Below are 569,246 nucleotides of genomic sequence, written 5' to 3'. Positions count from 1 at the left end.
TTGAAATAAGGAAACATGCGTATACATATTTATGAGAGATTATCCTCTCTATTAGGTGTTAGCTATGCCAATGTTCGCTATGAGTTGTACGCCTTCCTTCCTTCACAACGCGTCTTGTACTAAGAGCAACACTCGTTGGAGGTCCTTATAAGTAACTCGAGCTCGGCCCCGTTTCTCAAAAGCTTGTAACTTGTAATACAAGTTGAAGTCCCTTTCTAACAAAAGCTGTCAAAAAGTGACATCCGCTTGTGTTACAAGTTACAAGCTTTTGTGAAACTAGCCCCTCGTCTCCAAAAAGACGCTCCCATACCAGCCAGCACGTTCCTATTATGGCTCCTCTACACGATGGGCCAACGCCGGCCACTCCAAGGGACGCAGCCATGCGGCAGAATGAGATAGCAATATCACTTGCTCCCTCTAACGCATAAATGCGTCCCTTGGAGTGGCCGGCGTTGGCCCATCGTGTAGAGGAGCCATTAGGTATAATTTTACCCCTAAATTCGTCGCAACTATACGTAATTGGAGATCTTAAATATACTAGTCAATATACCGTATCCATAGACAAATTAAACTTTCTTTGTTACACAGTACTTTCCAGTTTGATACCTTATTATGATATAAAGTATTTTTACAAGCATTGTATTTTTAGGCAGCTTTTGAAATTTAGACTTTATTTTGATGGCGTTAAAGTTAGAGTGATTTAGTAGCATCCAACTTATAATTTGACGACCGGTCTGGCCTAGTGTGTAGTGACCCTGTCTATGAGGCCGATGGTCCCGGGTTAGAATCCTGGTAAGGGCATTTATTTGTATGATGATACAGATATTTGTTCCTGTCATGGTTGTTTTCTATGTATTTAAGTATTTATATATTACATAGATCGTTGTCTGACTACTCAGAACACAAGCCTTCTTGAGTTTACCGTGGAGCTTAGTCAATTTGTGTAAAAAAATGTCCTATAATATTTATATTTATAATAACATTTTTCAAAAGGAAAAACGGGGATACGTATTGTTCGCAGACGTAAGTAAGTAAGTAAATATTCTTTATTGCACCAATAATTATACATCTTACATACATGTAAAATTACAAAGAAATTTAACCTACCTATTTACGACGTACCTATTTACTTGATAAAAATTTGTTTAATTTTTTTTTATTGATATACTTCTTCCTAGTTTTCCATAGATTATTTTATATTCATGTTGTCTTCCATTCTTTTACGTGGAATTGTTTTGTATTATTCAAAATACGGTCCTTGAATATTTAGAATTTATTTTGAAATTAAAATTCAGTAAATAAAGAAAAGAGAGAACAGTTGCGTTTCGTTCCGGAGCGTAAACGATTGGCACGTTGGCTAGGCACCCTGATCGTCGTTCTTGCTGACACTCTAACATACTGATGTGGTGATGTTCAAGTTGCGGAAATTACCAAAAAGTTTACGAAAATTTCAGCAAACCCAGAAAGCAAATGAAACCTTCATTTTGGAAATGGAAACTTTCGATTCCCATACAAAAATATGAGAAGTACTTAGGTATACTTTCGAAATTTTACCATGTGGGAAGTTGGCAAGGCAAATTTCCGTCGGCACATCGGTGCAGAGACTAATAATCCCCTTTAATATTCATAAACGTTTACTAAAGTTGACAAGCCGATAATAATCGTTTGTTCCTTTCCATCATACCCAATACGTCGGAAAGGGACAAACGATTATTATCGGCTTGTCAATTTTAGTAAACGTTTATGAATAAGCCCCCTTATATTAATAAATCAGCAGCAGGCGAGGCGTATGACTTGTAGTATTATCACCGTCAAGCATAGACTAGGAATCCTCTAGACCGAGTTTAGAGCAATTATTTCATGCAACCGATGATGCCAAAAATGCGGGGGTGCGCGGGACGAGGTGAGCGAAGTCCCGTGCCGTGATTGGTCCGTTCAAAGACACGGACGTCACACAAAGACACTTTCGACTCGAACATGGAGTAAAATTACCGTATGCGCGACGCGCGACTATGCTCAGTCTGGAGGATGTTTTGTCTGTGACGGCACATTAGGCCAAATAACTATAAGCGATTGAATCGTTTGTATATTTTGTTAAATATTGTTAAACATGTACTATTGTTGTAGTATTCGTAGTAATCTCTGAATCTCGAGACCAATCCCTTTTTATAGATGTATTGGGGTTTTTTAGAAGCGTTTATACACCTTATACCTACGATCCAGTTTTTCAGTCTTTTTATACCTCATTATGGATCCCCTAGGTCCCTTATACATGTGTAGGGTAGGTCTAGCTCGATGTCTGTGTAAATGTGTATGTATCAAATATGTACCTAATCTTAAGGAGTTCAAATGTTATGTTGTTTTATTTATTTTATTGCTTGTATTTTTAAGGATTGCTCAATATTTTAAATGATTATGAGGTGTTTATAGTTTCCAAATGTCTTAACGTTTAAATATAACGACTTGCCTATAGTTTAAAAACTAGGGAGTGTTCGGATATTAGTTGTAATTTTGTTGGGTTGGTCTTCGCGCGACATGGCATCCTACATTTGCCACTTTGGGGTACCTTATAAACCTAAAATCAATCCAAACAAGCATGGAAATTTACATAGATCCGTTTTCATACGGTTTTTGAGTGTATTTGTAATCTGAACGCTTCCTGGGCTGCTACAATCTGGAAAACCGCGAGTCTGTTAGTTGGTGTTGTATTGAATAGTCTTTAACTCTTTACCAAGCTGACATTTCAATAATGACAATCGAATGTCAGTTTTACTCATCTAACATAGAACACATGTTTGAAGTGCCGTATGTGGGAAATATATATCCCTTACTTAGCCTGGTAAAGGGTTAACGTAGATATTCCAAAATGTATTGTGTCATTTATTCCTAGCTACGGAAACTTTGTAATTGTTATAATTGGTGAAAATGTACTGAAAAAAAAAACGATAGATTAGAAAAACCTTTTTTAATCATGAAGTTATTTTCTGCTATTCACAATAGCCGTATGTTACAAAGAGTGTATGTAATGTGGCTAATTCCGTCATAGGGTATATTCCGTCCACGAGCATATATTTGTTTGATGTTCAATCGTAGGAAAAAAAACCATTTGTTTTTGATTCTGAAACTAAAAGCATTCGCTGCTTCGTCGATGAAATTATCAATTTTGTTCGTTGTTCGAGAAAAAACTCTAATGGACGGAATAGTCCCTATGACGGAATTAGCCACATTGATCTTATGTTGATTAACATAAGTATGCTGTCTAAAACAATGGGCTTCTCTACTGAGACAAGTGGACATATGTTTCTTCCAAACAATGGGTAATATTTAACCTTTGACCTGGCTTGTCCATTGATGTTATGGAATAGAAACGAGCGTACGTAACTCACAAGTCAGATGTAGAAAAACTTGCTGATAAAGACTTTACGTAATAGATATTATGCAACTTGCGTTTGTACCCCATAAAGTACCTAACTATATTAGTTATAACCTCTAGCCGCCCAGAGACATATGAAAAGGTCTCCTTTTCCATTCTAATTTGAACTTTGTGTTGACAAAATAAAATTTCATTTTGCTTGGCAAGGTTTGATGTATGGGCGGCTAGAGGATAAAATAGTTTAATTGCGCAGCATACTGCCAAGTAAGGGGAAAATGTTTCCGTTTGATTATTTTACTATTTTGCTACAATTAACGACAGTCACGCGTTTTCCTGTGCAAGATTTAGTTCAGTTTGATTTAGTTACGCCGTAAATGATGCAATTAACAAACAATCCGTTACTAACATACAATTAAATAGAGCGATCTCATATTAACATGTGTTACCTTAACCTTTTTCCAGGCATAGTACGATTTATCGACCACATACGCGCCATTAGAATTTCGACTTTAGCATTCCGATTTGATTCAAATTAGATTGCACTTTCGGGAAATTTGACTTGTCTTCAAATGAATATGAATATGTTTGGATTTTTCGGGAAAACCTTGTAAATTGGTGCGGCCTGGAAAAGGGTTAACAACCCTTTAACACTCTATTACAGTGATGTTCCCTCAATTAAATGGAAACATGGGATACCTACGATAGAAACATGACAATTTATACCTATTTCAATAGGTAGGTACCTTATATGTTTTGATTTTATTTACTTGAGTGACGGTTGTTACTTGCTTGCTGATAATAAATTAAAAACGCGGCAAAAATGAATTTCTATCGATTTGATAGCGGCAATTCATTTCACGGTTTGAGTTTGCGTACTGTGGTGCGTCACTTTCGTTTGCCATAGCCCATAATATTAAGGAAAGATACCGCTACCTGCAAACTTGCCATTGTGGAGAGATGTAAAACAAAAAATCTGGTAAAGGGTTAACGTAAATATGTGGAGAGATGTAAAACAAAAAATCTGGTAAAGGGTTAACGTAAATATGTGGAGAGATGTAAAACAAAAAATCTGGTAAAGGGTTAACGTAAATATGTGGAGAGATGTAAAACAAAAAATCTGGTTATATATCACAGAAGAGCCCTTATGCTTCGTGTGCAATAAGGACCTTTTTATATGAAATTCGAACAAAAATTCTGATAGAATGGTCCTTATTGCAGATGAAGCATAAGGACTCTGATGGAAAGCCACGAATGTCTGGGCAAATCTCGATAACAAAGCAAGTGGATGACCATGGCAGAATATGGTTTTATTTGGTTGAGTGTACATCAAGATATAATGTCAACAGTAATATCTAGTCATATTATTTGCTGCAATAAATCGCAAATTGATTTAAACTGTGATTTACTTTAATGGAATTTATTTTGTAATACAGGCATATTTCTATTTTATTTTCATGTTACTTTACGTTAGAGTAATTGGCGAATGTAATGAATGAAAATAGCAATTTTGATAAATCCGGCAGAGTAATTTATATCTAAAGTTAAATTATAAGTTTAGTGCGATCAGCATTAGAAATATTTACTCGAACGTCTACAAAAGTGCGACAGAGAATGTATATAATAAATAATAATATAATCATATTGATTGCAATTTACCTACGTACGCTATTGTTTATTTTGGGCGAAATATCCCAGAATTTTGTATAACCTACTACTGTAACGTATCTATGCATGGTGTTCCGGACATTTTAGAGTCCTTTTCGATAGTTTAATGAAATGTAAGGGGGATACTGTCCTTGTCCGTGTCATGGGATGCACACAGGGGCACAACAGGATGTTAATACTATTGATAGTTAATTTATTTATTTCTGCCAATACCTACAAAAAATGTAAGTAATTAAGGTCGTTGGAATTCGAAATTGTTATGGACGGTTGTGTTCACACCCTGACTGAATGCAATGTTCTGCACATGTCGACATTTTAGTTCATCAAAATTCTTACCGTTCGAAAATGAACTTTATTAAAAATTATAACAGATACCATGTACGTTTTTTTTATCGGGCAATGTCGTGTGAATATCGGGATCTCATCAAATTTACAAACAATCCCACGGAAAACTAGTTATATTAAACTTTATTCTTTATAAAACATGGTTTCTTTTATAATGATTTAGATAAATGAATGTAAGTAATCTTAATAAACAGTCGACATGTCGCATAGGTACTAATTGGAATGTTAATGCTATTTATATTTTATATAAGTTTGCTAAATTTAAAAATATATATTGCCGGTTATTCAAGGTTGTAACAGGGTAATTTGGTATTATAATACGAATTACTATTAGAAGCACAAAATTGTATTAAAAAAAGTTGATTATAAGTACCTACCACATATTGGTATCGGTTTTACGGATTCAATGTCCTAAATTTAGTCGTGAATTTAATTATTAAGTAGCAATTTTTCATTATATTTCAAGTTCTTCGTAATTCTGTAGTGGTAGTGGGTAAAATAATATGAATGCCCTAGTTACATCGTGATTAGAACAGAACATATGTTTCCAACTGCGCTACAAACGAATTTAAGTCGTATGCCATACGTATAAGGTTGTTATTCCTCCATTGCAGCTGAAAACTGTTCTTAGATCACTAGTTATCTAAACAGAGTGCAAACTATTGTTTAAGAATGTTGGTTTAATATTCTTCCGTTGTAAATAGGGGGCTAATTTAAACTTTATATGAATATTAGTTGACCTTAGGGTCTGTTTTCATAGAACAGAACAGGTTTATTATTTATTAAGGTATTGTAACAATCATGATAATATGTATCATAATTCATAATAGTGGGGTGTAGATCATGTATATTCTTCATAATTATCTATGAAATAGTAAATATTTTAGTTAATTCATATTGCACTGGGAAAACTGACCTTAACACTTAAAAAATAAAATGTTGTGGATAGTTATACAGAATAGGTACATTAGATTTAAACAATTGATTAAATTATTATTGATATATATATGACAATAGATTAAATAATTACAATTGATTAGTCTTTAGTGCCATTTGCAATATTTTTTCTTATTAGACTTATATGATCCCTTCAAGTTCGTAGAGTTTTAAAAAATTCACAAGTACCTAGTAGGTTTTTACACTTTGTTGTGAAGAAAAAATGTTGTTAAGTCTTCCCAACTATATATATGTATGCAATGGGATTTTTACCTATGACAATTTAACGAGAATTTGTTTTATCCTATAGGTTACTCTACTCCTAGCCAGTTTGAAGTCTATTATTTATAATTTTATCATATTTAACATTTGTATGTATTTAGACCGGCTCCTATTTCATAAACGACAGCAGCTAGCTACCTAGTTATTGTCCCTATCACCACAGTGAGTATGCTATGTATACAACACATTTTGTGATTACTGTCGCATGTGAAATAGGGACTGAACAAGCCCCATATCTTGCATTCCTTAGCCCCTTCGGGAGAGATACTCTCAGAAAAAAACAATCTTGTAAATGTGTTTTTAGATTCAACTGTCTAATTATTTTCCAGTAATATAGTTTTTACAAATATAGCCATTTTTATGTGTTAGAAGAAATAGTCTCCTAAATGTGAAGTGTTTGATGTATGGTATCTAATTGTTATAGTGTAAGATTGGTGCATGTTCCATAGTACATTGAATATTTCAATATTAGAAATCTCTCCCAGTGATTCTGTATAATTTTCTAACTTAGGTGTAGCAAGTTATTCCATGAATGTTACCTTTGATAAGACCCAGGTATAGTTTTGTAGAGGTTTTTGGGAACTCAATAAAAGTTTACAATGGTTTCAGTGTTTTATTTTTACTTAAAATGCATTGTAAAAATGGTACATAAATATGTAATGAAAATATTGTGATACACCTAAAATTACTGAAAGTTCACTCAATAAATACCTATTTTTAAGAGCAACTAGGCTTCTTACATTTTAGATACTGTTCTGATACCTAAGAGACTCAAGCACTTTTCCATAATTCTGGCAGTGACTTCGCAAAGCATTAGTCTTTCATATATTATCTTAACAATCTTTCCATCTTTGTCTTTCTCCACACAATAACATTTATCATAGAATTCGGTGAATGCAGATGAGATCTCATACAGGTACTCACAAAGAGTATGTAAAAACAAGTCATTGGATACTTTGAGGATTACTTCTGGGAATCTAAGAAGCACTTTACCAAGTTTTAGCTCAGCCTCATGAGATAATTTTAAGCCAGACTTTTCCACTTGAGCCAACAGATCCTCAGTTGAGACCTGGGCTGTGCGGGCTATGGATCTAATGCGGGTGAGAGCATACAATAGATAGACTGCAGTATTACCTTTGTCATCCAACATTTTGTCAAATGAAAATATGTAGTCATTGATCCTATTATGAGAGAGGTCAGCATACTTGATGCAGCCATATGCCACTGCCTCCTGTGCCTGTTTCAATTCCTCAGGCGTCAGTACTTTATCCCGTCCTTTCTCAATGAGCTTATCCAGAGCCCTTTTCAAACCCTCATCTAGGAGTTCAATAAGTTTGATGGTGTCACCAGACCTGGTTTTGAATTTCTTTTTATCCTCCCCCAGTACAACACCAAAACCTACATGTTCCACTTTTTGATCTTCATTTAAAATTCCGGCACGGCGAGCACAATTCTCTATGAGCGCAAAATGACCATACTGGCCCATATCAGTGACATAAATAAACCTATCTCCTTTTTCCTCTTCTACCCTCTGTTTTATAGTAGCCATGTCCGATGTATCATAAGTGAAACCACCATCAGATTTAACAATTGTTAAAGGTATGCCCTCATGGTTTTCACTACCCCACATGATTAACCTTCCCTCATCTTCTTCTAAAAGATTTTTCTGCTTTAACTCATCTATTACAACATGCATCCTAGACTGGTAGAATGATTCTCCGCGGTCAATAATTGTAACATCAAGGCGATCATAGATTTTCTGGAACTCACGCCGAGATACTTCACAGATCAGCTTCCAGGCAGCAATGTATTCTGGATGGCCAGACTGCAGGTGAACGACACAAGTGTAAGCCCGTTTTTTAAAAACCTCATCTTCATCAAACCGCTTCTTAGATTCTTTGTAGAATGCTTGCAAATCAGAAATGGGTGGAGATTCATTTTTAAAATTAGGGAATTTGTCTTGTAGATGAGCAATCAACATACCAAACTGTGTGCCCCAATCTCCGAGGTGGTTAATGCGGAGGACATCATGGTTCAAGAACTCAAGTACCCTGGCAATACTATCTCCAATAATAGTAGACCTCAAATGGCCCACATGCATCTCCTTAGCTATATTTGGTGACGAGAAATCAATAATGATCTTCTGCCTCTTCAAGGGTGGCGGCCTTACTCCATCTCGAAGAATACAAGTCAAAACATGCTCCGCAACCTTCTTATTCAAGTAAATGTTAAGGAAACCAGCTCCGGCTACTTCAATGCGTTCTATAATTGGTGATGTTGGAGTTTTATTTAATATATTGTTAGCTACTTCCCTTGGGTTACTTTTTATATTCTTAGCCTTTAGCAGCTGGGATATTGGCATGGCCGAATTACATTGGTAGTCTCCAAACTTCGGATTATTACCGGACAGGGTGATTACAACTGGCGCGTCTTCCAAATCAGGGTAAGCGGACGTTATAGCTATTTCAAAAACGTTTTTCAGCTCATCTAGTATGCAGATGGTGCCTTCTATAGAGTCGATATCATTGATTAGAGTGGGCCGCTTCCTAGGCTCTTTTTTTGTCGACTTACCGGCCCCAGAGCTTTCGGCTTTCACAGCGTTCTCCAGAATAGCAAGACGATGCTTGAGCTTCTCATTTTCAGACAGAAGTTTGTCAAGCCCGGGATCTCCTATGTAACTGAGATCGCCTTTGATGAGTTTTTCTATTTCATCCTCTATTTCTTTTGTCTCCTTTTCAGCTTTACGAGTTCGCTCTTCAAGCTGTTTTACGGTTTGGTCTGCCGTGGACATTTTAAATGCACTTTGAATATAATATCCAGGATTTTAAATTAAAATTATAAGCATCAATATTCGCTAACTTCGCTACGCTATTTATAGTTTTATAGGTTTTAGGTTATTAGCCGCACGACCGCACGTTGACGTTGACATGACAGCTAACTTTGCTTTCTCTTCTTGTTTTGCAAAGGGATTCAATCATCAGATAGAAAGGGAAAGGAATACATTATGTCATAATTGACCACGCAAATGAACGTGTAGCGGACAGCTGACAGAAGTGACTCGTTTAGAAATTGATAAAAAAATGTATGGCCCCAATAAGGTTGTTCTTAAAGGTGAGTTAGGTCTCGTTTTTAAACGGCTTATAAGTTTGCTCATAAGCGATTATTACAGACTTTCACTTAATAATTTGAAGAAACCTTGTTTTTGTTAATAATATGCAAACATTGGAGAAAAACGTACCTCATTGGCAGAAATATTACACATTTTCAAAGTCCAGCTTAATTCATCTCTTTTAAAAAATATAGTAACTATAGCAACCAAGGTCAAACAAACAGCGGCAAAATATGTTTCAAAAGTGGCAAGTGTGAATAATGAAATGATAATAAATTATTAAACAGGCATAAAACCCTTACAACAATTTTACTTATGTAACAAAATTTATTTGGTTAACTTTATCGTTGCGTTGTTTAAAACGTAAAGTTTAGAGTATAAGTACCTAGTAATGCGTTTACTGCGTCTTCGTTAAGTACTTGAATACGGAGAGCTATATTTTTTCTTTTTTCTGATGGCTGAAGAATGGCTCAGGAGCACAAAGGGATGGAAGCGCTTGGATATACAGACAAGGACGGGGAAGTACCATTCTGGTTGGAAGACATTACCAAGTAAGTGTGGTTTTTAAAAATATATTGTGCAGACATGATTAATGACCCCGTGTTTGTATTGGTTTTGCGTTCAATAAAGTCATTTTAGTACAATGGTCCACTTCCGCGTTTCAAGGTGAGGTTGGGGCTAAAAGGCTAGTGTACACAGTTTTCTAATAACATATTTAACAGTTTGCAGCCTTTGCCTTAAAGAACGCTTGGTATTAATAGTAGGTTTAAAAAATATAGAAAGTCGTTTTTAGAACTTCTATATTTACCATGCATTCAGATTGGGAGCTTTTATTAGGTAATTTATTCATGACAGGTAATTTCCTATCTAATCTTATCAATAAGTTCAATAGCATATACATCCAGGGTCGAACTGATTAGTTTAATATTGTGATAGTGACCATTATTACTTAGACTTTTGGTTATCATTTTAGCTGTGATTTATTTAATCCTAAATTAAATTATTAGGCACCTAAATAATCATGAAAACTAGCGACTCTGTGAGCTGGAGACCTCACGAACCAAAATGGCTACTACAATTTTTGAAAAGTTTTCTACAAGGTAAAGCGAAAAATTTTCAGACAAACGAAATTCTGTTGAAAAATGTGATCCTGTAGGTGAAAACAGATGGACAGCCGATTTCGCCTTCGGTTTCACTCGTTCATTCACACGTAAGCATAGTCTGCGGCCTGAGACACTTATAATAAGCCTTTTTATTCTGATTTTCTCTATTTTGTATGAGTACTAGACATGTTCTTGTTTATTATAAATGTCTCGAAGCTCAGTTTGCCTCTTGGCATAGGCCTCCTCTAACATTTTCCATCGGCCTAAAACACTTGAGTACTATTGAAATTTTGCGTGTGGTGTAGAATCACCCCAATAGCCTTGCCGTGTTCGCAGGCGTAGGTAAATTTTCCCCAACATTAACGATTTCACATATTACAGGGAGATGAAAGAGACACATATAAGAAACAGCAACGAATCGCCTCCCACCCTCGACAAGTCCAAGCTTAGTTACGGCAAGCCTCAGACTCACAGGTATGGAAGAAAAATTTTATAATAATAATAGGCCTTTTCATCTGTGTAAGATGTTTTAAGCAACATCCCGGCAACGACACTTAGGAGAAAATTATGCGTGCACATAATCACTCCGATAGTACGAGTAGATATTAATGTTTGCAATGCATGGAGTTCCGTACAAACTGACCCGTTTACATTGCTCTCGAGTGTAGAATAATATACATAGGCACATTAACGGTACCTACGGTTTAACATCTATAGGTACTTATTACTTTTACCACACCCTAATTCCAACTAGGCCTAAAAGATAACATTTCGTAAACAAGAGAAAACTTCAAAGGATCTCATCTCGATGACAGGTTAACAAGAAGGACGTCTTTGGACACCACAATGGATTTGCTAACCAAATCTCAAATGCAGCCGCTTGCCCATTCAGCGGGCACCGTTCGGTACAGTAAAGGTAGGCCTAGACTAATTTCCGCTACATATTTTAAGAACAACACCTCTTGTCGTGCGATCTCAACAACTCTTAGTTTCCCCGGTTGAAAGGTCAGATGGCAGTTGCTTATATTTTCCATAGCCCCTTTATCGATATAACCACCAAAATTCTACAGACAAATCCATTCTATTTATTCAGGCTACTCCCAGAACGGGCGACGAAAGTATCGCAATAGTCTTCTAGACTGGGACGACACCAACGGTTCAAGCAACGACTTCCTATCCGATCTGCTCCCGCACTACGTGACGCCCCGCCATCGCAGGGAAGACCACGACTTTAAGGATGTCATACTGGGGACGAGTGAGTACAACCCTCCTTATTCCTTAATCTACTGGACCGGAATGATGGAATGGATCCGTTCCTCTCCTTTCACTAGGTGACACCCCGCCATTGCCGCGAGAATCACGGCTTCAACGACATCATGATACTTGGGATGAGATACAAACAGTCCGTAATAATCTACTGGCAAATGTATTGGAGACGTAACAAAGACAGCGGCTTTGTACTGTCTTTTGGTCTTCTAACCTGTTGAGATTGAGCATGATTTGTGCAACTCTACTTAGGTCAGTAGCCGTCGGACACAGCCTCGCACCCAAGGGGGGCCTCGCGCGACAGTGAAAGAGATAATTAAGGGCCTCGGAGATGTGAATTCGCCCACGGCTAGATGAAAGTCAAAGTCAAGTCAAAAATACTTTATTCATGTAGGCCTAGTAACAAGCACTTATGAACGTTTTACATAATAATATATTATCTTAAGCTAATTATCAGAGCAATTTATTGAAGTTTAGATTATTCCATAGTAATATTGGATTATTATACAGATCAAATTTAATACTAAGAATTTCACAAAAAGATCGTCCGACATAAAAAAAAAATTGTATAAAAAATACTAGTCTAGAATGTTTCTAGAATAAAATCTAAATGTCAATAACAAATGTCAATAAAACTTAACAAAGAAGTACATACATTGAATTATCTATTTCGAGTCACCATTAATCCCACGTTGTTTTATCACTCATGTAGTCTTGTGTGGTATAATAAGCTTTAGAAATAAGTTTACGCTTTACATAATCTTTAAATTTATTAATTGATAATTCAGTAATATGGTTTGGAAGTTTATTATAAAATCTTACACAATTACCCATGAATGATTTTTTAATTTTATGGAGCCGTGTGAAGGGCACTGCGAGCTTATGTTTATTTCTAGTATTAATATTATGAATGTCACAATTTTTCCTAAAATTAACAATATTTTTATGTACATACAGAATATTCTCATAAATATATTGACAGTGCACTGTCATTATGTCAATTTCCTTGAATTTATCTCTAAGTGAGTCTCTATGGTTCAATTTATATATTGCTCGAATAGCCCGCTTCTGCAGAACAAAAATGGTATTTATCTCTGAAGCACCGCCCCACAGTAAAATACCATATGCCATAATGCTACGGAAGTAACTAAAATATACTAATCGAGCTGTTTTCACATCAGTTAACTGACGGATTTTGCTCACTGCAAAAGCTGCAGAACTCAGTCTACTCGAAAGAGTAGCAATATGGGGACCCCACTGAAGTTTAGAATCTAAAGTTATACCAAGAAAAACTGTACTATCAACTAATTCCAATTCCTCATCCTTCACAATGACACTTGTTTGCACATGCCTTACGTTACTACTAGTGACAAACTGAATACATTTAGTCTTTTTCTCATTTAACAATAAATTATTAACATTGAACCAATTTACTACCTTTGAAATAGCATCGTTTACATCATTGTACGCTTGTTGCTGTCGTTTGACTTTGAAAATAAGTGAGGTGTCGTCTGCAAACAATACTATGTCATGGTGGGTCTTTACAAGGAATGGCAAGTCATTTATGTAGATGAGGAACAGGAAAGGCCCCAATATTGACCCCTGTGGTACACCCATAGAGACCAATGACCCCGGTGATCGCTGTCCACTCACATCGACCCTTTGTATTCTACCATTTAAGTAGGACTTAAGTAAATTCAGTGCCGATCCTCTAATTCCATAATAGTGTAGTTTCCTGATCAATGTTTCATGACAAACGCAGTCGAACGCCTTAGACAAATCACAGAAGACACCTAAAGCTCCGTGACTCCTCCCAGGCATCGAAAATATGCTTCATTAGCTCAACACCAGCATCGGTTGTTGAGCGACCCCGTGTGAAACCAAACTGCTTATTATGCATTAAATTATTGCCGTTAAAATGTCGTACTAATTGAGAAAGAACTAATTTTTCAAAAATCTTGCTGAATGTTGGTAGCACAGATATCGGTCTAAAGTTAGTGGGGTCAGAGCTGCTACCAGATTTAAACAAAGGAGTTATTTTACTATGTTTCATTAAATCAGGAAACTCGCCGCAATCGACACTGTTGTTAAATATAACTACCAAGTCAGGCGCTACGATTTCTACTAAGGATTTGACAGCATGGACAGAGACTCCCCAGAGGTCATTCGTTTTTTTGACATTAATTGATTTAAACGCCTTTATTACATCTGAGGTACAAACATGTTCAAAATGAAGGTCTCTACAACACTCTGGAACGTTATCTTTTAATAATGTAACAGCAGATGAGGGTGATGAATTTAAATCCTTAGTTGTAGATACTGGTACCTCGTTGAAAAATTTTTCAAATTCAGTAGCTACTTCTAAATTGGAATCTATAATTTTGTTATCAATATTTAGTTTCAGTTCTTTCATTGTGTGTTTCGAGCGACCAGTCTCCACATTAATAACTTTCCAAGTTGCTAATAATGTCCGGAATATTTTTAATTTTCTGACTAAGATATTAATTTCGCTTAGCTATATGACAATCTATTTTAAACTTCTTCGAATATTCCTTGACATGTTCTTTAAATTCATCACTCGTATTAAACCGCCGTTCCTCATACAAAGCATACAGTTCACGTCTCCGTTGATGTAAGTCCGCAGTAGCCCACTCACTAAAAACAGATGCACCACTAACTACGACCGATTTTGAAGTAAATATCGCGTTATAATGTTCCATAAAAGTGTGAAAGAATGAATTATACATACTATTAGGACTCATATCGGAAGACAAAAAGGGTAGCGCCTGAACTAGACTTTGCTTCATTCTTTCCACGCGGTCCGAGGTTACTGGTACAAAAGTAATTTGTTTTCTCAATGTATTTTTCCTTAAGGCCTCAAATACCATTAATTGGCCTAAGATGAGTTCACGCTACGCAACTGCTTAAGGTCTATGTGTACTTAAACGATGCCACTACAAGTTACGAAAAATGAATCCAGCAGTATTAACCTTTATTTCTTAACTTGGTTAACTTCACAGGACAGCAAGACATTAGAATAGGCCGAACAAAATCTAACGATTCGTCATCAAGCATTCAGACTGGCTCATTAAAAAAATACGCGAGTTACACCACCAATCCACCAAAGAAACCCGCATCACTGAGTTCTATGTCATCTTCAAGAAACACCGAAACAAAAAGTACAAAAGAGTGGTTAAAAAGCGAGTTTGTGATACCCGAATTGCCTGAAGGGAGGTTGCTGGAACTGAAGATATACTCCAACTGGGGGGACAAGTACTTGGTCGGATTGAACGGCATAGAGCTGTTTAATTCGGACGGACAACTAGTGCCAATTGAAAAGGTAAGTTTCTGTTTGGTGACTAACATGTTTCTAGTGCAAGACTGAAGGATATTCTTGATAAGCAGACAATATTGAAAATTACAGTTAATGCTTAAAATTTCCATGTATCCAGCAGTAAGTAATTTAGAGATTTTTTTTTACGACTCTGTTGTACTGTACTTCGTAAACTTGGTGATTGAGTGAGTGTTCAAGGATCGCGAAAAACATAAAGCCCTCTCTCCCTTCAGAAAATCCTTCCCTACACAAAAAAACTTCTGCAGTCTTCTTCAGCTAGACTTAGACCCACATCTCCGTCTGAGATCCACTGAGTCAAGTTCTTCATGAGAATTACCACACTCGTTTCATCAGTGGCGTAGCTAGGCGTGGGCGAAATGGGTTGTCGCCCACGGCCTCGTGCCCCAAGGGGGGCCTCGGGCGAGGCCCCTTCGGGCACAGTGAAAAAAAAGAGCCTTGTAGGTGCAACTTCGTCCACGGCTAGAGTAGTTCACGCTACGCCCCCGCGTTTCGTCATCGTCGTTATTGTTGTTGTACTAGTGCTAAGATATTCCATCTTACTGTCTATAGGTATGGACGGATTCAGAAGCCGGCGATACGAAGCACGGTCGCCCCGATGCAATCGTGGATGGGGTGGTACGAACAAGAGACGACCGACATTGCTGGACTACTCCAATACCAAGGAGTACACCCGTAGTGCTTAGTTTACTCTTGGCCAACTGCGCGACTATTGCTTTACTGAGAATTTGGGTACGTAGCAATTTAGAAATACTTAGTTTAACATTTCTTCATTTAGAAATAGGCGTTCACTCTTACTCTTAGGTGTACTTGACACGAATTGAGTACATAATTATTTTCAGTTTCTCCATCTAGGTATTCTAGGTCTAGTTTTAGAACTATTTGACGACGATTTTCTTCATATGAGGGTATTTTTCAGAACTATAACAAGTCCCGCATATACTCTTCACGTGGGATCCGCTTGGTGCAGATCAAGTTGGATGACCGCGTCATATTCCACGGTGAAGTTGCTCGCGCGAGCGGCGAACTCAAGGGCCTCCTTCCTACGTTCGGTGACGTAAGTATGAAGGGTATTCTGTGGGTAGACCATCGCCTGAGCCATCAATATCGACAATATATGGCGAGGAAATCAGAATCAGAATTCGTAACGTTTCAGACAGAATATTCTTCTTACAGACGATCCTCTTCACAAAAGACCCATCCATCCTCGAAGCCATAATGGTAAACGACAGGAACTTCCAAGCGCTCATGCGAGACAACGAGCCCAGCGACATCCCAGCCGACATGAGGCCTCCTACAGCCGACGGGAGGGACGGACTCAGTCCGATACTGAATGAATCCTGGGAAGAGCAGAAGGAGACCAAATACGTGGCCAAGAAGATTAAGATAACGCTCATGTCGACGTGGGGACAGAGGAATCTGATAGGGCTCACAGGTATGCTGTTCGTTATGGTGGCACGACTCTTCGAAAAAGCGTAGGCATTTATACGTGGAAAGCTAATGCGTTGCGTTTTCTTATATCCAGCACCTGGTCAACGTAGGCCAAACGTAGGTCTCATGTATGCGGGGGACAAAACGAAATTGTTGTCGTTCCACTAGAGTTAGCTAGAACTGCTAAAACCCCACCGCCCGCACATTTCATAATACCCGTCCCCGCTGTCTTTCGTTCCCCGTTGCCCGTGGACCATGGGAATTTCACGTACGAATTTAATTTAAATCAAGCTATAGTTTCCATTGTCTGTGTAGTGTGTACCCATTTCCTGATAAACTTGACGATCTGAACCAATTTTTTTTTTATGGTTCTGATATTACTTACTTACCTTTCTATCCGGTAAAACTAGGGTCACACTGCTGGTTAGCTAATAAATATATTAAGATACCTTTTCCATCCCCAGGAATCGAGATCCTCTGCAACAGCTCCGCCATCCGCGTGCACCGCGCCTACGCCTACACTTCCCACATCTCCGAAGACCGCCTTGACCCGTCCAAGATTCTTGACTGCAAGAGCTTGTTCAACGGACGCAACATTTCCACGGACTTTGAGGATATGTGGTGCACTAACTTTGTGTCGGGGAGCATGTTTTGTCATATTGTCATGGAATTACCGGAGACTAGTGAAATCACATGTAAGTTTATTGCTTAAAGTTATTAGGACGCATGGTATTTTTTTGGTATTTTTCACGCGAGCTTTTTAAGGCCCTTTGCACCTCTGGGGGCCATAGGACAACAACAGCAACAACATGGTATTTTCCGTATAGAAGAATATTTCTGAGGACCATCTGGACCCATTAAAGTTGCTGGACTGCAAGAGCCTGATCAATGGAAGCATCATTTCCACGGACTTTTAAGATATGTGGTGGTTGGATGGAGTGGTGGAGAGTGGCAGAGTAATAGGTAAGTCACATCACACTTCTATAGGTTGTACCCATCAAAACACAAAGAATTTGAACGCCAAAAATCTAATTGAAATTAGTAATCGTGTTAGAGGATGACTTTGGGCCCATGTATCTTCAAGCTCAAAGCCAAGAAATTGTATAGATATGCCTATGTATGAAACGCAAATACTTATGGTCTGTTCCAGGTATTCGCATCTGGAATTACAACGCCAACGTGGACCTGTCGTACATCGGCGCCAAGCACTGCCGCATCACCCTAGACGGCAACCCTCTTCAGAGCCGCCCGATATTACTCCGGCGGGCCCCTGGAGACACCTGCTACGATTATGTACAGCAGTTGGACTTGCAGGCTGAGGATCGGTAAGGATCTTACCTATGTTTAGATTTATAAATCATTTCAGGGCACGGATGGAAAGAATTTTCTTTACGCTCATGCGTTCGGTCAGCGACTGACACAGCGTAACTGTTAGTTTAATGAGCTTATTTACAGATCTAGACACGCGGCAGCGTGTCAAGCCAAGTTCAAGCAAAGGAACTGGCTAGCCAGCGCCAAGTGTAATATTACACGAACCACTTGGTGCCACTTTTGACCCTTCTATAACTCAAAACATCTTTAACGTAAACATAAAAAACTACGTGTGTTTAATTATATCCATAAGGACATCTAGAAGCCCAAATTTCATGAAGCAAGCTCAAACGATTATAAAGATATGAAGGTCAAAAAGTCGTAAATTTTAAGACTGACTGACAGACTTATAGTACCTAAACCTAACCTACTTCCAGATGACCTAGAAGGATGAAATTTAGAATCCAGCTCAGTTATTGTATGAAAGCGTAGGAAAAAATCTAAAAATAAAAAAAAGTTATAAAATAGGGGGGGTCCCCATACAAAAAAACCATTTTTTATTGTGACTGACATATAAGTACCTAAACCTAACCTACTTCCAGATGACCTAGAAGGATGAAATTTGGAATCCAGCTCGGTTATTGTGTGTAAGCGTAGGAAAAAATCTAAAAACAAAAAAAAGTTAATAAATAGGAGGGGTCCCCATACAAATTTCTTTTTTATTGTGACTGACATATAATACCTAAACCTAACCTACTTCCAGATGACCTAGAAGGACGAAATTTGGAATCCAGCTCGGTAATTGTGTGCAAGCGTAGGAAAAAATCTAAAAATAAAAAAAGTTAAAAAATAGGGGGGGTCCCCATACAAAAAACCTGTAATACGCGCTAAACAACCGGCAACGGTGTGTCGTTGGCGGCGCGCGGCACCACATAATTAATACAAAGAATAGAAGTACAAAACATGCAGCGGAAACACAAGAAAAAACATTAAATCTCAATACCTGCCTAGTTTTCTTTACAAAAAGTATTGATATCCCATCAAAAACATAAATGTAAAAAAGGAGAGCCAAGTTCAATACAAAAATTATGCTTGGCTGTGGGGTTCGCCGCAAAAAGAATGGAGATCTAAATGAGTGCCAAGTTCTATGCAAAATCCAAATATGTATTTATAGGAACAAAATAACATTATAAACAAGTATTAAACTCTATTTCTTTGCTTTACTGGATACCTATAACAATTGCTATTATTTAAAAAAATGTGAGATCTTAAAGTAGGTTAGATTTGGCTTGGCCAATTTTTATCAGAATTACAAAATATATATGTTGAATAACTTTATAAAATGACTGATGTAATGAAAACTGGCCAAGTCAAATCTAACCTACTTTAAGATCTCACATTTTTTTTAAATAATAGCAATTGTTATAGGTATCCCGTAAAGCAAAGAAATAGAGTTTAATACTTGTTTATAATGTTATTTTGTTCCTATAAATACATATTTGGATTTTGCATAGAACTTGGCACTCATTTAGATCTCCATTCTTTTTGCGGCGAACCCCACAGCCAAGCATAATTTTTGTATTGAACTTGGCTCTCCTTTTTTACATTTATGTTTTTGATGGGATTATAGATTCTTAAATAGTCATACCTACTCATAGATCGCCGATTCACATTCTGATGATGGCATATGAAAAGTTAAGGAGGCGGCCATCCAGAGCCGAGAGTGCCGAGAGGGACCTCTATAGCTCACGTCTCGTGTTGTAATGTAGGTAACAATGCTGCAGCCATGAGTTCTCATGCCGTTTCTAAATTACAGTACAGTGCTGGATTAAAGAGCAAAACAAAAAAGGCGTTCAATTATAGGGTTACGAAATGAGGCAAAACACTATATTCAGCGCCATTTTGAAAGAAATGACTTTTCCATCTTAAAGTTATCTGAATATTCTTCCCACATCAGGTTAGAAAACCCAAAGGAAGACTACCCAAAGCTGTCCTACAACGGCGGGGCAGAGCCGAGCGCGCCCACCGGCTTCGTTCTGCAGATCAGCATATTCTCCACCTGGGGCGACGCGTACTACGTGGGGCTCACGGCAGTGGAACTGTACGATCCTATGGGGAACCTCATACCTGTTACTGAGACCAGTGAGTAGACATACTGTGTCGTTCACGAGTGAGTGATTTAAATGAACTGTATCATTTGACTGAACTCACTTACTCTTCAACTCAGTGCAGATACAACTCGCTCATTTCGCTCAGTAACTCCTCTGTCTCAGTGTTCCTTGCTCGCTCTTTCCCACTCATGATCCGAATGAGCCTGCCGAGCGTGACGACCGAGTGAGACGATGCGAATAGGTTTTGGAGCGGTTCGGAAGAATTCGGACGGTGTCGAGAAAACATGGCGGGATCGTATCGCGTGATTCGCCATCTTGGTCGCACTTATGTCATCTGATTGATTGACATATATATCTCTTGCGAATACTCACTCCAGATCCACTGAGCGAAATGAGTGATACATATCACCGCCAGCGAAAGATATGAATCAATCTTTTCAACTCAGTGAAGCGTTTTGCGTATCTGAGTATCTCTACCAGTGATTGACCTAATATTTTTATTCAAACTTTAACTACCCACTTAGACTAGACATTCAAATAATTTGGCCTTACAACAACGTCGCCCCGCTGTAAAGGCCCCTGTACACAATGGGCCAGCGCCGGCCAGTCCAAGGGACGCAGCCATGCGATAGAATGAGATAGAAGTTTGACTTGCTCCCTCTAACGTATAATTGCGTCCCCCAGACTGGCCCACGCTGGCCCATTGTGCACAGGGGCCTTAACGGTTGATATGTATTTGTCAGATGTGTGCGCGCACCCGGCGAGCGTGAACGTGTTGGACTCGCGCGCTCTGGACGTGCGGACACCCGACAAGCTTGTGGACGGTGTCGTCTCGTGCGACGCGGCGCACTCTTGGCTCGCGCCCATCTTGCCACACACACTCAACAGGTAATAAGTGTATTTACTTTGTAAAACTACAGTATTTACATAATAGTACTACTATATACTTATCGTCAGGTGAGAAGCAAAAGTCACTAATTACCACCACAAGTTCATAGCCATAGTGAACCATCCCAACTAGCAAAAAAGTCTCAGATTGCGCACTTTATAAGAGTAGTGAGCTTATAGCGCTCTTATTTTTGTTTTGAACTTGTCATCGCTCTTATATTAGTCTTAGACAAGCTAATACGCACTTTAGTAAGTTTAGTCTTATTACCTAGTCTTATATATGTATATTAGAGCATTTTATAATACCATTATAAGCCTCTCGCTCTTACAATAACATTTACTAAGTCTCATTGAACTTGAGAGTACCTGGTCTTATATCCACATTCTCTAAGTTCATTTGATCTTATAATAGACTTTCTAAATGCTATTATAAGAATGTAAGACTAATATCAACATGGCATAATACTATTATGAGCCTCTCGCTCTTACAATAACATTTACTAAGTCTCATTGAACTTGAGAGTACTTGGTCTTATATCCACATTCTCTAAGTTCATTTGATCTTATATTAGACTTTCTAAATGCTATTATAAGAATGTAAGGCTAATATCAACATAGCATAATACTATTATAAGCCTCTTGCTCTTACAACAACATTTACGAAGTCTCATTGAACTTGAGAGTACGTGGTCTTATATCCACATTCTCTAAGTTCATTTGAACTTATATTAGACTTTATAAATGCTATTATAAGAATGTAAGACTAATATCAACATAGCATAATACTATTATAAGCCTCTTGCTCTTACAACAACATTTACGAAGTCTCATTGAACTTGAGAGTACGTGGTCTTATATCCACATTCTCTAAGTTCATTTGAACTTATATTAGACTTTATAAATGCTATTATAAGAATGTAAGACTAATATCAACATAGCATAATACTATTATAAGCCTCTTGCTCTTACAACAACATTTACGAAGTCTCATTGAACTTGAGAGTACCTGGTCTTATATCCACATTCTCTTAGTTCATTTGATCTTATATTAGACTTTCTAAATGCTATTATAAGAATGTAAGACTAATATCAACATAGCATAATACTATTATAAGCCTCTTGCTCTTACAACAACATTTACGAAGTCTCATTGAACTTGAGAGTACCTGGTCTTATATCCTCATTCTCTTAGTTCATTTGATTTTATATTAGATTTCTAAATGCTATTGTAAGAATGTAAGACTAATATTAACATAGCATAAGAACACTGTAAGTACGTACTTTCCTGATCTTACTAAAGCTATAATAAGATCAACAGCAGCACTTTAGTAAGATATTAGAGTGATATAAGATCAAGACACTTATATCACAATAGAGAAGATCAATATCAGATGGTTTGATCTTAAATCGTTTTTGGGAACACTATTGTTAGTATAAGTAATTCAACATGGCCACATCATTTGTATTCAGAATGCTTAAAATACTCTAATAGTGCGCTTGAAAAATGCACCTACATCAATGGCTGACTATCAATACAAAATAAAGAAATAAAATAATTATAAAAATATTCAAATACCATATTTGAGTAGGCGCATAAAGTTTGAAGTGTAAAACAGGGTCTACTTTACAATAAATAATATTTTCCCATGTGAATACTTACCCTGAAACATAAACAGACGATGATAAACAGCACGTTATTATATTTAAACATAATTCATAAAAAGTATGATAAACACTTACACTAATATGTTTTTGTCACGTTGCAGTTAATTTCACCCGTAATATTTATACTTCACAAATAGAATGTTTCAAACCAAAATAAGCTTATTTAGGCTTACAAGATTCTAACGTTCGACCAATATAAGCCTATGTAGGCTTACAAGATACTTACGTTCGACCAATATAAGCCTATGTAGTATGTAGGCTTACAAGATACTTACGTTCGACCAATATAAGCCTATGTAGTATGTAGGCTTACAAGATACTTACGTTCGACCAATATAAGCCTATGTAGGCTTACAAGATACTTACGTAAAAGCGATATTAGCCTAAAGCAGCTTAATATAGTTTTGAAAAAGATTACTGTGAATGCAAACAACATTCAATTAGACTGATATTAGAACGATATTAAAATAAATACGCTTATGCTTTGTGCCCAAACCCGGGCTTATACGATGATATAAAATCAATATAAGAGCGACAAAATTGTAGTCTAGAGACTGTTGTTAGCGTGATTTTGCTAGTTGGGATATTAGTACTGAAAGAAGGTCGATTTTTGTTTATTTTTTTTTTTGTAATTAGAGACTTTGGCTTGTCACCTGACGAAATGGTCTTAACCCATGAACTGTTGCAGGGTATTTTTCGTGTTCGATGCACCAGTATCAATTTATGGGATGAAAATATGGAACTACGGCAAAACTCCCTCCAGAGGCGTCAAGGAATTTGGAGTAAGAATATTTTTATTATTACCTATGGTGGAGCGCAATTACGTTTACCAATATATTGGAATCCAGTTTTTACTCTGCAGTTAATGCGAACACACTTTTGCGCCTCGTCATTCGTCTCGCCGCTCGCGCTCGCAAGTTTTGCGATTTGACACTGGGTTAACGGTTTAACCGCTTAACCTCGGTTTAGTGGGCCAGGGTGTTTAGCACATAAAGGTTTGAATAATGCTGCAGGTGTTGATCGACGATTTGCTTCTGTTCAACGGCACGCTGGACTGCGCCAAGCCCGGCGATACAATCACACCGCAGTGGATCTGCCTGCAGAACAACGATGACGACTCCACGCCAAGGTACCGTCCACTGGGGTGAACAGGGATGGCTGGGGTGAATAGGGCTAAACTTAAAATGTGATTTACCTGACGATTTCTTAAAAAATATCCACATAAATTGCATAATCGATTGAAAATAATAGTAGATTTTGTATGATACATTTTGTGTGGGTATTTTTAAGAAATTGTCAATTAAGTATTTTAAGTTTTGTCCCTATTCACCCCAGCCATCCCTATTCACCTACGTTGGCTATTCCTTAATGTCTCAGACGTTTATTACATCTTAGCGTCTGCTAATTGGTGATGGTCTGAGACCAAAATTAACATGAATGATTATTATTGCAGCCCCCCTCCACGAAGCACCACTTCGGGCTCGCGCACGGCCGTGGACCCCGCGGCGCGGCCCTATACCGGCGTCAGCCACAGACACTGACACCACCACTAACATTCTTATCAAATAAGTCCAAAGATATGCACCTTCCTCAAGGACGAAGCTGGTCGTATGATGGCCTCATATGGCGATGCCTTCTTGGGGGCTTTTTTTGTGCGTCCGCTTCGCTGTCGCCACTCAAGAGACAGACTGCGACCATAGTTTAAGGCCCCTGGACACAATGGGCCAGAGCCGGCCAGTCCGAAGGACGCAGCCATAGACCTAGTATTACATAGATGAGCTATACGCGTGCCTCCGTGAGGGACAAAACATACGCAAAGCGACAATATTAAAAACACGTTTTAAGATTCCTGACAACATACCAAAAACAATCTACGTAATTCGGTCGGGTTATTTGTTGCCCACCATAAACCATACTAAATTTTTGATGGGGAAGAAACAAAAAGTGAGACTGTGACAAGGACAAGCAATAATACCGCTTTATCTGCTATTCCTACTGAAATTTCCATAAGTGCATCTCGTTCGGTCGTTTGGCCCCTCCCCCGTGTCATCTCTATATTATTGTACCTCTATGGGCGCAGCCATGCGGTAGAATGAGATAGCAATATCACTTGCTCCCTCCAACGCATAAATGCGTCCCCCAGACTGGCCCACGCTGGCCCATTGTGTACAGGGGCCTTTATATGTGCAATGTGCTGTAGGTACGCAGAGATACGTCAACGATCTTGTTTTTCATACCTTGTGGATCTCCTCATTAATACAATCACATACTCGCTGCAAGGACAATCCGTTTTAAAAATAAAGTTAAAAACCTACCTACCAGAAACAAACTTGTCGTTAGGGTTGCCAGATGGTCAGGATTTGGCGGGAATCTTCCGATTTTTAGCATGTGTTCCCGATTCCCGACACAGTATAAACTGTTCCGAAAAACAGCTTCACGTTATAAAACAATAATTTCAAGTTCCGAACTGTCGTCTAGCGAGCGAGCTGACGTAGTGCCAATAATGTAAAATATCGTTGTTTTTAATACAATTACAAAACTTATACAAACTATTATTAAAATTAAGTATAGACTAAATAAATTAAAACTAAAACTAATAAAATAAATAAATAAATAAAACTTACCCACCTACCTTAGATCCCCCAGATCTGTCCCCTGCGGAAGTGTGCCCATAAGGCTGGCTACATTCCCACGCTGAATAGCTATGCCTATTCTTTGGCCTAGGAATGAGTCGTTTCCAACAGTCTTTTACTTTAATTGGAATTTTTTTTTTGCCGACTTGAGTCCCAAAATCCCGAAAAAATTATATTGTTTCCCGATAATAGCGCCTTTCGATCTGGCAACCCTACTTGTCGTTGTAATAAGGGTAAAGAAAAGGTTTATTTTATTAATGTGTATTGTAGGCGCACTTATTGTCTCATGATAGCCGTTGCCCCATTACATAGCCCGTTATGTTCGTTTCTATAAAAATATTTGATTTACAAATAACTATCACTCCAATTGTAGTAGATAAGTTTTGGTTTAATGTATACCGACGAATAGATTAGTCATTATTGTAATGCATGTTTAAATTTAAATAAAAAATGTGAATTGAGTGGAGTTCTCTGTAAAGCATAAGGTAGCGCAGATATATATTTAAATAGTAACACCTAATTTACTACCGTTGTTAATCAAAACTTAAATTAGTAATTATAAATCAACATAGTTCAAATTTAAATAAGTAGACTGCACCAGCCAAATATTAGTTGTTTCTTTATATACACAACAAACTAGTGTAGACTTAGGTTAAGCAGGAAATACAAGTTAATATAATCTTTTTAATAAAGTGAATTCAAAAGTATTTATGTTCAATGTTTAGTCAAATAGTAAGTGTACAGTATCGTAGATAAATTCGTTGTAACGTGCGTCCCTGTCTAGATTTTTTGTACCAATAATAAATCAACGATTTTTAAACCATTGTGTTCATTTAGTACCTTTTCATTTTTCTTATCAAATATGTATTACACAAAACAAATCTTATAAAATATTAAACTCGTGTAATACACACACCTCTGGACCCGGGCATGTCCTTAAACTACGTCCAAGGCCACCGGTGGACGGGCAGCAGCGTCCCTCAAACTCAGTGTACTCGACTGCGATCGCCAACCCGCCTGCCAAGCGTGGCGATTATGGAATTCACCCCCCATCATGCAGAGCACAATAAAACCACGGCCCCGAGGTTCCGGCGACCCCCGGTGCTCTGGCTATGCGCTATTATCGGTAGTTTCCCTCCAGGGCCCGACTTATCGTTCCACACTGTATATGTATATTATATCTATCTAATACCTCTAAACGAGCAATTCTTGTATATTTATTTATATATATATTTCGGGGATCTCGAAAACGGGTCTAACGATTTCGATGAAGTTTTCGGGGGCAATAAATCGATCTAGCTAGGTCTTATCTTTAGGAAAACGCGCATTTTTGAGTTTGTATATGTTTTCCGAGCAAAGCTCGGTCTCCCTATAGGTATAATATACGCAGTGAAGCTAAATAAAAGTGTGTAAAAATATAATAAAACAACAAAATATCATTATTCAACTTAATTTATTGTTAGACATCTAACAAATCACAGACTGTTTTGTTGCATTGCACTACTGAAAAATGGTTGCGAGTCAGAACATAAGATACAATAACATAATAATCATAATTCATAATATCAAAATGTAATACTGCTGTAGTTATCAGATGTTGTTGACCCCCAGTTGAATGAGTGTTGTGAATTTAACCGACCCAAAGCACATGCTAGGCACGTCACTGACAAAAAAAAAGACAAATGGTGAACGAAACATATATTGGGAGCCTAAGTTTTCTTACATTACAATACATTTCGTGCCTTTCTCAAGAATTTCAAAAACAAAATGTACCAGCGAGTAACCCCAAATTTTCCTTTAGTAAGTTAAGTACTAAGTCCGGTCTTGCCGGTCTTGCGCCACCCGCATCCAGCGGACTCCCGCGACCTTTACCAGGTCATCAGTCCCCCTTGTGGGGGGTCTACCGACGCTGCGCCTTCCGGTACCTTCCTTGTGGCACTCTTTGGGGGAGGCCTATGTCAAGCAGTGGACATCCTCTGGCTGATATCATGATGAAGTACTAAGTTATTTGATACTTGCAAACGTGTAGTATGTTGTAAAAGGTTCAACGGTGCTTTGGGGGTTTCCGTCAACAACGATAGCTGATAGCTATTTTAATTTAGTTAAACTAAACAAATGTTTGCACTCGCTAACCAGGCTACGACTATTATTTTGGTTTCGTGTAGGACTTTCTAGATATGGCATATAAACATATGTGACGTTCCACGGGAAAAGGTACCTTATGAGGGTTTCTAGTTTCGGAGATATGAAATGTTTTGTAAAGAGGTGAAAAAATGCTCAATTTTTTTTTATTGTGTGATCTGAAACCTTAATGCGTAACGTTTGTTTACCTGTTTTTATTTTTGTTATAAGTTAGTTATAAGCCTAGTAATGTCGTCTCAGAGTTTAGTCGAAAAGGTACCTTATGGAAAAAAGATTGAAAATTCCCAAAAAAACTACTCAATACGGGAAAAGAAGTTTGGTAGAGAACTGTATTAGCATTCTGCAAAACTAATTTGATAATTTCAGTTCTGGTTGGGGCGCCTAGCAAATATTCTAACCGTACATCGACCGACATTACAAATCCAAGTAGCCTGCTATTATACCAAAGTTACTCTCGTCAAGTCTTTCTTAACTAGTATAATCTTCATTTGGTTTGGTCGCATGCAATAAATCAGCCATTGGTTTGCTGAAAAATGCCAATACCCGACGCATTACCTTATGGAATATCTGAGGTCATTGAACCTCAATGCCGCTTGTCTTCAATGGCAACCAAAATATATTATTGATAAGAAATAGACTATTTATACCATCTTTACCCCAAATATTATTAGTTTATCCTAACTGTTCCATCATCATCATGCCTCATCATGTAACTTAACCACAAGGTACCTTTTCATTACATACAAATTATTGGTCTTTTTTAAGATTATTATGACGAAGAACTAATTAAATTTGTGGCAGTTTAATGTAAATTAATATTTTCTATTCATAAAAGATAAACTTCAATGTGATTGATGTTTTGTAGTGATGTATTATTAGATTTATTTCCATAAGGTACCTTTTCGTAAATGTATGGAGTAAATACTGTAATTGTTATGTAAGTTTAAAGTGGCATAAGGGGTTAAATATAGTATTTAGTTGGGGTTTTAGGATTTATTTCATTTGAATGACAGAATTTCTTTCATATGTGCTTAAAAGTAAAAATATTCAATTTTCTGATTTTATATGAAAAAGTCAGAAAATACATTTTCACCTCTAAATCGGTATTGCTTTTTGCTTAAACTGTCTCTCAGTGTCGTTTCCTAATAGATACAATTTAAATCTTGAGAGCTCATTGCAATCAATCGTGAAAATGAAATAAAACTTTATTTTCTAGAGATTGGTTAGTATACACATAAATCAGTCGATATCAAAGGTTTCTATTTGCATTACAGAACAAGTCGCAACATTTTTTTAATCTCAGATATATAAGGTATTATTATTTGTAGTCAACTATGTAACTTACTTCAGGAACATAGTTTTTTAGGCGGCTAAACTTAAAACTTCTCTATTGTAAAGTTGCTCATTTCACAACATTATTTTCAAAAAATCATATCTCTGTAACTACGCAACTTAGAAGGTTGATCTTTTGTGTTATCGATAGCTTATTTATTGTAGATTACTGGGGTATGCATAACTCCATACCCGCCATAAGGTACCTTTGCCCGTGGGACGTCACATATAAACGCAATTTAGTTACTAACCAACCCTAAATAGTTGTAAAACTTACACTTGCGGAGAAAAGTGGCGCATATTTATTTAATCTGTACCAAACACAAATGTGAAAGCAGATATGAGTGTGAACGGGCTCACACGAGACGACGGCCAGGATCACGCAAAGAGGAGGAAAGCGGACCCTGGCAAAGGCCGAGATAACGCTAGGTAGAACAATACCTACACAAATAATTCAATTTTACGCATTTGTGTTTTCTGATATTTGCTTCACTTAAAGATTTTTCCTTTTCGGGGTTCCGCAGCTAAAACGGAAACAGTCTTTTAAAAGAAACAAACTGCTTAAAGATTAGAAATACTCCTTCCCTTAAATATTGACGTAAGTACAGTAAGGGTTATGCGGTTTTAATGTAATATTTTTGAATTAATTGCAACGCAATGAATTGAAAATCAGGTAACGACCTGATATTCCCAGTTGCACCATCTTTCTCCACAAATGAATTAGACTTCAGGAACAATTATATTACAAATACGTGACTAAACCATTTGTACTCTACGAGAGTCAACTACTTTATAATTAGAGCGAAGGCATTATGGAAGTTATATTTCATTGTTGAAATATAGTAACATTAACATTGAAAATTACAAAAAGTCAATACGCTAACTATCAACCGTTAACATTATCTCATATCAGTCTATCAATCCCAATTGTGTGTCTATCAAAAGTACAAAGTTGCGGTAAAATTCATAATATTAATTCATAGTTGAAGACAACATATTCTTGCATGTTGTTTTTACTAAATCATTACATAGGAAAGGGACAGCATCCAAGAGACGTCAGTCAATGCTGGTGGTTCCTCTTGCGTCTCCATTGCAATTAAAAATGATCGCTCGATTCCAAGATGACACTTTAAACCATTTTCGCGTATCGCGTTTCTATTCAAGACACACAATTGCCATACATCTATACCGACTCCGACCAAAAGAGAGTCTACAGTACCAGTCATAAAGTCCACATTCGATCGACTAGCTGAAGAAGTAGACGGAATCGAGTACACTGTCTAGTTTGAAGTCGCCCTTGTTGGGGACTTTCTTCAGTAAACTGTTGACGCGTTTCTTGTTCGGCGCTCCCAGCGTGCCTTCAAGCTCGCTGGAACAATAAATAAAAGTAAGTGCAGTGAAACAACCATCTTGTCAATAGAAAAAGGCGCGAATTTTTTTTATGGGAGCGTAACTCTTCGCGCCTAAATTTTTTAATTTTGCCGCCTTTTTCTACTGACAAAGTCGCCGTGCCAGAGTATAATGTTTATATAGTCTGACAAACATTTTTTTCAGTAACAGTAGAATAAAAAAAACTAGTCATCCTTTTTTTCGGTTATGATACCGGCATAAGAAAAAAGACAGTATAATTCTCTCTGCCAATGCTCCACTGACTAGTGACTCTTGCCAATCTATGTCTATGTATACAATGTTTATAAAACAAAATCATAATTAAGTTATTAAAACTGTACAAAGTGGTATAATGGCGCACTGAGCTCAATTCAGAGGTATTGAGTTTAATATTCATACTGTTCCGCTTCTTAAACGCGATTGAAGTTTTTCTATGTTTTGATCTTTCTCTTCAAATGCAAACAAAAATAACACTAATTGCCTCTAAATACAGTATAAAATAGCATGTACCTTTCATCGTAGCTGTATCGCTTGACCATGAAGTCCGATAAATCTTCAAGGATCGGCTGCGAATGCAGAGCTACGAACTGTTCTCTGCAAATCTGTGGACAACAAAAAAATACATGAGCGATTGAGCCATATTGCTAAGTCGAGCCGACTGAGCCGTAGGCAAGTTTTCTCAAACCAAAAAATCCTTTAATCAAAAGACTTTAGTTGCCTAGAAAATACGGATTGGAACTGGACATTTATGTAAATGACGACGTTCATACGTTGTGGTTCCGAGCATGCTGCCTTGCGGTACGCCAAAGCAAAAAAACGCAACCTACAGCTTTTAAACTGCCCGATTTTCACCACTTTCTAATGATAGATTAAGATGTATAGAAAACCAAATAGATGTCGCCTCTCGCCTCTCAAACTCCCAGATTTTTATCCGTATATGTGCTAATCGAATGTGTCAAAGGCTTTACCCAATTCTAACGCCTATAACGAAACGTGTGTGTAATTGTTACCTTATTCATGAGCGGGACCGCTCCGGGGTGCGTCCAGTAGCAGTCGTGGACGGACACGAAGGTGACGGCGGCGGCTTGGCAGTGTAGTGAGGTTAGCATCATGTGCGACGAGTCCAGAGAGTGTATGTGTGTGTAGAACATGTATTACCTTGTTCATGAGCGGGACGGCTCCGGGGTGCGTCCTGTAGCAGTCGTGGACGGACACGAAGGTGACGGCGGCGGCTTGGCAGTGTAGTGAGGTCAGCATCATGTGCGACGAGTCCAGAGAGTGTATGTGTGTGTAGAACATGTATTACCTTGTTCATGAGCGGGACGGCTCCGGGGTGCGTCCAGTAGCAGCCGTGGACGGACACGAAGGTGACGGCGGCGGCTTGGCAGTGTAGTGAGGTCAGCATCATGTGCGACGAGTCCAGAGAGTGTATGTGTGTGTAGAACATGTATTACCTTGTTCATGAGCGGGACGGCTCCGGGGTGCGTCCAGTAGCAGTCGTGGACGGACACGAAGGTGAAGGCGGCGGCTTGGCAGTGTAGTGAGGTCAGCATCATGTGCGACGAGTCCAGAGAGTGTATGTGTGTGTAGAACATGTATTACCTTGTTCATGAGCGGGACGGCTCCGGGGTGCGTCCAGAAGTAGTCGTGGACGGACACGAAGGTGACGGCGGCGGCTTGGCAGTGTAGTGAGGTCAGCATCATGTGCGACGAGTCCAGAGAGTGTATGTGTGTGTAGAATATGTATTACCTTGTTCATGAGCGGGACGGCTCCGGGGTGCGTCCAGTAGCAGTCGTGGACGGACACGAAGGTGACGGCGGCGGCTTGGCAGTGTAGTGAGGTCAGCATCATGTGCGACGAGTCCAGAGAGTGTATGTGTGTGTAGAATATGTATTACCTTGTTCATGAGCGGGACGGCTCCGGGGTGCGTCCAGTAGCAGTCGTGGACGGACACGAAGGTGACGGCGGCGGCTTGGCAGTGTAGTGAGGTCAGCATCATGTGCGACGAGTCCAGAGAGTGGATGAAGTTGGGCGGGAATGCGTTGCGCTGTTTCATGGTGCATGGACGTCTGAAATAAAAATTGAAAATGACCCAATATTCGTTTACAACAATCAGTAAAAATTCAGTTATCAGTTGAATCAGACAAGAAAATGGTACATGTCATTGAATCACAGAAGGATATAGTACATGTCGTGAATGTCGTGCACACGTTTCCAGGCTCAGGGGGCCTATTCATTGGGAGCGTACGTACAGTAGAAAGTAGCAGTATTAACATTAAGTAAAGTATCACAATGTCAAATTGGAGCTACAATTTAGCGGACCCACGATTACTATAGAAATAATAAACTTACTGTTGGTGGTCAAGCGGCGTCCGGCTGTTGGCCGCGGTGGTGCCGCGGCGGTAGTAGGGCTGCACCACTGGCAGTCCTAGCGGCGTCACCCACTCTACGCTCTCTCCACATATGCCTGAGATCAGCCTGCGAATATAAACGACAACCCTAATTTAAAAGTTATAAAACACTTCTTTTTCTACTGTAGTTTTAACCACTTTCCATGGAAATAAATGTTTATAAATCATTTAAATGTATAGTGTAACTAAGGTGAAGTGTAATGTTGCAAGCGTTTACGTATACAAGATTTTATCTTTCATCTTTCATTACTTTCAAAAAAGATTGGACGAAAGCGAAAAGAGTTAGACCAAGAATAATCTGTAGCGATTTACATACTCGTAGCCCACGCAGTGCAAGTGTTATTTTAAACGTCAAACTTCTATCGAATTATGACGTGTAAATAACACTTGCACTGCGTGGGCTATCAAAATCGCTGCAGACTTTTCTTGGTCTAAATCTAGTGAGCTGCGCTTCCAGGCACATATCACACATATGTTACGAAATTCCCACACAAACAAAATTGGCTGCTTACTGATATTTTTAACCAACATCAAAATTTAGAAGATCCTTTATTTTTTATTAGGCCAAGAAATAAGAAGTTATAGAGGGAAATGCTAGGAACACAATTTTTGACTCCGTAACTTTGTTTGGACTAGTTAGGAGATGAACATATCAAAAGTCCCCGGCCGTAGCCCCGGTGCTGGGGGGGAGAGGGGGAAAGAAGGTCTCATTTCTCGGTTTTTCACTAATATCTTGGAAACTATGCGTCTTAGCGACATGACTACTGAGACAAACCAAAAGCTGATAAAAATTGTTACAAGTTTTATTCAGTCAAGTTTTTCGATATCTTGAATAGTTTTTGAGATATCCGCTCTTGAAAGTTTATTTAGGGCTTTAAATTTTATCTTGATATCTACATTAGTGAAGCTGCTAGGCCGTGTTTGGTATCATTTTCGTATAAATCGGGGATGCTGAATTCATTTTTGGTATCACATTGACACCATTCCTAATAAAAAACATAAACTTTAAATAAATAACTTTTTTTTTTAATTCCTCTTCACGCTTAAACCGCTCAACCGATTTAATTGTAATTTGGTATACAGATATTTCGAGTCCCAAGACAGGACATAAGATACTTTTTATCTCAATAATCATCCTTTAAAGTTGTGAAATGGAGTATGGGGGGAATTCAACTTCATCGACGAAACTGAATTCCTGAGGTTCATACTGCTTAAGGTAAGGTTTGAAGTCATGTTAGGTATCATTTTCATCTAAATCACAGATGTATACCATCCTGAATTTCACCTAAACCGGTTCAGCGGTTACTGACTCCCCATACAAACTTCCACCCCACTTTTCACATCCTCAAAAGATGCTTTTGGTTATAAAAACTATCCTATGTCCTGTGTCGAGACTAAAACTATTTCTGTACCAAATTTCAACGAAATTGGTTCAGCGGTTTAAGCGTGAAGAGGGATTTAAAAAAATATATATATTTTTAATTTTGTTTTTACTTCGGAATAGTGTCAATGTGATACCATAAATGAATTCAGCACCCCCGATTTATACGAAAATGATGCCAAACATGGCCTAACAGCATCACTGATGTAGATATCAAGATAACATTAAATTCCCTAAATAAACTTTCAAGAGCGTCTATCTCAAAAACTATTCAAGATATCGAAAAACTTGACTGGATAAAACTTGTAACTAATTTTATGAGCTTTCGGTTTATCTTAGTAGTCATGTCGCTAAGATGCAAAGTTTCCAAGATATCAATGAAAAACCGAAAATTTCGACCTTCTTACCCCCCTCTACCCCGCAGCACCGGGGCTACAGCCGGGGACTTTTGATATGTTCACCTCCTAACTAGTCTAAACAAAGTTACGGAGTCAAAAATTGTGTTCCTAGCATTTCCCTCTACAACGTTTTTTGAGCATTCATTTCCTGACCTATATGTATGTACCCCAATTCCCCGAAAACAGAGGACCGATTTAGAATCACGAAGTCAGGATTTGATTCAGGAGCAAATTGCGCTTACTTGGCGCAGTCAGTAAACCAGTCTTGGATGAGTTTGGTGGAGGTGAACATCTCGCGCAGGCTGTCGAAGGTCTTGGTGGTCAGGTACTGGCTGCACGACCACACGTGCTCCTTGGGAAACTCGTCGATATCTGGTGAGAGAGATTTACGATCAGAAACTCGTTTTATTAAACGTTTCGCTCGTATTATTTAATCTATGAGTTATCATTTGCGGGAGAGTTGTTAAGTAAGTTTGTTAGTGACTGTGAACGCGGTCGGGCAAGTCCAATTTTACATACACAAAGCCAGGCGTGGCTCACTCCGCGATTTCGTCGCTTTGCTACAAGTAGCTAAAAATGCCATAAGCCGCGCGTGGCGCTGTCGCCACCTAGCGGCCATATCTGTGCTGATCGTAACAGACGCGTTTTGTTAGAGAGTGAGTCTTTTGTACCTAGTACTATTATTTATTCTGTGACAAAGCGTGAAAAGCATATTTACCTTTGAGCTGTTTAGCGATCTGCAGCCTCGCCCCGAACCTCGTGACTCCATACACGGTGGTCATGACGGTCTGCTTGATCACTTTTCTTCGCACGAAATTCTCCAAGATGATGGCCGCCGGCACGCCCGCCGCCGCGTCGCGCGCCCGCATCTCCTCCACCTGGGGAATGTGGACTTTAGTACATGGGGTTTAGGTTCAAATTTGGACTTTAGTACATGGGGTTTAGGTTCAAATTTGGACATTAGTACATGGGAGTTAGGTTCAAATTTGAACTTTAGTACATGGGATTTAGGTCCAAATTAGGAAGGAAACATGTGGACAGAGACGCTTTACTGGCTTTAATTTTAGTGATTGAGTATGCTCAAATTATAAACTCGATACTTTTGAGTTGAGTTTACGTTGAAATTAAAAATGTAGTATAAAGTAGGTAGTAATATACTTACTTACCCTCTTATTCATAAAACTTTATGGGCCTGATTTAGTTAAATTATCTTTTATCCCTTTCTTACAAATACATAAGTCAAAATTACAGATAAAGCCAAACGATTATTAGCTAATTGAGGCTTGTAGCGCGTTTATAAATAAGGGGGTTAGCCTGCAGTAGAACTACATAGGGTCGGTTGCACTTAACCGTCGGCCACCGTTAAAGTGTTCGCTAAATTTTATTGTATGGGCATTTTCATAGTACTCTGTTGAGTGATGTTGATCAGTATGTTAAGTGTGGTTGGTGCAACTGGCCCACAGTGTTGCAGTTCGTAGTGATGTACTCACCAGTGCGCAGACTGAAGCATACACGTCCTGCGGCCGGTGTCTCGGCGCCAGGTTGACGGCGGCGGCGCCGGCCGCGTCGCCGCCGAGCGCCGCGTAGTGCTGCAGCCCGTTGCACGACCCGTCCTGGTGCACCGGGAACCCGCACAGGTGCTCTGTATAGTGATGTACTCACCAGCGCACACACCGAGGCGTACACGTCCTGCGGCCGGTGTCTCGGCGCCAGGTTGACGGCGGCGGCGCCGGCCGCGTCGCCGCCGAGCGCCGCGTAGTGCTGCAGCCCGTTGCACGACCCGTCCTGGTGCACCGGGAACCCGCACGGGTACTCTGTATAGTGATGTACTCACCAGCGCACACACCGAGGCGTACACGTCCTGCGGCCGGTGTCTCGGCGCCAGGTTGACGGCGGCGGCGCCGGCCGCGTCGCCGCCGAGCGCCGCGTAGTGCTGCAGCCCGTTGCACGACCCGTCCTGGTGCACCGGGAACCCGCACGGGTACTCTGTACAAAACAACAAAAATTTAATTGCAGCCATAGTCTAATAAAACATGGTCTTCTCTTCCCAGAGTGACACAAGCCTACGTCACAATAACATGGCCGCTATATATAGCGCTATCGCATATTATCATATAGCGCTGTCGCATGATGACGTAGACTTGTGTCAGTCAGGTGACCTAGAAAAGACGGGAAGAGAGTACCAGGCGGAGTATATTATTATACCATGATTGTAGCTTTCGAGTTTCGAGTTAGGACGTCAATTTGAGCCATTGTCATTGTCATAATTTCACGAGTTTTAGTTTCATTATATAGCGGGTTTTGATCGGTCGGTTGAATTGAATTGAACGTAACCAACAGTTCGCCATGTAACTAAAATCGCATGCGAGTTCGCGCGCCGTCTTTAGGCTGTAGCTTTCTCCGCCCTTAGGCTGTAGGTTACTCCCGTAAGGTCAAATGGGGGAGCATTCGTAAAAACTAACGCCTACGCCAATTTTTAGAACTAGATGCCAAGCCGAACTAGGCTCACATATGTAAATCGTGGCAAAAAGCCGGGACAGTGCTACAAAAATGATAATGTAAATAAAAGCAAGCACAATGTCACACAAAATAAACATTAGCACATGGACTAACCTTCAGGGTTTGGAGATCGGATGGCATTGGCGATCTCCATACAACAAGCTAGGGTCTGCCAGGGTTCCTCGGAGGCCTGCCACCAGCCCTCGCCGTCAAGAGGACGATCGGCCGAGTCCAGGATCTTGTCTAAGATGCTTTCCGCGTATTCCAGCCTGATGGAAGCAGAAAAAAACAGTATTATAAAAATTACTCGCTAGTAAGTTCACAGGATATGAATTAGTTGTATACGTACTAGTATGTGTGCCGCGTCGTACATTTATCGCCGTGCACACTAACACAAACGCACAAACTAACCACTCATCCACAGTGATTTTCTTCATAGACCCTGTCAGATTGACGGCATGCACTTTAAGGTACCTCGGCACATGGAGCCCCAGCGGCTCTCTTGACAACTTCAGCAACGCTCGATATCGGCAAGACTAAAGTTTTATTCAAACAAACCTCTCACCCACAGTGCTCTTTTTCATCGTCCCGATCAGGTTAACAGCATGTAGTTTAAGCCATCTTAATCCGTCTGATCCCTGCAGCTCTTATCAAGCGAACCTCAGTAGAGCGCGGTACGTGTCGGCTCCAAGTATACTTCTTTTTTTTAGCATTAGAAATAAGGTAAACAATCTTGATATGTCTTTTTATTGAAAAACACGTTTAAAAAATAAGTCGCGGCAAATATGTAACAATTATGAATCTAATACGATCATTTATATTCTTCTGCTTTTATAAGTAATAGTCACTGATTTTAAAAAGCGTTTTTCAATTAAAAGACGTGCCAATATCGCTTACCTTCTTGCAAGTTCTTTCTAATGCTAAAAAAAACGAACTTTAGTTACACTGCTAAATACTAATTCAAACAAACCTCTCATCCACAGTGCTTTTTAACAGCATGTAGTTTAAGCCATCTTAATCCGTCGGGTCCCAGCGGCTCTTTTCGAGCAAACTTCAGCAGAGCTCATTATGCGTCGGCTCCAAGTAGTTACACTGCTAAATACTAATTCAAACAAACCTCTCATCACAGTGCTTTTTAACAGCATGTAGTTTAAGCCATCTTAGTCCGTCGGGTCCCAGCGGCTCTTTTCGAGCGAACTTCAGCAGAGCTCGGTATGCGTCGGCTCCAAGTAGTTACATTGCTAAAGACTAATTCAAACAGACCTCCCATCCACAGCACTTTTCTTCTTCGTCCCGGTCAGGTTAACAGCATGTAGCTTAAGCCACATTAATCCGTCTAGTCCCAGTGGGTCTTTTCGAGCGAACTTCAGCAGAACTCGGTATGCGTCTGCTCCAAGTAGTTACATTGCTAAAGATAAATTCAAGCAAACCTCTCATCCACAGTGCTTTTCTTCATAGTGCCCGTCAGGGTAACAGCATGTAGTTTAAGCCATCTTAACCTGTCGGGTCCCAGCGGCTCTTTTCGTGCGATCTTCAGCAGAGCTCGTTATGCGTTGGCTCCAAGTAGTTACATTGCTAAAGATAAATTCAAACAAACCTCTCATCCACGGTGCTTTTCTTCATCGTCCCTGTCAGGTTAATAGCATGTAGTTTAAGCCATCTTAACCCGTCGGGTCCCAGCGGTTCTTTTCTAGCGAACTTCAGCAGAGCTCGGTACGCGTCGGCCCCGAGCTGGGACAAGTGCGGCGGGCAGGCGTACACGCGGCCGCGGAAATCCATGTTGTGGGGCAGCCAGAATATGTCGTCCCTGAGGAAATGAGTATGTTAGAATTGTACAAACGTTTTTAACATACTAGTTAGCCGTACTAGTTCTCTGGAGAATAGATATAAACGTCGCCGTGAGCAGGCGTGGCTCACTCCGCGATTTTGTCGCTTTGCTACATGTAGCTAAAACTACATCCGTTCCACCCCAATTTTGGGGAAAGACATATCAGTTGCAATGCGCGGCCGGAAGCGGTCGTGCCGTAGTGCACTGCACGAATTTTAAAATTCGCGAACCGCGCGGCAATAGCCGCTGCCTGCTTACTCGCTATGACTTCACCACAAGTCGTAGTCAACGAGTTGTTGGCATTTATTCAAAATGCCACCGTGACTTTGGATGAGACCAGCATCGTGCAGATCTGCAAGTCCAGCTTCCAGGAGGAGGACATATGTAGTGGCAAGGCGCTGCTCTACCAGACGCTCGGCAAAGCCGACGAAATGCCATCACGACGAAGAGATGGAGGCGTGAAGAGTCTACGGGACATCATCTCGGTGTTCAAGGGGACCGATTCATCAAACATGCCCTCTTTCGTGGCGAAGGACCTACATCGGCTACCTGTCGTCTCGTTGGACCATGTTGACGTTTCCAGGCTGCTAAAGGATATAATTTTCCTGAAGGACAGTCTGGCTGAAATGCAGGCTAAGTTGGAGGTATCGAACAATACCATCAGTGAATTACGTTCTGAATTAGCGTTAATACGTAGTGCTAGTTCGGAATGTAGGTCAGATAACTCTAGCATAGCCGTGTGTCACGTTGCGCGGAATGCGTCCATCGGCGGTTTCGAGTCCGCAAATTTGGATGCGTCGGCGATTGCTGAGCAGGCGACTGCTGACCCGCGCCCCGCCGCCCGCCCGTCTACGTCACCGGAGACGCGCACGTCACGCGAGAGTACGTTGACCCCAAAACGTTCCTACGCTGCCACTGCCGCTAAGCCGCCTGCTGTGTCCAAGTCTAAGCAGCGGCCGAGGAAAGGGGTGCAGAGCCTTCGTGAACCTGTTCACAAGGATCGGTCACAGCTGACTCTAAAAGAGTCCGGATGCGACAGAGATGGCTTCAAGAAGGTGGAGAGGAGAAAGAAGTCAGCTCGTCCGAATCAGTGCGGTACCGCACCGACTGGACCTAACCATTTGCTTCGTCCTGCAACACCGACGACGCTGCTGTATGTGTCCCGATTACACTACCTTACGAAGGTCGAGGAGATCGTGAAGTATGTACGAGCCAAGTCCGGATTCATCCTGAGGGTCGTGAAGTTGGAATCTCGACACAATGTGAATTTTAATTCTTTTGTGCTGAGCGTTCCGACTGAACAACTAGCGACCTTCACCAAGGAGGAGTTTTGGCCGAAGGGTGTCAAGTTCCGGCGGTTCCGCGGCCGGCTCCCTGACACTGCGGGGTTGCGAACTGCATCGCAGCCATAATTTTGTTTTTAGTTTTAAGATATATTTTGTATTAATATGTATGCTAGTTTTAAGGTATTTATCTATGGGCCAATAGTTGCCTGAAAATAAATGTTTTCATTCATTCATTCATTCATAAGCCGCGCGTGGCGCTGTCGCCACCTAGCGGCCATATCTGTGCTGATCGTAACAGACGCGTCTTTTTAGAGAGTGAGTCTTCTGTACCTAGTACTATTATTTATTCTGTGCCGTGAGTAACATCGCCTATACTCTCTTGCATTGCTTTGCTGCGGGGTTATACTAAGGCATTTAAAATGTAACCTGGATATGTTAGTAGTTTTTATCTGACTATTGGTAGGGTTCAGAGTCTGATTTTAGCAGTTTAGTCGTATGCATGTTTGTATTTTTTGTTACACTGTAGAATTGAAACAACCTAGACGTATTCGATAAATAAGGTGTCACCTGTCAATCCATTTTCGTGGCTCGAGCTACATATTAACGGACTTCCAAAAATAGGTTTTATTCGAAAAAGCCCTAGGTTTAATTTATTACCTGTAATGATTAGCTAGTGCAAGCTTGTACAGCGCATCGCACCACAGCGAGTGCATCTCGGCGCGCGCGCGGCTGAGCGCCACGCGGCGCTTGAAGGCGCCCGCCGCGTCCTTGGCTTCCGCGAAGTCCTTGGGATCCAGCGCCGAGGCGGGGGGAGGGATGTCTAGCTTCTTGTTGCCGCCAGACCTACAAATATGAACATAATTTACACACGATGATCTGAATATAGATTGCTAAACCATGATTGTACATTTATAACAAGTATTTAAGTGACTATTGAAGCGTATTATGATTGTTTTAATTTTTGTATATTTTTTAATTAAATAAGTTTTATGGTATCTTTATCTTAGGTAGGCTGATGCTGCTTTTCTTTAAGTAATATGCTACTTTGCTTTACTTTTACTAACATTAAGTACTGCGCCATGCTCGGTATTAAGCTTCAAGATCGAGTAAGGAATGTCGAGATCCGTCGCCGCCCCAAAGTGCATGAGGTGGGTTTCGTCATTACCAAAGTAAAATGGAATTGGGCAGGACATGTTGCTAGGCAGAGTGATGGCAGGTGGACTAAAATGTTAACAGAATGGTGGCCGCTTTCAGATGAAAGAAGCGCCTGGCATCCGTTGGCTCGTTGGGTGGACGACATCCGGAAAATTGTGGGTCACTTCTGGATGAGACTAGCTCAGGACCGGAACATGTGGCCTACTATAAGAGAGGCCTATGCTCAGCAGTGGGCGATAAAGGGCTGATATAATGAGCATTTAGTATACGACTGGCGACTGGCGAGATTACAAAATCTTCTTTGCTCATGTGCACGAAATTTATGAACTATCTTACCTGAATATTTGAAGTTGTAAGTCCAGCACGGGTTTGTTGACGACCCACGGCACTTCTCCGAGCTGATTGAGGCTGTCCAAAGCTGGGTACAGCGCGGACGGAGGCGCCTCCTCAAGCCGCTTCCACTGGTTCATGATGTAGAAAGGCATTCTGGAACAAAAATGTATTTATTTAGCTTTCTATCATCATCAGCCTTAGAACATTTAATAACCGGAGTCGCCTTTAAGAGCTTACCCCTCTGCCGATAACCTTGTACAATTCTGCAACCTTTTGTATGGGCTGACGTTTATCTGACATGGCTGTTTGTACGTTATGTACATTTGACGTGCCCCTCCCCCGCAAAAATTGGCAGACTGTTTTGTACAAAAAATGACAGCCAAGGCGTCTCCAGTTACTATACGCTCTAAGTAATCAGCCTAAATACGTTGGGGACATCCGACACACCTTAGAATGAGGTTTAGGTGGCGACGATGGTGATACTACAAGTAGATCGGCTCGCATGCGTAGCTCGGTTCGTGCGGCGCTCATTCAGAAGCGAGCGAGCGAGCGAGAAATAGAGAAAGGGAGAGAGAAGTAGAGCTTAAATACCTTATAAGTGGTGTTTTAGTCAGTAGATACGCCCCAGAATGTAGATGCGGCCAGGGTTTGGGCGGCGACGCTGGCGGCACTAGGTCGGCGCGCATGCGCAGCTCGGCGCGCGCGGCGCCCAGCCAGAGGCGCGCCAGCGCCGGGTGCGGCTTCAGCTCCAGGCGGACGAGGCGGCCCCAGGGACGGTGCACTTTGTAAACGGCCGGGAGTTTTTTCCTGAGAAAATAAGCAGAATTTTGAGATATATAGGAGCCGGGAACACTGGGATAACTAATAAAAAGGCAAATGCACGTCCTTTCGTATTAGAAGATATGTTTCGAGAGACAAGTTAAAACTACCACCAATTATGACATTAAATTATTTATAAAAATCTTAACCTACCCGCGAGTTCACTGACCGAGCGTTCAGCTGTGATACATGTCTATGTATATACCTGTACCTTTGTTGCTATACATGTACATATATCACAGATTTAACCTCTCGTGTCCCGTGATTATTTTGTTCTAATATTTTCCTCATACGCGGATCCGACCTCCGGCATACGACGGCAATGACAGTCTGAACACTACGCAAGTACGTACGTACGTTCAGCGTGACTTATAACTTTGGTCGCCCGCGAATTACCGACGCAACTTTTAGTAAATACTGCGAGTGACTCGATAATGACATGAAGAAATCGTCATGTTGGCGGACGGGTGGAACAAACAAAAACATAACAATTTTGTGGGTCGATTAGCATCATTACCTTAAGTACCGTATATACATGGAAACGTTTAATTTGAATAATTAAAAATCCGGAATGCAGTTAAAGCATAACTACAACAAAACTCTTCAAAATCTCACAACTGAGACAAATCTAATGACAAGTCATACACTGTAATTTTTCAAACAATATAGGCTGTAGGCCACGCCAAAGAATATCTACGACCCTATAGATAAATACGCTCATACAATAAATATGATTTACCAGTTGCTTTTCGGTGAAGGAAAACATCGTGAAGAAACCGGACTAATCCCAATAAGGCCTAGTTTCCCCTCTGGGTTGAAAGGTCAGATGGCAGTCGCTTTCGTAAAACTAGTGCCTACGTCAAATCATGGGATTAGTTGTCAAGCGGACCCCAGGCTTCCATGAGCCATGGCAAAATGCCGGGATAACGCGAGGAAGAAGAAGACGCTCGTACAAAAATATCACTGGAAATCTGAGGTTATCTTTAAGTAACTTACTGTTTGGCTTTAGGCTTGAACATGTTGACGTCGATCTTGACATCGTTGATGATGATGTTGTAGAGGAACTTGCCGATGTTCTGCCGCATCTCCATCGGCCACGGCGTCTCCTCCATGTCCTGTACCAAACACCAACTACATTTGAAAGTGCACCTTCTTGCTTGCGCTATAGGGTTGACAATCGTTTACAAAATAACTCGTGGTAACGTGAGATAATTATAGGAAAATGCACCTTGAGCCAACTACAGAATGTCGATAATCGTTTACAACTGACCAGAATGTAATGGACACTACATGAAACTAACCAATTTTAAGCTTTCCAGGGTGTCGACACTGTCGACTGAGCATGACGCGACTAAGGGTGGTATTCCACCTGTCATTGCGTCTCACTCTCTTATTAAGCAAAATGTGAGACGCAATACACATTGGACAAAGAAATTGGACAGGTGGAATAGCCCCCTAAGTCATTATATACGCAATTTCTGTAGTAATTATAGGTCGTTCAATGAAATTTTAGCCACGCCTGCCGACTATTGAGCGGTATATCAACTCTTAACACGGTTGGGTCCTTGTAAGTACGTAAAAGTTATCGTAAATTGAACCGTATGCCTTGCAGATAGAAATCGTAACTCACCAAACTAGCGCCCTCTCCGTTTGTATGCACCAACATTTGCCACGCCTGTTTACTATTGAGTGGTACATCAGTACCTTATGCGCTGCGGTCCATGTAGGCCAGTTATCGTAAATTACACCTTACGTCCTGCAGATAGAGATCATAACTCACCAAACTGGCTCCTTCTCTGTTCCTGTGCACCAGCATTTGCCACGCCTGTTTACTATTGAGTGGTACATCAGTACCTTATGCGCTGCGGTCTATCTAGGCCAGTTATCGTAAATTACACCTTACGTCCTGCAGATAGAGATCAAAACTCACCAAACTGGCTCCTTCTCTGTTCCTGTGTACCAGCATTTGCCACGCCTGTTTACTATTGAGTGGTACATCAGTACCTTATGCGCTGCGGTCTATCTAGGCCAGTTATCGTAAATTACACCTTACGTCCTGCAGATAGAGATCAAAACTCACCAAACTGGCTCCTTCTCTGTTCCTGTGCACCAGCATTTGCCACGCCTGTTTACTATTGAGTGGTACATCAGTACCTTATGCGCTGCGGTCTATCTAGGCCAGTTATCGTAAATTACACCTTACGTCCTGCAGATAGAGATCAAAACTCACCAAACTGGCTCCTTCTCTGTTCCTGTGCACCAGCATTTGCCACGCCTGTTTACTATTGAGTGGTACATCAGTACCTTATGCGCTGCGGTCTATCTAGGCCAGTTATCGTAAATTACACCTTACGTCCTGCAGATAGAGATCAAAACTCACCAAACTGGCTCCTTCTCTGTTCCTGTGCACCAGCATTTGCCACGCCTGTTTACTATTGAGTGGTACATCAGTACCTTATGCGCTGCGGTCTATGTAGGCAAGTTATTGTAAATTACACTTTACGACCTGCAGATAGAGTTCATAACTCACCAAACTGGCTCCTTCTCTGTTCCTATGTACCAGCATTTGCCAAGCCTGCCGACTGTTGAGCGGTACGTCTGTGCCTAGAGCGCTGCGGTCCATGTACCATTCGCAGTATTGCTCGTAAATTTTGTAGATTTTCGACAAGACACCGTTCTTGCGGTACTGTTCTACTTGGTACCTGTGAAAGAATTTCATTCATTATGCAACGTGAAGCGGTTATGGGCTAGTGCAAGGATTCTTTTATGGACCGTTTTGTATGGAAGTTGGTACCTATTGCGAGCCGATTGAGAAGCTCGTGGGCCGTAGTTTGTAGACACTAGCCTAGTGGGGCTCGAAAAAGATTTAGTAGTTTTTAATTCACCAAACAAAAAATAACTAAATTGCATTTTAAACGAAAAACAGTTATCATAAAGTTTAAATCGATGTTCATAATTCTAATCCACCAACGTAGCGATAGCTGACGTTCACAAAGCTTCATGATACATCTGTTTTAACCAGGTTACGAATTATCGTTCGGGAAGAAACGATTAACGGATTTTTGGCAAGTCCGGGGTCTTAAAATGAGTGTCCAATTTTGGATAGGAGTTAAACTGCGTCTTACGTACGCGAACAACTCGCGAACGCGACGCGGCGGCCCGGCGCGGCGGGCCCAAGGCGGTCGCGTTCGCAACGAGATCGCCCACGTAGGACACTTCTATAGGTATCAAACACACAATGTACAACACACAACAATTTCTTTCCTAGACAATGATTACTCGCCTCCGCGGGAAGATTACCTTAGATACCCCGCACGTACCCCTGGGTGGTGCAAAACAGTAATCAACTTTGGCTGCTGCACTGCACTATTCTATACGAGAGCCTCGCAGCAAGTAAAAAAGAAGCGAATTGCCATACGATTAAATAAATAAATAGGTATCAAAGGATTGATTCACTCCGCGCCGCATCCGTTCGCGTTCGCGTGTTGTTCGCCTACGTGGTACGCTGCGTTAAACTTACTTGTGGTAGACCTGCGTGCCCAGGTCCCGCTGCAGCAGTTTCAGCGTGGGGCTGTACGTCTCGCTGCCGTCGACCAGCTTGTTGATCTCACCCATTATGGATTAGAGTTAAACTTACTTGTGGTAGACCTGCGTGCCCAGGTCCCGCTGCAGCAGTTTCAGCGTGGGGCTGTACGTCTCGCTGCCGTCGACCAGCTTGTTGATCTCACCCATTATGGATTAGAGTTAAACTTACTTGTGGTAGACCTGCGTGCCCAGGTCCCGCTGCAGCAGTTTCAGCGTGGGGCTGTACGTCTCGCTGCCGTCAACCAGCTTGTTGATCTCACCCATTATGGATTAGAGTTAAACTTACTTGTGGTAGACCTGCGTGCCCAGGTCCCGCTGCAGCAGCTTCAGCGTGGGGCTGTACGTCTCGCTGCCGTCAACCAGCTTGTTGATCTCACCCATTATGAGCTCCACGAATTGCTCCGTCTGTTGAAATAACATTTTCTTAGTGCGTCATAAATAATTTAATAAAATCAGCTTTTTACATGATGTTTAATCCATTCGGGACAGAGAGGGAAAAGCCAAAACTATAAAAGATAAATACAGATGTAGTGCATAATTATTTTCCATCGTTGTTTCACGGAAACGTACGAACGTGTCGTGCTAGTTCAGACAGTCTCGCTACAAAAAGTACTGAGGTTGACTAACGTAGCATAACAAATACGAACGTTTACGAGAATGCTAAGGCATTAAGTCCGCCATTTGTACTTATATTTTATTATTTTATTATGAGCCTGTTGTGTCCCACTGCTGGGCAATGGCCTCCCCCCTCTTCTTCCACTCGTCCCGGTTTTGAGCTATATCTGGCCAGTGTTTTAGAAAGGAGTCCAAGTTATCCCGCCATCGCCGACGAGGTCTGCCGGATCCCCGGTTTGACTCGTGACTTATATTTTATTGTGCAATAAAGTTTAAATAAATAAAACAATTACGCACTACATCTGTACAGTTATTCCACAAGACAAAACCTATTTTGCACCCTACAGTTCAGTGCGTTAAATGCGCACGATTTAACGCTTGAGCGTTGGACTTACGACAAGCTTGTATTAGTTTGGAAACGGAGATTTTGTGCTGACCCCATAAAGTGTACAATATACAGAGTGCCTCATTTGGTTTATAGTATGGACGTACCTCTAGAACCCTCAGGTAAGGGTAGAGCGCGATGGCGGAGTGCGAGGCGAGGCTCTGCGAGCGCAGCGTGCCGAGGTTGCGCTCGAACGACTCGCGCACCACCGATCTCCATTCCGCTTCGGTTGCTTGGAGTTTCTCTCGCTAAAGGCATAAAAAACACTGCTATAATTACCACAATTTGTTTATTGTGGTTTCCGCTTCGGTTGCTTGGAGTTTCTCTCGCTAAAGGCGTAAAAAACACTGCTATAATTACCACAATAAAAAAAAATCACGAAAGATTAAAGACCGTTTCTAAAACTCAATTAATTTTCATTCTAAAACTGGAAGATAATTAAAAGCTTGATATCAATTTTTTCCAAGGGTTGGTTGCACCAAACCGTCTGTCACCCTTTTAGCATTCGTTTAATTTTATTGTATGGAAAGTTTCATATAGTTGAGTTTGCTCTGAGCAAAAAAAGGTCAACCACGGCGTTGCATGAACAAGAGATTTCTTCTCGAAAATCTCGGTGGCTCCACTTCTTGAATCCATCCCTGGGTCCTAAGGACCAATCCTGCCAAAGGAAATCTCTTGTTCATGCAACCAGGGCCGGATTAACCCTAAGTCAAAGTAGGCAACTGCCTAGGGGCCCCGCCTCGGCTAGGGGGCCCCGCGCCTCGGCTAGGGGGCCCCGGCGGCTCAGCGCACACCAAATAAAATTTTGTTCCATAGGGTCAAAATTCATGAGTAAATTTTTTATTCTTATAATAATGAGTATGCTTTATTATTGCTTTTGTACGATCCATTCTTTAAATAAATGAAATACTGCAATAAAAATGAAGCAGTAGGTTCGTTACAGTTTACGGGGCGTATTCTGCGTACCTATTGTAAAGTTGTAATAATAGGGGTTTAGGGGTTTTCAGGAAAAATGGTCCATTTTTTTCGAACAACGAACATCTTTTGGTTATTTCGACACAGAATCTCGAGAACTATTGATTAAAACAAAGAAGACGAACGTGTCCCCAGTTTTTCATAGAAATGCTCGACCTTCAGCCTCACTTTTTACCTCAATTTAGCATTGGTTTGTGTTCCACATCTCCCCTACTTCAGCTTAGCCTTTGGCCTCGCTGTGCCTGCGGTCTCGCTTTTTAATACAATGGATATTGGTTCGTCTCTGTGCTCAACTATTTATCCCGAAGCCTGATGAAGCACGGCTTTAACTTCGCATGAAAGCTCGCCTCGCTTCGCACTTTGGACTTTCAGGCCCAGGGGGCCGATTTTTGAATTTCGACCGCTCGATTTCGTGTATTTCGTTCAATAATAACTCCAATACTAAGCATTTAAATTCTACCAATAGAATTAAAAACGAGTGGTCAATGCCACTAGATTCCGAATTTCTATCGCTCGTATTTCAAAAATTAGCATTTCGCCGTTTTCGAACGATTTTCCAGTGACGAAATCGAGCGATCCAAATTCAAAAATCGGCCCCCAGGTAAAGATCGGTACCCAGCCTTTTACAATGCTTTTACAATTTGCGATATTGTTAACAAAAAATTTCGCGCTCGCTGCGCTCGCGTTTATTTTTGGTTCTTTATTATTACGTTGATTTTAACTTGGTTGATTTAGTCTTATAGTCGAACAATAGCTGTTCAGCCTCGCAAAATATTAATTTTTGAGAAAATTTACTTTGCGGCTCTAGTTGAGCTTAGCCTTTAGCCTCGTTTAAAATTTGCCATTAGAGGTAGATAGGAAAGTGACGCTGAAGCTCACATCTTTGGTATTCCACTGGGAATTGGTCTTAAGCCTAAAGGGTTCTCCCCACACTTGACGCGACGCGGAATCGGCAAAAACCGATAGAATAAAGCTTTATGTCCACGCAATAAATAAGAGTGAAAAAACATCGTTAGATTTCTATCGGCTCGGCCGACGCCTGAAGATTGAAATTAAAAACGCTCACTTATTTCACTGTACTGAATATGCTGTGTGCAGAATTGACTGTAGGGGGCCCCGAGCCTCGCACTGCCTAGGGGCCCCGACATGCTTAATCCGGCCCTGCATGCAACGCCGTATATTAGCTCCAGCACCATCCGCTAATAGTTCTCTGCTGATTGACGTTCATCAGTCTGTTAATTGTGGTTGGTGCAACTGGCCCTAAATCGAATTCGCATACAATATGTGTGATATTAACGAAATTTCAAACATAATTTAGAACTTAATACTTACATATAACTTAACAGTCGGCGACGCGTCATCCTTAACGTCAATATTCTGCACCTCTATATCCCCCTTTATCTCAATCTCTAATTGCCGTCTCCCTCTCTCCTTCACCTCCTCCAAGGTCATCAACCCCTCAGCGGGCGAGGTCAACAACCCCTGTCTATTGTGTATCTCATTTAACTTGAGTTTGTCCGTGAGGGGGCAGTCGTAGTCGAGGACCGGGGGGGTGTAGTGCGGGGTGAAGGAGGGGTGGAGGCGGCGGACGGCGCGGAACACCAGCTCGCGCTGGTCGTGGACGAATTGGGTTTTGTCTAGCAAGTCGTTTAGGGTTATGCCCTGAAAGAAAAAGTCCGTGTATTTATTTATGGCACTTCATTATTTACAGAAATAAATAATTAAATTGGTTTTTTTTTTATGAAAAGTATACCTATGTGACATATTTCATTTACATGACCTTTGGCAAAAAAAATTGTAAAAATTGTAGGTACAGTCGCCATCAGATATATCGGAGCGGTCAAGGTGTTCACAATATCTGAACACGCACTCTAGAGCCTTGACAATAGAGGCGTGTTCCGATATTTGTGAGCGCCTTGGCCGCTCCGATATATCTGATGGCGACTGTACAGTAATTTACGCATCATTTTAAATTTTATATCAGTTATCAAATTATAACTGAAAAATAATTTATTTTGTTCTAATATTTCTAATAAGTACAGTCAACTGTAAAAATATGGGTGTATAAATCATCTCAAAAATATGTCCCATAGCTCTTATGTCAATGAATTATAGTTCGTTTTTTTAGCATTAGAAAGAACTTGCAAGAAGGTAAGCGATCTTGACATATAATATTTTAAACTTTCGCGTTTTGAATACATATTAACTCACATTATAGACGGGTCTAACGCGAATTATATTCAATTACCTTTATTTACCGACGTTTCGACACAGGTTTCACTGGTCGTGGTCGCGGCTGACTGATTGTCCCAGCAAAATGTCAAAACAGAGATTTGTGCATCTACCCGACGAAAAGTGTATGGAAAAGTTTGGGGTAGACATCACATTTTCAAACCACCCACCACACATAATGTTAATTATTGTCAATAGTCCGACACGCAACACTCACAATATCCACGCACTCGTCCGAAGATAGATCCTTTGGCTTTAGCTTCTGTATCACTGGTTCCCAAGTTGGCGATAAGTTGAAACCATCCTCCCTATTAAAATTCCTGGGGTGTTTCTTGATTTCAATTGCTTCTCGCACAACTCGAGGATAATAATGGCGTTCAGTGGAGACGACTTTTGGTCTATGCAACTCAATCCAGTGATTTGTGCCAGATGTAAGAAGATGTTCGGCGATTGCGGATTTGTGTAATTGGCGATTTTTAACTGCCGCTATGTGCTCTTTCACCCTCTCTTGCACGCTCCGTTTAGTTTGTCCAATGTACACACTTCCGCAGCTACAGTCTATTTTGTATACGCCCGGATTTTGGTACGGAATGACATCTTTTGGACTGCGCAACAGATCTGCTACTTTGAATAACGGCTTGTATACAGTCTTGATGGAGAATTTCTTAAGTACTGCTCCAATTTTGTCCGTTATTCCTTTCACATATGGTAGAAACGCTGGTTGTCTGTTGACCTCTGGATGTCTCTCCGTTCTCTTCGGCTTGCGTTTCATCCTCCCACGGTATCCATTCCTCTCCAGTACAGCTTGGACATGGGCCAGTTCACCGTCCAGGTGCTCAGGGTCACATAAGTCAGTCAGTCAGTCAGCCGCGACCACGACCAGTGAAACCTGTGTCGAAACGTCGGTAAATAAAGGTAATTGAATATAATTCGCGTTAGACCCGTCTATAATGTGAGTTAATACGATCTTGACATGTTTTTTAATTGAAAAACGCTCTTTAAAAACCAAAAATTACTTATGAAAGCAGAAGAATATAAATGATCGTATTAGATTCATAATTGTTACATATTTCCCGTAACTTATTTTTAAAATGTGTTTTTTAATTAAAAGACACATCAACATTGTTTACGTTTTTTCTAATGCTAAAAAATACGAGGTATAAGAACTATGGGACATATTTTTGAGTAAGTTGTCTACACCCATATTTTTACAGTTGACTGTACATTTAAGTTTACCTACCTTTTCCTGCATTTGCTCATAGTAGTGTTGCAACATGGCCTCCTTATCTTTGACGTTGCTTCTCTCGACGCATTCAAAGGTGGCGGCGTAAGTCTGTGCGTTCGGCGCTATCCCATCTGTCGCCATTGATGTTAATAAATCCTTCGTTTGGTCCAGGAGGCCCTAAAATATATATATCAGAATATTATTTAATGTTTATTTATTTATAAATAAATCATTATTTTAACTAGACTTATATTGACCGGGAAATGAACCGTAAGAACAATACAACAACAAAACAAAACAACAACAAACAAAACAAAATAACAATACAAAAGGTAATCACGGTTCATATCCCGGTCAATATAAGTCTAGTGAAACTAACCGCGAAGCATTCAAAACTGTCATTATTTTAAATCTGTGTTTCTATTTAATATTCGTACTTTGTCACATAACATGACAAACATTTTTTTTAATAAAGATTAGTTGATTGGATTGCTTATCTAATACCTTTAAACGAGCAATTTCGGGGATCTCGGAAATGGCTCTAACGATTTCTATGAAATTTGTTATAACGATAAACGCGCATATTTGAGTTTTTATATGTTTTCCGAGCAATACTCGGTCTCCCAGATATTAATTCTTATATAAAATTGAATTTCATTTCGTAATGTATCTGTCGCCGGCCGATCGTAAGATTAGGCATATCGTGAAATTCCTAGGCACATCGTGAAACGTGAAAATCTTTGATTCGTTCCCTGAGTTGACGGAGCCCCGGGGCTCCTATTTCTGGGCAGTTTGCCCTTCGGGCATCTGAAGCAACCTAACGAACCTATCCTGCCTATCTATTGGTTTAATGTGACTATCGTCAAAACATTATACAGGAACATTACGATCTGCCTGATCTTACGATCGGCCGCCGACATATCAATACCTGTATCAATGTCATAACAAAATTACCATGAACGCGTATCCGTGTAGAAGCGTGTTGTAAACTTTGATGTCGGTGATTTTCGGATGGTCGGGCGCCTTGGCTCCCCGCTGCCGATAATACTGTAGGACTTTGCGGGCCTGGGGCATAAATGTGTTTAACATAAAATACCTAAGCTAAAAACGATTAAAGAAATTGCTTGATACCCCGTTTTTTTGCATTGGAAAAAAACTACACGATCTTAATGTATTTTATTATTGAAAATCACTTTAAGAAATAGCAACTGGGTCGATCAACTATTTCTTGTTGTTATTCTGTCCCATCAGCCAGGAGACAATAGTAGCATAGTTTGTTAGAAGAACTGCTGTACCATGTTCAACAAACGTGCTTAGTAGGTGTCCCATAATGGAAAGGCCTTATAACTACCAACAAATTCAAGTTTGGTTCATTTAAATACGAAAAAACTAGTACCACTACTAGGACCCAGGAGACCGTAACCATGGCAACTAGTGACAAGAAAAAGTTGATTCACCCAACTACTCGTATTACTTATGAAACCAAAATAATGTAAATAAACATACCTATATGCTATATCATTGTTATCTACATATTCACTGTGATTTATTTTACGTGATTTATAAAGTGTTTTTCAATAAAGAGAAGACACGTGCAGACACGTCTTTATCTAAAGCTAAAAAGAAACGAAGTATAATAAGAGCTGATTTAGGGTTTTGATCGGCCGGTTTAACCATTTATAAGGCATAAGTGTGTCAGGAATTATGCAAAAATGAACTCTATCACTTTGAAATAAAGTTCAAAATCAGGTGGGAAATATATTCCCTCTGCCTAATAAAGGCTTAATGGGATAACCAACAGTCCGCAATGTAACTAAAATCGCATGCGAGTTCGCGCGCCGTCTAAACCAGCCTTTACACAAATATGTATACCCTTTGTCACTTTTAGTATATAAAATAATAATAATTCAGCCTATACACGTCCCACTGCTGGGCACAGGCCTCCTCTCATGCGCGAGAGGGCTTGGGCTATAGTCCCCACGCTAGCCCACTGCGGATTGGGGACTTCACATACACCTTTGAATTTCTTCGCAGATGTATGCAGGTTTCCTCACGATGTTTTCCTTCACCGAAAAGCTAGTGGTAAATATCAAATTATATTTCGTACATAAGTTCCGAAAAACTTAAGTATATAATAAGTCAAAATCTGTTAAGACGTTTGAGCATCAGTAACTAGCTTGTGTTTATTTAGTGAACAAACATACAAACATTAACCTTTTTTCTTCGTAAATGGGGTAAAAACGTAAAATCCCGAAATCTGTTTTGCTACGCTGTCTATCTTATCTCTAATACTTTGGCGCTAACAGATTGTTGTGCTAAATAAAAGTAGATCAGACACCTTATCTCGTAGCTCAGATTTAATAATAACAAAGTTTTTTGGTAGTACGAGGTACGAGTACTACTTGATCTAAACTAAACACTAAAGGTTAACGAACTTTTATCTTGTGGTTAATTATGTCACAGAACATCATACAATGTCTAGCGAATTCCACTGCTATCCAAAAACTCAAAATCTACTTTTGACTATTATAATTACAATTAGATACAAATAAGACTGTTGTTTTTTCAAAGTGTATTCTTCAATGCAACACCTGGAGGCCGTTTAATTTATTAATGTTTCCCTATACATATTTATTTTGAGTATAACAGAAAATGTCGATGTATTCCCGACTCCTTCCGAATTCTTCCGAACCGCTCCAAAACCTATTCGCATCGTCACACTCGCTCCGCGCTCATCACGCTCGGCCGGCTCATTCGGATCATGAGTGGGAATGAGCGCGCGAGGAACACTGAGTTAGATGAGCGACTGAGTGAGTTAAATCACGAGTGCAGCGAGTTCAATTAAAAGATATAGTTCATTTAAATCACTCACTCGTAAATAACACAAGTCTAGTAAATGTTTTTATAGTGTGTACTTTTCAAATAGAGCTCGACAGCTAATCCTATTGTCTATTGTTAAGTAAAACCGCTCGTGCCACGTGCCACAAGCACCTGTATAAAAAATACGTACTTCGTTTACTGAGTGCCGGCGAGTCGAACGCTACAGAACCAGTCTAAAATATGTCATCGAGATGCATAACAAAGGCGCGTTATCGGAGAGCGCACCTACACTGGTTTTTTGAGCGTCGGACTAGCCCGCGCTCAGGTGCCAATTAGAATAATGAAGACCCTTTTTTGCAGGTAAGTAGCACGTGCGGTTTTACTTAATATACAATAGGATTAGCCGTCTAGCTCTATTTGAAAGCTACACACTGTACCTCCTGCACCATGTTGAGCGAGCACAGCAGCTGTAAATGAGCAGCGAGCAAACGCTCGAGAGCCTCCTGCTTGCCTTGCAGTTCCAGCTGTTTCATGTCGGTCTTCATGTTGATCTCTTTCTTGGCTCTGCGCTTCTCTAACTTGGCCTTTTTCTTTTGTTTTATTGCTTGTTTGCTGTAACAATATTACAAGTGTTATTAAACTATTACTATTTTCCTATATAATATTAGGTACCTATGATTATTTTCATTTAACATTTGGTTTAAAAAAATGGGTGTTTGTTTCTTGCTCTTGACAGGAACATTTCAATCAATATTTTAAAATTTCGCGTTTTGAACACATGAAACATGTGTCAAAACGTCGGAAAATAAATTCGCGATAGACCCGTCTATAAATCTGTCGCCCTAGTGAAAAAGGATACAAGTCTCGCGTAGCTTAGGTCTAAAAGGACATAAGTGTTACGCGGACCTCACACCCTTTTATACCTGCGCTGCCCGAGACTTGTACCCTTTTTCACTAGAGCCACAGAAATGTGAGTTAATTATAGGAACATTACACACTCCCACACTCTTAAATGCTATTTAAAATCAAGTCAATGTCAGTAATAATAACTTTTCTAGACTTTCACCAGATAACTGCAATGATTATGTTCACACGAATAGCTATTAATATAAACATAAATGGTAATTGAGGCTAATTAACTAACCAATTAATATCATTAACATGCTTTAAATCTTCAATTAATTTCCATTATAAATAATTTACATTATTTTTCTTTTGCAACTTATCTTATCAATACAGACATAAATTATTGTATAGTATTTTGGTAAAAGTCATAGGGGTTTCCATTACTTTCCATCAAACTCACAAAACTCTAATAAAACTAAATAGGTATATTATATTAAACATTTGAGGCCAAGTCTCTTAGCTAAGGCATGATAATGGTAAAGCAAACTCAACTTACGCCTTTTTGACATTAAGCCTCTTGACCTCGAGGGCCGCCTCTCTCTGTCCGAACTCGAGGTCGCGCGGATCGTGGATCTCGTTGTGCAATGCTGGGTCGTCGTAAATGTCTTCTATGGCGGGGTGGGCTAAGCCTTGGCTTCTATGAATTAAAAACTAAGTGTTAAGGTGGTTCGCCTAGGTTACTCAAAACTTAACTCTCGCTAGATGGCACCACTTTTGCAAAATTTCAGATTTTATTTTTTTGTGAAATGGTCTTGGTATTTGTATACTTAAAAGTATGTTTCGCGCACTCTTTAAGTAAATATTGAACTATTAAAATAAACATTGAATACTTCATTGTGCAAAAACCACCTTTTTAATTTGACGGAGTATTGCTGTCACGCTTTTTCCTACTATTACTCACACATGCAAACAGTGTTTCCGTGATCTTTGTAGTAGACAATTTCACACAACGTAAGTATGTTGCAATAGCGTAACGGTATGTTCGTGGAAATACGTGCAAGAGGATTGGGGTTCAAGACTGGTGCGAGTAGGTAATTTCTTTTTGTTTCTCCTTTGTGTTATCTTACCTTTAAACGAGCAATTATTAGATATATAATTATTTATTTATATATTTGGATGGTATCAAAAACGGCTCTAACGATTTCGATGAAATTTGCTATAAGGGGTTTGATCTCTTAGGTAGGTCTATGAGAAAACGCGCATTTTTGAGTTTTTATGATTTGTAAGCTTTGGTCGGTCTCCCAGATATTCAATCTCCGCTTGGCAACTAATCCCAGAATTGGCATGCGCACTAGTTTTTACGAAAGCGACTGCCCTGACCTTCCAACCCAGAGAGTAAACTTATTTGGATTAGTCCGGTTTCCTCACATTGTTTTCTTTCACCGAAAAATAGGTATCGGTGTATAAATAGGTAGGTATCAAATGCTATTTCGTACAAAAGTTCGAAAAATCATTGGTACGAGCCGGGGTTAGAACCCGCGACCTCCGAATTGCTTTCCGCTAGGCCAGCAGCGCTTCCCCCACATACCTACTCAGTGTTATCAGGTTTTTTAAAAATCAAAAACCGGGCATGTGCGAGTCGGACTCGCGCACGAAGGGTTCCGTACCATAATGCAAAAAAAAAAAAGCAAAAAGAAAACGGTCACCCGTCCAAGTACTGACCCCTCCCGACGTTGCTTAACTTTGGTCAAAAATCACGTTTGTCGTATGGGAGCCCCATTTAAATCTTTATTTTATTCTGTTTTTAGTATTTGTTGTTATAGCGGCAACAGAAATACATCATCTGTGAAAATTTCAACTGTCTAGCTATCACGGTTCGTGAGATACAGCCTGGTGACAGACGGACGGACGGACGGACGGACGGACGGACGGAGGGACGGACAGCGAAGTCTTAGTAATAGGGTCCCGTTTTACCCTTTGGGTACGGAACCCTAAAAACGATTACTTATGAAAGCAGAAGAATATAAATGATCGTATTAGATTTATAATTGTTACATATTTGCCGTAACTTATTTTTAAAATGTGTTTTTCAATTAAAAGACACGTCAAGATTGTTTACCTTATTTCTAATGCTAAAAAAAAACAAACTACCTATAGTAATAATTGTGTTTTTCATTCATAGACTAAATCCATTATTTTTAACCACAGGAAATTTTATACACTTCTTTTTAGGGTTCCGTACCCAAAGGGTAAAACGGGACCCTATTACTAAGACTTCGCTGTCCGTCCGTCCGTCCGTCTGTCACCAGGCTGTATCTCACGAACCGTAATAGCTAGACAGTTGAAATTTTCACAGATGATGTATTTCTGTTGCCGCTATAACAACAAATACTAAACAGAATAAAATAAAACGTGATTTTTGACCAAAGTTAAGCAACGTCGGGAGTGGTCAGTACTTGGATGGGTGACCGTTTTTTTTTGCTTTTTTTTGTTTTTTTTTTGCATTATGGCACGGAACCTTTCGTGCGTGAGTCCGACTCGCACTTGCCCGGTTTTTATTGCAGTGAGGATGTCCTGATTGTAAAAATCAGAGAGATTAGGAAGAGTATAATTTCTAATTATCTTTGTAAAAATAAAAGAATAAGTGTAGCCCATACTTAATAATCGATTTATGATAATAAGAAAAATTAAAAAAAACAATACGAAATTTAGGTGTAACAAAAATACAAAAAGTTATGTTCCAGCATACAATGACTGGGGATCGAACCGGGAATCTTCCGTTTGCAAGCAAAAAAGCGACTGTTTGCATAACACGCCATGATAGTTCTTAGCTAAGCTGACGAATTTCTCGCTTAGGTCAATTAACTACCTGTCAAATATCAGTGTCAACAAAATTGCACTAAACATGACGGCACTCCAAATTCGAGCCGTGGTCAGCCCGGCAACGTCGGAAATGGTATGGCAACGTCGCAAATGTATCTGTACACGACATTTGTGACACACACATACGTAAAATTGATGAAAAGTTAACTATGATTTTTGCATGATTTCTGTATGAAACATTGTTTTCCTGTTAATTTCGCGCAAACGAATATTCGAAAGAAGATAAATGCGGAAATATTTGTGTACTAATAGTGTGTAGTTACTTAATGAGCTTTGATTGAATTTTGTATGAAAAGCGAACCACCTTAATATTAATTAAGTGTTAGTGTTGATATTAGTTCTGGCATAAAAATCATGATTCGGCCGAAGGTACGGTTTCCGCAAAAAAATCCGGTTTCGGTCGGACACCAATGTACATAACTTGTATAACACTTGGATCTGTTTCTTTTAGGATCAATATTACTGTTCCTACATTATTTGGACACATTTTTGATGAAGTGCCCTTGAATTTTAATGATTCAGTAGAGGCTTGCTAATCCAGATGTGAGAAATAAGTTTTATTAAACTTGTCATGATCAAAACTAAAATACCTTACACGCCACGAACGCACCAAACATCCTCGCCGGGAAAGATGTGGTGACGGCCACGAAAACCATCATAAGTGTCAGTATAACTGGACATAATTTCATGAAAATGGGATTTTTCGGTCATAGTAAGCAATTTGTTACTATAAGCGAAGTCATCTTATTCGAATTTGTCACTAAGAATTTTATATGAAAACCAGTAAGTCATAATAAACGGATTCTACTGTAATTGTGACATTCCAGAGGGATGTACCTAAAGCTTTTTGAATATGATTTGCCAGAACGCCAAGTGGTAATCCACCAGGGGCAAACAGCAACAAAATAAAAGTACTTAGTCAATAATGCATTTAAAAAAAAATTGCCGTTTTTGGGATTGAACATACTGAAAAATACATTAACCTCTAGCCGCCCATACGTCAAACCTTGCCAAGCAAAATGAAATTTTATTTGATCAAAACAAAGTTCAAATTAGAATGGAACAGGAGACCTTTTTATAGGTCTCTGGGCGGCTAGAGGTTAAGTAAGAAAATTCACTTACTGTAAACTGGAAAAGGAATTGAGCAGCTCCTGGTCATAGGAATCCATCTGATTTTCAATAAACAGTTCCCTGAACACAGAATGTGGGCTCTTTGGCAGGGGCTGGAGGGGCGTCTCCTCCAGCTTGGAGTCTGGGGTGATCATGTCAAACTCCTGCGTGAGACCTTCAGTAATGGCATACCTGAATAAAAGTATCACAAATTATAGGCCAATCTAGATATTGAATAAAAGTTTCTACACCTGCATCCTTTTAACCTTGTGCCGCCCAATGTACATTAGGATATACACTTAGTTTCAATGGAATGTCAACCTTAATTAAAAACGAAGTAGGTAGCATTTCATTTCTCTCAACAATTTTTCATACAAATGAAATTCGACCTAATTGAAAATAAAATAAGATTCTAACTTCCTTGGCTATAATTTTGTATGGTGGGCGGCATGAAGTTAAATATAGTAAAGCTCCAGTAGGAAAGCAGATTTTGTAATTCATTTAAGGTGGTGAAATGGGTTTAATTTCTTTTTAGGAGTCTACTTATGTTGTATAAAATTCTTAATTAAACTTCATGGAAGGCACATTTTAGGCAACAAAAATTAATTTTGATTAAAATCAAACCTGGTAAAAATTAATAATGAAAATACAGTAACAAATAAGAAATAAGAGATTATATTTACCTCAAATCCTGCAACCTCTGGTCATAAATAGTAGCCTTCCTAAAGTTATAATAACTCTCTTTCACAGAGTCTATGTACTGTTTAGTTTTTAATCTGTCCTCCAAACTAGAAATTTTGTGATGAGTGTAAACTAGGGCACATTGGTCATCCTCCAGACTTATCTCCTTTGGACCTGAACATATGTTTATCTGTGCTGATATTGGTGCAGATTTTTTTAATATTTTTTCTTTTACACTCTGAAGCAGCTCAGGGTCTACTTCGGCGATGGCGGGCTTCTTGGATGGTTTTGTGGTTAGCTGGTGCAGCTGGCCCAGTGATACCGGGCTGTCAGCCAGTTTGGAGAGATGGACGGCACGCAATTTACTTATAGATACTTTGGTTTCAGTCATTGCTTGATTGCCAACTAAAAAAAATAACATACAATAAATACATGGTATTCCAATTGGTCATATAAACAATTCTGAATTATAATGTCTGTAACGAAAAATGTCTGTTCACGTTTGTAAAATTAAATATAATTGAGTAATTTGTTTGTTTACATCAAGCCACATGTAAACAATCAGTAGGTTCATACCCTCCAATAGTTCTCCATATTTCTTGTAAATTTTATGTTTCCCTTTCTTCTTGACCGCTTTCAAGGCATTAGCGATTCTCGTGGACTGGTGCCTGGCAACGAGTAAGTTTTCTGGAAACAAGCCGAAAGTTACGCAATATCGATACTTAGGTTAAGTTGCCCATTTACAAGGCATGTGACTTTAGTTCTAAATATAAAACCAATCTCTAGGCGTCCTAATTCGCCAAGGAATCCTACAAACTTACCTATATTGTGTTGACCTAGAAGAATTTTCCGACAAAAGGCACATTTTATATCAGGACTTCTATTGAGAGCTGTATTTGAAGGTAAGGAAATATTATGAAGGCTTGTTTGGTACAAGTTCCTGGCTGATATCAGTCGATGCATGGTGTTTTCATTTAATTAGTATCAAAAGTAAATTATATAAAACATGCCGAAACCAAGAAAACCACGTGAAATCAACGAGATATTACGCACTATTGACAGATTTAATTGACACTGACATTTTATGGGTTACAAGTGATAATAATTCTGTTCAAATGGGCAACACTGACAGACTCGCTATAAGGTTCAAGCCACAGTTAATACTGCTAAATCGTATGAAAATTCACAATGATTATCTAGAGAATCTTGTGATATGACAAATTATTCGCGTTTACATACTTGCAGTTTTTTTGCTGTGCTGAAATTAATATTAAGATCAAAATTTGACTGCGTATACTGTACTTTTCAGCAATAAGTTAAACACATCTCATAGGCGCTTTTAAAATAATGTCAAATAGTTCAGAAACTTTTTTTGTTTAGTTGTCAGTAATGTCAAAATTGTCAATGATCTTGGATAGGTCTGATTGCCTTAAATTGCTTTTTTTGCTAAATATGAATTAAAACATTATTTTATCAACTTATCATGTCAGCGTAATTCATTTAAGTTGCTTGTGCGTGCAGTTGTAAATGTGGCAGCAGTAATTGATATAAACCATCATGGAGGAAAAAGCTTTTTTATGTACGTAGCAAACACAGTGTCGTGTTATGGTAATTGTATATTTTCACGTATTTATTGTTATTTACCTTACAGGGACGACTGAACTTACCAAAAAAATGCTGGAACTTCGGTTTCAGAATGACTGGTTATTTAAAAAGAAGAAACAGCCGTGGGCGTAAGTATTTAAAAGTTTTATGATTGAGGGCATAATGGAAACAAATTTACTTTAAAAACTTGTTACTCATTAATGTAACAATTCGGGTCTACTGATTATGAAAATTTTAATGTAAAGATGTGACTATGAGGAAATACTATGACTGAAAAACGAATAGAAAACCATTCAATATGATTATAATTTGCAGGGAGTTTCGCACAATCTTATTGGAAAATGGATACCCAGAAACTATGACACTAAATCATGTGCGGAAGAAGTGGTCTTACACTTATGATGTAAGTAGTTCTTACATTTAAATGACACATTCACATTTCAAGAAAGTCCCTAGAAACAGAGAACCCACCTATTGGGTCACTGGCAGTGAATGTTAATATTAAAGTTTCTATGAAGTCTAATAACTGAATACAATTTGACTATAGGGTAGCCTACCCTATAGTAAAATTTTATGGGTAGGGTAATTGTGTTAGTTTACCGTCCGGTGTCAGTTTCCATCCACTATGGATTAGTAAATACTACATTTAATTTATAATTTGCTACTTGCAAAATATAATTTTCATGTAGATAGATAAATTGTTTAGAATAGAATAGAATAGAATGTTTTTATTCGTGACAAAAATGATAGATAAAACAACAGGTAACACTACCATGGTCACGAAATGGTCCCGACTCAGCAGGTGCTAGCCTAAAGGCTAGCGCTGATCTTCCGTCGGGGCCATGGACTATTACAACTAAATTATAAGAGAACACATTATGACTACAATAGTATGTAATAAGACTAAAATTACAGTTAATATGACAGTTAAAATGAGTGGCGGTTGTAGAGTGGCGGTTGTTTAGATTTTAAAGATGCAATAAGTCCAAATTTGTGCAGCAAAGAAGGTTTCTATTCAAATTTCGCCAAGTGGATGGAAACTGACACCGGACGAAAACTAGTACAATGACCCTATGTAAATAAAGGGTTGTTATTTATTACAGTGCTACAAACTTGCAAATAAAACAAAAAATAAGAGTTGGAAGTACTATAAAATGTTTGAGAAACATTATGGAAAAACCATTTTGGATAAATATGAGTCATGTAAGTATTCCAATATCATTCATACAGCATACACGTAAAATTAGTACTCAGACACTGTAAAGCCTGTGAAAGTAGTATAAGGTTTTTTCGTCAATTCTAGAATAGATTGTCTATTCTTAATTTTGAGTCTAGACTCAAACATGATGTGAGAAAATTTAAAAAACCGGGCAAGTGCGAGTCGGACTCGCGCACGAAGGGTTCCGCACCATAATGCAAAAAAAACACAAAAAAAAGCAAAAAAAAAAACGGTCACCCATCCAAGTACTGACCACTCCCGACGTTGCTTAACTTTGGTCAAAAATCACGTTTGTTGTATGGGAGCCCCATTTAAATCTTTTATTCTGTTTTTAGTATTTGTTATTATAGCGGCAACAGAAATACATCATCTGTGAAAATTTCAACTGTCTAGCTATCACGGTTCGTGAGATACAGCCTGGTGACAGACGGACGGACGGACGGACGGACAGCGAAGTCTTAGTGATAGGGTCCCGTTTTACCCTTTGGGTACGGAACCCTAAAAAGATATGTTGTTTTGACGAAAAAACCTTATACTACTTTCACAGGCTTTACAGTGTCTGTTACTACTCAGACACCGTAAAGCCTGTGAAACTAGTATAAGGTTTTTTCGTCACATACATTCTTCTGACTGTCTGTTAATAGACAATCTATTCTAGAATAGATTATCTATTCTTCGTCTATTTGTGTGAGAGTCTAGATTCGAACCTGGAACCTCCTGCTTCGTAGGCGGGGTCACTGCCGACTACGCTAGGAGGCCGTTTAAATAGGTATCATTGTTCGATTTTAAACTGTTGTGAGACATACTATCAACCAATAAATATTTACCCCCCCCCCTAATTCATAAACGCGCTACAAAGTTCAATTAGCTAATAATCGTTTGTCGTTATCTGTCATTTTGACTCATGTTTTTGTAAGAAAGGGATAAAACATAATTTAACTAAATCAGGCCAGTAAAGTTTTATGAATAAGGGGGCTAATGTATAATTATTATTTACAAATTAGCTATTTTGATTAAAGTGACTTTTTTCTAGGGGATGATGAGTGGCGATTAAAGCTAGTAATATGTATATCAGAGGCAAAGGAGATGAAAGTGGATTACCAGCACTTTTGGAGGTATCAAATATTTTATTTTCAAATTAAGTCATTGTTAATTATGGGCCTTGTAACAAATTACCAAAATGTAAGCTTTATCCCAAAAGAAATTAAGTTTGTGCACAAGCCCTTACTGTTGCTACAATACAAGGTGTATTGTATTGGTGTAACTTGGAAAGTGGGGTAATTTGGAAAATTGCTAATATCTACTAGACTAGAAGCACTTTCTACTTTCCAAGTTACACCAATACAATATTGTATTGTATTGGTGTAACTTGGAAAGTGGGGTAATTTGGAAAATTGCTAATATCTACTAGACTAGAAGCACTTTCTACTTTCCAAGTTACACCAATACAATATTGTATTGTATTGGTGTAACTTGGAAAGTGGGGTAATTTGGAAAATTGCTAATATCTACTAGACTAGAAGCACTTTCTACTTTCCAAGTTACACCAATACAATATTGTATTGTATTGGTGTAACTTGGAAAGTGGGGTAATTTGGAAAATTGCTAATATCTACTAGACTAGAAGCACTTTCTACTTTCCAAGTTACACCAATACAATATTGTATTGTATTGGTGTAACTTGGAAAGTGGGGTAATTTGGAAAATTGCTAATATCTACTAGACTAGAAGCACTTTCTACTTTCCAAGTTACACCAATACAATATTGTATTGTATTGGTGTAACTTGGAAAGTGGGGTAATTTGGAAAATTGCTAATATCTACTAGACTAGAAGCACTTTCTACTTTCCAAGTTACACCAATACAATATTGTATTGTATTGGTGTAACTTGGAAAGTGGGGTAATTTGGAAAATTGCTAATATCTACTAGACTAGAAGCACTTTCTACTTTCCAAGTTACACCAATACAATATTGTATTGTATTGGTGTAACTTGGAAAGTGGGGTAATTTGGAAAATTGCTAATATCTACTAGACTAGAAGCACTTTCTACTGTAGCAACAGTAAGGGCTTGTGCACAAATCACGCGAGGTTCGATATGTTGGGGAAAAAATCACGACAGACAACGTTGGGAGAAGAGGGAGATAAGGAGACCTCACGTGTATTTCTCTACAAGTCCACAGTGAACGAAACTAAGAAAAACAACCTACTACATGAGTAGATACTTTTTCTCGGTTTCGTTAAACATAAATCTTCACTCCGCACTCCAAAATAGCGAGTCTTAAATATTGGGGCGCGTGGCCTTGACCGGTCGGATGAAAAAGATTGAAGAAAGAAAAAAAAAACGTGAGGTTATGTTATGTTAAGTAGTAAGTATATTTTACAACTCAATATTTTTTTTATATTCTTATAATTGTTACCAGGACTGTGGAGACGGCAATGAGAAGCCAGGATCTACCTAACGACTGCTGCGTCCAAGACATGAAGGGACTTTGGCAGCACATCATCACCACATTCAATGTATGTTATAATAGAAGCATGTGTGCACAGATATTAGAATAGAATAGAAATATTATTATTCGTGAGCATAAACACAAAAAAAAAACATTATACAAGCAGTGAAACATAAATAAAAAGCGGCCAAGTGCGAGTCGGACTCGCCCATGAAGGGTTCCGTAGCAGCAAGTAACATAATAAAATTGCGGTTTACGATTTATGACGTAAGGTGTATTCGGGTAATACCGAATGTCGGATGATTCCGAAATTCAGATGAAAATCACCCTTAATTCCATCATAATAAAAGTCTCATTTCGGAATTAGCCTACAGTTTTCGACATTCGGAATTACCCGAGTAAACCTTATTAAAAAAAAACTACTTACTAGATCTCGTTCAAACCAATTTTCGGTGGAAGTTTGCATGGTAATGTACATCATATATTTTTTTTAGTTTTATCATTCTCTTATTTTAGAAGTTACACGGGGGGGGGGGGGGGACATTTTACGTGTCTCTCGTGCAAACTATTCATTATAGAAAAAAATTATCTTAGAAACCTCAATATCATTTTTGAAGACCTATCCATAGATACCCCATCCATACGTATGGGTTTGATGAAAAAAAATTTTTTTTGTGTTTCAGTTCTAAGTATGGGGAACCCGCAAAAATTATTGTTTTTTTTCTATTTTTGTGTGAAAATCTTAATGCGGTTCACAGAATACATCTACTTACCAAGTTTCAACAGTATAGTTATTATAGATTCGGAAAAAAGTGGCTGTGACATACACAGACAGACAGACATGACGAATCCATAAGGGTTCCGTTTTTTGCCATTTGGCTACGGAACCCTAAAGAGGAGAAAGTGCCACGAAATTAGTTCCGGTTTTGATGTCGGTCGAACACTAGCAAATTTATTGCCTTTATGCTTAGGGGTCATTAATTAATTACGTCACACGAATTTCTAGGTTTTTTGACCCGTCCCCCCCTCATTGTCACATTTGGTCATATTTGGCCTAAATAAATAAATATTATTAATTTTCTAATTCATAACTGATTAGGAAAGAAAATTAAACGAATAAAAATGATTATCGATCCAAAACCTTGTTATTAAACTGTACAGCGAATCAAATTATTTAAATAAGTTATATTAATAATTTAGTAAGTTATATTAATAATTTAGTTAGTTATATTAATAATTTAGTAAGTTATATTAATAATTTAGTTAGTTATATTAATAATTTAGTAAGTTAAATTAATAATTTAGTGAGTCGTTCATAGGACACGGAAAACATTGAAACATTTTACGGTTTAGACTCACTTGTTTTTAGTCACTCGCGCGACATGTTTCGGAGAGACTAAACCGTAAAATTATTCAATGTTAGTATGTCTCACAACAGTTTAAATTCGGCACGGAAAACATTACCCATGGTGCATTTTTTATTTCTAGAGAAAATACCGCCAAAAACTGAAAAAAGACGTAGACGTCGGCTGGCCGCTATACGAGGCCATGTTGAGCTACTACCAGCGCTGCGACCCGGACTACCTGGTGCGTTTGGAGACCGAGACGCCATTGGAGTTCTTCAGTCGGTGCCGCAAGTCCAGCAACAAATATGTGAAGAACAAGGTTCAGGAGAATGAGACTGATGAGTTTCAGTGTGAGTAATTGGCTCTATGGGGGCAACAGTAAATATGGTTTTCATCCAGTGTGGAGAGCACCTTAACCCTTTAACCATTTGACATTTCCTTCTAGTCATTCGATTTCGAACCGTAATTCTTATATTAGAGATGCGTTTTTGTTTTAAGTATGATGGCAAATATGTTGCCGCTACGAACTAAAGGGATAAAAAATAAGCTTTAGAGCCGTTACGCACTGTCGACTAATCGCCGACGACTTGGTCTCTCGGCGACCATAAACATAGGCAACTAGTCAGGAGACCAAGCCGAGCGCTAGCATCATTAAAACATGTTGTGTTCTTCATAACTATGTTCGAGAGAGAGATGGATACAAATTTGTCGTCTCGACAGTTGTCCGCTCCGCAGTGTGAACGCTTCCAATGAACCTATGTTCTTAGTGGTCACCGGCAACCAGCAGTCGCATGTGCGGCGCCACTACGCATCAGCGAGTCTCCGAGTCGGCCGGGCGACCGGCGACTATAAGTGCGTAAACGCCTATATAAACTAGAGAAAGTCACAGTCGCCGTCGCGTCGCCGGCGACTCAGTCGACAGTGCGTAACGGCTCTTGTTTTGCTATAAAATTGAGTTAAATATTTAATAAAATTACAGGGTCCAAAGACATTACTGAGACGTTCATTCAAATACGATTACAAAACGACTGGCTGTTCAGAGAAAGGAAATGGGCTTGGAAGTGAGTCACATCATTCTTGCTTAAAGTCTATTTAATATGCAATATTGAACTTAATGATTAGTGTATAGTGTGTAGCTTTCAAATAGAGCTCGACGGCTAATCCTATTGTCTATTGTTAAGTAAAAGTCCGCACGTGCTACTTACCTGCAAAAAAGGGTCTTCATTATTCTATTTGGCACCTGAGCGCGGGCTAGTCCAACGCTCAAAAAAACAGTGTAGGTGCGCTCTCCGATAACGCGCCTTTGTTACGCATCTCGATGACACATTTTAGACTGGTTCTGTAGCGTTCGACTCGCCGGCACTCAGTAACCGAAGTACGTATTTTTTATGCAGGTGGATGTGGCACGTGGGACGATAGGTTTTACTTAACAATAGACAATAGGATTAGCCGTCGAGCTCTATTTGAAAGCTACACACTATAACAAGATTTGATTTGCGTTAAATTTACCTTTTTTTTTTGTATTGGCGCAGTGATCTTCTTAACATAATGAAGCAAGAATATGGCTTTCCTGACACTCTGAACGGTAGAGAGATATGTCGAAAATGGGCGGCGACATTTGGGGTAAGCATTATCTTATATAGATTCAATCTTTTGGTTGTTTTCGTTACTTTATTTGTCAAGTCAGAAACCTCTGATTCACACGCCATTTTATAAAAGTTTAAAAGTACCCTATACAGCGTGGAAGGATAAGTCGGGCCCTGGAGGGAAACTACCTTAAATCCTTAAGCTGGCTCATTTCACTTAAAGGAGACATTCCTTTATTTTTAAAAAGAAACAAAAAAAATATTTTATTTTTTTATTTTAAATATTCGATTTTATGGATATTTTGTACGACAGACGAGCGTAAGACCTAATGTTTCTTGGGGAAATGTTATCATTAACATTAACTGTATCGACTATTAGAATAAAATTGCAAGTGTTTATTTTTTGGAATTTTTAGTTGGTTCGAGTCCTGGGCGAGGCAAGCGAGTTTTAGAAAATCTTTGAATGCAGTTGTGTTCCTTTTTAAAAATAAAGTAATGTCTCCTTTAAGTAAAATGAGCCAGCTTAAGGATTTAAGGTAGTTTCCCTCCAGGGCCCGACTTATCTTTCCACACTGTATACGGATTTGGCTGAACTGATTATAGTATATTTTATCTCAATGTTCAGGAATACCAGAAGGCAAAGGCCACTAACAACAAAAGTTGGATCTACTACACATTATTCGAGTTGTATTTGGGTGAGGAGCGACTGAGCCTTAACCCCCTGGTGGGATGTAAGTATTTCCCCTTTTATGTTGTTGTTTGTTGTTGTCCTATGGCACCCCAGAGGTGCAAAGGGCATTCACAAGCTCGCGCCACGCCTTCCTATCTTCAGCGACCGCTCTGGCCTCGCTCCAGCCACTGAATAAATAATAGTACTAGGTACAGAAGACTCACTCTCTAACAAAACGCGTCTGTCACGATCAGCACAGATATGGCCGCTAGGTGGCGACAGCGCCACGCGCGGCTTATGGCAAACCCCAAAATTGGGGTCGACCAGATGGACTTTTAGCTACCTGTAGCAAATCGACGAAATCGTGGAGTGAGCCACGCCTGCTCCAGCTCAACCCGACCGCTCGTAGTTCATTTGTGACGGACCGCTGCCAAGGTGTACAGGGCGCCCGAGGCCACGGCTTCCGTCCGGTGGTTTCCAACCGAAAGCGATGGTTGCGTTATTCCCCTTTTTTCCCCTTTTTTAGGCGTGCCAAATATACAAGCACATACTTACTTGAACCATCTATTTATGCTTCCGTGATTTAGGTAACTATTTTTTTTATCAGGGCAAGAAGAATGGGTCTTGAACCTCATAAGCGCAAGAACAGAATTGGATTATTTATTTAGGTATACCAAATACCGGGACCAAAGTGCTGGATGGAGGTATCAACTATTGTAATATCATTAAAATTATAACTAGGTAATTTTTTAATCAAAATTAACATGAATTTTATTTTTAGGGAAGTGGAGAAAAAACTACGTAGTATGGGTGTCCCTGTAGACCACAGTTTATTGGATCTGGCAGAGATGTGGACGCATCTTTTAAAAACATTTAAGGTAGCTAATATCTACTTTGTTATATTAAATTTAATTCATATTTCGATTCATATTGTAATGTAATGTATTCAGTATGGATTAGCAAATCTCCAAACATTCATTTTGGGTAAAGATATGGTCGCGGTTTCAAGATCATCAGTTGTCATAAATAAATCACAATCCACATATTTCTGGGACAGGATTTAATTATAAAACAAGTTATATTTGAAATTCATTTTAATATCGTATCTGTAACCACGTTGTTAAGGTTGAATGTAAATATATAAATATTTGGGGACAATCTTACACAGATCGACCTAGCCCCAAACTAAACAAAGCTTGTACCTACTATGGGTACCAGGCGACGAATCCCACTAAACATGAATAATTTGGTCTAAGAAATGACTTTGCAGATAAAAGAAATTGGTCCGCATTTTAAAGTTAAGAATGCCGGTTTTTAACAGTCCGCGATCAATGATCACACGCATGCATCTCTTTTATTCACACGGGAATCACGGGATCTACATTTATACCAGGGATATTGCGAATATTCGCATCCGCGGAACATCCGCATTATTTTCAACATCCGCATCCGCATAAAATCGATGCGGAGCATCCGTATGATGCGGATGTCGACCAATTCGGTAACAGAAACGTATTAGCGGCAGCGCCGGCGGCGTAAGTGCTAGGTAATTTCGTCATTACCTATAACGAAATCGTCTAGATCCCGAAAAGTCGGCCAAGTTACTGTTTATTAAATAAAACGCACCTATATTCTTGCTTAGTTACTAAACGTTTCGTTTTTTTTCAATAAAAAATGCTAAAAATGTAATATTTGACGTTTTTTAAGTACCAAATCCTGACATCCACATCCGCGGATGTGAAGCTTTAAATATCCGCATCCGCATCCGCGGATGGCAGAAAATCTGCATCCGCAACATCCTTGATTTACACGTACGTTTCTTGTGCAAGAGAATAGTCGATCGCTACACACTTTTTCGTCGCAGTAAAATATCTAAACTCACACTTCATCGCCAGTGGAAACGCAAGTTCGCCAACAAGGGTATCCTCAACGAGCAATGGGCATACTTTGACGCAATGTCTCAGTACGAATTGCTGAAGACCAAGCCCAAGATCAAACAGCAGACAGAAGACGACAACTATGACCATGAGGACCATGTGGATCATGAGGACCATGAGGACCATGTCGACCATGTAGACCATGTGGACCATGTAGACCATGATGATGATTTCGAGGACGATATCAAGCTGTTGGATTTGAAACAAAGGTCTGTGATACTATTTTGTACATCACTTTATACGCATTTTAATCTTTAACAAGTATTCATTTATTTTTCGTTTACTTTTTTATATTTATATGTTACTAATCTTTATATGTTACTCGTTTTTGCCTTGCCTCGTTTTGATTTGCCTCGTTTGCGAATGACAATAATTATGCTAAAACAGGCACCGCCCTTTCCCTACTGCACACATTGCTGGACCCATGTGTGTAATTTTCTGTTTTTAATGTGTACATAATTTTATCTTTTGTTTTTTTGTTTTGTTGTTCTTATCATTTCACATTGCTGGACCCATGTGTGTAATTTTCTGTTTTTAATGTGTACATAATTTTATCTTTTGTTTTTTTGTTTTGTTGTTCTTATCATTTTCTCTTTATCTTATTTCTTTCATCTTGTTTTGTGTATGGGTGCTTTATGGAATAAGTTTCTTTTCTTCTTCTTTTTCTATTATTCTTTTGGTTCCTGGTGGAACTTCCAACACTCGCTAAGGATTATTCTATTAAATGATTACTATCGGGTATTACTTTTGGATAAATCAATTATACAGAAGTATGTATATGCAGCTTCACTGCGATTAGCCTTTGACATAATAAAAAGTATGACCATCAACTTCTTCATCAACTTATTGTACAGTCAGCAGCAATAGTTGCTAAGCGGGCGAGGTGTTCAAAATGATCTTGGCGCGACTTTATTGTTAAGAAAATAAGAGCGCGTCAAGGTAATTTTGAACACATCGCCCGCTTAGCAACTTCTGCTGCTGACTGTAGTACAACAACAATTGCTATGTTTTGCAGGTTGAATCCAAAGATAGAATTGACGGAGAAGCAATGCCGCTCTTGTTTCGGATCGGGTGCGTGCGTAGACCTTCACAGGACGGACGAGGAGGGCGTAGACCTGGCCTCCAAGCTGCAGGTCATCGGAGGCATCGAGGTACCTCATATCGAATACCTTGGCCGGTCGAAGTATTTAGCAGATGGCGCCAGCATAGCTTGCCCTGACAATGCCTAGAATTGTGTCATATTATTGTTTTTTAATATAATTTTATGACCTGGATGCCAACCCTTTATGCCAAATGTCATAGAACTCAACTTGAGATGCGGGCAAGCTATGATGGCGCCATCTATAGTTCGTTTTTTTAGCAATAGAAATAAGGTAAACAATCTTGATGTGTCTTTTAATTGAAAAACACATTTTAAAAATAAGTTAGGGCAAATATGTAACAATTATGAATCTAATACGATCAAATATATTATTCTGCTTTCATAAGTAATAGTTACTGATTTTTAAAAAGCGTTTTTCAATTAAAAGACATATCAAGATCGCTTACCTTCTTTCAGGTTCTTTCTTATTAATTACATTGGCATTAGATAATGACATATTCGTTTACAGATGGACAAATCCGATAAACTGCCATGGCAAATATGTCTCCACTGTCTCAACGACTTGGAGCACGCATACAAATTCCGACGGAAATGCCAAGACGTCGATAAACACTTCCGCGCCACCAAGTCTATCAAAATCGAAGTAGCCATAGATGACCACGATAACAATGCATTAGACAAACAAGACCATGTCACGGGAGACATAGATTCGCATTTCGATGATTTCCATGACACGGATATGAAACAGGAAAAGAAACTGCCTAAATCGCAGTCGAAGAAGATAATAGTTAGGAAGAAAAAGAAGATGCGCAAAATGAGGTACGTAAGTTAGTTGATAATGATTTTGACTTTGTTAGTAGTTTCTTCAATAACAAACTTTCACGTTTGTAAATCGTCGGGTGACAAGCAAAAGTCACTAACTATATAACACATGTAATTGCAATAACACTGAAATTATTGGACAATAAACCGTGTTACAAGTGTAATAAAGTGCATTGTTACTTTAAGTTTTTGATAGTACTTAGTGACTTTTGCTTGTAACCCGACGAAATACAAACGCGAGGGAAAAAGTACATCCTTTATGCTGATGGGTTATTATTTTTGAGCCGTAATACTTTGAATATTGTATCTTTGTGACGACCGGTCTGGCCTAGTGGGTCTCGTCTCGGGTTCGAATCCGGGCATTCTGAGTCATGGTTGTTTTCTATGTATTTAAGTATGTATATATTATATATACATACAGGATGGCTAAAAATTAAGTCCCATAGTAAAAGTTGCTCAGTATAATCCCAAAACCTCCCTGGCAAAGGGAATGCTAACTGCATTCCCGTTTTTTAGCCACCCTGTATACGGTTTAATGCAACCGAACAGACTAAAATATCATGATTTAATTTATTTATTTAAACTTTATTGCACATAAGTACAAATGGCGGACTTATTATTTCTTACTTATTGAAGGTACGACTATTGGAAAGTGTGTGAAATCTGCGGGAAACACACAAGGAACCTCCGCAGCCATCTCGACATGCACTCCACCGGTAAATTCTACTCCTGCGACGTCTGCGACAAGAAGTTCAAGTTCAAAAGCGGACTCGTCATACACAAGGCCGTCCACAACCCCACGCCGAAGAAAACTTGCGAAGTCTGCGGGAAAACCTTCCATATCCTCGCTCAGTATAGAAGACACTTCGTACATCACGCGAATCAAAGGAACCACGAATGTGACACTTGCGGCAAAAGATTCAATACTTCAGAGATTTTAACGGTGCATAAAAGGACCCATACTGATGAAAGACCCTTTACTTGTAATGAATGTTGGAAGACTTTCAGGACGGCCGGGTGCGTGAGTCGACACAAGCGTATTGTACATAGAAAAGCAGTAAAGAATCAATAGCATAGCTTTGTTTTTGTCCTCTCTTTGATCGCTCGTGACCCCCAATTTTACCTTTATTGACATGTCAACATATTTATTCCGCGAATGCGTGTTAAGTGTTCCTATATTGATAGTAGAGATGTTTTTGTCTTTCAGAAGCGTGTTGTTTACAAGTACATAACAGAATCATGAGTTATGATGTGAAAAAGTCGAACGAAAAGAAGGAAGTTGAATGAAATTTAGTTTAAACATAGAAGGGAAGAAATATGAAATACAGTGTAAGTACCTGCCTATTAATGATTACTTAAAGTAGTTAACTCACGTACACACACATGTGATCTGGTACTTATTTTATTTAATTAGTTTTAGGTACGGTTGGTAAATCTAATCCTTTGTCTTTGTCATAGCTAGTCAATTTCTACTTCATAATACTCGACACCTAATAATGTAAAAATATGTATGTCATAGTCGTTGTGAAAATGTACATGCTCTTGATTGTGTAGTAAAAACGGCATCATTTAGCTAATCACAAGTGTACCTTATGTACATGTAATAAGGTTGAAGAATTGTCAGTAAAAAGCATGGACATTTCCAGTATGTGTAGGTCAGCGAAATGATATACATGGAAGTATTCTGTCCGCTCAATTATGACCCAACGCAAACTACCCCGCGATAGGCGGTACTTACAAACTGCTCGATTGGCAATCTCAGTACGCGACCGAGATGACAGTCAGTGACAAATGGCTAAATTGATTTATAAAAACAACGTTTTTGTAATAAAAATATATTCATGTGTCGTGAAGTGGTGCAGAAGTTATTTTAGTTCATACCAAGGACAATGGAATCACTTTTCACTTGTAGTAAACAGATAACTCCAGTAAAATTTGGAAAAAACATGACGATTTGTTTTCAATACTACCGTGCTAAGCTAAAACGTAACAACTGCATACGACTTTCATAACAATATACGACTTTTTAAATTGCGAGGATAATAGGGATGGTGTTATGCCAAATGAAGTAGACTATTTTATTAACTTGTGTTTGGTTTAGGTATTTTCTATATAATTATAAATAAATTCCTTCTTACAGATTTGTATTTTCCTTTTTTATTTCATGAGATGGAGCTATAAAAAAACTACCTAGTTATTTCAAATTAATAATCAAATTTGGTATTGCCATTTTACATTACTTTCCATTCAGATTCCCACAAGATGCTATTCGGAGAGAACTATGGAAAAAAGCGTCCAATTAGAGAGACATGAAATTGAGTGGATGCCTGGCAAGATATCTAGAATGGTGTACTTTCGTTTGGGCCAAATACATTTCGCCAAATTTCACTTCCCAACAAACTTATCGCAATAGTTTCATTTCCCAAAGACACCTTTAGCAAAGTTACACTTCGCATATAATTTATTTGGTCAAATTATCATTTGGCATGATTTTACTTTGTCAAATGTTATTAGGACAAAAACTTATTTAGCAAACGTTTTTTATTGTCTAATATTATATTCCAAAAAGACATGCTGCGCCAACCCCAAGTGAATGGAACAAGGGCAAGAGAATGATGATTATATTACAATGAAGTATTTGAACAAATTAAATTATAATTATAATTATTTATTATTTTTCAGTTGATGATTATATTCCAAAAAGATGTTTGGTCAAAATTGTCACTTCGCAAATTTGACAAATAAGCAAGTATTTAAAGTAATTTTTGTTATGTTAATATAGGTACGTTAAATTCTACGTAATTTGGGTGGGTACTGGACGCGATTGAACGCGTAAGGGATTTTGCCGAGGAGGAGGTGTCTCAGGGTGGGGTTGTGATGTCCGTGTCACTGGACATCTCAAACGCGTTCAACACCTTACCCTGGGAGACAATTAAAGCGGCACTCAAATATCACAACGTGCCCAACTATCTACAAAAAACAGTGGCGGATTATTTTGCCGGGCGCGTTGTGGTATTCCCAACTAAGAACGGCATGGGGAGACGGGAGATGGCGTGCGGTGTTCCACAGGGCTCGGTGCTGGGCCCACTCCTGTGGAACATTGGATACGACTGGGTCCTACGCGGGGCCTCTTTGCGGGGAGTCAGCATTACCTGCTACGCTGATGACACCCTCGTATCGGCCCGTGGCAGGACCTACAGGGAGGCCGCCTATGTAGCTACAGCAGGGGTTGCATACGTGGTGCACAGGATTCGGGCGCTAGGTCTGGAAGTCGCACTGCACAAATCTGAGGTTCTGGTCTTCCACGGGCCTCGGAACAAACCACCGGAGGGAGCCCAAATTACCGTGGGAGGAACTTCCATCGCCGTCGGGTCGACGATGAAGTACTTAGGACTCGTTCTCGATGGTAAGTGGAAGTTCGAGGAACACTTCAGGCGCTTGGCTCCGAAATTGCTGGCTGCAGCCGGAGCCCTTGGGCGGATTCTCCCAAATCTAGGCGGTCCAGGAGGAGCCTGCAGGCGGCTTTATATAAGTGTGGTGCGCTCAATGGCGCTTTACGGGGCGCCAATATGGGCGGGCACCCTGAGAACTCGAAGTGCGGCGCTATTGCGTCGGCCGCAGAGGGCCATAGCTCTCAGGGTGGCTAGAGCGTATCGCGATAACTCGCACGCAGCAGCCGGCCTGCTAGCCGGGAGCCCGCCTTGGGACCTTGAAGCCAAGGTTCAGTCTGCGGTCTATTGGCGGGTGCTAGCAGCAAGGAGGGAGGAAAACTGGCCCGCCCCTCAAGAAGTTCGCAAGTGGCGGGAAGAAGCACGAGAGGTGCTCTATGAAAAGTGGTCGGAGCGTCTGGAGATCCCGGGAGCTAGCCGGGACCTGGTGGCCGCTGTTCGGCCTGTTCTGAAAGAATGGGTCGAATGCAAACACGGTGTACCATCCTTCCACCTCACACAGCTCCTGACGGGGCACGGCTGCTTCGGCTGGTACCTGTGTGAGAGGGTGGGAAGAGAGCCGACGACAGTGTGCCACCATTGTGATGGAAGAGCCGTGGACACGGCCCAACACACGCGCGAGATATGCCCTGCGTGGGCGGAGCCTCGCGCTGCTCTGGCCGCGGCTGTGGGAGGAGACCTCTCACTGCCGGCGCTAATACGCCGTATGATCAGCAGTGAGGAGGCATGGGCGGCAGTGGCTTCCTTTAGCGTCACCGTTCTGACGCAAAAGGAAGCCGCAGAACGATTGCGCGAGGACGACGCGAACTCGCTTCCTCAGCGCCGAAGGAGGCCAGGTAGGCGGAGAAGAGCCTTCGCAGCTAGGATAATGCCGCCTTAACGGGAACCTGCGGGTGATGGGTCGGGAGTTCCATCACTCGCCTGAAGAGGTTTCGAGCTGGAAGGCCCTCAAGTGTTCCGAGGTGCCTTCAGCGGAGAACGCTGCTAGAGCAGCCCCAAATGATGGGCTCGCAAGAGCAACGCCGATGGGGTATCGGAGGTCTACAATCGAGTTCCCGAAACCCCGTCAACAAAGCGCGCGGCGGAACACCCCAGGGGGTTTAGTCCGTGGAAGTCGGACATACCCACTGAGCTTCTCCCGGGCCAGTGGGATCCATAAGGATTCCCCCTGGGTCATCAAAAAAAAAAAAAAGTTTGAACTGCGATCCTCACAAAACGGAACCACTATCAGAAAAGTGGGTTAGGTTAGGTTAGAACTGTGACCCTCACAGAATCGAAATGCTATTAGAAAAGTGTTTTAGGTTAGAACTGCCGTCCATACAGAAACGAAATACTGTGTACTAGAAAAAGGTCATCGAAGTGGATTAATTAATTTAATAGAATAACGAGATGTAAAAAAAATTGCATGTCATTTTAGACTAAAATGTGGTTTAAAAATTGGTAGTTATTTACAATTTTTGGGTTACAATTATTACTTTGGTGTTATTTGCTTTAATAGAATAGCAAGATGTAACAAATTTGGTTATCATTTTATATTAAAATGGAGTTTTAATTTTAGTGATCATTTACTACATATTTTTGAGGAATGTTTTTGGGAAACATAGTTTGGGATGTGATACTTTGGGAAACGTTTTTGGGCCATTCGTTAGTAAACCATCTAGAATATGTTCTATTCATGAGATATAACCCGTGAGATAATCATACCCGGTCTCCTATATGTAGATACATTTTTCCTATCATGCTTTCACTGAATTAATTTAACAAATGCACACAGAAAAGAGCGGCAAATTTAGAAAATGTAAGCGCGCGAACGGCTGTGGTCCCATACAAAATTTTCATTTTGCACCTTTTTCTACTGACAAACTTGCTTGACCGGCTATATACATATAAAATATTCTGAACTGAAAGTGGGGATTTATTGTGACTCCGCCTGTTCAAATATTTTTGACCCGATTCTTGTACCCATGTAAATTTTGCAGACTGTATAGCCAGTCCGATTTCTAAGATCAAGTTCGCCATACATTTACTGTGGCGTACTTGATCTTAGAAAAACGGACAGACTATACCTGAACGTGACTTCGCACTGCCATACAGATAGATAATAAAATATACAAAATACTTATTATAGCGGAATACATTTATACAACAATGATATATATTTACTTATGTTGAGTTAGTCTGTCATGTCATAACAACATTTTAACTAGTTATCTTTTAATCTGCATTAAATTATTATACGTGAATTATTTGACTGGTTCTTCACTGTATGGCATAAACCTATCCCTGTCCAAGTCATATTCTAATCAAATATGAACCGCGAACTCTAAGCGGCCAGTACGTACAGCAAGAAGGTTATTAGCGGATTAATGTCGCTGATTGGTAGTTATTGACATTATATGCATTTCATCTACACTTAGCTATGTACCATTAGAGTAATAAAGATGACTCTTATTTTGTTTACCAGCTTTGATTACAGGCTCTGTAAACGCGTCGTCCTATTTGAATGTAGGCGTAATTGTGTGTGTGTGCTAATTTGGCCCGAGAATTTGAACGGTAATGTTCCTAAAGGCGGTTTCCATACTAAATATATGCGTTCACTGGTGTAGGTATTCGAGAAAAGTGGAATTAAAGTGTTGCTGACAAAACTATAAATAAAAACTAGAGATGCAACGGATAGTTGTTTGGCCGGATACCGGATATCCGGCCTGGACACTGGCCGAATATCCGGTATCCGGCCGCCGGATATTCGGCCGGCGGAACTATACCTACATTTCGGTTTTTCAGGTGCGCATTCTGCAAGTTTAACCTGTTTCCTAGTGAACGTTCACGCGGACTCATTTGTAGGTTCGAAATGAGTGCGCGTGTAAGTCAGTGGAATTATTAAATTGTTTTAAAATAATAAACAAGTACGATTATGACCGTGTCTGTTTCTTAAATACAATTTGTTTACTCCGAAATCAAGCAATGTTACTATCCGGTATCCGGCCGGATAGCAGGTCACTATCCAGTATCCGGCCGGATAGTAAAATAATGGCCGGATAGGCCGGATACCGGATAGTAACCGGATATCCGGTGCATCTCTAATAAAAACCAGCTTCGTAAGCTCGACCTCTCCACTTCATTCCCTCGCACATAGTTGTAAACTTGTACCTATAACTCCTACAAGTTGATATGTTGACACATTGAATAACCAAAAGGGAAGTACAGTCCTACAGATAACGGAAAGCTGTAATCTCCTTGTTGGTTTAACAAAGCAACGTCTTTTATCAGATCTCTAGGTAAACAGTTAATCGGATCTCTTGTCCGCTTGGCCGATAGTGTCCGAAAATACCTGTCCTAATGGAATGCTGATCGGATATGTCGAGTGGTGATATTCCAGTTGCTTAGGTACTAGTGGGAGAGTCAATCGACCCATCAGGGAGTAGCCATTGAATTCGAAGGTAGATTTTTTTCATCTCTAACGTTCTTTCTTTAATCGAGTAGTAGAGACGCAGATAAAGGATCTTCGAATTTGGATGTTTATGTTCTTTCTCAGAGCAAGGTTGTACCTACAGACAACATATCTACCGATGCTGAAATATAAAGACAGGATCCTTTTTGTGAAATGTGAGAAAAGATACTCCGATTAATTAACAAGCACTTTATTATTTAATTTAGTTTAAACATCCAGTCGGCCATTAATTTCTATGTTTTCACGAACGAAAAGCGAGACAACGCGGTGCGATAGAGACCGCATATTAGGTTGCGTTCACTATGGATGCGTTCTCACACTTTTATCCTTAGACCCTACCCCTAAGGAGATGATATGCAATGGGAAAACTACTGCCAAAAGAGCGAAAACTCATCCGAGCGTGTTCCTCCACGCATATCAGCCATAGGAAAAGCAGTTGGAATTAATTAAACAATGGAATAGATAGGTACGTTTTTCCTTTACTGTTACGGCTCTTTCTCGTTGTCGATCTTATGACATTGGTATTCTTTATACGCCCGACTCTCCTCCCAACAGGAATAAGTCAAGGTATAATAAAGTAAAGAGCATGAGTGCAGCGGCGCCGGCGCTCCTAAAGTTCATCGTTCACGAGTATCTCTACGTCGCGCTCAGTTCGCGACCGGCCGCGCGCGCACGCACACAACTCTCGCACTTTCAATTTCAAATTTAGAACCGGCGTTCGTTACAATACGTTCCGATTTCAAATTCGACAAACGGATAATGATTTTAACTATGGTAAGTAACATTTATTACTTCTATTGTTTAGTAGTTAAGTTAGAAATATTAAATGGTTGTCTAGTTATGTGATATCTTACTAATAAGTTTTATTCATGAGCATGTCTCGTGATAAAGGGTTCAGTGTCAAAGAAAAGTAATCTGTAAGATAATTATTAATTAGTTATTCAAAAGCTGCTTACATTACTGTTAAACCATTTGAGGTATATTACTTTACTGAGGTTTGTCAATTATTCTTATTATAATTAGGTATTGTGTTAAAGCTTACGACTGTACTTTCGGGCATAGGACAGCTAGATATAAATTATAATATACATAGATACAGAAAACAAGTTATTCCTTTGAATCGGTAGGTACCTACCTATTGCAAAAATAATTATTTTGTCAAGGAAGAATGACCTTAGCTAGTCCATGTTGTGTTCTTGGTCCACGAAATATTGTTATCTATACGAGTAGAACCGTGCCTATAGAATTGTGCGCTACCCACCCGGTAGGTAGGTACCATCAAATGTTATACCCATATCTTAAGGTGATTTAGGTATTTAAATGCTGCAAAGATTAGAAGCAATGTTAACATTAAGAAATCGGAGCCAGTCAAACCATCAAGACCGATGCAGGAACACCCCATTAAACAACTGTACCGATATTCGGAACCTAAGAATAATATTGAGAGAACGGACCGACAGCAGTGTTGCCAAGCACTGTTGTCGGTCCAACAACCCACCGTTTTTCCGCGCATCGAGTAAGACCAGGCATCAGCCGCGGATTTGCAGTCTTGGCCGCCCCAGGCCCTGTAATAAACACTAGCCGCCCTTTTTCTCAGCACCCACCATACAGATTGCCGCCCCTAATTTCTGGCCGCCCTAGGCCCGGCCTACTGTGCCTTAGGGCAAATCCGCCACTGCCAGCCTGTCTTTCAGTGCATGGTCGGAGATGTAAGTACCTGCTTACATAATCCTCGTGCATTTTAGAGATTGTATGGATAGTTTTACCTACCTGTCACCATGTGTGACATGTTCCGGAGAGCTAGCTAAGCTCTCCGGTACATGTCACACAGTGACAGATGGCTAGGTCACCACCGGTCTAGGTTAGAGCGCCACCCATCGCGGACACCGCGGTGCGCTGAAAAACGTAAGTAAGTACCTAAAACCGTAATATTGTATGAATTACTAATATGTCTCGGAAAGTATTAATAAGAAGTTTAGGGATATCTCATTACTTTATTATTTTTGTTAATCAAAAAGTTTAGATTATTAAGGTATCTCACAAAGAATAAGAAGGCCTCCTAAGGCCTCATAGACAACGATTAGTAGAGTGACAAGGATTTTAGGATAAAATAGATCCCAAAATTAAAATTATGATAAAAAAAACTAGTTTCTTTCCACGTAATTACGACTTCAACGTTATCTACATCAATTACCGAGTTAGAAAAAAATGTTCCTGACCACCGATTAAATTCATCGTGTATAAGCAATTCAGTTTAGGTCCTAAACAGAATCGCAATAAGGACATCATGGTAAAGGGCTATTCATAAATGACGTCATTTCAAATTTGAGGGAGGGGGGGGGGTCTGGACATCGGATGATGGTAGCATGACGTAGGAGAAAACGGGGTCATTCGAAGCATGATTTAGGAAACGGGGCATTCGAAGCATGATTTTGGATGATTTTAGAGGGAGGGGAGGGGTCCAAAAACCGTCAAAAATAGATGACGTAATTTATGGACAGCCCCTAAGGCCCCAGGACTCAACTACCAGGAGGAGGTTCTGAACTGAGTGTACAATACAAATAGGAAAGTTGATTGCCCCACGGGTGCAGTTAACGCAGTTAGCGAATGCTCTTCGCACATCGTAAAGTTGGCTCAATAAACAGTTGGCTGCTGCACGCAAATTGAGGTAACTAACTAACGTTATTGCTGCTTGTAATGGCCTAATGGCTGGTTAAAAAGTGAGAGTGGGCTTGTTCACTAATTCACAAGTCTTTATTTTATTAATTCATTTAGTTAGCCTGTTAGCTTATACAGTTAGAAGTGTTAGAGCCAGTCTTTATTTTATTTATTCATTTAGGTAGCCAGTTAGAAGTGTTAGAACCCTAATAACAGTAATAACCATGTCAGGATATTTTTGAAAGTGGCGAAAACGACGTTACTAATTGTAGGTAATTTAGAAATGAACTAAAACGTATTAGTTATTAGGTAGGCATACGTATTATTATTGATGTTCAACCACCACCAAGATCATCAGGGATAATAGGTAGTACAGAAGAAAGGAAGATGCGAGCAACTTGCACTTTTTTCTCAGTCTACCTACCTATACCTAAGTAGATGAAGGTAGAAAATATCTAAGACACCCTCCCTTGTTATTGTTATGTAAATTTTCAATAAGTCTATGTCTAAATCTGACTTTAAACATAGTCATACCTACCAACCTCATGCCGATCACTTCAATTGCCATCTTGTACGTAAATACGAGTAATGTACCTACACCTGTCTTGTTGAAACGACCAGCAAGTTCAAATTTTTATCCGGTAGAGAACTACACTCGTTTAAAAACTGCCCTGCCGTTCCGGTTTCCTAAGAACCTCAACCTAATCGCTAGTTTACATGAATCTTATGTGAGTCGGCCGACCCACGCGGCTTGTAAGCTCCCATGAATTTGGATTCAAATACTCCGCCAGATAAGGATTGAACACAACTTTAATCATAAGCCTCTTAAGTATATTAATATTGGGATGCACTCGTTCGATGCAAAGTTGGGTTTTGTAAGTCATTATCCTGCTCAAGTTAATTTTCGATAGAAATCGAAATCAGGTGCAATATCATCTGGCACTTCAATTGGATTCATTAATCATATGAAAGATAACATTATAGTATGAGTGGAACCGGAATCCCGTACGACGTAAAGGCGGGTCCACATGTAGGTATACCTAACTAATATAGTAAGTATGTATGTATGTATGTACATACATAGGTAGGTAGATACACATCTGTTACGTATAACATCAAGTTAAAATTGCAGATCGTACGATTTCTTGTATGCTTTAGAGCCCTCATTAATTTTTAACTTAGACAATATTTAAGATTTACTACAGATGCGTCAATAGAATAACAGACTGAAAATATTTGTTAAATATAGGCCTTTGATTGATGCCATTGATAGACAGACAGCTAGATAGCGGCCGCGAATGCATGAGGTTCCTTTCTGTCACCGCTCTTGGAACTCTTGCAAGTGTGGTCTACGATAGGTAAAGGTAGATTTATGCGAATCCAGCTAGCGAGATTTGTGCTGAACTGTCGAAATTTACATATAAAGCCTGTGCCACCTTTCTTGAATCGACCTAGGTATACTAGGTACGTAGAATACAGTGAGCATAACGAGGCTATGAGGTGTAGAGCCAGCTTTATCTTATTTAGTAGGTAACAACAATGCCACAGACGCACGAGCGGTGAACACCTACAGTAAAGTTTTTGCTCGAGGCTATGTCTCGTAATCGAAGGGCCGATAACTTGCTTAGGCAAGCTTTTGTGACTGACACACATTTAGAACGCATAGATAAATAAATAAATAAGTAAATAAATAAACTAAGACCAAATAAAGACACGCATAGGTGCTTCCATGCTTTATGCATGAATTCAGGTGGTTCAGTCTGCGCATAAAGGTTTTTTTTTAAATCTTAGTCTTAAACTATAATAATTTTGCTTTAGCATTAGAGCCCACAATAAACATAACAGCCGCCGGGTAGGGGCGCACTGCTGCGCCGAGGGTTTCGTAGGGGCAGAATAGGTACTATATAGTTACGTCCAATACGATAAAATATTATATGGTTATAATATGTTTGACAAAAAAAAAACTGGCAACTGCCAAATGCCGTGAAGTGGCGCAGAATAGGGCAGAATGGCGCTCTCTTGTGTCAGAGGCCAAGATCCTCTTTGGGTCACTGAGCCAGTGATGTGTGTGTGTGTGTGTGTGTATATGTTTGACAACATACTGCATCTATGTATGTTATTGTATTAATGCACTAATGAATATCTATTAGCGGCCCAAGCACTCGATCTTATGGAATTCATTATTAAAATATCTAGGAACGTTAAATGTTTAAATGTGTCTAATGTTTTAGCAATTAAGGTCCATATTTCCAATCTCAATAAGCTTGTCTGGATCTTGGCCAAGGACTTATTTTGTCCTAGTCCTTTCGCTTTGTTCAGGCGATGCCGTCATGGCGGTTAAGTTTAAAATTAGACTAAATACAGTCATCCTTTATAGGTACCTACCTACATTCTAACTACTTTACTCACAAGACTTGGTGAAACGAATTATCATCATCCTCCTTCCTCTTATGGAATAAGCTCCTTAAATTAAGCTTCGACGGAAGAACATTAAGGCTTGTGGTGAGCTCTTACATCAGCATCTATACTTATACCTTATTATACTGCCTAACTTTGTCAGAAAAATCAGTAATATGACAAAAAAGCGGACGGATATCATATTTTCAAATAATAATTAAACAATAGTACCTAACTTTAGATTTTCTAAGCCCTAGGTAAAATAATAAACAGTGTTATAATATATAACAAACAGTAAACAGTTAAAAGCTATCATTGTCATAAGTATATCACAAATCGTGTACCGAAAATCGCTATTAAATCGGTTGATTCTTCCGAAAGCTACATCTTTTCTTCTTTTTTGCATCGGGGGTTAAAACGGAAAAGTAGGTATTACAATGGCCCTCTCAGGTTCAACCCTAAGCTCTATTAGAGGCTCTACATTCAGTTTCATCATTATCATCTCAGCCATAAGACGTCCACTGCTGAACATAGGCCTCCCCCTTGGATCTCCATACGTGCCGGTTTTTACATTCAGTTTACAGATATGTAATACATATAAGACAAATATAAAATAACATAGTTACACTAATTGAACAGTTTCTCTGACCCACAAAATAGGGCTTAAATCAAATTTGGTTATGACAACGCCAATTGAGAACACTCAAACGAAGTTACATCACCTAACGATTATCAATGAAGAGGTACTTAATGCATGTTTATTTTATTAGTCTTCCACGCAATTGCATTACTAAGAAAGAGTATTTATAGCCAGCGTAAGAAGAGCTCTATAAAGGGATAAATAAGTTAGGTTCTTGAGTCTTAGTTGGTGGTCAAGGCTTTAAAGAGATTAGTTGTTTACGATGCGGCCCGCATGGTCTCGTCTTTTATATTAAATACAGTTATTAAGTTATGAACTCAACATAAAGGTCGCCGGGTCATTGTCGGGTTTGAGATGATAATTAATTAGTTGATAACGTTTAGTTAATGGTCATAGAGTCGGCATCAATCAAGCGGATGAAAACAATAATTTCTCGACTAGTAATGCCATCGTACAACGACTAGTCGTCTTTGACCAACTTTAAGGGCGAGCACTACTAAAGGTTGCACTTATTATACGAATCCCTTATTTATGGAATTACGATATAGCGAAAGAAATGGTGGTGCATTTTTATGGTCTTGGTAACATACCTACCTACTTCTTAGACTACAATTTAACGGACTTTGATTTGAAAAAAATCTACAGGTACCTACGTTAGGTATACGAAATTCGAAATAGCGTTGTAAGTAGTATTTTGAACTTTTTACTCGTTATAATCAACTAATCGTCCTTATAACAAAGCAAACCTAACTAATAACTCCGAAGATATTGAGCACGAAATCTAAACAGCAGATAAATGGTGTGTAAATACGAAATAGCGTCTCGCCGAGTGTGGACGGCTAGATAAGAAGAGGGGTCACATTATCGCGACCCCACGCTCAATTCAATATTCCATTAAATTGATACTTTTAACCTTGCTCTTTAAGGGCGCATTTAGTCAATACTTTAGAGATACAATAACTGTTTCATCAAGTTTAAACACTTCTATAGAACTATGTATGACAGACGTCCCGGTTCGAGCATAATAAGTACCTACATTAATTAGAGTATTTTAAAAACGCTTAGACTTTCGCCTTATCTAATATTGTATCTTTTTACGAAGTTTCAAGTCTTACTCAAATCGTTTCCTTTACAAACTTTTAATCGTCTTAGGGTATAAACTTCCAAGAGGCTATTTAATATCACTTTTCTGGTTCTATTATGATATAATATTGTGTTTACTAGGTACGAAGTTTCTAGCCCATATAATTATATTGTCACTCAAGAAAGTCAAGAATAATTTCGTGTCCAATTACATACTTTCAACTCTTTTTTCACCACTTTAGTTTAGGGGCGGATGAAGTTTCAATAAGTTTATGACAAAAAATGTTGGCAAAAATTGAATTTTTGATCCAAGCTTTTATCGCTGACTGTACTTTTTTTACGACAGACAGCTAAAATACTCATCGAGACAATTATAAAAACCCCTAACACAATTAGGTGGCGTTGTTTCATCACAGAGTTCCTAATGGCCACCTCCTGTCTCCATCATCAGATCAGCTCGATGGTACCATAATATTGCATTGTCATCCGTTTTAAACATGCATGCAAAATTTCAGCTCAATCGGAAACCGGGAAGTGGATCAAATTTAACTTGCAAGATTTGATTATATACAGACTGACAACGAGACAGGTGAAAGTAAATAAAAGCTTGTAAAAACGCTGAAATTACTTTTACAGTACATATGGTCCTATTTTCCCGCACTATTGCGTAAAATAGCACTTTTCGTGCGATGTCAAAAGTTTAAAGGGCCATATGTACTGTAAAACGTTGTACGATACACGTGCGAATAGGTAATTCGCAACTCGTGTCGATTTAAAACACTCCCTTCGGTCGTGTTTTAATTTATCGCCACTCGTTTCGAATTTTCTCTTTTACGCACTTGTATCGTAAATAACTATTACAGTAGGTACATAGGTGCTTCTTTACCGTCCTAGGGCGCGGGCGGGGTTAAGGACAATACGTGCCGCCTATACCAAAAATTTAAAGGGTCATATGTACTGTAAAATGTTGTACAATACACATGCGAAAAGGTAATTTCCTACTTTTCGCACTGGTATCGTAATGTACTAATTCTTACTTTCTTACGTCGCTTCGCTTTTAGTCTTACTATCACTTAGATCCGCTATGCGATTTACTCATAGCATCATAGCCAATAATGTTAAGGGGTCATCCATTAATTACGTCACACCAATTTCTAGGTTTTTTGACCCCTCCCCCCCCTTGTCACACTTGGTCACATTTGGCAAACCCCTCCCCCCCTAGTGTGACGTCACATTTTTTCTACGAAATCGCCAAATCGAATTAAGTAAGTACCTAAGTATTATTAATATTTTATCAAAATATTTTTGACGATATAAATATTAGTCTTTTATAACCCAAAACTGCTTAGGAAAGAAAATTAAACGATTAAAAACTATTTTCGTTTTAAAAACTTGTTATTTAAATGCACAGCGAACTAAATAATTCAAATAAATTTTCGGTTACTGATGAAGTTAAAGTGACGTCACAAAGTTTGTGTCTCCCCCCTCCCCCATGTCACAATATGTCACATTTTCTTGACCCCTCCCTCCCCCTAAACGTGTGACGTAATTAATGGATGACCCCTAATTACGGTTAAATTAAGCTTCAATTGTTTACACCGCACGCTTTATCTAAGGCCAGTTCTTTGTGCCCGATTGATAAATATGGTAGGTAAGTACTTAGCTTAAGGAATGGTCAGTACATAACTTGTGTCAATTTGTAAATGTATTAGCGATTGTGAACAGGAATTGCTAAATATTTGAATTGCAATTATACGTTAATAGAGCTTGAAGTTGTTTATATTATATTAAGGGGCTACCCGAGGTTTTCATCGATTTTTGACAAGTTTTAAATCGTATCTTCTTTTTTTGCACTACAGATAGAATTATAAGACAAACGGTTATCGGTTCTTCAATCTTTTATCTCCGGTTTTGTCCACCGGATTTTGGAAAAAATTAATACTTATTTTTTTATGAATTTTTTAAACATTGTCTAAAAAAACACTTTTTCGTATCTAGTTTGCAGTGAAGGATCTTAAATGTATGAAATCTACATATTTGGGTTCGTCTTTGAAGTCTCGAAAATCGTGTCCAAGGTTTTAATTTTAAACTAATTAACACAAAAGTTATGGCCAGAAAAGCAGTTTTTTAGCCTAAAATTGTTCAACTTTGATGCCAAATATCTCGAAGACAATTAACTTTAAAGTAAATATGGGATACTATATTGCTTAAAGCCGTTGCTGTTAATATGATAAGCTACAAAAAACATTAGAAAACTAAGGGATTCAGATCGAAGGTCATTGGCGTGGGGGAGCCCCTTAAGATAAAGTAGCTAATACGATATTACATTGCAAATTTATATATGCAGGTATGTAATTAATGTTTTTAGATATGTCGGCGGCCGATCGTAAGATCAGGCAGATCGTAATGTTTTGACGATAGTCATATTAAACCAATATATAGGTAGGATAGGTTCATCGTCAGGTTGCTTCAGATGCCCGAAGAGCAAACTGCCCAGAAATAGGAGTAGCGGGGCTCCGTCGATTCAGGGAACGAGTCAAAGATTTTCACGTTTCACGATATGTCTAGGAATTTCACGATATGCCTGATTTAACGATCGGCCCCTGACAGATATATATTGTCCTCACATCACATCAGATTTAAATGTAATTTAATTACGAAATACCTGAACGTCATGAATGATCAAGCTTATGTACGGCCTATATGAGGACTGTATTATGAATTATGATCCAATCTTTGTGATCTCTGTTTATAAATAAATCAGCCTACTATTGAGACTATTGTAGACCTTTAGTGTTGCTACAGTATAGTCAGGTCAACTCAATAATATCAACAAGCTGTGCAAAAATATGTGACACGCTCAATATACGCCCATACTTACCTACTTATGGCTCTACATAAATGATACAAGCTCTACATAACAAAAAAGATGCAGGATAAATCCGGGAAAAAACGATAAGTTCATGTTTTCCACGTTTGTTTATATGGTCATACTTTTACTCGTAGTTCTCGTAAATTAATAGCTATTTTGAAAATAGGTTAGGTTACCTTTTCAATGAAATCATCTATTATACGATTGCGTATTTAATTATTTTAGGTAAATGTCATAAATTTCATATTAAAGGAAAAAATGGAAAAAGTTACGCTTCCGGCAGGACTTGAACCCGCAACCTCCTCAATCCGTGGGTTGCTCTTAACCAATTGAGCTACGGAATTAAGCCTACCCCTCGTAAGTCTTTTTTTCTTTCCTTTTTCTTTGCGGGTTCAAGTCCTGCCTGAAGCGTAACTTTTTCATGGTTTCGTACCACATTTTTATGGTTTCGTACCTCAAAAGGAAAAAACGGAACCCTTATAGTATCACTCGTGCGTCTGTGTCTGTCTGTCCGTCTGTCACAGCCGATTTTCTCGGAAACTACTGGACCAATTAAGTTGAAAGGTACAGATATGTAAATAGTGACCCAACAATGGACATGTTTTTTTTTATAATTTTAAAATACATAGGTTTGAAGTTATTTAAGAAAATAGCCAAATAATTACCATTCCCCCCCCTTTATCCCCGAAACTACTGGGTCTAAAATTTTGAAAAAAATACGCAAAATAGTTATTTACCTATAGATGACAGGAAAACCTATTAGAAATGTGCAGTCAAGCGTGAGTCGGACTTGGACTTGAACCCACCTTGAACCCTAGAAACGCGAGTCCGACTCGCACTTGGCCGGTTTTTTTCCTTTAATATAAATTTGGAATATCATCATCAGACTACTTATGCGTTCGACTATACCGTGCCTAATACGCACTATTCTGTATGCAAGATGCTAATGCAGATTCTGTCCCCAGAGGCTGTTGTGGGTGGCGGCCGCCCTGTTGCTGTGGACTCCGCACGCGCAAGCCAGGAATGTCACGTAAGTTAAGACTTAAGGCGTGTCCAGACGGGGACAATTTTTCGCCAATCAGATTAAATTGACCGATCAAATCGGTCCGCGCGAACGCAAACGCCAATTTGGTTCGCCGAATTCAACCGCCGATTATGACCGATATTACCGATAAAATGGGGTGTGGACGCAAGTATACCATTCTTAAAATTTCGAGCGCTCAAATAACATAAATTTAAAATTGGTGAAAGTGGCCAACCAAATTGACCTTTGCGTCCGCACCACCTGATTTGATTGGACAATTTAATCCGAACGCGATTAACGTAAAATTGTTCCCGTCTGGAAAGGCCTTTATAGTGAATTAATGTAATGTACGTACCTATAGTTCGTTTTTTTAGCATAAAGCCTCCTCCACACTCGTGCGCGAATCGCGGCTTCGCCCGCGATTCACGCGCATAGTCTGGAGGGGGCTTTAGAAAAAGACTACGCGATCTTGACGTGTCTTTTAATTGAAAAACGCTCTTTAAGAATGTTTAACCCATTTTGTATTGTATGTGCTGACATTTTCATCATGTCAATTTTCGTAGCGACACCTGCTGCCAGCTATACATACAGTTACATTATTTTTGTTTTTGTCGTTATCCCTCGTTGAACAATTAAGGGAGCATGGAGCATCGCAATTGCGTTTTGTTTCCCCTGATGGAATTTAGCCAAAGGTCAAACGTAAAGGTCGACGCACCGCCGGCGGTAGCCTTGGGCCTTGGAAAGCATTTCATTCACAACTACGGGGTACTGTAGTAGATATATTTTTATAGGGATAAGTTAGCCTTTGTACATCTATGGGTGCAATCAAACTAATTAATTGCTTTAAAATTGTATCTTTATCCTGTACATTGTGTACTGTATAAAATAATAGTTACCTATTTGTTTTGCATCGCATTTTACTTTAAACTATTTACTTACCTACGCCTACGACCAGCTTTAAAACTGTACACTTTATCAACTTCAACAATGTGGGTAGGAACAGCAATTTCTAAGACACACTATACACAACACAATAGAGGGCCAATCCGGCTCGAAGGTCCTCGTACGAGTATCAGGGACAACCCGCGGCTCAAAGGATCGGAGGCGTACTAAATTTATTAAAATTTCATAATGTAAAAGCCGCTTAATTGGATTACCATCAAATTGAAATGGTTGTAGGTGATTGAGTAATTAATTCAATCAGACCTGATTTGATTATTGTAATAAACATTTAGGCCTGACTCGTAGTTACCATAATATTATTTCTGTTAAAATAGTATGGGACTCCACATTCATACCATACCACATTCCACTCTACACCTTGGGTTGAAGCAAAAAAAACATTCTATATCTGTAAGAAAAGTGCCTAAAATGTTTTAGTACCTAGTTTACCACTTTATCGGCATGCTTAATAGTGTAGTCATGCCATGCCAAATGGAGCTTTTTTTGTAGTCACGACAAATAAAAAAAATAAAAAAATAAAGACAATATAGTTGGTCAAGCAGATCTTGTCGGTAGAAAAAGGCGGCAAATTTGAAAAATGTAGGCGCGAAGGGATATCGTCCCATAGAAAATTTGAATTTAGCGCCTTTTTTTACTGACAAGATCTGCTTGACCAGCTATAGATAGGCTTATAAAATAAATAAGATAAAAAAAAAAAGACAATAGATAGTATAAAGGGCTATTGCTATTGAGTTCATAATATTATTGCACCCGCGTGACCCGCATGCCTTTTTGGTCTATAAACTAAAACCGCACAGTGTGATCTGGAGTTTATGGACTCTGTTTTATGTTCTTTATTTTATAAGCCGTTAATCTGATTAACGACCGATACAAGATTAAGCTTAGCTGGCGGAAAGCTTGTACGTATGTGATGGTTGCACTTTTGTCCTTTAATTTAACTTTAACTTTCACACTTGCATACTATGTTAGTTAGAACGAGGGCCACGATAAAGCGCGACCATCTTAGGCCTACTTTCCTATAGTTCGTTTTTTTAGCATTAAAAAAAAGGTAAACAATCTTGACATGTCTTTTTAGTGAAAAACACTTTTGAAAAATAATCACGGCAAATATATAACAATTATGAATCATATACGATTATTTATACATATATGGTCATTGTTTATAGTCATGTCATCGTCAAGCTCTATCACCCTTAGGTATAAGTGTTTATTAATGATCCCATGGCCGGACGTTAACTCTTCATACACATAAATCTAGAAATAGCATTTTTATCTCCAAGGGCTGATGTCTGGAGATATTAAACCTCGTAAATCTCTGGTACAGTATTGGTGGATCATAAGACCATAACATCGAACCGTTTAAGTGCTGATTTATACTACAAATAGAACAAGAGTGCTTTAATATGGGTATTCAACTATTCAGTCTTTATTTCATTCGAGAGCTTTCATAAGAATATTATACTAAATGCTATGTGCTACTAAGCAAAAGTTATTAGGTAGGTAATACCTACTACTTTACCTCTCATGAAAAATATTTAGTTTTTAATTTATCATAACAATCGGCATTTACCTAGATAGATTAAAAAAGCTGTCAGTGGAAAAAATAAGAGTAGGGAAATATAACTTATGTTCTATATAAAGCTTTTAATTCTCATACAAATCCAATAAGCCGGCAGTTTTCCAACAATCCTGCATAGGAGTGCCGAATTACCGAGCGGCCTACTGTAATTTAAAATTCGTAATAAATTGTTTCATATACAAACTAATGAAAAACTGATGAAAAAAAACATTGTTAGTAAATCAGTGTTATTAGGTTTTTACGACGTAGGTACTTTAGGTGCCATTAGATCCTAACTTTGGAAATGATGTAGTTAGGTACCGTAAAAATGGGGTGAGTTGGGTGAAATTTGACTTTCAAACCTCGATAAGATTTTATTTTTACGTGTGACAACTGAATGGTGTACATAATAAGTGATTCGGACGTTTGTATTTTAGTTTGTATTTTATTTTGGGTAGTTCCATTTCATAACTTTGACGATAAAGAGGAAAACCCACCTCACCCCGTAGTGCCTCGTATTTGGGGTGAGAGGGTTTTTCATACAAAGGTGATTTTGGAAGATTGTTGGATCGATTTTTTTTATTATGCGTATTACTATAGCCCCATTTTAAATTGGAATACATTATTTTTGTAGCAGTAGCCTTAAAATCCCTTCTCACCCCCTCTCAAACCTTCTCTCCCCATTCATAACCCAACTCTCCCCGCGAAATCTACTCACCCCGTTTTACGGTATAAAATATCCTAAAGTTTACGACTAAAGCGACACGACTATAGTCTTGTAAGAAACGTTTGTCGCCAACAAGCGCCCGTAACTATTTCAGTAGCTGACCCATTTGCCGCTTATTTCAGCTAATTCGCGAGTAATAAAACTACCCGCACCAGTAGCTGGAACTCTAATAATACGATAATGCTCGTTACACGGTTTCAGCAGTTTGCTTTGGCTGGCTGAGGAACATCCGGTTATTGTGGTTTATATTATACAAACAATTTTAGGGTGGTGCAACAAAATGGCGAAATAAAGTTTCCGTAGTCCGCACTGTAGTCTCCATTAGGTTTGCCATGTTCTTCTGACCGTCCGTTCGTTTGTTGGTTTGTTACCAATAAGTACCTACCTATATACCTATTACCTAGAGCTAGAACTTTTAGCTTTTAATTTTTCTGTGCTTTCACTCTTGCAAATCGCTTAATACATTTTTTTTATTTGTCGTGACTACAAAAAAAGCTCCATTTAGCATAACATGTCTACAATAACTATTAAGCATGCCGATAAAGTGGTAAACCACTAAAACATTTTAGGCACTTTCCTTACAAATATAGATTGTTTTTAGGGTTCCGTACCCAAAGGGTAAAACGGGACCCTATTACTAAGACTTCGCTGTCCGTCCGTCCGTCCGTCCGTCCGTCCGTCCGTCCGTCCGTCCGTCCGTCTGTCACCAGGCTGTATCTCACGAACCGTGATAGCTAGACAGTTGAAATTTTCACAGATTATGTATTTCTGTTGCCGCTATAACAACAAATACTAAAAACAGAATAAAATAAAGATTTAAATGGGGCTCCCATACAACAAACGTGATTTTTGACCAAAGTTATTTTTTTTTAAATTAAAGTTACAAGACTATATGGTTGGATTTGGGGTTGAACAAAAGATATTAAAATTTTACAGAAACGGTTTTTTTTTCATCTCTCTAGCTCTAAAAATAAAGATTTTAGACCCGGTATTAGTATTTTTCATTTTTTGATTTTTTTTTTGTCCAAATCGGTCCCAAAAAAGGTCTATGTATACGGAAATGCATTAATCGTTTAGTACTTTGTACTAACGACAGCTCAAAACTGAAGTCCATTTTGCTTTATCTCTTACCGTTTTCGAGATATATCGTTCTGAAGGTACGAATTTACGAAAAAACTTTGCTATTAACTCCATCAGGCGCTGATGACTTTTTGTATGGATATATTGAAATCCGACTCGCACTTGACCGTTTTACATAGATTATTTTTTTTTTTGTAATTTCGGGTTAGTAAGTTCGGGTCATGATTTATATGGTAATCATCATCATCATCATCATCATCATCATCATCATCATCATCATCATCATCATCATCATTTTCGCTTTCAGTCGCCCACTGCTGAGTATAGGCCTCTCTTCGTGTACGCCACTTATATACATGCATTTATGTGTATGGTAATATTTAGTAAGTGACATGGCATAATGTATATTGACATAATCTGTCAAACTGTCAAATTTGTTTTTTTTTGTCAAATTTAGTGTAAAGTATTATATTTTGTCATAGTTTAGTACTAAATGTCAATGTTGGGTAATTTTTTGTAGACTGCATTTCTCATCTTAAGGGCCGGCAACGCACTTGCAGCCCCAGTGATCGCTGTGCTTATGTATTTTTGGGCGAGTTTTTGGGTTTCGTATGGGAATATTTGGTACAAAGGGACATGTTACAGTGTCCCAGTGTATATTGACATGATCTGTCAAACTGTCAAATTTGACAGTTTTTGTCAAATTTAGTGTAAGATCATATTTTGTCATGGTTAAGTACAAAATAAAATTACTTAAATATTATTATTGAATAGAATAGAATAGAATAGGTAATTATATATTATGAAGCGCTGGTGGCCTAGCGGTAAGAGCGTGCGACTTGCAATCCGGAGGTCGCGGGTTCAAACCCCGGCTCGTACCAATGAGTTTTTCGGAACTTATGTACGAAATATCATTTGATATTTACTAGTCGCTTTTCGGTGAAGGAAAACATCGTGAGGAAACCTGCATACATCTGCGAAGAAATTCATAGGTGTATGTGAAGTCCCCAATCCGCATTGGGCTAGCGTGGGGACTATAGCCCAAGCCCTCTCGCGCACGAGAGGAGGCCTGTGCTCAGCAGTGGGACGTATATAGGCTGAAATGATGATGATGATGAGGTAATTATATGGTTATCATCATCATCATCATTTTCGCTTTCAGTCGCCCACTGCTGACCTATAGGCCTCTCTTCGTGTACGCCACTTATATACATGCATTTATGTGTATGGTAATATTTAGTACAAAGTGACATGGCATAATGTATATTGACATAATCTGTCAAACTGTCAAATTTGTTTTTTTTTGTAGTAGTGTATTTGTAGTGTAGAGTATTATATTTTGTCATAGTTTAGTACTAAATGTCAATGTTGGGTAATTTTTTGTAGACTGCATTTCTCATCTTAAGGGCCGGCAACGCACTTGCAGCCCCAGTGATCGCTGTGCGTATGTATTTTTGGGCGAGTTTTTGGGTTTCGTATGGGAATATTTGGTACAAACGGACATGTTACAGTGTCCCAGTGTATATTGACATGATCTGTCAAACTGTCAAATTTGACAGTTTTTGTCAAATTTAGTGTAAGATCATATTTTGTCATGGTTAAGTACAAAATAAAATTAATTATAGTTCGTTTTTTTTAGCATTAGAAAGAACTCCACAGAAGCAAGCGTGCAGTTTTTATCAGGCTCTTTAATTGTTAATAATTATTGAATTATCTAATGTAGCATGGTCAATACATATAATTTACTTCAAATTATTACCGCTAAAAGTGCCGGATTTGGAACCACAAGCTTACTTCTGCGAAGTTCTTTCTAATGCTAAAAAAAACGGACTATAAATATTATTATTGAATAGAATAGAATAGAATAGGTAATTATATGGTAATCATCATCATCATCATTTTCGCTTTCAGTCGCCCACTGCTGACCTATAGGCCTCTCTTCGTGTACGCTACTTATATACATGCATTTATGTGTATGGTAATATTTAGTACAAAGTGACATGGCATAATGTATATTGACATAATCTGTCAAACTGTCAAATTTGTTAGTTTTTGTCAAATTTAGTGTAAAGTATTATATTTTGTCATAGTTTAGTACTAAATGTCAATGTTGGGTAATTTTTTGTAGACTGCATTTCTCATCTTAAGGGCCGGCAACGCACTTGCAGCCCCAGTGATCGCTGTGCTTATATATTTTTGGGCGACTTTTTGGATTTCGTATGGGAATATTTGGTACAAAGTGACATGTTATAGTGTCCCAGTGTATATGTATATTGACATGATCTGTCAAACTGTCAAATTTGACAGTTTTTTTGTCAAATTTAGTGTAAGATCATATTTTGTCATGGTTAAGTACAAAATAAAATTACTTAAGTATTATTGTTGGCAGATACTGTCAAATGGGATGTTGTTTGACAGAATCTGTAAGAATCTTGAAAGTTGAAAGTTTTTTAATAAATATGGATCTTGCTTACGCAGCGTCTTATGTAGGCGAACATCGCGCGATCCCGAAGCGAAACGGCGGGACGCGGCGCGAGGCGGCTCAATCAATCCTTTGATGCCCATAGAAGTGTCCTATGTAAGCGATCTCGTTGTGACCGCGGTGCGGCGCGATTTGATGAATGCTGATGGTCCTCGTTATTATGCTCAAGGCATTAGTCTTAAATAGTAGGTACTTAAGATAAGGTGTTGTATAGTAATCAAAGTGAATGAGGTTCAGTCGGCACGCGTTGATGTCTTTTTAAATTTTGTTTGTTTCATAGGAGTTTCTTTAGGAAATTTTGTTTTTAGGGTTCCGTACCCAAAGGGTAAAACGGGATCCTATTACTAAGACTCCGCTGTCCGTCCGTCCGTCCGTCCGTCCGTCACCAGGCTGTATCTCACGAACCGTGATAGCTAGACAGCTGATATTTTCACAGTTGACGTATTTCTGTTGCCGCTATAACAACAAATACTAAAAACATAATAAAATAAAGATTTAAGTGGGGCTCCCATACAACAAACGTCATTTTTGACCGAAGTTAAGCAACGTCGGGTGGGGTCAGTACTTGGATGGGTGACCGTTTTTTTAGATAATGGTACGGAACCCTTCGTGTGCGAGTCCGACTCGCACTTGGCCGGTTTTTTTTTGCTTCAACCCAACGTGTAGAGTGGAATGTGGTATGAATGTGGAGTCCCATACTATTTTAACAGAAATAAGAAACGCGTATCTACAAAGTATTAATGCATATTAATGTAAACATAACACGAGTAACATGCGTTGCGGACTTGCATATAATTTAGCAATCATCAGACTAATACCTAAACGGAAGCACATGTAAACATTTCTGGGAAAACTTAAGAGCTACCTGGAGACCGTAAGGCTAGCATGTTATTCTCATCGTGTCATTGTCATGAGTCATGGACCATCATAAAAATTAAAAATGCGTCGAATACCCGGTTGAGGTCGCGGTCGCGGCAGGATTGGCTTCATTTCCCCTCGCGAAAGAGGGGCGAAACGAGACTGTTGACCTGGCGGTGTCGGCCTAATCTAAATATTATGCTAGTGATAAAGCAATAAATATGTAAACGAGAAAATAACAATGGGTTTAAAATGTAGGACATGTTATCGTAGGCTTTGTTTCGTGCGTGTCAAGACTTTGTAGGTGATCTTAATATTTTCAAATAAATATATGGAATTTATGATTTAAAATTTAAGTACCTACCTACTTTATTGATAGATATTTTTAAAAAACGGGAGCAACGAAGAATCTTTTCACGTACCTAACTTTATTAAACATTATAATTGCCATAAATACAGCGTGTAGATAAGTTTGATACGACCGCATAATAGTAGGATAAATAGTTTAGGCCCTAGTACTTAAACATATTTTTTTGGGTTTTGTAAAAATGTACGACTTTTATTTTGAATAAGTAAGTTCTATGTACCCTCTATCCTCAACAGACACGAAGACATCCGCGACGCCATGCTGTCGCTAGTCCACATGTTCCGCACGTCAGAAGACAAGCTGGAGAGACACGAGTACCGCGAGAAAGCGCTGGGAGAACAGCTCAAGAAGATGCTAGGGGTGCTGGATAAGAAGCACCGCGCCTTGGAGCCGCTTAAAGGAATGATATCGCGGTTGGATGAGAGACTGTCCAATGTGGAAACGATACTGTTGCAGGTTGGTTTATTTAACAATTTTAACATCTTCTAGGCGAGACTCTCCTGCCATGTTGGTTCACCCTGTTGGAGATCGACTCCGCTGCGTCGAAAAGATTTCAAATCATATCTTGATCTGTAACTCGTATCACAGATCATACTTCATCATCATCATCATCTCAGCATAGGCTGATACAGATACATATATATACAGGGTGATCAATCTAAATGGGTCAGTATGGAGAAGTCAGAAACTATAAGAGATAGCGAAATCTGTTCTTAGGAACCATGGCTCCGATTTTAGATTTAATAATAATGGCATTCAATTTTTTTTTAAATCTATCATACATAACCGGGATTTGAACATGGACAATATTCTTGTTGTTTATTTGTATGCAAACTTTTAAACGATGCGTGATAGGTGGGGGTGCTCGACCAAATATCATAGAGGGCCCCGAGACAAAACAAAGTACATTAAAAAAAATCAAAATTGCCGACTTTTTTTTAATTTTTTCAAGTTGGTCCGAGCGCGCTGAGAATTGGCATGCGGTGAGCCTGAAGGCCCAAGATTACAATGTCAAAAAAATATTTTTCGAAAAATCCAAAATGGCGGCGGACACGGGCAAAGACAAATTTCCAAGTAGGTTAAGCGAGCCCGAAGGGCGAGCTTCAGGCCGGGAGGCCGAAGGCCGACCCCGGTGGAGGGCCGAAGGGCGTCGGGGTGGAGCCGACGCCCAAAAATTGACTCCCAATAGGAAAAGTGTTGGGTCGTGTTTAAGCTCCAACTTCCCCCTCTCGTGTGGCGCTTCGGGCCTTCGGCCCTACGCAGAGCTCGGCCTTCGGCCTTTGCAAGCCTCGACGCTTCGCCGTGGGGCATTCGGCCCGCCGGCTTCGGTCATCAAGACAGTTGACTTGGTAGAACGCTTGGAAGCACCGAATTCACGCAGTTCGGCCTTCGGCCTCGCGTTTTGGGAGTCGGGGTGGAGGCTCAGGGCATTCGGCCTTCCACCGGGGTCGGCCTTCGGCCTCCCGGCATGAAGCTCGCCCTTCGGGCTCGCTTAACCTACTTGAAAATTTTACTTTGCCCGTGTCCGCCGCCATTTTGAATTTTTCCAAAAATATTTTTTTGATATTGTAATCTTGGGCCCCCAGGTTCGCCGCATGCCTAATCTCAGCGCGCTCGGACCAACTAGAAAAAATTAAAAAAAAAGTTGGCCATTTTGATTTTTTTTAATGTACTTTGTTTTGTCTTGCGGCCCTCTATGATATTTGGTCGAGCACCCCCCACCTATCACGCATCGTTTAAAAGTTGCCATACAAACAAACAACAAGAATATTGACCATGTTCGAATCCCGGTTATGTATGATAGATTAAAAAAAAAAATTGAATGCCATTATTATTAAATCTAAAATCGAAGCCATGGTTCCTAAGAACAGATTTTGCTATCTCTCATAGTTTCTGACTTCTCCATATTGACCCATTTGGATTGATCACCCTGTATATAGATACGTCCCACTGCTGGGCACAGGCCTCCTCTCATGTGCGAGAGGGTTTGGGCTATAGTCCCCACGCTAGCCCAATGCCAATCATACTTAATCATCAAAAAATGTTTAGTGACTCAAATAATGATGATAGGGTTATTGTTTAACACATAAGCCACTTAGCGCCACTTGCACCATCCCACTAACCCGGAGCTAACCGGTTAAATCTGGTGTTACCATGGTTACCAGTAGCTAATAGTAGCGGATATTCGGTTACTATCCGGCATCCGGCCATGATTTTAATATCCGGCCGGATACCGGATAAACTAATTGGATTTAAGAAACAGCCTTGATCATATTCGTACTTGTTTATTATTTTAAAACAATTTAAACATTCCACTGACTTGCACGCGCACTCATTTCGAACCTAGAAATGTGTCCGCGCGCACGTTCAAGTTAGGAAACAGGGTCAAATCTGCAGAATACGCACCTGAAAAACTAAATTGTAGGTAGGTATAGTTCCGCTGGCCGAATAGGTATTCGGCGGCCGGCGGATGGATATTCGGCCGATGGTCAGGCCGAATATCCGGTATCCGACCAAACAACTATCCGTTGCATCTCTAGTTACCAGTACAATTTGACACTGGATTAGCGTTTTAACGGATTAACTCCGGGTTAGTGGGATCGTGCAAGTGGCCCTTAGACAGTCAAATTTAGCTTACTATGAATTCGTCAGAAAAATTAACTAAACTTACGTGTAAAACACTTCAAAGTCATGCTATTCTGATAAACATGCTCCAAATTACTTGTATTAAGTATAGCTACATTTTGTCTAAAGCGACCTTTAGCTAAAAATAACAGTCTTTTCAGAAAGAGCAACGCGAAAAAACAACACAGAAGGCGACCGAGGAAGCACTAGATGGCATCCAGAAGAGTCTGCAGTCTCTAACCGCGAGCGTGGGGAAGAAACCAGCGGAGTTGGACAATAATCTGACCACTGATGAGGACCCGGTCGGGCGCCGCCTCGATGCCACGGACCTGAAGTTAGATGCTGTTAAGAAGGAGATTGAGAATTTGAAAAATGCTCTCAGTAAGGTAAGTAAATATGATTCACATATCATCTACGATTCTAGTAAAGTTTATAGGGGCAAGCTATTTCATTAACCTTTCGAGGTATCGACTCTAGGCAAACTTCTTAACTCTTGTTTAGACACCTAACGTTAGGAAAAGATCAGCCTATAGGTAATATCATGTCTTATTGTGCGCGATAATACACCTGCTAAAGTTTGACAGATAGCCAAAGTAATTTCATCAAGCTAATTTCATTGAAGTCCTATTAAGGTCTATCTAACACTCGTTCAAATTGTTAACTCACAATTCGGAGATCTTATTACAAAGATCTAGGTACCGATGGTCAGTTGAGAGTGCTTTTAGTTTATCCTTAAAAGTATAATTAGTTACGGGACCATATTTAATTTTTCTACTAATAATAAATACAATCTTATATTTTAAATGACATTTATCATTATCCAACCTTCCCTAATCCGCAGGACAACCTCCGCTCCATGTGCCTTGACGCAGCACTCGACGGCGGCCACCCGTTCAACAAGCACATGTCGGACGCCGAGAAACTCCTCAACAAGTACGAGTTGAAGCTGAGCGAGTACAACGGGACCCGCGTGCAAACTGACTTCGTGCCCCTCAGTGAGGTCTCGCTAGCCGACGAGGCTTGGCACAGCAAGATGACCGAAGGTACAACATCACTCTTAACTCTTTTGTTAAGATTTAGGAATGGTTAACCCACTCATTCAACAAGCACATAATGTCGGATGCCGAGAAACTCCTCAACAAGTACGAGTTGAAGCTAAACGAGTATAACGGGACCCGCGTGCAAACTGACTTCGTGCCCCTCAGCGAGATCTCGCTAGCCGACGAGGCTTGGCACAGCAAGATGACCGAAGGTACAGCATCACACTTCACTCTGTTGTTAAGGTTTAGGAATGGTTATTAACTCACTCATTCAACAAGAACATGTCGGACGCCGAGAAACTCCTCAACAAATACGAGTTGAAGCTAAGCGAGTACAACGGGACCCGCGTGCAGACTGACTTCGTGCCCCTCAGCGAGATCTCGCTAGCCGACGAGGCTTGGCACAGCAAGATGACCGAAGGTACAGCCTCACACTTCACTCTGTTGTTAAGGTTTAGGAATGGTTATTAACTCACTCATTCAACAAGAACATGTCGGACGCCGAGAAACTCCTCAACAAATACGAGTATAACGGGACCCGCGTGCAAACTGACTTCGTGCACCTCAGCGAGATCTCGCTAGCCGACGAGGCTTGGCACAGCAAGATGACCGAAGGTACAGCATCACACTTCACTCTGCTGTTAAGGTTTAGGAATGGTTATTAACTCACTCATTCAACAAGAACATGTCGGACGCCGAGAAACTCCTCAACAAATACGAGTTGAAGCTAAGCGAGTACAACGGGACCCGCGTGCAGACTGACTTCGTGCCCCTCAGCGAGATCTCGCTAGCCGACGAGGCTTGGCACAGCAAGATGACCGAAGGTACAACATCACTCTTAACTCTTTTGTTAAGATTTAGGAATGGTTAACCCACTCATTCAACAAGCACATAATGTCGGATGCCGAGAAACTCCTCAACAAGTACGAGTTGAAGCTAAACGAGTATAACGGGACCCGCGTGCAAACTGACTTCGTGCCCCTCAGCGAGATCTCGCTAGCCGACGAGGCTTGGCACAGCAAGATGACCGAAGGTACAGCATCACACTTCACTCTGTTGTTAAGGTTTAGGAATGGTTATTAACTCACTCATTCAACAAGAACATGTCGGACGCCGAGAAACTCCTCAACAAATACGAGTTGAAGCTAAGCGAGTACAACGGGACCCGCGTGCAGACTGACTTCGTGCCCCTCAGCGAGATCTCGCTAGCCGACGAGGCTTGGCACAGCAAGATGACCGAAGGTACAGCCTCACACTTCACTCTGTTGTTAAGGTTTAGGAATGGTTATTAACTCACTCATTCAACAAGAACATGTCGGACGCCGAGAAACTCCTCAACAAATACGAGTATAACGGGACCCGCGTGCAAACTGACTTCGTGCACCTCAGCGAGATCTCGCTAGCCGACGAGGCTTGGCACAGCAAGATGACCGAAGGTACAGCATCACACTTCACTCTGCTGTTAAGGTTTAGGAATGGTTATTAACTCACTCATTCAACAAGAACATGTCGGACGCCGAGAAACTCCTCAACAAATACGAGTTGAAGCTAAACGAGTACAACGGGACCCGCGTGCAGACTGACTTCGTGCCCCTCAGCGAGATCTCGCTAGCCGACGAGGCTTGGCACAGCAAGATGACCGAAGGTACAGCCTCACACTTCACTCTGTTGTTAAGGTTTAGGAATGGTTATTAACTCACTCATTCAACAAGAACATGTCGGACGCCGAGAAACTCCTCAACAAATACGAGTTGAAGCTAAACGAGTATAACGGGACCCGCGTGCAAACTGACTTCGTGCACCTCAGCGAGATCTCGCTAGCCGACGAGGCTTGGCACAGCAAGATGACCGAAGGTACAGCATCACACTTCACTCTGCTGTTAAGGTTTAGGAATGGTTATTAACTCACTCATTCAACAAGAACATGTCGGACGCCGAGAAACTCCTCAACAAATACGAGTTGAAGCTAAACGAGTATAACGGGACCCGCGTGCAAACTGACTTCGTGTCCCTCAGCGAGGTCTCGCTAGCCGACGAGGCTTGGCACAGCAAGATGACCGAAGGTACAATATCACACTTAACTCTGTTGTAATAAGGTTTAGGAATGGTTAACTCACTTATTCAACAAGCACATGTCGGACGGCGAAAAACTCCTCAACAAGTACGAGTTGAAGCTAAGCGAGTACAACGGGACCCGCCTGCAGACTGACTTCGTGCCCCTCAGCGAGATCTCGCTAGCCGACGAGGCTTGGCACAGCAAGATGACCGAAGGTACAGCATCACACTTCACTCTGTTGTTAAGGTTTAGGAATGGTTATTAACTCACTCATTCAACAAGAACATGTCGGACGCCGAGAAACTCCTCAACAAATACGAGTTGAAGCTAAGCGAGTACAACGGGACCCGCGTGCAGACTGACTTCGTGCCCCTCAGCGAGATCTCGCTAGCCGACGAGGCTTGGCACAGCAAGATGACCGAAGGTACCTACTAACCGCTGACTTTGTTCTTGTACTTACCTAATAAAAAAACTATTATGACGCTGTACGAGGTCGACACGGAATAAGAAAAGTCGGCGATTGCTCCCGCGTTTCCATCGTATTTTCTTTGGAACGTTCGTATATGCCACTTATTCAATCAAAATCAGAGTAAGTACCTACCTACTTTTTGTACCGAGACTGACTGAAATAGATGAAAGACACGTTCGTACGTTTCCGTAAAAATACGAATTAATTATGCACAACAAGTAATCCCATAAATCCCCAACGATGTCATTTGGTGTGACTTTATGAGGTGTAAAGAACAAATGTAGCTTTGTCGTAAACATCCCGAAATAAGATATAGCAATGTTTTTGTACCTAATGAGCCCTCATGTCCTCGACTCTGCTGTCCCAAATTATCCCCAGCAGCAATAAATAACTATACTCTCTAGTTGCACAAATATATCTATTTCACGGGTATTCGGAAGTGTTATATGTCAGTAAAATACATATTTCTATTAACAGTCATGGAACGCCAAGAGAAGGAAGTGAAGAAGATTCAACAACTCCTCGGCGACGCTGAAAGCATGTGGAAGGACCTGCCTCGGCTGGCTGACCTGCGGTGGTCGACCAACCTGACGCTGGACGCCGTCGCTGCTGCCAGAGCTGGTCTCACGGAGAACAACGAGCAGGGTGAGTATCCACCGTCCAACTCCTCTTGGAAGGACCTGCCTCGGCTAGCTGACCTGCGGTGGTCGACCAACCTGACGCTGGACGCTGTCGCTGCTGCCAGAGCTGGTCTCACGGAGAATAACGAGCAGGGTGAGTATCCACCGTCCAACTCCTCTTGGAAGGACCTGCCTCGGCTAGCTGACCTGCGGTGGTCGACCAACCTGACGCTGGACGCTGTCGCTGCTGCCAGAGCTGGTCTCACGGAGAATAACGAGCAGGGTGAGTATCCACCGTCCAACTCTTCTTGGAAGGACCTGCCTCGGCTAGCTGACCTGCGGTGGTCGACCAACCTGACGCTGGACGCTGTCGCTGCTGCCAGAGCTGGTCTCACGGAGAATAACGAGCAGGGTGAGTATCCACCGTCCAACTCCTCTTGGAAGGACCTGCCTCGGCTAGCTGACCTGCGGTGGTCGACCAACCTGACGCTGGACGCCGTCGCTGCTGCCAGAGCTAGTCTCACGGAGAATAACGAGCAGGGTGAGTAGATTAGTTACTCACAGATGGGGTGCTAATCGAGCTCGGTGCCGTCGATTGGACAGAAACGGCGCTAGACAGAGAAGCATGGCGTGTCAGAGGCCTTAGTGTCAGAGGCCAAGATCCACTTCGGGTCGCTGCGCCACGGCAGTATATAGTAGATGGGGTGCATAGGTTTACCTGCAACTCAAGTAGAAACTGTGATACTGTTTCAATGTATTTCTGCGCACGTTGTAGCTGAAAAGCAAAAAGTATTACGGGTATACGGGTCTGCGGTGTATCCATATTAGACAACGGGTACCTATAATTTGCTAAATGTTAGTGTGAAATACCTAAGTTGATCCTTCGAACCGGATTAAACAAGTTTCAAAAGTCCCAATCGCAAATTAACAATGATAACTTTCCACAGGCATATCTAAAGTCGTAACCAAGCTCCGGGAGTTGAGCGACCGCCTCACGAGGACCAACGAGGACATCCAGCAGAGCTTGACGCAAGGGAACACGCTGAGCGAGCGAGCGCTTACGGATATTTCTAGGAACTACATCGCTCTTCATGCTGAGGTAGAGTGAAAAGTAGGGATGTACCAACTATAGTTCATTTTTTTTTAGCATTAGAAAGAACTTGCAAGAAGGTAAGCGATCTTGACATGTCTTTTTATTGAAAAACGCTTTTAAAAAATCAAAAACTATTACTTATGAAAGCAGAAGAATATAAATGATCGTATTAGATTCATAATTGTTACATATTTGCCGTAACTTATTTTTAAAATGTGTTTTTCAATTAAAAGACACATCAAGATTGTTTACCTAATTTCTAATGCTAAAAAAAACGAAGTATAGTTGCCGACTAGTCGGCATTTTATATAAAGTGACAGAAAAACAGAATAGAAAATATTTAACTAAATAAACAGCAAATATTTACTATAAGCTTTTCAACTATTTTACTTTTCAACTGACTTTAGTAAGGTAATAATGGTACAACCTCAAAGCATAAAGAACATTCATATATCTGTGGGTACAATACAACCTTTGCAGGTGTAATGGTAAATACTTACCTACCTTGTTATTTTGCTTTTCCCTTGAAAACTGCGATTTCTTCCAGGCTTAAAATGGTTTTAAGTATATGGATTTTTACTTTACTTACCTACAAAATACGTTTTTTGTTTAGGTTCAAGCATTGGCAAAGGACGAGCACGTGATGCAATCGACGGCAGACAACGTACTGGCAACGAAGAAGCGCATCGAGTACGGCGTCCACCAGATCCTGGTTGAAGTGGGAGAGCTGGTCCGCGCGCAGGGCTCACGGCTGAACAAATCTGTTAGCGACAGGTAGAAACGTCTTATCCCTCTTTCATCTTATGATGCATCCAAAGGGCCTACCGCGAAATTTCGTTGTCTGCCCTGAGGCAAACAAACGTACGAACACGAACGTAACGAAGTGGTTCGCGGTAGGCCTTCAGAAAGTTAAGTATAAGAGACTGTTTGTTTCTAAATAAATAAAAATAAATAATAGGCGAATGCGCCGCTAGCACGCCATTCGCGAATCGCTTGCGCACTGCACTCGCGCTACGATTTGTATTATGGAATGCATAATGCTAAAAATATTATGGAATGGAGAGAATGCACATATTCGTGGTGCGTTCACCAGATCTAGGCGGACCTTTGTTATTAACTACCACTTTTCAACATTTTCTTCGTGAAAGTACACAATTATCTTATTTTGTACTCGACTCGGAGTTTATCTCTTTGTTACCTTTGCCCTTTCTCTGTTAAAATTCTAACAGTCAGAAGATGATGTTTAATCGATGCTTGCTCAAATCAAATGAGCAAAGATAGGCAGGTAGGTAGGTAGGTGAGAGAGTCAAATATAGGTACCTACCAATCCTACAATCCCTTACCTTTCGAGTGCGTAGAACTCTAATAAATTAAACATATGACGGTGTCGATCAATATTAATCCTTTATTAAACTTACAGATTTGACAGCATAGAGCTGAAGATGATCGAGAACCATGCAGCAGCCCTGAGTAACACCAGCGCCAAGATAGAATCGGAAATGTCGCAAGTGTGGCGGCAGATCGGCGTCATGTACCAGCAGATGACCGCCAACCAGCGGTCGTTGGATAAACTCACTGTAAGTGTGTGTCCCCTTCCCTACCCTACCCTACCCTTCGGTTAGGTACCTACCCATCGTTAGAACATCTTCAAAAGTGGGAAAAGTTAAGTAAGGCGTGTAAGTAAAATAAATAGTAACATTGAAAAACTATAGCCAAGTGCGAGTCGGAGTCGCGCACGAAGGGTTCCGTACCATTACGCAAAAAACTATAAATAAAATCACGTTTGTTGTATGGGAGCCCCACTTAAATATTTATTTTAAACAACAGAAATACATCATTGAAAATTTCAAATGTCGATCACGGTTCATGAGTTACAGTCTGGTGACAGACAGACGGACGGACAGCGGAGTCTTGGAAATAGAGTCCCGTTTGTACCCTTTTGGTACGGAACCCTAAAAATTTAAGCCGAGCCGGCAGCCGAGTTTAGCTAGGTCGTCTAAGGTGTATGTAAATAACCCTTTCAGCTCACACAAACCTTAGTCATTTACATCCGTCGACAAAAAACGTTATCACCTAAGAACGCGGCTAACATGTTTTACATGTTACAAGAACCCTAACGTTGCGTTTATTTACTACCATCAAACCTAAAGTCCATAATGCGTTGTTAACAATATAAGTAACGTAGTAACTAACACTCGTCATTACGCGCAGAACAAACAGTTGCCGCATATTTTATTCATGGGGCTTTAGCAATGGAAAAACACTTTATGAGGCGTAAACCCGCTAATTTAGGGTTCTTGCACACTTATCAATCTTCTGTCTGGCGTGTTCACCCGCCGTCTTGGCGTCGGCGACGTGTCGCGACGTCGTGCTTGCGATCAAGCAACAGTTATTTCATTAGCGCGACCAACCTGCAATATGTTCTGTTTGCGACATAGCTGCAACTGCAACGATAGTCTGAACGTCAAATCTGTAAAAGCCCTGCCTGTAAAAGCCGCATTTAAGACTCTTAGGGCTGATTTAGACGGCGCGTTAACTCGCATGCGATTTTAGTTACATTGCGGACTGTTGGTTACGTCCAATTCAACCGACCGATCAAAACCCGCAATGTAATGAAACTCGCATGAGAGTTCGCGCATCGTCTAAATGAGCCCTCATGGTGTTATGATGCTGATGGAGGTGGAGGAGCAATAAAAATGATTTTTGAAATAAACATACCTTTGAAGTTAACCTTTGAGAGTAGGTGTACGCGCATTGTAGACGACATCTGTGCGTTAACCTTTAATTCTATTATAAATCCTTATTCCCACAGGAGCAGACCGACCAGTATGTAAATACTACCGCCACGACATTGGACGGCATGAAAGGAAAGGTAATCAATTATAGACTTTATAGCTTTAGAAATAACGACCATTAAAACGTCCATTAATCTAATTGTTTTCTATAAAACACACATTCATAACAGCTCAATATGGACAGGCGACAACGATTGCGAGTTGGCCATGGAAGCGAGATTCTAAATGGGTCATCCTATACAGTAGTATACAGGATGGTACAAAAATACGTTTACAAAATTTTTTGCTGCGGCATATTGTTGATAGTTTTAACAAACGTTTGCGTTTGTTAGCGGAAGCAGTTATAAAGTTGACCCAAAATTTTTTTATTAAGCTATGAGCTTCATCACATATGTTCCTTGAGTAATTCTAAGCATTTCAAGCCTGGGAGCCAATAAGAAATGTGTGTCTACTCGGATTTGTAATGGATTCAAACTTTCAACCCCTTTTTAACCCTGTTAGGGGATGAATTTTACAAAACGCTGAAATTACTTTTCCTGTCTTTTAATAATATCCCCAAATACAAAGATTCAAGTCCCGCGTTCGAAAATTTTTTTGATATCCATACAAACTTTCAACTCCTTTTTCACCACCTTAGGGGATGAATTTTCAAAAACGCTGAAATTAGTTTTCTTGTATTTTAATAATATATCGTTTTACGAAGTTTCAAATTCCTAGCTTAAAATAAAACTTGAACCCCATACAAACTTTGATCCCCTTTTTAACCCCCTTAGGGGTTGAATTTCTCAAAATCGCTTCTTATCTCTTGTACACTTTATAAATGTAATCTAGTGTGCAAATTTCAACTTTCTATCTTTTGTAGTTTCGGCTCCGCGTAGCAAAAATCTCCAACCAAATTTTTCACCTTTTTACGTTTTTCTTGTAAAATTACTATGAAATTGAAAAAACAAATATCAGCAATGAATTCTACGTCTTTGGTTTATACGAAAATGATACCAAACTTGCCCTAGTACCCACCAGGATCAGAGTAGATTTTTTTTAAAGATGACGGATGGCGGCCGTCTTTGTACCCCACCCTCCCCCCCACTTCACGCTAGAAATGCTTAGAATTACTCAAATATCAGATGTGATGAAGCTCATAGCTTAATAAAATTTTTTTGGGTCATGTATGGCAGCGTTACATAACTGACTCCAGTATGTGTATCAAAAGCTAATTCTCCATTAGCTTTTGATACAGGGTTATTTTAAAGATAAATTTTTGTTTATGTTAAATGATTGTAGTTATAATTTTTTTGACATTTCGTAAATGATGTGATGCGTAAGGGTGGTATTCCATCTGTCCAATATCTTTGTTTTCGTAATTTTGGGCCAGCCTGTAAGTTTTAAGAATTTTCACAGATCTTTCTATGGCGGAAACTGTGTAACTCATCTTTCTGTCGATGTCGATGTCGATTTTGACAACCAGCCGGCCTAGCCAAGGGTACAATCGCTATCGCTTCGACAACGAAAAGTATTATGTCTCTCTATCACTCTTCCGTATTAGCGCGACAGTGACAGTTGCGTTTCGATCGCTACGAAGCGTAAGCGATTGGCATCTTGGCTACGCGGCCAGTCTGGCCGAGTGGGTAGTGACCCTGCCTGTGAAGCCGATGGTCCTGGGTTCGAATCCCAGTAAGGGCATTTATTTGTGTGATGACACAGATATTTGTTCCTGAGTCATGGTTGTTTTCTATGTATTTATATATTATATATATCGTTGTCTGAGTACCCACAACACAAGCCTTCTTGAGCTTACTGTGGGACTTAGTCAATCTGTGTAAGAATGTAATATTTATTTATTATATCAGTAATATGTACCGATTTTACGCATGATATCTTGATTATTTTGACTTTTGACTCAGGTGAGCACAATCACGACGCGGATGACAGAAGTGAACGATAACCTGAATTACCTGCTGGGGAGGTTATCCCTGGTCACCCAGGAGTTCGGGCAGATCAAGACGGGGCTCGGAGACGCGCTCGACAAGCTCAAGGACAGTATGGACACGGTGCAGACTAAAGTTAAGCTTGAAGGTATGTATGACTCTTGCTAATTTTGCGTAGGTGACGGGCGTGACGGCATAGGTGGAGCTGGGGGCCGATCTTTGAATTTCGAGCGTTCGATTTCGTCACTCGAAAATCGGTGGAAAACAGCGAACAATTTTTTTAAATACGAGCGATAGAAATTGTGATTAGATTGGTATTGACCACTCGTTTTCAATTCTATTAGTAGAATTTAAATGCCGGGTACTGGAGATATTATTGAACGAAATACACGAAATCGAGTGGTCGTAATTGAAAAATCGGCCCCCAGGCACTTTCCCCAAAATTGGGGCGGAACTGATGTACTTTTAGCTACCTGTAGCAAAGCGACGAAATCTCGGAGTGAGCCACGCCTGACCCAGGGCCTTAGAATTTGACCATGCGACAAAAAAAAAACTAGAATTTAACCATAACCCATGACTATAAATTAAGCTGGATCGTCTGAACTGCCTGCTACTGGGTAAATTTATATATCCATAAGTGTCAAAGTTTCTGCACTATAATTTGACGAGCTGAGAAAAACTATCCTTCCGTAATTGCACGCGGTGTTTTACGTACTATTTGTAGGGACTTTCCTCACAATAGAGTGTTGTTCGCTCCGCGGATTTTCAATATAGATGATGGTAGAAATTCCTTATAAAGGATCATAGACCATTACAATCCTATAATAAGTATTGCGTGATCTGGTTAAGTACTAACCTTTATTTCTACTTTAAACTTGTATATATATATATATATATATATATATATATATATATATTGTATTGTATTGTATGTATGCTAGTATGTATTTTATGTATTTTATTCGATAATATTATTTATGTATTTTATGAGTTGACAATACGTTAGTTTACTTTTTCTAAATATTACTGTACATCCCGTAAGTTTGTCTATCTGACCTGACTGGAGTTTTCCTCTCATCTAATCGAAGGTTAGCTGGAAGAGATCCCTTATAGGGATAAGTTCGCCTTTGTACTTCCATTACTGTAATTTATTTTTGTAAACCTGTGTTGTGTACAATAAAGTGATTACTACTACTACTACTACTATTACATTTCAATATCTATGACAGGGCTGATTTAGACGGCGCGCGAACTCGCATGCGATTTTAGTTAATACATTGCGGACTGTTGGTTACGTTCAATTCAACCGACCAATCAAAACCCGCAATGTAATAAAACTCGCATCGTCTAAATGAGCCCTTACGCTAATAAATATTGCATCATCCACAGACGCCGGCCCCGGACCCCACAACATCACCAGCGCGGAGATGGCGCCGTGAGCACCGAAGATGCCAAATATATAGTGTAGTGTAGCCTTAACAACAACTAACCCAATGTAAAGGTGCTCTTATACCTGCCAGAACCCAGTTTTAAAAGCTACAAGTTTACGGGCGTTTGACACACGTATGATGAGCGGCATTTTGGTCAGTTTTGCCATTTTACACCTGTAAAATTGTAACTTGTAGGTTTATAAAATGCGCCCCAGGAATAGTAATATAACCTGTAATACAAGCGGAAGTCTCTTTCTAACAAATAGAGATGAAAAGAAACTTCGCTGTGTATGTGATGTTGTGAAGCATTTATAAAACTGTAAAGCACCTTGGAGATGTTTACATTAGGCTGACAGTAGGCAAGCAGCCGGCTGTTAGTGATTACGCAGCGTACTACGTAGGCGAACAAAACGCGAACGCGAAGCCAAGCGATGCGGCGCGGGGTGAATCAATCCTTTGATACCTATAGAAGGTTCTACGTGGGCGATCTCGTTGCGAACGCGAACGCCTTGGGCCCGCCGCGTCTCGTCGCGTTCGCGAGTTGTTCGCTTACATAAGACGCAGCGTTAGATACTGTTGGGACATGTGGCCTAATGTAAACATGCCGCAATACGACTGAATTTAACTTAGCAATAAATAAAACTCATGTTTTAACTTTTGCAAATATTTAATCTCTTTCATAATTGTGGATCTATATATTTATATTGTACAAGTAATATGATACAATTACATTTGATTGCGACAGAATTCTGACGTCACTGAGTGAGCACGATACCAGCAAGTAGTGACCGATCGCTGTACAATCATACAATATTGATATAATAATTGATCTTAAATAATATACACACAAATTATTTGTCTCCCTTCTTGGTTATTTTATTAATCATGATTACAACCTCGTTTCCTATGTGCAATAAATATATTAATTATCAAATTAATGATACTGATTAAATAATTAGATAAAATTCGTGCCCTTATAGTGAATTTGTTACGCTTTATAATATATTTGAAATTGTGAAACACTCATTGCATCATACACAGGAGGACAAATAAATGGCATTTATGAAAGGGACTGCACAATTGCACACGGTTGCAAAACATTAGGTCCTCAAAAGGAACACAATGGAATCTAAATTTTGCGACCACTTAAAAGGTAACACTAGCACATTCGTTGTCACTGAACAGCCTAAACTGGGACAATCTATAAGCTATATAATGAACAACAAAAACAACGGTGTCCCGAGGAGAAACACTTAACGATAAAACAAACGAGAGTTACAACTACGCGAGCCAGTCGCTATTCTTCATTGGAAAACTTCTACTTAGGATATTTATTATCTTTACTATTTTTGATACTATAACAAAGCTGAAACTAAACGTTAATAGTTTCGTGACAAAAATAAATCGAGTATATTACAAGAGGCAAATCTTCAATGGCAGTGGCTTATCTAACACTCATACACGAATAGCACTTGAAACGTTTTTACACGTGAACAGTATGTACACTGATTAATGCTCATTGTACATTATATTAATGCAAAAAATATTTACATCCCTTACTTAATTATGTATTAAAAAGCACTTAACCTTCCCTTAGCCCACTCCCCGAATCTATCAAAAGAGAAAAACTTAGGTATTACAAAGAATACGAATCATGAAAAACCGTAGAATATGCGAAAATATGAAATCGTCAAACAGCACAAGTGAAGTATATAAAGATACCCTTTACAACTAATAACACAAGCTCAAAGCTTTGTTTATAACGATTAAAAAAAACTACTTTAATAAGATAAACAAGTTTAAAAATAACCGGTTTAGTCGATAATATAATGGTGAGTCTAAAAGGCCGAGTATGAACGTACAAGCTGCCTAAGTGAGGTAAGTCTAAGGTCCGTGAGACCGGTCATGTCCGAGACATCTAACTTTGTACACGCGGTATCAAAACGTCTAAGCGGCGCCGCTCAGTGCCTTACACCGTAACCTACTATTTATAATTTATTAACTCCTAACTAAGTCTCATGTGTAAAATTGTGCCACACAAGCGCCGTTGGGACATGTAAAGCGGAATGCGAAACGGAATGTACAGAACTGAGATCGTTCCCGGAACGTTTTCGAAAGCAATCGATCCTCACTACACTATCTAGTCTTACGACCGCTTTGCTCTAAATAGCGCAGGAGTTCCCAACAGTAGGGGCGTATCGCGATTAGAGCATGCAATGTCAGTCTCGGGAAAGGTTTCAAATTTCCCGGGATTGGGTCAGGACCAGTTCCGAGAATTCCCGGGAATGCGGGAAATTTCGGGAAAATTAATAAAGTTAACATTTTGATTGAAATTATTATAACCAAATGATTAGTTAATATTTCTATTAGTTTTTAAACTAAATCATACTTAACGGTTGATATTTCGACTAAAATATACCTATCTATAATGTCAATATTCAAATTCAGACGTTTTTTAAGAATCAACTAACTAAGTAACTAATACGGCTCAACAACCCAAAGAGGGTCTTGGCCTCCGAAACGAAAGCACGCCACTTTTCCCGATCCTGCACCGTTTCCTGCCAATTATCGGCTTAAAGCTGACGCAGATCTGCTTCCACACTGTCTCCCCAGTGGTACTTGGGCCGACCTACCGGGCGGCCACCAGTCGGTCTTCCCAGGTATGCCCTCTTGGTAGCCCGATCCTCTCCTATTCTTAATAGGTGACCGAACCAGCGAAGTCTGTGGGATTTCGTTTCGCCGATAATATTGGGTCCAGCCACCAACTCCTCGATTTCGGGGTTCTCCCGTATCCTCCACGTGCCGTTGTCTCTTTTGATAGGTCCCAGGATCTTGCGAAAGATCTTTTTTTCCGCTACGAGGAGCTGACTTTCCTCTTTTTGTGTTAGTGTTCAGGCCTCGCACCCATACATAAGGATTGGTCGGATAGCGGTCTTATATATCCTTAACTTAGTATTTCTGCTGAGAAGCCTGGACATCAACACTTTATGGAGGGCTGCGCTGCATCGCATGGCGTTTTAGATGCGAATATTGATCTCCTCCTATTCCCAACATGGAGACTTCCGCGCTGAACTCGTGTATTTTTGTAGCGCTTCATGTATTCAGTTTTTGACTGGTTAATCCTGTGACCTATCCTAGGGGCCTCTCGCTCCAAGACACTGGCTGCCTGTACTACTTCATCGCGGCTTTCCCCTAATAAAGCCAGGTCGTCCGCGTACCCTATCACTTTGTGCTTGCCGCTCAATTCCAGCCTTATGTCCAACGTTAACACTTTTCGGATAACATGTTCAAGGGCTAAGTTGAAGAGCATGGGTGATAAGGCATCTCCCTGCTTTAGACCGGTCATCACCTTGAATTCCTCGGTGAGCTCACCGCCTACCCTGACACGCATCCTACACTCTTTTGTTGCTGTACTACTAGTTTTCTAGGGATATTAAAATTTACAAGAATGGCATACGGAGCGTCCCTATCTATGCTGTCATAGGCCTTAGTGAAGTCCAAAAACAAAAAGTGAACGCTTTGGGCGTACTCCCACTTCTTCTTCATAATCTCTTTGAGCAAGGAAATCTGGTCCGTCGTGCTGCGGTTTCTGCGGAAACCACATTGGTAATCCCCAAGGATTCTTTCAGAATATGGTTCCAGCCTCTTGATCATTTTCTTTTTTTTTTTTATGAATGGGCTTACTCATGGCCACAGAATAGCCGAGGCGTAGACGTGGCCTACGATGGAGCGAGCTCGCCCAGAAGGTGCCTGTTCACTCTTGATTTGAAGGTTGCCGGGTTATAAGAACACGGAAATATAGACGCCGGCAAGGAATTCCATTCCTTGGCAGTGCGCATAAGGAAAGTAGAAGCAAAGCGCTACGTAGAGCATTACGTTGGACAAAACTTTCTACGCTGTAGTGAGTAAAGCGACTCCTCGATAGTTTGAGCATCTCTTTTTCGAGCCATTTTTGTGGACTGGACAGATGACACTGACTGTAAATAACTGATCGCATCTAAACTCTGTCACTTAAACTGGATCTTAATCTGTTACAAATGTAACCAGTCGAAGAAAACGTACTCATATACCATTGCTCTGTTGAACAAAGTATTGTATTAGGAAAAAAAAATATATACATATATATATGTACAACATAATTTTGGCTTGTAGCCAATTCGCAATTAGACATAAATCGATATAACATAACATTTATAAATTTCCCGAAATTTCGATATTTTCCCGGGAATTTTGTCTCCAGTTCCGATACTGGCTGAAAGTGCCCGTTCCCGGGAATTCTCGAGAAAAATCAGTCTCGGGAATTCCCGGGAGCATGCCCTAATCGCGATGGCACGGGTGACGCCGAGAATTTTGACAATCACGAATTCTCGTAGATTTTCTCGGTTTTTTGGCCACCGCAAAATCTAAAGGGGGCACAAAAAATCTCGTCGTCAGGACGGGTACGACGCAGATAAAGTTGGGAACCCCTGCTCTAGTGAGAGGCCTAAAATGGATTCTCAGACCTCTTATAGTATAAATTACCTTATTTAAGTAACATAGACGTGGCCGGATAAGGTGATACCGAATACCCTAATACCGAATCAGGAACAGAGGCGTGATCCCAACCACTTACCGAGCTCTACCGCGATGGAACTTACATAGGAAGACATACAACTATACACATGCGTCTTTTATACACGTTGCCAAATAAAACTTTAATTTATTACGTACATATTGTAAGTGAAAATATAATCGTTCGCAATTAAAGACAAGAGTGTAGAGCAAGCCGGTCGATGTCACGTAACGTCGACTCAAACGATTAGATGACCACCCCATAAATCCGAGGCACTTACATGATCTTAAGATAATGATATACAACTACACCTAGGAGTACTGAAGGTTAGCTCATTGTCGCCCCGAAGGACCCGTTGATACAACGGGCGTGACACATTTAAAGCTATGGACTCGTTTCACGTACTAGTATAGACTATCCTAACACGGAGAGAGAAGGGAGCTATCGTAGACGCACACTTAACTAGATAACCTACCGCAGCTCTTACATTACGGGACCGACGACGACGCGTCGGCCCGGTACGTTACATACAAAATTGGTATAGTAAAATGAGTGTCCGACTTCATAAAAATGCCTAACGTGCGGTCATGTTAAAAAATATAGTGTCTCCCGGTGAACTTGGAAAATATTGAACGAGTGCAGGAGTGAAAAGTCAATCGATACAAACCGTCCCCGCCCTTATCTCAGTAAGATTAGCGGTAAAAGTGGGTGCCACATCAACCATCTCAACAATGGAACCTACGGCGCGGGCCGTGCCAGCTATGTACATATCGACAAGTCGCAACAACAAAACAACAATTAGTTAAAACCGTCCGGCGGCCGCCGCGGCCTGCCCGGGGCCCGCCGAGATCATTCAATTCCTATAAAAGCTATATTACACGCGCGGGCCTCCGCGGCGTCGGCCGCGGCGAGCCCGGGGACAAATATTAATCTTATGTACATATTGTCGCGTATCTCTTCGTCTACGACTGGTCGCCGTTTACCTCCTGGTCTTGGACGAGACGCGCTCGTGCGAGTGCGAGTGCGTGTGGGGGGTCGCGCCCCCCCCCCGCTCCTAACTGGAGCACGACGCCGGCGACGCGGCCGACAGCGGCGAGTCCCGGGGGCAGCCCGACAGCGTCACCACCACCTGCGGATAAGAGGCTGTACTCGCATCATACAAACAAAACAAACATTGTTAACACTACATCGGATCTCGCTTGAACATTGACGTGGAATGTGGTTTGAGCGTTCTACTTCTACCATTTGGATATCAGTGATGCACTATTTGCACTCTTGACTCTTCAATAACAACATAGTGGTTACAATCTTCATACCAGACGATTCGGATTTACAGATAATATTTTTGTAGCAAATACAAACTTCATTATTTTCTCTGATTCCTAACTTAAGAAACACACCTAGCTATAGTCCGTTTTTTTTAGCATTAGAAAGAACTTCGCAGAAGTAAGCTTGTGGTTCCAAATCTGGCACTTTTAGCGGTAATAATTTGAAGTAAATTATATGTATTGACCATGTTACATTAGATAATTCAATAATTATTAACAATTAAAGAGCCTGATAAAAACTGCACGCTTGCTTCTGTGGAGTTCTTTCTAATGCTAAAAAAAACGAACTATAGCTTGCAACTCAAAATTTTATTGCAACAGATTACAAATGACATCATGCTACCCCTTATATTGATTACTGATACACTGGTAGTAAGATTTCTGACTTATCAGATTTTTTTCGCAAATAATAAATAAATAATAATAAATAAATAAATATTATAGGACATTTTACACAAATTAACTAAGCCCCACGGTAAGCTCAAGAAGGCTTGTGTTGTGGATACTCAGACAACGATATATGTAATATATAAATACTTAAATATATAGAAAACAACCATGACTCAGGAACAAATATCTGTATCATCATACAAATAAATGTCCTTACCAGGATTCGAACCCGGGACCATCGGCTTCATAGGCAGGGTCACTACCCACTAGGCCAGACCGGTCGTCATAATAACTCGAAATAAGATACATTTGATATACAAAGATATATAGATACATATGATTTGAGATACAGTCTCAGGGATCTCTAAAGGATCAAATGCTCTCTATAATTTATTGTTCAATAAGAAAATATGAAACATTAAGTCACAGCACAATACAGTAGTAAACAAAAGCAACTAAAACTAATTTAAAACAAAAATGCTGTGAGAGCTACGTATTAATAATTTACACATTCCGACTCCAGAAATGACAAGTTTTTTTCACATATGATCATTTCCCATACTTTATTTTTAATACTTATTAGAGTTATTTTTTGTTAGCAAGATAAAGTATTGAATTGCTAAGCCCAAAAATAATCAATACAGTATAGCCAATGACATTTTAATTGAGATTGATTTCTCAACGTAAATTTGAACGAAAGCCTAATACTTGGTGCAAGGTTTCTTAGTAACATTAACTAATTCAATCAATATTTTAATAAGTTAGTAGGTACCTAGTCTGTGTTCTTATACTATCATCGCCCAAACATAAGTGAGAAATAAAAGCATACTCCGTGCGTAAATGCATTCCTACTCTGTCAAAAAAAAGAGGTAGTAAATGTAAAAGATTTGTACCTTTCGACTGCCCGCGTGATTCCGATGCTCACACAGCCATACACCCTGCCATGTGCCCAGGTTTAGTTTCCCGTCCGTGATGGGAATTGTGAGAGAGGAACCCAAGAAGCACGCTTTCACATGAGCCGGCTGTGGGACAACACATTCTCTTTTTAGTTACTAAAATTCCAATAAAATGAGACCGGACGTTTTTTGACACTATAGAGAGTTTTTGTTAAATAGAGAGAAATTAATTAAATATCAAAGTAAACCAATTACAGGCAACAATTTCAACGTTATAGTGACACGTTATACCAAGTGACTTTATAATTGGAGTTTACACTGTACATGAATAATTATTCTATACATTCACTTATTCGACAAAATATGTGGCCTGGTAGCCCTTATTTACACCTGGTCTGATACGATGAGAGTTGATTACAGTTAAATGACAATTTTATCACATGTCACTAGAATTCATTAAGTAACCAAATCTCAATCTCTCGGTTGCAAAAGAGTAAGGTTAAATCACCAGTAAAATTATCGTCGTTTAAACTGTATCGTGACATAATATCTTAATGGTTAATTAATTGGGTTACGATTTCTCGTAACACATCTTTAAAGTATCATAGGATTCATCAGGACACATCTATTGAGCTTTCATAAAAAAAATTGGTTTTGTTTTTGCCTTTTATCATCAGATTTGGCCTACTAATAAACAAGGTCACAATGATAAGAAAGTTGATAATATCACAGCATATCAACAATATAATTGAAGCCAGAGGTTTTGCTTATAATTATGTTTGATAGCTGATAAGAGATCACAGCAATGCATACGCATATGCTATGGGTCACCTTCAAGACTCACAAATTAGCAAACAAGTGACAATTCAAAAGGTATAAACAAACAGCTGACACTCTGAGAATGTTCTAAGTTTGAATTGTCAGCATAGAAGGGTAGATCAAAACAAAATGTTTAATGACAAGTGTGGATTATTACCATATCGTCAGGGCCCTCGCAGGAGTGGCGGTACGGCAGTCCCTCGGGCACGATTTTGTTGAGCATCATCTCCATGTCGTCTCGTACGTCTGGGTCCCAGCTTTCATTTAACGCGAGACTCGCCGAAGTGTGCATAACTGAAAACAACGTGCCCTCTCGTCAGCCGGTTTACATACGTTACGCATTTTGACATTTCACGCACTGTCCTACTACTATAGTCATATGACCACTGCGTTATCGACGTTGATGCAAATTTCATTACTTTTATTGTAAACCAAAAATCGCGCGAGATTAAAATGTAGGGCAAATTGACAAGTGGGAGGGGGTGCAGCAATGTAGAAGTAGGAGCGACGTCTTAGCGTATAGTGGTACTCACTCTGGATGTGGCAGAGTCCGATGGCGAAGAGCGACAACTCGGGCACCTGCTTGAGGATCTCCTCGGTGACGAGGTGCACGCCCCGGTGCTGCGGCCTCAAGTTCAGCTTCCGTTGAAACCACGCGGACCCGATCTGAAGTCCTCGGTTCGAGGCCATGTTTAATTTTTCAAACGCTACAGAATGACCGCAAGAACGCAACCGATATTACACAACATCACTTAATAAAACCTTTACACGAATTGACCCACAATTATCATAAAAGATTCATCTTCGATCTTTAAATAGTAATAAATATAGCGGAGGTTATAGGACAGATTCGACACCCTATTTTCTGCGGGAAGGTGAAACAGTCGTTAAACGAAAGAGAAACAAAATCGAATAGTTGCCAGCAAAAAAAATATCAGCAGTCCAATACGAATTTCATTCATAAATTCCAATAGGACATTGCAAGTTTTATCAACCCTGGCTACTATTTTCTAATTAAACTTTTGTGTATTGTTAATATGAATTAGTTTAATTATATGAACTGTTTAATTACATCTAATTAACTATCATACAAAAGCAAATGTTCATACGTTTACATCAAAATAGGCTTAATTTTTTATGATAATATAATATAGATAATGCATTTATTTCAAACTTTATTCTTTTATAATTTAATGTATATTCAAAGAAACGAGTAAATATTTAGATTACAATTTTTCAGGTTATATTTTCTTTAATTTTGTAACGATGCTATACACTTCAGTTCTAGCAACACTAATATCCAATTCACCCTTATAGTTAGCGGGAAATTTGAAATAGTTCAACGAGAATCACGCCCTAACTCAAATAATAACGCGTTAAATATTTAATAAAAACAAATGCACAAGGGGCAGCGAGTAACATTAATGAACTGTTATTTGAACAAACGTTACACGGAATCTATGTGTTGAGTCAAAACTAATTTACGGGAGTGCCGGGGGTTGATAGCGTAATACAAGGTGTGGCAAACCACTCCTAGGAATAGAGACAATTAGTCTTTATTCCGAGTGAACCGTTTAGCGGACGCGACGTATTCATACGTTTTTATTGTATATATTTGTTGATAAAGACATAAAATAACCACAATGGAGATTGGAGAGAAGATCTTCGCGGGTATGGAGGAACCGCAATGGCTGGAGCAGAAAGTTATGGGGGAACTGAAGCTTTGGCACATTATGTTCATTTGTTTAGGCGTGGTGACAGTTATGAGTACGTATGGTTTAATTAATTACATTTTTGACACATTCAAGCGCGGATTATTTGAAAGAGCTAAATCCGCTAAATATCTTTCGTAAATAGTTAAATTACACCTATTAATTTCTTTTCAAGTACCTAAAAATCATGGTAACCGTCACCATCAGTCCCCAGACATTCATTTCTGCTATATTTACTATTTAGATTGTTACCCATAACTAAAAACTCTAAGCAAACTGTCTCTTTTTAAAACTCGTATCTCAATAGTGAATGTATAGTGAGATACGAGCTTTCGATGCTTAGCTTACGAAGTTTGGCTGTCAACAATAGTTGATATCAATATGTCACTCCTTCGTCAGTCGTGATGGTGTGCTGCTGCTTCCGGTTCCGGATTCCCCGCACGAAGCAGCAGATAGAGGCGGACTACCAGCGGCGGAAGATAACCGCCAAGTTCCGGCACCAGCTCGAGACCATTCAGGACAACAACATGGACGCCATGTCGCTCACTGACGGTATTTTTATCGGCGCTTCATATGTGACGTCCCACGGGTAAAGGAACCTTATGGCGGTTGGCGCTTATGCTCTAGTTTCCTACAAATATTACGACATCGATATTTAGCCGTATTATTTAGTATGGAGACGGCCGCTAAATGACGGCACCGCTATCCTAGGAAAACCGAACTTTACGCTATTATTAACGCCGCTCCAATATTATTGCGGCACTATGTGACGTAAGTGCCAGCCCCCATAAGGTACCTTTTACCGTGGAACGTCACATATAAATCATTCCCATTCTTTCCCATTAGTATGGCATGGCGCCCCCGCCTCATGTATGGCGGTGCCTATGTCACAGAATAAATAATAATACTAGTTACAGAAGACTCACTCTCTAACAAAACGGGTCTGTTACGATCAGGACAGATATGACCGCTAGGTGGCTACAGCGCCACGCGCGGCTTATGGCTAGCCACAAAAAACGGATGTACTTTGAGCTACCTGTAGCAAAGCGACGAAATCGCGGAGTGAGCCACGCCTGCTCATGTATGGTACTTAAAAGTTAGGAAAATTATTGTTTTATTTGTTTGGATTGAAATGTTCACGGCTGGCTGGCTATATAAAAAAAGATATAACTAGGGTAGCTATAGGTACTTACGATACAAACTGATACTCTTCCGCTGTATACTTACTCTGGTTTAGGACAATTTTATGCTACTTTTATTAGTTTACCTACACTTAATTAGTGTGCAGCCGAGATAAGAGCCTAACTTGGTACTGAGTCACAGTAAACCAATACTTATACCAACACTTCTGTTTTCACTAAAGGAAAAGTTATAATTTCAAAATGACAGGGTTCTAAGTCATTCAACCAAGGCAAGACAAGGGAAGTGTTTGTCAACCGGAGCGGCCATCCACAGAGAACCAACGAGCTACGTGACCTTGATTCAGTACGCAAGTTTGTTTACTTAGGATCACAAATTAGCGATGACGGGGACTGTGATCAGGAGATAGTCAGGCGAGGTCAGATGGCAAAAGCAGCAGTGAAGCGACTTGAGAAGATCTGGAGGAACCGAGGAATTAACCGCAAAACAAAGATAAAGCTCATGCATACCCTAATCTTCTCAATCTTCCTGTATGCTTCCGAGACTTGGACACTGAAAGCCCGGGCACTTAGAAGGATAGACGCGTTCGAGATGTGGTGCTGGCGCAGAATGCTGAATATATCTTGGACTGAACGCCGCACAAACGAGTCTATCTTAAAGGAGCTCAATATCACCACAAGGCTATCCACCATCTGTACCCAAAGAGTCCTCAAATTCTTCGGCCACACAGTCAGACGCGGCACGGATACGCTAGAAAGGTGCATTATTACCGGGAGTGTCGACGGACGAAGGAGTAGAGGGCGTGCACCCAGTAGATGGTCAGATGTGGTACAAAATATTACCCAGACTTCGCTCCAGGCAACAATGCAGATGGCCGAAGATCGAGAGGCCTGGAGAGCAGTGGTAGGAAGAATAACCCATAGGAGTCACGTCCCTCAGACATGAGGTCACGACCACGAAGAAGAAGAAGAAGTCATTCTACCATAGATTTTTGGTTGATAAGATCGTGCTCCCGAGTTTAACAACTGAAGAAGATGGCGCTGTATAGGAATTGTTCATTATTACATTGCAATACGGTCTTCGGACACTGCAAAAGAGAAACAGGAAGTTTGTTATTTCTCTGTCGCTCATATCCTCCTAAAGCCCAGTCATACAAAAGAAAAATCCAAATATTGCCATTGAAATTAGAACCTATAGTGTAGGAAATAGAGTTGATTTTGGCATGTTGGAAAATTGAACGAAATAAAGCAAAAACGACTCTGTTCCAATTGAATAGGATTTAAATTTCATCAAACTGAAGAGGTACTATAGGTAGGATCTTGGGCCTTAGGAGGATATGTCAACAGTGTGAAAATTAACCACAATTCGAAGAAAATTGCCTGCAGTAAGTTGAATGCCGAAAGTTCTGCCCAGCACGGAGGTATGCAGACAAAAACCAGCAATCAAATTGTACAGACATTCAGTACTTTATACCTACAGGTATCTAAACAAATATTGCAATTATTCTGACTTAGAAAAGCAGACGTATAATGTTATCTCATCACCGCTATCTTTATTTGCTCTAGAATCTAGATAAGTTAGAATAAATGAAGTTACCTTGCGTTGTCTGATTGTCAGCGTTGGAGTTGCTTCACGAGAAGAAGGAGAAATCTAAACCTATGGATAAATTGGATAACAACGGGTCACAGCAGAGCTCGGTCGTTTCGCCGCAGCAAAGTAAGTCTCATTCATGTATTATTAAGGTTGAATATTTAGTCTTGCGTTAAACCTAGAAAACTCTGCAGATTTTGACAGCACACGCAGTGCAGGTGTTATTTTAAACATCAGACTTCTATGAAATGATGAGTCAAAATCTCTGCAGACTTTTCTTGGTCTAACTTTAGCTAGGATAAGGGATAGTTTAGGCCGCCCACTGCATTAGGTATACTTTTGACTTATTAACTGTCAATTTAGTATCTGAGATCTACCCGTAAGGGCCCCCCCACATCTGGCGTCTTTCGAGCGTCGACGTCTACAATTCTATGGCCGACGTCGACGCAACTGCGCAGCGACGTCATTTTCCATAGCGCTGGACCGACGCCGACAGACGCCGACGCTCGAAAGACGCCAGATGTGGGGGGGGGCCTAAAAACACAGTTTACGGGGGATATCGCTCAAATACGGTGATAATAAATGTACAGTCAAAGTATTAGGATATCGCCACGGACAAACTGCCAAAAATATGTATATACGACCTTATTGCCCATACATTAAGGTAGAGTGTTCTGTGTACATATTTTTGTACCTTGCCTGTAACCTAGATATACATTCTAAGTATTTCGTAACCCAAACTTGCTAAACTGTGTGTTTTCAAGCCAGACAATTTTTGCCATGGTACAGTCGACGTCAAATATATGTTTACACTTTTCGCCTTATTACAAAGGAGTAAGGTGCAAAAGTGTAAACATATCTCTGACGTCGCCTGTACTAAGGAGTATCTTCTTCTTCCAGTGCCATATCCTACCGGAGGTCGGCTATCATGAGGGCTATACGAACTTTAGACACAGCTGCGCGGAATAATGAGCGTGTGCTCTGTTTGAACATGGTTTGAACCATTTTCGAAGATTTTTGATCCATGAGTTACGTCTTCTTCCGGATGATCTTCTCCCTTAGATCTTTCCTTGTATAATGAGTTGAAGTTGGACGCGTATAGGCAATGTTGAATAAGTTTTCAGTACTTACAACACTAGTGCGACCACCGTTTTATTACCACTCTACAAACAGGTTCGCTGGACGCGGCGTTCCCCGAGGGGCAGCCGCAGAAGCCCGAGCCGCAGGTGGCGGGGCTCAGCTTCGTGAAGTTCGCCACCAAGGTCAGCCACCTCGCCAAGCTGGGGGGCGGCAAGGCGCCGGCGGAGCCGCCCGCGCCAAACAAGATGGACTTTTAAACCTACTTATATACACCCTGCAATAATATATTAAACAACGAAGGCCACAATAGTACATTACAAGTGCGAAAAATAGAAAATTCGAAACGAGTGGCGATAAATTAAAACAAGGCCGAAGGGAGTGTTATAAATCGACACCAGTTGCTAATTACCTATTCGCACATGTATCGTATGTGGTATCGTACAAAGTTTTACAGTACACATGGACTTTTAAATTCGAAACAGTTACGTAATGTGCTATAAGTAGCACCATACGAGTATGTACTGTAAAGATAGTTGACACTATCTTATTTGTAGCCACTAGCGCAATAAGAGGGTGTCACATATTTTTGCGCTCTTCGTTGTGCAAGTTATTATTGAATGGGACTGTACCTGGTTCGTCTACATATTGCTAATGCGTCGCTAGCGCACTGTACGCGTCCTGAGTCCTAGAGGCCGCAGGGCCAAGCCAAGATGAAAATCGTACTTAGACAAACGCCAAACGAGAACAAAAAAATTTATCGGGATGACAGATGCTACGCAAAATCACATGACTATTTGTGTCGCTTAACTTCAAACTCGGGTAAATCCATTGGACCCTCTCAGCAAATATCTACCCTATTACGTTTTCTTAATACCAAAATCGCATAATCTGACAGATGGATTTACCCGAGTTTGAAGTTAAGCGACTCATTTCCATTTTATATGGCCGATTGTCATCTTGGCTATTCCCTTCATCGTACGATGGCAAACTGGCATGTTTACCAGATGTGGACACACCTTATCGTATATTTCGAACTACCTAGGTACCTAGTTACATTACATACGTATAGTATAGTTTATTAAAAACATCATTTAGTTTAGACATAAACATTATCTCATGCAAGTGTGATGAAAATCATTGTCGGATACAATAAGGAGGACTATACATATATGTACCTATAGTATTATGTAATGTTGACGTATTAGTAAACATTCATTGTAGATTTGTAGCATGCTGACAACAGTAACAAGTCTGTTTACAAACAAAGGATGCATAGTTGTATACTGTATTAAATATACAATACTAGTTGTAGAATGTAATGTTGCTACTCTTGAAGAAAAAACAAAACATACAAACATAAGGTGCAGAGGGGGGCAATTTAGACTGCGAGGAAATTTCAACTAATCGAAATATCTTCCATGTTTTACATAATTAGCTAGAGTGACACATACCTATGTCCAGATAGCGAAAAAGATGTGTTGTGTGTGACTCTAGTTAATTATGTAAAACATGGAAGATATTTCGATTAGTTGAAATTTCCCCGCAGGCGAAATTACCCCGCTGCACCTTACCTATTTTCATATTTCCATTGTTTTACCATTTACCCCTTGTACTGATCAAGTATGTATTTAAGAAACTATCATTATGAAAAATAATTCTCTATTCTCGCAACGGGTTATTCACTTGTAAAAAACAAAAATTGTCTCTTTTATTCCCGAAAGTTAAGGATACAGGAGCCTAATTTCTGGTAGTGGCTTATATGGCAAATCCGCACCTAGGTCGGAGTTTTAATTTTATCGGCATCTGTTTCACAAATATACTTAACTTATCGGGTACAAAAAAGACACGTAGAACCAAAGTTTGTGTTTGACCAAATGTTTATGGGTTGCTCTCGGATGGTCTAGAACGCTCGTCATTTTGCGTTCTAGACCGTTTGCGATGTAGACTAATAGCGATATAGACAAAATGTTACAGTAGTCATTTTGCATTCTAGACCGTCCGCGATTGACCGGAATTTATGATATATTTTATGACGACATGAATTAAATATTACTTTCATTAACTGTTTATAATTATTATTATAATAAATAACATCAGTTAGTCGTTCAGAATATAAATTTACTGTACGTTAATCTTTTACCTATATCGCAACCACATGAATTATAGTGCACCTGGAAACGGTAGAAATGAGAACAATAAATAATTGCAGTAAGATGTTTTCTTTAATCTAGAAAATAAAAATACAGTATAAACGGATTTTAAATCACAAGAATAATTACATATTCACAAATAACCTTCATAATCTGCACAGTTTACATAATCTGGCGCTTCAACTGACAGAAAAAACAATCATCAAATTGTAAGCTATAACTTTAAAGCAACATTTAACTTACATTTTATAATACATAAATAATACATCTTGCAAAAAAAAATACATAAAATTCAAGTTAGCTAATTTTTTTAGTTAAATTGTGTCTACACGCTTTATGTATTACATTCCATTCATACTCGACTACTTGCCGTATCTTTTATAATCAATCTGTCAATTGTTAATATTTGTCACGTTATCAACTCATGCAATTTAATTATGACTTAGCGATTTACATTATTCCATCCAAACGACCCATTAATGATACTCGTAGTCTAAATAACTTTCAGTCCATGACTCGATCGATATTTTTGCCACAATCTCACCTAAAATTACGTAGTTAATCTCGCCTACTCTTTGCACTCCTTTTAAAATAAAATTTAATGCAAATCTGAATATCTTCGCTATTATACATATAAATTATTGCAATATGACTCTTATGAGTGTAAAGAAGATAAGGAGACAATTCAGATTTGCAAATAGAGTGCCACTTCACTAGATCCCAAACATTGCCTTTCAAAATGAATTCGCTTCAGAAATAAGGGCTAAACATTGTAGTGTGACATGTTCACTATTCCTATAGAGCTCCTTGGTGTTCGATTTGAGCAAATACTTGGTGCGGAAGTGGTCTAACACGTTACGTGCCATTTTCTATTTCTCATGAACTATGACACTAAATTCGAAGAATTCTTATAAAGTTTAATACATTAAATTTTATATATAAATCATTGTAGATAATAAATGTATCTTGTTCTTTAATGCAATATGGAATTGAAGTGTTGTGAGTCGGTATTGCATATAAACGGGATACAGAGTATCGCATCTAACCTAGCGATCTATCGAGCCGACATCAATAAGGCCTTTACACCCACGCAGCCTCGGTCTATGGAAGATTCTATTGAGAGATACTATACACTTTCACTTAGATTATAATTGAATCGGGCCTACCTAACAACGTAAGAGAGTAACTTTATTTAAATAATTATTGTTCGTATATTGCATAAATAGCGTTATCAAACTAGACGGTGTAGTTACAAAATTAATAGTGAGTAATTCGTACGAGTTTGTGCATGTCCGTCCGGAGATATACATCTTTACAAGTCTGTCATCCGAAACAATAATAGGCTAGGTTTATAATACATTATACTCTAGTCGAGGATTGGTAATCGGGTTACTTACATCAACAAAATTACGGGTGCCATTCTGAATCCCTAACAACGTTTGTCCTAAAGTCACTTGCCCTAAATGATTTGTCCTAATGGGCACATGAATTGTCATAACGATTTACCATAATGTAAGGTTCTGCAAAATGGTTAGGTTTTAGAACTTGCTGCCACAAGTGGGTTAGGTTAGGGTTAGAACTGCGACTCTCGCAAAAAAGAAAATATGCTTAATAACATTAGGATAAGTAATCAATAATAGGGAAACCAAAATTAGGGTTCTTAGTGTTAGGACAACTGATCATTATGACAAACAATATTAGGGAATGCAAAGATAGGAGAAAAGACTTTAGGGATTCAGATATAGATCCCAAAATTACGTAAGCTACGAGAAGGATCGCGGGCCCGCCCGGGGCCCCATAAATAGAACTCTCATATAATAAAGCATAATTTTGCTATCAACAAGTAGGTACTACAGCAACATTATTTATTGACATTACGCTAGGCATGAAGAGTTGACAATAAATATTTGTGAAAACAATGTGCACATTTCATTTTGTAAAGTTCGGCGACCAACACAATATTGAGCATTTTTTTAATATTTGGCATTCCTGTACTGTTTATTGAAATGATTCAAATTGAAAGTATAGTTGATAAATGTTGCAAAACGTCGTGGCACGCGAACACTAGAATACACAGGTATCGGGAACATACAGAGTGAAGGAAATACGCACATTGCCGGAGTGGAGCCCCCGGGCGCGGCGCGGGCGGAGCCGCTCTCGTGGTCAACAAGGCTCGTGGTGGCTCCGGGGCCCGCACTCAGTCCCGCCTCACGAATGTTCTCCCCCTGAAATAATACGTTCCGATTATTCAATTTGTGGGACATGATTATTTGATTATGATCAAACTTAAAATACCCTGTTGCCTAGGTAATAAGGGTGACGACATTTTGACTAAAATACCAATATCTCAGTTCTGCAATGGAATTCCGCTTGGCGACCATATAACGAAATGAAGTACATAAAAATACCTATTTAAAGGCCTAACTCTCATTTTTGTTGGTTATTGGTCTAGACTCCATACAAAGTTGCCCATGGTCCTTTAAAAAGAAAGTTTTTTTTTCGGCCAATCATTGTCTATGGAAATATAGTTTTGAAAAGTATATGTGATAGGCCACATCTTTGTCTATTGCAAAACTTATCTAGTGAACTATGTATTATTAAATAATGTAGGTATACAGTGTGTCTGACCATGGGGCTTTAATTCCAGGGCTTGATTTTACTCGCTAAACTGAGTTACTTTTACTATGGGACCAACCCGAAAATCGGGGAATTTTTTTTGGCTTTTCCATAGAAAACGTCGACATCTGATCAACCAAAATGTATGAAAAAGTAAAAAAAAAATCGGGATTTCGGGGTTGGTGCCATAATAAAAGTATTTAAAGCCCCATGGTCAGTAACACCCTGTAGAATAACTGACGTGATGGTCTTCCTCTCCTGGCGCTGCTGCTGCGGGCGGGCCCGGTTGAGCACCTTGAGCAGGTCGCCGGCCTTGGCGCGCATGCGCGAGTGCACGTACACCTTGCTGCACTTGATGTGGTAGTGCAGGTAGTCGCGGAACATGTGCAGCAGGTCGATCGTGTTGTCGCGCGCCTCCGAGCACGTGTGCCGAGGGAACAGCACTGGGAAAACGTGAACATTCACTAAGGGCTGATTTGGACGGCGCGCGAAATCGCATGCGATTTTAGTTACATTGCAGACTGTTGGTTACGTCCAATTCAACCGACCAATCAAAACCCGCAATGTAATGATACTCGCATGCAAGTTCTCGCGTCGTCTAACTAAATGAGCCCAGTTATCAAAGTATCCAATAAAAACGAATGAAGAGATGTTTTTTCTTCATTTCTATAGGCCGTATTTTTCTTAGATTAGAAATTTTATTTTCCACAAAAGTAGTGATTACAGTTTTTCCTCCAAAAATTAATGAGTAAATATGCACTGAATTATATAATAGTGTCGTTAAGAGTGGTATTCCACCTATCCAATTTCTTTGTCCAATGTGTAACACATTCACACACACGCACACGCAAAATTTTCGTCTCGCATTTTGCTTAATGAGAGAGTGAGACGCAATGATATTGGACAGGTGGAATACCACTCTCACATATTATTGTACCACAATATTAAATATGTATCATAACATAAGAACCCTAGTATTTCGGAAGAAAAAGTTAGTTAATTACCACTACTTTTGTGGTTAGAAAAATTCTAATCTTTAAAAAAACGTAGAAATTCGCCCGGGACGGTTTTGTATGGCGAGAACCGGGAATTCCCGGTTCCAGGACCGATTTTGTATAAAGAACTAGTACCGGGAGCACAACCTACCGATTTTAGACGGCTGGACCTATCCAGTAAATTCTTTTTTCGGTTCTAAAAGGGCGTCAAAGTTGATCCCCTCCTAGAGAAATCAAGGGAACTCTTTAAATATTATAGACACCTACATTTATTTGGATACTATTATAGTCCCAAAAGGGAACTGAAGTGCAGTGAGACAGTAAAATGTCTGCATGAGAGACTTTTGGTGTTAAAGATTACAACCAACTCCCTGAAAGATCAAGGAAACAACATGGTGACTTACCGAATGTAACATAACTGATATTTTCTCCTACTTTCGCTTCAGTGTCCATGAGTTCTAGTGGTGGTTCCTTATGTGAAAATAAAACCTGAAGAAGAAAAAATGCTATGAAGTCACAGCACATAAATGAAGTGTCATATATCCAACCACATACATACAATCACAATATCACTAAAATGTATATACATTTTATAATAAAATAATAAATCTTTCTAAAATGTATATACAAATAGAGATTACAGTAAAGCGCGACCATTTAAATAAAGCTTCTTCTACAACAAATGATTTCAGACATTTAAGATGTGCTTGTTTCTAAATCAGACAAAGCTTGAAACTGACAACTGGTGCTAATTTTAACTATATGACTTGGTGTTTCATTGTTTGTTAAATTACTCTTTTAAAATTCGACGATGATATTATTTCTTAAACATTTTCAGAAACCGTCAGATTTCAGCATATTTGCAGTTTTAGATCGCATCTATTATTTATTATAAAAAAAAGGAGATTAAGTTAAATAAATAAACAAGACAAGAGCACGAGCATAAGAGGAGTCGGCGGTCAAACTTGAATCGCAAGTCGAGATATCTTGTCACTTAAATAAGAACTCTATGCACGTGACCATATAGTTCTAATTTCAAAAACCCGTATGCACGACTTATCGGGTTTGACCGCCCATCCCTCGTATGTAAACCCTGCATACCTGCGGCGCCGTGTGGCTGGCCCGCCGGCCCTCCTTCAGCTCCTGCATGAACACCTTGCCGATCACCATGTCGTCCTCGTGACGGAACACCGTCGAGAACGCCACCGTCACTCGGTCCTCCTGCGCTCCACGTATCTGTGTGTTAAACCCTGCATACCTGAGGCGCCGTGTGGCTGGCCCGCCGGCCCTCCTTCAGCTCCTGCATGAACACCTTGCCGATCACCATGTCGTCCTCGTGACGGAACACCGTCGAGAACGCCACCGTCACTCGGTCCTCCTGCGCTCCACGTATCTGTGTGTTAAACCCTGCATACCTGCGGCGCTGTGTGGCTGGCCCGCCGGCCCTCCTTCAGCTCCTGCATGAACACCTTGCCGATCACCATGTCGTCCTCGTGACGGAACACCGTCGAGAACACCACCGTCACTCGGTCCTCTTGCGCTTCCACGTATCTGTGCGATTAAATGTGATTTAATTATAAGCACAACTTTAATAGGCTTAGTATGAGAGCACCATTACAGCGCGCGAGGTAGTCTTAGAAATAGGCCGACCTATTTCTAATTAATACAGTTCGAAAAATACGGATCTGACCTCTAACTGCTCACAAAGAAAAACCAACTAAAGCAAAATGCAATTTTGAAAAACAACTCAAAATTCTCAAAATACAATTTAAATGTATTTTAAAAGGTCTCTGCAGCAATCAATGATGGAATATTGTTATTGTTCTTCATTTTCATCATCATCATCATTTCAGCCTATATACGTCCCACTGCTGAGCACAGGCCTCCTCTCATGCGCGAGAGGGTTTGGGCTATAGTCCCCACGCTAGCCCAATGCGGGTTCTTCATTTTACTTAATAGAAAATGTATGTCTATATTTTGTACACTGGCAATTGCAACCTTAAAATAACTTTTCAAAATAATCAAAAGGCCTATTATGCGCGTTTAATGCATCTCATCAAATCATTACCAACAATATTCGCTATGTAACGAAAAAAACATGGTATACAATGATACGATGATGAGCAGTAAACCTGCGTATGTTCATATTTATTTATTACATTATGTAATCATTATGACCAATAGCAATTCTTCAAAATGTCAATAACAATTCTTCACAGTTTGACTTTGCGGAAGTTGATGACTGTATGTATGACTCATGTCTAGTTAAAGTTCATAATATCCACCGTTCCACACCCACACATAACTTTACTATTTGTTTAATTAGATTCAAAGCACAATTCAAAGCGTCTTCGTTTTGGTTTAACTACAGTTTTCGATGGATGGGATGCCCATCTCCTTTTTGACGTCAGTTTATGTTTTAAATTATACCACACAAAAAAACATTGATTAATAAGGCCCTCCAGTGAAAAACCTTATAAAAACTAGTTTACCTCAAAATGACCTATGCTCAACAAACTCGCACTAGTCGGTCGCCAGACAATCTGGTAAAGTAGTGCATTATACCTTCAAACTTCCCTGAACTTTGTACACACAGCGTCACATTCTGACGGTAGTCATGACAGCATGCTTAAGGGTCACATTTTGTTAAAATCCCTGAGGTCTCGCCAACCTGACGCACATGAGTGACGCTCTCGCGATTACGACACACTAACAGTTGTGTTATTCCTCCAGGCATGGTTTTTTATACCACGCCTGTGCCTGGTGGCAGAGTATGACGCCTTTAGATGCCTTTGACAAAAAAATATAACCTTAAAGATCGTACTCACAGCGTCTCATCCTGGCGGTAGTTGATGACCGCGCGCTTCTGGGCCACATCCCCGTCTTCTTGGAGGCGGAAGTAGCGCTCGAACACGGACGCGAAGCAGTTGCGCTTCAGCAGCCCGACCTTCCGGACGGTCTCCTCCCAGTCGTCGGGGATCGCCTCCAGGTCCAGTAGGACGGACACGTTGTAACCTGGACAAATAAAAGGATAACATAGTTTTAATTTAAGGTACTTACAGAAATAAACGTTTTAAAACATACAAGTATCTCACATTATCATTGGCAATGTAAGTAGAAAGACATGCCAAATTATTTACTATTACTTTTTTATGATCAGGATAAATTTTCCGCCTCTGCCACATGATTGAAAAGCACCGTTATTCAGAGTGAATGATCAAATATTTATGTTTACAAAAACATAGTTACTTTCAAATTGATATAGACCCAAGGATTTTATATGTATTTTTTTTGTATTAACCCTAGATATATAAATTAAGCAAGAAATATATTTATATATTAAAATAAAATATTTTTAATAAACACGATAAACAGCAAATAAATTATGCAAAAAATATTTTGAAAGCAACAAAGATATTTTTATATGTTAAATTAATGGTCTAACGGAAAACGAACCTTATGAATAGGCTATTAAATATTTTTTCCTTATGTGTAACTGTTACATCCTCATTAGTCCCTGAGTGGCTATACATATTCATATCAACATTTTGAAATTGAAACATGGTAATCACATTTTACACAAGTGCAATTTAAGATGCAGAATGATTGCCAATCAACATCAAATGGAGTATCAATTCAAGTTGAGTGATATGACTAATAAAGGCGAGGCACATCTATCCAAGTATCCACTTATGGGAGTCTTTAAGATACTTGATAAATATTTTACAGACTGCCTCACAGTTGACCTCACTTGTGAATGCAAAAAGTGAGCTATAAACATAGCATTGCAGGTATCTTATTTTATCCTTATTAGGCGTACAAAAAGTTGTAAAAAATAGAGTTGAATATCTTGTTTTACCAAGTTTAAGAGCCAACAGGAGTGGTCATTTCTCCATACAAACATACTCCTCGTTTTCCTCCGTGGTTTTTGAAGCTAGAGCAATGATTTTTTCAACACAGATTAATATTGTCAATATCTGTGTTGGACCATTTTGCTTTTTTTGATATTTTTGTTTTTTAAGGCGCTAGAGCCCTTCAAAAATGGCCAAAATGGCCTAATTGACTATGCCGCAATGAGAGGCGTGGCATTCAAAACTGATATCAATTAGCCAAAAAAGCAAAACGGTCCGACACAGATAATTTCATAATCATTTAGATTTCCAAATTTGGTTACGATTGGTTAAGTTTTGGAGGAGGAAACAGAGTACGAAACCTCGATTTTTGAGATTTTTACGCAGGATTTTTCGCCTTGTCCTTATCGCACTACTTTAAGGTGCCGCTTCCGTTAGCGAGACGGGTATATTTACCTAAAATATTTAAAACTCAGCTCCTGTTTCGTCTTAACCTCTAGCCGTCCAGAGACCTATAACAAGGTCTCCCATTCCATTCTAATTGAATCTTTATTTTGACAAATCAAAATTGTAATTGCTCTGGCAAGTTTTGACGTCTGGGCGGCTATAGGATAAAATTGCACTGGATGGAGTGGATTCTAATGCACAATGGGTTGGGCCTAAGTAAAGTAATGAGGATAAAGAGAAAAGGCTACTTTCCTACTAGTCAAATCAGCTTCTTTTTAGGGTTCCGTACCCAAAGGGTAAAACGGGACCCTATTACTAAGACTTCGCTGTCCATCCATCCGTCCGTCCGTCCGTCTGTCACCAGGCTGTATCTCATGAACCGTGATAGCTAGACAGTTGAAATTTTCACAGATGATGTATTTCTGTTGCCGCTATAACAAAAAATACTAAAAACAGAATAAAATAAAGATTTAAGTGGGGCTCCCGTACAGCAAACGTGATTTTTGACCAAAGTTAAGCAACGTCGGGCGTGGTCAGTACTTGGATGGGTGACCGTTTTCTTTTTGCAATTTTTCCATATTTTTTTTTGCTTTATGGTACGGAACCCTTCGTGCGCGAGTCCGACTCGCACTTGCCCGGTTTTTAGAACTGTCAAAACGATTTGCTTAATATGGAATTTATATGAAAACGAATATAGTGACGTCACGGTCAACTCACGTACTTTTTTTATTTCAATCCAAGTTATAAAATAGAAATTGTGTTTAAAAATAACTGATGTCTATGTTTTTCTAATAATTACTGTTGCTCTATTTCGTGCATGGTGTGAAATAATTTATTTTAAGTACAGGAAACTTCCCTATTACTTTAATTTATCTTCATACTGATTGAGATTTTAGGCAATCCATATATCTAAAGAGTTACATGAAGCGAACAAAGAATTCTCTGAGTAGTTAATTATTTATAGTGGTAGGTGGTGTAGTATATCTTCTTTGAAAATTGCTGAGTTGATATGGTGTTACTGATTTACTTGGGAAGTAAAATTATTTTAGGTCCAGTCATAAGAAACAAAAAACTTTTGAATTACGCACAATTCTGCATTAAATTGTAAATTTACAACAAAAAGTTATAAAAGTGATAAAGTGAAGCCAAAACTTGCTGATTATTAATCTTATCAATGTTAATGTCTATAAGCAATAACAACATATCTTATCATCAGAGCATTCACTTGATAAATATAAATTTACTTTTTAACAATTTTACACTAGCATTATTCACTGTGAATCATAAACAGGATGTAATGTTTCCAGGCATATTTGTTTTTATTTTTACATCAACAATATTATTTGCCTACCAAACTGTATAAGGAAAATATGAAATATGGACTATATATGGTAATAAGTAGTCATAATGTTGAAACTAAGTCTTCCTTGAAGCATGAAGGAAACTGTAATTAATACTGTAATGTTTCTGTGCAAGTGTAAAAGGCATGCATTACCCATTCAACCGTCACTTCATACCAAATTCAAACTACACAAGCTAAAATATGTCTAAATGCCTTACTATAATGCTTAAATTTGCACATTACATATTTCATATGTGCTTGCTAGTCAAATGGATGCTTAGACTGTTTTTGCAAGTTAATTGCACTACAGTAGAAGACACTTTCACCAAATAAGTAACATTACAGTATAAAATGTAATTTCAGCAGGTGACAAGCAAGTCACTAATTACTAAAAAATTTTTTAACAATAATCAACCTTCTTATATTACTAATATTACTGTTAAATAACATTTTATGTTCATACTACAGTTCGTTTTTTTTAGCATTAGAAATAAGGTAAACAATCTTGATGTGTCTTTTAACTGAAAAACACATTTTTAAAATAAGTTACGGCAAATATTTTTAAAAAGCGATTTTCAATTAAGGCATGTCAAGATCGCCTACCTTCTTGCAAGTTCTTTCTATTTTTTTTTTTTTGGTTAGCCTGTTGTGGTGTCCCACTGCTGGGCAAAGGCCTCTCCCCCTGATTTCCATGACTCCCGTTGTAGTGCCTTCTCCTGCCAGCCACTGATAAAGGCGTCCAAGTCATCCCGCCATCTCCGTCTGGGCCTGCCACGTCCGCGCTTCTTTTGCGGCATCCACTTGGTGGCTATACTAGCCCACCTATCCGGATGCATGCGGCATACGTGACCCGCCCAGTCCCACTTCAGCCTGGCGGTCTTCTCCCCCACGTCAGCTATGCGTGTTTTGGAGCGCAATGTGGTGTTTCGGATGCGATCCATCCTTTTGACACCTAGAATACTGCACTCCATTGCTCGCTGGCAAACCTTCAATTTGGACTTCTGACCCTCAGTGAGCGACCATGTTTGGGCACCGTAGGTTAAGACAGGCAGAATACACATGTCAACGAGTTTACGCTTCAGTGACATAGGAAGGTCGCCCTTCATTAGCTCCTTCATGGACCAGTAGCTCTTCCAGGCATTTTGAACACGGCGCTCAACTTCCTTGTCTTGCCGGTCACTGAAATAGACTAACTGGCCCAAGTATATATACTCGTTGACATATTGTATAATCTGCCCGTCTACCTCGATCGTACGTTTCGTGCTATTAGTCATCACCTGAGTCTTTGCACGATTCATTTGAAGTCCAACTTGAAGGCTTGCGTTGCTCAGATCTTGGAGCATTTGCTGAAGTTCTGTGGCAGTTCTTTCTAATGCTAAAAAAAAATGAACTACAGGAAATGTCATTTTAGTGTATGGAATAAAAAAATAGGCTATAGTGACTTTTGCTTGACACCTGAAGATTTCACTCGTTTCAGTCTCATACCTGATTCCGGCTCAGTGAGGAGTGGTCCATAAACTCTTTTGAGAAGTTCATCTGCACCATGCTCCTCTAATTGTTTGTAGAACTTCAGTGATATACTAACCTGCAAACATTAAGTATACATGTCAGTCTAATTAATATAGATAATTATTAATTAGGTTGCACTGGGTACTTGGATATGGGCATACTTCCTCATTCAGTTGTTATTAAAATGTATTGCAGACCAAAAGTAATTAATATTGTGTTAAATAATAGTTATTAAAAATTACAATGCTTAAATAGTAAAATTTTGATAAAATTCAATTAATAATGAGTAATATTAAATAGGGATGTATATTAGAAAGTTATTTTAGGTAATCCTATTGGATTATAAATTATGTGGAGAGTCAATAATTAAAAATTCAGGTATACATATAATAACTTAATTAGCTTTGCATTATAATCTACAAAAAAAAGAAATTATAATACATATTAACTATATTATTAGTCATAACATAGCTATAAAAAAAATGTCTTACCCTAACTTTGGTTTTGTCTCCATTAACATTGGATATATGAAAGAGGACTCCATCAAAATCTGCAACCGTCACATCTATGGATTCTGGCTTTAAGCTGGAAAAAATAAAATTCAGTTAGAATTACACAATTGGTAGGCACATCCTGTGGGACAGATATCAATGTATAGAGGTGTGTCATGTAGGCCGTACACATCGCGCGCAAAATATTGTTTACTACGGGTTCAGTGGCATCCAAAACACTTGATGATATCCGCGCGCCCGCGAGTAGGTACTAACAGAATGACTCATCCACGTAACGATAGGCGGTGGCGGCGCCGGCTACAACTTCTCACTGTATCCACCAAAACTTACTGCTATCATCTCCAACACTATTAAGGAGAGGCGGCCAACGTGGGCCCACCCCAAGAATTTGACACTTGACAAGTTCAACTTGCTCCCGAAAAGGGGTTATACTCAGCGGTCACCTCCCGGTTAGAAAGTTGACCCGAATCACAATACCTAACACACGAATGGTACGCACACGCAATAACACTGCACAAAAAACACACTACGATTGCAAAAACAGCAACTTTCTAAGCGTAACGTACTCACCGCGCCAGTGCATTTTTGTATTTTACTGTTAGCGTTTCTTCTATAATTCTATTATTGATCTCGAGTAAGATCATTATTTAACAATTTATAACCTACAGTTTTTTCATAAAATAAACGCTTATAGCACCTTCATTTAACAATTTATACGGAAATCTTGATCGACGACCACCCGTATATAGATAATCATTTATAAGACAGAAAAGGAAGCTATAAATGAATGAAATGAAATATCGGCCATGTAACCATAGACGTTTGTGTTTATTGCTCTACTAGTCTATGAGCTGACATCATCAACTATCGATAATCGTTGAAGTGGAGTCGACTATCGGATAAAATAAATCGTTATCAAACTGCACAACGGGACTTAATCGCGTATTTAAGTTTTAAGATTTACCTCCGACGTTTCGAGGACGGCGTTGTCCCCGTGGTCTCGGAGAAGACTGGCTCAAGTTGACATCAACATCTTCTAGCCGCGCGAGTTTTTCGAACTACCCGCACTTGGTCTTGTTTATCAGTTTGAACGTTTTGCGCACTAGGGATGTCACTCTGTCGACACACAACACTAACGATATTCGATTTATCGACTGTCGATATTCGTTTCCGCTTACATTTACTAATGACTGGATTCCATTAATCAATCAGTCGATAAATCGAATATCGTTAGTGTTGTGTGTCGACAGAGTGACATCCCTAGTGCGCAAAACGTTCAAACTGATAAGCCCCCTCCAGACTATGTGCGTGAATCGCGGCGCGACGTCGCGGAGCGAACATATCGCGAAGTTGACGTATGACTCCACACTCGCACACTTCACGACGATTTCGCAGTTTGGTTTGCGGCAAGATGGCGGAAAAGCATCAGCTGATCGAGTTTAACTGTTAGTTATCTATGGCATCATACGTGATTTAGCTGTTTTTCCATTTTGATTTCTTGTGAAACCGTAAAATATAGCTGCTTAATGTAATATAATCATAATATAATTAATATTTATCTGGCCCCAGAAGAGCCAAAACAGTGTGTAATGTGGAGTCTTGCAAGTTCGCGCTTTGCGTCTCCTTTGACGCGGGCCGAAATACCGACAAAAAACGGAGAACAAGGCGCGAAGACGTGAACAATCTGCGAAATCGACGCCACACTTGCGTTCGCGGCTTCGCCCGCGATTCACGCGCATAGTCTGGAGGAGGCTATAAACAAGACCAAGTGCGGGTAGTTCGAAAAACTCGCGCGGCTAGAAGATGTTGATGTCAACTTGAGCCAGTCTTCTCCGAGACCACGGGGACAACGCCGTCCTCGAAACGTCGGAGGTAAATCTTAAAACTTAAATACGCGATTAAGTCCCGTTGTGCAGTTTGATAATGTTTAATAATCGTGAAAGTTTAAATCAAAATAAATCGTTTCCAATTTAACGGTAATAACCGAAACATCTACATCCCTAAGCTGACGTAAAAAAAAAAGTATAAGGAAGGAACACACTATCAAAATAATATTTCTTTAAATTAAATGTACAGTTTAAATTAAATTTAAAACGCACCTGTTTGTAGTTTTGATATGATAAATAATAGTATAATTTAATTGATGTAAACGTTTATACTAATACTTTATAATTAAACCTAAAATATTAAAAGCGATAACGTTAAGTTAGTTGTTTGCAATATTGTACACTTGGGTTTAACTCGTCTGTCAAATTTAATATCACTGCCGAAATACTTGCAATTTTTTCCAGGAGTTTATTTCTATTTTATATTTCTCAAAAACAGTGAACTCGGTTTTGTGACTTTCTTATAAATCCATATCATGGATTAAAGTACGATGTGTGTGTAGTTACGTTGGTATTCTACACAAAAAATGTCTAACCAAGTAGGCCCGTTCGTGGCTGGGCTCAAGTCCCGGAATGTGGATCTACAAATCAAGACAGCTCGTGAGCTGTACCACTATGCGAAGACGGAGCTTCGCGAAGTGCCGCAGGAGGAGCTTACGCACTTCCTGGATGAGTTCAACCACCAGATCTTCGAGATGGTATCCAGCAGCGACGTCCACGAGAAGAAGGGAGGGGTGCTCGCTATCGGTGCGTAGTTACGTTTGTTATTCTACGATTATCTTTATATGCGTTATCTCCTATTCATGTTTTATAAAAGTGCTCATTAAATTTAAACTATTCAAAGTCACTTACATGTCATGTATTTAAGAATGTGTGTGGTCATGTTGTGGTTCTTGTCATGCTATAGATTTTTATTAATATTGGAAATATTTTTACTGCCATGTTCGCGGGATAAGCACCAGGAATTATACCTTTCCTTAGTAACAGATGTTCTTTAACTGGTGAAAACACGAACAAGGTTTTTAGTTTTTAACACCTATTTGAATCTATCCAGTCCCTTCCCGCTGCGGAGAGGGAAGGGACTGGATGGAAACCGCAGAAAATAGATTAAAATGGCAAAGCTTGGAGGAGGCCTTTACCCAAACAGGGACCACAAAAAAATAAAAGAAATATATATAGTTTGAAATGAAAAATGTAAATTGTGGAAAAGAAAAGGCTATATAATAAAAAAAAAATTTGAATCTATAAGCAATAACAAAAATTTTTGGTCCTTTATTCAATAATAATTAATTTTGGTTGCTGGTTTTGTTTGTTATCATAATTTTATCTCGCATTTTAAAAGCTGCAATTTATGATATAAATTATCATTTATAAGAATTGTTTTTGTGAAATAATCTAAATATGGTGAGGTGCCTCAGATCAGATTTGCTTGGGGTGAATGTGAATAATAAAACAAAATAAATGCTTCAAACAAACAGGTGTATTTGATTCTTTATTAGATTTTTTCTATACTTTCAACTGATCTTCAAAATTCATGTAGGAGTGGGTGGGATCAAGTAATTATTTTTTTAAGTGATGTGGGCCCAATTGACAGTCATGCGGGCCAGATCCGACCTGCAAGTCATAGTTTGGAGAGCACTGGGTTACACCAATAGAAAAATATTTGTTTGAATGAAATTTGGATGATATTTGCAAAAGTAACTAATCTTGTTTGGTTTTTCAGTATGCCTAATTGGTGGAGACTGTGACACTACTAAGACAAGGATTACCAGGTTTGCTAACTATCTCCGTAACCTGCTCCCATCTTCAGATGTGGGAGTGATGGAACTAGCGGCCAAGACTGTCGGAAGACTGGCTACTGTCTCAGGAGTAAAAAGAGCCGAGTATGTTGAATTTGAGGTCAAAAGAGCATTTGAATGGCTCTCAGAGGAAAGAAATGAAGGCAGGAGACACTCTGCAGTTCTACTCCTAAAAGAAATGGCCATTGCAATGCCTACTTACTTCTACCAACAAGTCTCAGGATTCTTTGACCACATACTTGTAGCTTTAAAAGACCCTAAACCACAAATTCGGGAGGCTGCGGCCAAAGCTTTAAGAGCGGGTTTAGTGGTTACAACTCAGAGAGAGTCTGCTAAGCAATCTACAGCCAAGCCACAATGGTACATGCAATGCTATGAAGAAGCTATGCTCTCATTTGAAGAGATCCCAACCAAAGAGAAAGGTATCACCAAAGAAGATAGAGTTCATGGAGGCCTACTGATCCTTAATGAACTCCTGAGATGTTCTAATGCTGCATGGGAGAAGAAATATACAACACTTATGCAGAGTTTGGATACACGGAAGGACAACATCAAGTCTGATGATATTATTTTTTTGAGTGCAAAGCTGCACAGTCCGTCTGTGAAGAGAGGGTATTTGTGTGATGGATTTAAGACTGAAAATGTTACATACCCAGTTTCTATATATGAATCTGCTGTATGCAGAGCCCTGTTAACTGAAAAATTTGAAAGAATATGCCATGGTAAGAATTTTTTGTCTTTGGCGGTCAAAAGGTTAAAAAAGAAAACAAAAAAATTTGATGTTGTAAAGTTTGTGATTTTGAAGTTTATTTCTAATTTTGTTACAGATGTAATGGCTCAGCGCATGCTTAAAACGCAGGGAGTACCTCAGATTTTGCTTATAATAATTCCTCGGTTGGCTGCATTCAACAAGGAATATTTCTTAAAGAAGTACTTTAGTACTACCATGAACTACTTGCTGGCATCTCTGTCGACTCTCCGCAGTCGCGAGAGAGACAGAAACATGGCATTCACTACCATTGGCCTTGTGGCTGCTGCTATTGGTAGTGAAATCAAAGCCTACATTCCCAGGATTATGGATGTGATCAAACAAGCTCTTCCTGTGAGAGACTCACAGAGTAAGAGAAGGATGTACATAGACCCCTCAATCTTTGCATGCATTGCTTTACTGGGTAGTGCTGTGAAAGATTTAGTAGTAAATGATATCAGAGAGTTACTGGACGCCATGTTTGCTACTGGACTCAGTCCATCATTGACCATCTGTTTGAAAGAACTTAGTGAAAATCTTCCAGTTCTCAGGGGAGAAATATCGGAAGGATTGCTAAATATGTTGTCGCTGGTACTAAGAAATAAGCCCTTCTTACATCCAGGCATACCAAGAAGCCTGGAACAGCAGATGAGCACCATGAGTATGGGCGCGGAACCTCAGGACACCGCTAGCATTGTTCTAGCTTTGAGAACACTCGGCACATTTCAATTTGAGGGACAACATAGTTTATTGACTTTTGTGAGGCGCTGTGCTGATCATTTCCTTCAAAGTGATCAGCAAGAAGTCAGATTGGAAGCAGTCAAAACTGCCGCAAAACTGCTTGCCGATGCAACAGTGAGAAATTTGAAAACACCATCACGCACACTCACCATACTTACTGCCGAAGTTGTAGGGAAGTTGCTAGTAGTATCGGTGACAGATCCAGATTATGAAGTGCGTTATTGGGTGCTGGAATCATTGAATGAAATTTTCGACTCTCACTTGGCTCAAATAGAAAATCTGAATTTCTTATTCATTGCTATGAATGATGAACAACTGGAGATACGAGAACTAGCTATCTGCTCCGTAGGTCGGCTAAGCACGGTCAACCCCGCTTACGTGATGCCTGGACTGAGAAAGACTTTGATACAGTTCCTCACTGAGCTGGAACACTCAGGTATGAGCAGGAACAAAGAGCAGGCAGCTAGAATGTTAGGCAACCTGATCAGGCATGCTCCAAGGCTCGTAAGGCCCTATATGGAAACAATCCTCAATGTTCTTGTGCCCAAATTAAAGGAATCTGAAGCAAATCCCGGAGTCGTAATCAGCGTACTGAAGGCTGTTGGAGATTTGGCAGATGTCAATGGAGACAATAGCGGACTTAAGAAATGCTTACCAGAGCTTTTAGCTATTCTCCTGGAACTGCTATCTGATGCTAGCGCGACTGACAAGAGAAGCGTCGCTCTTTGGGCTTTTGGCCAACTAATCAGTGCTACTGGATATGTCGTAGTTCCATACACGGAATATCCAAATCTCATGGATGTCCTTTTAAACTTTTTGAAAACGGAGCAGCAACCAAAAGACAGGAGAGAAACTATTCGCGTCCTAGGACTACTGGGCGCTTTAGACCCGTACAAGCATAAGCTGACACGGGGCTTAATCAATGGACAGCCAGACTCTAGTCTAGTTCCCGTAGCCGATAGCAAGGCTGACGAGAATAATTTCGACATGACAACTAGTGAAATGCTTGTGAACATGTCCTCGCCTGTACTTGACGAGTATTACCCCGCTATTGTGATATCAACCTTAATGAGAATCCTTCGTGATCCAACGCTTCAACAGCACCATACTAGTGTCGTTCAAGCAGTAACTTTCATCTTTGAATCGCTGGGCATAAAGTGCGTTCCATACATATCGCGCGTCACGCCGAGTTTGCTCTACGTCGCTCGAGCGGCGGATACGAACTTTCGGGAGTTCCTGTTCACTCAACTAGCGAGACTTATCGCTATCGTCAAGCAACACATTCGCAATTATTTGGACAAAATCTTTGACCTGATCAAGGAATTCTGGACTCCCAACAGTCCATTGCAACCAACACTTATATTGCTGGTGGAACATATAGCTGTAGCTCTCGGGTCTGAATTCAAAGTCTACCTGCCTCAGTTGATGCCGCAAATCCTAAGGGTTTTAGCTCACGACACAAGCAAGGATAGAATGGTTACTGAGAAACTGTTGTTTGCATTGCAGAAGTTCGAAGACAACTTAGACGATTACATGCATCTAGTCATTCCATCTATTGTGAAACTTTTCGACGCGACAGATTGTCCTATTTCAGTCGCAAAGGTAGCCATGGAGACAGTGGACTATCTCTCAGATTCTTTGAACTATAATGAGTTGGTGTCTAGAATTATCCATCCGTTAGTAAGAAGCATGGATATCTGCGCTCCGTTACGGCCTACTGCTATGGACACGCTTTGCGCTCTAATAGTGCAACTAGGCCGAAAGTACTTAGATTTTATACCGCTAGTGCAGAAGATAGTGACTAAGCATAGAATACAGCATCAGAACTATGAGCTCTTGATGTCGAAGCTGCAGTCGAATTCCTCATTGTCCGTTGATGAGTTCTTGCAGAGTACCAGAAGGAAGCCAAGGAATAATAATCAAGAGGTAATTAGGTTGTTTATTTCATTCCCTGTGTCATTGTCAATTAAATATGTAGCCTCAGAATTGGTGCTGATGCTGCTGCCTTTTGTTCATTGTTTATACTTTTCTTACATGATTTCCTACAATATTATAAACACCTTTACATCTAAACATTCGTTGGATAGTCTTTAATTCACCAATTTTAAACTTTTCGCTCAAACAATATGATCGTGCTAATCAATGTGTATTGCAAAACTATTACTTCTTGTAGGCGCGTATTGTGGTGTGCGACACGTCGTCGTCCATCCGCAAGCTATTCGTGAACGCTCACAACCTGAAGCTAGCGTGGACAGTGAGCAGCCGCGTGTCCAAAGACGACTGGCTGGAGTGGCTCCGGCGGTTCAGCATAGGCCTGCTCACCGAGTCCCACAGCCCCGCGCTCAGGTAACAGTGAACCCGACCAGAAAGTTTACCGCGAACCACGTTCGACGTGTTGCCTTCCTGTCACACTTGTTGCGAATTTACAAGTGCGACAGGGAGGCAACACGTCGGACATGGTTCGCGGTAGGCACTCTGAAACTAGCGAGAACCGTGATAAAAGTAAGGCGATCTGTGCGGGTGCTATAAATAAAGTAGGATCAGCAAGAACAACTCCCTGCGAAATTAACTTCTTATCGAGATATTCAAAGGTAGATAAATCATAAAATCACAGTGGTCGAAGTTGGACATGGAGACCATGGAGTAAAGAAATTATATGTTTTCAATAGAAGCGCTTTTGTTTTGCACATGCCGGACCAAATATATTACTCTTCACAAAGTGATCATTACGGTGGTATCCCACCTGTTCAATGTCACTGCGTCTCACTCTCTCATTAAAGCAAAAATGTGAGACACAATCCACATTGGACAAAGAAATTGGATAGGTGGAATACCACCCTTATCTCTAATGATTTACCAGCGGATGACGTTTTGCATTTTTCTCATCAATCTACTTGACAAAAAGACTTGAAAAACTTGTGTTCCTCTACAGGGCGTGCCTGGCGCTAGCACACAACTACTCGCAGCTGCTGCGCGACCTGTTCAACGCGGCCTTCGTGTCGTGCTGGACGGAGCTGGAGGCGCCGGCGCGCGCCGAGCTGCAGCGCGCGCTCGAGCAGGCGCTCACGGCGCCCGACGCTCCAGGTCACTTGTTCTACTAATTAGGCCCCCCCCCCCCACATCTAGCGTCTTTCGAGCGTCGGCGTCTGGTCAGCGCTATGGAAAATGACGTCGCTGCGCAGTTGCGTCGACGTTGCGTCGAGCAGCGGCCATAGAGTTGTAGACGCCGACGCTCGAAAGACGCTAGATGTGGGGGGGCCTTACTTTGAGGCGACCAGTAATACGTTCTGCGGTATTTTTTGGTGAACACGCGCTGGCAACATGGGGTTAGCTTTTCAAGTTATAACTTGTAAAACGATAATGTTTGAATTTTTATAGTACCACCGTACCATACCGTTTTTCATATCGTATTAGTGTTGTGAATAACGCTCATTTCGAGGCTTAAAAACTCGAACCCTTAAGACTTCGAGGTTTAACGCCTCAAAGGCGGTAAAGACGATTTCTTACATCCAAACGCATAAAATAAATAATACAATTCTCAAATATAATCGAGTCTTCAAGACTTACGAGTTTTAAGGGCTCAAGTCCTTAAGGCTAAAATTAAACGTTATTCCCAACACTATCATACACTTTCAGGTAGAGTTTTTGGAAGGGTTTGTTGGAGTACGAGTAGACAGGGCGATTGTATATCGATATTATCGATAATTACTACTCTACCTACACTATAAGTAATAGCCATAATTTTGTAAACAGAACTGGCGCACACCGTATTGAATCTGGCCGAATTTATGGAGCACTGCGACGCAGGCGCGTTACCCATATCCACGCACTTACTCGGAGAGAGGGCCATGCATTGCCGCGCCTACGCTAAAGCCCTGCACTATAAGGTAAGCAAGCAATTAATTATGTCTTTACTTAATTTCTGCTTGACAAAAACAAACAATGATTCTCATTTTACTTTCCTCTCAGGAGGAAGAGTTCCGCAGCGGCGCAACATCCCAAGTGGTAGAAGCGCTGATCCACATCAACAACAAACTACAACAGAAAGAGGCGGCCGAGGGCCTCCTCGAGCGAGTGATGGCGAAGCGCGAGGACGGCGACACGCGGCTGCAGGTACAAGTGCGCTGGTATGAGAAGCTGCACAACTGGGAGAAGGCCTTAAATCTCTACGGAGAGAAACTCTCCCACGACGCCAACGATATGGATGCGTACCTCGGCGAACTGCGCTGCTTCGAGGCTCTAGGAGAATGGGTCAAACTGTACAACACCGTCTCTAAGAGATGGCCTCAAATGAGCAATGATGATAAGTTCAAAGCTGCGAGACTGGCCGCAGCCGCCGCTTGGGGACTTAACGAGTGGGACTCGATGGCTAAATATGTCAGTTTCCTCCCAGAAAATACTCAAGATGGAGCTTTTTACAGAGCGGTACTCGCCATACATGACGGCGAATTTGATATCTCCAAACAGTTCATAGATCAAGCCAGAACTTTACTCGATTCGGAACTGACGGCCGTCGCAGGGGAAAGCTACCAGAGAGCCTACGGGGCGCTGGTCAACGCGCAACTCCTGGCTGAATTAGAAGAAGTTATTACTTACAAGCTGATAAATGAGAGAAGAGACACGATTCGACAAGCGTGGTGGACGAGATTGCAAGGCGGACAGAGGCTAGTCGAAGACTGGAGGAAGATCCTGCAAGTACGCGGCTTGGTTTTAACGCCTCATGAAGACATGGCAACCTGGCTGAAGTTCGCCTCACTATGCCGTAAGAGCGGCGCTCCTAGACAAGCGCATAGGACTCTAGTCATGTTGTTAGGAACAGACCCAAGTAAGAACACAGAAATGCCGCTCCCTACCCACGAACCCCGCCTCACGCTCGCTTACGCAAAGCATCTCTGGGTGGCCGGTGACAAGCAACTAGCCTACAACCAGTTACAACGCTACGTCGAATCCGCTGAATCCGGAGACCCCGACAACAGTAGGCTACTCGCCCGATGCCATTTGAAACTAGGAGGCTGGTGCGAATCTCTACTAGGCATCAATGAGACATCCATCCCAGAAATCCTTAGGAATTACTCCTCAGCGACACAGTTGTCTCCTGACTGGTACAAAGCCTGGCACGCCTGGGCTTACATGAATTTCGAAAGCGTTCTCTTCCACAAACACCAAGATCCTAACCCTGAAAACGCTCAAAGTGTTGACAAGAAAGACCCAGAATTCGTCGAACAATATACAGTACCAGCCGTGGACGGGTTCTTTAAATCAATCAATCTTTCTCACGGAAGCTCTCTACAGGACACGCTCAGATTGCTTACTCTATGGTTTGACTACGGTCACCACCCGGCCGTCCATGAGGCTCTAGTCGATGGTATTCGAACCATCGAAATAAACGTATGGCTGCAAGTGATACCTCAGTTGATCGCCAGAATCGATACGCCTCGCGCTTTAGTCGGAAAGTTGATTCATTCTTTGCTAATCGATATTGGAAAATCGCATCCGCAAGCATTAGTCTATCCTTTGACGGTAGCATCAAAATCTTCCTTCATAGCCCGGAAGAATGCTGCAAACCAGATTTTAAAATCCATGTGCACTCATTCCAGTAACTTGGTGAACCAGGCAGCTATGATATCTGAGGAGTTGATTAGGGTAGCTATTCTGTGGCACGAGCAATGGCACGAAGCTTTGGAAGAGGCTTCTAGACTGTACTTCAGTGAGCACGATGTTAAAGCCATGTTTAAGACGCTGGAGCCTTTGCACGCTATGTTGGAGCGAGGAGCGCAGACCACGAAGGAGGTATCTTTCACCCAGGCTTATGGAAGAGACTTGAACGAGGCGCAGGAATGGTGCAATAGATTCAAGGTATGTCGTTTCTTTCTCAATCTTTCCTTTTTTTTCTACATGTAGAATCCTCAACAAATTAAACATTCATTCAATAAAAAGATAGACCTGTGATTTGAATAAATATATCGTATCCGTGGGACTCAAGGGGTTAGGTGGTATTCCACCTATCCAATTTATTTGTCCAACGTGTATTGCGTCTCACATTTCGCTTAATGAGAGTGAGACGATCCTGCTATCTGTGCAGGAAACAAACGCGGTCCGCGACCTGAACCAAGCGTGGGACCTGTACTACCACGTGTTCCGCCGCATAAGCCGGCAGCTGCCGCAGCTGACGTCGCTGGAGCTGCAGTACGTCAGCCCGCGCCTGCTCAACTGCCGGGACCTGGAGCTGGCCGTGCCGGGCTCGTACGTGCCCGACCTGCCGCTCATCCGCATCGCGCACATACAGAGCAGCCTGCAGGTGGGTACAGCTGACGTGGCCGGGGCTGCAGTACAGCCCGCGCCTGCTCAACTGCCGGGACCTGGAGCTGGCCGTGCCGGGCTCGTACGTGCCCGACCTGCCGCTCATCCGCATCGCGCACATACAGAGCAGCCTGCAGGTGGGTACAGCTGACGTGGCCGGGGCTGCAGTACGTCAGCCCGCGCCTGCTCAACTGCCGGGACCTGGAGCTGGCCGTGCCGGGCTCATACGTGCCCGACCTGCCGCTCATCCGCATCGCGCACATACAGAGCAGCCTGCAGGTGGGTACAGCTGACGTGGCCGGGGCTGCAGTACGTCAGCCCGCGCCTGCTCAACTGCCGGGACCTGGAGCTGGCCGTGCCGGGCTCGTACGTGCCCGACCTGCCGCTCATCCGCATCGCGCACATACAGAGCAGCCTGCAGGTGGGTACAGCTGACGTGGCCGGGGCTGCAGTACGTCAGCCCGCGCCTGCTCAACTGCCGGGACCTGGAGCTGGCCGTGCCGGGCTCGTACGTGCCCGACCTGCCGCTCATCCGCATCGCGCACATACAGAGCAGCCTGCAGGTGGGTACAGCTGACGTGGCCGGGGCTGCAGTACAGCCCGCGCCTGCTCAACTGCCGGGACCTGGAGCTGGCCGTGCCGGGCTCGTACGTGCCCGACCTGCCGCTCATCCGTATCGCGCACATACAGAGCAGCCTGCAGGTGGGTACAGCTGACGTGGCCGGGGCTGCAGTACAGCCCGCGCCTGCTCAACTGCCGGGACCTGGAGCTGGCCGTGCCGGGCTCGTACGTGCCCGACCTGCCGCTCATCCGCATCGCGCATTTATTGATATCCAGTACTGAGAGCTCCGCTCTGCCCGGTATACGTGTGATGGTGTGCTTCTTTTACTTTTTTAATGCTCCACTTTTGTATTCCCCCAGGTCATAACCTCGAAGCAGCGTCCGCGGCGGCTCTGCGTGCGCGGCTCGAACGGCAAAGACTACATGTTCCTACTGAAGGGCCACGAGGACCTGCGGCAGGACGAGCGCGTGATGCAGCTGTTCGGGCTCGTCAACACCTTGCTGCAGGCCGACCCGCACACCTTCCGCCGCGACCTGAACATACAGGTACATACACGGTGTAACATGAGGAAACCGAATAGTTTTAACCTCTAGCCGCCCAGAGACCTATAAAAAGGTCACCTGTTCCATTCTACTTTGAACTTTGTGTTGACCAAATAAAATTACATTTTGCTTGGCAAGGTTTGACGTATGGGCGGCTAAAGGTTAACAGCGTATTCCTGATCATATTTAGAGACAAAAATGTCCTATAATTTTTTTTGAAATTCGCCTTGTTTCAGAGATATTATAAATTTAAAAAAAAAACATGTTTTTTATTGTTACATGGTGTAAAAGGCCTTTTTGATGGTGATGTTGCTACTATGGGACGTAGTCTAAATATCCTTATTGATAGATGTCAGAAAGTGACAAGTAACACTTTGCAAAGGGTAGGTTTTACGAAAAAAAATGTAAAAATAAAGAAAAAACAAAAGAAAAAAAATTTTTTTTTGGCGTAATTGACCTAAACTCATATTACAATTTTTACTTCTTTTGACCTCAGAAATGCGTGGTTAAAATTATTCGGTTTCCTCATGTTACACCGTGTATTTACACCACACCACAGAATAAATCATAGTACAGTCACCACACGGGAATGTTGAGCCACTTACCACTGTTCTCAACTTGGTCGAATAATCCAAGTCGGGGTCCGAACTCTTACCAGTCTCGTATCACGACTTCGGCCGAACTCTGCTGACCAATGGGGCGGTCGTTGCTACAGTTACGTAAAACCAAATACGGTTAGCCAATGACCGCCCGTGTTTTCTTCGGAAGGTGGCGTTACTATGGTTACGTAATAACAAAAATATTTAACCAATGATTGATAGCGATTTTTCCGGAAGCTGACGTTACTATGGTTACATTACAACATCCGCTTTAGTCCTAGAAACGTCTATTTGACTGCTAAGCTGCTATGTAGAAATTTTCGTTCACTTTCCTTTTAACGGCAGCCATTTCCATATAATTCATAAACTGAAACTCATGTAGATAACAGCTGTCAAAAGGAAAGTGAATGAAAAATATAATTATAAATAAGCAGAAGTTCATTATTTTACGAATATTTTATTGTGTTCTTTTTATTGGAATTTAAAACATTTCTTTGTAATGTTGTCTAATACCCTCATTACTGTCTCGTAAAGATCTATGTCAAAATATTTATTATTATTTAAAAAATATTTACGTTTAACTCTACTATTTAAAATGTAAAAAACATAACAAATAGACCAAAATCTGTTTATTCGTATTAAAGCAAAGAGATATCTAAAAACTAATAACTTGTATATGACCCATCGTTATCAATGACAGCTTGGAGACGCGAAGGCATGGACTCCACAAATCGAGTGCAATAATCAGTTCCTCGCAAGTCTTCCCAAACTTCTTGGCAATGATTTTCCACAGCTTGTCTTGATCGTTCATTTCGATTTTCCCATCTTTGGACCATTAAACCCCATAGATTCTCTATGGGGTTTAGATCCGCAGACTTAGCAGGCCACGGTATGACCGTTATTTCCTGTCGACGTTGATGGAGCCAGTCTTTTACAATCCTAGCCCTGTGTATCGTGCAGTTGTCGTGCACAAAATGAAAATGTGGCAATTCTTCCCGTGGATAAAATGCCCTTACGGTGGGAAGCATGCTTTCCTGTAACACGCTGAGATAACATTGAGCGTTGGTCCTGGGAGGTAAAGGAACCAGCTCACCTACACCGTCCGAACTCATCCACCCCCACAAATTTGCACTGATGCGACCCGACTCCCTGTTTGGTATAACATGGTCTTCCGCATATCGCGTATTGTCATAACGCCAGAGATGTAAACGACCGTGGTCACTTGAATTAAACGACTTCTCATCGGAAAATATTGTCGAACCCCAATCAAAATTTCGGTACTGTTGAGCAAAATTGACTCGAGCGATTTTGTGATCTTCCGTCAAAGCAATTTTGTATGCGGGACGTCTATGGTGAAGATCCATAGAATGCAAATGCTTTCGGATGGTATTGGGGTGGCAATTGAAGCGGTCTGCGAAATAGTTGGTAGATATAAACCCATTTTCCATGTAGCTCTCTCGCATTTCATTGCGTTGTTCCATTGATAGTATCGAGACACCATGATTGCCTTGACGGTGATCATTTATATCTCCTTCTGCGGCATACCTATTTACCCACAAACTGACAGTATTTCGCTAGAAAGGAATGAATAGGTTAGATATTTTCTTAATAAAATCAATGTGTTTGGAAATTATTATTTTGTAGAACCTTATACCTGCACATTTAACGCGTTTGCTATTGCACGCATGCTTAACCCTTGCTGGTGCAAAAATATAATTTCATGTCTAGTTTCGTCGTTTATTGCCGGTGGCATATTTGATTTTTTTACTAGATTTAGATAGCTACTTTTCCGCAATTAATGTTACAGCGAAAAAAAAATTGACAATACTCATTGTCAGATATTTTTTCAAAGTTAGAATTTGAGTCAGAAACTATCAAGTCTCTATTAAACATTTCTATAGCTACTGACAGATTATAGGATTATATGTAGACTATCAAAGGTTATCTACCATATTTCCACAAAGGTTACATAAGTATTCAATTAACGTCAACTAGGAGCTGTGACACATTTAATGATAGTAAAGACAGCAATAGCATTTGTCTCTCTCAATGAAAAAATAATTTGAAATTGCCTGATAACATGGATATTTATATAAATATCTCGACTTGAAAAAAGATCTCGCCTATTAATGTCAGTTAAATCATGGCATCCAATTTGAAAAAAATACTAGTAGATTACTAAACGGTTTTAGACGAATTCATGAAGAACTCTCGTTATCCAGTTTCCGCTAGGAACAACGACATCTAGCGTCTGATTCAAACGAGTAACTTCAAAATTTAATGGCCGTTGGCTAATCCTTTTCGTAGACGAAGGAATTTTTATTACGTCAACTAGTTTTGACATAGTGAAATTTTGACGCAACAAAGCAACCAAGATATCATCGGGTAACATCGGTCATATCGCGATCGTGCCTACTAACGAAAAATACCGAACCCATTATATTACACGACTAAATTGCGTCCATTGCCAAGTGGCTCAACATTCCCATGTGGTGACTGTACTAGGTACAGAAGATTCACTCTCTAACAAAACGCGTCTATTACGATCAGGACAGATATGGCCGCTAGGTGGCGACAGCGCCACGCGCGGCTTATGGCTAGCCACCAAAATTGTGAGCCACAAGTGAGCCACGCCTGACCACACTCTGAAATATTTACGACAGGGCCATGCGCAGGGGCGGGACAACTGATTATTGAATGTCATAGGGTATTGGTTTTTGAACTGTCATGTGGCATTGCGAGATTCTCTCTCTTTCTCACTTCCAACTAATATCTCCCACATGGTGATGGCGTCAGCTTTCCGTATCTTGCGCTTCCACTTCGCCCTATCCTTGACCCAAACATTGACGTTTTTTAGGTGTTTAGTCGATGTATGTGAATTTATCTTTATCATTATATGATTTCTTTTGCCATGAATACAAATGATATAAAACTCACGAAGATAAAACTTTCCAATCAACAATTCGTGGTCGTCGCAAATTATATTTGGTCGATAGGTTAAGTCTCAAGAATTGACCGTTTCTTTTTTTCAACAGAGATACGCCGTGATCCCACTGTCGACTAACTCCGGTCTCATAGGCTGGGTGCCTCACTGCGACACCCTACACTCCCTCATCCGCGACTACCGCGAGAAGAGAAAGTGCCTTCTCAACATCGAGCACAGGATCATGCAGCGCATGGCCTCGGACCTGGAGAAACTGATGCTCATGCAGAAGGTAACGTTGTGTAGATATATGTGACCCGTCTGTCTATTTTATAGTCGCCTAGTACCCTGGCCTCATAGGCTGGGTGCCTCACTGCGACACCCTACATGCTCTCATGCTCATGCAGAGGTAATAATGAATGATTGGGTGCTTTAGTGATTTTGTGAAAATTCGTTGGGAAAGAATATACGGAGGAGAAAGTACTTCAACACTGAGCACGGAGCTGAACGGATGTCAACTTACAGGTTGCCTCTGATGATCACAGAACTGATTCTTCCTTTTCAGACGAAATAAAAGGAAGACCTAAAGGTAGGTCATACTTATAAGTTTTATAAGCGCTAGTTTTCGCAACTCGAAGTCTACCATGCATCTATTGATGATGGCACTAACTCAATTCTTCTAAAATGTCTAGCGGCCCTTTTTTGATGACTTCTGGATGTGGCAGGAAGATTATGAGTTGTGCCAGGAATTCAGCTAAGTACTTCAAAGCAATTTCGAATGCCGTGGGCTGCCTGTTCTATCTTCACGGTGATGTGTAAGGTAATGATGGACATAGAAACATGCAAACTATGCACGGTTACCTCGCCGTCGACTCTCCGTAGACGCGCTGCAATCAGTAAAGGTACTTTTTTGCTTGAAATGGCCTGCAACTTTGGTACACATTGTTCTTTCATAAGAAAATGATCCTGAGGAATTTTGGGCCTAAACCTGATGAGTTATAATTTATTTTATTGGGAAATTTTTATGCAGTATATTGTATGAATATTGTATGCTTTTCTATTTTCTTTTTGCGATATACGTGTTTAGTTAACGGCTTTATCATAGTATACTTATCTATTTCTATACTTTTTATTATGCTGTTTATCAAGTTAGCTATTCTACCACCATAAAATGATCTAAAGATTATATGGAATCAAGATATATTTGTTTAATTTTATATGACTTAGGTATAAAAACTTGTATATTATATCTTGAACATCTTCTAAATTCATATTCTCCATCCATACCTTCACGTAAATTTAGACAAAATAATCCATCAGTTGTAATTCCAAAATCTTTTTTTTTTGCTACTCTTCCTATTTCAAGCAAAAATCTATTTAGTTAAAATTATCATAATTAATACATTACGTTTTTTATGTACTATCCCTAAGTGATAAAAAAATCCTGTCTACGTACCTTGTGTTATTTCTTTTAGCTTATCAAAGTGCATATTCTTTTATTTATTTTTTAATGTAAAAAATTGGAAGCGAAATGGATTATAATTAAGAGATGGTATATAATGTCGATACTGTATCCCAAATTTGTGTTTCCAATTTTCAGAGAAAAGGCAATGTCTAATGTATAGGTATTTCCATAAAAATATTTTCAAAAGACTCATTATCATTCCCAAGCTAAAATGTCTGTTATTTAGAGTATCTTTCCTATACGAATTACCGAGTGAAAGCCATTTCAAGCCAAATCAGTGACTGTTATGTATACACAAGGCTGCAAAGTTACATATCTAGCGCATAGTGAAAACCTAAAGAACGTACCATTGCAAAATTTAAAATAACTTTGCTGCCTAGTGAAATGCAGGATTATTCACCTCACCGCGGCAGTAACTGGCCGGTTTTAGTAACTGGCCGCCCTAAACTAAAAATGAATTCTATTCACCTATAAACAGAATTCATTTTAGTATAAAGTGGCTAGTTATTGAAGGCTGGCCAGTTATTGAAACCTTATACTAAAATGAATCCTCTTTATAGCTGAACAGAATTCATTTGGTGCCCAATTAATAACAGTGGCCAGTTACTGGCGAATTACCTATGTTCAATGTTTATTCACGATTCACGCTAACGGAAAAAGAACTAGCACGTTTTCGAACGATATCTGGAGCGTTTCCGAGCAGGTGGGGTGAATGTAAGGTCACTGATAGTGGTTGTCCACGGGGGGTCGGTTTCAGACCACAGCGGAAGAGAGAAAGAAGGTCATCTACAATATGGAGCACAGAATCATGCTGTGGATGGCGCCGGACTACGAGAAGTTATTGCCCATGAATAAGGTGATTTTATAACGCGAGCGAGCCTACAGCCAACATCGAATAATCGAAAGTCGTTATCGCTCGACTATAGGGAGCGTGCATGAACTGTAGATGGCAGCACCGATGCCGCCTATTAATTGGCGCGAAGCATCATGTCAAGTTTTAGATTTAAGTCACTAGTTGGCAGACCCTACTATACAAAATAGAGCCGTCGGTTAGTGTAGGGGGCAACACCTGCTTAGGAGCGTGAATTGTTTTCGCTTTCGATTCAGGTCACGAGATGGCAGACCCTCCAACACGCATGGTCTCTATACAGACGCAGATAATGATTATCGATAATATCGATTGTTCGATGTTAGCGATAGGATCTCAGCATGTCAGAGGTGCTCAACATTCAAAGGTATACGAGATATGAGCATTCGCAGCGCTGACAGCTGAAGGTATAAAGTCAATCGCTGTTGATGCAGTGGGTTCTTGGGGTCTTCTTCATTTCGCAGCTTTCTACAAGGAGAGGTTCGAAGGGTTGTGGCTTTCTGACTCATGACTTATGTTCGTTAGTATTCATATTTGTTTATCTATATATGTTTTAATAAGTACATAAATATATTTACTACCTACAGCTATTGTATTTATTATTATTCAAAGTATACATATAAGTTTTCCATGTGAGTGTTAAAAATATCTTTGAACTCTCGCCCCTACTATTCCTTTAGGCCTAGGGTATACATAAATTTCATAATATCATCTCATCTCTCACATTCTCAATTATTTTTTTATAACCTTCTACATTCACGTCTATCATGGTTTGTTTAACACTCTTCAGGGGTCCATTTCTCAAACGGCTATATTATTAATCCACAAGCTGTAAACCATGCCCATAACAGCTTATTTGTACTTAATGTTAGTATTCTACCGTTTCTAAAATGTGCGTCTTGTGACACGTCTTTTTCCTCCCCATCAAATCTCCTATCCGAGTGCAACTTACAGGGTCCCTTTTTCCGAGCCTAAGCCCTAATTACGCGTTCATATTTTGCTGACACGCAAATCTGTACTGTCAAAATAATTGCGAGCTGGTAAGAATTAACGGAATTATTAGACACGCCAAGAAAAAAGTTTATAGATAACAATTTTAAGTGGTTAAGAATCTGAAATGGTTCTGACATCTATACACGACGTAATGTTGTGTAAGTGGCGTCTTTTTACCGTGCCATAAGCCATAACCAAGAATTCACACTAGTTAACAGAACTTGTGTTTTACAGCGAAAAGATCCATTGAACGCCACTCCTTGGCACTCATTTTTTTTACTCTCAGTCAGTTTCAGAGCAGTCGTGTTTTTCAAAAGTTTAAATCTAATAGGGAATATTATGCGAAACTCTGCGTAGGAGGCGCCACTACCACAATCCTTCACAATCTGGGGAACTGCCGCGAAAGTCTTCGCGGTCTTCTTTCGTTATGTCACCTCTCTATCACTCTTGCATATTCGAGCGATAAAGAGGCAGATAACTAAGATAAGATTTCTATCTTTGAGAACCTATAATTGGCCTCCGATTTTTATACATAGTGCTAATATGTTTCATGTGCTGTTGGTTTTCCAATAAATAAATATTTGGCGTTTCCCGGTAGGCCCTTGTTGCATCAATGTCATATATTATTGTCTGTGAAAACTTGTCAAAAAAACAGTTTAAGGCACAGCATGTATGAGTTACTCTATGGTTTACTATAGGCGATAGTGCTGCACTCTGGCGGCAGAACATTGCAGTAATACCCCGTATTTTGTCCCGCAGGTGGAAGTGTTCGAGCACGCCCTCGAGCACACGACGGGCGACGACCTCGCCAAGCTGCTGTGGCTGAAGAGCCCCTCGTCCGAAGTGTGGTTCGAGCGCCGCACCAACTACACGCGCTCGCTCGCCGTCATGAGCATGGTATGTTAATTTTAAATCCACTACTTAATTTCGGAGGTTCTCAATTTGACAGGATCTTTGTTGTTTTTTTTTTTTAAATATAGGTTCCCCGGTTTTTGGAAAAACAAAGACGACTGGTCTGTATAATTACAATTAGTTGGTTCCATTATCATCAGATCATGATCTGGTGATGGAATCGTAGGAAAATCATGGCAGCTCTTTGAATATTTGACGCATGCCTAATTGATTTGAGTATATTTTACAGTAACGCGTCCATCTAATCTACATATATTGACTACATTAATTTACGACTTGGTAGACTGACACACAAGTTGTGGTCGGCAATCAAAAGGCTAACCGAACTTTTTGTGACCAGGTGGGCTATATCCTGGGGCTGGGCGACCGGCACCCGTCCAACATCATGCTGGACCGCGTGACGGGCAAGTTCCTGCACATCGACTTCGGCGACTGCTTCGAGGTGGCCGTCACCAGGGACAAGTTCCCCGAGAAGATCCCCTTCCGGCTCACCAGGATGCTCATCAACGCCATGGAGGTAAATATAGACAAGACAGCGGGCGCTTTACTCGTAAAACCATCGACCGTTGACTCAGAACTTATACCTACAGCTGTACGGATATGATGGTCATTCTTGTCTACGTGACAGCGTGATAAAACGGTGTCCGACACTTTCTAACCCACGGTGTTAAAAAGTGATAGTGGTTTTATCACGTGGATAAAAATGGATAAAACCATCCATAATACGCCGGCAGACTGTCTTCTACGACCAATTTGGTGACCTAAAGATAAGTTAAACTATAGAATCGTATCGTGAATGTCGCGGAATTAACGATGTGATTTGACAATACGCCGACTTGCCAATAACGGTAATGACTCAACACAATAACAGATTTTGGGTGAGATGATTTAGATGCCCTTTCGGACCGGGTTCACTAATGTCTTAGGATCACCTATTTTGATTAGTGATACGGTTTAATTTTGACTGGCAAAAAAGTAACTGTATCCGTGTGTTATTTGTACCACCATAATCCACCTATAATCAATCGCAGTGTACAGATGTAGTGCATAATTGTTTTCCATCGTATTTCGGAAACGTTCGTATTTGTCATGCTAGTTCAGTCAACCTCAGTACTTTTTGTGCCGAGAACAACTGAAATAGCAACACACATTCGTGCATTTCTGTGAAAATACGTTGGAAAATAATTATGCACTGCATCTGTACACTGCGTATATACTTCCCTCAACAGCTTTCGGATATATTGGGAAAACACTGATTTATACTTTCGCGATTTCTAAACATTATTAAATTGCACAACGGGACTTAATCGCGTATTTAAGTTTTAAGATTTACCTCCGACGTTTCGAGGACGGCGTTGTCCTCGTGGTCTCGGAGAAGACTGGCTAAAGTTGACATCAACATCTTCTAGCCGCGCGAGTTTTTCGAACTACCCGATTTGGTCTTGTTTATCAGTATGAACGTTTTGCGCACTAGGGATTTCATTCTGTCGACACACAACTCTAACGATATTCGATTTATCCACTGTCGATATTCGTTTCCGCTTACATTATATTATACTGCGAAAGTTTTACAATATAGTTATTGTCACCAGGTAACCGGCATCGAGGGCACCTACCGGCGCACCTGCGAGTCGGTGATGGAGGTGCTCCACCGGCACAAGGACAGCGTGATGGCCGTGCTCGAGGCCTTCGTCTACGACCCGCTGCTCAACTGGCGGCTCATCGACGCCGGCCGCCGCTCGCGAGCCGACGACACGCAAGACTCCAGCTCCCCCCTCCCCAGCCGCAGCCGCATCCCTGCAGGCCTGAACGAAGCTTTGGACCAGCCGGCCGAAACTAACTTAAACAAACGAGCGCTCGGTATAGTCAACCGCGTCCGCGACAAGCTCACCGGGCGCGACTTCCCGCACATAGATGAAACGGTGTCAGTACAGAAGCAGGTTGAACTGTTGATTCAACAGGCGACGAGCAATGAGAATCTTTGTCAGTGTTATATTGGATGGTGTCCGTTTTGGTAAAGCCTATTGTGCCTAGAAACTGTTAATCTCTTTTACTAGCGAATCTTTGAGAAGTTATAGAGTCGACACGCTTCCGTTTTCTTATCACATTCGCTGCCAAGAACTCGTTAGGTAAGCTAGATATTTAATAGAAAAATCTTAAAATCAATTTTGAGGTTAAACCCTATCACTGATTCCTGACATTTAAGGCCTGTGCACACCGGCTGCGTGTGCGTGACGAGCACGTGCGCGTGCGGCGTTGTAGTATACACATCCTTATGAGAGACGGCACACCGCTTGCGTGACGTGTGTGTGTGCGGCTCCAACATTTTAGCGCACGCGCACGCGCACGTCATGCACACGCAAGCCGGTGTGACTTGGCCTTTGTAGGTAAGTACTTTATAAGCGAGCCAGGACTCGAACCCAGGACCTGCTTCGTAGGCAGGGTCACTACCGAATAGGCTAGGAGGCCGTTAAAATGTTAATACTAACATTTATGTATTGTTTTATTATTTTGATATACAACACAAATTACACTAGATGTATATAACGTAAGCCTAATCATAAGATATAAGTGACTAATGAACCGTATTATTAGCGCAAAACAAGTGGCGAGTCACTCTCGGAATCTATCTTTTTCGCACTTGCACGGTCTTATGTAGTTAGACTCGCAACAGTGGTACAGTTAATATTACGTGATTTACCTACGCGTATAAGGTACGGTACCAGAGTCAACTGACGATATTTTAAGTAATCATAATTATAATACGTTCCTTTATTTCGGTCTTGAAGTCATTTATTAATGTGTAAGTTATGCTACTATTCTAGATTTGTATGTTGTTACTTTAACAGTTTATACGAAATAGATGTGCCTATACCAATGGTTGCCATGTCATGTCTAGGTTAAGGTTAAACTATTTAAGCCAAAGCTTTGTTAATTCTCATATAATCTCACAAATGTCGGCCCCTTGAACAATTAACGTTAATAACATATTAATAAAAAAGAATACGTGACTCAGTCAATCGGCCACTGACATAATTCTATAGATACAAAATGTACAGTCAAAAACATCTTTACAAGCCAATGTTCCAAAAATATAAATACACGCCTCTACGGCACTAACAATAAGGTCGTATAAATATATTTTTAGAAGATTGTCTTCTCAAGATATTTGTGAAGTCAACAGTACCTATTATTGACCGACCGACAAAATCACGTGTTTTTGTTTTAAAATCAATCTGTGGCCCAAATGGTTTTCGACGAATAATTATTTTAGATGGCGATGATGATGATAATGTGGACCACTGTTGAGTCACGCTAGGATATATATACAAGAACAGCCAAGGTTCTTAAATATGTCTAAGCATGTACTCTAACGCCATGATAATAGAGTCGACTTCAGATATTTTAAGCGCCTTGGCCGCTCTGATATATCAGGCGATTGTACAGTGGCGTTCATAAGTGCATGGATAGATGTCGACCGTAATGCCTTAATATTACGGTTGAAACATGTCCATGCACTTTTGAACGCCAGTGTACTTATTTGGAGCACGCGTCACATGCGTTGTGAGTAGGCAGGCACTGCCTCCATCGCTGCTGTAAAACATAATATTTAGTGTCTCTTTTTTACAAATTTTTACGCATTTTTCTAAGAGCCATAAAGTTAATCGTTAGTTTAGTATTAAGTGCAGCATCGTATCCTGTAAATATTGTTAGATAATACTTTCTTTATCATTATGAACTGTATGTATAGAGGTATCTATAGAAACGAACATTATATCTAGTTATTTTGACAGCTGAAGAAGATGGCGCCGCACGGTATATTTTGGTGCCTGTGTTGTCAGGCGTTAACTCGTGTGTATAAATCGTATGCATTTGTTGTGATATTACATAGTTAATATGTAAATTGGGATATAAGTATAATAAATTTTATGAAACATTAATTATATTTTATTTTAATCAAACACATCACAAACTGATCTGTAATCTGAATATAGGTAAACGAAGTTAATAGAAATTCAGTAGAAATTATTTCTGGAGTCACAGATTTGAATTGAGAAGCTATTCATCTAATCATAGCGTATTGAAAAACCAAATTAGCTTAATTCCTGGAGTCCCATGGTATTTCGTACATTTCATATAAAATTGCAGCATTAAAAGTAACCTTTCTGCCGTCTCGACATCGTGACCGTAAGACTCTAAATTATTATTTATAAATAAAATTTATTTCAATTTCAATATCTTTAAGATCAAAATATACAATACAAAATAAAATTAAAAATATATACTTAACATAACTTCTAAAAACTTACACGCTTAGGTACAATAAATTAAAAAGCAATATACATATACAAATGTCATAATAGTCTCAATAATAGTAATATAAAAAGATGTCAATAAAAACATGTCACAAAAAACGAAAATACTTGGAAAATACAAATGTCTAGAATATTAAGGAATCATTTAACACTGAAATTACTATAAACTCTTTGGCTTTACGTCTCATCATCTTGGTATTATCATCAGAGTCATGTTTGATAATATCAAAGGAACGGAACGATTTCTTCTATCTTCAATGCTGTCTATGAAAGGACGATGCATTAAGTCGATAGTGATTATATGCTCTTTGGTCGACGCACACCCGATCAGCTGATGATTGGTTGCTCGAGTTTTTATTTAAATATCGTACCAATAACAAACAGAAAAAAATGCATAGCCGTAATAAAGTATTGCAAATTGAATAGCTAATCTAAGAAGTAGGTAATACAAACACTTTTTCGGCCATGGTACTGCAATCTCTGACCACTGGGATTAACGCCATCTAAAATTTATAACTATGTTAAGAAACGGGTCTACGGCTATGTTGAGGCTGGATTATTTACTTATATCTGATCATATAATAACAGACAATCAGCGATCATTAGGTCTAATCAGTGGCAGCCGCCGGTCGCTCAATCTCCCGTCGACTCCCATTGCATACCAAGATCACGGGAGTCGAACTGTTAGCGAACCAGTTTAATCGTGAGCCTCTAGAAACATACGCGACAAAGCGTCCTATAATAGCTCACCCAGTTTTGCGACTTCCCTTCCGCTCTGGAATTGCGTCAAGTTAGATTAGTTCAGTTACTTCAGTTGCTCGTCGCCCGCCGAGCGCTCCGCACGCGATCGCCTCTCTAGCCTCGGAAACTCGCTCACATGGACAACTTTGAAATCGTAGAATTCAGCTCTTTGAGTAAGTACTCACTTTTCACATAAACCAGGTTTATTCCTCTCGCATATCGATAAGACTGTTTGTAAATGGGAATTTAATATTTTCATTTAATAGCTACAATTTTATAAACTTTTAAACTGGCACAGATGAGTTAGCTATTTTCGCTCATCCCTAGTGGCCCAATTTCTGTATGTCACTATAAATAATTTGTTAGCAAAACAGAACAGCCGCTAGTTTTGCAAATAAACAAACGATCAGTGCGTGTAACATTGATCAATAACAATAGATATTTGTTTCACAACCGCTCGTCTAATATACCCGAGCAAGCGAAATATTTCAAAATTGAAACACGATCGTAGCGAGTGGTTCGAAAAGTGGAATCTTGAACGTTACTATACGTATATACGGGTGTTTAGATTCCGTTATCTTCCAAGGAAAGGAACGTTTGCTTAAGTTGTTTTTTTAATACCCTGGAGCATTTCAAGTCATACCATACCTGTATAGGTATGGTATGACTTATACAAATTTTGAACATGTCCAAGTGCAAATAGCAACACTCTTAACAGTCCATCGGTGGACCTTATTACAAAAGGCATAAAGTCCACCGATGGACAGTAATCAACAGTGCGGGCGACAGCCTCAAGACTCACGATTATTAAATTTATTTACGTCAAACCAAACTACATAGTTAATTACATACAGTTAATTTAAACCATAACCAAACTACAACACATTCGCTTGTTTATCAGAAAATCTTTACGATCCACGAGCGACCCTTCTGTCCATCGATTGCGTTGTTTAAATGAGCACGAGCCGAGTAACAGCAGGGAATCATGACAACACACCCTCGTCCTTTGTTAATTATCAGTTAGATTATTGATTACGTACGGTATCAGTGACCTTGCAAAAGTTAATTGTTAATGCATAACAATCGCGAAACGTTGACGCCTAATAGAGATAAAGCAGGACAGAGTTATGGTCTTCCTGCTTTGCTTAACGTACCTACTTAGATTTTTTCATTCCTTTTATTGTATAATTAGGACCTAACTGATCTATCGCACTTAGGTAGCTGTTCATTGTCAGGGTAATAGGGTCATGTAATAACGTGATATAGGTAGACCTTATCTCTAAGTAACAAGGCTTACGAAGGGTACTGTGTTGCTGCGGATAGTGCTGATGTCCTAAGCAAAATGGAACCGTAACATTAGTTGCACGCTATATTGAGTTTAATTTGACGTATTAGGTATTTAGTTTCATATTGTGAAATAGATTTTATTTTTTCCGTGTGGAGTGTGGACCGTAGACCTTAAGTATTAATTCTTTTCAAATGACGTAACGGTTTCATCAACTTATTTATCGAGTTTAGAATTTATCTCTAATAACAAATAATATTTGTTTGTCATGATATGATAATATTTGTGTTTAAGTAATGCCAAGTAATTTTTATAGTCATGATAATCGATTTATGTTTTGATAACAGTGACCCAGAACCTTTAGATAAATCCAGCATCTTTACCTAAAATATCCTACTTTAGTTCTTTAAATGTACTTATAATATACCTTAAGGTAAAACCACTAATTTTCGTTTAAGCTGCTGACGAGCACACACAGGTGACACAGGGTTAAGAACGACTTAGTACGAAACCTAAATACGCTGCAAAAATACCTACTTTCGGAGTTTTTGCATATTATGCATAGCCTATGATCGCTTGTACCTATATTGCCGAGAAAATAAATACCTAAACAAAAATATTCTGTTTCAGGTGAAACCGTGCAGAGTTTAATAAGGGATGCCGTAGAAATACGAAAAAAGGCCTACTGTCCATACTCCAACTTCGCCGTGGGCGCCGCCATCCTCACCGAGCAAGACTCCAAGGTCTACACGGGGTGCAACATCGAGAACGCAGCCCTAGCTCCGTCCTTATGCGCGGAGCGGGCAGCCCTCCCCAAAGCCGTGACAGATGGCTACACGAATTTCAAGATGGTCGCCGTGGTAGCTCACCAACAGAACTTCACGGCCCCTTGCGGCGTCTGCAGGCAGTCGCTCAGCGAGTTTGTCTCGACGGACGGTGATACGGACATTTTTCTTAGCAAGCCGACTATGGATACAGTTTTGTGCACGAAGCTGTCCAAACTACTTCCGCTTTCGTTCGTTAACTATCAAAAAGACAATATAATCACGTAGTATCGGTGGTAGGGTGTGAGTGACGATGGCGTCTATTAGTCAGAGATAAAGCTGGAGACCCACTGTGGCGCACGCCACGCACGGATGTGAGCCATGTGGATGTGGCCCATTGTTAAGGGGCATTCAGACCAACTCTCGCATTGAACGCGTCGACCGATCCTTGCGAAAATCGTTCGCGAAGAGCGAAATAGATGCACTTTTGATAGCTCTGGACGCACCTTTACCATTCCTGCGTGCGAAGTGTACAAAGTGGCTTTAGCCCCCATTCGCACGACAGGTTATTCAACGCGCGTTAAAAAAGCGCTTGAATCTGTCCACACTTTAAATTCGACTTAACGACCAAGGCTTAAAGTCGAAAATCCAACAACGCTTACGATATAGCGATAAAAAGCGCCACCGCTGTCGTGTGAATACATATACGTACATGGTTATCCATTTGTGTCATTCGAACGCTTTTTTAACGCGCGTTGAAAAAGCTCCCGTGCGAATGGGGGCTTAACAAATGCCTGAAACTTAGCCGTGTTCCGCAGTGGGCTTCTAGTTTTAGGCCTCCATAGACAATCCAGTCTATTGCACAAAAGAGATAGGAATGATTGTAAGTAAACTATGTAATAGTGTATGGGTGGCTTAAAGGAGTGGGACTTTGAGTAAAGTCAACTACAGATATCTAACCAAACATGTATACAAACTTTTATGTACATGCGGCGGATCTCTGTACAGCTGATTGTATTCAATAACAATTTAAACATTAAAATAAAAGATAAAAGACTTTGTCATATTAGTATTACAATTTTGTACATTAAATAAATCTTATACATACCTAATAATAAATTTATGTGTACTGTACAAAGCTTTCCTTCCTTTTCGACTAGGTACCCAATAATTTTAGGACACCAACCATAATCACCACATCAAGGCCTAGCACAAGCTGTAGATATAATGACAATGTCACCATTCTCTTGCCCTTGTCCCATTCACTTTGGGATCGGCGCAGCATGTCTTTCTCTTCCATTCCTCTCTATATCGCCCGTCATCTCATCATTCACTTGCGTTCGTTTCATATCATCTCTCACACAGTCCAATCACCTTTTCCTCGTAAGTACTTCCCTCCACATTCATTTGTAATACCTTTCTCGTCACATGACTTTCATCCCTCCGCATCACATGCCCATAACACGCTAAAAGTTAAAATAAAAAAAAATTACAATGTAGAAGGCGATTATCACAGTGGTGCCGCATATACAATTACAAACTGCATTAGTGTGATAATTGCCTAACTTAAACTCTACAGAGCCCTTATATCAGTGTAGCCAGTAATAAATTACAATTTCCATAACGCTTTTTCCTGACCTGGGGGAATCCCCAGCGATGAGTCAATGAAAACATAACACTGTCGTTGAAATAAAAGACCGATCCATCAAGTCTCACAATAAGCCATTACCAGTACAATGGAAGGAAAAGTCAAAGTGATCATAAAATACTGCAATCATAGCAATACCGACACGGTTCTATTTCTGTAATCATATTTACTGGACTGGTGTAAAAGGAAAAGTAATGTTTTTATTCAAATCAATAGAAGTATATCTTTGGCAGTAACAGCTTGACTTGATTTTAAGTTATGGGGTGTCGATAGATGTGCCTCCTTGGTCAAGCAAATCTTGTCAGTAGAAAACTTACTTATTTGGTTGGCGCGGTGACCCAAAATGAGTCTTGGCCTCCAACACAAGAGCACGCCACTTTGATCGGTCCAGAACGGTATCCCGCCAGCTTTCGCCGACGCCAAGCTCACGGAGATCTGCCTCCACTATCTGCCCAACGGTATTTCACGATGAAATTGGCGCCTTTTTCTACTGACAAGATTTGCTTGAGCAAGTATAATAAATCTCTCGATGTGGAGTAAAGTTAATGGATACAAATCTCATTCCGATTGAAGTTGTAATAGTATAATTAATGCAAGCTCGTATAAACGTTATCATTGCAATCGATGCAGTCATGCCTCATTTTCTTTTAATATTTATCAGCATATTTCAATACAATACTTTAGTTGTATGAGAAAGTTATAGCTGGCTTATTAATATAACATATCGCTTGAAGAATTGACTGTTTTGCCAGATATAAAGATAGACAATTGAATAAACTATTCCTACCATTGTATATGCAATTATGGGTTTTAATAGTTACTGATTTAAATAAAATAATATGTTATCAGTCTTACTTAACACGGCAGTAACTGGGGTTGAATATACATATAATAAACAAGTATAACATTTATGACGAAATTAAAGCTACTGAAGAATACATAACATTAAATTAGTAATCTTAATAATTAAATCTGATAAATGATACTCACATTAGCGAAGTAAAGAAACAACCAGGCACTTACAGTGAATCCTTCTCTAGTAAAGTAAATAACTTCCATAATGTGAAAATGAGTTAACAGATTTTTTTTAATTACCTCGTCGAAAACTGCTTTTTTATATTTATTCAAAATAATGGTATGCTCTCAGAATAACCAGTATTAACAAATTTTAAAACTACCAGAAGGGACACCAGCCTAAATAGCACTGGCATAGATTTTCATTATTCGTGGCTAATTTAATAAGTAGATCTACCTGTTTTGGAACGCTCACCACCGCCTCTATATGTGGGAAGTCCCGACCTGTCAATTTGTCTCTGATCCTGTTGAGTATAGATAGCGCGCGCTTGTTGAGGTTAGCTTCTGGTGGTATTTCCACAGATTCGTAGTGTAGATGGTTTCTCGATCTGCTCGGGAGGGAGAGAGAGGAGTCAATGTCGGACGAGAAGGTAGATTCGGTGAGGGAGTGTCGGTCGTTGTCGACGAGCCGCCAGTTGAGGAGGGGGTCGTAGACGAAGGCCTCGAGCACGGCCATCACGCTGTCGCGGTGCTTGTGCAGCACGTGCATCACGGCCTCGCAGGTGAACCGGTAGGTGCCTTCGATGCCGGTTACCTGGGTAAGACAAATGTTCCTGAGACATGTCTGAATTACAAACACTATTTCTATTAAATTTAATAAATCTGAATAAACTAGTCTTTGACCGGCAAAGATGTCAACTGACGCGCACGGTTACGTATACAGTGTATTCAATAAGGTTTACGATTGCGCCTTATACATAGGTAACTATGTATTTAATTAATAGGCGTGTCGTTCAAAGGGTTGAATAGATGGTATTTTGGCCAGAGCATCGTTCCTGGAAAAGAGGCTGGTTTGGCCTGTCAGTCAATATCTCTATTGTGTTTCTGCATGTAAATCACACAAAACATAAAGCAAAATTGTGCAGTGAAACCGATCATAAGTACCAACGTGCTTCACAGGCACACAACGACATATGTATGTCAGAATTTTACTTTTACAAAATATTGGACTAAGTTTCTCTGTGCATTTTGGACGAAACCTGCTTTGTAGATTTTGCTCTGGGCATTGAATCAATTATAGTTGGTCAAACCAATTTGTCAGTCAGTAAGAACCAGGAAAACTATACTCATTCTTTTCTTTTGGGTGGGTACACTAGTACTAGTAGTGTAAGGCAAAGATAGTATGATTCTCTCTGTCTATGATTGAAATGCGACCTTTGACAAACTATATTTTATTCCTTATTATTAAATTGCACAACGGGACTTAATCGGTACTTAAATACGCGAGTAAGTCCCGTTGTGCAATTTAATAATAATGTTTAATAATCGTGAAAGTTTAAATCAGTGTTACATATATTTTATTCCATAAATTTCCGCATGGTACTTTCTTACCTCCATGGCATTGATAAGCATCCTCGTGAGCCGGAAGGGGATCTTCTCCGGGAACTTGTCTCTGGTCTGCGTGACCTCGAAGCAGTCGCCAAAATCTATGTGCAGAACTTTGCCCGTGACTCGGTGCAGCATGATGTTGGAAGGGTGTCTGTCGCCGAGCCCGAGGATGTAGCCCACCTGAGAACAAAATAATATTAGTAACAAACAAATCATTGGCTAAAGTCGCACACCTTTCGCATTCTTCAAACTTCAGGATATAGGCGTTTAACTTTAGCGGATCATAGCGGAGCCTTGTACAACATGGAGGCGATCAGTTGAGAAAGAAGCTGGCTCAACTGGACTCGGCTGGAAAGAGCTGGAGGAAGCCGCTCAAGATCGTGACAAATGGAGGATTCTTCTGCGAGCCCTATCTAGAGATAACAGGAAAGGGGTCATCCATTAATTACATCACACGTTTAGGGGGAGGGAGGGGGTCCAGAAAATGTGACATATTGTGACATGGGGGAGGGGGGAGACACAAACTTTGTGACGTCACTTTAACTTCATCAGTAACCGAAAATCTATTTAAATTATTTTATTCGCTGTACATTTAAATAACAAGTTTTTAAAACGATAATCGTTTAATATTCTTTCCTAAGCAGTTTTGGGTTATACTAATATTTATATCGTCAAAAATATTTTGATAAAATATTAATAATACTTAGGTACTTAATTCGATTTGGCGATTTCGTAGAAAAATGTGACGTCACACTAGGGGGGAGGGGTTTGCCAAATGTGACCAAGTGTGACAAGGAGGGGGGGAGGGGTCAAAAAACCTAGAAATTTGTGTGACGTAATTAATGGATGACCCCAAAGCATCATCATCATCATCAACTTTAGCGGATGCAATCACAAATCCCTTATTTCCATATCGTCGGTCGCCTCAACTTTGCTCTAAGCGGTTTCTCGTGGCTAGGACATAGAACTATTCGGAATAGACAGTGGCGGATTTGCCTAAGGCCCATTACCCCCGGACCTAGGGCGGCAAGATATTAGGACCGGCAATTGTGACAAAAAATTCGCTGACGATAACAAGACATAACTCAATACGATGGGTGCTGAGAAAGGGGCCTGGGGCCTAGGGTGGCAATTAAAAAGACTGTAAATCCGCCACTGCAAATAGAGACATCGCTAACCATTATTACACTTGAGCTTTATGCCTTTTCAATAAGGCTTACGTATGATCAGTGAACGTTGTAGTGTTTGTACTGACCATGCTCATGACGGCGAGCGAGCGCGTGTAGTTGGTGCGGCGCTCGAACCACGCCTCGGCGGAGGGGCTCTTCAGCCACAGCAGGCGCGCCAGGTCGTTGCCCGGCGTTTGGGACAGCGTGTGCTCGAACACTTCCACCTAGAATAAGATTCAAATAGACAATAAATACAGCTTTACGAATATAAGGTAAAGTAGGTTTACAATAAAGAGAAACAAGGCTTCAAAGACAATCTAATCCTGAACTACAAAATTGAAAATTCCATCGTTTCCATAATAACAGCCTTATGAAAACGATCTATCTATCAATTGCCGGATAGATCAGTACAGCCGTTATACGCGCCTACAGCTTGTGCATCCGAGGCACACACCAGCACTTTAAGTCTGTCGGTCGCTTGGGTTCGACGACGGTGCCGCCCTTCCACACATCGATTGAAATTCCTTCTCTACCCTACATTTTTCAATGTATATTTATTTAATTATTAATAAAGGTGTATGTATTTCTATCTATCAATCTCATTATAGAAATGTAGTGTCAACTGAAGCTGTAATCCAATTCGAATAAATTGATGTTTTGTCGGTAAGTGATTCATTGTCATCTTGGCTAAGGCTCTAATATACTTACTATACTTTTTGCTAAGACCGCTGAATTTTATGCAGGGTCACAGGGGGCTTACCGCAAAAACCGCAATTCGCAAATTGCGGGGATCTTTCTCCTTTACTCCAATTACGGCGTAATTAGACTGACAGTGAAAGATGCCCACAATTTGAATACTTCGATTTTCACGGTTATAACCCAGGTACCAAAATAAATCACCTTCTGCATCAGCATGAGCTTGGGGAAGTCGGAGGCCATCCTCAGCATGATCTGCTGCTCGGTGTTGAGGCCCATCTTGACGTTCTTCTTGTCCCGGTAGTCGATGATGAGGTTGTACAGCGTGTCGCACTGCGGCACCCAACCGATCAGCCCGGAGTTGGGTGACAACGGTATCACGGCGTATCTCTGCACAAAAAAAAATATAATACTGATGATTTGATGATTGTCACAAATCGTTTACGTTCCTATTTCGACCACAGTGCAAGCTAGTCGCAGCTAAAACAACTCTTGATTTCCAGTCGTTTCAATTGGTCTAGGTATAATTGATGTCCCTTACATGATGATGATGATGGTCGTTCTTGTTGACGTGACAGCGTCATAAAACGGTGTCCGTCACTTTCAATCGCGCAGTGTTAAAAAGTGACGGATATTTTGTCACGTAGATAATAAAGCCATAATACTCCTGCACGATACGTGGGCCATACTGAAAGTTTCTGGATTCTGATATGTGAGACGACTTATTTTTTCTGAGTGGCCAGTCCAGGAATTTTCAGTATGCCCTAAGTACACATAAGTGCGGCTTAGAAAACAGCTAGAATTAGACCAAGAAAAGTCTGCAGTGTGAAAAGATATCAAAAGATAGCCCACGAAATGCAAGTGTTATTTATACTATACGTCATAAGTCATAATTTTATAGAAGTTTGACTTTTAAAATACACCTGCACTGCGTGAGCTATTAAAATCGCTGCAGACTTTTCTTGGTCTAATCTATGTCACACGGTGACAGGGTTTATAGTTAAACCAAGGCACAGAATAAATAATAGTACTAGGTACAGAAGACTCACTCCCTAACAAAACGCGTCTGTTACGATCAGCACAGATGTGGCCGCTAGGTGGCGACAGCGCCACGCGCGGCTTATGGCAAACCCCAAAATTGGGGCCCAACGGATGTACTTTTAGCTACCTGTAGCAAAGCGACGAAATCGCGGAGTGAGTCACGCCTGACCAAGGTGACATTACTCTGTAGCAAATGGTACCTGTATGGCGAGGTCGTGTCGGTACGTGTTGGTATCTGCTTGCAGCAAAGCGTTGACGAGCCCGAACAGCTGCATCACGCGCTCGTCCTGCCGCAGGTCCTCGTGGCCCTTCAGTAGGAACATGTATTGCTTGCCGTCGGACCCTTGGATGGTGAGGCGGCGGGGGCGCTGCTTCGACTTTATTACCTGGGTAACAAGGTTTAAATCAGTGATCTTGTAACAGCAATCACCTGGGGCCGATTGCATAACATACTACAACTAATATTACAAGCGGAACTCCTTTTCTAATTTCACTTATTAAATTAGGAGTTCCGCTTGTAATATTAGTTGTAGTTTGTTATGCAATCGACCCCTGGTCAATACTCTGGTCGCTTAAATTCAAACTCGGTTGAATCCATTTTCTTAATACCAAAATCGCTAAAGGGGCATTCCACGAGACTGTCGCTTACATAACGCAATTCTTCTAATACTTCTGGAAATGCTGAGTAAGCGATATTGGGTCAGGTAATATTTCATGACTTGGCTAACAAATTGGCAGTATATTCTCGAGATTCACGTATTTTATTGAGGTAGCTGCCATACCAGGCAAAAGCGTAATGTAAGCGACAGTCTCGTGGAATGCCCCTAAATCTGATAATTGGATTTATCCGAGTTTGAAGTTAAGCGACTCACTTAATAACTAAATTGGGACCCCAGAGTATTAACTACAATCTGAAAGTGGTAACTCTACCAAAAAGGACGTTTAAAATCTTGAAACACGAATTCATTTGTTTTAGTACCGCCCAACACAAAACAATTTAAGTCAAAATCACAGATAACTAAATTCTATTTTTATTTAATTTCTAATTAAACTCTCTTAGTTTTCTTCTTGCACCATTTTTATTACATCTTTGTTTAGCTCTATCGTTGACTGGCAGAGCTGACCTTTAGATATTAAGTCCGCCATTTGTACATTTTGTATTTTGTGCAATAAAGTTTGAATAAATAAATAACTTACTTGCAAATGACTATGTATATGCGAGATCCTGATAATCTTCTCATTGGGCACGTACGATCCGGGCACGGCCAGCTCGAAGTCCCGGCAGGAGTGCAGTTTCCGACTGACGTATTGCAGCTCGAGCGAGGCGAGGGAGCGGAACTGCGCCGTGATGCGGCGGAACACGTGGTAGTACAGGTCCCAGGCCTCGTTGAGGTGGCGGTCGTCGTTGGATTCCTGCAGGAAAAGATCGGCGATCAGGGTCGGCAACGCGCATGTAATGCCCGAGTTGCAGGCGCCCATAGGCTACGGTGCCTGCTTACCATCAGGCGAGCCGTGTGCTTGTTTGCCACCGACGTGGTATAAAAAGATAATGATAATAGTAGTACTACTAGTAGAAGTGCTACAATGGTGAACTATTTCATTGTGTATCGATGTTTTTATTAATTTAAAATTGTTTAGGCCAAAGAGAATATAACCACTAAGTACGTGCTTGAGCATTACATACAAACTACACCAGATTAACTGAAATACACCCAATTTGTCGATAGAAAAAGGCACGAAATTCAAATTTTGTATGGACCACATGCAGACATTCAGACAAAATTTTGTATTTTTCAAATTTGCCGCTTTTCTATTGGCGTAAATGATTTGCCAAACTATATGTGCGCCTTGTGTTTAACACACATAACATAAAAGATATCCATACTATCCACACTAATTTATTATAAAGGCGAAAGTGTGTCTGTTACCTCTTCACGCTTAAGCCGCTGAACCGATTTAGTTGTAATTTGGTATAGAGATAGTTTGAGTCCCGGGGAAGGACATAGGATAGATTTTATGTCGAAATCATCCCTAAAGAGAGTGCAAAGGGGGTGGAATTCAAAGTTACTTAATTGCCTAATAATTGAAGTAAGCAATGCGCAAATTGAATGATTGCTATTAGCATTACCCAGGCGCTATACCTACTTTAGCTGTTGTCACTAATTCCACGCAGACGAAGTCGCGGGCAAAAGCTAGAAAATAAATAAACAAGAATTGCTCGTTTAAAGGTATTAGATTAGATAACGCAATAAGTGTGGAACAGGCTTAAAATAACATATTTAATTTCGTTCCTGGTAACACAAAGATGTTCTGTCATTTCCCGCGTAACGGCCGCTCCGCCGCTGTGATGTCAAAATTGTCATTGCCAAATAATTGAAACGACTGCAAAACGATTGTTTGCTTGTACGTTTTCTAAATAATTGTTTAATTAAATACTTCCTATCCAATTATTTATGCCTCGTCTTTGGATTGATTCCTTTCTAGACTGATTAACGACCTTGGCCTTGGAAATTTGCAATCATAATGGTAAGCAGTTTAAAATACTTTTAAATACTTACTCATTATATTTTGCAATAAATAAATCTAGACCTATCCACTGAATGCTAGCATGGTCCAACTTTGAATTGTTTGATGGATATCCAGCTATTGCATTCAGACTAATGTAATAAAGAGATTAAAACAGCTGCGCAGTTTCATATTCTTTTTATAACAATCAATCACAATTACTTTGCAGGACACTAAGGAGCCTTCAGACTTAGAGAAACTACTTGTAAGCAAGGAAAATGTTCCATCAGCACCCAAGAGGAAATGTGATTCCACAACTCCAAAAGTTGAATCTTGTTCTGTGGGTGTTCAAACTGTTCAATCAGCTCCATGCAATGTACCAACTGCAGATAAAAGTACAAACTACAATAGCCTAAAACGAATGACAACACAATCAACGGAAACTGACACGTCTGAAAAACCATCTTTATGCGGTGCTACATCCCAGACATCACTGTTGGAATCTGCAAACAGTCTCACTGAGAACAATTTACAGCTACGGCAATTCGTTGTGGACGTGATTTATAATAGTCCAAAAGCTCATTTAGGCATTCCTAAGCAATTCCAGTGGGTCCTCAAATATATTTGTGAGCAAAACCAAAATATAGTATCAGAACTCACTCTCATTATAACACTTTCTAAGATAAAGCAAAATGGATCCTTGAGAAAAATCAGTGACCAGTTTGAGATACCTTCATCTGAAATAACCAACATGTTTCTAAAAGGCATAGAATGTCTTGCAAACTTCTTCCAAAACCTGATCTATCTACCTGCACCGGATCAAATACAAGCACAACTGACACATGAGTTTAAAGTAAGATATCCCAATGTGCATTGCATATTAAAAAGCCTTGAGATAGAAATTAAAACATCGCCAGACCCACTGCACCAAGCACAAACCTGGTCAGAAGAAAAATATGGTAGCACAATGAAATATTTGATTGGATGTACACCCAATGGGTTTGTGGCTTTTGTCTCCAAAGGTTATGGAGGTGGGATGTCTGACAAAGATATTTTGGAGAGGAGCAATTTTACAAACATTTTGCCCCTTAATGCTGTAGTTATGGCAGAATGGCAGAAAAATAGTTTCGTAGGTGTTGAAAGTTATTTGATGACAAAAGGTGTGAAGCTCCTTCGTCCAAACCATCCTGGCATTAACTCGAGCACCGAACCTGCACAAGAACAGGTTGCCCAAGCAAAAGCTATCGAATTTTTAAGAGTACATCTTAAGAAGATGATGAAGCGTTTGAGAAGGTTTGAAATGTTGTCTGAAGTCTGCTCCAAGCATATAGGGTATATGGATCACATCCTAATAATAGCTTGTGGATTAGTAAATTTACAGGCAACACCGACAAAAAATGAGTAATTACATGAAATATTGTTTTTTTTAATAAGGAAACCTTGAGACTGAAAAGTAATTTTAGTTACATAGGTACTTGGCATCATGCATAGAGTAGATGCTTTTTTTATTTTTGTTAGTATGTTAAGGTAAAAATCTTAATTTTCAATAAATAAAAATAAAATAGCCTTTATTTACAGAACAAAGAACAGAGTTGCACATTATGTCTATTATCTCCCATTTTTTGTATTCTTTGTCTGCTTGCCCTTGGCAAAGGCATCCTCCAACTTTCTCCACTCTCTCCGATTTTAATTTTCAATACCTCTTATTTTAATATGAATTTAATAATGTAACTTCAGACAGAAAATTATCTCCTCTAATATGTACTTTCCTAATAAATGAATAACTATGCCTTTGCCTTTACATTTACTCTGCTGCTGATAACCTACCTACTAACAACATTAACTGCTTTTAATGACTAATGACAAGTCTTGTTTAATATTAACTTCATTGTCTTTCATCATTGTTATTCATCACCAGTAATGTCATTACTGATGATAACGTTGGCGACAATGTAAAAGCTTTAAATATAACTTTTTATGACGGGCACTTTCATCCAAAACAGATTTATTCAAGTCTATAGATTATGATGGAGTGGTTCGCGCGAATCGATCTCTTGACGCGTTCAATCCGCAGCCACAGAAACTTTGACATGCTTATTACTTACTAGCTTGCAAATATGCTAGCTCCTTACTAACAATAAGACTTCGTCAGCGCAGAATTAGTAGTCCATGTCCCACTTCCATAGTAAATTCCACCCCCTTTCCACTGATTTTTTTGCGTGATAAAATAAAATAAAAACTGTCAATTTCCTTTCCCGAGACTCAAACTATCTCCATACATAAATCGGTTCAGCGTTTTTACATGAAAATTAACAGTACAACAGCAGAAGTAGCATCAGGGCGTGGTGGGCAAACTGCACTAAACATACAGGTATTGTGGAAAAAGAGGCATTTACTGTCATTTTGAACACCGTGCCGAAATTAGCAACTTCCGACTGCATAGCCTACAACAAAGTACCTTGTACATCTCGCCCCACCGCTGCGCCGCGTCCAGGTCGCGCCCGTACATCTGCAGGAACGAGACCTCCTTCAGGGATTGCGGGGGTCGTGCTAGCATGGCGTGCATACGCTCTAGTGTGCGCGCCATGCCTTTGTAGTCCTTCTCGCTGAAATATAGCCTGCAGACGAAAAAAGGTTTTATTTCATGGCAATAACAGCGCTTTTTATAAAATCTTAACCCGAATTTAAATCGCTCTAATAACGCTTCGTTAAAAGGTGAGCAGGCCGCTCGGCGACTGGTACATTATTATCCGCGCAGAGGCAAACGGCATTATGTAGACAATAACAAATCATTATGTACTAACATAACCCATAAAACCTTATTAAGTACTTATGTAAATCATAAAAGCATACGCACCTTGACGCTTCATCCAACGCAATAAACACTTGGTCGTGCCACAGTATCGCCACCTTGATCAGCTCCTCCGATATGATGGCGGCCTCATTCACTAGGTTCTGCGAGTGCACGCACATCGTCTTCAAAATGTAATGTGCCGCGTTCTTGCGCGTCACGAACGAAGACTTGGTCGCTACTGTCAACGGATACACCAACGCTTGGGGATGCAGCTTACTTATATCTATCAGCAGAATATGGACTAGCTTTGCCACCAAACTTCTTGGCGAATCTATCCTGGCGATCAACTGTGGTATAACTTGAAGCCATATGTTTATGTCGATCTGCCGTATGCCTTCGAATAGCGCGTCGTAAACTGTAGGGTTGTGTCCGTGGTCGAACCACAAGGTTAACAGTCTTAAAGTGTCTTGAAGAGAGCTCCCGTTGGATATGCTGATTGACTTAAAGAACCCTTCGATAGCGGGTATCGTGTGTGTATTTATGAAATCTGCTCTGGATACTTTCTTCTCGCTGGAACCTCCTGCTACGCTGCTTTCGGACATATTATCTTGTTGTTTGTAAAACAGGACGGTCTCAAAGTTCATACATGCCCAGGCGTGGCAGCCTTTATACCATTCAGGGGCTAGAATAGTAGCAGCGGAATAGTTCCTAAGAATCTCTGGGATAGATAGCTCGTTGATCTCTTGAAGGGATTCGCACCAAGACCCAAGTTTGAGATGGCAGCGCGCGAGCAGACGACATTGCTCTTCATTGTCGGGTTCAGAATTATCAACAAACCTCTGTAGAATATCGTAGGCGTATCTCTTATTGCCGGCTTCCCAAAGATTCTTGCTGTAAGCTAGAACTATCCTAGGATCCTGCATGTGGAGTAGAACATCTGGGTTGTTGATCGGATCGCTTCCTATTATAGACAGGACAATTTTATGAGCCTGACTTAAAGCTCCTGTTTTCCGGCATAGAGATGCAAACTTTAGCCAGGTTTGGAAATCTTCGCGCGGACTTAGAACAAGACTTCTTATCTGCAGCAATTTCCTCCAGTCTTCAACCAGTCTCTGGCCGCCTTGCAGGCGCGACCACCATGTTTTACGGATAGTGCTTCTCCGTTCTTCTACCAGTTTGTAGGTGACGACTTCTTCGAGTTCTGTCAGCAGCTGCGCGTTGACTAGCGCCCCATAAGCCCTCTGATAGCTTTCGGTAACTACCGCCGTCAGCTCCGTATCAAGAAGACTCCTGGCCAAGTCGATGTAATGCCTAGACTCGGGCCATTGGCTCTCATGGATTGCTAATATAGCTCTGTAGAAAGCGCCTTCTTGAGTGTCCTCCGGTATACAATCAACATTCTTCTTTAAGGCATCCCATTCTTGAAGGCCCCAAGAAGCAGCCGCTGCAATTTTAGCTGATTTCTTTCTGACTTCATCAGACAAGGTGTCCCATTGGTCAGATGTGATATTGTATAGTTTACGCCACTCTCCCATCGCTTCCAAACACCTCATAAGGCCTAGTTTCGATTCGTCATCCTGTGGTTCGACTTCTAACTTCTTATTATAAAGGTCCAAAGCCTGGTCCCAGTTGTGAAGCTTCTCGTACCAGCGGACGTGTACGTTTAGAGAGCAGTCGCCATCCTTCTTTTGCATGATAACTTTTTCTAGCAAACCGTTGGCCGCTTCTTTCTGTTGTAACTTGTTGTTGATGTGTATGAGAGCTTCAACCACTTGAGTAGACGGATTGTTGCGATACTCTTCTTCCTGTTAATGTTATGTTTGATTATTGACACTAAAATTAAAAATGTCATATGTAGAGTCACATTATTTCTACAGGCTGTCTAACTTACCTTGTAATATAACGCTTTCGCGTAAGCTTTGCAATTGATCGCCGTATCTCCTAACAATCTAATCGATATCGGAAGTTCTCCCTTCTTGCAATGCTCCATAAACTCGGCCAACGTGAGCACAGCGAGCGCCACATCAGGCGCGTCCGGCACGGCCAGCGCGCTCTCCAGCGCGTTGGACAGCGAGCGTCGGGACTGCTCGCCCAGCTCTGTCCAGCACGAGACGAACGCCGCGTTGAACAGGTCGTACGCGAGTTGAGGGTAGTTTTGGGCGAGGGTGGAGCAAGCCCTAAAATGACATACAATAGTAAACATTATAGATATAAAATTACAAAATTACGAAATATGATTTCCTTTAAAAAGTAGGTAGATGGAAATAAGAAAATACAAAAGAAAACAGAAATACCAGCAGAGGTAAAAAACATGCGGTCTCATCGCTAAAAAGCATATACGAGTATATGCATATATGGCATGGAATGTTATTACCCTGGGTGATTTTTCAGTTATCCTGTCACCAACCGATCAACCGATTGGGAGGATAAGCCATATAAAAAGGGCGGAAAAATAAATGTGAGCCCAAATATATGAATGCTGATGTTACCTGATGGCGGGACTGTTGGACTCGTTAAGGAAGGTGACGCTCAGGTCCCGCAGCCACTCCATCCAGTCCTCCTTAGTGATGAGGCTGCTGACTGCCCAACTTTTCCGCAGCTCGTACAAGTTTATTGATAGCTTTTGCATCGTTTGCATCTCGTTCGTAGCTACCACCTACAGAAGATGTAGCAACGTTGTATTAAACAGTAAAACGTTTGTACATAAATTAAACCAATAAAAAGCTAAAACTCACGTCTTTCTTCCGAAGCCGCATACGAGTCTCATCCATGTAATCATCATCGCAGGCCAGAGTAGATACCACTTGCAATCGCGTAATCAACACGATGTACTGTGGACATTGGATTTTGTGCTTTATCATGAGCCTTTCCATCGAAGGTATATAGTCGACATACTCCCGGCCGAGCTGAATGATGAGCGCGCACAGTGTGTTCATAGCCGTTTGTCTCAACGGCGGGTTGGTGTCCAAAACGCGAGCTAATGCTTGAATTATTGTCGCAGAATAAGGCTTGAAGTACAAGTACATCGATAGATGCTCAATTGTCTCCATTGCTAGCTTCGAAATAGATTGCGGAATGTTCCTGCCATCAAACAAAGCAGTAATTGCTGGTACTATCGACAGAAGTACATCATCTAGATTATTCTCGAATTTTTGTATGGTTAAAAGTAGTTTTTCAGTCAAAAACTTGTCTTTGCTCCTGTCGTATCTGAGGATACGCAGAATGTTTGGCAATATTTTTCGCAAGTAAACTTTGAACTCTGTTCCGATGGCGACTGTTATGTGTTCGACGAGCATTATCAGCGTCGGTTGCAGAGGAGTGTCTGGAGTCCAATACTCTTTGATGATATCGAAAATCTCTTCCAAGTAGTTCCGAATGTGTATTTTAACGACTGTTATCAGTTGCGCCAACTGGGTGAAGAGGAATTCACGGAAGTTTGCGCTCTCTGTTGTGCGTATGACGTATAAGAGGCTCGGCGTGACGCGGGATATATATGGAACACATTTAATGCCAAGCGACTGGAATATGAAGGTTACTGAGTGTACAGCGCTTGTGTGGTGCTGGGCCAGTAAAGGGTCCCTCAGGATTCGCATGAGGGATGTCAACACAACGGCCGGATAGAACTCGTCTAGCACTATCGGCGACATATTTACCAACATCTCATTCGTGTTCATGTCAAAGTTATCAGCAGTCGCCGACTCATCGATGGCGGGTATCAAAGTGGAAACTGTTTGAAAATCTATCAAACCCTGATTAACCTTATGCTTATATGGATCTAAGGCGCCCAGAAGACCTAGGACTCGAATAGTTTCGCGCCTGTCCCTGCTCTGCTGTTCCGATTTCAAAAAGCTTAAGAGCATGTCCATGAGTTGAGGGTATTCCATGTAAGGTGTGACCACGTGGCCGGTAGCACTGATGACTTGGCCAAATGACCACAGAGCGATACTCCTCTTCTCCGGTTGATTGGGATCTGATAGCAATTCAAGCTGAATAGAGATGAGTTCCGGCAGCCACTGGTGTAAGGCGTGCCCACCGCCGTACACTTCCGCTAAATCTCCAATGGCTTTAAGAATAGACGAAATCATTGTAGGATTGCTCTCTTTTTCTCTAAGCTTAGGTACGAGCACTTTCAATATGGTGTCAACGAACTGTCTCGTAATACGTGGTGCATGCGATATTATATTGTTGACCATTCTCAATGACTGTTCCTTGTTTCTTGCAGATTCTGAATATTGTAGTTCCATTAATATCTGAACAAACAGTTGACGAAGCGTGGGCGTTGTGTAACTCGGATTTATGTTGCTGAGTCTCCCAATCACGCACAGCGCGAGTTCGCTCACCTCGACATTGGAGTCATTGATAGCCACAAAGAGACAACTTAGGTGTTCTTCTACAGCCAAATACTTATCAAACGCGGGATTTGTAAATATTTCCAGTACTCTGTATCGGACTTCATGGTCAAAATCTGAGCGACCTAGAGCCAGAAGTTTTCCTAAAGACTCATCAATAAGCATATGGAGAGTTCTCGAGTTTGTGACCGAACATCGCTCTATGGCCTTGATAAGAAGTTTCGCGGCCGTCTTTACAGATTCCATCCTGATGTCGTGTTGCTCACTTAGTAGATAATGATCTGTGCATCTTCTTATGAAACTCATCAATGTATTGTTCCATTCGAAATCGAATGCGCCTAACGTGCGCAACGCTAACACAAGTTTGTTAGCGTCATGGGGCTCAACCAGCAATGCTGAAGATAATAAATGTACGATCTGCTGCTCTGAACTATTTGGAGCGTAAGGTTTTTTCCTCAATATTAAAGATAACATGTTCAAAAGTTTTTCAGTAATATCTTTTTTCAATGAGGGTACATTTTGACTTAGCTCTTTAAAGCAAGTTGTCAGCTGAGCACTCAATCCTGTGGCACACATGGGATCTAACAGCTCTCTTACTTCATTGGCCACATTTTCTTTCATAGCAAAGCCTAATAGGGTCACACAGTTAAACAAGGGGGTGTCAGACCCTACTCTCTTCTTAGGAGTCTCTTTCAGCGGTAAAGTTAGTTTAATAATCTCAATAATCCTACCTAGGTATGTCTGGATATCTGTCTCAACTGCTACACAAATGAGGCCTAAAGTAGTAAAGGCCATAGCCCTTTCCTTTTCTCTGCCTCTTAAAAACGTAATCAGGTGGTTGATGGTGGATTTAAGATGTCTTTTGGAAAACACTTCTCTGTTAAATGCAGCCAATCGAGGTATCATTAGCAACAGCATTTGATGGACATTGTGAGCTCTAGATATTTGCTGAGCCATAACATCTGTAACAGTAATAAGAGTAACATTAAACACTGATAAAATGAATATAATAAATGATAAAATCTATGAAGTTGAGGTCCAGAATTTTGTAACATCTGCATCACCCTGCCTAAGAATTTTATATCTTGATTATTTTGAATATAGTGCTTACCACTTAACTATTGGGCATTTATAGTTGAAGTATAATGTCCTAATAATTAAGGCAAAGTTAATTTAGCCAGTTAAAAACAAAATAAAACTAATAAAATTACATAAACAGTTACCTGAGCAAATCTTTTCATATTTTTCAGTAATAAGTTGTTTACAAATATTAGACTCATAGATGACAGTTTGATTTTTCTCCTCTGAAAAATGTTGGGGATTCCATGAAGTCTGTATCTTAGTGCCCAGAGACATTATCTCATCGGATGTGTCCTGCTCAGCATCCAATTTCTGCATCAGGGCTGTGTACTGCTTTTCCCAGGCAGAGTTGGAACATCTCAGGAGTTCATTCAGTATCAATAATGCACCATGCACATGGTCATCCCTGTTTAGACCTTTCTCTCTTATTGGCTGGTCAGTAAAAGATGTCATAGCTTCTTCATAACATTCAGAATACCACTGAACTTTATTTATCTGCTCGGGCAGTTCCCTCTGAGCGGTGACCACCAAAGCTGCTCTCAGTGCTTTGGCTGCTGCTTCTCGTATCTGATCTTTTGGATCTCTCAAGGCTATCATGATATGGTTGAAGAATTTAGTAATTTGCTGGTAGAACCATGATGGCATAGCTATAGCCAGTTCCTTCAGTATAAGGACTGCAGATAGCCTTTTCCCCTCATTCCTTTCTTCTGAAAGCCATTCATAGCATCTCTTCATCTCCTGCTCAACATACTCTCCTCTCTTTACACCCAATGTGGCAGCTAATCGCCCCATTGCTTTGGCTGCAAGCTCAACAATGCCAATGTCGGCGGAAGGGAAGACATTCCTTAAATATTGGGTGTAGCGAATGGTCCTGCTTTTTGTTGTTTCCGTATCTCCTCCAATTAAACATACTGCAAACAACATATTAATTTTAAATGTTTGGAGGATAATTCATTGATTTATATTATACAAACTGAAGGAACATCCAATACAGTTAGTTATTAAAGGTTTCAGCTCTAATTAAGCTTGAATTTATATTTTACATGCTTACATTAATACATATTGACTTCTCATAACCATTAGATATTGACCTAAATAACTTCAGTTTATACAATTGTTACAAAGCTATTAGATAGTATGCCAGATCGAAAAATTGTACCAAATGCGGTGCATTTTTGTACCGTACAGACTTAAATGAACACAAAACACTAGGGATGTACCGACTAGTCGCCGACTAGTCGGGAAAGCCGACTATCCGGCCACATTTGTAGTCGGCGATTAGTCGGCGACTAGTCGGCAAAAATGGCCGATTAGTCGGCACTTTATTAGTGAATGAAAAACAGAAAAAAAGGAACCATCACTCAATATTTACCATATGTTTTATGTCTATTTTACCAAACTACCTATTCAGGGTGTGAAAACTTTTGATCACTTAATTAACCGTTTGATCGTTATCGTATGGTGGTGGGCTGGTGTTTTCCTCTACAGGTCGATCTCAACTGATTCTCGTGTAATTTCATGGCCAAGTTGTATACATAAAGGATTTTATTATAATTCTGTTTTTGTTTTTTTTTTAATGGTGGAACTATGGGGAACTATTAATGTTTGCAAAATTTAGAGACTTATAAACAGGGCACGTTGCTCGTAAAGACGCTGACCACAGGGGATAAGTTCTTAACTGGCGACTACGTACGAGAAATAGAGCCTTGGAAATACCTCCTACAAGTTGTACCTACTGACGGTCTGCTCAGGATCGCAAAATAAAAGAAAGACAGAAATTGAACGAGGATTTTTGTGATAGGTCTTTGAACCTGTAGAGAACACCTTTTAGCCAAGCTAATATATGAATAGCGCAACCAAAAGAGCAAAACTATTGTTTTTCACCTGAACTTATACGAAACTAATGATCTGGCCGACTAGCCGACTAGTCGGCCGACTAGCCGACTAGTCGGCCGACTAATCGGCCATTCGGGCGCCGATTAGTCGGCTAGTCGGCTAGTCGGCCAAATCAATAGTCGGTACATCACTACAAAACACTCTTTAAGTTTATGAAACAGTTTGTACATAGAACCCATTGATTGATCCAATTAAAATATAACCTATACTACACATACCAATGGTGAGTATTCCAGCTTTCTTCTCATTATTATCGTAGCTGGACGTGAGGGTATGAATCTGCTGGTTGAAGTCGTCCAGCACCTGCCCCAGCGTCTCCGGCGACAGCTCCCGCAAGTCTGTCTTCGCGAAGTGTAACAGCTCGCGAATAGCTTTATGTCTCGTCTCCGAGTGCCGGGACTTCAGCCCCGCCACGAGCTCAGACACAGTGAATCCCGTCATTTCTATTAATTAACGGGCTATCCTCCTAATTACATCCAAATACTGATTAGTGATTATTCACATAATAACAAACTGACTACTCAGAAGATAGTTTTCCAAAGCTCTATCGCTTAGCCATTATTTATTTATTTGGCAATATAAACACTACTAAACCGTATATCTTATAATACTAGCACTCTTTGCCTTATAAGGAAAATTTGTTTAAAATGTAAACAAAAATATACAGCAAAACATGCGGCCTCCCTGACATAAACATAATGACACTTGGCACCAGTGCTGCCAACTCGGATTTTGAAAAAATGCTTGACTAATGTCTAGATTATGCCAAAGTTTTTAGAAATATGCTAAAAAAAATGCTTAAATGTCAACTTGAAATTAGATACTTAAAACACATACATTTTTCAAATTTGCCGCCTTTTTCTACTGACAAGATCTGCTTGACCAACTTTATATAGTCCGTCGACGTCCATCCAAGGCCTGTTCACTTCCTAAGAAAGTTATGTCCCCAAATAATTGCGCATGTGTGCGCCTGAAGCTTCTATGTGTGCGTTGGCCTCCGAGAAAAAGTTGCGAGTAATAAAAATAAAAACATTTTTCTACAGCAACATTGCTCCCAACTCTGATTTAAATTATCACGAATTTTATACATAATTAATCATAAAACGGGACTTAAAACGCTTAAAACTTAATTACACGCGATTAAGTTTTATAACGAATATTCGCTTCCAACTGTCTATATCAATGTTCATAAAATATATGGAGGGTAGGTACGTCTACCCACCATAATAAAAAAATATATTTGTCAATGACTCTGTCCAACTGCTGTGGTTAAAGTTCATAACGAACATTTTATTTATTAAATCTTTAAATAATAAATACAACGTAGCGGTACAACCACTTAAGACTGTAAGTCTGTACCTACATAGATTACAGCAATGCACATAGATAATGTGCTAAATGCGGAGCAACGGCTGTTGAAGCAGCCAGAGTGAAATTTATACAGCTTTAGTGGGTTCAGAAGGAACCGAGTCATAACGCATCTGGAAAGCGTATTAATTAACCGTGAAGAAATGTATGAATACAAGTTAGAAATCTGTGTAAAATGCCGTGTGTAAAGTGTAGTGTATTTGTGTGTAAAGTGTAATAGGTAGGCACGTCTAATGTTATTTGTATAATACTGAAAACTTTGTGAATGCGCTTTATTAATGTATATTTTTATTAAGTTGTCAGGGTTTAATTTTCAGTGTATATTTCTATATGTAAAACATAATACAATGTTATAAAAATAAATATGCCTTTTATTTAAATCAATAGATAATACCACAAACAAGGGGTAATATTTGCATCTTTCATATATTTCGTGATATGAAGATAACAAATATGTTTATCAACATAATTACTGTATACCTATAATACCAATACCCGCCAGGCTAAACCGGTTGTTAACTTTAGTTCCATTGGTACACATCGAGGGCGCCAGTAAAATAAACGTATAAACGGTTGGGGACATTTTTTTGTATGGAGTTACCGTTCTTCTCCTAGTGAGTATTATATTCTTTGCGTCCATCCGTCCACAAAAGTCAAAATTCATATGAAAATATGAACCACATAAGGCGATGGCGCATATTGTTGCTGCCAAGTTGGTGCAAACTTGGGTTAGGCTAAATTATGCTAAAAATATACCAGATGCTAAATGGAAAATTTTGGTGCCAAAGCAAGTCAAAATATGCCAGATCTGGCATCAATTATGCCAAGTTGGCAACACTGCTTGGCACAGATAAAGATAACATGAAGATAACACTTGCGTTGACTGACACTGACGCAAACTTACCAATAACGACATTTAAAAAATATTTAAGAGTATTAAGAAAGAATGAAGAAAGGTGACTAAAATCTATGAAACATAAATAAAAATATAAAAAAGTATTTATAGATAAATATTTTGTTTACAGTGCCATCTGTTGAAATAGTTGTAGAAGTGCAATCAAACAAAGCAAGAATGACGCGTGTATTTTCAATACTTTCTACTTGTCATCCATCCACCAACCACAAACAACGAATTGGATTTGAATAATACCATACTTCAGATAGTCCACGAAATCAGGGTAAATCTGACAATTTCAATAGTTTAGGCTGCTGTAAATGAATATTTATTTCCTTCATTTATCCTTATAATAATTGTAATGCACCTCAATATCAGAACCGCACTCCTCAGGAACTTTATGTTGTATTAATCAGATAAATCTTAGGCCAAGCGCGCACCACGACTTTTTGTCGCGCGATAATTTTGTCGCAGAAATGTAACGTATGTGTTTATATGGCAGTGCGCGCATATGCGACAAAAAAATCGCAGCGATTTTAAAATTGTGATTTGTCACATTTTTCCGCGACTGCTCGCGACGCGATTGTCGCAAAGTGAATTGCAGCATGCGGAGTTGTATGGCCCCGCGCGCACTGCGATAATAAAATCGCACCCCGGACCTCAGTCGGCATTTCGCTCTCCAAGCGTCAACATATCGGAACCTGCTTCTCCAATGGAGTCACATGATGAGACGCTAGATGTGGACCGTTTAATTATAGAAATAGAAGGAGATCACCTTTGTGGTATAAATACTCAAAGTCATACAACGTTTGCATATTGTTTCACGACAAGCGACTGGTACGAAATCCACGTCGAGAATGAACAAATCGTCGACTTTTCATCGCAGTGCGCGCAGTGAATTTTCTGCGATAAATTACAGCGCGATTCTAAAATCGTGTCGCAAAAATTAAAATCGTGGTGCGCGCTTAGGCTTAGACTATAAAATCTTCGGTTTCTTCCAGACAACAAAAAATCATTTCCCTTTTATACGTTGACGCATTTATGTAAGACTGCAGTGAAGTAACAATTATAATTTAGTAAAAATAGTATTATCTCATCTAAAGTACGTTGTTTTTTGACCTTCACGTAATCAGTAGCATAGGGTAAACTTTCGGTCAGTACCTGGCAGCACCGTCAGCTGAGAGGTGACTGACTGCTTGACGTTGTGTAGCTTGCTCCGTATTCGTTCTTGTTTAACATTTTAAGAAATTCAGAGAAACAGTGCATACTATAGTTTTAGTTCACAGTCAAGATAAACGTCCGCCACAATGAGTGAACTAAGTCAGGAGGAGGTGAGTCCATATTTTGATTCGTAGATGAGCTACTGCATAGTGCGTATGGGAAGTCTAATTTCGTAACAAAACAAAGCGTTGGCGTTCAGTGGTCGCGCGAGTTTGTTTGGTCGCACGTGCTGCAGCCTCGTGGTTGTTGCAGATACGGAGACGGAGACTGGCCCGGCTGGCGGCGCTGAGCGGGCCAGGCAGTGCTGCGCCAGCGAGCCCGCCCGCCACTCCTGGCGCGTCCGCGCCCCTGCCCGCGCTGCGCGCCAGCCCGCCTGCGCCCTCCACGGAGCCCAGCACGCCAGAGGATATCGCAAACGCCAACAAACAGCCATTCTATTCAGATGGAGTTAAGAAAAGTGATGATCAGACAGAGATACCTGCTGATGGTTTAATTGTTACAGAAAAGACAGACAATAATTTACTAGATGAGATGCCAGACACGAAAATGACAGATCTGTCTCAGACAAGGCAGTATAGTTTTGATTCTATGGGTGATGATACACTGGTTAGTTGTGGTTCAGTGCGGGTGGGAAGCTCGCCGCGACCTACTGGAGTGGAGCAAGGCACGCCGCGGGAGGACAGCACCTCCCGGTCAATATCTCCGGCACAGTTTGTTGAGCCGTCCCCAGTGCGGCCGCGGCCTAACAATGCCTCACCGAGTTGCTCCAGACGTTCCCTCTCTATGGAAGTGGATGATGTGTCAGAAAGGAATTCCCAGTCTGAGCAACAACAGGAGCCCATGGAGGTATGTGGCCATTTGTTTTTTTTATATCTCTACAACATGACTTGCATTGAATTCATAACAATTAAACAAAGCAGGCATTAGATTCACTTGACATAAAAATAAATAAGATTTGTTAAAGATTCAGTACAGCTCTGTTTTGCATTTTGCACCTTTTCAAAATCAGATAAAAATGTTTATAAGATTAATTCAAATAAGAATGTTATACAAATCTTACTAGTCTTAAATAAGTGTATAAAACATGTAAAATTAGTAAAAACCAATCATGTGTGGCCGATATTAGCATTCAATCCATTCAAAATATCATCATAATTTACCTAATATCTGTTTAAATAAATCAAAAGAACCTTGTACAATAGGTAAATAAATGATCAGGCCATGCTTATACATTTTCGATTTCCATTAACAAATACACTGCCATACAATAGCAGTAATAGCATACATCTTATAAACTGAAATAGATGTCATATATTAAAGATAAATTGAGTAACGGGCTTGAGGCCGAAACCAGCGTCTACAGCGTATGTGGCTAACATCCTGACCATTAGACCATGGTAGTCCCCATCTCAAATTCTAATTTTTTTACTATTAAGTTTTGGATACGAGTCCTTTAAGCCAAATCTCCAAAATTCTTGCTTTTGAGCTAGCATCTTGTTAAATTTTAAAATAGGTTGTTTTTACATTTTGGCGTACAAACTTTTTTTATACCTATTGATGGCAAACAAAACAACCTACCCTAATTTTTGTCCTTGTTGTTTAAAGATGTCCACCCTTAATTTGCCACTGTCCAAAATACTAAACAAAGTCTTTGACCCTCTTTTTGTATTTTTTTCTTAACCAGAATCATTGATCCTGTTGAGCGCTGAGGAGTTTGAATTCACGACTTTCCCTGATTTCTGCCAAATTAAAGGTGTTCATACAAAACTTCACCCACACTGTAATATCCTAGGAAAAATTTCCTTATTCTGGTCTGTCTGGTCTGGAATCTCTGCTAGTGAAAGGCTTTTAAATAATGGTAATTAATCAAGTTCATAACTTGACACTGTTAATTGCTACATTATATAAGTTACGTACGTTTTGATAATGGGTGTCAGTGCAAATTACAATGCTAAAATGTAAATTCCTACATCGCATTTACATTTAATTGCTTATGTACATTGTTTTCCATGTTTAATGCTCTTCAAAAACGTTTGTGTACCGTGACATGACACGCTCAAGATAACACGGTTAAATCAGAAATGTACACTTGAACAGTCAATCTTAGCTACAAAGATAGCTTTACACAGACCTTGTTCACCGTCTGTTCTTATTCCTTGTTAAATATTGATCGGCCCCATGTGTTATCGACTTATCGCGCGGTGCGCGCTACCGCCAGCCGATTTCTTAATGTCAAACCAAACCATCTCGTAACTCTGAAAATACCACACCTCTTTTCCATATGGCCTAAAATGATCAGTATCCGGTTCATGCTTTTGAGATCGCGTCCGGCTTCTTTGGAAATGTGTCCGAACTCCGAAGATGCCTGAAACTGATGATTTTTAATGCATTTGGCATTAAAGGTATTAAAAGACTAAAAGTTGTCCAACCCCTTTGCTTTGGGTATTTTAGGCATTCACCTTTAAATAAAATCACTAGCATCCTTACATCTTGTCAACGATAGGTTCGTCCTGGCACTCTTATCTGAGGTCGTTAGTCGAGTTATGGCCCCTACCGCAAAATATAAGTAGCTACACTCGTGACCCCAATGACCTCTTTTTATTCGCCTTAAGCAGGGAAGATCGTAGACCCCTAATCTTGACCGGAGCTTAATCCATGCCGAATGATGCAGTTAGTTACACGCTGAAACATAGTTGGCTTTACCGCCAAGGAAATGAGGTATTTTTTTGTTATTACCTCCGAACTCTCGTCGTTTATTTTCAAAGTTCCCTGAATTTGGAGAATCAACGAAAGCCCGCAAACGTGCGTGAATATTTGAAACGTGGCTGACGATTATTCGACTTTTTACGTCATACTGCTGTGGGCACAGCACAGGCCTCCTCTAACGAGACGAGATGTTTTGAGTTATAGCTGTAGGTATAGTAGTAGATATCCATGCTAGCTAGCTATCTAGTCGACTTGTCTAGTGTTATATAATTGAGCGCCTATTTCTTAGATGTCTCAAAGGAAAAAGAAAGTCAAAATTAGCTCTGGCTTGATCAACGCTTCGCCACTGACTTTGTATCAGCAAAGTTACACATTAGATTCACTCTGGACAAAAACAGTTGATCTTGACTTTGAGCTAGTTCCCTGTTATAACATGGCCCCGAGACTCTTTTACTACTACGTATAATCGGAGATCACATTCACACTGGCACGCATTAAGCCATGCACTGCGCACTGACCAAACCTAACCAGAGCTTCAGTTACGTGACACTCGCTCGTGACGTCACAATATAATGTCCGCGGTTCGTAGGCGCACCTATTACATCATTTATTCATTGTTCGCTTTCTAGATTGCCCGAACTACAATAAGATCTCGGAAAGTGTTCCGAGATTGTTTTCTTCTCATAAAATATATGCATTGCGATACATTTATGAGGTAGGGCAGAAACATTAGTGACACATTTAACGGTACATTAGCATAATGCAAGTTGATTGAAGTGGTTTGTTCATGTGAACGCTTGCTACGAAATCCTAGGTATACATGTAGGTTCGTTGTCGTAAATATATCAAACTCTTTTAGTTTAAGACACAACTGTGGGTCGACTCCTCAATAAGGAACATCTCTTTACGGGATATTTCACTAACAAACATGACGCATTTATAACGGTACGTGAGCAAAATGCGCCTCCATTGACCTGGTTTATATAAATCCCAACTACACGGTCAGACCAATTAATACCACTTAAGGTCTGACCGGAAAACTTGACGGCAGAAGTCAATCCTTGACTTACACTTACATTTAAGGCTCACAGCACAATATCAGCAGATATTATTTTTGAAATAAATTATCGTTAAAAGTACCAGCCTAATACGATTTTCCGCGTAATAAGTAATTTTCTTCTTCTACAACTTTACTTCTTTTCAAACATTTTTTTACCGGTAGATGCATTACACGATTTTGGCGTGGTCCTTTTAGAATATTCTGGTACTTAGGTACAGTTACTAAGTACAGCGAAGATTGGCCATTTTAAATAGAACTTCTGAACGAAATATATATACTTATATACCTTTTCAGAGTACCTTTCCAGTGATGCATTGTAATAACTAATAACCTAATACCAAGGAAAATTGTTCTAAGCTATTTAGCCTCGTAACTAATGGACAGAGAAAGAGTCACGGTCGTAGAGTCGCTGTAATTAACCGTATAGATATCGATCGATACAAAGTTAATGCCGTGTCGGTATCTCCGACCCTGGGGTAGGAAACCACAGACCGCCGGCGATCCTCACATTCAATGTGCACGTATGTTGGTGTTGTTTTGTACACGTGTCTAGACACGTGTAAGCATTTAAAATGTATTAGGAATTAGGGTAATCAACAAATATTTCATATTTTCTGTTTCTTGCTAAGAATTTAGAGAGCATTTATTTATAATTTCGCGGCAGACCTCAAGTGCGTCTGGGTCGAATATAATTAAAAGCCCTATTGTTCAGTTTTGGAGTTTTTATTTCTGTTTTCCGTTCTCTATAGCTTGAATTACCTCCCTTCATATCATTTTACTGTTTATTGAAATACATAAAGAATACAATACAATTTAATCGAAAGGTAAAGGACAATAAACATAACAATAAGCATCAAAGTTAGGAGAATTACCTGAGCAAAATGGCGGTCAAGGGAGCGGGTGGGCGGTTCGTAGGAGTCGTAGGACTCAATGCGCTTTTAGGTCAACATCACTTATGTACACTCAGGTACTGCGTAGGCTCGTTTGAGTACTTAGGAGATGCATCAGACGCAAAATAGATCCTGCGTACATCACAGAAACATGGTGCCCCGGAATTTCGTAACAAAAGTTAAAAAATCCATAACTCGAAAACTACGAAAAATCAGCTAACATACATGGGGTATATTCTGATAGCCCACGACGTGAGGAATCCAAAAAAAAATTGGAAATCGAGATTTGGCCCACCCTGGATTCTAAGGAACCCTAAAAATAATGCCATTAACAATGCATTTATGTCATTAATAACGGGTCTAACACGATTAAATTTCATTATTTTACCTTTTTTCCGACGTTTCAGCTAGGAAATATTTACACAAAACGAGAGAGTTTAGTGTTATACCTCACCCTAAAAATGTTAGACTGAATTTTAAGTAAAAGCATACCGAACAATTATATTAAAACCATTTATTCAGATCAAACTGATTTGTTGACTTACGCCTTAGTGGCACAAGGCACTATCGCTTATCGATTACCAGAAACCACTGAATTTTTGGTAACAGAATGAATGGCTTCTCCTCAATCGACGGATTGATTAAGGTAACTGAGCATGAGAAGAACGAACGATGTATCTAAATTCTGATGCCGTAAAGAGAGGAATTTAATGCGCGTCACGTGCAAGTCAAGTCGCGCTAAAAGGAAAAAAGGAACTGTATTACTTTTCTATAGGTAGGTAGATAAGCCAGTTTCAGTTCTAGAACCAGTTTTTGTTTATCTTCCCTTAACAACTGTACATGTGTTACCTGTTGCCTGTTATATACATACTGTTAAACTAAAACACCAATCGTCATCAAATAAAGGATTTAATACAATAAAACAGACATAACTTGGGAAACTCCACTACGACGCCGCCATTGCGGCGATGCTCATCTATCAGTCCATGCCGCGCAATAGTGATGAGGCCAATTCCAGTACCTATTATTGGGCTGCACTCGCGAAAGCTCATATCGGTTATCAATACGAACTGTGACAGTTTTTTCTCATGTAACATTGCTATCAGGTGGAAGATAATGACTCGACCGCGTCACCGGCACGGAAGATCTCCCGCTCCCGGACTGTTAGTTGCACAGAACTGACGGAGGAACAGCTGCGGACCATCGTGGGCAAGATCCTGCAGGTGTCCTGGTCAGAAGACAGTGCTGGTAAGTAGGACATGTGCAATGGTTTCCCGTCTTTCCGCTTGCCATTGCAAATGGGTCAATATCTTTGTCATCTTTGGGTGAGTTTGAAATAGACCAAAACGTCGGCATCGTCGTGAGTTTGGATTGCTCCCCCTGTGTTATTAAGGTATCTAACTTCATAACAAATGAAATGTATATCAATTAGATATCTCGCTTCTTCTTGTTTTGAGATGATGTGGGCAAAAGGGGGTTTTGAATGCAATGTTTTCTTGCAGGCGGTATTTACGTACCTTCAGTCGCGGCGTCGCTGCTCGACAACCCTAAGCTAAGTTTAGAAGAGATGGCGTCAGAGGCTCTCATGGACGTCATCCTCCAGATATCCAACGGCGCTGACCCCCTAAACCAAAAACTCATCGCCGTTTCCGAAACAACCAAAAGACTGAACGAAGATTGCGGCGACGACACTTTAACCGGAGGTGGCCCGTTGTCGTCAGACAATGATCCGGACAAGTCGGGTTGCCCGGCACCATCTTTACCCATCCCTAAAACGATCCCCACGCAGGGGTTAGCCGTTAGTTACGTATTAAGATTCTACAACAATATAAACATTTATGAAAGAGAGCATCCAAAGAAGAGTTCGGAGCCGCCTTTGAGTGATTTGTTACAGAACTTAAGAACTTTGCTTGTGAGTCATTTAGTGCTAGTGCTGCGAGACAAGATGGACCTGGAGAAGTGCCGGAAGTCTCCGTTGTTGCCATACTTGCTTATCGGTAACGCGCCGACCGGGCTTGTGCCAGAATTATTAGTCGCCACGTATTTGGATAAAGAAGTTTTTGAAGACGTAAGTCAAATTCACAGTTTTCAGAATATAATAGACTAATGGAGTCTGTGCGGAAAGAGAACAGTGTAAGGGAGCCCATACATTCTACGAGCTTCTTTATCCGCACAGACTCTATAATAAATCCACTTAGTACGACATTTTATTACTTACACAGCGAAAGCTTAGTTAAATTTCACTAATTTATAGTACAAAAAGCTACCGAAACAAAAGTACATCACAGATTTTAAAAGCTAGCCTAAACTAAATGTGAAGTAGTCGCTGCGCTTGTTATAAATTTGAAACCTTATTAAAACGAAATTATTTTAGTTTTATAAAATCTAATTCAAATGACTTTTCAAGAGCAACGATCAGAAACGGGTCTGCTTTTCAATACGTTCAAGTACAGCTGCAAGTTAGTTCGAGGGACGGATGAACAACAAAGCCTTCCACAGGTATTCGTACCCCTATTAATGGGTATTCGGTCGGAGATGCGCGGCTGCGTGTCGCCCGCGCTGCGCGCGCTGCGCTCGCTGTGCGAGCTGCGCGCGGGCCCGCGGCACGCGCAGCGCCCCGTGTGCGAGCTGGTGGCGCGCCTGCCCTCGCTGTGCCCCGCCGCCGTCACCACCGCGCCTGGCCGCGAGATCGCAAGAGTCAGCTTCCTCGGGCCCTTCTTCTCGGTGAGTTAAAGAGAATTGATAATAGAGAGGTAAAGTCTAAGGAAAAAACGTGCCTCTTAGTTTGACATGCAAAACAGATGGCGCTGTACTTGACTTAGCGCTAGAAGCTAGAAGTATGAGCCGTCGTTCATCAGATATTGAGTGGTTTGGTCTGTGCAGGTGCTACAGGTGCTTCAGATTCATATTTAAACCACCCGTCTCAAAGGATAGTAGGTCGTCTTCTCGTAACCCTTAGCAGCATTAGACTTACCGATACCTTTAAGAACATTCGCCCCCACAATGAGATGTGATCGTCCGACACAGCTTTCAATCCGGTCCCTTCTTTGCTGTGCAGTATATAGATTTCTTTCTTTCCACGAGTAATTAATCCATCCGTATTATGTAACTCAAGTTCATGAGTGACAGCCTGGGGGCTGTCTATAAATTACGTCATCTATTTTTGACCGGGGGGGACCCCCTAAAATCATCCAAAAATCATGCTTCGAATGACCCTATTTCCTCCCACTTCATGCTACCATCATCCGATGTCCAGACCCCCCTAATTTGAAATGGCGTAATTTATGAATAGCCCCCTGGTGACAGACAGACGGACAGCGGATTCTTAGTAATAGGGCCCCGTTTTTACCCTTTGGGTACGGAATCTTAAAAATAGAGCGTGAGAACTAAAAACTAGTCGAATGCGGGTTATGCGGGGTCAGCCGTCCGCTAACAAACAAATCCCGCCGTCAATCAATATGCGCCATTCAAAACTAGGTTACGGGTAGCATACACCTTTCTGGGCCACGACCAAGCGGCCCAATGTCAAGGGCATACAACTATAAACATATATATTTTGATATGCTCTATATCTTCGTGGAAATATTATTACTTGGTTACCGGGATGATCCTCGGTCGTTCCATGAATTGATATGATTATTGAATAGGGCGATGAAGATGGACGCTTATTGACCGAGCGAGATCGAAGTTCTCCGTTTTAGTTTGGGCAAAAATCCTTCCGCATTTACGGCTGTTCTCTAAGATAGATGTCGCATTTCTCAACCGAATTTAGTAACATTTTCTGAGGGTTCATAATGATTACATTTATTTTTATCAATTTATAAAAATGGCGGAGCAATGAGGGTTCGCGAGGTCAAAGCTCACAGATATTATGTAAATGTATCCGTATTAGGGCAAGCCGAAGGTAATTCGGTTTAATATTTCTTTGAAACTGTTTAGTTTGTTGATTCTCGAAAATTCCTCTACAAGATATATCCGTAAGAGTTTCCAATTCCGATATTATACTATTCTATACGTATCTACACTATTTTTAAATATTATTCTAGTGCAGAATTTTGTTGGATCCGGTGCATGTTTACCTACGTCAGGAGTATTTTCGCTACGATATTTCTTTTAATTGCTATCGTGAAATCTCAACATGTACAGTCAGCAGCAGATATACCTGAGCGGGCAAGGTGTCCAAGAAAACATACACACTTCAATCGTCACAAAAATAAGGACATCTAAGATGTCATTTTCACGTAGGCTTTCAGTTCGTCACAAATACCTTAACTTCTGAGTTTTTCTTTAACACATACACCCTTATTTAATCACAATGACAATAACGGTTAAAAAGTCAGTGGTAACTAAGCACTCAAATTCAAGCTGCTGTCATTAATACCTACACGCACTGCCAATCACGTACGTCAGCAGCCAGGGTGCCACCAGTTGCTAAGCAGTTGTTATTTCAATGGTAACTAAGCATCAACATTTTATCTGTTTAACTTTAAAATAAATACTGTAGCACTACGAATTGACACCTCCTTTCTTAAAGAAGTATTTTATCGTTAAATGTCAAACTTAGGCAATAAATAAGTAGGTTCTACTAGAATGATTGGTGTTTTTATTTTAACTGTCATATGCGGCTGTTCTTCCAAACCGTAGATCATATTATATACCTATGTTAATATATATATTTAGCCCACTTATTGTAGTAAAATATACTATACAGGGTGGCCCATTTAGATCGGCCAGTATGGGAAAATCTGATACTATAAGATATACACCGATCTCTTCTTAGGAATCATGTCATCGATTTTAGTAACACGAAAAACTGCATTCATACATTTAAAAAAAACGTGTACCTACTCAGCTCGGGAATCGAACCCCGAACGTTTTGAAAAATAAAGCTTTTAAAGGCTTTTAAATAATAATATAATAATTTAAAAAATAAAGATTTTCCCATACTGACCGATCTAAATGGGCTAACCTGTATAGTACTAAAATGCCCTGAATCGATCAAAGAACGAAGGAGAAAATAATTGAATTGAAACGTAACACGTTCACTGTCCCAATCTGACATGTAAACTTTATGGCTTTGTAGTAGAGGCTAGCCGTGGCCCCACGTGAGGAGCACGGGCAGTAAAGGTGTTAAACATATCAAACCTAGCAGTAAATATCAAATGGCATTCCGCACAGGAATAATCTAAGTAACGCCCACTGCGGGTTCAAACTTACAACGTCCTGATAGAAAGTCGTACATACGCTACATGTGAAATTATCTTCAAAAACAAGGCCGAAGTGATCCCATAAGTGTTCCGTAAAGAAAGTTTTGTACGGAACACTAAAAATTAAGTATATAAACTAATGCGAAATTAAATTAAAACCAGAAGACACAAATTAATAATAGAAACAAAACCCAAAAAAAATAAAAAGCTGTAATCTCTAGGTGCGTACGACTGAGATTTGAACCCACGGTCTCTGCTTTGAAAAGCAAACGCCTTAGTAACAAGACCACAACGTGCCTTGACAATTAGCTCTAAATTCGGCTACAGTTAGCTTTTGCTATGTGTCATTCGTCTTGACGATTCTGTTAAAAGAAATAATTTGCAGTAAGTTGACCCCGAGGCTCCTGTCAAATGGTTGAAGGGCAAAACGTGAGATAGATGTATGTGATGACAAGACTGTACTGCTTTCGATGATTGTCAAAACGCTTTACCTGAAATTAGCATGGCTATCTTTCATTCAATATTCGACCATACTTGTATGCTTTAAAGTCTATTTTTCCATATTGTTCAGATATATTTGACACGTTGACCGCTTAGATACCATTGGTTTTTTGACAGCTAAGGTATCAATGACTTGTTGTAAGTGTAGAAATTAATGAATAGCGACTGTTAACATATTTGTGACACGTTGAGCGCTCACAAGTAAATACTACCATGACAGTCAACAACTTTTTGACAGTTTAAACGTTTACCTCTCTTTGAGCACCTGGAGTGTATAGCGACTTCTGCTGCTGACTGTATTTAGTTTAATATACTTACTTGTTTTAAAAAATCGACTGATCTTTAATTTACTCTTTCTAGTGATTTCACGAGCGCTCAAGTGAATCGTATTCGATTATTCGGTGCAATCTTGATACAAACTAAAGCATATACATACATATCTATACTTGCAATCATCTTAAAGTTTAGTAGAAAGAAAGAAACGGTTTCAGACTATTGCGTCTTAACAGATATGCTACGCTATAACATTATACGGATGCTCGAATATTATAATTTTTCTTTTTACTTTTAAGCTTGCCACAAACAATTTATCCTACAAGTGGTAGCATGCCTGTTATATTAACTACTTAACGCAACATTTATTTCAGATATCGTTATTCGCGGAAGAAAACCCCCGTCTCGCCGAGCGTCTCTTCGCAACGGGCTCAGGCGACCGCAGCTTAGCGTTCGCGTTACAACTCGAGGTGGAAGCCAGCAGGAACACGCTTCACAACATCTGCCATAACATCCTGCTGTGCCCTGATGCGAGGGAACCTTTCCTTAACTACTTCGCTGCGCTCCTGCAGAGGAATGAACGCAGAGCGCAGTTGCAGACCGATGAGAGATCGCTGGCCGGTGAGTGATTTCATAACTACTAGAATACAACCAGCTTTGAACCTTATTGCATTGGTTTAACCTTTTGAACGCTACAGAGGGCAATTGACGTCAACGCAAAATCGTGACAACGACACCAAAGACGGCATTTGACGTCGATCGTTTTTGATGAAAATCTACTGAAAAACACCCCACTTTTGGGTTGGCATTATTTATGTACAAAACTAAATTTTACCCCCGTGGCGTCAGTGGCAGTGGATGCGCCGTTTGGCGTTCAAAAGGTTAACGTTTACTTATTTCTCGCGTCTTCATCTCTCATTGTTTATCATATAGATAATTTATCGCGTTCGCCCTTGCCCATAACTCCTTTAGTTACGTTCAGAAACTCTTCAGAAGATAGAATAGACTAACTAGAGTTTATTCGTGGAAAAATAAAAGCAGAAAACAACACGTAACATATAAGCCACAAAATATACCTAACCGTAACTTAGAAAGTTTACAATTAATTAACTCGAATTTATATTTTGTCATGTCATGATTTTATAAATGGCTTTTCGGAGACTTTGGCAGGTGCCTAGGTACGTTTCTATTTCAGTTTCCACTTTGAAAAAAAAACAGTATCATTGTTCAGGAATAAATTTGTATGTTCTCGGAAACATGTGATGTGTAAAAATCGTAAAAAGACAATTACAGAAGAGTTTATCCACCTGGCATTGACTCCAAAGCTTACGGCGGTTGCTACGAAGTGTCATTATTCACTGCTCAAAAATACTAACGTTGAAATCATTCGAGATAAACATTTGTAACAAATAAATCCATTCTGAAATGGACTTTAACGTGTAAGCAGCAGTAATTATAATAGGATACTTTTTTGTTTTCGTTCATCTCAAAACATTTCAATCATAGGCAAGTGGTGTTTTCACTCTTGGCAGTCGAGCAGACGATAACGCCTATGTACCTAGTACCTACTCGAACGACATTGACTTTTGAGTAACGGTGTTTGAGAGCAGGTGCTAATGAAATGACGTCTGAGCGTATATCGTTGATTAATTAGATGTATAATTGCGAAGGAAAAGTTCTCTTTTGTCCACGCAACTGTGACGTGACGTAAATAGGTATTGCAAATTCGTTATCGCTGTGGATTTTCACAGCTAACAGAGTAATAAATTAATTAATATACTTGTATATATTATGTAGGTAGGTAATGTTACCTATCCTAAGAATTTTTGTTGCCGATTACTTGTGTTTATGCAATATCTGTAATAACTAATAAAATATGTAGCGTGCAATGTGTTTATACTGCGAAAAGTTCAGAATAAACTATAATTTCTTAAACACATTCTAATGCGCATTTCATCATTTTCTATCCAACAACACTGACCTTTAGGCCAAGATCAAGGACGTTCAATATAAAAATATCCACACAGGTCAGTTTGAACAATAGATACTACGAGATGGAGCTCCCTTATATGTGCGCGTGTACCTTACCCGTGCATTACGGAACTAAATATACGACGATAGTACTACGCCCTGAGTTTGTTTGGATAATAAAAACAAGACTGTTTAATGACTGGCGAAAATAGCGCGCATGTTTCTCCGAAATGTCGCTCACCTCCGTTGCTATTAGACAATTTTGTATTGGAACCGCTCCAATTTCTTTACTTCCCAGCGTCCAGATCGACTCATTAGATTTTGTGAAAATATTTATGTTTACTTGTTCTTTGAGGAAGTTGCGAGAATAGGTGCGTCGTCAATTGTTTTATAGCTAACAGATGGATCTAATGCTACGTTTCCATTTACATACGTGTTTGAAACCTAAGCGCGTTTCAACCTTATCTCGATGACAATCTGTAACTTAAGGAGATTGTAAGATATAAGTACATATTATAGTCATTGTGCCGTTATAGGTAATACAAAGAGGCCCAGTATATTATTAAAATTTCTTGGAAGTATTTGTTCAGTTGCTATACAATAGGTTTAACGTTTTATGAGAAATTGCTTGACGAAATATACATTACTTAACATTATTTTGGTCATATTTGCTTTACTGCAATTTCGGACATGTTCAGTTCAGATTTCAGATCATTTATTCGTAAATACGTATATAACATATTTATAAGTCACATAATAGGTACACACAGTTCATAACAATCAATTATTTACATTATGTATTAAGTAGTTCTTATAATGGACCACCATGAAACGAAACAGAAGTGAGTCCTCAACTCCTCAGCAACTCTTTACCATCAATTTGGCACCATTTTGGTTCCATAGTGACCCATGTTTAATTTTACAGAGTATAAAAGGGCCATAAACTTTCGCGCGTCGATGAAATTCGTACCGTACGAGCTTTTACCTTGCGCTTTATAGCACCGGTCGCCTTGACACCCTCTTTAATTCTCGATCTCCCGAACAGAGGGCCTACCGCGAACCACGTTCGACGTGTTGCCTCGCTGTCACACTTACGTACGAATTTACAAGTGCGACAGAGACAGGTAGGCCCTCAGAACGCTTTGTCGAACTACGTGATTCATTCTTTGTTATAAATGCGCCGTCACGTAGGTATACAGCAATACAGGCAATAAATGTAAATACATTTGTCCCAAATAAGATAATTTAACATTTGCGCCGCAGACGGTTTACTCGAAATAACATGTTCCGCAGTCTCACACAAAAGAGTTCGTTACAATATATTTTTGCATTTATCCTGGGACATATCTCAATATATGTACATACATACTTCGCAAGTATTCAACGGTGTCCCAATTTTATTATCTACCTATAAATTATCAGAATAAATGATCCATATTATTTAGATAAAGCGCACAGTTAACGATTTGTTAACGATTGAATCACTAATGTTTCATTCATGACTTTCCAGTCGGTCCATAGTTTATACACTCCATTTTGACAAATCATTTTCCAGACACTAATATAATGGGTAAACGCGCAGAAGATTAAATTTTTATTCCTCTTAGGTAACCAACTTACTATATATAGGTATACTATGTTTAAAATAAAAGTAATTTTCTCAAACATGCAATGAAATATTGATGTTATGTTCCTTATAATAGGCTGCGAAGTATGATGTTTCAGGTGCGGCTAGGACAATAGGTAGTTAATGGAATTTCATACAAATCTTGCAGGCCTAGGCCGGCAAAGTCCTCTTTTTTAATTTCCATTTCACAGATATTTGTGACACAGCATCGTGACATTCATCCATAAAAAAAAACTAAAGGCAGTATTTGCTTTATGGTCCGTAATGACACTCTGCCACTACGCCTATAAAAAAAAACAAAAAACAATGTTTGCTATAATTTGCAGTTTTATTTGTATAAAATCAACATAAACATAATAAATAATATATTATTAACCAAATTCTATAATTTATATTATAAATTTAAGTACACAAATAAAAACATTTAAAATATTTCATCTAAACGTTAGCAGTAAAAAGGTCTACTCAAACACGCGTAGTTATTTTTTTTAATTGTTATGGAGGCAAAGTTGAAAAATTTTCACTCTGTATTTCTGTTTTATTGGATTTATGGTGCGTTGTTGATTTTTGTACTTTAATATGAGTTCCGACGAAATAATGAAATTAATATTAATTGTAATCGTAGGAGTTGGAATTGGCAGCGTAAGCCCAAGTAGCATTGCAAGCTGTATATAAGCTGTATTGAAGTTTATTTGTATACTATAAGCTGTACAGTTAGGCTGTACAAAGGCTGTATAAGCGCTTATACAGCCCTTATAAGTTAAAAAAGGGCCCAAATTATACAGCCTTTCGCGTTATTAGAGCTGTAGAGTAGCTGTATAAGCAATACATAAGCTGCATAATAGCTGCATTACAGCTATATTTCGGTGTAACAGGAAACCTTAACACTACAGATAATCTCTTATAAGTACGATATAAGAATATGAGTTTTAAATGAGTTTTCAAAAATGATTACAAGAGAATAATAATCATTTAGGAAACTAAAATGTCTTAATTTTGTTCATTCGTAATATAGTAATGGCGACAATGAAGTGTTATAGTGGATGGTAAAAGTAAAAGTAAATATTATAGAGGACTTGAGTGGAATATTATACTATTTGTAAGTGCCGATTATTATTTATTGTGAACCTATGTATCTTTTCTGGCAAAATATTCACGCGCCTGCAAAATAACAAAGAGAAACCATAAGGAAAATATCAAAAATCGGGAAAGTTAGTGTTTGTTTTTAAGGTTAGAATGACAAAAAGTTTTATAAATATTAATTCTAAGGCTAAAGTTAATTTATTTTAGCTGGTAATCATAACACGATGTTAGTCTGCTTAATATTTGCAAGTATTTCCTTAATTATAGAGTCTGGCTACTGAAATTTTACCTAAATTATTGGCGGGAAATTCAAAAAATCTAGGGCTGGTCACACTTTGCTTAGTAGGAATTATAGTTTTGATACTAGATAATATTTTTGGTATTCTGTGCACAAGTAAGGTACCTATGGAAATAAGCTAAATAAAAGTTTACGTGCACTCAAAGTCAGCTTACATAATTTCTACCACTATTTAAAGTACAGTCAACAACATACACATATGTTTACGTTCCAATATTTAGATTTTATAGATATTTTTCAGAACTTTTAGTTTATCCGTTTTTTTAAACACTTGTCCTATTTATGAGATTCAGGCATTAATAAATTCACGTACTTAATCAAAGTAATAGGCAAATGTTAGAACTAGTACTTAAAGTATCAAAATATTTATAGAGCACCAACCTCCTAATTTGTTTACATTTGGTTAGGAGTTGTAAACATTGCAGTTTTTCGTTATACAACGCTACACGTCGACTTCGCACATTGTCGTAATTATTTACGAGCTTAAATAATAGTTTGCGAACATCACTCAGTATAGAAATTATTAATATTATTTACAATAAACCCCTTATAAACCGCAAACATATGGCGCAAACAATTTGAATGAATGACATAAATTGACAACTCACTTTTAGCTTTTTTTTAAATCATAGACAATTGGTGATACAACAACGAAATATCTGTCAACAATTTTTGGCTAGCCAGACTCTATTTACAAATACTTTTTTGTTTCATTGTAAAATGGCGACAATTTTTAAACAGCTTACAGGATAGTTGGAGAGCATTATAATCTTAGTAGCTGTGCTGTGTAATAAATGGAGTGTCATTTACAGCTTTTGTAATTAAAACAGCTTTATAATAGAAGATTTGTATTCATTTGGCTGTATTTCGGTTCTCCGTACATAAGTTATAAGTCTCTTTAGAGATCCGTATAACAAATAAAAAAAAACCCTTAGGTCCAAATGTATTTGGTCTATTCTTCGTTCCATTGCATAATTTTCTAAATTATTAATCTTGTTCATTACAATTTTTTATTTTCGTGGTCGAAATATATACTTATACGAGTGTAAAATTACGCCAAAATAAGCGACTCTGTCAGTAATACAGAAAAAAACTGTACTATAGCTGCCATTTATTCGTTTAGTTTTATAATACCCTTACAGACAGAAGTTATACAACTACTATTCTTATAGGAGAATAAAATTACGCCATAAGAAATAGCTTTAAAACGGTGTTGACAGATACATTTGTACAGCTACAAGTGCCAAGTGATACTACAATACAGCCTGTATACAGCTCTTACCATAAAATTAGCTTGTAGTGTTTCACAACACTTAAAGTTTTAAAACGGAGTTGACAGATACTTTTATACAGCTAAAAGTGCCAAGTGTTACTACAATACAGCCTGTATACAGCTTTTACGATAGAATTAGCTTGTAGTGTTTCACAACACTTTTAGTTTTATAGTAGATTTTCTATATTCTGATAAAGCACCCCATGATTCCGCAGAATCCTTTATAATGATTTTATACAGCTTGAGCTGTATAATGTCGGTAAAATACCTTTTATACAGCTTAAATCTTTTCTGACACTCTTATAAGTCTCTTAAATAACTCTAAGTTCTAAATTGGCTGGTATATTGATGTTGCCGACACTTCCATGCTACTTGGGAGCTGAATTGATTTTAAATAACTTGCTGCCTCTGCCGCCAAGTCAAAGACGAAGTATGTATATCATAGACATAATATATATATAGACGGTGTCTCAGCGAGCTGTCACTGTTGCCACTTTTGTTTAGTGTACGATTAACAATTTAACACCACCTTGCTGTAGCCATGTCGATAAAGTCATATCGATAAACTATCGACATTTCTTACAATTTTAATTTTACTTCAAAGGTTTGACGATATCTAAAATGAACAAAAACGCTTTTATTCTTTATTGTGGTTATCAGATCACAATTTTATCGTCATGCCCCAGCAGGGAACCAAGGGAAAGTTCAGATATTTAATTAAAATACATAAATACCTACTAAGATATGTGTTCGGCAATAATTGAAATATTTTATTATATTCTAATATATTTACTATTCATTAGCATTTCAATTATGTATATGTTTAACGAAGATATTGAAGCTTCAATTAATAGCTATTTCGTTCCGCTGTGTAGCGTTTATCGATATATAACATGATTAAAATCGACTTTTCACATCCCTAAAAGAACACACATACACGCTTTTACGCACACATTCACAGCCTGGATGCATCAAAAAAGGCAACACTTGATTTGAAGTTCACCTTGTCAGCAGTATGGTTGTCCTTTTTTGACAAATGGCATTTTAAAAGAGCGAGGAGAGAGAAATGATACTAGTTGCTGCGCCGTCAAATAGAACAATAAACGTAGGGGCCTTGATGTATATGGTTGCTTATGGCAATTTTATTATTTGAGAAACTAAGAAAAATGGCTTACAGTTTATTAGAAACAGTTTACTGGCATATTTTAAAGAAATGAAAGTAACTACAAAATCAAAATCGTATTTAGATACTCCATGCATAAAGCAACGATGTATGTGCAACATGATATCAACATGAAAGACTATGTAAGCTTATGTGACGAAAACGACAATCAGACGGATACAAGGCGAAAAAATCAAAGAAACATGAAAATACACGGGTAGCAAAAATACACGACTCGTGTAAAACATACGCGTGATATAGATATAGGTACGTGTTAGTTATATTTTGGGTGTGTTTACTTTTAGTTTTTTCTATAAATAAAACTTGGGTTTCGTGCATTTTTTATTTTATTTATTTCATTGCATGTTTGAGAAAAGCACTATACATACCTCGGCGGGAAATGGGGTTGCCCGTGCTCAGACCTATCCGGCCTCGCTTCGCTCGGCCGTCTATATGTCTTCGGCCGGCAACCCCTTTCGTCCCGGCCTCTGTAGTAATGTACTATAATCATTTAAACGTCAGCATATAGCTTGTTGGGAAAAACACTTACAATTCCGTTGTCTTTTATTTAGCTATAACATTATACATTGAATGGTGTATGTTTAAAAATAATCTTCCAGTCAGCCGATAATATTAACATAATATCTTACAAAATTGTTGTTATTTCAAGTATACAGTTCTGGCTTAGTATAAAACTATAGTTGCTACAATGAATAGAGTATTTGACTGTATTTAAAATAAATTATTTACACCATGCATGAAATAAAGCACCGGAAGATTAATAGAGAAACTTAGACATCAGTTATTTTTTAGGCACAATTTCTATTTTAAAACCCGTATAAAACTATAAAGAGTAGGTAATTTGATTGTGGTGTCCCATGCTAGTGTTTCAATAAATTCCATAGTAGCAAAATCGTTTTGACAGTTCTAAAAAAGAAACTGATTTGACTAGTAGTCAAATACCTGTGACCTCTTCAAATAATAGTTTTCAAGAATAATTCTGAGTGGTTATTACTACGAGCGTAGCTGTTTGAACTATCTTATCAAATATCTCCTTTTCAGGTGATGGTTTCATGCTGAACGTGTGCTCAGTACTGCAGCTGCTCTCAGTCCGTATTAAGCTGGAGCGAGTGTACCCCTTGTACGCGTTCCAGCCCGACTCGTGGGCTAACGTGCGCGACGAGACGCGACTGTACTTCACGGCGCAAGAGGCTCAGGACTGGCTCGATGAACTAAGTAAGATGGTTTGCCTCTTGATTGAACTATATATAGCTGCTTATTCTCAGTCCGTATTAAGCTGGAGCGAGTGTACCCCTTGTACGCGTTCCAGCCCGACTCGTGGGCTAACGTGCGCGACGAGACGCGACTGTACTTCACGGCGCAAGAGGCTCAGGACTGGCTCGATGAACTAAGTAAGATGGTTTGCCTCTTGATTGAACTATATATAGCTGCTTATTCTCAGTCCGTATTAAGCTGGAGCGAGTGTACCCCTTGTACGCGTTCCAGCCCGACTCGTGGGCTAACGTGCGCGACGAGACGCGACTGTACTTCACGGCGCAAGAGGCTCAGGACTGGCTCGATGAACTAAGTAAGATGGTTTGCCTCTTGATTGAACTATATATAGCTGCTTATTCTCAGTCCGTATTAAGCTGGAGCGAGTGTACCCCTTGTACGCGTTCCAGCCCGACTCGTGGGCTAACGTGCGCGACGAGACGCGACTGTACTTCACGGCGCAAGAGGCTCAGGACTGGCTCGATGAACTAAGTAAGATGGTTTGCCTCTTGATTGAACTATATATAGCTGCTTATTCTCAGTCCGTATTAAGCTGGAGCGAGTGTACCCCTTGTACGCGTTCCAGCCCGACTCGTGGGCTAACGTGCGCGACGAGACGCGACTGTACTTCACGGCGCAAGAGGCTCAGGACTGGCTCGATGAACTAAGTAAGATTGTTTGCCTTTTGATTGAACTGTAGAGCTACTTATTCTCAGTCCGAAGTAAACTGGAACGCTACTCTTTGTACGCCTTCAGATGACTCACGGGCTGACTTAAACTTAGGTTTAGACAAAGGCGGCGCTGGCTCGTTATTGGCCTCGTATAAACGCACTAGTGGGAATAGAGCCCCGGCAATAAAAAGCCAGCACTAGCTTCATCTAACTTACCTTAACTTCATCTAACTAACCTAGCTGTAGAGACAAAATGCGACTGTTCTTCACTGAGCGAGGGGTACAAAAAGTTTCTTAACTGGCTCGATGAACTAAGTAGGTTGAATTGCCTTTTGATTGTGTCATAAATTCCTTTCAGCCTTATTGATTGGCTGTACTTTATTTATTATTTCTATTGAAGCACACAACACAGTAGGTATGCGGCATTTGCAATAAAATGTGTTTTTATAACTTCTATTGACCGAGCATAGCGAGACTAAGATCAACTAGGGCAGTGGTTCTTAACCTTTTCAGTCCGGTCACCCCTATGACTAACTAGGGAACCTGATTTTACCCCTCCTCCCAATGGTAATAAAAAATAAAACGTGTACGTTTGTTGTATTGTTATATTAGGCTAGCTTATTACCCCCGTAAAATACCAGTTTTACCCCCACGGGGGTAATTACCCCTAGGTTAAGAACCACTGAACTAGGGGATGCGGATTTTCATGTGTGGATGTTATATATTTGTAAGACATATCTTGCCGTTGATTCAATTCAGATGAATTTAAAGTGTGTATGAATTCCAGATTAGTAACATAAGTTGAATGGCTTGCAGACAAAGACCCGGCGCACAAGTGGCCGGAAGCCAAGTTCCAGACGGTGTGCTGGTTCCTGACGCTGCACATGCACCACGTGGCGCTCATCCCCGCGCTGCACACGCACCAGCGCCGCATCCGGTAACTCACCCATCATCACATATCACTTCTGAGGGCCTACCGCGGACACGACTTAAGGAGGAGGAGGGAGAGTGAAAGAGAAAGTTAAGCCCGCAATTTACGGTATCGTCTTGGGTCGTCCCATTCGTTTTTCGTCAAGTTCTTAAATTAGTCCTATTCTGTTTTCGTCACCCATTCTACAATCGTCGGGGCTTTCAATGTAGAATGCGTGACGAAAGCAGAATAAGACTAATTTAATAACTTGACGGAAAACGAATGGGACGACCCAAGACGATATCCAATTTGCGAAATTCGGTATTCGCGGTAGGCCCTCAGCTCAGACCCTACACACTTGCGGTCACTTCCATTTCAGTATGCGCAACAATAACGACTGCGACAAATGCAACCGTGCATGGCCATTTCACTTAACCCTCAAGTTACAGTATGGAATAGCGGCGCGCCGCCGTGCAAAGAGCGTACTTACCTATACTGTTTCCATTGGACAGATTTACGCTATCATCTGCATATAGCGGCACGTTATACAGCAAAACCTCATATAATGAAACTCTTTAGCCTTTGAATCTCCTGTTAATTTTATTATTCAACCAACTCTCAGTTGCTCACTTCGAAGAATGCCTATTTATCATTAGTTTTCCGAGGCATGGTTTCTATGCTAATACCAATTTCCTGATCCTTAAACAATATTCCCGACGCACATCACTTTTAGCTGCGATTAGACTGCTATTATGCGTTTGTTTAATTACCTTTTGCAATATTTCGTGACTTGTAGAGAATTTTACATAACTGGGGCATTCCACGAGACTGTCGCTTACATAACGCTTTTGCCTTGTATGGCAGCTACCTCAATAAAATACGTGAATCTCGAGAATATACTGCCAATTTGTTAGCCAAGTCATGAAATATTACCTGACCCAATATCGCTTACTCAGCATTTCCAGAAGTATTAGAAGAATTGCGTTATGTAAGCGACAGTCTCGTGGAATGCCCCAACTATGTTCAGGTTACGTAATGTTCTTTTGCATATCCAAAAACGACATGAAAACTATTGAAATCCAGTTTTTATGTTGTATTTTATTTTCCACAGAGCATTCCGCGATCTACAGAAGGTGATCGAGGAGCTGATGGCCGCCGAGCCGCAGTGGCGGAACAGCTTCTCCGCGCTCCGCAACCGCGAGCTGCTGCGGCGGTGGAGGCGGCAGATCAAGAGGCTACACAGGTGCGGTTTGTTGTTGTCGTCCTATGGTACCCCATTGGTACCGAGGGCCTTCGTGAGACTTTGCCATCCGCTCCTGCCCTGTGCTTTGCGCTCCGAGTCCATCTAACTCAGTTCGGCTGCTGCTGCCAGCAGCTCGGCGTTGACGGTGCGCTGCCACGTGTGCGCTGGCTGGCCCCATCGGTTATTGTTTATTGATTAATTTCAGTAGACAGTGCGTTGAACTGATTGTGATGAAAGGTTTTCGAGCGGCAATTGCGAAGTAGAAGGCTTCGTCTCATAGGTGTTGTGTAGCGAGCACACGATTCGTTTTTAGAAATTTTTAGGGCATGTTTATATCCAGCAGGGGATATGTCTGACTGAATGATGAATAATTATCATAGATGACAGTATCCAGGGCATTATTTAAAATATTTCGACACTATTTTTTTTCTAAATGATTGAGCTCATAGTCGGACCAAGCTAACTCTGCAACCATTTGCTAATTTCTTCACTTCCACATTTCGTTCCGTCGAACCCGGTGAAGCTAAGACAGACTTAATTTAGTATAGTGTGTAAAAAATTGAATCAATTTGTCTATCGAACAGATCGAAGCAATGCGCGGAGACGGCATTACTGGACGGCGAGCTGATGCGGCGCAGCGTGCAGTTCTACGCGAGCGTGTGCGCGCTGCTGGCGGCGCGGCTGGACGCGGCGCGCGCCGGCGCCGGCGCCGCGCAGGCCTTCCGCGCGCTGCCCGAGTGGTACGTCGAGGACGTCGCCGAGTTCATGCTCTTCGCCGTGCAGTGAGTCCCACGCACTTTTTTTTGCGATAACTATCGTCAAAAGCAATCAAATGTTTATAAACTCCGTAAAAGTTAGCTCTTTGATTTGCTTTTAAATGTGTACTTACTTTCCTATTAGTTGTACCGTCCGACGGCGGCGAGTGACGGCACTAAACTGTAAAGAACTGACCGCACTAATTTGCCACCGTACCGATATAGAAATCTGTTCATGAAATAAAAAAAATATATCCAATCTTTGGAATAATTCCTTATCACGGCACCAAATTATTAACATCTTACCGTATTAATTCACCTTTCACCCGTTTCACAGGCAGCGAATTCTATTCATAAAATTAATGAATATTAATCGATATATCCTGGTCACGGCACCAAATTGTAAAGCTAACCTAACGGTAAAAACTCGCCTTTCAGATATGTACCCCAAGTAGTAGCAGACTACATCGAGGACCCCATCATTACCTGGCTGTTAAGCGCCATCTGTAATTCCCATCTCATCAAGAACCCATATTTAGTCGCCAAGATCGTCGAAGTACTCTTCGTGATCAACCTGTCCGTGCCATTGAAGCTAAAGAACGTGTACGAAAAGTTTATGGACCACCCGATGTCGCAAACGGCCCTGCCCAGCGCCCTAATGAAATTCTACACGGATATTGAGACGACGGGACAGAGCACGGAGTTTTATGATAAATTTACTATCAGATTCCATATTAGCATTATATTGAAGGGAATGTGGGAGCGGCCGATCCATAAACAAGTAAGTCAACTTGTTATGAATACAATGTCTATATAACTATGTTCATTCAATCAAATTAAATTCAAATGAGTTTATTAAAGACAACATATGTTCATACTGATACATATCTGATACTGGAAACGTATAATAGAAAATAGAATGCTTAGTCAAAAAAATGGCGCTGAAAATAATAGTTAATTCGTTCTGTTGTCAAAAGGTATGGTATGGTGAATCTATATCGACTGGAGAGTATTATTAATATTTTTGTAATGTTGGTTTTGAAAAAAATCTAAATGTGATTGTTTATTTCAGGCCATAGTGAAGGAGTCCCGGTCAGGGCGGCAGTTCGTCAAGTTCATCAACATGCTGATGAACGACACCACTTTCCTTCTCGACGAGTGTCTCACGGTAACTACTACAAAATACCATTAATCATCAAAAGCTCTTATAGTATCCTTTGTTATTAGGTATTGCCTACCTTTTTGATAGGAATCCCTTTGTAATGTACGAAATAAATAGTGGTTCTGATTTACACAATTCCTTAGAGTATTAATTTGGGCTCAATCGTCATTTCAGTCTCTCGAGAGGTTCATTTCCGGTAAAATGTAATTTATGATAAATTGTCAAGATAATTCTAGCAAAATCGATTATTTTTTTTAATGAATGATATTTTCCACCCCACAGTACCTGAAACGCATCCACGAGGCGCAGGAGAGCACGGCGACCGGCGCGGCCGCGGAGGCGCGCGCTCGTGCGCTGGCGCAGGACGAGCGCCAGTGCCGCTCCTACCTCACGCTCGCTAGGTTTGTTCCCACTCTATATTAAGCGGGTCATGCAGATAACGGAAAACTAGTCTCGTTTATCAATTTTAGCGAAAGTTACTTCCGATTCCCGGCTATTTCCATCGAGAACGAATAGGGACTAGGGATATACTTTTCTACTTGTTTTCATTGCGATGCCAACTGGTAAAGCACCTTTTAAATATCTTTTTATTTGCAGAGAAACTGTGGACATGTTAGAATATCTAACGGTGGAGATCAAGGAGCCGTTCCTGCGCGCCGAGCTGGCCGAGCGGCTCGCCTCCATGCTCAACTTCAACCTGCAGCAGCTCTGCGGCCCCAAGTGCAAGAACCTCAAGGTACATTATAACTTCTTGATTTTATTGACCTGTTGGGCAAAGGCCTCTCCCCTTGATTTCCATAACTCCCGTTGTAGTGCGTTTTCCGGCCAGTTACTGATGAAGGCATTTATGTCGTCCCGTTATCTCCGTCTGGGCCTGCCACGTCTGCGCTTCTTTTGCGGCATCCACTTGTTGGCTATATTAGCCCACCTGTCCGGATGGATGAACGTCTTGACTTATAACTCTAAAAAAACAGGCTTACTATGTGTCGTTTTCAAACTAAAGGTACTATTGTTGCTTGCCATGAGGACGCTCTGACAGGATACTCGTAAAAGGATACAAGCAAACGTTTAATAGCAATAAATGATTTCAAGTGTATCTCCATTACATGACACTTATCAATATGTAATGCACAGGTCCGACGGCCAGAGAAGTACGGCTGGGAGCCGCGACGGCTACTCTCGCAGCTCGTGGACATCTACTTGCACCTCGACTCGCCGCCCTTCCTCGCTGCGCTGGCCGCTGACGAGGTAACCACATATATACATACAAATATTTATTAGCAAAAAACTCGTACGGTCAAGCTATTTAATTTCAGTAACATTTAAGTTTTGTCACAGTGGCAATAGTATGAGGTCTCTAGCGACTTTCATATTGATTTCCACCGAGACAAGGTACGAAATGGTACGGAAATTAAATTCATTGACTGTACATGATACATACATGCCTATTCTGAATTGATTCATTCCAAATGTGTCCATGCAATTTAGCCACTCGTTGCACATGTCGCAAAGTCAACATACCAGCCAACAACATTGAGATACCTCCTTATTATAAATTCAAAGATAGATTAGAATCATCGAAAGTTGTTTCTGATTGATATCGGAACAAGTTACATATAGACGATTGATATATTAAAAAAAAATTATATATGTGATGTTATTATTTTTCCCCAGCGATCATTCCGTAAGGAGCTGTTCGAGGAGGCTGCCGTGCGGCTCGGCAAGTACAACATCAAGACGCGCTCCGAGATCGAGCGCTTCCTCGCACTAGCTGACAACGCCTACCAGATCGTAGGTCAGTACCGCCAGAGATATATATAACTCCCTATAAGATAAATAAAGTCTAAGAAAAAAACGTGCCTCGGAAATCAAGAAAAAGTCATTCTCGAATAGATGGCGCACACACCTTTGGCCTATTCTCGGCTAGATGGCGTTGACGACAGCGTTTGATATTTAACAATTTTAACACATATCAGTGAAAGAACATGGGTCAGTATGGAACAATAAAAATTAAAAATCATTTATCCGTAAACATATTTTGATTAATTTATACATTTTCAATTTTATTTTAAGTTTTAATCGTGTATCGATAGATGGCAGTAAATGTACCGTGACTACAAAATTTACTTTGGCAGTAGCCTTCTATACTATCTATTCTCTTTGGTACCGCTAATGCTTCTGTGTTCATGTTACCCTCCGTGTTATATTAGATTCTCGCTTAATATTCATTAATTTATCCAGTTTTTAATCGTCAACTGTTACTACTAGGTATAAATCGGATTTGGGGTCCCAATTGATATCAATTGAGGATGGCCCAGGTTATATATCCTAGATATACATGTATTATAATGGACATAATTATGTATAATTTCAGTGTCGAATCAGCAAAAGAGTGACGAGTTCGCAGACGCCCCAGAAGAGTTCAGAGATCCACTCATGGATACCCTCATGACTGACCCCGTGCTTTTGCCTTCTGGGAAGGTATGTTAATTGTCCCATTTTACTAAATGTTACCATTGAATAAAATACAAATATACACCTTTAAAAATTCCGATGATGATTGACTATTTTCTGGCAAAATTAATCTTCCAAATCTCGCGTGAAGAAAACGGATATATTACTCTCAAATACTAGCTGCGAGTATATTTTTTAAGAATAAAACCGGCTAAGTGCGAGTCGGACCCGCACACGAAGGGTTCAGTACCAATACGCAAAAAACGGAAAAAAAGTCACGTTTGTTGTACTTATGGGAGCCCCACTTAAATATTTATTTTATTTTGTTTTTAGTATTTGTTGTTATAGCGGCAACAGAAATACATCATTTGTGAAAATTTCAACTGCCTAGATATCACGGTTCATGAGATACAGCCTGGTGACAGACAGACAGATGGACAGCGGAGTCGTAATAATAGGGTCACGTTTTTACCCTTTGGGTACGGAACCCTAAAAAGCACTCACCCGAAACGAAAACTCGCTGATAAGCTGATGAAATTAAAAATTTTAACGTCGTACTTTTTCGTTGAATGGGAAAGATAACTAAATAGGATTTTTCTAATGGTATTTTGTTTTGTGAACAGGTGATGGACCGGTCGGTGATCCTGCGGCACCTGCTCAACAGCTCCACCGACCCCTTCAACCGGCAGCCGCTCACCGAGGACCAGCTGCGTCCAGGTACCAACTCGTTTCCTTCATACTTGTTTACTAAAGTTGACAAGCCGATAATAATCGTTTCTCCCTTTCCATCATACTAATACGTCGGAAAGGGACAAACGATTATTATCGGCTTGTCAACTTTAGTAAACGTTTATGAATAAGGGGTTTAGACCTTACCGTATTATCAGAACCTTCTAATTAGTTTCCAATTCGATGGATTCTTGTTTGTCTGGATATTTGTCTCATTGGAATGCTATATTTGTGTAGGTAACTAACTCTGTTGCCATCTCACTGCTAAACGTGTGATCCTCCACAGCCGGACCACCTCGTCCGATTGCGCTCAGTTTTTAACCTTTTGGCCGCCGGACCTAGTCCGCAAAGACGCTCACTCACACGCCAGAGCAAATTTTAAGTAAACAACTAATAAAAAGTTTAGGGATTGCAAATAGTGATATCGATATTTACAATTTATGGTAAAAATCTTTTTAATTTAGCTTTGTTCTTATCCTGTTTTAATTTAATTCCAAATTGCCAAAATTAAACATATGTTTTACACCCGAAAATGTTTAAAATATAGGGATTTAACATAAAAAACAACCACTAAACAATGTCGATTCAAGACGTGATATCGCCGCACTAGGCTGTACGAGAAGTCTTTTATACAAGACAACGGCGCGCATGGACTGCCCGCAGTGCAGATCGACAAGGACTGTTTCCGCGCGGATCAAGTAATAATAGTCTCTAGGTCAACGGCGTAAGCGCTTGTCGGTACGTAAACTTTATTGGCGTAACGTTAAAGCTGCGCATCATGTGTCGATAAAGTCAATATACCGGAACTGTTTTAGTGAAAATTACACGTGGGTTGAATTTTTAATGAGTGAAGATATTATTCCGGAATTAGAATCTATAATTAAATTTCAGTTTGGTTTACATTAATATAGGTAAACTCTTATCAAAAAAACGTTCAACGACTTGTTATAAAAAAATTACATATTAACTTCAATCTTCTTCTTCTTCCTCGCGTTATCCCGGCATTTCGCCACGGCTCATGAGAGCCTGGGGTCCGCTTGACAACTAATCCCATGATTTGACGTAGGCACTAGCTTTTACGAAAGCGACTGCCATCTGACCTTCCAACCCAGAGGGTAAACTAGGCCTTATTGGGATTAGTCCGGTTTCCTCACGATGTTTTCCTTCACCGAAAAGCGACTGGTAAATATTAAATGATATTTCGTACGTAAGTTCCGAAAAACTCATTGGTACGAGCCGGGGTTTGAACCCGCGACCTCCAGATTGCAAGTCGCGCGCTCTCACCGCTAGGCCACCAGTGCTTCTACATATTAACTTCAATGTTATAACAAAAACTAAAGTCTGATAAACAGGTATGTCCCTGTACCACTCTTGTGCGAAGCGGTCGCTGCGGTGTATCCCTTCCCACTAAGCTATAAAAGAACATCAATTATTATTTTTATTTATCTCTTCTGCAATTAAATAGTCCACAATCTACAAGGGCAAATTTACTTGTCTGACTCTAGTTTATAGAACTAAAGAAGCTGCCTGAACTTTAAATATAGTTATGCCTATCTGACTCTCGTTCTACGTATTCTAGTACTCGTAAGTAGTTATACCTACTACTCGTTGAAAAAAATTGGCGATTAACAAGTGTTCAAATATTTAGATAAAAACATATTTCTGACTTTATATTTACTTTAAAAATTCCCATATCGAGTTAACATTCCCATCCCTAGCTGTCTTTTATACAAGACAACGGCGACGAGGAACATGAAAAATGTTGAAAATTGGAGCAATTTTTTTAAATGCCTTATTATAAAAGAAGGGATTTATATAGCGGCTTAAAAAGCAAATAAATGAAAAAACAAAGACCTTAAATATGGACACGAGTGTAAATGAAATTGCAATTGTTATTATTTTCCCATTAACTCAGTGGTTGAATTTGTGTCTTGTATACAAGACGACGGCGCCAGCATATCGTTCTATCGTTGTCTTCTATACCGGACAACGGCGGTCAAAGGGTTAATGGCGAAATGTACCTCTAATGTACTTCATGTACCTCGTCGGAAATTGAACGTACCTCTGTAGTTTGGCAGATATATGCGTTTAAAAGGGGTCCGGCTGGGGAGTAAAATCTGCAGCCGGACCACGCCTGGATCCGATCATATCTGTTATTTTGAGATATAATTTAAATATCAGATGAATGTACCTGTTACGTACCTCCGAAGAAATCGTTTTTTTATTTAAAAAATGGTCTCATAAATGAATTTTCATACATTTCATTTTTTGAGTATACGCGTAAGCGCCTGTCAAAAAATAATAGCAACATAGTAGAAAACAAATGTATTCAATTCGGGCAAGTCGTCTAACGTGTCAACTAGATACAAATGTGGGTGGTTATAGGGAGTGTTTTAAACTGACACGAGTTTAGTCAGTAGTCTTTTTCATTAGCATAGTCTTTTTCATTTCATTTTAGTCATTTGCATAGTTTTTGTGTAATAAATTTTTGAAGATCGTGTTTTAGGCCCCCGGATTTTACGAAAAACGTTAATAATTTGCAAATTATTTTGTAAACTTTCCGTTGTTTAGTGCTATTGGATAAACCATTCATGCCGCAAATTTAGTGGCAATTGTGACTTCTCTAGGTATATTGGTTATAAAGATATTAATGAATTTAATGTTTTTGGTTTTCATTTTTTTTCTTCCATATTCCGCCGTAGTAGGAGCCCATATTTGTATGACAGCTTCATTTATATGTCTTCTATCCACCCTATTTTTTACAAGACCTAATTCCGTGAAACATTCAAGTAATCATCGAAACACTATATCCGGGTTATCCGGCCGCTAGGGTTGGCACTTCGGTATTTTTATTTATACGCCATTTTCTTTGGGATATCTGGTTTCGACTTCATATGGAAGAAAATGTGATCCCACTGCTTCGAGAACTGATTTAGTAAGTACCTATCAGGCAAGTGAGAGTCGGGTTCGCACACGAAGGGTCTAAAAAAATTTTACCATGTCATACAGTGTACGATGACACGGGTCCTCAATGTGCAACTCCAACTCGTACTTGACCCTAACTTTATTTAATTTAATTTTTAAACATTTAATAATTGGAATTTAAATTTAGGGCAGTACGTTTCAATAGTGGCACTACTAATGACGGCAATACCGCGAGAACAGTTTTGTCTGACAAACATCGTGAAGCATTTGCAAACATCCTTGGCTTAGAGAAGTGGCTTCTGGACGATCCCCACACAGTTCTAGTTGTATTGTCGAGTGGTCTTCCAATAGACGCAGAGAAGTTTGGCAATTTTTGTAAAGAACTAGTCCAAAAATATGTCAATACTTACAAATGGTGTCCTATGACAGTCACCATACATAAAATTTTGGCCCATGGCGCTGCAATCATTCGAAACTCGTCTGTTCCAGTTGGTATGCTTTCCGAGCAAGCAGCAGAGTCACGGAACAAATATTGGCGTCACGATCGAGAACACCATACTCGGAAATCGGATAGGATAAAAACAATGTCTGATTTGTTTCACAGAGCACTAGTCTCATCAGATCCAGTAATTTCCGAACAACAGATGTCACAAAGAATAAAATATATTAAAAAACGTCCCCTACTATCTGCCGCAGTAGCTTTATTGAAAGCACCGCAATCACCACAGGCACAGGAATCTCAGGAGGAAACCCCAACACCAACATCCGAGTTCTGTCCAGACGACAGTTATTACGAGGTGCAAGATGGGGCAGAGAGCCTCGAAGTAGAAAATGATGACCCGACTAAAAACAGATATATACAGCAGTGTTTCACCTTACTGCATGGTAATGAGGTCCAAAAGTGTATACGTCTCTTTGTAGTTGACTGTCATACAGCTAACGACCAAAATGTAAATATTATCTACCCTAATTATAAAGAGGAAGAATTTGTAAGTTATCTATAGCTAATAAATTACTAAATCTTAAAAAAACTTATTATTTCATATGTGTAGGTTTTTATTAACATATTAAAGTTTGTTTTTATCACCCATAAAAGTGCTATACTGTGTATACAGCGTTAATATTATATCCGGCTGAACCCGGATATTGGTAGTGGCAGCCCTGACCGAAAATTTTAATTGGCTTTAAATTCAATCTTCCACGGAATTAGGTCTTGTAAAAAATAGTGTAGATAGAAGACGTATAAATGAAGCTGTCATACAAATATGGGCTCCTACTACGGCGGAACATGGAAGAAAAAAAATAAAAACCAAAAACAATAAAGGCACAATCGGTTGCGTCGTTCAAGGAGAGGTTAAAGAAGCTATGGTTATCTGATTTGACTGATTAATTTGTCTATATTTCTATTGTATAGTTGCTTTATATCGTTCTAATTCTTTCCAATTTTTAGTGTATTTTCCCCTTTCCTTTTTGTGTAATATATGTATGTTTATCCTATAAATTTTGTATGTATTTATATCCTTTATCTTTCTGGTACCTTGTTGTACATTTTGCTGCATTTGTCACCCTCTTTTCACTCTCTCCTCTCATCTACTCAAAGGTTAACTGGAAGAGATCCCTCAAAGGGATAAGTTCGCCTTTGTACTTCTTGCTAATTGTATGTTATTTTTAATATGTCTTTTTGTACAATAAAGAGTTTACTACTACTACTACTACTACAATAAATTCATTAATATCTTTGTAACCAATATACCTAGAGATGTCACAATTGCCTCTAAATTTGCGTCTTCAAACGGTTTATCCAATAATACTAAACAACGGAAAGTTCATAAAACGATTTGCAATTTTTTTTAAGTTTTTCGTTATATCCGGGTGCCTAAAACACGATTTTCAAAAAATTATTACACAAAAACTACGCAAATTGGACACGCGGGAATTTTAGTCTCGCATTTGTAATGATCTAAACTTCAGTAATTTGCAATAAAATGAGGATGTCACTTTTTTGGCTTCTATAAAACACTGTGAGACCTACACTTTTTTTCCAACTTGATATACTTTTCTTATTTTTTGATATATCTGGTTAATAATTTTTTAACATTATGTAAAGGATATTCACAGTCATTTGGTATTTATTTTGGACTAATCCATTCAGCCATTTTCAATTTATAGCAGTTCGAAGTCAACTGTGGTTTGTGAAATTTTTGAACGTTTTCTAATAATTTGTTAGACCAAGTATTGAAAATGTTACAGTACGTTATATATTTGTACTGCCGACTTTATGACGTCACAGCAATTATCCCCACCAATTTCGCGCTTGTCATCTCATATATTTGGGTTCAAGGCATTACACTGAATGCATTGATACCATATTCACCCATATCCCGGACGACATGAGCGGAAATCGATTTCTACAACACTTTTCTTTCGCTGGCCGGTCTACTATAAGAATGTCCGTATACTTAATATTTATTTATAAATTACGCACAAAGAGGCAAAGTAAATCACGTTTGTTGCATGGGAGCCCCACGTTAATATTTATTTTATTATTTTTTAGTATTTGTTGTTATAGCGGCAACATCTCTGCGAATTTCAACTGTGTACTGTAAAACGTTGTACAATACACGTGCGAAAAGGTAATTCGCAACTCGTGTCGGTTGAAAACACTCCCTATAACCACCCACATTTGTATCTAGTTGACGCGTTAGACGACTTGCCCGAATTGAATACATTTGTTTTCTACTATGTTGCTATTATTTTTTGACAGGCGCTTACGCGTATACTCAAAAAATGAAATGTATGAAAATTCATTTATGAGACCGTTTTTTAAATAAAAAAACGATTTCTTCGGAGGTACGTAACTGGTACATTCATCTGATATTTAAATTATATCTCAAAATAACAGATATGATCGGATCCAGGCGTGGTCCGGCTGCAGATTTTACTCCCCAGCCGGACCCCTTTTAAACGCATATATCTGCCAAACTACAGAGGTACGTTCAATTTCCGACGAGGTACATGAAGTACATTAGAGGTACATTTCGCCATTAAAAACTGAGCGCAATCGGACGAGGTGGTCCGGCTGTGGAGGATCACACCTGCTAAACTACTGAACAGATTTTGATTAACCCTTTTCCAGGCCCCACCAAACGACAAGATTTTTCCAAAAAATCCGATTAAATATATTAAAATTTATGCAGCTTTGATGATTAACTGAAAGATAAGTAACTTTTCCCGAAAGTCGAATCGAATATGAACCTTAAATCGTACCCCTAAGGTTGAAATTCTATTGGCGCTTATGTGATAGCTATGTGCACTATGCCTGGAAAAGGGTTAAATGTACATATTTATATTAGAATTCATACTGACCATATGTTGCTTATATTTCAGCGGCCGATCTAAAAGAGAGAATCATCCAATGGCAGCGCGAAAAGAAAGGTTCGACGTCGCAAGATCCTTAAGCCAACAAACAAAGTCTGATGTATATATCTACCCTATCGCATATATAAAGACTATTGACTGGATATTTCCAGAAGGACTATTGTCCGTGGCATGAATGTGAGATTATTCTAAGTATGGTGTATCCCGTGTCATGCTGTTCCGGCTAAACCCCCATCGTTTAGTTAGTTGACGAGCTGTTCAAACATCTGATCGCTGTTAGGTAACCGTTCAAGTGTAGCTTTATATCTTGACATCACATATATCAAAGGCCTAATATCTCAGATACCTACTTACTTATATTTTCTGGAATCTTGACTTGAGTATCCTAGTAGGTGCTCGTTTATTCTGACCCCAATATTTCGAGTAATGTAAGGCCTCGTGGAGTAGCAATATGAATGGTAGGCGTCACGTTTTGTACATTTTAAAGAAACCCTCATGCAAGTCTATTAACATCAATTAGCTCGATTGAAAACCCTTCATTAGTGTAACTGATGACTTACCTTCATAGTGCAATAACAGCAATATGTCCAGCATATAACGAGAGTCCAATAGTAACTTGACGCAGGCTGGAGGGTTTTTACAACTTGAGTTTGTAATTTGAATAGCGCCCGAGTTACAACGTTTTTCATCACACTTGCGAGGAAATCATAAATATTGGTCCGCCTTTTTGTAAATTTTTGACGAGAAAAGTAGAAAACAAAGCCATTCGGCACATAGATAAAATAATTACAACCACAAATGAATTAATAGAACCAGAATAGTATTTTAACTGTAAAACTTATTATACAAAAATATATTCGACATCCTTGGTTCACATGACAGGGTAACATCATTAAAAAAACATTAATCTCTTGGGAGTAATTTAATGCCATTACTCCCTGGGCGCCAGAATGAACATGCACCTTTTACAAGTGTGATGAAAATGTATTTATGTAATATTGTATGGAATGTTCAAGACTTATTTTGTGCAAAATTTTATTACTATTTGCATATAGTGATATTATGTTTAGTCTTTGTTAGCATGAATTTATATCTCAAATATGACAAATGGTGTAATTTTGTTCCTTTATCCCTTAGTTATCATTATCATCCCTCGAAATGGTTTTCATTTAAGAATGTTACAATTACGTAGCGTAGATATATAGCATTGATCTGCATAATAATAGGCAATAATATTGATAATATTTCAAACTAGCAAAAATTCCTGCTCACTGCCACTAAATAAATTTATCATTTAATTCTGGTCAAACATACCTAAGTGAAACCCATTTTTTGAATATAATGGTCTCACCTGTATTATAATTTGATTTGTATTTATCTTTATATTATTGTAAAGATTCTATGATAAAGGTCTCTTTATGTTGATATATCAATAAAATAATAATAAATGTATTTTGGGTTTTCTTTCTTTTCATGGTTTGCATTGAAGTGTGCAAAGTAAATAAAAGGCTCCTATTACATTACACATCTACAACTTTACAGAGTCGTGTGTCAAGATGCCTGTCATGCAGTGTTAGATGTTATTGTTCGTCCTAGGGCACAGTGTTAGATGCTTTGATAAAACTCAAAGCACACTCTTAGGTACAATCAGCAGCAGAAGTTGCTAAGTGGACGAGGTGTTAAAAATTACCTTGACACGCTCAGTCACGTCAAAATCATTTTGAACACCTGTCCCTTAGCAACTTCTGCTGCTGACTGTATTTGTGCAAATAGGCTATTTTCTATCACTGTTGAATCTCAAGTCAAATCAGTAGACATCTATTTAAAACCCTCTAATTAGCTATCAGCTCAATAATCTCATGGTAACAGAAAAACTAGAATAAAAAAACTTGTAAATATTAAAACATTATATTTGTAAACTACACTATTAAATTTCTTATATACTAAAAATAAATTAGTTATTGTCACATTGTGCATTACAACAATAGGCAAATGCTTTGACAGAGTTAAGGCTTAAAGGCATCTCTTACATGTTGACTGAAGACGCCTGATATGATTTGGCATGAAGTCTCTTCGAGCACACTTACAGTAATCAGGATTGTAAGAAGCATACACGCTCATGATGAGGTAGTTTGTTATCATCTTTCAACCCTTAATTCAACAACATCCTAAATACTTAATGTTAGTTTCGACCCATTTTTTTACATTTTGGTGATCAGAATCATTACTACTATTGAGTGCCGAGGTTTGAACTCCCAACCTTCACTGTTCTGCGTCAAATTAAGGGTTAAAGTTATTACTTGTTCTAATAAACTCAAGTTACGGACAGTATTGACATTCATATTTATAAACATCACTGATCTTAAGCCCCGTCTCCATATCGCGCGGCAAACCATCGCACATTGAAGCCAATGTTCGATGGTTTGCCGCGCGATATGGAGACGAGGCTTGAAGTATTTGTATTCAAACATGCCATGCCATGTTTCCGTTTATTACAATGACGTGTTTATTATCTTACAACACATCCTACTGGAACATAATGCAACATTTAAGACAACTATAGTCAGATCTACAATTAATTAAGCTTATATTTAAACTGACTGAACAATAATCAAAATGTAAACATAAATAAATGCTAATGCTATTCACTTGATTCATAATGGAATAATGTTCACGTAGACCAACTACAAAATGCAGACACGTCATCATTGTGCGGTCCTGGGACATGAGAGCTTGGTCACTTTTTCTTTTATATGTGACATAACAGCAGTTTATAGTTTTCATACATAGTAGGATGGCTAATGAAAAATACAAATCAATATATTCAATAAAACTGAAGTGACTTGTTCCCCAGTTGTACGATATATATTATTATGCAGCTTTATTGAATCTCTCAGCAGTCGTTTATTCAACTTGAGTAAATTCCTAAACTTCACAATCTTAGTACAGGCGTCAATGCACATAAGTGTGCTAACTTCATAAGCTCAGTAAGTACAAGAGTGAGATATGTAAATTGGGAATTTTTCTTACCTCAGATTATCGAGGCAAGAGGAAAGGTAATCTATAAGCAAACAAACATGATATCATATAGAGCATGCCAAAGTAGAAATTGAGCCTAGCTGTCTGACGTGGCACATATCTCATTGTGTCTGGGTGTCGGAACATCCTTTCTATTTTAAATGCTCTGGGCAAAGTCAGCATCGGTAGCAAGAACCATAGAGAGCACCGCACCGAAGCCACTACAAACATTATGTAAGGAATAAATAATAGAAATGCATAAAGTAAATAAGATGCTGTCTTTCCAATCAGTATGGCTAAGGTGACAATTTCAGCTTTGTTGTCAGTTTCCAAATCTCTTGTGTTGTTGCTATGCAGAATAGCCTCAGTATTGAGAGCAAGAGGGATTGCATAATAAATAATAGGCCAATCAACCCTCCCTGTCTGAGCCAGGAAAGCAAACACCACTGATACAGGCCCAAATATGACTAGAACTAAAATGTCACCTAATGCTATATACTTCAGACCAATGCCTCCTGTGTACAAGAAGGAGGATGATAAGCCGCCAAAATAAACAAGTGCTAAATGCTCCATGCGCGCTGGAGACACCATTACCAGGGGTACAAAGCAGGCACAGCCAGCCAGGTACAGTATAGCACCAAGGGAGACAACCTCATCAATGCTTAGGAGGTGGTCGACGAGCGTTCGGTCATCTGACTTCCGATTGTCGATTCCTTTAACAAAGTCGAAGTATGTGTTGACGACGTTGCCTGCGCCATGCACTGGGAGCACTGTGCAGAGCGTAAGCAGCAGCGCGGGCCAGCTAAAGGCTTGCTCGCCGGGCAGACGCCATGCCAGAGCAGCCCCTAACAGTGTAGGCAGTAAGCTTGCACTCAGCGACCACGGCCGCAGCGCCACCACATAAGTGTGCACTTTCATTAGCGGATTACGCGCCGCCACCCGCGCCTCCACCGGTTGCTCCAAGAGATTCCCCTCCGCAGTCGGAATATCCATGTCCTCAACTTTCTTGTCGCTCTCCATTGTAATGTTCGAGTTATTCACTGTGGCATGAAACTTAACGCGACAAATATGTGACCTGGTTATACATCGTCACTCCTGTGAGAAGACTGTGATCATCAAGTAGGACAGTAAGGTTTGTATTTCAATTTTCTGAGCTAATGCAAATAATGTAAATTGATACAAAACTTTACGTTACGGTATCCTTTTCAAAATAGTACACGACTAACCCATTTGACAGACAAGACAGGTGACAGTCGACCTGACCGACGACAGTGACATTTTCCTGCTGGGAGCGTTCAAATATACTCATGCGTTCTACACAAATTACTTGAAATATTTGCACGAGGCGCATGTAAGTCAAGTTGCAATTTGTGGTTGGGAATGGACAACACAAAAGAGTACAGTAAAGTGGTACCAGACGGGACTGATCAAATCGGTCGATTTGATTAAATTGGCTACAATCTCCAATTTTAGATTTATGGCGATATTAGAGCCCTCTAAATTGAAAAAATGCCCCAGAACGAAAATACTGGCCTCACAAATTGGTATTTTCGCGTCCGCCCCTCATTTTATCAGTAATATCGGTCATTATCGGCCGTTGAATTCGGCGAGCCAAATTGGTATTTGCGTCCGCACCTCCTGATTCGATAGGAGGCAATTTAATCAGATTGGCGAAAATTGACTAATCTGGATACGCCTTAAAGATAAAGATAAAAGATAAAAAATAGTTTATTCAAGTAGGCATATTACAATGCGCTTATGAACGTCAAATAAACCTTTACCGGCTCCAACCGTACACCTCTGCCCCGAGAAGATTTAAATCCCCCCTCAATTGGAGGAGGGTATCCCAATCTGGGACCGGCAACAAACTCGGCGGGACACATCTTTTCAAAACATTATTACATCTTATAATTAACATGCATTACGAGTAATTAAGAAAAATACAATTTAAATTACTATAGAATTCATGCAATTATACTCAGTGAGTACATAACTTTATAGAATTTGATATAAAAAATAAACATATATGTACATGAAATCACAAATACGTAGCTCTTTCAGAAAACATATCAAATCTTACAAAAGGAAAAGAAATTAAAATCAATAAAAGAAATGAGAATACATATTATATGAATCTGACTGATTGTTATGAGATGCTTTCATACAATTTGATGTGCTTTCTTACCTGAGCTGAGTCACCTTTAACTCTACACATAATACAATATTTTTAATTGCTACTTGTCGTTGTTACAGTTTCTGGTTTGGACCATGCATGTTTGTCTGTCAAGTAGTCCTCGACTCTGTAATAAGCCTTCAACATCAATGACTTTTTTAAGTAATTCTTAAGAGCTGGAAAGGGTAATCTTAAAGCATCCTCAGGTAACTTGTTATAAAAATGAATGCATTGCCCAACGAATGACTTCTGTACTTTACGAACACGAAACTTTCTGATAGCAAGCTTATTTTTATTTCTAGTATTATAGTTATGGACATCAGAATTCTTAGTGAAGGAGTCTAGATTCTTAACAACATAAATAATACTATCATATATGTATTGGGAAGCTACAGTTAAAATATTAATTTCTTTAAAAAGTTCTCTTAATGATTCACGCACCCTTAAATTATATATAGAACGAATGGCTCTCTTTTGTAAGACAAATATAGTCTGTATGTCAGCTGCTTTGCCCCAAACCAGAATACCATATGACATTACACTATGAAAATAACTATAATAAACAAGGCGAGCTGTCTCAACATTAGTCAATTGTCTAATTCTCCTCACAGCGTAAGCGGCCGAACTTAATTTGTTTGCTAGTGTTCTTATATGAGGACTCCATTGTAGATAGTGTCCGACCGAAACATGTTTTTTTGCCGAAACCGAAACCGAAACCGAATGTTCGGCTTTGGCCCCAGTTTCGGCCGAAACCGAAACCGAAACCGAACCTTTTGTAGACTTGTGAAAACCGTTCAATGTCACAAAACCGCTTTTTAGAGGAGAGGCCAATTCGTAGAAATTACCTTATTTACAATTTTCGTGGGACCGAAAAGGTTTATACCGGGTTGGACTAAAGCAAAGGGGGTGCAGCAAAAAAATCATCAGAGTGATGTTATTATGATACCTATTTTTCATGATCTTATCCTAGAGAATAGGCTGAAATAAGCATCAGCAAGCACCAGTTTTTTTTTATTTTAGAGAAAAGTTTTTCCTACAAAACATGCTTATTTTAGCGATTTGATTGAATTTTTTCTGTCTTTTACGATTCCTATATATTTTACACTTTTGGTCAAAAAAATTTGGTCTTTTTAATCCATTCAGCCATTTTTAATTTAAACAGTTCAAATTCAACTCTGGATTGTCAAATTTTTGAAAGTTTTCTAATAATTTGTTAGGCCAAGTGGTGAACATGTTAGACTATGTTATACATTTGTAATCTACTCACAAAGCCCTTACATTTGGTACCCCACATGGTATGTTTAAAAGAAAATAGTTTACAATTTTGTACTGCCAACTTCATGACGTCATAGAAACACATTCCACCACTTTATGAAGCAATAACATGTGTTAATCAGTAGACCATGCTGATTCCAACAATACCAATTGTCGGTATAAACCTTTTTAGTCCTACGAAAGTTGCTATTCTTAAACTTGGCCACTCCACTAGTTATACACATTAAGACTGCGTCCCCCGTCCAGCGACGCCTTGATTAGGGGAATTGTATTTTATAATAAATCAATTCATTTATGTATGGATACATAAATCAGTATATGTATTAATATTGTTGTCCTACTTGTTCCCCAACTTTTGATTTTTATCACATGTTTAGTTTCATAGTACGAAGTACCAATTCGTAAGTTTCGGCCCGGCCGAAAGGTTCGGCCGTTTTTTGGCCGAAACCGAAACTACAGCCGAAACATGATTTTTTGGCCGAAACTGGCCGAAACCGAAACCGAAACCGAACCTTCGGTCGGACACTAATTGTAGATTTTTGTCCAATGTTAAACCAAGAAACAGTGCTTTATCTACCATATCTAAGCATTCATTATTCAAAAGTATCTTAGTATCGACTGGTTTAACATTCGGCAAAGAAAATCGAATGCATTTATGTAGTTTTCTTAGCATTAAGAAGCAAATTGTTCATAGTAAACCAGTTTAGTACATTAACGAGTGTGTTGTTAATTACACTGTAATCGGTAGATTTACGATCAACCTTAAAAAGTAATGATGTGTCATCAGCAAAAAGAACAATTTCACAAAGATTTTCTACTACACATGGCAAATCATTTATATAAACCAAAAACAGGAATGGACCCAAAATAGAACCTTGTGGCACTCCTAATTGGACTACAGTACCGCTAGACCGGGTTTTTATTTACAACAACTGTTTGTGTTTTGTTGCTAAGGTAAGAAGACATAAAGTTTAGGGCATTTACTGACAGACCATAGTGTTCTAATTTCAAAATGAGCGTTCCATAATCCACACAATCAAATGCTTTAGAAAGATCACAAAATATGCCAATTGCATCACAAGAATTTTCCCAAATATCATAAATATGTTTAATAAGTACCGAAGCAGCATCGGTCGTGGAACGGCCCTTTGTGAAACCAAACTGATTGCTTGTAAGTAAAGTATGTCTGTTGAAGTGACCCAGTAGATCATTTAACATTAACTTTTCAAAAACTTTACTTAGTACAGGAAGTATTGATATTGGACGGTAATTAGCCATATCACTCGAATCACCCGATTTAAAAAGAGGTATGACTTTGCTATATTTCATAAGATCTGGAAAGACGCCTTAAATAGACGCGGGAAATAGAGCCTTGGAAAGTACAAATTGTACTGACGGTCTGCTCAGGATTGCAAAATAAAAGAACTAAGAACAGAAATTGAACAAGGATTCTTGTGATAGGTCTTTGAACCTGTAGAGAACGCCTGTTAGCCAATCTAAATTATGATGAATAGCGCAGCCAAAGGAGCAAAACTATTGTTTTTCACCTGAACTTATACGAAACTAATGATCTGGCCGACTAGCCGACTAGTCGGCCGACTAATCGGCCATTCGAGCGCCGATTAGTCGGCTAGTCGGCCAAATCAATAGTCGGTACATCACTACTAATGACTCTAACAGATGTTCCCCATAAGTCTTCCGTTTTCTTTAAATTGAGTGACTTGAATGTTTTAACAATAATTGCTGAATCTACTAGACTAAACTCAAAGTTAATATTACATTTCTTAACATTAGCACAAAGTAAGGAATGAGCTCGAGACGAAGATGAATGTAGACATTTCGTGGTATTAATAGCTATTTTAGAAAAATAATCTTCGAATGCCGAGGCAACATCGTTGTTTGACATGGTCAGTTGTTTATCCGAGACAATGTTGACTTGACAATCGCGTGATTTACATTTACCAGCTTCCCTATTTATAATATTCCATGTTGTCTTCACTTTGTTGTCCGACACTTTCAGTTTAGAACTTGTATAGTTTGCTTTGGCTGTTAAACACACTCTCTTGAAGATTTTTGAGTAGTTCCTCACATAGTCCAGGAAATCTGTATTTTTGTTCAGCTCTCTCTCACCATAAAGTTCATAAAGCCTTTTTCTACTTTTATAAATGCCTGCAGTAGCCCATTCACTAAACTTTGTTCTAGTTTTTGACCCACTAATAGTTTTCATACTGAAATTTTGATTAAAATGATAAAGAATTACGTTAAAAACAACTTCATACAAATTATTACAGTTGTAATGTGGAAATGGTAACATACAGAGACTTTTTTGAATTTCATTTTTGAATAATTCCAAGCGACTACTAGTAATGGGTCTATATGTTATTGTTTGTGGAGTATCATGAATATCGCTTAAGAAAACAGCCCTTTGACCGCTATGATCAGAATAAAAACAGTTAAATATTTGCTTATCTATACATTCACAATTACAAAATATATTATCCAGACATGTTGCACTAGTTACACCTACCCGAGTAGGTTCAAGAAACAAGTTAAATAAATTGAATGATTTAAACAAACACAGCATTTTAACAGTATTACTAGAGGACTCGAGCAAGTTAACATTAAAATCTCCACAGACTATAACATGTTTTTGGCCCTTACATACTAATTTCAGCACACTTTCCATTGTAGTTTCAAATGTGCTGAAGTCAGCTGATGGTGGTCTGTAAACACATACAATAATATATTTTTCTAATTCTACACAGGAAATTTCGATAATTCTTTCTATGGAATAATTTACAATATCTTTACGCTCTTTAGATTTCATGCAATTTTTAACAATTATCAGGGAACCACCATGAACAGCAGACTTTCTAGCAAAAAAACTGACTAACTTAAAGTTAACAAAATCAAATAAAAACTGCCCATCTTTCAGCCAATGTTCAGTGATACACATAACTTCAACATTATTATTATCTAAAAATAAACCTATTTCTAATTCTTTGCTGGAAAAACCCTGAATATTCTGGTGAATAATATTCATACTCAGGCGTTTTTCCGCTGTCTTACAATCTAGTTTAAATTTGGCATGGGGTCCTTGACTTTGTCAGCTGACTGAGAATTAGCTATAACACTACTAAATCTATTTGGCTCAATATTATAGGCCAATAAATCCACTAGGTATACAAAATATTTCTTTGGCAGAAATACCTTCCTTGGAGCTAGCATGAAGCGCTCAATGAATTTATTTAAGTCAAAGAAATGGTACTTTTTATTGACAGATATGGCATGGTACATCAAAGAATTGTAGTGTGCTACTTTACTATTATAGTCATAAGACATATTCTCTGCATAAGGCAGTGCAAATAAAATGATTTTCCCCACACCAGATTTTTCAATAATACTTAAAGTGGACATCAACTTATCTATAGACGATAGATAACAGTCTCATAGATAGCGGCATTTTATATTTTTAAATTTTATTAAGTACATATAACTTGGTCAAGCAGACCTTGTCAGTAGAAAAAGGCGACAAATTTGAAAAATGTAGGCACGAGAGGATAGCGTCTCATAGAAAATTTGAATTTCGCGCCTTTTTCTACTGACAAGGTTTGCTTGACCATCTATATTTTAGTCACCTAAACACTCATGAAAAAGCAAAATACCATAGCATACGTAAAACAAACATGTATTAATTTAGATGTAAATAAATCAATCGTCTTCCACAAGAAGTAAATTGTCACGGCTTGACCTCTATTATGCTATTACCGATATACAAATTCAGTATTCACCTTGTATCTATTTAAACAGACATTTATTATTATCTACCTAAATATTATGGCATTGTACGCTACTGGAATAGAATAAAAGCCAATTTATAACTTTGGTACGTTTTAATGAGTAATAAATATTTTACTAAAGATAAGAAGTATAACATTATCTCGGGACAGGTTTTCAAAGTGCCTTTGACTTCAAAGATAGGGTTACACTTTTGCACCTTATCGCCTTGTAATAAGGCGTAGAATGTATCTTATGTACGTTTGATTTCGGCGTACGGCGAACAACTATATATTTATAAGCAAACTATATTCCTCTATACTCAGTGCAAATTTGATATAGGTATGTTATCTATAAAATGTACGATGCACCAATATCAGCCCAGCTGATTTAGGATCGATTTTCTACCGCGTGATTGCATTGCATTATTTGCATTGCATCCTTCAGGTTTACCATAGGTAGTTCTAGTGTTATACAACTTTTCTTAAAAACCTAAATTTAAACACGATTTAAATACCCATCAAATAATTCAACATTTTCTCATAAACTACGCTGGGTACATTTTGCCAGGGTTTTCTCCATGTCACATTTCCTATTAAATGTAGGTATAGGTAGTATAGGTACATTCAGCAAGCGCACCCCTGCATACAAATAACCTATGTGTGCAGGGGTGCTAAGCTAACAGTTTTGCTGAGTGTACATAAATATAATAAGAGAGAATAGACAGATGAACTGCTAGTTTTACGTATACATACAGAGACAGATTTTGGTAATTTTCATTAGAATTGAAAATAGCAGTTTGTTACATTACAACACATTCACAAGATAAAACGCTTACAAGGTAAACCATGCCTTTTGTAGTAGGTAATAAGAAAGCTATTTCCTTGAGTCTTTAAGACCCGGCTGCGACCTAAAACGGCTGCAACCTAAAACGGCTGAAACAGAAGGCTAATCTTGATCATGCGTCATACTCTGGTACCACCTGGGTCTGGTTTGGCCGCCGGACCTAGTCCGCAAAGACGCTCACTCACACGCCAGAGCAAATTTTAAGTAAACAACTAATAAAAAGTTTAGGGATTGCAAATAGTGATATCGATATTTACAATTTATGGTAAAAATCTTTTTAATTTAGCTTTGTTCTTATCCTGTTTTAATTTCATTCCAAATTGCCAAAATTAAACATATGTTTTACACTCGAAAATGTTTAAAATATAGGGATTTAACATAAAAAACAACCACTAAACAATGTCGATTCAAGACGTGATATCGCCGCACTAGGCTGTACGAGAAGTCTTTTATACAAGACAACGGCGCGCATGGACTGCCCGCAGTGCAGACCGACAAGGACAGTTTTCGCGCGGATTAAGTAATAATAGTCTCTAGGTCAACGGCGTAAGCGCTTGTCGGTACGTAAACTTTATTGGCGTAACGTTAAAGCTGCGCATCATGTATCGATAAAGTCAATATATCGGAACTGTTTTAGTAAAAATTACACGTGGGTTGAATTTTTTATGAGTGTAGATATTATTCCGGAATTAGAATCTATCATTATAATATCAGTTTGGTTTACATTAATCTATAAACTCTAACCAAAAAAACCTTCAACGACTTGTTATAAAAATACACATTAATTTCAATGTTATAATAAAAAACTTAAGTCTGATAAACAGGTATGTCCATCTGTACCACTCTTGTGCGAAGCGGTCGCTGCGGTGTATCCCTTCCCAATAAGCTATAAAATAACATCAATAATTTTTTTATTTATCCTTCTGCAATTAAATAGTCCACAATCTACAAGGGCAAATTTACTTGTCTGACTCTACTTTATACAGCTAAAGAAGCTGCCTGAACTTTACATATAGTTATACCTATCTGACTCTCGTTCTACGTATTCTAGTAAGTAGTTACCTACTATTCGTTAAAAAAAAATTGGCGATTAACAAGTGTTAAAATACTTAAATAAAAACATATTTCTGACTTTATATTTAATTTAAAAATTCCCATATCGAGTTAACATTCCCATCCCTAGCTGTCTTTTATACAAGACAACGGCGACGAGGAACATGAAAAACATTGAAAATTGGAGCAATTTTTTTAAAAGCCTTATTATAAAAGAATGGATTTATATAGCTGCTTAAAAAGCAAATAAATGAAAAAACAAAGACCTAAAATATGAACAAGAGTGTAAATGAAATTGCAAATGTTATTATTTTCACATTAACTCGGTGGTTGAATTTGTGTCTTGTATACAAGACGACGGCGCCAGCGTATCGTTCTATGGTTGTCTTGTATACCGGACAACGGCGGTCAAAGGGTTAAAAAATGTAGACTGACATTTATAAAACATTTCGTTAGCCTACACGTGTAAAGATAGGCACATAATGACTCAATCTCATTGAGATATAGTCGGACAAACAACTTTACTTACTACTTACTTACTTACTTACTTGGTTGGCGCGATGACCCAAAATGAGTCTTGGCCTCCAACACAAGAGCACGCCACTTTGATCGGTCAGGAGAGGTATCCCGCCAGCTTTCGCCGACTCCGAGCTCACGGAGATCTGCCTCCACTCTATCTGCCCAACGGTATTTAGGACGACCAACAGGACGGCGTCCATTTGGTCGACCCAAGTAGGCCTTTTTGGCTGCCCGATCTTCACCCATCCTTTCGAGATGGCCAAGCCAGCGGAGACGATGCGCTTTGGTCTCACCTATTATGTTCGGCTCGGCTATCAGATGTTCTATCTCGGCATTCTTTCGGATCGTCCAACTGCCATCGTCTCTTTTAACGGGTCCCAGAATCTTCCTTAACACCTTACGTTCTGTGACTAAAAGGCTGTTCTCCTCCTTGAGTGTTAGTGTCCAAGCCTCACACCCATACATCAGAATGGGGCGGATCACGGTCTTGTAGATCCGTAGCTTAGTATGTCTACTGAGAAGCTTGGACACTAAAACCTTATAGAGCGCAGCACTGCAGCGTAAGGCGTTTTGAGTTCGGATGTTGGTTTCGTCCTCCCTTGTATGTGTGTCAGTGACAGTGCACCCAAGGTATTTAAACTTAGACACTCCTTTGTAAGTGTTTTCACCCACAAGTAGGTTCTGTCTTTGGGCACAACTTTGTCAGTAGAAAAAGGCACGAAATTCAAATTTTCTATGGGACGACAGATATCGCTTTGCGCGTATTTTTAAAATTTACCGCTTTTTTTCTATTGACGGAAATGGCTTGACAGACTATAGACATACACATTTAATAATAGCCTAACATGAACCTAACCATACAACATACATCACATTCAACTTGAATTGATATAAACAGGAAATTTAATTCCCTGATTATTGTCTACTTTCTAGCGGTATATATCCACAAACTACTAATAAATAACAACCGTGCTTGGTCTAATGATTGTGCTCGGCCACAGCCTTAAAACTAAAATACATTGTTTTCCGATTGTAAAAAATTGTATTCATATTTATATCTGTGACCATGACGGTCGGTATGGGTATACTATTAGGTACTTTTTAACACAAAGTTTAATTACAAGTTACAGAGCTCTAATGTTTTGCGCTTAGCGCTTATATCACAATGGGGTTTTACGGCAGATTTAGTGACGACAGTGTGGGCAAGTATTATGAGATTATGACTATAATAGTTTATTTCCCCACTACAGCCACAGCCGCACCTTTGGCCGCATCTCCCCCCGACGTAAACTCCAACGGCAGGCTGTAGTAATGCTCCACGGCTCGCTGCAAAACTACGTTGCGCGACAATCCCGACCCGTTCCCAACTATTCTTTTAATATTCGCGTTGCGCAATATTTCTTTAGGCATCATGGAGTGCAAGTTCTGAATCAAACTGTCACACAGCGACCGAAATACCGAAGCCAGATGAATGTTGGACAGGTCAATGTCGGCCACAGAGACTTTGGCTGTCGGCGCATGTCTCTCGCCTAATAAATGAGGGATTATTTTCATTTCCGACGTTGGCGGCGGGGCGGCCGAACTGATCGTAATCAGCTTCTCCCAAACCTTCGACTGGGGAATAGGGAAACCGAATTCCAGCATCCATTGCTGCAGCATTTTTACAAATGTTGCGAGAACGTTTCCTCCATTCAGCGAGGCGGCTACGACCAAATATGTGTTCCCGAAGTAAGGTAAATGCTCAACGGTGCTGCAACCGAGGTCGGTTATGCTATTGGCGACAATAGCAAGCTGAGCTGATGTTGAAATATTTAAGACAGCGTCCTGGTAATTTTCTAGAGTCGCCAACATCGAACATTGCAAGTCACCTAGCGCCGCGCTTACTGGTGTGCCTTCGGGGATGCCGTTCCACGAAGAATTCAATTTACCGACGAATTCTCCGCTTTTTACAACCTTCGGAAGGAGGTTGACCGGGAAGCCGATCGACTGTAATATGTCAACATTCCATTCGTTCTTTTCAGTATTGAAGTAACCCCAGCTGGCAGCGTTTTGGTCGGACATAACGGGGACATCCAAGTCACATAGCATTGACACTACAAAGTCCTCCACGGTGCCTGAGCAGTTGAAGTTCTTCAATTTCTCAGGTTTATGTTTAAGCATCCACAAGAGCGTGGCGCATCCGTATCCTGAATAACACTTAAGGTGGGAATCAGGCTTGGGCAGGGCGTCCAAAAACTCCGGCTTACATCTCGTGTCCTGCCACGTGTATAACGCCGACATGTTCTCCCTAACGGCTTCAAATCTAATCACGTTTCCATCCTTTTCCACTTTGTCCCAAGCTCTGAAATGAAACGAAAACTCATTTATTCTCTAGGCTCGCTTTTATTACAGTCATTTGAGATTAAGCCGCGATTTGCGTGGTGTAAGTTACCAAAAGGGAAAGGGATACGCGCGAAACGATATACCCCGACCGTACTTCCGACAACCCGAACCGGATGTTTTCCTTGAGATAGTCAATTTTCCTTCAGTTTCCCTTTGGCTTTGCGTGTTTGCATTTAAGACCACCCACCCATATGTTTCGTTGTGTAATATACGACATGTAACTAATTATCATTCAGAAAATTAATCGTGTATCTGCGGCGTGGAATGCATATTAATGAGGTTTTAATTTCAAAGTCGATCTTAGTAGATTAGAGCTGTCTTAAAATAACTTTCATAGTAATTATAATCGATCTAAGTACTTACCTACTGTTTTCTTTAATTAAATAAGTAAATAGAACATACACAACATTGAATAACATTGAGAGTTCTAATAATAATCAGTCTTGTAGTAGAAGATTGCCTAATTAATAGCTATGTCAGTAACTAGTTGTTTTTTATTTTTATTTATTACTCGCATCGCCTCTAGAATGCGAGAAGTGTTGAAAACTTTAAAGTGTGGAGGTATGTGGTTTGATTTTAATTTTGTATTTTCTGAGTGGGGTTAATTTTAGAATAGTTTACGTACTTGTTCTCCGAGTTCTTCCACAGCACTACTCCATGCATCTGGCCGCAAACACCAATTTTCTTAACATGCCGCAGAACATCCCTCGGCAGTCGAGACACGCAGTAGTGCACAGCTGAAACTATTTTTGGTACATCCTGCTTGTTCCCCTCGATGCCTTGGTCACTGGGAATGTTGGCTGCAGTATCCTTGTTTTGTTTAGCAATTATTTCTTTCGTATCGGGATCGTATACACACACTTTAACTGAAGTGGTCCCTATGTCCATTCCGAGAATATATTCCTTGTCGGCCATGGTCACAGTTTCGAATGATAGTTTTGTTTTAATAGAACACTTATTTAGACCGCTAGGTATAGATCAAACAAAGCTGACAGACGACATGTGAATTTGATTGCTTTTGCTAGATTGCGGCAGTCGGGCCGGCTGGTCATGAGCGACGCGCGGCGGGAGGTGGGCGTCGCGCGCCGCCGTCGCCGCACCGGAGAGCGCTACTTATTTCATTCTAGCTAGGCGAGATAGCGGCCTCGCGTTTGTTACGTAAACACAACGTTTATCACGAGCAGCAGTTTGTTTATCTTACACTTCAGCGATTAACTGACTAACACCCTATAAATATTAATCATGTTGACTGATACAAAACCGATACAAATAGAAACAAAGGAACATTTTGGCAGATTGTAATAATTTTTTAATTTAATTATGTTACAAAAGGCTAGTTAAGGTGGCTCAAGTGGGTACCTACAGTGAGCAATAAAAGTTATAAGAGCATAAAATATTTGCGTTTACTTACTACTAATCAATAAATAACTACTATACGTATATCTGTGACTGTAATGTCTATATCATCATTCAATCATCATTAATCATTATATTTTTATTTTTTTATGAATGCCGACTGCTGATGTGTTTTAACTTAACCCACTAGGTATGTACGTAGGTACCTAAGTAATTTACGGTTATTAATGAGTGTAATGTAATAACGTAAGTTATCTATTAGTGATAATACGATTAAAATTTCACTTCAGCGTAAAGTACCTACGTAAGGTACTTTCATTATTTACGGCGACATTAGGTAGGTAAAGTTATTGACATTCTTTTAAGGCTCCTCTTCACGTTGGGCCAACGCCAACGCCAACGAGGGACGCATTTATGCGTTAGAGGGACCAAGTGATATTGCTATCTCATTCTACCGCATGGCTGCGTCCCTCGTTGGCGTTGGCCCAACGTGAAGAGGAGCCTTTATAAGTTTGGCGCTACTATTACTATACAAAGGCTTGTTGTGAACTACTTTTGGTGGTAGCTATTAATAATTAATATAGGATTTTATTTTTAGCCATCGCAAGTAAAAGTAACTACTTAATGTACACGTACGTGTTTTAATGTGGCACGGAGGACAGCCACTAGATAGATTCCGTGCTCTAGGTACTCGAAAATGATCTTAGGAGACCATCCTTGATTGTTTAATTAACGACTATTGATATTTACAGATTTTGTAAAAAAAATAGAGTCAGCGAAAATATCTTTCTTGATATATATTAATAAAATACCGTTCTTGTGGTTCAAGAACTGAATAGAAAATATATCAGTTTCTATAGAATATTCACTGATGCGTCGAAGTGCGGTAAAAAAATAGGGGCTGCCTTTTTTGATCCTTTTAGTGCCACAAGAGCACAATATAAAATTTCAACTGGAGTTTCTATAATGGCCGCGGAACTCAGTGCGATCTATCAGGCTTTAATGTTTGTTGAAAATCAAAATTATCCCAATGTGGCAATTTTCACGGACAGTAAAAGCTCCATTCAGCATTTAAACCGGTGTGCCTCAGGCGAACGGTGCTTTTCGCTGGCGTACAAAATCTTGATGCAAATTTTTAAGCTCCGTGATTGCGGAAGGTGTTTGAAAATACAATGGGTTCCGTCACATATCGGCTTGGCGGGAAACGAGGAGGCTGACCGGTTGGCGGCAGCGGCTGCTTCTGAGGGAATTGAGTTTGATGTCGCTCCAGACTTCTCAGAAACACTCGCAAAGTATAAAAGTAAAATGTATGGTCGCTGGAAGGAGTTTTTTGATGAAAGATCGCATGAGAAAGGAATCTGGTACAAGACCATTCAATGTGAGCCTCCTCGGATACCCTGGTGGGAAGTTGCTGAATTAAACCGGGCGAATATTGTACGTGCTCACAGGCTTCGGTCCGGACACATTCCATTAAATAAGTTTGCTCATCTGATGAGGAAAGCAGAGTCGCCCAACTGCGATATCTGCGACTCTGTGGAGGATGTACAGCACTTTTTAATGGAATGTGTTCGGACTCGGGACAAGAGGGCACAATTATTTGAAGCTGGGGGCTATACAGCAACAGATGTTGGGGTTTTCCAGTCGATATTGGCGGAACCCCTATCTAAACATGCGAAGTTCGTGTACCATTTCTTTATAGCAACACTAATGTAATGTAGAGTAATGTAATGTAGAGGCCCAACGGAGCCGACATGTCCCATAGATAAAGGCTCCTTCTAAATACGTAGATAAAAAAAAAATCTTTCTTGATGCTATTCGATCCCATTATTATCCAGGGTCAAAAGCTTCAGAGACCAACCAAGTGCGCGCCAGACTATGGGCTTCTATATATAGGTGGAGTTTGTGCGGAAAGAAAAGAGTCGTGGAATGTATAGGGGCCCAATACATTTCACGACTGAACAGACTCTACACTGAGAAAAAAAATCGTTTAAAACAATTGAATTTGCATTAACGTTTAATGCTTTAAACAGTTCCATATGAGCCTATTGAACCAAGCAGTAAAATTTATGAACTATACGAACGTACATTCGTTGATATTGTAATAGCAGTTACCTAATCTTAATGAAATTATTTTGATGTGTGCTCGATAGCTCATATTTTTTTCAGTGTACCCTCTACCGACCGATATTTGTTTATTCAATGTATTTAACCTTTATTGCACAATACAAGTAAAAATGGCGGACTTAATGCCTGCTGATAACTTCTATGAAATTATGACGTAGAAGTACAATACTATAGAGATGAAATGGTAGAGCTGGGAGACGACCGAACGAGATGCTTAATATGGAACTTTCAATAGGAGTAGGAGAGAAAGCGTTATTATTGCTTTTTTTTTAAATTCCCGACCGTAAATTTAGTATGGTTTATGGTGGGAAACAAATAACCCGACCAAATTACGTAGGTTGTTTTTGGTATGATAAAACGTGTTTTTAATTTAGTCGCATTGCGTATGTTCTGTCCCTCACGGGCGCACGCGTATAGCCTATCTATAGAAATATACTAGATCTATGGACTATGCACGCGGTCGAATACGCGCAACCGACAATTTTTTTTTTACTGACGGAAATTGCTTGACAGACATAGAAGTACCTCTATGTTGACAGAGTATATGATACAGGATCCATTCTACCAACGTTATCATAAAAATGTTTCAGACAATAAGTACAATTTTGTAACGTAGTCTGTGGAATCATGAGCGACATTGACATTTGACGTTTATTTGGACGTGCAAGTTGAGTATAACCTAGAAAATAAACAATCTCATGCATTTTATTACTACAACAACCTAAAATTGTTATGAAAATGGGTAAAAAAAGCAAAAAATTAAATAAAACACAAGAGAGTCACCTTCCAATATCCGACGAAGGAAAACTACAGTTAGAAAAAGGTGGTTTTCCGTCAGAAACCAATAACAGTACACATTCAGTGAAAAAATCTAAAAAGAATCGAAAACTAGACTTAAATGGTAGTGTAGTAGAGGATACACCTGCGCAAATAAAAAGTGAAGAAATAGATGAAAGTAACACCCCAGTAGATGGTGAAATCAAAAAGAAAAAGAGAGATTTGGTTAATGAAGTTCAAAATGATAGTGATAATAACTTAAATGCAGATGAAGTCCATATCCCAAAGAAAAAAAAGAAGAAAAATAAGGCATTAGAAGAAGATGTTAAACTGGAATTAGATGAAGTCCCTGAAATGGAAAGTCATAAACTACAAAAAGATTCAAAGAAAAAGAAAAACAAGAATAGTTCAGCAAATGAGGTTAAAACTGAAGAAGACATAATACCCAAAATAGAAAATACAGAAACAAAGAAGAAAAGTAAAGCAAAGAGGGGGGCTCCATCATTGAATGATGAAGAGGCACAAGTGACAGAAGAAGACATTGACAAGTTTATTGATGAGTTGAGTGAGGAAGACAACAAGCAATATGAAGACTGGGTCAAGTTACTAGATGCCAGGCTTAGCAAGAAAACTAAAGCGGAGTAAAAATGTACTAGTTCTTTTTTTAGCATTAGTAAAAGGGTAAACAATCTTGATGTGTCTTTATATTGAGAAACACTTTTGAAAAGTAAGTCACGGCAAGTACGTAATAGTTACTGATTGTGATTAAAACAAAAACGATTTTCAATTAAAAGACACAACAAGATCGCATAGTCTTTTACTAATGTTAGAACAAAAGTACTATAGCACTAAAAGCTACTATGTGCGTAAAGTGTTCAAAATTTTCTGCACATGAATGTATACATTTGTCTATTGTAATAAAAATGCTTTGCACAGTTAACTTTGAGCACTTAGGGGTCATCCATTAATTACGTCACACCAATTTCTAGGTTTTTTGACCCCTCCCCCCCCTTGTCACACTTGGTCACATTTGGCAAACCCCTCCCCCCCTAGTGTGACGTCACATTTTTTCTACGAAATCGCCAAATCGAATTAAGTAAGTACCTAAGTATTATTAATATTTTATCAAAATATTTTTTAAGATATAAATATTAGTAATTTTATAACCCAAAACTGCTTAGAAAAGAAAATTAAACGATTAAAAACTATTTTCGTTTTAAAAACTCTTGGAGGATATAACCAACGGAGACGCCATGTCTAAAATTTTCGGTACAAAATAGTCTGCCGTTTTTTGCGGGGGAGGGGCACATCAAATGTATAGGTACGTCATGTCAGATAAACGTCAGTCCATACATATGGTTGACATGAGGTTGACCATTGGCCGCCTATTTTCGACAGAGGGGAACGCCTGTTAATGGCGGCTCCATTGTTAATTACTCCGAGTAAAAACTTGTTATTTAAATGTACAGCGAACTAAATAATTTAAATAAATTTTCGGTTACTGATGAAGTTAAAGTGACGTCACAAAGTTTGTGTCTCCTCCCTCCCCCATGTCACAATATGTCACATTTTCTTGACCCCCTCCCTCCCCCTAAACGTGTGACGTAATTAATGGATGACCCCTTAGTCTGTACACAGTGCTGCCTAATGCATTTATTTACTATTAGGTCATTCACTTAAGCTTTTTTGTTATGATTCTGGAATAAATATTATAAATATTATACCCCAATAAATAATGTTTATTTTTAGAATGTTGGTATGTAGTGTTATTTCTATTTCTGGCTATTACACTAATGCCCCATGTTAAATCTTCTCATAAACACCTGATATATTCTCATGCCAAATGTAAAGCAATTAGGCAGCCATTAAAATGATATTGGCTCACATTATATTTCATCAGTAACTGTTAATAGCAAATGTTTTGCACACAATGGGACGGAAACAAACAAGGTGTAGGTCAGACTTGCAGAGGACCTCATCCCCAGGTCAAGCAGTCTATTAACTCAAAAATATGGAAGCACCAGTGAAGACAGTTACAACACATCCTTTGTTAAAGAAAGAGCAGTATTTTTTAGATTCCCAAAAGGGATGGTAGCGTGGAAGGGACACTTTAAAAGCATGGAAAACCATCCTAGGGAAAGTCTTGCAACACTGGCAATTAAGACCAACTCAATAGGCTTGCAAGAAGAAGTGTATACAGTGTGTGTGTACTGTGTAATATACTTGTTCTTGCAAGCTATTGAGTTGCTATACAGTATTTACTGTATCAATTTTATTGCAACATAAATGTATTTATAAAAGTTTTATAATTTTAGAGAACTGGAATAAATTACTTTGACGATGGTTTGTAGCGATTTTGGGTCTACTCAACTCCTACCACCTACTCCAAATTGTAATGAGATAATACAACTTAAATTCAAAAAGGTAGTTGCAAAATTGGTTGCAAGAAAACGTCCGTCAAGTTCAAACAATCTAAAACATATAAGCTATTATACACACATACACATGTAAGCTATTATATTAAATAAATATAGCTAATTATTATTTTCTACTTACCAAAACATACAATTTATGCGATTTTATCGCTGAGCAAATAAATAACGTGCCCTTTTTGAAACATTTTATTTGAAAAATGAAAAGTGCGTTCTGAGAGTTAACCAAAGGACTGAAACTTAAATATGGACGTTTTAATTTTAAATTTAAGTTTGCAAACGTTGTAAAGGTAGAAACACTAGAAATATTTTTTAGGTTAATAAATGCATAAATAATTAACTATTTAAGTTAATGAAGTTATTAAGTCTCAGATTTCCACAATATTTGGTAAATTGGTAATAAAATAATATTATTATTTTTGGTTTATGAACGTACTTTAAGTGGATTTTTCTAATGAATTTTATTTATTTTAATCTATTTTATTATTTTTTGATTCTTATTTACATAAAAATATAAAATTAAGTCAGTTTTTATAAATACGTGATGATAATTAGACAGGCATTTGAATCATTCAACACAAACTTTAGACTTCTTGCAACTTGGAAGCTACATTAAGCCGTAAAATATTGCTTTAAAATGTCACAGTGACAGTAGTGACACTGACGGTGACGTTTCTTTTCTTTCTTACGAAATAGTTTACACGTCTTAGCTAAACACATAAAAAACAATAACTTGTATTTGTAGTAGTTAGTTTTAATAATATATGTTTGTTTTGTCCTGGTTGTAGGTGGATCTACATTCGATTCTCATCTGATTGAACTGCGTCGTGGATATTCACCGGCCAACTGTCTTCATAAAGCACGTGCCTTCCTAAACCTTGACGTTGGCGGAATCATCGACAATATCGATGGAGCCATAATACCCAAAGATTGATTGAAATAGTTTACGCGAGGTTTACGCACGTGGTGTTCTATAAAAAAAGAAATAAAAATAATTAGAAATAAATTTACTCGTTTATCAGTATGACTCGATTTGCTCGAGCTAAAGGCTCTAAAGCCTCGAACGAAAGGGCCCCTGAAGACAGTACACCATGGGAAGTAATGAAAGAACAACTTATGCAGTCGAAAAAAGAAAAAGAGGAAGCAAGCAAAAGACAAGAGGTATTTATTTCATAAAAAAATATGTTTTTATTATACCATTGAGTTACGATCACAGATTTTAAAACAAAAGTTGTCATTTCTGGGGACAACAGTTTACAGTATTTGTGTATACTGTGCATATAATATAATATAAGAAATGAATTTACCAGTACCACACAAGTCAAAAGAAAAGAGAGTACCCCTTTATATGGATAAGGGTACAATCAGTGAATTAAAGATTTTTATTACTTTGGACACCTCCACTGGAGGAACCTCATTGAAACAACTTCTATAATTTGACATACATAATTATATAAATAATGTTTGTGAATATTACAGGCAGAAAATCAACGTATCACAAATTACGAAAACTTTCTTAAGGAACAGAAAGTGTCCAAGCGAAAAGCCACTTGGTGTGATTTTCCCGAAGAAGTTCCCAAAAAACGGCTTTTACCTCTTAAGCAGTCTGCAGAAAATAACCAGCAAGAAAAAAACTTTAAGGGTCAAGTCAATGGGTCTATTGAGGGCACAACTCAAGAAAAGAGTAAAAAGAAGAAGAACAAGAATAAAATGACCATAGAGGAACCAGAACCTTCTCATATTACTGAAGTAAATGAGTCTGCTGAAGCTACTACACCGCAAGAAAAGATTAAGAAGAAGAAGAAGAACAAAAATAAAAACTCTTCAGAGAAACTAGAACCTTCTCACATTAATGAAGTAAATGGATCTGCTGAAGCTACCATACCACATGAAAAGAGTAAAAAGAAGAAGAAAAATAAATTAACAGATACCTCACCAATGGAGGCAAATCAGTGTGATGTTGCACCTCCTGAAACAGCAGCACTACAAACTGAAAAGAAACAGAAGAAAAAAAATAAAAAGAAACAAAAGAGTAACTCCAATGGGAATGTCCTAATCCTAAAGCATAAATCCTCTCCAAATAAGGGTGATCCACAGCCTAAACAAACTGATAATAACGTGAAAAAGAAGACTAAACTGGTTAATGGCAAACCTGTTAGACGAAAGGAAATCAATGACAAAAGTTTTCAATTGATAATAAACACTAAAGAAGTTGAGCTGGTTAGGTTTGATGGTTTCCCAATAATGAAAAAAGATGCTGAGCGTCTTACGGAACTGAGGAAAAGTATGATACAGAAAGGTATTCCCAAGAGTGAGGTGCAGAGGACCATGAAGTTGGAAAGAAGGAGAGCTGAGAAGGCTCTAGCAAGGTTGAAGAGAGATGTATGTTACAACTGCAGGAAAGGAGGACACAATCTCTCGGACTGCCCTGAACTAAAGTCAAAGATACCGGGAGTAGATGCGGCAGAAGGAATTTGCTTCAAGTGTGGCTCAACAGAACACAGGCAGTTTGAGTGCAAGGTTCAGAGGGACAATGAGTTTAGATTTGCTACTTGTTTCATTTGTAGGGAACAGGTGAGTCTATAGAACAACCTAATTTTAAATTAATATTTTGAACCAAATTAACCCTATAATGAACAGAACTGAAAAATTGATAGTGTTAAATGATATGAATTGGCTTCTCATAGGCTTCTTTTCTAAAGAAAAATCGAATCTTTTATATGAAATCAAATATTTTATTCCGTGTTGAGTTTAGGTTACACACTAGGTATTTTACAGTTCAAGCAGCTTATAATCTTATCAGCAAAAACCTACCTTGTTGATATGCACATACTAGGCACAACAACTTATAAACATATTTATTTTCTTGTTTTTCAGGGTCACTTAGCCAGGCAGTGCCCAGACAACCCCAAAGGTTTATACCCAAATGGTGGATCCTGCAAACTGTGTGGAGACATCACTCACTTGAGGAAGGACTGTCCTACAGTAAGTATACACTTTTGCTTAATCTCTGTAAATATAGTAGGTATGTATGTGTAGACCTAGATAGTATGTGTGATTCCTGGTGTTTACAAAAAAAGTTACAGTATCCAGGAAGGTATAGTTCCAAGACTACAATGACATCAACTAATAACATTATTTATTTTTTTACTTGTTAAAACCCAAAATTTTGTCATGAACATTGGCTTCTCGCATTTGCAAATGTTTGATGTCTCTATCATAACATTACTACTAAATTACTAAATTGATTTTATCTTGGCCAAATCCAGTTTATCAATTTACATTACACATACATACATACATACATACATATATTTAGCCTAGGATCTTATATATTAAGGAGAGTTTCATAGTAATCTTATATGTTATTTGTGTTATTAACAATGTTTTCCTTTTAACTTACAGACGCAAGGCCAAAGGGAAGAGACATCCCTGAAACTAGGCACTCTCGAGAGTGCAGACAACATAGAAGACATAGGCCAACAGGTAAAAGTTACGAATTCTACTGATTCTGCGAAAAAGCAACCCAAGAAGATTAAATTTTAATGTTATTGTTGGTCACTTTTAATGTAAAATAAAAAATACTGATAATGTTTATAAACATTTAATTTGTACCCAACATAATACAATAATATGTCATAACTAGTGACATATACAATACAATATTCTACTCGTAATCACATAGTCTTTTGTAATAGTATATATTTTGTTATTATTTTGAAAGATAAATATATAATATGTATGTATGTACTAACATATATAGCAAAAATTTTGAACTTTTAGTAAAATTTGTATTAACATTCAAAATACCCTTGCTAAATGTTTTCCAAGAGATCATAAAGTAAATATTTGTCTTTTTAGGATTAATTTACTACAGTACCTACTACAACACACACATTTTTTTTTTAATTTAATTATTGGTGATTAACCAAAATGTTTACCCAGGTTTTGCCTAACTTCAATATTTGATTCATAAACGAACATAGAATGGCGAATAGAAGTACTATAAGTATTTTTTCTTTGAAAGCAACCCTGGATAAAAAAATCTGATGGTTTATCTCACCAAGCCTTGCTCATTTCCATACTTCCACATTATCAACACTACATACTAGAGAAAAGATGGCTAGTAGAAGCCTCTACGCCATATTTGATAAAACAAAACGTAAAATGCAAAACTGTTGAGGCTTCAAGCTTCTGTCAAGATCAACTGATCCCTAATAAGTTCTTCAAGATCTTTTCAACTGAGGGCCTAAGAGGTCTGAGGTCGAGTCTTCGGATCCAGTGGCGTAGCTAGGCGTGGGCGAAGTGGTCTGTCGCCCACGGCCTCGCACCCCAAGGGGGCCTTGCACGAGGCTCCTGCAGGCACAGTGAAACAATAGGGCCCCCGCAGATGAGATTTCGCTCACGGCTAGATTAGTTTTCGCTATGCCACTGTTCGGATCAATTCAGCGCTACAGCGCCTCAATGCTAGCCTGGAGTTGCTCCATGGACTGTCGTGCGATCTCGCCCGTGATGCCCTCGGGGCTCTGCGGGTCTTCCCTGCCGAGGATCTTGGAAGCCTCCGCGAGCAGCCGGATGGGCTCCTGCAGCCGCTCTTTGAGCTTGTCCTGGTCGATGAGGCCGGCGCTGAACTCGCTGCGCGCGAGGAACATCACAGGCGCGTGGAGTTCGTATAGCATCAAACCTACGAAAAAAAGTGGTTGTTTAGGTAAGTGAAAATTATAGATAAATAAGAAACTAGACGCATAAAGTAGTACAATTTATTGTAGCGGCAAATTTTACGTAGTGGAGGCTATGTAGAGATATCTAAGATTTTCTTTACCTCACCGGGTTCTCTTTGAATGCCACCGTATAAATATAAATTCAGATTTAGCAAACAACATATTCAGTAGTAGTAGTAGGTCGTAGTAGGCCTTATAAATTCAGATTTAGCAAGGTAGAGTGTGAACCTAAGTCTGAATTTAATGAAAATACCATTAGTTTTACCTTTACTTGTATTTTTATAACCATATCTGAAAATCGGCGAAATAAACAGCCTGAGAAACAATCCGCCCGTAGTGGGTGTTTCAGCAACTTGGGCGTGACACCACAGACAAGGCATCCTCCAGACTGAGCATAGTAGCGCTACCCCCTCTGCCACAAATATACGGTAGTTTTACTCCCTTTTCGAGTCAAAGTGTATTTGTGTGAGGCCCATGTCTTTGTCTGGATGTCCTATAAATATTCCTAGTCTATGCGTGACACTCACCGCGCATGCGGGTCTCGCCGGGCGCTACTATCTGCAGCGTGTCGAGCACGAGCCGGCACAGCTCCACCTTGCGCTCGAGCAGCAGGTCCGGCAGCTCGTCGATGCCGTAGCCCTCCACGCGCCCGTACATCGTGGCCAGAGCGTGCTTCAGGGATAACAGGACGCCGTGCCGTGGATGGAATACTGACTTGTACTGAAAACAAAAGGGATAATGAATGACGTAAAATCTCAGTCTCTTAATTCAGAACTCTTAGTTCCTCGAGCGGTTAGTGGATATAGGATATCTCAGACACGTGGGCAGGCGCAGCACGGTACGGAACTTTTGGTTGGTAACAGGGCTACTTAATTCACTGAAGGTCTCTCTCTCACATTCTTACACCTTATTATTATTATCACCCACCACCACCTTATTCTTATTCTTATTCTCTTTACATTCTTGGGATCATCATCTAGTGACTTTATTTAGCTAGAAAGACTCGCACTTCAGTATTATCACCTACCTTTTTAAGCGTAGCCTCTCGCATCTCGATAGCCTGAGTGCCCTCCAACGCGTCCAGCTGGTCGACTTCGGCCTGCACCACGGCCAGCATCTTCCTCATCGCCGCGCTCGAGGTCTGGAAGCCGCAGTTCTTATCGGTGCACTGCCAGGGCGATTCGTTATCTGAAAACGGCATAAAAGACTTTCAAGGCGCTGCTCTCTTCCTTATTTATTTATTTTAAACTTTATTGCACAAGCACAGGAAAAATGTACAAATGGCGGACTTAATGCCTAAAGGCATTCTCTACCAGTCAACCATTGTCATTGTCATTGTTCCTTCTAAGCGTTCGCCATGGATGATGACAGAAACACTGCTTTATTATATTATACCTTCAGCACTTCACGTATATATGCTGCATAAAAAGATCCATATGTGCCATGTAGAAATTTGTATGAAAACCTCTGCGGATCAGGTCAGCTTCCTCACAGCTAGGCCTGACAGTCATGTTCGCTACGAAGAACGCAGAGAACAGGAGAGAGAGGGTAATCAAATAATGATGACGAAGCCGTCGTGGCAAGCAGACCTAAGGGGTTATTGCACAGAATTGTCATTCTGTGCAATAACCCCTTAAGTATGGTGCCCCATTGTCGCACTTGCTGTACATCAGCGTGCTGAAGTGTGAACCGAGCTCCGTAGGCGTGAACCCCAGTAGGTATGTAGTCGCATTCAGCGCAGCAGGCGCCGTCGCATGCGAAGAACTTTGACTCCCGCATGTAGTTGCAACCGGCGCAAGTGGCGGATTTGCAGTCTTTGCCGCCCTAGGCCCCAGGCCCTGTAGCCGCCCCTTTCTCAGCACCCATGGCCCGGGCCTACTTGGTCTTAGGGCAACTCCGCCACTGGCTAAGATAAGAGAGAGAGGTTAATTAATGCCTGACGATGAAGCAAACGTACCTAAGGGGTTATTGCACAGTATGACGCCATTATCACACTTGCTGCACTTGAGCGTGCTGAGATGCGAGCCAAGCTCCGTAGGGTCAGCGCAGCGGGGACAGTCGCAGGCGAAGAACTTGGACTCCAGCAGGTAGTCGCGGCGCGTGGGAGTCGGGGACAACACGTGCGTGTAGCACAGGTGTAGCGCAGCGCCGGATGGGATGCCCACAGCGGCTCGCACCTGGACCCTGAGGCAGAGATAGATAAGTAAGTAACGAATGATTTCGTTCATCATGACAAGTCATGGTCTTTAAGCTTTCGAATTAAGGGTACGACTATTACGTTTTTCGTGTATCACCTCATTTATGCCACTCATTTAGATTGTTCAAGTAGGTCAAACCACTAAAAGGCCACTCCACTATAATAGGTACTTATTTACTTGATGTGTAAACCAGTCGCAAACACCTACCGTCTTTACACAACTCGCACATTTCAAATGAATAACCGCACCACTCATTTACTCGAGGCACTCTCGCGCTCATTAGCAATGGTAGTAAGTCATGAAAAACCGTGAAGAAACTAATTGTTACTAGACTAAGTGTTGTTGTTGTAATTGTTGTGGTTGTTGTAATTGTTATTGTTGTGAGGTAAGTACCTATCTCAGAAAAAAATATGGACCTGAGGTGAGCTGACTAGCTGAGTAGTAGGTGAGGTTGAGGTACTCACTCATAATCATTCTGGAGTATAGTGTGCACTATGTTGGGGACACAGCTGTGTGCCGCGATGGCGAGCTGTGGGTACACCGCGCGGATGCTGAATCCACCGCGAGATGGGATCTCCACTGCGTTCACCTGACAAATTATGAAAACAAATTTAGCAAAATGGCTCCAGCTATTCAGCACCTAATATAGGCACATTTTTTTTCAGCGAATACGCTGCCAGCGCGCTATTCAGTATCGTATCCCATGAACTGGTTGCTAGGTATACTAGCACACTTGCCAAATCTGGACACACATGGGAATCCCATTTTTTTCTTATGCTTGTTGACAGAAGGTTACCCAATGTTAATCAATTGATGTCTCCTTTGGTCACTCTCTACACTTTCTATTTGTTTACCTCGAGGATGCCGCAGACGCGCTGCACCAGCTCCTTGTCGAAGCGCGCGCCGAGCCGGCAGTGGTCGGTGAGGAAGCCGACCACGTTGACCTGGTCGGCGGCCCACGCTGGCCGCTCCTGCCGCGCCGCTGCGTGTGTTTCCATTGGCTCCAGTTCACGTTTCCAACGCTCGGGGTCCCTCTCTTTTGCTAGCAGCATTCTGAAAAAGCAAAACGATTGAAAATAGACACAAGAAAATAGAGTGTTGCCAGGAGTTAATTGTAACGCGCGCTTCACAGTTCTAATGAGAGGAGGAGGAGAGCGCGAGAGACCTCCCGAGTATGGAGAGCTCTGAACAACATCAAGGGTGTGATGCAGTCCAGCTGAGGTGAACTAGCAGTCTTAGTCTAGTCGCAGTAGAAAAATAAAACCTACTGAGCATTTTGCCACAAATCAGCCACGCACAACGAAAACATTCCGCCGCGTGGGCCGGCGCCGCTTCACTTCCGCGCCAGCACAGACCGGCCAACCACAGCGAGAACATAGCGCGAGCCCTGCACAGAGCAGTAACAACCATGCCGTGTTAACCTTTGTGAAACAACCTACCTTAAGGGTGTGATGCAATCTAGCTGTGGTGAACTGGCGGTCCAGTCATCTGGTGGTTGGAAGCGCACTTTAGCAGCCGCGAATACTGAGCATTCCGCCGCGTGAGCCGGCGCCGCTTCACACTCCGCGCCACAGACCGGCCAGCCACAGCGAGAACATAGCGCGAGCCCTGCACAGGGCAGTAACAACCATGCCGTGTTAACCTTTGTGAAACAACCTACCTTAAGGGTGTGATGCAATCTAGCTGTGGTGAACTGGCGGTCCAGTCATCTGGTGGTTGGAAGCGCACTTTAGCAGCCGCGAATACTGAGCATTCCGCCGCGTGAGCCGGCGCCGCTTCACATTCCGCGCCACAGATCGGCCAGCCACAGCGAGAACATAGCGTGCCCTGCACGGGGCAGTAACAACCCAGGCATAGCGGTGGGCTGTCTGTCGACAAGCATTGAAAATCAGAATTACTAGACACTGTTAAATTGTATTCCGAAAAACTAGACATGACTCAAGTACAGTAGGTACCTACTGATTTCGGGAATCTAAGCAGTTGAATTCCTCGCTACGCTCAAGATTTAACTTTTTTTTCGTTATGTTTCACCAATAAAACAAAATACATTTCCTCGTCAGCCCAGTAATTTTATTACAACTGTTCTAATGAACTTGTAAGATATAGACGAACAGTTAAGTATGGTCGGGGCCGCAGGGTAAAAGAGGCAAAGGCCGACCAAGTACGTAGCAGATGGTCAGACGAGCTAGTATTAGAAACGGCGGGTCCATATAATGGCTTGAGACAGCCCAAAATAGAGAGGAATGGAATTCTTCGGGGAGGCTTGTATCCGAAAGGGGCCCAGATATTTATTAAGTTAAATTTTAAGTTATCTTTTATTTGTTATATATTTATTTTGTTTGAAGTATTTGTGGAAGTAATAAAGCTTTTTTATTTATTTATTTTATAAAGAACTCGTAAAATGCATAGGTACTAGCTAATAACGCAGGAAAACTAATTTAGCCGCGAGGCAGATCAAACGTTGTATATTTTAAGTTTTTAAGATAAAACTTTTTTTTAATACCCAGTGGACCTCAACATTAGTCTGTACTTGTTCCTGTGGTGTTCTGTTTTTGGTCCTGTGGTGTTAGTTACCTGGTTTTGGTCCGAAAGCGAAAGGCTTATCCGTGAAAATTAACTCCCCGGCCTCCAGATCTTTATTCGCGACCAAATATCGTCCAAATTTCTCATTTCGGGCGATATCGTACGAGCTCACGTCCTGAGCCATAACTTTGCTATGTAATAGTTACTTAGCACTAATATTTCACGCCAACACTGCAAGCGTCGAGAGAACTGACTGAATTCTCTGACCGATGAGGAGTACATATGTACACGACCGGTGGCTAATAATAAGACGTCGAAGTCGAACCCAGACCATTCGAGATCCGAGATGTCGGCCGCTTTGGATCGCGCTTATTTATGTTTATGTTGATTATGCTTTTGTTTTTGATATGGTACTCTATTATCAGGAATAGAAAACTACTGGAAACTATCTAGTGGACAGAACAGAGGTGCAACTAATAGAGATACCGGATAAGCGGCAACGCATAATATAATCAGCAGATAGTGCGTCGAACCCAAAGGATCTCCGTCCTAGCTACAAATTTATATGAAACTCAACTTGCAGCATACAAGTTGCAGCTAGGATACATAATTCCGTCTGTGTCGTCCCGGCCCGACCGAAAAGCAGTATGTGTCACATGGTAGCAAAATTATTTCCACCTTGGACGTTACACCCTTCACTACGCTCAGGATTCAATGTACGCCCACGCCATAAATTCCGGGCATTCCCGGGTATGACCAAATTTCTATTCCGATTTACCTACTAGTTATAAGTAACTCAAAACTTTATGAGTCTTTTATATTTCCCATATACCGATATACCCCATAGTTACTTGTACCTACCCATAAAATAAATTAATAGTGTCTAATTCGCCACAGTCAGAAGAAAAGATGTAAGATTTAATTTCGTTCAAGTAACATAAAAATAAATGCTCTACAATTGTAATTCCCTTATAAAGTTTCGTTTTAATAAGCTAGGCTGCTATATGTATTGCTAGACTTTGCGGAATTGGCATTTAACTGGTTTGAATTATAAACGAGACTTGGAACTGTCGGGAACTAGGTCGCCCGTCGCCTATTGTGTTTAAGATACCCGGTTTTCGTGGCTTCGAATTATTTATGGGAGACATAGTGAAACATGACATGTTACATGAATATTAGTCTTGTCTCCCTACTTCGCTTTCAGGGCAAGACATCAAACGTTACATTACATTATTAAACGTTAAGTAATTTACTAAATTTCAGAAAATGGTCTTTGGGTCATTTTGAGAGAGATGTGAAATGTATTTACCATCAAAGCCAAATAGATTCACTGTAACAAAATTTTCAAAATCTATGTATACGTAATTGTCACAAAAAAATTATAACCAATATAATTATTTAATGTTTTATCTTTAATATGTCTATTTTTGAGAGTTTATATAGTTTTCTAAACAGTGATCGTGTATTTGAATGGAGGTGGCCGAAAGTTTCTGCGATATCTTACGAAAGAAAACCATGTGTACGGGAAGTAAGTATTTAATAAGCATAATATTTGGAACGTAGTAGGTATACCTAGTAGGTTTATAGTAGGTAGTATAAAAGTGACCTTAAATCCCTAGCTCTACGCTCTACACTAGTGCAGTAACTATAATGCTACTCATTCATGCCTGCCTGCCTGCTAAGCCGATGGTCCTGGGTTCGAATCCCAGTAAGGGCATTTATTTGTGTGATGAACACTAATATTTGTTCCTGAGTCATGGGTGTTTTCTATGTATATAAGTATGTATTTATCTATATAAGTATATATATCGTCGCCTAGCACCCATAGTACAAGCTTTGCTTAGTTTGGGGCTAGGTTGATCTGTGTAAGATGTCCCCAATATTTATTTATTTATTTATTATTTATTTATCATACTATTTTATTTCTATTTTGTTGCGTTGAAAATTATACCTAGGTACAGTTAAATTTAAAAAACCCAGAATTTTCTTTGCTAGAAAATTCGACGAGTATCCAGAATATTCAACTTTGCCATCTGCTAAAAGGACGTTGCGTTGCGTGCCAAAACTACTTTTATCTTTTTCACCTTTAACGCACTGTCGCGGACGTTACACGACATGACAACATACATACATACATATTAGTTAATATATCAAGATGCCGTTGCCGCGGATAAAAATAAAATATCGACGTTCCCAAATGTTACTTACGCATTATTTTATTTTATGTATTTTATTAACCGACTTCCAAATCCCAAAGGAGGAGGTTATCAATTCGGTTGTATGTTTTTTATTTTTATTTTTTTTATTTTTTTTATTTATTTTTTTATTTTTTATGTTTGTTACTCCATATCTCCGTCATTACTGGACCGATTTTGAAAATTATTTTTTTGATTGTATGTATATGCATACAGATTGGTCCCGTTTTTGTCAAAATCCAGTTCTGATGATGGGATCCATGAGGAATCGACGGAACTCCTCAAATCTTAAAGGCATACATATGGTGATTTTTGTGTTTTTATCAACAAATCAAGCATATACATTCAAAAACGTGACATTTGATGAAGTGGAACTGCTGATGATGATCAGAACGGAACTCTTCAACGACGCATAGTTCACTTTTGGCGATTTGTCCTCTTCGTTATGTTTGTTAAGCAAGTTAAGTTTTTAAGCCACAATTTTATCAAGCTTGAGTTCTGATGATGGGATCCATGAGAAATCGAGAGAACTCCTCAAATTTTAAAGGCATGCGTATAGAGATTTTTGTATTTTCATCAGAAAATCAAGCATTTTCATTAAAAACTGTCGCATTTGATGAAGTGGAACTGCTGATGATGGCCAGAACGGAACTCTTCAACGACGCATAGTTCACGTTTGGCGATTTGTCCTCTTCGTTATGTTTGTTAAGCAAGTTTAGTTTTTAAGCCACATTTCTGTCAAGCTCGAGTTCTGATGATGGGATCCATAAGGAATCGAGGGAACTCCTCAAATCTTAAAGGCATACGTATAGAATTTTTTGTATTTTCATCATAAAATCAAGCATTTACATTAAAAACTGTCGCATTTGATGAAGTGGAACTGCTGATGATGATCAGAACAGAACTCTTCAACGACGCATAGTACATGTTTGGTGATTTCGAATTTCGATTTTGACTTGGACTGGGACCCGGACTCATACCCGGATCCGGTTCGGACCCGGACTCTGACTCGGACTCGGACCCGGACTCGGACTCGGACCCGGACTCGGACCCGGACCCGGACTTGGACCGGGACTCGGACCCGGACTCTGACTCAGAGACCCGGACCTTGACCCGGAAAACCACTATGATACCTAAACTAAATAAACCACTATGATTACCTACCATAAAATGTGGGTATGATGATGCCAAACCCCTCCCGCTCAAACTCTAGGTTTGGTTAGAACTGCGAGTCTTACAGAAACGAAATGCTACTAGATAATTTTTAAGAAAAAAAAACCGACTTCTATGGGGCCCGGTGAAAGATTATGGTAGATGGTGCACTATGTAGAAAAGGAGGTAAAAACAGTACTTTCTAGTAGCATTTCGTTTCCGTGAGGGTCGTAGTTATCTAGCCTAACCTAACCCACTTCTCTGATAGCAGTTCGGTTCTGTGAGGATCGCAATTCGAACCTAATCAAACCCACTTTTCTAGTAGCATTTCGTTTCTGTAAGACTCGCAGTTCTAACCAAACCTAACCCACTTTTGTTCGGTTCTGTGAGGATCGCAGTTCAAACCTAACCTAATCCACTTAACGGCGCATGCGGTGCGGTGTACGGGAGTTTGAGCGGGAGGGGTTTGGCATCATCATACCCACATTTTATGGTAGGTAATCATAGTGGTTTATTTAGTTTAGGTATCATAGTGGTTTTCCGGGTCAAGGTCCGGGTCTCTGAGTCAGAGTCCGGGTCCGAGTCCCGGTCCAAGTCCGGGTCCGGGTCCGGGTCCGAGTCCGGGTCCGAGTCCGGGTGCGAGTCCAGGTCCGAGTCCGGGTCCGAGTCCGAGTCCGGGTCCGAACCGGATCCGGGTATGAGTCCGGGTCCCAGTCCAAGTCAAAATCGAAATTCGAAATCACCAAACATGTACTATCGTCGTCGTTGAAGAGTTCTGTTCTGATCATCATCAGCAGTTCCACTTCATCAAATGCGACAGTTTTTAATGTAAATGCTTGATTTTATGCTGAAAATACAAAAAATTATATACGTATGCCTTTAAGATTTGAGGAGTTCCCTCGATTCCTTATGGATCCCATCATCAGAACTCGAGCTTGACAGAAATGTGGCTTAAAAACTAAACTTGCTTAACAAACATAACGAAGAGGACAAATCGCCAAACGTGAACTATGCGTCGTTGAAGAGTTCCGTTCTGATCATCATCAGCAGTTCCACTTCATCAAATGCGACAGTTTTTAATGAAAATGCTTGATTTTCTGATGAAAATACAAAAATCTCTATACGCATGCCTTTAAAATTTGAGGAGTTCCCTCGATTTCTCATGGATCCCATCATCAGAACTCAAGCTTGACAAAATTGTGGCTTAAAAACTTAACTTGCTTAACAAACATAACGAAGAGGACAAATCGCCAAAGGTGAACTATGCGTCGTTGAAGAGTTCCGTTCTGATCATCATCAGCAGTTCCACTTCATCAAATGTCACGTTTTTGAATGTATATGCTTGATTTGTTGATAAAAACACAAAAATCACCATATGTATGCCTTTAAGATTTGAGGAGTTCCGTCGATTCCTCATGGATCCCATCATCAGAACTGGATTTTCACAAAAACGGGACCAATCTGTATGCATATACATACAATCAAAAAAATCATTTTCAAAATCGGTCCAGTAATGACGGAGATATGGAGTAACAAACATAAAAAATAAAAATAAAAATAAAAAAAATAAAAAAAATAAAAAACATACAACCGAATTGATAACCTCCTCCTTTGGGATTTGGAAGTCGGTTAAAAAGTGGGTTTGATTAGGTTCGAACTGCGATCCTCACAGAACCGAACTGCTATCAGAGAAGTGGGTTAGGTTAGGCTAGATAACTACGACCCTTACGGAAACGAAATGCTACTAGAAAGTAGGTACTGGTTTTACCTCCTTTTCTACATAGTGCACCATCTACCATAATCTTTCACCGGGCCCCATAGAAGTCGGTTCTTTTTTCTTAAAAATTATTTCTGATGGATTGATCGTCTCTAAATATAAGAAAGTTGATATCGGCGAACGCAATCTCTTATGAAAATTATTACACTTTAAGTGTAACATGTAGTTTAGGCATGTTATCGGATTAGTTAACTATATTTACCTACCCTACTTCATGTGTAAATCTGCAAACTGGAAAGTGCTGAAAAATTTAGGACTTTGTCACAGTGATGTAACAAAACTCCGTTGGCGAAAGTAGGGAGCGTTCAGCGCCGGTAAATACGTAGGTATACTTTTGATATTAAGTAACTTTAGGTATCTACATGTAGACCATATTTAAATACCTACATAATTATAACTATCAGATCTCAATGAATAATTCGTTCCTTATAAAGCCAATGGGTCAATAATCTTTGATAAAGACGAACTTGCAAATCATAATGCGAATTTCTGATTAAATGAATTTAGGATGGATCGATGGGCGAGCAAGTGATCTGCTTCGAAAATGGACGGGAGGTGGACTGTCCCGACGGCTACGATGACGATGGCGATAGCGGCAGTGGTAGCCGTGGCGGCGGCTTTGGGATTGCCTTCTGGAGCTTTTCAGATTCTAAGGTTTGAGCTTACGGCTTACGCAAACTGGTGATTAATTTAACCAAAAGATAGGAACATTGGTGATATAAAATTCTCAGGATTTTGATGCCCCCGAAAACTTGGGCCGGTTTTGTGAGACGTAAAATTACGAAATTAGGCACCAATATCCTTTACTTTCTGGTATTAAGTATCTATCAAAAGAAAAACAGAAGTGTTTCTTGTTCATAAAATGATGAAACGGCACCCCACAAATGCGGTCTCATTAGTTTAACTGTAGAATTATAGGTGTGAATATAGGTACCTACGCACAGTTGCATCAGACAGTCGAAAGTTCGAAACCATTAAGACCATACATTATCGCTTCGTTCCAGTTATAACTATAGCCATTGAAATAGAAGTGCCTTTTACATTTTGTGATATGGGATTGCCTATACACTTTCAGAAGTAATGTTGCTGAAATAAAAGTGCTAGGAGACAAATTAATACGATTGGTCACAAGACCAACCACAAGGTAATAGTTATACAGTGAAACCTGGATAAGTGAGATCTCAAGGGACGAGCAAATTTGTCTCACTTAAAGAGGTTTTCCACTTACCCAGGTTCCCAGTTAGCCAGGTACAAATAAATTTCTGTCTCATTTACAGAGGGTCCCATTAATAGAGGTGAAAATAGAGGATATATCTCAGTTATAGAGGTGGTTAATAAGATATTTTGTAACTATCTTTAAATGTTTAGGTGAAATAATCCCTGTCCCTAAATATTTTTTAAGTCTGTTTAAATATTTCGTTGAATTTATTTTGAATGATTTTCCAAAGGATAGATTTTTTCAATTAAATTTGATACGGACTTCATTGCGTCTTAGAAATGTATTAAATGAAAGTTTGTTTATTCTTGTTCCTTATCAAGATTACAGCTTTCGTTTCGATAGTTTTAACTACATAAAGTAACTAAATGAAACTTGAAGTCGTTTAGATACAATTAAGCAAATGCGGAATTTGTGAATAGACTAAGAGTTAGTAAGAATACGGAAATAGATCAATAAAGTCCAAGTTAGAGAGGTCATAGATTGACGTTATCTCAGATACAGAGGTAATTCAAATAAAATTCTAAAAAAAACAATTAGGAAAATGTAATGTTATAAATATAGTCTCAGTAAAAGAGGTAAAATACACTCTCTGTCTCAATTATAGAGGTAAATGTGACTATAAAATCACAACAACTAATCTCAGTTATAGAGGTTCGTTTTATCTCACTAACAGAGGTAATTCAGTGCTAAAGTGTCGGGACCGCACCATGAGTCCCAGCTATAGAGGTTTCTCACTTATCCAGGTCCCACTTAACCAGGTTTCACTGTACTAGGTACCTAATAACGTAATAACTTTTAGCAAGTTTGAAATTTCTCGATATGTAGGTACTTACATTTTAAATTATTATCCAAAAAAAAAGCCTTAAAAATATCCTTATAATATGTCTTTGGTTGTTTGTTGATTGATGATTAAATTGTTTCCACATTATAGCAAATTAAGTGTACCTAAACAAACGTAACTAGCCTAGAGAGCGTACTCCCATCTTAAAGTCCGGAAACGCACTTACCAAGCACTTACAAATCTTCTTTTGTAGCGGGAGTCTATGGGCGACGGTAATCGCTTACCATCCAGCGATTATTTTAGCCTCCTACCTGCTACCCATACCCTTATCATAAAAAAAGTTACGTTTAATAAAAGTTTCAAAATGTGCGCTAAATTTTCAGATATATGCGTTGTTAATAGTTACTCGATTTTATAAGCTATAACTTTAATTATATATATAAATATTGCTATAACCTATTGTTTTAATATTTTTCTATGGAATTCTGGTGAAAATAATTAAATTTATTAATATATTAGCAGTTCTGTTGATTAATACTTGTGACATTGACGTCAAACTGTAACAGTGTCGTTTTAGAACTTATATAATAATATTTCAACCACTACGACCGTTGATCTTTACTATATCTAATATAAATAAAGTATTGCTGTTATTTAGATATAAAGTTTTTCTCAATATGATATAAATTAAAGAATTATAATTAAAAATACATCAGTGTTTACACTATTTCCGGTGTGAAAAACGCCATCGTACTGTCGCGCTATCTGTCGACTACTTCAGTAACCAGAACTTGTCTTGTGGTGCGGTGAAGGAGGTTCCACTGTAATCGGCAATTTATTTGCCTTATTCCACGTTCTCTATTTCAAATTGTACCTTATAAACCACAGTGAGTAACACAGCTTTATTTCCTAATTGCTTTGTATATAAAGGGAAAGAGTGGTTATGGTGTAAAGATAGAATATAAATTGAGGTTAAAATTATTCGCTTCAGCCGGTTTCAATGAGAAGTATCGACGTCACCCTTCGCATAATCCATATTATTTTCGTATCTGCCTATTTTTATCACCAATAACTACATTAAGTTTGTCTCAAATGATTTGAGATCTAAGAAAATGTATGTCATAAAAATGTAATTGATTGGGTGAAGAGGTCGGAAACGTCAGTGGAGGTTGACGACGCATGTGATTTCCACCTTTGATACGAATTTCAGCTCCTATCTATACAGGTCAAGTTTAAGGCCAATAGGTGTGTCTCGAAGGAAGAATGTCACGGTTGGACACTGTTCTGGAACATTGACGCTCTAATCCCTTCTTACCTGAGTGTTATGTAATAGTACTGAATGCGGATTGTAAATAGTTCGTGAAGCCGAGTCGACCCTGACACAGCTGGCACTAATAGTTAATTTTTGCGACTTACCCCTTGTACTAGACATTAACAGCTAATAATCATAAGGCCATGGAACATGTATTGCTTACTTTTATTAGAGATAAATTTAGGGTCCATTTAGGAGTAGGTTACTCAAGTATAAACCTTTACAGATGGGTTCCAGCCCTCCTCCCTACTATGCCGATCTTGGCAAGAAGGCCAATGATGTATTCGGCAAGGGTTACCACTTCGGAGTGTTCAAACTTGACCTGAAGACCAAGAGTGAGTCTGGCGTTGAGTTCACCAGCGGCATCACCTCCAACCAGGAGAGTGGAAAGGTAATTCATGCAGCTGTTACCACTTGTACCTGTTATTTATTGACTACATCATATCATTCATGTTCACTTGTAAGTTACTGTTATTTCTAATAAGCCAGCTCTGGCTGGCTCTTGTAAATGACTTGTACATTAATATCATTCAATTTGCTACACTTTCTTTTTATACTGAACATTGTACGTAATCTGTTTTGTTATTAAAATAAATATTGATTGCGTCCATAGGGAAAAAACACAAATCTAGATCATGTATTTTGTACTACTCATTACTGAAATAATAATACGATTATTTAAAAGGCTTCATTTATTTTACAGTGGAAAGTCATTATAAGAAAACGCAAGGGATCACATTTTTTTAAATATTTATTGTTATCATTTCATGGAGATTCCAAAAAGCCAAACAGTGTAAGAACACAAATACACATTTCATTCACATAATAGCTTAAGATATTGGCTATTATTTTACATATTTAATTAAGACAATATTTATTTTATAGTTAATGAGTCCCAGACCATAAATTTATACATTCACACCCTTTTTCATTGATGATTTACTTTGAAAATGTAAATAAATGCAATTAACCTTAATTGCATTTATTAATAATTTCTTTGTAATTTTACATGTATGTAAGATGTATGGTTATTGGTGCAATAAAGAATATTTACTTACTTACTTATTCTTTTCTAATTAATAATAAAGTACCATTTCCAAATTACAGAGCACACTTAAAGTTAAAGTTATACTACAGTATGCAATCATACTTGATACTACATTCATCAATTATTTCCACAGGTGTTTGGCAGCCTTTCGTCCAAATTCGCCGTGAAGGACTATGGCCTGACATTCACAGAGAAGTGGAACACGGACAACACACTCGCCACTGACATCACAATTCAGGACAAGATCGCCGCTGGTCTCAAGGTTACTCTGGAAGGAACCTTCGCCCCACAGACCGGGTAGGCCACAAAACTGCTCACACTTGGGAAAATAGTTTCACTACCAACTATTAATAAGAAGAGCCCAAAATCAAAGAAACCGGCTTGGAAAGTTATCGTTGGCAGCATTGTGAACAGTTCACAATCAATATTTGACCCATATCTCTTTTATATAATCTATATCTATATCTATTTTAAGCCATAAAACAAAGAAAAAGAACCAGTTTATTGTAAAAGCCTTTTACAATAAGTCAGAATCAGTTAGTCATTGTTATGTTATTAGACAATCAAGGAGAACTATATGGGTCAGACAGATCTATTTAAGTGACGATTTGTGTTTCCTGTTGCTGATATTTTAAGAACGTACAAGTATTCAGTGTCTACATTTTGGTACACTAACCTGCAGGAAAAAATTAAGACTTCTGTTTCCTTTACTTCCTGGTACAGCATTGATAATATTAATTTTTCAGATGTTTAATCATTTCTAGTTATGAAGTATTTTAATTTGTTATAGAAAGCACTATATTTTGTCATATTGATAATTTAGATGATTCAAGGACTTGCATGCAATACATATGCTAACTACAGAGTACAATGAATTCAGTTGAACGGCCAAATACCGTTATGCAGCGGTCGGCAACAAGCGGCCCGCGAGCCCCCTGGCTATTTTATGTGTAATATTGTCAAACAACAATGTCTGATAAAGTCTCACATATTAACAAAAGTGCGGTCCGCGTCAACTTCCTTAACTACTATGTGGCCCTTGGCTGCTAAAAGGTTGCCGACCGCTGCCGTAATGTAACAAAAATCGCATGCAGGTTCTTAGACCGTCTAAATGGGACTTCTTTATTCAACTTGACAATCTATCTATCTAGCCCCTTTGTTCTAAGCTCAGTGTGCCGCTTGGCAAACCCTAATTCTATTAAGAGAGTGGATTTGACAAGCAAGACATTAAACAACCAACAATTGCAGGAGCAAGACCGGTAAACTAAAGTCGTCGTTCGCGAACGAAACTGTGGCCATCAACACCAACGTGGACCTGGACCTGGCCGGTCCCATCGTGGACGTGGCCGCCGTCCTCAAGTACCAGGGCTGGCTCGCCGGCGCGCTCACGCAGTTCGACACGCAGAAGGCCAAGTTCGCCAAGAACAACTTCGCCTTCGGTTACCAGACTGGAGACTTCAACCTACACACCAATGTGTGAGTATAATGTGATTTTATTTTAACTTAACCCTTTAACCGTTCATTTCTAGTCATTTGATTTCGAACCGTAATTCTTATGGTAGAGATGCTTTTTGTTTTCATTATGATGGCAAGTATGTTGCCGCTACGGACTAAAGGGTTAATGTGTTGTGGATTAATAAAAGATTAGGCCAGTAATCATAGTACCTAAAAAAATACAATTGAAGGGGGAACATAACAGACTACACTGGTTGACACCTGAAACGATTAACAATGTTCTTAAAAAAGTGTCAACCGCTCTAAGCAGCAGTTATGCTGTTTTTGTAAACATCCCTTCAATTTATTTGGAGAGCCTCAAGACAGTTTTGCGATTTTTGACTTCACACTAAAATCAGGGTTGTAGATCATTGATTTTATCTCAATAAGATATGTCTTTGATAAGATAAGACGCGGAAATGGCATTGGATTGGACATATCCTCAGGAAACCTGACACCCACCTATCCAAAGTGGCCCTGACCTGGAAGATGCCCGGCAAACGGAAACATGGTCGCCCTAAATCGACTTGGCGCCGTTCTGTAGAGCAAGAGCTGGGTGTATTGGGGATGGGGTGGGAGGAGGCTACCCAAGCTGCCCAGGACCGGAGTCAGTGGAAGAAAAAGATTCGAGCCCTACACCCCAGCAGGGGGTAACAGGATGGAAAGAAGAAGAAGAAGATATGTCTTATTACATAATGAGTTATTGATATCTGTTTTAAGGCCAAACAAGGTTAAGACAAAATGCATGTGTGTGTAAATCTTTAAATTGTGCCTGACAGGCACTTTTATAAGCAGATGTGCAGAAAAAATAAAGTCCTTAGACTAAAGCTAGACATGTATAATGTTACAATTCAGGAGTAGAGCCGGGGTCAATGAACATCGATTTTTCAACATTACATAAGCTGGTAAAGGAGGATGCTCCATATAACTCGTACTAGTTAAAACCAGCGAGCGCTCAGATGACTTCAGATAATATTAATATTATTCGGATAACCGACTATTGTTCTCTAACTATGCTTGTAAAATGGTACTTGGGAACTATGACGTGTACTTCTCATATAGTACTGCTCCCTATGTAAATATGCCTCTTCGGATTACGTAATCAGGATCAATTGTGACGCGACGCGTGAAAGTGTTTAAAGAAAGCGTCTTATACGAGTATGAGCGGAAAATATTAATAATAAGTTGTAGAGTTTAGTAAAAATGGATCAATCTTAAGAATGCCTAGTTATATATCTTTTTATTTATATTATGTTAAAACATCACAATAAAATTGAATTGGAATGCAGAAAAAATTGAATCATTGACATTTGTAATTTCTTGAATCCTAGTTAAATAATCATTAGATAAAGATTATCATTGCACACAAGTTAATAAATAATAGTACTTACCACTTTAGACTTGATGTAAGTTTTACTGTACATTTTTGTGTCTGTAAGTTTATTGATCTAAAGTGGGACTAATAACCGCAAACGCTTATTAGTCCTACTTTAGATCAAATATAATTGCTGCTATTGGAAAAGGGTGAATCAACTTATTCTAGTCACTGGTTGCCATGGTTACGTTCCCCTTTCCATAGTGGGTTATCCACCAAGCATTAGTAGAAAGTGTTACAACAGTTTTCCTAACAAACTTTACTACTATGGTACCCTGTCTGACGGGAGAAAATAACAACAAGAGATAGTTGATTGACCCAAAATCAATAACCTCCTAAGGCCCACGGTCCTACCTATAGTACTTCTTCAGTTCGATGAAGTTTAAACCATATTCAATTGGAACAGAGTTGCATTTCGTTTGTTTCGCTAAATTTTCAAACAAATAAAAATCAACTCTATTCCCCGTACTATTCAAATGTGTGGCAAATTTTGGGTTTTTCATTTGTATTGCTGGGCCTTAGGTGTATATCATAATAATATGGTGTTGTGTATGCAGCGACAACGGCAAGGACTTCGGCGGGTCCATCTACCAGAAGGTGTCGGACAAGCTGGACTGCGGCGTCAGCATGAAGTGGTCGGCGGGCTCGGCCGACACGCTGTTCGGCGTGGGCGCCAAGTTCGCGCTCGACGCCGACGCGTCTCTCCACGCCAAGATCAACAACAAGTCGCTTATCGGACTTGGATACCAGCAGAAGTTGCGCCCTGGTCAGTATTTATCTCATGTTTCTGTGCCACAGACCCATATTATCGCGTATTTTAATATTTTTTTTGGATTATAGAGTTCAATATGCGAGTATCGCATGATAAAAGTCACAAATTAACCTTTTGACCGCCGAAGACGTCAACTGACGCCGGCGGCTACAGCCCAATATCAATCTTCGTGTATTCCTATAATGGCTCCTCTACACGATGGGCCAACGCCGGCCACTCCAAGAGACGCAATTATGCGTTAGAGGGAGCAAGTGATATTGTTATCTCATTCTACCGCATGGCTGCGTCCCTTGGAGTGGCCGGCGTTGGCCCATCGTGTAGAGGAGCCATAAGGTTCATGATGACGCGCCGCGCACGATACGCGTTCAAAAGGTTAATGTTGTCATTTTTTAGTCTATTAATGAAGTAATTCGCTGTATGAATATTGTTCCGTATAAGGGTAACTTTTCATAATTTAGGGCTGGATGATTGGTACAAGTTTATTTCTATTTTTATTTCACCTTTTCATTCGTAACCTTACAAGACACGCCTCTGTACTGTATATCGATTGTTTATTGCGAATTCGTATGTTCTGGATATGTCACGGTCCAATATCAGTTGGGTGATTCAGTTTTATCTGACATAGGTACCTAAGTGCCGTATAATAATACTTTTGTCGTATCTTTAGGTACTTATGCTAGCCATAATCTTTGCCATAATGCTTCATGTTACTCTCATTAGAGTAAACATTAAACAACATTAAAGTAACATAACTTATAACCATATTACCATATAAAACAAACAACATATGTTGATTAGATCATAATCACAATGAAGAGTGAAAGTCCATAATATTTACCTATCCCAAGAATATACTGAAATGATTAGAATTATCCATCACAATGTCTAACATTATAGTCCGTTTTTAGCATTAGAAAGAACTTCGCAGAAGTAAGCTTGTGGTTCCAAATCCGGAACTTTTAGCGGTAATAATTTGAAGTAAATTATATGTATTGACCATGCCACATTAGATAATTCAATAATTATTAACAATTAAAGAGCCTGATAAAAACTGCACGCTTGCTTCTGTGCAGTTCTTTCTAATGCTAAAAAAAACGAACTATAGACAGTTCTGTCTGACCCTCCCTTACGAATTATCGAGTGATCGTACGATTGTCACGTGTCGTTCCGCTTATCTCTTGTTTGTCGAGTAAATATAAGTGGAGATAGTCGAGTCACTGCGGCTCTGGGAGATGATTTAGCAAGCCTAGCAGCAAAGGAGGCGTCGAGCGTTTATTTATTTTGGACAACAGGAGAATAAGGACTTCCGTATGCGTAATACCATAATACCCATTCTTCCGACAGTACTTAAATTAATATTTCGTAGCAGTTTTATCATTGATTTACAATATGAAATATTAATTTAAAAGTACTGTCTGAAGTATGGGTATTATGTAGTTTTGTATTACGCATACGGAAGTCCTTATTATGGAATGCCGATTAACGTCACACCTGTTTTCGTTTAGGCAACTAAACGATGTAAAAATTGGCACAAATATAGAACGTCTGCTCGCATAGATGCCAATAACAATTGTGTAGCAGAACCGAACCAGTAACAAATATGTACTAGCTATGGCTGCTTTGAATACCTACACAAATTCATTTCTTATAGTCTTAGTCATTTTAAAATGTCGACTTCGTTATCTATAAGTTGAAGTAACTGAAAATCTATGACAATCAACATGTCTTTTATCTGGGACTTATAAACTGTATGAAAAACTGTTATGTCGCTACGCTGTGGAGTTAACCCTTTGAACGCCACGCCAGTCGTGCGCGGCGCGTCATTGTGAAGTCAACCTTGTCGTAATGCACGATGGTTGGTATTGGGCTGTAGCCGCGTGACAGTCGACATCTTTGGCGGTCAAAATGTTAAACAATTAGTGAGGTAACGTTTGTATTTGTTCCAGGCGTGACCCTGACCCTCTCGGCCGCCATCGACGGCCAGAACTTCAACGCCGGCGGCCACAAGGTCGGCGTCGCCCTCGAGCTGGAGCCCTAAACACTTGTAGATAACACATCTACTGTTATATAATAATAGAAAGAGTATAGAAAGATCAATATCAATCATAGTATTCTCGAGTGTTGTCTGTCTGTGTAAGCGTTGAACGCCTCGTTCGGAAGACCGTTCCTTCTTAGGTATTATGTAAGCACGCGACATTATTGCATCCCTATTGTATTGCTATAAATAATTTTATTGTGCAAATTACGTGATCCGTAAGTCCGTTATGTCTTGTAAATAAGCACCTATGGTGTTGCCCTATTGATTGTGAATTAAAAGAATAGTCTGTTGGAATCACCATCCGCTGTTTTATTGGCGTCTAGTGCGCCGCTCGTCCTTTTAACCGTGTCTAACACAAAAGCTACCACACGGACGCCACGTCACCGAAGTGTCAAAACTGAAATTGAACTTTATGCATACGCACGTAGGTCTATGTTGATCTGTGGTCTGTGACCGATTAATCGGTCTTTGGCGTTGAACCTGCGGTGCGGGTATATCGGTCATTGGCGTCCAAAAGGTTCAATGTGTATGGAGTTTTAAATTTTTATTGTAATTTACTGATACTTTTGATAGCATTGCTTTGTTTAAATACATAACTGCAGCTTTATATTAAAAGCATAGCTATAGATAACAATTAACAATCAAGATAAGCTTATCTTGGTCAATAGCTATAGAGCTATGGATATAAAGCCATCATTTCTCCATTTTCTAATTAAAATAAATAAAACAAATGCTGCGTAATTGTCTTATACCGTCAATTGCTCCTGTGATGCTATCATATGTTCAGATCCAAGTTCTGAGTGGTTCTGACAAGGATGGAATAATTTAGGAGGTACAGGGGCTACAAATACAATAAGGTATTTGGTATACAGTAAGGTTTATCTTTTTGTCAAATGGTTAAGAAGAAAACAATTATGTACATGTGTATTTTATATTTAAGTATAGATTACATCACTGGTTCGTCTAGCTCTAGACAAGTTGCTACAGGGGCACACAACCTTTCTCACATCAATTATCCTCTGAATAACAAATATTTTCCTGCGTTCACGATTACTGTATCATCTCCTCCTCGACGATCTTGGCCATCCACTCGGGTTCGGCGGCGGCGATCTTCTCGATGAGGCTGTTCACCTGGTAGCACAGGCTCTGGATCTGCTTGTCCCACTGAGGGAGGATCTCGCGAGCTGTGCGGAATACCAAATTATGAATATATATATATAATAAAGCCTAGAAAGTGCGTCCTGGCAGAGAAGCCAATTTTACAATAGCAAGATGTTGAGATGGTTGTATTCGCGCAACATCACCTGGACGAGGTGTATGTGGCCCGAGCGCAAAACGGCTTAAGACTTAGGTTCTAAGGATTTTCGTAACTAAGGGCACATTTAGACGGCCGCGAACTAGTATGCGATTTTAGTTACATTGCGGACCATTGAGGTTACATCAATTCAGCCGACCGATCAAATAACGCAATGTAATGACTCTCATGCGAGTTCTCGCACCGTTCCAAATGAGCCCTGAGGATCGCGGTAGTTTAACTACTCCTAATAGGACTTATCCTTAGGGAGCGCGACCCCCAGATTGCTTTAAGGCGTGTCCAGAAGAGTAAATTTTTCGCCAATCTGAATTGTTCGATCGAATCAGGCCGTGCCAATTTGGGTCGCCGATTATGACCGATAAATAATCTTGCGGACGCAAGAATACCAATTTGTGACGTCACGTTTCGTTTTGGGGCATTCTTTCAATTTAGAGGGCACTAATATCACCATAAATCTAAAGTTGGTGATTAAATTGGAAATTGACGCCAATTTCATTTCTGATCTAATCGACCGATTTGACCACGTCTGGACTCCACACACACACACACACACACACACACACACACACACACATTTTTTTGTGGTGGTTGCTGCAAGTAGCTAAAAGTACATCCGTTCCGCCCCAATTTTGGGGTTTGCCATAAGCCGCGCGTGGCGCTGTCGCCACCTAGCGGCCATATCTGTGCTGATCATAACAGACGCGTTTTGTTAGAGAGTCTTCTGCTAGTACTATTACTTATTCTGTGACTTACTTTCAAAATGCACTCTGGCGCTGATCTGGTCGATGTGTCCGTTCATGCGCTGCTCGGAGATCATGTGCGCGGCGATGCGCTCGGCGCGCTGCGGCGGCGTCTCCAGCAGCGCGCCGAGCTCCTCGAACGTGATGTTGTTGTACAGCTTGCTGGCCGACAGCAGGTTGTGCTCGAACACGGCGCGGTCCAGGATCGAAGAGCCGTCCGGCGTCGTCGCCTATATAACCAAATAATAGTTATTTGTTTTACGAGCCCCGATGCAAATTATTTCGTCTAGTTCCACGCAACAATTTTGTTTATTTTAATAAATTTTACACATGAACATAAAATGATCTAGTAATGGGAACCATAATAGTAATGTTTAATGTAGTTTATTTTGATCGTATAATAAAATTGCATGAGACTGTTATTGTTGAAAAAACGTACTTTTCAAAAACGTTGTCCAAATCATATTGTCCTCTCCTACAGCACTGCTGCATGCATGGGCTCGAAACAAAATTGTCAGTACATTGGCAGAGCCCTGCTGCTTTCCCTAGTAATAGCCCTTTTCACATATGTTGTAATCCTACCCGTCAATAAAAAAATAAAAAATCGTAATTTTTTTTCTTTCAGTACAAACGGTATTTCTTGTATTTGGATTTAGTTATTGCAGAGTATTACCATATTAAATTACATTAGTATAAGCATTAAATATTAGTAATTTTTAAACTAAAACTTTATTTTTGAACAAACGCGAGAACTTCAAAAAATGGTCTCACTAGACGAAAACATATGCATCGGGGCTCGTACAATGGGGCAAAGTTGTTGTTTAACCGATCGTGCTAATATTGATATTGCTCGGGAGCAAGCGAAAGATTCGAAAAATGGAATCTTGAGCGTTGAGCGAGGGTTTCAAAGCACGAGGGTAAAACAAAATTTGCCCCCGAGTGAAAAACATAATTTTTCACCAAACCAACCCGAAGCAAATATTAAATGTAAAATATCAAACAAAATCAAATTAAAATGAATTTCATCCAAAATCATAATTTAAAAGTCAATTCTACCAGCAAACATAAGAAAACAACTCAAAATTTGCTTTTGATTACATTGCCTCACATGTGAATAAAATGCAACTTTGCTATCAGTTTTTGAAGTGCAAAGTAAGCGTTTCCGAGCTGATGTGGTGAAAACGAATTTAAATTATGCCTAGTAGTGTGGGGGTTTAAGCGGCGGAGTTAACGCCAGCGAGCAGCGGCGAGGACTCCGGCGTCGAGGAATGACCCATCGTTGCGGCATATCATTACACGGCTATACATTTTAATCTAAACGCTTGGTCTAGCAGCTCGCGCTTGAGCCGAATCTATTCAGACTGCTTTCAACACCATATCGACGCTTAAGAATCAATACTGTCTAAGTAACAAATAATTTAAAATTTAGACAATTATAGCATGCTATTCGTTATTTTATTCTGCACCTAACTGCATTAAAAGGTAAAAAACGTCAAAAATGTAATGTTAGACAGTATTGGTTCTTAAGCGTCGATATTGCTTTAACAACACCATACGGGCCTTACGGGCGGCACTAAGAACGGTGCTATTTCAGCGGTGTGACTCACGAATTCGAACCAAGCCAAGCGTGCAGTTTGACGCAACTAGTTGCGACCAACCGCGCGCGTGATGCGAACGCATAAACCAATCGCGTTGCGGCGTAAGCCTGCACGGATTCGTGTGCGGCGCGCCGCTGTACGGCCCCATTCTTATTGCCCGTAAGGCCCGTCCTCAGATATACCGGGTGTGGCCTGTAATATGAGCAAAAAATTAAACTGTAGGCTGTACTCATACTGACCAACATTTGTTCAGCGACTTTTAAAAAGAGCTTGTGGTTTGATTTTTAATAGACTTTAAAGTTTATTCTAAGACGCAATGTATTGCCAATTTTGTTATGTTTAAGACTTGACAAGCAACGTCAATCACAATGATATGGCGTGGCGATGGCGTCCATTGAAGATAATATTTATTTAGTATGAAAAATAGGGAGTCTAAAACTTAATATTTTTTAAAAGTTGTTGAACAAAAGTGTCACCGTTTGAGGAGTACAAGCTATGTTTTGATTATTTGCTCGTGTTACAGGCCACACCCAGTATGTCAATGTTCTTGATAGATAAAGCAATCAACCTTTTGATGCGTCTGCATTAGAGCTTCAAACTCGTGCAGCTCGGAGCGGCGGATGATGCGGTCCAGGTACATCTTCTCCAGGATGGAGTAAGCGGGCAGTTGCTGGCAGCGCTCGTCCTTGAACAAGGTGGCTAACATTCTGGATCTTTGCTGACCTGGAAAACAATCCAACTTTGAACATTGTACTACAAATTTTGTAACAAAGCAGATTGTAAAACTAATGTTTGTCAGAAAACATTATTGACACTAAAGGCTCCGTCACACATGGGCGTTTTGCGGGCGCCGCTTTTACATATAAAACGCTCACGCCCCGCCTGGGAAATGCGCCTTTGTGACAGAACCTTAATGCAAGGCCGTCCTAACCTATGCTGGGTCGCTTGAGCACTCAAAAATTTGGGGCCCTTTTGGAAAGTAAAGAAAGCGAATTATATAATAAGCGAATAAACTAACATTTTTCTACTGTGATCTTCTATTTATTATGGGTAATCAAATTTACTGTCTGTCCTTCGGGGCCCCCTGACGGCCTGTGTGCCCTTAAGGTTTACGGCACGGCACAGCTTATGGCCCAGTTAAATTAAGGGTTTCACCTCGGAATGAGAGATAATAAGCTGGAAACCCGTATACACCTTCGTTATAAATAGCGGAAGCAGTTATAAAGTTGACCCAAAATTTTTTTATTAAGCTATGAGCTTCATCACATATGTTCCTTGAGTAATTCTAAGCATTTCAAGCCTGGGAGGCAATAAGAAATGTGTGTCTACTCGGATTTGTAATGGATTCAAACTTTCAACCCCTTTTTAACCCTGTTAGGGGATGAATTTTACAAAACGCTGAAATTACTTTTCCTGTCTTTTAATAATATCCCCAAATACAAAGATTCAAGTCCCGCGTTCGAAAAATTTTTTGATATCCATACAAACTTTCAACCCCCTTTTCACCACCTTAGGGGATGAATTTTCAAAAACGCTGAAAATAGTTTTCTTGTATTTTAATAATATATCGTTTTACGAAGTTTCAAATTCCTAGCTTAAAATAAAACTTGAACCCCATACAAACTTTCATCCCCTTTTTAACCCCCTTAGGGGTTGAATTTCTCAAAATCGCTTCTTATCTCTTGTACACTTTATAAATTTAATCTAGTGTGCAAATTTCAACTTCAAATCTTTTGTAGTTTCGGCTCCGCGTAGCAAAAATCTCCAACCAAATTATTCACCGTTTTACGTTTTTCTTGTAAAATTACTATGAAACTGAAAAAAACAAATATCAGCAATGAATTCTACGTCTTTGGTTTATACGAAAATGATACCAAACTTGCCCTAGTACCCACCAGGATCAGAATAGATATTTTTTAAAGATGACGGGTGGCGGCCGTCTCTGTATACCACCCTCCCCCCCACTCCAGGCTATAAATGCTTAGAATTACTCAAGTATCAGATGTGATGAAGCTCATAGCTTAATAAAAATTTTTTGGGTCATGTATGGCAGCGTTACATAACTGATTCCAGTAAAAGTGTTAAAGGTTCTCTTAAAAGTCGACGCATATATCGTGTGCGCGTCAGAAGTTATTCAAGGTCAAATGTCATAAAAATCGGTTTTTCGCGGATATCAAAATTTCTATAGCTCCGATGTTTTTTACATCTAGGTAAGAATTGTAGAGCATGAAATTTGCGACGAGTTAGGTATCAAATATTTTTTCATGCGATTAGCCGCTTTCAAGATATACGGCATAGAAGGCGCAGCGGCCAGCCAAACGCACTATGACGCAAGGTTAGCTGGTAATCTCTGTAATAATAAATTATATAAATATTTTAATCGTTAAAATGACACTTGTAGATCATAAATAGATTTTGAAACAAAAGTTGCCCCTCCTGTGGACATTAGTTAACAGCTTGTGTGCATATTGTAATGATTTTATTACATAGTTTAATATAAAAAGGGTACCCCTTTACACAGGTTTAATTAGAAAATTATACTTTATAGCCTTTAGGTATTTCTACAGGAAAGAGGTAGATTTTAAGTAATAACACGAAAATCTCTTGGAGACAGAGATTTGAGACACGAAAATGGTTTCACAAGCTTTTATTTAACTATGAAACTTGGCTACAAAATTCAACTCAAATCAATCAAGCTGATCTGTTGATGGGGACTGTAGATGGCCATAGGAACTCTGTGATAAAATGACTATCTCATTGACTTTATTTGTTACAATCGTCTAGAAGAGTAGTCGATGACCGTGAAACAAAGATCAAGATCCCTACCGTTTGACGTTCAATTATTTTCATTTTCATCGTCATCTTCATCATCTATTGTCAAAACTGGGTCAAAAAATATTTATTATATTTTATTCGAAAAATTTGCATCCGGAGCGTATGGGAATAATGTTGGATTTCCTCTGGAACTAAAAGGCAAACCAATATCTTCGCAGGTACTTACTACTTACAATACCAACTAGTCCTAATTTTATATTTTCTACAGGACAGACAACTTTTAAAATCTGGATATGATCAATAAAGGATGATTAAATAACTTTGTAGAAGGTATTATTCACCGATATTCACGATTGACCTCATCATAGTGCGTTTGGCTGGCCGCTGCGCCTTCTATGCCGTATATCTTGAAAACGGCTAATGGCATGAAAAAATGTTTGATACCTAACTTGTCGCAAATTATATGCTCTACAATTCTTACCTACATGTAAAAAACATCGGAGCTATAGAAATTTTGATATCCGCGAAAAACCGATTTTTATGACATTTGACCTCGAATAACTTCTGACGCGCACACGATATATGCGTCGACTTTTAAGAGGACATTTGACACGTCATAACGAAGGTGTATACGAGTTTCCAGCTTATTATCTCTCATTCCGAGGTTGACCCCCTTTTTAGGCTTAAGATGACTGGGCCATTAAGGGGCCCACTGAATAACAGTCCGCCGGACGGTATCGGCCTGTCAGTTGTTCGGAACTGTCAAAATTTTGTTCTAACTGACAGGCCGATACCGTCCGGCGGACTGTTAATCAGTGGGCCCCTTTATGGTTTAAGATGGTATTGCTGACTAATGGTTGGGAATAGAATGTGGCATTTAGATAGAAATGGTTATTATACCTGCGGAGGCCAGCACGGTGCAGATGAGAGCGTTGCGGAGACAGGTCATGCGTTCGTCCTCGTGGATGATGTTGCGGTAAGAGAGCTCGTTGTATCTCTGCGCCGCTTCTATAAATTTTCTGTGGAAGAAAGCATTGAAGTACTTTTTACGAATTACTTATAGATTAATCATTATAGAATATGTCAGAAAGCACAAGAATAGGCGTGATCGTGTATTTCCGTAAATTTAATTTCATGATTGCTCTGTAAGAATTACTATGTTTGGGCATAAAACTTCCTGAAGTCTGGATTTAAAAAAAGAAGTACCTATGGGTGATATTCCACCAGTCCAATTTCTTTGTTCAATGTCATTGTGTCTCACTCTCTCATGAAGCAAAATGTGAGATACAAATACACATAGGATCAAGGAAATGGACAGGTGGAATACAATTCTGTCACTAACCTCCTATAATCCAAGACTCGTGCATAGCACACTTTGTAATAAATCTGCAGCTGTTCATTAGTTGTCTCCGCCTGCAGCAGCGAAGCCCTGTTGACGTAGGCCTCCGCCTGCACGGGGTCGTCCACCTCCAGATAGAGGCGCGCGATCTTTAGATAAGTCTCTAGTTTGTAGTCTACTGAGTACTGCCTGAAACAAAGTTAAAACAATTAATTGAAGAACCACCACCGTGGCACGGCCATCATGCATTGAGTTGCTGGCGATGCGTCGGGAGGCAAAGGCATCCGCGTCACCATGCCCTGAACAACGTGTAACAAATGGAAATCTCGTGTGATGTAATTAATGGATGACCTCTAAGTAGTCACACTACAATAAAAATTATAACATGAAATAAATGGCATATACCAATGATAAAGTGACCGCATCCATCCTCTATGGCTCTGCATTTGTAGCAGTGGCTGCATTTCTTTGCTCGTATGTAACTAAATTTTGTGAAATTAATTCACACTGTAAGGTTTATTTATGGTTTTCATACTCTTGGCATTTGTGTCTGTATGTTGGTGATATCTTAAAAGTTGATCCATTTTTCAGTGACATGATCAGATATGTCACTGAAAAATGGGTCTATGTCGCAGTGATATAAAGCCCCTCGCCCACGGCGACTTTTTGTAGCGATGCAGTAGCGATACTGTCGCGCGTTCGCATAAATACAGTCGCGATGCGGTCGCTAGCTGTGTGCCCTCGCCCACATAACACGATCCAGTCGCGATGCAAACGCGATACGTCGCGCTTCTGTGGCGATGCAAACGTGATACCATCGCGCTTCTGTCTCGATGCTAACGCGATACCGTCGTGCTTCTGTCGCGATGCAAACGCGATTCAGTAAAGCTATGTATGTCGTACGACATGGACGCGCGTTTGCATCGATACAGTCGCGATGCTGTAGCGCGTTGCAAATACGACTAACGCGCGTTAGTAGCGATGCTGTCGCGCGTTTCCTAAACGCGCGACAGCATCGCTACAAAAAGTCGCCGTGGGCGAGGGGCCTAAAGGAGGAGACTAATAATAACAAGTGATGAGCATACTTTTGTCCAGTTTCTAAAGGAATTCCAACTAATACATTAGCAGCTTCCTTCCAGTTCTGGTTGCGTTCGTAAATGTCGGCCAAGTGTTGTCTGATGCTTGCTACCTGCACACAAATTATAAATAAATATTATAGGACATTTTCACACAAATTGACTAAGCCCCACGGTAAGCTCAAGAAAGCTTGTGTTGTGGGTACTCAGACAACGATATACATATATAATATATAATTACTTAAATACATAGAAAACAACCATGACTCGAATGAAAAATAAATTATATAAGGTGTAAGGTATATTAGTAAATTAATTATAATTATATAATTATATTAACCTTATATAATTCATGTATAAATTATATACATAAATTATATAAGGTTGAGAGATCTCCTTTATCGTTATTGAGGTGCACATGTGTAAAGTGATCTAAATACTTGTATACCTCGTTTATTTTAGCATTAGAAAAAAGGTAAACAATCTTGATGTGTCTTTTAATTGAAAAACACAATTTAAAAATAAGTTACGGCAAATATGTTAACAATTATGAATCTAATACGATCATTTATATTCTTCTGCTTTCATAAGTAATAGTTTTTGGTTTTTAAAAAGCGTTTTTCAATTAAAAGACATGTCAAGATCGCTTACCTTCTTGCAAGTTCTTTCTAATGCTAAAAAAAACGAACTATAGACTCTAAATGCATTGCATGCTTTTTTTTTAATATTTAGGTACTTTCTAAAATAATTTTCATGCCAGTTTCTGATGGAATGTGTGTGACCACGATATATTTTTTAATTTTTATAACATCTTTTATACCACATTTTAAAGCTATCAAAATAAAATAATCATAAATTAAACAGTACAATTTTAGACAATCTCACACCAATCCAAAAGTTTTGTGTTGTGGGTTCTAGATGGCAATATACATACAGTCAGCATCAGATATACCTGAGCGGGTAAGGTGTCCAAGAAAACATATACACTTGAATCGTCACAAAAATAAGGACATCTAAGTTGTCATTTTAGCATAGGCTATCAGTTCGTCACATATATCTTAACTTCTGAGTTTTTCTTTAACACATACACCCTTATTTAATCACAATGACAATAACGGTTAGAAACTCAGTGGTAACTAAGCACTCAAATTCAAGCTGCTGTCATTAATACCTACACGCACTGCCAATCACGTACGTCAGCAGCCAGGGTGCCACCAGTTGCTAAGCAGTTGTTATTTCAATGGTAACTAAGCATCAACATTTTATCTGTTTAACTTTTAAAAAAATACTGTAGCAGCTACGAATTGACACCTCCTTTCTTAAAGAAGTATTTTATCGTCAAGTGTCAAACTTAGACAATAAATAAGTAGGTTTTACGAGGATGATAGGTTTTTTATTTTAACTGTCATAGGCGGCCGTTCTTCCAAATCGTAGAGCATATTATATGTTAATATATTCATTTAGCCCGCTTATTGTACTAAAATATACTATATATATATAGTACTAAAATACGATGCTCCGAATCGATCAAAGAACGAAGGAGAAAATAATAGAATTGAAACTTAACACGTTCTCTGTCCCAATCTGACATGTAAACCTTATGGCTTTGTAATAGAGGCTAGCCGTTAAAACCATCACTGCCATGCATATACACCTACGTAATATGCAGAGCTCGGATAGGGTGAGCTATTTGCCTTATAATTTGACATGTCTTATGTCATATATAAGGCAAATAGCTCACCCTATCCGAGCTCTGGTAATATGCTAACAGTTGACCATAGGAATGACGAATTTTGTTTTTACAACTTAGCAGAGAGGATAGAGTATACGGAGTTATACACAGTATGTATCAGAACGAAAGGCCAAGAAAGAGACCCATTAATGTTTAGGTCATTCTGAGCAACTTTTACTATGGGACCAACCCCGAAACCCCGGAAAAAATTACTCTCCCAGCATAGAAAATTTCCACATCAGACCAGCAAAATGTATGAAACTTCCAAGTATTTTTCCGCGTTTTCGGGGTTGGTCCCATAGTAAAAGTTGATACATACTGTATATCTTTGAACTTATTGTTAGTATAACCAGTATAACCTAGCAGTAAACATCAAATGGCATTCCGCACAGGAGTAATCTAAGGAACGCTTACTACGGGTTCAAACCTACAACGTCATGTTAGAAAGTCGTACATACTCTACATGTGACATATCTTCAAAAAACATATAAACTTATGCGAAATTAATATGAAACTACAAATTAATAATAGAAATGAAACCCAAAAAAAAAAGCTGTAATCTCTAGGAGCGTCCGACTGATATTTGAACCCGCGGTCTCTGCTTTGAAAAGCAAACGCCTTAGTCACAAGACCACAACGTGCCTTGACAATTGGCTCTAAATTCGGCTTCAGTTAGCTTTCGCTATGTGTCACTCATTCGTTTTGATGATTCTATTCAATAAAAGAAATAGTTTTCAGAGTTTTCAGTAAGCTGACTGACAGGCCTCTGTCAATGGTTGAAGGGCAAAACGTGAGATAGATGTATGTGATGACAAGACTGTACTGCTTTCGATGATTGTCAAAACGCTTTACCTGAAATTAGCATAGCTATTATTCATTCAATATACGACCATACATGTATGCTTTAAACGTCTATTTTTCCATATTGTTCAGATATATTTAACACGTTGACCGCTTAGATACCAATGGTTTTTTGACAGCTAAGGTATCAATGATTTGTTGTAAGTGTAGAAATTAATGAATAGCGACTGTTAAGATATTTGTGACATGTTGAGCGCTCACAAGTAAATGCTACCATGACAGTCAACAACTTTTTGACAGTTTAAACGTTTACCTCTCTTTGAGCACCTGGAGTGTATAGCGACTTCTGCTGCTGACTGTATATAAATTTAAAACATAGTACCAATGTCAATGTGAAGTTATTTTAAGATGCTGCATTGACCTTTTTGTTGTAGAATTTAAAAAAAACTTGTATTTAACGCATTTACTGCCAGGGGGCGTGGCCTAGGAACAAACTTGTATGACGGTGGACACACAAGTGCATGGGGGGCAGTGATGTGTTAAAGGGCAATTTTGGGCAGTTATGATTACTTAAGGGTTTAATTGGAAGAGTCAGTGTGGTTTTCAGGCAAAAGATAAACAATGCAATTTGAAACAATTAAGACTGATGAATCCACCAAAAATGTTGTACCCTGATCTGTGAATACTTCAAGATAAAGCTATTCTATATACTAATATAATACAGGTAATAACCTGTTCTTCAAATGAGATGACCCTTGGTTGTATGACATCTAAGGCATAGTGGGAGACGTCCTGTGACACAGGGTCTGGCAACAGGGCCAAGTGTGTACTGACATCCGTGAGCAGCTGTCGGGAGATCACCAGGCTCACATTCTCATTCACAACTGAAAAACATTTTTATTTTATTAAATATAAAATAGCAAAAAAAAAAGAAAAAAGCAAACTAAAAGAGCAGGTTAGTCAATACATTGATTAACTAATAAAAAAAGTAAGTTAAATATTAAAATATTAGTGGGTTATTACTTGGCAGTGACCTTTGGGTCAAACACGACCCAAAGGTCACTGCACTCACTGCTAAGCCTTCGGCTCTAGCTCCCTAATCATGGGCCAGATAGTATCATTATCACTTTCCCGCTTCCTTTCACAGACTGGCCCTTGCTTTACACAGCTACTTCACCTACTGAATTACTTAATACTTACACTAAAATAATGTCCACTTACTTGCTTCCACAAATGCTTTGAGCGAGTCTGCTAAATCACCCTCAGGATTTTTGAGTATCTCCATTAGAACATTGCGATACCTTTAGGAAAAACAAAGATATATAAACTGATGTTTAATTTTAATAAAAAAAAAATATTTCATCTAGTCTCAACTTACTTTTCTGCTTGATCTTTGTGTAAACCTCCAGAATTCCTTAGTTCATTCAAATACTGCCGGACTGATTGTAAGTTCAGCGGCATCTTGAAAAAGTGTAATATTTCCACAATCTACAACAATACTCTTATTTCTATATAATTAAAGGGATAAAATGTGAATATCCTTTAATTTGCCGACATTCTACAATTCTTCAAGTACAATAAAAATAAAATATTGCAGTGCGTTTCGTTTTGACTTTGACTTTTCTATTTTTTTTTTATCAAATAGATTTGACAGATGAAAGGAATGGTGTGCAAAATCGGTAAATCGATTTGAAATAGGATACAAATTATAGTCGATTTTCAAAGTAAAAACCGGAACATTTAATATCTCTGACATCCCTATGAGAATTATTTTTGAACGCATGCGTATGTTTCCATTATGTTGGTATGCTTGAAGTGAACTAGACGACGCTGAATAAAATGATGTTGATGGATATCATATTTGTAGAATAATCAGTGTAGAATAATATTCTTTAGTTTCATTACCGCTATGGAAGCAAGTATCGGTTTGTTTTATTTCTCTAGCATTTGTATTTCTCATTATACTATTTTATTTTATTTGGTTTATTACGAACGCACCCAACGCGTCCATTGTTAGATTTCTTATGTTGGCTACATATAAGTTTGACATCCGTATAAAATTGAAAGAAGCGCCATCGGGATTTGTGCAGTTTTATGTTGATAATTTCTTTAGTGTATTGATTAGACGTGGAAAATCATTGTCAAATACTAGTTTATAATAGCATTCAAGTGCGTGTGCGAAAACAATACATTATTATCCATTATAGTGCCGTAAATAATTGTTTAAGTTTGTGACAGTTTGTTTTCAACCGTGGCGACTTTGCGAGGGATTTCAGAATATTTGACAATTTAAAATGGCGGCCTCGTTTGAACTCAAAATTGTAAGAGGGTTTTTGATATATTTTGCGTGGTGTTGACCCAGAAAGTGTGGTTAAAGTTGCAGTGTAAAGTGAGAAATATATTTACTTCAAGATGGATCACAATTTGGACGACTCACTGAATTTGGATAGCGCTATGGGAGTGAGTATTGAAGTTGTTTTTGGTTGTGTTTATCACTTTTCCTCATTATTGTTGAGGTGCCGCCGGTATAGACGGATTTTGGTGGTGTTTGCTGTAATATATTGATTTACATGAGTAACTATATCCCTTTTATGCACTATTAGACCTCAATTTCAAAAATACAAATGTTTTGACATCTACATTTCAAACTTACAATGTTTTCTTTGTATTGTTATTAATATGTACATACATGTAGAAATTAATAAGGTTTATGGTTGTTATAATTTAAAGGTGGACTTTGAGCCTCCCGGAGATGTTGTGGTCAGCCAAGCCGACATCTCACTTGATGCACACTCGCATGAAGCCAACATGCCAATGGAGTTTGAATCCATTGAGGAGCAACCAATGCTCATGGACGCTGAGAGTGAACAAATTATTGGTAAAGTCAACTAATATGATCTCATTTAGCATGTTGCAAATATCATTTTCAATGTATGTGTACTATGAACTAAGTCTTTATTTGTGATATTGTAAAAACTATTAGTAACAAAGTTTATAGCTTTTACATAACTATGTATTTACTATTGTTATAAAAAATGTACTTAAATTGTAATAAATATATCTTAGTGACAAATTCTGTCACATAATATTTATATGTGATATTTCAGGCTATTCCGATGACCAGTTAAATCTTCAGGATTTTCAGCATGATGATGATCACACTGGTGCCAACACAACTGTAGTCTCCAGTGTATGTATTAGCAGTAATATTGTGCAAATTACTCACCAATTTCATTCATTTAGTATACAAGGCCTGCCAAGGCCAAAATAGCTTTCAAGGTCAAGAAGCCTACTGCTCTGGGCACCAATATCAATATTGGCCATAACATGCTTGTTATAAAAAAAATAATTAGAAATCTTAATGCAGTTAAATATTCTTCTTCCTTGGTCCCTCATTGCTGAGGATCGCGACTATGTATGCTCCGTTTCCACAGTGTGCAATCATAAGCCATATGGGTCACGCACTGCATGTTGCCGCTAACCAAAATGTCAGATATTGGGAAGTTTTTTTTTATACACTTTTGGTAGTTAGTTGGACGCAAAATTTCATGAAATACCAGATTAAAACTTACTTACATTAAAATTGCAAATGGTTAAACCTTGTTTTCTCTGTAGCTTAACTAAAACATAATAACTATCCCTGTAACAGATTGAAAGTGTTGTGTTCGTATTTAAAATATTTGTAAGGACTTTGTTTTACGTCTATTTATTTTTAAAGGAAGAGGTTTCAACACAGTGACAATATTAGGATATCACCCAAGTCACCGAAGTATCAGTTTTTATAAATACGTATATGTTTGCAGGAACAGCCTATGTCGCAAGCGGATTCATTGCTGGACATGCAGTTTGACCAGCAAGTATTTACCTCCACAGCACCCGTTGAAAGCAAACCGCAGCAAGTGCAGCAGCCAAAGATTATTTCAGTCAAGGTAATTGAGGCTCACATCTCACAGGACCTAATCATCAAATATATTAATTAATGTCTGCATTATAATAATACACGCCTCCTAAAGGTCCAGGACCGTGGGTCGTGGGATATCACTACAAAGAAAAATACATGTTACAAACAGTAAAAGGTAACAACAGGCGAATTTATCGCTAAAAAGCAATCTCTTCCAGACAGCCTTCAGATAGCGTGTTATTTCTATTTTCTTAGTTAGGTAATTTGTATATAGTTGTTTTATATTATAGAGATATGAAAGAAAAAAATGCTGCACCAACACTTTATTACACCAAATTTTAGCTGAACTTTTAATTGGAGAACATTAATGCTAATGTGAAGGGAAATTCTAGTTTAAAAAATCAATTCATAGGGCAGTTTTAACTTCTCACAACTGGTTTTATTGATCAATAAAAAAGTTAAAATAAATTAGATTACTCCAATCTGTACATAATGTAGTAACAAACCCCGTATACTGTGCCCTTATTAAAATGGGTCAAATAAAATATATAGGTCAATGATAAATGGGTCGGTTTCAGGCTGCTCTACCGCAGCGCATCGCAGCGAAGAAGGAGCCGGTGGTGGTGCACGCGATGCCGCGGCAGGTGGCCATCGCGCCGAAGCCGGTGGCGCGGTCGCTGGGGCTGAAGCCGCTGACGCCGGCCTCGGCGCGGCCGCCGCAGCTCGTCAAGAAGGTTTCCATCGCCGGCGTCACGGCCGCTACGCAGGGGAAGACCGTTTTGGGTTAGTTGCTTATTTTGTTGGGTAGGTATGTACAGTCGAGTTCATAAATAAGTGTACATTTTTTCACCTTATTGCAATGGGTTAAGGTGAAGAAATGTATGCAGATTTATGAACTCAACTGTAATATTTCAGTACCAATAAATGATGTCTATATCTATTATTATATTCAAGCAAGAAGCGCTTGGCATATTTGCATGTTTTTGTTATTCTTATTTCCATAGATTCTGTATTTTTTAAGTCTTATTGTTTTTTCATGTCTAAGGGTTATGATAGTAAGCGCCACTTGCACCATTCCACTAACCCGGGGTTAACCGGTTAAACCTGGAGTTACCATGGTTACCAGTACAATTTGACACTAAGTTAACGGTTTAACCGCGTAACCTCGGGTTAGTGGGAGGGCGCAAGTGGCCCTAAGTAATATATTTATTTTAAACTGTTGCTTGTCCAATCGAGAGCCTCTTTTGTGTTTATATTATTTGATTATTTTTCCCAATTACACTTGAAGTGGAATTGTTACATTCTTAACTATAATTTTCAGCTCAAATAGGCAAGCAGCTGGTGATGGTCCCCGGCACCAACCAGAAGATCAAACTGGTGGCAGCCCCGAGTGGAGTTTCCAACATACAGTACATAAGAGCCAACCCAAATGATCAGGTAATATTTCATAAATAAATAAAATTAAATTTATTTAAAACCAACAAAGGATCAATTTCGTTAGTGACACATTTTAATCTCACAACTAATGTTAGTAGCTACACACACAAAACTTATTAACGAACTATCTAACTACTTATTTACACACTTACATACTTTATTTATTAATTTGTGTGGAGTGGATTGTTTAAATTCGATCACATAGATTGTGGAGTGCACCACAGTGGTTCAGGTAGGCCCCATCTAACCTGTCTACATACAAGGCTAGGATGCTGTTGGTGCTGTTCCTCACCCTGCATAACAATGAAGTGGCTCTTTTACGTATAATGGCAGCAAAACTAATCTACGCGCGCTTCCGCAAATAAAATAAAATCTGGAGAGATTATTGTTTAAAACATAAATTTATTTTTTAAGTAGAAAACGTTTAGCCACATAACTTTACAAAATTTTGTTTATTTTTTTCCAGGCCCAACTAATTACTACCAAAAGCATATCTGGAGCAAAGCCAATGCTAACAAAATTCATCATACAAGGTTTGTATCTAGTAGATATTATCCACTATTGAATTGGTAATTTATTTTATGGGGCAACCTCCCAATAGTGACCAGGTCATGTTTATAATTTACATTTACATGTTTATAATGTCTTGTTTTTTTCTTTTTGTGGTTTATTTACATATGAATAAACTGGTTGACCCTGTGAATACAAAGAAGAAGAAAGCTCACATATCCAAGAAAATATAATAATTAGAATATTTTTAAACTAATTGTATGTAGTTAAGTAGGTGTGAATGTTTTAGTAATAAATATCAGTTTAGCAAACAAAGCAACGTCATTTATTAGAAGTACTGTGTGTTGTGTAGCAGGGCAGACGAGCGACCCGTCGAACCAGCCGGCGGTGATCACGAAGCTGGTCTCGGCGGCGCCGCAGGCTCGCTTCGTCACCATGACGCAGAAGACCGTGCCCATCTCCATGCCCAACAAGGTACGCGAACTAAATCACTCTATGGAAGGACATAACAACCCGGCCCTTTGGACTAGAGCTGCGGTCGGCAACTTTTTTAATAGCCAGATTAGTAGTTAAAAAAGTTGACGCGGGCCGCACTTTAAATTTAATGACTTTATCAGACATTGTGGTTTGTCAATATTATACATATACCAAATAGCCAGGGAGGCTCGCGGGCCGCCTGTTGCCGACCGCAGGACTACAGCTTAACAAAGTAAGGGAGTGTTATTAATATTATTTATAAACTTCAAATTTTCATAGAAATTTGACAATATTTTTTTTATAGGTTCTCGTTGCATCACCGACGAAACAGACGGTGCGGATAACGAAAAAGCAACACATCGTCGAGATCAAATCGCCCACCACCGCCAAACTCATACCGACGTCACAAACAGGTAATATTAATATGCGCCACATTGATACCATCATCATCGTGTGATTGACCATTCGTAAACCTTATTAACACGAGATAAGATCTACAAATGGTCACTTAAGCGAGCGAGTACATATTTCATCGTTTTACTATTTTCATTTCTGTGATAACGTGACACGTGAGATCGATTTTCTGAGTTTGAAACCCATTTTTAAATTTAAAAATTGACATAGGTAGAGATGGTAACAATAGCTTATAACCAGCGATAGATAATAAAAATAGATGAAGAACTAGCACTGTTCCAAAATACATACTACGCATTAATATTATATTCCAACATTTAAATGTACCGATATACGTATAAAGAATAAACATGCGTAATCTTAACAATAACTACGCGTCATAATAATAATTTAATTAATTGGTTCCCTCCTGGTTAGTATTATCCTTACAAGATTTGACAGCGCCAAAATATTGTAACGCCGCGCAAGAGGTTTGACGCATAGAATGTTATTATAGCCAATCAAAACTTATATTGACCAATCACAACTTTTTTTTAATTGCGGGAAATTGTTTATTGGATATAATTAAAAGCTGGTGGGACATATTCGTAGAGAAGGAATAGCTGTCAGTGTCAGTGCGGCTGGGGTCATTTATGGAAGGCAATATTCTATGGAGAGCGATGCCTATATATATTCCGTCGCTGCTTATAACATTTTCAATTTTTTTAGGGGGCCCTAAGAAAGTGGTCATTACGGCAACTCCTACACAAAACGTTATTCTCAAAACTACCGCTCCGCCTAAAACTCCACAGGTAAATATCTAAATTCTATGAAGTATTTTTTTTTTATTTCATTCTAAAACTTTTTTGTGCGGGATATCGATTTATATTGCGATGTTCTGATTTTAGGTCAATAAGGACGGAAATATAACGGTCCAAGGTCAGAGAACTCAACTGCATCAGATTAACGTTCCAGGGAAAGGCGTAAGTGTAAACAAATGTTATATTACAAGTAGGAAGATTAAATCATGATTAGAAATTGGATTATTTTTTGTAATAATTGTTGAATTTTGCCCAAGATTTTTCATGAGGAAACTTTGGCAATTGCAATTTTTATTGACAGAGTTTGTGCGGAAAGAGAATAGTCGTGGAATGTATGAGGCCCATTACATTCCACGACTCTTCTCTTTCGAAGGGACTCTACTAAAATTATCTTTGAGTTTTTTAATGTAGCCTTTGTACTTATTTTTTGAAGTGAAAACTTCTTTAGCGGCGCTGTGCACTTTTTGTGATGGGGAAAAAATGTTTAACTCGCGACAGGTCACGTAACCGTAAGATTCGTATGACGGACACGTGACCTGATCTAAAAACTGTAACAATGTCATTGAGTTTTCACTTCTGCCCGCACTCCCGGAGTGCAACCCGTTGTTTTTTTTTAAATATTTTATGAACACTAAAAGATATGGCGATCAAGATAGGTTACCTTAAAATCCGTGTTGTTTCTCTCAAAGTGGTCATGTGTGATGATGTGTGTCATGGGCGTACACAGCATTTTTTAAGGGGTGGGGCAGAAGTAGGGGAGGCTGGGTACGTTAGAACGGAAATTCTTAGCTTATGGTCAGAGACCAGGGTGGGGCAGCTACCCCACCTTGCCTCACCGTGGGTACGCCTATGATGTGTGTCGTGGTGTAGATCCAGTACATCCGGCTGGTGACGAGCGGCGCGCACCCGGGCGCGGCGCCGGCGCGGCTCAAGCCGGCTGCGCCCAAGGCCGTCATGCTCACCGACGCCAAAGGTAAGAAAAACTTTATCCGGTAAAACCGGGTTCACATTACGACCAACAAGGTGACCTGTTGGCTACGGTCCCTACATTCACTAGTTGATTACGTACAGCAGCGATCCTCAATCTTTTTTTTTACGGAACCCTTTTGGAAAGCGAAATGCTTGATGGAACCCTACAATAAAACAATAGTTTTCATTCAAAGGGACTGCGCGCTCACAAGTAGGTATCGGCGGAGGCGGCATTTTTTCGAGGCGACTAAAACATGTGTTCTATATTCTTGCGGAACCCCTGCAGGGGTGTCGCGGAACTCCCTGGGGTTCCGCGGAACACACTTAGAGTATGGCTGACGTACAGAATTAAAAAAAAACTCCCAAGTTGCTATAGACGACTAATTGGCACCCCGTGAGTGAGCTGTCGTACAACTATGACGGCTCGGCCACGATATTGAGCGTCTTGTGACGACCGCGGCGATAACCATAGGTTGGAGCGAGACACAGCGTTCGACCTTTCGTTCCCACCTATGGTTGTCGCTGCCGCCGTCGCCAGTCGCGTAACGTGGTGGCCGAGCCGTGAAGCTTGGGATAGTTGGGATCATCTGTCGTGGATGAAAGTGTTCTAGCAAGTAAAACTTGTATGAAATTGTGCGAGGGGTTAAAAATATACATGTTGTGTCTGACCATGGGGCTTTAAATCCAGGGCTTGATTTTACTCGCTAAACTGAGCTACTTTTACTACGGGACCAACCCTAAAATCGGGGAAACATTTTTTGGCTTTTCCATAGAAAACGTCGACATCTGATCTGCCAAAATGTATGAAAAAGTAAAAAAATCTTTCGGGATTTCGGGGTTGGTGCCATAGTAAAAGTAGCTCAGTTTAGCGAGTAGAATCGAGCCCTGGATTTAAAGCCCACTGTATACTGTAGTGATATAATAATGTCGTTGTGTGTAGGGAATGTGCTTCAAATGGCCGCCGAAAAGGTGCAAAGTGGACAACCCCCACCACTGGTCATCTCCGGGTCCACTTCCTCCATTAATATTAATAAATGTAAGGGTTTTTTTCTCTATGAAATATTTAAGAGAATGAAACGTCCAAAATAATGTATAAAATGCAGTGAACGCATATATTTAGTATGGAAACCGCCTTTAGGAACATTACCGTTCAAATTCTCGGGCCAAATTAGCACACACACACAATTACGCCTACATTCAAATAGGACGACGCGTTTACAGAGCCTGTAATCAAAGCTGGTAAACAAAATAAGAGTCATCTTTATTACTCTAATGGTACATAGCTAAGTGTAGATGAAATGCATATAATGTCAATAACTACCAATCAGCGACATTAATCCGCTAATAACCTTCTTGCTGTACGTACTGGCCGCTGAGAGTTCGCGGTTCATATTTGATTAGAATATGACTTGGACAGGGATAGGTTTATGCCATACAGTGAAGAACCAGTCAAATAATTCACGTATAATAATTTAATGCAGATTAAAAGATAACTAGTTAAAATGTTGTTATGACATGACAGACTAACTCAACATAAGTAAATATATATCATTGTTGTATAAATGTATTCCGCTATAATAAGTATTTTGTATATTTTATTATCTATCTGTATGGCAGTGCGAAGTCACGTTCAGGTATAGTCTGTCCGTTTTTCTAAGATCAAGTACGCCACAGTAAATGTATGGCGAACTTGATCTTAGAAATCGGACTGGCTATACAGTCTGCAAAATTTACATGGGTACAAGAATCGGGTCAAAAATATTTGAACAGGCGGAGTCACAATAAATCCCCACTTTCAGTTCAGAATATTTTTTTATGTATATAGCCGGTCAAGCAAGTTTGTCAGTAGAAAAAGGTGCAAAATGAAAATTTTGTATGGGACCACAGCCGTTCGCGCGCTTACATTTTCTAAATTTGCCGCTCTTTTCTGTGTGCATTTGTTAAATGAATTCAGTGAAAGCATGATAGGAAAAATGTATCTACATATAGGAGACCGGGTATGATTATCTCACGGGTTATATCTCATGAATAGAACATATTCTAGATGGTTTACTAACGAATGGCCCAAAAACGTTTCCCAAAGTATCACATCCCAAACTATGTTTCCCAAATTATCATTTCCCAAAAAAATGTTCGGCAAAACAACTTATCGCATATTTTCAGTTAGCAATAGTCTTTTTTGGCAAGTTATTGTTTAGCAAATAACTACTTGGACAAGTTTCATTTTACCAAATATTATTTAGTCAAATGTATCATTAAGCATAACTTACATGTCCCACAATATTGCATGGCATACAATTTACGTAGGTACCAATAGAGAGGAGGCTGCGGAATTTATTTGTCTGGTACTTAGCTGATCATTACATATAGACGGTCAAGCAAATCTTGTCAGTAGAAAAAGGCGCGAAATTCAAATTTTCTATGAGACGCTATCCCTTCACGCCTACATTTTTCAAATTTGCCGCCTTTTTTTACTGACAAGATCTGCTTGACCAAGTATATATGTACATAGTAAAATGTAACGTCAAAAAAAAAACATTCCTCAAAAATATGTAGTAAATGATCACTAAAATTAAAACTCCATTTTAATATAAAATGATAACCAAATTTGTTACATCTTGCTATTCTATTAAAGCAAATAACACCAAAGTAATAATTGTAACCCAAAAATTGTAAATAACTACCAATTTTTAAACAACATTTTAGTCTAAAATGACATGCAATTTTTTTTACATCTCGTTATTCTATTAAATTAATTAATCCACTTCGATGACCTTTTTCTAGTACACAGTATTTCGTTTCTGTATGGACGGCAGTTCTAACCTAACCCACTTTCTAATAGCATTTCGATTCTGTGAGGGTCACAGTTCTAACCTAACTTAACCCACTTTTCTGATAGTGGTTCCGTTTTGTGAGGATCGCAGTTCAAACCTAACCCAACCTACCCAAATTACGTAGAATTTAACGTACCTAAATTAACATAACAAAAATTACTTTAAATAGATATGCTTATTTGTCAAATTTGCGAAGTGACAATTTTGACCAAACATCTTTTTGGAATATAATCATCAACTGAAAAATAATAAATAATTATAATTATAATTTAATTTGTTCAAATACTTCATTGTAATATAATCATCATTCTCTTGCCCTTGTTCCATTCACTTGGGGTCGGCGCAGCATGTCTTTTTGGAATATAATATTAGACAATAAAAAACGTTTGCTAAATAAGTTTTTGTCCTAATAACATTTGACAAAGTAAAATCATGCCAAATGATAATTTGACCAAATAAATTATATGCGAAGTGTAACTTTGCTAAAGGTTTCTTTGGGAAATGAAACTATTGCGATAAGTTTGTTGGGAAGTGAAATTTGGCGAAATGTATTTGGCCCAAACGAAAGTACACCATTCTAGATATCTTGCCAGGCATCCACTCAATTTCATGTCTCTCTAATTGGACGCTTTTTTCCATAGTTCTCTGCGAATAGCATCTTGTGGGAATCTGAATGGAAAGTAATGTAAAATGGCAATACCAAATTTGATTATTAATTTGAAATAACTAGGTAGTTTTTTTATAGCTCCATCTCATGAAATAAAAAAGGAAAATACAAATCTGTAAGAAGGAATTTATTTATAATTATATAGAAAATACCTAAACCAAACACAAGTTAATAAAATAGTCTACTTCATTTGGCATAACACCATCCCTATTATCCTCGCAATTTAAAAAGTCGTATGTTGTTATGAAAGTCGTATGCAGTTGTCACGTTTTAGCTTAGCACGGTAGTATTGAAAACAAATCGTCATGTTTTTTCCAAATTTTACTGAAGTTATCTGTTTACTACAAGTGAAAAGTGATTCCATTGTCCTTGGTATGAACTAAAATAACTTCTGCACCACTTCACGACACATGAATATATTTTTATTACAAAAACGTTGTTTTTATAAATCAATTTAGCCATTTGTCACTGACTGTCATCTCGGTCGCGTACTGAGATTGCCAATCGAGCAGTTTGTAAGTACCGCCTATCGCGGGGTAGTTTGCGTTGGGTCATAATTGAGCGGACAGAATACTTCCATGTATATCATTTCGCTGATAAAATGTAAAGAAATTCCTTTTTGAATATAATTATTTATTTAAAATGTTCTTAAATATAGAATTTTATAAATTATGTCAGTGCTACAACAACCTTCTTTGAAAATGTTTTTCTATTTTTTTTTATTCTACGTAATAGTGTTGTGTGGTTGTAATATATTATGTTGTGTTCCGCAGTGACGGCGCGGCCGCAGCAGAAGTTGGTGCGCATCGCGCCCGTGGGGTCGGCGCCGGCGCTGGCTGCTACCGTAAGTTATTATCTCTATGTTCACTGCACACATTTGTCAAAAGTTACATGTAATTGGTAATGGCAAAAAAAATAATTGCAAATTTTTTGGAAATTCAACCCCTAAGGGGGTTAAAAAGGGGATGAAAGTTCGTCTTAGGGTGCAAATTTTATTTTAAGCTAGGAACTTGAAACTTTGCAAAAAGGTATTAAATTAAAATACAAGAAAACTAATTTTAGCGTTTTTGAAAATTCATCCCCTAAGGTGGTGAAAAAGGGGTTGAAAGTTTGTATGGATATCAAACATTTTTTCGAGCGTGGGACTTGAATCTTTGTATTACGGGATATTATTAGAATACGAGAAAAGTAATTGCAGCGTAATTAAAAATTCATAATTTAAAAGGGTTAAAAGGGGGTTGAAAATGTATATGAAAACTTCATACAATTTGCAAAAAAAGAAAAGTAATTTCAACATTGCTTGGATATATTTTTTTTGGATATGAAAATTATAGATACTAAAGATGTAAAATGTTGAAGATAAGATTCCACGCGGACGAAGTCGCGGGCAACATCTAGTGCTAAAATAAACGAATTATAAAATAAAGAACGTTTTTCCGAGCAGCAGTCTACGAGCAGCGCGCGGCCCATGCAGAGCCTGCTGGCGCCGCTGTCCCCCGCCCCGCCTCCCCCTCCCCCTCCCCCCGCCGCCCCCGCGCCGCCTCCCCCCGCCACCCCCGCGGCGCAGGACGAGGACGTCACGGACAGCAAGGCGGCGCTGCGCGACCTGCTGCGCGAGCCCCACCACCCCCACCACGACCCCGACCGGGACCGGGACCTGCACCCGCCGCAGAGCGCTGAAGTCGAGGTCGAGTTTGAGAGACAACGGGTCAGTCCACTCGCGTTTGTTTTTTTACAATTTCTAACTTTCCTCGGCTGATTTTACAATCGGCTGAGGAAAGCGTGAAATTTCTCTACATATCATGAAACGCCGCCGTTACGTGACCTGCCATGTGTCGTCACGAATTGCACATCGATCAAATTAATTTGTATTTAGCGAACCGTTATGTGAAGCCTGAAAAAAATCTATGTAGCCCTAAGATGGTACCGCTTCATTCGACCTACATATAATTTGCGTAGCCACGTATAGTCAAACAAAACAGTATAGTTCGTAGCTTTGTAACAGAGCCCGGCGGCTAATCCTATTGTCTATTATTAAGTAAAACCGCACGTGCTACTTACCTGCAAAAAAGGGTCATACTTATTCTATTTGGCACCTGACCGCGGGCTAGCCCAACGCTCAAAAAACCAGTGTAGGTGCGCTCTCCGATAACGCGCCTTTGTTACGCATCTCGATGACACATTTTAGACTGGTGGTTGTGGCACGTGGCACGAGCGGTTTTACTTAAAAATAGAATTTTGGATTAGAACTATACCAGTCATACCGACGACCACTACCCTACAACCAGTTTCAAAACACTATTTACTAAAACATTTCTTAGAGTTAAATCGTTAATAGAAACATAATATTAAAATGTAGTCCAGTTTTATAATTAAGATCGATACAATAAATATAAACATTTGCCAATTTTGCAGAGTGAAGAAGAATCCAGGTCCAACAGTCCCGAACCGACCCCAGAGTCCCTGGAGCCGCTTATCGTCATTCCCAACTATCTCAAACATCAGGAGATACTACCAGATGACTTCACTGTCAGGGTATGTGAAAGATAAATTCAATAATTACCATACAATTTCCCTTTGTAAAATGAAGTCGCATTCGCTAAACGTTCCAATTAACGATTACCTAAATTTAGATTTATTTGTTATTATTAATAATGTATTGTTTCAGGACGAAAGGAACAGTTTCCACAACTTCGACATGCAGTCCTTCAACTCGTACCAGGCACCGCCCACGCCGCAACCTGTCTCGGAGAGCGGTAAACTTCAATTACCTATTTTTTAATACAGTTGCTCAATAAGTGTTACTTTACGTAGTTGTTTAGCGTTCGCAAAGGGCTTGTGCACAAATCACGCGAGGTTCGATGGGGGGAGGGGGGTCACGAAAAACTCACGATAGATCACGTTGGGGGAGGGGGGGGGGGGGGGATAAGGAAACCTCACGTGTATTTTTCTACAGTGAACGAAACTAAGAAAAAAAAACCAACCACATGAGTAAAATACCTTTTCTCGGTTTCTTTAAACATAAATCTTCACTCTGCACTTCAAAATAGAGAGTGTATTTAACGAAAATAGAAAAATAAACAATATTTTCTAAATACAATACTATTTATCTTAAAATTAGGTCGAATGAAAAAAAATCATAAAAATACACGTGAGGTTGCGTGGGGGGAGGGGGGGTAGCCAAAAACCTCACCAAATATTACCAATAGTAGGGTCAGTAAGGTCATTTAGCATGCACTTTAGTCTCAGGCGATGCCGCTTGGCATGATTGTTCCTTAGGTCAAACAAAGTTGATCTGGCCCGGTAGACAGGAGATAGTACCATGCAGACCCCCCAAAAAGGGGGGGTGAAAGAGTCGGCTCCCCAGGTCCAATCTATGCTATATTCCTTCCTAGTGTTAGCAACTGGGGCAAGTTATATATATCATTTTCGTATAAATTAGGGACGAGGAATTCATTTTTGAAATGATTATTATTCCTTTCCATACAAAAAAAAATATTTTTGTACAAAACATGAAAATGTTATGTCATTTTTTGTGACAATTTTGGATGTTACAATCACAGTGTGGCGATTTGTACTAAATAAAAAATTGGACGATGTAGCCCATGTATTCTTTATTCTGGAAAATATCACTTTATAGTAGGCATTCATACATTTTTTTGTAAAAAATAATAATTTATAGCGCGTGGCGGTAACGATTTCCATACAAATGGAACTATGCCCAAAGTCAAAGATTAAAAATGTTTACTAAAACACTGAATTTGACATTTTAAAAGTTTAAATATTATGTTTTAATCATTTTTCCATGCGTTTTTGCCCATTTTTGGTACAAATTTGTTGTTTCTATTTTTCTCCATACAAACTTTCTCCCCCCCCATTTGCCCCCTTAAGGGTAGATATTTTTAAATTTGTTTTTATAACTAACTTATTCCTTTTAATTAATGACGCTTATCATTATAATAGACAATGCTAGGGGAGAAAGTTTGTATGGAGAAAAATAGAAACAACAAATTTGTACCAAAAATGGGCAAAAACGCATGGAAAAATGATTAAAACATAATATTTAAACTTTTAAAATGTCAAATTCAGTGTTTTAGTAAACATTTTTAATCTTTGACTTTGGGCATAGTTCCATTTGTATGGAAATCGTTACCGCCACGCGCTATAAATTATTATTTTTTACAAAAAAATGTATGAATGCCTACTATAAAGTGATATTTTCCAGAATAAAGAATACATGGGCTACATCGTCCAATTTTTTATTTAGTGCAAATCGCCACACTGTGATTGTAACATCCAAAATTGTCTCAAAAAATGACATAACATTTTCATGTTTTGTACAAAAATCATTTTTTTTGTATGGAAAGGCATAATAATTATTTCAGAAATGAATTCCTCGTCCCTAATTTATACGAAAATGATATATAACTTGCCCTAGTTGCTAAGACTAGGAAGGAATATAGCATAGATTGGACTTGAGGAACCGACCCTTCCCCCCCCCCCCCCCTTCTTGGGGGGTCTGCATGGTACGATCTCCTGGCTACCGGGCCAGATCAACTTTGTTTGACCTAAGGAACAATCGTGCCAAGCGGCATCGCCTGAGACTAAAGTGCATGCACTTCCATACATTTGTGTTCCTTACTGACCCTACTACAAGGGGGAGGGGGGTCAAAAAGTAGCCGAAAATACCTCGCGTGATTTGTGCACAACCCCAAAGTTGTTTTTTGCGAACTAGTGCTTTTTACTTTTTTACTTGTTGTTGTTTTTTTTTTGGACTCGTAAATAATAACATACTTTTCACACTTGCATTGAAATGTACTATAAACCTACGCTAATATTCAAATCTGTGGGTACACTAAAAGTAGCGAAATCATTGTATGTGTGCGTATAATATTGGAAGGAAAGTGAAAATTTAACGGCAATTGGACCATTTCAATTCAAACAAAAAAAAAAATACCAAATCACCACACTTTAAGAAATTCCAGACAAATTGAGAACCTGCTATTTTTTAAATCCATTAAAAACGAGCATCAATTGCCTCTGGACCTTAATCGCACTCGAAAGCGAAAATTTTACTGGTTTTGCACCATTATAATTAATAATCAAACGAACTTACCTGTGAAGTTTGATTACAATTATGCGAGTATCCAAATCCAAGACAACAAATATAATTTACAAGCAGCAGTACATGGAATCATGCCGTCCTTGTCACACATTTTAGAGATATAATATTTAAAAAACAAGTTCGCGCTGTTCCTCTCCCTCACTACGTCATCATCCCCAGCCATCCCATTCTAACCCCGCTCCTCGGATACCCGTCATTATTTCAGAGTGGATCTTTTTTGTGTTATGAACAGAGACTATTTTATTTTAATTTTCGGGGTTGGGGGGCGGGAATTTGTTGTCTTGGATTTGGATACTCGCATAATTGTAATCAAACTTCACAGGTAAGTTCGTTTGATTATTAATTATACTTCCTATCCAAATCCAAGACAACAAATATAATTTACAAGCAGATGTTCAGAGCCTTGTATCTAAATACAGGTGCGAAAATAAAATGAAATATCGATATCAAATCAAAAGTTACGTATACCGTTACTGATATTACTGATTTTAGCTCACAATTTAGTAGGATATATCTACCTGATAATGTAATTTTATATAAGTATAGCATTGTCTATTATAATGATAAGCGTCATTAATTAACGGGTAAAATCAGGTACCTTTTATATTCCTTTTTGGTGAAAGTAAAAAATAATAAAGTATTAAACTTTCTTTGAAGTTATTGTAATACCTATTGATAGACTTTAAAAAACAACTTCATAAAATTATGGTTATAACTATTGTTTATGTAATTTTATCTTTGCTTATGTAGACCATTGAAAGGTGTGTCCAATCTTTAGCTCTGAACCAATTTTATAGCACTTTATTCCCATTACATTATTGGAATTTCAATTTAAATTTTACTAAGATATACATTATTTTAATTTTCAAGATTATAATTACTACAACGGTTTAGGTTGTTTTCTGTCAGACACTTATACATATAAATAAGCAATTTTGTATCATTTAGGTTTTACCAACCACTCACTGGATGTAATTATTTTATGCATTACGATTAATCTATGAATGCATGTCTTTTTGAGTATTGACAAGTAGAATAAAATATAACTTTATGACACTTTGCAATGAATATCCAATACAACAATAAATACCCTCTTCTATACACAGCCTTTAAATGTGGGTAAAGAAGATTTTTCTTCATTGCAAGGTTGTCATAGAAATCAAGTTTCTATACTTTTAGACTAAGTCCGGACAATTACTAGTAGATAAGCCTGTAGGTGCTGTTTTGAAACTTATAATTTTTCAAATTTTCATTTATAATTCAGCTTCAAATTATAGCTTTATATAGTTGGTCAAGCCAATTTCTCAGTCAGTAACAGGAAAACTATACTCATCCTCTTCTTTTGGGTGCTAGTACTAGAATAAGACAAAGATAGTATGATTTTTTCTTTCTTTGATTGAAATGAGACAGTCACATTCTCAAACTATAATTAAATAGCTAAATAATGTATATAATAGACTACCTTTATTAATAAATAACTCGTCTTTCTTTACGTATCTGACCGATGACGACTACACGTGATACAAGTGGCAAGCAAACTTTGGTCGCTTGTAGTGTAGGTATATAGTTAGGTCTTAAGGTATGATATATAATTTGTGGACGATAAGGCATTTACTTGAAATTTATCATTCAAGGAGTAACTTACAATAACCTCTTTTAAAAGTAACAATTATACTGTGCAGCGTGCACAGTATTCTTGTGATACACAACCAACAATCATTATTTAAGCTTTCTCGTGTTACGTAGCTTTCAATAGGGTATTATATGTATACTGTAAGTATTTAAAATAAATTATTTTACACCATGCATGAAATACACAGATAGGAGTTATTTTTTGAAACACAAGTTCTATTTAATAAATTGGATAGAAATATAAAAAGTAGGTGAGTTGACCGTGACGTCACGATCTAATGTTTCATATAAATTCCATATTAGCAAATCGTTTTGACAGTTCTAAAAAGGTAACTGATTTGTAGTAGTAGTAGTAGTTGTAGTAGGAAAATACCCTATTATAACTGTACAGCAAGACAATATGACAACCTAGTGCATTTAAATTAATGACAATATTTAATTTTATTATTGTTTAAGGATGATCAATCCTTTATTGCGATTGTCAATCTAGCTATTTAGCGATGGCGACTCATGAAACAGGTTACAGCATATAACTCTGGTTGCATGGTTGTACAATTGTGCATATTGGTTTTCAACTGAGGATTCCAGCGTTGATTTCGCGTCGTCGGATATATGCATCAACCACGGCGCAGCCCCTGTTAGTTGCGGCGACGGTCCCCTGAAGTTTAGAGCTGAGATAACCAAATCGTAATAAGCAAATCGTACTGGATTTGTTACGAGTAGGTAAATCGGGCTCGTTGAGATGGTATACGTATTTGACTGCAGGTCAAAGATGCTGTTTGAAGCTATTTGGAACACAACGTCGTGATGTGTATAATAATTTGAATGTAAAATCGGTTAAAGGGTTATATCTCTTTCCATATATTGTTCACTCGTCATACAGCACTGTTTGTGTACATTTTTTTTTTATAGGGTTTTAGGCTGCATTAACACCAATTAAATTGTTTCAACGTAACTAAAGTCTCCTCTGTATTTCACATACGTAAGCCAGTATACGTAGCCACATCATCACTATTAAAGTGGAGTCAACTTAAAGGTCTGGATACAGACTATGGCAAGTACATTACATTGGCATCAACACTGTTACAGTGGAGCAACGTTATATATCTTTGACTCATTTTATAACGATCAAAGCGTCTGCAGAACAAACATACCGAAGAGCGTAAAGACCGAAGAGCGAAGCGACTGAAGAGCGTATCATCCGAAGAGCGAAGCGACTGAAGAGCGAAGCGACTGAAGAGCGTATCGTCCGAAGGGCGAAGCGACCGAAGAGCGTAGCATCCGAAGGGCGAAGCGACCGAAGAGCGTAGCATCCGAAGGGCGAAGCGACCGAAGAGCGAAGCGACCGATGAACCAAATGACCGAAGCAATCGAAGAGCGAGTCTGCCATTATTATGTAGTTTTTGATATTAAGCAATAATCATCATAAATCTTCAACACAGTAAATGTATAAAATTTAACCTCGACGCTGTGAAAGCGGAGCTCTCTACACAATGGCTGTGGCGTAAAAATAGCCTCATCACTATTAAAGTGGGGCAAAATTACCCTCAACGCTGTTAAAGCGGAGTTCTCGACACAATTAATGTGGAGTAAACATAGCCTCGTCACTATTAAAGTGGGGCAAATTTAGCCTCAACGCTGTTAAAGCGGAGCTCTCGACACATTTAATGTGGAGTAAAGATGGCCTCTTCACTATTAAAGTGGGGCAAATTTACCTTCAACGCTGTTAAAGCGGAGTTCTCGACACAATTAATGTGGAGTAAAGATAGCCTCTTCACTATTAAAGTGGGGCAAATATAACCTCAACGCTGTACAGGCGGAGCTCTCGACACAATGAATGTGGAAAATTTTGCCTCGACTTCTAGTTTGTAACTTAATATTTATTCGATATGAATTGTAATTTATACGTGTTAATTAATGTGCAATATCATAAACTTTCCTTTTGTCACTGAGTTTTATTTGATAACACGGTTTATACAGAGTACTTACCTACCTGTTTGATCATCATCTTGTTGCATAGTATACCTAAGCTTCTAAGTACTCACTCTACATAAACTACCAAATTCTGAATCCCAATTGTCATTTGGAGGTTTAACTTATATTTCCGATACGATTTACGCATGGGTTTACGATCCTCGACGCTATTGTACTAGCGGAGTATTATTATTGGACGTAGTCCATATATTACACAAATCAAGTACCTATACTTTGTCCATGATTTATTTCATTCTAAAATTACATTGAGTTGATAATGTGCGAGTGTATTAAAAGAATTGATGTTAGCACATTCATGAGGTTTACACGTACAAAGATAAACTCTTCACACTTGGTACGCCTCCGTTATAGAGTACTATTGTAGAAAGTAACTCGCTATGTGATGTTTAATATATATCATTGGTACTTAATAGTGTCAATCAGTAATGTCTTATTTATCACAAAACAGGAGATCTGATGAGCAAAAGGAGGCGACCAGACCGACTGGACCCAAGACTCGACGATACCACGATGTGCGATTAAAGCCAGTACCTAATTCGTTTTAATCCTTACGGTACATTCACTATGTCGGTATTGGAGCACGCATAGCGCGTGCTGGTTGTATACATCGGTTACTGGCATTAAACACTATAAACAGTAGGTCAAACTATTCTTTAAGTATCTTGTAGATTGTGTATTTAATGAAATTTTTCATGTGCCTAAATATAAAGGTACCTGTATACCTACAGGTATGAGGATACCTCCCCATAAGATGCTAATTAAACTTATTGGTTACAGAATATGTCTATTTGCACAAAGACACATTTGCTACCGTACATAGGCACTTAAATATTACCAATCGGCAAGGATTAATATATCCTATCTTTATTATTACACGGTAGGGTAGGTCGGACATGGTAAGAACCGTTTTTGTGAAACGATTACCTAGTATATATAAATACCTATATAAATTTTATTCAATTCGGATATAATTTGTATACAGTATATAAAATCTGTAGGCGAAAGCATGTCAATATATAATATAATAATATGGTGTTCGCATTCGTAAACAATTTACTGAGCGAACATTGCATACCTAGTATGAATGTAACATATTTTATTCAAAACATGAAATGTAAGTAATATCGTACATATTACTATAATCTATCATTTGTGATTTATCTATTTATAGCTTCGTACTTATTTCATCCGTAAGCATTTTATTCTAAAAAGAAGGTAGTTGTAACAAGTGATTTCGTACGAAAGCAAAGATTACTTACTTAGTTGATTTATTAGGTAATGAGTTTATAACGCTAAATGAAATTACGATTTCAAATTAAAGTTTACCAGCAATGTAAAGGATTGCAAACGATACTAGACTTGCCGTGCCGAAAAACCATTAATTTTTCGCTCGGCCACGGCGGCCGGCGGCTGTAGAAGTAATGTTTTGATTCTATAATTATCATTCAGCGCTCAATAGACATATTAAAATTACTCACCCTAACTTCATCAATCACACACACACAGATATATTTAGAGGAACACTATTTTGGCGAAAATACGTGTGACTCGGACTAACACAAAAACATGTAATGACGGGTATCCGAGGAGCGGGGTTAGAATGGGATGGCTGGGGATGATGACGTAGTGAGGGAGAGGAACAGCGCGAACTTGTTTTTTAAATATTATATCTCTAAAATGTGTGACAAGGACGGCATGATTCCATGTACTGCTGCTTGTAAATTATATTTGTTGTCTTGGATTTGGATAGGAAGTATAATGGAAAACTATAGCAATTATTACACAACCTATTGGCATTTTTCAAGATTATCTGTTTCTCAGCAACTGGACGGATGCTGCAGTTAATCGGGAGGTTTTTCAAGTCTAAGGGGGAGGCCTTTGACCAGCAGTGGGACACCTTATAGGCTTGTTAAAAAAATCCGGGCCAGTGCGAGTCGGACTCGCGCACGAAGGATTCCGTACCATAATGCAAAAAGGCAAAAAAAAAAAACGGTCACCCATCCAAGTACTGACCCCGCCCGACGTTGCTTAACTTCGGTCAAAAATCACGTTTGTTGTATGGGAGCCCCACTTAAATCTTCGTTTTATTCTGTTTATAGAATTTGTTGTTATAGCGGCAACAGAAATACATCATCTGTGAAAATTTCAACTGTCTAGCTATCACGGTTCGTGAGACAGACGGACGGACTGACGGACGGACAGCGGAGTCTTAGTAATAGGGTCCCGTTTTTACCCTTTGGGTACGGAACCCTAATTAGTAATAGGGTCCCGTTTTTACCCTTTGAGTACGAAACCCTAAAAACCCGTTTGGTTGCAGACCTAATGTCAGCCGAGCTGGGGATGCGGCCGCGCAAGGCGTGCAACTGCACCAAGTCGCAGTGCCTGAAGCTGTACTGCGACTGCTTCGCGAACGGCGAGTTCTGCCACCGCTGCAACTGCAACAACTGCCACAACAACCTCGAGAACGAGGAGCTGCGCCAGAAGGCCATCCGCGGCTGTCTCGACAGGAACCCTAACGCCTTCAGGTAACTGGTAAAGTAGACTATAGTTAGCGTAAATCGACCTTATATCCCATATCGAAAATTTAGACTAGAGGAATATTTAGACTAGAGAAAGAAACAAGCAAAGAGAATTTGAAATAGAGACAATTTCAAATTCCCTTTGCTTCTGTCTTTGATCGTCGTGTGATTTAGAATAATTGGTTCTGATCGGCTAGGCCAGTCGTTCTCATAGTGTGTTCCGCGGAACCCTAGGGTTCCGCAAAGCCTCTGTTGGGGCTGCGCGAAAATATACTTGTAATAATAAGAAAAAAACCAGCTGTTCTATAGGTATATCTGGTCCACAGTGATAAACCAAATTTTTTAATTTGGGGTTCCATCAAATATTTTGCTTGCCAAAAGGGTTCCATCACCAAAAATGTTTGAGAACCGCTGGGCTAGACTTAGACCAAGAAAAGTCTTACAGTGAGTTTGACAGCACACGCAGTGCCAGTGTTATTTATACGTCATAATTTCGTAGAAGTTTGACGTTTAAAATAACACCTGCACTGCGTGTGTTGTCAAAGTGTCTGCAGACTTGGTTTAACTCTTTTCATAATTAATATCAAACCCGGCCGGAGTTGGACATTTCCGTATATCCATTTATTAGGATATCGATATAAGTCGTCAGGTCGTCACTCAGTTTACATGCCAATGATCCCATGCACTTTGTGTCATACTAAGGTAGCATTTTATTTGCAGGCCGAAGATAGGCAAAGCGAAGAGCGGCGGTCCGGAGATCGTGCGGCGCCACAACAAGGGCTGCAACTGCAAGCGCAGCGGCTGCCTCAAGAACTACTGCGAGTGTTACGAGGTACGTCTTTACTCATTGTATAACCTGTGCTTTTAGATTTCAAGATTCGAACAGGATTTTATACTATAACGGGGTCTGTTTTATCCGCTATGGTATCCAAGAGTAGGAAAATATATAAATAAAAACTGTTTCATTATTATTTTATATTAAACTACATACATTTGGATAGATTCATTCTGTTTTATGTTAATTTTTCAACTTCCACTGGAAGTTACAGGTTTTTATATTTTGAAGTGTCTCGACACATTTAGAGTTGAAGGAATTCGAATCTTCCGTTTTATTTAAATAGGCAGCGTCACTCGATTATTCGCGAGCGCGGCCTTTACTGCTGCTATTTAAATATTGAATGTAGCTTCTAAATAGAAGGTTCAGCTTAGTTCGGTAAGATGCGTCGGTCGAAGTATACAATGTACCGTTTCCCCTGCAGGCGAAGATCGCGTGCACGGCGATGTGCAAGTGCGTGGGGTGCCGCAACGTGGAGGAGTCGCTGGCGCGCCGCCGCGACCGCTGCGACACCGTGTTCCGCCCGCAGGCGCTGCCCCACATCAAGTACGTACTTACACTTACTTTGGCTATGTTCCGAATCACGCTCACAACGCTTACAGTGCTGGCTGCCGGTCCGAATCAGTTAGCTAACTGAAATTTATTTCGCGCCTGTCCTGTCATTTCACAAACGTCACCTTGACGTTTGCGCTCAAGGTGCTTACGAGTACACCTGGGAGTGTGAGCACCGTGAGCGCCGTCCATTGACGTCACGATATCTCATGTAAGCGCTATGAGCGTGAATCGATCCGATCGTGAGCGTGCTGTAAGCGCTGTGAGCCTAATTCGGAACATAGCCTTTATATGCTGCAACAAACTTTGCGTACCTAAGTTATTTTTTCTTAGAACAGCTTTGCTTGCTTAGAAGAGTTTTGTGACAATATAATCGAATACTTAAACTGTATTTCTAAAAAGCGCTGGTGGGTCTAAAAGCGAGCGACTCTCAATCCGGAGGGCGCGGGTTCAAAGCCCGGTTCGTACTAATAAATTTTTCGGGATTTCGTGACAACATCGTGAGGAAATCGGACTAATCCCAACAAGGCCTTCTTTCCCCTCTGGGTTGTCTGGGTGGGTCTGGAAGGTCAGATAGCAGTCGCTTTCGTAAAAATTTGTGCCTACGCCACTTCTTGGGATTAGTTGCTAAGCGGACCCCAGGCTCCTATGAGCCATGGCAAAAAGCCGGGCTAACGCGAGGAAGATGATGATGAACTAAAGTGTCATTCTATGGAACTTGCTAACTATGACAACTATGTAAACAAAAGCAGTGTTGGCCGAAAGTTAATGCGAATTGAAAATGTTGGCCATTAACCACTATAAATTGAACCTTAAACCGTAACGGACGATTATAGTTTACGATTCAATTTATAATGGTTAATGGCCAGCATTTTCAATTTGCATTAACTTTCGGCCAACACTGAACAAAAGTCACTAGTTAAGTCATCATTCAGAGACAATTTCAATATGGCGGTTTGTTTACATAGTTAGCAAGTTCCATAGAATGACAGTTTAATATGTATTTCTAGTTTTATGACGACGGAGGTGATCGAGGCGGTGACGCAGTGCCTGATCGCGGCCGCGGCCGAGCCCAGCAACACAGAGGTGGCGGTCGTCGACCCCGACCCGGTGCGTGACGTCATCGACGAGTTCAGCCGCTGCCTGCAGGACATCATCAACGCGGCGCACCACTCCGCGCCCATGCTGGACGAGGTACCATCCTGCATTACGTCTTACATTATATAGGGTCGTTGCGTTAGTTTTCGTCCACTTGACGAAATTTGAATATAAACCTACATTGCTGCACAAATTTGGACTTATTGCAATCCTTAATGTCTCAACAATATATCTATGTACCTAAAAATACGCAAGTAGCAAATTAAAAATAAATATTATTTGCTAATCCGTTAAGTGGACGAAAACTAGAGCATGGACAGAAACTAGCACCGGATGGACGGAAATGACCCTACATCATTAATAACTGCGAAATCATTTTACATTTATGATAAGTTGGGAAATTGGGACTGAAGTTGTGCATACCCAATCAGAGATTTCAGAGACTAATACATTTTAAGTCACAACCCAGTTTTTCAATCCGACAATAAAGTACTTGCAATAAAATAGCCATTTTACGTGATTCTAAAAATTGTAATGGCGTTTATGAGCATCCAGAAGTATCCACGTGGAATCATGCCAGCTGACATCGAACACTCTGCAGTGGCGTGACCGTGACATTTGCTGAACATAAATTCTAAGTCCTGTCAGAATTTTATTGTCCTCGTTAACTTCGGATGTCATCTTTAGACTGCACTTTTTAAAGTGCATTGTTGTACAGTCGCCATCAGATATATCGGAGCGGCCAGGGTGCTCACAAATATCTGAGCACGCCTCTATTGTAAAGGCGTTAGTGTGCGTGTTCAGATATTGTGAACACCTTGGCCGCTCCGATATATATGATGGCGACTGTACTTACAATCTTAAAAATGTAATTGGCGCTTTTACTGGAATAAGTTAAAATAGTTTGAACAAAACTCATTCTAACGCGTCTAAATAAGGGTTGTACATCGTTGAACCAATTACGAGACTTTTACAGTACTACATATGGTGGTATTGGCACAATGCGTGCATATGTCGAAAATGTAGAGGGCCATGTGTACTGCAAACCTTCAATACACGTGCGAAAAGGTAATTCACAACTCGTGTCGGTTTAAAACACTCTTCGGTCGTGTTTCAATTTATGGCCACTCGTTGCGAATTTCTTACTTTTCGCACTTGTATCGTAATGTACTATTGTAGTAAGGTCCACTATTATAGTGAACTATAATAGTTCGTTTTTTTAGCATTAGAAAGAACTTGCAAGAAGGTAAGCGATCTTGACATGTCTTTTAATTGAAAAACGCTTTATAAAAATCAAAAACTATTACTTATGAAAGCAGAAAAAAATAAATGATCGTATTAGATTCATAATTGTTACATATTTGCCGTAACTTATTTTTAAAATGTGTTTTTCAATTAAAAGACACATCAAGATTGTTTACCTTATTTCTAATGCAAAAAAAACGAACTATAATGTACAGTAAGGAGTGTTGCTGTTTGTACATGAGCATATAATTTTCACGAACATGTAAATGAAATATCACTTCGGAGAATTCGAACAGTAAGTCCATTCAGTTCTTTATTTGCTTCTCTTTACTGTGTATTTTAAAAGAATTACAAATATACTCTATGTTTATATCCTTAAGGTCCCTTTTAGTTTATTTCGCTTGTAACCGGCACGGTTTAGTAATTTCGTCGCAATCAAAATGCCGTATAGTTAAATTAAGCGTAAAGTTATAGTGGTACTAACTCCGCGCGCAATTAAACGTCAAGACACTTGTAGCATTTAGATAGTCCAAACAGGGGCCCATTTCTCGAAGGGTATTAGTCTAATATTATTAGTGTGTTGCTATGGCAACCCATACGACTTGACAGTTCGTAGACTAATAATATTAGTCTAATACTGTTCGAGAAATGGGCCCCAGGCCGCGTAGCCAACATGCCAATCGCTAACGCTCCGTAGCAATCGAAACGCATGAGCTACACCGCCACTCACGTTAAATATTTGTATGCCTCATATGGCCAAAAGGGGAGCACTTAATTATATGTATGTAACACCTGTTTGTAACATTACCTGCTTTTCGACAAATAAATGAATTGATTGATTGATTGATTGAACGCAACTGTTACTGTCGCACTAATATGGCAGAGTGATAGAGAGACACTAAGCGTTTCGTTGTCGAAGCGATAGCGATTGTAACCTTGGCTAGGCCGGCTGAGCGGCGTGTAGAATGTGACTTACTCTGTGATTTAATGCAGTGCTGGGGCCCGTTTTTAGGGTTCTGTACCCTAAGGGTAAAACGGGACCCTATTACTAAGACTTCGCTGTCCGTCCGTCCGTCCGTCCGTCCGTCTGTCACCAGGCTGTATCTCACGAACCGTGATAGCTAGACAGTTGAAATTTTCACAGATGATGTATTTCTGTTGCCGCTATAACAACAAATACTAAAAACAGAATAAAATAAAAATTTAAATGGGGCTCCCATACAACAAACGTGATTTTTGACCAAAGTTAAGCAACGTCGGGAGTGGTCAGTACTTGGATGGGTGACCATTTTTTTTTGCTTTTTTTTTGTTTTTTTTTTTTTGCATTATGGTACGGAACCCTTTGTGCGCGAGTCCGACTCGCACTTGCCCGGTTTTTTATACAACGTTGGTGCCTAACAAGCATATGAAAAGACTGGTGGCATCCAGTTACCGTACCGTACCGTGACGGAAATATATCATTTTGATCCTTCGTAACACACACTACTATTTCTGAATAAGACATTTGAAATATCAATTTTGTTTCAGAGTCGAGCGTGATATTCGAGAAGGGCGACGTAGTCGGAGCTAGCGGCCATTTTAAAACGTGATACTGTTTGTTATTAGGATAAGTGTGAGTGGACGCGAGTAAACTGTGAGGATCGTGGTGTGAGTGCATTAAACATTACTATAGACCGACAAGAAATTGTAGAAAGTGGCAACATCGTGTTGTCGTCCCTTTCAAAACAATATAAGAACGGGACGACACTATGTTGTTGCCACTTTTTAATTTCTTCAATTTCTTGTCGGTCTATAGTTTAGGCTACTAATATAGGCGAGCTACAGCCAGGCCGTTGACCACTAGTTGCGGTTCTAAACTAGCAGAATTGATAATACCGGTTACAGAAACCTATCGGTTTGGACGTACATACTGTGTCTCAAGATTAGAAGGTTGGCATTGCACTTACCTGGAAGATTAGGGTAAGGGTTAGTGCCCTTTTCCTCGCCGGGGGCGCATTTGTACCGACCAATCATTACTGAAATCTTAGAGGATATAACTAAACGGAGTAGCCTTTAACAGGCGTTCCCCTCTATCGAAAATAGGCGGCCAGTGGTCATACACAAATGTATGGCTATTATTACGTTACGTATACACTTGACGTGCCCCTCCTCTGCATAAATCGGCAGACTGTTTTGTACAGAAAATTACAGACAAGGCGTCTTCGTTTGGTTAAGATCCTCTAAGACAATAAAGTGAACTAATGAAAATAAAACCTTTCCTGTAAGCCTGTAAGGGAGATTTATGTACCTAAATGCAACGTTTTGAACTTTGCTTTACTTTTTAACTGATACCAACAAAGCTTATAAACGCGGCTGTTGTGAGTTTGTAATCAGCCAATGAACGAATCAATCATGTATAAAGATAAAGTACGACTGGATTAAATCGCATAATTTTGAATCAAAGTATGTATACAAGTTTAAAACTTCTGCTGATTGCTTAGCGATTGGGTTTTATTGATTGTCACTTGAAGACTGCTATGGAATTTTGTAGTGTAGACGCAATGAAATGCATTATTACTTGTAACTTTGTAAATATTAGTAAAATAAAGCTGTAGGCAAATATCAGATTTTTATTTTGCATTTTTAATGTCTATAAAATAAACCTCATCTTGAATATTATGGAATATAAATGAATGTTTTGTATAGGCCTGTTTGTAAATACCTACTAGCGATAAGAACTATTTTATACCTTTAGACTAAGGTAATAAATGTTTATAGAAATAATATAATAAATGCAATGTTTATATGCCTCGTCTTTTTACTGTAATACAGCCAATGCACAACCACCTACCAAGTCAAGAGAGAGAAAAATATGGGTATTTGGTCTCGCGCGCGACTACTTGTTTTTTCGTAAAGCCAGTTAAGCTAGACTCGTTCATATAAATATACAATAGATCAGTGGTTCCTAACCTGGGTATAATTACCCCCGTGGGGGTAAAACTGTTATTTTACGGGGGTAATAAGCTAACCTCATATAACAATACAACAAACGTACATGTTTTATTTTTTATTACCATTGGGAGGAGGGGTAAAATCAGGTTCCCTAGTTAGTCATAGGGGTGACCGGACTGAAAACGTTAGGAACCACTGCAATAGATAGACACTACTTCTATTTTATTAACATATTCAACTCAATCAGCCATGTGATCATTTTAACGTACGAGAGAGGCCAAACGCACTGACATTGGACAAGTGGAATACCACCCTAAACAAGTAGGAGGATATTCGTGATCTAAATTTTTACTTACGAGTTACATATTATTTACTAGCGACCCGCCCCAGCACACCTAAACCTTCCTCAAGAATCACTATTGATAGGTGTTTGATCCGTTCAGGCCGCGTAGCCAAGATGCCAATCGCTTACGCTCCGTAGCGATCGAAACGCAACTGTCACTGTCGCGCTAATGTGGAAGAGTGATAGAGAGACATAATGCTTTTCGTTGTCAAAGCGACAGCGATTGTAACCTTGGCTAGGGCGGCAGTAGTTTTTGAGTTTTATATCGCGAACATAAAACAGACAGACGCGACGGGGGACTTTGTGTTATAAGGTGTATAAGTGATACACACTAACGCCAGGCGACATAGTGCCTGACCTACGATTACGTCCAATTATTAACCCTCTTTCACCGCCGAAGATGCCCACAACAGATACACAGTGAAAGGAACCTTAATGCATTGCAATAAGGTGTGCATTATGGCGTGTTTCAAAAATGACTAATCCGCCTGAATCAAACCAGTATAAGCCGACCTCAAACTACGTTTAGTCGTTACGGGACTCTACACATACAAACTGGTCTTTCTAAAGCGATGTCTTCTGTAAGTGAACATGACAGTTACTCAGCATACATCATCTGCATCTCTATTCACATACAGAAGCGTTTGCACTTGTTGAATTTCTAGTGTAATTTGACCCACCGAATCTTAAAAACTCTGCGTAGTTGGAGGTTTAGCTTATACTGGTAAGGTGGTAACCCAGTTTGGCGTTGGGATGAACATCACAGGTATGGGATATTGTCTTGCATCTATATTTAGCCGCGTACGGAGTTTCCTATAAATACGGCGCGTGTTAGTTTCGGGCCGCAGTTCCGTGTGCTGCGCCGTTATTTATTGCTTCTCGCGGCTGACAGCATGAATCCGCGGTTCGAAGTGCGCCAATGTGAGAAACTTGGCAGGTGGGTCACTTATCACTCACTTAGTTTAAACTTAGAACTAAGTAATAGGAATTTGTACGAATTAATATTCACCTATTGCAACCGGTACAAAAGATGAATTATTAAATTTAAAAATTTTGCACAAATTAATATGTACCACTACATAAAGTTCATGTCGATACCCTGTTGTTATTAGGTACTTATTAAGAGATATTAGAAACTATATAAACTTGAAGTGAAGTAAATATTGATGTGTACAATGTGCGATATGGCTGTGATTCGCCTATTCCAGAAGATTCGCGAAGTTAAATATTTTCAAAATGCAATTACATAGGTGAACTTCTTCGTTTTCGATGTGCGGCGTACATATAATTGTATTGTCGTTAAAAATATGTGTAGGTACATTTGCCTTACTACAACGGATTAGTGCCATGGACGCAGGTATGTGATCCTAATGCACAAGCTTCGACAAGCGGCATCATTCTAGTGTAGCAGGACTTACAAACTGATTTTTTGCCTCGGTACCTATCTACGCAAGTCGCCACACAACGCTCACCTACGTGTTACTATTATTAAACCACGGTTTAATCTCTAGTATTCTAGAGTGATTGTAACATTTGTAACTGCATACGAGTATCTAAGCGTAGGTACGCGGTGGCAGCGATAGACCTGCGCGCCGGTGACACGGTGATGTCCGAGGAGCCATTCCTCCTGGCGCCGCACAGCGACTCGCCGCTCGTCTGCTTCGCCTGCCACCTGCCGCTGGTCAGCCGCTTCGTGCCGTGCAAGGGCTGTGGCGTTGCGCCGGTCTGCCCTGAGTGCCCTGAACATCTTGCTAGTTAGTTCTACACTTTAACATATTAAACGGTGGTACCCGAGGAGCCGTTCCTCCTGGCGCCGCACAGCAACTCGCCGCTCGTCTGCTTCGCCTGCCACCTGCCGCTGGTCAGCCGCTTCGTGCTGTGCAAGGAGTGTGGCGTGGCACCGGTCTGCCCTGAGTGCCCTGAACATCTTGCTAGTTAGTTCTACACTTTAATATATTAAATGGTGCTCTCCGAAGAGCTGTTCACCCTGGCGCCGCACAGCGACTCGCCGCCCGTCTGCTTCGCCTGCCACCTGCCGCTGGTCAGCCGCTTCGTGCCGTGCAAGGGCTGTGGCGTTGCGCCGGTCTGCCCTGAGTGCCCTGAACATCTTGCTAGTGAGTCTTACTGTATAGTCGTAGCATTGTTGCTTCGCCTGCCACCTGCCGCTGTTCAGCCGCTTCGTGCCGTGTAAGGGCTGCGTTGTGGCTCCGGTCTGCCCTGAGTGCCCTGAACATCTCGCTAGTGAGTCTTTTATATCTATCCTGGTCTGCCATCGTCACTCGCCAACATCCCTTACTAGAGAGAGAGGCACTTAATAATAACTTATTGGAAGGAGGATCTGAGCTAGCTGAGAGTGAAAACTCGGTTTTATATTTATGTTGCTGTAAGATTTCTCTTCTCGATATGCTAGTTAATCTTGGGTAGGTATGGGTAGGTATATGCAAAGAACAAGGGTACGCTTAGTAAAGAATTTAGTTAATTTCCACATCCTTTTCATTTTCAGAATTTCACAACAAGGCCGAATGCGACTTGTTCAAATCGCAGCGCGAGTCCCGCGGCCTCAGCGCAATGGCCGTCGTCCCATACGTTGGAGCCCTAGCGGCACTGAGGGCTCTACTGCAGCGGCGGAACAACCCTCGCGCTTGGGAGGAATTTGCGAGACTTGAAACGCATATGGACCAGCGTCGTGGGACCGACGTTTATAACTACAATGAGCATACTGTCAAGGTCAGATATGAACAGATTATTAGCTTGTACTTGGTCCTGTTCTACGTATTTTTAGTTATTTTAAAAGAACGTAAATAAACAACTTCGTGACGCGCTGTTCTGTTTAGTGTCGTAAATATCTCAAGTGCCATGTAATAGGTATAGGTGTTATATATTTATGAAAGAAAGAGTAAGCGAGATGGATGAATGTGAATAATAATGAATGAAATGGGGCGTAAACATTCCCCCCGGCTTTATAAGTGTTACCATATTGCACGCTAGATGTCGCTCTTCTTCGTAGTCCTGAATCACCCTATCAAGATTTTTCTTGTGATAATGACATTAATAACCCCAGAATCCACACACTTATTGAATCATTCTAATCAAATTATATGACTGCGGTCAGCCTCAACTCCATCGAATTTTTCACACATTTAGATTTGGCGGAATTTAGATGCAGGTACAAATCTGGAGAATGGCCCTTTTCATGATTTAGTTTACTAGTCACACCCCGAATCGGCATCATCTTTCTATCAGCCGAAAGACTTTCACATATAAAAAAGATTTTCGATCACTTTTTAACGCAGCGGTCGGCAACCTTTTAGCAGCCAAAGGCTGTGGCCTAGGTTAGTAGTTAACGAAGTCTGTGACGAAGTTGACGCGGGCCGCATTTTGTTAATATTTATGACTTTATCAGACATTGTCGTTTGTCAATACTACGAGTAGATACAAAATAGCCAGGGAGGCTTGCGGGCCACAAGTGAGAAGTTCGCGGGCTGCCTGTTGCCAGCCGCTGGCGTTTCATGTCCATATCCCTAAATAACTACACTGTAACTTTTGTATATCCTTAAAGTTCATCGAATCCCTCGGGCTGCTGGCGGCCGGCGACGACCCCGAGATCGCGCAGAGAGTCTGCGCCGCCATCGACGTCAACAGCTTCGACGTGCGCGGCCCGCCCGCGCCGCTCGGCTGCGAGCCGCTGCGGGGAGTCTATCTCAAAACAGCTCTGTTGGCGCATGATTGTGTGGGGAATACGCATATGTCTATAAATGATAATAATTTGTTGGTGTGCCACGCTAGCGTCGATATCAAGAAGGGGGAGCCGATTTTTTACAACTACACGGATCCTATGAAGGTGAGCCACTTTTAGATTACAACCATTGTGATGTTCTTTAGGATGGTATTCCACTTGTCCAATGTCAGTGCTCACTCTCTCATTAAAGCAAAATGTGAGACGCATTACACATTGGACAAAGAAATTGGATAGGTGGAATGTGGAATGCCATCCTTAACTCTTACATGCACGTCTAAATGACAATTGGTCACCGTCACTTAATACTTAATAATACCGTAAGAATATTAGGTAGGTACATTGCACTTCTTAAGCGCACCGAAGCCCCAAGTCACTCAGGAGAGAAATCTTCACATGTACAACATTGCCCTACCCCCAAAAGAGTTTTATCCCTATTTCTTAGTACCCTATTGATTTTGTATTCAGCAGTTGTGAGTTCGAATGTCGCCCGACGCGCGATATCAATTTCAATTTGAAAAAAGTTTCCTCGTAATAATCGTAAGCTGTTCTTTGTCCTCCAGGGCACAGCGTTGCGCCAAGAGCACTTACTAAACGGGAAATACTTCAAATGCTCGTGCGCGCGCTGCGGCGACGCCACCGAGCTCGGCACCTTCATGAGCTCGGCCGTCTGTCCCGAGTGTCGCGGATACGTGTCCAGTGCAGGGGACACTTGGAGTTGTAACGGGTGTGACAAGAAATATGAAGCTTCGGCTATGGCGCATAAGGTTCAATGTTGCTCGGACAAACTAGATGTTATTAGTAAGTACCTATCCTTAATCACTATTCGGGAAATACTTCAAATGCGACGCCACCGAGCTCGGCACCTTCATGAGCTCGGCCATCTGCCCCGAGTGTCGCGGATACGTGTCCAGTGCAGGGGACACTTGGTGTTGTAACGGGTGTGACAAGAAATATGAAGCTTCGGCTATGGCGCATAAGGTTCAATGTTGCTCGGACAAACTAGATGTTATTAGTAAGTACCTATCCTTAATCACTATTCGGGAAATACTTCAAATGCGACGCCACCGAGCTCGGCACCTTCATGAGCTCGGCCATCTGCCCCGAGTGTCGCGGATACGTGTCCAGTGCAGGGGACACTTGGAGTTGTAACCGGTGTGACAAGAAATATGAAGCTTCGGTCATGGCGCATAAGGTTCAATGTTGCTCGGATAAATTAGGTGTCATTAGTGAGTAAACTTAAAATATTAGAAACTAGAAGAAGCAAAGTTGTCAAACCAAACGAGCTCGGTTACAGTGTAATATCAACCTTCTTACATTCCGATAAGGTTTACAATGGCAATATAATATGCGTGGCATTCAAAGGCTTAAGGGCTAAGGCGTTCTTATAGACGAATTTAGAAAAATAGTCGATATCGAGATTATTGAATAACCCATTATATCCTAGGCAATTTACCAGATTTCAAGTCGCTTGGCGAGACTTACGAGTAAGATGAGGATGAAATGTTTAGGTATTTATGTATTTAATTAAACTTAACTGAACTATGGGCAGCGTTGCCGCCGGTGCTGCCTTGTAAGGAATAGCGTCATAAAGATGATGTTTTATTTTACAGACAAAAAGGACGAGAAAGACTTAGAAGAATACATCAAAAACGTTTCCCTAGTGCTGGCCCCGAACCACTACCTCCTCCTGGACGCGAAGCAGAGGCTGGCCGGGGTGCTCCGTGACGTCATCACCCGCGAACCGAGACCTACCAAACGGTTACTGAGGAGGCAGTTACAGTTGTGCAAGGAGATATTAGCTGTGCTGGAAGTGCTTAGTCCGGGGATCTGTAGGGCCAAAGGTTAGTGCTATAAAAACCTGGTATTGCCTAAACTTTTTATGGAAGCAAGGTACAGGCGAGCGGGGGTGCGCTGTGACGTCATCAGGCGCGTACCAATGCCAACCAAACGGTTGCTTAGGAGACAGAGTTGTGCACGGAGATATTAGCTGTGCTGGAAGTGCTGAGTCCGGGGATCTGTAGGGCTAAAGGTTAGTGCTATAAAAACCTGGTATTGCCTAAACTTCTTTGGAAGCAAGGTAGAGGCTAGCAGGGGTGCGCTGTGACGTCATCAGGCGCGTACCAATGCCAACCAAACGGTTGCTTAGGAGACAGAGTTGTGCACGGAGATATTAGCTGTGCTGGAAGTGCTGAGTCCGGGGATCTGTAGGGCTAAAGGTTAGTGCTATAAAAACCTGGTATTGCCTAAACTTCTTTGGAAGCAAGGTAGAGGCTAGCGGGGGTGCGCTGTGACGTCATCAGGCGCGTACCAATGCTAACCAAACGGTTGCTTAGGAGACAGAGTTGTGCACGGAGATATTAGCTGTGCTGGAAGTGCTGAGTCCGGGGATCTATAGGGCTAAAGGTTTGTGCTATAAAAACCTGGTATTGCCTAAACTTCTTTGGAAGCAAGGTAGAGGCTAGCGGGGGTGCGCTGTGACGTCATCAGGCGCGTACCAATGCCAACCAAACGGTTGCTTAGGAGACAGAGTTGTGCACGGAGATATTAGCTGTGCTGGAAGTGCTGAGTCCGGGGATCTGTGGGGCTAAAGGTTAGTGCTATAAAAACCTGGTATTGGCTAAACTGGTTTTGGAAGCAAGGTAGAGGCGAGCGGGGGTGCGCTGTGACGTCATCAGGCGCGTACCAATGCCAACCTAACGGTGGCTTAGGCGACAGTTACAGTTGTGCAAGGAGATATTAGCTGTCTGTAGTGCTTAGTCCGGGGATATGTAGGGCCAAAGGTAGGTCTATGAAAGTATTGGGTTCCTGGTATTGTCGACCCGTTTTACTCATCTGAGGCTTCGTGGGGATACCACCCTTATATGTAAATAATAAATATGTAATGTTATTTTGATACTTTTCAGCCATCGCGCTATATGAGATTCACGCCGCGATGGTGCAACTGGCGAAAAAGGAGTTCGACTCTCGTGAATTAACAGGATCCGCATATTTGGTAACTAAACAAAAACTTATTAATTGACTTAAATATTTGGGTGTAGAATAGTATCACTACACCTTATAAAACAAAGTCCCCTGACACGTCTGTCTGTGTGTATGTATGTTCGCGATAAACCAAACACTACTAAACGGATTTTTATGCAGTTTTCACCTATCAATAAAGTGATTCTTGAAGAAGGTATAGGTGTAGGTGTATATTTTTTTAAGGTTTTGTGTAACCCGTGCGAAGCCGGGGCGGGTCGCTAGTTTATTATTATTTTTAACTGCTCATCTCCCACCGTCTCGATACCACGTCAACAGAAAGTTAGATAGGTAGGTAAGTAAGTACCAAGTAAATAAGTAAGGTAGGTAAGCTGTGCCAGATCTAAAAGAAATAGATTTCTGAAATGCTCTCAGAATTTAACTGTTTAAATTTTCAGGATGAACTAGTCAGCGCGGAAAAGCACCTAAAGAGATCACTTCAAATGCTTTTCATAGAGCCAGGCAACTCGCCGGAGGGTGAGCTGTGCGCGAAGGCGTTAGAGGAGTACAGGGCGCTGAAGACCACCATGGCCACCGTGCTGGACGGCGTCCATGCTGAGGGCAAGACTTACGTCGCTGCGGCGCAGAACGGACAAGCAATACAGACATGTCCGACTGTTCAGTAGGGTGGTTCACTAGAAGAAGCGGCACCCTCTCATTTTGTTACACTTGTTCTGTTGACTAAATATGTCAAGTTTTGTAATCTTATCTCAACTACAAGGGGGTGCTCAAACACTTTGAAATTTTTCAAAGTTGTATGAAATCCGAAATTTTTTTTTAGTTTTATGTAAGTAGTAGTTTTCACATTGTTTAAAAGTGTGATTTAAAAGTTATTTGGTGAGAAACCATTTTTATTTCTATTTTTTGTGTTTTTTTTGGTGAAATTCTAAAAATGTTACTTTTTAAAAATTATGAAAAATAGAAATAATAATGTTTTTCTACTTAAAAACTTATAAATCACATGTGCAAATAATGTGAAAACAGATACTTAAATAAAATTCTGAATAATAAATACTTAATTACTTGTTTTTTTTGGTTTTCATACAACATACAAAATCATCAAAGTGGTTGAGCACCCCCTTGTAGTTAAGATAAAATTACGAAACTTGGTGTATTTTATCAGCATAATAAGTGTAACAAAATAAGGGGGTGCCCCGTCGGAAAAAAAATGTTTTTTGAACCACCCTACTGTTCAGTAGCTTTTGTATCTATGTTTTAATTGTTCTAAAGAATGTTCCGTAGAAGTTTCCATTTCCATCAACGCCCTGACGCTGCAACCGGAAAAGAGTTATTACATTGAATATGTCGTAATAATACTATGCTTTCTGTTCGTTGTACAAGGGTTGCTACGGCGCTCATAGCCATATAGCTGATGCATGTTGAAAACTTGCGCAGGTTGAGGTGTATTCGGGTAATACCGAATGTCGGATAATTCCGAAATTCAGGTGAAAATCACCCCTAATTCCATCATAATAAAAGTCTCTTTTCGGAATTATCCGACAGTTTTCGACATTCGGAATCACCCGAGTAAACCTTATCTGTACTTTGTGTAAATAATGGTATAAAAGTGTGCTTTCTCCACCTACTATGCACCGAGTGCAAGTACTTTGACATTAGTCAAAACTATTCCAGAATCTCTAAAGAAAACATACATTTCCTGTAGTTAATATTATACACTTTAGTAGTAGTTACCATAATATACATATACATACACTTTAGTAGTAGGTAGTGCAAATTGAAACAAATATATTTATACTATTTAAGACCTTTTCAAAAATCTTGTTTTATTTATTATCCTCGTGTTGCGAAGGGTGGTATTCCACCTGTCTTATTTCTTTGTTCAATAGATATTTTGTCTCACATTTTGCTAAATGAGATAGTGACACGCAATGACATTGGACCAAGATATTCATCTGTCCAATATCTTGGAGGTGACGAGGTAAAAAAAAGACATTGGAAGATCTATCATGAACATCACGACACGTCAAAAAGTTTTGAAAAACCCAAATATTATCTTGAGCTTGTTGCCCGCTCAAACAAAATTCAGCTCTCACAAGGATGGAAAATGAAATTTGGGGGAATTACCTAAAAGTATTAAACCCAAAAGGGGGTAAACCTACTTTAAGTATAAAGACGTATCCAGACTAATCAATTTTTCACCAATCTGATTAAATTGCCTGATCGAATCAAGACGTGCCTTTACCAATATGCGTACGGACGCAAACGCCAATTTGGCTCGCTGAATCAACCGCCGGATAGTGACGGATATTACGGATAACATGAGGAGCGGACGCAAGATTACCAATTTGTGACGCCAGTATTTTCGTTCTGGGGCATTTTTTCAATTTAGAGGAATATCGCCATAAATCTAAATTTGGTGATTAAATTGGAAATTTACGCCAATTTCATTTCTGGATACCGCTGAACTAAACGCAATTTCACATCACTCACTGTATTTGTCACACATTGTCAAATGAAGGAACTGTCAAATTTTCGCCTGCTTTTCCCGGCGTATAAAAATAAAATTAGCGTCCCAGTAATATGATTTGATTAGTATTACCCTTTCGTAACCTGCGAGTCTCATAAAATAAAATACTCAATTTAGTTCCGCCGAATATATACTCATTCGAACGTGCGCTAGCGATTTAGTTAATTACCTATTGTAATTAAGCGCTCGGCTTTTCCTCTTTAGTCGCTTCATATAATGTCTAACATTATCCGGAAATAATATAATTAAGCATCAGAATAGTAGGTCGTGAGAAGCTTTGTTGCTTTGACACTAGTAGTGGAGTACCTAGTGATTTTGGTGATAGGATGGCTGATCAGACGTCGGTGTTAGCGCTCGTGATCCTGGCAGTCGGAGTCACTGTGCATTTCTCTCTGCACAAGGTCGAGGAGGGCCACGTCGGAGTCTATTACCGGGTAAGTCTATAGTATACAATTTCGCTGAACTGAAACCTAACTGTTAATCAGTTTAAGTTAGCGGTAAGAAATTTGTACTCTGAAATCATTTTAATAGATTTATTAGATCTAATAACAGTATGATGAACTCGAGTCAGTTGATGTTGACCTTATAAGTCAAGTTGTAACACAAGAAAACTGGGTGTATATTACTTAATTATTTTTTTTTGTCGTGTGCTCGTCTGTTATTAGTAATTTATCTATTATCTCATAACAGTAATCAGAAAATAGTCTGATGGTAGCAGACCCTAAAGTAAATCATCATCATCATCATATCAAGCCTATTATTGGCCACTGCTAAGCATAGGCCTCTCTTCGAGTACACTACTTATCCCGGTCCTGAGCCAATATCATCCAGAAGTGACCTGCAATCTTCCGAATTAATATCACTCAAATTAAATACAATGTATTTTCCAGGGGGGCGCTCTGTTGCCAGTGACGAGTCAGCCAGGGTTCCACATGATGATCCCCCTACTCACATCATACAAAGCCATACAGGTAACTATTCATTTATTTATGTAGTTGTGTAAATAATAATAATATGTATTAGACAGAGGTAAACAATAAAATGTTGTTCATTTTATCTTATCATCTTATCAATTCAACTTGTGTACATAAATTATATTGTCAATTAGTTTAATTGAAGGCAAACAACATATGAATTCATGAACTAAATTTTAATTTAGTTGCACCAATGCACTTAAAATGAATTCCCACTCGTAATGAGTTACAAAACTACAATTACTACATTTTAGCAGTATCCACCTGTCAACCATTAGTTTAAGTGCTCATTGTAAAGTACTAAGTTTAAAAGGAGAGAAAATGTTTGTTTCAGACTACTCTGCAGACTGATGAGGTGAAAAATGTCCCCTGTGGAACCAGTGGGGGTGTGATGATCTACTTCGAAAGGATTGAGGTTGTCAATATGCTGGAACCAAATACAGGTATAGGAACGTACTCTCATAAATATTTATGAAATAAAAATGTTTATTGGCTATTTATTATCTATATTTTTTTTGCCATGCCCATTGTCATTGTTATTGCTGATTGTACCTTTGTATGTCCAATAATACTTCCTCGCTCATCTAAACCTTTTTAAAAGCCGCTCGCGGGCGCCGCCTCGCAGGCACGTCCACTGGCCGTTTTGTGCGTGAGCAGGCGTGGCTCACTCCGCGATTTTGTCGCTTTGCTACAGATAAAAGTATATCCGTTCCACACCAATTTTGGTGGGTAGCCATAAACCGCGCCTGGCGCTGTCGCCACCTAGCGGCCATATCTGTCCTTATCGTAACATACGCGTTTTGTTACAGAGTGAGTCTTCTGTACCTAGTAGTACTATTAATTATTCTGTGGCGCGAGGAAAATGCCTCGAGCGAATGCTCGCTCTGTGTGGACCGGCTAATGAAACCAAACTGGATGGGTCGAATGATTGAATTTTGTTTTCTTGTCACAGTTCTGGACGTAGTGCGTAACTTCACCGCCGACTACGACAAAACCCTCATCTTCAACAAGGTGCACCACGAGCTGAACCAGTTCTGCAGCGCACACAGCCTGCACGAGGTCTACATCGACCTATTTGATCAGATCGACGAGAACCTTAGGACGGTGAGTACATCACAAAATATGGACTATTGTCTTATTAATAGGGCATCATGATTAGATAATATGTTCCTGTGGGATTTGGACATTTTGAAATATTGGAAACGGTTGTTAAGTAGGTAATATTGTTCGATCATAAACTGTTTGGTCGTAGAAGATCGTAAGAAACTATAGTGGGGCTCAAACTGTGCTTTTTTTATGCAGGCTCTCCAAAAAGACTTGAACGAAATGGCCCCAGGGCTACGCGTGCAGGCAGTGCGCGTCACCAAACCAAAGATCCCTGAGGCCATCCGCAAGAACTACGAGCTTATGGAGGCCGAGAAGTCAAAGCTCCTCATTGCAGCCCAACATCAGAAGGTATTATTGTCATTGTTTTACAAGATTTTAACCAGTACGTCATACTATATGACTGCCTTGCATTGTAACTAATTCGCCTGCTCGCGACTTAACAGGGATAGATTTAAACTTCAAAGTTACACACTTACACACAACAAATAAAGCAAGTAATATAACATCTTAAAACACTTCTAAATCTTCTTGTTATAGGTTGTAGAAAAAGAAGCAGAGACGGCTCGGCGCAAGGCCGTCATCGAGGCTGAGAAAGAGGCACAGGTGGCCAAGATTCAGTATGAACAGAAAATCATGGAAAAGGAATCTCTACAGAAGATAGAGCTCATTGAGGACAGCATCCACAAAGCCAAGCAGCAGACCAAAGCGGAGGCCGAATTCTACAATCTCAAGAAACAGGCGGAGGCCAATAAACAACTACTGACCAAAGAGTACTTGGAGTTGAAGAGATATGAAGCACTTGCTATTAACAACAAGATATACTTTGGCAATGATATTCCAAGCATGTTCTTACAGGCTAATGTTGGAGAAAATGTTCCAATTCCCACCCCAAAAAGTGTTCAAGTGCAATGAGTAATAGTCACTCTGTCAAAACAACTAGTCAGACAGTAAGTCATACAGGGAGCAAATGTTTTGACAAGGAATTAAAGGCCCTAAATAATTTCGAGCACCACATGTCTAATTGGAGTGTTGGGCTAGTTTTGGAGATCATGTGATAATTTTGTATCATTAGGAGTAGTAGAACATAGGCCCGTTTCTGTGTTTTATAGAAATAAGATGTAGATGTGTAACAGGCTTTACATATTGTTTTTTGACTGAATAATTATGTGGTTCCAACTTAAGTACATAGCTTTTGTATGTAGTTACTTAACACCTGTTTAAAATAAAACTATGAATGTTAGAAAAACGTGATTTTAATTCAAAACATAACTTAGAAATAATTTACTGGCTTAGACATTTAGATCTTGTTGAAGGCAGCAATGTCAACGGACTGGACGAAATCTTCAAATTCTTGGATTTTCTCAGTGAGAAGGTCAACGGAGACTTTGTCATCTTCAATGACACACATGATCTGCAGCTTGTGGATACCATAGCCAACTGGGACAAGTTTGGAGGCACCCCACAGGAGACCGTCCATCTCTATAGTGCGGACTTGCTTCTCTAATTCCTTCATGTCTGTCTCGTCATCCCAGGGTTTGACATCAAGGAGGATAGATGACTTGGCGATGAGGGCTGGTTTCTTGGATTTCTTCTCTGAATACGCCTTAAGACGCTCTTCCCTAATGCGGGCAGCTTCTGCGTCCTAAAACAAACATTGTAGTAGTAAAATATTGAATATATTTATCTGCACAGTAGACTTTCACTTTCATTTTGGCAGTCTTATCTTTAAAGTAATATCAGGCGTGTGTCACTCCGCGATTTCGTCGCTTTGCTACAGGTAGCTAAAAGTACATCCGTTCGACCCCAGTTTTGGGGTTTGCCATAAGCCGCGCGTGGCGCTGTCGCCACCTACTCCACCTAGCGGCCATATCTGTCCTGATCGTAACAGATGCGTTTTGTTAGAGAGTGAGTCTTCTGTACCTAGTACTATTATTTATTGTGGTAATATATAGTATCCAATTGAATAAATTTAGTTACCTCCTCCTCATCACCAGATCCGAACAGATCGACATCATCATCATCATCCTCGACCTTGGCGGGCGCGGCCGTGGGCTTGCCGCCGGCGGTCAGCGGGCTGACGCCGGCCGCCCAGGCCTTGCGCTCGGCGGGTGTGTACGACGCGATGTGGTTGTACCAGCGCAGCGCGTGCGGCAGGCTGCCGGCCGGCGCCTTGCCGACCTGCTCAAACACCTGAACATCAGCTTGAGAAGGCACCCACCTATGGAATGTGAATATTTAATCAATACTAGGCGACAATATTCTTTCGGAAGCATTTTTTCCAGCAGTTGTACAATGTAATGGGTGGATGGCACATAACAGCTGTTCATTTGATAATAATATGTGAAAATAATCAAGGTCGTTAGGCCAGGGGGTTGACGTGGTAGACTTTTATAGGTTAGGAAGATAATTCAATATTGTAAACACCTACCCGGATACATAGCTCCTCTCAGCCAAATATTTGTTCAGGTCATTGAGACCCTGGGCGGTTTTAACGTCTCCGAAAGCCATTTTTTATAGATTAGGCTGATTTGTTCGAGCAACCACAACCACACGGCCCGGCAAAGAGCAAGTAAGAGAAAGAAAAGAAAGAGACAAAGATTTTTAGAAAGAGATGACATTAGTTAGAGTTGTACCGAATCATTATTTATCGCAATAGTTGAATCGATTACATGTGCCTAGTAGTTGGAATCGATTATCGGTTTAAATTATTGTTAAAAGCTGTTTAAGACATTTTTATTTATGTTATAACTAACTCGTAAGAAGAAAATGTAATATCAAATAAATCCGCGTACGTTTCTTTTTCATTTGAAAATATTTCATTAAATAAAAATATAAGTTTGATACTTTGAATTTTACATTGCAATAAAATAGTCTGTCTAATTAATGTCTGAAACCAACTCACCCTTACCCCTTGACAGTTTTCTGACTGAACTGTCATTTCAATCCAACTAATCGAAATTTGTATTTTTAGGTACGATTTTTATAAGAAACGACGCAATTCTACAGTAAAATAAGTTATTTTAACGGTATTTAAAAGTTATTGTGCTATAATAATCCATAATTTATTATAATAATAATTACTATTTAGGTTAGCCGTTCGTACTTATGTAACAATAACAGATAATTTTGTCTAATTATCTTGCTAAATAATAAATCATTACGGCCTTTTAGTATAATTTCAGTTAGAATCACTCCGTGGGAGTCAGTATACATGTTTTTAAGTGTCTAAAAGTGGTCAGAGAGTTGTGCATAAGTGTTTGACGGGGGTTGTGTTTGTGCAGAAAATGCTGCGCCAGCCGCTGTCTCGGGCGCTAGCGCTGACCGCGGCGCCCCGTGTGGCTCCGGTCGCGCGCCACTACGCCGACCAGGTTCAGAAACAACCGGAAAAGATCGAAGTTTTCATTGACGACAAACCTGTACATGTCTTCCCTGGCACCACTATATTGCAGGTGAGTTGCGTCAACTACGCATATGATTTTGCTTTAATACTATTTGGGAACTTAATAAATGGGATATAAGGAATGCAATTCTAGAACTTGCATATAGAGTTACGTTTTTCACAGTACTTACAGTATAAATATTAAAGAAGGTAAACAAATGCAGCAATTGAACTTTAAGATTAAACATTGCTGTTAGCCTAGATTTAAATCATCACTAATATAACATATGCATATAATATATGTGATATGTGACCACAAGTCATACCATAGAGTACCCATCTTTTTATTGTGAGATGTTTGAAAAGTCAGGTGATGTACGCTGAATGAATATTTTTCGCCTACAATAAATTTCTGTTAAAATCCTGATAAATTGGTGGATGCAGCAAAATATTTCAAGTTATGTTTGTCAATATTACAACACACATTTTAAAACAAGTTTAAACACCTTGCCAACCTTAATTAGAAAGAAAATACATATACTTATAAAAAAAAACTGATTATATATTTAATATTTTAGGCTGCTGCAGAAGTGGGCGTAGAGATCCCCCGTTTCTGTTACCATGAGCGGCTGGCCGTAGCCGGCAACTGCAGGATGTGCCTCGTAGAAGTAGAGAAGTCCCCAAAGCCGGCAGCAGCTTGTGCCATGCCAGTCATGAAGGGCATGAGGATCAAAACCAACTCAGACTTGACCAGGAAGGCCCGTGAAGGCGTCATGGAGTTCTTGCTTGTGAACCATCCGCTGGATTGCCCCATCTGTGACCAGGGTGGTGAATGCGATCTTCAGGATCAATCGATGGCTTTTGGATCTGATAAGAGCCGCTTCACTGACATACATTTCTCAGGAAAGAGGTAAGAAATTGTTACTCTTCACACACTTACCTGTGTTGTGTGCAATAAAGTGATTACTACTACTACTACTACTACTACTACTACTTATTGTAAGTAGTTTTGTTCTGGAAACTAGTTCAATAATTGCTGCAGCAAGTATGTTAAATAAGGTTTGTAATATCTGTATTGAAATGATTGCATTTTGGATTCTAGAATGTTAGTTAGTGTTGAGTTTCATTCTGAAATAATACCTTTCTAATGATCAGAGCTCAGATGATTTTCAAATTCAAATCAATTAACTAGTATTAATTACCTGGATAGCAATTACTTTTTGCCTCAAATGTGTTATTTGTACAGTTCTACTTTGGTGAATAAATCAATTAAACAAAAATATCCCATAAAGATTTCTGACCGAAGTGGTCAGTGGTCGTGGTTTTGATTTCGGATATCATGTTTTGGCCGAAGGTTCGGTCGGGCAAAGAACCCCCGAGGCTTCCGGCCGCGCCGAAACTGTACTTTCAGTAGTATCTGACCGATGTTTTGATTTCGGCAGGCTACGATATAAAAATCATGTATGGCATAAAAACCGGCCAAGTGCGAGTCAGACTCGCGCACGATGGCAGCCCCGCTTAGATATTTATTACATTCTGTTTTTAGTCATCATCTGTGAAAATTTCAACTGCCTAGCTATCACTGTTCATGAGATACAGCCTGGTGACAGACAGACAGATGGACAGACGGACAGACAGACAGGGACTTAGTAAGGAGTCTTAGTAATAGGGTCCCGTTTTTGCCCTTTGGGTACAGAACCGTAAAAAACTACAGCAAAACCGAACCTTCGGAATATTTTCGAAAAAAATTATTGGTCTACTAGTAGTACCCAACCTTTGGTTTCGGTTTTGGCAAAAAATACGGTTTCGTTCGAGTACTAGTTTTACACCATATTTTCCCTGCTAGGGCCGTCGAGGACAAGGATGTCGGGCCGCTCATCAAAACCATCATGACGCGTTGCATCCACTGCACGCGTTGCATCCGCTTCGCGTCTGAAGTCGCTGGCGTCGATGACTTCGGCACCACGGGCCGTGGTGGTGACATGCAGGTATAACTTTAATTTACAAATGCAAGATAAATATTTTATCATTCTATATAGGGATTCTTTATAGGGATTGTGCAAATAGGGGGCAGCACCCTGCTTATTGGAGCAAACTGTAGGTCAATGTAAGATTACCGACCTTGGCACAAGGTGGCAGACCCTGTAATGCACGCCTATAACCAAATAATTACATCAGCTTCAGCACATATCTTTAAATGTGTTAAAATACAAGCAACATCATTTATTATATGCATTGACTAGGAATCCTCTAGACCGAGTTTAGAGCAATTATTTCATGCAACCGATGATGCCAAAAATGCGGGGGTGCGCGGGACGAGGTGAGCGAAGTCCCGTGCCGTGATTGGTCCGTTCAAAGACACGGACGTCACACAAAGACATTTTCGACTCGAACATGGAGTAAAATTACCGTATGCGTGGCAGAGGGGGTAGCGCGACTATGCTCAGTCTAGAGGATGTTGTCTGTGATTATATGGTATTTGTATTGTCAGGTCGGCACGTACGTGGAGAAGATGTTCCTCTCGGAGCTGTCCGGCAACATCATCGACCTGTGCCCCGTCGGCGCGCTCACCTCCAAGCCCTACAGCTTCGCGGCCCGGCCCTGGGAGACGCGCAGGGTAACATACATTTATTTTACAATCATAGAGATGTAGTGCATAATTAATTGTTTTTCATCGTGTTTTCTCGGAAACGTTCGTATTTGTCATATCCTCCTAAGGCCCAAGGTCCTACCTATAGTACTTATTCAGTTCGATGAAATCTAAATCATATTCAATTGGAACAGAGTCGCATTTGTTTTGTTTCGTTCAATTCTCAAACAGAACCAAAATCAAATCTATTCCCTGCACTAAGAGTTCAAATTTCTGTGGTAAATTATGGATTTTTCACTTGTATGGCTGGGCCTTAGGAGGATATGCTACTTCAGTCAAGCTCGGTACTTTTTGTACTGAGATGAGACTGACTGAAATAGCAAGACACTTTCGTACGTTTCCGTGAAAATTGATGGAAAATAATTATGCACTATATTTGCAGTCGTAAATTGTATAGCACTGTTTTTTGGACTTTTAGGAAACCAAGTCAATATAATTTTTCAACTTTTTTCATGAATACATGTTGTTATTTTTTCTTGTTATATTATAACGATTGTACTGTAGATCGACTCGGTGGATGTGCTGGACCCTCTCGGCAGCAACATCGTGGTGGCCACGCGGACCAACGAGGTGCTGCGCATCCTGCCCAGGACCAACGAGGTAATTGAAAACACCATGTGTTCCTGTCAGGACACTTATTCAGTTCAAGGGGCTTTTGAGAATTTATTGTTTGCTTTCAACAAAGTGAAAATTGAAACCCATTCTGTCATGTAGGTAAATTAGTCTATGTATAACTATTATTATTTGTATCTCCGTTTTAAAACTCTCGGGTCTTTCGGGCCCGGTCATATTTTTTGCGGTCATTATTGCAAGCCTATTGTGTCTCACTGCTGGGCAAAGGCCTCCCCCTCTTCTTCCACTCCTCCCGAAGATGAGCTGCATCTGGCCAGTCTCTCAAAAAGGAGTCTTAAGTTATCCCGCTATCGCCGACGAGGTCTGCCGGATCCCCGGTTCGACTCACTGGGCACTCACTCCGTGGTTATCTTGGCCCATAAGCGGCAATGGTAAGCGGCATTCGGCGGACATGACCAGCCCAGTCCCACTTTAACTTGGCCGCTTTTCGAGCTGATATTTTGTATAACTATTGTAAGTACAAAATAATGTAGGTAATTTTTAACTGGTAAAACTAAAATAAATGCTATGGTTTTCAGTAGACAATATTATCGTTTTAAGATTTTACGTCTTAATTAATTAAAACACGCGCAATAGTGGGTTCAAAGTTGTGAGCTGGCTGAGTACTAAATCCCTTTATTCATAAAACTTTACGGGCCTGATTTAGTTAAATTATGATTTATCCCTTTCTTACAAATACATAAGTCAAAATGACAGATAACGACAAACGATTATTAGTTAATTGAGGTTTGTAGCGCGTTTATGAATAAGGGGTATGTGTTTACATGTCCATTTCAATCTAGATCCATTCACTAGCTAAGGATTACAATTAAAACTAATCTTGCCCATATCCAGGAGATCAACGAAGAGTGGCTGTCGGACAAGTCGCGGTTCGCCTGCGACGGCCTGAAGCGCCAGCGGCTCGTGACCCCCATGCTGAAGGACTCCCGAGGCAACCTCACTCCTGTTGAGTGGGAGGACGCTCTAGTGGAAGCTGGTCGCGCGCTCAGGGACTGTCCCGGAGATAAGGTACCAAAGTCCGATAGATGGCGCTTGTTGCAGAGAGCAGTATTAAATGTTTCTTATTTAGGAAACTAAGGGCTCATTTAGACGGCACGCAAATTCGCATGCGATTTTAGTTACATAGCGGATGATTGAGGCTACATCAACTCAGCCGACCGATCAAATAACGCAATGTAATGAAACTCGCATGCGAGATCTCGCACCGTCCAAATGAGCTAGGCGCCTTGCACCGTGCACGGTGCAAGATGTACGATATCAGGCGTGGCTCACGCCGCCATTTCGTCACGTCGCTATAAGTACATGCGGCCACACCAGTTTTGGTGTCTAGCAGTAGTAGTGGCTCGCACCAGTCGCACCGCTACGGAACGGACGCCTACTCGCGCTTGCGCCACCTTGCGGTCATATCCGTCGTAATAGACGCGTTTTGTTAGAGAGTGAACCTTCTGTACCTAGTACTATTATTTATTCTGTGACCAAATTATAAGCATTGGGTAACCCATAGATTACGTCACATATCCACAGGCAAACATCGGGTCAGAAAGTCATAAAATTCGTGTGACGCAAATTTACATATAAGAGCTGTTTCCCACTGACGTCCAGTTTTATGCGGGTACGGTTTTTTGTAGGATCCCGTTTTAGTAGTATAGGCAGGGGTGCGAAGCTCCTGACTTCGGCCTAACTCGGCTCCGCTCGGCTCAGCATTGCTCCGAGCAATTTTTAGGGTTGGCACTACTTGACTTCCTTTTGCGTGCACGACCACAGATAAGATAATCACTTAAATTTTGACAACCCTAAATAGCCGAAAGGGATAGTGCCATATATTAGAAACGGATAGTATGATTCGACCCTGAACCGCTGTCAAACTTCGGTTTTGTAGGAAGCTTCCTTTCTGTACGGTAGTACTATTATTTATTCTGTGGTATAGGTGTTAATATAGTAACTTTCGCACGAGGATTCTGTTTGGGGGATCCTGCATGCATACTACAGAAAACGGGATCCTGCAAAAAACCGTACCCGCAAAAAATTGGACGTCAGTGGGGAACAGCTCTAACCCTTTTGCGGGCTCTCTTTTAAATTTGACCTTGAGAACCTTGAAAAACCTTGAGATTGACTTTTTTTTAGCTGGTGGTGGTAGCTGGCGCCCTTGCCGACGCCGAAGCCCTGGTGGCGCTGAAGGACCTCGCCAACAAGCTGGGCAGCGAGGCCGCCTGCACTGAGCAGGGCTTCCCCACGGCCGGCGCCGGCACCGACCTGCGCTCCTCCTACCTGCTCAACACTAAGATCGCCAGTGAGTATAGGAGCAAGCTATCGTCGGATAACCTACGACAGGGTTCGAGAATTTAAGAAAAATTATCCAGCAAATATAAACAATTGTAAAAATCAACATTTTATGGAATTAGAAACAAGCATGAATGATTTGATCTGCTAATGGGCGCAAGCTGTCTGAGTATTTTAATGACATTTAATTTAATCCTTCGAGTAACACCGGCTTCCGATCCGACACGTCGGAAGGGAGGAGGCTGGAGCCCAAGCGATATCTTACCGTACAAATCGTTCTGCCATTTTTTGCAGGAAAAAACGAGCACGGTCGTACTTCTTATTCACTACATACAAAATCCAATCTTTGATGACGACACAAATACATAGAAAATGACACACGTCAAGGACAAATCTTGCACACCTCGATCTCTTTTTGTGTATGGATGAGTCACAACACGCACCGCGCTAGTTGTGTGTATGCCTTGGGCATGTGCTTACACAGAGGGGAAATAGTGCGAATGTCGACTCCCTTCCCGGTGTTGCTCGGAGATTTTATCTTACAACATGTTCTTGTAATAATTTGTGCTATATTGTATTTTTTATTACATATAGACGTTGAAGAGGCCGACTTAGTGCTACTCGTCGGCACAAACGTCCGTTTCGAGGCTCCGCTGCTCAACGCGCGCATCCGAAAGGCCTTCATCCATCGCGACACTGATGTGGCCTTGATCGGGCCCAAGATCGACCTCACCTACGACTACATTGTGAGTCGCACTCCACCTTAGCAACCTCTTACAAACCTTTGTTAAATTTCTTTCGATTCGATTGAGATTATCAACGGTTTGTTAGATTTGTCAGACGATTATGAATAACGCCACAAGACAGGGGTCGCCAAACTTTTGACAAGAAGAGCATACCGCATAGTTATAGTCGGTCTCAAGAGGCGGTTGTGGTCTGTGCTCCATCTATGTAAGTCTGACGATTAGTAACCCTTTTAAAGTTTGTGGATTTATACGTGGCGGTGAATAAGAGAATATTATTATCTTTTTTCAAATGCCGCTGTGTTGGGTTTAAATTGCGTAGATGTTGTTGTTGCAATATCAGAATAACAGTTAATAGTTTACTTTTTCCCGTAGCACCTCGGCGAGGACGCGTCGATAGTGAAAGAGCTCGCGTCCGGCTCGTGCTCGCACCCGGTGCTGAAGCGGCTGGAGCAGGCGCAGCGGCCCGTGGTGATCCTCGGCGCCGACCAGCTGCGCGGCGCGGAGGGGGCCGCCCTCCTCGCGCACACGCAGGAGCTGGCCTTGAAGCTGCAGGACAAGCTCGCTGACAAGGACTGGAAGGTGAGCTCGCGTCCGGCTCGTCCTCGCACCCGGTGCTGAAGCGGCTGGAGCAGGCGCAGCGGCCCGTGGTGATCCTTCGGCGCCGACCAGCTGCGCGGCGCGGAGGGGGCCGCGCTGCTCGCGCACACGCAGGAGCTGGCCTTGAAGCTGCAGGACAAGCTCGCTGACAAGGACTGGAAGGTGAGCTCGCGTCCGGCTCGTCCTCGCACCCGGTGCTGAAGCGGCTGGAGCAGGCGCAGCGGCCCGTGGTGATCCTCGGCGCCGACCAGCTGCGCGGCGCGGAGGGGGCCGCGCTGCTCGCGCACACGCAGGAGCTGGCCTTGAAACTGCAGGACAAGCTCGCTGACAAGGATTGGAAGGTGGGCAATAAATATCATCAGAATAGGCTTATTTTTGAATTAAGGTAAAGGTGACAAGATATAGTGACGATCAACTTGGCGCAGTCGGTGGTAGGATCTATGTGGGTGAGAATCCGTTGCTATTTTACAGGCTTTTATTTAGTTTAGTGAACTCTTTATTGTATACCAAGACATTCAAAATAACATACAAATAGTAAGAAGTACAAGGGCGAGCATCCACATCCACCGATGACCACGATCCTCAGTCATGAGGGAGCGACCACAGACCACAAGGCGAATTTTTCTTTAGTTTCACCTGTTCCGTTGTTTGTCTGTAATCAAATCTTACCGTTAAATTTGACCTACTTCCCGGTTTCCGATGAAACTGAAATTTTGCATAAATATGCACTCGAAGTGGCAAACATTCTGATTTTCTACTATAGTATTTTTTATTAATTTATTTGTCGTATTCAGGTCCTGAACGTGCTTCAAAGAACCGCGTCGCAAGTAGCGGCGTTAGACATCGGCTACCAACCCGGTGTGGACGCAGCTCTCGCCGCCGGACCGAAGGTTGTGTACCTGCTGGGCGCGGACGCAGGGGTCGTCACGCGCGATAAGCTGCCCAAGGATGCTGTCATTATATATCAAGGTGAGACAACAAGTCGGACCGAAGGTTGTGTACCTGCTGGGTGCGGACGCAGGGGTCGTCACGCGCGATAAGCTGCCCAAGGATGCTGTCATTATATATCAAGGTGAGACAACAAGTCGGACCGAAGGTTGTGTACCTGCTGGGAGCGGACGCAGGGGTCGTCACGCGCGACATGTTAGCGAAGGATGCTGTCATTATATATAAAAAAGTCTCCTGGTACATTCTAATTTGAACTTTGTGTTGACAAAATAAACTTTCATTTTGCCTGACAAGGTTTGACGCATGGGCGGCTAGAGGTTATGATTACGTATATGTTTTTGTGTAGGTCACCACGGCGACGCCGGTGCCGAGATCGCGGACATCGTGCTGCCCGGCGCGGCGTACACGGAGAAGCGCGCCACGTACGTGAACGCGGAGGGGCGCGCGCAGCAGACGCTGCCCGCCGTCACGCCGCCCGGCAAGGCCAGGGAGGACTGGAAGATCATCAGGTACTTGTGTCAGGTCACTACGGTGAAGCTGGTGTCAAGATGGCACCAGGCGCAGCGTACACGGAGAAGATCGGTTAAGGTTAAACGCCACGAACTTATGAATAAATAAATAAATTAGTATTAGGTTTAGGGGACATCTTACACAGATTAATCTAACCCCAAACTAAGCTAAGCTTATAATATGGGTGCTAGGCATACAATAACTGTAGACAACAGAACAGAAACCCCCATTTCATCGACGCGAGGAATTATGTCAAGTTTCGATTTTTATATTTAAGCCAGTAGATGGCATATTCTATTACGCGAATTAGAGTCAGCGTGAAGTGTTGGGGGCAACACCTGCTTAGAAGCGTGAATTGCTTTAGCTTTCGAGTCAGGTCTCGCTATAGATAGCGCTCTCATAGCGTGTCCCTTTTTCTATGCGATTTGGCTTAAAGGGCTGGCATCCAGGGCATAAAAATACCATTAAAAAAAAACAAAAAATTTACACAATTCTAGGGATTGACAGGGCAAACTATGCTGGCGCTATCTGCTATATACTTCGATAGGCCAACCCCATTACTGACCGTTAGACCTTATCTCGTTGCAGTAAGGTTCACGAACGCTTACTTTTTGTTTCACTTACAGAGCCCTATCGGAGGTGGTGGGTGCGCGGCTGCCGTACGACAACCTGGACTCGGTGCGCGCGCGGCTCGGCGAGGCCAGCCCCGCGCTGCTCGCCTACGGCGACGTGCAGGCTAACAATTACTTCGCGCAGGCGCGCGCGCTCAACCAGGTACCTAAACCATACAATCTGCTTACAATTAACATTATTCATTGCACTGTCTTTGCAGTATTGTCTTTACGGTGACATGTGGAAAGTTCGGCGTCATAACACACCGTCAGCCACCAAAGTTAAACGAAACGTATCCAGGAGAGAAAAGGGACGACCTTGATTTAGCTTTTATAATTTACGTGGATGATAAACTATCATCAGAAGAGGAAAATAATCGTAGTGCGGAAGATAATATATTCAAATCTAATGGTACAGAAGGTGCATTACAGATGGAAATAGTTTAACCGTTATCAAATAAAACGTTCACGAAACTATCGACACCGTCAAGACGGCCGTCATGCAAATGGCGGCACCGCTTTTTGACGTTGCGCTGTCAATAATCGCCCTCTAGGAAACCGCGCCATTTGGTTTACATAGACAACGTTGTAGTGACGTCATTCACCGCTCTATTACGGTCGCTATATGACGGCATTGCTTTCCTAGGAAACCAAAGCTTAAACACGGTTTTTGCATTAAAGTAATAATACAAACCAAATTAAAGTTCGTGCAAAACTGATCCTTATCTCTCTCACCACAGAGTCTCCAGAAGCCCGTGTCGGGCAAGCTGGACGTGCAGCTGAAGTCGCTGGAGGACTTCTTCATGACGGACGCCATCTCGCGCGCTTCGCCCACCATGGCCAAGTGCGTACAGGCCGTCATCAAGCAGAAGGCGTCGCCTTATTAAACCACCACCACGGTATTTTCTACCTTATTTTGTAGAACTTAAAACACATTTTTGATCGTAGAAGGAAACGTTTGATATGCCAGCGAACTATAAAATGTTGGGCGCCACTGCTATGCCAGCAGTAGAATTATAGACCACATTTTTGAATAAAAAAGGGAAATGTTTGATATACTAGTTAGGTAACTAAAAAATGTTGGGCGCCACTGCTACGTGTTATGTTGTAAGTATACCTATTGCGTAGTTCTGATGAAACTGAACTGAAATAATGTTTTAATATCTAAAGATATTTATTATCAAATAATCATTTTTTCTGCACTTTGAAAAAAGTTCAACAAAAAATAGGGTAGAAAATATCCGGCTTAGACTTTGAAATGCGGCGTATTTAATAAGTATATTCCTGATAACTGTCGCTTGATCGTTATATTTATTAATTGTTTATAGTACAACAATCGAGCGGCAGATATCTTCTAGGGTAATAAAATAACAAATTTTTATTTTGCCTTTCTGCAATCATTTTTTAGAAGAAAATACTTCAGGAAAGCATCTTATAGTTGAATCTTAACTCACTCATCTTTTATCTAAGAACAATTATATTGAATTCGACTATGTACATTGTGATTTTGAAGCTATTTATTTTCTTATTGTAAGTATAAACTAGTGTTTTCAACTTTCCAAACTTTCCAACCTCAAATATATGAAATAAAACATAGTAAAAGGGAACGAACGAAATGCTACTAAGAACGGACAAGTGTATCAACAGGTAATTGTATTGTATATAGTAAACAATTGTAGCATATAATAAATGTAGTATAATGATTGTCGAAATTTTATTTTATTTCATCTCCTTTTCCAAAAGTATACGTGTATATGAAGCGTTTCAAAGTATTGGAATTAGCAGCTCCTTTACATTATTCGTTTTGCAGTAACTCTGAAATAGATAACAGGACGGTGATTAGTTGATCGTTGTACGTATGTGTGATCTTGCGAATATCCTGCCGGCCTAGCCAAGGTTACAATCGCTATCGCTTCGACATCGAAAAGCATTATGTCTCTCTATCACTCTTCCATATTAGCGCGACAGTGATAGTTGCGTTTCGATCGCTACGGAGCGTAAGCGATTGGCATCTTGGCTACGCGGCCTGTAGAGCGATAGAGAGCAAGACGCTTCTGAACAAGTGACTCGGTAAGTGTTATACATACATCAATGGCTTTCTGCACATCCGCCGCCGCTTATACACATCCTCCTTTATTGCGGCGGCGGCGTTCCGAGCAAATTGCTCATGCGTTGCGTTCGAGCCTGACCAACCGCCCGGCCGAGCGCGGCGTTGCTTCAGCACGTCTTAGCGCGGTGGATGGCTAGAGGAACTTCGTCCAACAGAGCTACTATCTTTGCGAGATACAAATAGGCATATCCCGAGGTGCAGGCGCGGTTTCGGGTATTTATAACTTTGTTCATTGTAAATTAGTTACCAAACTATGAATTAAAAGTAAGTAGTAAGCTCCAAATGAGCTTAACACTTTCGCAACCGGGCAAAAAACGGCGCCCTACCCCAGAAACCGGTCGTCTATATCTGCGTACAAAACAACCCGCTGGGTGGGTTGTCCGGCATCTGAGCATAGTTTTTGGTGTTTACTTTACAGTTATCCATTTTTTGGCTAGTATAAAAAATTCCCGCACCCAAAATCCCGGAGTATGCTAATGTAATAGGATAATAGATTTAGGATATTGTACATACCTTAATGACTTTCTGTACTGGGCGCTTATACGCAGCTTCCTTGAGCGCGGCGGCGGCGTGTCTAGCAAATTGCTCATGCGCCGCTTCTGTCCCTGACCAACCGCCTGGCTGAGCGCGGCGTTGCTTCAGCGCGTCTTGCAGTGCGGTAGATGGCGCTAGGAACTGCGGTCGTGGCGGGTGGGGCGGGGGAAGGCAGGATTCTGAGCGAGTAAGTACATATAAAGATCAAAATATTACAGGTAAGTTGTATAGATTGATTCGTAGGGTGCGTGTCCAGCAGAGCTGTGTGAGAATGTGTTTGTTTAATTCTACTCCACTTCTAATACGGTCCTCCTCAGCGATACTGTTCTATTTTTTTATTACTCAAATAAGTAATAGTTATTTGTTTTACAAGGGGGCAAAGATGTTGTTTAACCGCTCGTGCTATAATATTGATACCCGAGCAAGCGAAAGATTCCAAAATTGAACCACGAGCGTAGCGAATGGTTCGAAAAATTGAATCTTGAGCGTTGCGAGGGTTTCAAAGAACGAGGGTTAAACAAAATTTGCCTCCGAGTGAAACACAAAAGTTTTTCACCTCACCAACCCGAAGCAAATATTCAATGTAAAATATCAAACAAAATCAAATCCAAATGAATGTTATTAAATATTTATCATCCAAAATCATCATTTAAAAGTCAATTCTACCAGCAAACATAAGAAAACAACTCAAAATTTGCATTTTATTACTTTGCCTCACATGTGAATAAAATGCAACTTTCCTATCAGTTTTTGAAGTGCAAAGTAAGCCTTTCCGAGCTGGTGTGGTGAAAACAGTATTATAGTTCGGGTCATTCAACTCATTCACGATGACGCGCAGATTTGTCAAATCCAACCTTTAATAACATGACAATTTGAGTAGAGGCACGCGTCTTCGTGAATACCTAACACGATCTATACAGTAAAAGCAGGGTACTGTGAAACTAGTTAAAAGAACCTATTGGTTCTTAACAGATACACCCCTCGCTACGCATCCTACCACATCTCTGGTGGAACCGCAGCCTTAAGAGCTGTAGGTAGGAGATTTGGACTATGTGTCAATATTGGGCGTCCCAAATACCGTTGGAGTGATGAAGCCCAAAAAGACCTGTCCGCCCTCGGAATACCCAACTGGCGTGAAGTGGCGCAGAATAGGGCAGAATGGCGCTCTCTTGTGTCAGAGGCCAAGATCCTCTTTGGGTCACTGAGCCAGTGATGTATGTATGTGTATGTCAATATTGGGTGATGGCGAAACTTATGCGGTTATAACATTTTATGTATGTTTTGTCACCTTTGAGTGGACCTAGTTTAGAGTGGAGTTTCCCAGGTCTCGTGGGAAGGAAGCTCAGTTTGTCGACGCAGATTTTCCGATGATACTCTTCACACCTCTGCTGATTAGGCAGTTCCGAGCATTGAGCTTGAGAAGTTCTCAAACTTCGTTGTTGGTCTCTTTTCAGTTGTTCTTCCTTTTCCCTCTTTTGCAATCTGTTAAATTGTGGATTAATTATGTATTATTAATTAATTCAAAATAAATGTCTCATGGATTTTAGTGCTATCACAGAAGAAATAATAGTACAACCGTACAGAAAGGACACTTCCTACAAACCCGAAGTTTGACAGCGGTTCAGGGTCGAATCATGCTATCTCTTTCTAATACGTGGCACTATCCGTTTCGGCTATTTAGGGTTGTCAAAAAATCTTATCTGTGGTCGTGCACGCAAAAGGAAGTCACGTGGTGCCAACCCTAAAAATTGCTCGGAGCAATGCTGAGCCGAGCGGAGCCGAGTTCGACCGAAGTCAGGAGTGTCTCTCCACTGGTGCTATAAGGGCAGAGTGTGTTCTCCTAAAATGAATACTTGACTCACTATGAATCAAAAACTTATTAACAGTAGGTACAAGAGGTATAAAGTCTAAGAAAATTCCGTGGATCGAAAAAATCGAGGTAAAAGTTATGTTACCGTTTCTCTAACTTCTTTACTCCTTTATCAATAAAATCGTAGTATTTCTTCTCTTTTTCTTCTTGGAGGCGTTGAATCAATTCATAATTTTCTTTAAAGTATCCGGTGACGTGTTTTTCTTTATGTATCTATAAACAGGGTATCTCTGTTACAAGGTATCTTTCGAAGCCTTCTTATACTTAACAACTGTTAGTCGAAGACTTTTCAAACCATAGGTGGTGCCGTGACCACTCTAGTTTAGTTGGATAATATTTTAGGAGTTCCTTTTCTTGCATCGAGCTCCTATTGTTCAGGATCCTTATCATCTGTTACATTTCGTGATGGTAAATTATTGTAGGTAGGTACCTATAGTTTATCCGCTTGTTTAAGATCAAGTAGGTACGCCATAGTAAATGTGTGGCGAACTTGATCTTTGAAGTCGGAGAGGCTATACAGGGGTTATTGACCATGAGGCTTTAAATTCAGGGCTCGATTCTACTCGCTAAACTGAGCTACTTTTATTATGGCACTAACCCCGAATACCCACAAATGTTTTTTATTTTTTGTACATTTTGGCCGATCAGATGTCGACGTTTTCTATGGAAAAGCCAAAATTTATTTCCCGATTTTAGGGTTGATCCCATAGTAAAAGTACCTAGCTCAGTTTAGCGAGTAAAATCAAGCCCTGGACCATCACCATCACCAGTTATTTATCTACCCAGGACATATGTTCACTTTGAGTTGTATATATTCCTCTCGTTAACCCTATACAAATATTTTAAAACAAGACTATACTTGGTTGAAGACTTGTTTCTCTTTTCGCCGGATCCTGTCCTGGTGCTTGCACCACAAGTCGGCTAGCTTTTGATCCAGAGCCTCTCTTTTCTCTCTCCACTCTTTGATGGCTTTGTTTTGCTCTTCATACATTTTGTCGGCTTCCTTGTCAAGGCAATGATCGCGTTTCTGAAAAAAAAGAATGTGAAATAATAAACGTCACATTTTTTAAAATACCACAGGGTGTCACATACGCGTTGCCTACTTTGACTAATGCGGACAAACCTTCAAGATAGCGCATTTTTATTAAATATGTAGAGTTTACCAAGAAAAGTATGCAGCGATTTTGATTCATCAAAAGTAATTTTAAACGTCAAACGTCTATGAAATTATGTCGTATAAATAACACTTGCACTGCGTGGGCAATCAAAATCGCTGCAGACTTTTCTTGGTCTAACTCTATGAAGTACCTCCTCTGCAATTTGTAACTGACGAAACTTTTCTATCAACAGTTCATCTTCCTGACGATTATTTTTCTCCATTTCAGCAGTTCTAATAGCGTCTTCTTTTTTCATCTCTGTTCTGTAATTTATGAGCAATCTTGTAGTACCTAGGATCTTCTAAAAAATTAGGTATTATAGGAATCTAAATGATTTTGTGTTGGTAGCCCGGTTGACGGGACGCCTCCATTGAATTATTTAAGTTAATTTAAGTTACGATTATATATAAAGCCCTGTAATGACCCTCAATAAAGTGTCCGTAAAAAAATTGAGGGGAATTCTTACATCATTTTATTGCATTCTGCATCTTCTCTTTCTTTCCTTTTCTTAAGAACTCTCTCGCTCTCTCGTTTTTCAAATTCAGCGTACATAAGATTGTCTACTTTTAATTTAGCCTCTTCTATTATCTTTTCCTTTTCTTGTATGTCTTTAACAAATTTTATTTGTATGTCTCGTTCCTCCAACGTTTTAGATTCTACAAGAGCACTGCAATAAAACTGGTTTCATTTCAGTTACCTACTACGACTAGTTGGTAGTGTTTATTTAATATATGTTGTTATGGATTAATTCTAAAAAATATAAAATTGAAATTGTAAATATTAGCACCACAGAACTCACCTTAACAATTCCCTGCCGTAACCAGTTCTTTCAAAAATCATATTTCTAGCCCGTCTCAAGTTTTCAGCCACATTATCGCGTTTCTCCTTCTTATAGAAAGCTTCGAGTTCCACCATCTCTTCCAATCGAGCTTTCCTGTTCTTCATGGTCATCTTATTGACTTTCCCCTGTGACGAATCTGGCCAGGTGCTGGTCCATTTTCTCGACTGTGCGTTCATAGCTTCGATGTCCACATGGCAAGGCGTTTTATATTCCGATTCTGAATTTGCTTGATTTTTTATTCTCTCCCATTCCCTTTTGGGAATCAGTAAAGGCGCGAAGCGTGCCATAATTTAATAAGTGTTTACAGTTATCAGTATTTTCTTTAAGATGTGCCTGAAAATATAGTAATGAACTAATGAAGTATTGTTTATTAATCTATGTGGCTCTGGTCTAGATAAACATCGTCTGTCATTCATGGTTCATGAAAACATGTACGAGTAACATAAAACTAACTAACAGCAGGCGGTCTTATTTGCTACAGTAATGTGATGATTTGATATCTTGTTTACAAGCTTACTACACTAAGTAATAAATAATTTCACGTACTGGTAATTTTGTGAACACCGCAGTAGGTAATTGTATTCTGGAGCCAAATAAAACTGTACGAGTAACATGTTATTACAAGATAGTTTCAGATACAAGTGACAGATTGTTACAAGGTACTTAGTTTCAGAAAAGCAACGAAAACAAATATTTTGACTCCCGGAAAACCTATTAATCCGATCCGCTACATGCGGCAAATTAAAACTTGATGGCTTCGTTTTCAGCCAGCGCTGTTTCACAAATTAAAAAAAAGCGGCCAAGTGCGAGTCGGACTCGCCTATGAAGGGTTCCGTAACAGCAAGTAACATAATAAAATTGCGGTTTACGGTTTATGACGTATTAACAAAAAACTACTTACCAAATCTTGTTCAAACCAATTTTCGGTGGAAGTTTGCATGGTAATGTACATCATATATTTTTTTTAGTTTTATCATACTCTTATTTTAGAAGTTACAGGGGGGGGGGGGGGGGGGCACACATTTTACCACGGTGGAAGTGTCTCTCGCGTAAACTATTCAGTTTAGAAGAAAATGATATTAGAAACCTCAATATCATTTTTGAAGACCTATCCATAGATACCCCACACGTATGGTTTTGACTAAAAAAAAATTTTTGAGTTTCAGTTCTATGTATGGGGAACCCTAAAAATTTATTGTTTTTTTTCTTTTTTTATATGAAAATCTTAATGCGGTTCACAGAATACATCTACTTACCAAGTTTCAACAGTATAGTGCTTAATAGTTTCGGAACAAAGTGGCTGTGACATACGGACGGACAGACAGACAGACAGACAGACAGACAGACAGACAGACAGACAGACAGACAGACAGACAGACATGACGAATCTATAAGGGTTCCGTTTTTTGCCATTTGGCTACGGAACCCTAAAAAGCACAGTAACTTTATGGAGTGAGATAGGAAATCGAGCGCGGCAACGGGCAAGCCTCGCGCCATTTCAGGCCGCGCGGCCCATCCGTCACTGTCGCCAGAGACGTTATTTGCAGTATATTTTTGCATAAAAATAACTACTACGGCGGGGAATGGACAGAGAGAAATTGTAACGAATGAAGGAATTTTACGTTGGCGTATATACTGGTTTAAGTAATATACGTTTCAGCTCGTAGGTATATTAGCGAAGCTGTATATTCCTATGTTTGGCTTTTGGTTGTGATTTCTAAAGCATTCAGTTCTATTAGATTGCCAAATTCTCGTAAGCCGTAGCTGTAGTAGGCGTCGCAATGGACATTTTAAGCTGAACAGATAGAAGCATAAGTATCATGTGATGGTTTGATTCATACATCAAATTACTTTCACATAGTTCAACTTCGCCAACATAATAACAAAAGTTTTTCCAATGATATACTTAAGTAAGTTGTTGTTTAACCCTTCGTGTTAATATTGATACCTGAGCAAGCGAAAGAACCCAAAATTAAACCACGAGCGTAGAGAGTGGTTCGAAAAGTTGAATCTTGAACGTTTCAAGTGTTCCAAGGCACAAGAGTTAAACAGACTTTGATAGCAAAGAAACAACATTTTACACCACGCCAATACGAGGAAAATACTTATGGGTAATTGGGTAATTTGATGAAAATACAAATCACCAAGTTACGGCTACCTACGGCGCCATAAAACCTCGAGTCTGCGCCATTATAGAGCGGAGTTGTTTTTTTTATAGGTACCTACTGTGCAATTTGGCGACCTTTTTGAGGACGCAATTTGATTGGCAGTGAAGTGGGTCAACTCGACTTTAGAAATATATATTTTTTTTCACAAAGGTTATCATACCACTTGCCACCGATTGAAAGGATAGGTATTTTTATTTTTCTAGGTATAGTTATTTTAATAGTAACCTACCTAAGACCGGATTGTCGTGCTACTGTAAAATGTTTATTATTATTTAGTAACCTACTTCTTACTAACTATACGCGTCATACTTAGCATATTTCTGTTTAAGCTACAATAGTTTATGACTTCTGAATGCTCTTGAGAAGAGATGTCTTTAAACGAATACGAGCAGAATCATTATTTAACTACCTTTACGTTTATCCAGCCTCGTTAGATTCCTAATAAATTCCATTACAGACGTGAAGCTCGGTACACGGCTGTAGTACCGCATCAAGGCGGGATTCTGTTTTATGAATAAATTTACATGTCACTCACGCCGACTTGCCAATCGAATATATATCATATCGGTTCAGGGCTTCGGTGGCTGACAAATAGGGGCGTTAGGTTTAATGTTAGTCTTAAATCACGTGCAAGATAAATTCATGGAATAATCGGTAGCGCCCATCGGGTGAGAGAAAATCGATAGATGATGTTTCAGACGTAATATTCCAATATTAGGACTAGGTGTCGGTTGCATCAAGCCGTCTGTCACCGTTAAAACTTAATTTTATTATCTGGGAAGATAAGGCAACGTACCTACTAGTGGTCGACATGCTAATGAGTAATGACCAATAAATGAAACCTTGCTGTGACCTCTATTGACAATGGCTTAAGTTTCAAGTTGACAGTACTGGGACCGCGTCGAGCACCAGTACGTTACATAGTTCATGCTTCTATTCATGTTACGTGAAGTACGTGACGTTGATCAGTCCGTTAAATTATGGTTGGTGCAACTGGCCCTAAGACTGTCATTAAATTTTACTGTACAAAATAAAAAAAACTTCATAGTTTTAACAGCCGAGTGACATTGATCACTGATCAGTTCATCAATTGTGGTTGGTGCAACTGGACCTAAATATCATTCATTTCCCTGCATTTTGGTTTAATCTAACCGTTTAAAGTTTCTTAGCGAAGTGCAATAGCTCATATAGTTCAACTATTTGACTTATTTTAAATAGGATAAGGTGCACAATTGCATACAGAGGACACTTATGAGTGCGTGTTAGAATAGTGCAGGCGCCACGAGCACTTGACCGGGTCCCTCGCCACTTGAGGCGGCAGGTAGTGAACTGCCTAACAAGCTCGATTGTACCACATTGTCTGTTCTAAAACTTCTAAATACATTTTTCCCTGCAAGTTAGTAGAGAGAGAATTGTAGCTTGTTTTAAAAATGTTTGTTGTGTATTAGGATTAGGGTTCTCAAGGGTCGGCAATCGGCAACGCTTAAGTGGCTCCTGTGATCTTGCTTGGGTCCATGGGTGACGATGACCGCTTCCCATCAGGCGGCTCGTTTGCTGACTGTCACATAAAAAAAAATGTCGCTTTTCATTTTGTACAACACTCTATAAGTAAGATAGCGAATAAGTACAAATAAAAAATCGCAAGATTATCTTAAGATTCTATAGCGTAGGTAGATAGAACCGACATTATCTAAAAGGCTTCAGCGTAATAAAAAAAAACGGGTTTTTTTCATACTCAGATATATTGGAGCAGCCAAGTTGTTCTCCAATATCTGAACAAAGCCTCTATTATCAAGAGGTTAAAGTTCATGTTCAGATATATCTGACAACAGTGTCCGCTCCGATATATATCTGAAGACTGTACAAGGATTAGGTGGAGGCGTTTGTCTTCATTCGAAATGTAAGCCGTAATGAAGACGTACGGATCGAGAACAAAACTAATGCGAATGTAAGTTCAAACGCTGAACGTAAATAACTCCGCCGTGTTTAGTTGGTAGAGACTTCGACACAACGAGATATATACGGATTTGGAAACAATTCAACCTCTAGTTTCTTATGCAAGACAAGTGTATACGTGGGTATTTTATAAGGTAATCAGTAATAAGGTAATGTTTTATTTTTAGGGCTCCATACCCTTGGGTAAAAAATAGTACCCTATTATTTTTAGGATTCCGTACCCTTAGGATAAAAACAGGACCCTATTACTAAGACTCCGCTGTCCGTCTATCTGTCTCCCAGCAAACATTTTTGGTCGATATTCCGAAAAAGGCACCTATTTTAGGTCGCACAATTTAGGAGACCAAATTGAGGCACGTCGAATCGACGTCGTGGGCACGTCGAGTCGACATAAATGGGGAAAAAACGCACGTGCCGGCGACGTATTTATTGACGGTAAATTAGTGATTACAACCATTAGGTCAACACTAGGTCATGTTTCCGACGTGGATTCGACGTCGCCACGACGTGCCGCGTAGTGAAAATGTACTAATTTGGTATTCTTTACCACCTTTAGACGTGATGGCGACATATTTTTATCCATATAATTACTCTGCGAGGAAATATTTAGATGAGACGCGATGAAGAGAAAAAGAGACACAAACATTACGCTTATATATTCTTTTCACTCAGAAACAAAATGTCTAACAAGAAAACAACTTTAAGTTATGTAATGATAATGGCGGCCACTAAGTCATGTAAAATAATTTAGGCCGATTACGCTGATGAAGAACGATGAAATCTAGTGCACAGAAAATTTTTTCGTGCAGTATGTTAGGTTTACATACAAAACTATCGATGGGCTTTTGAAATATTTAAGTTTTCAACATTTTATAAAATCAAAATGCATATATTTGCTTGTAATTGAGTGTTGTAATTGAATATTTGTGTGTGTGAGTGTATTGACTTGATCAAAAATATTGTTTTATTTTGAATATTAGCACAATGAAGTACCGTGCGATGGCACCATTCAAGATATAACAACTTAAATTATGCAATTTCATATTTAGCATCTCGTTATAATGAAAGAAAATGGCGGCACAACCTTATGGTATTGATAGTACTATACAAGTGATTTTAACTATATGGTCGCAATTTGGTATCTATTTTAAGTAACATTTACCTAAAATTAGTAGCTAAATCGACATAAAATCGACGACCTAAAGGTCTCCGTATAAGAAATAATTACGTCGCAAATACACCTAAAATGTCTTATTAGTACATTTGACCTATTGGTCAGACTTTGCAGTTAATTTTACCTAATATTTCGACTTATTTTCAACCATTAAGTCCCTGACTTCATGGTCCCCGTATAAGAAATAATTACGTCGCATATACACCTAAAATGCCTTATTAGTACATTTGACCTATTGGTCAGGGTTCGAAGTTAATATTACCTAATATTTCGACAGATTTTCAACCATTAAGCCCCTGACTTCATGGTCTCCGTATAAGAAATAATTACGTCGCATATACACCTAAAAGGCCTTATTAGTATATTTGACCTATTGGTCAGGGTACGAAGTTAATTTTACTTAGTAATACGACTTATTTTCAACCATTAAGTCCGTGACTTCATAGTCCCCGTATAAGTAATAATTACGTCGTAAATACACCTAAAATACCTTATTAGTAGATTTGACCTATTGGTCAGGGTACGAAGTTAATTTTACCTAGTAATACGACTTATTTTCAACCATTAAGTCCGTGACTTCATAGTCCCCGTATAAGTAATAATTACGTCGTAAATACACCTAAAATACCTTATTAGTAGATTTGATAGATACCTATTGGTCAGGGTTTAAGGTTAATTTTACCTAATATTTTGTCTTATTTTCAACCCCTAAGTCCCTGACTTCATGGTGTATTTATGAAGTGAAATTTACGTTTTATTATCCCTATATTTTGACTTGGAAGTAAAAGTGTACAATACGTAAAATAATTGGTGACTTAGGACGTCATTTTCACTTAAATTGGTAAAATCTTCTTCGAGCCTAGGAAAAAATACTTAAAATGTTTGCTGGGCTGTCACCAGACTGTAACTCATAAACAGTTGAAATTTCCACAGATGATGGATTTCTGTTGCCGCTATAACAACAAATATTAAAAACAGAATAAAATAAATATTTAAGTGGGGCTCCCGTACAACAAACGTGATTCTTTTGCCGCTTTTTGCGTACACTCTAAAAACTGAAGCCAACAACCAACCAACTAAGAGCAGTTTTCTCTTAGTTGACGTTAAGTTAATTACAACAATAACGATCTTATATAAATCAAAGAAAGCTGATTACTTAAAACAATAAGTGTATCTGTGATTGAACTAATAAAGTAGGTATGTTATTAATCCTAACAATTGTATACTTTGCATCTATCACTAACTTGTTGGCATAATTATGTAACGTAGGTTGATTCAATCCTTAACAAATTAACTAAAACAGACAAACATGTTAATAGTTATGAACATTTTAATAGTTTATGTGATTATGCTGTCTTTGTTGATTTACATAAGATTTGGTATTTTAATTATAATGGTACTGAACATGGTATAATAATATACTCCGCCTGGTACTCTCTTCCCGTCTTTTCTAGGTCACCTGACTGACACAAGCCTACGTCATCATGCGACAGCGCTATATGATAATATGCGATAGCGCTATATATAGCGGCCATGTTATTGTGACGTAGGCTTGTGTCACTCTGGGAAGAGAAGACCATGTTTTATTAGACTATGGTACTGAATGCATGAATGGTACGACTCGTATGTACTTGGCCGGTTTTTATTTTAGTGCCTCTACAAAGTCTACATTTCTGCCTCTACAAAGTATATTACGTACCTCTTATTCCGTCCACTTTGCCGATCACAATTAGGTTTGTAGAAATGAGTATATATATATCTAGACCAGAGAATATGGCCCAGATTTGAATCTATCCTTTGGTTTTTATGAGTTTGACGAAGCGCTTCAACATTACCTCTTTAATTTGTCGAATAGCTAGACTTATTTTCAGCAAAATCTGTTAATTTCTTAAGTCAAAAAATATAAAAATAAATAATCTGTAGGTATATCAATAATTATAGGGCGATTAAAAAAATACTAGTGTATAGGTGAAGAAGTCGATATTCCTCCTGTATCGCTGTTTCACCAGGTAGGCACCCACTTAAATACATACAGGTAATAAATTGTTAAAAGAGCTCGAAGCAAATCTTTCCTGTCGATATAAAATAGGCTTAAATCTGCCTCATAAATATTTCCTAGACTTGTAAAGTTCGTTATTAGCCTCACAGGAGGTAGTTTATGGCTTATGTTCCCAATCAGTACCATCTGCGGCACCGTTTAAATTAAAAGTAATTTTCTTATGCAGAATTAATTAATGACTAACGAGCTCAATAGAGTTCATCAGGCGGAAGCGAGCGAAAGAGACACCCTATATCTAAAGCTATGGGTGTAACAAGGAAGCATGGGAGTTTGGAGTTGAATGAATTTACTCCGGTCCATTTAGTAACGCGTCAATTTGGCGCGAGTACGGTCGTGTGTGTAGAGGTATTCTCAAGTCGTGGAAAAGCGCGCGAATTTATATACGTACGAGTGTGTGTGTTTCTTATAAGAAAACAGTTTAGTGCAAATAATAAAGGGACATTAGAAACAATACTGTGTATGATTTAAAAATATTATTAATTTACTTTTTATATTTTTAATAAACGGGATAAGTGTCGCAGTGTTATTTGTGTGAACTGGGAGATTAAAACACATGAAGATAACGAATGCCGGGAGCCAGCTACATGACATGAGAGGAACTGAAAATAGCCAAGATATCAAGAATAACTACAGCTTGCACAATATTTAGAACGGTAACTATTTTTGTTTAAATTAATTAACTTTTTCTATCAGTTTATTTATTTAACTAACTCATGGTAAATGCCATTATGGCAGGTTATTAAAACTAACGATTAGGTAATGTCCGTCTTCGGAGTGAGTAGATTATTTTATTTATTTTCAGTTACAACTACCTATTAAGCAATAGCAGACATTGTTAGGGTACTAGCAAAAGTAGGGTTTGCACGACGGATCCGAAATGTATGGGAATATCCGCGGATCCGGATCCAGATCCGGATAATTTCATACGTTTCGGATCCGGATTGCAAACCCTAAGCAAAAGGATCCCCTTAAAGCTTAAGACAGTTTTTATTTTTATTTTAGGGGTTGATGTTGGAGTTGATTATTACCTTTTAACCAGCCAGATATATTTAATTAAATCGGTAATCAATCTTATCACGTTTTTGATTGTCGATGAAATTATACAGGTTGACTTTTAAGGGACCCACTGATTAACAGTCCGCCGGACGGTATCGGCCTGTCAGTTAGAACAAAATTTTGACAGTTCCGAACAACTGACAGGCCGATACCGTACGATGATGTTTAAAGGGGCCCACTGATTAACAGTCCGCCGGACGGTATCGGCCTGTCAGTTAGAACAAAATTTTGACAGTTCCGAACAACTGACAGGCCTATACCGTCCGGCGGACTGTTAAAGGCTTGCTACACGGTCGCCGACAAGCCTTCTAACCGTCTGACCTTGGTCTGTCCTTGGTCAGTTTTGGTCAAATTTTGTTGGTAACAACTGTCTACACGACACGGTCCGGGACCGGCCAAGGCCACGCGGTCTGGGGGCTTGTCGGCGACCGTGTAGCAACCCTTTTAATCAGTGGGCCCCTTTACATACGAATACATAACGGTGTTTATTCAGCCCCAACGATCTACATCTCATCACCCCATATTACAATAACGAGTTGCCGAAAACTAGGTGACATTAATGGGCCAATATATTTTTTCTTTCGTTTTTTCGGTAATTTATATATCTTATTTTATCAACATCAAAGAAATTAAATTACTTTAACGCTAATCATTTTCGTTTGATCGCGATGTGCGTAAATTCTCGAATGAAAGATATTTTCATCATAAATCTTAAGAATCAACAGTTTCATATTTTATAGACAAAAAGCGTATTAGCTGCAATAATATGTTATACAATGACGGCCGTAAAAATTCTGACATGGTCTTATTTGTAGAGCCATAAGAGCGTGTCACATATTTTTGCAGCCTTCGAAGAGTAACATATTATTGCAGGTGACTGAACATTTAAGCATGCACTAAAGTCTAACATGCAGTCATAAAGTATAACATGCACTTTAAAAAAAACTTTTAATAAAGTAATTGAGAACTTCGTCCCTTTTGGAACTCGGATAAAAGACGGAAACAACCAATCCAATCATATTCCCGGACAATCATTATTAGGCCCGGCGCATATTTCTCACAAACTTTTCAAAAGAGAACTCCTAACAAACTTACTTGAAGCGTCCGCCGGCACTAAAGCTTTTTTATCGAAACTCCGTCTGCGTTCCCCAGTGATTTGTAGAAAAAGTTTCGCCAACGTACGAGACCTAACCCATAGAGCAGATGTTTATGACCAATAAATATTCACTATATATTTTCATGCGCTATCCCGAACGGCGAAAATTACTTTATAAACTACGGTACGGGAATTGCACCCTTTACGGTGAAAAGTGGTTCGGGCTTGCATTTTCTGTATGTGCATAATCAACGGGGAAAAGGCTTTTAGGTGGAGTTGCTTTGAAATTATGGCATTTTGAATTTTTTGTATGGATCTCTCTCACAGTGTAGGTACGTGGCTTAACTTTAGTATACCGACGTCACCATACTAGCTTTATAAAAAAATTGACACTTAATGTACCTAGCTATATTAACTGTGTGACTATTTTAAATGTGCATCGCACGATTGTGCAGAGGCATATTGATAGATATGTCTTCTTCTTCTTCCTCAATGAGTATGCGCCCACTGTGGGCATACGCCTCTCCAAATCTCCTCCAGCAGCCTGATGCTGCTTCTCTCCTCCAAAGTGGGCCTTTTAATATCATCCTCCCATCTTGTTGGAGGTCTGTAATCTGGTATTTTTGAACGAGGCCTCCACGCTAGATATGTAATATGTACCTACTTACTTGAAAGTATGCAGTAGGGTCGCAGCGCTGTGTTCTCCGCTTAAAAGTCCATTTTGGAGTTTCGTCCGTAACGGCGCTATAGAGGCTAATAGTGAAATAATATACGATCCGTGTCCCAAATGATATTAACGTTTAATTTTATATCAGTAGTAAATTTGCTCGAGCGCCATAAAGGCAGATTGCATTCCGTCGGGCGGGCGAAAATCGCTGAAAACGGAGGGTCTTGAACCACGTTCGACGTGTTACCTCTCTGTCACACTTACGTACAAATTTACAAGTGCGACAGAGAGGCAACACTTCGAACGTGGTTCGCGGTAGCCCCTCTGTTTCGAAAGCACGACGTGGCCGTAACATGGACTGGTGCGGCATTGGGACTTAAACATTTGCTGTTGATCAGATATTGTTAGCAGTGTCCTTCGCTCGCACAAATATAAGTATGAGGTAGATGCACTGCGAGAAATGAAAATTATTATTAGATCAAGAACAGCTTTTTTAAGCTCGATTGCCGCTCCTGGCACTTACGTGACACTGCTCCTGCTTTGAAGAGCCCATTTCTCCTCACAACATTACGAGTCTGAATTGTTATACGAAAGTCGACGATCGTTTATTAAATAATACTTACATTAACAGGGATAAGTTCGCCTTTGTACAAATGATGTGTGTGTTTTTCCTGTTTTATATTTCTTTTATGTACAATTACAATAAAGTACTTATTTTCCAGTTCATAACAAAGAGTCAGAGCGATACAGTCAGCATTAATAGTAGTGTAGTATAGAACACGCGTCAAAAGTATCTGCCACCCTCTGATACTTAGTTTTACAAATGCACATATTACCTATTACATATATCTCTGCAGTTCGGGATCAAAAGTTCACATTTTGATTGTTGGAGATGTAGAGGTACACATTTTAGAATGGTAGTCTTATCCGCGGCTATTGGTGCTGCTGCTGACTTTACTTAGTTGTTCATAAATTGTGAAGTGTGTGAATTTATCGGGTATGAATTTGAGAAAGGAACTTCTTGCTCCAGACGAAAACTAGAGCTGGACGAAAACTTACATACCTACCCTATTTAACGAGTAGGTAATTAATTAATGACATATATAGACACAGAAAGTGTAAACTTTTATTAAACAACATTAAACAAGTCGTAAAATTTCGGCATCGACAAACAAGTGTATACTTAACTTAGTCCATCATAATATGTTCAACACATGGACAATGCTATAAAAGTTATGGCGCCGTAAAAGCGGGCGAACAATCTAATTAGCGGCCGTAATAAACATAACAACTATATGATACGTTACCGGCTTCTGTTTAACATTTCATTATTTATTCATAAATAAGCTACAAACAAACATCATGTTTAATACCTATTTTCGTAGAAATATATTAGGGATACCTACTGAATTAATTTTATTAGATTTATAATTATGATTGTATGTTGGCGATTTATTTTCTTTTATTTCAACCAACCAATAACAAGGTAATGATAAAAGTAGTCGGAGTCATTCCACGTCAAGATGTAAATTAAAGGAACAGTTCCTTTCATTCAGGCCGCAAAACCCTACATCTCTGTTCCCTTACAATTACCTAAACCTTCTACAGACGGTGCTGTCGGTGCCAAAATGGCATGTTATGTTAGATAATTGTCGGCTAAAAGCAAATAATTCAATTGATCGATCAAATGGCCGCAATGCAACACATACGATTATTCGTGACGTTTGTAGAGGCCATTATGACTGAGATCGTGTTCATCACTGGGTTTAGTACAGTATGATATGTTTACGGCTTATACAAGTATCACTTTTTTAGACGCAAAACTTGCATCAATAGAAAATAGTGATAGAGCTTAGCGAAAAGAAACTGCATTTTTGGCAGAAAGCAAGCCGCTTTGCCCAGTGATACTAGGGACCAATCTGAATGATTTCATCCGAGGAAACACAAATTTCATTCACTAGAATTCAAGATGGCGGACCTTTTCCAAAATGGCGGCTGCAATATTTAAAAAAATTATAGACACAAAACGGCTCCACCGATTTTAGTGATTGATATATCGATCAATTCGTATTGACACCTGTAATCGAAGAAAAAATATGGCATTTAAGAAATTAAAGATGGCGGCCGAATATTAAGAAAATTGTGTTTTTTTTCTTTATTTTTTTTCCTTTTAATGAAAATAACAACTAAATATTCTATAATATGATCACATATTTTTTAATTTAAATGAAACCTGATAATATTAGGTATCTACAAAATAAAAAAATAATCTTAACAATCCGTTGAGTAGTTTTTGAACTATGCGCATTTCAAAAAGCGCGTAACTGCCGTCCTAAACGGCCCGCTCGCGCGGATCGCGTCAAAACTGAGAATTTTGATGATTTAAAGGCAAAAAAAGAACTGAAAACATATTAACTTTATTTATTGAGCTATAAATTAATTAATTAATTGTATTTTCGCTTATTATTTGTGACCATCACGGGAAAAGGTATGGCGGCTGGCGCTTACGTCGCTTAGCAACGCGATAGTATTGGAGCAGCGTTAATAATAGCTTAAGCGCCATCCGCCCTAAGGTACCTATGGTGGTTGAACTGAAAGAATAAAAAAAACATACGAAATCAGATCAAAATATACCTAATATAATTAAATTAAATATATAGAGATGAACTACGCCAAACTGTCTTGCCCCTCCATTACTATTTCAATGTGTGTAGTATCGAAATAGTAATGGAGGGCGGGACAGTTTGGCGTGGTTTACCTATAAGTACCTTTCGTTTTTGCAGTTGCCTTTGCAAGTGCTGCATTGCACTGTGCAGGGTAGACCCACCCTCCGACACGTGCAGCGCATTGCTTTGCAGCCTTTTTTACAGCCGCTATGGTCCAAGTATGATAATTCACGCTATATCTCCCTGGCATCAGACCATTGCGATTCCCAACTGCCATTAGATGACTTCCAACCCCAAGAGGATGGCAACGGCACAGAGGCATAATCAAGAATAAGGGTATATCACCCCATAAGTGGCCTGCTTGATATGTGAGACGGAGCGCGTGTTTATATAATGCTGCCGATGTTGGTGGGATGCTGGTTACCAATTTATTTTTAGTAGCAAATAGCTCCTTGCGTACCAAGTTGACCGACGAATGTGCTATTTGTGGGTCATATAGGTAGCAGGTGAACTTTTCCAGCATAGCTATGATTTCTTCAGGAAGGCTTTGTAATGGCTGCGATATTTCTTTCAAAGCTGGTGTAACTTCAGGGTGTGACAACCACGTTTTGAAGCAAGACTTCTTTCCTTTTGTATGGATGTAAGAAGTAGTGTACCAGCCTGTAGAGGCGTGAAAGTCACGAAGAGCGGTTGATCTGTCAGGACCCAAAGTATTTGCTATTTTATGAACATCGATATAACGGCCTTTATTTGCAGTCCCAGTTAATAGCCATAACTCTTGCAGGTCACTCTCAATTTAAGTTTGATAATACGATATCAATAACACCAAAACATCTGTATCGGAAGATCTAATTAAAATACGCCTAATTCCCTGTTCTCAATTTAAGTTTGGTGATATGATATCAATAACACCAAAACATCTGTATCGGAAGATCTAATCAAAATACGCCTAATTCCTTGTTCTGCCTGATCTTATGAATAGGAACATATGCGGAAGAAGCTGATGGCCGCATCGTACTTCACGCAAAAGATAGGCAGAACAGGGAATGAGGCGTATTTTGATTAGATCTTCCGATACAGACGTTTTGGTGTTATTGATATCATATAATCAAACTTTAATTGAGACTGGCCTGCAAGAGTTATGGCTAATAACTGGGACTGCAAATAAACGCCGTTATATCGATGTTCATAAATAGCAAATACTTTGGGTCCTGACAGATCAACCGCTCTTCGTGGCTTTCACGCATCTACAGAGTGTGACACTACTTCTTACTTCCATACAAAAGGAAAGAAGTCTTGCTTCAAAACGTGGTTGTCACACCCTGAAGTTACACCGGCTTAGAAAGAAATATCACAGCCATTACAAAGCCTTCCTGAAGAAATCATGGCTATGCTGGAAAAGTTCACCTGCTACCTATATGACCCACAAATAGCACATTCGTCGGTCAACTTGGTACGCAAGGAGCTATCTGCTACTAAAAATAAATTGGTAACCAGCATCCCACCAACATCGGCAGCATTATATAAACACGCGCTCCGTCTCACATATCAAGCAGGCCACTTATGGGGTGATATACCCTTATTCTTGATGATGCCTCTGTGCCGTTGCCATCCTCTTGGGGTTGGAAGTCATCTAATGGCAGTTGGGAATCGCAATGGTCTGATGCCAGGGGAGATATGGCGAGAATTATCATACTTGGACCATTGCGGCTGTAAAAAAGGCTGCGAAACAATGCGCTGCACGTGTCGGAGGGTGGGTCTACCCTGCACAGTGCAATGCAGCACTTGCAAAGGCAACTGCAAAAACGAAAGGTACTTATAGGTAAACAACGCCAAACTGTCCCGCCCTCCATTACTATTTCAATGTGTGTAGTATTCCCCATTTGGCGTAGTTCATCTCTATATATTTAATTTAATTATATTAGGTATATTTTGATCTGATTTCGTATGAATCTTTTATTCTTTCAGTTCAACCACATCGGACAAAGATGATAGAGAGGAATACATTTGAACCCACGGGTAATGTACCTTAGGGCGGATGGCGCTTAAGCTATTATTAACGCTGCTCCAATACTATTTCGGTGCTAAGCGACGTAAGCGCCAGCCGCCATACCTTTTCCCGTGATGGTCACAAATAATAAGCGGAAATACAATAAATTCATTTATTTATAGCTCAATAAATAAAGTTAATATGCTTTCAGTTCTTTTTTTGCCTTTAAATCATCAAAATTCTCAGTTTTGACGCGATCCGCGCGAGCGGGCCGTTTGGGACGGCAGTTCCGCGCTTTTTGAAATGCGCATAGTTCAAAAACTACTCAACGGATTGTTAAGATTATTTTTTTATTTTGTAGATAATATTATCAGGTTTCATTTAAATTAAAGAATATGTGATCATATTATAGAATATTTAGTTGTTATTTTCAATAAAAGGAAAAAAAATAAAGAAAAAAAACACAATTTTCTTAACATTCGGCCGCCATCTTTAATTTCTTAAATGCCATATTTTTTCTTCGATTACAGGTGTCAATACGAATTGATCGATATATCAATCACTAAAATCGGTGCAGCCGTTTTGTGTCTATAATTTTTTTAAATATTGCAGCCGCCATTTTGGAAAAGGTCCGCCATCTTGAATTCTAGTGAATGAAATTTGTGTTTCCTCGGATGAAATCATTCAGATTGGTCCCTAGTATCACTAGGCAAAGCGGCTTGCTTTCTGCCAAAAATGCAGCTTTCGATGTAAATATCGCCGTAAGCCCTACTACTAAAATATGAAATGAATTCTCGCGTTACTTTTTCGTGGAATAAATGATACGTCAAATGGAATATCGTCCTATTTCTCCTTTACCACATCTGGAACTGTTTACACTTTTATATCAGTTACCATGAATTATTAATTTATCGTTTTCGCAAAAAGTTTGACCGCTGTGTGTCTGTCTGTAGCATCGTAGCTTTTCGGGTAAAACGATTTATTTAGATGCGGTTATTTTATATTTGATAGTTAGTAGGTTTTCTAGCGCCGGAAGAGATGCTTTATTAAAATTGGTTCATCCGTGTCATTGCATTTTGAGTTTATTTTTTATTTATTTATATGAAGTTATTGTGTTAACAATAAATACGAGTACTAAAGGCGGACTTACTGTGATTCCTTAGGGCTATCGGCAGTCACTCACAGAGTCCCAGTCTATTTTTATTTTAGTTTTTAATCCATTTAAATTGTGAAGCCAACATTATTTAATAATTGCAGATGCCCTAGCAGCGAGGAAGATAAGAAGAGAAAATGGCAAGCGCCGTAGCTCGTAGAAGGAGGGGTGCGAAGCGAGGTCGTTGCTGGAAGTCGAGGCTCTTATTCCTCGCGCTCGCAATAGCCAGCGCTAATTCACAGGGTAAGCCATGATCCTTTGTTAAGGGGCCCACTGATTAACAGTCCGCCGGACGGTATCGGCCTGTCAGTTGTTCGGAACTGTCAAAATTTTGTTCTAACTGACAGGCCGATACCGTCCGGCGGACTGTTAATCAGTGGGCCCCTTTATACCTAATATGACATATTTTTTGATAATGACATAGCTAATCAAACATTAATACTTATGACTAAACAAAAAGAGATGGCTCGTAGTTCACAGCCGGTCGTTTCCTCGTTATTTTAAATAACGAGTTACTAGAGTTAGACCAAGAAATGTCTGCAGCGAATTTGATAGCCCACGCAGTGCAAGTGTTATTTATACGTCATAATTTCATAGAAATTTGACGTTTTAATGATATACTTGCACTGCATCGGCTATCGAAATCGCTGCAGACTTTTCTTGGTCTAACTCTAGTTTGCTATAACTTTATTCTTATCTTAGTTTACTCATTTCATGCCATAAAAAATGTCATGTTTTTGAATATTTAAAGTTGTATAAAACAGAGGAAATGTTAAGTACAGTCAAGGAATTTAAATTCCGACCCATTTCGTACTTTGTCACAGTGACAATCAATATGAAAGCCGCTAGAGACCTCATACGGTTGTCACTGTGACAAAGTACGAAATGGGTCGGAATTTAAATTCCTTGACTGTACTAGCAGGAGAAAATCACAGCAAGTTTATTCGTAAAACAAGAAAGCTAGAAACTGGTAATAAGTTTGAGCATTAAATTGCAAGCTTTGAACCAGTCTTCCCTATCTCTGCCAATATAAAAAGGATGGCAATTTGAAAATTTAATGCCGACGTTTAAGATGCAAGATTCAAGTCTAATATATCAATGCAACTCGAGCGCATTATTATCGTGTAGTTACTCGGTGAAACGGTGTAATCTAGATAGTACATGAAGGCATTAGTTTAATAGATTTATAATGCAAATTCTGCTTCGTTCACTATACAGGGAGATATTTATATAGTGAGTAGGATTATATTTTTTAATTTCATTACTATTAATACGTGAAACTAGAAAAAGTAGTAGTCTTAGTGTTAAAGTAAATGTCCTATTTATTTCTTGCGCTGTCTTATTAATACTTTATCTTAGTGTAACTTTATCTTAGTCTTATGAATACTTTATAATAGAGACGAGTGAAGGAAGAGGGGGAAGGCCTTTGCCCAGCAGTGGTACACAGTGGGCTTTGAATAATAATAATAATTGAATAATCATAGTGGCGGCTTACATAGTCCTATCGTTTATCACACAATCAGGTAATTCTGGTCCCTATCGCGAAAGACGAAAATCGAAGTTTATTTATCTGCCTTTAGGCACCGCTCGAAGATGCCAGAGCGATAGCGAGGCTTTGTTTTTCATGGTCGATAAATAATAATATAAGGCCAAAAATTGAGTTCAATTGTGTCACTACACCTTATATAACAAAGTCCCTCGCCGCGTCTGTGAATTTGTATTTGTGTGTTTGTATGTTCGCGATAAACTCTAAAACTACCGAATGAATTTTCTGCGGTTTTCATTTTCACCTATCAATAGAGTGTTTCTTGGGGAAGCCGAGCGAAGTTGGGGCGGGTCGTTAGTAGTCAATAAAGAAAAACATATGATATGTTCAGTTTACGATATACATTACGAAGTTGATATATTACTGGCCGGAACTAATTCCACCCTGTATGGCCGGTTGCAGTAATCACTGTGAAGTACTTGGTATTATAATTTGACTCATAGAACCGCTGGAGGGCTCTGATTGGACGGGTTCGCGTAATCTGCCTACTTTCTCCTTAATCCTTTATTAAAATTATACTGCAGTTTGTCTGTCCGTTATTAAGTAGCTTTGAAAGTGAGCGGAATATGTAGTAGCTGAGTGTACAGTCATGATAAGATACATTTTAGTTTTCGCAACAATAATTATTTGTACAACAAGAGATCAAAGTTTGATATTTCTTCGAGTGCTTATTTTGAGTCCCGTGTAAGCGAAAGTAGCATAGCGAGTGTAGAGAGACAATGCAAAATGCGATTTTGCTCACTGTTTTTAAGTAGTAAAGTACCAGTTTCAGCTCGAGCTGCTGAGGTGAAAAATATATTAAGTATTATAATATGTCCGCACGAGTATGCAAACTAATTGACGTCACAGTAGACGCCTTACATCATCCATCCCCTTCGGCCGTGTCATCACCACCAGCCTTTGGAAATATGTTTGAATTTGGATTTTTTGTTTGATAATACTCGTACGGTAAACATTAATTGCTTTCATGGTCAGCATGAATATATACATTCAAACATACATACTATTTTTTTTCTATCTCTCTGTTTATTAAGTTAAAATCGCTATGAATATCATCCTCATTCTCACCGTCACCCATAATATTCCTACTGTTGGTAGGTGTTATCTCTCCAGGCCAAGAGAATTTTAAACTACTGTCCCTGAGCTTAATTTTACTTGCTCCTCAAAACCTCGTTGATCATGTTGTTTGCTAAGAATATCCTGTTGACTGTACTCTGGTACATGCAAGTATGATGTATCGTTTCACTACCAACTTCGGTCGCTGCTAGTTTACTTTAGCCAGTGATGTATAACTTTGTTGTCGTCCAACTTTATCAAGACACAACTAGGTAAGTATACGATAGCTGTTTTCTATAATACCCTCACGATGGCCAGTGTAAGTAGGACTTTTGCACTTTAATACGGATGTGTAAATACAGTTAAACTTATATTGGTTTGTCCATGGTTAGCGTTTCGGTAAGCGATTTGGATTACCGTCCTTATCTTAGCTGAGTGTCTTCGTCTAATGATATACACTACACAACACATTTAATGAGAGCGAACAAGGGACATGCTGTGTATTCCCTTTGCTGATATAACTAAAGCGAGTCGATCGCTCATGCTAACCAGGATACCTATGTCACTTTGATCATGGCAATATGCGTAGTCGGAGAGCCTATAATATACTAGTTCCTGCTCGAAGATTTGACTCGCACGCTCGTTAAGTCAGAAGTGAACAGCAAGCCAGATGTTTAGAAAATTGGCGGCCAAAAGTTGTTCTGAAGTAGGTGCCTGTGGAAAAAATGTCGTTTAAGCTTAGAATAAATTTTAAAAGTGGAAAAACACCAATAATACCCAGATAGTAATTTTTCCACTTTTAAAATTTATTCTAAGCTTAATAGCATCGTTCGCAGACGTTTCTGCTTGTTAAAAATTAAAAATGTCGTTTAATTAAAAATTCCTCAAAGTATTTTTTTCTGGTTTTAATTTTAGTTCTTAAACAAATGTGTTGATGTGGCAAACGAGATTTAAACTTCAAATGTATTTTTAAGGTCTAAAAGCTTTTCGTTATACGAAACCTAACAAATTAAATTACGTATTCGTATCTATATGTTAATACATTTTTTATTATGAGTGCGAATGAAATATAGTTTCTTTAATTTTATAACGATGACACTTGACAAATAGAACGTAAATATATTTTTTTATGATCATTTTAATGGCTATTGTTGTAACGCTATAGCGTTGATAAATCGGGAATAGATCAAACGGCATCGCGATGAAAGTGTCGTAGAGTTTATTGTACGGACATCAACTTGGGCCTCTATTCGACACGGCTGACGAAAATGGCAATAAAAATATAAATCTTCCAAGTACAGTCAACTGTAAAAATATGGGTGCACAAATCATTTCAAAAATATGTCCTATAGCTCTTATGTCAGCGAATTAAGAACTATGGGACATATTTTTGAATAAGTTGGCTGCGAGGCATTAAAGGAAAAACTTAATTATTTAATTGTTAATTCTTAAAGTTCTTGCCATTGATGGGAAATTTTTGTATCTGGTCATTTGTAGTGTTGGGATTGGGAGAGTCCAGACCATCTGGCAACTGTAACTACTACGAACAATTATGCTGTGCAAATAAATACACGAAAGTCCGGCGATCACTACTAGATATAGTCAGCAGTGTCTGAGATACCACAGGTGATAAATTATTCTGTTTCAGATATATCGGCCTGCTGTTCTAAGGCGACTGGGACCTGCCGAAGCGTCTGTGAAAAGGTACCTTAACCATTTACTTACCAAATAAGTTGCTGCAATGGCTCCTTGTGAAATTGGCGGCGCATCCGTTAAACAGCCATTTTAATCCAATTTACACATTTTACAAAATTTATTACTTTGTGTAAATCTCTTTATTAGATATCCGGATAAAGTAATGTCCATTTTATCAGCTGAACTATTTAAATCAGTTCTTTATCTCTGAACTGAAGGCGAATCCCTCCTGCTCAGTAAGCAGGTCGTCCATTACGAAGTAATCGGTCGGCTAGATCTGAAATCGATCTGTGGGCGCTTAAAAAACTACCTTTCGGTGCGGCTAAACCACCCTCCCCGGGGATTTGCGTCTGGTGCCATTTTTCTTGTGCGCTTATGTGTTTACGCTGAGTTACGATGTTTTAATTGTATTCTTCGAGGCGTGTAATCTATATAGGTAGTCTATTTATGAATATAACTAAATCAAAGGGTTGACCCAGTGGTATCAGTATTGGGTTACTACCTAGGATGACGCCGACGACAAAATAGTTATCGAAGACGTATTTAGATTTTTTTTGAATTTTTTCATACCTACCCGAAGAAAGAGAGATAAAAAGGGTATTTAAAATGTACAAGAATTCTGGCACCGGTTGTCTCTACCAGGGAAGTGTGACTTAAAGTAAATGAGCTTATAAATCTACATTACGCAGACACTTGATTCGTAGACACAATTACCGAGGCATAATAATGTCACGATTACAAACATCATGTTCCTCGCACTCCTATCTCGCACTCACCAATACATTACCAACACTTCATTTACAAATTCCTCTGGGTTATTCTCATAGCTCGCCGAGCACTGGTCTCTCGTGAACCAGTATTAATAGTGATCTCTGATTAAATACGATTGCGGTTCAACATTATTCTGGTACATTGGAGTCGCACGTAGTCTGATCGCGATGGGAATGTAGGATCCGCAGCCGATGCAGGCGGCCTGCTAACAAGCTACACATGCAAATGTTGTTTAGAAAGCTCCTATCTCATATCTACGAGCTACTATTTGCAATCGTATATCAAGGAGAGAAAGTTTGAATTTAAATGACGCAAAGCGAACTACGAAGTTGCTAATGTTAGTGGATTAGGCTTACTACACATAAATCCAGAGTGATCCACGATGTATTACGACTATCAATCTGACCGCATTTCTAACTATTTTCGTTACAGAACGAATTATTTAAATTACATATGTACATGTAAATTACACCAGTTTCCCATAGGAGAGAGGGGTAGAAAAAGATCATGGATTTTAGTTTAGGGTGCTACGATTTTCGCGTAGGCTTTACACTTATTGCACTTTTATAACATTTCTCATGGCCCGGTCTAGCGTGAGTCATCCTTAAACCGTCGGTTTAGATTCTCATGAGCTTAAATTTTTCTATAATTTCCCCGATTCGACAAAAGAACCGTAAGGTAATCAATTAATTATTCTCATTTTAACTATTTCGTCCACCTTTCCTCTATTTAATCTCGTATTCCTTCTACTATATCTCCAGGAACCTATACTCGTGTACTTTATTTTATTATTCCTGTGTATCTGTGTCGATAGTGTTTTAGTAGTAAATTATGTATATACGCAGCAGTTTCAGGGAAAACTGCTATGAAATTATCTAGTGTCATTACCCGTCCACGCGGCAGTACGGCGTCGGCCATTATGTCATTACGAGTATACCTCCCCTGTCATCCATACAGGGCTGCCATTTCGCTTGTTCTATCTCAAACCAGTATATAGTAACCTAAAGACCTAAATAAACAATACGTACTTAGGGATCACGTTTATATAGCCAGTACCTTCGCCTTCTGTGCTCGAAAAGGTATAGGGATATAGCAGCAGGTCGCGCCAATTACATATGACAAACAATAAGTACGTGTCCATTCTCTAATTACATGTCAATGTATCGCTATCTTTAATTACAATCGTCAGTAAGTATTGCTTTCATTTTGTAGAATGTATTCTTGAAAGGGCCGTACAAAGGAGTTAAATAGAGTTAATGGTAGGTTTAACAAGGAGCCACTTTATTTAGATTGGCTTGGACAAGTGACGTGGGGTTGGGAGCTTTTTGTGCTTTAAATTTATTAACTTACAATATATGTGCCTTGTGAGTTGCCTACCTATGTAAATAACAGGTATTTAATTTAAATACTGTTTGCCTGTCAATAAATATGACGCCCATCATACTCGTATTGTATGTACCTACTTACCTAGAGTCCAATAGTTTCAGCCACGTTTCAGCAAAGATTGCAAATAAATTGTAATTGTTATACAATAATTAATAGAATTTTTGGTTTACGAGAATAAAGTGAATACTGATAATATAACTAATATCTTAAGTTAGAGTTAATTCGTAAGCGAATCCTCTTTAATATGCTCTGTTTTAAAAGTTTCAAATTTGAAAGTGTCGGAGAGTGTTACCAATGGCATAGAAAATGTTTTATTTTCGTTTCAACCAATTAAAATAAACGATGGGGTTCATGGGGTGCGTTTATCTTTATTGAGTGTTTAAGTAGGCAGCCTTTAATGAAGGCTGGTAGTTAATGTAAGTTGTGTGTCTTATTCATTTGTCAGTCATTAAGGGAAGTATCAGCTAGACAGATACCTATATTTTCTTCAATAAGCTACGTGATTGAATTGTCAGTTTTAAATATATATTTTTTAATAATGAGTGGGTATCAACTCAAAGGCCAATTAAATTAAGCGCCTTTATTGCTTAGGTATTCAAAGTAAGTAGTTTGTTTTGATTTTAAGTTAACCCAAAGAGAAGGTAGCGTTTCGTTGTACTACATACAATACATACATACACACGTCTTTTTCCAATCATAGGTTATATTTCACCTTCATTTTGGCATACCAACTACATAATTGATTGCCAGATTTTCCAATAATGTCGTAATGGGGGCCTGAAACATTTACGTGGCGGCATCCTTGATCGGAATCTTCGATATGTTAATGACATTGCGACATGTGCAAGCACCTACATGCCACTGAATCTACGTACCAACTTATCTTACATACGTCCTCGACCTTACAGTGACGAAATAGCGGTCAGTTTCGCTTGTTTTTCGCAATTATCAGTGGTTTACATACAATCGATCAGTCACATTTTCCCATGTCCGGGAGTGACCGAGTAACGCAGTTTAAGATCCAATCAAGTCTTGGTGTCCAAAGAATCTTAATCGTCTACAAGGATACCAATCAAACTTTTCAGTGGGAAGCCAAATTGACTAATTAACTGGATTTATCGCTTCCGTAAAACTTCGGTCGGATCTTTCCAGGATATTTCTGTCGACGCCGAGCGCGGTAATTCAACATTTTCTCGTATCACGAATATTACAACAGATTTCTTTGAATCTGTGAACCCTTTTGATGTAGCTTACTAAAACTATAATGTTTCTTTTGTTATGAGTTTCACGCTCTTCCTGTTACGCCGTGGTATTGGTTATTTTATGACATTACAATATGGAGCCATCACGTATGTTCTAATCAAAAATCACGTCACACGTCAGAGGCGGGTGTTCCAAGAACGCGCTGAATGAATAAAGCATAGATTACATCCTATACAAGTCGCATTTTAAAGTAACTTAACACCTTTCTTGTTCACGGTATCCAAACGGTTGGGATGACCCTGGCGTCTATAAATCATATGTTATGATCAAAATGATCATTGTACATTGATGAATAGAGGTTCGGGCCACCCCACACTAGCGCCTTCCGAGCGTCGGCGTCTAGCCAACTAATATGGCTACTCGACGCAACTGCGCAGCAACGCCATTTTCCATAGCGCTGACTAGACGCTCGTGTGCGGTGCCTCTTACTGTATCATATTGAAATTGAGTTAAGGAATTAAAAGAAAACGAGTGGAGGATGGAGGAACTTTGCCTTTTCTATGGGGCAACTGGGGCAAGGGAATGTTTGCCTAGTTCACTTATGAACACCACATCGCTCGTAAATATGTAGCATGCTAGGTATTTTACTACAAGATCTCGTAGGTAACAAATTTAAAGTCGTTATGATTATTGAAAATGATGTTTTATACGTGCTCGTGTTTTACATGCCTTCGCTGAACTAAATCCCTCTAATAGTAGTAGATCTGTGGAATAAAGCGAATGATTAGGACGTGTGGAGACGACAGTTGGGCTAGGACATCCTTATTTAATGCCGTCTCGTTAGGGCTTCCTTCTTCGGAGACACGGAGTGAATTAGAATGTACCGTAAAATGAGGTGAGTAGGGACAACTGACATTCAAACCTCGATAACTTAATTTTATTAATAAATGTTCCTTATGTTCCAGCCATTTGTGTTTTAGTTTTTTTATGATTTTAGGTAGTTCCATTCCATTTCATAACTTTAACGATAAACACAAAATCCCTCCTAGTTGAGTGAGATGTACATACCCCGTAGTCCTTCGTAGTTGGGGTGAGATGGGATTTCATACAAAAGGTTTTGAAACCTTGTTGAATCGATTTTGTTTAATTATGAATATTACTATAGCTCCATTTTTAATAGGAATAGATTATTTAGGTAGCAGTAGCCTTTAAAAACCATCTCATTCCTTCTCTCCCCAATCTTAACCCGACTCTCCTCGCAATCCCTACTCACCCCATTTTACGGTAGCTATTTTTATCTAAGTTAAGGTTTAAGTTCATTTCAATAGGTAATGTAATGTATTTTAAATGCTATTTAAAATACAGTATTTATTGTATTTAAGGCATAATCGTAAACAAGTAGCTCTTGGCTTTTAGAAAATTTAATGTTGCTTCTTAACTTACTGGCACTTTAAAAAAAATAATTTATGATATGTAGCTACTTAAATAGATGAATCCTAAGGGAGCTTACTAAGTTTACCATGTTGTACGCGAAAATCATCAATATCACAGCAGCTTTTACCAAGCTTTTTAATTTATGGCAATACCCAATCAGAATTGGGAGAAATATTTTTTACCAGCATCATTATCCGCAATTTTGAACGCGATAATAACGTCTTATAAATCGATGAACACCGGTAGCATGCACGAAAAAGTGTCACGTTGTGGACGGATCTCCATGGTAACGTTGTGGACAAATCTACATGGTAACGTTACGTAATGTACCCAATGTTTTCTTATGACGTTATCACGCAAAATTATCGCCCGTAACCCGAATTTACAGACAAGACAACCATTTTTTTAAAACTATACGATTCTATTTCTATCGAATGCTACTATGTAAAATACAACTAAAATTATTTGTGTGACCGGATTCTTTCGATATGCTTTAGTCTCACGGGATCATAGTTAAAACCTACAACTTTGCTGTTGACTCCAAGTTTCAATGTGTATTTTTGGCGTGCGGTTAGCGGGGCGGTTCAAATAAGTGTTAAAGCGGGCCGCCTTTGATCCACTAGTTTCAGTGCTAATTATTCCATGATCTACATGACGCCATGACGGGTCACGTGTGGAGTTGAGCATAAAAATGGGTCGCACGCGGTACACATCAAAGGGATTATTAAACGCTACTGTTTTAATAATCTATTTAATATGAAGTTTTCGTTCCTAATTTAATTTTTTTTGATTGTGTTTTTATCGAGTTGCTCTTATCTAGAGAGTTAAAAATGCCGCAAAACAAAACTGATAAGGCTGGAGCCGAAAATGTTTTATTTTTCTATTTTCATCAGCAAATAACTCTATTAATTCACACCATTACTGTCCACGCTCCCGTCACACATTATTGCCTGACCCTCGTCACGACACGTACCTACATGTAACCGCGATTGACACCGTTCGACGTGACAATCACTGCGTCCGGGGACTGGCGTGCGTGGCGTACGAATACGCCAGGCATTGTATACCTTACCGAGTACGGACAAGTCGAGGGCTCAATTATTGATCGTAGTTATAGAATATCTCGCGCCCTTAGGAGTAACTTTTGCCTTAATGAAGTGGATTAAATTTGTCCACTTACATATTGGTACCAAAAGTCCTCACGTCCATCTGTCTGACATCGTGACATCATTATCTCACCTACGTCTCTACACATTCCATGTAACCGCGCATGACACGGTTCGGCGTGACAATCACAGCGTTCGGGGACCGGCGTGCGTGGCGTATGAATACGCCATCAGACTATCTGTATATCTTGTATACCTTGCCGAGGACGGGCGAATGGATGGCTCAGTTGGAACATAATAAGTTTAATATTTGATTTCTCATAGTTGTTACTTCCATCAGGTGGTCTAGCATGAGTTGCGTTCTCGCGCGCGAGTCCATACTTGAAGTCGCGCTAGATGTATGATTGATTTCACCAGCTTGATTTCCACTCACACACTCTTGACACTCTAGATTAGGTGGAATTAACTGTTTCTATTCAACCAAGCATACCAAATTAGTTACCTATGCAGGTTCAAGTCCTTCAAGATTTCGATGTTTTTCTGATTAGTAACAAACTAAGCACAGAATTATAAGATGTAAGGAAAGACTCCTATATCGTCTGAGCCGAATGCTCGCGTACACTCGGAAGCTATGAGAACTGCCGCCCAGTTTACACGCCAAGCACGCGCCAGCGCCTCACAGCCGTTTTACCTCAACTTCAACTGCCGGATTGAAAATTCAATAGCCATTTATCGATATAAAAATTGTTAGGGTTTTGAAACGTGTAGCGGTAGAGCCGCTGCGGTCGTAACTCGAGTTGACAACTTGGCGTGAAACTTTAGGTCGCTACGCTTTTCAGGTGGAACGCGGTAAAATTGTAACAAACAGCTGGTTATGGTCATTTCTCATGTCGTTATACTTAAAGAAATAATAAACTCTAAAAATTTTAATCAATTTCCTGGAACCTGTATGAAACCTGTATGTAAAGATCCTACAAAGTAAAAAAAAATTAAAGCGGCAACGAATATCTGTTCCAAATTTTAATAGGCTTTGTACAAATTTTAAGTAAAACAGTTCACTTGATTTTGAAGGAACGATATTCCATATATTGAGCCCGCCCTCCTGGCGGAGACTAACTTAATCGCATTACTTGCCTCCGCCGTGTCTTATCTGTATCATTCGGTATCTAGGCTAGACTACCCCGTATCTTACGTAGATTTATCACTTGTCTTCTTAGTTCACTTAGCTAATATTAAACTCAATTTCTAATTAAATAGATACATAGGAGAGATTAAGAGGTTAGACTGGCACTATCTGAGCACATATATTTTAGATTATTTGAAGCAATTTAATTTTTCTACTCGCTACCAATGTTACCTACACTAGAGCTTCATGACATAGATGAAGCAAGATGTAATTCTATGTATGTCCAAAACTAAGAAAACCACTATAGCATTGCGTTTAAAATATTAGGTACCTAGGTAATACAAACTACCTATACCACTACCTATACATATGTGGCTTTCCATCAGAGAAGGGTATTTGCACATGAAGTATAAGGACCCTTCTCTGACGGAAAGCTACATACATATAATAATTATGCCTGATCTCCGGAAGGGCACCCAGAGATCACACATTTCCACTTGCTACTGTCATATCTAGTTATCTCGGTTCATTCACTTTTAAAATATTCTTCATACAATATATTTTCATATCTGGCGGATTAATTGAGTGTTTAAAATGATCTCATATACAAAACTAGTGCCAGCATCTTCCACTAATTCACTTATTTTACTTTACTATCTTTATCACTTTACTATGGGCTTAAAGCTGCCTTTATACTGAGACGGAGATGAAAGGAATCAACCAAAAGCATTGATTGTAATCTACATCTCTCTATGGAAGTTGGGAGGTGTATTGATTGATACAACCAGATTCTAAATAAGACTACACTTTATTCATAAAGAACATCGATTATATAGTATTGAAATACACGTACATAAGCATCTATAGTTCTATACACTACATCTTCTCCGCTCCGCTGGATTACAACCAACAACCAAAGCTATCAGTTGATTCCTCTCATCTTCGGCTCAGTGGAAAGGCCTAATTCCGTACCTTCATAATTATGTAAACCAATACTCGGAAATTAATTTGGACACCCAGTTCACGTTACTTTCCCCTTCAAGTCGCGAAAACAAACAAACAGGCGCGGCGACAGTTCAAAGCGGCCGAAATAGACACAAGTCGAACCCTTTCATGTCCGTCCCGCCCGGCCCACGTCCGCGACACCTCGGGGTTTTATTTCGAGTATAAATAGTAGAAATACTTAAAGAAGATAATTACGAATTACTACTTTGCCGTAGTACTAAGTTAATTAAAAACTCAAGATACTTACTGTTTAGAAGCACTACGAGTATGTATAGAGTTAGGGCCAAAAGCGCGTTCCAGGGTTAGCCAACTAATTCAGAGTTAAACGTTTATTCAGGGTTAATCTGTAGTGTGTAAACGTATAACTCTGAGTTAGTTTGCTAACCCTCGAACGCGCAAGTGGCCTTTACATGTTAATAAGGATAACACCTTGTTACAACAAATTATTGAAATGGCCGTTGTCAAAGTTAAATTTGTAGCGTTTCTATTCTAGATGTCGGAAAATATAAAACGGCCAACATTAAAAAAAAATAAAAAATATATTAATCCTAGGTTACACATGTTTTCCTGGCATTTCGTAACTAATTGTTTCTGTTTTTATTGTACTTTAGTTAGGTACTTCAGCTAAACAACTCAAAAAAGTTATATGTAGTTAAACCTACTATTTAAATTCTAAGCAACAGCAAAAAAATACAGGCACCTAAGTAGGTACTAAATTTAATAAAAAAAGGTACTAAATAGTAAAAAGTACCTAATCAAGTTGCTCTGCTCTAATAAGATGCGTTCTTGGGCGGGCGGGAAGAGGCCACTACCATTTTCATTTCTCTCTAGTGTACTATGTTCTCGATATTGGAATGAAAATTTTAGAATGAAAAGAGAATGCATGCAATATTTGCGACGGTTTGAGGCAATATTTACCACATTGTTCGACGACGTTGTATTGTATTTATTAAAGGTGTAGGTGTAGGTCTACATGATTACGAATTCTAATTACATGCCGATAATTATAGCAGTAGCGCCTTTTTGAAAATCGACTATTTTGATTTAGCATCACACCGCTTTTGTTTTTCTATGCTATAGCATATAGGGTAATTGCGTCAGTTTACCGTCCAGCGCTAGTTTCCGTTCCGTCCACTTGACGGATTAGCAAATAATACATTTCATTTTTAATTTGCTACTTGTGAAATATAATTTTTATGTAGATAGATAAATTATTTAGATATTAAAGGTTGCAATAAGTCCAAATTTGTGCAGCAATGAAGGTTTACATTCAAATTTAGTCAAGTGGACGAAACTAGAGCCGGACGAAAACTGGCGCAATGACCCTATAATGCTATGTGATGAACATTGTGAGATGGATGACGCGTACATTTTATAATGGCTTAATAACGCTTCATTGATAGCTATTCCCCTTTATGTGTATAAAACAACGCATTAGCGAAAACCAACTACTGTATACAAAATATCGCTTCATGTTATCTGTTCCGAGAAGCGTTATCGCTGGTCTGGAGGGGGGTAATATCCTCGGGCGGAGGGGTTGTCAGCAGCTCTGCTCGTTAATCAAGCTGTCACTAAGAATGTCTCCTTGCCCAATCTTGTCTCGTCACGCTAGTTCACTAAAGACGACTGTTTTTGAAGGCAATTGAAGGTTACGCACACAAAAAGGACCATATAATCAGAGCTCGGATAGGGTGAGCTATTTGCCTTATATATGACATAAGACATGTCAAATTATAAGGCAAATAGCTCACCCTATCCGAGCTCTGCATATAATATAATAACTGGAATTCTTAGATTATCTCCTGGATTTTTTCCCTGTGAATATGAAAAGCAAAGTATCTATAGGTATACTTACCGAAGTCATTGTTTAAAAATATCTGGATACTTTTGAACGGTGCTGTCGGTGCCCCGATCTTTGAACAATTTGTTTCGTTAATTAATTATTGAAAAAGACTACTTATTCGGTAAATCAAAGTCCAGAACAAAGTCGACGAAAACTGTTCAAACGTGTTGAATCCATGGGAAATAATAGATGAACGCTCAATCTTAACACAATCAAAGACTAAAACGAATATAAACAGTGTTTTGCTATTGAAATGAGGGAGGAATGGTATTCAGACAAATTCACAAAGAAACATCAAAGCGGTGATGGAGTAGCGATTTGATTCTGTCCTTTGATTGCCGCGCGGCTCGGCTATTTCTGAACCGCACCTATAGAAGCCACGCAGGGCTGCCCCGTGTAGTCGCTGAAGTTTATTCTTATAACCCACAGATGTACTTATAAAAACAAAACAATGGATACACGATCATTTCTCCACAAACGCTTTATCAAGACAAGGCGACGACAGCGCACGACAACGGTGTATCTCTGTAAATAATCCCGCGCGTGCCAACCCTCTGGATGAAGCTGTCGGCCTCTCCACAATAATTACGGCGGGTAGTTGCTAAACTATTTAGGGCGTCTGACGGTGAGCTCTCAGCGTTATTTTATTTTGTCAACTGAAAGCCCCTTTGTGTTTTAATTAGCACTGAAATGGCAACTCCGTTATTGAGTGTTGCGGCTGTGAGAAGCGTTAATTAACTTTTATTGGTGTAATCTGGAGTTTAAAGTTTAGTTTCAGCTCGTTCCAGCGGTCGATGCTCGGCTATTTGTTCGATGGTTAAATACCAAATACAATCTGTAAACTGCATCTGCCGTGTACGGACTCCCGAATGCAGAGAGGACCGTTAAATTTTATTAGAGCTATTACTACTACGCTCGTACGAGGACGTACATGCAAAATGGTTGCAGACGGCGCTCTGAATCCTAATAGATTCATTGTCGTACGGGTTTCTTGTAATGGCTCAATTTGTCACAGTTGCTTGGGTTCTTGAACTTCATTTACATATCGCACAGATTTCGCCGTTGATTCGTTTCCATTAAGAAAAGCTTTTGCTATTCAGATTTCGATTATGCAGTCTGGAATAGAGCTTGAATGCGGCGATGTTAATTCGAAACGATTTTCATTGTTCGACTGCGGGGTGTTCCACGTTCGAGGACATGAGGAATAATTCCGTCATAAAAACGCCCGAGGAATTCCTTCCACGTATAACAGCGGACACGTGAACTATGATGGCTGGTGATGTCAACCCCTCCCGCGATTGTCTCCATGCTAATTCCTCTTTATCGTTATGCTTATGATTCAACTGAACTTTTTATTCTGTCGCCATTGACAAACGGTCGCCGCGGATTGAATAATAAGCGATGTTTTCGAATGCTCGGGGCGAGTGCATTAAAAATATCCCGGGTCGTAGCGACTGGAGTCGCATCGGAATCGCTCGCCACATTGTGACTTTTGTGACGATTCCGAGAACTGCTTTAGCGTTTGAAATATTGAAATTACGTGCAGATGCTTAGGTATTTGTTTTATTCCCATAAAACAGATCTTGCAAGCTGTAATTAAAACTGAGTTTTAGCTGCTTTCATTCCGCTTTCGTGCCACGGGTTTCGTGTTCGTTACAAAGATTTTAGTTAGTAACCATTTTTAAGTACCTATATGAAAAACATTTCAGCTCAATAAGCTTATTGGCCTCTTAACTTAATACATACATAGCACTCTTTGATGCTTCGTTTCTTTTCGGTTCTAACTGAAATTTAAGAAAAAAATAATTAAATTGTAGTAGCTTAATATTCAGTAACTATTAACAAAGCTACGTGTAAGAAATACTAAAGAAATTTATACTATAAAAATAAAATAAAACATTCATTCATATAATTATTGTAATATACTCGTAGTAACACGAGAAAATGTAATTGGTGCCAAGTTGACACGCCGGGGCGGAAGTGGCGTTCTTTTAATCTGCTGTAAGTGACGTTTAGGTGGGGTGCGTCGGACAAGTGCGTGTGTTAAAAAAAAAACAAAACTACAAGTTAAGGATGACTCACGTTAGACCGGGCCGTGTCCGGGGCTTACTTTCCTATGACATGACAGGTGATCACGTGATGTTTTCCATAGACAACGATACGCCGGAAGCTCCGGCCCGGACACGGCCCGGTCTAACGTGAGTCATCCTTTATACTTTTTCGTTTATTAGGGTTATTTTTATCACTGCAAAAGATATTGCGTAAATTTATCATACCTACGTAGGCTACACTACATATGAAAATAAGTTATTCTTCTTCTTAAGTTACGTTGGCCGTCAGACATACGAAAAAAAATTTTGTCTACGCAGAAACGGATTTTTATTCAAAGATAATTTTGTACCGTAAATATTGAACAAAAAGCCTTTTAAGTGTTTTTTCTATATTTGCTTTCTCGAAGACCTCTTACACTTTAACATCTGCAGTGCCAACATGCCGAAGCCGAACAATAGAAATAGGCGTCAATTTAAATTGGCAAAGCAATCACGGACAATAACCGGGATCGCCGATGGTGTGGCCCGAATTAGACCTGTTTAATGGCGCCCTATTTGTATACAATGATCATTGTTCCACCAGTAACAACTGATGAATCTTTTAGCCAGACCTGGATGTAGATACGACCTTTGTACTCATTCAGGGTTTGAAGCACGCGACTATGGGTATATTCAGAAACGATAATCTTTATCTTCTTCTTCGGTCCCTCATTGCTGAGGATCGCGACCATGTCATAATTTTTATACACGTGAATATCGCATTCAGGTTTATCTTTTGTTTTCAGTTTCGTTGTTTTTATTTTCTGAGAAAATGATATCTCAGTCTCAGCAGTAGTCAGCCAGTATTTATGCCATCGTGTTGGATCCATAATCCATATACTCATCAATTTGAAGATCCCCATCATCACAAAAGTCAATATTGTGACAATTGTGATCAATATTGCGATCAAGTGTGGTGTGTTTAGCAATTTTGGAAACTTTTTGATGGCACATAAGTAACTTCAATACCTCGTCTTAGAAGACTTTAGCACACCGTAGCACAGATAAATAAATAGTTGACCGTAGCGCGTTTCTCTCGCGCACATGTGACTACGTACTACGCTCTAAATCTTGAGTTACAGTTCTGTGGCCCTAGTGAAAAAGGGTACAAGTCTCACGCAGCCTAGGAGTAAAAGGGCACAGGTATTACTTGGAACTTATACCCATTTAAAACCGCGCTGCCCGAGACTTATACCTTTTTTCACTAGGGACACAGAGTTATAACATATACTAATCTATGATCTTGAGACTGCAGCACTCGTTATCAATACAATTTCGATATTATATTGCTGCATCAAAAGCATGTTCGTGAATAAGTCCTCGGTCTATGAATTGTTACTGCCTCTTGGCCTGAACGATGCAATCAAGTCCACTTATGTGTTCGACGAGCTTGTGTGACTCGTACTTGTTACATACATATTTGTAGGTATCTGTAATATGTAGTTTGCAATAAGAACAGAATGACAATTGTAGTGAAATGTTGAGAAAGTAATGGTAATTTTTCAAAATGGGAAGTAGGTATTATGGATATAATTTGAGACGGTTGCTTTTTATGCTATTTAGTATTCATTGCCCCACTCATTTCTAGAAGTCGGCCATAAGGGCAAGTTTCCTCGACTGTAGGTAATTATTAAATTTAACGTTTTTTCGATGAGAAGGAAAGCAAAGCCGTGAAGAAACTTAAAAGTTTTCATCACACTCGCTCAGTAAATGTGGAATTGCACGCAGGTTTAGCGGGAGTTATAGAAAAAGCGTTCTCCCTAGGGAGTTATGAAGTTTCTAGTGCCAGTATTAACAGTTTTTTGTCTTTATGCTTAATTTTTGTATCGCAAGTGTGATGAAAAACATTGTGTGTAACTCGGGGCGTAATAATATTGCAAGCTCGAGTCTATTAAACTTACTCTCGTTTGCAATATTCAACTTACGCCCCATGTTACACAATGTACTATACATAGTTCACATTTTGCAATAAAATTGTTAAGTAGGTACATTCTATTGCAAAAGTACCACTACGACTTATAAATTATAATTAAGTAAATACCAAGAATAGCTTAAAATGTCGTAATCAGTCGTTAGTAGTTCTTGCGATTTAATTTTTAAAAGTTTATTCGGTATCTAAGTTCCCACCTAGCCTTAAGAATAATTAAAGAGATTTAGTACTTATTTTAAACACCTATATACGGCCAGCGTTCTACTTAAAACAAAAAGCATAACAGTTAACCAAGAAAACAAAGTTAATTAAGTAGTTGTCAATCAGTACTTAGTGACTTGACTGATAACAGTGATAACCTCTGCACTTGCGACGCCTTCAGCGCGATAATGCCAGTTGCACTATCGACTGAACTATATGATTTATATGTACTGTGTAATCTGCATTCGCTTTCGTGTACCTAGAATTTAAATGCACAAGTATCTTACTTGGGTCTCTATTGTTTCCCATAAAGTTTTAAGTCATAATGTATTGTTTGTCCGCATTTTCGTTAGTCATAATTTGTTTGGTTCAGAAACGCGTAACTTTTCATGATTGCCATAAAATAAACCTAACCTAACCTATTTATAGGATAACCTTACGAAAATCCTGACAAGTTAACGGTTTCAGTTTTAGGACTAATGATAATATGACAAACAATATATATTATGACTTAACACTTTATGTGAAACAAAGGGACCCCGTCTTACTTATGTAATGTCATTCAAATGATTCTGTGGAATTTATGTTTCTGTTAACCAATTGAATTTGTGATACTTCGTTTATTTACATTGTTACGCACGGCACGTAAGGTGAGATGTAAAACTTACAAAGATGCTTACTCGAATACCTAACCCAGAACCCTTTTATTTATTTATTTCGTCAGTCACGTAAAAAAACAGCCTTGTTGATTGTAACCAATTTAATATTTAATGCAAAGCAATTGTACCCTGGCCTTTTATATTCTGGAGCAAACCGGAGCATCTAATTGAAGATACAGCCCGCATATTTCTCGGGATGACATAGGTCTTCATTCGTCATGTCACGATTTCCCCAAATTAACTAATATAAAAAAACCGGGAAAGTGCGACTCGGACTCGCGCACGTAGGGTTTCGTACCATAATGCAAAAAAAAACGGTCACCCATCCAAGTATTGACCCCGCCCGACGTTGCTTAACTTCGGTCAAAAATCACGTTTGTTGTATGAGAGCCCCACTTAAATCTTTATTTTATACTGTTTTTAGTATTTGTTGTTATAGTGGCAACAGAAATACATCATCTGTGAAAATTTCAACTGTCTAGCTATCACGGTTCGTGAGATACATCCTGGTGACAGACGGACGGACGGACGGACAGCAGAGTTTTAGTAATAGGGTCCCGTTTTACCCTTTGGGTACGGAACCCTAAAAACAACCCTATTAATAAATGTAATGAGGTCCCCTGTCACTTGTTCAGGTATTTTAAGCTAACAAAAGCTTTTTATGTCAGTAATGGTACCTTATTTAGCTTGAAGTCTAAATAAAACTTTAAATGTAAAACAAATGTAATCTAGTCTCAGTAACGCGATATTTTAAAAGGGGATCGTAAATGTAGCGCTGCCGAGTCAATTAATTCCTTAAAGAAACTAATGAAGAGTCCGATGTAACACGTGTTCTTGGAATAGCAGCCGCAAGCTCTTATCTAAAGCAATACATGACATTAATGCTACTTTGTTTCATACCATTAAAGTCTAATTTCGATTAATTAGATATACCAAATAAGAGTTTGCGAAAGTCATGCGCTAGTTTGCGTAAATATACAGACAAACTTTATTAGTCGTTAGTTCCTTTTAGATAGATTTACTCGTTTGATATCAGAGAAATCCATATGAAATACTAGTCGTAAAGTTATTACGGTTAATTAATAAATATCCTGTGGTTCTTTGGATGTGGAGTTCAAAGATGTTCGTGACCCAATTATTTTATTGGTGCATTGACTTCAGTAATGATAAATCAAACATAAACATACAAAATTATCTAATACTAATTAATAAAAAACAAATGTTACTTACATCTTACATAGCTGATATTATTATTTGTAGGTACTTGTCGAAATAGGAGTTCAAATTAATGTGTTATCATAATATATATACGTTTTCTACTTGAGTAATTGGGACGTGTTTTTTTACGTAGTAAATAAATAGATAGTCAAAAACAAAGCTCAAGTCACGGAATCATTTTAACATCTACTTTATGGATATAATTTTTAGCCTGACTCTTTTAAACCTAAATAAATAATTTTATGAGAATTGTAGGTTAAAGTTTATCTTAAATATTTGGACTAATAGAGACTATTGTAAGATTAAATCCTTGATTACAATTAATACTTAATCTATAAATCTGTGTTGGTTTCAGATGTCGCTCGTCGAGATAGCGTCCAACGCGTCCATGCGGGAGGAAAGGATACAAAACATCTACAAGTTCTGTACGCCTTCGCTGGTAACTATCTTATCTCTGCATCTTTGTAAAGTATGCCTGTTTCTCTAATCTTTAATATGTTGTCTTATGTTATTTAACATATAGCTTTAAATATATTAAGTTAAGTGGCTACTTGAGTCGCTTTTACTTTGCGAGTAAACATTAAGTTACTTAAAACATTAAGAAAATCGGTAGCAGTAGGTAGAGAGTTCAGAGGTATGATTCTAAGGATTAACTTTATATGACTATGATAACATCGGAGCTCGTTAATTACTTATCATACTTACTTACAAGAAACAATGATACCTATTATTAATTAAGAAGTGACTTCATTGGCTTTCTAAAGCTAAATTTGTAACATTTTAAAATTTTAAAATATCAAATTAGTAGGAATTGTAACAATAATTTTGATCTGATATATCTGGATATTCTGGATATATCATTTTACTCATCAACACGGTGTAACATGAGGAAACCGAGTAATTTTAACCACGCATTTCTGAGGTCAAAAGAAGTAAAAAATGTAATATAAGTTTAGGTCAATATCGCCAAAAAAAGATGTTTTTTTGTTTTGTTTTTTCAATTTTTTGAATGTATTTGTACATAAAAAATAAATGTTATTGGTAAACTTGTCACTTAAAATTGATTTTTACATTTTTTTTTCGTAGAAGCTATTTTTTGCAAAGTGTTAATTGTCACTTTTTGACATCTATCAATAAGGATAATTAGACAACGTCCCATAGCAGCAACATCACCATCAAAAAGGTCTTTTACACTATGTAACAATAAAAACTTGTTTTTGTTTTAATTAATAATATCTCTGAAACTAGGCGAATTTCAAAAAAGTTTATAGGACATTTTTGTCTCTAAATATGATCAGGAATACGCTGTTAAAAATTATTCGGTTTGCTCATGTTACACCGTGTATATCCCGTGATTTATTAAACTTTGGATTAGATACATATTATTAAAATTATTTTTTTCTAATTAATTAAAAAAAAAATCTATTTCACCTTCAGTTATTGCTAGTAGCTGGAGATCTAAGGTCCCGTTTTCTAAGGGGACCTTGCATTTTGGAGACAAAGCAAACCGCTTGGAACAGGTGTTCCTGGGGTTGATCTGAGCTGATTAAGCCCGGTTGCCAAGAGGTTCCCCCCAGCAGGTGGGCAGGGGAGGGGGGGAAAAAGTGCCTCCGGCGCGCCTCACTCTAAGCTTTATATCTGCATACATCTCGCTACTATATCAAGTTTGGTATCTTTTTCGTGTAATTCGAGGATGAAGAATTCATTTCTGTGACTAAATTTTCACTCACCCATACAAAAAAATCGAGAAATTCAACATTCAAAAAATTTATTCTCATTTTTTTTTCGAAAATCTTCTACAAAATTTAAACTATGAGGATGTGCCCTAGATAAAAAATACCTGTGAATAGCCCAGTTATCCTACTATACAGAATAGTAAACATGTCAAACATTTTTTTCATAACTTTCTTTAAAAAAAATGTTTAGTGTCGCGCGGCGTACCTGCATTGTAAGAGCGGTATGCAGCGTTTAGGATATTTAAGTATGTTTAGATGATTTCTGATTAAGCTGTTATTCTTCTGGCTGTAGATTACAATAATAAATTACTTCTGGTCGTGATATACCTATATACAAATATAAATTAAATATATAAATAGAGATGTTGGGAAAACTTTCGCTAATAGAGTTAAGTAATTATAAATGTGATAAAATTAACATAGGAGATGTTTCTTGACAAAAAATGCTGGTTAAAATAAGATATATATTGTTCGCAATTGCCACTACGAGCCCTCTGTGCATTTTAGTTTTTTTTTAACGCAGTGCGCATTTTTTTTTGTAGCGGCAACGAATAAGCTCTAAATAAGCAGCAACCGCCGTAGGTAGGTTTGTACATATGGGCTCCTAATAACCATTTTGTTTGGACCAGCCCCAGTCAGCAGGGCATGATAGCTGTTGCTGAGGGGCTATAATCTGTCCCCAAACATAGACCAAATCATTCACCGAAACATGCGACAAAACTGAAAACCGCCGTTTCGCCGAAATATTTTTTAAGTTATAAGATTTTACTATTGAATGTATGTTAGTTTATAAGGTATGTATCTATAGGCCTTAGTTGCCTGATAATAAATGATATTTGATTTATTTTGATAGCCTCCTTGGTAAACTGCACGGAGAATATGTCTACGTAGGTAGCGCATCTTCCATTGGAGGCAGATTCTCTATCGGAGATTTCTTTTTGTAAAAAGTACTTTTCGGCACTCTTTTACACTCGTAGTTGTACCTGATCTAAAATCAGTAACAAAATACTATGCATTTTTTTTAATAACGTCTAGGGGCCAATTCACACCTCGTAATTCAAATCTGTCCATACTTACTATTGTAAGACTCTTACTTGTCATATAAGACAATAACAATATTGGCAATGCCTGCTCAATATTGCCTCGTTTGCCGTATTTAAACCCCTCCGTTACGGCAGGAATGGCAGGATATGGGCTTCAAGCTTGAAATACGCTTTTTTCCCTTTCCACACAAAAAGAAACAGTGTCGCAAACTGAAAAGGCATGGAAGACTGCCAAGATTTCTGACCTTTCTGGTCCTGTAAAATAAATAATATATCTATGCGTTTCAAATAAAATCATATATTTAAAGAAAGTTTGACCTATTGCCTAGATGAGCTGCCTCGTACTGCGATGTATATTTTAGGACCAGAAAGGATAGTAGTCTTGCCATTCTTCCACGCCTTTTCAGGTTGCAACACTGTTTATTTTTTGTGTGGAAAGGGGAAAAAAGCTTATTTCAAGCTTGGAGCGCATATGCTGCTGTAACGGAGGGATTTTTTCTTTGTTACACTCGATGATAGAGTGGTCGTGGCCATTATGTAAACTTTTGAGCGACTCATTTAATGACACGTTGCCATTCCTCCCGTAGAGCTGCTTTCCGTGAGCATTCGTTTACTGTGGCCATCTGCATGGTCCAGCTCATTAGAGATCTTCCTCTAGCCCTGTCACCTCTCACTCTTCCTTGCACAACTAGGCGTTCTGTGGATGTTCCGTCTCGCCGAGACACGTATCTAAAGAAGTTGAGTACTGAGTTTTGCCCGTAGAAAGCAACCGCTCTTTAATGCCAAGTTCCTCAAGAATTGATGCATTGGTCCAGAACTCAGTCCATGATATGCCCAGCATTCGTCTCCAGCACCACATCTCTAGTGCATTCATTTTCTGTTTTTCGGATGCCCTTAGTGTCCATGTCTCAGCAGCATAGAGAAAAATGGGAAATATGAGGATTCTGACAAGCCTGGTTTTAGTGGTCCTTGTAATGTTCCGGAGGGATTTAAACAACAACAAGGACAAGCAGGCAATAGGTAAACAAGGAGGCAATATTGTTATTGGTTATTTGGTAAAATTTGTTATTGTCTTGTATGACAAGTAAGAGTCTTGCAATATTAAATCTGAACAGATTTGAATTACGAGGTGTGAATTGGTCCCTAGACATTATTTTAATACTATGCATTTTGTTACTGTGTTCAGATGAGGTGTGTAAATAAATGAGTGTCGAAAAGTACTTTTTACAAAAAGAAATCTCCAGTTAGAGAATTTGCCTCCAATGGAAGATGCGCTACCTACATAAACATATTCTCCGTGCAGTTTACTAAGGAGACTATGTTGGGGGACAGATTATAGCCTCTCAGCTCTCAGCAACACCTACCATGCCCTGCTGACTGGAGCTGGTTAAAACAAAATGGTTATTGGGACAAACCTACCTGCGGCGGTTGCTGCTTGTTTAGAGCTTATTCGTTGCCGCTGCAAAACAAAATGGGGAGGAGAGGGAGGTGCATCTGCGTTAAAAAAAAACTAAAATGCACGGACCAATGGGCATGTAGTGGCAATTGTGAACAATGTATATCTTATTTTAACCAGCATTTTTTGCCAAACATCTCCTATGTTAATTTTATCACATTTATAATCTTAACTCTATTGGCGAAAGTTTTCCCAACATCTCTATTTATATATTTAATTTATATTTGTATATATATCACGTCCAGAAGTAATAAAATTTATTGATGTAATCTACAACCAGAAGAATAACAGCTAATCAGAAATCATTTAAACATACTTAAATATCCTAAACGCTGCATACCGCTCTTACAATGCAGGTACACACCGCGCGACACAAAACATTTTTTTTAAGAAAGTTATGAAAAAAATGTTTGACATGTTTACTATTCTGTATAGTAGGATAACTGGGCTATTCACAGGTATTTTTTTTCTAGGGCACATCCTATAGTTTAAATTTTGTAGAAGATTTTCGAAAAAAAAAGTGAGATGAAATTTCTTGAATGTTGAATTTCTCGAATTTTTTGTATGGGTGAGTGAAAATTTAGTCACAGAAATGAATTCTTCATCCTCGAATTACACAAAAAAGACACCAAACTTGATATAGTAGCGAGAGGTATGCAGATATAAAGCTTAGAGTGAGGCGCGCCGGAGGCACTTTTTCCCCCCCTCCCCTGCCCACCTGCTGGGGGGAACCTCTTGGCAACCGGGCTTAATCGGCTCAGATCACCCCCAGGAACACCTGTTCCAAGCGGTTTGCTTTGTCTCCAAAATGCAAGGTGGGGGACCTTAGATCCCCTGCTATAGGTGCACACGGTCACGGGCACATCAAATAAAAGTTCAATAGCAGTCGCACGAGTGAGACACCTGACAGATTTTGTTCACAAGTCTATTGCCAACGCAAAATTATTCCTTTTCTTACGGGTATACGTAGCATCACGTGTAGTAAGGTGATATCGCGCGCCATTATTACGTTCCTTTTCTACTCCCCGCAGCGGTTATGGGACCCATTCATCAATAAACCGCCCACCAGTATTGTATTGTAATTGAAATGGTTTAAGATTACCACAGTATCAAGTTACTTGACATAATGCGAAGGATGTATAAAAGACGTTTATGAAAACGGACCCTTAATTTATTGATTGATGTTGTCTATTTAATTGCTTTGCAGATCGAGTTTTGGATATGCATGAATGTGACTATTCAAGGTAAGTTGTCGAATTAAGTACTCACATGTTGCTTTTGACAAAATTGTTTTTAAATTGAACTCTGCCATATTCGTCAAAGCTGTTTGGAATTGGTTTTTGCATTAATATTCATATTTATCTACGTAACTCCCGTCTCCCACACTACCGATAGGTATCCACAACTTAATTACTGCAAAAACTTTTTATTACCCGACTGTATTTCGAACTTTTATGAGTCATAGATATGTACTTACTAATGATATAGGCAAGGTTTAATGGAGTAAGAAACATTAGGGCAAGAGAAACACTTGTTGGGAATTCTCATATACTGTTTCTTTTACGTGGGGTAACGTGATCTTAATAATACCAAGGTCGGACAATTTAAGTTCCAAATACTTATTGCATAACGTCGGGATTGTCGCGGATCATGCCTAACGGACTCTACCAGGGGTGCGAAACTCCTGACTTCGACCAAACTCGGCTCCGCTCGGCTCAGCATTGCTCCGAGAAATTATTAGGGTTGACACAACTTGACGTCCCTTTGCGTGCACGACCACAGATGAGATATAAATGGCTTGAATTTTGACAACCCTGAATAGCCGAAAGGGATAGTGCCATATATTAGAAAGGGACAGCATGATTCGACCCTGAACCGCTGTCAAACTTCGGTTTTGGTAGGAAGTTTCCTTTCTGTACGGCAGTATTACTATTATTTATTCTGTGACTCTACTATGATAGATCCTGAAGTATTGGGAATCACCTGAATACACTTTTTTAACTCCACAGAAGTGGTGTCCGGCTCGGGCTGGTGGGGCCGGGCGTGCTGCGCGCTCGGGCGCTCCACGCCGTGCCGCCAGGCGTGCGCCACCGCTGCCGGCACCGCTGCGCTGGCGTCGGTCTGCCGACGCTCCGACGAGATCGCCTTCTTCAACTGCGTCAAGCAGCAGGAGGAGGCGCAAGCGTGCTGCTGTTAGTATTAACATAGTATACTTAAGTATAGTAACATATATGGCCGATGGGGTCGAAAAGTGCTCGAGTGGAGACCACGGACTAGCAAGCGCAAGCGTAGGACGTCCACCCTCAAGATGGACAGATGATCTTATTTAGGTTGCCGGAAGACGCTGGATGCGGGTCGCTTCCAACCGGTACGTATGGAGGTCCAAGGGGGAGGCCTAGTTTTGCTCTACCTATAGTTTTTAGGGTTCCGTACCCAAAGGGTAAAACGGGACTCTCGGCTCGATTCTGAAAATGTATTAAATCTCTACTAGACCTCAGCAAGTTACGATATGGATAATTTAAAGATATTTGTAAGATAGATATGTCAAATTTGACGTTTCCGCGATTCTGGAGGTCCTCTTGAACGATTTCGACAAGATAGATATGTCAAATTTGACGTTTCCGCGATTCTGGAGGTCCTCTTGAACGATTTCGACAAGTTATGACTTAGATATCCAAGTCACATCTAATCGATATCTAATGTAAATCTAGTTGATCTCTATATCGTTTCTAGATCTTGTGATTATCTCGTTTCCCGAATACGCGTGACTGTTACTAAGACTCCGCTGTCCGTCTGTCCGTCCGTCCGCCTATCTGTCTGTCACCAGGCTGTATCTTATAATATGAACCGTAATAGCTAGCAGTTGAAATTTTCACAGATGATGTATTTCTAGATACCTAATGTATTTCTGTTGCCGCTATAACAGTAAATACCTACTAAAAACAGAATATAATAAATATTTAAGTGGGGGCTGTTATACAACAAACGTGATATTTTTTGCCTAATGGTACGGAACCCTTCGTGCGCGAGTCCGACTTGCACTTGGCCGGTTTTTTATACAATCTTGTTTCGATAAAATATAATTTTACTTCAAGATAATATATTAATGTCAATCTTAAAATCTACTTAAGTAATTTACATACAATGTCCTAACTTAAAATCTAAACAACTAATATACTATCCTACTACTATACTTACTACTTAATTTGTTTTGTAAATAAGAGATTCCAAATGAATACCTGCCGAAGCTTTGTTAGAAATAAACCTTGATTGATGTTATGCTTAATATTTTCAGCGCAGACTCAGTCGCTGACATGTAACGAAGCCTGCCAGCGTGTGCTGTGGCGAGTGGGTACCGCGCACGTGGAACTAAACGCGCGGGAGCGTGCAGTCGAAGCTTGCGAGCAGTCCCCGCCGCTGCTGCACTGTTTGAGGGACCTGACTGCTTCAACGGTCCACGCTGATGCTTCCAAATGTGAGTATGAGAACACCACTCTGCTGGCGACGGCTGTAACAGACATTGAAAGACCACTTGAATTTGGAATATTTTTTTGTACGTAAACTCATTCAGTTAAGATTTCCCGTTTCCGTGATACGGTTAATATGCTTAGTTAGGCAGGCTTCATTTAGGTAGTTCTGCTGTATGCTGTGTTAAAGCATGTGGTAGGTACGGCGAAAGATTACTGCGCCTAACATTGACTGAAACTTAAGTAGGTACGCGAATGCATACTACGAGCTGTCCATTGCTGCTAGACTATTTCAGGAATCTTACTAATTCGACGGGCTCTGCCCTGTTTATCAAATGCTTGTAACTTGTAATACAAGTGGAAGTCCCTTTCTAAGAAAAGCTGTCATAGATGGTTTAATGCTTCTAAACGTTAAAATAATATTTATTTTCCAGATTTACCTTGCTGTCATGAATCTCCAAGCCAAGAATGTAGGTCAACTTGCGAATCAGTACTCCGTCGTACGGGAGACTCGGGAGAAATCGCTGAGGCTCTGAACCAAGACTGTGGAGCGCCGGCCATCCATGACGGACTCTGGCAATGCTTCCTGAGGAGAGCTGAGCCGCCTGATACCAAGGATCTCATACCGCGCGATATTGCTAAACTACATTGTTGCAGCAGGGTAAATCAAAAGTCATATCCTCCTAAGGCCCCGGCTCCTACCTATAGTACTTCTTCAGTTCAATGAAATTTAAACCATATTCAATTGGAACAGAGTTGCATTTCTTTTGTTTCGTTAAATATTCAAACAAATAAAAATCAACCCTATTACCTGCACTATAGGTTCAAATTTCATTGGCATATTTTGGGTTTTGCATTGGTATGGCTGGGCCTTAGGAGGATAGGTATTTTTTTTTCTGTAAATGTGCATCTGAGGTGTGTATTTATTTCGATCGTTTGTATTTATTTTGGTATCGAATATTTATTTCTAGGCAACAACGATAAACTGCCGAAGACTTTGCTTCAACACATTTAACACAGACTGGCCGAACAATTTTGAGAAATTCGACTCCGAGTGCCTGGGTAATCCACAGGAGACGGATTTGACGCAATGCATAGAAGAAGGTTAGAATACTACTTCCGCCAAACCCACTTAAGGCCTGTACACACCGGTTGCGTGTGCGTGACGTGCACGTGCGCGTGCGGCGTTGTAGTATACAGATCCTTATGAGAGATGGCACACCGCTTGCGTGACGTGTGCGTGTGCGGCTCCAACATTTTAGCACACGCACACGCGCACGTCACGCACACGCAAGCCGGTGTGGCTCGGCCTTTATAGTCTGTCCAATTGGTTAGAAGAAAAAGTATCCATTTTTTAACATACTAATCTATTTTTCAGTGGAAGCTCCATGTTCGCTAGGCTGTGCTGGATTGACGTACTGCAGTCAGCTTAACAACCGGCCGACCAGCCTATTTAGATCCTGTTCAGCTCAAGCAGATCTTGATGCTCATTTGGCTGTGGCAGAACAAAAAGATAGTGGGTCGGTAAAACTTTGCATTGTTTAAGATACTCATGCATTATGTTAAGTTTGTCTTAAAAAAAAAACTTTGTCTTTAGTTTTGAGAGCCACATTAGGGCTTTTTATAATCCGGATAAGAATTGTTGATGGAGTCGCCATTGCCAGATACGGAGAGATATGTTAAGTTATACCTCTGAGAAAAAGTTACTGATGTTATAAATAAATACTGTTGATTTTCAGGTCTGTAAAGGTATCAGGGTTGACATTACCATTAAAGAACTCTTCACAGTGTCCAACTGATATTTGGAAAAACGTCGCTTGCGCGCTGCATGTCAAACCTTGCACTGCTAAGGTAAGCATATCCTATTCTAATATTTTCTGGTTTCTATGGAATCAGATTGACCATAATGTTTCAATGCAAATACTCAGCTGATCTTGCCGTATGACTTAATATTATAGGGTCGAATCCTGGCAGGGTCGCTATATATGACTTATTTCTTGGGCGATCCACATAGCAAGGCGTCGTTATTGCCATAGAAGGCCGGCTTAACGGGGCTATTTTATCAGAAAATTTAGAGATCAATTTATGCGAGATCGACCCAAAGGCGCTTTTTGCTGACGATATATATGTGATGTTGGCTGGTCGCAGGGCCACGCCAGCCTGCTGTGCGCCGCAGACTGCACGCGGCTGGTGTCGTCGTGCGTGGAGTGGGCGCGCGCGCCGCCCGCGCTGAACGCCGCCGCGCTCTGCGCGCGCCTCGCGCCCGCCGACCCCGCCGCGCCCTGCGTCGCGCTCACAGACTACATGTCACCCAGTAAGTATATGTGATGTTGGCTGGTCGCAGGGCCACGCCAGCCTGCTGTGCGCCGCAGACTGCACGCGGCTGGTGTCGTCGTGCGTGGAGTGGGCGCGCGCGCCGCCCGCGCTGAACGCCGCCGCGCTCTGCGCGCGCCTCGCGCCCGCCGACCCCGCCGCGCCCTGCGTCGCGCTCACAGACTACATGTCACCCAGTAAGTATATGTGATGTTGGCTGGTCGCAGGGCCACGCCAGCCTGCTGTGCGCCGCAGACTGCACGCGGCTGGTGTCGTCGTGCGTGGAGTGGGCGCGCGCGCCGCCCGCGCTGAACGCCGCCGCGCTCTGCGCGCGCCTCGCGCCCGCCGACCCCGCCGCGCCCTGCGTCGCGCTCACAGACTACATGTCACCCAGTAAGTATATGTGATGTTGGCTGGTCGCAGGGCCACGCCAGCCTGCTGTGCGCCGCAGACTGCACGCGGCTGGTGTCGTCGTGCGTGGAGTGGGCGCGCGCGCCGCCCGCGCTGAACGCCGCCGCGCTCTGCGCGCGCCTCGCGCCCGCCGACCCCGCCGCGCCCTGCGTCGCGCTCACAGACTACATGTCACCCAGTAAGTATATGTGATGTTGGCTGGTCGCAGGGCCACGCCAGCCTGCTGTGCGCCGCAGACTGCACGCGGCTGGTGTCGTCGTGCGTGGAGTGGGCGCGCGCGCCGCCCGCGCTGAACGCCGCCGCGCTCTGCGCGCGCCTCGCGCCCGCCGACCCCGCCGCGCCCTGCGTCGCGCTCACAGACTACATGTCACCCAGTAAGGGCCCCCCCACATCTGGCGTCTTTCGAGCGTCGGCGTCTGTCGGCGTCGGTCCAGCGCTATGGAAAATGACGTCGCTGCGCAGTTGCGTCAACGCTGCGTCGACGTTGTGTCGACGTCGGCCATAGAATTGTAGACGCCGACGCTCGAAAGACGCCAGATGTGGGGGGGCCCTAAGTCCACGACATAATTACTCGTATTACCGATCACACTCCAATGCCTGATACGTTTCTAGTATCTAGATGTTGACGCTAGAACAAATCGCTGATTATTCGGGACTCGACATGAACCCATATAATGTACCTATGTAATTATGCAAATGGGGTAATATATAGGGTATGCAATTATAGGGCGGTATGATTTACACACCCATAATTCCCTGGTAGTATGAATGGAATTTTACCTGACTTAAACTTAACTCACTGAACGTTTTACAGGCACACACCCACCGCTCTTGTCATCCCGTGAAGCCGTGACGTCGCCATGTGCAGGGTCGCCATGTAACGCGACCCAAGTGTGCGTGGTGAACAGGAACTGTCTGCAGGGCGGGTCTTGCTCACGCTACACTTGCATCGATGGTTGTCCATTGGGTAAGTTTCTGGGTGGTTGATGGTTGCCCATACAACCATTTCCAGTCGCCGTTACGACACGGTGTAGACACATCTTGTGTCGACACCGTCTGTTTCGGTCACAATTCCAGTCGCAGAGTCGTCGCCGTGTCGACACAGTTACCAGAAATGGGGAAGGGTCGACACATGACACAAAGTGACATAAAGTGTGGTCGCCGTGTGCACACATTGTTTCGGGTTTGCGACTACTTTATGCCAAAATCATTCGTTCATTCGTTCATTTTGTTCCTGTCAAATGGAAACTGTCAGATGGAAAAATAGTTAAATAAAAATAAGTGACATTAATACGCCATCTCTAAAACGGATTACAAGACGTAATTATATATTGTTTGCATTTATATTACAATATGACTTAAATTATTATGGGGAATTAAACTGCTCGAGTGATTTGATAAACTAAGTGTAATATAATCAACGCGCCACCACATTGTTTTAGTTTAGCCGGAAATGAAATTGTTTACTTCTCAGTGCTTGTGTTCATAAATATATTATTTGATGCATTTTTAGTACTTCGATGCGTATACTATACTTAAATAACAGAAATAACGCTTTACATACTACGAAACTTGTTAATTATGATGTATAAATATGGTTTAAGGCTGAGAAATATTGCAGTCACAAAGTAGTCGCAAATGTTTCGACTTTGTGTCGACTCTGTGTAGACACATGACACGCGCTGTCAAAAGTAATAACAAAGTTACTGGATTTGCAAAATGGCTCCTTGTGTTCATTTGTTTTCAGATATTCTCAAAGTGTAAAAATGACGTGGTCAGAGATGGGACTTAATAGATTAACTGTTTATTCGACTAATTAATGGAATAAAAAAAGTTAATCCTCAAATTTTAATCACGATTAGTTTAGTCGACCTAACATAGATTGAAATTGAATTAATCTGAACATTAATCGAATAAATTATCGATTAAATCTCGGTTGGAAGTTGACAGGGGGCCATTTTTGTACGTAGAAATAATAGAAATGTCTTGCATGCAGATGGTAGCCAAACACTTTGTCATAAAAGTCGAGATGGGTGTCTATTTATAGGTTTTAGGGAGTGCCGATTTCGAAAATGATGACCATTTTGGAATCCAAAATGGCGGCCATGCACGTGTCATAAAAGTCGTCATGGATGTCGTTTTATACGTTTTAGGGGGCCCCAATTTTGAAAATGATGACCATTTTGGAATCCAAAATGGCGGCCATGCACTATGCCATAAAAGTCGTCAGGGGTGTCGTTTTATAGGTTTTAGGAGGCGCAGATTTCAAAAATGATGACCATTTTGGATTCCAAGATGGCGGCCATGCACTATGTCATAAAAGTCGTCATGGGTGTCGTTTTATAGGTTTTAGGGGGCGCAGATTACGAAAACGATGACCATTTTGGATTCCAAAATGGCGGCCATGCACTATGTTATAAAAGTCGTCATGGATGTCGTTTTATAGGTTTTAGGGGGCCCCGCTTTCGAAAATGATGACCATTTTGGAATCCAGAATGGCGGCCATGCACTATGTCATGAAAGTTAACATGAGTGTCGTTTTATAGGTTTTGGGGGGCGCAGATTTCGAAAACGATAACCATTTTCGATTCCAAAATGGCGGCCATGCACTATGTCATAAAAGTCGTTTTATAGGTTTTAGGGGGCCCCGATTTAGAAAATGATGACCATTTTGAAATCCAAAATGGCGGCCATGCACTGTCATAAAAGTTGTCATGGGTGTCGTTTTATAGGTTTTAGGGGGCCCGCTTTCGAAAATGATGACCATTTTGGAATCCAGAATGGCGGCCATGCACTATGTCATGAAAGTTAACATGAGTGTCGTTTTATAGGTTTTGGGGGGCGCAGATTTCGAAAACGATAACCATTTTCGATTCCAAAATGGCGGCCATGCACTATGTCATAAAAGTCGTTTTATAGGTTTTAGGGGGCCCCGATTTAGAAAATGATGACCATTTTGAAATCCAAAATGGCGGCCATGCACTGTCATAAAAGTTGTCATGGGTGTCGTTTTATAGGTTTTGGGGGGCGCAGATTTAGAAAATGATGACCATTTTGGATTCCAAAATGGTGGCCATGCACTATGTCATAAAAGTCGTCATGGGTGTCGTTTTATTGGTTTTAGGGGGCCCCGCTTTCGAAAATGATGACCATTTTGGAATCCAGAATGGCGGCCATGCACTATGTCATAAAAGTCGTCATGGGTGTCGTTTTATAGGTTTTGGGGGGCGCAGATTTTGAAAACGATAACCATTTTCGATTCCAAAATGGCGGCCATACACTATGTCATAAAAGTCGTCATGGATGTCGTTTTATGGGTTTTAGGGGGCCCCGATTTAGAAAATGATGACCATTTTGGATTCCAAAATGGTGGCCATGCACTATGTCATAAAAGTCGTCATGGGTGTCGTTTTATAGGTTTTAGGGGGCGCAGATTACGAAAACGATGACCATTTTGGATTCCAAAATGGTGGCCATGCACTATGTCATAAAAGTCGTCATGGGTGTCGTTTTATAGGTATTAGGGGGCGCAGATTTCGAAAACGATGACCATTTTGGATTCGAAGATGGCGGCCATGCACTATGTCATAAAAGTCGTCATGGATGTCGTTTTGTAGGTTTTAGGGGACGCAGATTTCGAAAATGATGGCCATTTTGGAATCCAAAATTGCGGCCACGCACTATGTCATAAAAGTTGTCATGGGTGTCGTTTTATAGGTTTTAGGGGGCCCTGATTTCGAAAATGATGACCAGTTTGGAATCCAAAATGGCGGCCATGCAGTATGTCATTAAAGTCGTCATGGCTGTCGTTTTATAGGTTTTAGGGAGCGCAGATTTCGAAAATAATAACTATTTGGGAATCGAAGATGGCGGCCATGCACTATGTTAAAAGTCGACATGGATGTCGTTTTGTTGGTCATGGTCATCATTATCGAAATCTGCTCTTCCTAACACCTATAAATCAACATCTATGACGGCTTATATGACAAAGTGCACGGCAGACATCTTGGAATCCAAAATGGTCATCATTTTCGAATTCTGCACTCCCTAAAACCTATAAAACGATATCCATGACGACTTTTATGACAAAGTGCACGGCACACATCTTGGATTCCAAACTGGTCATCATTTTCGAAATCGGCACTTCCTAAAACCTATAAAACGATATTCATGACGACTTTTCTGACAAAATACGTAGCGGCCATCTTGGATTATAAAATGATCATTGTTTTCGAATTCTGCACTCCCTAAAACCTATAAATCGACATCCGTGACGACGCAAGTTATCTTTATTTTCAGATCTAACAAATTGCTACAGAATACAAAGGACAAAAAAGAAGCGAGGAGGTAATGAAACAAGCAAACATACAGATGATTCCTCGACGCAATTGGATGCTTCTTAAATTGTGTCCAGATTTATTTGTCATAAAAGTTTTTATTTTTCACGTATTACTCTCACAAGTTCCGTGACATTTCGACCTTGTAATTTTTTAAGTAAATGGTTTTGTTTATCTGTGAGGATCTCACTAGAATAATATAATCAAGGTATGTTTATATTTGATAATTGAAATAGTAACGCAAAAAAAAATTATATTTGTGTCTTATATTCCTACCGAAGACTTTTATTTTTCAATTTCAATTTCAATTTCAATTTCAATTTCAATTATTTATTCATAAAATTTACATTTTATACGTCATTAAATAGTTAACATATATACTTAATAGGTATAATTTAATAATTTTGCCGAAACTGGGGCGTTCAAATCCGGCCCTGCACATTAGGGTGGGCCGATATTGTATGAAAAAATATTTTTTTGCGTAAATCGTACCTGGGGGGGTCTAAAAAGTTGCTATTTTGTTTAAGCTCTTATATTCAGTTAAAAAAATGTTGATTCGTTATATGATTTAGCCCTCTACAGCTGCTCAAAGTTTTAAATTATTGAAATATTCGACGTCAGTTTCGTGTATGATTATTTATATTTTTTTGTAGTACTAAATAATAAAAACCACATGTATTGTATAAAACATAGTCTAATTATTTATAAATAAGCCATTTTTGTTACAAAATAAATGCATAATGTCGAAAGTTTTAGTGTTGAAAAACTTGAATTTTAACTAAATTAGCAGTTGTATTGTGCCTTATTGTCAAAAGATGGCATTACAGATCTGGATTTCAGTTTGGTCCGAATAAGTCCATCCCGTGCATTTTTTGAAGCCACCGTAATCGATGCTTCCGTTACAAGTTTTATGCACCGTTCTACTGCTTGCGTGTGACAGGGAAACTTAGAGAAAACGACATCTCGAGCTAGCGAGACGTCATCTATCATCTTCTGCAAATCCTCCTCAGACACATGGCTCATAATCGGCGGAGGTGTAACTTGACACTCAGCCCAGATTATCATGTCTATATAATCAGTTGCATTAAAATTGAGCTGAGGCAATTTAAACACTCTGACAGAACCAGTGATTGGCTGTCGTCTTGCTTGTAAAATTTTTCTTAGAGCAAGTTCTCTCACAGATTTTCTCTCATCCGATATCATAGCCACCAGTATGTTTTCAGGGTGAGCAAAAAAAGCATTCCTCTGGATTACTGGATCAATAATAGACCTCACATCGTCACCGAATGATCTAGTTAAACGTATTCAATTAAATACGTGGTGGGCTCCATAAATACACGACGATTTTTTCTTTATTTCAAACCAGACCGGTGCGTACACTTTGACAATGTATTCTGTTAGAATTTTCAATTTATTCGACGGTTTCTCACATCCAATATAATATCGTAATATACGATTTGCTGTGGTAAGCCAACGAGAATGAGCCATCTTTCCAGGTTGTCTATTTGCGAGTTCTGCACTACAAGTTCCCGTCGACACAGCACAACACATTTCGTACAAATACTTTTGGTCCGTACTTAAAGATTTTAGGACATTTTGGTCTATATCAGTAATACCACTAGTAATAGCTGCGTACTTTTTTACACGCAGTTTATCACAGGTTTCTAGAGCTTTTCCTATGGGCCCCGAGTACTCTCTAGGTCCACTTGTGCCTCCATCCAGCTGACAAAATAAGTGTCGTAAAGGCAACTCATTGGCATGGAGTTGGCATACAAGCCACTGTAATGGTTTTTGCAACTTCAACTCAGTTAATCTAATAACTCCTGCTTTCCACCCAGTATTCGTGGCAGTCCCATCACAACCTATACATTTTAATTCATTTAAGTCGATTTCGTGGCTTTGACAGTATTCAACGATTGAATTGCAAATTTCTTTGCCAGTTCCTGTTCGTGGTGTCGTGTGTCCTAAGTATAAAGAGCCTGGTTCACTTATAAGCGATATATGTTCTTCCACAGTAAGTCTACGATAGGAGCGACCATTCGAATTTTCGATAAGCAAGGTTTTGTCCTTCCTGCCGTCAAAATAAATCGCTTCCAATTGATCATGACTCATATTCTCCTGCAAGTTACATCTTTCGTTATTTCGAGCCCGCCATAGTTTGTTTTTATCCACTACTAAGTTTTTGTCGTCGTGAGATATAAGTCCTACGTCTTGCAGCACAGCAGTTGCGATTGCAGCTCCGGATCGATTTGAAATTCCGTACCGATCACACGTCTTCGCCAGTTCTGGCAATCTTAGGGTGTTATAAGGTGTATCAGTCTTCGGCAGTGATATTACAGATGGAGTATCTATGATGGCATTCGAATCAGTATGTGAAGCAAGCGAAGTACGTGCTATTTTTCGGTTGGAGCTTAGACCTGGTTGAGAGTTATAAAAATCCATCATACGGTTCTGCAACTTTTGCTGTCTTTCAATTTTTGAGCAATTTTTTGAGTCTGAATTTTGTCTACACCAGCTATAATCATTTGTCTGTGAGATCGTTGATCTAGTAGAAATTTTTGTTCGATGACTGGTACTTTATTTTGTTTAGCACAGGAACAATAATCGGTCCTCAGTACAATCGTGCACTTGCAAGCTGCAATGTCGAAAAGTTGCGTTAAACAGCCGTTTTTAAAGCTCGTCAACTTATCCCTATAGTTGTCGTTTATTTTACTTTTAGGGTACCGTATTACCTTTAAGTATTCGTCGTAATACTTTTTTAACAACTCCTTTATTCTCTTGGGACTTACAGTAGGAATAGAAGCGGAAGCCCAGATCTTCTCGATGTCGCAGCTCACACAAGCAAAAACATGGGTTATTGACGGTTGTTTTCCGGAATTAAGATCTTGCATACGGTGTCTTACGATAAGTATATACTTAATAGTGTCTGATATCGTCGGTAAAAGTTTCACGTTAAGATCTGAAGGTGGTCCAAACAAAGGGCAAGTAACTTCACTTCGTGTTTTGACGGTAGATTGCTTAGCACTCATATTTATGAACAAAACTTGAATAAAGTTGAATTATTATAGGGTTTTCTAAATGTTTAATAAGATTTTCACTTGGTTTTATTTATTTTTACTTAAAAACTATTAATGAGTTATGAAAACAACTATTTGACAAATTTATGAACAAATTGGCGGGTAACGCGAAAATTGAGTTGACAGTTTTGACGCAAGAAAGCTTACTTTTGTCTATGATTTAAAAAAAAGACCATTGTAATGTACGTTCCGATACTCGCAATGAATGAATAAACTATAAAATTAAATAAAAAAGCTTTCGGACACATTTTAGATACAAAAATAAAAACGTCGAAAAATATATAATTTAGAAATATTGAAGCCATGGTAGAGGGCTAAAAGTTATATAGGTTTTTTTTTTGATTATTTTTCTGATGCTAAACAGACCAAAACGCAACTTTTTAAACGTACCCAGCACTAAAAATATTATTTTTACAAAATCGACCCACCCTACTGCACATGGGCTTATTTACATTTATAATTTGTACACCATTTTTAATTATTATTAACAGTATATATTTATACATTTACAATTTTTTTTTTGTATTTACCACATAACATTAAATCTAACATTTTAAATACTTATTAATTACTACAAAAAAATTCGTCAATGGAGTACAAAGCGTCTTTAATTAGTTTTGTTTTCATTTGTCGAACAAATGAGGCGTAACTCGGGGCCTGCTTAATTGCCGGAGGGATCTTATTATAAACCTTCGGACCAATGGAGGTAAGACATTTTTTAGTTTTAGCCAATCGTGTGTGTGGCAAGCTCAGGTCATGCCGCCGTCGCGTGATTGAGCCGTGCGCATCAGCGTTGGTATGGAAGTGGTTAATGTGACACGTAACATACTTAGCCAGTTCCAATATGTAAAGACTGGGTACAGTTAATATATTGTGTTCTTTGAACAACTGCTTTGCAGGATGGTCCCAACTTACACCAGCGATCCTTTTTCTTCTACACAAGTTTGGTCAAGTAATAAGAATTTAGGGCTCTCAATTTTATTTTGACTTCTACAACAGTAAAGCTACGAGGCCATGTTTGGTATCGTTTTCGTATAAATTCGCAGTACCAAATTTAGTTATGGTATCACATTGACACCATTCCAAAGTAAAAACATATAAACTTACTTTCTCTTAAACTCCTCTTCACGCTTAAACTGCTGAACAGTTTTAATTTAAATTTAGTACACATATATTTTGAGTCCCGAGACAGGACATAAGTTATCTCAAAAATCATCCTTCAAAGGTGTGAAATGAGGTGTAGGGGGGAATTCAGAATTGACTTCTTGAAGTTAATACTGTTTAAGTTTAGGTTAGAAGTCATGTTTTTTTTATCATTTTTAACTAAATCAAAGATGTAGACCATCCCAAATTTAATATAAATCGGTTCAGCGGTTATTGATTTCCCGTACAAATTTCCACGCCACTTTTCACACCTTCAAAAGATGATTTTGGTTATAAGATCTATCCTATGTCCTGTTCCGGGATGCAAACTATTTCTATACCAAATTTCAACGAAATCGGTTCAGCGGTTAAGCGTCAAGAGGAGTTTAAAAAAAACCGACCAAGTGCGAGTCGGACTCGCGTATTAAGGGTTCCGTACATTAAGTCCGACTCGCGCTTGACTGCACATTTCTAATAGGTTTTCCTGTCATCTATAGGTAAAGAACTATTTTGTGTATTCAGACAGACAGACATACAGACGCACGAGTGATCCTACGAGTATAAGGATTCCGTTTTATGCTTTTGAGGTACGGAACCCTAAAAAGATTTTTTTAATTTTGTGGAATGGTTTCCATGTTAAATGGATTCAGCAACCCAGATTTATACGAAAACGATACCATACACGGCCTAGCACCTTCACTGATGTAGATATATCAAGATAAAATTGAGAGCCGTAAATAAACTTTCAAGAGCGGATATCTCAAAAACTATTCAACATATCGAAAAAATTGACTGAATAAACTTGTAAAAAATTAAATTAACTTTCATTTTGTATAAGTGGCCATGTCGCTAAGATGCATAGTTTCCGAGATATAATCGAAAAACCGGAAAATGGGACATTTAAAGCCCCCTCTCTTCCCCCCGCTCAAGGGCTACGGCCGGGGACTTTTTATATGTTCACCTCCTAACTTGTCCAAACCAAGTTACAGAGTCAAAAATTGTGTTCCGAGCATTTCCCTCTACAACTTTTTTGAGCATTCGTTGGCTGACCTAAGTAGCTTATTGCATTTCTTTAAAAACTTTTCTGTAAAAGGTTGACGGGTGTTGGGTGTTTATATGGTTTTGGTCGATTATTATCATTTGCATCGCCCATGATGACTTACTAGAATTACTTACGAGCACACGAGACACTAATAGTAGTTTGACAAACCTTGGTTTTCAAGAGGTATTTTATATTGACATTTGCTGTCACAAATTTGCTGTCAGATTTAGTCGCAAACCGCACGCAAAGTGCACACAAATGTGTCGACACCTTGTTACGGAAAAGTGTACACACGGCGACGACACTTTGTTTCGAAACAATTCTAGACACATTGTGTGGACTCTGTTACGACACATCTGACATTTAGTTACCACTTTGATGATTCTGCGACTGGAATGGTTATATGGGTGGTTTGCTCTAGGCTTCTGAAATAGCACGTCTTGCTGCGACTCGCTCGACTTCATTATATTTTGTACGTCAAGTCACGATTAATGTACGAACTTGTGTGGGTTGCGTCATGGTATGTCATGGTGATTAGTTCAGACAACACGGCAGAAGTAGACATAAGACTGTGATTGACTGTGATGTAGCGAATAATAGAAGACAGCGCGCTTTGTCTTTTTTTGATTGGTTCTAAAATATACGATAAGACTGTCACATACTCCCAAGGAATTTTTAAATATCGGATTGATAATACAAACCAATAATTCGAAATATTTTATTGTTGTAGGTGATGGCAGTCCAATTTTAGTCCCGCTCGGGTCCTGGGCTCGAGTTCCGATGACCGGTCCGTCGGGGAAGGCCTGCTTCAAGATATGCCACTGCACTGTCAAGGGCTTGGGGCAATGCCAGCCTTTGCCCTGCGTGGTGTTGGATAATTGCAGACTTCATGAGAAAGTTATCACGCATGGTAAGACCACATTGCTTGGATGCACACTTAATGCACAGTTCTAAAATCTTGTCGAAAATATAACTGAAACATAGAATATCTCCTAAGCTGTTAGTCCTGTTACTTTGAGATTTTGGTAGGTATACTCGTATTATAACTATGTAGTTAAAAAATGTGGCGATTAACCAAATTAAAAAATGTAGCGATTAACCAAAGGTTATTATTTAGTCGTTTTTCGTTTTCTAAATATTTCTTTATTCGATCCTAAGAGTACAATATAATTAATATACGTTCTAAAATGCATAGAACAAGAGTTGGTGATAAATTGTACAGTAACCATCAGATATATCGGAGCGGTCGAGGTGCTCACAAATATCTGACTACACCTCTATTGTCAAGGTTTTAGAGCACGTGTTCAGATACTTTTGAACACCTCGGCCGCTCCGATATATCTGATGGCGACTGTACCAGTTGTAATTAATAAATGCGTGACTTGATGACGACGGATATCTCCAAATAAATGTCACCTTGTGATTATCTGCCTCGTGTGCACATTAACGTAACTTTTCCAGGTGAGAAATACTACATGGAGTGCAACGCGTGCGCGTGCGTGTTGGGCGAGCGCGTGTGCGCGCGGCGCTGGTGCGGGCGCGCGGCGCTGCTGACCGGGCTCCCGTGCAACTGCCCCCCGCACCACCTGCCCGTCGCCGCGCCCGGCCGCCGCTACCCCAACGCCTGCCTCGCCAAGTGAGTCGCCCACCACGTACCACGGAATAAATAATACTACTATAGTTCGTTTTTTTTAGCATTAGAAATAAGGTAAACAATTTTGATGTGTCTTTTAATTGAAAAACACATTTTAAAAATAAGTTACGGCAAATATGTAACAATTATGAATCTAATATGATTATTTATATTCTTCTGCTTTGATAAGTAATAGTTTTTGATTTTTAAAAAGCGTTTTTTAATTTAAATCATGTCAAGATCGCTTACCTTCTTGCAAGTTCTTTCTAATGCTAAAAAAAACGAACTATAGGTTACCGAAGACTCACTCTCTAACAAAACGCGTCTATTACGATCAGCACAGATATGCCCGCTAGGTGGCGACAGCGCCACGCGCGGTTTATGGTTAGTCAGCAAAATTGGTATGGAACGGATGTACTTTAGTAGTGTCCGACCGAAACATGTTTTCTTGCCGAAACCGAAACCGAAACCGAATGTTCGGCTTTGGCTCTAGTTTCGGCCGAAACCGAAACCGAAACCGAAACTTTTGTAGACTTGTTAAAATCGTTGAAGAAATGTCATAAAACCCCTTTTATACACATATTATGGGGCTGTCAACACCCAATATCCTTGAAATTGATGTTACTTAAGCAGTTTTTGAAGAAAATTACTAGAGTTAAACCAAGATAATTCTGCAACGATTTTGATAACACACGCTGTGCAAGTGTTATTTTAAACGTCAAAACTTCTATGAAATTATGACGTATAAATAACATTTGCACTAGTTGCACTGCGTATGCTATCAAAATCATTGCAGAATTTTCTTGGTCTAACTCTATTCATTCACCAGTCAAGTTATTAACATACAGTAGATACAGGGTCAACCAAAAAACCAACCAAAAACGCAAGCGCGAAATTTTTTGTTGACAATATCGCAAGGCCGGGTACCAATCTTCACCTGGGCCTAAAAGTCTGAAGTGCCCCAGTGAGGCGAACTTTCATGCGAAGTCAAAGCCGTGCTTCAGGCTTCAGGACTACTCGTAGTAGTTGAGCACAGACTCCAACCAATGTCCATTGTATTAAAAAGCGAGACCGCAGGCCGAGCATGGCGCAGCGAGGCCAAAGGCTAAGCTGAAGTAGAGGACATGTGGAACATAAACCAATAGTAAATTGAGGTAAAATCACTCATTCACTCCGAAACAATTAGACAGTGTGCGTGTTATAGGTATTGACAATCTCTTAAGACTGCGTCGAGCGTCCAGTGGCGCCCTCATTAGTGGAATTGTGTTTTATAATAAAGCAATTAATTTTTGTACCTATACATGAATCAGTATAATATGTCATAGGTATTAATATTGTTGTCCTACTTATTCCCCAACTTTTGGTCTTATTCCGAAGTACCATTTCGTAAGTTTCGGTCCGGCCGAAAGGTTCGGCCGTTTTTTGGCCGAAACCGAAACTACAGCCGAAACATGATTTTTTGGCCGAAACTGGCCGAAACCGAAACCGAAACCGAACCTTCGGTCGGACACTATACTTTAGCTACCTGTAGCGAAGCGACGAAATCGCGGAGTGAGACACGCCCGCCCGTACTAAATAAGTGGAACCCGATAGGTATATTGGTGTATTCTCATTTATCCCCGCCGGACACAGATGGGAATAGGGGCATTCATATGAATCATTCCCATCTGTCGCTGGAACAAATATTTATTTATTTTTATCATATCAAATAGGAATATACCATTATATTCCACGACTGAGTAAGTTATCCTACTCTTGGAACTTGCCCATCAAAATACGGAGGTACCTATATTTATAAGTATTTGATTTCTTTCTTCAGTTCCCGCGTTTTATGTTAAACCCGGCAATGTACTCGTAGATAGCAATACCGTGCTTTTATGAAGATAATGAAATTTACTATGTTGATGGATGATACTTGTCTTATATCACTTTCTAATTAATGTTTAAATGTGAATAACAGATGTGCTGGCGCAACGGACGCGGAAATCGAGTTCGGGATCCGCTCAGCGTGCGCGGGCGCGGCGTGCGGGCGCCGCACGTGCTTGCCGGCGCGCAACGTGTGCCTGTCCCGGCTGCAGGCCAGCTGCCCGCAACATGTCTGCGGTAACACCTTACTGCTAGGGCCTGTGCACACCGGCTTGCGTGTACGTCCGCTAAAATGTGGGAGCTGCACACGCACACGTCACGCAAGCGGTGTGCCGTCTCTCATAAGGATTTGTATACTACAAAACCGCGCGCGCACGTGCACGTCACGCACACGAGGCCTTTAGTTAGGACAATGAATTTGGCCACCAAGGCTTTGGCTCAGTTCATGGTAGATTAAAAATAGTTTCAAGACCTTTTTATAAACCCACTATTGACAAATAAATGATCATTCATTCATTCATTCATTCAAATATACATTCAATCATTGCTTTCTGTCCTTAGTGAACACAAGTCACTGCAACGCCCAGCCACCAATGCCGGTGTGTGACACTGATGGCCACACACACAACAACCCGTGCCATCTCGTCCTCAGCGGGAACATGTTCGCCTACTGGGGACAATGTTTGGAGCGGTGCTCAAAGGTAAAAATAGTTATTTGTTTTACAAGGGGGCAAAGTTGTTGTTTAACCGCTCGTGCTAATATTGATACCCGAGCAAGCGAAAGATTCCAAAATTGAACCACGAGCGTAGCGAGTGGTTCGAAAAATGGAATCTTGAGCGTTGCGAGGGTTTCAAAGCACGAGGGTTAAACAAAATTTGCCCCCGAGTGAAACATAAAATTTTTCACCACACCAACCCGAAGCAAATATTAAAGGTAAAATATCAAACAAAATCAAACCAAATCAAATCCAAATTAATGTTATTAAATATTTATCATCCAAAATCATCATTTAAAAGTCAATTCTACCAGCAAATTTAAGAAAACAACTCAAAATTTGCATTTGATTACTTTGCCTCACATGTGGATAAAATGCAACTTTGCTATTCGTTTTCGAAGTGCAAAGTAAGCCTTTCCGAGCTGATGTGGTGAAAAAAAATTTAACACACACCTTGCCTTGTCTGAGGGTACAATACAACTAATCTGGAAAATATAGGTGAATGGGTCGGGTCTATGATATATCCATATATCTGATGCAGTCATCACCTATATTTTCCAGATTAGTTGTATTGTACCCTCAGACAAGGCATCCTCCATACTGAGCATAGTAGTGCTACCCCCTCTGCTACAAATATACGGTAGTTTTACTCTATTTTCGAGTCAAGTGTCTTTGTGTGTCGCCCGTGTCGTTGAACGGACCAATCAGGGCACGGGACTCGCTCACCCCGTCCCCCGCACCCCTGTATTTTTGGCAGCATCGGTTTCATGAAATAATTGCTCTAAGCTCCGTCTCGAGGAATCCTAGTCTATGATTGTAACTGTTAAGGGTTTGGCTTAAATTATATAGGTACATACAAAGAGTTAAAGTCACATCTCTTCTACAATAAATAACTCTTAGCTTACAAACTTATCAGAACCATCTCTTTTGATCTTCGTTCTGATACTTAAGTCGAAATATCGGGAGCTCGACAACAATACAAAACAATACACTCTTTTTGTTTGGGCAGTCGTGTAAAAAGGTGATCACGGTCCAGGTCCCGGTCGATATAAGTCTAGTGAAACTAACCGTGAATCATTCAAAACTGTTATGATATAAAACATGTTGTATGTTTTGCAGGTTGGACATGTTTGCGGAGCAAATGGCATCACATACATCTCGGAGTGTGCTGCGTGGGCTGAGTATGCCAGCGTCGACTACCGCGGTCCGTGTCTCGCGGTAGGACCTATATCCGACCTCATGGAGCCTAAATGCCAGGTCGACAGGATAATCTGCCCACCTTTGATAAAACCCAACTGTCTGGGATTCACGCCTCCTGGCGCTTGCTGCCCTAAATGTGGAGGTGCTCTAAGAATTCTTTATTCGAAAAAACAAATAGATAGAGCTCTATATGGCACTAACATATCATCTTCTGTGATAAATTTGAAGAATGTCTTAAGCGCTTTGGAAAGGCAAGTCAAAATAGCGGAATGCGCTTTAAGAGGTTACTTGACTATTGAAACGGAAATATTTGTTACCGTTGAGACAATTTTAGAGAATCCAACTGATCTACAGTTGCGCGTGTGTGTCTTAGAAGCTGAGAAACTGGCTGACCTTATAAATCGGGAAAGCCCGATTATTTCAAGTGATTTAGGTTTAAGCGCGTTGTCGTATGCGTTAACTGTTCATACGAATCCGACCAAAGGTGCATCTAGTTTAAGTCTATCTCTGTTAGCAATTATGATTTCTTCTATAAGTATTTTTGTTTTAAGATAAAACTGAAAAAAAAAAGAATTTGTTGTTATTGTAAATATGTACGTAACTTTAATTGTAAATAAGAGAATGAATACACCAAATATTAGTGCCATTATGAGATTACTTGTATGATAAATTGTCAACAAATATGCGACACTATTTTGATCTATATATTATTTTATGGCACATCACTCGTATTGTAGATTATGCCTTATTGTGACTAGTGAGTTCATGGTGCCATTTTGTTATGTTGATTGTACATAAGTAATATTCCGATAGACTGATATAGCATTTTACATGAAAGACAATTTTATTATGACGTAGTCACCCAACCAAAAATCTGCAATGTATATAACCAATTTAATGAAATGATATTAATGTTAGAATTAAGAGAAATATTATCCCCTAAAGCTCAAAAGAAAATTAAATAAATATTTAGAAATACCAAGTTTAATTTTATAATTTCAGATCAATCCTGTCCTGGCTAATAGATAACCGGCTAGTTCCCAACTCCACCATATAGGATAGTAAAGTTATATGCACAATATTCTTTAATATTTCTTTATTTTCACATAACACAGAATAATCGAGGAATATACGTTTAAAATGTGAATTTATATTATCACAATAATTGATCACTTATAATTAAATTCGGTTAAGTCTCTTTTGTCGAAAAATATATTGATTCTGTCGAGTAGTTGAGGGTCGGTGACTGTCTTGGCGAGCTGAGCGAAGCCGTCCTGCAGCACAGGGTTGATGAGCTGGAACCTCTCCAGGGGGAACGTGAGGATCAGCTCCAGGTATGCTATTAGGATGTTCTGGAAACAGTGTCGTTGCACCTCCGTGTCCTGCAAAATAAAAAGAAAATATATTGGTGCCCAACGTGGAACCCTGTGGAACTCACTAAAAGCCACTACTAAAATCACTATGATTTCGACTATACTAACTGTAGCTGTAATAAAAATTATAATAATATAAAACCCAACTTTATGGCATATTATCGTAATATTTGGCGCCCAACGTGGGATTTTTTTTCAATAAAGGAAGGAAGGCAACTTTGTATGGAGCCTTGCCCCAAAACCAACAGAGTTGAGAGTTAGGTCATTAGATAGATATTTCTCTGTACTTCATTTCGTTCTATGGGCTCCAAGCGGAATTCCATTGCAGAACTGAGATATTGGTATTTTAGCCAAAATGTCGTCACCCTTAGGTATTACCTAGGCAATAGGGTCCAAGTAAGTAAATTAATTGCTGCAGGGTAGATGATCGCGCACCGCCGGGCGAGCACACTGAATGATTTGCCGCGCTCGCCCGGTGGTGGACTCTATTGCCTAGGTAATAAGGGTGACGACATTTTGACTAAAATACCAGTATCTCATTTCTGCAATGGAATTCCGCTTGGTGCCCATAGAACGAACTGAAATACAGAGAAATACCTATCTAATGACCTAACTCTCAACTCTCAACTCTGTTGGTTTTGGGGCAATTTTGACGTATAGTCCTTTGCCAATCAATTAGTTTACTTTAATGCTCACCGTATGTGGGTTATATTAATTAGTTAAAATAAATATACGTGCCTTGCTAATGCTCAAAGCTCGTTGTTGTTCAATTTCTGGCGGCACCGGCTGCGGTGGGATGATCGGCTCCACAGTTTTATTCTTTTCGTACGTTGGTCCATCACATATCGTAATATTCACCTTACGCGTTGCCAGATGACTTTCATCAGATACGCTCACTTTCTTTTCCTTCACTGGACTGCTTTCACTTTCCATTATTCTTACTTTCTTAGTTACTACCTTATCTGAATCAGATTTTTCAGATTTCCTATCGATATCAGTGTCAGATTCATTAACAGTTTCACTACCAGTAACCTCAGTGGTTTCATCACTGTAAGTGTTATCAGATTTTGTTACAGTACTGTTTGACTTAAAATCTGCGAATGTAAATGGTTTCGGTTTTTCCATACTTTGATCAGGACGGTCACTCTCTGATGTAATATTTGAGTCTTCTTGTTTTGTCGTCTCTGATGATTCGGTAGTGGTTTGTGCATAATAGTCATCGTAGTGATTTGACGAATCTGTATCCACTGAACTACACGACGCTCTATCTTTTACTTCAGGCTCGTCGAAGACATTTATCAAATGCTTCACGTAATTATTGCATAGTAGTTCCCAAGTAGCTTTAAGATCAAATATTTTAATTATGAATCGATCATATTCCAGAGTAAGGTTCAATGTCGTTGTGTAATTATGTAGTATTATAGGCACATCAGTAGGCTTTAATTTGAATATATGAACTCCGGTAAAAAATACATCCGTCAAGGCTATAATTTTTATGAGCCAGGATGATGTAGTCTGCTTGTATAGATTGGCAGCGTAGTCGAGGTTTGATACTTTCTGTACAAGGAACTTCAATCCAGGTCGAGAGTCAAACTGCATCGCCCTCATGTAAGATAGCTCTAAGCTTTTTAGTAACAAGTCCACGTTATCATTATTTAGGAAGAACCTGTAATTGCAGATATTTGAACCCGCTTTAAAACTTTCTAATAGGATACTGTTTATACCGTGAAAGACATCAGAAGAAGCCTGGATCAGCACCGTGGCAATAATTTGGACTAAAATTTGGTGAGCCAGTAAACCCACAACTAAGCCTCTATGAGGAATCCTAACCGTGTATAGCTCAGGGTTTTGAGAGTTCGTGGACTCTTGAAGGTAGATCAAGAAAATGTAGCTCCTATCGTCGATAAGCATCAAGTTGTTGGAAGAATTCTTAGGGGTCAGTTTTGCATGACCATCTCCCCTTAGCTGCTCGTTGAGGAACACTTGTTGGGCCATCGCATGTAATCTTACATTGTCGTTCACAGAGCAGTCTCGTCTTGCAGCTACTTTTACCATAGCCAAATCTCCATAAAAGCTGTTTGAGTTCTCCTTAAACGCGTGTGTAAGTTGTTTCAATGGCGTCAAGCAAACGTTGCAAGCTCTGTGAAGACTTGTGCACACGATTTCCCATTGATTATCAGTAAGCAGATGGCCCGATGTTAGAATAATGTGCCTTATACACGATGCTCCTAGTCTGGCGATTGGTTCCTGAGGCTGCGCAATGCATTCAACCAAAATTAGTAAAATCTGCTTCAGAGCAAATGTGGCCTCTCTGCTTTCGACCATTTCAATTTCATCATCAGAACTGCCGTCTGTTGAACGGTCTACGTTTATTTGTTGTAAATGATGTAAGTATATGACTATAGTGTCTGTAGTCATTCCGCAGCATTGCTTGAAATTTGGCATTACGCTATCCCAATTGGTATTGGCAATGGCGATTTGCCGAAGCCAATTTTGGACCGTAGGTAGGAGCAAGTGGTTAATACAATGAAGACCAAAATGCGTCCCAGGAACATCTATTGTGTTTCTTAATAACTTAAAGAGGGTCTCCATAGCTGCTGGTTGGTTTTTCTTTGAGCACACGACCGTGGCCGATATTAAGCCTTCAATTAAAACATACCACACCTTCAAAATGTTACTAGGTCTATCGAGCTTCAATAGGCAGTTGTTAGTAGTATTTGCAGGAGAAAGACTTGTAGATAATTTTCTGTAGGAAATTAAATCTTCTGTGCAGTGTTCGTTTGATATGTATTTGGTTATATCAAGAGAGTTGCTAGGAATTATGGGATCCACAACAGCTAAAGGCATATCTCCTTTTATTCTGTTCCCTGTGTTGAAAATCGGGCACTTTGGCATATTGTACATCATAGTCAAGATGTCGGCACAGCTCTCTAAATGGTACAAAGCTTCTTTGCACATATCAACAATGACTTTTTCCGTTTTTTCTTCACTTAGGGGTATGAATTTGCTGTTCTTGGAAAATTTGAGGCTTAAGCTCGGTTTAGGCTGGGTTGGGCTTGTAGCTTTCTTTGCCTTGGCTTCAGTGGCTTGAGTTTCGTCGTAGTGTAGACCTTTTATATGACTGAGAAGGCATAGGATGCAGTCTAAAGCAGCGTTAGCGAAGACTAAAGTGTTGTCTGTATTGAGGAACACTTTAAATATCTCCAGAATGGCGGAGTACTGATTAGAGTTGTTAGCAGCACGGAGCGTGTTGAAGAGAGGTCGCCATCCGGATCTAATCTCCATTCTGTTGGTCTCCACGAATTCACAGATGCAAGATATAATTTGCTCCTGAAAAGAAAATTTGAATTAATTCCTATATTTCGCATTGAGTATTGTGACATTATCAACATAAAACTACGTTATTTTTCTGGGAAAATTCATAAAAGAAAGGAAGATAAGATGGGGTTTGGAAAACAAATTCTCAAAATTGAGTGCATTGCAAAACATTGGAGATTATTGAACATTGAACAAACTAGATAATGTCTAAACTTAAAATTCCCACAATTTTTTGATTAAAAAGGCAATTTGCGCCACATAGATACCTGGATGTCATCGTCGCACAACTCCAAGCACAGAAGATTCTCGAAAGGCTTCAGCAATGCTTCATTGAAATGGAAGTGAGGCAATTCCACCTGCTGATTGAGGAGCGCTGTGGCGCAGTCATGGAGGCACTGGATCGCAAGGCTGGAGATCTGGATGTCTTTGTGACAAGCCGCCTACAACATAATAGGTAGCACTTATAATATTTATGTTAGAATTTTTGCATATTAAATATTCTTTAGGTCTAGTTTGAATTTTATAAATCTCTGAATGTGGTAGCTCTTAAGTAACATTCGGACACATTGAACATTACCTTATACTCAGTAACTCCAAAACTGTCCGTGTTACTGACAAATTGGGCTCTTGTTCTTTTTGTCACATTTACAAGCCTAGTTTGACATCTCATGAATTTCTTAAATTTACTATAAGTTACACCTATCAAGTAATTATGAATATATTTTATAAAACATAACTTTAGTGTAACATGTACAATTTTATAACATACCTATGTAGTGCATTAGTCCGAACTCTAGCTGTAAACAAGCCATTTTTGGCTTAGCAGTTAAGAAACATGAAACTCTGTGGTTCATTTAATTGTTTAGAACTTAAATAAATGAAAAAAAAAGTAAGTTTTACCTAAAGAATGACAAGTTACGAGTAATTAGGTAACCAAAAAAATATATTTAGCTCATACCTGCATGAAGTGTGGTCCAACCACAGTCCATATAGACATCCTATGAGCCAAAGGCCTAGCGGCTCTAAGACAGCGCAGGGCGACATCCCCAGCACGACACAAAGCTCTGGCCGCTTCGCCGCCGCTACTTGACCCGGAATGTTTGCCACGCCGCCACCACGGCAGATTGTTGTTGGCCACGTCTTGATCCCAACACGAGAATAACTAGAAAAATTAAAAATAAATAATGTTTTTCAGAAATATCCGTTGAATGCCAAACCGTTGTAATGCATATGAGCACTTTTTGCATGTACACATGCACATTTGATCATTATTTTTGCATTACCCACATCCCACATCAGTTCCACATCCAATATATTTTTACCTCAGTCTCCCATTGATCACGAAAGCTGCGGAGCGTTCGAAACGTAGGAGTATATTTTAAATTTATTATACGAGATACAACATGTTAAAATAGTTTAATTTCATGATTAATAGTTTAATTTCATGATTATCGCGGTAATCGAAGACACTATTAATTATGATTCTTATTCGTATTTACGTGCAAAATATGAAACAAATTCTTAGTAATTCGCAATCCTGGTCACGGCACCAATTGCAAACACTCAAGGTCATACCAGCCTATGATGATGTGCTACAAGCCTTTGTAGAGCAGCTCTCAGAGTGGGCAGGGTAGTAGTGGCAGCAAGACGGGTGAATAGCGCGTCGCCTGCAGCAGACAATGCGCAGCACACGCGAGCTGCACCCGCGCCTGAGATAACGTTGCCACCCTGACCAAAAAATAATTATTAATCTACTAACCATAATATACTTTGCTAATCCTTTGACTGCTCCTGAGACTAAAGAGTGTACCGAAATACCGAGTACAGGAGTTATATTTTTTTAGATTATATTTGAAAAATTACACAGTTTTACATGAATTGGGTGTCTGACTTGAAATCGACCCTGAAAAAATGTTTTTGCTTTATATTGATTTTCTGTGCACCAAAAATATAATAAGTAACTCACCTCTTGGCGACAAGTTTCGACTATCTTAGCAACAGACATATCGTTATTCAAATTGTTCTCCATCATCGGTTGCAGGTAATTAAACACATCCACACTGAAAGAAAAAAAAAGTATCAATTTTTTATGTTACTAATTAGAATAGTTTACCACGTTTCTGGGGTATCTGAGATATTCCAAAAAGTATCCTGTAAAACATTTTTACGAGCAAGTCTTGTTTTACTCAAACAAGCACTAAAGTGTTAGGCCTATAATCATCGTTAATTAACAATTTTCTTACCAAGTCTCATCATCCCGGCTATCCAACCCCAGTTTAGCATCAGCTTGTAATATCGACACCGTTTTATTCCTGCCAGTCTGCATGGCTACTATTGGGGTGGCGTTATTGCCCTGCTGTCCGAATAGCGAGTGCTCGAAGCTGGAAACGTATTGGCAAGCTGCGAATATGTGCTCCCAGCATTCGGGGGCTTTCGAACCCAGTTCTAGACCACCTGGAGGCGAAGATGAAAATTGAATCAAATTTATTTCTGGCGCCCAACGTGGGATTAATACAGTTCAAATTTAGTTTGTAAAAATTATTGCAATCAAATAAGAAGCGTGAAGTAATAAGAACAATATACATATGATTACTTCAAAAGTCCAATAGTTAGGCCATGGATAGGTTATGGATAGTAAAATAGTTACTACCAATAGTTAGGTTATGGATAGTAAAAATGGCGCCCAACATACGACCTATCATAACTAGATAATGTCCGAGCCCAAGAGTCAACGTTATGTACAAACAGAAAATGACGGCCAAAGTAGCCTACTATAATGTAACACACAACACACCTGTTACATTTTCATATCCATATACATTTTCAACGCAGTACCAACTACATTCTCCAGAAACCGTACCTGTGATTAAAATATCCAATGATAAGGCGTGCGTGGAGAGGATTTTCCCATTCGGAGGCTGTGATATTGCTGAGTTTGCCAAGAGCGCCAATATGCTGCTGCAACGGTTTTGAAGCCCCAATGTATTGCTCACTCTTGCGGCCTGAAAGCGTAAGATAAAAGAACTAGCTCAAAAATAGCAATCTAAGGATGACAAGAGTTTGCACTAAAGAAAGAACTGTTTTATGAAAATAAAGGATTTTATTTGAGAGCATTTTTTTTTAGTTATTTATTATACTAGAAGTTACAACTTTATTGTTACATACAATGCTCCACAAAACTACATTTAGTTTGACTGTGGAGTCTCAGTATACTATAATACTATACTTAATTAAACTTAATTAGGAAGGAAGTGATCGTTTTTATTTTCAATTCTGCTTGATTAGCAGTTGATGCTAAGTTTGATTCAGAATAAAACGTATGTACCAAATGTTGTTAAGGAATTCCTTCTTTTAGCTGTTTAAGAAATTGATGACGACTTTCGAGCTAAATGCTTCTTTACTATCTTTTCTTATACTTAGGCCTCTTCTACTCCTATGTGTACTTACTATTAACTATGCAGAATATATTGATGGGCACAAAAAAATGTAATGTTGTACATACCTTGTGTAGCCCCTCCAGACATTGTATGGTAAGCCCTTCCCACGCGATCCTCTTCCTCTTGCCGAACGTGTTGATCTTCTTCGATATGATCACGTTCAGTTTCTGCTTCCTATTCCTATATCCGGTCAATGGTACGCTCAGAACTGTCACCATGGAGTCCCAGATGCACGTTAAAATTCTGTAAGACAAATAAAGAACTGGTTTGACTGTAACCAATATCCTTAGGACGTAAGAGGGAAGAAAAATTCGTTGATTTTTGCCAATGTATATTTAGGGATCACGATTGCACAGAATATGTTCGAATAGCGTTGTAGGATAACAAGTTCTATTTCAGTTAGATTTCTCAACTTCATATACCTTCTTGCCCATCGCAGGCTGGCCTGGTGTTGCGTCGAATCGTTAGTGTTGTTGTACATCATAGATACTTCCTTCAGCTTCTGCCAGTCTGACATCACGGGGTTCTGATCCAAACCACCGAGGTCTGGAAATGGTAATCATACTTACACCACACCAAGGAAAGGCATTATTTCTAAAATTATTTTGTTTCTAAACGTGATATAAATCAAACATTCTTTAATTCGATACTTGGTCCACTAGAACTCCCCTGCATTAATTTCTTCTCATCCTTACCTGACAATAAGTGTACCAACGGATGGTCGGAGCTAGGGACATCCTTCAATAGGTCGTTATTCAGGACCTGCTGATACAGCTCTCGAAGCCACGTTGCTGAAAGGTAGACTAGCACTCCGCTACCTTGAACCTCTTCGACAAATTCATCCTCTGTCAAGGACACTTGAATTTTCTGTACAAACAAATTATTACCGTAAAAAAATATTCACCTCCCTCATGAAATTTTCTTTTCGATATTATTATCAAGCAATCCTCATTATTTAATCTCGTTACCAAATAGCATTGTCACTGGTTTGGAATTTGAATTCTGTCTATACTTAAGCAAATATTTGGTCTTTAAACTCACGCTAGGTTCTCTGTAGTAATTGGTCCGCCTTTGCCGTAAAGTAAGAAGCAACGCAGCATAAGTAGCCAGATAAACCCCATCAGCATTCATAATACAAGACGTAGCGGGTGGCTGCGCTGCATTATGTTGGCAGCACTTGGAAGCGAACTCTTGCATAGCTTCGTCCACTTCGATACAAGTTCGCAAGTTTAATAGTTTAGGAAGTAAGGAGTTCTGAAGGGTTTTGACGAACTGTCTTGCGTTATGACGCTCTAGATCCACGTTGCATTCAGTGATGTTGTATCTGAAATAATTCAATGCAGCCGTGAGATACTCGTCGTTAAGCTATCCAGAAGCTAAAAGCAGTAAAGTTTAAAACTTGGCAGTTTCTCGAGATTGTCGCAACAAAAGTTGAAGTTGAATATGTAATTTGAGAGGAAGCTCGCTCGATCAATGGAGAAAACCAATTTACTTTAAATCCGATAGTTTTTCTAATCTTGCGTCTGTTCCGGTGTTGTATAAATTATAGTTAAAATGTTTAGTTACCTTCCAAGATTTAGCGTCCGTGGTATGGTCTTGGTCTTCTCGTGGGGTGAATCGCTTTCAGTGTCTGCGGTGGGGTTGGGATGGTTAGCCCGGGAGGGTAGGAACACGTTATCAGCGTCCGAGTCTGCTTCGGCGTCACTTCCCGAACTCATATTCTCGGGGCCGGAGGTGTCTGAGGGATGTAGTGGTAATAGTATGAGCACATTTCACAAAAGTTAGTTTAAAAAGCACCGAATGTATCAAACGTTATTAAAAAGTTTCAGTAATCCATTATTATTATATTAGTCTTCTACAGAAATACCACAGTCAGGTAATTTTTGAGACCAAATGAAATACTAATAGGAAATAGTTCTTGAAAATGTACCTGAGGAATCGTGGTTCTTTTCTTCGTTACTCTGAAGAACTGCGACCACGTCTCTGTTCAAGAAAAAACTGTGAGATACTTTGTGAAAAAACTAAAAAGTAAAGTCTAAACATTTTACTGTATATCATCAGTTTGGATAATGTTCCCCGGCCCAGTAGCAGAGACTCCATTTACTCATCGTTTTCAGAGAAATCTCTACTATTAAAAGATAAATAGTATAATTTTATCAATACTTCTTCAATTGGTTCAACAAATTTATAAAGTTGACAAAAAATGCTGGTAGTAAAAAACACTTGATTATTATAAAAATATGCTGTGATTTCAACTTTACCTATATGGACTAGGCAACCGCGCCAAAGTCTGATACGTGAGCGGGCCACTATAATCAGCATCCTGCAACCTAGGCCAGCTCTTCAAGATCAGAGCCGCGACTTCTGGCGACAGGTACTCGGTGGTGCCGGAGCAGAGCTTCTCCAAGGCGTCGAGGAGCGACACGACGCATTCTACGGCCGCGCCGACAACTTCGGGGTTGCCGCTGCGGCCGCATTCCTCTATGCCGTCCATTATTCTGGAAAAGTTTTATGATGTAATCGTTTAATTTTTGTACATGTTTAGTGCCTAGCAAAATCTAGCTGTTAAGTACCTACTGTTTAGAAGAGAGCTTATTCGTTGAAGACAAGCTACTTATTTTTTGCTGTAGTCAATGAGGAAGACTGATGATTGAAATTTTGTGTTCAAGTTTTGAAGCATTGATTCTCTACTACTGGTTTTACTCTGTGTGATATGGGAGGGTAGAGCATTCGATATACCATCAGTGGGCTTCGAGAATCGGTCGGAGGTTTAAGGGAAAAACTACCAGGCGTATTAATTGGTCAAAGATATAATTGTCTCAAATTATATTAACATTATGTACTCACAATCGTATGATCGCCATATCGTCACTATGTCGCTCCATCTCAGCCTTCTTCAGCAGCACCAGCTGGCACAACCTCTTCGGATTCTGTAGCAGTTCCCTCGTGCTCCTCAGCGGTTCCACTCGGTGCGATATGGGAGGGTAGAGGAGCATCCGATGGTATAGGGCTTCGAGAACCGGTCGGAGGTTTGAGGTGGAACCCACCAGGCGGATTAACTGGTTAGCTATGCTGTGAAGATAGATCATAAGTGTCAAGTTCATATCTAGATGATTAGACCCAAAATAAAATTTGAAAAGACAGTCATGAATTTATGATTAATATATTTCGTTACGAAAAGTTTAAAAAAAGTTCTCTAAAATTTTAGGAAAATTTTATAGGAAATTAAGGAAGTTTTCATTTTGGAAACGGAGTATTTCAATCCCCCATACAAAAATACGAGATATTTCGCAATTTCGGAAATTTTCCGACGTCTGGTTTATATCAGAAATAAGTATGTTGAGTATAGCAAAGGATATGTATTGGTGTGTTTGAATGAGAATGAAAATGTTGATATAATACCTGTAAATAGCTTTAGCTTGTTTGCTATTGAAGCTTGGAGCACACACGAGGGCTCCGGAACCCCTGCCTGAATCATCAACCAGGTGACCTTCATGTTCCCTAAAACATAAAATAATGAGATAATCCTTGAAGATTGTTTAAAATAAGTCTATTTAAATAAAGAAGATTCCTTGCCTGGATTTTATATTCTTATCAACTCTCGGAGTCCCAAGAAAAGATATAAGCGAGGGGCAGAATTTCTGCCAGAGGAACGTCATGAAATGAGAGTTGCCACTAACTCTCTCCGACAAACTAGACATCAGCGTCAACAAGCAGTCCAGGAAGAAAAGGGCCACTGGATTTTGTTTTGGTATGCTGAAAACAGCAAAGTCATTTATTATCTAACACATTACACAATACAATTTAAACAAAGTGTCTCAGAGAGCCGACCGAAAAAATACCTATTGTATCACAGGAATGACTTTCCCTTAACGGGATAAGTTCGCCTTTGTACACATTTATTGTATTCTCTCTGTGTTATGTACTTGTTTTGTGCAATAAAGTGTTTACTAGTTTACTACTACTACTACTTTCACATTATATTAGGACACCACAACAGCTACTATTTTGTTACGGGCTATAACCGCGAAAATCGAAGTTCGCAAATTGCGGGGATTTTTCTCTGTCACTCTAATTACGCCTTCATTGAAGTAAAAGAGAAAGATCCCTGCAATTTGCGAATTTCGGTTTTCGTGGTAGCCGCTCAGGTTCCAGGGGTGAAAATTATGCAGGACCTCGTTGAAAGATCCACGTCGCATGGTCAACGCGAACAGGGCTGGGCACAAGCACGGCTTTCGCAGAGCTTGAAGATTTCGGGGTTCCGAAATATATCCCACGTAAATTGACTAAAAATACGTGAGTGAAACTGCAAACTATAGTTTAGATTACATACAAGTTATGTCGGAACTTACAACTGTGTCTCAGAGAGTCGGCCGCATAGGTATTGTATGACGGGTATCACTTCGCTGTAGCAACCGACAGCAACAATATGGTTGCGGCCCAGAGGTGATCCGTCCGATAACAACTCTTGGCACTCTTCATCTAAAATCATAAACATGTGGCTCTAAGCATTTAACTTGTACACGATTGATGTTCCAGAACAAGAAATAGTTACAACTTACGAGAAAAGTAGGCAGACACTAGAAATTAAAAGGATCACACTATAATAGTGCAAAGCCACAGAATAATTAATAGTACAACCGTAGTACCCCATTATATTTTTAGCGTTTATTGCGTTAGAGCGTATTCACGTGTCCAGTCCGATATCGGATGTCGGATGGCCTTTGCAGAAAAACTGCTAGAAAAAAATAAATTATTATTCAAATATAAAACCTATGTAAACCTATTTTCAAAAGTAGAGTAGCGGGATACGTCACACTCCCGAGCTGGAAGAACCGGAAGTTACCATTAATCCAAAACATAGTCTTAAAGGTGTTGTGGTAACCTTCTAGCTCGTGTCGGTTGTAGATGTCTCACTTTGTCTGCCGTAAACTTGTGCTCACCGAGCTGTGCGCAATAAGCTCGCAGGGCCTGCGCGGCCGCAGCCCTCGCGGCAGCGGCGACATGCGGCGCGGCGCCCGCCGCCTCGGCGCACCGCCCGCACGCCCACACGCACAGTCGCCCGTTCAGCGTGCGTCGGGGAGACAGAGCCAGGGACAGGTACATGCGGAATATTTGGACCTGACACATATCACATTTGAATCAAATTTTTGAACAGAACACTCTTTGGATTCTAAATATTCATACAGTGAGAATATCATTCTACGTTATTCGAAACCTGGAGATTCGAAATTCGAAAAATACTTAATCTCGCTAGTTGAATTATAAACTGACGATAGGGAGATTACAATATTTACAATCTAACGTAACCTAACCTACGTTAGATTATAAACTAACGGGTTCACAATCTTACGGTGTCATATAGATCCGCAGAGTGGCGAAAATTGGACATTAATAGAAAATTAAGTTTTCCTTTTCTGCTCTCCTAACAGTCCTAACTAAGCTACAGACCGACCGCTTAAATGAGTCCTCGCCTGCGTGTTACGGGGGCGACGGGGTGGGACGACTAAGGGTGGTGGGGAAGGTGCGGGCGGCAGGTGTACGGCACCCGCACCTTCCCCGTCGCCCTTTGTCGTCATTCCCCGTCGCCCCCGTACCGCGCAGGCGAGGACTCATTTAAACGGTCGGTCTATAAATTGCAGTATCTCAAAAACAAATGATCATGAAAATGGAAGGGCAGCTTTGTGTCACTCCGAATCCGATTCTTAAAGCTTACCTGAGTATCCGGCAAGTGGTACATCACTGAAGCGGTGGCACACAGCAGCTGAGAAGGCATCCATAATGAGTCGTCTTCTGGCTCGATCCCGCGGTGGAACCGGTCGTCGCGGAGTATTTTCTGATCAGACAAATGATATGATATACTTTTTTTGTGGTAGAGAATAATCTCAATTATAATAAAATTAGTTGTCAAGCGGACCCCAATAAGCTCTCATGAGCCATGGCGAAATGCCGGTATAACGCGAGGAAGAAGAGGAGAGAATAATCTACAACTGTACTTTCAAATTGATTAGGCCCCCTGATACCCCCTATACATAACACTACGTACATGGAAGCCCTGAAGAGCGAGCGCGACGAGGCGCGGCCGCTTGCTTTCGAGCGCGACTTGTAAAGGTAGCAGGCATACTCGTCGTAGCTCGTAGGAGGCGCGCCGCCCGCTGCTTTCTTGTATGCATAACGCTTCTGTGAAGAATTGAAGGTAGATATACTTTTACGTAAACGTTCCAGGGTGACCTCACCGTGTGAGCAGATTTAGGTATAATATCTGGGAGAGCGAGCTTTGCTTATATAAATAAATATTATATAAACCTCGACGGCGCGTTGGCGAGATGACCTCGACGCCTTTGAAAGGAACTGGTGGAAGACGGGTCAAAACCGGGATACGTGGAAAGGGAGGAGGGACGAGGCCTTTGCCCAGAAGTGGAACACTCTAGTAGGCTCATATAAATAATAAAATAATAAAAATAATTAAAATAAATAAGTATATATATAAATAAATTAATAAACAAGAATTGCTCGTTTAAAGATATTAGATACATGCAACCCGATACAGCACAGATTATAAAGATATCGTTATTTTAAACTTCGATGGTGACAAATTCCTCAGCGTATGCCCTACCAGAACCCTACGACCGTTACGACCGGTACGAACCTTTATGAACGTACAAGAATTCTTAGTACACCTAATTGACGGACAATACTTGTGTACCATCACGCTCCGTGATTGTTGCGTGCGCCATTTAGGGTCCTAGCTAAATTGGTTGTTCAATACTTACGCTATAGAATTTTCAATTGAACAAGAACCCTAAATGGCATAACAATCCCGTGTGGTAACTGTTCATCGGAAGTTAAAACAACTGTAGGAACTATATAAGGTTTACTCGGGTAATTCCGAATATCGAAAACTGTCGGATAGTTCCGAAAAGAGACTTTTATTATGATGGAATTAAGGGTGATTTTCATCTGAATTTCGGAATTATCCGACATTCGGTATTACCCGAATACACCGTACATATGGCAAATTATTTATTTGTTAAAAAAATGTTCTGGCATATTCAATATGACAGTGCGATACGTGCTATACTACCCTACGCCAGCACAGCAGCACAGCATGTAGGTAAATATATAGTATCTAGTCATATTTTGTCAAAATTTTATATACATGCATATAGTACTTTTCATCTTACAACTAGACTAAAGATGACGTCACCATAATGTATGACGTCACAAATTAATAAGGCACACCACTTGACTGAGTTTTCCTGTAACCATATTGCTCAATATGTTAACTACCGCATAGGCATCCATGCATAGTACATATAAAATATGCTGAGTATATGCAGACTGCCCTTCTTTACTAAGGACATCCCTATCTAAATTTGGCTTTACTTATCTATTTTTCGTGATTGGACGTACATAAGTGAGATGTTTAATGTGTAGTTGGTTAACTTTTATTTACCTAATGCATCCTGGCAAGCTTTTCTTAGCGCGTTCAACTTGGGTCCGGTGGCTTCTTTGAAGATGTCTTGCAGGAGTTCCTCCATACTACACAAAACGCATAACACACTTTAAATCTAAACACAATTACTATTAGGTAAAATGGAATATTTTAGTTAAATGCGTTACAGGCGCGCTTTTGTGTGGGTGTTGCTTATCGTCGTTGACGTACGGCGTACGGCGGAGCATGCTCCGTTGAAAAATCAATATCTCGCCTCAGATGGTTGCGATTGAGAATGGTGGAATCAACAGGTGGTAGCATTGGTGGTGCAAATACTAATAGTGTATTTGATAATTATTACATAGGTACAATTTAATAAATTAACAATTCGTTGAAATAAGTAAGGGATACATACTTTCGTAATTTGGGTGCATGTTTTCTGAAGTTGTAATAACTGAAGTTGGTGTAAAAATGTATGGTGAAAACAATGAAATTGTATATGTTCATTTAAATCCGAAATATTATGTAAAATATAGCAACGTATAAAAGAAAGATGAAAATAAAACCATTTATTATTTAAATTTACCCGCCCACGATTATTAAGACAGGTGACATTACCAGTGTTGCAACTATAAGTAAAATAAAATCCCATAAAATATAGTTAGTCAAACGAATTTGTCAGTCATCCTTTTTTAGATGCTAGTACTAGTGTAAGACAAAGATAGTATGATTCTCTCTGTCTATGATTGAAATGAGACAGTCCTTTGACAAACTATATATATTTTTTCGTAGTAATAGTAATTTAGAATAATACTGAATATCATATCAGACGTATAATATTATAACGCTGTTCATTATTTTATTTGATTATAAAAGATAGCCATTTGATGGCCATTTTACTATCATTTTACGTTTTTGCCCAGCGAAAAATAACTAAATATTCTCAGTTTTCAGTTTTGGCAACATTGCGGTGTATATGTCAAAATAGTAGTCAATAAAAATGGTATCTTGGAGTGCTTTAGGCCGATCTTTCGGCATTAGTTTACTTAAAAATCAAGGCACTAAGCCAATCGTAGTCCAAAATGTGAAACTATCAACTAACAAAGCCCTATTTGGCGGCCATGAGCACAAGACAATGCCACTGCAGCCATCAAGGTACATTCCCTCTGACAGTGATTACCTAACCATTATCTATTTGTTATTAATTGTTGAAATGCTTAACATAACGCGCATTTTAAACGTATGTGTAATATGTACATGTAGCGTTAGAACTAGTTCATAATTTTGTCAAATTTACCAGTTTTCCGTGAAAAAATAAAAACATAACCTACATTTTCAGATGGCAATACATCAAGTTCAAGGATATGTTCCACTACTACACCCTGGTTGGGCTGATCCCCGTGGGGCTGATCATCTTCTACACGAACGTGTTCATCGGGCCCGCGCAGCTGGAGCCGATCCCTGACGACTACAACCCTAAGCACTGGGAGTACCATCGCCATCCCATCACGAGGTTTATTGCGCGCTACATCCACAACAGCCCACAGCAGGTAAACAGCGGCATCATACCTACAACTAACCTAATGTCTAAATATTATCATTGATTTCTCTAAGTTTTCTAAAACTATTTGAAGAGGTGGGAGACATTCATGCAGTGAATAATGTTTTTGTAAGGCAGCGGTTGGCAACCTTTTAGTAGCCAAGGGCCACATATTACCGCACTTTGTTAATATTTATGACTTTATCAGACATCAAAAACTACAAAATATTATATACAAAAATTACAAAATACCCAGCCCGGACTCGCGGGCCGCAAGTGAGAGCCCATGACCTCTTAATCCTTTTTGCCAACCTAATGGCAAGATAAAAGATTGTAACATTGGCAAGAGTAATTGGCAAATCCAAACTTTAGTTTTTTAGTATGTCAAGTAAAGAGTAATCAAACTTATGTTTTTAATTCCCTCAAAACAAATATTTATTTAATTATTTTATTTTCATTTAACATTTCAGGAATACGAAAAATTCATGCACTGGATTGACGAGGAACAGCAGAGGGTCAAGCTCCGTCAGCTAGAGAAAGAAATCCAAGCCAAGATGGCCGAACGTCAAGATTACCAGGCATACTACTACCGCCCCATGGTCAACAAATACCTCCGCATTGAGAAGAAGATCAGCGAAGAAATGCAGGAGCGCATCGGTGACGACTACAAGGATTAAGCAACTCAGTGATGTTAGTATAATAGTTCAAGTGATTTGTTACATGTAGATAATAAACTATAAATTGTTGCTTAATTTTCTGTTTCAATGTGAAATGGTGTCATGATTTGTATGGCTCTCTATTTGAAACAGGACATAAAGGAGCTTAAAGGATACTGCTATAAATAATCCAAAGTAATCCATTAAATTGGACACTGCAGCAGACCAAAGGGGTTCTCTGTCAATCACAGTCTTTATAAACGCGTGGCATATCTTACAAATATCATGCAATGAAAGACCAAACTGGTGTGTTGACAGTTTTGGTAATCAGGAATATACTGCAAAATGGATATTTTGACTAATTTAATGGATATGTAATCAATTAACCATTGCAAATGTCCCAAAAAGTTTCTAGTCCTGTTTGACTTAGACAGTTGCATACATGCCTAGTGTAAAGGGCCTCCCATCCAGTTTAAATGTCAATATAGTCAGCTTTTCTATGACTTGTGTAACTTAATTTATGAAAATTTGCATTAATTTGTCGAGTTTTGGGCAAATAAAAAACTCCAAACATATGGTAACATTGTTATTTATTTTACAGGAAAATTCTAACGATTGACAATAAATTCCAACAGTTGGAATCCTTACAAAATTAATATTCAACACTTACCTAGCACTTTATGCTACATGCGGTTTGATATGATTCTCTACGCGTTTAATCTTACAATGGGTTAAAATATGATGCTAATATATTTGTAAATTAAAATGAGGATGGTAAGATTTTTAATTGTAGCATCTTGATGTCTCTTTGTTATGGAAAAAACCCTCTCGGCCATTTCAAGAACAGGGGGTGTAGCCAAGGTGACAATCATTGATAGAAAACGCCAATCGAAACTGAAATAATGTATGGAAATAGTCACGTAAATTTTTTTTTTCGTTTGGCGTTTGTCGAAGTACGGTTGTCATCTTGGCTAGGGTCCCAGGTAGTTTTATGGCGACTCTTTCCGTCATTTTGAGATTTGTATTTGTTAGACAAATACATAATTTAACAGAGGTTTGCTACTCTTGAGTTGTACGGGGGTTTAATTCATGAATTATTTTCTTGTGTCTTTTACGTTCCGTATAGTGGCGCATAGTATTGTAACTGGCAAGCAGATGCAGGTTCCATTCTTCTAAGACAGTCAAGTATGGTTCAAAAGTTAGGGTACCTTTTTCACCTTTTTGGCATAGGTATACAGGGCGTCCCACGGCTATGCCACATGGAGGGAAAGTACCCTAAATATTGTAGATGGAACATTTTACTGAAAGAAGACATTATTTTAATTTAAAAAACAATTTAAACTGCATACATAGATTTTTAAATAATTACATGGTTGAACCGGGAATCGAACCCGCCACACGAGAAAAAAAATCATCTGTAGCTTTATCATACCGAACGAAAGGCTTGATCGTAAGGATTATTTTTTGCTAAAGAACATAGTGTCAGAAACAAAAGGAAGACCATGAATTTTAACATTTGATGTGAAATTTAGCGAAATAATCAAAAGAGTGCGGCTTTGTATTCAACAGAATGAGACTACATTTTGAGCATTTGATAAATTAAATTGATTAATTTTTAATTAAAAATGTTAAAATTCATGGGCTTCCTTTTATTTCCGATACTATGTTATTTAGCAAAAAATAATCCTTATGATCAAGCCTTTCGATCGGTATGATAAAGCTACAGGGTGATTTTTTTTCTCGTGCGGCGGGTTCGATTCCCGGTTCAACCATGTAATTATTTAAAAATCTATGAATGCAGTTTAAATTGTTTTTTAAATTAAAATAATGTCTTCTTTCAGTAAAATGTTCCATCTACAATATTTAGGGTACTTTCCCTCCATGTGGCATAGCCGTGGGACGCCCTGTATAGTTGGTACTTACTTGTATAGCTCTCAATCCATCGCGACAGAGGTAAATATGTGAGTGAGTAAATATGTGACTATTTGACTTTAGGCAATAGGATGCATCATAATTAATCCTTTTTTAAATGTATGTGGATGTTTTTAGAGTTGTTTCAGATTATTTTTTCAGTTTCAAATCAGTATTCATAACAAATATTCCCATAATACATTTTATTGTATCCTTTTGTGTATCATTGTTAATATTAAAATGATGAAAAAATAATTGACTAAGTATAGATAATACATATACGCTTTACTTACAGACAAACTAAGTACAAGAAATTAGTACCTATGTAGTCAAATGTGGCGTTCTTAGGGGAATGATATCTAAAGGCGAGTTATGCGACAGATAGAGACAGTCGAAGACAGCCCAGTGTAAGGCTGCGTTTCCACCAGAGACGTGCGAGAGATGTGTTTGCTAAGAACCAATAGGATATTGTTAACAAACATTTCCCTCGCTACACATACATATCTTGGTGGAAACAGCCTAATCGCGCCTTATGTGCGACTAGCGTAATTTGTAATTTATTTGCTAGAATCATATATGGTTAACACAGATGTTACATCGAAATATTAGTCCAGCACAATTCTGCTGACTTACAGCGTGCGATAAGGGTGTGTTTCCACCGGCCTGATAGTCCCATTCGAATGGCTCGTGATAAATACAAATACTATTTAGTATCGTCGAGGGCCGTTAGGGAATGAGCCTCGCTTATGCTTTGCATGACTCTTTTTTGTTGCTCGTCAGTGTATATGGGGCATTATCTATGAAAAGGGACCTTATTGTCGATGGCGCTTACGCCGCACAGCGTCGCGCGGCTTTGTATTTTTATCGGAGCATCGTTAATAATGGCGTAAGCGCCTTCGACATTAAGGTCCCTTTTCATCGATACCGTCACATATTGGCCTATAAGTATCTGTCGCACGTACTTAGGTCCCTTTCCCTGAGATCGTCACAAATAAACATTTGGCGGGGCCGGATGCACGAAGCTCTTAACTACTTTGTTACACAAGTAAATTACAAAACGATATGATTGCTTTATCCCATTCGTTCAGTCTTCACAGTTTGTAGAGTTCCAACTATGACCCAACTAATGTACAAAGATGTAGGTACTGGTAATTATTTTCCATCGTATTTTCATGGAAACGTACGAACGACGAACGTGTCTACATTTCAGTCAGTCTCCGCACAAAAAGTACCTACTGTGGTCACAGAATAAATAATAGTACCTACCTACTACCGCACAGAAAGGACACTTCCTACAAAACCGGAGTTTGACAGCGATTCAGGGAGGAATAATGCCGTCCCTTTCTAATTTATGGCACTATCCCTTTTAGCTATTTAGGGTTGTCAAAATTCAAGTCTTTTTCTTATCTGTAGTCTCGCGCACTCAAGGGGACTTCAAGTTGTGTCAACCCTAATAATGGCTCGGAGCAATGCTGAGCTGAACGGATCCGAGTTTGCCCGAAGGGAGGAGTGTCTCCCCACTGCTGAGGTTGACTGAAGTAGCATGACAAATACGAACGTTTCCGAGAAAATACGATGGAAAACAATTATGCACTACATCTCTATTAGATTGCTTCTCGTAATTAAAGATCTTACAACTAAACTTTCCTAATTTAAATAGCAGTTTTCTGCTTGTAACAAAAGTATAAATAAATTAAAGTCCTATGATTGAGTATTAAAGCAACGATTTATGAAGTAACGTAAAAAACATCTCACGGTTTATTATTACGTCCTATTTGTTATTGTAGTTAATCATAATTGTGTATTATGGACTATTAGTATTGTTGAATACGTTCTATTAAAATTGTTTTACGATTCCCTCCATAACAATACTCGAATCTAGTTTCTAGACGGCTACATGTACTACGTTGTAAAAATTTAAACGGTTCTTCATTTGTTTTTCTCCTTCTCCGCTTGCGCCGCGAGCTTTGCTTCCTTCTTGGCTTTCTTCTTTTCTTCCTTCGCTAATAGTTTGGCCTGACGTTCTTCTTCTTTGGCTAAGAGTTTAGCTTGTCTCTCTTCCTCTTTAGCCAGCCTGTTCGCTTCTTTCTTAGCTTCCTTTTCCGCTTTAAGCCTTAGTTTCTCTTCCTTCTTCCGCTCCGCTATCTCGTTCTTTCTGTTGTCAGTGCTTTCATCTTTCTTGTTCTTATCTTCTTGATTTGTAGACTCTTCGTCTTTCTTTTTCTTATCTTCTTTTTTGGGCTTAGTTTTGGGGTTATCTTTTTTCCGTTCAGTCTCTTTGCTCGGATCTCTGGATTTGGGCGGGTCGTCTTTGCTCGGCGCTTTGAGCGGTCGAAAGAAGTGGTCCTTGTTTTTTTGCGGTGACGTTTCTAACTGTGTTACTATTTTTTGGGCGCATCTGAAACAACAAAAATAATAAGAACAGTTTAATTTGATGTAGGTATCAAACTACCTTCTAAAAGAATAATAATAATCGAGTTGAGAAGTACAACCATATCGTACCTAGTTTCAAAGCTAAAACTTAAAAAAATAGAGTTCTCCGCCCAAAAGTGGAGCATGTGAGCATTTTATACTGTCTATGGTTTCTGTTTTTCGTACTTGTTGTGTGGGTACTCTGGGTGGTGGCGGTCTACGAGTTAGTTAATAGTTAATACCGGCGAACTATTCCCGAAGAATTTTCATTTCGCATAAAAATCTAGACAGAGCCCCGCTCTACCCGTTGAGTTTATTGTTCGTATTGTATGTCGTCTCTTCCAGTTTAGTCTGTCCTGTAGTGTCGAGATGGTTAGAGAGGGCCATAGATATATCGACGCTTATCATGAATAGTGACACAAAACAAAATGAAATGCCATTCGACTTTAAATCTTACCAGTAAAAGATAGAATATTAAATGCAATAGCATTTCATTTTTAGTTGTACCACTGTTCATGATAAGCAACGAATTATGTACCTATAGTGGTTGTCTATTGGTCACTTTGGTTACCTTATCCTAGTGGAGGCGGAGGCGGCGGCGCTCTCGCGGCGGCCCTCGCGGAACTCGCGCTGGAATTCGCGGATGGGGGGCAGCCGGCCCGAGGGCTCCCCCGCCGGCCCCGGCCCGCCCGTGTAGCTGTGCACTTGGTAGTCTTGTAGGCGGGCCTGGAATAATTACAATATTGGTCAGAGTGATCGCTTAACATGGATTCTGTATTCTAGTTGTTCTGTATTCTAATTGTTCTATATTCTAGTTGTTCTGTATTCTAATTGTTATGAGTAGTTTTCACTGACTATGAGACTTCATGGTGCCATAGGATACGCGGGTATAAGGTATGCAGATCGACCATTAGTATGTAAATAACTCAACGTCATATAAACGCTTCTTCCGGGACGAAGCGCGTGCCACACGGGCTGACTGGCCTCGGGGCGATCACGGGCCACCACACTGTCACGGTAGTTACTAGAGTTAGAAAAGTCTGCAGCGATTTTGATAGCCCCCATTAAAATCGCTGCAGACTTTTCTTGGTCTAACTCTAACACTACATTAGTTACTATACCTTCATGCTATGGTGCTGCGACCGCCGCAGCGAATTAGAGGCCGGCTGCCTAGCTCTCGGCGGGGCGGTGGCAGGGGCCGAGGCACGCGGCACGGCGCCCAGACAGGCTCCACCGCACTTGGCGCCGCCGCAGAGCTTCGTCGAGCAGCCGCCGCTCACGCCGCCGCTGTTTGACGATACGGAAGACACTCCTGGAAGTTAAAGTTGTTAATGATGATAAAGTCAAGATCGGCAGACTGATCAAATAGGTGGGTAGTTAATTATAGGGAAGTTCCGTAAAACATTCTTACTTAAGTACTTAGCCATTTCATTATTCGCATTGCCATGTTCACAAGCGGTTTAGAATAAGATTTAGATTTATATGATGGATGGAACGGGATGCCAGGAACGGTGTGAAGGAAAATGGCTGAACCCTATGGCCACCGCTATACTGACCGGAGAGGGAAGACTCGCCGCTGGTGACAGAGTAAAGCGAAGCGGAGGCGGGCACGGACCGCGCGCCCACCGAGTAACTGGAGACGGAGCCCGGCACGCCCCATGATTTGCCGCTGCCACTTGACACCTGTAAGCACACAACATTCTCTTATCTCTTTGAACGCCACTCGGTGAAAGAATATGCCGTGCCTCGGATGCAACGCGATCGCGATTATTAAAGCGAAATTGAACTTTGCGGAGTCCCGCGTAAGTTCCTAAATGCTTGCCGTCTGCGCCCTTGGCAAGACTTTCTGATGACGTCTACAGCCGTCTGTGGCGGTCAATGGGTTAAATAAGTACGTCAGCAAGTTACAGGTAGGTATTCGTCACCCCTAATTTTCATTTAAGTACATTTATTTGATGATAAAATGGGAAAATATCAAAGAGTCAGAAATGCTTTATGGGTAGGTAGGTAGGTAGGTAGGTATGAAATGTTAAGGCCTTGTTAAGGCCGCCGGAAGACGCTGGATGCGGATCGCTTCCAACCGGTACGAGTGGAGGTCCAAGGGGGAGGCCTATGTTCAGCAGTGGACGTCTTATGGCTGAGATGATGATGATGATGACATGAAATGCCTGTTCGGTGAGAAGTTGAACAGGTGATGGGCAGTATGAGCACCGATCAGAATGTAGTATCTGGTATGGTCTTTAAAAGGTTTTGGCAGTTCTGCCTACAGTTCTACCTTAATATCTACATAGCTTGACTATGTATATATATATACATAGTCAAGATACTTAATAATGCTCTAGAATCCATATATATATATATATATATGTATGATCCATCTCATTGGAACTTTAATATGGGGGCATGTTATGTTACCTGCCAGCTTTTGCTAGTGACCAGCCGCGGCGCCTGCCGCAGCCGCAGGATCTTGGCGCGGCAGATGACGCAGCGGAGCGGCAGCAGCCGTTGGCTGACGGCCATTTGGATGGTCTTCACGAAGCAGCGGCGGCAGACCACGCGGTGCCCGCACGGCGAGGTCTGCATCGTCGCTTTCGCGTTCACGCATATTACACACTGGAACAATACGCCACAGAAATGAACAAGTCTGCTTAAAAATAATGAATCAGATTTCTGAAGTGACAACTTCTTTAGCGGCGCTGTGCACTTTTTGTGATGGGGAAAAAATGTTAAACTCGCGAGAGCGTAAGACGCAAGACGCTTCGTAAGACGGACACGTGACCTGATCGAAAAACTGTTATACCTACAATGTCATTGAGTTTCCATTTCTGCCTGCACTCCCGGAGTGCAATCCGTTGTTTTTTTGAGTTTTATTTGTGGATATGATATAGGTACATAATTTATAGTGTGAAATTTTGAACTTCTAGTCATATTATAAACTACATAAATAACCTATCCAACAAGAAATGTCTTATTATGCGGGAATTACTCTTTACTGAATATAAAAGATCTAAAAAAACAAACTGATATCAAGTTGTAATTTTGCAGACAGGTAGGTATGTAATAAATACGGAATTCACCCATGTAGAGACATTTAATGTGATTTCCTAAACTTTAACCTGACTCTGGAGCATTCCATGAAATGTCCCGTACAAAACAAACGCGAGTTTTCTGAAGATTTGTAGGTATGGGAGTTTCTGTTTCTATAACAAATGGTCAAAAAATATGACCAGAAAAATAATCGTGTTTGGAAGCGCCGAAAAAAAAGTTGTAACACGAGTACCTATACGTTATATACCAAATAAAATGCGTTTGTACGGGACAGCCTGTGGAATGCTCCCTCTACTACTTAGTATTGTTTAAACATATGTTTATAAATGCGAAACAGGTTTGTGACCAGTAAGTTGAATAGGGTATTTTCCCGAAATTAGGGTAATTGATGACCTTCTTATTAAATCATTATGTAGGTATATAAAGATCATTAAGGTAAATGGCTAAATTATCGATTGTGCATTTCAAACTAGGTCGGTATGGTAACTTTCCGATAATAAGGAGATTAAAGACGCTTACATGAATGACGTTTGATTATGTATGTTTATTTTTTGTTTAAAACCAAATATGTTTCAAGTTGTGTGTATAAATTAAAAAAAAAAACATGAACTGATTTTATTCCGATGCTAAATATCATTATTGAAAATAATGTTTGCACAAAGTAGGTACTTAATTGTGCAACATTGCGCCTTTTCAAGACCTATAAAATCAGATAGGTACATATTGTAAAGCTGACCTAATTCTTTTATTTGAAAACAAGGACCGTATTGAAAATAATTATTTCACCATTGGGGGAGAATTTGTATTAAGTACCTACATGGTATCACTCGTGAACTCGTCTACACGCACCCTTTCATTTCAAACCGTCCGCCATTGCAGTGTCACAATTTGTCTTAGGCCCACTTGCACCATCCCACTAACCCGGGGTTAAACCGTTAACCTAGTGTCATATTGTGCTGGTAACCACGACAACTCCAGGTTTAACCGGTTAACCCCGGGTTAGTGGAATGGTGCAAGTAGGCCTTAAGTGGCATACCTACCCTCTGTCAAATATTAACTCTGTCTTATGGTAATTTTTTTTATACCACATCGGTGACAAACAATCATACGGCCCACCTGATGGTAAGCAGTCACCGTAGCCTATGGACGCCTGCAACTCCAGAGGTGTTACACGCGCGTTGCCGACCTTTTAAAACGCTTTTTATTTAATTAAAATTAGGATTCGCCTGTTTGCCAATGATTTTTTTTTTCTTTTTTGTCAGAGGTGGAGGTAATCCTCATTGGATACTGCCAGCCCGGTTTTGGCAGCATGTCCGACTCAGCTGGGATTGCTCCAGCTGCCTACAGACTAAAACCCTCCACCCTGTCCAGTGTTATGTTTCCGAAAACGCGGCGCTATCGGTATACACGTTGTTTTCGGGTGTGTTACTGTGTGATCCGGGATATGGTGATGCCTATTGTTTAGCGCACCTAATATATAAGTACCTAAGTAAATAAAAAGATTGTGCTTCGTTTAGCCGTCCGCGGCGTAGTCGTAATCGCGAAACTTTTGCAATGAGGGTCAGCCTCGCTTTCGGACCGAATCACAATGAAATTGTGACCTTCAAACTTGGAAGAAGGTCGCGATCTAAGATAGGTATTATTAAGTGTTTTCAGATCCAAACGCGCGCGCGGATATTTCATGTAAAGTATGGCTGATCGAATGGTTTATACCTAGATGTAGGTATCGTATTATGTAAGTACCTACCTATTTTGAAATACCAAGGCATAGGCAAGTGCAGTGCGGCATATTAGTACTCTTAGAGCCACTTGTACCATCCGACTAACCCGGGATTAACTGGTTAAACCGTTAACCCAGTGTCATTTTGTACTGGTAAACTATGGTAACTCCAGGTTTACCCGCTTAACCCCGGGTTAGTGAATGGTGCAAGTAGTCCTTATAGGATCAAAAATACTCGTCATAGTAGTCAAAAATGTGTAGATAAGTACTAGGCTCTACCTGCACTGAAAATGTCTCTTTAAAGTCTAGAAAAAATATATATTATAGTACCTCTTCTTCGGGCGATGATGCTAACTCTGGCTCATTCTCCTCTAGCTTATTGAGCAACTTATCCTGTAACAAAAGAAAAACAGCTTTAATAAATTCTGCATAAGGACACAGGTACCTACCTACAAAAAGATAACAGAGAAAAATGCAGCTTAAAATACGCTGACTCGGCGTTTACGCAGAAAAAATAATTGTCAGAGAAAAGAACGCAACTCATTCTTTTTCAATTTCAAACAGGCAGACTGAATAAATCACTTTAGTAAATTATAGTAGGGACCAATATTTATATTTCTTTGAAAACGCCCCGTTGTAGCGATGGACTAAACGGCTCTGCCCAGACTTGCAATTGCACCATTAAACATATTCGTATAAAATTTTTATGTTCATAATGACACCGCCACACTTTGTCAAATTGCAAATACGGTGCAGAACTCTAAATTTTGTCGAGAAGTTATGGGCGGTTTAAAAAAACGAATGGGTACTTATAACAAGTCACCTTCAATCCTATGCACTGTAAACAAAGGTTAGCTTCTATTACTTGTATGAACACTAGTAATAACTGCACTTTAGTCAAGTGCCTATTTGTGGAAAATTGCTTACACAACTATTATAAGACCATTTTACATGACCGATGTGTACCCACTAGAAAATACGATCCGATAAAAATCAAGTACCTACTACCTAAGTAAAGGTCATTCTGATTACATACCGCAAGTATTGTCTCAGACGCATGAGAGTTATTTTCCATGTGCTTATGGCTAATAATTTATTCACAATATAACAATAAAAATGTTTAAGTACCTATTTAGAAATACTTTTGGATGAGACTAATAGCCCACAGGACCGGGATAAGTGGTGTACAAGAGGAGAGGCCTGCCTATGCTTAGCAGTGGGCGAATGAAGGCTAAAATGATGATTAAAATCACTCATTAAAGTTTATAATAGGTCAGTACCTGTAGGCTAGGATATAGGTGAGTACTTATCGTATACTGACTATCTACGTACCCCTGCATACAAACTTTCTACGTAAGATATCTTGGCAAACTATGTAGAACTGTATTTATTCAACAAAATTTATGGTAAATTGGATTTAAATTTTTAAGAGCATTTTTGCATCGTCGGAGAGAATGTTCATATTTCGCATTCGCCGACTTATTTATGTTTCGGCTCAGCCGGGCGCGGCTGCCAATGTCCAGGAAACTTGTAAGCCGATGCTTATTTAACTTAGGTACACTAAATTGCGAAAACATCTTATTTACTTTTATAAAGTTCTGTCTGCAGCAGACACTGGAGGATAATTGATATGCGCTTGCAATATTGTATAAGGTAAGGTAGGTACCCCTGGCTAAAAATTGTTATACACAAAATATACCTTGTTCTAATTTCTTGTACGAATGAGATGTTTTTGTTAAAGATCTGATAAGGGACATATTTAACATTGTACCATTGGACATGAAAACATCAGCGAAAACACTCGTTTGGTGAGAAGGGTTCGCGAGTTTTCCTATTAATAATTTAAAAGTTCTTAGGTACTTCTTATCGCCAGCGAACCTTCACTCCTAACGTTTTGATAGCGCGCTTCAATTTTGCAGAATTTTAGAAGATAAATTGATCCGTGAATTAATCTTTCGTTCGTCGAGGGTCAGCAGGCTGTAATCAACAAAATATGTAATAGTCTAATAGTTCAGAAAATAAATAATTAAGTAGATACATTAATTATGTAGGTACTTCATCTTATTATAAATAGTACCGTTAACTATTGGTGCGCTGCTGCCTCGCCCTTCTCCCTAACCCAGGAAATAGGCAAGTCGTGGCTACTGTTAGTAAGACAGGCGCGAGTAGGGTTGCCATATGGAAGAATTAAATGTCCTGATAAAAATCCGGACATTTCTTGTAGCAGAGACTTGGCTGGCGTAGCTTGAACGACGCCCCGGCGGCGCGCTGCTCTCTGCGGTGTACTGTATCGTCGATCTACTTTTCCCTTTCCCTTCGCCCGATCCCGTAGCCCCCTCCTCGGGCGCGCATTTTATTTTTATAAGGTCATTCCTAAAAATCCGGACTCATGCCAAGTTCGGCCGCAATCCGGACAAAGGGTCAAAAATCCGGACATGTCCGGACAAATCCGGACGTATGGCAATCCTAGGCGCGAGACACCTCGTCTGCCAGTAAATTATTGTTTCGCTTCCATCACCGTCCAATATTCATTAACGGAATAAATGATTAAACAGCCTCCATAAACTCTTCCGAGACAGCTTAATGCCCGGGCTGCAATATCGTTTACGTGCCTAATTTAATAACGTCTCGGTTTAGACTTCAACCGCGTTAAATTAATTCAGTTTGCGAGCCCGGATCAATAATGTGGTTAACTATGAAATGGGGGAACTGATAGGTTAAGCGGAGCGGCTGAAGTATAAATATATATCACATGTTTACAGACGTTATTCTTTTGATCTCCGCTGAAGGTATCACGTCTTAGATAAAAACGCTGCACGTTGCGAAATACCTATAAGAATTGTCGTAAGCCAAGTAATGTAACCGCTTGAAGGGTCTATACATTAGCCATTTCGGCAACGCAATCGTTTCACGCCCAAATTTCCATCGATTGATATTGTTACACAGCTTGCGTCACCGTCGAGCGCGCCATGGTTAAGATCAAAACCTAATCAGTCGTTTATTCAACTCCGCGGAGACAGCAAGCAAAACAAAGTACCTTTGTCTTAGTGAAGATTCATAGTCAAGTTTAAGGTTAACCGCAAGGTTTAACCGGCATCTGCAGTGACCTGTGAAAATAAACCAATAAGTCGGTAGCGATTAATAAAAAAATACTCGGAGAAGTTTTTTAACGAGTTCCGAAGCATTGTGCCCCGTCTATTGTGGCTAGGATTCCGGGCTTCGGGCTCGTTACGCGAGAAAATGCACCGCCGTGTTTCGAGATGAATTTTAATGTTTTCCGACTTGTCGCGGGCTGGGGCAGCGGCTGAATAGCGGCAATATGTTGCTGAGCTCATCCGCATGTCAGTTGACGACCTTCTTCATTGGTGAGTCTTGTAAATTCGGATGAAATTCATACAAGTTTAATGTTTGAATTAACATTCTTTAGTATTAGAAAACGTCTCTACCTAATTGTTTCTTTGACAAAGCTTAAATATATAGGTAGAAACACTATGTTTAATTTTTTTAAATAGCGAAAGCGTGTTGTAGATGAAGTACGTATGTACCTATTAGGTACTATTATTACCTACATATTTGAGAATGAAAACAATCACTTTCGTACCGAACTAAATGTATTTAATTATTAATGCATAATTTTTTTTTTTATATTTAATTATTAATGGCAATTGATTTTATATCCATTGAAATTTCAATTAATTTTATATCAATTGTGTCGAATTAATTTGGCGAATCGCCAAGTACATAATAAAACATCAGCACCCCCTCTGAGCGTTCATTTTAGTACCTACCTATAGTTGAACTTTTCACACAAGCATCGATATCTTCTAAATGCAACCCTTTGCTTAAAAACATTAGGTTTATTTTAGAAGAGTTAAAGAAGCTGTAAAAGTTAGTTCAGTTGGGGATAATATTTTGTCGTAGGTGTTACGGAGGTATGTTTCATGAGCGCGCCGGTGGGGCCGTGCTACTATTGCTGCCCCCACGATGACGTGCAGGATATACAATACAAACTGTTCACTAGGTAAGTGTACTATCACTATTACAGCAACGTCTACAGACTCTACAGAGATATAACATCTAAAGGTTAACCGACCGGTCTGGCCTAGTGGGTAGTGACCCTGCCTGCGAAGCCGATGGTCCTGGGTTCGAATCCCAGTAAGGGCATTTATTTGTATGATGATACATGTAGATATTTGTTCCTGAGTCATGGGTGTTTTCTACGTATTTAAGTATTTGTATATTATATATATCGTTGTCTGAGTACCCACAACACAAGCCTTCTTGAGCTTACTGTGGGACTTAGTCAATCTGTGTAAGAATGTCCTATAATATTTATTTAATGGGGTAAGGGAAAACACTCTAATAAGAGTAATAAGGGAACACTTGTAGGGATTCCTCATGCAATGTTTCTCTTGCTCCTAGCAAATAAACTGTTTCGCTTAGCCCATATGACATTATATCTAAGCAGTACAGTCGAACTCAAAGGTATGTTTAGTCGTTTATACTTTCGCACCTTACTCCTTTGTAATAAGGCGAAAAGTGTAAACATATTTTTGACGTCGACTGTAGAGCGTAAAAAAAAGAAAACAAATGTTATGACTGTGTCATATTTTTGTAGTGCCGTAAGGTAGTGGTACTAGTGCTCGACATGCTAATGCCCAATAGATGACACCCTGCTGTCATCTCTATTGACATGACTTAAGTTTCAAGATGACATGTACTGGGACCGCGTCGAGCACCAGTAACACCACACCACCGGCATAACCTCTAACTAGAAGCTCTGAATATCCAAAATCATAGACTAGGAATCCTCTAGACGGAGTTTAAAGCAATTATTTCATGCAACCGATGCTGCCAAAAATGCGGGGGTGCGCGGGACGAGGTGAGCGAAGTCCCGTGCCGTGATTGGTCCGTTCAAACGAGGAACGAGTTCACGGACGTCACACAAAGACACTTTCGACTCGAACATGGAGTAAAATTACCGTATGCGTGGCAGCGGGGGTAGCGCGACTATACTCAGTCTAGAGGATGGTCTGTGTCCAAAATAAACCATTAACCAAACCAACCATAAACCATAGATAAACCATTTATTCCATCCAAATAAAATCTAGATCGACATTTTATTTACTTCGTAAATACTTATAGTTGAATATAGGTATGACCATGACCTACGCTGAATGCCTCGTAGTGGATTAACTTTAACCTTGTCAGTTAATGTGGTTAAATAAACCTTATCAATGTAATAATTTTGATAAACTAAGTTTTGTTAATAACTCAGATTTGTTTTCTAATCTTATAATGGGAAGGTCCTATAGTGCTGCACTGAAAATACACTCGTGTTACCTTCTGGGGCCATCTCCAAGGTACGATTCTGGATCGTACCTACGATCGATGGGTTTCGTGTGGTCTCGTGCGATTTGGTTAAATAAACCGTATGACATTTGTACATTTTCTACGATACAAAGGTTGAAGATTATCATACAAAACTGTTTACATTTATCCAAGAATCTCCTAAATTTTAAGATTATGTTATGCGATCATGTCTTCCACTCATAAATTGAGTTTATAAAATTTGATTCGAATACGACTCACGTATTTACAATTATACACTATTTTTAGGGAACAATTTGGTAAAAAATAATGTATATACATACTTGTATATTTTACCTTTGATTATGATAATAGGTAGGTATACGTTTTGTTAGTACTATGTAAACCGTATCGTACGAGACGAAAAACTCGTAACTAGGTACTCTTTTATTTATATGTATAGGTACATTAGGTGTAATACCTTACTTATACCTTAAATGAATTAACCCTTGAGCCGCGCCTCTGGCATTTAAGACAAGGACTACAATTATGGTCTGTATACTTTTCAGATCAAATCCTACCACCTTCGAGCTGATCTCGGCAGGCAACAGAGCGTCCCTGAGGCGGACTCGCTTCAACGTGTCCAACCCTACAATTATATATCTGATGGGCTTCACTGAAGCCACCACTGGCCGGAGCACTACCACACTGCGCGATGGTAACGTAAACACCCCAATAATTGTCATGTTAAGACCTAATATTCGACACCTTGCTGTCAACTTTATTGCTGTGATATTATGATTGAAAATGTCAGTTATTGTAGCTGTGTCGGGCATTGGAGCCTCTACGTATCCGATTTATTAAATAGAAATAGTGGTAGAAAATCACTGCTATCTATGTTTTTGTAATAATTATCTGGTGCTTTATTTGGTGCATGGTGTGAAATAATTTATTTTAAATACACACACACACACACATCCCTATTATTATTATACAATCAAATAACATGTTTTTATTTAAAAACAATGACAATAACTTAATATGTATATTGGCCTAGGTAATACATAAACTAGATTTACGGCGCTATAATCCACCAACAATGGTTTAACAATGGTACACATTGACGTTTGTTGTCTTATGGTTATTATTTTAAACTGTTTGTACTTTGTACTGGTCGCAACAATCGCGCATAACCGCAAATAGGCAAGAGAAGTAGTTCCTTAAATACAGTCAGCATCTAAAGTAAAGAACCAGACTGGGCGTCAAAAGTATCTACCCTTCTCTAATACCTTAAAGAGATATGATTCTATACACGGTGGCCAAAAAATAAGTTAATTCCCGTTGCCAGGGAGGTTTTGGGATTATACTGGGCAACTTTTAGCTTAGGACCAAAAAAAAATCTGAAGCTGTGTCATGCGTTTTGGCTGGTTCATTTTCTATGGGAGGGTAAATTTTGTTTTCGCGACTTTGGGTTGATCCTATAGTAAAAGTAGCTACTTTTACTATACTATACAGTATAATCCCAAAACATCCCTGGCAACAGGAATGCACTTATTTTTTAGCCACCGTGTATAACAATTGGTTTTCAGCCAAATAAGAATCTGCGTTAGCCAGGATCTGAATGGTTATTAATTTTTCTGCTTCATGTTGTGCCGACGCGATAACTATAACGTGGAATAAGGGCAGAGAGAAGAAGAAGATAGGTACTTAAACAATGAGAAAAATAAATGCCAAAACTATTGAGTAACCTGAATACTTAAAAAGATAAAGATACTTATGAACGCCAAATAAACCTATACCGGCTCCAACCCTACACCTCTTACTTAGCTGATTTTAGACCAGCAAGCACTGTGTACTGAATTCAGACTGAGTTTAATTAAATTTAGTAAATGTACAGTAGCGTTCAAAAGTGCATGGACAGATGTCGACCGTAATGTCAGTAATGCCTTAATATGACGGACTGACGGTTGAAACATGTCCATACACTTTTGAACACCAGTGTACACATAATTCCAGCTGAAGCCCTATGGTAGCGAGGGTAGTAATATTACTTTACGAGCGCCTTTATTAGCCTGACGATGGCATTATAATAGCGCTATCAATTACTTACGGAGCCGAACGAGAATCTTGCTCGAAATGTGTAGGATACGCGTATATGGGAGCAGGTGTCGTACAGGTCTATTGTATGAAATATAGGTATTGTACGCCCGAAACGGACAAAATAAATACATAGTTGACACCTTTATATTTCGTTACTACTTTGAAAACTACTTATTATTATTTATTATTTAATTATTTATTATACTAGAAGTTACAACTTTATTGTTACATACAATGCTCCACAAAACTACATTTAGTTTGACTGTGGAGTCTCAGTATACTATATACTATACTTAATTAAATTTAAAAATTAGAATAGGTTTACATTCGTAGTTGAAATAGGTAGGTATATCATGAATACACTATAGGGTAACACATCCCCTATAGAGTATTCAGGAGATACCTTTTTAGACTGATTTTAAATCTATTTATTTTGGGCTCTTTTACTATATCCGTGGGCAAAGTGTTCAGTAAATAGGGTAAACGTTTCTTTAGTGTCCTATCGCCATAATAATTATACACCCTAGGTACTTCATATTTGCCCGCAGTTAGTGCTCTGGTATTATGACTATGATTGACTAGATCCCTGTGTTCCTGGCTGCCATGACTGTTTACAGCTAACATATATTTGAGTTTTAATCCCACTGGTAAAATTTTACATACTTTAAATAATTGTCTATAGTCAGATTTGCAACTGTGTTTTATCTTTTTATTAACTAGTAACTTTACTAACCTCTTCTCGCACTGCTACAGAAAGTTAAAACGCAGTAACGTGGCAGTAACTCTGTATGCATCCCATACATACCTTGTTATTACATTTTTCTTTTGATTGACAGAACTACATACGAGTTTTTTTTTCAAAGTAGTCACCATTTATAATTATAACATGTTATAAATGTGTGAAAAGTCACATAATTTTTGATTGACTGTAAATTTAATTTATCTTACGTGTAGGTATCTGACTTAAGTCTTTTTGATTTGAAATCCGTCTCGAAAAAATTCATCAGGATTAAAATAACCGATTACGAACTATCATTACTAAAAAAAACATCTGACTATATATATTTTTTAAATGTTTTTGGTTAGGTATTTTTATGTAGGTACCTATTAGGCTTACTTACCTAAGAGTATAACATAATAATACGTTACATGTAAACGCGTTTACCTAAAGCATCACAGATATAAATACTAGACACGTACCTACTCTATTCTAACTGCTAAATAAAGGCAGCGAGGTGGTTTTAATAATAGGTATCATAATTTAGAAATAAATCCCGTTCACCGAACTTAAGTATTCTATTGTCATTGGAGTTTTAAGGGACCAAAGAAAGTAATGGTTATTTTATTGGTTTCTCAACGATTTTATAGGTGCTTAATACTGTGATATAAATATCGTATTGACCATTACCAAACATGTTGCAGCATACCTATCAAGGGGAGAGTACAACTTCGTGGCGGTCGACTGGGCACGTCTCGTGGCGTTTCCGTGGTGAGTTATGCATTGATTGATACCATTCATCGACATGTTCAATTCGTGAACCTTATTGCTGAGCTTATAAGGTCCACTGGCAGTTAAGAGTGTTGCAGTCAGCACACCATTATCTTGTATAAAAAAAAAACAAGTGAATGCCTCGCCAAAAACCACAAGATCATAGGAACTGAAGCAGGTTTTGTTTTTATTACACTTCTTGGAACCGCAAACTCATGGTATTATTATAAACTATAGTAGTGTGACTATTACTTAAATAAAATAAACAAAAAAAATATTTCATATAATAATTTGTTTTGTTCCCTAGTTGGTCATGATATTATATTAAATTGCTCATGCTTTTATTGCTCATTACCGAAATTAACCTTTGCTATGCGTTATTAGCACTGATCAGTGCATCCCTACGAGTACATTCAACTTAAGGTGGTTCGCCTAGGTTACTCAAAACTTAACTCTCGCTAGATGGCACCACTTTTGCAAAATTTCAGATTTTATTTTTTTGTGAAATGGTCTTGGTATTTGTATACTTAAAAGTATGTTTCGCGCACTCTTTAAGTAAATATTGAACTATTAAAATAAACATTGAATACTTCATTGTGCAAAAACCACCTTTTTAATTTGACGGAGTGTTGCTGTCACGCTTTTTCCTACTATTACTCACACATGCAAACAGTGTTTCCGTGATCCTTGTAGTAGACAATTTCACACAACGTAAGTATGTTGCAATAGCGTAACGGTATGTTCGTGGAAATACGTGGAAGAGGATTGGGGTTCAAGACTGGTGCGAGTAGGTAATTTCTTTTTGTTTCTCCTTTGTGTTATCTTACCTTTAAACGAGCAATTATTAGATATATAATTATTTATTTATATATTTGGATGGTATCAGAAACGGCTCTAACGATTTCGATGAAATTTGCTATAAGGGGTTTGATCTCTTAGCTAGGTCTATGAGAAAACGCGCATTTTTGAGTTTTTATGTTTTGTAAGCTTTGGTCGGTCTCCCAGATATTCAATCTCCGCTTGGCAACTAATCCCAGAATTGGCATGCGCACTAGTTTTTACGAAAGCGACTGCCCTGACCTTCCAACCCAGAGAGTAAACTTATTTGGATTAGTCCGGTTTCCTCACATTGTTTTCTTTCACCGAAAAATAGGTATCGGTGTATAAATAGGTAGGTATCAAATGCTATTTCGTACAAAAGTTCGAAAAATCATTGGTACGAGCCGGGGTTAGAACCCGCGACCTCCGAATTGCTTTCCGCTAGGCCAGCAGCGCTTCCCCCACATACTCAGTGTTATCAGGTTTTTTAAAAATCAAAAACCGGGCAAGTGCGAGTCGGACTCGCGCACGAAGGGTTCCGTACCATAATGCAAAAAAAAAGCAAAATGAAAACGGTCACCCATCCAAGTACTGACCCCTCCCGACGTTGCTTAACTTTGGTCAAAAATCACGTTTGTCGTATGGGAGCCCCATTTAAATCTTTATTTTATTCTGTTTTTAGTATTTGTTGTTATAACGGCAACAGAAATACATCATCTGTGAAAATTTCAACTGTCTAGCTATCACGGTTCGTGAGATACAGCCTGGTGACAGACGGACGGACGGACGGACGGACAGCGAAGTCTTAGTAATAGGGTAAAAACGATTACTTATGAAAGCAGAAGAATATAAATGATCGTATTAGATTTATAATTGTTAGATATTTGCCGTAACTTATTTTTAAAATGTGTTTTTCAATTAAAAGACACGTCAAGATTGTTTACCTTATTTCTAATGCTAAAAAAACAAACTATAGTAATAATTGTGTTTTTCATTCATAGACAAAATCCATTATTTTTAACCACAGGAAATTTTATACACTTCTTTTTAGGGTTCCGTACCCAAAGGGTAAAACGGGACCCTATTACTAAGACTTCGCTGTCCGTCCGTCCGTCCGTCCGTCTGTCACCAGGCTGTATCTCACGAACCGTAATAGCTAGACAGTTGAAATTTTCACAGATGATGTATTTCTGTTGCCGCTATAACAACAAATACTAAAAACAGAATAAAATAAAGATTTGAATGGGGCTCCCATACAACAAACGTGATTTTTGACCAAAGTTAAGCAACGTCGGGAGTGGTCAGTACTTGGATGGGTGACCGTTTTTTTTTGCTTTTTTTTGTTTGTTTTTTTTTGCATTATGGCACGGAACCCTTCGTGCGCGAGTCCGACTCGCACTTGCCCGGTTTTTATTGCAGTGAGGATGTCCTGATTGTAAAAATCAGAGAGATTAGGAAGAGTATAATTTCTAATTATCTTTGTAAAAATAAAAGAATAAGTGTAGCCCATACTTAATAATCGATTTATGATAATAAGAAAAATTAAATAAAAATAAAAAAAAACAATACGAAATTTAGGTGTAACAAAAATACAAAAAGTTATGTTCCAGCATACAATGACTGGGGATCGAACCGGGAATCTTCCGTTTGCAAGCAAAAAAGCGACTGTTTGCATAACACGCCATGATAGTTCTTAGCTAAGCTGACGAACTTCTCGCTTAGGTCAATTAACTACCTGTCAAATATCAGTGTCAACAAAATTGCACTAAACATGACGGCACTCCAAATTCGAGCCGTGGTCAGCCCGGCAACGTCGGAAATGGTATGGCAACGTCGCAAATGTATCTGTACACGACATTTGTGACACACACATACGTAAAATTGATGAAAATTAAACTATGATTTTTGCATGATTTCTGTATGAAACATTGTTTTCCTGTTAATTTCGCGCAAACGAATATTCGAAAGAAGATAAATGCGGAAATATTTGTGTACTAATAGTGTGTAGTTACTTAATGAGCTTTGATTGAATTTTGTATGAAAAGCGAACCACCTTAAGCATGTCAATATAAAGTTTATATTTCGAACAGCTAAAATTTTACAGTAGCCGTAAAGGTAATCTCTTCGACTTAAATGCACAATTTGTATGGCTGCGCTACAAATCACCATCGCAAGCAATGAACAAGAACATTTAGCAGATGGAAATGGACGGGCATGAATTAAAAGCTTTTAAAAGCAAACGTTTGTCGCAAACAGAGCAGAGACTAATAAATAGTAGAGACAGGGAATTTTTCGACTTGTCAATGTGGCAGTTGTGACGTAGTCATAAAAGTATAAGGAAAGCGAAGCCTGTAGTCATGTTTATGTTACTTTGTTGACACGAATTGTATTCATACAAAATTGCATCGTCGTCGTTGATGATGTTATTTAAATTTTCCCTGACTAAATAGTGTAAATAAATACTAGATGGAGTTGTTGCAGAATTAAGCGAAGGGACATATATAATATAATATAAAGTTTTGTAAACTTCCTAAATTCCCAGCATAAATAACCGAAGTCTAATACGGCAAATGTAGTTGACTTTTAAGCTGCAAGGGACTTAAAATTAAGAACTCAACTATCACAAGATCACATCGATGAGGAATGCAACTACGAAATATTTTCTGTGAACTATTATGAATATTGACAGTCTGTATCATTAACTTTTCCCTGGGCTAGGGAACACCGCACGCCTATTTTCTTCGGGAGGGCTTTAAGCTGCACGTTTATAACTTCATGGAATTGTGCCAAGTTTTGCTCCAGATTTATGCACCCACATAAGGTTATGTAACTACGTAAACTGAATTGTTTCAAGTAATTGAAGCAAGGCACGGAATAGATATATTGTGTTCACAAGGCTCTCTTCTTTGTGTGGGTCAATTTAGTTACAAAGTACTCTACCGGTTGCTAAGATAGCTCTATGGTGGTTCTCATAGTAGCGTAGGTAGGTAAGTAGTTTGAAATTAAATCCAGATTTAATTATCATTTCAAAGTCTACATAGGTCACACAGTTAGATTGAAATTGACTAATGTATAACCATAATAATTAAGCTTAACTTCTTCTTCTTAACTTATAATACCAGATGGCTGAAATTCCGCGATTCTCGCTCACCAAGCTCACTGCACTGTTGTTATAGTTACGTCTGTAGATAGCATAATTAAGTCTTGTATAGAACTTGTAAACTGTAGTTAAATTATGCACATGAGGAATATTTGTAGTCGAAACTGTTGAAAGTTCTGGCGCAATACAAATACACGTTTACAGTCAGTTTCAGAGCGCAGATTAACGGAGCGTTTGAAATTTATCGTTGCATTCAGGAGGATACCGTTTGTGCTGTGCTGTGCTTTATCACGTGTTTTTAGTTGTTTACTGAATAAATATAAATACTTTAGAACAGTTCTTTAACCGTATTCATGACGCAACTCTTTTTGGCTAGTTATAAAAAATTTCAATACCCCTTCCGTTCTAATTGTAACCTGTATGAAATCTGAATTAATAAGTATGTAGTAGAATATCATAATACACCTCCTGATGAATTTGACTTTAGTTTGACGAGTCGTGTATTTTGGTTTCAGTTCCAGTACTGTGAGACCTGCGTCAAATGTTTCCACTATCATTCTCATAACGCATTCCCAGTTTTAATTTAAAGAAGCCCAGGTTCTATTAGGGCTCAGGGTCAACAGTTTCCATCGAACTGAACCGAAATCAAAATATTCCAGGTACATAACGGCGGTCCGCAACACCCGCTACATGGGAGCGCGCTTAGCGGACTTCGTGCAGTTTTTGGAGCGCGCCGGAGTCCGTGCTTCTTCGTTACACGTCATCGGGTTTTCGCTTGGAGCCGAGGCAGCTGGCTTCGGCGGGAAAGAATTGAGGAGGAGGGGGCTGTTGCTGGGCAGGATTACTGGTAATAAGCTATTTAATAAGTCAAGGCCGAAAATGCGCACGAAATATAGTCTTCTGGTAGAGAAGATACTTACCAGAACCGGTCACACAGGCCGTATAAAGGATGTATATTATCTGAAGCTATGCGCAGACTGCACTGAAATGCTTTTCACATAGCTAGTGACAGTACCGCAGGAGAAATACATGCAAGATAAATAAAATGTTACCGCGTCACGATCCTGAGCAGGATTACCTAAAACTCATTCCCGCCGGACGCTTGCGCACTTTCGTAGAATAAGAAAAAAAAAATACTGGTTACTTTCGTAAGTGAGCAAAAAATGCAATCTTGCAGCATGCCAACATTACATAGCTGAATGTCGAATAATGATCGAACTAGGAGCCCGTAACTCAATCTTTCACTGGTTCTCAAAATCTATTCCCACAAAATCTTCTCATTTCAGGCTTAGATCCCGCCTACCCCGGCTACGGTTTAACCAACAGCGACGGCCACCTTGCAAGAGGCGATGCGGCCTTCGTGGACGTGCTGCACACGAACCCCGGGGTCTTTGGCTTCCCCCGGCCAATAGGCGACGTGGACTTCTACCCCAACCCGGGCAGCTGGGTGCAGCCGGGCTGCTGGGTCGACCAGCTCATCAGGAACAGGGAACTAGGGTTTATGTGTAAGTTAATACAGGAAATATTCATAAAAGTTAAAGGTAAGGATGATCAGGCGGCCTAGCCCGTTGGCTGTTTGATGATCGCTTGCGCTTCGCCATCGAATCGCTTTGTGTCTCTCTATCAGTCTCCCATGTTAGTGTGACAGTGATAGTTGCGTTTCATTTGCTACGGAGCGTTAGCGATTGGCATGTTGTCTACGGGGCAGAACTTTTTTGCAGCAACCTTGCGTTCAGCAGCATGCATCTGTATGTAATTAGCAGACCTGCCAATTTGAACTCGCACTGGAAATGGAAGCTGAATAGCTGGTGCCCTATTAGAGTCTGTGTGGAAAGAGAAGAGTCATAGAATGTATTGGTTCTGATGGTTGATTATATTCCACGACTCTTCTGTTTCCGCACAGACTCTACATGTTTTTGGTGGGTTTAATTAGGGCTTTCCAGTTCTCCAAAACGAGGTAAATAAAAGGAAAGGAAGGAGGAAGCAAAACAAGGAAACGTAAATTTCGCAAATACTCTTTTTAATCTCCTTGTTTGAGTAATATAATTGTATTTTAAGAAACAGTATGCACCTGCGTACGCCGCGCGATGCTAAGCAGGATTACTGAAGGCTTGAGGAAGATTACGAGCATGTTGTATGATTTCTCAACACCTGACTTAGTATTCCTTTGTCTTCACTTGCATTTCGTTCAATGACCGTTGCACTACGATTTTCAATGCACATATATAGTATAGTTTAAGATTTATTCTTCTTTAAGCTTTAAAGTAATGTCTCAAGTCCGGCGCTTAGTTCGCTAAATCGTAATTTATTGCAGCCTTGGTACTTTGAATAATTTAAAAGTCTGCAGAGATAAAACTACAGTATAATTAATGTGGCAATTGTTATCTAGAACACAGTCTAACTTAGTAATTACAAAATCATGTTAATTTGTACATATCTCTATCGCAACGGTTTAGTCTAAATCTCATAGCGTTTTTGGTGAAATAATTTAGGTACTTAGTGTATCTTAGGTTCTCCCTCAGTTTCTTTAGTCGATCTTAGGTATACAAATAGGAGGATCTCCTTTTTGGTCTGCCACTCACTTTTGGCAATTTTGCGTCGCCCTCAGTAATAATTTTCCGGGTGTATGCAGCAGATACGTAGGTACTATTAATTTATTTCAAGTATGTAAAGACAAACCAAATAGTTTTCGCAGGATTTGATATATTCGTTTGACTCTCCAAATAAAAAGCTCCATTAAAATTAAACTCTTTAAAAAGCGCTTTAGAACTCTAAAACGCTGCATCAGCAATAACCGCATATTCGGGCGATCGATGCGTTACGTCAGAGGGAGGCTGGGAGGCGGCCTTGTATCCATCCTAAACAAACCAGTATAACTGGAACCGAGGGAACTTCAATAGCTTTGCGTAGTTGGAGGTCGCGCTTATGGTGGTTTCATGCCACGTGGAACTATGAATAACACCCAAGGCCGTGTATCCCAATTGGTTGCGTGACCTCAGACAAATGTTGGTTTAAACCACTGTAAAGAGACCTAAAGATCCTCAACAGTTATATGTATTCAAAGGCAATTCAAATGTTTATCCTGAACTCGTTCTTCGTAAGGGATTGAAATCACATCCAAGGACGCGGGGATCGGCCAAATTATTGCCGTTTAAAATGCTATTATTAGAGGCTGTTAGGGCTGGTTTATAACGGGGTGGTTATCTCGTACCTTGCATATCCTTTTAGATCTGTTTTATGGTGAGTTTATGTATGTTGCGTCCTTTAAAGCAAATAAAGTCCCATGGTGGACGCGCTTACTGAGGTATGTGAAGCAGTTATCTTTCACATACTTTAGCGTGAGGTTATAGATTATTTGACAACACACATTAGCGACTAGAAAGCAGTGTTCAGATATTAGAAAGAAATATTACTTTATAACTTACAACTTTATAATTATTACCTCTTCAATATACCTATTATTATACCTCAACAGAAAAATGAGTTAGAAAAACTTAAATTTCTATGAACCTTTTTAGGTAGGTATAATGTCAATATTCAATACTTACTACTTTTTCAGAATTATGAATTGTGTTGTATTTTCAGCAGTGAAGGCAATTAGATCATGATTTTTTCTACCGTTTGGAACACGCCTAGCTTCACATGTTTTTAATTAAGCTTATGATGCCGCATAGCCACAAAAACAAAACGAGAACAGTAACAAAATAGCTGCAGTGAGACTACGTTGTGCAAAAAAAAAAAATATTTCGTAAAAATTCATAAATACGGATGAGCTCGCGCGCGCACATATTTTAAGCTCTGCGCAAAAATGATTTACATATTTTAGTGGCACGGCCTTAATGATACATTGTCATACGTATTACCATGTATTACGTACCTATACGAGAATACAATTCTCACAACAGAGAGTACAATTAGCAAAAATATAAGCTTCATTATAACTGTGGCGACAAATGAGATATTAAGACATAGCGATAGCATCTTAAAGACTCTGGCGACGAAAAATAGAATAAGAACTTTCGCCTACCACTTTCTGCTATATTCCTTGTTACTAAGAGGGGGTTATTCGCGGACGGTCTAGAACACAAAATGACTAGTGTAACATTTTGCCTATATCGCTCTTAGCCTACATCGCGAACGGTCCAGAGGGTCTACCGCGAACCACGTTCGAAGTGTTGCCTCCCTATCACACTTACGTACAAATTTACAAGTGCGACAGAGAGACAACACTTCGAATGTGGTTCGCGGTAGGCCCACAGAACGCAAAAGGAGCAGAGTAAAAGAAACAAACACAGAAGACACACGACAGAGAAAAGAAATACCTTGCTTGAAACGATCCTGGTGCATGTAAATGAAGATCCCGTGTATAAATTAGATATCTTTGCTGTTGCACTAGAACGTGTATGCTTAATTTAATTATTTCTCTATTCTCTAACAACTGTTAGAAACTAAATTTAAACTTTTCGAAAATTAAAAACCCTGTTCCTCTTTGTCCATCCAATCCACTCTTCTAAGTTACGTCCACCTTAAACTCCATTAAGCCGGTAGCATTTTGCGAGTATCTACAAGTAGGTTACTTAATAAAGAAGTTAAGAGCGACGTTTCTTCGTAAGTACATATTTCGGTTGAGTTAAGCCCCTGGGGTGAGTGAGACTTTATTCGTCCCCCCTTTAAAAATGAAGGGATGTTTACAAAAACAACATAACTGACTACACTGGTTGACACCTGAAACGATTAACAATGTTCTTAAAAAAAGTGTCAACCGCTCTAAGCAGTTATGTTGTTTTTGTAAACATCCCTTCGAATGTATCAAGATCAAGCAATTCAGGTGCGTTACCTAAGGAATAATTTCATGATATCTTACAGTTCAATACATAATTAATCTAATCTAAAAATAACTGTTGAACTTTTGGTCACAGGATATTTTTCATCTCTAGCTGGGAAATCGACGTTGTAAATACATAGTTCGGCGTTGACACTTCATTAGATACTTGCTACAACTTTACTTATTGCTATATACAGCTTTATTCTAAGGGCCTAAGGTCGATAATAAAACATTAAAAGAAGATACAACTTTGCGAAGTGTCGCAGCTAGAGACATCATCAGAGATCACAAAGACAGTTCTACAATTGTTAGCGGCCTCAGACGCGGAAACTTCGACAACCGCCGACGGCGGTATACTGCGTATTCTAATTGCTTACCCAACAGTGACCAAGTCGGGTTCTTGAGCTAACCAGTGGAGTCGTGACCTCTAAATCAGTACGAACTAAGAGTAATGGGAAAGGGTTCTTATACTGGTTTACGGAGTACACGGTTTGGTGAACTATTGCAAGCGTATCCTTGGAGTTTCGCGTCTGCTCGGAAACTAACAGCGAAAAGGCACGAATATTCCCAGTTTTGTATAACATTTAGAAACTACTGTGAAGAAAGTCTAGTAAATACCTTCATAAATAATCCTTAGGAACCTATTGTTCTGAATGCATTCTTCTGACAATTGTCTTTGTTCTATTTCAAGACAAAGGATTAAATGTTGTCTTAGTTATAAACTGCATTTACAATTCACAAAGAACAAAGTCAGTGGTCTAGAACGGCGGTCTGCAACCTGCGGCCCGCGGGCCGCATGCGGCTCGTGAAACTGTCACTTGCGGCCTGCGAGCCTCTCTGGCTATGTAATATTGAGAAACGACAATGTCTGATAAAGTCATACCCGCGTCAACTTACTCATCGTTAACTACGCTACTAAAACTACGCAAAAAAAGGTTGCCGACCGCTGGTCTAGAAGATACGTATAATAGCAGTATATTTTGCAGTTTAGGTACTTGCGATTCAAGGAATATTACGACTTATTTCTTATACCATTTGTCTCAAAGCCAAGCAATGCAAAGAACGATTTATTCAAGTTTTGAAATAACGAGTGCATTTTACAAGCGATTTTTCTCGCGAAATAGGAAGTGGAACCGATTTTATTTTTAATGAAAGACTGTCAGGTAGATGTTACCAATATCCTGAGTTCAAGCCTTGTTGGCGCGATGCCAAACATTGATCGTCAACCTAAAATGTCAATAGCTTACGTATAAATAAGCTATCGCCCCCAGCGATAAGACCACGAAGCAATGTTAGTAGGTTGCGTTGCGAATAAATAAGCTAGAATTGGGGTACCTAATGCTTACTGATGCGGAGATATGTATTATATTAATGGTGCGATAGGCTGAAATGATGATGATGAATGGTGCGATATAGGTAAAATAATATTCAATCAAGAATGTTTGATAATATCTCTCTACCTATTGGATATTATTAGTATATGAAGTAGGTACCTATATTAAACCACATCGTTTTATTATTGCCTGTATATTTTTGAAAAACTATATATACTCGTACGTATACATACATATATACCTATTATATCAATAAATATCATGCAATTAGCGCCCCAACATCCCCCACAAAATCAATCATCCGACGTACTGATGTACCAATAACAAAATCTATTAATAGCCATTTAATTAAATCATCTCATAACGAATGAGTATAGAGCGTTCAATTAAATTGGAAATTCATTTCAATCCCACCGCAAACAGGAAACTTTTGTGCTAGTTTTGTTACAACGACCGGGGTTGAATGCATTAACCAATTAATCAAAACAAGTGTGATATTAAAAGCTTTTGTTAGTTAAACGTGGCTTTGACCACTATTCATTGTGATGTACAGTCGACGTCAAAGAGATCTTTACGACTAACGTTACAAAAAATTATTTACACGACTTTATTGTCATAGCATTTAGGTCGTGTAAACATTTTTTTGTTACTTTGGCTGTAAATTTCTCTTTGACGTCGACATATTTAATTGGTAGCGTGATTAAAACGTTATTATTTTAAAACATACGGATGACCGGAGGCTGCAAATTTCGATGAAAGTTCATACGTGTGCAGCCATTCCGCATCAAATTATTAGAGCATGAAATACTCATCAGTCGAAACGTGTGTTGGGCTTCGTCATATTTTCTGTGTGTGAGCAGTCATTTCAAACGCAAATCTAACCAAGATAATAACGACTGACCTATCTAATAAGCACTCTAAAAAGATTAAAATTCAGAATTCATGAAAATAAACCACCAGAAGTTAGGACGAAATTCAGATTGAAACCAACTAAGAGCCAAGCTAGTTAGATCCGTACAAGGTGTCTCTGAAGATTTACCAGAGTTATTGGCGCATTTTGGGGGAAAGGGCCCAACTAGCAAATATATGTGCTTTTAAAGTCGAGAGCACGTTCATGTTATCGCTTTTTGATGCTATAAACGATATAAAAACACTCGAATAAAAGTCCTGTGAACGTTTACACAACGCGAAAAAGGCGCACTTTATACAGCCTAAAGTTGTATAAAACTTGAGTAAGCGCTGTATAAGACGCAAGGGTCTACAATGATTAGCTGAAGCTCATCTTGTATATTTTCAGACGGATGCAGCCACAATCGAGCTTGGCGTCTGTATGCAGAATCGGTGTTAAACCCAGGAGGGTTTCCAGCGACACTGTGCCGGCAGTGGAGAGGCTCATCACGTCTATGCAGCTTTAGAGTTGATGGCTACATGGGCTTTGGAGCGCGCCCACCGTAAGTAAACTATACCATTTTGATAGCACACGCAGTGCAAGTGTTATTTATACGTCATAATTTCATAGAAGAAGAAGAAACTACGAATACCCAGACAGTAACGCATTTGAAGCCAGCCAGGAATCTGGCGTCGCAGAGAGACAAAAGCTACCCTTAAATTTTACCGCTAAAAATCCATAATTCATATCCAACCGCGAATATCGCAATCAAAGGTTTCTGATTAAACTGGCAACGCTGGGTTTACGAGCGAGGGCTGATCTAGACGGCGCGCGAACTCGCTTGCGATTTTAGTTACATTGCGGACTGTTGGTTACGTCCAATTCAACCGACCGATGAAAACCCGCAATGGTATTTGATTCGCGTGCGAGTTCACGCATCGTCTAAATCAGCCCTATACGCGTCACGTCGCGCGCATGAATCCCGCTGTGGATTGAGGAGCCGATTTAGGAGTGCAATAACGGGAGCGTGCTCGACATAAACACGTGCGTGCGTGGACGGGACGAGCCGTTTGATTTACGTCGAGAGTTCAGACGGCGGTTAATTGATTAGAAAAAGTAACCGTCTAAAATATTTTTTGATACACACATTTATTGACTGTACTTTGCATGTTTATCAAGTGAGCAATTCTCAAAAAGTTTGTACTTTGAATATAATAGAATAGAATAGAAACACTTTATTGACAAACTGTGTACAGAAGATGACATTTATACAAGAACATTGTCCCAACAGTTACCCGACATGGGCGTGCAATGTTTACTTACATCTACTTAATACCTATATTTACATGCAAATTATGTCTTAAACTAATTAGTTAGGTACTACCTAGAACTAATAGTTAGATTTTGTTTGTAACCAAATGTGTAAGGAAATCTGGTAAGAAATATGTTTTTGGCAAAAATTTCATTTTTGGTACAAGCTTTTATTGCTGACTGAACTTTTCTTACGACAGACTCATCGAGACAATTCTAAAAATCCCTAACACAAGTAGGTTGCGTTGTTTCATCACAGAGTTCCTATGGCCACCTCCTGTCTCCATCATCAGATCAGATCGATGGTACCATAATATTGCATTGTCATCCGATTTATACATGCATGCAAAATTTCAGCTCAATCGGAAACCGGGAAATGGATCAAATTTAACTTGCAAGATTTGATTACACACAGACAGACAACGGTCAGGTGAAACTAAATAAAAGCTTGTAAAAAGGAATGTTTCTTAGAAACTTTCTGGGAAATTTTGGGAAATATGGTGGAAGTTGTTCAGCTTCATTTATTTAACTAGCATACCATTTTTTATAGAAATTTTAAGATGTAATCGAAATGTACAAACTTTTTGAGAATTGCTCAGGTACGTTTCGAGACCTTTTAAATAAGCGTAAACTCAATGTGTGTATGTCTTCCCATTGAAGAGTTCCTTTGGCTACCTTCCGACTGCATCATCAGATCAGCTCCATGTTAGCATATTATTTCATTTTCATCGGAAATACGGAAGTAGGTATTTATGTGAAATTTCAGCTCAAGACACCTGGAAGTGATTCAAATTTAAGTTACAATACAAGATTTGAAGCACCATATACACGGTATAACATGAGTAAACCGAATAATTTTAACAGCGTATTCCTGATCATATTTAGAGACAAAATGTCCTATAAACTTTTTTTGAAATTCGCCTAGTTTCAGAGACTTTATTAATTAAAAAAAAAACAAGTTTTAATTGTTACATAGTGTAAAAGGCATTTTTGACGGTGATGTTGCTGCTATGGGACGTAATCTAAATATCCTTATTGATAGATGTCAAAAAGTGACAAGTAACACTTTACAAAAAGGAGGTTCTATGAAAAAATGTAAAAATCAATTTTAAGTGACAAGTTTACCAATAACATTTATTTTTTATGTACAAATACATTCAAAAAATTTAAAAAACAAAACAAAAATATTTTTTTTTGGCGAAATTGACCTAAACTCATATTACATTTTTTACTTCTTTTGACCTCAGAAATGCGTGGTTAAAATTATTCGGTTTCCTCATGTTACACCGTGTATACAAAGAGTTATACGCAGTGAAGCTAAATAAAAGTGTGTAAAATGCCGGAAAACTTTAGAGATTTCGCTGATTTTCAAGTCTTTGCATTGAAAAGATCTTTTACTTGAGTAATTTGGGTATAAATGTTCATGTTGTTCATTTTTGTTCATGTTTTCAGCCTCAGCGGAAAAATGTATTTGGCGACCAATGAGAGCCCCCCGTTTGCGAGAAACGGCCCATAAGCTTCAGGAATCAGCAGCCCTGTATCTTAGAAAATTTATTTAAAAATTCTATAGAAGTAGCTGTAGTCTAACAATAAGAATCAAGATAGATACATTTTGTGAACTTTTGCTGCATAGCTGCTGTTATGAGTGTTATCACAAGCGTATAAACGGAATGGTATTTTAATATTCCACAAATAATATTATGATACGGAACAAAACTATCGTCGTGATATCGTTAGTGATCTTAATGCCAATGAATTTATGTGATATTATAGAAATTGAAGAGCAATAAAATATACTAAAACATGTACAATTTTTATTTTTACGTTACATTTTTTCCTTTTTTTTAACTTTCACTGACAGCAAATTGCGTGCAAGCAAGAGTGACCAAACTAAGTTTTACGCGATTTTCAAATAGGTAAGTTAGTATAAATAAATGCATTAGCAATTCGTAATATAATCGCGAGGCAACCCTTACTTTGAATCACTCTTATCAAACCGCTACGAAAAAGGTTATCCAAATGTGACGTCCCATAAAGGTACCTTATGGCGGTTGGCGCTTACGCTATTATTAACGCCGCTCCAATATTATTACGGCGCTATGCGACGTAAGCGCCAGCCGCCATAAGTTACATTTTGTCGTGGAACGTTACAAATTTGCTCAACGCTGAATCTTGTATATGGCGTAGCACGCTGACAAATCCAACGTCGACCGATTTTTTTTTTCATAGCTGCGGCATAAGGTACTATTGATTCAGTGACTGCATGTTAAAGCGGCAATGTTCTATACGATCATACTTCTTGTAGCACCCAAACTGTGTCATCATGGCGTTCTTGCCTCTCTCTGCGATCTGGTTCTGAGTGAACCACCATCTACTAGAGTTGACCATCAACGTCAAGTTGTCCAAGGCTTTCTGCAGGAGAAGTGTTTCGTAGTTGGACATGGGGGGGAAATCGAACTGGCCGCAAATCCCGTGTTTGTTTAGGAGGACTTCGATGGCGAGGTAACTGGGTGAGAGAAGTTTTAGTTATCCACCGGTATTTGAAGTATCATGGTATAAGTATCTTTATCACGTGATAAGGACATCAATGGATAAATTAAGAACATGTATCATCATGGATTTACACCTACAAATATAACATTTACGGCGCGATTCGGGAAATGAATTAGATGCACTAGATATGAAATAGTAAAGATATGTGACGTTCCACGGCAAAAGGAACCATTGCCCCGGCTGAATATTGGAGCGGCGTTAATAATAGCGTAAGTGCCAGCTGCCAATAAGGTACCTTTTGCCGTGGAACGTCACATATCATTACTATTTCATATCAATCTAGTGCATCTCTAATTCATTTCCCGAATCGCGCCGTTAGAAACAATAAAATGAAGGTAGGTATTTTTGCATTTTATTGATATCCAGCGAATAGGTATTCATCTACATACATTTAAAATGAAAAACTATTTTCTTAATTGAAAACTTTTATTGCTCAACATTAAAAGTACTTACACCAAAAAACCACTCACTCATTTTAAACAATTTGCCCATGACCGAATTCAACAATAAATTTGCTACAAAAAAGTAAAAAAAAAAACACACAAAGTTATTACAATCTGTTCAAAATATCACATTTCAGCACACATTAGCATAAGCATAGTCTTGGTATCTCGGGTATAAGAAGTTTTGCTGGCAGGCATCAGTCTTTGGCCAGGTGCAATGCTTGCAGCACCAGCTGTCGACCATCGCGTTCCTTCTCCACAACACTTCTAAGGCGATATTCACGGACTTTGTCTCCTGATCCGTGAGCTTCTGTAAGCCGAGGCATCTCCGGATACCACTGCCTCCGATTTCGACAGGGTTCGCGATGAATCTGGCGGCAGAAGAATGGCTTCATATATTCTTGATTTCAAAAACAGTTCACGACGAAATTATAGGTAGATTTTAAACGAAGAATTTACCCGTATACCTATTTCCGGCGATGAAGGAAGGTTGATTGAATTGAGCACCGAGGGACGGAGGATTAATTTGATTCTATTATAATTACGATAAAGCAACGATGGTATTTGTAACTTGGAAATTGTATTCGGGTATGAAAAAAATAACGTCGATCAATTTTCTTAAAGGCTTGAAATCAGTGTCACAGTTGTGTGTGCTAAGTGCCAACTGCCAGTATACGCGCCCACCTAGGTCACACAATCTCCCGCAATGAGATCAGAGAGCTCAAAAGATGTAGTCACAATTAATGTAGAGTCAGCAAAACTATTACCTTAGCACCCTGCATTATAAATAAGCTACCTAATCGTTTTGTTCACTGTACTTTTTACGCGGCTAGTGAATAATTTCAAAGATCATAGGTACGTCATAGTCTACATATTAGCGCATAAACACCATGGCTTAAAAGCTCTTATGAGTAAGGGTCTCATGCTTCTACAAGACCATAAAAGTACAACTTCTACATTTTTAGCATCTTAATAGGACTTACTTAGCTGGTGAGACCTGTTGAACGGAATTCGTCTCAACAAAACCCGTGACTCTGGGTATGTCGACGCATAGCAACGCTTGGGCAACCTGGCTGACTAGCTTGGTCAGCGCATGCGCCTCGCTGAGGTCTGAGCATCTCGCGCAGTGGCCCTCGCAACGCAGTATAGCTTCATCGGCGGACCGGACGCATTGTGTCATGTACTCGGCGGTTTGCTGGGAAGGGGAAGGTGGGATTTAGGAAGATAAAGAAAATGGGAAGAAAGATATGATAAGAATTGGATAATTGTGGGTTAAAGATTACTTTATGTTTTAAATTATTGCTAAATATGAGGATTAAGCTAAGTGTAGTTATCTTATTCTCAATACGACAGAGTTGCAACAGATCAGAAATGAAACGGGAAAGCAGCACTTAAATTGAATACGTGGATATTGATTTTTCTGTTTTTTGATAGCTACTTCTGATATCCCAATGCTATTGCTCACCTAAGTCTTCTGTAAATAATATTACTTAGTACTGTATAGATTATCGTTTGAAAATGTTTAAATGATACCTCGCAAAATTCATAGTAGTCGACGGCCCTAGAAAACAGCGGCACTAAGGATTCTCCTTCCGTGCCTCCAACGCACGGGACCTTCGTGTACCGGGGCTCTAGGCCAAGGGACAACGCGGCCAGGGTGCTGGCCCTCATCTCGGGCACGGCTAGCGAGCCCAGCACTTTCGCTGGGTCGTACCAGCCGGTTGATCTTAGCGTCTGTAATTGTGATTATTTTTAGTTTTCCAACATGATCATGAAAAAATATACTCATCCCAAACTCCCAACAGTGTAGTGCCTACTTCATCTACTCTACCTACTCGTCATCATCATCCTCCTACTCTTTTCTTGTCTTCTCTGGACTATACCTATTAAGTACATTATTGAGATTCACTTTATAAGTAGTAAATATTATCAGTAAAACTAAAGTACTTATACCTATTGTTCATGATCTTGGTAACTTGTAAAAGAGTTTTATCGTTAGATCTAAAAACATTTACAATTAAAAAAATTTAAGGATTTTTGTACTGGTCTTTTTTGGAGCGCAATTTATCTAAGCCTATAAAGATTTGGTGAAGATACGTTCGCAATCCTGAAAATCTAGATTAAAAGCCATCGACTTGACGATAGTGACGGGGACCTAGAAAATAACCTTACATTCGAACAAGCTTGCTCTCGTAAAACGCCGATACCTCAGCGAATTTATGACGGATGGTCAATGAGCGTGTTCGCCGTCCGCTTTTATCTCCTGGCGTGTGTCATTGATCTGTTTACAAGACCATCAATCGGGGTTCGACTGTTATTGGAATATTATTGTGTAGGGGCTCGATTAGTAATGTTATAGTCAGATATGGAATGGAAGGTATTATTTATTCAATCGCTCAAAAAGTGAAGATTATTTTTATCCAGAAATTCGTGATTTTTTAGGAAACTAAATGGAGGATGGGAGAAAGAAGTTTATCTATAAGTAAAAAGTTCCAACGAAGTGGCCGAAAAAAGCTAGTTTAGAATAAACCTGAATAGGGTCACTATAAACTATATACCATCTAAGTATATAACTACTCTTGTGTAGTGCAATTTACCACAATCCAAGCCAGAGCCGGTTAAGTCCATATTGGACTGACCGCCGCAGAGAAAACTCTTGAGCCTCAATCGTGATTCATCGCGATTGCGAATGCATAGAGCTCTATTTGTGTTACCACAAGGAACGACCAGGGAATTTTCTGACATGAATGAAGCAGTTAATATTAATTTCATCTGTATAGTTCAGATCAAACTGACGGAACCCAACAGATTGAAATAACGCGGTTCACTGGGTGTGTAAAATATTTATCATCCAGTGATTGCGTTTGTTTCGCGATAAAAAGGGAACCCTCTGCGGGGGTTAATCCCAATTTTCCCTCTCCTTAATGATTTATGTTATCTTGCTCAGCTCAACCTAGCTTGGAATACTAAATTGCTTCAATTCGCTCTTTCAGCGATTTATTAGGTAGGATTGCTTGGGGAAAAATAACCCGTCTATAATCTTGGACTCAATGTCAAACAAAACTCAACTAAATTAGAGCAACTAGCATACAAGTTTTCTCCACAAGGATACGACTTGTTTAATTATAATTAAGTTTATATTTCGAGACTAGAAACGACTAGTTAGCAAAGCCGTATGAACTCAAAGAGCCAAGAAAGCGTTTCTCGCGTTTGGTTTCTCAAAATTAAGTTGACTTTAATGTTTGGTTTTCGAAGTATATATAGAACTAACTAGCGGTCTAATTATTAGCTTTTTACTAACGAGTTGCGAGATAGGCCAGTTAATAGCTAGGCAAACAGAAATCATGCATATTAGAGCTTTTACGGCTCGTACCATCGCTCTCGCTCATAAACTAAGCATTCTACTACCGAGCCGTAAAAATATTATTGCCTAGGGACTACCGTACTAGCTCGCTATCACGGATAAACAAACAACAGTCTTCCGGTGTAGTCTGCAAATCACCATGTATAAATTAATATATTGAAGCATAAATTTACAAACAAAGATCAAAGATTAAAGTTATGAAACAAACTTTTTAATTTTTTTTGTTACTTAACTACAATGTGGGAACGTAGGTAGGCAACAATAGAATAGGGATTTTCGTAATTGATCTAACTAAAGTTGATGTTTATCAACGACGACGACTATATATAGCATCAAAAATTTAAACAAAATAATCTAAAAACTAATTTGCAAAAGCGGTGCATACCTATTTAAAGATCGGGGAAAATAAGTAAGTAGGGAGAGGGCAATATGCTTTATACATATGATCATAACATTCAAAACAATATCAAAGGTCAGAGAACAATATCAGCCTTGAAAACAGGAACAGAAGATGCTATTGATTATTCATTAATCTGAAATCGTATTTGTAAGAAGCGTAACCTTTTCCGACCTTTTTGACGCTCTTCGTCGATATTGGCTGAAGGGTCGTGACATTTGAGTATGCTTTCATAGGCGAAATTGGATTTGTCGGTAAAGGCCAAACCGCTATTATAGGGACCTATATAATTATAAAAACTTATCAAACAAACTATCGAATATACAGGGTGGAAAGATAAGTCTGGCCCTGGAGGGAAACTACCTTAAATCCTTAAGCTGGCTCATTTTACTTAAAGGAGACATTCCGTTATTTTTAAAAAGAAACAAAACTGCATTCAAAGATTTTTTCTTTTTTCTTCAATTTTGCTTGTAAATTGTAAATATTAGATTTTATGGATATTTTGTACGACAGACGTGTGTAAGACCTAATGTTTCTTGGAGAAACGTTATCTTTAACATTAACTGTACCGACTAGTACAATAAAATTGCGAGTTTTTATTTTTTGGAATTTTTAGTCGGTTCGAGTCCCGGGCGAGGCAAGCGAGTTTTAGAAAATATTTGAATGCAGTTTTGTTTCTTTTTAAAAATAAAGGAATGTCTCCTTTAAGTAAAATGAGCCAGCTTAAGGATTTAAGGTAGATTCCCTCCAGGGCCCGACTTATCTTTCCACACTGTATACCGAACAAATAAGCAGAACATCGATCGGGACAAGAAGAGGAGAACATTTGGCTTTGACATACTTGAAAAACAGAGGGCGAAAAAAACTACTTATCGTATGTTCCTCTTTCCAAATTTAGTTTCAATGATTTGTGTCAGAGAACCAGAATATAAACTGCTAAGAAGATGTCGATCCTTTCCTGTATAATGTCATCAATAATGTGTCCTACTCTTTGAGAAAAGTGCAAACAGTCGCACTTCACAACATACAAAATGCAATCTGTAATTACGACACAAATAAGTAGAATTAACACAGTTCAAAGACAAATCTTGCACACCTCGAACTCTTTTTAGGGTTCCGTACCCAAAGGGTTTACCCTACGGGACCCTATTACTAAGACTTCGCTGTCCGTCCGTCCGTCCGTCTGTCTGTCACTAGGCTGTATCTCACGAACCGTGATAGCTAGACAGTTGAAATTTTCACAGATGATGTATTTCTGTTGCCGCTATAACAACAAATACTAAAAACAGAATAAAATAAAGATTTAAGTGGGGCTACCATACAGCAAACGTGATTTTTGAACAAAGTTAAGCAACGTCGGGCGTGGTCAGTACTTGGATGGGTGACCGTTTTCTTTTTGCATTTTTTTCCTTTTTTTTTTTGCTTTATGGTACGGAACCCTTCGTGCGCGAGTCCGACTCGCACTTGCCCGGTTTTTGTGTACGGACGAGTGACAATCACAACACGCACCGCCATTAGGTACACCTATGCTTCTAGGCAGAGGCGAAATAGTACGAATCTCGTCTCCCTTCCCGGTGTTGCTCTAAGACGAAACAGGAGCTGAGTTTTAAATATTTTAGGTAAATATACACGTCTCGCTGACGGAAGCGGCTCCTAAAACTAGTGCCATAAGGACAAGGCGAAAAATCCCGCGTAAAAATCTTAAAAATCGAGGTTTCGTACTCGACTGTTTCCTCCTCCAAACCCTAACCAAACTTGGAAATCTAAATGATTACAAAATTATCTGTGTCGGACCGTTTTGCTTTTTTGGCTAATTGATATAAGTTTTGAATACTACGCCTCTCATTGCGGCATAGTCAATTAGGCCATTTTGGCCATTTTTGAAGGGCTCTAGCGCCTTAAAAAACAAAAATATAAAAAAAGCAAAACTGTCCGACACAGATATTGACAATATTAATATGTGTTGAAAAAATCATTGCTCTAGCGTCAAAACCCACGGAGGAAACAGTCGAGTACGTTTGTATGGAGAAATGACCACTCCTGTTGGGTCCTAAGGTCCTACTATTTTAAGTGTGTTAAAGCCGTCTATATTTTTTCAGTTATAGTCATACATCGTTATCGCGGGAGCAAATATAAATTTATTAAAGAAGTGGTAAAACAGACTGCCCGTTTAGTAAAAACAGACCTTTCTGCCTACACATTATAAGCCTCCAAGAAGTTCATCATACATAGCACGAAGTTTTTGTTGCATAATGTTCATAAATCTTGCTTTACACTCTGTTAGTAAATAATGACCCGGAATCGACATATCAAATAAATTTTCATGATTTATTTTGTACAACATTATTTAATTTGAAAACACTTTTTCCGAACATTGTCCATGTTACATGTTTAGCCCATTCTCTTAACAGAGTTGCCGATCAAGTTCGTGTTCTTTTTCCAGAAGTTAACCTATTAATTTCAAATGTAAAGAAAGTATTTCGCAAATCTCCGAAAAGAGTAAAAGCATTAAGAGAAATGTTTAATGGAATTCCTTTGCCTCCAAACCCAACAATTATTCGCTGGGGAACATGGATCGAGGCTACCACTTACTACAACAAGTATTTTGATGAAATAAAAAGCGTTATAGACACATTTCGTAATTCAGACGCACAGTGCATCGTCAAAGCAAAAAAATCTTTACTCAGTGCAAAAGTTCGAAAAGATGTAAATTTCATAGCAAAGTATCTGCAAGTAATACCAGATGCTATAAATAAACTGCAGTGCCAAAATCTATCTCTTAGTGAAAGTTTGACCATAGTACAAAATACATACAAACATATATCCAAATTAATTTTGAATAAAGATGGAAAACAGATTTTAAAAAAGTTCAAAGTGGTTTTGCAGAAAAATGCCGGATATGAAGTTATGAAAAAAATGTGTGAACTGATATCGGAGAAGGAGATAGTACTAGATTCAACGATATATCGTTCTACATTTGATTACTTCCGTCGTTTTAAAAACGCACCCATTACAACAGTAGCAGTCGAAAGATCATTTAGCCAATTAAAATGGATATTTACTGCACGACGCCGCAGATTAAGAGTAGAAAACATAGAGAAAATTTATGTCGTATATTACGAAAATCACTTAAGATCAACAAAAATTAAATAATGTTGTACAAAATAAATCATGAATATTTATTTGATATGTCGATTCCGGGTCATTATTTACTAACAGAGTGTAAAGCAAGATTTATGAACATTATGCAACAAAAACTTCGTGCTATGTATGATGAACTTCTTGGAGGCTTATAATGTGTAGGCAGAAAGGTCTGTTTTTACTAAACGGGCAGTCTGTTTTACCACTTCTTTAATAAATTTATATTTGCTCCCGCGATAACGATGTATGGTTATAGTACATAATGTCAATGACCTGTAAAATTCAGATGCGAAATTCATTAAACGAGACCTTGTCACGCAACCGGTTCGTCATCGCTAGACGACATCGCCACTGTATTGATTTTAGATTTACGAAACCATTTCACATTGGAAACTGGAGCGCGAATAATGCGTATTGCATTCTAAATAAGGGCTAGCATATTTTACTGAATTCGGGGGTTCAGGGGGTTTCGGTTTGAGGAGCACTGGTGGCCTAGCGATAAGAGCGTGCGACTTTCAATCCGGAGGTCGCGGGTTCAAAACCCGACTCGTTACAATTAGTTTTTCGGAACTTATGTACAAAATATAATTTGATATTTACCAGTCGCTTTTCGGTGAAGGAAAACAACGTGAGGAAACCGGAATAATCCCAATAAGGCCTAGTTTACTCTCAGGGTTGGAAAGTGAAAAACTGGTGCCTACGCCGCCAATTGGCCTGATGACAAATTTTGAAATCCCTTTTAATATTGTCGGTACACTTGTATTGGTTCCGAAAAACACAATATTTCAGCTATACTCATAACATAAGATTTAACATAAATAATTGCATTTTATTATAGCCAGTTTAAACCTCGCGCGAAAACGCCTCGCACGCTATTTGTGACGTCATAAGTTATGGTGGTAGACATTACTTACATACTTACAGTTAGGAATCTCTCTTGAATCCGAATGATATTGTTAATTCAGCACCATATATTACGATTAGGGATGATAAATACATTACAAAAATTGTTCACAATAAGTCATTTTATACAAAGACTCTCACACGGTTGCAATTTAAGATGAATTATTTAGATACATGTAAATTTTGAGTGAAAATCACCGAGCGCCGGATTTACTTTTTAATTTTAAATTTTTTCTAGTTGCGACAACCAACATGGCAATGATAGTTCCGTTCAGCCAAATAATTAAAAAAGTTTTTTGGGGAAATATCGTATTATTTAGCGTTTTATTTATATAATATCAAATAAATATTTACTTTATATCGTGTAATAATATTTTTTGGACGTAATAAATGTTTAGTGGCGAAACAATATTTTTTTTGAACCTCCAAACTCTTTGGCGAGTACGTAATGGATTACAGTCAATGAGGTTGTCTATGTTGCTCTAAGAAATATGTCAGAAAAAAGCGCGGGAAACGTGAAACGTGGCGGTCAAGTTTTAGGTTTCTCGTAAATTTAATTTCAATTTTAATATTGTAGATCAGGGAATCGGAAATTTGTATATAATTTTTCGCATAGTTTGTATATACTATTGTATTTGCATATATAATTAGTGTGATTTCGTCCTAGTTGGTAAGTTTTTACTTGTATATATGTAATGGGGGACAAAGATCCCCCCGACCCTGGAGGTGAAAACCTCCAGGTCGGAAGTAATATAACAATAGAATCGGCTATGGACACGGACACTTCTGTGGAAAGCAGGAGTGAACGTAAAAGAAATAAAACTCAAAAACGATGCAAAGCATGTAATAAAAAAAGAAGGAAGAATAATGGCGGGGACTATTCGTGCGATTGTCAGGAGAACATACAAGATACCCAAGCTCCTTTAAAGTCTAATATTCAGCCTAACATAAATTCTTCGGATAAATTAAATACAAACAATGACACTACTAGCGCCAAGGTTGGCAGGAATTTATTTTCATCATCAGATGTTGCTCCCTTTACGGTTCACGTTCAAATTAAACAAACCGATGCAAAATCTTCTTTACATCCGGTCTCCTTTGGGAAATTTTTGGTCAAAAAAGGTTTCAAAAACATTATTAATGGAAGTGTTAAGCGCATTGGTAGGACACGTATTGCAATGTCGTTTTCAAATTACATAGATGCGAACTTATTTGTTACTGATACGTGTCTTGAGTCAGAAAATCTTACGGCATACATCCCGTCATTTTCGGTGACCCGTATGGGCTTGGTTCGTGGTATTCCTGCACAGTGGTCGGAGGAAGAAATAATTTCCAACATTTCCGTGCCCATTGGGTGTGGAAAGGTACTAAAAGTACGTCGTTTAAATCACAGAGTTGTGGTTAACGGTTCTACTACCTGGCAACCTTCCGAGACAGTCGTATTGACATTTGATGGTCAAGTTTTACCTAAACGAGTCTTTTCATGCTACAACTCCCTTGCTGTCGAATTATACATTTTTCCCACCATTCAATGTTTTTTATGCTGTAAATTCGGTCATACAAAAAACAATTGCCGTTCAAAGCCCAAATGCTTTAAATGCGGAGAAATGCATGCGGGAAATACCTGTCTTGTGGAGGAGGAGGATGCCATTTGTTGTTTGTGCAATGGCTTCCACTTTGCCACGAACAGGTCTTGCCCAGAATACGTAAGACAAAAAGAGACAAAAGTCACTATGGCTAATAACTGCATCTCCTATGGAGAAGCAGTTAAACTGCACCCAGCCATATCGAAATCGTTTGCAGACATGGTCAAATCACAAGTGTCACCACCGCATACTCAATCAGATTTACCTCGTAACAGTGTCCAAACTTCAGTTCCAGGCCCAAGTTCGAATATGCGCCCTCCTAGCCATAGCAGTAGAAAAACAATTTTTTTGAAACCTCGTTCTTCTGTTAAAAAGACTACACATGGCTATGATGTGGCTGCACATCGGGCCATTATAAGTGAATACTCCATCCCTTCTCCTCAAAATGGCTGTGCTCTACGTCAGGAAACAGAAAAAGAAGACAGAGTAGTAATCGCCGAGTCTATTGAGGCCCTAAGAACTCTATTGTCTAAGCCAAACCTTACTTTACCGTCCCACGTTGCCCCTATGATTGACTCACTTACATTTGCAATTCAAAATAATGGACAATATAATACAGTGGAATTGCAGAAGCATAATCAATAAAAAACATGATTTAATTCATTTATTAAATAAATTTAATCCATGTGTTTTTGCCCTATCTGAGACATGGCTCAAGCCTGGAGCTCTTCTCAGAGCTACTGGCTATTCATGCCTCAGAGGGGACCGTCCTGATGGGTGGGGCGGGGTAGCTTTACTCGTCAGGAATTCTGAATCATTTTCATCTGTACAGCTTCCATCTCACAGTGATGATTTCTCAATTGTTGCTGCCATTGTAAATAACATCTGCATTCTCTCTGTATATATTCCTCATCAATCATCTTTTATTTTTAATGAATTAGAACACATAATTTCCTCTCTACCTAGGCCCTTGTTGATTCTAGGAGATTTCAACTCACATCATCAGTTTTGGGGCAGTTCAGTATCCAATTATAATGGACTTCGTGTTTTAAAAATCTTAGATGATCACAATCTTTGTGTTCTTAATACTGGCTCTCCAACTCGCCGTACAGCGCCTACAGAATCACCCAGCGCTGTTGATCTATCCATTTGCTCTGCTGAACTTGCATCTTCTTTCACCTGGCAAACTCTTGATTCTACATTTGGTAGTGATCATTATCCAATTATAGTCTCATTTCCTTCATCTACACGTCCATCTCCGAAACCTAGCCCTAGGCTTAAATACAATTTATGTAATGCTGACTGGGAAAATTTCAAAAGCTGTGTAGAGAAGAAATTGTTGTTTTTGCCTAGTTTAGATGATACTGACATAGTTGGCTGCTCGGTTGCTTTGGCCAGGGTGATCACAGAAGTAGCTGATGATGTATTTCCTGTAAAGAATAGTGTAATTAATAAAATTCCCTCTCCACCTTGGTGGGATCCGGATTGTTCCCAAGCAATTAAAAATAGAAAGGAGGCTGAGAAACTTTATCGCCATTCTATGACAACTGAAAACTTTGAGTCGTACATGCAGGTTGCACGTGAGACCAAGAAATTGTTGCGTAGGAAGAAATATGAAGGTTGGAGACGATTTTGTGCGTCTCTCAATCCCAATGTAAAACCTTCCATAGTATGGAACAACATCAAAAGGTTCAGACATGCATTCAATGAACCATCAAGGCGTACACTGCCTCCTAATCTTGCACAACAATTCATAGACGGTCTAGCACCGTCGTCTGTCCCTGAAGAGTTTGTGTTCCGACCTGCAACATTTTTATATAATCCTTCCTTAGATTCCACCTTTAATTGCCCTTTTAAAATGGAAGAATTAAAAGGTGTGTTAAGCAATTTAAAAGATAGTGCTCCTGGTGAAGATGGAGTGCCTTACTCATTTTTAGTAAATGCCAGTGATGGCATACTTTCTTATTATCTAAGCATAGTAAATTCAGTTATTCAGTCGGGTATAGTCCCAGATTCATGGAGATCCCAAATAGTGATTCCTATTTTAAAACCCAATAAACCAGCATCAGATGTTTCTTCCTATCGCCCTATTGCCCTTTCTCCAGTATTTGCAAAAATAGCTGAACACTTAATTAAGAATAGACTAGAATTTTTTGTTGAAAAGAACCAATTACTATCTCATAGTCAGTTTGGATTCCGAAAAGGTAGGTCTACCTATGATAGTTTGTCAATATTAATTGCAGATATACGCTTGGCTTTTTCTAAAAATGAGTCAGTAGTAGCCGCTTTTCTGGATATAAGTGCTGCTTATGATAATGTTCTGGTTTCTGTGTTACAAGAAAAGCTTCTCAAGTTAGGCATTCCAGAAATGTTAAGTAATTTTGTAATAAACCTTTTATCTGAACGGTCCATTAGTCTTCTTATAGACGACAACAATAGAATTTCTCGTTTAGTGTGGAGAGGACTACCACAAGGATCTGTATTAAGTCCATTGTTATACAATATTTATACATCTGATTTAGAGTCATATCTAAATGGTACAGTTAGGGTCTTACAGTATGCTGATGATTTGTTACTTTACTCAACAAAACTTTCTCCTGAACAGGCCAGTAGATCCGTCACTTGTTCCTTAGGTTTCTTAAAGTCATGGTTAGATTTTAATGGCTTAGAACTTTCTGTTCCTAAAAGTGTTGTGGTTTTGTTTACTAGAAAGCTATTTCCTCCTCCAATCAAGGTGCAATTTGATAATTACTTCATTTCAGTAAAAGATAAAACTAAATTCCTTGGTGTCATATTAGACAGTAAATTAACAGGCCTCCCACATTGTGAGTACATAGTTTCTAAATGTGAAAAAAATATTAATATCCTTAGGTGTGTTTCTGGTGTTTGGTGGGGTTCACATCCTTTTTGTATGAAACTAATGTACAATGCCTTAATAAGAAGTATTTTAGATTATGGGACATTTTTGTTAGAGCCTGGATATGTAGCTGGATTCCAAAAACTAGACCGCATTCAATCTAAAGCCCTGAGGATAATTTGTGGTGCCATGAATTCAAGCCCTATCAATGCTATGCAAGTTGAGTGTGTTGAGCCTCCACTCCATTTACGACGCCAATATCTTTGTGATAGATTTCTTTTCCGTTGCTCCCAATTTTCTAATCACCAACTCTGGTTAATCTTGTCTAGCCTCCTTCTTCAAATAACTACATCCAATTATTGGAAACACAAGAGTCCTCCTTGTTTAATCAAAAGTTTTCAAAAACTTAAATCTATTTCAGCCCCCTCTGTTAGCTCTTCTACACTTCCCATTTTTCAGCATGAATATGAGTCTCTTACATTAGTCCCTCCGGTTCTCCTGAATATAGGTATTTCAAAGAATGATATAGATCAAAACCAACAGTTTCTGGGTTTTATTGGTACCGACTGTCAGGGTGCTAACCATATGTATACAGATGTCCACCAATGGCTGTGTTGGTATTGGTGTTCTTCACATTCAATCCAATATATACCAAAAGATAAAATTGCCTCCAGAATCCTCTGTGTACAGTGGCGAGTGCTTTGGAATCCTGAAAGCATTAGAATTTATCATCATAATGCATCTTAAGAAAACAATTATTTTTTCAGACTCTTAAGTTCTCTTCAATCAATATCTAAATTTCCTTTCAAATCTAAATCTCATAATCCAATTATTTATCAAATTCGTAGCCTATTGTTAAAATGTCATCTAAAAGGGTATTCTGTCTCTATTGCTTGGATTCCTGGTCACAGAGGGATTAAAGGCAATGAAAAAGTTGATGAATTAGCTCGAGATGCGATTAGCTGTGGAGACATGTTTCCATTTAAAAATGTTGTTGAAGACCTATTAGCTCTGCCCAAATTATACCTACGAAAGGAGTGGACGAAACAGTGGACATCGGGTGCAGGTACTGCTCCTGGGTTACACTATCGGAGCATTCAAACTTCAATTCCTGCCAAACCATGGTTTGCTAAAATCTCTTTGTCAAAACCGGCTACCAGTATGTTAATCCGAATGAGGTTGGGTCACGTGTGTACTCCGCAACACCTGAAACTGCAAAATCGCGTGGCCAGTTCTGCATGTATTTGCGGAGCTGATCCCGCTGATCTTAACCATATATTTTTTGCTTGTAACCTACATGATTGTTCCTTATTATTAAGACAGCTGTCAGATATAAAAGTTCCATTTCCTACATCCATTACTTCACTCCTGCATATTAATGACTCCTCTCCATATGTATTTAAAATATTATATTCATTCCTTTCACGTCATAATATAAAACTATAATTTATTATACTTTTCCTTTCCCTGATCCTTGTCCAAAATTCCGAATTATCCGTTATATTGTAATCCTTCAATTCCGTTTCCCCGTTTTACTCGTTTGGCTGAATGCGCCAGGAGCGCGATGCCATTAAAAAAAAAAAAAAAAATATGTCATGCATTGATGACGTCAACTCTTACGTCGCCTCTGAAAAAATGTTAAAATGTGTTATTTCAGTTAAAATGGCCGAGTGGAGAATTTCGCACTTTTATTTTATTGAATATATTAATAATCCTTCAGTTTATACTGAGATTCGGCCATATTTTAGAATCATATTAACATATACGTTTCTTTGAAACCATTATTTCCATGATTCTTTGTTACTGTCATCAGGCCAATTCTTAGGAATAGTTGCCAAGTGGACTCTTAGGCTCCCATGAGCCGTGGCAAACTGCCGGGACAACGCGAGGAAGATGATGATGATGATGATGAGGGTTTCGGTTTCTTGCTGTCCATTCGCCATCAGATATATCGGAGCGGCCAAGGTGTTCACAAATATCTGAGCAAAGCCAGTATAGCCAGTCAGATATTTTGATGGCGACAGTCCACGCGTTGTTGGGTATGTAGGTAGTGTAGGTACATAACTGCATATGGAGTATGGGTGAAAATGCTATAAATAATTTTCTTACTAGTACGTATAATATATTATATACTTAATGCTTTTAGTTAGATCCAGTAATTTGGGGGGATTTCGTGGCGGTAACTTGAGAAAGCTTAACCTAAAATCGTAATTATAAAATAGTCGTGTCATAGAACGATCATTTACAAAAAGTTTCTCCGGTCTTATTACCTCAGACGCAAACGCAGATCTTTTTTTGAGAGTGGCCTAGAAAACCTCGGCTATTCGTTGGTTAATCTTATATTTAATTTAATATATTTTTCTTTTTGAAGTTTCGAGTGGGCCCAAAAGTAAAATACTATGACCATACATTTAGCCCTAAAACGTAATTAAGCATGCAATAGAAATATGTAGATACGTTATAATCTGACTAAAAGTTGCTGTATAATAAGCATACATCGTTATCGCGGGAGCAAATATAAATTTATTAAAGAAGTGGTAAAACAGACTGCCCGTTTAGTAAAAACAGACCTTTCTGCCTACACATTATAAGCCTCCAAGAAGTTCATCATACATAGCACGAAGTTTTTGTTGCATAATGTTCATAAATCTTGCTTTACACTCTGTTAGTAAATAATGACCCGGAATCGACATATCAAATAAATATTCATGATTTATTTTGTACAACATTATTTAATTTTTGTTGATCTTAAGTGATTTTCGTAATATACGACATAAATTTTCTCTATGTTTTCTACTCTTAATCTGCGGCGTCGTGCAGTAAATATCCATTTTAATTGGCTAAATGATCTTTCGACTGCTACTGTTGTAATGGGTGCGTTTTTAAAACGACGGAAGTAATCAAATGTAGAACGATATATCGTTGAATCTAGTACTATCTCCTTCTCCGATATCAGTTCACACATTTTTTTCATAACTTCATATCCGGCATTTTTCTGCAAAACCACTTTGAACTTTTTTAAAATCTGTTTTCCATCTTTATTCAAAATTAATTTGGATATATGTTTGTATGTATTTTGTACTATGGTCAAACTTTCACTAAGAGATAGATTTTGGCACTGCAGTTTATTTATAGCATCTGGTATTACTTGCAGATACTTTGCTATGAAATTTACATCTTTTCGAACTTTTGCACTGAGTAAAGATTTTTTTGCTTTGACGATGCACTGTGCGTCTGAATTACGAAATGTGTCTATAACGCTTTTTATTTCATCAAAATACTTGTTGTAGTAAGTGGTAGCCTCGATCCATGTTCCCCAGCGAATAATTGTTGGGTTTGGAGGCAAAGGAATTCCATTAAACATTTCTCTTAATGCTTTTACTCTTTTCGGAGATTTGCGAAATACTTTCTTTACATTTGAAATTAATAGGTTAACTTCTGGAAAAAGAACACGAACTTGATCGGCAACTCTGTTAAGAGCATGGGCTAAACATGTAACATGGACAATGTTCGGAAAAAGTGTTTTCAAATTTCTGCCAGCTTTCAACATATACCCCACACCATCAGTCAATAACAACAACACCTTGTCATGCTTATTGTGACCAGGGCCCCACAAATCATCCAGGGCATTTTTTACAGTATTAGTTATACTGATATTGTTCGTTTCATTTAAACATTTGCTTGACAGCACGTGTGGAGTTCCAACATCATCTTCAAGCATAGCACCTACTATAACGTTAGCGATTTGACGACCTATAGCATCTGTGGTTTCATCAACACTTACATATATATACGCGTCTTTTAATTCGTCTCTAATTATATCCATCTCTTTGTCGTATAATTCATTCACGCAAGTCTGCCTCAGCAAACATTCTGAAGGGACCTGAACAGTTTTTTCAAATTTTCCAGATACACAATCTTCAATGAAATTTTTAAATACAGGGTTCTCTATTTGAGACCACGGTATGTTACAGCTTACTAGAAATTTTGTCAGTTCCAACCTAAAATCTTTTTTGAGAGAAGTGTGTCTTTCAGAGTTAAAATGACGTTTCACGGAAGATTTAGTTTTACAAAAACTAATATTGCACTTCGAGCAAAATAGATTTGTATCGCGAGCCTCTAGCTCAGGATAATCCTGTATAAACAACCCCACAAATTCATCACATGTTATTTTCCTTCGAGGCATTTTAAAGGCAACTTCTATTTGATTATGTTGTTACAAATAAAGATCAGTCAAGATTGACAAATGTCTAAATTGACTGATAAGGTTGCGTACCTAATAGGTAATCTTTTTAAGTACCAATCAAGTCAAGTATGGAGGTAAGATAGCATTGATATTCAATAAAATAATTATACATTTTAAGGTCGTAGGTATAAACGTTTCTCTATACGAATGTCATTTCTGTTTTTGACTGTTTTTTATAATCTTTCAGTATTGTCAAATCGTATTTGCTCCCGCGATAACGATGTATGATAATAAGGTTTTTTCGCGACCGGGAAACAATATTAGTATATTAGCTATACACGGTGTAACATGAGGAAACCAAATAATTTTAACCACGCATTTCTGAGGTCAAAAGAAGAAAAAAAATTAATATGAGTTTAGGTCAAATTCGCCAAAAAATTTTTTTTTCTTTTGTATTTTCAATTTTTTTAATGTATTTCTACATAAAAAATTAATGTTATTGGTAAACTTGTTAAAATTGATTTTTAAATTTTTGCAACCTACTTTTTGCAAAGTGTTACTTGTCATTTTATGACATCTATAAAAAGGATATTTAGACTACGTCCCATAGCAGCAACATCACCATCAAAAAGGCCTTTTATACATGTAACAATAAAAAGTTGTTTTTTTTTATTAATATTATCTCTGAAACTAGGCGAATTTCAAAAAAGTTTATAGGACATTTTTGTCTCTAAATATGATCAGGAATACGCTGTTAAAATTATTCGGTTTCCTCATGTTACACCGTGTATAGAAATTATGGCAGGCTGGCCCATAAAAATCTGTTGATGTCAGCACAATCAGCAATAATACGTATGCAGCAACAGCGGTTTAGCGTGAACTAATCTAGCCGTGGGCGAAGTCGCATCTGCGAGGCCTTTTTTTCACTGTGCCCGAACGGGGGGCCTCGCGCGAGGCCAACTTGGGGCGCGAGGTGTGGGCGACGGCCCACTTCGCTCACGCCTAGCTACGCCACTGTGTTTTATACGGCTCTACTTTGATAATGATAACAGCTCAAGAACGTTGCATGCACGATACAACACAAGGAAACTCTGCACGTGGAAGTGGAACGGTTTAATTACTACCTAAATTGAGAAACGCTTGCTATTGTCTAAAGCGCCTTAAAATACTTGAAATAACTATACCTCAGCGACAATAGGCACCATACACTCTATAGGCGTAGCGGCAACTATAATAAACGCCTTCGGACACTCGGTGGCAATCGCGTCCGTATAGCACTTGACTAGGGGCGCTTGCGCAGCAAACCGGTCCTCAACCGGCATGTTTCTGGTCACGTACGCCGAGTCCAACATTAGCACTATGTCCGAGTACTGCAATTACAATTTTTTTGGTCAAAACCGTGAAAAAGTTATGATAACCTCCAGGTTCAGAAAATCATAACTTTGCAGTGAATTTATGAATAAATTCACTGCAAAGTTATGATTTTCTGAACAAAATAGCTGTGAAAAAGTTAGGGTTTAAAACAGTTGTAAAATAAGGATTTAGTATCATACTCGTATTCAGTGGCGGATTTGCCTTAAGGCAAAGTAGGCCCGGGCCTCTTCTTCTTCGTCGGTATCACTCTTGACAGAGTGGTCGTGGTCATCACTTCAGGTGTTGGTGGCAAGGCCCGGGCCTAGGGCGGCAAGATTTTTGGGGGCGGCAAATTGTGACAAAAAATTATCTGATGATAACAAGAAATAACTGAAAATGTAGTCAATATGATGGGTGCTGAGAAAGGGGCGGCTACAAGGCCTGGGGCCTAGGGCGGCAAAGACTGCAAATCCGCCTCTGCTCGTATTTCATTATAAAACACTTTAAGTATAGGAGCAATTAAGCATAGATCAGACTAATACTAGTAATAATGCATTCATACACGAATCCGCATGCCAATAATTGGGTAGCTTATTTTTAGGGTGGTCCTTATTTCGTCGAAGATATATTTTTCTACGGGGCACCCACTTAATTTAAAAACGATATTATATAGGTAGGTTTTACATAAAGCGGGTGCCCCGTAGAAAAATATAACTGTGAAGAAATAAGGACCACCCTACTTATCGTGTGTGTGCCTCGTAAGGTCAAACGTGCATTACAATGTTCACTCCGTTTCAATACATAATTAGAATCTTATACCAAATAAAGTAGCATTTCTTTTGTTTCATTGGTTGCTCAATCAAACGAACTCATTGTATTTATTAAATACAACAAGGTTCTAAAAACCAAAAGCTGTTCAGATCATATTGAACACTTTGTCCGTTTATCAATTACTCATACTGCCAGTACCGAGGGTGAGCGAGGTTACCTACTCTGTAACCTGAAAAGTTACCATCTTCTTCTTCCTGGCGTTATCCCGGCATTTTGCCACGGCTCATGGGAGCCTGGGGTCCGCTTGACAACTAATCCCATGATTTGACGTAGGCACTAGTTTTTACGAAAGCGACTGCCATCTGACCTTCCAACCCAGAGGGGAAACTAGGCCTTATTAGGATTAGTCCGGTTTCCTCACGATGTTTTCCTTCACCGAAAAGCGACTGGCAAATATCAAATGATATTTCGTACATAAGTTCCGAAAAACTCATTGGTACGAGCCGGGGTTTGAACCCGCGACCTCCGGATTGAAAGTCGCACGCTCTTACCGCTAGGCCACCAGCGCTTACCTGAAAAGTTACCATACCGTATAAAAAAACTTTGTCCTGACTTCGAATTGTTCTAACAAGAAATCCTGTCGAATATTTTAACCCTATTCTTCCCTAAGCATTAAAATTATGTATACTTATGTTAGTGTAGCGCCTTCTGCGCCTTTGTTATTCCTCTCGCATGAAAATTCTGCGCGTTCTCCAAGCCGACAAAACGTACCGACGTAATCTGTCCGATTTGAATATTGCCTAGCACTCTGGCCATAGATTACAGATACAGAGCCATAGATATTGTGATAGACGCGTCACTTTCATACAAAAATTTGCCCCAAATGTTCCCCTGCATGAAAAGGTCGGTTTGTCTCTTAATGTAGCGAAGTGATCCGTCGGACTTGAACAGTCAGCAGCAGAAGTTGCTATGCGGGCCAGGTGTTCAAAATGATCTTGACGCGACTTTATTCGAGAGAGAGATAATCCCAGACAGCAGTACAGATTTAATCTTGTATGTCCAAAATCAAACAACTCAATGTTTTACAGAAGTACATTCAATACTGCAATACGAGTTTTTAACGCCCTGCCAGTTGAAATAAAAATGTTAGAGGGAAATCGTTTTAAATTTAATTTAAAAAACTGGTTGATTGAAAATGTATTTTACAATCTAATGAGTTTTTTCTGGAATCACCAGTTTGTTAAGTATAAGTTAGTCAGTAAGCTAGTATAGTTAGTAGTTTTAAGATCATATTGTATGCTCGAAATGGGCAACTGTTGATTCGATATCTCCTGTATATGACATCTTATGTACACAGTTTACAATTGGGTAGGTAAAGTTTTTTGAAGATAGGCAAATTATATTTTTTCCCGATAGTATTCATTATAGCGATCACGGAAATGCAGCTCTTTTATTTTTATTTCATTTTATTGATTAAATATAATTTTTTAAATGATCGATATGACGTTTGTGAAGTGAAATGGCAGATTCGAGTAATTAATTCCTTTGCCGTAGTAAATGGGACGAGATAGAAAAAAAATCGATGTCAACTGTCAGACGTCAGTGTCATTCTTGGAAAATAACTTGCAAATAATTTGAAAATAATGGTCGGACGAAACATTTGTGTTTTCTTGTAATTGGATGTCGGTGTGATTTCTAGAATAAGTATTTTTAACGTCCCTAGCACGCTCAACACGGATATTTTGATAATGATAACGATTGCTTTCGACTACTTGGCACTGCTTCTTGGAGAACATTTTCATTAACGCCTTCACCACGACTCTTGGACTGCTACACGAGTCATTTTGGATCTCAGTATCAACACAATAGATGGAGACGATCCCGGAAACGTTCGAATGGAAATAGAATATTACAGAGATGAACTCAAAAGTGCGTCGTACCGTCTTGTAGGAAGTACAGACGTTACTTTCCAAATTCAGCGTATTTGAGCACACCAAAGTCTTTAACAGCGATTCGGTGCCAAACTTTGAAGATATATTGGCCAAAATGGTAACTTATACGTTTGTGAGGACTATATAAACGTGATTGTTGTATTATACATACATGATGATTAAGATTGTAATAGTCTTATAACTAGGTCGTTATTGGCTATTATATATGGGCTCGGCAAGGTGTTCACAATATCTGAACACGCACGCCCTGATAATAGAGGCGTGTTTAGATATTTATGAGCACCCTAGCTGCACCAATATATCTGATGGCGACTGTACTTTAGAAAACACACATACGATCGCCATACACTAAAGAAATACGGGTCCCTAACATCGTAGCGCACACACATTACTGCTTACATAACCCTAACAATAACTGTAAATGCGATACGCTCGAACTTGTCAACCACCACACCTATTTAGGCCTAATTATAGATAACAACTTCAATTGGGGACCGCACATAGATCACATATGTTCAAAACTTAGATCCGTCATGGCTAACTTAACATTGCTCAAATACAAACTCCCATACAATACACTACGTATGCTTTACCTATCACTTGCCGACTCAATTATATGTTATGGTATCACAAGCTACGGGCGGACATACAAAACCTACTTGGAACAAATCTATAACCTACAAACAGCACTTCTGAAAACAATTGTACCGAATAAAATTAAAGAAAAATATAAAAATGATAAAAAAGGCCTATTTAAACATTGCAAAGTTATTAACGTCTTTGATAGGTTTTGTTTGTCCTTAGTAACAGAGGAGTGTAAAATCATACCCTCATTAGATAAAAAAACTCGCTCCAGTAATTTACGTACCTTAGACTATCTACCTTCATATACAACACCAAAAAGTAACAATGTATACGGTAAAAGAGTAACTGAATTTCTACTCCCATATGTATTAAACACCTTACCTAAGAATTTACAGTACGATCTCATTAACATTGTTGAAAATCACGGCAAATGTATGCCAATCCTAAAAAAATACTACCTAAGTCTAGATTAATGTATAAAACAGAAGCAGAGATTTTGATATTTATAGATTAAGTTGTGTTTACCGAACCACAACTAAGCATGTAATAGATGTAATAATAGTATTAAGCAAACGCGGAGTGGACCGCGCGATCTCGCCAACTATTACATAAACCCTAGAGGTTTTCAATAGTGGCATGCATGTAAAAATTGTATAAAAATATAAAGTGAATAAATAAACTAAAAAAAAAAAAAAACTTATAATATAAATCCAAAATAATATAATATAAATCCAGTAAATTCCGTTTCGTTTTATTTTATAAATCCACAAATTATTATCCTTAAGCATTAACATTACAACAGTATATAGGATCACGCTGTGTGGCGTGCCCTTGAAGAGAGTTGAAAGGTTCAAATATGGTCAATATGGATAAGTATGTCTGTAGGGTAAATGTGCTTCACGTTGGGGCCTGTTTACATATTGATTAGTGTTGATTGCGGGTTTAATACATTTGCCACTATACACAAGTAGCAAGTGTATCAACTCGCAAAAATACTACATTTTTGCTTCCATTGAGGTATACATAGTAAGCACTATTCTCAAATTATGTGAGGAAATAAAACAAATTCAATTTAGTAAAGCGTATTTAATAGGGGTAAAGTGACGCGAATACAATTAAAAAAACAACGCATATTCTTAGTTTATATTAAATGTAGATGGCTTTTTAGTTTTCACTTGGTCACAGAAATACGCTAAAAACCATTTTCAGAGTAGGTGTTTCTTGCGTTTTGGCTGTCCTTCTTGTGTCCTTTCACAGCATGAGCATGTCGTAAGTCCTGTTGTATTTGTCCCTGGACTTAGCAGGAAGCTAGTTATTCATTATTAAGTTTGTTTCTGCTTTCAAATGAGGCGGTGTGCCGTCTATTCCAGGTCGTTTTCGTCACTTGAACTCATTTTGTTTATTACGAGTATTAAAATAACAAGCGGTAACTTATTGAGTATTGCACAACGAATAAACTTTGCCGCCTTTTATTTGCATATTTTTTAAAATTATATTACCATAGATACTAAGCATACGGTACGCGCATGCGTCAATCCGGGCGCACCGCGCAGCGCCCTTTCGCGGTGCTAAAGCGGTATCCAGACGGGACTGATAAAATCGGTCGATTTGATCAGAAATGAAATTGGCGTCAATCTCCAATTTTAGATTTATGGTGATATTAGAGACATTTAAATTGAAAAAATGCCCCATAACGAAAATACTAGGCTCACAAATTGGTGTTCTTGTGTCCGCACCTCATTTTATCGGTCATTATCGGCGGTTGAATTCGGCGAGCCAAATTGGCGTTTGCGTCCGCACGTCCCGATTCGATCGGGCAATTTAATCAGATTGGCGAAAAATTGACTAATCTGGATACGCCTTAAGCAACATCGAGTTCACGATAATTTGACATATAATAATAATAGATTTTTAGCATAAGTTGCATTTCATAAAACTTAACCCAAATCATTTGTACATTTTCAAGTCAAAGATAAAGACATGTTGGTTTTAAAATTTTAATAAGTATAGACCATAACATTGTCATGATCTTGTAACATTGTTAAAATAAGAGAGTCTCCCATTTTCATTTTATTGCATTTTTTATAAAATGTCTTTAGATTCTCGGGATATCTTGGTCCTAATTCGATTGCTCTTTTTTATGGAAATAATTATATCCTTCAGATTCACAGGATGCTCGAGGCTTAGCCGAATAACACTGCAAGGAAGTATGTCATGGCTCAATGGTTCTAATTAGCCATCAGTATAATACCGCCAATGAATGTTTACATCCACCTGAAAATAAGAACAACATTCATAAAATGAGGATAACCACACAAAACTAACAGATGGTTGAAATTGTTAGAAAAAATTAGACCGATTTCTTGTTTACGAACTTAACAGTTCATGGCAATATAATAATAAAAATCAAAACACAAGTGAAGATAGTTTTATGTACCTATGTATTTCACGGATACGTACTCCTGTACGGCCATTGCTCCTCTAATTCAACGGCATTGTGCTTATCACTGTTATGATAATAATTTCAAATTTGTAGAATCTGCTCGCAATCTCGTATGAACTCGCTTATTTTTCTTGCAAAACTCTGTCCAAGGGTCAGCGCAGGGGCCGTCGTGTAGGGGTGGGGAAGAAAACGTTGTCCAATAATTATGCAGTGCCAAGTTATCGAAAGTAAATTCAATCTTTGTCCAAATACGCGCAGATGTCGTGGGGAATCAGAAGTCCGTGGGTCGTGCTGAGGTCGTCGAAAATCTCAATGATAACATTAATAGCAATTCACAAGGTAACATGAGGCTTGTCCGTTATTTTTCGGGAATGAGAGCTAAGTGACACTGACAGTTGACATCGTTTTTTTTTTCTATCTCGTACCATTTACGACACGCAAAGGAATTATTGGGATCTGCCATTCCACCTCACAAACGTCATATCGATCATTTAAAAAATTATATTTAATCAATAAAATGAAATAAAAATAAAAGAGCTGCATTTCCGTGATTGCTGTAATGAATACTATCGGAAAAAAATATAATTTGCCTATCTTCAAAAAACTTTACCTACCCAATTAATAAATACTTTACTTTACTTTATTATTGAGATAATAAGAGCGTGTTAAGGTAATTTTGAACACCTCGCCTGCTTAGCAACTTTTGCTGCTGACTGAACATTCTGCTGCGTAATAGCAGAGGCCCTACCGCGAAAAACCAAAAAAATAGATTTATCTTTTCGTTTTTCGCAAGTAGGCCCTTTGGAATACAACATTCCTTTTGCTGGATGTTCAAAGACAATTTCAATATTCGTCATTTGCATAAATTATCTGGAAATAGCTGACACTTTTAGACTAACATTCGATGAAACCTCTTCTCGAATTTGGAATGATTCCCAGCCAAATTTTTCTATATATACTGGAACAAATATGTTCAAAAGATGATTCACGGAACGGAAGATTCGTGGCCGAGAACTGTCGTTCAGAAATGTGTCGACGTAGTTTTAGTGTGGTGCTTCTGTCTGTATAATAAGTATAATCTGTGTCTGGGGTCTCGTATGGGAGTGTCTAGAGAAGGGAATCTATCCCCGCCGCGGCCAGACAGATTGGCGCCGAACCACTTTAGCCTGTACACTCAATTTGAGCTCGTTTTAAAACTATTTAACGTTGCACGTCGATTTATCTTCGAGTGTGAAACCAATTGAGATATGATGGTCGTTTTTGTCTACGTGACAGCGTGATAAAACGGTATCCGTCACTTTCTATCCCACGGTGTTAAAAAGGGGTCCATATTGGGTCGCATAATAATAAAATTGATTGTCCTAATGTAATGTTACGCATAAAACTCATTTCGCATAATTGTTATTGCGCTGGAAATATTAACATTTCTGAAAAATTATAACACAAACCTAACCTAACCTAACCTACCCTATTCTACACAACCTATGCAAAATATTTTCGAAAATACTTTCTGTTTCAGCTGGAGAAGAAATATGCGAAAAGACATTTATGCGTAACATTACATTATGACAATCAATTACATATTATGTGATGAGATAGGATCCCGTTAAAAAGTGACAGTTGTTTTATCACGTGGATAAAGATGGATAAAGCTATCCATAATACGCCGGCTGAATTTGGGCCTTTGAATAACCTTGTATGAGTGTCTGTAAATAGGTACATTACGTGAAGAATAAAGTAGGTACATAAATTGAAGAATATATCTACATTGGAAATGGAGAAGATTGTTTCGAAAAGATTTTATGAAGAAAAATTTCGCAAATATAGGTATCGACTTTCCATTGGCTGTTCGGGAAATGAGTAGACACAACAGAATAATTAAAGCAGTCATATCATATTAGTATTATATTGAAACTATAAAGCTAAAAAGTTATTAGTAATAACAATATTTGGAGCATTCCATGAAATTGTCTACCGTTGCCCCGTACAAACGCGAAGTTTCTGAAGATTTAAAGGTATAAGAGTTTCTTTTTCTATGACAAATGGTCAAAAATATGCACAGAAAAATAATCGCCTGCTTCAAATGCCGAGAAAAAAGTCGCAACACAGTAAATAAAATGCGTTTGTACGGGACAGCCCGCCCGTGGAATGCTCCATTTGCATAAAGTCGATCAAACGATAAAGAGTGTGGACTGGTATTAGCTGTAGACGTAATAGTATCGATTGGCCCTCAGAGGTCGACGGCTTTCTGCGAATAATACTTCAACAAAGAATCGAGTTTATTGAATATTATGTCATTTCTTTAAAAGAGCTTATTTTCTACCAAAATAATGATTTTATTTAAAGGACACTCCAGGTCTACAATTAATTAATGTTAAGTTGACCTGACGTGTTTAGAAGAAGTACCATGTGACCTCACAACGTGCTGTAATCAAATTTTCCTCCTTTTTAACGAGTTTGTAAAACTTTGAAAAAACATTTTTTATTTTGTTTGTTTGCCTGTGTAATTTTCATAAAATGTTTGATTTGTCCTGTTCTCAATTTCTCGAGGATATTTGAGTTTATTTGTTGCCAGACACGTCATTTTTAAGTACGCTACAATTTCAATATGACAATTTTAATATGTAATCGATATTTGTTAAAAAAACGGGTGATTAAATTACGAAAAGAGATTGAATATATTTACGCTATTTAGCCTGCTTAGTGCAAACGTCCTATGTGTTTAAACACCGTAAAAGGGATAAACATTACTTATGAATTTCCCAGGAAAAGGGTTCGCTTTTAGGGCGCCGATTAATATTTGAATCAACAGTTTACCGTGGAAATATCACGTCGTTCAAAAAAATAGGCGGGGACAGGGTTGCCAACTCCAATTTTTTTTTACCCCTGAGCTCAACTTAAAAACACCTAAAACTGTACTATTATTTTGGAAAACCCACTAAATAAAAAATAAAAGAAATTATTATAGATTTCCCAAATTTAGAAATTATTATGATTTTCAACCGGTTCGACATTTTAATGATCATACATATGAACATTATACATAGATGGTCAAGAAAATATTGTCAGTAGAAAAAGGCGTTAAATTAAAATTTTCTATGAGACGATATCCCTTCGCGCCTACATTTTTTCAAATTTGCCGCACTTTCCTACTCTTAAAAAAAAACCCTAAAAAAACCACTAAAATTATTTAGCCCCTAAAAAAACCCCTAGCTGATTTATTTCTCCCTAAATTTAGTGGTAAAACCACTAAGTTGGCATCCCTGGGCGGGGAAAAGTTCAACAATACAATAACCTACGTCAGCTTTACACTAACGATACTCGTAAGGGACGTTTTGTAGAAAAACCGGAAAATTAGGGTTTTTTGTTAGTACTGTAGGTATTCCCTATTCTTAGTCGCTGACTTGATTATATTAGTTAGCCTCGCAACTGGGTCGTGCTCCACAAAACAGGTTTATTTACCCTGTTTATTTCATTTCATTTCATTTCATTGATATTCTCTTTGGTGACGGATATGTAGGTGAATTGACTCAAGGCTTACCTACAGCAAACTTTGATAAGCCAATTAGTTTAAGTCTCTATCACTCTTACACACACACACACACACACACACACACACACACACACACTCACTCACACACACACACACACACACACACACACACACACACACACACAGCCGCCCGCCCGCCGGCCCACACGCACGCACGCACGCACGCACGCACACAAGTGTGAAAGTGTGTGCCAATAAATGTTAAATGAATTTGTGCCAGTCGTGCCCATGGTTATGGTTTGTTGTCCAGGGGAAAATAACTTTATGGTTTTAATTTTGCCAAACATGCATTTTTGTGGTAGTTACCTACCGCAATTCGATACAGCAATTTTTCTAACAGACTGTGCTGCCATTGCCACTTGGAAAATAAGCCAGAATGACAACACTACAAAAGTTGATCATAACGTTAATGTTGATGATTAACTAACCAATCTTCATTAAATAGATCCTAATCGAGTAACGCACAATCAAATATACATATTTCTTAATTAAATAGTCTTATTTTAACATCATAAAAAAACACAGGCTGTGGCAAACTCTGTATGACGTTTTAATTTGCTTTGTGTCGATATGCAAATTTAGGTTGCTTTTACGATTGAACTTTGGACTTGGAGTGAGTAAACATTTAAAACAGCCAAGAAGTTTGGGACCGAGGAGTGAGATATGCAAATGGTGAATGCCAGAAGAGTTCTGAGTACACATTCGTTATCAGTTAAATCGGATGCTCTGATTTCGTAGTACATATAGTCATTCTGTATACCTAATACAGCTACAATTATATTGGCCATGCAATATAATTATGTAACAAGTAAAAAATTCTAAGTTATATTTAGGTCCCTACTCCCCACGTCGGTCTAATCAAATTGAAGATGCAGATTTTACGACAAATGCTATTTGAATAAGGATTAAATGAAGCCGCTTAACATAAAACCCGAGTTGCATTAAAACCTAAAAGAATCTGCGGCTCAAACGTTTTACATTTTTATGACAATAGGATTGCCCAGGATTTACGTAACTTAGTTATTACCATTGGCTGTTTTAATTGCAATGATGTGTAGACGAACCACGCCGGTGCTAAATTCGTGGTAGTACTATTGTGTCTAAACTACGCACTGTCTTTACAGCACGACCATCTAGAAATTCTAGAACATGCTCAAAACGCCTGGGTAACATGGTATTGATTCAGTCAAATTGTGTTTTTTGAAAAAAAAAATATAGCCAGTACTCAATGAATGTAGTACGATACTTTTGGGTATGGTCAGGGGTGGCTCATTCCGCGATTTCGCCGCTTTGCTACAGGTAGCTAAAAGTACATCCGTTCCACCCCAATTTTGGGGAAAGCCATAAGCCGCGCGTGGCGCTGTCGCCACCTAGCGGCCATATCTGTGCTGATCGTAACAGACGCGTTTTGTTAGAGAGTGAGTCTTCTGTACCTAGTACTATTATTTATTCTGTGGTATGGTGCTTTACGCATAATGATATTATCATATCAACATAATCATATGTTGTACTATTAACAATATTCCAATAAGCAAATCTGTAAACACCTTCCCAACTCAAAAGTTCTGGTAGCTGAACTCCTGATTCAGATATTGCAGTCTAAATATATTTATTGGGACCACACACCTGCAAACACCGTTCCAGCTCATAGTTCTGGCAACTGAACGCCTCGATGCGGCAGTTGGTGTTAATGTGCAGCAGATCTTGCACTATATTTCCCAGGCATCGGGTGCAGCCATCGGGACATTTTGATTCATAGAGACGCAATCTGAAATATAAGCGGGTGTGACGATAATTAAGTTTTGGTATCGGGATGCTGCGAGCAACAGAACTGAGGGTCTACCGCCAACACCAAAAAAATTTAAAAACGTTATCGTTCTCTCTATCGCTCTTGCATATTCCAGCTATAAAGATTCGGTTAAGTGGTCCCGAAAACAATTGATTGTTTCAGGCCGTGTGATCCGATTGCATAAAGAGATAGAGTTAAAAATGCTTTAAGCAAACCAGTAAATATAAGTTTTTCTGTTATGATAACGAACTTTAGAACTGCGCAAAGGATTTCCCCAAGGGTCTTCAGGATAACTTTATAAGACTGTTATTATTGAATGACTTGTGGTTCAAGGAATAGCGAATGGTACCAATCGCTACGATAATTGTCGATTAGATAGGCCAGGTTAAAGCTGCAGTAGATGGATTGAATGCAAATCTTTCCACCAATATAATAGCTGGAGTGATTACGCCGCTATCAAGTCTTCTTTTGCTTAACTCCTTCCCATTTGTTGTCCAGCTTACCCAATTTAAAAATGATTCAGATTACCAGGAGTATAAAAGACAAGAAGATCTGATCCGTGTGGTCGCTAAGCTAAAGGAATGTACAGCCAGGTTTAGCAATAAAAAGTATGCGATAAACAGCAGGGACTGCGAGTCACGGCCGCTCGTAAAATCTCAACGCCTTTTATTACGTTCACTCGAATGATCCATATAAAGGCATGTCTAAGGCTTCTGTTAAAATTTGATGTAAGTATGGTCCTCGAATAGTTACGTGAAAGCAACGCCGTGCGAATCGTAAATGACGGCTGGTGCGTGTGTGTATTAACGTTGTGTTGGAATGTTGGGTATATCCATTACGAGGCTGTGAAAATCGCAATTTCCGCATAAGCATGTATCGCATGTATGTAAACTTTGGATGGGTAGATTGCGGAAAGCTGGCTTAAGTTAAGCAGTGTCTTTAATGACAATTGTTTCAAAGCAGTGTTTGTTATTATTGATTATTGGTATAGACGTGGCACAGTGACGGCACCATAGGCCTCTAAAGAAAGTTTTTATAAGGACGCACGTACCAGAAAACATGATGCGAAAATATGAGGGAAACGCACGACATGTTGTTGAAGTTCACGGGGAAATACTTTTTAATAGATAAGTATAAGGGTTTAGGCGTTTGGTTTGTAAATCTTTGTGTGTAAATTTTTTCAACTCGAATTGTCTATGCTACACATCGCGTAGCATGGCCTGCCAAGCGCGTAGTTTAAAGTATATCTACAAAAGTATAGGCCATCCGTGGTCATCCCTGGACTTTGCAACATATCGTAGCGTGACTGTGAGTGATAAATAATAAAAAGGGAGGGGAGAGAGAAATGCTTTATGATAATACTGTGCAAAAATGGAGAAGAAATATACGCCCAGTACTCGCACGCGAGTGTACGGCAGATTTGTCGCCGGCTCTGGCCAACAAATACCTACGAGTGAATGTACGAGTAGTTATAGTAATCTTCCACTCGGTAGTGTTATGTTATGAATCTAAGTGGTCGTGTTATCGCTTAGGAAGTGAGTGCAGCATTTGTTCAGGGTGGTATAAAACCACAATACTTACTTAGTTTGGATATGAAAGTCACAACCCACTTGTGAATTGTGATCAGTGTCGTTTACCTTAAACGATTGTTCAAACGAGGCTGCGCTCAGCCTGAAGCTCCTACTCGGTTTTTAAATCCTAGCAATCAAAGTGCTTGTAGTAGTAATCTACAGGGCAACACTGTGTAGAGTAATGATAGGAATATGAAGATGGGAAATGAATAAAAATATGGAAGAACGCCATTATTTGTACCTTAAGTGACATAGCTCCGTTCTTTCACTTGTTATAGTAGTTTCGTTACAGAGTGAGCCTAAGTACAGGTACCTAGGTACCTTATGTTAACACTGGTATGATTTTATGAAAACATCAGTAAAATTCGCACGAAACAGAGTAATCACAACTAACTATAATAAAATAACTAGACATGACATTTTATCCCCAAATTATTTTTTCTGTATTCTCTCAGACAAAAGGCCAATATTCTTAAATGCAAGCAGCATTGTAGGTGCAGTTTACCAACAGATTATCAATAGGGAGAGACAAAAGCCGCCAACGGCAGACGCCCACGAGGGACCATCACGGATTCATGAGGCGCCTCTAGAATCTTCAGTCTTTTAACTTCCTTCCCGGCTGGGTACAAATCTTACATTTTTAAAGTTCATTTCAAGTACTTAAGTACTTTGTTGTTTGCGTAGGCAGAGACTATTGACTGGTATTTGTGTAATAAATAGGTATTTCACGCAAGCGACATATTAGTATTTTTAAAATAATACATAAGTATATACATATTTTATATCATTACATATAATGCTACAATTCAGTTGATATTGCACCTCTTTTCATTATTGGGCACGTCATTTTTGTTGTGCCGTAAAAATTTTCCTACATTTGGAAATTTTCGCGCATCACCCTCTTATTTTACATAAAATGAGAAAACCTGTAAATACAATTATGTAGGTACCTATGTACTTTGCTGTCGTTGCACTACACTGCAATCTGTAACTATTAAATTTCAGAATCACCCAATCTATTCAAGCAATGCAAAAACGTTCCTGTATACGAGTACACGTACAGCAAGATAAATTTTATCGCAGTCCCGTACAAAATTATGTTTTGACAGCGGCGCGGAACGGTCCCCTGTGGCCCGTGTGGCCGGCAAACGGGACGGCACATTATTCCTGCCATTTGCCGAGCATGGGAAATTTTGTCACATTCATCATCATCATCATCATATCAGCCAGAGGACGTCCCGTCCACTGCTGGACATAGGCGGAGGCCTATGTTGGGGGAGCCCAAAGAGTGCCACAATGACCGGTCTTGCGCCACCCGCATCCAGCGTTTGTCACATTAGCGAACCACTATTTTTTATGATATACTCGTAGGATAGGAGGCATATGAGCAGACGAATCACCAGATGGTAAGCAATGATCGTTGTCCACGGACAACTGCAACACTAAATGTGTTGAAAGATGGCATTTAAAATGGGATCACGCAATTTTTTTAAGTTTGAAGGTCGTCTCGGTCCTGTAACACCGCGGGCGACAGTTCACAGTTTAGCTGGGCAACGCTGGAAGTTTCTTCAGAAACGCATAGTTAAGGAGTGCCAAGATGGTAATTGTTAAGTATTATAAGGGCTTTTTTCGATCTCCCATAGTTTTTACGGATCATATTACACTGGATTGCACAAAACATAGACTTGCCCGACCTCGCGGGTGTAATGGGAATACACGGCCTGTTTCGTGAAGCGGTGACGTCACGGCTCGCTGCCTCCGCGGTATAGCTATACAAGATATAACAGTTTGTTGGCAAATTAGCTTTTCTTGGGTAATATGTCTGGGCTGAACTGGCAATACTGTTACGTATTTAGAAACTGAAAGAACACTGAACTGACAACTGACGAAGTCTTTACTGTAAGTGTACACGGCACACATAAAATAAAAAGTGCAGGCATGGAACATTGAAACATCCAGCACCAGATAAAACAGAAACACAACGCGCAACATATACCTAGGGCATAGTGAAAAAAGTAACAGTGGGCCGACGCCTTTGATGTTTGAGTAAATGCCGACACCGCACAGAAACACAGTAGGGTTGTCACAGATTTTTACACACCAACACAAACAACATTTCAAATAAGACACGCGAAGTAGTACCGAGCTACTAACAATGGCGATGTATGCAGCTCGGGTACGCGCGACTTACCCCTCGCACGATTGCCCTGTAAAGACGGCTTCGTCGAATGATTGTATTGTTTTATAGACTGTGCCTACATGCATAAAACACAAAGAAGCTATTTCGAAGTTAAATATTTTTTGAACAGACGTATGTTCTCTGTTAAAGGGTTAGAAGTGTTAAGTCGGTTTCACAAATATTCTGTTGGAATAATCTACCTACTTAAATCAGGGCACACCCTTAGGGAAATGTTCGCAGTACGTGACATTTAGGAAGTTGGTGGGACTGTAACGGCTAACCGTTTATATTGCGTCCAGAAATGTCAGATGCCTTGTATAAATAGAACACTTGAAAGGGTACATTGCTAAAGCTATTTGAAAGAGCTTACATTCTACCTACACTCTATCGCAATCTAATCGAGGATAGACCAACGGTATCGTGCCATCTTTTCGAGCAATAGAGCCATTAATAATAATATTCCTCTATTTCAAATTTTCTTTTCCCGACATAAGTATTAACTTCCAAACAGTTGAAGATCCCTGGTAAAAAAAATCATGAATCATTGAAAATCTAAGAACCACTGCTCGAACTAGACTTACTTTTTCATATACGGGCACTGCTTGAGCAACAGTGCCACATATTGCCCAACACCAGTATCTGCGCCGAGCACTGACACCTGCAAGCCTGGTCTCTCTTCCACACAAGGAATAACCTCTTTCTTAGGCTTTTCCACAACTTCTTTAGTGGTCTCTTCCTTTTCTGGCTCTTCTTCTTCGGCTTTGCATGGCTTACACTCAAGCCAGCGGAATGGAGCTGCAGAAATTATTATATTTATGATATTTATAGGTACTTTATCAGTATCACATGCTGGGCCACTTTGACGTCCAAATGAAAGGTTTGCTATGGTGTCATGTTTTTAGATAAATCATTAGTTAATTTATAGTTAACAGTGGTAACCAAACAGCAAGGGATTGTTTAATAACTCTAAGGAACACCTTAGTATTTTAATAAATAAGTCATTATCAGAATCAGGTCTATTAACGTCCAACTAAGATACTAAGGGTCGGTTGCACCAAACCATTTGTCACCGTTAAAGCGTTCGCTATCGTACGGGGAGTTTCATAGTTAACTGCTGAGTGATGTTGATCAGTCTGCTGTGGTTGGTGCAACTGGCCCTTATACATAGATACTACATATTTTATATTTAGCTTGTCTTCAACTCTGTATACTATACATACTTGAAAGCACACTTACTGCCAAAGTTAGTCCCTCCTTCAGTAATCCGTAATTTAATTTTATGCAAAATGCCTTTCTGCTTCTCGTAAGGATCACAAGGTTCAGGACATTTGGGGTCTACTTCTGGAGGTATATCAACATACGCTCTTCTACATGGAGGGTTTTCTTTAAGAGGGTCACATGGTGGCTTGTGCTTCGCGTACCACCGAAGTGAGGATACACTCCAAACGACGAGATTTGAACGGGTCTTGAAGCTGGACAAAAATTGCCAACCGGTTAATACTGTGAGTGATGTCATCCTGTTTTTGGGTTTGAAATTTTTATAAATTTGTTGCTGGATAATTTGGCATGCTGTGGTGAAATTTTTATGTTATTGACAGTTTTAGACGTTTTCTCGGAGTTTATTATTCTTGTTGTATATAAAAAATATCACCAGCCAGGATTGTTCGAAACATCGGAAGTATCGAAACAGGTTAAAGTAAAAACATAGTAAAGCACAAAAGTACTATCTACGATTACTACTATTGCTACTAAAGTACGAAATTGTAGATGAAATGATAGCTCAGCCTGAAAACACGTAATTTTTGGGTTCTTAATCCTTAGTGGTATTCTAGGTCTTTCGATGTGGTAATGTTTGTTCTCATTCGTATACTGGCAAGAATTAGTCTTTTTTTCCGATGTCATGTCGATGTCACACATTCAATATTATCGGGTTTGTACGCAAGCGGTTCGTAGCTGTAATAATATATCGCAAAATTGTAACTTTTTTGTCGGAAATAGTGTGTGTCATTTGCAATTTGCCAATAGAACTTAAACCATTTCGAGGCAACCCCTACAAATAAAAACATGACTCGGGTATGCCCCTCAGATGTTCGAAACGCTATTGTGTGTTTAATTCAACTCAACAACCTTACAACAAAAGGAATGCAGGAGCCAAGGTATACATTATACAACCCCTTCCGTTTCATAATTATCTCAGCCATTCAGCCAGTTGAAGCAGCATTGCAATTCCGACTGGATGCATTCCAATATTTCCAATAACTGAAGTTAATGAATGCAAAGGCAATATGGAGCTTCCGACTTATTTATAGACTTTGTCGAACAACGGAGAGGGAAAGCGGTCGGGGTCGGCCAACGAGCCGCCTTGACATTGCTGTATTTATAGCTTAGGTACTCATCTGCTATTGGTTTCTTTGCCACTTATCTAAAATTGTTCGTAGTATTTGGACAGATTTGTCAGACCAACTTGGGTTAACGAAGATATTTTAAATTCGACAAGATATAGGTACCTATGTACAGTCGGGCCGGGATGGTTATGTATGGGACTCCCTGTTGTGAGCTAATGAGACCCCAGGTTTACCCACTAAAACCCCTCTGTGGCCGCCTCTCTGCTATACGGCGAGGTCCCAGGAACGCCGAAGTACTCTTCCGCAACCTCGCCAAGAGTCGGTGCCCTAACATAAGTATCAACTTTTCTATACAATTATAATACTTAGCGACGCGAATTTGCGAAGTGGGTAGGTACTTAATTTGGGGCACCGGCCAACGTAGTTGCAACGATCACGGGTGATGCTGATGAAGTATAAGTATTTATACATAAGTACAACAATATGTACATTATACATATCGTTGTCTAAGTAAGCTCAATAGAAGTCTTCATGAGCTTCCTGAGGAGCTTAGGAAACTTGTGTAATAAAAATATTTATACATATTTATATATTTTTTATCTTGTTTGTTCCAGGTATGAAGTTATGCGTAAACTGTCTCATTCTATTACCCTTACACTATCTTATGGAGTTATACTTGCTCTAAAGAACAAAGTAGGGTAAAACTTACTCAGGGAATAACAGGAAATTTCTAACGAAAAATAATTTTCATAATGCATCAGGTCCAAAGTTCAAACTCACCCACATACAATATGCTACTGGACCGTAAGTTTCCGGCTTGATGAAAAAAATCGTCACTCCACGGTAGGGATAGATTCAAAAATAGCCTGTAACATTAATAGAACAACTGAAAACTGAAAGCCGGAAGGTAAGTACTAAGATATTTTTTGAAATCTGGTGAACGCTAATCTGACTCTTAATTCCTTCTAGTCGACCCCTACTGCCGTATTCGAACTTCAAGATAAAGCTTGAACACGCCAAAACGTGGGCACATAAAATTACAAATAAATAGAAAATAAAGGTCTAATGGAGCGAAATATATATTGAATATAATTGAAAATATTATAGTTTATCATGCTAATATACTAGACTATCATTTCAGCCTCAGGATTTGACATGTCACAGACTTCGTGATGACCAGGACACAGGCACTTTGCACGACATGATTACTGTATGTTTAAGTAGTCCAAGCCAGAGTTATTTGCGGATAAGTTGATAATATAACTTTAACAGGTGTCTTTTTCAAATATTCATTGATATGGGCCCAGTCCATTGCCATCCGCCTTCATTTATTACCATCCCCCCAAAAGTACCCTTTTGGCATTGTCAGCATGTCCATCATGTTAATACCCTTTCGTCACTATTATAGTGTAATGATAACACGATGAATGCTACCAAAATAGTAACTGTGAGCTGTGGCTTCTTTAAAATAGGTTTAGGTCATTTTCGCAAATGTTTCTTGCATATATTTCTATAGTCAATGTCCCTTATGCGAATCAATTAACGGCATCGCTTGATGCAATCACAAGTAGCTGGCTCAACCATAAATAATGGGGATACTTAGCATTATTTTTATCTTGCAATCTTCGGGAATGTATTAGCAACTCATAGAAGTCAAACTTTTTATTTTGTGTATTGCTTGAAGTATGTATTTCTATAGAACCATCGTCTAACACCTAACACGCTCAAATACGTTAAAAATGATCAAACGTTTTAATATCCTACATTTTGCATACAAATTTCATTTAGCACCACTATTTTGGGAGCAGTAAGCTCTTGCTAGCTACATAAATTTGAGATATTTGTCCGTTTTTTGTAACATAAGAAAAATTAGGTTTCGGTCTTTATGTAAGAACGCTGTATGTTCCTAGTTTCTTTTTTTTTCTCATTTGTATCTCGTCTTTTCTGCTTTCTGGTTGTCTTTCCATTCATTGACGTCTCCGCAACATTTCAAAAACACAAAAACTAATCGATCCTCGATATATTAACATTTTCACAAGTTTCCTTAGCCTAATCGACTTTTCCAATGCTATTGGTGCAAAGTGATTTCGCTCCGTTATTGTTTAAAGCTCGTTATCATGAAAACGAATCATACAATTGACAACTATTGTGGTATCATATGTTCCTCATACTATAGCGATTTTAATTTAAGTAAAGAAATAAAATTTAACCACCCTTTACAAAATTTATAAGCAAAAATGTGTGCCCACGTTTTGGCGTGTTCAAGCTTTATTCACAAGAGACGACACGTACTAGATCCATTCTAGATTACGTTATAGTTTAGATATCAACTAGTTCTCTTTTGCAGCGCAATTCGGGCAAAAAATTTCACTTTTACGTTAGATAGAGTAAGATATCTATTAGATCTGAATTGGATCTCTAAGTCATGTGTTGTGTGGATGTCCTGTGGAAATCGTTCAAGAGTATCTCCAGAATCGCGCAAATGTCAAATTTGACAGGTTAAATATATCGTTATCGTATCTTGGTGATGTCTAATAGATGTCTATTTCAAAATCCGAATCGGGACCCTAATCTCCTCCATTATCCATTTTAGTTTGCAAATCTTTAACAATTATGATGAAATTGATGAATATAGTTCATTAACTTTTTCTACAATTGCAACTTGCTAAGTATATAATCCCATTCTATAAGTATATCTGTGCAGCAATTACGACGATTTTCCTCTATTTCATGTATGTAGGTAAATGACAAAATCATAAAAGTATTTCGGCCAATAATATCAGGTTACATCCTAAAATTAGGTCAATGTAATCAATCATGTCATTCAATTAGTGTTTTGATCCGAGGCACATCAAGAGCTCCCTTTTAACCGATTTCCAAATAAGGTTATTTTCGATAAAACATCTAGGTACAGTCGACGTCAAAGATATGTTTACACTTTTCGCTTTATTACAAAGGAGTAAGGTGCAGAATTGTAAACATCTTTGACGTCGACTGTACCATCGCCTACACTGTTAACTATCTATCGACGGACCTCATTATAAAAGGCATAAGGTCCACCGATGGACAGTCAAGAGTGTGTTGCTCTTTGTACAGTCAACAACAGAGCTATGAATACAGGAAAAGTGTCAAAAATATGTATACAGTACTTTATTGCCTGTACATTAAGGTCGTGTATACATATTTTTGGCACTTTGCCTGTATTCATAGCTCTGTTGTTGACTGTACTACATATTAGTCAGCTAAGTCTTATTGGGTTTTAAATAACCAATTTTTACTTGTATATAAAATGTTTTATTTGGTAGGTGAGTACTATTTTTTAAAGCATTGTATGTATTTGCTAAAGATTTTAGAGAGAACGAAGATTTTTTGTTCTAATGAAATATATTTTGGTTAATTGGAGGACATCGATTCTTGTATTGTACAATCTGCAACTGAAGTAGCTACAGCTTGGCAAAAAAGAGTAGAAATTAAAAAGTTGCAGCACTGTAGTGTCGTCCCGTTTTCTTATATAAATTGGTTTGAAAGGGACGACACTACAGTGTTGCCACTTTTTAATTTCTACTCTTTTTGCCAAGCTATAAGCACGTGATAATGACGTGCACATTCTTTTACTCCCTTATGAATGAAGTAGTGCTTAGATAATTTTGAACGCAATTTTACAGCTGAGTGTACTATCATCACAAGTCCTCTCTTCTCGTTGGTCGTATTATTACAAGCTCCTGAAACGTGCCCGTTCTATTACATCACTTATCTCGCAGATGGGACAAGTTAGCGCGCTCCGCATTTTGCGGTTCCACTTTCTTCGTTATATCCCCGAGGAACGTTACTATGGCTGCGGATGTTGTAATGTAAGCCGCTTATTATACCAGCTTTAGTACCCCTTTTTGGGAATTTTCTTATAGGATTACACTTTCCATTGGCAGACGGATTATTGGCTAGTGAAGGCTGTTGAGTTTTCTAAAAAGTGAGTCCATAAAGCATAGAAAATTAATTATTTATTAAGGAATATTTCTGCTGTGAAGGACAAAGCTAGGAAGGTGTATGTTGTTTTGTTTTACTAATCGTGTAACCAGCAAAATAAAAAGTGCCTGGCAAGAGGATATTTATACCTTATGTTACCTTATGTATGTTATGTAATGTAAGAACGGTGACGACCGGATTGTTAAATTCATTACATCTGAAAAATGTCGTTTTAATTGTGACTAGGGAATGCTCCCGGTACTGAGTTTGTATGACGAAAACCGGGAATTCCCGGTACCGATACTATATTTGATAGAAAACCAGTACCGGGAGCACTCCCTTGAAGACTACTCAATACGTAAGTTTTTGTGAGCGACGATGTACAACTGTATTGGCATATCGAAACTTAGTGTCAAAATTTTCCTGAGCGCTTGAGTAGCGTAGGTATTTTTTCCAACTAACTTTAGGCATATGTACATTGCGACTCAAGATTAGCCCAAACACGTGGCGTCACGCGTCAGACTTCGTCCTTACAACATAAAACTTCCTAAGGGAAACCTTTTGGCGCGGAACTGCTCACAAAAGCTCCATAGCTACAAGCGCAAATAGACCCATTATCACCCGTCCTTTGGCGTTTAGTTTGCACCATAAACATCTACACACTTCAGGACCTTATCACGGAGGAATAAAGTACAAATCGTGTACATATTTCTAAGTTGACTGTTGGTAAGGTCATTCGCTGAACTAGCCTGTAAAACACGGCACTGTAGTCACGAATCAAGGCCGAGGGCTGGGCAGCACGCGATTTCTCAATACCGGATTTACCAGTGAGTCAGAGAGCTTACCGCAAATTACGTTCGATGCGTTGCCTGATTGCCTCCCTGTCACACTTACGAACGAATTTACAAGTGCGACAGAGAGGCAACACGTAGTACGTGGTTCGCGGTAGGCCCTCAAGTGTTTCAGAAATCCGATACACGATGGTTTGTGTTAGGAACGCGGATTCGGTTTGAGTTTGCTTTTGGGGGTATCCCTGATGCGGGATGGACAAAGGAATAAAAAGGAAAACAATTCGAAAGTATCGCAAAATATTGTATGACAAAAGTAGTGAATGAGACTCCGTTGGTAGGTACCTACCAACGGAGTCTCATTCACTACTTTTACATCATGCGATCTTAGTTGTTAAATGTTAAACAATGCCTTTTAGTAATTTTAGCTTTTCACTGGGATATAATAAGCATTTTTTAAATTATTTTTTAGGATTAATAACTTCGGTTAACTAAGCTTATACTAGTAGGAATTCTAGGTTATTGACAGAATATTTATAGCGTATTTTAGTTTGAAAATACTTAAAAATATGAAATGAAAAAATCGAAGGAAATCAATCTTCCAAATTCCGCTAGATTAAAACTGTTGTGAAATAATTTTGATATGAAATGTGTAGGAATACTCTAGTATTATAGGTGGTGTAGTGTAAAGGCCCCAGTACACAATGGGCCATCGCCGGCCACTCCAAGGGACGCATTTATGCGTTAGAGGGAGCAAGTGATATTGCTATCTCATTCTACCGCAAGGCTTCGTCCCTTAGAGTGGCCGGCGATGGCCCATTGTGTACTGGGGCCTTAAGACGAAACGGGAGCTGAGCTAAAAGTCAATTTTGAGATTTCAAGCTGAATATACCCGTCGCTCTGACGGGGCGTAACCGCGGCGTGAGAGACTGTATGTGTATGTGTAATGCACGCACACAGACGCGTGCGGTGCGCCCGTACTCGCGCTGGCGCGCACCTCACTGATTGCAATTTGCATTGCCACTTTTTGTTACTGCTACTACTAAGTAGGGTAATTCGCCAGTAACTGGCCACTTTTAATAACTGGCCGCCCTAAACTAAAAATGAATCCTATTCACCTATAAACAGAATTCATTTTAGTATAAGGTTTCAATAACTTGCCACTTTATACTAAAATTAATTCTATTTATAGGTGAATATAATTCATTTTTGGTTTGGGGTGGCCACTGACGAATTACCCTATTGCGATTGAACTTTTTTACTTACCCGGCTTACGTTTACGGAACTCGATATCGAATAGGGTAATTCGCCAGTAACTGGCCGCCCTAAACTAAAAATGAATTCTATTCACCTCTATACAGAATTCATTTTAGTAGGTATAAGGTTTCAATAATTGGCCACCTTATACTAAAATGAATTCTATTTATAGGTGAATAGAATTAATTTTTGGTTTGGCGTGGCCAGTTACTAATAGTGGCCTGTTACTGACGAATTACCCTATTTATGTACTTAGTGGTTAATACTAGTATCAAGTATTTTTTTTTCAATAATGCTCAGAAAAGAAGTATAGACATGACAAATATAAATATTAACGTCTTTGTAAGGCAGGATTGGACATTCTATAGAGTAAGAGTAAGTGTATGAAACAACCAATTCAGCTAGGACTAGGGAATGCTATCTAGATCTCGCAATTTCGAGATCTCGCTAGATCTCGCACGTATTTTTCGAAATTTAACCTAGTTGACAGGAAATCTCGATATATGCAATCTCGGTCGAGATCTCGATTAATATATTCGAGATCTCGAATAAGACTGAAAGTGAAATACTTTGTTTTAAGTAATATATGACCTTAGATTCATGTTGTTCATTCAGGCAGTGCTATTATGTGTCCGGCTTTAGCTCCATTATTGTTACGCAGTTTCTAAGTAAAGGTAAATAGTGGTTTAACATCGATAGCATTTCATAGAAATAGAAGTAAAGTAAAAATTAAAATTGATCTTATGTTAAATATTTAATTTGTTGTTGTTATTTTCAAAATATAACATGAGGTACCTTAAATAAGTAGTATGTCGGCGGCATATCGTAAAATCGTAATCCTTGACGTATCATGAAACGCCACCATTTCCTGATCTAATATTAACCCAGGCATATCACGATCTTCCTTATGAAAGAGACGGCAGATCCATCAGAGCAATGCATTCTTTGATATTCCTAGCTTCATAGCGGGCGCATTGTAAAATAATTGATCGAGAAATCATATATATATTTTCAATGATTTTGTAAATGACTACAGTTATGACTACGGTTATTAGAAACCAATTATCCACTCAACCGTCCTGCCCACGAGACTGTTTTCCTGTCAACCGTCCGGGGTTTTTTAGCGACGCACACCCCGCGCAGTGCATTCACAATTTTCTACAAAAATTATAACTACACTGCCATGTAAATTTTTATTTGAGCTAACTATTTAGTTAGGCTACGTTGTCGCATCAAGAGAATTAGTAAATAATGCTGAAATATTCCGTTAGATGGCTCTGAAATCAAATCTTTCTTCCACCCCTTTGGATAGTAAGGTTCCCGCGGACGGTTAAGAGCATATTTTAAGGTTAAGAGCTGGGCATTGTCTCAGAAACGTGGGACAGCCCCCTAATGAGGCACTGGCTCGGTCTGCATGCGCCAGTTCCGTATGTACCGGGTCATAGGTTAAGTTAGTTTTGTTTTATTTTTAAATTTTAATGTATTGTTTAGTTTTATATGATATTAACCCTAATTTTAAGTTTAGTAATAATGATACTAACCCCAATGGACCTAAAGTCTGAAATAAATTATTTTTATTTTATTTTATTTATTTATTTTATATTTTTTTCGGATACTATGCTATCGTCGGACGGGACGGTCAAGTGGTTATAGTATGTTTAATATTCTTTCTAATGGTATGCATCACCAATTGATCAGTACTCTTAATTTAATACTCTTTCAAACGACATCTCACACGAACCGATCGGTCCCATAGGACTAAAGACGTGAACAAATATCAATGCTGGTCGGCCGCCCACTTTTTCCTTCCTTTTTTTCGACACCCCCCCCCCCTTCCATAAAATAAAAACGGGTTTATTCATATTCTGGAGACCACGAGGAACACGTCCATACCAGTTTTAGGTATTTAGAAGAGATGTCGACGAAAATCGTGAAGGAGACGACTTTTGTTTAATTTGCCTAAAGACTATAGGAATATCAGAATATCACACCTTGAGGTTTGCACAAAATGGCTGGTGTTCGCTAGGCAGATCATGAAATGTCGGCGTTTCATTATATCCCTAGGAATATCTCGATACGCCCGATTTTACGATGTCTATATGTATGGAATTCTTAGAGATTTTTGATTAAAATAACACATTTTTAGTTACTTTGTCAAATTCGATCTCGTCGAGATATTAATCTCGATCCCGAAAATCTGACTGTCGAGATCTCGAAACACCCAATCTCGATTCGGATTTTTCGTGCGAGATCTCGAATCGCCAATCTTGGTGCGAGATTGCATTCCCTAGCTAGGACCTTAAATTGCTCGACAATTACGGAGCGTGACTGTACCTAAAATTTTTGTAAACCCATAACCATGCAATAAAATATTTTTGATTTTGATTTCTAATTTGAAATATTAGAATCAAAAAGTTCAAAATAGATTGTACCTATGTAACTACAAAAATGTGTTCCCTCTCAACGCAAAACCCCTTGTGTCTTAGGAGGATCTAGATATTTTCACACAAGACGGTTTATCGATAACTTCTTACATCACTAGATTATCGACATTAAATGTCGACTATTGCCCATCACTTTTCTGGCTGTGTACGTATTTAGAAACTTGACTCCGCCCCTAAAATTAGTGCGGGAGGGACAACTGCAGCTGAGGCGAAAAATCCTGCGTAAAAATGACAAAAATCGAGGTTTCGTACTCTTCTTTTTCCTCCTCCAAAACTTAACCAATCGTAACCAAATTTGGAAATCTAAATGATTATGAAATTATCTGTGTCGGACCGTTTTGCTTTTTTGACTAATTGATATCAGTTTTGAATACCACGCCTCTCATTGCGGCATAGTCAATTAGGCCATTTTGGCCATTTTTGAAGGGCTCTAGCGCCTTAAAAAACAAAAATATCAAAAAAAGCAAAACGGTCCGACACAGATATTGACAATATTAATCTGTGTTGAAAAAATCATTGCTCTAGCTTCAAAAACCACGGAGGAAAACGAGGACTACGTTTGTATGGAGAAATGACCACTCCTGTTGGCTCTTAAGTCTCCTTTTTGACCTTGCCAATTTCCATTACTCGCAGAATATGCCAGCAAGATTGATGGTCATGTACTGATTGCAAATATGTTGTGTAATACACACACGTGAGGCTCGAAAAATGGTGTTTGCTATTTATATATATTTCTACCACGTCAGTGTTAAACAACCGAACAGCCTTGAATTATTATATTTAATTTAAAATCCTTAAAAATCTGAATTAAGTACCTAAGAAAAATTACAATATCTACAGACCTGGACAAATGTTCTAATAACCTCCCAGTTGAAGCTTTCACGTTGATAGCAAAGTTCTATTACCTACCTTACCTAATGAAAACTATTTGTCGGACTTTTAAATTGAATCCAATGTTCACACATACGTAAATCATGCTATACCTACTTACTTAATTCTGTATTCTTGAACCTAACCTACATAAGTAAGCTAGGTTCAAGAGTGGTTCAAGAATACAGACTAAAGTAAGTAAATATAGCTATCAAAACAGCATTACCGTTAAGTAAGTAGGTACTATTAGCGATAGCGGTACAACCTGAAATTCGGGAATCAGCTGCAAATGGTGTTAAAGGTACGAAAATCGGCACGATTAATCTTTAGGCCATTTGAATCAATTTGACCCGTAGCACCAAAAAAAATAACAAACGAAAAGGAGTTATGACGTCATCAATTTTGTATGGAAAAATAAAAAAAATTGTTCAGAAACCTATCGTGTGTGGTATTAAATTAAAGGGCATTTTGAGCCGGTTCTAAAAATTTATCACATTATTATATTTCCGTCACTTGCATTCAATTAAAATAAAAATAACTTTCAAAACATACCAAGTTTGGGCTCTTCCAGATACGAAACCGTTGAATTATTTTTTTCAAAATATACCTCAAGTAATACCCAATATCCTCATATCTAACCCCAAGAAATTAATTTCGAAAATATTTAGTTTTAGTATTATTTTAATTTTTTTTATTAAATAATTATATATTACAAATTGTGATCTATCAATCTATCAATGAAATGGCCTCCTAGCCTAGTCAATAGTGACCCTGCCTATGAAGCAGGCAGTAGTCCCAGGTCCGAATCCTGGTAAGGGCATTTATTTGTGTGATGATGATGATGAACACACAAATAAATGCCCTTACCAGGGCTTGTATATATTTGTATATGGGTATTTATTTGTGTGATGATGATGATGAACACACAAATAAATGCCCTTACCAGGATTCGAACCTGGGACCTCTTGCTTCATAGGCAGGGTCACTATCGACTAGGCTAGGAAGCCGTTTCATTGATGGATTGATAGATTACAATTTGTAATAATAAACATTTAAAAAATAATACTAAAACTAAATATAATAAACTTGGTATGTTTTGAAAATTATTTTTATTTCAATTGAATGCAAGTGACGGAAATATAATAATGTGATATATTTTTAGAACCGGCTCAAAACGCCCTTTCATTTAATTCCATACACGATAGGTTTCTGAACATTTTTTTTTATTTTTCCATACAAAAAAAGATGACGTCATAACTCCTTTCCATTTGTTTTTATTTTTTGGTGCTACGGGTCAAATTGATTCAAATGGCCTAAAGATTAATCGTGCCGATTTTCATACCTTTAACACCATTTGCAGCTGATTTTGGTCAACCGCTATTACTATATAGCCGTTTTCTTTAGGCTAACACCCTGACTTCGTATTCAAGTTTTTTTGCTCGTTAATTAGCCGATTTTCTACATGTAGAGTGTGGTGGGACTGATTTTGGCAGGAGCTCACGCAGCGCAGTCAGAGAAGTTATTATAGTAGGTGCCGTTAAAGCACCCTACATTATACTGTTATATAATTTATCGTAAAGAATCGTCATGAATAGCGACATGACTACAACTTAAAATTTAACTTTTTCAAGAAACCATAAGCAGGTAGGTATTGCCTACATATAACGTGAAAGAAAACAAAACCACTCAAGTGGTTCAACAATCGGATACGCTGCGAGCCCTCGAGCTCATGAGTGGCAGCCATCCAGTTCGATAAGATCGCTCGTGCAAGATAATAAAGCTCTTCCGGACTGTGAAAAGTCGGGGTAATGCGTGAAGTTTGGAATTAGAATACCTGTCTTTTGATTTTATTCCATTACCATACGATATTAATCGACATGCGGGTAGAATAATTTTATAGGAGTCTTCTGAACGGCCATCGGACTAACATATTAACTCACATTTTAGGTCGAATGTAAAAAATACGTTACGTTGTGTGGGGGGAGGGAGGGTAGCGAAAAACCTCACCAAATATCACCAGGGGGAGGGGGGGTTAAAAAGTAGCCGAAAACACCTCGCGTGATTTGTGCACAACCCCAAAGTAGTTTCTCCACTATCTACCCTTTTCCGTTTCTTTGGAAATTTGACTTGGCGTGAGTCTGATAATCTTGAAAAGTCGTGCTCGCCAATCTAGTGGAGAGCCATCGAAGTATTGGCAAGATACCCACCCGCTGGTTTAACCCTTTGACGTCACCTGGCGGGCGCGACTAGTCCTATGTCAACCTTCGTTCATTCCGACAAGAAGATTCGAGATGACATCGCACACGATAGGCGTGGTGTTCAAAGGGTAAAACTGCAGGCCGATTTTCTGCCGATGGAAAATTCTTCAAATTCTAGGTACAACACACAGTGCGTTCTGTAGCCCGGGCGTAAGAATACGGCTACGGTATCCCCTGCCTGTCGTAAAAGGCGACTAAAAGGTGTTCTCGGGGTTGGATACGGTCGCAGCTAGGTACTGCGATTGAAAAAAGGGTCCCCTCTTTTCATAGCAAAGGGTCATAGCGCTAGGACGGCACTGGCGCGTTCATTGGAGATCCCAGAGCCGTCCGAAATGCGCCGAGGAGGACAAGGGATGTTTTTAGTCAGTGAAAGTCCGACATAACCTCCGCGCTATCCCTGCGGTGCGTGCGTGTAACGGATTTTCCTCCCAATAAAAAAAATAAAGGTACAAAACATAGTAGACGAAAAAAGTTGAGATTAGACATAGAAAAAGACTAGATTACTCACGATTTTGGTGTTAAGGTGCATAAGCTCCCGCTCAGTGACGCGGCGCCGCGCGGTCTCCATCTGCTGCTGTCGGTACTGGTTGTACTTATACAGCAAATACATTCCGGGCAGGGCAAGCACCACGAACGGTCGCATCAAACTCGACGACGACCGCGCAGGCATTTTACCACCATTTTACACTACAGTACGGTTCACACACATTTTTACACAACACAGTTTACACGTATGGAAGAATTTGACTTTAGAACTACGGGGTTTCTAAGTTATTGCTTGAATAGACCAATATTTAGTATTTACACAGCGTTCCGGTTGCGCCACCTGCAATGAAATAATACATTTTAATTATGAATGTATAATGTAAACAGAAACGGCGGGTGTAATTGTAATTACAACGTATTCGGTGGATAATTAAATTGAACAATTCGGCCGAGTATCAGGAGTGACGTGAATTGTTAATTTTATACGTGAAATTTTCTCATATTAATTACATTTATATATAGCCTGTTTGAAAATTATCAAATTACTAATGTGTATAGGTGCCTACTTATGAGCGAAAATTAATGTTTGGATTAGATAGTACTAGCGACCCGGCCCGGCTTCGCACTGGTTGACAAATTATTTCTTAAGAATCACTCTATTGACATGTGAAAAGAAAACCGCATGAAATTCCGTTCAGTAGTTTTCGAGTTTATCGCGAACATAGTACAAACACACATAAATAGGTACTGACGCGGCGGGACCCTTTGTTTTATAATTATGTTTATGCTGTGAAGATAAGCATTATTTGAACATAGATTTTCCAATTTCTGATAATAAAACTCCGCGCCCCGTAATATCGTATTAGCTCCAATTTATCGGTAACCCACTTGACCTTCCCCACGAAGCCTTCAATTACGACGGCAACGTTCGATTATCGCAGAAAATTAGTTTTTAACAAACTTGCCAATACGGCAATTTGGACCGAAATACACCTAATGAGCAGGCAATGAGTTGATGGATCGTCCCGGGGAGTAATTGGCTCCGCGACTGTTGATAGGGGAGAAACGGGTAATCACGACCAGCAGGTAAATATTGACACTAGGCTTAGGCAGGTAAAGGATAGGAGACTTTTCGAATAACGTATAATTATAAATGGAACCTGGGCATAACATTGACGAAATCATGCTAGTTTACCTTGCCTTTTTAAATATCCATCAGAAATATCTGGTCTGATCCAATTTAGCCTTCGAGCAACACCGGCTTCCGACACGTCGGAAGGGAGGGGCCCAAGCGATATCTCACCGTACAAATCGTCCTGCCATTTTTCGCGGGGGGAAGGTGCACACAGTCGCACTTCTCACACACTTACATACAAAATCCAATCAAAGGCCCTACCGCGAACCACGTTCGACGTGTTGCCTCTCTATGGCACTTGTAAATTCATACGTAAGTGTGACAGGGAGGCAACACGTCGAACGTGGTTCGCGGTAGGCCCTCTGTAATGACGACACAAATACATAGAAAATGACACACGTCAAAGACAAATCTTGTAAACCTCGATCTCTTTTTGTGTACGGACGAGTGACTAGTGTCACAACACGCACACTAACACATTTTCGTTGAAGTATGTCATTGTATTCTGAGAGATGAGAAGTCGGATTTGTCGCTCGACCGATCCGCAATTTGTACTGAGCGAGCAAAATCGATAAATCCAACAATTACTTGAGACTAAAATATAATAATTGTATTTAAATGTAATTAAACGTATGATATGTAAAAAAAATATTACATGTAGGGTTTGCACGACGGATCCGAAATGTATGGGAATATCCGCGGATCCGGATCCAGATTCGGATAATTTCATACATTTCGGATCCGGATTGCAAACCCTAATTACATGTGAAAGGAATACTTTCATTTTGTAAATTTGATTTCCCCGACCTCTTTTTATAACAAAAAACCGAGCAAACAGGCATTTTGTGCAGCAGTGTTCACGCGCGCGTCTGGACTCGATCTAGTGAAAAATCCAAGTGCAACTAGTTTTATTACCCGTGCTAGATTAGATTGACGCGCTAATCTTGTACCTCGGCAGAGGGGAAATAGTGCGAATGCCGCCTCCCTTCCGTGTTGCTCGAAGAATTTAGCAGCCTCCACCGTAGGAAAAAGCGGTATTTTTTTCCGTAGTGTAAGGATGTTTATACATTTCAATGTGTTTGTGAGTTGAGTGAGTCACCGGGTTCTGGCCTTACATGATTATAATATTTATAAAATACACCGTAGTTCCGCGCTAGGGCTAGGACAGTAGTTGGGTGTTTTGGTTAAAAGTCTCCTTTTAAATTTTGTTACAAGCTTATATGATTTCTGTTATGTAACTAAAATTTTCTGTTGTAACTTTTAAGTAAGTTTCGTTTCCAGCTAACTAGTTTGCAGCAAAGCGTTAGTAATTACCCTACTCTCCCCTAATGTGGAACAAGTTTTCCGAGGCTTCCTTTACCGTGCGACGAGCCACGGATGATTGGATTTGCTCGAATGGAACGCAATTGTTCTGGAAATGTAATGTTGATGTCTGTCAACGTTATTTGATGTGGTGGTACGCGCGTTATATGTATTTGACCTTTATGTTTTGCAATAGAAACGGAAACGGTAGTGGTCTTGTATTACTTTTGTATAACGGTAACTTGCTAGCAATAAATAAAAAGAAGGAACACATACAAAGAAATATAAACTATTTAGGACTAAGCTAAGGACACAGGTCCATAACGCAATGTTCGTTAATCTATTTTCTAGTTCGCTATTACTCGAATTATAATAATGCAAAAGCGATAGAGGCAATTAGACGAACGAACGATCGAAGAGGTTGATGGTAGGCCCCCAGTTTTGCTATTGTCAACTTTTCATGTTAAATCTTTTACTGTACCTCGTCAAATTTATTTATTTATTTTTATTTATTCTTTAACACCAAATTGACGGGTTATCTTTAACGTCCACGCAAAATCTAATCCATAAAAGGTAGCTGCTTCCTGGTTTGCATAGCAAAGACATTATTCTATATTTAGCCCCTCAAGCAAATCGAAAGCAACCGAAGTCGGTGCCAGAGCGCCCTGGTACCCGCGCGATACCATCGACATCGACTTGAGGCAAGACATGTTGACGTTCGATCGCCATTGCCTGATCATTGGTAACGTCGTGAACGAAAGTTGGAGCAATAACGTATTTCCAAAGTTTGTTTGTCGTGGTTTACTTAAATGCAAACTTAAATGGAGTTGGGCGGGACATGTTGCTAGGCAAAGTGATGGCAGGTGGACCAAAATGTTGACGGATTGGTGGCCGCTTTCGGATGAAAAAGCGCCTGGCGTCCGTTGGCTCGTTGGGTGGATGACATTGGGAAAATTGCGGGGCACTTGGATGAGACTAGCCCAGGACCGGGAAAAAGTAGCGTACACGAAGAGAGGCCTATGCTCAGCAGTGGGCGACTGAAGGCTAGAATGATGAATGATGTTGATAAATGATGGTTTACTTAGTTTCACGGCGTATAGATTAAAATGCTGCACATATCTAACTTCCTAAGCAGACAGATTGGAGATTGATTTACATAGACAATTAAGAACGAGAAGAAGTATAAGAATAGTTTTAGCCTTTACGTAAACCTATTGGAGGATTAAATTCAAAGTTGCAACGCGTGTGAAACAGGATCCACATTTAACAGACTGTTTAACGTCAAACAACAGTGAACTATGAAATTTCCCATCCAAAAAATTTTGCGAACGCTTTAACGGTGACAAACGGTTTGGTGGAACCGACCCTAAGTGTGAAAGCTCCAAGATGCAAACACAATATATTTCGCACCCTCATTTCTCAAAGGTCAAACAAAAACAAACACTTCTAAAGAACTATCAAAAAAGGAGTTCGCAACTAAACAAACTTTATATCTTCTCTGGCGATCCTCAAAATTCCGTCTCTTTTGCACTTTACTTTGAAACATACAGTGTGATAAGGACAAGGTTACAGTCCCGATTTTTTCGTAGTAACGCGCTGATCGGATCGTTGGATAACAGGCTTAGGTTTAAAGCTATTTCAGCTGTTACGTGGTTTTTGCCGTGGCTACATCGCTGGCCTTAATCTCTGTCGGCTTACCCCCTTATTCATAAACGTTTACTAAAGTTGAGAAGCCGATAATAATCGTTTGTCCCTTTCCGACGTATTGGTATGATAGAAAGGGACAAACGATTATTATCGGCTTGTCAACTTTAGTAAACATTTATGAATAAGGGGGTTAGTATTTAAGCTATAGCAGGCGTGGCTCACTCCGCCATTTCGTCGCTTTGCTACACGTAGCTAAAAGTACATCCGTTCGACCCCAATTTTGGGGTTTGCCATAAGCCGCGCGTGGCGCTGTCGCCACCTAGCAGACATATCTGTGCTTATCGTGACAGACGCGTTTTGTTAGAGAGTGAGTCTTCTGTACCTAGTACTATTATTTATTCTGTGGCTATAGTAAAATGGGTAACCGAGATGGAAAGGAAAGTAATCCATTTACCAAAATCCTCCACTTTGGTATTGATCTGAAAATCTTTTGTTGCCTCTGATAAATATACTCGTCTCACGCACACACACTGTTAAATACATATACAGACCTATAAGGATGCTCATATAAAATAAAAAAATATGACCTTCCTTTTTAGGGTTCCGTACCAAAAAGGTACAAAAGGAACCCTTACGGTGCGGCTCTGTCAGTCTGTCACACCGCTAAATATCTTGAGAACTACTGAAGCTATCGATTTCAAATTTTGAATACCTCGTTATTAAAGGAGAATTCGAACACTTTATTGGAATAAAATCTATCAATGTCCAGTTAAAAAGTAATCCAGTCACTCAAATCCCAAATCACCTTGTTCATTCACATTCGAAACGAAATTGAAAAAGTGTGAAATTAAAAATAACGGGCTCACGGAATATAACGATTTAAGTTTATTACAATTCTGTTCACCTTTGGGAGAACAGCGTTCTTTGTGTTAAATCTCCATGCTCGTATACGTCGTTATTTCGACGGTTGACTTGTGATTTTTCCCCTGCGATTTTACGCTTGGAGTGAGTAGAGCGAGCGAAGTGAAAAATCATTCACACTGGTTTTGGTATTTCCCATTAGAATACTTTTTAGAACTTCTCTCTCTCTCTCTTCACTACTTGATCTTGATCGTAACGATCGTAGGTACCTATATAATCTACATAATATAGGTAGGTATAGCTTTATTTGACGTTCACAAGCGCATAGTAATATGCCTACTTGAATAAACTATTTTTTATCTTTATCTTTATCTTTATAACTAATGTGGTAAGTATTAGGTTTGTAGATCTTGTTAGTCAAAAGTGTGCTGACACTGTTCAATAGCTCCTACATAGAACTAAATATGTACGTCAAAAATCATTAATACCGGTTAACTAAATGAACCCTGGCGCCAGCAATTGTGGAATTTGAAGATTTTCTCAGACTATAAGTTACGGTTATAATAGGAATGTTACTATCAGCTCTAGACTGCCAGTTTATATTTAATTAAAGTCCACGTAGTGTGCAATATATGGCAGTCTCTCGGGATTCTGATACAGGTGATTGCATGCGGTTCACTGTAGCTATATCAAGCTATGTTCCCTCTGTCTTGTGTAAGCTATGTGAAGAGCTTTAATTAAAACTGTAAAGCTTACGAAACGTTTTATATGGTTCAGGTATATATAACGTACCTATATATTTTAAGCAAAATTACGCTATACCAATTTGACAAATGTAAGTTTACTATTATGATTTCATTAAGTTAGCTACTAACTTATTGGCGTATGATAGAGGTGATAAATGAATGAATGAAATGACTTTTTATTTTATAGGTAACTAGTGATAAAGATAAACATAGTTTATTCATGAAGGTATATTAAAATGCGCTTATTTCATCAAATAAAGCTACACCGGCTCGAACCCTACACCTCTGCCTCGAGAGGATTTAAATTCCCCCTCATATTGAGGGTATCCGAAATGGGACCGGCAACAAACTCGGCGAGACATCTCTTTTATGTTATGTCGTTAATTACTATAAAGAAGACATGCGCTAGCCACTTTACTCATTTGGAATGTTGGAAAGTGAGACATGAAATAAAAGGTTTATTTAACCGCTCCACATTTCCATTTTGCCGCGGCGCAAACCAGAGATCTTCAAAAAGGCTAATCTACTAAAAGCAGCCTTTGACTGGGCGTTGAATAGAACCAAATGAGGTTACTTAGTGATGTTACAACGTCCTTCTAGCGTAACTTGTTTGATCTTGGCGGCAATGTACATGATCAAATGAAAACATAGAGGTGCCGACTTGGAGTGGTCAATTAACTGCGTCGTCGATAGAAGAAAGCAGAAGTTTAAGTTTATTGGGTTACCTACCTAACCGCCTAACCCGCTGATAACATACCTACCTATACTCAAGACCTCACAAATTGAAATCCGTCAAGACATTTAGACTGTCGAGAGCGTATTATTAAAAAATATACAAACCTATAAAAATACTGGTATAAAGTAAAAAATATGACCTCCCTTTTTCATCATCAGTAAAACTAGCAACAGCACTACACCTCCGTATAAAATACGGTTGTAACTAAACCACGCTAACATTCAGCGTCTCCGAGTAAAGATGACAATAATAATCCCGAGAAGCTGCAGCTAAGAACTAGCGGCCCTAGTGCGGAAAATCAACTCCTTACCTACCCTAGATCGTATCTCATTCAATTGCTAAAGCTACCTTACGATTAGGGAAATAAAGTTCACTTTTAAACGGCGGTGGGTAAAGTTGGAATGATGCGCTGTCTCCAACTGAACTCTTTTAATATTCTTCTCTTCACAAAGCTTTAATTCTTTTGTTCTTGCACTTTATGCTCAGGGGTATTGCACGTTCTTTGCAGTGAGGAATATTTAAATGGGTGTTTGTTTTGAGCAGATACAGTTTGACTAGGTGAGTTGGTGATCATTTGATCAAATTGTGTTGATCTGAGGTAGGCGATATTGCATCCATTAGGACAATTTTTGTATTCTTGGTTTGGTACGCTTTCAACATATGTTTTTTAACATATTTTATTAAAATACTCCTATCAAAAGGCCAAATGAAGTTTGTTTCACTAAAATTTTAGATTTGTGTCAGGTTTAACTATACTAACTTACATCTTTTAGCATAATGAGTATATAGGTACCTAGATTAATAGTACCATGGTTGCAATAATATGGCTGAAAGGCTGGAATACAATTTTTAATCACAAATGTACAAAAAAAAAATGCACTCACTTTGAGGGTGAATTTCTTAAATCCATTCTTACATAGTGAAGTTCTACAAAATTAGAAGAAAAGGTAAATACAAACTTTCATGGTCTGGGCTGTGCCTTATCTGTCAGTATCGTGACTGTTTTTTTTTTTTTTGGGTGTTAATATTTTTATTTAGTTATCTTTTCAATACTAGCTAGATTTCGCTACCTTCTAATAGGTCTTGGAGAGGTCTCAATCACAATAGGTACCTAGTGTTCATTGTAAGAGCTGGAAGCATCGAGCTAAAATGTCTTCTTTTGTTTTCCCTGTTTTCAACAAAAATGGCGCAAGTCAATGCAGGAGTAAAGAAAGCATCACAGTAACGACTACGTGTAACTGATAAATGCTAATTATCGATATACCTAGGTATGTTCTAATCTTCTAATCCATCTCGATTGATGATGCGAAATCATTGTAGAATGTACTCTGCAGTTAGCTGTTGTCTGCTGTACATGTGTGCAGTTTACATCTTATTCAGTGGCGTAGCGTGAGCGTGTACTAATCTAGCCGTGGGCGAAGTCGCATCTGCGAGGCCCTTTTCTTTCACTGTGAATACCAACCGAAGGTGGCAGGCGGGGAGTCCTGACATACTCATTATCTTTGGATTCCAGTAGGTATTAAATTTTTAAGTAAATATTTAATAGCCGCCCAGAGGCTTATAAAAAGCCTTCCATTAAATTGTATTTAAAATCTTTATTTTGACAAATTTCTTGGTGGTTAAAAATCGTAAGTTCACCGCGATCGCACCGAATATAGCAAATTAAATCGGCCTCGAAAAATGCAAAGAGATGCTAATGTGTTGCTGTTACTCTGTTTCGTTTCTGTACTCCCGTAAGAAGGTGAGGCTTTCACCGCCCTTATTACTTTGGTCCCGCCTCGGAAACGGCGGCCTTTGTTCTCGTGATATTATTAAATACTGTACGTGTCTCATGTCAATTTATTTCATGTTTGCCGTGTAAAAGGTTTTCTGGATATTGGCAATGTTGTTAGACACCGCACCTATGTCTTTTAAAAACAGACGCGATGGAAACATTTCATCTTTTCATGATGTTACTTTATGTAGTCTCGGACTCTATCTCTATGTCTGGTACCTAATAGTTTTCATTGCTAAACATTATTATAAGTACAAAGAAAATAGAGCGCTAAATTTCTTAGTTCACTTTGAATCCTAATTTCACTATTTTCACTATGAACATTGTTAAGGGGCCGACTTTCGGCGTTATTACTTGTTACGTAGTTCCATGGGTTTCCCACACTGCACTGTCCGGTCCGATGACGTCACAATTTCCGCTGCCGCAGCGCGCCACAGCGGTCAACCGAAATACCAACTTAGGTTTACACGTCTGTAGTCTTTACCACAGCGACAGAGAGACTACTCTCGCTTGGCAGTTTAATTTGGCAGCCAAAAGCACTAATTTATCTACGGTATGTGATAACTCTTATTAATAGTGACAAAGGCACTATTATCGCTTACCGCATACCATAAATAAGTTGGGATGTACCTAATTACTTATTTCTATTGCTTATCTAATGTAGTCCAGATAAAGCAATGTCATTTCATTACATGATCCGTAATATGTTTTTCTAACTCCATAAACAACGAGCAATTTAATGCCCCTACTCTTACTAAAATCTAGAGATGCACCGGATATCCGGTTACTATCCGGTATCCGGCCTATCCGGCCATTATTTTACTATCCGGCCGGATACCGGATAGTGATCTACTATCCGGCCGGATACCAGATAGTAACATTGTTGATTTCGGAGTAAACAAATTGGATTTAAGAAACAGACACGGTCTTAATCGTACTTGTTTATTATTTTGAAACAATTTAATCATTCCACTGACTTGCACGCGAACTCATTTCGAACCTAGAAATGAGTACGCGCGAACGTTTACTAGGAAACAGGTCAAACCTGCAGAATGCTCACCTGAAAAACCGAAATGTAGGTATAGTTCCGCAGGCCGAATATTCGGCGGCCGGATACCGGATATTCGGCCGATGGTCAGGCCGAATATCCGGTATCCGGTATCCGGCCAAACAACTATCCGTTGCATCTCTACTAAAATCAAACAAGATTTTTTTTTGTTTATTTTTGTCATTTATTTTACTTTTACATTACAAGTGGCAATGTGGTATTTAAACAGCTTTGTAAGATATTTCAAATGAAAAAATTAAGTAAATTCTATTTCTTGGGGTATTTTAATGGCGGCACGATTTACTGTTGTCGGAACAATTAGTTGTTTTTGACTAAGTAAGTTCCAGTTGTTAGCATACCTACGCCGGTTAGTATAGTCGCCTTCAGATATATCGGAGCGGCCGAGATAATATTTTGAATTTGTCGCGTTTTTCAGGTTTAATTTCTAAAATATCGATTTTGGGGGAAAGAAGGTGGGAACCAAAATTGTTCAGAATTTGATTCTCTACAAGTTTAGTCCTCTTCATTTATGTCGTAAAGTTGAAAATAAACGAGATGTTGAAAATATTTTGAATTTGTCGCTTTTTTCAAATTTTATTTCCAAACTATCGATCCTAGAAGAAAAATTGTGAGGACCAAACTTGTAGAGAATCAAATTTTCTAAAATTTTTGTCCTCACGGTTTTACTGTAAAATCAAAAATGACCGAGTTATTCAAGAAAAACCGTTTTTGGAATATACACAGGACCCTGATTCAGTCTACTTTTTGAATTTACACTCCCAGTGATTCCCCCGAGGGACGTACAAAAAAAAATCCAAGAACTGATTATTCACGGGAAGGGTCGGTTTTTTTGATATAATGACTGGACTAACTTGTAGAGAATCAAATTCCCTACAATTTTTGTCCTTACGGTTTTACTGTAAAATCAAAAATGGCCGAGTTATTAAAGAAAAACCGTTTTTTTGGAAAAATACCATTTTTTTAATATACGCAGGAGCCTGATTAAGCCTACTTTTTGAATTTACACTCCCAGTGACCCCCCCGAGGGACCTACGAAAAAAAAATCCAAGAACTAATTATTCGGGTCAAAATCTATAATGACTGTACTATATCGGCGTCCAAAAGGTTAAGAAAAGTCATCCAAGAGATTACGTGCGTATTGAAAGAAACAAACGAAATCACGACGTCACTGTATGACCTCTTAACACCTGAAGTGTTACGGTCACCGACCTCTTCACCCACTTCAAGGGAATCGCGACCTCATGGAAAATACAACGAAGAGCCTACCAATTGGCGTTACCTACAAACCTAGTCCAAGATAATCGATAAAGACAGGGAATTGGAGCATGACGTGACATGCTGTCAGTTTTTTGCAGTTATTATCGGCTCGATTCGAGAAATGAATTAGAGACCCACTAGATATGAAATAGGTAGTAAAGATATGTGACGTCCCACTACAAAAGGTACCTTATGGCGGCTAGCGCCGCGATTCGGGAAATGAATTAGAGATTCACTAGATATGAAATAGTGAAGATATGTGACGTTCCACCTAAAAGGTACCTTATGGCGGCCGGCGCTTACGTCGCATAACGCCGCAATAATATTGGAGCGGCGTTAATAATAGCGTAAGCGCCATAAGGTACCTTTTTCCGTGGGACGTCACATATCTTTACTATATCGTATCTAGTTAATCTCTAATTCATTTCCCGAATCGCGCCGTATATTTATGACGTATTATGATAGCCACTTAAGCGTAGGTACCTAGGTAGGGTACAATAGCTGATAATTTTCAAAAGATGGAAAGGTCCACAGAAATTACTGGACAAAATCACAAGAATAAAAGAACTTTCTGTTGTTTTTCCATAATGTGAGATCTCAGAGCATATGTGAGATATAGATAAGAGCACAATTTGGACATTTGTTGCTTCATGGACAAGTGCTGCCAATGATTGTAACAAAAAAATACTCATCAAAAAGCAAATACCGTCTATAGTCGCACCAATAAAAGTCGGCAGCGGATTTGATAGCCCACGCAGTGTAAGTGTTATTTGTACGCCATAATTTCATAGAAGTTTGACGTTTAAAATGACACTACTGCGTGGGCTATCAAAATCGCTGCACTTTTTACGGTCTAACATTATTTTGTTCTCTAGTGTCAGCGCCACATACAGGCTCGTTCGATTTTCTTTAATAGGTATATTTTGCTTTGGCACTATTTTGATGGATTTTAACGTTTTACCAGCGTTAGATTCTTCTATAGGTTATTAGGTTAAATGATTAAATGAGGTAGGTACATATTGTAGGGGTGTGAGTGACATTCAGTTTGTTGGCCAACTTTACTTGACTTACATATTCTAATTAACTTAAACTCGATTGAGTAATACGCAATTCATAACTTAATATTAGCATAATTATATATGTATAACATACTGCAACTACTACCACGAAGGCCCCAGTTTCCAACTTTATATCAACGCAATATCGAAAAACAAACACGAACTCCACTCCAAAGCGGGTAAACAAGGAAGTTCTGCGGAAGTACGACCGACCGTTGGTCTGATTACGGTACGGTGGAAATCGGACCGGCTGACTTCGAGGAACCTAGATGAGTGTTTACTACATAGGATCTTTAGGTAGCTTCATAGGTTAGGTCTGATGATTTCTCAGAGACCATTATTTGTATATGTATATATTATAATATAGGACATTCTTACACAGATTCACCAAGCCCCACAGTAAGCTCAAGAAGGCTTGTGTCGTGGGTACTCAGACAACGATATACACAATATATAAATACTTAAATACATATAGAAAACAACCGTGACTCGGAACAAATATCTGTGTCATCACCATCACACAAATAAATGCCCTTATTGGGATTCGAACCCAGGACCATCGGCTTCACAGGCAGGGTCACTACCCACTAGGCCAGACCGGTCGTCAAAATTTTCGCTGAACACACATTATTGACCTTCGCTTGGTACGTATTACCAACTTTTATTGTCCTAATTATCTGCAATCGGCTGTTTTAGCCATAATTGGATGTTGTCTTTTTGAGAGTTCCGAGAGGTCCATTTATACTCTCTCTTGACTTTTATAGAATTTATCTTCTAGTGCCTTTGGTCTATTATTACGAGTACAAGCTTTTATTTAGTTTCACCTGACCGTTGTCTGTGTGTAATCAGATCTTGCAAGTTTAATTTGATCCACTTCCCGGTTTCCGATTGAGCTGAAATCTTGCATACATATACATACCTACGTAAGTCGGGTGACAATGCAATATTATGGTGTCATCGAGCTGATCTGATGATGGAGACCGGAGGTGGCCATAGGAACTCTGTGATATAACAACGAAACCTAATTGTGTTTGGGGTTTTTAGAATTGTCTCGATGAGCATTAGTTGCCTGTCGAAAGAAAAGTACAGTCAGCGATAAAAGCTTATACCAAAAATGATTTTTTTTCCAAAAACTTATCTATTATTATATTTATCTATTACCTACTTGATGTTGTTTGTATAAAACAGGCAGTTGGTGATTTTTTGTAGAAAAAGCGTACCTAATAATTACGCCGCCCGTCTGATTTAGCTACTTCACAAATTCATCCAACCCAGCACCCTAATTGTAAAATGTAAAAGCCCATAGCTTTCAAAGCAGATAATTCATTCACAAGATTCTTCACAAAATAACGAGAAATTACAGGTTTAAATCAGAGCAAGCAAATCTGGGTCCAACCTAATTATGTTTACGGGGCAGAATCGCGTGCGCGATTTGTAACCTCGATTGTATTTAGGCCTAAGCAAACTTGACTGAATGGGTTCACGAAATAACGTTTTCGTTGGCAAAGTTGGGAACTACTGAATGGAACAATTGATGTAATTAGCGGCATGTCACCTGCTGGTTGTGGTGGAGACATGTGAAGTATAACGAATGGGAATGTCAAGTGCGTAACACCCCGAAATTTAGATAAGAAAAAAACATTTATTCACTACCAATTTTGTGTTATATTAGTAATACATACATAATTATTTACCACCTATCTAACTATGAAGTATAGGTAAACTAAAATTAAGTTGAGTTCGTAGGTTAGCTTATCATTAAGCGAGCTTATCACGGGCGTGTGGTAAAGATGGTGTCAAAGTCTAGTCTTCACATTATAAGGCCATCAATAGAGCAATCTGAGAAAGTTAAAATAGATGGAATCACGCCAAGTGCAAGCATTTTACAAAATAAAGGCATTTTGGAATCTCAAAGATATTGGCAGGGACATGAGATGACTGAAATCTTGCTTGTGACGGTTCTAGAAAAGTTGAGCCTTGTTGTTGATCCAGTCTTTGTCTTTTACTAGTCTCTGGCTGTAGTCAGACGAGTCTGATTGTTGACTCGATTCCGTTGATTGAAACGGGAACTCGCTGGCATGGATGTCATGATCAATTGATCATGAACTAACCTTTCAGTTGTATATGGAAAGTTGGAACAAATCGCGCTCCAAAATGTACAAATTTAGATTGGATTTGGTACCAATATCTAAATAATATGTATTTTTATGAGCTTTTATTTAGTTTCACCTGACCGTTGTCTATCTGTCTGTCTGTGTGTAATCAAATATTGCAAGTTAAATTTGATCCACTTCCCGGTTTCCGATTGAGCTGAAATTTTGCATGCATGTATAAATCGAATGACAATGCAATATTATGGTAACATCGAGCTGATCTGATGATGGAGACAGGAGTTGGCCATAGGAACTCTGTGATGAAACAACGCAACGAAAATGGCGAGAAATCGTACGGCAAGCAACATCTGTGCCTGATGTCAGCAATTGACCACGACTCTCTGCAAAGAGTATAACGACTAAGAAGAAGAACTGATTGGTAAATGTAATTTAATAAGCTGTAATTCTAATTCAAACCAACTGCAACAAGCGCTTACATCAGAATAATCTACAATGGTAAATTAACATAACTCATCCGTGTCCAACGGACACTAATCCGCCGCTCAGCTCGTCATCGACCACAACATACAAAAAGGGCGCACTGCCACTGGTGTCAGTCGTTTCATTTATCATTGCCCTTTTGCAAATCCTTTTAGCTGAGGGACAAGTTAAAAGGAAAGACTGGCAATGTCCCGAGAGTTATTATGTCTCTATCATCCTACATTTATTTATTTACACGAACGGATCTACCGCGATATGATTTCAATGTTTTTACCTTAAATTCCGACGTTTCAGCTGAATTGCACCAGCTGTGGTCACGGAAAGACTGGCGTCCCAGCAAAATGTCAATGTAGATATAGGTAAGTAAACGACACTGAACTACCCGATAAGTTTACAAAAATGTCATCCTTCTCATCTCATCCTAAGAAAGGAGTGTACAGGTTTTTAAAAAGCCCTTGCGGTATATAAAAAAAGCTCTAATCGGTTCTGTATGTCGGATTAGCAATTACTCACGTCTCGCAACTTGCAACAACTTATTAGGTTGTCTTCTCATTAGCAATGGGCGGATGACGGAAGTAAAATATGTCAAAATAATATACGTAACATGGATAAGACAACAATTGATTTAAAAGAAGAGAACATAATTATTGCGAATAAGTTATAGAATTTTATTGTTGTAATAAATAATCATATGAATGTATATATCAAATATTTTCAGTCCATTCCTATTATAATTCACTATTTACTTATATGTATAGAGAAAATGACCTGTCTACTTGGACTAGCAGTCTTTATTATTTACCTATCTCTAATGCCGACCTTTCAGGTGGATCCGAATAAACGGCTTTCTGTTTGTGCAGGTGCCCTGTGGGATTCATTTACATCAAACAGATCACCATTCTCACCAACGGGATAGAAATTTACTGTTATTTTAAAGCTTTCTCCTTTCTGCAAGAACCTTGTAACAGCATAGTGGCAAGTCGATAAAAGATCTGTAACCACTCACTTGCTTGATATTTTTCAGTGACCTCTATTATTATAATAAAATAAGGGTGACAGCTGGTAGCTACATGTTACCAAAAGCAAGTGAGTGGGTAAGTAGGTAGGTACCTACTTACAGATTTTTTGTTTACTCTGGTAGGTACCAGAGTTTCAATCCAGTGTATCAAGAGACATTTCATATTAACAAGACCTTCATACAAACCGCACTATGTCAAGTTTGTTAGTGCATATTTTGTACTCAATAAATAAATAAATATTATAGGACAACTTTACACAGATCGACCTAGTCCCACAGTAAGCTCAATAAGGCTTGTGTTGTGGGTAGGTACTAGACGACGATATATACAATATACATATTTATATAAATACTAATATATATAGAACACATCCATAACTCAGGAACCAATATTTGTGAGGAACACACAAATAAATGCCCTTACCCGGATTCGAACCCGGGTCACTACCGACTAGGCTAGGAGGCCGTTATGGCAATGTTTACTATATCAAAACTACCACAAAGAAAAACCTATGTTCCGAAAAATATTGTCTTATTTTAATCATAATCTGATTGACACGAATAACTTTCAATATGGTTTCACTTGAACTGTGTCCTCTCGTCCGCTAGACGCCCTAGACGTTATACGACTTGATTAATCTATTTGGTTTAATCATCATTATAACCTAATCCAATTGAACGATATATAAGGCTGCCTCTCCACTAAGGCGGAGATAAGAGGCGACGTGCGGGGTGGTTGTACGTATAAATTGTGATCCAGCGGAGCGGAGAAGAGATGTAGGCTACAACCAATGCTATTGGTTGATTCTCGCAAGTTTCTTCTCATCTTCGCCGCTGATATAGATTAGCTCCGAAATCGCGGAAAAAGCGTTTGACTGATCAGAAGGCGATGTTCGCACCGTAGTGAACGAAACCCAACTGTCACTTGTCGCACTAATGGCTCCTCTACACGATGGGCCAGCGCCGGCCAATCCAAGGGACGCATTTATGCGTTAGAAGGAGCTAGTGATATTGCTATCTCATTCTACCGCATGGCTGCGTTCCTTGGAGTGGCCGGCGCTGGCCCATCGTGTAGAGGAGCCATCACGTTTCTTATCTCCGCCGCGGTGGAAAGGCAGATTAACTCCGAAATCGCGGAAAAAGAGTTTGGCTGATCAGAAGGCGATGTTATATGCAGGATGCGTATAGCCAACGTGTAATCATTGCAACTGTCACAGTCGCACTAAGCGGGGAAGAGTGATAGAGAGAGATGACTACGGTATGCTACGGAGCGTTAACGATTGGTACTTTGGCTACGCGCCCAGGCCCTGTAGACAACATGTCAATCGCTAACGCTACGTAGCGAACGAAATGCAACTGTCACAAAGCGATTCGATGGCGAAGAGCGATCGTCACCTTGGCTAGGCCGCCTGAAAAGATATTTTTTATCGTGACCTGTATATTCACCTCGCAAATTTTGGCTAAGGCTAAATAAGTTTTTGGCAAAAATTTCATTTTTGGTACAAGCTTTTATCGCCGACTGTACTTTTTCACAGGCTACTATTACTCTTCGAGACAATTCTCAAAACCCCAAACACAATTAGGTTTCGTTGTTTTATCACAGAGTTCCTATGACCACCTCCGGTCTCCATCATCAGATCAGCTCGATGACACCATAATATTGCACTGTCACCCGACTTACGTATGTATGCAAAATTTCAGCTCAATCGGAAACCGGGAAGTGGATTAAATTTAACTTGCAAGATTTAAACCACCCTCGTTGTCGCAAGATGATATATAAGAAAAATGTTTTTAATATGTGCATTGTTATATATAATAATCTCCCGGAGGAACTGAAGCTGCTAGAGGAAAACGCTTTTAAACGCAGTTTGACAAACTGGCTCTCAGAGCGTTGTTTTTACAGCGTAAAGTCATATCTCGAATACCAACAATATTCAAATTAGTGATATTTAGTTATTAATTGTATTGTGACATGCCTATTGTGTTAATATTTTGTTATTTTTTCAATTATTTCAATTTGACATTTTATATTTATTTAAATTTATGATTATAATGATGAATTTGCACGCTTGCATGCAAGCTAGGTACATGATCTGTAACACCATATTGTAACATCCCCATACTGTATCAATGCAAATAAATAATTTCTGATTCTGATTCTGATTCTGATTGATTACAGACAGACAGACAGACAGACAGACAACGGTCAGGTGAAACTAAATAAAAGCTTGTAAAAAACCGTAGGTGTATAGCTATCCGTCTAAAGATAGAGACGTCACCGCGAATATCCGTGAAACATACTTAACAATGACAGGTAACGTCCCCGGGTTTACAGAATTAACGTTAATCCCACGGACGCCTTGTGAAGGTTAATTACAGCCGATTAAGGATAAGCCCTTGGTCCGCTTCGTGACGACTGCGAAGTGCAAGGTAACCGGGAACACGATTCAGATTGGCCAACTTGTTACGGTTTCGATCTGGTTTTGATATGACCTGCACGATCGTCTTGGTGATGTACAGTCAGCAGCAGAAGTTGCTAAGCGGGCGAGGTGTTCAAAACGGCGATTACCGCCGCCTTTGGACACCCGCAACACCAGAAGGGTTGCAAGTGCGTTGTCGGCATTTAAGGTAGGAGTACACTCTTTTCTTGAAGGTTTGAAGGTCGTATCGGTCCGGAAATACCGCAGGCGACAATTCATTCCACAGTGTGGAATAAACAATTTTGAACTTTTCGGAATTACCCGAATATACCTTTCACACTTCTTACTTGGTCTAGTAAGAAGTATAGGTACCAACGGTACCTACCAAGCATATCTTTAATAATATTAGGGGACATCTTACACAGATCAACCTAGCCCCAAACTAAGCAAAGCTTGTACTATGGGTGCTAGGCGACGATATACAGGGCGTCCCACGGCTATGCCACATGGAGGGAAAGTACCCTAAATATTGTAGATGGAATATTTTACTGAAAGAAGACATTATTTTAATTTAAAAAACAATTTAAACTGCATTCATAGATTTTTAAATAATTACATGGTTGAACCGGGAATCGAACCCGCCGCACGAGAAAAAAAATCATCCTGTAGCTTTATCATACCGATCGAAAGGCTTGATCATAAGGATTATTTTTTGCTAAATAACATAGTGTCGGAAATAAAAGGAAGCCCATGAATTTTAACATTATTAATTCAAAATTAATCAATTTAATTTATCAAATGCTCAAAATGTAGTCTCATTCTGTGGAATACAAAGCCGCACTCTTTTGATTATTTCGCTAAATTTCACATCAAATGTTAAAATTCATGGTCTTCCTTTTGTTTCTGACACTATGTTCTTTAGCAAAAAATAATCCTTATGATCAAGCCTTTCGATCGGTATGATAAAGCTACAGGGTGATTTTTTTTCTCGTGCGGCGGGTTCGATTCCCGGTTCAACCATGTAATTATTTAAAAATCTATGAATGCAGTTTAAATTGTTTTTTAAATTAAAGTAATGTCTTCTTTCAGTAAAATGTTCCATCTACAATATTTAGGGTACTTTCCCTCCATGTGGCATAGCCGTGGGACGCCCTGTATATACTTATATAAATAAATACATTTTTATATACATAGATACATATTTTTATATATATATTTTTTTTTTATAGAAAACACCCATGACTCAGGAACAAATATTAGTGTTCATCACACAAATAAATGCCCTTACTGGGATTCGAAACCAGGACCATCGGCTTCGCAGGCAGGGTCACTATCCACTAGGCCAGACCGGTCGTCGACTTTACCGACCTATCTTGTTTTATTTGCCAGTAATCAGTAGTCGCCGAGAACAGTAGATAAGTACAAGCTTAGATCAATCAATCACATTAGATAAATCGCATTAGATCTTATCACGGATTTGCTGTCTGACTTTTATCGAATCTGGCTTCCAACGGCTTTTCTATAATGTATTGCCTACTTACGTGTATTCCCGATTGTACTTCCTGATTGTATTTTTCGAAAAGAAAGTCGTCGAATAACTACTCATTGGAAACTTTACTATCATGTCTATTATTTTTCAGATTTTTAGGTTGTAAAGGTTCTCTGTATTCTTCAGTACGGATATGATGGTCGTATTTGTCTACGTGACAGCGTGATAAAACGGTGTCCGTCGCTTTCTATCCCGCAGAGTTAAAAAGTGACAGTTGTTTTATCACGTGGATAAATGGGGATACAGCGATCCATAATAGGCTTGCTGAAACAGATGAGAAAGTTGCGTTTTATCCACAAGAGTAAAGCAATGTAGATTTTGAGTGGTTTCCTCATGTTGGCTGGTTGTATTGACTGATGTATAGAATTAAGTGATGATTGTGAATGATTTATTGGATTTGATTTTATGTTTCACTCCATAGCAAAGTTTGTTTGACCCTCATGCCATTAAACCCTCGCAACGCTCAAGATTCCACTTTTCGAACCACTCGCTACGCTGTTTGTTAACTTTACAATCTTTCACTTGCTTGGGTACTAATATGCACTATTGAACAAGGGGTTAAAAACAACTTAGCCCCCATGTAAAACAAACTTAGAGCATTTAATAACCGGAGTCTAAGCCTTTAAGAGCTTACCCCTCTGCCAGGCGTGGCTCACTCCGCGATTTCGTCGCATTGCTACAGGTAGCTAAAAGTACATCCATTCGACCCCAATTTTGGGGTTTGCCGTAAGCCGCGCGTGGCGCTGTCTCAGCCAAAAACGTTGCACCATTGTGCAAACTTTTGTATGGACTAACATGGCTATTTGTACGTTACTTAAAAACATGTAGAAATAGCACTAAGTACATCGGACGTCCCCTCCCCCGCAAAAATCGGTTGACTTTTTGTACAGAAAATGACAGCCATGACGTCTTCAGTTACAAAATGCTCTAAGAAAACAAGTTATCTACTATTCAGTAATCAGTAATAATATTGTGTAAAAGATCTTAGAATATGTTCAACACAAACTGCCGTATTCGAACTTTAAGATATTCACAAGAGACGACACGTACTAGTTCCATTCTAGATACGTTATAGTTTAGATATCAACTAGTTCTCTTTTGCAGCGCAATTCGGGCAACCAATGTCATTTTTACGTTAGAGAGTAAGATATCTATTAGATGTGAATTAGATCTCTAAGTCATATCCTGTGGAAATCGTTCAAGAGTATCTCCAGAATCGCGCGAATGTCAAATTTGACAGGTTAGATCTTAAAAATATCGTTATCGTATCTTGGTGATGTCTAAAGATGTCTAATAGATGTCTATTTCATAATCCGAATCGGGCCCAAAGTTAAGTTAAAGTACATTACACTACACACACTATTATATCTCTAGCCTTTGCCATGATTCACCTACTCCTTTGTTTGCAAAATGTTATTCATACGATTACTCAGAACCTATACGAGTATCAAGAACGATAGCAAGCTTATGACAGCTTTCTACGTGGGTGTTGACTTTCAGGTGCGATGTGTGCTAATGGCTATATAATAACTGTTATTCAGCATGTTTCACGGGCAACCGAAACCTGTAATGATGATTTATGTTATGAACAATCCTTGTTGTATCAACAGCTTTACGTGATTTGACAACAAAGGAATGGACAAAGAAAAAACCCTTCTGAATAAATACGACCGGAAACAGAGTAAGTGCACGTATATGGTAATGTAATGACTTCAATGCAAACGCGATGGTATATTGAATTAGCCGACAAATAGAAATACAGGAAATGGTTTTTGTTTGTCAGTAAAAACTATCTAAGTCATCATCATCATATCAGTCAGAGGACGTCCACTGGATTGGCTGGCTGGACATAGGCCTACCAAAGAGTGCCCCAATGACCGGTCTTGCGCCACCCGCATCCAACAGACTCCCGCGACCTTTACCAGGTCATCAGTCCACCTTGTGGGGGAAAAATATATCTATGTGCTTATACAAAATTATGATAAGTGATAAGATAGAGATAAAGAGATAACTATAGTTTATTAATCAAGTAGGCATATTACAATGCGCGGAACGTCGAGTAGTATAGCTACACCGGCTCTAACCCTACATCTCTGCCTCGAGAAGATTTAAATCCCCCCTCAATTGGTGGAGGGTATCCCGGCAATCATAATATTCGTAATGATGTATCAAGAGTTGCTTGATCAGGTAAGTAGATAAACAAGACAGTGAAGAAAAATGTTGAAAGTTTGCATCAAAGATTTACTGCATAATTGTTTTCCATCGTATTTTCTCGTAAACATTCGTATTCGTCATACTACTTCAGTCAACCTCCGTATACTTTTTGTACCGAGACTGACTGAAATAGCAAGACTCGTTCGTACGTTTCCGTAGAAACGAAACGAAACGAAAATAATTAAATAATTATACACAAACATCTTTACATACCTATTATGGGTAAGATGTATCTTTCTTCCCGAGACGACCTTTTACTTTTTTACCTACTCATAAAATCCTCTGAACCCCTTAACGTGTATTATGTAAATGCACTGTCAAGCTTTTGATCGCAGTACCTATCGTAACCTTTGAAAGTAATTTGCCCGTCTAGCCTAGAGAGTACCTATATCTATATAGCGTGATGAGGAGCAATTTGCATCCGGTCCGAGTCCGTGTGGACGGAGGGCGAAATTTTACTACCATTATTCTCATATTTTTGCTCTAAAACATGAAACGTAGAAATGTACCTACCTATACCAGTGGCGGATATTCAAGCTCTTGGGCTATTTTCTTTAATTTTTTTAGATTTAGATTTAGATTCTATTATGAATAAAAGTAAGGACAACTCAGCTACGGGCTTTCCTACGACCAATCTAGACGCGCCGCCACTGCTACCTACCTACTTATTTTTCATGAATATAAAGTAGTGTTATGGCCAGATTCGAACTTTAAGATACGTCAAATATTACGTCTAGGGGGTCATCCATTAATTACGTCACACGTTTAGGGGGTGGGAGGGGGTCAAGAAAATGTGACATGTTGTGACATGGGGGAGGGGGGATTCACAAACATTGTGACGTCACTTTAACTTCATCACTATTCATCAGTAACCGAAAATTAATTTATATTTTTTTATTCGCTGTACATTTAAATAATGAGGTTTTGGAAGTAGGTATTAATTTTCGTTCCTAATTGGTTTTGTGTTATAAAATTACTGATATTTCTTTTACCAAAAATATTTTTTTATTAAAAAAATAATGCCGAGTTAGTATTGCCGATTTCGTTGAAAACAAAATTGCCTAAAATGTGACGTCACACCAGGTGGGGAAGGATTTGCAAAATGTGACCAAGTGTGATAAGGAGGGGGGGAGGGGTCAAAAAACCTAGAAATTCCTGTGACGTAATTAATGGATGATCCCTAGATACGATATGACGTTTTTGTTTCCTTCAAACAAAAACGTCACTTTTGACACTGACATATCTAATGCATATCGTATCTAGATGTAATATTTGACGTATCTTAAAGTTCGAATCGGGCCGTTAAAGTGAATTTAAGCTAACTTTGCACCGTCTTGAAGACAACAAATTTAGAAAGTGTCATTACAAATTTGACATTGTCACCCTTTGTCATTAGAAACGCCATGCAAGCTTGGTACGACTCTTTTGGACATGACTTTATTATTAATTATTAAGCTCGGAGTAATTAACAATGGAGCCGCCATTAACAGGCGTTTCCCTCTGTCGAAAATAGGCGGCCAATGGTCAACCACAAGTCAACCATATGTATGGACTGACGTTTATATGACATGACGTACCTATACATTTGATGTGCCCCTCCCCCGCAAAAAACGGCAGACTATTTTGTACCGAAAATTTTAGACATGGCGTCTCCGTTGGTTATATCCTCTAAGTTATTAAGTATCGTCTCTAAATATTAAATTATGTAAATACCAATGTACTACTAACCCACATCATGTCAGTACTTTTAGTTACGGAAATAATAAATAATTTTTATTAACTGATAAAGTCTTATTATGTACCTAATCTTATTGGGGCAAGGTGAGTAAGTAATCTTCCGGTAAGTATTAAAAACCAGAGTTCGGTCAAAAACCTTTATTTAGTATGAGTTAAGGTGATGCGTCTTTCCTGTGGACTTCATAAAGTAAATCGACTGTAAAGATTAATTTTCTTTCGGTAATACGAAAAGTAACTTTGTCAGTCTGTCTGTCTCCGTTTCAAGCTTAGACCGCAGAACCTATTTATATAAAATTTGCATGGTATGGAGACTATGGAGGCAGTTTTGAGGTCCGGGACAGGATAGTTTAAATCAATCATCATCATCATTTCAAGCAGACCAAGTCGCGGGCAGAAGCTAGCCAGCAGCCTATACGATGAAAGCCTTAAAATGTACCCAAATACTTAACTTTCATAATGTCCACAGGAAAGATCCATTTTGCCCAACGTTTTTTACCCAATCTGTATCCTTATGATAATAGAGTTATGTATTATCACGTGTTTACCCTTTTCCAATCAGGTAAAATGATAATGCAACATACATGTAGCCATAAATAACAAATGCATGCAATTAAAAAGTGTTGACGTTCCTTTGTTTATTCTAATTTAAACTGTGTAGCCTTGTGCAATGCCAGTGATTACGGGGGCAAGCCCGGGGCTACATGGAAATTGCTGAATGATTTGCCCGAGGTTGAATGTCACGCGAACTCTGTAATTTCCCACATGACTGTTCGCATACACGAACATTAAGTTAACCTTCGACCTTAAGACTCACCTCATCAAAACATCTGCACACTCTTAAAGCAGTCAATCACATTCACAAGTATAACGGAAGACACTGCCGCAGTTTTCGCCTACCGTCCATCCGCGGCGCGTTGAATTGACACGTGTTACCCACGCATGGGAGCCAATAAAGCTCGGAGGAGCCTCTTTTTAGTGATGAAAAGGGTTTTTCTTTGAATACCTTCGTACCAGGCTCGGCTCAAGGCAGCGAGCGCGCGAGCCGGCGCGCCGCCGTACTTTGACTGAAAGCGCGTTCCGAGCGTCGAGTGTTTTCGCGCAGGCGTACTTCAAAACAGGATCGGTTGGGCTAAAAACACTTCGATTCCCGAACGACCCAACCCCTGAAGAATCCCACCCGGATAATACTCCTTATTATAAGGCTATTTAAGACTATTATGGCATGGTTATCGTGGTTACTTGGATTGTTTTTGGTGGGACATTGCGTGTGCCGCACTGCACACGCTGTATGTGTTTGACAATAGTGGCTCCAGCGGCTGTGTTCTGATGACGTCAATGTGCTGAGGAAGATGAACGCGCGCTCATCTGGAAACCGATTCTGAAAGTATCTACAAAGGCTATGTTTACGTATTTTCTTTACCCATCCTCAAATACCTTCTATTACGTGATGCTGATGAAAATAGCGCCTGCAGGTTTAGTATATGCAATGATGCTTAACATTTAATTTTGCTAATAAATAATAGCAGGATGTTGTTACAATTATCTAAAACTCCTTCAATTTTTCACATTCTTAGATGGTTTAACTAGTCAAAAAGAACATAACATTTTAAGGTATTCGCCTAACAAATTGCTGTAATTGTAATACATCATTTTACCATCTCGTAGCTCTAAATAACATACAAATAAATAAAATAGTCAAAAATAGGTATACCCAAAGTACCGTTGAACACAGTTTCAATTTGTGTGAATCTCGGCTTCACAGGTACGATAAGGTATTTTAGGGTGCCTATTTCCGTTCCATTGTTTGCATACGATCGGTCAGCGCTCTTGAACCGTGTCTAATAAAGAACCTAACGTGGCATCGTTCGAAATAGAATAGTGTGCTTAGGTTTGGAATTGGTTAGTGTGTTTGTTTGTATTAGTTCGACGCAGAACTATATTTGAATTTAGAAATAAAAACACAGGATGTATGTAAAATACAAGTTTTGGAGGTAGCTAACACTAACCTACTCGCTCTAATTCCTTTGTACCTACAATACGCTGGTAATATTTAACTATTTACCAGACCACGACCAGACCTAGAAATACTTAGTAAGTACTTGAATGTCCATGTAATTTCTTCAAGTCATTTATAAATAAGAAGTTAATATATTCGATTGTAGGGCGGCGGTTAGGTTTTTATAACTCTTAACAACGCCGGAATTGCAAGTGTCCATTTCAGCAATTAAATTAACATTATAGCATTCCAGTCCCCGCGGGGCCCTGCAGCACAAATAAGTACACATATTTTCCATCTTACATAATTCTATGTAAACTATTTACTTATAACGATTAAAGGCTACCTAGCCTACCACTATTACTTAAGTTTTTGTGCATACTGCATACATTACCTGATGGTAAGCGGTCACCGTAGCCTATGCATACCTGCAACTCCAGGAATGCTATAGTATGCGCTTAATAATACTCATTAATTACTTAATTGTGGCCCATCTAGCAGCTAAACGTGATCAGTAAGCATTTTATATTCCAATATTCATGACCATTCTGTCGCTATTGATAATTAACACAAAATTGATTGAGAAGAAAATACTTCTCAGACCAAACACTAAATAAACAGGTACTTACTTAAAAAAAAACAGATGTTTTTAAAATGAGAATGTCTGCGAGATTGGGCAACAACAGGCGAGTCGCGTAGTATTAATGTTGCCTCAGCAAATTAGTATTCTACTATCTCGTACAATTTCATTTAAGTTGTGTAAGAATATGGAGAGCGTACCATAATTTCGCTCTTGGATATCAACCTTCGATAGCTCAGTTGGTAGAGCGGTGGACTGTAGAGGTATATCACTGTCATCCATAGGTCACTGGTTCAAATCCGGTTCGAAGGAATCTTTTTTGTTTTTTCCGTATTAAATTACTTTACTAGGTTTGGTAGTCAATTGTTTTTTGTTTATAAATATAGAAAATCTCGTAGTAATTAATACATTAAGATTATTAAGGACTATAATATACTATTATTAAAACGCATTCACCACGGGTTAGGTTAAAAATAATACTGGATTAAATTAAATGTCATCCGCAAACACGCATTGTCAAAAATAACAGGGTAGTTTCTTGTCTAAACGGTAACATTGATTGATATAAGATTATTTTTATTGATCTTTTGTTATATTTTATCACGAAAGGAAAAATACAAAAAGAACGCTGCGGACAGGATTCGAACCTGTGCGGGTAGAACCCAATGGATTTCAAGTCCATCTCCTTAACCACTCGGACACCGCAGCTGATAAGAAAGTGGCCGAAATATCTCACCGCTTCCAATATACATTATTTTATGGTGTTTATCAGTTATCAGCAACACTATGAAAACAGTGAAATTATTAATACATGGATAAGTATCCTGAAAAACCAGTACACGGTAATAAATTGAACGACATGCGCTTTTAATGTAAATAATTGAAAGGTTTGATAAAGGTATCAGGAATCAGGATACCCAACTGCTTCTAACTATTGAAACGTTTGAAACATCACACGTCAGACAGTTTTCAATACAACTGCAAATCTCTTTATTTTTAACAAAAAATATCTCCGATTGAAAACAGTGTACTCGCAGTGAGCTTTGTCTGCACTGTACGTAGTTTGGTAAGTCGATAATAGGTGGCACTGTAATGAGCATAACCCTAGTTTGGCTACTCGATACTAGGTGGCGTTGGCAACTTCAAATGAGAATTTTACTTAGAGTATATTTTATGTAAATTATAATAAAATTTAATAAATAATAATTATTATTAAATAAATATATTTTTATTGTTTTGTAAGTGTTTTTATATTTTACTTTTATATTCATATTATAAAAACCCTAGCCTAAGAAAAATGATGAATAAAATATTATTATTAAGTACACGTATGTAGGTAAGGGTTTAAAACAATATTATTTATTGTTTGATGACGTCCTACATACTTGTGGCTCGACTTAGGCTTTTATGTGCCCACCTTATTACATAGGTACTTACATAATTATGTAATAAGGTCTCCCTACATATCTACAATTATTGAGATTCTACATTAAACTATCAATATTAAAATTAAATGTCGAAATTATGTATAATATGGATTAATAAATCTTGAAATAAGCTTTTTGTTCGGAGTTAAATTAGGTTGTAGAGTTACCTAATGAAATAGAAAGAAAATATATTGTTAACATAATTGGTTTTTAAATAAAGTGCTTACTTAAATACACTTGCTCTGTTTTAAAAGCTTTGACTTCCTGCGATTGGAAGGGTCTTTCTTTTGTAGGAAGTACGTTTCCGGTACTTATAGCCCATGTAATAAGTGAGGGTGTGATTCTTCGAAGTTGCCGCTTGCATCGCATTAATGAACAAACTAATTGTGCAACCAAACTCACCACTGCAAGCATCGAGAGATTCGAGAGTAGCTACACTGAGAGAAAAATCAACACCAGGAATTAAAAAACAGTTCTGTACTGGGGGAAAAAATGAAGTTTTAGTAATAATTATTGACGTTTCACTATTTCTGTAAAGTTTATTTATTTCTACAAACAGCTCAGTAATCCCAAATATAATTTCAACAAACAGATAATAGAAATTGCAAGAACTAATAGAAATTGCAAATTAAAAGTCAATTTGTTCCTATTAGTTAACTCTCCTTGTCCCCGGATTTATGTTTATTTTTGTAATTCTAAGTGTGTTTTTGTTGTACTTTTCTCTCAGTGTACCAGTCAGCAAAATTGAATTTTGCCCACTACGGAACAATGTCATCCTGCTAGATAGTAGACATTTCGTAAGATAGGGATGACTCGATCGATCGTTGAACCCCCCTTGATGACTAAAAATTCTGTTATTTTGTTCAATTCCTCCTTTAATTTATTTTTTTACTGGTACACAATAAAACTATCAATCAAGCTTAATCAGCACCAACTGTGACGTGACATGACAACGTGGAAGTGCCATAATAAAAGTCATATTAATGTCATAGATATTTTATGTTAAAGATGCTGATCAAAGAGTATAGTCTGTGCGGAAAGGGAAGAGAAGAGTCGTGGAATGTATGGGGACAGTCGCCATCAGATATATCGGAGCGGCCAAGGTGCTCACAAATATCTGAACACGCCTCTATTGTCGCTATTGTCTCTGTTCTCTTTCCGAACAGACTCTACTTGAAACCTTTCCGATGCTCAATACACACATCATCATTCTCATTTGTCACGCGACTAGCTTGCGATCGGCAGAGTGCGTTTCCATTACCATAAATACTAATAATGAAACAGTGTATTTGTTTTGTGTTTACAGACCACCTAAAATAAGTAAGCAAGATAAAATTATTGAATTCCTTGAAGAGCTCCGGCCATTATTAGAATCCGTACCCTCTAATGCGAATCTTATTTTTTGTGGTGATATAAATATAAACTTATTAAATAAACAGAATAAATATGTTCTAGAGTATGAAACTATTATGACAGAATTTGGCTTAAATAAATGTATTAGTATAGTAACGCGTAAGGAAATAGTAATTGATAAGGTTGTAGAATCCTGTTTAGACCATATTTACATAAGAACTTCGGTTGAAACGGCACTAATAAGCTCAGCTGTTATAGAGCACAAAATATCGGACCATTATTTCGTGTCAGCTGTGGTGCAGTGGAACCGCGCCCCGGCGAGCGATTTCGGCCGCGCCCGCGCCCATAGCAACGGCGCATCGCCGGTGTCGCGCGGCAGTGGCGCCCTCGGTGGCACAGGTGGCACGAAACGTAAACATTTTGCCAGCGTCGAGTCGCGACGTGTCCTTGACAACCGCAAGGTCAGAAAAATGCTTTTAGAAACAAATTTTGATACCTTGATGTCATTAAATTGCCCAATAGATTTGTATAACGCATTAACACAATTATTTCTAGACATATACAACGATTGCTATGTTTATAAAACGGCTAAGTGTAACACAAGTAGAAATCATAAACCCTGGATTAACGATAATTTAAAGAAAATGGTAATAGAGAGGGATAGATTATTTCACATATGGTGTCATGAACCAAAGAATATGTTAAAGCGACTTAGTTATACTAGGTATAGGAATAAATGTACCAAAGCCATAAATAAAAGTATAAATTCTTATGATAAAAAGTGTATTATAGAATGTAACAATAATATTAAGAAATTATGGGAAAGGATACATATATTATTAGGAAAAGATAGTAAAAATTTAGATGATATAATACACTCAAACATGCAAGGTATGGGTGATGACAAATATGTATGTAACAAGTTTGCCTCTACTTTTACCGAAGAGATTATAGAGATTAAACATAAGTGTAATGACACCTGGATTGATAGGGATAATTATGTTATAAAGTCTGACGTGTGTATGAGATGGCAGCCCGTAAATAGTCATCAAGTTAGAAAAGTTGTCAAAAACATGAACGCAAACAAATCTCCGGGCAGCGATCTGATACGCATGTCTGACATAAAACTCGTCGCAGACAAAATAAGTCCTGTTCTTGCTAGGCTGATAAATTTATCTGTAAAACACCATAAATTCCCTAATAAACTAAAAGAAGCTATACTTCGTCCGATTTACAAAAAAGGAGATCGTACATCTTTTTCTAACTACAGACCTATTGCAATATTATCCAGTATCGATAAAATTATGGAAAAATGTATAACTGATCAGCTTAGTTCCTATCTTAGTAAAAATAATGTCCTAACTCCCAATCAACACGGTTTCCAAAGAGGAAAAAGTACCTCAACTTTATTATCAAAATTTACAGATGAAATTAATAATTACCTGAATGATAAAAAAGTAGTATTAGCCGTATTCTTTGATTTCAAAAAGGCGTTCGATACTTTAGAATCGAACACCTTATTGAAGGCTATGCACGAGTGCGGAGTGAGCGAGCCGCTGAACACATGGTTCCGCGACTATCTCACCTCGCGCTCCTACAAAGTCAGAGTCGGGAACTCCTATAGTCGTGAGTGTGCCGTGGAGTGTGGGGTGCCTCAAGGCTCGGGCTGTGGTCCTGTTTGCTACTTGATGCACGTTAACAGCTTGTGTGGTGTGCTGCAGCATTGCTCAGCGCACATGTTCGCAGATGACCTATGCGCCCTGCGCGCGGGCACTGACCTTGAGGACACTTTTCGTCTAGTGCAGGAAGACATAAACTCAGTCGTTAAGTGGTCTCACGACAATGGAATAGTTCTCAACTCTAATAAAACCAAGTTCTTATTAATTCACTCACCATACTTACCAATTAAGAATAAGACTTCCAAATTATATGCCCATACTTTCCATTGCTTTCACCTAAACAACTATAACTGTAACTGTGAACCTATACAACAAGTAGAATGTATTACTTACCTTGGAGTCAAAGTAGACGAACACCTCTCCTGGTCATATCATGTTAATTTTATTTATGAAAAACTTAGAGTATTATTAGGTAAGTTCTTTCACTTAAAATTTAAAGTTCCTATTAGCACTCTTAAATGTTTATATGTGTCACTTGTAGATTCAATACTGAGTTATGCTCTTGACAGCTATGGGCTCACAACTAAGACCAATATCGATAAATTAGAGAATATGCAGATTAGATTTTTAAAATTACTTGTCAGCCATAAAACTAAACTCAAATGTAAAGGTAACTACAGACTTCTTTTCAAAATTTGCAATATTTTACCGGTCAGTTTAAAACATAAATACTTACTTGCGGTCAATAACCATAGTTACCAAGAGCCTAACTCAGCTGATTCCTTAACACCAGTTAATCATACATACATCACAAAGGCTGTGACTTCAGGTAAACTATCCGTTCCTAGAATTAATAATTACTACGGGGATAGAACCCTTAGGAAAAGAATTCCATACTTACTTAATAGTTTGCCTGAAGCCATAAGACGTGAAAATAATAAGCCTAAATTTAAAACTATGTTAAAAAAACACTACCATAATAATATATTGTAATAATTTAAACATTAAGTACATACAAATTAAGTTAATAACTAGAGACTGATGACCCCGCAGTCAAACTCACTGATGAGTTTTGCGGGGCTATGCCTATCTTTAAGAATATCTTGTATTTTATTAAATAAATAAATAATAAAATAAAAAGAGAAACTCGATCCGTATTTCATCGCCATAGATACATCTCAGTGGGCCTACCGACGACACGTTCGACGTGTTGCCTCTCTGTCGCACTTGTAAATTCGTACGCAAGTGTGACGGGGAGCCAAGACGTCGAACGTGGTTCGCGGTAGGCCCTCAGTTTCTATTCGAGGAAACGAGACTAATATGGCCAGCGGAAAGTGACTGCTACTTGCCATAATTACTTGTCGTTAATTATAGTTAGGTTTGACTTCTTTATTAGCTGATTCAGGACATTTGTGGCGATTGGTGAATTACTTTCCCGATACTTTTGCACGATCTTATTACCCTTTTACATCATACATCTACATTTATTATTAATTATAATTATAATCACCTATACCTAACAGCCTCTGGTGGACCAGCTTTTAAAATCTTTGTTACGTAATTTGGGTTACCCTGTATCACTCAGTTCCGGACCAACGCATCAATTCTTGAGGAGCTTAGCATTCAAGGGCGGTTGCTTTCTACGGTCAAAACTCGGATCCTCAACTGATTTGGATCTCGGATCCTGACCAAATCAAAGCCAGTGTGTCGGCCACAGTAAGTGAATGCACGCGGAAAGTAGCTCTAAGGGAGGAATGGCGACGTGTCGTTAAACGAGTCGCTCAAAAGTCTACATAATGGTCACGACCACTCTGACAAGAGTGTAACGAAGAAGAAGTATCACTCTAACCTTGGGCCTTGTTCACTCAGACACCTAGAATACCTAAGTACATATGAGCTGATGGAACATTAGGAAGACTGATTTCAAAATTTTTAAAGGACAACGATAATCCTAATTAGTTTGACAGTTTTTCACAGCCAGGAAACCCGACCGACCTTCACGGTGTCAGTTCGATTGTATGAATGAGCTCAAAACACTGCCAAACTAAACTAGGTACAAGAAAACTGTCTATTCACTGTTTTTGCCGTAGGTGACAAGCACTTAACTTTTTGTGCTGTGCGGAAGGCGAGATTTTTCATAGATAATGGTCACTTATTCGTGTTTTTCACCGGTGTGATTATTATTTAAATTATACGTAAAATAAGGGCATTTTAAGGTTTAAGATATATGACTCATATAAATACTTTAGCGTCAAATAAATAATAGTTTGTTGCAACAAAAAATAAAAGTAGGTACTTTTCGACAAAATCAGTAGCAAATAATAGAATCTAAACATTTAGATATCTACTTAATGTACTTACCTATACCACCCTATTTATACCTAAACTTTGACTACTCACTAAAGTGACTAAAGTATTAATTTTAATTGATTATTTTTGTTTTATTGTTTAACAATGGATCTTTGTTTGTTACAATAGGTATAAATTTAGTGTAAGTACCTACCTAACACTAAATTATGCATCCTTTCACTGTTTAACAGATAACTTAAACACTTTCTACAAGCAATGTTCTAACTTGTAGGAATAAATCTGTCAAAATATTAACCCTAAGACGTGTTCGCCATTACTAACACAAACAACCAATAGTTAACGTTTCTCATGACTTTAGCTTTTACTGCTGAAACAGGCGTTAGTAGAGACAAATCGTATTAAAGACTGTCAATGTACACACGGATAATTCATTTTCATTGTTTTATGTAAATGTTGATGAAGGTAAATACCTACTACACATATATTATTATACAGTTTTATATTTAAAAGTCACTGTATATTGCTATAAATATGCTATAATTTGGGAGAAATTTAAAACCTATTGTTGTCGACACTTGCTTCGCAGAAGCAAGGCTAGCAGCACGGTATTTGAACCTCTGCCGTATTCTAACTTCAAGATATTCACAAGAGACGACACGTACTAGATCCATTCTAGATACGTTATAGTTTAGATATCAACTAGTTCTCTTTTGCAGCGCAATTCGGGCAACCAATGTCACTTTTACGTTAGATAGAGTAAGATATGTATTAGATGTGAATTGGTTCTCTAAGTCATATCCTGTGGAAATCGTTCAGAAGTATCTCCAGAATCGCGCAAATGTCAAATTTGACAGGTTAGATCTTAAACATATCGTTATCGTATCTTGGTGATGTCTACAAGATATCTAACAGATGTCTATTTCAAAATCAGAATCGGGCCCCCTGTCTCGATTTCATATATTCATTTCCTGTAAACTAAACACAAATTTTAATTTTCATATGTGTTTAAAATATGTATTAGCCCAGTGTAGTGTGCATATTTGTAGAACACTTCCTTGTTTATCTATTTATTATTATTTTCTTCTACTTCATACGTATAGAGCCCACCCTGTCTTTAATTCACTAGTCTCCGATGTAATAAAAGTGTAGAACATAAACTTTAGTAGATACCTACGACTCAGTAAAGGACAGACGGACGGACGTTAAAACAAAAGTGGGTAAGGTTAGGTCGTAAAAGGTGCATTAGAGTCGCTTACTAAATGTAAACAGTTCAGCGTACAGGCGGCGACTAAAGTGCTGCCATTAGTTCGTACGTGTACCCGACGCGTATGATAATATCGCAGTAGAGTAAGAGTATGGTAGACATAAATTTTCCACCGTATATAGACCGTCAAGAAATTGTAGAAATTAAAAAGTGGCAACATCGTACCTAGTGTCGTCCCGTTTTCTTAGATTGATTTGAAACGACACTACGATGTTGCCACTTTTTAATTTCTACGCACATTCATTCAAAATCTTGCCATCTATGTAATTTTTCTCTAACATGACATATGCAATATATCTAGACAACGAAACATCATGCCGCGATTCAAGGGGCCTGTAATAAAGTCCAGTTCAGACAGATCTTGAAAAATTCAAGTATAATGTTAGGGCATTAAGTATTAGTTTTTAGGTCTTACTCTTGCAATTTTTTTATTCAATATTAGTAATACATTTCCGGACTGACAACTGACAGCAGTTTGAGATAAATATTGGTTGTTTCAGGCATAATTATGTAACAAAACCATAGTACATGCCTGATTGCCGTTCATAATTTCACGTTCATAAGCGCATTGTAATAATTATGCCTACTTGAATAAACTATTTTTTATCTTATCTTTATCTTATATTACCGAAGGCATAGACTAATTAAATAAAACAATCTTTTAGTCATAAAGAAAGTTAAATTCATACGTACCATAATATTAATTTGCACACCCTCTGAAAAGATCAGACCATCACCGAGGCAAACACTATTCCCGTCTATTGTATCAATTTAGTTTTTTTTAAATATGGCTAGAAATAAAACTGTACCACTTGTGTGCTCACATTTACTTTGATTCAAATCGTGTGTGTATAAAAATTTAAGGATCATACTAACAGACGAGGTGGTTATATCCTCCATGCACTTTTACCATCGACCATTTTATAGTTACTGCGTGAAGGTAATTTAAAAAAAAGTTACTAACCCACAGACAATAAACATAGACCTTTTAGAAACGAAAGTGAATAGATAACAAATACATATTTCTAAAATAGTTTGAACGCTTTAAGTGTTTTGGCGCCGTGATAAAATGCTTTTTGAGGTAGGTTTTCTGTTTGCAAAGGACAATAAACAGATAAAGTTGTTAAAGTTAACGCAGCGGTGGCAATGTTGAATGAGGTGAGTGGTTAGGCGCCATTTTTTTTATCGGGTCCAGTCGGGATTATGACGTCATAGAAGCGCGTGCCTGCTGGTCTTTAAAACTTAACAGTATCTCATAATGGACTACGCTACAAAGGACCACCAAGAGGTACAGGTAACTTTGCATAGACTTGGCAGTGACAAAGTATGAGACCGCCATATTTGTAGCACGTGTCGTGAAAACTTAGCATGGTTGGATGTACAAATATAAAGTATTTGTACATATTTGGCTTTCCATTGCAGAAGGGTCCTTCAGCTTCAAGTGCAAGAAGGACGTTATCATTTGAAAGTTCAAAAGAAATTCTGATAGAAAAGACCTTTTTCTGCTGAAAAGTCTCCAAATTCAAAGAAAAACAAATGCGAAATGTCACTCAGAATTTAGATGTAAGTAGGCTGTGTCTCAGTTTCCTGAACCGACTGTACTCGCATTGCGTCACCAATTTCAGCGTTACGATCTAAACAACACGCAGTTTATTATCATAGTTTCCGTTTTACGGAGGCGTCAGTTTCGCACACGCTTCACATTCTTTTCTATAAAAAAACGAACCTAACGTAATTAGAATTACCAGGCGCTTATGACCTTGTATACATTGAGCGCAGTCCGTAGAAAAGGACTTAAGTAGTGAAGAGTTTCCATTTCTACCTCGCGTACAGAAAAGGACGTATGTTTATAGGAATGGTCAGGCGTTTACAACCTTTGGTCGAGAGAGGGCGGTGTGCGTATTGACAGGTTTCCACTTTCCTTCCTGCCTACGTGAATGCGCACGCGCGCTTCCCGAAAACAATCGCCTGTCGTCAGATCGGTGTCCGATGGACAGTTGAGACTTTTATTATCTTTGTGTGTACGATGTTTGATGTACGTCATATGTTAGCGGAATCCAAGACTTTTAGTATCTTAGAAATCTTAGGATACGATTGGGAGAAACGTTATGGTCTGAAAAAAACCGTGAATGTAAAGAAAATTAAATTTCGTTTGAAATTAAGGAAAAAACATTACACTCCTTTTTTGGGCAGTCGTGTACAAATAGAAGAATTCACTGACTCAGGCACTTACCAGTTGGTAGTGAGTCCTGGTAGCTTAAATTGGAGAATACGAGTTGGTATCCCGAAGTCCCGAGTTCAAATCTCGCCCGAAGCAATAATAATTCACGATCAAGTAAAATTGAGTATCTAAAAGCTGTTCGCTTATTTTCTGTAACGACGTCATTCACGATAATTAATGTGCAATCTATAAATAATTATGTATCTATAAAAAGCTTTGGTTCGAGAATAAACAAGTGCATTAAGATAATCGGTTTGTTTGTTAACCTAATTAACAATGCACTATCTCAATGTGAGTCATTTACGGGTTAACATAACACGATAAGCTGGTACTAACTAATTGGTGATATGTAAGATTGATTTTAATTAAGTATGTACCTACGAGTATTATAACTATAAAGAAGAGCTGACTGGACGTCGTAGCGGACATGCAAGAAAACAATCTCACACCTGAGAATGCCTGACCTTCGGGCAAAGTGTATAAGGCTGAGCAGGAAAACGGACCCTGGGAAAACGCTACGTTGAAGAAGAAGATGCAACTCATCATCATCATCATCATCATCATCTCAGCCATAAGACGTCCACTGCTGAACATAGGCCTCCCCCTTGGACCTCCATTCGTACCGGTTGGAAGCGACTACCACGGACCACGGACTAGTAAGCGCAGCGTAGGACGTCCACCTACAAGATGGACGGACTACCTTGTTAAGGCCGCCGGAAGACGCTGGATGCGGGAAGATGCGACCATTTAACTGATTGTTTAAATCACTTTAGTTGGTTGTTTTAGAATTTATGGACACCAGCTCGGCAATCCTTTTTGATATAAAACAGACCTTAGGTACCTAGAGGCAGAGAAGTGGACCAAATTCAATTTACAAGATGTGAATCAAATGTCAAATCCATGTGGGTATACTTTTAAACATCTATACCAGTGATCGGCAACCTTTTAGCAGCCAAGGGCCACATAGTACATAGTTAAGGAAGATATATAGTACAATACTATATAATAAATAAAAAAACAATAAGTAAAAACGTAAAAAGAGAACAAATAACTCATAATAAACAAGATTAAACTCTGACGTTATCCATTACATCCACTGCAACTGCAGGTAACATTAAAACTGTTGTTAACAGGTAGATAGGAACCTGTTCCAATAATAGCCAATTAATAGAGGGTGCCAAATGCCAACAAAGCACCTGCCGCGTCTATTTTCATAAGCCCATGGAGCTTAACAGCCGTATTCGAACAATGAGATACGTCAAATACTAGATATTGAAACGATATGGAGTAGATATGTCAGTGTCAAACAAGTGTCAAAATTGACATTTCTTCAAACAAAAACGTCACTTTTGACACTTCTCTCGTACACTTCTGACGTATCTCATTGTTCGAATACGGCTGTAAGAGGAAAGGGCACGGCTGCTTCTACATACAGACTTAGCCTCCATTCGCACGGCAGCTTTTTCAACGCGCGTTAAAAAAGCGCTTGAATTCGATTTAACGACCAAGGCTTAAAGTCGAAAATTCAACAACGCTTGATAAAAAGCGTCACCGCTGTCATGTGAATACATACATGGTTATCCATTTGTGTCATTCAAACGCTTTTTTAACGCGCGTTGAAAAAGCTGATGTCGTGCGAATTGGGGCTGAGTCCCCATTTACTCTCCGGATATTGATATTATGGAAAATATTGTTACATGATTTGTTGTATATCAACCATAGATATGCCCCTACGTTTGCCTTATTAAAACTGCAGGTAGCTTAAAGATTGGTTACCATAGCAACGTTCTGTGTTTTCACAAATTCTGTTACATAACTTTGTTCTTCTGAATACTACTTTGTACTTATTATACGTATTAAGTAGAAAGTTTGTTTCTTCTGTACCGAAAACGGTGTGGACAGTTGCCTCTTGTTATGACCTTGACATAAAATAATCTTCGTACGGACCTAGGTACGTGATGTATTAATTATTTGCTTATCACATAATTGTGTCACTATAATTGTAACTAGCAGTGTGTTTTATAGAATAAACCATAATCAAAATATGTGACGTCCCACGGGTAAAGGTACCTTATAGCAGTTGGCGCTAACGCTATTATTAACGCCGCTCCAATATTATTGCGGCGCTATGTGACGTAAGCGCCAGCCGCCATAAGGTACCTTTTTTCGTGGAACGTCACATATAACGGCAATACGTATGTAAGAAAATATATTGATTATTCACCCTACCCTACTAACTTAAAATAAAAGATGATAGGTATACCTAGTTTTGGCAAGTCGCATTATAATACTACCCAAACTACCGATTCTATAACTTATCTATCATTTACTTGTCAAATGTCTTACTTACTGACTTAGTGCCAGTTGCACCAACCACATTTGACAGACTGATCATCGTCAGCCGGCGCGCCCCGCGCCTTTACTATGAAACTTTCCATACATAAAAATTTAGCGAACTCTTTAACGTTCGTAACAGTTTGGTGCAACCGACCCTTAAATGTCAGATATGTCAAATATAACAAAGTTATAAAGTAACATGCCTAATATAGAACGTGCGTACCAAAAAGATTTAAGAGAGTTGTGTTCTATTGTGTGTAGGTGCTACTTAACTATACTGGTATACAAATCATTTTACTTGCAAATAGATACTCATAATGTCATTCCGAACTTGTTACCTTTGATGAGTATGGACATTATGGAATATATTAAATTTCTCAAAAATAAGTCTATGACATTTGCTTCAAGAACTGAGTTAAGGCCAGCAAGTTTGACATAGTAAACAAACGAATACGTGACAAAATGCGTATTTTTGTTATCATTAAGTCAGGTTTTACAAGATCAATTGAACAAAACATTAGTGAATTGTCTTAACGGGTTTTATAATTTTTGGCGCTAATTTTGCTGAATGTCACTTAAGGAAAACCAGTTCAAGAGTCATCTGTGAATAATGTAAGTGCCAGTAATTCCCAAATTAAGATAATCTGTTTGAGATCATCGATTATAAAGTTTTACAACTGATAATTGATTTAATACGAGTTTTGCTAATTGTAAGGAAGGTTGGTTTTGAATTGCAATTGCAATTTGAATTAATTACGATTAGTGCAAGTTAAGGTTTACAACTTGCTGCTGCTACAGGAAAATAAATGTATTAGCTCGTAGTATCTAATTAGATACTAATGAAATTGCGTGTTTTCGTATGGGTAAACCAAAGGTTTCCAACCTTTTTACATCATCCAACCAGGACGTTATCAGGTCATAGAAGAAACAGGCTGCGTAGCGAAGATGCTAATCGCTTACACTCCGTAGCGATCGAAACGCAACTGTCACTGTCACACTAATATGGAAGAGTGATAGAGAGACATAATGCTTTTCGTTGTCGAAGCGATAGCGATTGTAACCTTGGCTAGGCCGGCAGGTCATAAAACATAGGTAATTTTAAACGTACGTTGTCTTTTTTTTAAAATCTCAAAGTAAAATCCAGAAAGGTCAGTACCTGTATGAATCATAGATATATATTTTAAGGAACGATAACGATAGGATGATGTGACGAAGATAAAATACCATTATAATAGGAGCATCATAAATACCTTTTGAACTTGAAGCCTATAATAACTGCGTAACTGACAAGAGTATAAATCACATCATGATTTCATGTTACACGTTTTATCGAATAAACCATCTTTGTCATGCAAACTTTATTCCAAGGATTCACTTATACACCGTAATTGCAAACGATACTTTAAGTGTAGGCTGTACATTGCAATTTTGTATCAATTTTGCATATTTAAGAGCATTTAAATCGCATGTAAATATTTCAAAACGTGTCGAACGTAATGGTCGTGCAAATGAGTTGTTGGCTGGAATGTAAAGCAGGCCACTGACGAGCCTTCCAAATGGATGCCGTTACAATCGATTCATCCAAATGGACGGCATCCTAATATTAAACATTGTACGTTTTTAACATTCACAGACCGATTTTGGATTGCAGCCGCGCTATTTGGACTGTTGGAAGGCTCGTCAGTGGCCACCTAGAGTGAATCGTCGGAAGCACGCTCGATCGCCTCCGTATTTGTATCATGGCGATAAATTACGTTTCTTGAATGCTTTTGAGACGTTTACAGGTTCCGCATCATTGTGCCTACATCATCATCTCAGCCATAAGACGTCCACTGCAGAACATAGGCCTCCCCCTTTTGGGGGGTGTATGCCATAATCGCCACGCTTGGCAGGCGGGTTGGCGATCGCAGTCGAGTACACCGAATTTGAGGGACGCTGCTGCCCGTCCACCGGTGGTCTTGGACGTAGTTTAAGGACATACCCGGGTCCCTTGTGCCTACATACTGTTAAGTTATATATAGTAATAAGGTGGCATTCAGATTTCTATAAATTTTGGTGAATCGATAGTTCCCTATTCAGTAGGTACCTACATAATATTTAAGCGCAACCGCACCGTATGCTCTAAAATATCTTCCACTGAATTACGACAACGTATGTAATGTAGTATTTTCGTAACCCAACGGAAAATTATATATTTTTTTGTGCCAAATTGGGATTAAGTATTTTTACGCCCGAAATAAAGAGATTGAAGAGCTCTTCAAACCATCCAAATGTAACGAAAAATAATAATCAGCCTATACCTATAATACATCAATCAATATTACGGCCAAGTAGGTACCTAAATAATTCTGCTAATTCAACTCGATTCAAAGTATTTGAGCGATAAAGCGAACGAGATTATTGACTTTCGTTTTAACAACAGTTTTCAATTTGTTTCATCTGCATCACTATTACGGTGAAGAGAACAATGAGATGGCTCGTGTCTTTGATTTGCTTCTTATTACAATAAGCTGTAGTGAGTGTGCTATCAAACATCAGCTGTCAAATTTGCATTTTGCACGAAGTATGTTCAGGTGAAAGATACGGCTTCTGGGCAAGGCCTATGTTCAGCAGTGGACGTCTTATGGCTGAGATGATGATGATGAACGCCTCAACATATTACACAATATAGAAAAGATGACATACAGACATTAATAGTTATTTGTTTTACAAGGGGGCAAAGTTGTTGTTTAACCGTTCGTGCTAATAATGATACCCGAGCAAGCGAAAGATTCCAAAATTGAACCACGAGCGTAGCGAGTGGTTCGAAATATGGAATCTTGAGCGTTGCGAGGGTTTCAAAGCACGAGGGTTAAATAAAATTTGCCCCCGAGTGAAACAAAATTTTTCACCACACCAACCCGAAGAAAATATTAAATGTAAAATATCAAACAAAATCAAACCAAATCAAATCCAAATGAATGTTATTAAATATTTATCATGCAAAATCATCATTTAAAGGTCATTTCTACCAGCAAACATAAGAAAACAACACAAAATTTGATTTTGATTACTTTGCCTCACATGTGAATAAAATGCAACTTTGCTATCAGTTTTTAAAGTGCAAAGTAAGCCTTTCCGAGCTGGTGTGGTGAAATAAACATTGGACGCGAAAATAAGCACTCGGCATATAATGCCGCGGCAATCCGTGGCGTGGCTTGTGTGGTTGGTGGCGCTGGTGGACGAATAGTGGCACTGGCACCCTAAACTTTGTCGCTGCCAATTCGATCCAGGGGTTAGATAGATACTCCATGAGTCTTACTATTATTTTCTCTATTTAAGTATAAGTTTGTACATACAAAACCACCCTACAGCACATAATAAGTGATAGAATTACATCCAGTCCAACTGATACTTGTACTGAGTAATCTAGGTATACATTTCTAAGCAGATATTTGCATCGACCTTATCCAGTCAGATAACAAAGACAAAGCACCTTTTAGATCTCTGTTGCAGTTACGTAGTTGTCCAAATATGTATTGAAGTGTCCACTCCAGATAATGAATGGTTTTTGGAAACCTGATAACAATGTCTGATAAGATTACGCAAACGTATTGTTTTCTGTGGAGCACTTACATTGTTTAAAGTAAATTAGTATTTCTAAAGCATGTTGATGACTATTGGCTGTCTCCTGCAGACGGTATTGTCTTGAATTTGTTAACGTCAGATGCTGTAATGGAAGTGATTTTTAAGAATATATCTCTTAAGAGCAACAGAGCATTTCGAATTGCTCTTTACTTAAGTGTAAGATGACTCAGAGTTCACATTCACACTTCACATACTAGCACTTAGGAAATTAATTATATATGTACTACAATCGTCCATAGCGTGGTGTGTAGGCTGGGCAGAGGCTGGGTAACTGAGATTTTCGTCATCTCCTAGAACACTGACAAAAAAACATTTTTTGCTTATTAATAACAACCTTAGCCTAGTCGGTAGAGACCCTGCCTACGAAGCAGGAGGTCCTGGGTTCAAATCCTTATAAGGGCATTTAATGGTGTGTTCATCACAGATATTTGTTCCTGAGCTATGGATGTTTTCTGTGTACATATATAATTATGTATATACTTAATGAAGATAAAGGCTGAAATGCATGGATGGATTTCACACTAAACGCGTGATTTCCTGGTAAAAACACAGGCTTCCGGGTCAATTATTGCTATAGTTATTGTAACAATGTAATCATTTAATTCATTTTTTCCGAACTCTGCTTCTCAAATTTAATAGTCATCCGATTAAATCTAATCAGGAAGTCGAAAAAACTAATCATCACTTAAACACCATCTAAGACCTTTGTTTTGGCCACTTTGGCACAAAGAAAAACCGTAGATAACACGCCCAATTACATATACTAAGTCGTATAATCCTTATGTCGTAGGTAATAAGACCGAAATTTATGGTTTCAGGAATATACATATCAAACAAAAAATGTGACTTAGTTTTGCATTCTAGTAATTTTAATTTGTATCACCTTAAGGTTGAGATTAGTAGTTTTAAAATGTATTTGGTGGTAATTGAATCATCTGCAAGTTGAAATGTCAAAAGCACCTGCCTTCTGCGTGTTTAGGGCACATGCAAAACCTTCCGATAGTGATCGTTCTGAGAACATCGTGACTAACTTCATTGTTATAAAGTACCCTACTGAGATTAGTTTAATTTGCTTTGTTTAGTTAATTTGCTTAGTATGTAGTCTCTACACGATTATTTTTTCTTCTCCTTTTCGGGGTTGATCTCATGTTAAAGTCAAGTTGTCCAGTGTAACCTTCATATTTTGTGATTTGACTTTTTCGTACTTTATCCTTATCCAGTTGTTAAATCCTAGGTACTTCTTTTAATAGTGGTAATCTAGGCAACCCCTGGCATGCAAATTATGATATTACAATACCGAAGAACCTTTCTTGCGTCCCCTAGAAGTTGTAAACATTTTTCATTTATCAAGCCCTACATTTTGCACGTGTTGATTCTTTTCTTTACGTTTTATTGACGTCTCTTTGTTTTGTACCATAATACAGTTCATTGTGCACCTGTATCGGTATCTCACCGCCATTGAGCACTTGATCCATCGTATTTTCATCACTCAAATAACAGTAATTATTATGAAATGCTAAAAGCTTTTACGATAGTATCTGCAGTTGTAAGTGAACGGCCAAATGTCAATGACACGGCACTTTCTGAATCATGACGTGACATTGAGCAGTATGCCTACCGTGTACCACGTTCGACGTGTTGCCTCTCTGTCATACTTACGTACGAATTTACAAGTACAACAAAGATGCAATATGTCGAACGTGGTTCGCGGTAGGCCTCCAGGTACTCTGTATTGTGTCGAATGTATTGTGTTGCATGGGAGCTATTTGGCAAACAAGTAGGCCTATATTAATTTTAATGAATGCAGAGATAAATGGAATATTTAATTGATGTTTTATTAGTAATGTTTTAATTAATTTTGTGTTGGAGGTTGGAGGTTAAACATTACGAACAAATCAGGCAAACAATTTTACTAAGAGAATAGCATCTGGTTATAATTAATAATAGTTTGTTGTTATGATACTGCCTACTGAATACTGATTCACAAGTTTTTATAGTTTATATACCAAAATCCTACTTCAAGAGTGGGTATTTGATCTACCTATATACCTATTATTATAAATGACCTCCTATTTTCCTGATTTCCTGATCAAATTTTATTAATATATTTGAAAGAATGTTTGATGCCCCCATTTTTTAGTTTAGGCGAATACCTTCTTAAATGGTAAGTTTCTGAAACATCGCAAATAACATTTTCATTGGGACTACCTTAGTAAGTGTGTATTATCTACCTACTTCTGACAGGTAAATAGCCCAGCTTCTCTATCAGAACAAAATAATCATACATATTAGAAACTAATTAACACATTTGACCTTAAAAAATAATTGCATTGCATGAACTTCAGTTCTGTTCATGATCTATGTTTTTAATTAAACTAATAGCGAAAAGCGATTAAGGCGCCACGGTAGGAAAATTAAATTATGCATGCGTGTCACAAAGTGCATCATCAACAGCTCATCTATCTCTATTACGGCTAATTCATTACGCGACCACGAGTAACGATATTTCGATAGCTACAATTCATGCTATTAATGCCATACTTAATCGTAAGGTGGCCACTGACGAGCCTTCCAACAGTCCAAATAGCGTGGCTGCAATCCAAAATCGGTCCGTGAATGTCAAAAACGTACAATGTTTAATATTAGGATGCTGTCCATTTGGATGAATCCATTGTAACGGCATCCATTTGGAAGGCTCGTCAGTGGCCTGCTTTATAGAGTCTGATGAAGCTAACTCTGCACAGACTTAACTATAAACATATGTAACGTTTTATGGCAAAAGGTATCTTATGGCGGCTGGCGCTTACGTCGCATAGCGCCGCAATAATATTGAAGCGATGTTAATAATAGCGTAAGCGCCAACCGCCATAAGGTACCTTTATGCGAGGGAGGTCACATATTACGGCTTCTATGAAGATATGACGTTTATTATGGCACTACTACAGTTTTCATGTCAATGTCAGTGCATTATTGGCTTATTCCAAACTTTAGCACCTAAGAAATATCGAATGGCTGCAGGATATACAAGATAATAGTTCTTTTTCAGAAAACAAAGGACTGATGTAGGTGATGTAGGTAGGTGATGACTTTCATTGACCTAAACGAATGTAGTTTGTCCCATACCATACCAAAGATCTTTTGTTTGTGTAAGATGCGTAAAGTCTAAAGATTATTTCATTGCTTTCGGGAATAAAAAAAATAACAAATAAGAACCAGAATCTCTTTCTATCTTTCTCATAATATTAGCATTTATTTCGGTTGCATCCCATCTCAGATCTCTGCACCCCACATTCTCGGCTCGATTCTGAAAATGAATTAGATCTCTACTAGACCTCAACAAGTTACGATATGGATGATTTAAAGATATTTGTAAGATAGATATGTCAAATTTGACATTTCCGCGATTCTGGAGGTCCTCTTGAACGATTTCGACAAGTTATGACTTAGATATCCAAGTCACATCTAGGCGATATCTAATGTAAATCTAGTTGATCCCTATATCGTCTCTAGATCTTGTGATTATCTCGTTTCCCGAATACGCGTGTCTGTAGCTCTCTAGCTCCAGCTACTATTACCGTTCTATACTGCATCGCACCTATACCGTTTAGTAAGTAGGTACCTATTGACTTGACTTAATGTGCAGGATGGCACCAGTCCAGGAGTCTAGACCCGTGTAAAGTTCACTAACCCTTAATGTGTTGGCTGTGATAGGTTGGACGGCTGCCAGGCTGCTCCAGTTGCCGTGACGGTCGATAACATCAAGGATAATGGATCTTGGGATAGGATTGGTAGGTAACTATGAGCAGCGAATACTAAAACATAAACATATACTTAACTATAGTCTGTATCTTTAAAAAAAAGTAAACAAACAAATCGTCGGTTGACAAGCAACACTCACTAAATACTATCAAAAAATTAAAGTAACAATGCACTTTATTACACTTGTAACACGGTTTATTGTCCAATAACTTCAATGACGTTAGTGACTTTTGCTTCTCACCCGACAAAATTGTACATTTTCGGATAGTTATAACATTTATTGGTTAACCAACCAAATACAAAACCGCCTGGATCAGTCACTGAACGACCAGACTTTAATCTACATTATTTGATCATGTAATGTTTTCATCAACCCTCAACTGAGGGTAGGTTTTGTTTACTTGTATTTAAATACCTAAAGATACATAGTATAAGACAACAGAAATAACTGGTTTAAAAATATTGTTGAAATCATAAATACACTAATGTGATGAATCAAAGTCCTTCGTACAATCAATTACTTTTATTTTACTCCAACTTCTTACTTCAACACTCTTTGACAATATTTAGTTAACAAGCCGTAACCTTCGTGCTACATGTTACTGGTTCAAGCGCCAAGCGAGAATTATCCTTCCATCCCATGGTAAGTTACATTTTATACTTTTCCCTCATTAGAATTGGCGGGTAGGAGAGAAGGGTCATTTTCGCGACTACCCACAGATTAATTAACAAATATTCGGGTAAACACAAATCACATTTTTAATCACTACCCACTGAATGCCATAAGTTTAACATAACTCACGCAAAATAATTATAATTTATTCTTGAAATCTTATGAAATATCACACTCGGCCATCCGACTGCGTGCTACCTCCGGTGCACGATCAACAATAATATCACACTCGGCCGTGTTGCCTATTGCCTTTTCAATCCTATTTTAGTTAAAAGTAGTCTGTTTATACAATACCAATACTCTTCATTGTACACCAGAATACAATAAAATAATACAAAGAATTACAGCAACTTAAGTAGAGGTAACTTCAAATTATTTAATTTACTCATGGTAGCAGGTATTGCAGATGTAAACGGTATTTATTCTTCAGACTAGTATTATTGTTACATAAAAAGGGATATTTAAATACCTACTTATACTACTAATCATGTAAAGGTTCACGAAATACATCGTCCACACTGTCAAACCCTTTACTTTTACTAAAATTTACATCCCCATACGATAAGTTATTTTACCTAGTTACACGCAGGGTTATAGACACATTATTATCGGCACGTGCTTATAGAATATAAGCCCAAATTTCATTGCATTGATTTTAGTACTGTAACATACTTATTTTCAATTAAGTTCTACTTATACAAACAAACATGACGCGAGCAATAAAATTTTGCCTGATATAAGAAGAAAGAAACAACTTCCACAGCACGAGCTATAATAATTGTCATTAATAATCGAATTTTTAGACCTTCCATAATAAATGTAGGAACTGTTTATGGAAATAATATTTTGGGGAAGCTACGTGATTACATTAACGGCTTCATCAGGTTTGTAATTAACAGATGCAATTATCTAATGATTTTTTTCTCTGAAATCAGATTTTTTTTTTCAAATTACAATACTTTAGTTACAAACTTGATGACGTTCTCCACTGTAAGTCCCTCTTGAGCGTCGCCTTCTTCGTACTGGTCATCTGAGAGAGGCCCCGTCGTCAGCGCCTACTGTGGTGACGACATCTGTCTTCAGGCCCCTCACGCTCGGCTGTCGCAGTCCACAGCGTCCTCTGTGGTAGATTCACCGTCGCTGACTTTCAGCGTCTACCGCTCGCGACTCTGCATCCGTCGTGCTCGTGACGACAGTCTAGGTGATCTCGGGATGTCAATATCGGAATCCATTTTACCCTGTAATTAAATTTCAGTGCGCTGCATGATTGGTTGTTAAACTTTGTTATCACCCTACGCCAGCGAGTTGTTAAACTCTTTAAACTCAAAATAAACTGTTTAATTCAAAATAAAACTCTATTAACTCAAAATAAAACTCTTTAAACTGTTTAACTCAAAATAAAACTTATACTGTTTAACTCAAAACAAACCGTTTAACTCAAAACACACAGTTTAACTCAAAACAAACAGTTTATTTCAAAACAAACAGTTTATTTCAAAACAAACAGTTTAACTCAAAACAAACAGTTTAACTCAAAACAAACGGTTTAACTCAAAACAAACAGTTTAACTCAAAACAAACAGTTTAACTCAAAACAAACAGTTTAACTCAAAACAAACAGTTTAACTCAAAACAAACAGTTTAACTCAAAACAAACAGTTTAACTCAAAACAAACAGTTTAACTCAAAACAAACAGTTTAACTCAAAACAAACAGTTTAACTCAAAACAAACAGTTTAACTCAAAATAAACTGTTTAACTCAAAAAAAATAGTTTAACTCAAAACAAACTCTTTAACTTAAAACAAACTCCTTAACTCAAAACAAACTCTTTAGCTCAAAACGAACTCTAACTCAAAACGAACTCTCTAACTCAAAACGAACTCTCTAACTCAAAACGAACTCTCTAACTCAAAACGAACTCTTTAACTCAAAACGAACTCTAACTCAAAACGAACTCTTTAACTCAAAACGAACTCTAACTCAAAACGAACTCTTTAACTCAAAACAAACTCTTTAACTCAAAACTCTTTAACTCAAAACAAACTCTTTAACTCAAAACTCTTTAACTCAAAACAAACTCTTTAACTCAAAACTAACTCTTTAACTCGATCCAACTCTTTAACTCGATCCAACTCTTTAACTCGATCCAACTCTTTAACTCGATCCAACTCTTTAACTCGATCCAACTCTTTAACTCGATCCTACTCTTTAACTCGATCCGACTCTTTAACTCGATCCAACTCTTTAACTCGATCCAACTCTTTAACTCGATCCTACTCTTTAACTCGATCCAACTCTTTAACTCGATCAAACTCTTTAACTCGATCAAACTCTTTAACTCGATCAAACTCTTTAACTCGATCCAACTCTTTAACTCGATCCAACTCTTTAACTCGATCCAACTCTTTAACTCGATCCATCATTTAACTCGATCCAACTCTTTAACTCGATCCAACTCTGTAACTCGATTCAGCTCTAACTCGATTCAGCTCTAACTCGATTCAGCTCTAACTCGATTCAGCTCTAACTCGATTCAGCTCTAACTCGATTCAGCTCTCTAACTCGATTCAGCTCTCTAACTCGATTCAGCTCTCTAACTCGATTCAGCTCTCTAACTCGATTCAGCTCTCTAACTCGATTCAGCTCTCTAACTCGATTCAGCTCTCTAACTCGATTCAGCTCTCTAACTCGATTCAACTCTCTAACTCGATTCAACTCTCTAACTCGATTCAACTCTCTAACTCGATTCAACTCTCTAACTCAATTCAACTCTCTAACTCAATTCAACTCTCTAACTCAATTCAACTCTCTAACTCAATTCAACTCTCTAACTCAATTCAACTCTCTAACTCAATTCAACTCTCTAACTCAATTCACGAATCTATATTATCTATGCAAAACGATCATTGATTCTAACACATCGTATTGAATAGGGTTCTAAGTCCTAACAGTTACCTCCCATTATTAATTACTTATTTACCTACTATAACATTTTCACTTATTATAGTTAATAATAATTTTATTTGTAAAAATTGAATGACATGAAAAATTTACCAATAAAAATCTGTATAACAAAGACATTAGGGTCTGACTATGATGGTACACCACCTACATGGTGACTACACTGTTAATGACAACGTGTCATTAACCTAATGGAGCTCTCTATTCATTTCAGAAACCAATCAAAGGCGTTATCATGTATGACTTTACTTATTAGATCATTTAGCTCATACTATTTATTAGAATAGATTAAGATCAGTATTCGAAACTCACGTATATATTTAATATGCATGATGTAAATACTTTCATTTTAACGACAGCAAGTATTTAAACTAAATCTGCATGACAACAGAGCACTTCACACTGTATGTTTCTTCACAATATGGGCTATTTAAATTTAAAACCACTCTGTTAAATGAAATTGTTCCTTTAATGACAATAAACTTACCTACTTGCCTATAACCGTACACGTACAATTATACATGTTTGTATCTTAATTGCTAATGGATTCATTAAATATTTATCCAAATCGTATCCAATTTCACTATAATCGCGATCACGTATCGTATATGCCTATGCTCGGCTAAACATCGATATTACACAAAAAAATAACATACTACTACACTGTACACACTAATCGTAAGTAAGTATTCAAATTCTAAGACAACTTGTAACCACGGTCTTATCTTAAACATGGCTCTTGAAAGAAAAATAAGGTTAACTCGCTCAATAACTGTACCGATTTTGATTACCAGCAGAATTCTAAATTATGTAATAAGTCTGCATTCGTTACTTCAACTTGACCATGATCGCGAATCTACATGTATTCTTAATCAGGTTTTGAGGTTACAAGCATTGCAACTTAAAACTTACTACCATAACGTCTGAGTATATAAAATATGTATATGTATACTAGGTACTCACATGTTCTAGTCCTTTTATGGGCGCCGTTGATCACCGCTTCTGACTTGTGATGAATCAAAGTCCTTCGTACAATCAATTACTTTTATTTTACTCCAACTTCTTACTTCAACACTCTTTGACAATATTTAGTTAACAAGCCGTAACCTTCGTGCTACATGTTACTGGTTCAAGCGCCAAGCGAGAATTATCCTTCCATCCCATGGTAAGTTACATTTTATACTTTTCCCTCATTAGAATTGGCGGGTAGGAGAGAAGGGTCATTTTCGCGACTACCCACAGATTAATTAACAAATATTCGGGTAAACACAAATCACATTTTTAATCACTACCCACTGAATGCCATAAGTTTAACATAACTCACGCAAAATAATTATAATTTATTCTTGAAATCTTATGAAATATCACACTAATGATCTTTTAAAATGGGTTAGAATTAGCACCCGAATTTAAAAGCAGTGATGATTATATTATAAATGTTGCTAATCTTCTTACAAAGCCTCATAAAAAATCTTTACAAGAATGAGTACGTATAACTTGCATAAGCAAGTTTTTGTACATCAAATTATGACAAGCTTTAGTGCCGCTTCTACTATTCATATTCATAAAACTTATTAAAGTTGTTACATAAAGTCAGTATATTTTAACTTTTTATCATTAGCATGCTTTCTTTCATTTGAAATATTAACCGGTCATCAACCTCGAGGCTAAATGAGCAAATTGCGTCATCGAACAACTTTATTAAGCTCACGCATAATTGATCTTACTCCACAGGGTTGCCATTTATCAGCCAGACGTCATTTTAAACTGCACGCCCGTTGCAAAAAATCAACGTTGTTTTATATCCTTGTTAAATAAAATTAGTCAATACGTATATAAATTCCGTCTGCCGCTGAGTTGAACTAGCAGCTAAAAGGAGCCAGGTCAACTTACTAATTTCATCGGTTGACGCTACACAGCTATGCCGCTGACACTATCATACCATGTTATCCACGGGAATGTATAAAGTATAGTCTATACAGCGGGGAAATACGGCCAGCCTTCTGGGCGCCTTGCCCGTTGACAGCGATCTGGGGCAAATTTTTTATCTATAGTTTTGTAAGTTTTATTATGTTTGTTTATTTCTTTCTTTGTTTTTATCAATAAAGTAAAATAGTAGTCTTGAATAAAAAAAAAATATACCATAAGTCTAATATCACATCTGTATTGCCTTTTCCAACTCTATTTTATTTTTAAATTGCTAATACTAGCACAAAAAAGCCTTTTAAAGTCGGTACTCTATAGCAAAACTACACTAATTCCTAATTTGTTAATTTTTAGCTCTACTTAATTTTAATTGAAAACATTTGTTTTAAGTAACAAAGCTAGGACAATACATAAAATACCTTACAATTTTATTTACAAGAAATATAAACTAAATATTTATTACAACAATCCTAAGTAATACATAGGCAAAGGGTTAATAGGTTCCTGTGAACTCCAACTTCCAATAAATGGGAAAACATTACTGTCAGGAATGTACAGGGAGGGAGGGTGCCTCCTGTCTCGGGCTAGGCATATCGTATAATACAGATATAACTTCACTTACAGGTAAGTTCGTTTAATCTTTTAATTATACGATATGCCTAGCTCGAGTCATATCATATAACGACGGTGCCGCCCTTCCACACATCGACTGAAATCCCTTTTCTACCCTACCTACATATGTCTTACAATTACAATTACAAATTACAATTTTATTAAATTACAGCAGTGACTAATTGGCAATACATGTTATTTTCTTGATCATAAAGACACACCTTACTGTATTATACACATATGTTTCAATTACACATCGCAAGAAGCGGTAATTTATCATGTATATAGCAAATAAAATTGTATTATTATTGTTTATTACATTGATTCATCATTTAATTGATGATATTATGTAATTGTAAATAGTTGCAATGATGAATGACGTTGCGTTCTTGTGGCGGTGTCCAGGACTATTGGCGGAACGCGGAGAATTTCTCGAAGTATCTGTGTCAGGCAAGCCTGCTAGCGAATTGTTAGAATTTTGATACTATCTGTAAACTTATTTATAGCCTAGGATTCCTAATGAGTTAGAAGTTTGCTTAACAGGTCTCACCGCACTGTTGGAACTGCTTTCTTCAGCATTTTTATTTAAGAATACTATTAAGTTGTTATTGTTAATTAGCCTGATTACTGACTATGTACTTATTAATGTCAATAAAATACGCATATGGCAAAAAGAGACACCGAGAGGTTTCCATAGTGTTTCATCGTTACCATTTTTTTTTTACGATACGGAGGGTTTTCTATGATTATACGTATATCTGCAGAATCTGAAATCCGGGTTCAAAAGTAACAATTTATTAAAAGTATGATATACTCGTCAGTAACAATAACGATTATGACCAAATGCATTTAGCAACATAATTGCAGATGATTGATGAACAACTTGTACCACATATGTCCAACACGTTACATGCGAATCATACAAAATGAAAAGTCATTTTTATGTAGGTACGAATCTTCTCTCTTTGACCATATTGCCGCGATCAATTTGTCATAATGATTGGCAACCCTTGTCGACTGGTCTATTCCCATAGCGTGCAGAGAAAAGAGCCATTACCAGCATACTTTGATCTGAAGATCCGTAATAATGCGTGATTAGAAATCTCTTATACTGGGTGTTCTGATCATTCGACTCGCATGTGGTTGGGTAGACAAAACACCCCTGGGCTATTCATTCGTATTGCATAGTTGGGCACTGTCTGCATCGCTTCAAATGACAGGTTTTAGCCTCGAATGACCTCGGAATTAGTAGCAACTACGCTCAATCGGAGATCACACTATACTGGTTATCATGAGATCTCGATGAGCGATTGTACACAAGCTTCATAGTTGTCACTGTGCACACGATCGTGTGCACGATCAATCATGCTCGCGGCTAATTGACTCGACTTAGTTGATGAATATACAATGCGAGCAAAAACTGTAAGTACGCGAGTAAAAAGTGTATATGAGGCCGACAAACGTAAGCGGAGCTTGTATGATCGATTTTGTGTTACATACAAACGATTTAAATGGTTATCGGGGCATCTTTCAGAGATAAAAATCACCGGAGCTCCATTACCTGGAATTTGGCTTACTTTCCACATGTAAGTTTGAGGTTTTTTGCTACACATAAGTACCTATTATAGTTACCGAAAGAGAAATTTGGTGGAGAGGTAGTAGTAGTTACCTAACTACTGGTTAAGAAGAAGGCAAGAGAGGACATGACCAATCATGTGTTGGGCTGACCATAATGGAGACGAATTGTTAAAGCCGCTGGCTATGAAAAGAAGTATGAGACCTATAGCCTCGTTGTCATGGTAGTTAGTAACATTCCTTGCAAGTAATTCATGTTAGAAATTCGCGCGCCACGGGTCGAAATCTTCTCAACACTAATCTTTCACAGAAATTCAACGTTACAAATGATTAACGTGAGAAACGGGGCCTTAGGGTTCTGAAGCTTAGTGTTGAAATGCTTTGACCCCTGCCAATTCTTGTTAGTAGTTCTTGCTTCTAATATATTGAACGTAAATTGATGACAAAAGAAGTCAATGTTTTCTTACTTGACTTATTTACTAACTGTACGTACAGTAAGACTACCAAAAAAAATAAACAGAATAATTAAAAAAAAAACATTGAAAGTTGACGTCAAAGACCAATGACTAAGGTCTAGTTGTCCTCTAGAAGGGTCCAGGTCCACATCTTCTAACATGGTAACGTTACACTCTATATTACGATTCTAGCACCCAACCATCAAACCATAGAAGGTGGATCCTATAGAAGTGCTATACGCTTACCTCCGTTAGGGACAAAACATACTCAATGCTACACTATGATTGGTAGAATTTATTTGCTGCCCACCATAATCCATACTAAATTTACGGTGGGGAATAATAAAATGTGAGACTGTGACAAGGACAAACAATAATAGCTCTTTCGCTGAAAGCTCTTTCTACTCCTACTGAAAGATATATAAAACTATCCTGTTCGGTCATTTCCCCCACCCTTCATGACTGATCCAGTTATATACTTACTATACTTGCTCAAGCAGATCTTATCAGTAGAAAAAGGCGGCAAAATGTAGGCGCGCATGTATATCGTCCCATAGAAAATTTGAATTCCGCGGCTTTTTTACTGACAAGATTTGCTTGACCAGCTATAGATTCATGCATCAAACGGACAATGGTCAAAGAAAAATAGGTAGTAATTCCAGGGGGCGCAGCACGGCTCCATTTTTATCGCCTATCACTATGCGCGTCCCTTTCGCACTTACATATTTGTTAGAACGTGACAGGCATGGTGACAAGCGATAAAAACGCGACCGTGCTACGGGGGCTGGAGTATAATTAAATCGATTTGTTTGCGGTTGGCCTCATGTTATATTCTGTTACATCTGATGATTACATCGTAGATTCATAACTGTAAAACTGAGGGACTACCGCGAACCACGTTCGACGTGTTGCCTCTCTGTCGCACTTGTAAATTCGTACGTAAGTGTGACAGGGAGGCAACACGTCGAACGTGGTTCGCGGTAAGCCCTCTGGTATTATTCGCTTCTGTTCGATGGCACGAGTGATAAGAGGCGGCCAATTGATTTTGTGAAAAAATGGCACAGTTATAGTCACTGGGGTATTAATGAAATGTAACTGGTCTTTGAGGGCCTTAACCTTTAGTAAATGGGTGCTTTTTTATACGACAATATTCTACTTTAACTACATATCTCCTGTCAGTTGTTCTTAGATCAGGTACTGTAAAACCACCCAACTACTTATGGCTCCTCTACACGATGGGCCAACGTTGGCCACTCCAAGGGACGCATTTATGCGTTAGAGAGAGCAAGTGATATTGCTATCTCATTCTACCGCATGGCTGCGTCCCTTGGAGTGGCCGGCGTTGGCACATCGTGTAGAGGAGCCATTATAACCTAAGCTCCCAACTTCAGTCCAAAATTAACTGAATATTTTCGTGTTTATAATATTTTTAGGTATAATCATCCGGTTCTTCGCCGTATATTTAATCGATCATTATTTTTTGCAATTGGAGGTCATGCTATTGCACTTGAATACTCAAGAATCCGCCCACAGCCGATTTGATCTGGGCGGACCATTGCATGGGAGGCCTTTGTACCAGATTTCAGTGATGGACACATATATAGGTACCACGAGATTATTCTACAGGTAAGATAAGATAAAGATAAAAAATAGTTTATTCAAGTAGGCATATACAATGCGCTTATGAACGTCAAATAAAGCTATACCGGCTCCAACCCTACACCTCTGCGTCGATTTAAATTCTCCCTCAATTGGAGGAGAGCAGCCTATGCAGTCATGAGGCTGACGAAGAATCTAAGTAGATTAGGCGGTTCTTAATGAGAAATTCTTTAAATGACTCAAGGTAAATAGTATTAGAAATACACCTAAGACAGACGCCTCCATGCGTCTTGTGTACCGTAAATAAAATGCATTGTTGATTTTGTACAATAGTCCTTTACAAAACAAAGCTTAAAAGGCGCGAGTTATTCCAAGATTAATGGCGTATTGAGCCTTCCATAGATTCGCACCCACATCTGGGATGTTTAGCACATGATGCGTTTGAATACAATTAGTGTCGTGAACCGTAGTGGCGAAAGGGAAACAGTACCCATACAACCATTTCCAGTCGCCGTTACGACGCGGTGTAGACACATCTTGTGTCGACACCGTCTGTTTCGGTCACAATTCCAGTCGCAGAGTCGTCGCCGTGTCGACACAGTTACCAGAAATGGGGAAGGGTCGACACATGACACAAAGTGACATAAAGTGTGGTCGCCGTGTGCACACATTGTTACTAGTTTGCGACTACTTTATGCCAAAATCATTCGTTCATTCGTTCATTTTGTTCCTGTCAAATGGAAACTGTCAGATGGAAAAATAGTTAAATAAAAATAAGTGACATTAATACGCCATCTCTAAAACGGATTACAAGACGTAATTATATATTGTTTGCATTTATATTACAATAGGACTTAAATTATTATGGGGAATTAAACTGCTCGAGTGATTTGATAAACTAAGTGTAATATAATCAACGCGCCACCAAATTGTTTTAGTTTAGCCGGAAATGAAATTGTTTACTTCTCAGTGCCTGTGTTCATAAATATATTATTTGATGCATTTTTAGTACTTCGATGCGTATACTATACTTAAATAACAGAAATAACGCTTTACATACTACGAAACTTGTTAATTATGATGTATAAATATGGTTTAAGGCTGAGAAATATTGCAGTCACAAAGTAGTCGCAAATGTTTCGACTTTGTGTCGACTCTGTGTAGACACATGACACGCGCTGTCAAAAGTAATAACAAAGTTATTGGATTTGCAAAATGGCTCCTTGTGTTCATTTGTTTTCAGATATTCTCAAAGTGTAAAAATGCCGTGGTCAGAGATGGGACTTAATAGATTAACTGTTTATTCGACTAATAAAATTAATGGAATAAAAAAAGTTAATCCTCAAATTTTAATCACGATTAGTTTAGTCGACCTAACATAGATTGAAATTGAATTAATCTGAACATTAATCGAATAAATTATCGATTAAATCTCGGTTGGAAGTTGACAGAGGGCCATTTATGTACGTAAAAATAATAGAAATGTCTTGCATGCAGATGGTAGCCAAACACTTTGTCATAAAAGTCGAGATGGGTGTCGATTTATAGCTTTTAGGGAGTGCCGATTTCGAAAATGATGACCATTTAGGAATCCAAAATGGCCGCCATGCACTGTGTCATAAAAGTCGTCATGGATGTCGTTTTATACGTTTTAGGGGGCCCCAATTTTGAAAATGATGACCATTTTGGAGTCTAAAATGGCGGCCATGCACTATGCCATAAAAGTCGTCATGGGTGTCGTTTTATAGGTTTTAGAAGGCGCAGATTTCAAAAATGATGACCATTTTGGATTCCAAGATGGCGGCCATGCACTATGTCATAAAAGTCGTCATGGATGTCGTTTTATAGGTTTTAGGGGGCCCCGATTTAGAAAATGATGACCATTTTGAAATCCAAAATGGCGGCCATGCACTATGTCATAAAAGTCGTCATGGGTGTCGTTTTATAGGTTTTGGGGGGCGCAGATTTAGAAAATGATGACCATTTTGGATTCCGAAATGGTGGCCATGCACTATGTCATAAAAGTCGTCATGGGTGTCGTTTTATAGGTTTTGGGGGGCGCAGATTTCGAAAACGATGACCATTTTGGATTCCAAGATGGCGGCCATGCACTATGTCATAAAAGTCGTCATGGATGTCGTTTTATAGGTTTTAGGGGGCCCCGCTTTCGAAAATGATGACCATTTTGGAATCCAGAATGGCGGCCATGCACTATGTCATAAAAGTCGTCATGGGTGTCGTTTTATAGGTTTTGGGGGGCGCAGATTTCGAAAATGATAACCATTTTCGATTCCAAAATGGCGGCCATGCACTATGTCATAAAAGTCGTCATGGATGTCGTTTTATAGGTTTTGGGGGGCGCAGATTAAGAAAATGATGACCATTTTGGATTCCGAAATGGTGGCCATGCACTATGTCATAAAAGTCGTCATGGGTGTCGTTTTATAGGTTTTGGGGGGCGCAGATTTCGAAAACGATGACCATTTTGGATTCCAAGATGGCGGCCATGCACTATGTCATAAAAGTCATCATGGATGTCGTTTTATAGGTTTTAGGGGGCCCCGCTTTCGAAAACGATGACCATTTTGGAATCCAGAATGGCGGCCATGCACTATGTCATAAAAGTCGTCATGGGTGTCGTTTTATAGGTTTTGGGGGGCGCAGATTTCGAAAATGATAACCATTTTCGATTCCAAAATGGCGGCCATGCAGTATGTCATATAAGTCGTCATGGGTGTCGTTTTATAGGTTTTGGGGGGCGCAGATTTAGAAAATGATGACCATTTTGGATTCCAAAATGGTGGCCATGCACTATGTCATAAAAGTCGTCATGGGTGTCGTTTTATAGGTTTTAGGGGGCGCAGATTTCGAAAACGATGACCATTTTGGATTCCAAGATGGCGGCCATGCACTATGTCATAAAAGTCGTCATGGATGTCGTTATATAGGTTTTAGGGGACGCAGATTACGAAAATGATGGCCATTTTGGAAACCAAAATGGCGGCCATGCACTATGTTATAAAAGTTGTCATGGGTGTCGTTTTATAGGTTTTAGGGGGCCCTGATTTCGAAAATGATGAACATTTTGGAATACAAAATGGCGGCCATGCAGTATGTCATAAAAGTCGCCATGGCTGTCGTTTTATAGGTTTTAGGGAGCGCAGATTTCGAAAATTATAACTATTTTGGAATCCAAGATGGCGGCCATGCACTATGTTAAAAGTCGACATGGATGTCGTTTTGTTGGTCATGGTCATCATTTTCGAAATCTGCTCTTCCTAACACCTATAAATCAACATCTATGACGGCTTATATGACAAAGTGCACGGCAGACATCTTGGAATCCAAAATGGTCATCATTTTCGAATTCTGCACTCCCTAAAACCTATAAAACGATATCCATGACGACTTTTATGACAAAATACGTAGCCGCCATCTTGGAATATAAAATGATCATAGTTTTCGAATTCTGCACTCCCTAAAACCTATAAATCGACATCCGTGACGACGCAAGTTATCTTTATTTTCAGATGTAACAAATTGCTACAGAATACAAAGGACAAAAAAAGAAGCGAGGAGGTAATGAAACAAGCAAAAATACAGATGATTCCTCGACGCAATTGGATGCTTCTTAAATTGTGTCCAGATTTTTTTGTCATAAAAGTTTTTATTTTTCACATATTACTCTCACAAGTTCCGTGACATTTCGACCTTGTAATTTTTTAAGTAAATGTTTTTGTTTATCTATGAGGATCTCACTAGAATAATATAATCAAGGTATGTTTATATTTGATGATTGAAATAGCAACGCAAAAAAGAAAAATATATTTGTGTTTATATTCCTGCCGAAGACTTTTATTTTTCCTTTTCCTTCTACACAAGTTTGGTCAAGTAATAAGAATTTAGGGCTCTCAATTTTATTTTGACTTCTACAACAGTAAAGCTACGAGGCCATGTTTGGTATCGTTTTCGTATAAATGCGCAGTACCAAATTTAGTTATGGTATCACATTGACACCATTCCAAAGTAAAAACATATAAACTTACTTTCTTTTAAACTCCTCTTCACGCTTAAACTGCTGAACAGTTTTAATTTAAATTTAGTACACATATATTTTGAGTCCCGAGACAGGACATAATAAGTTATCTCAAAAATCATCCTTTAAAGGTGTGAAATGAGGTGTAGGGGGGAATTCAGTATTGACTTCTTGAAGTTAATACTGTTTAAGTTTAGGTTTGAAGTCATGTTTTTTTTTATCATTTTTAACTAAATCAAAGATGTAGACCATCCCAAATTTAATATAAATCGGTTCAGCGGTTTTTGATTTCCCGTACAAATTTCCACGCCACTTTTCACACCTTCAAAAGGTTGCTTGGTTATAAGATCTATCCTATGTCCTGTTCCGGGACGCAAACTATTTCTATACCAAATTTCAACGAAATCGGTTCAGCGGTTAAGCGTCAAGAGGAGTTTAAAAAAACCGGCCAAGTGCGAGTCGGACTCGCGTATTAAGGGTTCCGTACATTAAGTCCGACGCGCGCTTGACTGCACATTTCTAATAGGTTTTCCTGTCATCTATAGGTAAAGAACTATTTTCTGTATTCAGACGGACAGACATACAGACGCTAGAGTGATCCTATAAGGATTCCGTTTTTTTGCTTTTGAGGTACGGAACCCTAAAAAGATTTTTTTTAATTTTGTGGAATGGTGTCAATGTGATACCTTAAATGGATTCAGCAACCCAGATTTATACGAAAACGATACCATACACGGCCTAGCACCTTCACTGATGTAGATATATCAAGATAATATTGAGAGCCCTAAATAAACTTTCAAGAGCGGATATCTCAAAAACTATTCAACATATCGAAAAAATTGACGGAATAAACTTGTAACAAATTAAATTAACTTTCATTTTGTATAAGTGGCCATGTCGCTAAGATGCATAGTTTCCGAGATATAATCGAAAAACCGGAAAATGGGACCTTCATAGCCCCCTCTCTTCCCCCCACTCAAGGGCTACGGCCGGGGACTTTTGATATATTCACCTCCTAACTTGTCCAAACCAAGTTACAGAGTCAAAAATTGTGTTCCGAGCATTTCCCTCTACAACGTTTTGGAGCATTCGTTGGCTGACCTAAGTAGCTTATTGCATTTCTTTAAAAACTTTTCTGTAAAAGGTTGACGGGTGTTGGGTGTTTATATGGTTTTCATTTGCATCGCCCATGATGACTTACTAGAATTACTTACGAGCACACGAGACACTAATAGTAGTTTGACAAACCTTGGTTTTCAAGAGGTATTTTATATTGACATTTGCTGTCACAAATTTTCTGTCAGATTTAGTCGCAAACCGCACGCAAAGTGCACACAAATGTGTCGACACCTTGTTACGGAAAAGTGTACACACGGCGACGACACTTTGTTTCGAAACAATTCTAGACACATTGTGTGGACTCTGTTACGACACATCTGACATTTAGTTACCACTTTGATGATTCTGCGACTGGAATGGTTATATGGGTAGGTTAGGTTAGCTAACAGTGGCGGATTTGCAGTTTTTGCCGCCCTAGGCCCCAGGCCCTGTAGCCACCCCTTTCAAGGCACCCATAATATTGACTACATTTCGAGTTATTTCTTGTTACCATCAGCGAATTTTTTGTCACAATTTGCCGCCCCTAAATATCTTGCCGCCCTAGGCCCGGACCTACTGTGCCTTAGGGCAAATCGAGTAAATCAGCGTGGCATATATACAAACATACTTATGTATTATAATTGCTATCGAAAGCGTTAGGTACTAAATTCTAGAGAACGAATTGTTGCAGGGGTGCACCTACGGAAATGCCTAATTCACTACCTGTTCGAAAGTATTCGCGTGTAAAATGAAAATGGATGTTTTTTTTTACAATAGGATTAGTAGTTAACCTAGTTGAACCAGCAGCTATTTACATTTAAACATGATATGTAAGTACCATCACAGAATGGGTCAAACACATTTCAGAACAAGGTCCCTTCTGTGGACAATACAATAAAAGTTAAGGAACCGGGTAGGTAAATATATACTTATCATGTTTTTCTTATATGAGCTCAAGCACGGAAAAATGAATCCCGCCTGTAAGGATCCAACGTACACATTTGCTTTAGACGCAAACGAGTTAGGAATACTGTAAAATGTGTAGGTATATGATTCGAATGGACTGACTTAAAAATGTTTTAATACAACTTAATTACAAGATGGAATATATTGGAGCTACTGTAGTACCCAGGCCTGTGTGTAATGAGCGTCGCTTGTCCTCCCACGGCGAGCGTTGCCCCGCGGCATTGTCTTCCCACTGTGCTTACCCCTTGCCCATACCTCTTGCTTGAACTTGAATTTCAAGGCCTGAAACCAGAAAAAATTTAGTGAAAACCGTGGATAACGAGCGGTACAGGAGAACTTTATATCCAAAAAGGTTAAAATGGGAGGGTGACTTTTTTAAATTATTTTAATCTTTATTGCACAATACATGAAGGTACAAATGGCGAACTTAATGCCTTAAGTCATTCTCTACCAATCAACCAATGGGTCAAACCAGAAAGATTAAGTAGGTGCAGTGTCTTTAAAGTAAATGAATTTGTGACCAAGACAAGACTATATACTACCTATATATCATCCAAAGGAAATAAATATCTATGCAACAATAAGTCGGCCTTGTATGATAATGTTTTGTTTTCTTGTACTAAAAATTTAATGACAAATCGATCGAGTCGATGTTCTCGTCAAATATGTTTTTCTCGCGTTTCAGTTAAGCACTTACTATTTTTAACCGACTTCCAAATCTCAAAGAAGGAGGTTATCAATTCGGTTGTATGTTTTTTTTTTTTTATTTTTTTTTTTTTTTTTTATGTTTGTTACTCCATATCTCCGTCATTACTGGATCGATTTTGAAAATTCTTTTTTTGATTGAATGTATATGCATACAGATTGGTCCCGTTTTTGTCAAAACCCAGTTCTGATGATGGGATCCATGAGGAATCGAGGGAACTCCTCAAATCTTAAAGGCATACGTATAGTGATTTTTGGGTTTTTATCAACAAATCAAGCATATACACCCAAAAAAGTGACATTTGATGAAGTGGAACTGCTGATGATGATCAGAACGGAACTCTTTAACGACGCATAGTTCACGGTTGGCGATTTGTCCTCTTCGTTATGTTTGTTAAGCAAGTTAAGTTTTTAAGCCACATTTTTGTCAAGCTCGAGTTCTGATGATGGGATCCATGAGGAATCATGGGAACTCCTCAAATCTTAAAGGCATGCGTATAGAGATTTTTGTATTTACATCAGAAAATCAAGCATTTTCATTAAAAACTGTTGCATTTGATGAAGTGGAACTGCTGATGATGATCAGAACAGAACTCTTCAACGACGCATAGTTCACGGTTGGCGATTTGTCCTCGTCGTTATGTTTGTTAAGCAAGTTAAGTTTTTAAGCCACATTTTTGTCAAGCTCGAGTTCTGATGATGGGATCCATGAGGAATCAAGGGAACTCCTCAAATCTTAAAGGCATGCGTATAGAGATTTTTGTATTTACATCAGAAAATCAAGCATTTTCATTAAAAACTGTTGCATTTGATGAAGTGGAACTGCTGATGATGATCAGAACAGAACTCTTCAACGACGCATAGTTCACGGTTGGCGATATTTCCTTTTCGTTATGTTCGTTAAGCTAGTTAAGTTTTTAAGCCACATTTTTGTCAAGCTCGAGTTCTGATGATGGGATCCATAAGGAATCGAAGGAACTCCTCAAATATTAAAGGCATACTTATAGATTTTTTTGTATTTTCATCATAAAATCAAGCATTTACATTAAAAACTGTCGCATTTGATGAAGTGGAACTGCTGATGATGACCAGAACAGAACTCTTCAATGACGCATGGTACACGTTTGGTGATTACGAGTTTCGATTTTGACTTGGACTGGGACCCGGACTCGGACTCATACCCGGATCCGGTTCGGACCCGGACTTGGACTCGGATCCGGATTCGGACCCGGACTCGGAACCGGACTCGGACCCGGAATCGGATCCGGACTCGGACCCGGTCTCGGACCCGGACACGGACCCGGACTCGGACCCGGACTCGGGCCCGGACCTTGACCCAGAAAACCACTATTGGTACCTTAACTAAATAAATAACTATAATTACCTACCATAAAATTAATGTAGGTATAAAGTACGATGATGCCAATCTTACTAGCCCCTCCCGCTTAAACCCCCGTACACCGCACGGCATGCGCCATTAAGTGGATTAGGTTAGGTTTGAACTGCGATCCTCACAGAACCAAACAAGGATTAGGTTAGGCTAGAACTGCGAGCCTTACAGAAACGAAATGCTACTTGAAAAGTGGGTTTGATTAGGTTCGAACTGCGATCCGCACAGAACCGAACTGCTATCTGAGGAGTGGGTTAGGTTAGGCTAGAACTACGACCCTCATGGCTCCTCTTCACTATGGGCCAACGCCGGCCACTCCATGGGACGCATTTATGCGTTAGAGGGAGCAAGTGATATTGCTATCTCATTCTACCGCATGGCTGCGTCCCTTGGAGTGGCCGGCGTTGGCCCATCCTATAGAGGAGCCATTTATACAGAAGCGAAATGCTAGTAGAAAAGTGGGTGGTTTTACCTCCTTTTCTACATAGTGTACCATCTACAATAATCTTTCATCGGCCCCCATGGAAGTCGGTTTTTTTCTTAAAAATTATGTTAATTTAACTCAGCGCGCATGCGTTTGTTGTACTATATCTAATATGGTTGTAAGTATAGTACCTATTACTTAAGGGAGGCAGGCATTTTTCAGCGTAAAATTTGAGGACGATCGTCTAGCATGACTATACATTGTCGCGCTTGACTTGACCACAGACTTGACTAGGTATATGAAGATGCGGGTGACAACGCAAGTCATTCTAAGGGGTCAGTTTTTTATTAAATTCAATTCAAAATCCATAAAACATATTATTTTTAAATTGGTTAAGTACAGAACCATTATAGCCAAGTTCATAGTGCTTAATCGTTATTTAATAATGTTGTATTTACAACTTCACTTCCCCGTAATTAAAGAAAATTACCTCTCACATTAAAATAATTGTGTTCGGCAATTCGTCGGAACGTCTTTGATCCCGTAATAAATCGTATGATAATAATGTGAACATCTTGGCCTGTTTACAAAATACCTAAAGGTACAGTCGACGTCAAAGATATGTTTACACTTTTGCACCTTACTCCTTTGTAATAAGGCGAAAAGTGTAAACATATCTTTGACGTCGATTAATACACAATAGGCGAACGTCGGTGACCGGCTCCTGGCTTTAGAACTAAAACGACCTAACATAGACAGTATTATATGCGCTATAAGACCTTTTTGGTTTGTGTCCGAGTGGTATAAAATACAAAGAAGAGGATGTAACTGTGTACTGGACGAAATATTTACCTCTAGTAGACTTCCGCGTCGATCCAGGGCGATGTCTGAACAATTTCGCATTTGCGTGAAAATTACAGTTATAATACTGCGTTTATTTACGTCATTGTGACAGAAACTAGGTAAAACTGTTTTGGTTTAGTGTTGAATTATAAAATTGAGGTTTTGGGTGGAGTTAAACGTGAAGACGTTTTACAAATTATTTTAAAAATAAATGTAATATATTTCATATACATATTTAAAAAGTCTGACATTTGAAATATTCCGTATCGTATACCTAATAGGTACTTTCGAAAATAAGCGTTCCAAACTCACAAAAAAGTCCTCGTATTAACTTAAAGTTCGTTTGTCATATTAATTCGAAAAAATTTAAATGTGGAAAGACGTATTTGTAAAGAAAATTAATAGGTACCCATCACCCGCCCGCTGTTGTGCTTGTGCAATGTGCATACCTACTTATTCGTTCAGTGTTTATAATAGCCAATAACTGTTATGTATCATGTTAAAAATCTTGTAATAACCTGTATAATAAATACTATAATTTTGCGTAGGTATTGACTGTCATAACCATTTAGTATTCTGTAATCTGTCGGAGTTGATCTTTTGACCCGAATATAATTTAATAATGGAGTTACCTTATCACCTTGGCTGTCTCGTAAATATGTGTAGAAAGACATTGCAACATATAGTTTTATATATTTAATTTATTATGCTGGAGAGTAACACAGGTGATGCGGAGGGATGAAAGTCATGTGACGAGAAAGGTATTACGAATGAATGTGGAGGGAAGTAACGGGAGAGGAAAACCGAGGAAAAGGTGGATGGACTGTGTGAGAGATGATATGAAATGAATGCAAGTGAATGATGAGATGACGGGCGAGAGAGAGTTATGGAAGAAAAAGACATGCTGCGCCGACCCCAAATGAATGATGAGTAACACAGGTTGCAATTGAGCTCAATTATTACACGACACGCAATCATTCACCGTTCGCAAAAATTACGCCTCGCTGAACTTTAGCGGACCATCGAGGCAAATGTCACAGTAATTGCACGCGAGTCCGTCAAACTTAACGGAATTCATTGAAAATTATACCCACGTCATTACCATTACTTGGCAATCACGGTAATGATTGCAATAAATATTTATGTAAACGATACAACTTCCGCCTTCTGATTGACAGCGTTCTCGCCATCGCTCATCCTTGTCAAAAAGATATTGATCAACAATGTACGCGATAGCCGCAAAATATGGTATATAACTGTAAAAAAATAGTATATACATACATACAAGTCGTTAAAAGATGCATACATTCGTAATTTACAACGAGATTAAAACGTACCAGCGATGACTTTCGTTGAATTATAGCTTTCTTGAAACCTAAATATTTCCTTACCCAGATAATGATCAGTAACATGAACGGTAATGATAAATGAGTTTGGAGATTCGAGGGTCAACAATTTGCCATTCTGAGAAGTGAAGCGGAACACATGTTGGGTCAATGAGTATAATGCTATTGGGACTCGAGCGGTCCCTTGAAATTTAATGCTGCTGAAATGTGCTGTACACTTTGGGTAAAATAAACAAAACGTGTGGTCTTGTTACGAATGGTTTCGGCATCCTTTGTGCTCATATTTTTAAAAGAAACGTAACGCGATAGTTGTAATTACATAGGGTCAAATGACCCTACTATTCAAGCTCGGGTTGATTGTGCAATTCGGCTGACCCAAAGTTTAAGGTCGGCGTATTATTGAATAGGTCATTATTAACCGCTATGTAGGTAATTAAATAATTCTATTAACGTATGTATGCAACCACAATATTAGTGTATAATTATGTGTTTTAATCTATTGTGCGAATGTGCGCTAATTGAACGGACGGTTTGGATTGCTTCGATTCTTTGTATTTGTTGTATATTTCATAATATATATAACATAATCCGTATACCTACCTAATTTTAGAACAACACTGACCTAATTAGAAGAGTCGATTTTATACAATACCTCGATCGTATTCTACACTACGCACAACAAGGGCAATATTGCCAAAAGAGTAGATGTAAGACTGTAAGTACAAATTTTATCACACGCACACAATTTTTCATCACACATACGAGGAAATTAAAATACAGTCTTGTTTCAGCGGAAATATTATTTTTACAATACTATCTCTTTATAGCACGCCTCATCTCTTCCTTATTTCTTTATTGTTTTATCTAATTACAATAAAAGTACAATTTTGGGTATGTAGATATTTTCCAATTTTATAACGTAAGGCATGATCGTCAGCAACAGAAATTGTTAAGCGGGCGATTTGTTCAAAATGATCTTGACGCGACTTTATTGTTAAAAGAATAAGAGGGTGTCAAGGTAATTTTGAACACCTTGCCCGCTTAGCAACCTCTGAGCTTCTGACTGTACCTACAACCAATATGAATATTCATTTCGGTCCAACACCAACACAATGAATATGTATTCATTATCTCGCAGCCGTCACTCATCCTCCGCTGTCCTTGATAAGCCATGCTGATAGCTCTCAAATCCGACATAAACCTACGGAAGCTGTTAAACAGACGTGGATAACTGGATACCACTGGATACATACCAAACATTTGCGCATATTGCACGATTTGAACGTAGAGTTGAAGACCGCTGGGGTAAAAAGATTCTTCTTCAAAATCTTAGAGAACTTTGGGATGAGGATTTCGTACAACCTGTCGTTGAGGAGATACTTTCTTGGGGTAGGATCGACTGTGTCCATCACCTAATTAATTTATTCATCTTAATTGACTCTTGCGTCTAATGCAAACAATTTATAGTTTAACACCAGGAAGACGACGTTTTTGATGGCTGAATAGACCGATGCGAGACCTACGCGGTCTACCGCAGGACTGACAAGAGAGGTTTACGGGATATGGTATTGATAAACCCTGTTATCGTTTTTTTCATATGAAAAGAAAGCGGGTGAATATTGAAATGACAAACGACAGATAGATATGGAAGAGAAAGACATGCGCCGACCCCATAAGGGAATGATGAAGCGCCTTTTGGCTGTTATGATGATGATGTTATGGAAAAAGAAAGGGTCACATTCTAACCACGTATCTCGGAAGCGATTTACCGCGGCCTTCACGCCTCGCGCGCACTAATCTCGCGCGTTTCCTGCTCGACTTCACGTGTGATAGTGCATGTTTTGATGACGAGACTAATGAATGGAATGACTGATCCCCTAGGTCCTG

At 39.1% G+C, this 569,246-nt stretch overlaps 32 protein-coding genes, 1 long non-coding RNA gene and 2 other non-coding genes across 38 annotated transcripts; 20 read left to right on the top strand and 15 right to left on the bottom strand.

Moving 5' to 3' along the window:
- Window positions 1-7,200: 7,200 nt before the first annotated feature.
- On the bottom strand, window positions 7,201-9,476 carry LOC134672583 (arginine--tRNA ligase, cytoplasmic). The gene has a single exon (XM_063530528.1). The coding sequence runs from the start codon at window positions 9,390-9,392 to the stop codon at window positions 7,338-7,340; it is 2,055 nt and encodes a 684-aa protein (XP_063386598.1). The 5' UTR covers window positions 9,393-9,476; the 3' UTR covers window positions 7,201-7,337.
- A 391-nt stretch (window positions 9,477-9,867) lies between these two features.
- LOC134672557 (katanin-interacting protein-like) lies at window positions 9,868-26,290 on the top strand. Its single transcript, XM_063530499.1, has 15 exons — window positions 9,868-10,261; window positions 11,195-11,287; window positions 11,629-11,729; window positions 11,907-12,068; window positions 15,100-15,419; window positions 15,984-16,163; window positions 16,351-16,488; window positions 16,608-16,866; window positions 17,327-17,557; window positions 18,013-18,187; window positions 20,131-20,315; window positions 21,028-21,172; window positions 23,526-23,619; window positions 23,851-23,966; window positions 24,291-26,290. The coding sequence occupies exons 1-15, from the start codon at window positions 10,176-10,178 to the stop codon at window positions 24,376-24,378; spliced, it is 2,373 nt and encodes a 790-aa protein (XP_063386569.1). The 5' UTR covers window positions 9,868-10,175; the 3' UTR covers window positions 24,379-26,290.
- A 3,343-nt stretch (window positions 26,291-29,633) lies between these two features.
- Window positions 29,634-60,886, bottom strand: LOC134672556 (DNA-directed RNA polymerase, mitochondrial). The gene is made up of 25 exons (XM_063530498.1): window positions 60,623-60,886; window positions 60,378-60,488; window positions 59,804-60,206; window positions 59,133-59,312; window positions 55,684-55,824; window positions 54,719-54,893; window positions 52,416-52,526; window positions 51,477-51,638; window positions 49,337-49,666; window positions 47,137-47,277; window positions 46,316-46,434; window positions 44,975-45,146; window positions 43,441-43,559; window positions 42,217-42,432; window positions 41,629-41,778; window positions 40,795-40,980; window positions 38,621-38,830; window positions 37,138-37,292; window positions 36,359-36,510; window positions 35,243-35,402; window positions 34,767-34,896; window positions 32,687-32,812; window positions 32,232-32,403; window positions 30,844-30,935; window positions 29,634-30,313 (listed from the first exon to the last, which is right to left on the bottom strand). Exons 1-25 carry the CDS (start codon window positions 60,762-60,764, stop codon window positions 30,190-30,192), a joined length of 4,179 nt encoding a protein of 1,392 aa, XP_063386568.1. The 5' UTR covers window positions 60,765-60,886; the 3' UTR covers window positions 29,634-30,189.
- A 324-nt stretch (window positions 60,887-61,210) lies between these two features.
- LOC134672582 (uncharacterized) lies at window positions 61,211-73,617 on the top strand. 2 transcript variants are annotated; one of them, XM_063530526.1, is made up of 16 exons: window positions 61,211-61,380; window positions 61,453-61,534; window positions 61,722-61,809; window positions 62,510-62,609; window positions 63,659-63,740; window positions 65,049-65,145; window positions 66,567-66,774; window positions 67,404-67,485; window positions 67,957-68,047; window positions 68,636-68,741; window positions 69,288-69,384; window positions 69,462-69,558; window positions 70,576-70,826; window positions 71,633-71,768; window positions 72,228-72,538; window positions 73,178-73,617. In XM_063530526.1, exons 1-16 carry the CDS (start codon window positions 61,359-61,361, stop codon window positions 73,611-73,613), a joined length of 2,286 nt encoding a protein of 761 aa, XP_063386596.1. In that variant the 5' UTR covers window positions 61,211-61,358; the 3' UTR covers window positions 73,614-73,617. The 2 variants fall into 2 exon arrangements, with proteins under 2 accessions (XP_063386596.1, XP_063386597.1); XM_063530527.1 differs by lacking the exon at window positions 61,211-61,380 and having other exon boundaries at window positions 61,450-61,538; window positions 61,726-61,809.
- A 6,432-nt stretch (window positions 73,618-80,049) lies between these two features.
- On the top strand, window positions 80,050-113,069 carry LOC134672585 (putative leucine-rich repeat-containing protein DDB_G0290503). 2 transcript variants are annotated; one of them, XM_063530531.1, is made up of 12 exons: window positions 80,050-80,215; window positions 90,057-90,121; window positions 98,387-98,606; window positions 100,937-101,161; window positions 101,617-101,818; window positions 104,818-104,985; window positions 105,908-106,059; window positions 106,667-106,827; window positions 107,474-107,630; window positions 108,866-108,925; window positions 110,750-110,921; window positions 112,163-113,069. In XM_063530531.1, the coding sequence occupies exons 1-12, from the start codon at window positions 80,201-80,203 to the stop codon at window positions 112,210-112,212; spliced, it is 1,647 nt and encodes a 548-aa protein (XP_063386601.1). In that variant the 5' UTR covers window positions 80,050-80,200; the 3' UTR covers window positions 112,213-113,069. The 2 variants fall into 2 exon arrangements, with proteins under 2 accessions (XP_063386601.1, XP_063386600.1); XM_063530530.1 differs by having other exon boundaries at window positions 100,928-101,161.
- LOC134672610 (UPF0047 protein YjbQ) lies at window positions 112,852-121,124 on the bottom strand. The gene is made up of 4 exons (XM_063530565.1): window positions 120,722-121,124; window positions 120,346-120,482; window positions 119,367-119,495; window positions 112,852-117,884 (listed from the first exon to the last, which is right to left on the bottom strand). The coding sequence occupies exons 1-4, from the start codon at window positions 120,876-120,878 to the stop codon at window positions 117,810-117,812; spliced, it is 498 nt and encodes a 165-aa protein (XP_063386635.1). The 5' UTR covers window positions 120,879-121,124; the 3' UTR covers window positions 112,852-117,809.
- A 330-nt stretch (window positions 121,125-121,454) lies between these two features.
- LOC134672609 (transmembrane inner ear expressed protein) lies at window positions 121,455-125,976 on the top strand. Its single transcript, XM_063530564.1, has 4 exons — window positions 121,455-121,955; window positions 122,300-122,452; window positions 124,658-124,756; window positions 125,804-125,976. Exons 1-4 carry the CDS (start codon window positions 121,832-121,834, stop codon window positions 125,965-125,967), a joined length of 540 nt encoding a protein of 179 aa, XP_063386634.1. The 5' UTR covers window positions 121,455-121,831; the 3' UTR covers window positions 125,968-125,976.
- A 1,937-nt stretch (window positions 125,977-127,913) lies between these two features.
- Window positions 127,914-139,943, bottom strand: LOC134672618 (probable actin-related protein 2/3 complex subunit 2). The gene is made up of 8 exons (XM_063530573.1): window positions 139,703-139,943; window positions 139,112-139,205; window positions 138,597-138,696; window positions 134,300-134,486; window positions 132,887-133,022; window positions 131,876-131,960; window positions 130,718-130,919; window positions 127,914-130,085 (listed from the first exon to the last, which is right to left on the bottom strand). Exons 1-8 carry the CDS (start codon window positions 139,774-139,776, stop codon window positions 130,058-130,060), a joined length of 906 nt encoding a protein of 301 aa, XP_063386643.1. The 5' UTR covers window positions 139,777-139,943; the 3' UTR covers window positions 127,914-130,057.
- A 1,456-nt stretch (window positions 139,944-141,399) lies between these two features.
- On the top strand, window positions 141,400-161,668 carry LOC134672555 (serine/threonine-protein kinase mTOR). Its single transcript, XM_063530497.1, has 13 exons — window positions 141,400-141,765; window positions 142,742-143,539; window positions 143,645-146,232; window positions 146,480-146,652; window positions 147,239-147,390; window positions 148,060-148,193; window positions 148,276-150,162; window positions 150,389-150,604; window positions 151,528-151,713; window positions 155,345-155,524; window positions 159,318-159,455; window positions 159,811-159,987; window positions 161,063-161,668. The coding sequence occupies exons 1-13, from the start codon at window positions 141,546-141,548 to the stop codon at window positions 161,486-161,488; spliced, it is 7,275 nt and encodes a 2,424-aa protein (XP_063386567.1). The 5' UTR covers window positions 141,400-141,545; the 3' UTR covers window positions 161,489-161,668.
- A 2,912-nt stretch (window positions 161,669-164,580) lies between these two features.
- Window positions 164,581-166,879, top strand: LOC134672611 (cytidine deaminase-like). The gene is made up of 2 exons (XM_063530566.1): window positions 164,581-164,700; window positions 166,443-166,879. Exons 1-2 carry the CDS (start codon window positions 164,664-164,666, stop codon window positions 166,862-166,864), a joined length of 459 nt encoding a protein of 152 aa, XP_063386636.1. The 5' UTR covers window positions 164,581-164,663; the 3' UTR covers window positions 166,865-166,879.
- Window positions 166,880-167,630: 751 nt separating this feature from the next.
- Window positions 167,631-186,861, bottom strand: LOC134672581 (serine/threonine-protein kinase mTor-like). Its single transcript, XM_063530524.1, has 13 exons — window positions 186,376-186,861; window positions 184,405-185,172; window positions 181,568-184,143; window positions 181,322-181,488; window positions 180,724-181,009; window positions 178,896-180,637; window positions 178,497-178,656; window positions 174,731-174,946; window positions 173,734-173,919; window positions 172,697-172,882; window positions 171,883-172,020; window positions 170,631-170,807; window positions 167,631-169,833 (listed from the first exon to the last, which is right to left on the bottom strand). The coding sequence occupies exons 1-13, from the start codon at window positions 186,596-186,598 to the stop codon at window positions 169,399-169,401; spliced, it is 7,260 nt and encodes a 2,419-aa protein (XP_063386594.1). The 5' UTR covers window positions 186,599-186,861; the 3' UTR covers window positions 167,631-169,398.
- Window positions 175,907-177,735, top strand: LOC134672743 (uncharacterized). Its single transcript, XM_063530687.1, has 2 exons — window positions 175,907-176,059; window positions 176,268-177,735. The coding sequence occupies exons 1-2, from the start codon at window positions 176,057-176,059 to the stop codon at window positions 177,441-177,443; spliced, it is 1,179 nt and encodes a 392-aa protein (XP_063386757.1). The 5' UTR covers window positions 175,907-176,056; the 3' UTR covers window positions 177,444-177,735.
- A 2,696-nt stretch (window positions 186,862-189,557) lies between the features above and the next one.
- Window positions 189,558-224,643, top strand: LOC134672554 (ubiquitin conjugation factor E4 B). Its single transcript, XM_063530496.1, has 19 exons — window positions 189,558-189,751; window positions 189,894-190,487; window positions 195,404-195,545; window positions 195,800-196,365; window positions 196,797-197,021; window positions 200,653-200,899; window positions 208,755-208,928; window positions 210,452-210,572; window positions 211,657-211,788; window positions 212,373-212,570; window positions 212,982-213,324; window positions 213,616-213,711; window positions 213,988-214,106; window positions 214,303-214,441; window positions 214,840-214,953; window positions 215,380-215,500; window positions 216,080-216,186; window positions 216,783-216,876; window positions 223,201-224,643. The coding sequence occupies exons 1-19, from the start codon at window positions 189,728-189,730 to the stop codon at window positions 223,269-223,271; spliced, it is 3,627 nt and encodes a 1,208-aa protein (XP_063386566.1). The 5' UTR covers window positions 189,558-189,727; the 3' UTR covers window positions 223,272-224,643.
- Window positions 224,644-226,181: 1,538 nt separating this feature from the next.
- On the bottom strand, window positions 226,182-227,633 carry LOC134672553 (ubiA prenyltransferase domain-containing protein 1 homolog). The gene has a single exon (XM_063530495.1). It carries the CDS (start codon window positions 227,227-227,229, stop codon window positions 226,228-226,230), a length of 1,002 nt encoding a protein of 333 aa, XP_063386565.1. The 5' UTR covers window positions 227,230-227,633; the 3' UTR covers window positions 226,182-226,227.
- Window positions 227,634-237,068: 9,435 nt separating this feature from the next.
- On the bottom strand, window positions 237,069-239,376 carry LOC134672552 (sedoheptulokinase-like). Its single transcript, XM_063530494.1, has 2 exons — window positions 238,860-239,376; window positions 237,069-238,193 (listed from the first exon to the last, which is right to left on the bottom strand). The coding sequence occupies exons 1-2, from the start codon at window positions 239,147-239,149 to the stop codon at window positions 237,086-237,088; spliced, it is 1,398 nt and encodes a 465-aa protein (XP_063386564.1). The 5' UTR covers window positions 239,150-239,376; the 3' UTR covers window positions 237,069-237,085.
- A 2,973-nt stretch (window positions 239,377-242,349) lies between these two features.
- Window positions 242,350-244,250, top strand: LOC134672742 (uncharacterized). Its single transcript, XM_063530686.1, has one exon. The coding sequence runs from the start codon at window positions 242,447-242,449 to the stop codon at window positions 243,134-243,136; it is 690 nt and encodes a 229-aa protein (XP_063386756.1). The 5' UTR covers window positions 242,350-242,446; the 3' UTR covers window positions 243,137-244,250.
- Window positions 244,251-245,630: 1,380 nt separating this feature from the next.
- On the top strand, window positions 245,631-248,536 carry LOC134672520 (axoneme-associated protein mst101(2)-like). The gene is made up of 4 exons (XM_063530461.1): window positions 245,631-246,084; window positions 246,403-247,497; window positions 247,801-247,908; window positions 248,329-248,536. Exons 1-4 carry the CDS (start codon window positions 245,947-245,949, stop codon window positions 248,467-248,469), a joined length of 1,482 nt encoding a protein of 493 aa, XP_063386531.1. The 5' UTR covers window positions 245,631-245,946; the 3' UTR covers window positions 248,470-248,536.
- An 828-nt stretch (window positions 248,537-249,364) lies between these two features.
- Window positions 249,365-254,764, bottom strand: LOC134672518 (SET domain-containing protein SmydA-8). The gene is made up of 8 exons (XM_063530460.1): window positions 254,417-254,764; window positions 253,503-253,710; window positions 252,697-252,895; window positions 252,307-252,431; window positions 251,602-251,828; window positions 250,672-250,832; window positions 250,172-250,364; window positions 249,365-249,607 (listed from the first exon to the last, which is right to left on the bottom strand). The coding sequence occupies exons 1-8, from the start codon at window positions 254,547-254,549 to the stop codon at window positions 249,375-249,377; spliced, it is 1,479 nt and encodes a 492-aa protein (XP_063386530.1). The 5' UTR covers window positions 254,550-254,764; the 3' UTR covers window positions 249,365-249,374.
- Window positions 254,765-255,734: 970 nt separating this feature from the next.
- On the top strand, window positions 255,735-269,828 carry LOC134672517 (voltage-dependent anion-selective channel-like). 2 transcript variants are annotated; one of them, XM_063530458.1, is made up of 7 exons: window positions 255,735-255,893; window positions 259,997-260,143; window positions 263,028-263,192; window positions 263,983-264,146; window positions 265,098-265,325; window positions 267,276-267,484; window positions 269,437-269,828. In XM_063530458.1, exons 1-7 carry the CDS (start codon window positions 255,783-255,785, stop codon window positions 269,526-269,528), a joined length of 1,116 nt encoding a protein of 371 aa, XP_063386528.1. In that variant the 5' UTR covers window positions 255,735-255,782; the 3' UTR covers window positions 269,529-269,828. The 2 variants fall into 2 exon arrangements, with proteins under 2 accessions (XP_063386528.1, XP_063386529.1); XM_063530459.1 differs by lacking the exons at window positions 255,735-255,893; window positions 259,997-260,143 and adding an exon at window positions 262,224-262,376.
- A 657-nt stretch (window positions 269,829-270,485) lies between these two features.
- LOC134672516 (COP9 signalosome complex subunit 4) lies at window positions 270,486-282,523 on the bottom strand. The gene is made up of 9 exons (XM_063530457.1): window positions 282,283-282,523; window positions 282,126-282,205; window positions 281,637-281,788; window positions 278,381-278,484; window positions 277,299-277,484; window positions 276,857-276,975; window positions 273,750-273,904; window positions 271,597-271,813; window positions 270,486-270,712 (listed from the first exon to the last, which is right to left on the bottom strand). Exons 1-9 carry the CDS (start codon window positions 282,363-282,365, stop codon window positions 270,579-270,581), a joined length of 1,230 nt encoding a protein of 409 aa, XP_063386527.1. The 5' UTR covers window positions 282,366-282,523; the 3' UTR covers window positions 270,486-270,578.
- Window positions 282,524-282,942: 419 nt separating this feature from the next.
- LOC134672515 (protein lin-54 homolog) lies at window positions 282,943-310,700 on the top strand. Its single transcript, XM_063530456.1, has 22 exons — window positions 282,943-283,364; window positions 283,635-283,782; window positions 284,012-284,094; window positions 284,708-284,833; window positions 285,384-285,588; window positions 286,127-286,242; window positions 286,709-286,775; window positions 287,108-287,226; window positions 287,534-287,642; window positions 288,352-288,434; window positions 288,531-288,605; window positions 289,314-289,416; window positions 290,353-290,448; window positions 293,687-293,757; window positions 294,358-294,621; window positions 295,329-295,448; window positions 295,582-295,669; window positions 303,983-304,190; window positions 304,905-305,016; window positions 305,444-305,565; window positions 306,582-306,765; window positions 309,442-310,700. The coding sequence occupies exons 1-22, from the start codon at window positions 283,317-283,319 to the stop codon at window positions 309,451-309,453; spliced, it is 2,559 nt and encodes an 852-aa protein (XP_063386526.1). The 5' UTR covers window positions 282,943-283,316; the 3' UTR covers window positions 309,454-310,700.
- A 1,224-nt stretch (window positions 310,701-311,924) lies between these two features.
- LOC134672835 (uncharacterized) lies at window positions 311,925-318,571 on the top strand. The gene is made up of 8 exons (XM_063530790.1): window positions 311,925-312,125; window positions 312,752-312,942; window positions 313,692-313,915; window positions 314,748-315,029; window positions 315,488-315,725; window positions 316,538-316,768; window positions 317,831-317,919; window positions 318,344-318,571. Exons 1-8 carry the CDS (start codon window positions 312,082-312,084, stop codon window positions 318,569-318,571), a joined length of 1,527 nt encoding a protein of 508 aa, XP_063386860.1. The 5' UTR covers window positions 311,925-312,081.
- Window positions 318,572-320,422: 1,851 nt separating this feature from the next.
- Window positions 320,423-323,760, top strand: LOC134672512 (erlin-2-like). Its single transcript, XM_063530453.1, has 6 exons — window positions 320,423-320,867; window positions 321,324-321,404; window positions 321,742-321,850; window positions 322,360-322,511; window positions 322,710-322,862; window positions 323,052-323,760. Exons 1-6 carry the CDS (start codon window positions 320,760-320,762, stop codon window positions 323,424-323,426), a joined length of 978 nt encoding a protein of 325 aa, XP_063386523.1. The 5' UTR covers window positions 320,423-320,759; the 3' UTR covers window positions 323,427-323,760.
- Window positions 323,750-325,102, bottom strand: LOC134672513 (elongation factor 1-beta'). Its single transcript, XM_063530454.1, has 3 exons — window positions 324,943-325,102; window positions 324,492-324,732; window positions 323,750-324,156 (listed from the first exon to the last, which is right to left on the bottom strand). Exons 1-3 carry the CDS (start codon window positions 325,020-325,022, stop codon window positions 323,812-323,814), a joined length of 666 nt encoding a protein of 221 aa, XP_063386524.1. The 5' UTR covers window positions 325,023-325,102; the 3' UTR covers window positions 323,750-323,811.
- A 315-nt stretch (window positions 325,103-325,417) lies between these two features.
- Window positions 325,418-336,580, top strand: LOC134672514 (NADH-ubiquinone oxidoreductase 75 kDa subunit, mitochondrial). Its single transcript, XM_063530455.1, has 14 exons — window positions 325,418-325,485; window positions 325,796-325,963; window positions 326,472-326,803; window positions 327,740-327,881; window positions 328,385-328,510; window positions 329,048-329,143; window positions 330,011-330,184; window positions 331,301-331,466; window positions 332,051-332,202; window positions 332,575-332,781; window positions 333,594-333,768; window positions 334,094-334,256; window positions 334,884-335,031; window positions 335,609-336,580. Exons 2-14 carry the CDS (start codon window positions 325,799-325,801, stop codon window positions 335,753-335,755), a joined length of 2,193 nt encoding a protein of 730 aa, XP_063386525.1. The 5' UTR covers window positions 325,418-325,485; window positions 325,796-325,798; the 3' UTR covers window positions 335,756-336,580.
- LOC134672511 (calponin homology domain-containing protein DDB_G0272472-like) lies at window positions 336,569-341,697 on the bottom strand. The gene is made up of 8 exons (XM_063530452.1): window positions 341,339-341,697; window positions 341,006-341,206; window positions 340,691-340,802; window positions 340,242-340,409; window positions 339,468-339,595; window positions 338,801-338,994; window positions 337,492-337,691; window positions 336,569-336,683 (listed from the first exon to the last, which is right to left on the bottom strand). The coding sequence occupies exons 1-8, from the start codon at window positions 341,665-341,667 to the stop codon at window positions 336,633-336,635; spliced, it is 1,383 nt and encodes a 460-aa protein (XP_063386522.1). The 5' UTR covers window positions 341,668-341,697; the 3' UTR covers window positions 336,569-336,632.
- A 7,336-nt stretch (window positions 341,698-349,033) lies between these two features.
- Window positions 349,034-404,044, top strand: LOC134672543 (reversion-inducing cysteine-rich protein with Kazal motifs). The gene is made up of 18 exons (XM_063530489.1): window positions 349,034-349,390; window positions 357,470-357,608; window positions 361,616-361,671; window positions 377,990-378,073; window positions 383,077-383,113; window positions 383,879-384,061; window positions 385,165-385,344; window positions 385,771-385,997; window positions 386,308-386,440; window positions 386,715-386,856; window positions 387,076-387,187; window positions 387,485-387,650; window positions 388,875-389,027; window positions 398,390-398,569; window positions 399,121-399,295; window positions 401,253-401,395; window positions 401,720-401,859; window positions 402,994-404,044. Exons 2-18 carry the CDS (start codon window positions 357,503-357,505, stop codon window positions 403,627-403,629), a joined length of 2,853 nt encoding a protein of 950 aa, XP_063386559.1. The 5' UTR covers window positions 349,034-349,390; window positions 357,470-357,502; the 3' UTR covers window positions 403,630-404,044.
- Window positions 404,045-404,155: 111 nt separating this feature from the next.
- Window positions 404,156-418,997, bottom strand: LOC134672521 (brefeldin A-inhibited guanine nucleotide-exchange protein 3). Its single transcript, XM_063530462.1, has 23 exons — window positions 418,659-418,997; window positions 417,249-417,382; window positions 416,919-417,038; window positions 416,146-416,323; window positions 415,555-415,684; window positions 414,779-414,958; window positions 414,605-414,703; window positions 414,050-414,274; window positions 413,464-413,700; window positions 413,133-413,185; window positions 412,769-412,940; window positions 412,244-412,526; window positions 411,898-412,069; window positions 411,625-411,748; window positions 411,268-411,445; window positions 410,626-410,767; window positions 410,009-410,219; window positions 409,732-409,825; window positions 409,341-409,493; window positions 408,724-408,927; window positions 408,032-408,205; window positions 405,186-407,777; window positions 404,156-404,456 (listed from the first exon to the last, which is right to left on the bottom strand). The coding sequence occupies exons 1-23, from the start codon at window positions 418,741-418,743 to the stop codon at window positions 404,244-404,246; spliced, it is 6,153 nt and encodes a 2,050-aa protein (XP_063386532.1). The 5' UTR covers window positions 418,744-418,997; the 3' UTR covers window positions 404,156-404,243.
- Window positions 418,998-419,601: 604 nt separating this feature from the next.
- LOC134672540 (NADH dehydrogenase [ubiquinone] 1 beta subcomplex subunit 5, mitochondrial) lies at window positions 419,602-420,929 on the top strand. The gene is made up of 3 exons (XM_063530485.1): window positions 419,602-419,792; window positions 419,977-420,187; window positions 420,648-420,929. The coding sequence occupies exons 1-3, from the start codon at window positions 419,638-419,640 to the stop codon at window positions 420,852-420,854; spliced, it is 573 nt and encodes a 190-aa protein (XP_063386555.1). The 5' UTR covers window positions 419,602-419,637; the 3' UTR covers window positions 420,855-420,929.
- A 3,419-nt stretch (window positions 420,930-424,348) lies between these two features.
- LOC134672532 (inner centromere protein A) lies at window positions 424,349-525,325 on the bottom strand. Its single transcript, XM_063530478.1, has 8 exons — window positions 525,070-525,325; window positions 501,161-501,478; window positions 430,255-430,317; window positions 427,572-427,769; window positions 426,713-426,839; window positions 426,278-426,468; window positions 425,728-425,882; window positions 424,349-425,142 (listed from the first exon to the last, which is right to left on the bottom strand). Exons 2-8 carry the CDS (start codon window positions 501,320-501,322, stop codon window positions 424,674-424,676), a joined length of 1,365 nt encoding a protein of 454 aa, XP_063386548.1. The 5' UTR covers window positions 501,323-501,478; window positions 525,070-525,325; the 3' UTR covers window positions 424,349-424,673.
- On the top strand, window positions 432,678-452,905 carry LOC134672538 (pancreatic lipase-related protein 2). The gene is made up of 8 exons (XM_063530483.1): window positions 432,678-433,289; window positions 433,846-433,945; window positions 435,804-435,952; window positions 438,757-438,823; window positions 443,402-443,589; window positions 444,029-444,247; window positions 450,199-450,352; window positions 452,554-452,905. Exons 1-8 carry the CDS (start codon window positions 433,244-433,246, stop codon window positions 452,615-452,617), a joined length of 987 nt encoding a protein of 328 aa, XP_063386553.1. The 5' UTR covers window positions 432,678-433,243; the 3' UTR covers window positions 452,618-452,905.
- On the bottom strand, window positions 455,077-488,298 carry LOC134672547 (malate dehydrogenase, mitochondrial-like). The gene is made up of 6 exons (XM_063530493.1): window positions 487,964-488,298; window positions 487,309-487,522; window positions 482,815-482,956; window positions 471,716-471,901; window positions 455,631-455,831; window positions 455,077-455,292 (listed from the first exon to the last, which is right to left on the bottom strand). The coding sequence occupies exons 1-6, from the start codon at window positions 488,241-488,243 to the stop codon at window positions 455,077-455,079; spliced, it is 1,239 nt and encodes a 412-aa protein (XP_063386563.1). The 5' UTR covers window positions 488,244-488,298.
- LOC134672551 (uncharacterized) lies at window positions 464,811-465,897 on the top strand. The gene is made up of 2 exons (XR_010099352.1): window positions 464,811-464,930; window positions 465,463-465,897. It is a non-coding gene; the product is annotated as an uncharacterized LOC134672551 (long non-coding RNA).
- Window positions 525,326-527,055: 1,730 nt separating the features above from the next.
- On the top strand, window positions 527,056-527,143 carry Trnay-gua (transfer RNA tyrosine (anticodon GUA)). The gene is given in 2 exon segments: window positions 527,056-527,092; window positions 527,108-527,143. It is a non-coding gene; the product is annotated as a tRNA-Tyr (tRNA).
- A 314-nt stretch (window positions 527,144-527,457) lies between these two features.
- On the bottom strand, window positions 527,458-527,539 carry Trnas-uga (transfer RNA serine (anticodon UGA)). Its single transcript has one exon. It is a non-coding gene; the product is annotated as a tRNA-Ser (tRNA).
- Between the last annotated feature and the right edge of the window lie 41,707 nt (window positions 527,540-569,246).

Source organism: Cydia fagiglandana, chromosome 17, assembly GCF_963556715.1.
Source record: "Cydia fagiglandana chromosome 17, ilCydFagi1.1, whole genome shotgun sequence".
NCBI lineage: Eukaryota > Metazoa > Arthropoda > Insecta > Lepidoptera > Tortricidae > Cydia > Cydia fagiglandana.
This window is presented reverse-complemented; position numbering and strand designations above follow the sequence as displayed.

Coding starts and splice junctions, on each gene's coding strand:
- LOC134672583 (XM_063530528.1), bottom strand. CDS start 9,392: ATGTCCACGGCAGACCAAACCGTAAAACAGCTTGAAGAGCGAACTCGT.
- LOC134672557 (XM_063530499.1), top strand. CDS start 10,176: ATGGCTCAGGAGCACAAAGGGATGGAAGCGCTTGGATATACAGACAAG. Junction 10,262..11,194: donor TGGTTGGAAGACATTACCAA/GTAAGTGTGGTT, acceptor CACATATTACAG/GGAGATGAAAGAGACACATA. Junction 16,164..16,350: donor TTGCTTTACTGAGAATTTGG/GTACGTAGCAAT, acceptor GGTATTTTTCAG/AACTATAACAAGTCCCGCAT.
- LOC134672556 (XM_063530498.1), bottom strand. CDS start 60,764: ATGCATCGACTGATATCAGCCAGGAACTTGTACCAAACAAGCCTTCAT. Junction 47,278..49,336: donor CGCCGACTGTTAAGTTATAT/GTAAGTATTAAG, acceptor TTATGCCTTTAG/CGAGAGAAACTCCAAGCAAC. Junction 41,779..42,216: donor ACTAAAACACCACTTATAAG/GTATTTAAGCTC, acceptor TTTTTGTTCCAG/AATGCCTTTCTACATCATGA.
- LOC134672582 (XM_063530526.1), top strand. CDS start 61,359: ATGGAGGAAAAAGCTTTTTTAT. Junction 61,810..62,509: donor AGTGGTCTTACACTTATGAT/GTAAGTAGTTCT, acceptor TATTTATTACAG/TGCTACAAACTTGCAAATAA. Junction 68,048..68,635: donor AATGGGCGGCGACATTTGGG/GTAAGCATTATC, acceptor CTCAATGTTCAG/GAATACCAGAAGGCAAAGGC.
- LOC134672585 (XM_063530530.1), top strand. Junction 98,607..100,927: donor TGGAAACGATACTGTTGCAG/GTTGGTTTATTT, acceptor TAAAAATAACAG/TCTTTTCAGAAAGAGCAACG. Junction 104,986..105,907: donor CACGGAGAACAACGAGCAGG/GTGAGTATCCAC, acceptor AACTTTCCACAG/GCATATCTAAAGTCGTAACC.
- LOC134672610 (XM_063530565.1), bottom strand. CDS start 120,878: ATGGCCTCGAACCGAGGACTTCAGATCGGGTCCGCGTGGTTTCAACGG. Junction 119,496..120,345: donor GCGAGGGCCCTGACGATATG/GTAATAATCCAC, acceptor GTTGTCCCACAG/CCGGCTCATGTGAAAGCGTG. Junction 117,885..119,366: donor ATCACGCGGGCAGTCGAAAG/GTACAAATCTTT, acceptor TCTTATCCGCAG/GTGGTGGTGACGCTGTCGGG.
- LOC134672609 (XM_063530564.1), top strand. CDS start 121,832: ATGGAGATTGGAGAGAAGATCTTCGCGGGTATGGAGGAACCGCAATGG. Junction 121,956..122,299: donor AGGCGTGGTGACAGTTATGA/GTACGTATGGTT, acceptor CTCCTTCGTCAG/TCGTGATGGTGTGCTGCTGC. Junction 122,453..124,657: donor CGCCATGTCGCTCACTGACG/GTATTTTTATCG, acceptor TCTGATTGTCAG/CGTTGGAGTTGCTTCACGAG.
- LOC134672618 (XM_063530573.1), bottom strand. CDS start 139,776: ATGATCTTACTCGAGATCAATAATAGAATTATAGAAGAAACGCTAACA. Junction 133,023..134,299: donor TACCGCCAGGATGAGACGCT/GTGAGTACGATC, acceptor TTAATCGCACAG/ATACGTGGAAGCGCAAGAGG. Junction 130,086..130,717: donor CAGGAGAGGAAGACCATCAC/GTCAGTTATTCT, acceptor GTATTATTTCAG/GGGGAGAACATTCGTGAGGC.
- LOC134672555 (XM_063530497.1), top strand. CDS start 141,546: ATGTCTAACCAAGTAGGCCCGTTCGTGGCTGGGCTCAAGTCCCGGAAT. Junction 150,163..150,388: donor AATGGTGCAATAGATTCAAG/GTATGTCGTTTC, acceptor CTATCTGTGCAG/GAAACAAACGCGGTCCGCGA. Junction 159,456..159,810: donor CGCTCGCCGTCATGAGCATG/GTATGTTAATTT, acceptor TTTTGTGACCAG/GTGGGCTATATCCTGGGGCT.
- LOC134672611 (XM_063530566.1), top strand. CDS start 164,664: ATGGACAACTTTGAAATCGTAGAATTCAGCTCTTTGA. Junction 164,701..166,442: donor CGTAGAATTCAGCTCTTTGA/GTAAGTACTCAC, acceptor ATTCTGTTTCAG/GTGAAACCGTGCAGAGTTTA.
- LOC134672581 (XM_063530524.1), bottom strand. CDS start 186,598: ATGACGGGATTCACTGTGTCTGAGCTCGTGGCGGGGCTGAAGTCCCGG. Junction 185,173..186,375: donor AGCTGGAATACTCACCATTG/GTATGTGTAGTA, acceptor TGTTGTTTGCAG/TATGTTTAATTGGAGGAGAT. Junction 184,144..184,404: donor ATATGAAAAGATTTGCTCAG/GTAACTGTTTAT, acceptor TTACTGTTACAG/ATGTTATGGCTCAGCAAATA.
- LOC134672554 (XM_063530496.1), top strand. CDS start 189,728: ATGAGTGAACTAAGTCAGGAGGAG. Junction 212,571..212,981: donor TTCATGCTCTTCGCCGTGCA/GTGAGTCCCACG, acceptor CTCGCCTTTCAG/ATATGTACCCCAAGTAGTAG. Junction 215,501..216,079: donor CAACGCCTACCAGATCGTAG/GTCAGTACCGCC, acceptor GTATAATTTCAG/TGTCGAATCAGCAAAAGAGT.
- LOC134672553 (XM_063530495.1), bottom strand. CDS start 227,229: ATGGAGAGCGACAAGAAAGTTGAGGACATGGATATTCCGACTGCGGAG.
- LOC134672552 (XM_063530494.1), bottom strand. CDS start 239,149: ATGGCCGACAAGGAATATATTCTCGGAATGGACATAGGGACCACTTCA. Junction 238,194..238,859: donor TGGAAGAACTCGGAGAACAA/GTACGTAAACTA, acceptor GTTTCATTTCAG/AGCTTGGGACAAAGTGGAAA.
- LOC134672742 (XM_063530686.1), top strand. CDS start 242,447: ATGAAAATGGGTAAAAAAAGCAAAAAATTAAATAAAACACAAGAGAGT.
- LOC134672520 (XM_063530461.1), top strand. CDS start 245,947: ATGACTCGATTTGCTCGAGCTAAAGGCTCTAAAGCCTCGAACGAAAGG. Junction 246,085..246,402: donor AAGCAAGCAAAAGACAAGAG/GTATTTATTTCA, acceptor TGAATATTACAG/GCAGAAAATCAACGTATCAC. Junction 247,498..247,800: donor GTTTCATTTGTAGGGAACAG/GTGAGTCTATAG, acceptor CTTGTTTTTCAG/GGTCACTTAGCCAGGCAGTG.
- LOC134672518 (XM_063530460.1), bottom strand. CDS start 254,549: ATGGCTCAGGACGTGAGCTCGTACGATATCGCCCGAAATGAGAAATTT. Junction 250,833..251,601: donor ACTGTGCAATAACCCCTTAG/GTACGTTTGCTT, acceptor TGCCGTTTTCAG/ATAACGAATCGCCCTGGCAG. Junction 249,608..250,171: donor CGGCGAGACCCGCATGCGCG/GTGAGTGTCACG, acceptor TTTTTTTCGTAG/GTTTGATGCTATACGAACTC.
- LOC134672517 (XM_063530458.1), top strand. CDS start 255,783: ATGTCTATTTTTGAGAGTTTATATAGTTTTCTAAACAGTGATCGTGTA. Junction 263,193..263,982: donor CCAACCAGGAGAGTGGAAAG/GTAATTCATGCA, acceptor TTATTTCCACAG/GTGTTTGGCAGCCTTTCGTC. Junction 267,485..269,436: donor CCAGCAGAAGTTGCGCCCTG/GTCAGTATTTAT, acceptor TATTTGTTCCAG/GCGTGACCCTGACCCTCTCG.
- LOC134672516 (XM_063530457.1), bottom strand. CDS start 282,365: ATGCCGCTGAACTTACAATCAGTCCGGCAGTATTTGAATGAACTAAGG. Junction 271,814..273,749: donor TAATGCAGACGCATCAAAAG/GTTGATTGCTTT, acceptor TTGGTTATATAG/GCGACGACGCCGGACGGCTC. Junction 270,713..271,596: donor CGCCAGAGTGCATTTTGAAA/GTAAGTCACAGA, acceptor TATTCCGCACAG/CTCGCGAGATCCTCCCTCAG.
- LOC134672515 (XM_063530456.1), top strand. CDS start 283,317: ATGGATCACAATTTGGACGACTCACTGAATTTGGATAGCGCTATGGGA. Junction 283,365..283,634: donor ATTTGGATAGCGCTATGGGA/GTGAGTATTGAA, acceptor TATAATTTAAAG/GTGGACTTTGAGCCTCCCGG. Junction 304,191..304,904: donor AGGAACCCTAACGCCTTCAG/GTAACTGGTAAA, acceptor TTTTATTTGCAG/GCCGAAGATAGGCAAAGCGA.
- LOC134672835 (XM_063530790.1), top strand. CDS start 312,082: ATGAATCCGCGGTTCGAAGTGCGCCAATGTGAGAAACTTGGCAG. Junction 312,126..312,751: donor CAATGTGAGAAACTTGGCAG/GTGGGTCACTTA, acceptor ATCTAAGCGTAG/GTACGCGGTGGCAGCGATAG. Junction 313,916..314,747: donor ACAATGAGCATACTGTCAAG/GTCAGATATGAA, acceptor ATATCCTTAAAG/TTCATCGAATCCCTCGGGCT.
- LOC134672512 (XM_063530453.1), top strand. CDS start 320,760: ATGGCTGATCAGACGTCGGTGTTAGCGCTCGTGATCCTGGCAGTCGGA. Junction 320,868..321,323: donor ACGTCGGAGTCTATTACCGG/GTAAGTCTATAG, acceptor TGTATTTTCCAG/GGGGGCGCTCTGTTGCCAGT. Junction 321,851..322,359: donor TATGCTGGAACCAAATACAG/GTATAGGAACGT, acceptor TTCTTGTCACAG/TTCTGGACGTAGTGCGTAAC.
- LOC134672513 (XM_063530454.1), bottom strand. CDS start 325,022: ATGGCTTTCGGAGACGTTAAAACCGCCCAGGGTCTCAATGACCTGAAC. Junction 324,733..324,942: donor GAGAGGAGCTATGTATCCGG/GTAGGTGTTTAC, acceptor CACATTCCATAG/GTGGGTGCCTTCTCAAGCTG. Junction 324,157..324,491: donor GATCTGGTGATGAGGAGGAG/GTAACTAAATTT, acceptor TGTTTGTTTTAG/GACGCAGAAGCTGCCCGCAT.
- LOC134672514 (XM_063530455.1), top strand. CDS start 325,799: ATGCTGCGCCAGCCGCTGTCTCGGGCGCTAGCGCTGACCGCGGCGCCC. Junction 333,769..334,093: donor TGCTGTCATTATATATCAAG/GTGAGACAACAA, acceptor GTTTTTGTGTAG/GTCACCACGGCGACGCCGGT. Junction 334,257..334,883: donor GAGGACTGGAAGATCATCAG/GTACTTGTGTCA, acceptor TTTCACTTACAG/AGCCCTATCGGAGGTGGTGG.
- LOC134672511 (XM_063530452.1), bottom strand. CDS start 341,667: ATGGCACGCTTCGCGCCTTTACTGATTCCCAAAAGGGAATGGGAGAGA. Junction 341,207..341,338: donor TACGGCAGGGAATTGTTAAG/GTGAGTTCTGTG, acceptor GTTTTATTGCAG/TGCTCTTGTAGAATCTAAAA. Junction 339,596..340,241: donor AGAAACAAGTCTTCAACCAA/GTATAGTCTTGT, acceptor CCCTGTTTATAG/ATACATAAAGAAAAACACGT.
- LOC134672543 (XM_063530489.1), top strand. CDS start 357,503: ATGGCAAGCGCCGTAGCTCGTAGAAGGAGGGGTGCGAAGCGAGGTCGT. Junction 386,857..387,075: donor GCAGAACAAAAAGATAGTGG/GTCGGTAAAACT, acceptor GTTGATTTTCAG/GTCTGTAAAGGTATCAGGGT. Junction 401,396..401,719: donor CTGCCCGCAACATGTCTGCG/GTAACACCTTAC, acceptor TTCTGTCCTTAG/TGAACACAAGTCACTGCAAC.
- LOC134672521 (XM_063530462.1), bottom strand. CDS start 418,743: ATGGAGGAACTCCTGCAAGACATCTTCAAAGAAGCCACCGGACCCAAG. Junction 412,070..412,243: donor ATTACTACAGAGAACCTAGC/GTGAGTTTAAAG, acceptor TTGTTTGTACAG/AAAATTCAAGTGTCCTTGAC. Junction 408,206..408,723: donor TTGGACCACACTTCATGCAG/GTATGAGCTAAA, acceptor ATTATGTTGTAG/GCGGCTTGTCACAAAGACAT.
- LOC134672540 (XM_063530485.1), top strand. CDS start 419,638: ATGGTATCTTGGAGTGCTTTAGGCCGATCTTTCGGCATTAGTTTACTT. Junction 419,793..419,976: donor ATGCCACTGCAGCCATCAAG/GTACATTCCCTC, acceptor CTACATTTTCAG/ATGGCAATACATCAAGTTCA. Junction 420,188..420,647: donor TCCACAACAGCCCACAGCAG/GTAAACAGCGGC, acceptor TTAACATTTCAG/GAATACGAAAAATTCATGCA.
- LOC134672538 (XM_063530483.1), top strand. CDS start 433,244: ATGTTGCTGAGCTCATCCGCATGTCAGTTGACGACCTTCTTCATTG. Junction 435,953..438,756: donor CACTACCACACTGCGCGATG/GTAACGTAAACA, acceptor AACATGTTGCAG/CATACCTATCAAGGGGAGAG. Junction 443,590..444,028: donor GTTGCTGGGCAGGATTACTG/GTAATAAGCTAT, acceptor TTCTCATTTCAG/GCTTAGATCCCGCCTACCCC.
- LOC134672547 (XM_063530493.1), bottom strand. CDS start 488,243: ATGACATCACTCACAGTATTAACCGGTTGGCAATTTTTGTCCAGCTTC. Junction 455,832..471,715: donor TGGTGCCTATTGTCGCTGAG/GTATAGTTATTT, acceptor TCACAATTACAG/ACGCTAAGATCAACCGGCTG. Junction 455,293..455,630: donor ACTACTATGAATTTTGCGAG/GTATCATTTAAA, acceptor TCCCCTTCCCAG/CAAACCGCCGAGTACATGAC.
- LOC134672532 (XM_063530478.1), bottom strand. CDS start 501,322: ATGCCTGCGCGGTCGTCGTCGAGTTTGATGCGACCGTTCGTGGTGCTT. Junction 426,469..426,712: donor CGGCGAGTCTTCCCTCTCCG/GTCAGTATAGCG, acceptor TTTAACTTCCAG/GAGTGTCTTCCGTATCGTCA. Junction 425,883..426,277: donor CGCAGCACCATAGCATGAAG/GTATAGTAACTA, acceptor TAATTATTCCAG/GCCCGCCTACAAGACTACCA.